The sequence below is a fragment of the Rhopilema esculentum genome, chromosome 20, assembly GCF_057945365.1.
Source record: "Rhopilema esculentum isolate cy_ngs chromosome 20, ASM5794536v1, whole genome shotgun sequence".
Taxonomy (NCBI): Eukaryota; Metazoa; Cnidaria; class Scyphozoa; order Rhizostomeae; family Rhizostomatidae; genus Rhopilema; species Rhopilema esculentum.
This window is the reverse complement of record NC_142834.1, coordinates 8926527-9503242: the sequence shown is the minus strand read 5'-3', so window position 1 is coordinate 9503242 and position 576716 is coordinate 8926527. Positions and strand designations below refer to the sequence as shown.

The window sequence follows — 576716 nt, the reverse complement described above, 5'->3', positions numbered from 1 at the left end:
AAATTTGAGAAAATTTTTTTTTTGCTCCAAACAACCTAAAACGCCTTACGATACGTTCCCAAGACCGTTCATGGAGTCTCCGATAAATTTCAGGCCGGTATCTGCGAAAAAAGAATTTAGCCATTTTTCAAATAATCTGTGACCCCGGATATGCAAAAAAATTCAAAAAAGTGTCAAATTTGAGAAAATTTTTTTTTTGCTCCAAACAACCTAAAACGCCTTTCGATACGTTCCCAAGACCGTTCATGGAGTCTCCGATAAATTTCAGGCCGGTATCTCTCAAAAAAGAAGTAAGTCATTTTGCAAAAAATCTATGATCCCGGATATGCAAAAAAATCCAAAAAAGTGTCAAATTTGAGAAAAAAATTTTTTGGCTCGAAACAATCTAAAATGCCTCAAGATATGTTCCCAAGACCGTTTGTGGAGTCCCCGATAAATTTCAGTCTGGTATCTCTCAAAAAAGAAGTTAGTCATTTTTTCAAAAAATCTGTGACCCTGGATATGCAAAAAAATCCAAAAAAGTGTCAAATTTGAGAAAAAAATTTTTTGGCTCGAAACAACCTAAAATGCCTTAAGATACGATCCCAAGACCGTTTGAGGAGACTCCGATAAATTTCAGGCCGATATCTGTCAAAAAAGAAGTTAGTCATTTTTCAAAAAATCTGTGACCCCGGATATGCAAAAAATTGCAAAAAAGTTTCAAATTTGAGAAAAAATATTTTTTGGCTCGAATTAATCTAAAATGCCTCAAGATACGTTCCCAAGACCGTTTATGGAGTCTCCGATAAATTTCAGGCCGGTATCTGCGAAAAAAGAATTTAGCCATTTTTCAAATAATCTGTGACCCCGGATATGCAAAAAAATCCAAAAAAGTGTCAAATTTGAGAAAATTTTTTTTTTGCTCCAAACAACCTAAAACGCCTTACGATACGTTCCCAAGACCGTTCATGGAGTCTCCGATAAATTTCAGGCCGGTATCTCTCAAAAAAGAAGTTAGTCATTTTTTCAAAAAATCTCTGACCCCGGATATGCAAAAAAATCCAAAAAAGTGTCAAATTTGAGAAAAATTTTTTTTGGCTCGAAACAACCTAAAATGCCTTAAGATACGATCCCAAGACCGTTTGTGGAGACTCTGATAAATTTCAGGCCGATATCTGTCAAAAAAGAAGTTAGTCATTTTTCAAAAAATCTATGATCCCGGGTATGCAAAAAAATCCAAAAAAGTGTCAAATTTGAGAAAAATTTTTTTTGGCTCGAAACAACCTAAAATGCCTCAAGATACGTTCCCAAGACCGTTTGTCAAGTCTCCGATAAATTTCAGGCCCGGATCTCTCAAAAAAGAAGTTAGTCATTTTTCAAAAAAGCTATGATCCCGGATATGCAAAAAAATCCAAAAAAGTGTCAAATTTGAGAAAAAATTTTTTTGGCTCGAAACAATCTAAAATGCCTCAAGATACGTTCCCAAGACCGTTTCTGGAGTCTCCGATAAATTTCAGGCCGGTATCTCTCAAAAAAGAAGTTAGTCATTTTTTCAAAAAATCTGTGACCCCGGATATGCAAAAAAATCCAAAAAAGTGTCAAATTTGAGAAAAAAAATTTTTGGCTCGAAACAACCTAAAATGCCTTAAGATACGATCCCAAGACCGTTTGTGGAGACTCCGATAAATTTCAGGCCGATATCTGTCAAAAAAGAAGTTAGTCATTTTTAAAAAAATCTATGATCCCGGGTATGCAAAAAAATCCAAAAAAGTGTCAAATTTGAGTAAAACTTTTTTTGTTTGAAACAGCTAAAATTGCAATAAAATACCTTTCTTTGATCATTTGAAGACGTCTCATTGACCTTCCAAGTGATATCTGAAAGGAGAGAGTCGTGTCAAGAATTAAATTTTATCACTCTAAACCTAGAAAAAATTGAAAAAATTCTCAAGTTTCAGAAAACATTATTTTTTCCTGGAAACCATCTAAAATGCCTTCAGATACGTTCCCAAGACCGTTTGTGAAGTCTCCGATAAATTTCAGGCCGGTATCTCTCAAAAAAGAAGTTAGTCATTTTTTCAAAAAATCTGTGACCCCGGATATGCAAAAAAATCCAAAAAAGTGTCAAATTTGAGAAAAATTTTTTTTGGCTCGAAACAACCTAAAATGCCTTAAGATACGATCCCAAGACCGTTTGTGGAGTCTCCGATGAATTTCAGGCCGGTATCTGTCAAAAAAGAAGTTAGTCATTTTTAAAAAATCTATGATCCCGGATATGCAAAAAAATCCAAAAAAGTGTCAAATTTGAGAAAAAATTTTTTTGGCTCGAAACAATCTAAAATGCCGCAAGATACGTTCCCAAGACGGTTTGTGGAGTCTCCGATAAATTTCAGGCCGGTATCTCTCAAAAAAGAAGTTAGTCATTTTTTCAAAAATCTGTGACCCCGGATATGCAAAAAAATCCAAAAAAGTGTCAAATTTGAGAAAAAAATTTTTTGGCTCGAAACAACCCTAAATGCCTTGAGATACGATCCCAAGACCGTTTGTGGAGACTCCGATAAATTTCAGGCCGATATCTGTCAAAAAAGAAGTTAGTCATTTTTCAAAAATTCTATGATCCCGGGTATGCAAAAAAATCCAAAAGTGTCAAATTTGAGTAAAACTTTTTTTGGCTCGAAACAACCTAAAATGCCTCAAGATACGTTCTCAAGACCGTTTATGGAGTCTCTGATAAATTTCAGGCCGGTATCTCTCAAAAAAGAAGTTAGTCATTTTTCAAAAAATCTGTGACCCCGGACATGCAAAAAAATCTAAAAAAGTGTCAAATTTGAGAAAAACATTTTTCTGGCTCGAAACAACCTAAAATGCCTCAAGATACGTTCCCAAGACCGTTTGTGGAGACTCCGATAAATTTCAGGCCGGTATCTCTCAAAAAAGAAGTTAATCATTTTTTCAAAAAATCTGTGACCCCGGCCGGATATGCAAGAAAATCCAAAAAATTGTCAAATTTGAGAAAATTTTTTTTTGGCTCGAAACAACCTAAAATGCCTCATGATACGTTCCCAAGACCGTTTGTGGAGTCTCCGATAAATTTCAGGCCCGGATCTCTCAAAAAAGAAGTTAGTCATTTTTTCAAAAAATCTGTGACCCCGGATATGCAAAAAAATCCAAAAAAGTGTCAAATTTGAGAAAAAATTTTTTTGGCTCGAAACAACCTAAAATGCCTTAAGATACGATCCCAAGACCGTTTGTGGAGTCTCCGATAAGTTTCAGGCCCGGATCTCCCAAAAAAGAAGTTAGTCATTTTTCAAAAAATCTGTGACCCCGGATATGCAAGAAAATCCAAAAAATTGTCAAATTTGAGAAAAATTTTTTTTGGCTCGAAACAACCTAAAATGCCTCATGATACGTTCCCAAGACCGTTTGTGGAGTCTCCGATAAATTTCAGGCCCGGATCTCTCAAAAAAGAAGTTAGTCATTTTTTCAAAAAATCTGTGACCCCGGATATGCAAAAAAATCCAAAAAAGTGTCAAATTTGAGAAAAAATTTTTTTGGCTCGAAACAACCTAAAATGCCTTAAGATACGATCCCAAGACCGTTTGTGGAGTCTCCGATAAATTTCAGGCCGGTATCTCTGAAAAAAGAAGTTAGTCATTTTTCAAAAAATCTGTGACCCCGGATATGCAAGAAAATCCAAAAAATTGTCAAATTTGAGAAAATTTTTTTTTGGCTCGAAACAACCTAAAATGCCTCATGATACGTTCCCAAGACCGTTTGTGGAGTCTCCGATAAATTTCAGGCCCGGATCTCTCAAAAAAGAAGTTAGTCATTTTTTCAAAAAATCTATGATCCCGGATATGCAAAAAAATCCAAAAAAGTGTCAAATTTGAGAAAAAATTTTTTTGGCTCGAAACAACCTAAAATGCCTCATGATACGTTCCCAAGACCGTTTGTGGAGTCTCCGATAAATTTTAGGCCCGGATCTCTCAAAAAAGAAGTTAGTCATTTTTTCAAAAAATCTGTGACCCCGGATATGCAAAAAAATCCAAAAAAGTGTCAAATTTGAGAAAAAATTTTTTTGGCTCGAAACAACCTAAAATGCCTTAAGATACGATCCCAAGACCGTTTGTGGAGTCTCCGATAAGTTTCAGGCCCGGATCTCCCAAAAAAGAAGTTAGTCATTTTTCAAAAAATCTGTGACCCCGGATATGCAAGAAAATCCAAAAAATTGTCAAATTTGAGAAAAATTTTTTTTGGCTCGAAACAACCTAAAATGCCTCATGATACGTTCCCAAGACCGTTTGTGGAGTCTCCGATAAATTTTAGGCCCGGATCTCTCAAAAAAGAAGTTAGTCATTTTTTCAAAAAATCTGTGACCCCGGATATGCAAAAAAATCCAAAAAAGTGTCAAATTTGAGAAAAAATTTTTTTGGCTCGAAACAACCTAAAATGCCTTAAGATACGATCCCAAGACCGTTTGCGGAGACTCCGATAAATTTCAGGCCGATATCTGTCAAAAAAGAAGTTAGCCTTTTTGTCAAAAAATCTATGATCCCGGGTATGCAAAAAAATCCAAAAAAGTGTAAAATTTGAGAAAATTTTTTTTAGGCTCGAAACAACCTAAAATGCCTTAAGATACGTTCCCAAGACCGTTTGTGAAGTCTCTGATAAATTTCAGGCCCGGATCTCTCAAAAAAGAAGTTAGTCATTTTTCAAAAAATCTATGATCCCGGATATGCAAAAAAAATCCAAAAAAGTGTAAAATTTGAGAAAAATTTTTTTTGGCTCGAAACAATCTAAAATGCCTCAAGATACGTTCCCAAGACCGTTTGTGGAGTCTCCGATAAATTTCAGGCCGGTATCTCTCAAAAAAGAAGTTAGTCATTTTTTCAAAAAATCTATGATCCCGGATATGCAAAAAAATCCAAAAAAGTGTCAAATTTGAGAAAAATTTTTTTTGGCTTGAAACAACCTAAAATGCCTCAAGATACGTTCCCAAGACCGTTTGTGGAGTCTCCGATAAATTTCAGGCCCGGATCTCTCAAAAAAGAAGTTAGTCATTTTTTCAAAAAATCTGTGACCCCGGATATGCAAAAAAATCCAAAAAAGTGTCAAATTTGAGAAAAAATTTTTTTGGCTCGAAACAACCTAAAATGCCTTAAGATACGATCCCAAGACCGTTTGTGGAGTCTCCGATAAATTTCAGGCCGGTATCTCTGAAAAAAGAAGTTAGTCATTTTTCAAAAAATCTGTGACCCCGGATATGCAAGAAAATCTAAAAAATTGTCAAATTTGAGAAAATTTTTTTTTGGCTCGAAACAACCTAAAATGCCTCATGATACGTTCCCAAGACCGTTTGTGGAGTCTCCGATAAATTTCAGGCCCGGATCTCTCAAAAAAGAAGTTAGTCATTTTTTCAAAAAATCTGTGACCCCGGATATGCAAAAAATCCAAAAAAGTGTCAAATTTGAGAAAAATTTTTTTTGGCTTGAAACAACCTAAAATGCCTCAAGATACGTTCCCAAGACCGTTTATGGAATCTCCGATAAATTTCAGGCCGGTATCTCTCAAAAAAGAAGTTAGTCATTTTTTCAAAAAATCTATGATCCCGGATATGCAAAAAAATCCAAAAAAGTGTCAAATTTGAGAAAAATTTTTTTTGGCTTGAAACAACCTAAAATGCCTCAAGATACGTTCCCAAGACCGTTTGTGGAGTCTCCGATAAATTTCAGGCCCGGATCTCTCAAAAAAGAAGTTAGTCATTTTTTCAAAAAATCTGTGACCCCGGATATGCAAGAAAATCCAAAAAATTGTCAAATTTGAGAAAAATTTTTTTTGGCTCGAAACAACCTAAAATGCCTCATGATACGTTCCCAAGACCGTTTGTGGAGTCTCCGATAAATTTTAGGCCCGGATCTCTCAAAAAAGAAGTTAGTCATTTTTTCAAAAAATCTGTGACCCCGGATATGCAAAAAAATCCAAAAAAGTGTCAAATTTGAGAAAAAATTTTTTTGGCTCGAAACAACCTAAAATGCCTTAAGATACGATCCCAAGACCGTTTGCGGAGACTCCGATAAATTTCAGGCCGATATCTGTCAAAAAAGAAGTTAGCCTTTTTGTCAAAAAATCTATGATCCCGGGTATGCAAAAAAATCCAAAAAAGTGTCAAATTTGAGAAAAATTTTTTTTGGCTCGAAACAATCTAAAATGCCTCAAGATACGTTCCCAAGACCGTTTGTGGAGTCTCCGATAAATTTCAGGCCGGTATCTCTCAAAAAAGAAGTTAGTCATTTTTTCAAAAAATCTATGATCCCGGATATGCAAAAAAATCCAAAAAAGTGTCAAATTTGAGAAAAATTTTTTTTGGCTTGAAACAACCTAAAATGCCTCAAGATACGTTCCCAAGACCGTTTGTGGAGTCTCCGATAAATTTCAGGCCCGGATCTCTCAAAAAAGAAGTTAGTCATTTTTTCAAAAAATCTGTGACCCCGGATATGCAAAAAAATCCAAAAAAGTGTCAAATTTGAGAAAAAATTTTTTTGGCTCGAAACAACCTAAAATGCCTTAAGATACGATCCCAAGACCGTTTGTGGAGTCTCCGATAAATTTCAGGCCGGTATCTCTGAAAAAAGAAGTTAGTCATTTTTCAAAAAATCTGTGACCCCGGATATGCAAGAAAATCCAAAAAATTGTCAAATTTGAGAAAATTTTTTTTTGGCTCGAAACAACCTAAAATGCCTCATGATACGTTCCCAAGACCGTTTGTGGAGTCTCCGATAAATTTCAGGCCCGGATCTCTCAAAAAAGAAGTTAGTCATTTTTTCAAAAAATCTATGATCCCGGATATGCAAAAAAATCCAAAAAAGTGTCAAATTTGAGAAAAAATTTTTTTGGCTCGAAACAACCTAAAATGCCTCATGATACGTTCCCAAGACCGTTTGTGGAGTCTCCGATAAATTTTAGGCCCGGATCTCTCAAAAAAGAAGTTAGTCATTTTTTCAAAAAATCTGTGACCCCGGATATGCAAAAAAATCCAAAAAAGTGTCAAATTTGAGAAAAAATTTTTTTGGCTCGAAACAACCTAAAATGCCTTAAGATACGATCCCAAGACCGTTTGTGGAGTCTCCGATAAGTTTCAGGCCCGGATCTCCCAAAAAAGAAGTTAGTCATTTTTCAAAAAATCTGTGACCCCGGATATGCAAGAAAATCCAAAAAATTGTCAAATTTGAGAAAAATTTTTTTTGGCTCGAAACAACCTAAAATGCCTCATGATACGTTCCCAAGACCGTTTGTGGAGTCTCCGATAAATTTTAGGCCCGGATCTCTCAAAAAAGAAGTTAGTCATTTTTTCAAAAAATCTGTGACCCCGGATATGCAAAAAAATCCAAAAAAGTGTCAAATTTGAGAAAAAATTTTTTTGGCTCGAAACAACCTAAAATGCCTTAAGATACGATCCCAAGACCGTTTGCGGAGACTCCGATAAATTTCAGGCCGATATCTGTCAAAAAAGAAGTTAGCCTTTTTGTCAAAAAATCTATGATCCCGGGTATGCAAAAAAATCCAAAAAAGTGTCAAATTTGAGAAAATTTTTTTTAGGCTCGAAACAACCTAAAATGCCTTAAGATACGTTCCCAAGACCGTTTGTGAAGTCTCTGATAAATTTCAGGCCCGGATCTCTCAAAAAAGAAGTTAGTCATTTTTCAAAAAATCTATGATCCCGGATATGCAAAAAAAATCCAAAAAAGTGTAAAATTTGAGAAAAATTTTTTTTGGCTCGAAACAATCTAAAATGCCTCAAGATACGTTCCCAAGACCGTTTGTGGAGTCTCCGATAAATTTCAGGCCGGTATCTCTCAAAAAAGAAGTTAGTCATTTTTTCAAAAAATCTATGATCCCGGATATGCAAAAAAATCCAAAAAAGTGTCAAATTTGAGAAAAATTTTTTTTGGCTTGAAACAACCTAAAATGCCTCAAGATACGTTCCCAAGACCGTTTGTGGAGTCTCCGATAAATTTCAGGCCCGGATCTCTCAAAAAAGAAGTTAGTCATTTTTTCAAAAAATCTGTGACCCCGGATATGCAAAAAAATCCAAAAAAGTGTCAAATTTGAGAAAAAATTTTTTTGGCTCGAAACAACCTAAAATGCCTTAAGATACGATCCCAAGACCGTTTGTGGAGTCTCCGATAAATTTCAGGCCGGTATCTCTGAAAAAAGAAGTTAGTCATTTTTCAAAAAATCTGTGACCCCGGATATGCAAGAAAATCTAAAAAATTGTCAAATTTGAGAAAATTTTTTTTTGGCTCGAAACAACCTAAAATGCCTCATGATACGTTCCCAAGACCGTTTGTGGAGTCTCCGATAAATTTCAGGCCCGGATCTCTCAAAAAAGAAGTTAGTCATTTTTTCAAAAAATCTGTGACCCCGGATATGCAAAAAATCCAAAAAAGTGTCAAATTTGAGAAAAATTTTTTTTGGCTTGAAACAACCTAAAATGCCTCAAGATACGTTCCCAAGACCGTTTATGGAATCTCCGATAAATTTCAGGCCGGTATCTCTCAAAAAAGAAGTTAGTCATTTTTTCAAAAAATCTATGATCCCGGATATGCAAAAAAATCCAAAAAAGTGTCAAATTTGAGAAAAATTTTTTTTGGCTTGAAACAACCTAAAATGCCTCAAGATACGTTCCCAAGACCGTTTGTGGAGTCTCCGATAAATTTCAGGCCCGGATCTCTCAAAAAAGAAGTTAGTCATTTTTTCAAAAAATCTGTGACCCCGGATATGCAAAAAAATCCAAAAAAGTGTCAAATTTGAGAAAAAATTTTTTTGGCTCGAAACAACCTAAAATGCCTTAAGATACGATCCCAAGACCGTTTGTGGAGTCTCCGATAAATTTCAGGCCGGTATCTCTGAAAAAAGAAGTTAGTCATTTTTCAAAAAATCTGTGACCCCGGATATGCAAGAAAATCCAAAAAATTGTCAAATTTGAGAAAATTTTTTTTTGGCTCGAAACAACCTAAAATGCCTCATGATACGTTCCCAAGACCGTTTATGGAATCTCCGATAAATTTCAGGCCGGTATCTCTCAAAAAAGAAGTTAGTCATTTTTTCAAAAAATCTATGATCCCGGATATGCAAAAAAATCCAAAAAAGTGTCAAATTTGAGAAAAATTTTTTTTGGATTGAAACAACCTAAAATGCCTCAAGATACGTTCCCAAGACCGTTTGTGGAGTCTCCGATAAATTTCAGGCCCGGATCTCTCAAAAAAGAAGTTAGTCATTTTTTCAAAAAATCTGTGACCCCGGATATGCAAAAAAATCCAAAAAAGTGTCAAATTTGAGAAAAAATTTTTTGGCTCGAAACAACCTAAAATGCCTTAAGATACGATCCCAAGACCGTTTGAGGAGACTCCGATAAATTTCAGGCCGATATCTGTCAAAAAAGAAGTTAGTCATTTTTCAAAAAATCTGTGACCCCGGATATGCAAAAAAATGCAAAAAAGTTTCAAATGTGAGAAAAAATATTTTTTGGCTCGAATTAATCTAAAATGCCTCAAGATACGTTCCCAAGACCGTTTATGGAGTCTCCGATAAATTTCAGGCCGGTATCTGCGAAAAAAGAATTTAGCCATTTTGCAAATAATCTGTGACCCCGGATATGCAAAAAAATCCAAAAAAGTGTCAAATTTGAGAAAATTTTTTTTTTGCTCCAAACAACCTAAAACGCCTTACGATACGTTCCCAAGACCGTTCATGGAGTCTCCGATAAATTTCAGGCCGGTATCTCTCAAAAAAGAAGTTAGTCATTTTTTCAAAAAATCTGTGACCCCGGATATGCAAAAAAATCCAAAAAAGTGTCAAATTTGAGAAAAAATTTTTTTGGCTCGAAACAACCTAAAATGCCTTAAGATACGATCCCAAGACCGTTTGTGGAGACTCTGATAAATTTCAGGCCGATATCTGTCAAAAAAGAAGTTAGTCATTTTTCAAAAAATCTATGATCCCGGGTATGCAAAAAAATCCAAAAAAGTGTCAAATTTGAGAAAAAATTTTTTTGGCTCGAAACAACCTAAAATGCCTCAAGATACGTTCCCAAGACCGTTTGTGGAGTCTCCGATAAATTTCAGGCCGGTATCTCTCAAAAAAGAAGTTAGTCATTTTTTCAAAAAATCTATGATCCCGGATATGCAAAAAAATCCAAAAAAGTGTCAAATTTGAGAAAAATTTTTTTTGGCTTGAAACAACCTAAAATGCCTCAAGATACGTTCCCAAGACCGTTTGTGGAGTCTCCGATAAATTTCAGGCCCGGATCTCTCAAAAAAGAAGTTAGTCATTTTTTCAAAAAATCTGTGACCCCGGATATGCAAAAAAATCCAAAAAAGTGTCAAATTTGAGAAAAAATTTTTTTGGCTCGAAACAACCTAAAATGCCTTAAGATACGATCCCAAGACCGTTTGTGGAGTCTCCGATAAATTTCAGGCCGGTATCTCTGAAAAAAGAAGTTAGTCATTTTTCAAAAAATCTGTGACCCCGGATATGCAAGAAAATCTAAAAAATTGTCAAATTTGAGAAAATTTTTTTTTGGCTCGAAACAACCTAAAATGCCTCATGATACGTTCCCAAGACCGTTTGTGGAGTCTCCGATAAATTTCAGGCCCGGATCTCTCAAAAAAGAAGTTAGTCATTTTTTCAAAAAATCTGTGACCCCGGATATGCAAAAAATCCAAAAAAGTGTCAAATTTGAGAAAAATTTTTTTTGGCTTGAAACAACCTAAAATGCCTCAAGATACGTTCCCAAGACCGTTTATGGAATCTCCGATAAATTTCAGGCCGGTATCTCTCAAAAAAGAAGTTAGTCATTTTTTCAAAAAATCTATGATCCCGGATATGCAAAAAAATCCAAAAAAGTGTCAAATTTGAGAAAAATTTTTTTTGGCTTGAAACAACCTAAAATGCCTCAAGATACGTTCCCAAGACCGTTTGTGGAGTCTCCGATAAATTTCAGGCCCGGATCTCTCAAAAAAGAAGTTAGTCATTTTTTCAAAAAATCTGTGACCCCGGATATGCAAAAAAATCCAAAAAAGTGTCAAATTTGAGAAAAAATTTTTTTGGCTCGAAACAACCTAAAATGCCTTAAGATACGATCCCAAGACCGTTTGTGGAGTCTCCGATAAATTTCAGGCCGGTATCTCTGAAAAAAGAAGTTAGTCATTTTTCAAAAAATCTGTGACCCCGGATATGCAAGAAAATCCAAAAAATTGTCAAATTTGAGAAAATTTTTTTTTGGCTCGAAACAACCTAAAATGCCTCATGATACGTTCCCAAGACCGTTTATGGAATCTCCGATAAATTTCAGGCCGGTATCTCTCAAAAAAGAAGTTAGTCATTTTTTCAAAAAATCTATGATCCCGGATATGCAAAAAAATCCAAAAAAGTGTCAAATTTGAGAAAAATTTTTTTTGGCTTGAAACAACCTAAAATGCCTCAAGATACGTTCCCAAGACCGTTTGTGGAGTCTCCGATAAATTTCAGGCCCGGATCTCTCAAAAAAGAAGTTAGTCATTTTTTCAAAAAATCTGTGACCCCGGATATGCAAAAAAATCCAAAAAAGTGTCAAATTTGAGAAAAAATTTTTTGGCTCGAAACAACCTAAAATGCCTTAAGATACGATCCCAAGACCGTTTGAGGAGACTCCGATAAATTTCAGGCCGATATCTGTCAAAAAAGAAGTTAGTCATTTTTCAAAAAATCTGTGACCCCGGATATGCAAAAAAATGCAAAAAAGTTTCAAATGTGAGAAAAAATATTTTTTGGCTCGAATTAATCTAAAATGCCTCAAGATACGTTCCCAAGACCGTTTATGGAGTCTCCGATAAATTTCAGGCCGGTATCTGCGAAAAAAGAATTTAGCCATTTTGCAAATAATCTGTGACCCCGGATATGCAAAAAAATCCAAAAAAGTGTCAAATTTGAGAAAATTTTTTTTTTGCTCCAAACAACCTAAAACGCCTTACGATACGTTCCCAAGACCGTTCATGGAGTCTCCGATAAATTTCAGGCCGGTATCTCTCAAAAAAGAAGTTAGTCATTTTTTCAAAAAATCTGTGACCCCGGATATGCAAAAAAATCCAAAAAAGTGTCAAATTTGAGAAAAATTTTTTTTGGCTCGAAACAACCTAAAATGCCTTAAGATACGATCCCAAGACCGTTTGTGGAGACTCTGATAAATTTCAGGCCGATATCTGTCAAAAAAGAAGTTAGTCATTTTTCAAAAAATCTATGATCCCGGGTATGCAAAAAAATCCAAAAAAGTGTCAAATTTGAGAAAAAATTTTTTTGGCTCGAAACAACCTAAAATGCCTCAAGATACGTTCCCAAGACCGTTTGTGGAGTCTCCGATAAATTTCAGGCCGGTATCTCTCAAAAAAGAAGTTAGTCATTTTTTCAAAAAATCTATGATCCCGGATATGCAAAAAAATCAAAAAAAGTGTCAAATTTGAGAAAAATTTTTTTTGGCTCGAAACAACCTAAAATGCCTCAAGATACGTTCCCAAGACCGTTTGTGGAGTCTCCGATAAATTTCAGGCCCGGATCTCTCAAAAAAGAAGTTAGTCATTTTTTCAAAAAATCTGTGACCCCGGATATGCAAAAAAATCCAAAAAAGTGTCAAATTTGAGAAAAATTTTTTTAGGCTCGAAACAACCTAAAATGCCTTAAAATACGATCCCAAGACCGTTTGAGGAGACTCCGATAAATTTCAGGCCGATATCTGTCAAAAAAGAAGTTAGTCATTTTTCAAAAAATCTATGATCCCGGGTATGCAAAAAAATCCAAAAAAGTGTCAAATTTGAGAAAAAATTTTTTTGGCTCGAAACAACCTAAAATGCCTTAAGATACGTTCCCAAGACCGTTTGTGAAGTCTCCGATAAATTTCAGGCCGGTATCTCTCAAAAAAGAAGTTAGTCATTTTTTCAAAAAATCTGTGACCCCGGATATGCAAAAAAATCCAAAAAAGTGTCAAATTTGAGAAAAAAATTTTTTGGCTCGAAACAACCTAAAATGCCTTAAAATACGATCCCAAGACCGTTTGTGGAGTCCCCGATGAATTTCAGGCCGGTATCTGTCAAAAAAGAAGTTAGTCATTTTTAAAAAAATCTATGATCCCGGATATGCAAAAAAATCCAAAATAGTGTCAAATTTGAGAAGAAATTTTTTTGGCTCGAAACAATCTAAAATGCCTCAAGATACGTTCCCAAGACGGTTTGTGGAGTCTCCGATAAATTTCAGGCCGGTATCTCTCAAAAAAGAAGTTAGTCATTTTTTCAAAAAATCTGTGACCCCGGATATGCAAAAAAATCCAAAAAAGTGTCAAATTTGAGAAAAAATTTTTTAGGCTCGAAACAACCTAAAATGCCTTAAAATACGATCCCAAGACCGTTTGAGGAGACTCCGATAAATTTCAGGCCGATATCTGTCAAAAAAGAAGTTAGTCATTTTTCAAAAAATCTATGATCCCGGGTATGCAAAAAAATCCAAAAAAGTGTCAAATTTGAGAAAAAAATTTTTTGGCTCGAAACAACCTAAAATGCCTCAAGATACGTTCCCAAGACCGTTTATGGAGTCTCCGATAAATTTCAGGCCGGTATCTCTCAAAAAAGAAGTTAGTCATTTTTCAAAAAATCTATGATCCCGGATATGCAAAAAAATCCAAAATAGTGTCAAATTTCAGAAAAAAATTTTTTGGCTCGAAACAATCTAAAATGCCTCAAGATACGTTCCCAAGACCGTTTGTGGAGTCTCCGATAAATTTCAGTCTGGTATCTCTCAAAAAAGAAGTTAGTCATTTTTTCAAAAAATCTGTGACCCTGGATATGCAAAAAAATCCAAAAAAGTGTCAAATTTGAGAAAAATTTTTTTAGGCTCGAAACAACCTAAAATGCCTTAAAATACGATCCCAAGACCGTTTGAGGAGACTCCGATAAATTTCAGGCCGATATCTGTCAAAAAAGAAGTTAGTCATTTTTCAAAAAATCTATGATCCCGGGTATGCAAAAAAATCCAAAAAAGTGTCAAATTTGAGAAAAATTTTTTTTGGCTCAAAACAACCTAAAATGCCCCAAGATACGTTCCCAAGACCGTTTATGGAGTCTCCGATAAATTTCAGGCCGGTATCTCTCAAAAAAGTAGTTAGTCATTTTTCAAAAAATCTATGATCCCGGATATGCAAAAAAATCCAAAATAGTGTCAAATTTGAGAAAAATTTTTTTTGGCTCGAAACAATCTAAAATGCCTCAAGATACGTTCCCAAGACCGTTTGTGGAGTCTCCGATAAATTTCAGTCTGGTATCTCTCAAAAAAGAAGTTAGTCATTTTTTCAAAAAATCTGTGACCCCGGATATGCAAAAAAATCCAAAAAAGTGTCGAATTTGAGAAAAAATTTTTTTGGCTCGAAACAACCTAAAATGCCTTAAGATACGATCCCAAGACCGTTTGCGGAGACTCCGATAAATTTCAGGCCGATATCTGTCAAAAAAGAAGTTAGTCATTTTTCAAAAAATCTATGATCCCGGGTATGCAAAAAAATCCAAAAAAGTGTCAAATTTGAGAAAAAATTTTTTTGGCTCGAAACAACCTAAAATGCCTTAAGATACGTTCCCAAGACCGTTTGCGAAGTCTCCGATAAATTTCAGGCCCGGATCTCTCAAAAAAGAAGTTAGTCATTTTTCAAAAAATCTATGATCCCGGATATGCAAAAAAAATCCAAAAAAGTGTCAAATTTGAGAAAAATTTTTTTTGGCTCGAAACAACCTAAAATGCCTTAAAATACGATCCCAAGACCGTTTGTGGAGTCTCCGATGAATTTCAGGCCGGTATCTGTCAAAAAAGAAGTTAGTCATTTTTAAAAAAATCTATGATCCCGGATATGCAAAAAAATCCAAAAAAGTGTCAAATTTGAGAAAAATTTTTTTTGGCTCGAAACAATCTAAAATGCCTCAAGATACGTTCCCAAGACGGTTTGTGGAGTCTCCGATAAATTTCAGGCCGGTATCTCTCAAAAAAGAAGTTAGTCATTTTTCAAAAAATCTATGATCCCGGATATGCAAAAAAATCCAAAATAGTGTCAAATTTGAGAAAATATTTTTTTGGCTCGAAACAATCTAAAATGCCTCAAGATACGTTCCCAAGACCGTTTATGGAGTCTCCGATAAATTTCAGGCCCGGATCTCTCAAAAAAGAAGTTAGTCATTTTTCAAAAAATCTATGTTCCTGGATATGCAAAAAAAATCCAAAAAAGTGTCAAATTTGAGAAAAATTTTTTTTGGCTCGAAACAACCTAAAATGCCTTAAAATACGATCCCAAGACCGTTTGTGGAGTCTCCGATAAATTTCAGTCTGGTATCTCTCAAAAAAGAAGTTAGTCATTTTTTCAAAAAATCTGTGACCCCGGATATGCAAAAAAATCCAAAAAAGTGTCGAATTTGAGAAAAAATTTTTTTGGCTCGAAACAACCTAAAATGCCTTAAGATACGATCCCAAGACCGTTTGCGGAGACTCCGATAAATTTCAGGCCGATATCTGTCAAAAAAGAAGTTAGTCATTTTTCAAAAAATCTATGATCCCGGATATGCAAAAAAAATCCAAAAATGTGTCAAATTTGAGAAAAATTTTTTTTGGCTCGAAACAACCTAAAATGCCTTAAAATACGATCCCAAGACCGTTTGTGGAGTCTCCGATGAATTTCAGGCCGGTATCTGTCAAAAAAGAAGTTAGTCATTTTTAAAAAAATCTATGATCCCGGATATGCAAAAAAATCCAAAAAAGTGTCAAATTTGAGAAAAATTTTTTTTGGCTCGAAACAATCTAAAATGCCTCAAGATACGTTCCCAAGACGGTTTGTGGAGTCTCCGATAAATTTCAGGCTGGTATCTCTCAAAAAAGAAGTTAGTCATTTTTCAAAAAATCTATGATCCCGGATATGCAAAAAAATCCAAAATAGTGTCAAATTTGAGAAAATATTTTTTTGGCTCGAAACAATCTAAAATGCCTCAAGATACGTTCCCAAGACCGTTTATGGAGTCTCCGATAAATTTCAGGCCCGGATCTCTCAAAAAAGAAGTTAGTCATTTTTCAAAAAATCTATGTTCCTGGATATGCAAAAAAAATCCAAAAAAGTGTCAAATTTGAGAAAAATTTTTTTTGGCTCGAAACAACCTAAAATGCCTTAAAATACGATCCCAAGACCGTTTGTGGAGTCTCCGATGAATTTCAGGCCGGTATCTGTCAAAAAAGAAGTTAGTCATTTTTAAAAAAATCTATGATCCCGGATATGCAAAAAAATCCAAAAAAGTGTCAAATTTGAGAAAAAATTTTTTTGGCTCGAAACAATCTAAAATGCCTCAAGATACGTTCCCAAGACGGTTTGTGGAGTCTCCGATAAATTTCAGGCCGGTATCTCTCAAAAAAGAAGTTAGTCATTTTTTCAAAAAATCTGTGACCCCGGATATGCAAAAAAATCCAAAAAAGTGTCAAATTTGAGAAAATTTTTTTTTGGCCCGAAACAACCTAAAATGCCTTAAGATACGATCACAAGACCGTTTGTGGAGACTCCGATAAATTTCAGGCCGATATCTGTCAAAAAAGAAGTTAGTCATTTTTCAAAAAATCTATGATCCCGGGTATGCAAAAAAATCCAAAAGTGTCAAATTTGAGTAAAACTTTTTTTGGCTCGAAACAACCTAAAATGCCTCAAGATACGTTCTCAAGACCGTTTGTGGAGTCTCCGATAAATTTCAGGCCGGTATCTCTCAAAAAAGAAGTTGATCATTTTTTCAAAAAATCTGTGACCCCGGATATGGAAAAAAATCCAAAAAAGTGTCAAATTTGAGAAAAAATTTTTTTGGCTCGAAACAATCTAAAATGCCTCAAGATACGTTCCCAAGACGGTTTGTGGAGTCTCCGATAAATTTCATGCCCGGATCTTCCAAAAAAGAAGTTAGTCATTTTTTCAAAAAATCTGTGACCCCGGATATGCAAAAAAATCCAAAAAAGTGTCAAATTTGAGAAAAATTTTTTTTGGCTCGAAACAACCTAAAATGCCTTAAGATACGATCACAAGACCGTTTGTGGAGACTCCGATAAATTTCAGGCCGATATCTGTCAAAAAAGAAGTTAGTCATTTTTCAAAAAATCTATGATCCCGGGTATGCAAAAAAATCCAAAAGTGTCAAATTTGAGTAAAACTTTTTTTGGCTCGAAACAACCTAAAATGCCTCAAGATACGTTCTCAAGACCGTTTGTGGAGTCTCCGATAAATTTCAGGCCGGTATCTCTCAAAAAAGAAGTTAATCATTTTTTCAAAAAATCTGTGACCCCGGATATGGAAAAAAATCCAAAAAAGTGTCAAATTTGAGAAAAATTTTTTTTGGCTCGAAACAATCTAAAATGCCTTAAGATACCATCCCAAGACCGTTTGTGGAGTCTCCGATAAGTTTCATGCCCGGATCTTCCAAAAAAGAAGTTAGTCATTTTTTCAAAAAATCTGTGACCCCGGATATGCAAAAAAATCCAAAAAAGTGTTAAATTTGAGAAAAAATTTTCTGGCTCGAAACAATCTAAAATGCCTCAAGATACGTTCCCAAGACCGTTTGTGGAGTCTCCGATAAATTTCAGGCCGGTATCTCTCAAAAAAGAAGTTAGTCATTTTTCAAAAAATCTGTGACCCCCGGACATGCAAAAAAATCTAAAAAAGTGTCAAATTTGAGAAAAACATTTTTCTGGCTCGAAACAACCTTAAATGCCTCAAGATACGTTCCCAAGACCGTTTGTGGAGTCTCCGATAAATTTCAGGCCGGTATCTCTCAAAAAAGAAGTTAGTCATTTTTTCAAAAAATCTGTGACCCCGGATATGCAAAAAAATCCAAAAAAGTGTCAAATTTGAGAAAAAATTTTTTTGGCTCGAAACAACCTAAAATGCCTTAAGATACGATCCCAAGACCGTTTGTGGAGTCTCCGATGAATTTCAGGCCGGTATCTGTCAAAAAAGAAGTTAGTTATTTTTAAAAAAATCTATGATCCCGGATATGCAAAAAAATCCAAAAAAGTGTCAAATTTGAGAAAAAAATTTTTTGGCTCGAAACAATCTAAAATGCCTCAAGATACGTTCCCAAGACGGTTTGTGGAGTCTCCGATAAATTTCAGGCCGGTATCTCTCAAAAAAGAAGTTAGTCATTTTTTCAAAAAATCTGTGACCCCGGATATGCAAAAAAATCCAAAAAAGTGTCAAATTTGAGAAAAAATTTTTTTGGCTCGAAACAACCTAAAATGCCTTAAGATACGATCACAAGACCGTTTGTGGAGACTCCGATAAATTTCAGGCCGATATCTGTCAAAAAAGAAGTTAGTAATTTTTCAAAAAATCTATGATCCCGGGTATGCAAAAAAATCCAAAAGTGTCAAATTTGAGTAAAACTTTTTTTGGCTCGAAACAACCTAAAATGCCTCAAGATACGTTCCCAAGACCGTTCATGGAGTCTCCGATAAATTTCAGGCCGGTATCTCTCAAAAAAGGAGTTAGTCATTTTTTCAAAAAATCTGTGACCCCGGATATGCAAAAAAATCCAAAAAAGTGTCAAATTTGAGAAAAATTTTTTTTGGCTCGAAACAACCTAAAATGCCTTAAGATACGATCCCAAGACCGTTTGTGGAGACTCTGATAAATTTCAGGCCGATATCTGTCAAAAAAGAAGTTAGTCATTTTTCAAAAAATCTATGATCCCGGGTATGCAAAAAAATCCAAAAAAGTGTCAAATTTGAGAAAAAATTTTTTTGGCTCGAAACAACCTAAAATGCCTCAAGATACGTTCCCAAGACCGTTTATGGAGTCTCCGATAAATTTCAGGCCGGTATCTCTCAAAAAAGAAGTTAGTCATTTTTCAAAAAATCTATGATCCCGGATATGCAAAAAAATCCAAAAAAGTGTCAAATTTGAGAAAAAAATTTTTTGGCTCGAAACAATCTAAAATGCCTCAAGATATGTTCCCAAGACCGTTTGTGGAGTCCCCGATAAATTTCAGTCTGGTATCTCTCAAAAAAGAAGTTAGTCATTTTTCAAAAAATCTATGATCCCGGATATGCAAAAAAATCCAAAATAGTGTCAAATTTGAGAAAATATTTTTTTGGCTCGAAACAATCTAAAATGCCTCAAGATACGTTCCCAAGACCGTTTATGGAGTCTCCGATAAATTTCAGGCCCGGATCTCTCAAAAAAGAAGTTAGTCATTTTTCAAAAAATCTATGTTCCTGGATATGCAAAAAAAATCCAAAAAAGTGTCAAATTTGAGAAAAATTTTTTTTGGCTCGAAACAACCTAAAATGCCTTAAAATACGATCCCAAGACCGTTTGTGGAGTCTCCGATGAATTTCAGGCCGGTATCTGTCAAAAAAGAAGTTAGTCATTTTTAAAAAAATCTATGATCCCGGATATGCAAAAAAATCCAAAAAAGTGTCAAATTTGAGAAAAAATTTTTTTGGCTCGAAACAATCTAAAATGCCTCAAGATACGTTCCCAAGACGGTTTGTGGAGTCTCCGATAAATTTCAGGCCGGTATCTCTCAAAAAAGAAGTTAGTCATTTTTTCAAAAAATCTGTGACCCCGGATATGCAAAAAAATCCAAAAAAGTGTCAAATTTGAGAAAATTTTTTTTTGGCCCGAAACAACCTAAAATGCCTTAAGATACGATCACAAGACCGTTTGTGGAGACTCCGATAAATTTCAGGCCGATATCTGTCAAAAAAGAAGTTAGTCATTTTTCAAAAAATCTATGATCCCGGGTATGCAAAAAAATCCAAAAGTGTCAAATTTGAGTAAAACTTTTTTTGGCTCGAAACAACCTAAAATGCCTCAAGATACGTTCTCAAGACCGTTTGTGGAGTCTCCGATAAATTTCAGGCCGGTATCTCTCAAAAAAGAAGTTGATCATTTTTTCAAAAAATCTGTGACCCCGGATATGGAAAAAAATCCAAAAAAGTGTCAAATTTGAGAAAAAATTTTTTTGGCTCGAAACAATCTAAAATGCCTCAAGATACGTTCCCAAGACGGTTTGTGGAGTCTCCGATAAATTTCATGCCCGGATCTTCCAAAAAAGAAGTTAGTCATTTTTTCAAAAAATCTGTGACCCCGGATATGCAAAAAAATCCAAAAAAGTGTCAAATTTGAGAAAAATTTTTTTTGGCTCGAAACAACCTAAAATGCCTTAAGATACGATCACAAGACCGTTTGTGGAGACTCCGATAAATTTCAGGCCGATATCTGTCAAAAAAGAAGTTAGTCATTTTTCAAAAAATCTATGATCCCGGGTATGCAAAAAAATCCAAAAGTGTCAAATTTGAGTAAAACTTTTTTTGGCTCGAAACAACCTAAAATGCCTCAAGATACGTTCTCAAGACCGTTTGTGGAGTCTCCGATAAATTTCAGGCCGGTATCTCTCAAAAAAGAAGTTAATCATTTTTTCAAAAAATCTGTGACCCCGGATATGGAAAAAAATCCAAAAAAGTGTCAAATTTGAGAAAAATTTTTTTTGGCTCGAAACAATCTAAAATGCCTTAAGATACCATCCCAAGACCGTTTGTGGAGTCTCCGATAAGTTTCATGCCCGGATCTTCCAAAAAAGAAGTTAGTCATTTTTTCAAAAAATCTGTGACCCCGGATATGCAAAAAAATCCAAAAAAGTGTTAAATTTGAGAAAAATTTTTCTGGCTCGAAACAATCTAAAATGCCTCAAGATACGTTCCCAAGACCGTTTGTGGAGTCTCCGATAAATTTCAGGCCGGTATCTCTCAAAAAAGAAGTTAGTCATTTTTCAAAAAATCTGTGACCCCCGGACATGCAAAAAAATCTAAAAAAGTGTCAAATTTGAGAAAAACATTTTTCTGGCTCGAAACAACCTTAAATGCCTCAAGATACGTTCCCAAGACCGTTTGTGGAGTCTCCGATAAATTTCAGGCCGGTATCTCTCAAAAAAGAAGTTAGTCATTTTTTCAAAAAATCTGTGACCCCGGATATGCAAAAAAATCCAAAAAAGTGTCAAATTTGAGAAAAAATTTTTTTGGCTCGAAACAACCTAAAATGCCTTAAGATACGATCCCAAGACCGTTTGTGGAGTCTCCGATGAATTTCAGGCCGGTATCTGTCAAAAAAGAAGTTAGTTATTTTTAAAAAAATCTATGATCCCGGATATGCAAAAAAATCCAAAAAAGTGTCAAATTTGAGAAAAAAATTTTTTGGCTCGAAACAATCTAAAATGCCTCAAGATACGTTCCCAAGACGGTTTGTGGAGTCTCCGATAAATTTCAGGCCGGTATCTCTCAAAAAAGAAGTTAGTCATTTTTTCAAAAAATCTGTGACCCCGGATATGCAAAAAAATCCAAAAAAGTGTCAAATTTGAGAAAAAATTTTTTTGGCTCGAAACAACCTAAAATGCCTTAAGATACGATCACAAGACCGTTTGTGGAGACTCCGATAAATTTCAGGCCGATATCTGTCAAAAAAGAAGTTAGTAATTTTTCAAAAAATCTATGATCCCGGGTATGCAAAAAAATCCAAAAGTGTCAAATTTGAGTAAAACTTTTTTTGGCTCGAAACAACCTAAAATGCCTCAAGATACGTTCCCAAGACCGTTCATGGAGTCTCCGATAAATTTCAGGCCGGTATCTCTCAAAAAAGGAGTTAGTCATTTTTTCAAAAAATCTGTGACCCCGGATATGCAAAAAAATCCAAAAAAGTGTCAAATTTGAGAAAAATTTTTTTGGCTCGAAACAACCTAAAATGCCTTAAGATACGATCCCAAGACCGTTTGTGGAGACTCTGATAAATTTCAGGCCGATATCTGTCAGAAAAGAAGTTAGTCATTTTTCAAAAAATCTATGATCCCGGGTATGCAAAAAAATCCAAAAAAGTGTCAAATTTGAGAAAAAATTTTTTTGGCTCGAAACAACCTAAAATGCCTCAAGATACGTTCCCAAGACCGTTTATGGAGTCTCCGATAAATTTCAGGCCGGTATCTCTCAAAAAAGAAGTTAGTCATTTTTCAAAAAATCTATGATCCCGGATATGCAAAAAAATCCAAAAAAGTGTCAAATTTGAGAAAAAAATTTTTTGGCTCGAAACAATCTAAAATGCCTCAAGATATGTTCCCAAGACCGTTTGTGGAGTCCCCGATAAATTTCAGTCTGGTATCTCTCAATAAAGAAGTTAGTCATTTTTTCAAAAAATCTGTGATCCCGGGTATGCAAAAAAATCCAAAAAAGTGTCAAATTTGAGAAAAAATTTTTTTGGCTCGAAACAACCTAAAATGCCTCAAGATACGTTCCCAAGACCGTTTATGGAGTCTCCGATAAATTTCAGGCCGGTATCTGCGAAAAAAGAATTTAGCCATTTTTCAAATAATCTGTGACCCCGGATATGCAAAAAAATCCAAAAAAGTGTCAAATTTGAGAAAATTTTTTTTTTGCTCCAAACAACCTAAAACGCCTTACGATACGTTCCCAAGACCGTTCATGGAGTCTCCGATAAATTTCAGGCCGGTATCTCTCAAAAAAGAAGTTAGTCATTTTTTCAAAAAATCTGTGACCCCGGATATGCAAAAAAATCCAAAAAAGTGTCAAATTTGAGAAAAAATTTTTTTGGCTCGAAACAACCTAAAATGCCTTAAGATACGATCCCAAGACCGTTTGTGGAGACTCTGATAAATTTCAGGCCGATATCTGTCAAAAAAGAAGTTAGTCATTTTTCAAAAAATCTATGATCCCGGGTATGCAAAAAAATCCAAAAAAGTGTCAAATTTGAGAAAAAATTTTTTTGGCTCGAAACAACCTAAAATGCCTCAAGATACGTTCCCAAGACCGTTTATGGAGTCTCCGATAAATTTCAGGCCGGTATCTCTCAAAAAAGAAGTTAGTCATTTTTCAAAAAATCTATGATCCCGGATATGCAAAAAAATCCAAAAAAGTGTCAAATTTGAGAAAAAAATTTTTTGGCTCGAAAGAATCTAAAATGCCTCAAGATACGTTCCCAAGACCGTTTGTGGAGTCCCCGATAAATTTCAGTCTGGTATCTCTCAAAAAAGAAGTTAGTCATTTTTTCAAAAAATCTGTGACCCTGGATATGCAAAAAAATCCAAAAAAGTGTCAAATTTGAGAAAAAAATTTTTTTGGCTCGAAACAACCTAAAATGCCTTAAGATACGATCCCAAGACGGTTTGAGGAGACTCCGATAAATTTCAGGCCGATATCTGTCAAAAAAGAAGTTAGTCATTTTTCAAAAAATCTATGATCCCGGGTATGCAAAAAAATCCAAAAAAGTGTCAAATTTGAGAAAAATTTTTTTTGGCTCGAAACAACCTAAAATGCCTCAAGATACGTTCCCAAGACCGTTTGTCAAGTCTCCGATAAATTTCAGGCCCGGATCTCTCAAAAAAGAAGTTAGTCATTTTTCAAAAAAGCTATGATCCCGGATATGCAAAAAAATCCAAAAAAGTGTCAAATTTGAGAAAAATTTTTTTTGGCTCGAAACAATCTAAAATGCCTCAAGATACGTTCCCAAGACCGTTTGTGGAGTCTCCGATAAATTTCAGGCCGGTATCTCTCAAAAAAGAAGTTAGTCATTTTTCAAAAAATCTGTGACCCCCGGACATGCAAAAAAATCTAAAAAAGTGTCAAATTTGAGAAAAACATTTTTCTGGCTCGAAACAACCTTAAATGCCTCAAGATACGTTCCCAAGACCGTTTGTGGAGTCTCCGATAAATTTCAGGCCGGTATCTCTCAAAAAAGAAGTTAATCATTTTTTCAAAAAATCTGTGACCCCGGATATGCAAAAAAATGCAAAAAAGTTTCAAATTTGAGAAAAAATATTTTTTGGCTCGAATTAATCTAAAATGCCTCAAGATACGTTCCCAAGACCGTTTATGGAGTCTCCGATAAATTTCAGGCCGGTATCTGCGAAAAAAGAATTTAGCCATTTTTCAAATAATCTGTGACCCCGGATATGCAAAAAAATCCAAAAAAGTGTCAAATTTGAGAAAACTTTTTTTTTGCTCCAAACAACCTAAAACGCCTTACGATACGTTCCCAAGACCGTTCATGGAGTCTCCGATAAATTTCAGGCCGGTATCTGCGAAAAAAGAATTTAGCCATTTTTCAAATAATCTGTGACCCCGGATATGCAAAAAAATCCAAAAAAGTGTCAAATTTGAGAAAAATTTTTTTTTGCTCCAAACAACCTAAAACGCCTTACGATACGTTCCCAAGACCGTTCATGGAGTCTCCGATAAATTTCAGGCCGGTATCTCTCAAAAAAGAAGTTAGTCATTTTTTCAAAAAATCTGTGACCCCCGATATGCAAAAAAATCCAAAAAAGTGTCAAATTTGAGAAAAATTTTTTTTGGCTCGAAACAACCTAAAATGCCTTAAGATACGATCCCAAGACCGTTTGTGGAGACTCTGATAAATTTCAGGCCGATATCTTTCAAAAAAGAAGTTAGTCATTTTTCAAAAAATCTATGATCCCGGGTATGCAAAAAAATCCAAAAAAGTGTCAAATTTGAGAAAAAATTTTTTTGGCTCGAAACAACCTAAAATGCCTCAAGATACGTTCCCAAGACCGTTTATGGAGTCTCCGATAAATTTCAGGCCGGTATCTCTCAAAAAAGAAGTTAGTCATTTTTCAAAAAATCTATGATCCCGGATATGCAAAAAAATGCAAAAAAGTTTCAAATTTGAGAAAAAATATTTTTTGGCTCGAATTAATCTAAAATGCCTCAAGATACGTTCCCAAGACCGTTTATGGAGTCTCCGATAAATTTCAGGCCGGTATCTGCGAAAAAAGAATTTAGCCATTTTTCAAATAATCTGTGACCCCGGATATGCAAAAAAATCCAAAAAAGTGTCAAATTTGAGAAAATTTTTTTTTGCTCCAAACAACCTAAAACGCCTTACGATACGTTCCCAAGACCGTTCATGGAGTCTCCGATAAATTTCAGGCCGGTATCTGCGAAAAAAGAATTTAGCCATTTTTCAAATAATCTGTGACCCCGGATATGCAAAAAAATCCAAAAAAGTGTCAAATTTGAGAAAATTTTTTTTTTGCTCCAAACAACCTAAAACGCCTTACGATACGTTCCCAAGACCGTTCATGGAGTCTCCGATAAATTTCAGGCCGGTATCTCTCAAAAAAGAAGTTAGTCATTTTTTCAAAAAATCTGTGACCCCCGATATGCAAAAAAATCCAAAAAAGTGTCAAATTTGAGAAAAATTTTTTTTGGCTCGAAACAACCTAAAATGCCTTAAGATACGATCCCAAGACCGTTTGTGGAGACTCTGATAAATTTCAGGCCGATATCTGTCAAAAAAGAAGTTAGTCATTTTTCAAAAAATCTATGATCCCGGGTATGCAAAAAAATCCAAAAAAGTGTCAAATTTGAGAAAAAATTTTTTTGGCTCGAAACAACCTAAAATGCCTCAAGATACGTTCCCAAGACCGTTTATGGAGTCTCCGATAAATTTCAGGCCGGTATCTCTCAAAAAAGAAGTTAGTCATTTTTCAAAAAATCTATGATCCCGGATATGCAAAAAAATCCAAAAAAGTGTCAAATTTGAGAAAAAAATTTTTCGGCTCGAAACAATCTAAAATGCCTCAAGATACGTTCCCAAGACCGTTTGTGGAGTCCCCGATAAATTTCAGTCTGGTATCTCTCAAAAAAGAAGTTAGTCATTTTTTCAAAAAATCTGTGACCCTGGATATGCAAAAAAATCCAAAAAAGTGTCAAATTTGAGAAAAATTTTTTTTGGCTCGAAACAACCTAAAATGCCTTAAGATACGATCCCAAGACCGTTTGAGGAGACTCCGATAAATTTCAGGCCGATATCTGTCAAAAAAGAAGTTAGTCATTTTTCAAAAAATCTATGATCCCGGGTATGCAAAAAAATCCAAAAAAGTGTCAAATTTGAGAAAAATTTTTTTTGGCTCGAAACAACCTAAAATGCCTCAAGATACGTTCCCAAGACCGTTTGTCAAGTCTCCGATAAATTTCAGGCCCGGATCTCTCAAAAAAGAAGTTAGTCATTTTTCAAAAAAGCTATGATCCCGGATATGCAAAAAAATCCAAAAAAGTGTCAAATTTGAGAAAAAATTTTTTTGGCTCGAAACAATCTAAAATGCCTCAAGATACGTTCCCAAGACCGTTTCTGGAGTCTCCGATAAATTTCAGGCCGGTATCTCTCAAAAAAGAAGTTAGTCATTTTTTCAAAAAATCTGTGACCCCGGATATGCAAAAAAATCCAAAAAAGTGTCAAATTTGAGAAAAAAAATTTTTGGCTCGAAACAACCTAAAATGCCTTAAGATACGATCCCAAGACCGTTTGTGGAGACTCCGATAAATTTCAGGCCGATATCTGTCAAAAAAGAAGTTAGTCATTTTTAAAAAAATCTATGATCCCGGGTATGCAAAAAAATCCAAAAAAGTGTCAAATTTGAGTAAAACTTTTTTTGTTTGAAACAGCTAAAATTGCAATAAAATACCTTTCTTTGATCATTTGAAGACGTCTCATTGACCTTCCAAGTGATATCTGAAAGGAGAGAGTCGTGTCAAGAATTAAATTTTATCACTCTAAACCTAGAAAAAATTGAAAAAATTCTCAAGTTTCAGAAAACATTATTTTTTCCTGGAAACTATCTAAAATGCCTTCAGATACGTTCACAAGACCGTTTGTGAAGTCTCCGATAAATTTCAGGCCGGTATCTCTCAAAAAAGAAGTTAGTCATTTTTTCAAAAAATCTGTGACCCCGGATATGCAAAAAAATCCAAAAAAGTGTCAAATTTGAGAAAAAATTTTTTTGGCTCGAAACAACCTAAAATGCCTTAAGATACGATCCCAAGACCGTTTGTGGAGTCTCCGATGAATTTCAGGCCGGTATCTGTCAAAAAAGAAGTTAGTCATTTTTAAAAAATCTATGATCCCGGATATGCAAAAAAATCCAAAAAAGTGTCAAATTTGAGAAAAAATTTTTTTGGCTCGAAACAATCTAAAATGCCGCAAGATACGTTCCCAAGACGGTTTGTGGAGTCTCCGATAAATTTCAGGCCGGTATCTCTCAAAAAAGAAGTTAGTCATTTTTTCAAAAAATCTGTGACCCCGGATATGCAAAAAAATCCAAAAAAGTGTCAAATTTGAGAAAAAATTTTTTTGGCTCGAAACAACCTTAAATGCCTTGAGATACGATCCCAAGACCGTTTGTGGAGACTCCGATAAATTTCAGGCCGATATCTGTCAAAAAAGAAGTTAGTCATTTTTCAAAAATTCTATGATCCCGGGTATGCAAAAAAATCCAAAAGTGTCAAATTTGAGTAAAACTTTTTTTGGCTCGAAACAACCTAAAATGCCTCAAGATACGTTCTCAAGACCGTTTATGGAGTCTCTGATAAATTTCAGGCCGGTATCTCTCAAAAAAGAAGTTAGTCATTTTTCAAAAAATCTGTGACCCCGGACATGCAAAAAAATCTAAAAAAGTGTCAAATTTGAGAAAAACATTTTTCTGGCTCGAAACAACCTAAAATGCCTCAAGATACGTTCCCAAGACCGTTTGTGGAGACTCCGATAAATTTCAGGCCGGTATCTCTCAAAAAGAAGTTAATCATTTTTTCAAAAAATCTGTGACCCCGGCCGGATATGCAAGAAAATCCAAAAAATTGTCAAATTTGAGAAAATTTTTTTTTGGCTCGAAACAACCTAAAATGCCTCATGATACGTTCCCAAGACCGTTTGTGGAGTCTCCGATAAATTTCAGGCCCGGATCTCTCAAAAAAGAAGTTAGTCATTTTTTCAAAAAATCTGTGACCCCGGATATGCAAAAAAATCCAAAAAAGTGTCAAATTTGAGAAAAAAATTTTTTGGCTCGAAACAACCTAAAATGCCTTAAGATACGATCCCAAGACCGTTTGTGGAGTCTCCGATAAGTTTCAGGCCCGGATCTCCCAAAAAAGAAGTTATTCATTTTTCAAAAAATCTGTGACCCCGGATATGCAAGAAAATCCAAAAAATTGTCAAATTTGAGAAAAATTTTTTTTGGCTCGAAACAACCTAAAATGCCTCATGATACGTTCCCAAGACCGTTTGTGGAGTCTCCGATAAATTTTAGGCCCGGATCTCTCAAAAAAGAAGTTAGTCATTTTTTCAAAAAATCTGTGACCCCGGATATGCAAAAAAATCCAAAAAAGTGTCAAATTTGAGAAAAAATTTTTTTGGCTCGAAACAACCTAAAATGCCTTAAGATACGATCCCCAGACCGTTTGCGGAGACTCCGATAAATTTCAGGCCGATATCTGTCAAAAAAGAAGTTAGCCTTTTTGTCAAAAAATCTATGATCCCGGGTATGCAAAAAAATCCAAAAAAGTGTCAAATTTGAGAAAATTTTTTTTTGGCTCGAAACAACCTAAAATGCCTTAAGATACGTTCCCAAGACCGTTTGTGAAGTCTCTGATAAATTTCAGGCCCGGATCTCTCAAAAAAGAAGTTAGTCATTTTTCAAAAAATCTATGATCCCGGATATGCAAAAAAAATCCAAAAAAGTGTAAAATTTGAGAAAAATTTTTTTTGGCTCGAAACAATCTAAAATGCCTCAAGATACGTTCCCAAGACCGTTTGTGGAGTCTCCGATAAATTTCAGGCCGGTATCTCTCAAAAAAGAAGTTAGTCATTTTTTCAAAAAATCTATGATCCCGGATATGCAAAAAAATCCAAAAAAGTGTCAAATTTGAGAAAAAATTTTTTTGGCTTGAAACAACCTAAAATGCCTCAAGATACGTTCCCAAGACCGTTTGTGGAGTCTCCGATAAATTTCAGGCCCGGATCTCTCAAAAAAGAAGTTAGTCATTTTTTCAAAAAATCTGTGACCCCGGATATGCAAAAAAATCCAAAAAAGTGTCAAATTTGAGAAAAAATTTTTTTGGCTCGAAACAACCTAAAATGCCTTAAGATACGATCCCAAGACCGTTTGTGGAGTCTCCGATAAATTTCAGGCCGGTATCTCTGAAAAAAGAAGTTAGTCATTTTTCAAAAAATCTGTGACCCCGGATATGCAAGAAAATCCAAAAAATTGTCAAATTTGAGAAAATTTTTTTTTGGCTCGAAACAACCTAAAATGCCTCATGATACGTTCCCAAGACCGTTTGTGGAGTCTCCGATAAATTTCAGGCCCGGATCTCTCAAAAAAGAAGTTAGTCATTTTTTCAAAAAATCTGTGACCCCGGATATGCAAAAAAATCCAAAAAAGTGTCAAATTTGAGAAAAAATTTGTTTGGCTTGAAACAACCTAAAATGCCTCAAGATACGTTCCCAAGACCGTTTATGGAATCTCCGATAAATTTCAGGCCGGTATCTCTCAAAAAAGAAGTTAGTCATTTTTTCAAAAAATCTATGAACCCGGATATGCAAAAAAATCCAAAAAAGTGTCAAATTTGAGAAAAAAATTTTTTGGCTTGAAACAACCTAAAATGCCTCAAGATACGTTCCCAAGACCGTTTGTGGAGTCTCCGATAAATTTCAGGCCCGGATCTCTCAAAAAAGAAGTTAGTCATTTTTTCAAAAAATCTGTGACCCCGGATATGCAAAAAAATCCAAAAAAGTGTCAAATTTGAGAAAAAATTTTTTTGGCTCGAAACAACCTAAAATGCCTTAAGATACGATCCCAAGACCGTTTGTGGAGTCTCCGATAAATTTCAGGCCGGTATCTCTGAAAAAAGAAGTTAGTCATTTTTCAAAAAATCTGTGACCCCGGATATGCAAGAAAATCCAAAAAATTGTCAAATTTGAGAAAATTTTTTTTTGGCTCGAAACAACCTAAAATGCCTCATGATACGTTCCCAAGACCGTTTATGGAATCTCCGATAAATTTCAGGCCGGTATCTCTCAAAAAAGAAGTTAGTCATTTTTTCAAAAAATCTATGATCCCGGATATGCAAAAAAATCCAAAAAAGTGTCAAATTTGAGAAAAATTTTTTTTGGCTTGAAACAACCTAAAATGCCTCAAGATACGTTCCCAAGACCGTTTGTGGAGTCTCCGATAAATTTCAGCCCCGGATCTCTCAAAAAAGAAGTTAGTCATTTTTTCAAAAAATCTGTGACCCCGGATATGCAAAAAAATCCAAAAAAGTGTCAAATTTGAGAAAAAATTTTTTTGGCTCGAAACAACCTAAAATGCCTTAAGATACGATCCCAAGACCGTTTGTGGAGTCTCCGATAAGTTTCAGGCCCGGATCTCCCAAAAAAGAAGTTAGTCATTTTTCAAAAAATCTGTGACCCCGGATATGCAAGAAAATCCAAAAAATTGTCAAAGTTGAGAAAATTTTTTTTTGGCTCGAAACAACCTAAAATGCCTCATGATACGTTCCCAAGACCGTTTGTGGAGTCTCCGATAAATTTCAGGCCCGGATCTCTCAAAAAAGAAGTTAGTCATTTTTTCAAAAAATCTGTGACCCCGGATATGCAAAAAAATCCAAAAAAGTGTCAAATTTGAGAAAAAATTTTTTTGGCTCGAAACAACCTAAAATGCCTTAAGATACGATCCCAAGACCGTTTGCGGAGACTCCGATAAATTTCAGGCCGATATCTGTCAAAAAAGAAGTTAGTCATTTTTCAAAAAATCTATGATCCCGGGTATGCAAAAAAATCCAAAAAAGTGTCAAATTTGAGAAAAATTTTTTTTGGCTCGAAACAATCTAAAATGCCTTAAGATACGTTCCCAAGACCGTTTGTGAAGTCTCCGATAAATTTCAGGTCAATCTCTCAAAAAAGAAGTTAGTCATTTTTCAAAAAATCTATGATCCCGGATATGCAAAAAAAATCCAAAAAAGTGTCAAATTTGAGAAAAATTTTTTTGGGCTCGAAACAATCTAAAATGCCTCAAGATACGTTCCCAAGACCGTTTGTGGAGTCTCCGATAAATTTCAGGCCGGTATCTCTCAAAAAAGAAGTTAGTCATTTTTTCAAAAAATCTATGATCCCGGATATGCAAAAAAATCCAAAAAAGTGTCAAATTTGAGAAAAATTTTTTTTGGCTTGAAACAACCTAAAATGCCTCAAGATACGTTCCCAAGACCGTTTATGGAATCTCCGATAAATTTCAGGCCGGTATCTCTCAAAAAAGAAGTTAGTCATTTTTCAAAAAATCTATGATCCTGGATATGCAAAAAAATCCAAAATAGTGTCAAATTTGAGAAAAAAATTTTTTGGCTCGAAACAATCTAAAATGCCTCAAGATACGTTCCCAAGACTGTTTGTGGAGTCTCCGATAAATTTCAGTCTGGTATCTCTCAAAAAAGAAGTTAGTCATTTTTTCAAAAAATCTGTGACCCCGGATATGCAAAAAAATCCAAAAAAGTGTCGAATTTGAGAAAAAAAATTTTTGGCTCGAAACAACCTAAAATGCCTTAAGATACGATCCCAAGACTGTTTGCGGAGTCTCCGATAAATTTCAGGCCGGTATCTCTCAAAAAAGAAGTTAGTCATTTTTTAAAAAAATCTATGATCCCGGATATGCAAAAAAATCTAAAAAAGTGTCAAATTTGAGAAAAATTTCTTTTGGCTCGAAACAACCTAAAATGCCTCAAGATACGTTCCCAAGACCGTTTGTGGAGTCTCCGATAAATTTCAGGCCGGTATCTCTCAAAAAAGAAGTTAGTCATTTTTTCAAAAAATCTATGATCCCGGATATGCAAAAAAATCCAAAAAAGTGTCAAATTTGAGAAACATTTTTTTTGGCTCGAAACAACCTAAAATGCCTCAAGATACGTTCCCAAGACCGTTTATGGAGTCTCCGATAAATTTCAGGCCGGTATCTCTCAAAAAAGAAGTTAGTCATTTTTCAAAAAATCTATGATCCCGGATATGCAAAAAAATCCAACATAGTGTCAAATTTGAGAAAAAAAATTTTTGGCTCGAAACAATCTAAAATGCCTCAAGATACGTTGCCAAGACCGTTTGTGGAGTCTCCGATAAATTTCAGTTTGGTATCTCTCAAAAAAGAAGTTAGTCATTTTTTCAAAAAATCTGTGACCCCGGATATGCAAAAAAATCCAAAAAAGTGTCGAATTTGAGAAAAAAATTTTTTGGCTCGAAACAACCTAAAATGCCTTAAGATACGATCCCAAGACCGTTTGCGGAGTCTCCGATAAATTTCAGGCCGGTATCTGCGAAAAAAGAATTTAGCCATTTTTCAAATAATCTGTGACCCCGGATATGCAAAAAAATCCAAAAAAGTGTCAAATTTGAGAAAATTTTTTTTTTGCTCCAAACAACCTAAAATGCCTTACGATACGTTCCCAAGACCGTTCATGGAGTCTCCGATAAATTTCAGGCCGGTATCTCTCAAAAAAGAAGTTAGTCATTTTTCAAAAAATCTATGATCCCGGATATGCAAAAAAATCCAACATAGTGTCAAATTTGAGAAAAAAAATTTTTGGCTCGAAACAATCTAAAATGCCTCAAGATACGTTGCGAAGACCGTTTGTGGAGTCTCCGATAAATTTCAGTTTGGTATCTCTCAAAAAAGAAGTTAGTCATTTTTTCAAAAAATCTGTGACCCCGGATATGCAAAAAAATCCAAAAAAGTATCAAATTTGAGAAAAATTTTTTTTGGCTCGAAACAACCTAAAATGCCTTAAGATACGATCGCAAGACCGTTTGCGGAGACTCCGATAAATTTCAGGCCGATATCTGTCAAAAAAGAAGTTAGTCATTTTTCAAAAAATCTATGATCCCGGGTATGCAAAAAAATCCAAAAAAGTGTCAAATTTGAGAAAAATTTTTTTTGGCTCGAAACAATCTAAAATGCCTTAAGATACGTTCCCAAGACCGTTTGTGAAGTCTCCGATAAATTTCAGGCCCGGATCTCTCAAAAAAGAAGTTAGTCATTTTTCAAAAAATCTATGATCCCGGATATGCAAAAAAAATCAAAAAAAGTGTCAAATTTGAGAAAATTTTTTTTTGGCTCGAAACAACCTAAAATGCCTCAAGATACGTTCCCAAGACCGTTTATGGAGTCTCCGATAAATTTCAGGCCGGTATCTCTCAAAAAAGAAGTTAGTCATTTTTCAAAAAATCTATGATCCCGGATAGGCAAAAAAATCCAAAAAAGTGTCAAATTTGAGAAAAAAATTTTTTGGCTCGAAACAATCTAAAATGCCTCAAGATACGTTCCCAAGACCGTTTGTGGAGTCTCCGATAAATTTCAGTCTGGTATCTCTCAAAAAAGAAGTTAGTCATTTTTTCAAAAAATCTGTGACCCCGGATATTCAAAAAAATCCAAAAAAGTGTCAAATTTGAGAAAATTTTTTTTTGGCTCGAAACAACCTAAAATGCCTTAAGATACGATCCCAAGACCGTTTGAGGAGACTCCGATAAATTTCAGGCCGATATCTGTCAAAAAAGAAGTTAGTCATTTTTCAAAAAATCTATGATCCCGGGTATGCAAAAAAATCCAAAAAAGTGTGAAATTTGAGAAAAATTTTTTTTGGCTCGAAACAACCTAAAATGCCTCAAGATACGTTCCCAAGACCGTTTATGGAGTCTCCGATAAATTTCAGGCCGGTATCTCTCAAAAAAGAAGTTAGTCATTTTTCAAAAAATCTATGATCCCGGATATGCAAAAAAATCCAAAATAGTATCAAATTTGAGAAAAAAATTTTTTGGCTCGAAACAATCTAAAATGCCTCAAGATACGTTCCCAAGACCGTTTGTGGAGTCTCCGATAAATTTCAGTCTGGTATCTCTCAAAAAAGAAGTTAGTCATTTTTTCAAAATATCTGTGACCCCGGATATGCAAAAAAATCCAAAAAAGTGTCGAATTTGAGAAAAAAATTTTTTGGCTCGAAACAACCTAAAATGCCTTAAGATACGATCGCAAGACCGTTTGCGGAGACTCCGATAAATTTCAGGCCGATATCTGTCAAAAAAGAAGTTAGTCATTTTTCAAAAAATCTATGATCCCGGGTATGCAAAAAAATCCAAAAAAGTGTCAAATTTGAGAAAAATTTTTTTTGGCTCGAAACAATCTAAAATGCCTTAAGATACGTTCCCAAGACCGTTTGTGAAGTCTCCGATAAATTTCAGGCCCGGATCTCTCAAAAAAGAAGTTAGTCATTTTTCAAAAAATCTATGATCCCGGATATGCAAAAAAAATCAAAAAAAGTGTCAAATTTGAGAAAAAATTTTTTTGGCTCGAAACAATCTAAAATGCCTCAAGATACGTTCCCAAGACCGTTTGTGGAGTCTCCGATAAATTTCAGGCCGGTATCTCTCAAAAAAGAAGTTAGTCATTTTTCAAAAAATCTATGATCCCGGATATGCAAAAAAATCCAAAAAAGTGTCAAATTTGAGAAAAAAATTTTTTGGCTCGAAACAACCTAAAATGCCTTAAGATACGATCCCAAGACCGTTTGTGGAGACTCCGATAAATCTCAGGCCGATATCTGTCAAAAAAGAAGTTAGTCATTTTTCAAAAAATCTATGATCCCGGGTATGCAAAAAATTCCAAAAAAGTGTCAAATTTGAGAAAAATTTTTTTTGGCTCGAAAGTACCTAAAATGCCTCAAGATACGTTCCCAAGACCGTTTATGGAGTCTCCGATAAATTTCAGGCCGGTATCTCTCAAAAAAGAAGTTAGTCATTTTTCAAAAAATCTATGATCCCGGATATGCAAAAAAATCCAAAAAAGTGTCAAATTTGAGAAAAAATTTTTTTGGCTCGAAACAATCTAAAATGCCTCAAGATACGTTCCCAAGACCGTTTGTGGAGTCTCCGATAAATTTCAGTCTGGTATCTCTCAAAAAAGAAGTTAGTCATTTTTTCAAAAAATCTGTGACCCCGGATATGCAAAAAAATCCAAAAAAGTGTCGAATTTGAGAAAAAAATTTTTTGGCTCGAAACAACCTAAAATGCCTTAAGATACGATCCCAAGACCGTTTGCGGAGACTCCGATAAATTTCAGGCCGATATCTGTCAAAAAAGAAGTTAGTAATTTTTCAAAAAATCTATGATCCCGGGTATGGAAAAAAATCCAAAAAAGTGTCAAATTTGAGAATAAATTTTTTTGGCTCGAAACAACCTAAAATGCCTTAAGATACGTTCCCAAGACCGTTTGTCAAGTCTCCGATAAATTTCAGGCCCGGATCTCTCAAAAAAGAAGTTAGTCATTTTTCAAGAAATCTATGATCCCGGATATGCAAAAAAATCCAAAAAAGTGTCAAATTTGAGAAAATTTTTTTTTGGCTCGAAACAACCTAAAATGCCTCAAGATACGTTCCCAAGACCGTTTATGGAGTCTCCGATAAATTTCAGGCCGGTATCTCTCAAAAAAGAAGTTAGTCATTTTTCAAAAAATCTATGATCCCGGATAGGCAAAAAAATCCAAAAAAGTGTCAAATTTGAGAAAAATTTTTTTTGGCTCGAAACAATCTAAAATGCCTCAAGATACGTTCCCAAGACCGTTTGTGGAGTCTCCGATAAATTTCAGTCTGGTATCTCTCAAAAAAGAAGTTAGTCATTTTTTCAAAAAATCTGTCACCCCGGATATGCAAAAAAATCCAAAAAAGTGTCAAATTTGAGAAAAAATTTTTTTGGCTCGAAACAACCTAAAATGCCTTAAGATACGATCCCAAGACCGTTTGAGGAGACTCCGATAAATTTCAGGCCGATATCTGTCAAAAAAGAAGTTAGTCATTTTTCAAAAAATCTATGATCCCGGGTATGCAAAAAAATCCAAAAAAGTGTCAAATTTGAGAAAAATTTTTTTTGGCTCGAAACAACCTAAAATGCCTCAAGATACGTTCCCAAGACCGTTTATGGAGTCTCCGATAAATTTCAGGCCGGTATCTCTCAAAAAAGAAGTTAGTCATTTTTCAAAAAATCTATGATTCCGGATATGCAAAAAAATCCAAAATAGTGTCAAATTTGAGAAAAAATTTTTTTGGCTCGAAACAATCTAAAATGCCTCAAGATACGTTCCCAAGACCGTTTGTGGAGTCTCCGATAAATTTCAGTCTGGTATCTCTCAAAAAAGAAGTTAGTCATTTTTTCAAAATATCTGTGACCCCGGATATGCAAAAAAATCCAAAAAAGTGTCGAATTTGAGAAAAAAATTTTTTGGCTCGAAACAACCTAAAATGCCTTAAGATACGATCCCAAGACCGTTTGTGGAGACTCCGATAAATTTCAGGCCGATATCTGTCAAAAAAGAAGTTAGTCATTTTTCAAAAAATCTATGATCCCGGGTATGCAAAAAAATCCAAAAAAGTGTCAAATTTGAGAAAAAATTTTTTTGGCTCGAAACAATCTAAAATGCCTTAAGATACGTTCCCAAGACCGTTTGTGAAGTCTCCGATAAATTTCAGGCCCGGATCTCTCAAAAAAGAAGTTAGTCATTTTTCAAAAAATCTATGATCCCGGATATGCAAAAAAAATCCAAAAAAGTGTCAAATTTGAGAAAAAATTTGTTTGGCTCGAAACAATCTAAAATGCCTCAAGATACGTTCCCAAGACCGTTTGTGGAGTCTCCAATAAATTTCAGGCCGGTATCTCTCAAAAAAGAAGTTAGTCATTTTTCAAAAAATCTATGATCCCGGATATGCAAAAAAATCCAAAAAAGTGTCAAATTTGAGAAAAATTTTTTTTGGCTCGAAACAACCTAAAATGCCTTAAGATACGATCCCAAGACCGTTTGTGGAGACTCCGATAAATTTCAGGCCGATATCTGTCAAAAAAGAAGTTAGTCATTTTTCAAAAAATCTATGATCCCAGGTATGCAAAAAAATCCAAAAAAGTGTCAAATTTGAGAAAAATTTTTTTTGGCTCGAAAGTACCTAAAATGCCTCAAGATACGTTCCCAAGACCGTTTATGGAGTCTCCGATAAATTTCAGGCCGGTATCTCTCAAAAAAGAAGTTAGTCATTTTTCAAAAAATCTATGATCCCGGATATGCAAAAAAATCCAAAAAAGTGTCAAATTTGAGAAAAAAATTTTTTGGCTCGAAACAATCTAAAATGCCTCAAGATACGTTCCCAAGACCGTTTGTGGAGTCTCCGATAAATTTCAGTCTGGTATCTCTCAAAAAAGAAGTTAGTCATTTTTTCAAAAAATCTGTGACCCCGGATATGCAAAAAAATCCAAAAAAGTGTCGAATTTGAGAAAAATTTTTTTTGGCTCGAAACAATCTAAAATGCCTTAAGATACGTTCCCAAGACCGTTTGTGAAGTCTCCGATAAATTTCAGGCCCGGATCTCTCAAAAAAGAAGTTAGTCATTTTTCAAAAAATCTATGAGCCCGGATATGCAAAAAAATCCAAAAAAGTGTCAAATTTGAGAAAAAATTTTTTTGGCTCGAAACAATCTAAAATGCCTCAAGATACAATCCCAAGACCGTTTGTGGAGTCTCCGATAAATTTCAGGCCCGGATCTCTCAAAAAAGAAGTTAGTCATTTTTCAAAAAATCTATGATCCCGGATATGCAAAAAAATCCAAAAAAGTGTCAAATTTGAGAAAATTTTTTTTTGGCTCGAAACAACCTAAAATGCCTCAAGATACGTTCCCAAGACCGTTTATGGAGTCTCCGATAAATTTCAGGCCGGTATCTCTCAAAAAAGAAGTTAGTCATTTTTCAAAAAATCTATGATCCCGGATAGGCAAAAAAATCCAAAAAAGTGTCAAATTTGAGAAAAATTTTTTTTGGCTCGAAACAATCTAAAATGCCTCAAGATACGTTCCCAAGACCGTTTGTGGAGTCTCCGATAAATTTCAGTCTGGTATCTCTCAAAAAAGAAGTTAGTCATTTTTTCAAAAAATCTGTCACCCCGGATATGCAAAAAAATCCAAAAAAGTGTCAAATTTGAGAAAAAATTTTTTTGGCTCGAAACAACCTAAAATGCCTTAAGATACGATCCCAAGACCGTTTGAGGAGACTCCGATAAATTTCAGGCCGATATCTGTCAAAAAAGAAGTTAGTCATTTTTCAAAAAATCTATGATCCCGGGTATGCAAAAAAATCCAAAAAAGTGTCAAATTTGAGAAAAATTTTTTTTGGCTCGAAACAACCTAAAATGCCTCAAGATACGTTCCCAAGACCGTTTATGGAGTCTCCGATAAATTTCAGGCCGGTATCTCTCAAAAAAGAAGTTAGTCATTTTTCAAAAAATCTATGATTCCGGATATGCAAAAAAATCCAAAATAGTGTCAAATTTGAGAAAAAATTTTTTTGGCTCGAAACAATCTAAAATGCCTCAAGATACGTTCCCAAGACCGTTTGTGGAGTCTCCGATAAATTTCAGTCTGGTATCTCTCAAAAAAGAAGTTAGTCATTTTTTCAAAATATCTGTGACCCCGGATATGCAAAAAAATCCAAAAAAGTGTCGAATTTGAGAAAAAAATTTTTTGGCTCGAAACAACCTAAAATGCCTTAAGATACGATCCCAAGACCGTTTGTGGAGACTCCGATAAATTTCAGGCCGATATCTGTCAAAAAAGAAGTTAGTCATTTTTCAAAAAATCTATGATCCCGGGTATGCAAAAAAATCCAAAAAAGTGTCAAATTTGAGAAAAAATTTTTTTGGCTCGAAACAATCTAAAATGCCTTAAGATACGTTCCCAAGACCGTTTGTGAAGTCTCCGATAAATTTCAGGCCCGGATCTCTCAAAAAAGAAGTTAGTCATTTTTCAAAAAATCTATGATCCCGGATATGCAAAAAAAATCCAAAAAAGTGTCAAATTTGAGAAAAAATTTGTTTGGCTCGAAACAATCTAAAATGCCTCAAGATACGTTCCCAAGACCGTTTGTGGAGTCTCCAATAAATTTCAGGCCGGTATCTCTCAAAAAAGAAGTTAGTCATTTTTCAAAAAATCTATGATCCCGGATATGCAAAAAAATCCAAAAAAGTGTCAAATTTGAGAAAAATTTTTTTTGGCTCGAAACAACCTAAAATGCCTTAAGATACGATCCCAAGACCGTTTGTGGAGACTCCGATAAATTTCAGGCCGATATCTGTCAAAAAAGAAGTTAGTCATTTTTCAAAAAATCTATGATCCCAGGTATGCAAAAAAATCCAAAAAAGTGTCAAATTTGAGAAAAATTTTTTTTGGCTCGAAAGTACCTAAAATGCCTCAAGATACGTTCCCAAGACCGTTTATGGAGTCTCCGATAAATTTCAGGCCGGTATCTCTCAAAAAAGAAGTTAGTCATTTTTCAAAAAATCTATGATCCCGGATATGCAAAAAAATCCAAAAAAGTGTCAAATTTGAGAAAAAAATTTTTTGGCTCGAAACAATCTAAAATGCCTCAAGATACGTTCCCAAGACCGTTTGTGGAGTCTCCGATAAATTTCAGTCTGGTATCTCTCAAAAAAGAAGTTAGTCATTTTTTCAAAAAATCTGTGACCCCGGATATGCAAAAAAATCCAAAAAAGTGTCGAATTTGAGAAAAAAATTTTTTGGCTCGAAACAACCTAAAATGCCTTAAGATACGATCCCAAGACCGTTTGCGGAGACTCCGATAAATTTCAGGCCGATATCTGTCAAAAAAGAAGTTAGTCATTTTTCAAAAAATCTATGATCCCGGGTATGGAAAAAAATCCAAAAAAGTGTCAAATTTGAGAATAAATTTTTTTGGCTCGAAACAACCTAAAATGCCTTAAGATACGTTCCCAAGACCGTTTGTCAAGTCTCCGATAAATTTCAGGCCCGGATCTCTCAAAAAAGAAGTTAGTCATTTTTCAAGAAATCTATGATCCCGGATATGCAAAAAAATCCAAAAAAGTGTCAAATTTGAGAAAAAAATTTTTTGGCTCGAAACAATCTAAAATGCCTCAAGATACGTTCCCAAGACCGTTTGTGGAGTCTCCGATAAATTTCAGGCCGGTATCTCTCAAAAAAGAAGTTAGTCATTTTTTCAAAAAATCTGTGACCCCGGATATGCAAAAAAATCCAAAAAAGTGTCAAATTTGAGAAAAAATTTTTTTAGCTCGAAACAACCTAAAATGCCTTAAGATACGATCCCAAGACCGTTTGTGGAGACTCCGATAAATTTCAGGCCGATATCTGTCAAAAAAGAAGTTAGTCATTTTTAAAAAAATCTATGATCCCGGGTATGCAAAAAAATCCAAAAAAGTGTCAAATTTGAGTAAAACTTTTTTTGTTTGAAACAGCTAAAATTGCAATAAAATACCTTTCTTTGATCATTTGAAGACGTTTCATTGACCTTCCAAGTGATATCTGAAAGGAGAGAGTCGTGTCAAGAATTAAATTTTATCACTCTAAACCTAGAAAAAATTGAAAAAATTCTCAAGTTTCAGAAAACATTATTTTTTCCTGGAAACCATCTAAAATGCCTTCAGATACGTTCCCAAGACCGTTTGTGGAGTCTCCGATAAATTTCAGGCCGGTATCTCTCAAAAAAGAAGTTAGTCATTTTTTCAAAAAATCTGTGACCCCGGATATGCAAAAAAATCCAAAAAAGTGTCAAATTTGAGAAAAATTTTTTTTGGCTCGAAACAACCTAAAATGCCTTAAGATACGATCCCAAGACCGTTTGTGGAGTCTCCAATAAATTTCAGGCCGGTATCTCTCAAAAAAGAAGTTAGTCATTTTTCAAAAAATCTATGATCCCGGATATGCAAAAAAATCCAAAAAAGTGTCAAATTTGAGAAAAATTTTTTTTGGCTCGAAACAACCTAAAATGCCTTAAGATACGATCCCAAGACCGTTTGTGGAGACTCCGATAAATTTCAGGCCGATATCTGTCAAAAAAGAAGTTAGTCATTTTTCAAAAAATCTATGATCCCAGGTATGCAAAAAAATCCAAAAAAGTGTCAAATTTGAGAAAAATTTTTTTTGGCTCGAAAGTACCTAAAATGCCTCAAGATACGTTCCCAAGACCGTTTATGGAGTCTCCGATAAATTTCAGGCCGGTATCTCTCAAAAAAGAAGTTAGTCATTTTTCAAAAAATCTATGATCCCGGATATGCAAAAAAATCCAAAAAAGTGTCAAATTTGAGAAAAAAAATTTTTGGCTCGAAACAATCTAAAATGCCTCAAGATACGTTCCCAAGACCGTTTGTGGAGTCTCCGATAAATTTCAGTCTGGTATCTCTCAAAAAAGAAGTTAGTCATTTTTTCAAAAAATCTGTGACCCCGGATATGCAAAAAAATCCAAAAAAGTGTCGAATTTGAGAAAAAAATTTTTTGGCTCGAAACAACCTAAAATGCCTTAAGATACGATCCCAAGACCGTTTGCGGAGACTCCGATAAATTTCAGGCCGATATCTGTCAAAAAAGAAGTTAGTCATTTTTCAAAAAATCTATGATCCCGGGTATGGAAAAAAATCCAAAAAAGTGTCAAATTTGAGAATAAATTTTTTTGGCTCGAAACAACCTAAAATGCCTTAAGATACGTTCCCAAGACCGTTTGTCAAGTCTCCGATAAATTTCAGGCCCGGATCTCTCAAAAAAGAAGTTAGTCATTTTTCAAGAAATCTATGATCCCGGATATGCAAAAAAATCCAAAAAAGTGTCAAATTTGAGAAAAAATTTTTTTGGCTCGAAACAATCTAAAATGCCTCAAGATACGTTCCCAAGACCGTTTGTGGAGTCTCCAATAAATTTCAGGCCGGTATCTCTCAAAAAAGAAGTTAGTCATTTTTTCAAAAAATCTGTGACCCCGGATATGCAAAAAAATCCAAAAAAGTGTCAAATTTGAGAAAAATTTTTTTAGCTCGAAACAACCTAAAATGCCTTAAGATACGATCCCAAGACCGTTTGTGGAGACTCCGATAAATTTCAGGCCGATATCTGTCAAAAAAGAAGTTAGTCATTTTTAAAAAAATCTATGATCCCGGGTATGCAAAAAAATCCAAAAAAGTGTCAAATTTGAGTAAAACTTTTTTTGTTTGAAACAGCTAAAATTGCAATAAAATACCTTTCTTTGATCATTTGAAGACGTTTCATTGACCTTCCAAGTGATATCTGAAAGGAGAGAGTCGTGTCAAGAATTAAATTTTATCACTCTAAACCTAGAAAAAATTGAAAAAATTCTCAAGTTTCAGAAAACATTATTTTTTCCTGGAAACCATCTAAAATGCCTTCAGATACGTTCCCAAGACCGTTTGTGGAGTCTCCGATAAATTTCAGGCCGGTATCTCTCAAAAAAGAAGTTAGTCATTTTTTCAAAAAATCTGTGACCCCGGATATGCAAAAAAATCCAAAAAAGTGTCAAATTTGAGAAAAATTTTTTTTGGCTCGAAACAACCTAAAATGCCTTAAGATACGATCCCAAGACCGTTTGAGGAGTCTCCGATAAATTTCAGGCCCGGATCTCTCAAAAAAGAAGTAAGTCATTTTTCAAAAAAGCTATGATTCCGGAAATGCAAAAAAATCCAAAAAAGTGTCAAATTTGAGAAATTTTTTTTTTGGCTCGAAACAACCTAAAATGCTTCAAGATACGTTCCCAAGACCGTTTATGGAGTCTCCGATAAATTTCAGGCCGGTATCTCTCAAAAAAGAAGTTAGTCATTTTTCAAAAAATCTATGATCCCGGATATGCAAAAAAATCCAAAATAGTGTCAAATTTGAGAAAAAAATTTTTTGGCTCGAAACAATCTAAAATGCCTCAAGATACGTTCCCAAGACCGTTTGTGGAGTCTCCGATAAATTTCAGTCTGGTATCTCTCAAAAAAGAAGTTAGTCATTTTTTCAAAATATCTGTGACCCCGGATATGCAAAAAAATCCAAAAAAGTGTCAAATTTGAGAAAAAATTTTTTTGGCTCGAAACAACCTAAAATGCCTTAAGATACGATCCCAAGACCGTTTGCGGAGACTCCGATAAATTTCAGGCCGATATCTGTCAAAAAAGAAGTTAGTCATTTTTCAAAAAATCTATGATCCCGGGTATGCAAAAAAATCCAAAAAAGTGTCAAATTTGAGAAAAATTTTTTTTGGCTCGAAACAATCTAAAATGCCTTAAGATACGTTCCCAAGACCGTTTGTGAAGTCTCCGATAAATTTCAGGCCCGGATCTCTCAAAAAAGAAGTTAGTCATTTTTCAAAAAATCTATGATCCCGGGTATGCAAAAAAATCCAAAAAAGTGTCAAATTTGAGAAAAATTTTTTTTGGCTCGAAAGTACCTAAAATGCCTCAAGATACGTTCCCAAGACCGTTTATGGAGTCTCCGATAAATTTCAGGCCGGTATCTCTCAAAAAAGAAGTTAGTCATTTTTCAAAAAATCTATGATCCCGGATATGCAAAAAAATCCAAAAAAGTGTCAAATTTGAGAAAAAAATTTTTTGGCTCGAAACAATCTAAAATGCCTCAAGATACGTTCCCAAGACCGTTTGTGGAGTCTCCGATAAATTTCAGTCTGGTATCTCTCAAAAAAGAAGTTAGTCATTTTTTCAAAAAATCTGTGACCCCGGATATGCAAAAAAATCCAAAAAAGTGTCGAATTTGAGAAAAAAATTTTTTGGCTCGAAACAACTTAAAATGCCTTAAGATACGATCCCAAGACCGTTTGCGGAGACTCCGATAAATTTCAGGCCGATATCTGTCAAAAAAGAAGTTAGTCTTTTTTCAAAAAATCTATGATCCCGGGTATGGAAAAAAATCCAAAAAAGTGTCAAATTTGAGAATAAATTTTTTTGGCTCGAAACAACCTAAAATGCCTTAAGATACGTTCCCAAGACCGTTTGTCAAGTCTCCGATAAATTTCAGGCCCGGATCTCTCAAAAAAGAAGTTAGTCATTTTTCAAAAAATCTATGATCCCGGATATGCAAAAAAATCCAAAAAAGTGTCAAATTTGAGAAAAAAATTTTTTGGCTCGAAACAATCTAAAATGCCTCAAGATACGTTCCCAAGACCGTTTGTGGAGTCTCCGATAAATTTCAGGCCGGTATCTCTCAAAAAAGAAGTTAGTCATTTTTTCAAAAAATCTGTGACCCCGGATATGCAAAAAAATCCAAAAAAGTGTCAAATTTGAGAAAAAAATTTTTTAGCTCGAAACAACCTAAAATGCCTTAAGATACGATCCCAAGACCGTTTGTGGAGACTCCGATAAATTTCAGGCCGATATCTGTCAAAAAAGAGGTTAGTCATTTTTAAAAAAATCTATGATCCCGGGTATGCAAAAAAATCCAAAAAAGTGTCAAATTTGAGTAAAACTTTTTTTGTTTGAAACAGCTAAAATTGCAATAAAATACCTTTCTTTGATCATTTGAAGACGTTTCATTGACCTTCCAAGTGATATCTGAAAGGAGAGAGTCGTGTCAAGAATTAAATTTTATCACTCTAAACCTAGAAAAAATTGAAAAAATTCTCAAGTTTCAGAAAACATTATTTTTTCCTGGAAACCATCTAAAATGCCTTCAGATACGTTCCCAAGACCGTTTGTGGAGTCTCCGATAAATTTCAGGCCGGTATCTCTCAAAAAAGAAGTTAGTCATTTTTTCAAAAAATCTGTGACCCCGGATATGCAAAAAAATCCAAAAAAGTGTCAAATTTGAGAAAAAATTTGTTTGGCTCGAAACAACCTAAAATGCCTTAAGATACGATCCCAAGACCGTTTGTGGAGTCTCCGATGAATTTCAGGCCGGTATCTGTCAAAAAAGAAGTTAGTCATTTTTAAAAAAATCTATGATCCCGGATATGCAAAAAAATCCAAAAAAGTGTCAAATTTGAGAAAAAAATTTTTTGGCTCGAAACAACCTAAAATGCCTCAAGATACGTTCCCAAGACCGTTTATGGAGTCTCCGATAAATTTCAGGCCGGTATCTCTCAAATCAGAAGTTAGTCATTTTTCAAAAAATCTATGATCCCGAATAGGCAAAAAAATCCAAAAAAGTGTCAAATTTGAGAAAAATTTTTTTAGCTCGAAACAACCTAAAATGCCTTAAGATACGATCCCAAGACCGTTTGTGGAGACTCCGATAAATTTCAGGCCGATATCTGTCAAAAAAGAAGTTAGTCATTTTTAAAAAAATCTATGATCCCGGGTATGCAAAAAAATCCAAAAAAGTGTCAAATTTGAGTAAAACTTTTTTGGTTTGAAACAGCTAAAATTGCAATAAAATACCTTTCTTTGATCATTTGAAGACGTTTCATTGACCTTCCAAGTGATATCTGAAAGGAGAGAGTCGTGTCAAGAATTAAATTTTATCACTCTAAACCTAGAAAAAATTGAAAAAATTCTCAAGTTTCAGAAAACATTATTTTTTCCTGGAAACCATCTAAAATGCCTTCAGATACGTTCCCAAGACCGTTTGTGGAGTCTCCGATAAATTTCAGGCCGGTATCTCTCAAAAAAGAAGTTAGTCATTTTTTCAAAAAATCTGTGACCCCGGATATGCAAAAAAATCCAAAAAAGTGTCAAATTTGAGAAAAAATTTGTTTGGCTCGAAACAACCTAAAATGCCTTAAGATACGATCCCAAGACCGTTTGTGGAGTCTCCGATGAATTTCAGGCCGGTATCTGTCAAAAAAGAAGTTAGTCATTTTTAAAAAAATCTATGATCCCGGATATGCAAAAAAATCCAAAAAAGTGTCAAATTTGAGAAAAAATTTTTTTGGCTCGAAACAACCTAAAATGCCTCAAGATACGTTCCCAAGACCGTTTATGGAGTCTCCGATAAATTTCAGGCCGGTATCTCTCAAATCAGAAGTTAGTCATTTTTCAAAAAATCTATGATCCCGAATAGGCAAAAAAATCCAAAAAAGTGTCAAATTTGAGAAAAATTTTTTTAGCTCGAAACAACCTAAAATGCCTTAAGATACGATCCCAAGACCGTTTGTGGAGACTCCGATAAATTTCAGGCCGATATCTGTCAAAAAAGAAGTTAGTCATTTTTAAAAAAATCTATGATCCCGGGTATGCAAAAAAATCCAAAAAAGTGTCAAATTTGAGTAAAACTTTTTTTGTTTGAAACAGCTAAAATTGCAATAAAATACCTTTCTTTGATCATTTGAAGACGTTTCATTGACCTTCCAAGTGATATCTGAAAGGAGAGAGTCGTGTCAAGAATTAAATTTTATCACTCTAAACCTAGAAAAAATTGAAAAAATTCTCAAGTTTCAGAAAACATTATTTTTTCCTGGAAACCATCTAAAATGCCTTCAGATACGTTCCCAAGACCGTTTGTGGAGTCTCCGATAAATTTCAGGCCGGTATCTCTCAAAAAAGAAGTTTGTCATTTTTTCAAAAAATCTGTGACCCCGGATATGCAAAAAAATCCAAAAAAGTGTCAAATTTGAGAAAAAATTTGTTTGGCTCGAAACAACCTAAAATGCCTTAAGATACGATCCCAAGACCGTTTGTGGAGTCTCCGATGAATTTCAGGCCGGTATCTGTCAAAAAAGAAGTTAGTCATTTTTAAAAAAATCTATTATCCCGGATAGGCAAAAAAATCCAAAAAAGTGTCAAATTTGAGAAAAATTTTTTTTGGCTCGAAACAATCTAAAATGCCTCAAGATACGTTCCCAAGACCGTTTGTGGAGTCTCCGATAAATTTCAGTCTGGTATCTCTCAAAAAAGAAGTTAGTCATTTTTTCAAAAAATCTGTGACCCCGGATATGCAAAAAAATCCAAAAAAGTGTCAAATTTGAGAAAAATTTTTCTTGGCTCGAAACAACCTAAAATGCCTTAAGATACGATCCCAAGACCGTTTGAGGAGACTCCGATAAATTTCAGGCCGATATCTGTCAAAAAAGAAGTTAGTCATTTTTCAAAAAATCTATGATCCCGGGTATGCAAAAAAATCCAAAAAAGTGTCAAATTTGAGAAAATTTTTTTTTGGCTCGAAACAACCTAAAATGCCTCAAGATACGTTCCCAAGACCGTTTATGGAGTCTCCGATAAATTTCAGGCCGGTATCTCTCAAAAAAGAAGTTAGTCATTTTTCAAAAAATCTATGATCCCGGATATGCAAAAAAATCCAAAATAGTGTCAAATTTGAGAAAAATTTTTTTTGGCTCGAAACAATCTAAAATGCCTCAAGATACGTTCCCAAGACCGTTTGTGGAGTCTCCGATAAATTTCAGTCTGGTATCTCTCAAAAAAGAAGTTAGTCATTTTTTCAAAATATCTGTGACCCCGGATATGCAAAAAATCCAAAAAAGTGTCGAATTTGAGAAAAAATTTTTTTGGCTCGAAACAACCTAAAATGCCTTAAGATACAATCCCAAGACCGTTTGCGGAGACTCCGATAAATTTCAGGCCGATATCTGTCAAAAAAGAAGTTAGTCATTTTTCAAAAAATCTATGATCCCGGGTATGCAAAAAAATCCAAAAAAGTGTCAAATTTGAGAAAAATTTTTTTTGGCTCGAAACAATCTAAAATGCCTTAAGATACGTTCCCAAGACCGTTTGTGAAGTCTCCGATAAATTTCAGGCCCGGATCTCTCAAAAAAGAAGTTAGTCATTTTTCAAAAAATCTATGATCCCGGATATGCAAAAAAAATCCAAAAAAGTGTCAAATTTGAGAAACAATTTTTTTGGCTCGAAACAATCTAAAATGCCTTAAGATACGTTCCCAAGACCGTTTGTGAAGTCTCCGATAAATTTCAGGCCCGGATCTCTCAAAAAAGAAGTTAGTCATTTTTCAAAAAATCTATGATCCCGGATATGCAAAAAAAATCCAAAAAAGTGTCAAATTTGAGAAACAATTTTTTTGGCTCGAAACAATCTAAAATGCCTCAAGATACGTTCCCAAGACCGATTGTGGAGTCTCCGATAAATTTCAGGCCGGTATCTCTCAAAAAAGAAGTTAGTCATTTTTCAAAAAATCTATGATCCCGGATATGCAAAAAAATCCAAAAAAGTGTCAAATTTGAGAAAAAATTTTTTTAGCTCGAAACAACCTAAAATGCCTTAAGATACGATCCCAAGACCGTTTGTGGAGACTCCGATAAATTTCAGGCCGATATCTGTCAAAAAAGAAGTTAGTCATTTTTAAAAAAATCTATGATCCCGGGTATGCAAAAAAATCCAAAAAAGTGTCAAATTTGAGTAAAACTTTTTTTGTTTGAAACAGCTAAAATTGCAATAAAATACCTTTCTTTGATCATTTGAAGACGTTTCATTGACCTTCCAAGTGATATCTGAAAGGAGAGAGTCGTGTCAAGAATTAAATTTTATCACTCTAAACCTAGAAAAAATTGAAAAAATTCTCAAGTTTCAGAAAACATTATTTTTTCCTGGAAACCATCTAAAATGCCTTCAGATACGTTCCCAAGACCGTTTGTGGAGTCTCCGATAAATTTCAGGCCGGTATCTCTCAAAAAAGAAGTTAGTCATTTTTTCAAAAAATCTGTGACCCCGGATATGCAAAAAAATCCAAAAAAGTGTCAAATTTGAGAAAAAATTTGTTTGGCTCGAAACAACCTAAAATGCCTTAAGATACGATCCCAAGACCGTTTGTGGAGTCTCCGATGAATTTCAGGCCGGTATCTGTCAAAAAAGAAGTTAGTCATTTTTAAAAAAATCTATGATCCCGGATATGCAAAAAAATCCAAAAAAGTGTCAAATTTGAGAAAAAAATTTTTTGGCTCGAAACAATCTAAAATGCCTCAAGATACGTTCCCAAGACGGTTTGTGGAGTCTCCGATAAATTTCAGGCCGGTATCTCTCAAAAAAGAAGTTAGTCATTTTTTCAAAAAATCTGTGACCCCGGATATGCAAAAAAATCCAAAAAAGTGTCAAATTTGAGAAAAAATTTTTTTGGCTCGAAACAACCTAAAATGCCTTAAGATACGATCACAAGACCGTTTGTGGAGACTCCGATAAATTTCAGGCCGATATCTGTCAAAAAAGAAGTTAGTCATTTTTCAAAAAATCTATGATCCCGGGTATGCAAAAAAATCCAAAAGTGTCAAATTTGAGTAAAACTTTTTTTGGCTCGAAACAACCTAAAATGCCTCAAGATACGTTCTCAAGACCGTTTATGGAGTCTCTGTTAAATTTCAGGCCGGTATCTCTCAAAAAGAAGTTAGTCATTTTTCAAAAAATCTGTGACCCCGGACATGCAAAAAAATCTAAAAAAGTGTCAAATTTGAGAAAAACATTTTTCTGGCTCGAAACAACCTAAAATGCCTCAAGATACGTTCCCAAGACCATTTGTGGAGTCTCCGATAAATTTCTGGCCGGTATCTCTCAAAAAAGAAGTTAATCATTTTTTCAAAAAATCTGTGACCCCGGATATGCAAAAAAATCCAAAAAAGTGTCAAATTTGAGAAAAAAATTTTTTGGCTCGAAACAACCTAAAATGCCTTAAGATACGATCCCAAGACCGTTTGTGGAGTCTCCGATAAATTTCAGGCCGGTATTTCTGAAAGAAGAAGTTAGTCATTTTTCAAAAAATCTGTGACCCCCGGACATGCAAAAAAATCTAAAAAAGTGTCAAATTTGAGAAAAACATTTTTCTGGCTCGAAACAACCTTAAATGCCTCAAGATACGTTCCCAAGACCGTTTGTGGAGTCTCCGATAAATTTCAGTCTGGTATCTCTCAAAAAAGAAGTTAGTCATTTTTTCAAAAAATCTGTAACCCCGGATATGCAAAAAAATCCAAAAAAGTGTCGAATTTGAGAAAAAAATTTTTTGGCTCGAAACAACCTAAAATGCCTTAAGATACGATCCCAAGACCGTTTGCGGAGACTCCGATAAATTTCAGGCCGATATCTGTCAAAAAAGAAGTTAGTCATTTTTCAAAAAATCTATGATCCCGGGTATGGAAAAAAAATCCAAAAAGTGTCAAATTTGAGAAAATTTTTTTTTGGCTCGAAACAACCTAAAATGCCTTAAGATACGTTCCCAAGACCGTTTGTCAAGTCTCCAGTAAATTTCAGGCCCGGATCTCTCAAAAAAGAAGTTAGTCATTTTTCAAAAAATCTATGATCCCGGATATGCAAAAAAATCCAAAAAAGTGTCAAATTTGAGAAAAAAATTTTTTGGCTCGAAACAACCTAAAATGCCTTAAGATACGATCCCAAGACCGTTTGCGGAGACTCCGATAAATTTCAGGCCGATATCTGTCAAAAAAGAAGTTAGTCATTTTTCAAAAAATCTATGATCCCGGGTATGGAAAAAAAATCCAAAAAGTGTCAAATTTGAGAAAATTTTTTTTTGGCTCGAAACAACCTAAAATGCCTTAAGATACGTTCCCAAGACCGTTTGTCAAGTCTCCAGTAAATTTCAGGCCCGGATCTCTCAAAAAAGAAGTTAGTCATTTTTCAAAAAATCTATGATCCCGGATATGCAAAAAAATCCAAAAAAGTGTCAAATTTGAGAAAAAATTTTTTTGGCTCGAAACAATCTAAAATGCCTCAAGATACGTTCCCAAGACCGTTTGTGGAGTCTCCGATAAATTTCAGGCCGGTATCTCTCAAAAAAGAAGTTAGTCATTTTTTCAAAAAATCTGTGACCCCGGATATGCAAAAAAATCCAAAAAAGTGTCAAATTTGAGAAAAAATTTTTTTAGCTCGAAACAACCTAAAATGCCTTAAGATACGATCCCAAGACCGTTTGTGGAGACTCCGATAAGATTCAGGCCGATATCTGTCAAAAAAGAAGTTAGTCATTTTTAAAAAAATCTATGATCCCGGGTATGCAAAAAAATCCAAAAAAGGGTCAAATTTGAGTAAAACTTTTTTTGTTTGAAACAGCTAAAATTGCAATAAAATACCTTTCTTTGATCATTTGAAGACGTTTCATTGACCTTCCAAGTGATATCTGAAAGGAGAGAGTCGTGTCAAGAATTAAATTTTATCACTCTAAACCTAGAAAAAATTGAAAAAATTCTCAAGTTTCAGAAAACATTATTTTTTCCTGGAAACCATCTAAAATGCCTTCAGATACGTTCCCAAGACCGTTTGTGGAGTCTCCGATAAATTTCAGGCCGGTATCTCTCAAAAAAGAAGTTAGTCATTTTTTCAAAAAATCTGTGACCCCGGATTTGCAAGAAAATCCAAAAAATTGTCAAATTTGAGAAAATTTTTTTTTGGCTCGAAACAACCTAAAATGCCTCATGATACGTTCCCAAGACCGTTTGTGGAGTCTCCGATAAATTTCAGGCCCGGATCTCTCAAAAAAGAAGTTAGTCATTTTTTCAAAAAATCTGTAACCCCGGATATGCAAAAAAATCCAAAAAAGTGTCGAATTTGAGAAAAAAAATTTTTGGCTCGAAACAACCTAAAATGCCTTAAGATACGATCCCAAGACCGTTTGCGGAGACTCCGATAAATTTCAGGCCGATATCTGTCAAAAAAGAAGTTAGTCATTTTTCAAAAAATCTATGATCCCGGGTATGGAAAAAAAATCCAAAAAGTGTCAAATTTGAGAAAAATTTTTTTTGGCTCGAAACAACCTAAAATGCCTTAAGATACGTTCCCAAGACCGTTTGTCAAGTCTCCAGTAAATTTCAGGCCCGGATATCTCAAAAAAGAAGTTAGTCATTTTTCAAAAAATCTATGATCCCGGATATGCAAAAAAATCCAAAAAAGTGTCAAATTTGAGAAAAAATTTTTTTGGCTCGAAACAATCTAAAATGCCTCAAGATACGTTCCCAAGACCGTTTGTGGAGTCTCCGATAAATTTCAGGCCGGTATCTCTCAAAAAAGAAGTTAGTCATTTTTTCAAAAAATCTGTGACCCCGGATATGCAAAAAAATCCAAAAAAGTGTCAAATTTGAGAAAAAATTTTTTTAGCTCGAAACAACCTAAAATGCCTTAAGATACGATCCCAAGACCGTTTGTGGAGACTCCGATAAATTTCAGGCCGATATCTGTCAAAAAAGAAGTTAGTCATTTTTAAAAAAATCTATGATCCCGGGTATGCAAAAAAATCCAAAAAAGTGTCAAATTTGAGTAAAACTTTTTTTGTTTGAAACAGCTAAAATTGCAATAAAATACCTTTCTTTGATCATTTGAAGACGTTTCATTGACCTTCCAAGTGATATCTGAAAGGAGAGAGTCGTGTCAAGAATTAAATTTTATCACTCTAAACCTAGAAAAAATTGAAAAAATTCTCAAGTTTCAGAAAACATTATTTTTTCCTGGAAACCATCTAAAATGCCTTCAGATACGTTCCCAAGACCGTTTGTGGAGTCTCCGATAAATTTCAGGCCGGTATCTCTCAAAAAAGAAGTTAGTCATTTTTTCAAAAAATCTGTGACCCCGGATATGCAAAAAAATCCAAAAAAGTGTCAAATTTGAGAAAAAATTTGTTTGGCTCGAAACAATCTAAAATGCCTCAAGATACGTTTCCAAGACGGTTTGTGGAGTCTCCGATAAATTTCAGGCCGGTATCTCTCAAAAAAGAAGTTAGTCATTTTTTCAAAAAATCTGTGACCCCGGATATGCAAAAAAATCCAAAAAAGTGTCAAATTTGAGAAAAAATTTTTTTTGCTCGAAACAACCTAAAATGCCTTAAGATACGATCACAAGACCGTTTGTGGAGACTCCGATAAATTTCAGGCCGATATCTGTCAAAAAAGAAGTTAGTCATTTTTCAAAAAATCTATGATCCCGGGTATGCAAAAAAATCCAAAAGTGTCAAATTTGAGTAAAACTTTTTTTGGCTCGAAACAACCTAAAATGCCTCAAGATACGTTCTCAAGACCGTTTATGGAGTCTCTGATAAATTTCAGGCCGGCATCTCTCAAAAAGAAGTTAGTCATTTTTAAAAAAATCTGTGACCCCGGGCATGAAAAAAATCTAAAAAAGTGTCAAATTTGAGAAAAACATTTTTCTGGCTCGAAACAACCTAAAATGCCTCAAGATACGTTCCCAAGACCATTTGTGGAGTCTCCGATAAATTTCTGGCCGGTATCTCTCAAAAAAGAAGTTAATCATTTTTTCAAAAAATCTGTGACCCCGGATATGCAAAAAAATCCAAAAAAGTGTCAAATTTGAGAAAAAATTTTTTTGGCTCGAAACAACCTAAAATGCCTTAAGATACGATCCCAAGACCGTTTGTGGAGTCTCCGATAAGTTTCAGGCCCGGATCTCCCAAAAAAGAAGTTAGTCATTTTTTCAAAAAATCTGTGACCCCGGATTTGCAAGAAAATCCAAAAAATTGTCAAATTTGAGAAAATTTTTTTTTGGCTCGAAACAACCTAAAATGCCTCATGATACGTTCCCAAGACCGTTTGTGGAGTCTCCGATAAATTTCAGGCCCGGATCTCTCAAAAAAGAAGTTAGTCATTTTTTCAAAAAATCTGTGACCCCGGATATGTAAAAAAATCCAAAAAAGTGTCAAATTTGAGAAAAAAATTTTTGGCTCGAAACAATCTAAAATGCCTCAAGATACGTTCCCAAGACCGTTAGTGGAGTCTCCGATAAATTTCAGGCCGGTATCTCTGAAAAAAGAAGTTAGTCATTTTTCAAATAATCTGTGACCCCGGATATGCAAAAAAATCCAAAAAAGTGTCAAATTTGAGAAAAAAATTTTTTGGCTCGAAACAATCTAAAATGCCTCAAGATACGTTCCCAAGACCGTTTATGGAGTCTCCGATAAATTTCAGGCCGGTTTCTGCGAAAAAAGAATTTAGTCATTTTTCAAATAATCTGTGACCCCGGATATGCAAAAAAATCCAAAAAAGTGTCAAATTTGAGTAAAACTTTTTTTGTTTGAAACAGCTAAAATTACAATAAAATACCTTTCTTTGATCATTTGAAGACGTCTCATTGACCTTCCAAGTGATATCTGAAAGGAGAGAGTCGTGTCAAGAATTAAATTTTATCACTCTAAACCTAGAAAAAATTGAAAAAATTCTCAAGTTTCAGAAAACATTATTTTTTCCTGGAAACCATCTAAAATGCCTTCAGATACGTTCCCAAGACCGTTTGTGGAGTCTCCGATAAATTTCAGGCCAGTATCTCTCAAAAAAGAAGTTAGTCATTTTTCAAAAAATCTATGATCCCGGGTATGCAAAAAAATCCAAAAGTGTCAAATTTGAGTAAAACTTTTTTTGGCTCGAAACAACCTAAAATGCCTCAAGATACGTTCTCAAGACCGTTTATGGAGTCTCTGATAAATTTCAGGCCGGTATCTCTCAAAAAGAAGTTAGTCATTTTTCAAAAAATCTGTGACCCCGGACATGCAAAAAAATCTAAAAAAGTGTCAAATTTGAGAAAAACATTTTTCTGGCTCGAAACAACCTAAAATGCCTCAAGATACGTTCCCAAGACGGTTTGTGGAGTCTCCAATAAATTTCAGGCCCGGATCTCCCAAAAAAGAAGTTAGTCATTTTTTCAAAAAATCTGTGACCCCGGATTTGCAAGAAAATCCAAAAAATTGTCAAATTTGAGAAAATTTTTTTTTGGCTCGAAACAACCTAAAATGCCTCATGATACGTTCCCAAGACCGTTTGTGGAGTCTCCGATAAATTTCAGGCCCGGATCTCTCAAAAAAGAAGTTAGTCATTTTTTCAAAAAATCTGTGACCCCGGATATGTAAAAAAATCCAAAAAAGTGTCAAATTTGAGAAAAAAATTTTTGGCTCGAAACAATCTAAAATGCCTCAAGATACGTTCCCAAGACCGTTAGTGGAGTCTCCGATAAATTTCAGGCCGGTATCTCTGAAAAAAGAAGTTAGTCATTTTTCAAATAATCTGTGACCCCGGATATGCAAAAAAATCCAAAAAAGTGTCAAATTTGAGAAAAAAATTTTTTGGCTCGAAACAATCTAAAATGCCTCAAGATACGTTCCCAAGACCGTTTATGGAGTCTCCGATAAATTTCAGGCCGGTTTCTGCGAAAAAAGAATTTAGTCATTTTTCAAATAATCTGTGACCCCGGATATGCAAAAAAATCCAAAAAAGTGTCAAATTTGAGTAAAACTTTTTTTGTTTGAAACAGCTAAAATTACAATAAAATACCTTTCTTTGATCATTTGAAGACGTCTCATTGACCTTCCAAGTGATATCTGAAAGGAGAGAGTCGTGTCAAGAATTAAATTTTATCACTCTAAACCTAGAAAAAATTGAAAAAATTCTCAAGTTTCAGAAAACATTATTTTTTCCTGGAAACCATCTAAAATGCCTTCAGATACGTTCCCAAGACCGTTTGTGGAGTCTCCGATAAATTTCAGGCCAGTATCTCTCAAAAAAGAAGTTAGACATTTTTTCAAAAAATCTGTGACCCCGGATATGCAAAAAAATCCAAAAAAGTGTCAAATTTGAGAAAAAATTTTTTTGGCTCGAAACAATCTAAAATGCCTCAAGATACGTTCCCAAGACGGTTTGTGGAGTCTCCGATAAATTTCAGGCCAGTATCTCTCAAAAAAGAAGTTAGACATTTTTTCAAAAAATCTGTGACCCCGGATATGCAAAAAAATCCAAAAAAGTGTCAAATTTGAGAAAAAAATTTTTTGGCTCGAAACAACCTTAAATGCCTTAAGATACGATCCCAAGACCGTTTGCGGAGACTCCGATAAATTTCAGGCCGATATCTGTCAAAAAAGAAGTTAGTCATTTTTCAAAAAATCTATGATCCCGGGTATGCAAAAAAAGCCAAAAAAGTGTCAAATTTGAGAAAAATTTTTTTGGCTCGAAACAACCTAAAATGCCTTAAGATACGTTCCCAAGACCGTTTGTGAAGTCTCCGATAAATTTCAGGCCCGGATCTCTCAAAAAAGAAGATAGTCATTTTTCAAAAAATCTATGATCCCGGATATGCAAAAAAATCCAAAAAAGTGTCAAATTTGAGTAAAACTTTTTTTGTTTGAAACAGCTAAAATTGCAATAAAATACCTTTCTTTGATCATTTGAAGACGTTTCATTGACCTTCCAAGTGATATCTGAAAGGAGAGAGTCGTGTCAAGAATTAAATTTTATCACTCTAAACCTAGAAAAAATTGAAAAAATTCTCAAGTTTCAGAAAACATTATTTTTTCCTGGAAACCATCTAAAATGCCTTCAGATACGTTCCCAAGACCGTTAGTGGAGTCTCCGATAAATTTCAGGCCGGTATCTCTCAAAAAAGAAGTTAATCATTTTTTCAAAAAATCTGTGACCCCGGATATGCAAAAAAATCCAAAAAAGTTTCAAATTTGAGAAAAAATATTTTTTGGCTCGAAACAATCTAAAATGCCTCAAGATACGTTCCCAAGACCGTTTATGGAGTCTCCGATAAATTTCAGGCCGGTATCTGCGAAAAAAGAATTTAGTCATTTTTCAAATAATCTGTGACCCCGGATATGCAAAAAAATCCAAAAAAGTGTCAAATATGAGAAAATTATTTTTTTGCTCCAAACAACCTAAAATGCCTTACGATACGTTCCCAAGACCGTTCATGGAGTCTCCCATAAATTTCAGGCCGGTATCTCTCAAAAAAGAAATTAGTCATTTTTCAAAAAATCTATGATCCCGGATATGCAAAAAAATCCAAAAAAGTGTCAAATGTGAGAAAAATTTTTTTTGGCTCGAAACAATCTAAAATGCCTTAAGATACGATCCCAAGACCGTTTGTGGAGTCTCCGATAAATTTCAGGCCGGTATCTGTCAAAAAAGAAGTTAGTCATTTTTCAAAAGATCTATGATCCCGGATATGCAAAAAAATCCAAAAAAGTGTCAAATTTGAGAAAATTTTTTTTTGGCTAGAAACAACCTAAAATGCCTTAAGATACGTTCCCAAGACAATTTGTGAAGTCTCCGATAAATTTCAGGCCCGGATCTCTCAAAAAAGAAGTTAGTCATTTTTCAAAAAAGCTATGATCCTGGATATGCAAAAAAATCCAAAAAAGTGTCAAATTTGAGAAAAAAATTTTTTGGCTCGAAAGTACCTAAAATGCCTCAAGATACGTTCCCAAGACCGTTTATGGAGTCTCCGATAAATTTCAGGCCGATATCTGTCAAAAAAGAAGTTAGTCATTTTTCAAAAAATCTATGATCCCGGATATGCAAAAAAATCCAAAAAAGTGTCAAATTTGAGAAAAAATTTTTTGGCTCGAAACAATCTAAAATGCCTCAAGATACGTTCCCAAGACCGTTTGTGGAGTCTCCGATAAATTTCAGTCTGGTATCTCTCAAAAAAGAAGTTAGTCATTTTTTCAAAAAATCTGTGACCCTGGATATGCAAAAAAATCCAAAAAAGTGTCGAATTTGAGAAAAAAAATTTTTGGCTCGAAACAACCTAAAATGCCTTAAGATACGATACCAAGACCGTTTGCGGAGACTCCGATAAATTTCAGGCCGATATCTGTCAAAAAAGAAGTAAGTCATTTTTTCAAAAAATCTGTGACCCCGGATATGCAAAAAAATCCAAAAAAGTGTCGAATTTGAGAAAAAATTTTTGTGGCTCGAAACAACCTAAAATGCCTTAAGATACGATCCCAAGACCGTTTGCGGAGACTCCGATAAATTTCAGGCCGATATCTGTCAAAAAAGAAGTTAGTCATTTTTCAAAAAATCTATGATCCCGGGTATGCAAAAAAATCCAAAAAAGTGTCAAATTTGAGAAAAATTTTTTTTGGCTCGAAACAACCTAAAATGCCTTAAGATACGTTCCCAAGACCGTTTGTCAAGTCTCCGATAAATTTCAGGTCCGGATCTCTCAAAAAAGAAGTTAGTCATTTTTCAAAAAATCTATGATCCCGGATATGCAAAAAAATCCAAAAAAGTGTCAAATTTGAGAAAAAAATTTTTTTTGGCTCGAAACAATCTAAAATGCCTCAAGATACGTTCCCAAGACCGTTTGTGGAGTCTCCGATAAATTTCAGTCTGGTATCTCTCAAAAAAGAAGTTAGTCATTTTTTCAAAAAATCTGTGACCCTGGATATGCAAAAAAATCCAAAAAAGTGTCGAATTTGAGAAAAAAAATTTTTGGCTCGAAACAACCTAAAATGCCTTAAGATACGATCCCAAGACCGTTTGCGGAGACTCCGATAAATTTCAGGCCGATATCTGTCAAAAAAGAAGCAAGTCATTTTTTCAAAAAATCTGTGACCCCGGATATGCAAAAAAATCCAAAAAAGTGTCGAATTTGAGAAAAAATTTTTGTGGCTTGAAACAACCTAAAATGCCTTAAGATACGATCCCAAGACCGTTTGCGGAGACTCCGATAAATTTCAGGCCGATATCTGTCAAAAAAGAAGTTAGTCATTTTTAAAAAAATCTATGATCCCGGGTATGCAAAAAATCCAAAAAAGTGTCAAATTTGAGTAAAACTTTTTTTGTTTGAAACAGCTAAAATTGCAATAAAATACCTTTCTTTGATCATTTGAAGACGTTTCATTGACCTTCCAAGTGATATCTGAAAGGAGAGAGTCGTGTCAAGAATTAAATTTTATCACTCTAAACCTAGAAAAAATTGAAAAAATTCTCAAGTTTCAGAAAACATTATTTTTTCCTGGAAACCATCTAAAATGCCTTCAGATACGTTCCCAAGACCGTTTGTGGAGTCTCCGATAAATTTCAGGCCGGTATCTCTCAAAAAAGAAGTTAGTCATTTTTTCAAAAAATCTGTGACCCCGGATATGCAAAAAAATCCAAAAAAGTGTCAAATTTGAGAAAAAATTTGTTTGGCTCGAAACAACCTAAAATGCCTTAAGATACGATCCCAAGACCGTTTGTGGAGTCTCTGATGAATTTCAGGCCGGTATCTGTCAAAAAAGAAGTTAGTCATTTTTCAAAAAATCTATGATCCCGGGTATGCAAAAAAATCCAAAAGTGTCAAATTTGAGTAAAACTTTTTTTGGCTCGAAACAACCTAAAATGCCTCAAGATACGTTCCCAAGACGGTTTGTGGAGTCTCCGAGAAATTTCAGGCCGGTATCTCTCAAAAAAGAAGTTAGTCATTTTTTCAAAAAATCTGTGACCCCGGATATGCAAAAAAATCCAAAAAAGTGTCAAATTTGAGAAAAAATTTTTTTGGCTCGAAACAACCTAAAATGCCTTAAGATACGATCACAAGACCGTTTGTGGAGACTCCGAAATTTCAGGCCGATATCTCTGAAAAAAGAAGTTAGTCATTTTTCAAAAAATCTATGATCCCGGGTATGCAAAAAAATCCAAAAAAGTGTCAAATTTGAGAAAAATTTTTTTTGGCTCGAAACAACCTAAAATGCCTCAAGATACGTTCCCAAGACCGTTTATGGAGTCTCCGATAAATTTCAGGCCGGTATCTCTCAAAAAAGAAGTTAGTCATTTTTCAAAAAATCTATGATCCCGGGTATGCAAAAAAATCCAAAAAAGTGTCAAATTTGAGAAAAATTTTTTTTGGCTCGAAACAACCTAAAATGCCTTAAGATACGTTCCCAAGACCGTTTGTCAAGTCTCCGATAAATTTCAGGTCCGGATCTCTCAAAAAAGAAGTTAGTCATTTTTCAAAAAATCTATGATCCCGGATATGCAAAAAAATCCAAAAAAGTGTCAAATTTGAGAAAAAAAATTTTTGGCTCGAAACAATCTAAAATGCCTCAAGATACGTTCCCAAGACCGTTTGTGGAGTCTCCGATAAATTTCAGGCCGGTATCTCTCAAAAAAGAAGTTAGTCATTTTTTCAAAAAATCTGTGACCCCGGATATGCAAAAAAATCCAAAAAAGTGTCAAATTTGAGAAAAAAATTTTTTAGCTCGAAACAACCTAAAATGCCTTAAGATACGATCCCAAGACCGTTTGTGGAGACTCCGATAAATTTCAGGCCGATATCTGTCAAAAAAGAAGTTAGTCATTTTTAAAAAAATCTATGATCCCGGGTATGCAAAAAATCCAAAAAAGTGTCAAATTTGAGTAAAACTTTTTTTGTTTGAAACAGCTAAAATTGCAATAAAATACCTTTCTTTGATCATTTGAAGACGTTTCATTGACCTTCCAAGTGATATCTGAAAGGAGAGAGTCGTGTCAAGAATTAAATTTTATCACTCTAAACCTAGAAAAAATTGAAAAAATTCTCAAGTTTCAGAAAACATTATTTTTTCCTGGAAACCATCTAAAATGCCTTCAGATACGTTCCCAAGACCGTTTGTGGAGTCTCCGATAAATTTCAGGCCGGTATCTCTCAAAAAAGAAGTTAGTCATTTTTTCAAAAAATCTGTGACCCCGGATATGCAAAAAAATCCAAAAAAGTGTCAAATTTGAGAAAAAATTTGTTTGGCTCGAAACAACCTAAAATGCCTTAAGATACGATCCCAAGACCGTTTGTGGAGTCTCTGATGAATTTCAGGCCGGTATCTGTCAAAAAAGAAGTTAGTCATTTTTCAAAAAATCTATGACCACGGATATGCAAAAAAATCCAAAAAAGTGTCAAATTTGAGAAAAAATTTTTTTGGCTCGAAACAATCTAAAATGCCTCAAGATACGTTCCCAAGACGGTTTGTGGAGTCTCCGATAAATTTCAGGCCGGTATCTCTCAAAAAAGAAGTTAGTCATTTTTTCAAAAAATCTGTGACCCCGGATATGCAAAAAAATCCAAAAAAGTGTCAAATTTGAGAAAAAATTTTTTTGGCTCGAAACAACCTAAAATGCCTTAAGATACGATCACAAGACCGTTTGTGGAGACTCTGATAAATTTCAGGCCGATATCTCTGAAAAAAGAAGTTAGTCATTTTTCAAAAAATCTATGATCCCGGGTATGCAAAAAAATCCAAAAAAGTGTCAAATTTGAGAAAATTTTTTTTTGGCTCGAAACAACCTAAAATGCCTCAAGATACGTTCCCAAGACCGTTTATGGAGTCCCCGATAAATTTCAGGCCGGTATCTCTCAAAAAAGAAGTTAGTCATTTTTCAAAAAATCTATGATCCCGGATATGCAAAAAAATCCAAAATAGTGTCAAATCTGAGAAAAAATTTGTTTGGCTCGAAACAATCTAAAATGCCTCAAGATACGTTCCCAAGACCGTTTGTGGAGTCTCCGATAAATTTCAGTCTGGTATCTCTCAAAAAAGAAGTTAGTCATTTTTCAAAAAATCTGTGACCCCGGACATGCAAAAAAATCTAAAAAAGTGTCAAATTTGAGAAAAACATTTTTCTGGCTCGAAACAACCTAAAATGCCTCAAGATACGTTCCCAAGACGGTTTGTGGAGTCTCCGATAAATTTCAGGCCAGTATCTCTCAAAAAAGAAGTTAGTCATTTTTTCAAAAAATCTGTGACCCCGGATATGCAAAAAAATCCAAAAAAGTGTCAAATTTGAGAAAAAATTATTTTGGCTCGAAACAACCTAAAATGCCTTAAGATACGATCACAAGACCGTTTGTGGAGACTCCGATAAATTTCAGGCCGATATCTGTCAAAAAAGAAGTTAGTCATTTTTCAAAAAATCTATGATCCCGGGTATGCAAAAAAATCCAAAAGTGTCAAATTTGAGTAAAACTTTTTTTGGCTCGAAACAACCTAAAATGCCTCAAGATACGTTCTCAAGACCGTTTATGGAGTCTCTGATAAATTTCAGGCCGGTATCTCTCAAAAAGAAGTTAGTCATTTTTCAAAAAATCTGTGACCCCGGACATGCAAAAAAATCTAAAAAAGTGTCAAATTTGAGAAAAACATTTTTCTGGCTCGAAACAACCTAAAATGCCTCAAGATACGTTCCCAAGACGGTTTGTGGAGTCTCCAATAAATTTCAGGCCCGGATCTCCCAAAAAAGAAGTTAGTCATTTTTTCAAAAAATCTGTGACCCCGGATTTGCAAGAAAATCCAAAAAATTGTCAAATTTGAGAAAATTTTTTTTTGGCTCGAAACAACCTAAAATGCCTCATGATACGTTCCCAAGACCGTTTGTGGAGTCTCCGATAAATTTCAGGCCCGGATCTCTCAAAAAAGAAGTTAGTCATTTTTTCAAAAAATCTGTGACCCCGGATATGTAAAAAAATCCAAAAAAGTGTCAAATTTGAGAAAAAAATTTTTGGCTCGAAACAATCTAAAATGCCTCAAGATACGTTCCCAAGACCGTTAGTGGAGTCTCCGATAAATTTCAGGCCGGTATCTCTGAAAAAAGAAGTTAGTCATTTTTCAAATAATCTGTGACCCCGGATATGCAAAAAAATCCAAAAAAGTGTCAAATTTGAGAAAAAAATTTTTTGGCTCGAAACAATCTAAAATGCCTCAAGATACGTTCCCAAGACCGTTTATGGAGTCTCCGATAAATTTCAGGCCGGTTTCTGCGAAAAAAGAATTTAGTCATTTTTCAAATAATCTGTGACCCCGGATATGCAAAAAAATCCAAAAAAGTGTCAAATTTGAGTAAAACTTTTTTTGTTTGAAACAGCTAAAATTACAATAAAATACCTTTCTTTGATCATTTGAAGACGTCTCATTGACCTTCCAAGTGATATCTGAAAGGAGAGAGTCGTGTCAAGAATTAAATTTTATCACTCTAAACCTAGAAAAAATTGAAAAAATTCTCAAGTTTCAGAAAACATTATTTTTTCCTGGAAACCATCTAAAATGCCTTCAGATACGTTCCCAAGACCGTTTGTGGAGTCTCCGATAAATTTCAGGCCAGTATCTCTCAAAAAAGAAGTTAGACATTTTTTCAAAAAATCTGTGACCCCGGATATGCAAAAAAATCCAAAAAAGTGTCAAATTTGAGAAAAAATTTTTTTGGCTCGAAACAATCTAAAATGCCTCAAGATACGTTCCCAAGACGGTTTGTGGAGTCTCCGATAAATTTCAGGCCAGTATCTCTCAAAAAAGAAGTTAGACATTTTTTCAAAAAATCTGTGACCCCGGATATGCAAAAAAATCCAAAAAAGTGTCAAATTTGAGAAAAAAATTTTTTGGCTCGAAACAACCTTAAATGCCTTAAGATACGATCCCAAGACCGTTTGCGGAGACTCCGATAAATTTCAGGCCGATATCTGTCAAAAAAGAAGTTAGTCATTTTTCAAAAAATCTATGATCCCGGGTATGCAAAAAAAGCCAAAAAAGTGTCAAATTTGAGAAAAATTTTTTTGGCTCGAAACAACCTAAAATGCCTTAAGATACGTTCCCAAGACCGTTTGTGAAGTCTCCGATAAATTTCAGGCCCGGATCTCTCAAAAAAGAAGATAGTCATTTTTCAAAAAATCTATGATCCCGGATATGCAAAAAAATCCAAAAAAGTGTCAAATTTGAGTAAAACTTTTTTTGTTTGAAACAGCTAAAATTGCAATAAAATACCTTTCTTTGATCATTTGAAGACGTTTCATTGACCTTCCAAGTGATATCTGAAAGGAGAGAGTCGTGTCAAGAATTAAATTTTATCACTCTAAACCTAGAAAAAATTGAAAAAATTCTCAAGTTTCAGAAAACATTATTTTTTCCTGGAAACCATCTAAAATGCCTTCAGATACGTTCCCAAGACCGTTAGTGGAGTCTCCGATAAATTTCAGGCCGGTATCTCTCAAAAAAGAAGTTAATCATTTTTTCAAAAAATCTGTGACCCCGGATATGCAAAAAAATCCAAAAAAGTTTCAAATTTGAGAAAAAATATTTTTTGGCTCGAAACAATCTAAAATGCCTCAAGATACGTTCCCAAGACCGTTTATGGAGTCTCCGATAAATTTCAGGCCGGTATCTGCGAAAAAAGAATTTAGTCATTTTTCAAATAATCTGTGACCCCGGATATGCAAAAAAATCCAAAAAAGTGTCAAATATGAGAAAATTATTTTTTTGCTCCAAACAACCTAAAATGCCTTACGATACGTTCCCAAGACCGTTCATGGAGTCTCCCATAAATTTCAGGCCGGTATCTCTCAAAAAAGAAATTAGTCATTTTTCAAAAAATCTATGATCCCGGATATGCAAAAAAATCCAAAAAAGTGTCAAATGTGAGAAAAATTTTTTTTGGCTCGAAACAATCTAAAATGCCTTAAGATACGATCCCAAGACCGTTTGTGGAGTCTCCGATAAATTTCAGGCCGGTATCTGTCAAAAAAGAAGTTAGTCATTTTTCAAAAGATCTATGATCCCGGATATGCAAAAAAATCCAAAAAAGTGTCAAATTTGAGAAAATTTTTTTTTGGCTAGAAACAACCTAAAATGCCTTAAGATACGTTCCCAAGACAATTTGTGAAGTCTCCGATAAATTTCAGGCCCGGATCTCTCAAAAAAGAAGTTAGTCATTTTTCAAAAAAGCTATGATCCTGGATATGCAAAAAAATCCAAAAAAGTGTCAAATTTGAGAAAAAAATTTTTTGGCTCGAAAGTACCTAAAATGCCTCAAGATACGTTCCCAAGACCGTTTATGGAGTCTCCGATAAATTTCAGGCCGATATCTGTCAAAAAAGAAGTTAGTCATTTTTCAAAAAATCTATGATCCCGGATATGCAAAAAAATCCAAAAAAGTGTCAAATTTGAGAAAAAATTTTTTGGCTCGAAACAATCTAAAATGCCTCAAGATACGTTCCCAAGACCGTTTGTGGAGTCTCCGATAAATTTCAGTCTGGTATCTCTCAAAAAAGAAGTTAGTCATTTTTTCAAAAAATCTGTGACCCTGGATATGCAAAAAAATCCAAAAAAGTGTCGAATTTGAGAAAAAAAATTTTTGGCTCGAAACAACCTAAAATGCCTTAAGATACGATACCAAGACCGTTTGCGGAGACTCCGATAAATTTCAGGCCGATATCTGTCAAAAAAGAAGTAAGTCATTTTTTCAAAAAATCTGTGACCCCGGATATGCAAAAAAATCCAAAAAAGTGTCGAATTTGAGAAAAAATTTTTGTGGCTCGAAACAACCTAAAATGCCTTAAGATACGATCCCAAGACCGTTTGCGGAGACTCCGATAAATTTCAGGCCGATATCTGTCAAAAAAGAAGTTAGTCATTTTTCAAAAAATCTATGATCCCGGGTATGCAAAAAAATCCAAAAAAGTGTCAAATTTGAGAAAAATTTTTTTTGGCTCGAAACAACCTAAAATGCCTTAAGATACGTTCCCAAGACCGTTTGTCAAGTCTCCGATAAATTTCAGGTCCGGATCTCTCAAAAAAGAAGTTAGTCATTTTTCAAAAAATCTATGATCCCGGATATGCAAAAAAATCCAAAAAAGTGTCAAATTTGAGAAAAAAATTTTTTTTGGCTCGAAACAATCTAAAATGCCTCAAGATACGTTCCCAAGACCGTTTGTGGAGTCTCCGATAAATTTCAGTCTGGTATCTCTCAAAAAAGAAGTTAGTCATTTTTTCAAAAAATCTGTGACCCTGGATATGCAAAAAAATCCAAAAAAGTGTCGAATTTGAGAAAAAAAATTTTTGGCTCGAAACAACCTAAAATGCCTTAAGATACGATCCCAAGACCGTTTGCGGAGACTCCGATAAATTTCAGGCCGATATCTGTCAAAAAAGAAGCAAGTCATTTTTTCAAAAAATCTGTGACCCCGGATATGCAAAAAAATCCAAAAAAGTGTCGAATTTGAGAAAAAATTTTTGTGGCTTGAAACAACCTAAAATGCCTTAAGATACGATCCCAAGACCGTTTGCGGAGACTCCGATAAATTTCAGGCCGATATCTGTCAAAAAAGAAGTTAGTCATTTTTAAAAAAATCTATGATCCCGGGTATGCAAAAAATCCAAAAAAGTGTCAAATTTGAGTAAAACTTTTTTTGTTTGAAACAGCTAAAATTGCAATAAAATACCTTTCTTTGATCATTTGAAGACGTTTCATTGACCTTCCAAGTGATATCTGAAAGGAGAGAGTCGTGTCAAGAATTAAATTTTATCACTCTAAACCTAGAAAAAATTGAAAAAATTCTCAAGTTTCAGAAAACATTATTTTTTCCTGGAAACCATCTAAAATGCCTTCAGATACGTTCCCAAGACCGTTTGTGGAGTCTCCGATAAATTTCAGGCCGGTATCTCTCAAAAAAGAAGTTAGTCATTTTTTCAAAAAATCTGTGACCCCGGATATGCAAAAAAATCCAAAAAAGTGTCAAATTTGAGAAAAAATTTGTTTGGCTCGAAACAACCTAAAATGCCTTAAGATACGATCCCAAGACCGTTTGTGGAGTCTCTGATGAATTTCAGGCCGGTATCTGTCAAAAAAGAAGTTAGTCATTTTTCAAAAAATCTATGATCCCGGGTATGCAAAAAAATCCAAAAGTGTCAAATTTGAGTAAAACTTTTTTTGGCTCGAAACAACCTAAAATGCCTCAAGATACGTTCCCAAGACGGTTTGTGGAGTCTCCGAGAAATTTCAGGCCGGTATCTCTCAAAAAAGAAGTTAGTCATTTTTTCAAAAAATCTGTGACCCCGGATATGCAAAAAAATCCAAAAAAGTGTCAAATTTGAGAAAAAATTTTTTTGGCTCGAAACAACCTAAAATGCCTTAAGATACGATCACAAGACCGTTTGTGGAGACTCCGAAATTTCAGGCCGATATCTCTGAAAAAAGAAGTTAGTCATTTTTCAAAAAATCTATGATCCCGGGTATGCAAAAAAATCCAAAAAAGTGTCAAATTTGAGAAAAATTTTTTTTGGCTCGAAACAACCTAAAATGCCTCAAGATACGTTCCCAAGACCGTTTATGGAGTCTCCGATAAATTTCAGGCCGGTATCTCTCAAAAAAGAAGTTAGTCATTTTTCAAAAAATCTATGATCCCGGGTATGCAAAAAAATCCAAAAAAGTGTCAAATTTGAGAAAAATTTTTTTTGGCTCGAAACAACCTAAAATGCCTTAAGATATGTTCCCAAGACCGTTTGTCAAGTCTCCGATAAATTTCAGGTCCGGATCTCTCAAAAAAGAAGTTAGTCATTTTTCAAAAAATCTATGATCCCGGATATGCAAAAAAATCCAAAAAAGTGTCAAATTTGAGAAAAAAAATTTTTGGCTCGAAACAATCTAAAATGCCTCAAGATACGTTCCCAAGACCGTTTGTGGAGTCTCCGATAAATTTCAGGCCGGTATCTCTCAAAAAAGAAGTTAGTCATTTTTTCAAAAAATCTGTGACCCCGGATATGCAAAAAAATCCAAAAAAGTGTCAAATTTGAGAAAAAAATTTTTTAGCTCGAAACAACCTAAAATGCCTTAAGATACGATCCCAAGACCGTTTGTGGAGACTCCGATAAATTTCAGGCCGATATCTGTCAAAAAAGAAGTTAGTCATTTTTAAAAAAATCTATGATCCCGGGTATGCAAAAAATCCAAAAAAGTGTCAAATTTGAGTAAAACTTTTTTTGTTTGAAACAGCTAAAATTGCAATAAAATACCTTTCTTTGATCATTTGAAGACGTTTCATTGACCTTCCAAGTGATATCTGAAAGGAGAGAGTCGTGTCAAGAATTAAATTTTATCACTCTAAACCTAGAAAAAATTGAAAAAATTCTCAAGTTTCAGAAAACATTATTTTTTCCTGGAAACCATCTAAAATGCCTTCAGATACGTTCCCAAGACCGTTTGTGGAGTCTCCGATAAATTTCAGGCCGGTATCTCTCAAAAAAGAAGTTAGTCATTTTTTCAAAAAATCTGTGACCCCGGATATGCAAAAAAATCCAAAAAAGTGTCAAATTTGAGAAAAAATTTGTTTGGCTCGAAACAACCTAAAATGCCTTAAGATACGATCCCAAGACCGTTTGTGGAGTCTCTGATGAATTTCAGGCCGGTATCTGTCAAAAAAGAAGTTAGTCATTTTTCAAAAAATCTATGACCACGGATATGCAAAAAAATCCAAAAAAGTGTCAAATTTGAGAAAAAATTTTTTTGGCTCGAAACAATCTAAAATGCCTCAAGATACGTTCCCAAGACGGTTTGTGGAGTCTCCGATAAATTTCAGGCCGGTATCTCTCAAAAAAGAAGTTAGTCATTTTTTCAAAAAATCTGTGACCCCGGATATGCAAAAAAATCCAAAAAAGTGTCAAATTTGAGAAAAAATTTTTTTGGCTCGAAACAACCTAAAATGCCTTAAGATACGATCACAAGACCGTTTGTGGAGACTCTGATAAATTTCAGGCCGATATCTCTGAAAAAAGAAGTTAGTCATTTTTCAAAAAATCTATGATCCCGGGTATGCAAAAAAATCCAAAAAAGTGTCAAATTTGAGAAAATTTTTTTTTGGCTCGAAACAACCTAAAATGCCTCAAGATACGTTCCCAAGACCGTTTATGGAGTCCCCGATAAATTTCAGGCCGGTATCTCTCAAAAAAGAAGTTAGTCATTTTTCAAAAAATCTATGATCCCGGATATGCAAAAAAATCCAAAATAGTGTCAAATCTGAGAAAAAATTTGTTTGGCTCGAAACAATCTAAAATGCCTCAAGATACGTTCCCAAGACCGTTTGTGGAGTCTCCGATAAATTTCAGTCTGGTATCTCTCAAAAAAGAAGTTAGTCATTTTTCAAAAAATCTGTGACCCCGGACATGCAAAAAAATCTAAAAAAGTGTCAAATTTGAGAAAAACATTTTTCTGGCTCGAAACAACCTAAAATGCCTCAAGATACGTTCCCAAGACGGTTTGTGGAGTCTCCGATAAATTTCAGGCCAGTATCTCTCAAAAAAGAAGTTAGTCATTTTTTCAAAAAATCTGTGACCCCGGATATGCAAAAAAATCCAAAAAAGTGTCAAATTTGAGAAAAAATTATTTTGGCTCGAAACAACCTAAAATGCCTTAAGATACGATCACAAGACCGTTTGTGGAGACTCCGATAAATTTCAGGCCGATATCTGTCAAAAAAGAAGTTAGTCATTTTTCAAAAAATCTATGATCCCGGGTATGCAAAAAAATCCAAAAGTGTCAAATTTGAGTAAAACTTTTTTTGGCTCGAAACAACCTAAAATGCCTCAAGATACGTTCTCAAGACCGTTTATGGAGTCTCTGATAAATTTCAGGCCGGTATCTCTCAAAAAGAAGTTAGTCATTTTTCAAAAAATCTGTGACCCCGGACATGCAAAAAAATCTAAAAAAGTGTCAAATTTGAGAAAAACATTTTTCTGGCTCGAAACAACCTAAAATGCCTCAAGATACGTTCCCAAGACGGTTTGTGGAGTCTCCAATAAATTTCAGGCCGTTATCTCTCAAAAAAGAAGTTAGTCATTTTTTCAAAAAATCTGTGACCCCGGATATGCAAAAAAATCCAAAAAAGTGTCAAATTTGAGAAAAAATTTTTTTGGCTCGAAACAACCTAAAATGCCTTAAGATACGATCACAAGACCGTTTGTGGAGACTCCGATAAATTTCAGGCCGATATCTGTCAAAAAAGAAGTTAGTCATTTTTCAAAAAATCTATGATCCCGGGTATGCAAAAGAATCCAAAAGTGTCAAATTTGAGTAAAACTTTTTTTGGCTCGAAACAACCTAAAATGCCTCAAGATACGTTCTCAAGACCGTTTATGGAGTCTCTGATAAATTTCAGGCCGGTATCTCTCAAAAAGAAGTTAGTCATTTTTCAAAAAATCTGTGACCCCGGACATGCAAAAAAATCTAAAAAAGTGTCAAATTTGAGAAAAACATTTTTCTGGCTCGAAACAACCTAAAATGCCTCAAGATACGTTCCCAAGACCATTTGTGGAGTCTCTGATAAATTTCTGGCCGGTATCTCTCAAAAAAGAAGTTAATCATTTTTTCAAAAAATCTGTGACCCCGGATATGCAAAAAAATCCAAAAAAGTGTCAAATTTGAGTAAAACTTTTTTTGTTTGAAACAGCTAAAATTGCAACAAAATACCTTTCTTTGATCATTTGAAGACGTTTCATTGACCTTCCAAGTGATATCTGAAAGGAGAGAGTCGTGTCAAGAATTAAATTTTATCACTCTAAACCTAGAAAAAATTGAAAAAATTCTCAAGTTTCAGAAAACATTATTTTTTCCTGGAAACCATCTAAAATGCCTTCAGATACGTTCCCAAGACCGTTTGTGGAGTCTCCGATAAATTTCAGGCCGGTATCTCTCAAAAAAGAAGTTAGTCATTTTTTCAAAAAATCTGTGACCCCGGATATGCAAAAAAATCCAAAAAAGTGTCAAATTTGAGAAAAAATTTTTTTGGCTCGAAACAACCTAAAATGCCTTAAGATACGATCACAAGACCGTTTGTGGAGACTCCGATAAATTTCAGGCCGATATCTGTCAAAAAAGAAGTTAGTCATTTTTCAAAAAATCTATGATCCCGGGTATGCAAAAGAATCCAAAAGTGTCAAATTTGAGTAAAACTTTTTTTGGCTCGAAACAACCTAAAATGCCTCAAGATACGTTCTCAAGACCGTTAATGGAGTCTCTGATAAATTTCAGGCCGGTATCTCTCAAAAAGAAGTTAGTCATTTTTCAAAAAATCTATGATCCCGGATATGCAAAAAAATCCAAAATAGTGTCAAATTTGAGAAAAAAATTTTTTGGCTCGAAACAATCTAAAATGCCTCAAGATACGTTCCCAAGACCGTTTGTGGAGTCTCCGATAAATTTCAGTCTGGTATCTCGAAAAAAAGAAGTTAGTCATTTTTTCAAAAAATCTGTGACCCCGGATATGCAAAAGAATCCAAAAAAGTGTCGAATTTGAGAAAAAATTTTTTTGGCTCGAAACAACCTAAAATGCCTTAAGATACGATCCGAAGACCGTTTGCGGAGTCTCCGATAAATTTCAGGCCGGTATCTTGCAAAAAAGAAGTTAGTCATTTTTCAAAAAATCTATGATCCCGGATATGCAAAAAAATCCAAAAAAGTGTCCAATTTGAGAAAAATTTTTTTGGCTCGAAACAATCTAAAATGCCTCAAGATACGTTCCCAAGACCGTTTGTGGAGTCTCCGATAAATTTCAGGCCCGGATCTCTCAAAAAAGAAGTAAGTCATTTTTCAAAAAAGCTATGATTCCGGAAATGCAAAAAAATCCAAAAAAGTGTCAAATTTGAGAAATTTTTTTTTTGGCTCGAAACAACCTAAAATGCTTCAAGATACGTTCCCAAGACCGTTTATGGAGTCTCCGATAAATTTCAGGCCGGTATCTCTCAAAAAAGAAGTTAGTCATTTTTCAAAAAATCTATGATCCCGGATATGCAAAAAAATCCAAAAAAGTGTCAAATTTGAGAAAAAAATTTGCTGGCTCGAAACAACCTAAAATGCCTCAAGATACGTTCCCAAGACCGTTTGTGGAGTCTCCAGTAAATTTCAGGCCGGTATCTCTCAAAAAAGAAGTTAGTCATTTTTTCAAAAAATCTATGATCCCGGATATGCAAAAAAATCAAAAAAAGTGTCAAATTTGAGAAAATTTTTTTTTGGCTCGAAACAACCTAAAATGCCTCAAGATACGTTCCCAAGACCGTTTATGGATTCTCCGATAAATTTCAGGCCGGTATCTTGCAAAAAAGAAGTTAGTCATTTTTCAAAAAATCTATGATCCCGGATATGCAAAAAAATCCAAAAAAGTGTCAAATTTGAGAAAAAATTTTTTGGCTCGAAACAACCTAAAATGCCTCAAGATACGTTCCCAAGACCGTTTGTGGAGTCTCCGATAAATTTCAGGCCGGTATCTGTCAAAAAAGAAGTTAGTCATTTTTCAAAAAATCTATGATCCCGGATATGCAAAAAAATCCAAAAAAGTGTCAAATTTGAGAAAAAAATTTGTTGGCTCGAAACAACCTAAAATGCCTCAAGATACGTTCCCAAGACCGTTTGTGGAGTCTCCGATAAATTTCAGGCCGGTATCTGTCAAAAAAGAAGTTAGTCATTTTTCAAAAAATCTATGATCCCGGATATGCAAAAAAATCCAAAAAAGTGTCAAATTTGAGAAAAAATTTTTTTGGCTCGAAACAACATAAAATGCCTCAAGATACGTTCCCAAGACCGTTTATGGATTCTCCGATAAATTTCAGGCCGGTATCTTGCAAAAAAGAAGTTAGTCATTTTTCAAAAAATCTATGATCCCGGATATGCAAAAAAATCCAAAAAAGTGTCAAATTTGAGAAAAATTTTTTTGGCTCGAAACAATCTAAAATGCCTCAAGATACGTTCCCAAGACCGTTTGTGGAGTCTCCGATAAATTTCAGGCCCGGATCTCTCAAAAAAGAAGTAAGTCATTTTTCAAAAAAGCTATGATTCCGGAAATGCAAAAAAATCCAAAAAAGTGTCAAATTTGAGAAATTTTTTTTTTGGCTCGAAACAACCTAAAATGCTTCAAGATACGTTCCCAAGACCGTTTATGGAGTCTCCGATAAATTTCAGGCCGGTATCTCTCAAAAAAGAAGTTAGTCATTTTTCAAAAAATCTATGATCCCGGATATGCAAAAAAATCCAAAAAAGTGTCAAATTTGAGAAAAAAATTTGCTGGCTCGAAACAACCTAAAATGCCTCAAGATACGTTCCCAAGACCGTTTGTGGAGTCTCCGGTAAATTTCAGGCCGGTATCTCTCAAAAAAGAAGTTAGTCATTTTTTCAAAAAATCTATGATCCCGGATATGCAAAAAAATCAAAAAAAGTGTCAAATTTGAGAAAATTTTTTTTTGGCTCGAAACAACCTAAAATGCCTCAAGATACGTTCCCAAGACCGTTTATGGATTCTCCGATAAATTTCAGGCCGGTATCTTGCAAAAAAGAAGTTAGTCATTTTTCAAAAAATCTATGATCCCGGATATGCAAAAAAATCCAAAAAAGTGTCAAATTTGAGAAAAAATTTTTTGGCTCGAAACAACCTAAAATGCCTCAAGATACGTTCCCAAGACCGTTTGTGGAGTCTCCGATAAATTTCAGGCCGGTATCTGTCAAAAAAGAAGTTAGTCATTTTTCAAAAAATCTATGATCCCGGATATGCAAAAAAATCCAAAAAAGTGTCAAATTTGAGAAAAAAATTTGTTGGCTCGAAACAACCTAAAATGCCTCAAGATACGTTCCCAAGACCGTTTGTGGAGTCTCCGATAAATTTCAGGCCGGTATCTGTCAAAAAAGAAGTTAGTCATTTTTCAAAAAATCTATGATCCCGGATATGCAAAAAAATCCAAAAAAGTGTCAAATTTGAGAAAAAATTTTTTTGGCTCGAAACAACCTAAAATGCCTCAAGATACGTTCCCAAGACCGTTTATGGATTCTCCGATAAATTTCAGGCCGGTATCTTGCAAAAAAGAAGTTAGTCATTTTTCAAAAAATCTATGATCCCGGATATGCAAAAAAATCCAAAAAAGTGTCAAATTTGAGAAAAATTTTTTTGGCTCGAAACAATCTAAAATGCCTCAAGATACGTTCCCAAGACCGTTTGTGGAGTCTCCGATAAATTTCAGGCCGGTATCTGTCAAAAAAGAAGTTAGTCATTTTTCAAAAAATCTATGATCCCGGATATGCAAAAAAATCCAAAAAAGTGTCAAATTTGAGAAACATTTTTTTTGGCTCGAAACAACCTAAAATGCCTCAAGATACGTTCCCAAGACCGTTTATGGATTCTCCGATAAATTTCAGGCCCGGATCTCTCAAAAAAGAAGTTAGTCATTTTTCAAAAAATCTATGAGCCCGGATATGCAAAAAAATCCAAAAAAGTGTCAAATTTGAGAAAAAATTTTTTTGGCTCGAAACAATCTAAAATGCCTCAAGATACGTTCCCAAGACCGTTTGTGGAGTCTCCGATAAATTTCAGGCCCGGATCTCTCAAAAAAGAAGTTAGTCATTTTTCAAAAAATCTATGATCCCGGAAATGCAAAAAAATCCAAAAAAGTGTCAAATTTGAGAAAAATTTTTTTGGCTCGAAACAATCTAAAATGCCTCAAGATACGTTCCCAAGACCGTTTGTGGAGTCTCCGATAAATTTCAGGCCGGTATCTGTCAAAAAAGAAGTTAGTCATTTTTCAAAAAATCTATGATCCCGGATATGCAAAAAAATCCAAAAAAGTGTCAAATTTGAGAAAAATTTTTTTTGGCTCGAAACAACCTAAAATGCCTCAAGATACGTTCCCAAGACCGTTTATGGATTCTCCGATAAATTTCAGGCCCGGATCTCTCAAAAAAGAAGTTAGTCATTTTTCAAAAAATCTATGAGCCCGGATATGCAAAAAAATCCAAAAAAGTGTCAAATTTGAGAAAAAATTTTTTTGGCTCGAAACAATCTAAAATGCCTCAAGATACGTTCCCAAGACCGTTTGTGGAGTCTCCGATAAATTTCAGGCCCGGATCTCTCAAAAAAGAAGTTAGTCATTTTTCAAAAAAGCTATGATCCCGGAAATGCAAAAAAATCCAAAAAAGTGTCAAATTTGAGAAAATTTTTTTTTGGCTCGAAACAACCTAAAATGCTTCAAGATACGTTCCCAAGACCGTTTATGGAGTCTCCGATAAATTTCAGGCCAGTATCTCTCAAAAAAGAAGTTAGTCATTTTTCAAAAAATCTATGATCCCGGATATGCAAAAAAATCCAAAAAAGTGTCAAATTTGAGAAAAAATTTTTTTGGCTCGAAACAACCTAAAATGCCTCAAGATACGTTCCCAAGACCGTTTATGGATTCTCCGATAAATTTCAGGCCGGTATCTTGCAAAAAAGAAGTTAGTCATTTTTCAAAAAATCTATGATCCCGGATATGCAAAAAAATCCAAAAAAGTGTCAAATTTGAGAAAATTTTTTTTGGCTCGAAACAATCTAAAATGCCTCAAGATACGTTCCCAAGACCGTTTGTGGAGTCTCCGATAAATTTCAGGCCCGGATCTCTCAAAAAAGAAATTAGTCATTTTTCAAAAAAGCTATGATCCCGGAAATGCAAAAAAATCCAAAAAAGTGTCAAATTTGAGAAATTTTTTTTTTGGCTCGAAACAATCTAAAATGCCTCAAGATACGTTCCCAAGACCGTTTGTGAAGTCGTCGATAAATTTCAGGCCGGTATCTCTCAAAAAAGAAGTTAGTCATTTTTCAAAAAATCTATGATCCCGGATATGCAAAAAAATCCAAAAAAGTGTCAAATTTGAGAAAAAAATTTTTTGGCTCGAAACAACCTAAAATGCCTCAAGATACGTTCCCAAGACCGTTTATGGATTCTCCGATAAATTTCAGGCCGGTATCTTGCAAAAAAGAAGTTAGTCATTTTTCAAAAAATCTATGATCCCGGATATGCAAAAAAATCCAAAAAAGTGTCAAATTTGAGAAAATTTTTTTTGGCTCGAAACAATCTAAAATGCCTCAAGATACGTTCCCAAGACCGTTTGTGGAGTCTCCGATAAATTTCAGGCCCGGATCTCTCAAAAAAGAAGTTAGTCATTTTTCAAAAAAGCTATGATCCCGGAAATGCAAAAAAATCCAAAAAAGTGTCAAATTTGAGAAATTTTTTTTTGGCTCGAAACAATCTAAAATGCCTCAAGATACGTTCCCAAGACCGTTTGTGAAGTCGTCGATAAATTTCAGGCCGGTATCTCTCAAAAAAGAAGTTAGTCATTTTTCAAAAAATCTATGATCCCGGATATGCAAAAAAATCCAAAAAAGTGTCAAATTTGAGAAAAAATTTTTTTGGCTCGAAACAACCTAAAATGCCTCAAGATACGTTCCCAAGACCGTTTATGGATTGTCCGATAAATTTCAGGCCCGTATCTCGCAAAAAAGAAGTTAGTCATTTTTCAAAAAATCTATTATCCCGGATATGCAAAAAAATCCAAAAAAAGTCAAATTTGAGAAAAATTTTTTTGGCTCGAAACAATCTAAAATGCCTCAAGATACGTTCCCAAGACCGTTTGTGGAGTCTCCGATAAATTTCAGGCCCGGATCTCTCAAAAAAGAAGTTAGTCATTTTTCAAAAAAGCTATGATCCCGGAAATGCAAAAAAATCCAAAAAAGTGTCAAATTTGAGAAAATTTTTTTTTGGCTCAAAACAACCTAAAATGCTTCAAGATACGTTCCCAAGACCGTTTATGGAGTCTCCGATAAATTTCAGGCCGGTATCTCTCAAAAAAGAAGTTAGTCATTTTTTAAAAAATCTATCATCCCGGATATGCAAAAAAATCCAAAAAAAGTGTCAAATTTGAGAAAAAATTTTTTTTTGGCTCGAAACAACCTAAAATGCTTCAAGATACGTTCCCAAGACCGTTTATGGAGTCTCCGATAAATTTCAGGCCAGTATCTCTCAAAAAAGAAGTTAGTCATTTTTCAAAAAATCTATGATCCCGGATATGCAAAAAAATCCAAAAAAGTGTCAAATTTGAGAAAAAATTTTTTTGGCTCGAAACAACCTAAAATGCCTCAAGATACGTTCCCAAGACCGTTTATGGATTCTCCGATAAATTTCAGGCCGGTATCTTGCAAAAAAGAAGTTAGTCATTTTTCAAAAAATCTATGATCCCGGATATGCAAAAAAATCCAAAAAAGTGTCAAATTTGAGAAAATTTTTTTTGGCTCGAAACAATCTAAAATGCCTCAAGATACGTTCCCAAGACCGTTTGTGGAGTCTCCGATAAATTTCAGGCCCGGATCTCTCAAAAAAGAAGTTAGTCATTTTTCAAAAAAGCTATGATCCCGGAAATGCAAAAAAATCCAAAAAAGTGTCAAATTTGAGAAATTTTTTTTTTGGCTCGAAACAATCTAAAATGCCTCAAGATACGTTCCCAAGACCGTTTGTGAAGTCGTCGATAAATTTCAGGCCGGTATCTCTCAAAAAAGAAGTTAGTCATTTTTCAAAAAATCTATGATCCCGGATATGCAAAAAAATCCAAAAAAGTGTCAAATTTGAGAAAAAAATTTTTTGGCTCGAAACAACCTAAAATGCCTCAAGATACGTTCCCAAGACCGTTTATGGATTGTCCGATAAATTTCAGGCCGGTATCTCGCAAAAAAGAAGTTAGTCATTTTTCAAAAAATCTATTATCCCGGATATGCAAAAAAATCCAAAAAAAGTCAAATTTGAGAAAAATTTTTTTGGCTCGAAACAATCTAAAATGCCTCAAGATACGTTCCCAAGACCGTTTGTGGAGTCTCCGATAAATTTCAGGCCCGGATCTCTCAAAAAAGAAGTTAGTCATTTTTCAAAAAAGCTATGATCCCGGAAATGCAAAAAAATCCAAAAAAGTGTCAAATTTGAGAAAAAATTTTTTTGGCTCGAAACAATCTAAAATGCCTCAAGATACGTTCCCAAGACCGTTTGTGGAGTCTCCGATAAATTTCAGGCCCGGATCTCTCAAAAAAGAAGTTAGTCATTTTTCAAAAAAGCTATGATCCCGGAAATGCAAAAAAATCCAAAAAAGTGTCAAATTTGAGAAAATTTTTTTTTGGCTCGAAACAACCTAAAATGCTTCAAGATACGTTCCCAAGACCGTTTATGGAGTCTCCGATAAATTTCAGGCCAGTATCTCTCAAAAAAGAAGTTAGTCATTTTTCAAAAAATCCAAGATCCCGGATATGCAAAAAAATCCAAAAAAGTGTCAAATTTGAGAAAAAATTTTTTTGGCTCGAAACAACCTAAAATGCCTCAAGATACGTTCCCAAGACCGTTTATGGATTCTCCGATAAATTTCAGCCCCGTATCTGTCAAAAAAGAAGTTAGTCATTTTTTCAAAAAATGTGTGACCCCGGATATGCAAAAAAATCCAAAAAAGTGTCAATTTTGAGAAGAATTTTTTTTGGCTCGAAACAACCTAAAATGCCTTAAGATACGATCCCAAGACCGTTTGTGAAGTCGTCGATAAATTTCAGGCCGGTATCTCTCAAAAAAGAAGTTAGTCATTTTTTCAAAAAATCTGTGACCCCGGATATGCAAAAAAATCCAAAAAAGTGTCAAATTTGAGAAAAAAAATTTTTGGCTCGAAAGAACCTAAAATGCCTTAAAATACGATCCCAAGACCATTTGTGGAGTCTCCGATAAATTTCAGGCCTGGATCTCTCAAAAAAAAAGTTAGTCATTTTTTCAAAAAATCTATGATCCCGGATATGCAAAAAAATCCAAAAAAGTGTCAAATTTGAGAAAAAATTTTTTTGGCTCGAAACAACCTAAAATGCCTCAAGTTACGTTCCCAAGACCGTTGATAGAGTCTCCGATAAATTTCAGGCCCGTATCTGTCAAAAAAGAATTGAGTCATTTTTCAAAAAATCTATGATCCCGGATATGCAAAAAAATCCAAAAAAGTGTCAAATTTGAGAAGAATTTTGTTTGGCTCGAAGCAATCTAAAATGCCTTGAGATACGTTCCCAAGACCGTTTATGGAGACTCCGATAAATTTCAGGCCCGGATCTCTCAAAAAAGAAGTTAGTCATTTTTTCAAAAAATCTGTGACCCCGGATATGCAAAAAAATCCAAAAAAGTGTCAAATTTGAGAAAAAAATTTTTTGGCTCGAAACAACCTAAAAAGCCTCAAGATACGTTCCCAAGACCGTTTATGGAGTCTCCGATAAATTTCAGCCCCGTATCTGTCAAAAAAGAATTGAGTCATTTTTCAAAAAATCTATGATCCCGGATATGCAAAAAAATCCAAAAAAGTGTCAAATTTGAGAAGAATTTTTTTTGGCTCGAAACAATCTAAAATGCCTTGAGATACGTTCCCAAGACCGTTTATGGAGTCTCCGATAAATTTCAGGCCCGGATCTCTCAAAAAAGAAGTTAGTCATTTTCCAAAAAAGCGATGATCCCGGATATGCAAAAAAATCCAAAAAAGTGTCAAATTTGAGAAAAAAATTTTTTGGCTCGAAACAACCTAAAATGCCTCAAGTTACGTTCCCAAGACCGTTGATAGAGTCTCCGATAAATTTCAGGCCCGTATCTGTCAAAAAAGAATTGAGTCATTTTTCAAAAAATCTATGATCCCGGATATGCAAAAAAATCCAAAAAAGTGTCAAATTTGAGAAGAATTTTGTTTGGCTCGAAGCAATCTAAAATGCCTTGAGATACGTTCCCAAGACCGTTTATGGAGACTCCGATAAATTTCAGGCCCGGATCTCTCAAAAAAGAAGTTAGTCATTTTTTCAAAAAATCTGTGACCCCGGATATGCAAAAAAATCCAAAAAAGTGTCAAATTTGAGAAAAAAATTTTTTGGCTCGAAACAACCTAAAAAGCCTCAAGATACGTTCCCAAGACCGTTTATGGAGTCTCCGATAAATTTCAGCCCCGTATCTGTCAAAAAAGAATTGAGTCATTTTTCAAAAAATCTATGATCCCGGATATGCAAAAAAATCCAAAAAAGTGTCAAATTTGAGAAGAATTTTTTTTGGCTCGAAACAATCTAAAATGCCTTGAGATACGTTCCCAAGACCGTTTATGGAGTCTCCGATAAATTTCAGGCCCGGATCTCTCAAAAAAGAAGTTAGTCATTTTCCAAAAAAGCGATGATCCCGGATATGCAAAAAAATCCAAAAAAGTGTAAAATTGGAGAAAAATTTTTTTTGGCTCGAAACAACCTAAAATGCCTTAAGATACGATCCCAAGACCGTTTGTGGAGTCTCCGATAAATTTCAGGCCGGTATCTCTCAAAAAAGAAGTTAGTCATTTTTTCAAAAAATCTGTGACCCCGGATATGCAAAAAAATCAAAAAAAGTGTCCAATTTGAGAAAAATTTTTTTGGCTCGAAACAACCTAAAAAGCCTCAAGATACGTTCCCAAGACCGTTTATGGAGTCTCCGATAAATTTCAGCCCCGTATCTGTCAAAAAAGAATTGAGTCATTTTTCAAAAAATCTATGATCCCGGATATGCAAAAAAATCCAAAAAAGTGTCAAATTTGAGAAGAATTTTTTTTGGCTCGAAACAATCTAAAATGCCTTGAGATACGTTCCCAAGACCGTTTATGGAGTCTCCGATAAATTTCAGGCCCGGATCTCTCAAAAAAGAAGTTAGTCATTTTTTCAAAAAATCTGTGACCCCGGATATGCAAAAAAATCCAAAAAAGTGTCAATTTTGAGAAGAATTTTGTTTGGCTCGAAGCAATCTAAAATGCCTTGAGATACGTTCCCAAGACCGTTTATGGAGACTCCGATAAATTTCAGGCCCGGATCTCTCAAAAAAGAAGTTAGTCATTTTTTCAAAAAATCTGTGACCCCGGATATGCAAAAAAATCCAAAAAAGTGTCAAATTTGAGAAAAAAATTTTTTGGCTCGAAACAACCTAAAAAGCCTCAAGATACGTTCCCAAGACCGTTTATGGAGTCTCCGATAAATTTCAGCCCCGTATCTGTCAAAAAAGAATTGAGTCATTTTTCAAAAAATCTATGATCCCGGATATGCAAAAAAATCCAAAAAAGTGTCAAATTTGAGAAGAATTTTTTTTGGCTCGAAACAATCTAAAATGCCTTGAGATACGTTCCCAAGACCGTTTATGGAGTCTCCGATAAATTTCAGGCCCGGATCTCTCAAAAAAGAAGTTAGTCATTTTCCAAAAAAGCGATGATCCCGGATATGCAAAAAAATCCAAAAAAGTGTCAAATTTGAGAAAAAAATTTTTTGGCTCGAAACAACCTAAAATGCCTCAAGTTACGTTCCCAAGACCGTTGATAGAGTCTCCGATAAATTTCAGGCCCGTATCTGTCAAAAAAGAATTGAGTCATTTTTCAAAAAATCTATGATCCCGGATATGCAAAAAAATCCAAAAAAGTGTCAAATTTGAGAAGAATTTTGTTTGGCTCGAAGCAATCTAAAATGCCTTGAGATACGTTCCCAAGACCGTTTATGGAGACTCCGATAAATTTCAGGCCCGGATCTCTCAAAAAAGAAGTTAGTCATTTTTTCAAAAAATCTGTGACCCCGGATATGCAAAAAAATCCAAAAAAGTGTCAAATTTGAGAAAAAAATTTTTTGGCTCGAAACAACCTAAAAAGCCTCAAGATACGTTCCCAAGACCGTTTATGGAGTCTCCGATAAATTTCAGCCCCGTATCTGTCAAAAAAGAATTGAGTCATTTTTCAAAAAATCTATGATCCCGGATATGCAAAAAAATCCAAAAAAGTGTCAAATTTGAGAAGAATTTTTTTTGGCTCGAAACAATCTAAAATGCCTTGAGATACGTTCCCAAGACCGTTTATGGAGTCTCCGATAAATTTCAGGCCCGGATCTCTCAAAAAAGAAGTTAGTCATTTTCCAAAAAAGCGATGATCCCGGATATGCAAAAAAATCCAAAAAAGTGTAAAATTGGAGAAAAATTTTTTTTGGCTCGAAACAACCTAAAATGCCTTAAGATACGATCCCAAGACCGTTTGTGGAGTCTCCGATAAATTTCAGGCCGGTATCTCTCAAAAAAGAAGTTAGTCATTTTTTCAAAAAATCTGTGACCCCGGATATGCAAAAAAATCAAAAAAAGTGTCCAATTTGAGAAAAATTTTTTTGGCTCGAAACAACCTAAAAAGCCTCAAGATACGTTCCCAAGACCGTTTATGGAGTCTCCGATAAATTTCAGCCCCGTATCTGTCAAAAAAGAATTGAGTCATTTTTCAAAAAATCTATGATCCCGGATATGCAAAAAAATCCAAAAAAGTGTCAAATTTGAGAAGAATTTTTTTTGGCTCGAAACAATCTAAAATGCCTTGAGATACGTTCCCAAGACCGTTTATGGAGTCTCCGATAAATTTCAGGCCCGGATCTCTCAAAAAAGAAGTTAGTCATTTTTTCAAAAAATCTGTGACCCCGGATATGCAAAAAAATCCAAAAAAGTGTCAATTTTGAGAAGAATTTTTTTTGGCTCGAAACAACCTAAAATGCCTTAAGATACGATCCCAAGACCGTTTGTGGAGTCTCCGATAAATATCAGGCCGGTATCTCTCAAAAAAGAAGTTAGTCATTTTTTCAAAAAATCTGTGACCCCGGATATGCAAAAAAATCCAAAAAAGTGTCAAATTTGAGAAAAAAAATTTTTGGCTCGAAAGAACCTAAAATGCCTTAAAATACGATCCCAAGACCATTTGTGGAGTCTCCGATAAATTTCAGGCCTGGATCTCTCAAAAAAAAAGTTAGTCATTTTTTCAAAAAATCTATGATCCCGGATATGCAAAAAAATCCAAAAAAGTGTCAAATTTGAGAAAAAATTTTTTTGGCTCGAAACAATCTAAAATGCCTTGAGATACGTTCCCAAGACCGTTTATGGAGTCTCCGATAAATTTCAGGCCCGGATCTCTCAAAAAAGAAGTTAGTCATTTTTTCAAAAAATCTGTGACCCCGGATATGCAAAAAAATCCAAAAAAGTGTCAATTTTGAGAAGAATTTTTTTTGGCTCGAAACAACCTAAAATGCCTTAAGATACGATCCCAAGACCGTTTGTGGAGTCTCCGATAAATATCAGGCCGGTATCTCTCAAAAAAGAAGTTGGTCATTTTTTCAAAAAATCTGTGACCCCGGATATGCAAAAAAATCCAAAAAAGTGTCAAATTTGAGAAAAAAATTTTTTGGCTCGAAAGAACCTAAAATGCCTTAAAATACGATCCCAAGACCATTTGTGGAGTCTCCGATAAATTTCAGGCCTGGATCTCTCAAAAAAAAAGTTAGTCATTTTTTCAAAAAATCTATGATCCCGGATATGCAAAAAAATCCAAAAAAGTGTCAAATTTGAGAAAAATTTTTTTTGGCTCGAAACAACCTAAAATGCCTCAAGTTACGTTCCCAAGACCGTTGATGGAGTCTCCGATAAATTTCAGGCCCGTATCTGTCAAAAAAGAATTGAGTCATTTTTCAAAAAATCTATGATCCCGGATATGCAAAAAAATCCAAAAAAGTGTCAAATTTGAGAAGAATTTTGTTTGGCTCGAAGCAATCTAAAATGCCTTGAGATACGTTCCCAAGACCGTTTATGGAGACTCCGATAAATTTCAGGCCCGGATCTCTCAAAAAAGAAGTTAGTCATTTTTTCAAAAAATCTGTGACCCCGGATATGCAAAAAAATCAAAAAAAGTGTCGAATTTGAGAAAAAATTTTTTTGGCTCGAAACAACCTAAAAAGCCTCAAGATACGTTCCCAAGACCGTTTATGGAGTCTCCGATAAATTTCAGCCCCGTATCTGTCAAAAAAGAATTGAGTCATTTTTCAAAAAATCTATGATCACGGATATGCAAAAAAATCCAAAAAAGTGTCAAATTTGAGAAGAATTTTTTTTGGCTCGAAACAATCTAAAATGCCTTGAGATACGTTCCCAAGACCGTTTATGGAGTCTCCGATAAATTTCAGGCCCGTATCTGTCAAAAAAGAATTGAGTCATTTTTCAAAAAATCTATGATCCCGGAGATGCAAAAAAATCCAAAAAAGTGTCAAATTTGAGAAGAATTTTTTTTGGCTCGAAACAACCTAAAATGCCTCTAGATACGATCCCAAGACCGTTTGTGGAGTCTCCGATAAATTTCAGGCCGGTATCTCTCAAAAAAGAAGTTAGTCATTTTTTCAAGAAATCTGTGACCCCGGATATGCAAAAAAATCCAAAAAAGTGTCAAATTTGAGAAAAATTTTTTTTGGCTCGAAACAACCTAAAGTGCCTTAAGATACGATCCCAAGACCGTTTGTGGAGTCTCCAATAAATTTCAGGCCCGGATCTCTCAAAAAAGAAGTTAGTCATTTTTTCAAAAAATCTGTGACCCCGGATATGCAAAAAAATCCAAAAAAGTGTCAATTTTGAGAAGAATTTTTTTTGGCTCGAAACAACCTAAAATGCCTTAAGATACGATCCCAAGACCGTTTGTGGAGTCTCCGATAAATATCAGGCCGGTATCTCTCAAAAAAGAAGTTAGTCATTTTTTAAAAAATCTGTGACCCCGGATATGCAAAAAAATCCAAAAAAGTGTCAAATTTGAGAAAAAAATTTTTTGGCTCCAAACAACCTAAAATGCCTTAAGATACGATCCCAAGACCATTTGTGGAGTCTCCGATAAATTTCAGGCCCGGATCTCTCAAAAAAGAAGTTAGTCATTTTCCAAAAAAGCGATGATCCCGGATATGCAAAAAAATCCAAAAAAGTGTAAAATTTGAGAAAAATTTTTTTTGGCTCGAAACAACCTAAAATGCCTTAAGATACGATCCCAAGACCGTTTGTGGAGTCTCCGATAAATTTCAGGCCGGTATCTCTCAAAAAAGAAGTTAGTCATTTTTTCAAAAAATCTGTGACCCCGGATATGCAAAAAAATCCAAAAAAGTGTCAAATTTGAGAAAAAAAATTTTTCGCTCGAAACAACCTAAAATGGCTTAAGATACGATCCCAAGACCGTTTGTGGAGTCTCCGATAAATTTCAGGCCCGGATCTCTCAAAAAAGAAGTTAGTCATTTTTTCAAAAAATCTGTGACCCCGGATATGCAAAAAAATAAAAAAAAGTGTCAAATTTGAGAAAAAAATGTTGGCTCGAAACAACCTAAAATGCCTCAAGATACGTTCCCAAGACCGTTTATGGAGTCTCCGATAAATTTCAGGCCCGTATCTGTCAAAAAAGAATTGAGTCATTTTTCAAAAAATCTATGATCCCGGAGATGCAAAAAAATCCAAAAAAGTGTCAAATTTGAGAAGAATTTTTTTTGGCTCGAAACAACCTAAAATGCCTCTAGATACGATCCCAAGACCGTTTGTGGAGTCTCCGATAAATTTCAGGCCGGTATCTCTCAAAAAAGAAGTTAGTCATTTTTTCAAGAAATCTGTGACCCGGGATATGCAAAAAAATCCAAAAAAGTGTCAAATTTGAGAAAAAATTTTTTTGGCTCGAAACAACCTAAAGTGCCTTAAGATACGATCCCAAGACCGTTTGTGGAGTCTCCAATAAATTTCAGGCCCGGATCTCTCAAAAAAGAAGTTAGTCATTTTTTCAAAAAATCTGTAACCCCGGATATGCAAAAAAATCCAAAAAAGTGTCAAATTTGAGAAAAAAATTTTTTGGCTCGAAACAACCTAAAAAGCCTCAAGATACGTTCCCAAGACCGTTTATGGAGTCTCCGATAAATTTCAGCCCCGTATCTGTCAAAAAAGAATTGAGTCATTTTTCAAAAAATCTATGATCCCGGATATGCAAAAAAATCCAAAAAAGTGTCAAATTTGAGAAGAATTTTTTTTGGCTCGAAACAATCTAAAATGCCTTGAGATACGTTCCCAAGACCATTTATGGAGTCTCCGATAAATTTCAGGCCCGGATCTCTCAAAAAAGAAGTTAGTCATTTTCCAAAAAAGCGATGATCCCGGTTATGCAAAAAAATCCAAAAAAGTGTAAAATTTGAGAAAAATTTTTTTTTGGCTCGAAACAACCGAAAATGCCTTAAGATACGATCCCAAGACCGTTTGTGGAGTCTCCGATAAATTTCAGGCCGGTATCTCTCAAAAAAGAAGTTAGTCATTTTTTCAAAAAATCTGTGACCCCGGATATGCAAAAAAATCAAAAAAAGTGTCAAATTTGAGAAAAAATTTTTTGGCTCGAAACAACCTAAAATGCCTCAAGATACGTTCCCAAGACCGTTTATGGAGTCTCCGATAAATTTCAGGCCCGTATCTGTCAAAAAAGAATTGAGTCATTTTTCAAAAAATCTATCATCCCGGATATGCAAAAAAATCCAAAAAAGTGTCAAATTTGAGAAGAATTTTTTTTGGCTCGAAACAACCTAAAATGCCTTAAGATACGATCCCAAGACCGTTTGTGGAGTCTCCGATAAATTTCAGGCCGGTATCTCTCAAAAAAGAAGTTAGTCATTTTTTCAAAAAATCTGTGACCCCGGATATGCAAAAAAATCAAAAAAAGTGTCCAATTTGAGAAAAAATTTTTTTGGCTCGAAACAACCTAAAAAGCCTCAAGATACGTTCCCAAGACCGTTTATGGAGTCTCCGATAAATTTCAGCCCCGTATCTGTCAAAAAAGAATTGAGTCATTTTTCAAAAAATCTATGATCCCGGATATGCAAAAAAATCCAAAAAAGTGTCAAATTTGAGAAGAATTTTTTTTGGCTCGAAACAATCTAAAATGCCTTGAGATACGTTCCCAAGACCGTTTATGGAGTCTCCGATAAATTTCAGGCCCGGATCTCTCAAAAAAGAAGTTAGTCATTTTCCAAAAAAGCGATGACCCCGGATATGCAAAAAAATCCAAAAAAGTGTCAAATTTGAGTAAAACTTTTTTTGCTTGAAACAGCTAAAATTGCAATAAAATACCTTTCTTTGATAATTTGAAGACGTTTCATTGACCTTCCAAGTGATATCTGAAAGGAGAGAGTCATGTCAAGAATTAAATTTTATCACTCTAAACCTAGAAAAAATTGAAAAAATTCTCAAGTTTCAGAAAACATTATTTTTTCCTGGAAACCATCTAAAATGCCTTGAGATACGTTCCCAAGACCGTTTATGGAGTCTCCGATAAATTTCAGGCCGGTATCTCTCAAAAAAGAAGTTAGTCATTTTTTAAAAAATCTGTGACCCCGGATATGCAAAAAAATCCAAAAAAGTGTCAAATTTGAGAAGAATTTTTTTTGGCTCGAAACAATCTAAAATGCCTTGAGATACGTTCCCAAGACTGTTTATGGATTCTCCGATAAATTTCAGGCCCGGATCTCTCAAAAAAGAAGTTAGTCATTTTCCAAAAAAGCGATGATCCCGGATATGCAAAAAAATCCAAAAAAGTGTAAAATTTGAGAAAAATTTTTTTTGGCTCGAAACAACCTAAAATGCCTTAAGATACGATCCCAAGACCGTTTGTGGAGTCTCCGATAAATTTCAGGCCGGTATCTCTCAAAAAAGAAGTTAGTCATTTTTTCAAAAAATCTGTGACCCCGGATATGCAAAAAAATCCAAAAAAGTGTCAAATTTGAGAAAAAATTTTTTTCGCTCGAAACAACCTAAAATGGCTTAAGATACGATCCCAAGACCGTTTGTGGAGTCTCCGATAAATTTCAGGCCCGGATCTCTCAAAAAAGAAGTTAGTCATTTTTTCAAAAAATCTGTGACCCCGGATATGCAAAAAAATCAAAAAAAGTGTCAAATTTGAGAAAAAAATGTTGGCTCGAAACAACCTAAAATGCCTCAAGATACGTTCCCAAGACCGTTTATGGAGTCTCCGATAAATTTCAGGCCCGTATCTGTCAAAAAAGAATTGAGTCATTTTTCAAAAAATCTATGATCCCGGAGATGCAAAAAAATCCAAAAAAGTGTCAAATTTGAGAAGAATTTTTTTTGGCTCGAAACAACCTAAAATGCCTCTAGATACGATCCCAAGACCGTTTGTGGAGTCTCCGATAAATTTCAGGCCGGTATCTCTCAAAAAAGAAGTTAGTCATTTTTTCAAGAAATCTGTGACCCCGGATATGCAAAAAAATCCAAAAAAGTGTCAAATTTGAGAAAAATTTTTTTTGGCTCGAAACAACCTAAAGTGCCTTAAGATACGATCCCAAGACCGTTTGTGGAGTCTCCAATAAATTTCAGGCCCGGATCTCTCAAAAAAGAAGTTAGTCATTTTTTCAAAAAATCTGTGACCCCGGATATGCAAAAAAATCCAAAAAAGTGTCAATTTTGAGAAGAATTTTTTTTGGCTCGAAACAACCTAAAATGCCTTAAGATACGATCCCAAGACCGTTTGTGGAGTCTCCGATAAATATCAGGCCGGTATCTCTCAAAAAAGAAGTTAGTCATTTTTTAAAAAATCTGTGACCCCGGATATGCAAAAAAATCCAAAAAAGTGTCAAATTTGAGAAAAAATTTTTTTGGCTCCAAACAACCTAAAATGCCTTAAGATACGATCACAAGACCGTTTGTGGAGACTCCGATAAATTTCAGGCCGATATCTGTCAAAAAAGAAGTTAGTCATTTTTCAAAAAATCTATGATCCCGAATATGCAAAAAATCCAAAAAAGTGTCAAATTTGAGAAGAATTTTTTTTGGCTCGAAACAACCTAAAATGCCTTAAGATACGATCCCAAGACCGTTTGTGGAGTCTCCGATAAGTTTCAGGCCCGGATCTCCCAAAAAAGAAGTTAGTCATTTTTTCAAAAAATCTGTGACCCCGGATATGCAAGAAAATCCAAAAAATTGTCAAATTTGAGAAAAAATTTTTTTGGCTCAAACAACCTAAAATGCCTCATGATACGTTCCCAAGACCGTTTGTGGAGTCTCCGATAAATTTCAGGCCCGGATCTCTCAAAAAAGAAGTTAGTCATTTTTTCAAAAAATCTGTGACCCCGGATATGCAAAAAAATCCAAAAAAGTGTCAAATTTGAGAAAAATTTTTTTTGGCTCGAAACAACCTAAAATGCCTTAAGATACGATCCCAAGACCGTTTGAGGAGACTCCGATAAATTTCAGGCCGATATCTGTCAAAAAAGAGGTTAGTCATTTTTCAAAAAATCTATGATCCCGGGTATGCAAAAAAATTCAAAAAAGTGTCAAATTTGAGAAAAAAATTTTTTGGCTCGAAACAATCTAAAATGCCTTAAGATACGATCCCAAGACCGTTTGAGGAGACTCCGATAAATTTCAGGCCGATATCTGTCAAAAAAGAAGTTAGTCATTTTTCAAAAAATCTATGATCCCGGGTATGCAAAAAAATCCAAAAAAGTGTCAAATTTGAGAAAAAAAATTTTTGGCTCGAAACAATCTAAAATGCCTCAAGATACGTTCCCAAGACCGTTTGTGGAGTCTCCGATAAATTTCAGTCTGGTATCTCTCAAAAAAGAAGTTAGTCATTTTTTGAAAAAATCTGTGACCCCGGATATGCAAAAAAATCCAAAAAAGTGTCGAATTTGAGAAAAACATTTTTCTGGCTCGAAACAACCTAAAATGCCTCAAGGTACGTTCCCAAGACCATTTGTGGAGTCTCCGATAAATTTCTGGCCGGTATCTCTCAAAAAAGAAGTTAATCATTTTTTCAAAAAATCTGTGACCCCGGATATGCAAAAAAATCCAAAAAAGTGTCAAATTTGAGAAAAACTTTTTTTGGCTCGAAACAACCTAAAATGCCTTAAGATACGATCCCAAGACCGTTTGTGGAGTCTCCGATAAGTTTCAGGCCCGGATCTCCCAAAAAAGAAGTTAGTCATTTTTTCAAAAAATCTGTGACCCCGGATATGCAAAAAAATCCAAAAAAGTTTCAAATTTGAGAAAAAATATTTTTTGGCTCGAAACAATCTAAAATGCCTCAAGATACGTTCCCAAGACCGTTTATGGAGTTTCCGATAAATTTCAGGCCGGTATCTGCGAAAAAAGAATTTAGTCATTTTTTCAAAAAATCTGTGACCCCGGATATGCAAAAAAATCAAAAAAAGTGTCAAATTTGAGAAAAAATTTTTTTGGCTCGAAACAACCTAAAAAGCCTCAAGATACGTTCCCAAGACCGTTTATGGAGTCTCTGATAAATTTCAGCCCCGTATCTGTCAAAAAAGAATTGAGTCATTTTTCAAAAAATCTATGATCCCGGATATGCAAAAAAATCCAAAAAAGTGTCAAATTTGAGAAGAATTTTTTTTGGCTCGAAACAATCTAAAATGCCTTGAGATACGTTCCCAAGACCGTTTATGGAGTCTCCGATAAATTTCAGGCCCGGATCTCTCAAAAAAGAAGTTAGTCATTTTCCAAAAAAGCGATGATCCCGGATATGCAAAAAAATCCAAAAAAGTGTAAAATTGGAGAAAAATTTTTTTGGCTCGAAACAACCTAAAAAGCCTCAAGATACGTTCCCAAGGATGTTTATGGAGTCTCCGATAAATTTCAGCCCCATATCTGTCAAAAAAGAATTGAGTCATTTTTCAAAAAATCTATGATCCCGGATATGCAAAAAAATCCAAAAAAGTGTCAAATTTGAGAAGAATTTTTTTTGGCTCGAAACAATCTAAAATGCCTTGAGATACGTTCCCAAGACCGTTTATGGAGTCTCCGATAAATTTCAGGCCCGGATCTCTCAAAAAAGAAGTTAGTCATTTTCCAAAAAAGCGATGATCCCGGATATGCAAAAAAATCCAAAAAAGTGTAAAATTGGAGAAAAATTTTTTTTGGCTCGAAACAACCTAAAATGCCTTAAGATACGATCCCAAGACCGTTTGTGGAGTCTCCGATAAATTTCAGGCCGGTATCTCTCAAAAAAGAAGTTAGTCATTTTTTCAAAAAATCTGTGACCCCGGATATGCAAAAAAATCAAAAAAAGTGTCCAATTTGAGAAAAAAATTTTTTGGCTCGAAACAACCTAAAAAGCCTCAAGATACGTTCCCAAGACCGTTTATGGAGTCTCCGATAAATTTCAGCCCCGTATCTGTCAAAAAAGAATTGAGTCATTTTTCAAAAAATCTATGATCCCGGATATGCAAAAAAATCCAAAAAAGTGTCAAAATTGAGAAGAATTTTTTTTGGCTCGAAACAATCTAAAATGCCTTGAGATACGTTCCCAAGACCGTTTATGGAGTCTCTGATAAATTTCAGGCCCGGATCTCTCAAAAAAGAAGTTAGTCATTTTCCAAAAAAGCGATGATCCCGGATATGCAAAAAAATCCAAAAAAGTGTAAAATTGGAGAAAATTTTTTTTTGGCTCGAAACAACCTAAAATGCCTTAAGATACGATCCCAAGACCGTTTGTGGAGTCTCCGATAAATTTCAGGCCGGTATCTCTCAAAAAAGAAGTTAGTCATTTTTTCAAAAAATCTGTGACCCCGGATATGCAAAAAAATCAAAAAAAGTGTCCAATTTGAGAAAAAAATTTTTTGGCTCGAAACAACCTAAAAAGCCTCAAGATACGTTCCCAAGACCGTTTATGGAGTCTCCGATAAATTTCAGCCCCGTATCTGTCAAAAAAGAATTGAGTCATTTTTCAAAAAATCTATGATCCCGGATATGCAAAAAAATCCAAAAAAGTGTCAAAATTGAGAAGAATTTTTTTTGGCTCGAAACAATCTAAAATGCCTCAAGATACGTTCCCAAGACCGTTTGTGGAGTCTCCGATAAGTTTCAGGCCCGGATCTCCCAAAAAAGAAGTTAGTCATTTTTTCAAAAAATCTCTGACCCCGGATATGCAAGAAAATCCAAAAAATTGTCAAATTTGAGAAAATTTTTTTTGGCTCTAAACAACCTAAAATGCCTCATGATACGTTCCCAAGACCGTTTGTGGAGTCTCCGATAAATTTCAGGCCCGGATCTCTCAAAAAAGAAGTTAGTCATTTTTTCAAAAAATCTGTGACCCCGGATATGTAAAAAAATCCAAAAAAGTGTCAAATTTGAGAAAAAAATTTTTTGGCTCGAAACAACCTAAAATGCCTTAAGATACGATCCCAAGACCGTTTGTGGAGTCTTCGATAAATTTCAGGCCGGTATCTCTCAAAAAAGAAGTTAGTCATTTTTCAAAAAATCTTTGACCCCCGGACATGCAAAAAAATCTAAAAAAGTGTCAAATTTGAGAAAAACATTTTTCTGGCTCGAAACAACCTTAAATGCCTCAAGATACGTTCCCAAGACCGTTTGTGGAGTCTCCGATAAATTTCAGGCCGGTATCTCTCAAAAAAGAAGTTAATCATTTTTTCAAAAAATCTGCGACCCAGGATATGCAAAAAAATCCAAAAAAGTGTCAAATTTGAGAAAAACTTTTTTTGGCTCGAAACAACCTAAAATGCCTTAAGATACGATCCCAAGACCGTTTGTGGAGTCTCCGATAAGTTTCAGGCCCGGATCTCCCAAAAAAAAGTTAGTCATTTTTTCAAAAAATCTGTGACCCCGGATATGCAAAAAAATCCAAAAAAGTTTCAAATTTGAGAAAAAATATTTTTTGGCTCGAAACAATCTAAAATGCCTCAAGATACGTTCCCAAGACCGTTTATGGAGTCTCCGATAAATTTCAGGCCGGTATCTGCGAAAAAAGAATTTAGTCATTTTTCAAATAATCTGTGACCCCGGATATGCAAAAAAATCAAAAAAGTGTCAAATATGAGAAAATTTTTTTTTTGCTCCAAACAACCTAAAATGCCTTACGATACGTTCCCAAGACCGTTCATGGAGTCTCCCATAAATTTCAGGCCGGTATCTCTCAAAAAAGAAGTTAGTCATTTTTCAAAAAATCTATGATCCCGGATATGCAAAAAAATCCAAAAAAGTGTCAAATTTGAGAAAAAAAATTTTTGGCTCGAAACAATCTAAAATGCCTCAAGATACGTTCCCAAGACCGTTTGTGGAGTCTCAGATAAATTTCAGGCCGGTATCTCTCAAAAAAGAAGTTAGTCATTTTTTCAAAAAATCTGTGACCCCGGATATGCAAAAAAATCCAAAATAGTGTCATATTTGAGAAAAAAATTTTTTGGCTTGAAACAACCTTAAATGCCTTAAGATACGATCCCAAGACCGTTTGTGGAGTCTTCGATAAATTTCAGGCCGGTATCTGTCAAAAAAGAAGTTAGTCATTTTTCAAAAAATCTATGATCCCGGATATGCAAAAAAATCAAAAAAAGTGTCAAATTTGAGAAAAAAATTTTTTGGCTCGAAACAACCTAAAATGCCTCAAGATACGTTCCCAAGACCGTTTATGGATTCTCCAATAAATTTCAGGTCGGTATCTTGCAAAAAAGAAGTTAGTCATTTTTCAAAAAATCTATGATCCCGGGTATGCAAAAAAATCCAAAAAAGTGTCAAATTTGAGAAAAAATTTTTTGGCTCGAAACAATCTAAAATGCCTCAAGATACGTTCCCAAGACTGTTTGTGGAGTCTCCGATAAATTTCAGGCCCGGATCTCTCAAAAAAGAAGTTAGTCATTTTTCAAAAAAGCTATGATCCCGGAAATGCAAAAAAATCCAAAAAAGTGTCAAATTTGAGAAAAAATTTTTTTGGCTCGAAACAACCTAAAATGCCTCAAGATACGTTCCCAAGACCGTTTATGGATTCTCCGATAAATTTCAGGCCGGTATCTCGCAAAAAAGAAGTTAGTCATTTTTCAAAAAATCTATGATCCCGGATATGCAAAAAAATCCAAAAAAGTGTCAAATTTGAGAAAAAAATTTTTTGGCTCGAAACAACCTAAAATGCCTCAAGATACGTTCCCAAGACCGTTTATGGATTCTCCGATAAATTTCAGGCCGGTATCTTGCAAAAAAGAAGTTAGTCATTTTTCAAAAAATCTATGATCCCGGATATGCAAAAAAATCCAAAAAAGTGTCAAATTTGAGAAAAATTTTTTTGGCTCGAAACAATCTAAAATGCCTCAAGATACGTTCCCAAGACCGTTTGTGGAGTCTCCGATAAATTTCAGGCCGGTATCTCTCAAAAAAGAAGTTAGTCATTTTTTCAAAAAATCTGTGACCCCGGATATGCAAAAAAATCCAAAAAAGTGTCAAATTTGAGAAAAAACTTTTTTGGCTCGAAACAACCTAAAATGCCTTAAAGGACAAGTGACACACTTTTCACCCTATCTTTTCTTTTCATTAACTTATAGATCATCTTTTAGAAGTAAGTTTTTCCTGGTTTAGAACAAAAAATTCTAATCAGGGGGCGCAGGGGACACTATTTTGCTTTTTATCACGTGACCCTATGACGTACATTGTGATAACTCGGAATTTTCCAGTAATTAATAGAAAGTTTACGAAACACGACGCAACAGGTCCAGATGAACTGAATTCGTTTAGAAGCGTGTTGTAAACGTTAATATTGCACTGTATACCAGTAGCAGCAATAACAAATTATCACAATCTACGTCATGGTGTCACGTGATTCATTTCCCGCCATAACTTGAAAAGGGTTTTTAAGTAGGAAAATGAAATCAGAAAGAAAAACTATTTCCACAACACTCTCATACAGCATTTTACTTTAAGTTAAAAGAAAAAAAAAATTTGGCGCCAAAAGCGTGTCACTTGTCCTTTAAGATACGATCCCAAGACCGCTTGTGGAGACTCCGATAAATTTCAGGCCGAAATCTGTCAAAAAAGAAGTTAGTCATTTTTCAAAAAATCTATGATCCCGGGTATGCAAAAAAATCCAAAAAAGTGTCAAATTTGAGAAAAAAAATTTTTGGCTCAAAACAACCTAAAATGCCTCAAGATACGTTCCCAAGACCGTTTATGGAGTCTCCGATAAATTTCAGGCCGGTATCTCTCAAAAAAGAAGTTAGCCTTTTTTTCAAAAAATCTGTGACCCCGGATATGCAAAAAAATCAAAAAAAGTGTCAAATTTGAGAAAAATTTTTTTTGGCTCGAAACAACCTAAAATGCCTCAAGATACGTTCCCAAGACCGTTTATGGAGTCTCCGATAAATTTCAGGCCGGTATCTCTGAAAAAAGAAGTTAGTCATTTTTCAAAAAATCTATGATCCCGGATATGCAAAAAAATCCAAAAAGTGTCAAATTTGAGAAAAATATTTTTTGGCTCGAAACAACCTAAAATGCCTCAAGATACGTTCCCAAGACCGTTTATGGAGACTCCGATAAATTTCAGGCCGGTATCTCTCAAAAAAGAAGTTAGTCATTTTTCAAAAAATCTATGATCCCGGATATGCAAAAAAATCCAAAAAAGTGTCAAATTTGAGAAAAAAATTTTTTGGCTCGAAACAACCTAAAATGCCTCAAGATACGTTCCCAAGACCGTTTGTGGAGTCTCCGATAAATTTCAGGCCCGGATCTCTCAAAAAAGAAGTTAGTCATTTTTTCAAAAAAGCTATGATCCCGAATATGATAAAAAATCCAAAAAATTGTCAAATTTGAGAAAAAATTTTCTTGGCTCGAAACAACCTAAAATGCCTCAAGATACGTTTCCGAAACCGTTTGTGGAGTCTCCGATAAATTTCAGGCCCGGATCTCTCAAAAAAAAAGTTAGTCATTTTTTCAAAAAATCTCTGACCCCGGATATGCAAAAAAATCCAAGTGTCAAATTTGAGAAAAAAAATTTTTGGCTCGAAACAACCTAAAATGCCTTAAGATACGATCCCAAGACCGTTTGTGGAGTCTCCGATAAATTTCAGGCCGGTATCTCTCAAAAAAGAAGTTAGTCATTTTTCAAAAAATCTATGATCCCGGATATGCAAAAACATCCAAAAAAGTGTCAAATTTGAGAAAAAAATTTTTTCGCTCGAAACAACCTAAAATGCCTTAAGATACGTTCCCAAGACCGTTTGTGAAGTCTCCGATAAATTTCAGGCCCGGATCTCTCAAAAAAGAAGTTAGTCATTTTTTCAAAAAGCTGTGACCCCGGATATGCAAAAAAATTCAAAAGAGTGTCAAATTTGGGAACAAAAATTTTTTGATTGAAACAGCTTAAATTGCAATAAAATACCTTTCTTTGATCATTTGAAGACGTTTCATTGACCTTCCAAGTGATATCTGAAAGGAGAGAGTCATGTCAAGAATTAAAATTTTATCACTCTAAACCTAGAAAAAATTGAAAAAATGTTCAAGTTTCAGATCAAAAAAGGGTAAAATTTGAGAAAATTTTTGTTTGCTCGAAACAACCTAAAATGCCTTAAGATACGTTCCCAAGACAGTTTGTGGAGTCTCCAATAAATTTCAGGCCCGTATCTCTCAAAAAAGAAGTTAGTCATTTTTCAAAAAATCTATGACCCCGGATATGCAAAAAAATTCAAAAAAGTGTCAAATTTGGGAACAAAGTTTTTTGGATTGAAAGAGCTTAAATCGCAATAAAATACCTTTCTTTGATCATTTGAAGACGTTTCATTGACCTTCCAAGTGATATCTGAAAGGAGAGAGTCATGTCAAGAATTAAAATTTTATCACTCTAAACGTAGAAAAAATTGAAAAAATTCTCAAGTTTCAGAAAACATTATTTTTTGCTGGAAACAACCTAAAATGCCTTAAGATACGTTCCCAAGACCGTTTGTGGAGTGTCCGATAAATTTCAGGCCTGTATCTCTCAAAAAAGAAGTTAGTCGAAAAGAAGAAGAAAAAAGCTTAAAAAATTATGAATTTGTTGAAAAAAAAATTTATTTGAAACAACCTAAAAAGACTTCATATACATTCCCAACACAACTTCAGGTAGTTTCAGAGAATTTTAGGCTCATATTTTGAAAATAAGAGACTTTGTCATTTTTGAAAAAAATTTTGACCCCAGACCTGCATAAAACTTGAAAAAATTTAAGTTTTTCATATTTAATGGAAAAATGTGCGCCTCGTCCATGTGTGCCTTGGCACCACAATAGATACCTGTCAAGTGCCTGCATGCAATCATGCTGAGAGGCTTTGAGAAGATTTGAGATATTTAAAACCTGGCGTAATTGGTAATGCATGTATAAGATACCATAAAGAACTATTAGATCAATTGGACATAAAGACCATGCTTAAGATTGAACAGCAATGGAATATTCTAATATGCTGACAATTTTACATCGATATGAGAGTTTTTATCATTTTTTTAGAATATAAAGTTATCTGAAAAAACCCAAGAATCCACCTTTATAACCCTGGTACCTTGTCAGTTTCTTTCATCAGATATTTGATATTTTTGGAAATCTGATAAAAATCTCAAGTCTATAATTTGGATTATGTTTATTTCCTGTGAAAAGATATTCTTGATACATATCTAGCAACATTTTGAAAAATTCAACGATATTCAAAGGCGGCCAGCATTTTTGGTGAAAGCAGGATGAGGAACCTAAGGATGAAAACTTTATTCTAGCCAGTTAATTCAGAGGGTAAATGATTTGGCTACAAATATTTAGATTGGTCTCCTTCTATACATTGGCCTAGGTAGCAGTATATAAAATGTTTTCTTCAGTGTGAATGGGAATTTTACTTAGGCACATGTCTCTCTGACAAATTCTGTGTTATTCTCTTTGGATTTTGTAAGAATTCAATAGAATAGACGATAAAGAAGTCAATAAATTATCAACAAACTACCAAAAGGAAAGGCGGCAGGACAGGATGGACTAATTGGTATTGGAAACAGAAAGCAAGTGTAAATAAATAATGATACTGTACTAATTGCAGAAAGTAGAGAAGATCTTCAAGAAATGATTAATGAACTCCATCAAAAATGTGTAGAATACAGCATGAGTCTAAATGCAAAGAAAACAAAATTAATGTTAATAGACAAGAAGGAACAAATTAAATGTGAAATCAAAGTAGAAAACAGAGGATTAGAACAATTAAAAGAATACAAATATCTAGGAAGTTGGATGGTTAATAATGGAAAAAATGAGCAAGAAGTCAGAAGAAGAAAAGGAAAAGCAAAACATAATTTTTGGAAATTTAAGGAATTTTTGAGAAGCAACCTCAACCCCAATTTGAAATTAAGGCTACTTAAAACCTACATCTTCTCAGTAGTAGGATATTGAAGCAAAACATGGACATACAGCAAAGTAATAAAAGAAAAACTTTGTGCCTTTGAAATGTGATGCTACAGGAGAATTCTGAAAATAACATGGGCTGAAAGAGTAACCAACAAAAAAGTGTTAGAAACAATGGGACATCAGAGAGTTTTAGTCAACAAAATGATAAAAGAAAAATGAAATTTGCTGGCCACATTAAGAGGGGATCATCCGGGTTCTTGGCAATGCTTGTTTTGGAAGGTATGATTGACGGAAAAAGAGACAGGGGAACATGGGGAGACAATGTCAAAGAATGGAGCGGGTGTGAGAGCATTGGGAGAGCTAAATGATATTCTGTGGACAGGGATAGTTGGAGGGTCATGCTAGATAGCCTTCTGATAGAAGACGGTACCTGATGATGACAACATGCCAGAAATCACTAATGTAAAATTCCTTGCCATTTTATGAAATGTCAGTTAAGAAATGCAGTTCAGCAATTGGTCAGCAATTGGTCAGCAATGGTCAGGCCAAATTATCATAAAACATTTTAAATTCAAAGAAACTTAATGTTTTATAGCCTAAAAACAAGAAAATGTGTCCACAAAAGAAAAATAGTGACATCAAATTATTAAATGTAAAAGTTATTTGCCATTTTATAAAATGTCAGTTGAGAAATAGACTATGTTTCAGCAATGGTTTGAGCCATGTTTATGTAAAACTCTTATCATTCAGAAGAAACGGAATAAAATCATAGTAAGGCATGGAAAATATAATCTTTCGATGTGAAGACAGACAGAAACCAAACACAAGACGCCCCTAATTGACTGACTTTTATCCCGAGACATTGACCATGGTCTTGACATGGTCAGATATGGTTACATTTAAAATGATAGCAAATACAGAAAGTTGTTCTTTTTTCCTTATATTTCTATTCAGGGTAACTTCTTACATAAGTCAGAATTAATATTTTCCAAGAACAAACAAATTAAGATCATTGCAGGCAAAATTTTCAAGCTAATTGCTCAAGATACAAGGGGCACACAACAACCACCCCTATGGCAGTGGCGTAGCTAGCGGTCATGCTTGTCATGCCGGGCATGACCATCTATTTTCAGAGTTAACATTTTTCAAAAAATTATATTTTCGTAAGAATAAAGTCCTATTCTCCTGATGAAATAGCTCAGGCCATTCGCCTTTGGAGCCCTATGGTTCCACCCAAGAATATGGAGCCCTCCGAAGGCGCTCTTCTATTGTCGGGCATGACTAAAACAGAGGGTTTCCAATTTAGTCATGCCCATAACTATGAGCATGACCAAACCCTGTGTTTTAGTCATGCCCATAACGCTGGTTCCCTCTGTTTGGTCATGCCTAACAATAGGAGTGACGCAGGAGAGAACAAAGGCTAGTCATGCCATTTCGAGAGGGCATGACCATCATTATAATCATCAGAACCGCCCTGTGTTATTTCGTGAACACGAATGCGAGGCATCGATGGCGGCGCTGCTATGCCTAGATCCACGAGCTGGGAGGTAATTCTCTGTAAGTAAAATGCAAGCAAAAGCTTATTGCCAAGCAGCCACGACTCATGTTAATCTCCAGAACATTTTATGGCAACGACAGGGTTTTTTCGCCTTAATGGTGTTGCACTATGTGGAGAAGTGACAGGCACGAAAGGCCATTTTTGGACATAAAATCAGCGAGCAGGATCATTTTATGCAACCAAACCAAACTCTCAGCCTTTTCAGTAATCAATTGTTACTAGTTGAACATTTGCAGAGAATCTTCTTGATTTAATGAATGCCAAATCTTGATGCTGTTCACTGGAGATGGATGGAGGAGATAGCAGTGTTATTCTCCAAACCAACAGATTTGAGAGCTTAAACTTTCCAGACATTTAGCAGCATATTCAGAAACTGTTAAGCCCTTTAAAAGCATTATTACCATATTATGATTAGGACAATAAGATTGTAGTTAATGGATAGGGAATGCCAGAACTTGCTTAAAGTTATTCTTCAATTTTTTGTTTATTATCACATGCAATAACACCGTTTTTACCCACAATTAAAGTCAAACTCAAAGCTCTACTGACTTCACTTTTAGTTGAAAGTACTTTTTACTACTTATAGCTGTTGAAATAAAATGACCAGAGACAAGTCAAGCATGTTACTGATCTTGTTAGTTAAACAGTTTTATTTCACTATTACAACTTTTGATGTATTTGAAAATTTACAAGATCAAATTATTCATTTACAACCCTTGTTTGCTAGATTTAGTAAGGACAACCCAATCATGTGGATATTTACCACAAGTATATGTGGAAACATCAATGTTTTTGTTAAGCTAAACTTATTTTGCAAGGTATTTTTCTATTAAGTCTAACTTTGCAGAAACATTTTGCAACTAGGCCTATCCATTATTTTAGCTTCCTATATTTCATATCAATATTTACATTGGATATTCATTTGCCAATTTGTTTTATTCATCTATCAATTCTATTGGGGTTGTTAGTTAATCGTGATGGCTTTAAAATACCTTCAACATATTGATAATTGATTGATTGACAACAGATTGACTATTTGTGGAAAAGATGACCAAAAAGCTCCCATTCAGTTTCATGTGATTTATTGTTTCATATAAAAATTTTAGCTTATCTCTAAAATTTACAAATGTATTTCAGCCTGCAAATTGAAAGAAATTAGGAGAACAAAACAATTTTTAATTTAAGCTAATTTTATCTACTATACTAAACTAATGTTTTTTAATGTCTTTTGTATAGTTCTTTTTGGAAATTGTCAGAACTCTGTCTGTATAAATTACCAACAAACCAAAACAGTGTCACAGCTATAAGATAAAGGTCATTTCATGGTGTAACAAGATGATTGCTATGAAATAAGAAAAGCTCATTCCAAAAGTTAATCACAATTTTTTTTATCAGTCACAAGCCTTAAAATTAAAATTTCCAAAAGGAATTCATCAATTAAAAAATTGAGCGTGGTAAAATTTGGCCACACCCATATTTTTTCAAATTTGAGGGAAGGGCATGACCACTGCTATTTGGCTAGCTACGCCACTGCCCTATGGTAGTGACTACCAGTTGGTAGTGACTACCAGTTTGCAGGTTGAGTTTGGGGTTCCCTTTTCATTATCAAAAACCAGCATTAAAAATACCATAATTTACACATATGCAAATTCGCCAATACTAATAAAGTGTCAAAAGAAGATGGCGACGTACCGTAGCAATATTGCTAAGATTTTCTTCATGATATATATAGTGTGTCGCAACCGCCATGTTTTGAATCCTTAGCAGAGCAGCATTCTTCGTACTTTGTAGCAGTTTGCTTTTAAGCTAATTGTGAATAGATGGGTCCAAGATTGGTTAATAAAAAACAAGGAAATGGAACTGCAGTATGGACTTTCGTCAATGGCCGCCTCGTGCAATGCAATATGGTGTTCATTCCCGCCGTGTGTTCGTTGCAATGATATCATTGGTTCGTTGGCTGAATGGTTGGAACCGAGGCTACAACTACGACCTGGTAAAGTTCCTACGACCAGAACGGCTGGTATAGAAAGAGGAAAAACTTCGAAGAACCAACATTTTAAAGGATATTCTAAGATATTCTTTAAACTATAAAAAGGTTAACCTTTGCGTAAAAAAAAGTTTCTACTTCTCTTACTCTCAGTGTTGACGCTCATAGTGCGGACGCAGACTTTATTGAAACAGATACAAATAATTGCGCTTTGAAAAATATCAGGCACCGTGTCGACGGGACCTTTTTGGTTCCTTATTCAAATGTTGAAAACTTAACATTTGAGCTGGTTTGATACATTTGGCTGCTATCTTGCCTAAAAAGGGAAATACACCAAAATAAAGAATTGAGAGCAAAGTCTACAACACAATTCTTCAATATCGACTGTGCCGTTGATTTTAAAAGTTCTCCCGCCAATAGATTTATGGGTAAGTTATTTTGTAAGATTTGAATTCGTTTATAGCTAAAGAAAAGGTTTAGCAAAATGAAAAGTAGATAGTTAATCTAGTCTCATTAGGTGCCCCTCCAAATTACCTAGTGACCACCACTGTTCGAAAGCACGTGGAGTTTTATCTGCTTAGACTGGTTTTAAAGACAGGGGCATGGTAAGTAGTGACTCTTAGGTAGAGGGCACAGCTAACAAACTTTCCGACAACGGGTTTTCAAAAAATAATGACGTCATCAAGCGCATGCCTATTCTTAAAATAGAAATATTCATAGAAAAAGTCAGGTTTCAATAAGTCCTCCATATTCCAACTTTTGATAATCATAATCAGCAGTAATCAGTATCTTTAATTAACAGTCAAACACGCAATAGGACTGATCTCACAGAAATCTAAAGAAATGAACTGCACAATTTTAGTGCATGAGAAGTCTTTAAGCAATTGTGTATCCGCAAACGTACCCATAACTAAAGGTGACAAGTAAGTGAAGCTCGACATCTATTTAACCTCTCATGGCCCATTGCTGATCCAAAACGGTTTTTTACATACTTGAGCATTAATACCAATAGGAAAGCTTGCAAGTATCTTGTGCAAATGTATAGATTCGGATAGGCAGACTCTAAAGTAAATTACTGCGAGTAAGTCTGTCTTCAGAAAACCTTTTTTCCTTGATCTTTTTTAGCTTTTCATTGAAAACGGAGAAATGTTTTTGAAAGCTTTGTCTATTGTGATTGACGGCAAAAACATAAACACCAGTCAGCATAAAGAGCTTTGGTGGTTTGTCAGGCCCGTAGCCAGGGGTGACATGGAGTGGCAATGCCACCCCTGGAGCAAGAGGATGCCAGCTGTTTGCCACCCCGATAATTATATCTCTAACAATATTTAATTTTATTTTCCGTTGTTTTCATTGGATTGTCGCAACAACTTAGTAAATCGAATACTGGCGGAAGAAAAGTTTGTTATTAGGGTTTCTTATCACCCATGTAGCACTTAAGATTGTCCTTTGCGCTGAAAACACCGGTTCGCTGTCAAAAACTTGGCGCTACTTGGGCGCTTCTCGGAATGTTCTCCGAAATGTCTGCATTGAACACGTTGCTCAGGGCATTTCCAAATCACAAAGAATTTGAATAAGAAATTTGAAGCAATATTGCAGTATGGACTAGCACTCGCACTGCTTTTATCAGGAGTTGTAGAAGTAAAAATGTTATGTTCTGTTATGTTAAAAGCACGTATTTCTTGAGTGAGCCTATAGAATATTGCAAAAGCAAGCGCTGAAAATTAACTCAAAATCAAGTCCATTGAGACAGTAACTTTGGTAAAGGATTGCTGCATTAGCTAGAAGAAGATGTAGACAATGGGATGTTAATTTTTGTAAATTGCCTGTTGGTGGACATTCTAAAGCCAATAAACATAGTCGCAAAGCAGCCGCAATATTCCAGTCAAAACCTTATAACAGCACTATCTATAGCTAAAGCAGTGCGAAAGGAGCTTAAGGGACGAAGAGGAAAATATGACTGAGGCTCAGTGCGTGAAAATGGTTGCTGATTTTCGAAAAAAATCAACACCACTGAAGTCAGCAACGTTGCTGACTGCATGATCCCTTAAAATATTTCGTAGAGGGTCTAGTCAATGCAGGGACGTAATGGGCCTCTAGGGGTTTTCAGCTCGCGTCCCCCCCCCCCCTCCCCCTCCCCCAAAATACAAGCATTAGTAAAACGATATAGACAAAACACAACATGCTTATCAAACGATTTAAATTCAACTAGACATCATTAGATATCATGACATCCAGAATACCAGCTTCACGGTAAAAACCATATAAATCAATTTTGCTGGGGGCCCTAAAGGTTGGGGCCCCTAAAATTTGGGCGTCCTTGGTTCTTGAACTAAAAGTAACTTTAGTCCGCTACGCCACTAAATATATATTTATAGCATATACAGCTATCTAAGGTAACTCTATGTGGGTCTTGGTAACATTTTTGCGTCAACGCCTTGACAAATTGACAAAATAAACAAGAAGACTTTGAGCAGTGCTTCTCTAAGAAAGGTGAAAAACTACTTTAATAAGTAAATCAAATTTATATGAGATCAACCTTTAAATATCCTAAAAATTTCCAGGTGCTGACTGTTCATTTTGCCACGGCTGGCTCATAATTTGAGCTTGTAATGATTCTTTTCAAAGGGGCAATAAACATTGTTATTAATACAATTCATAAAGTATTTATAGTGCATTTCAGTCTCGTACAATTGGCAAGTGTGTAACCTGGTATTTAGTTTGCTCTTCCAAGCACAGAAAATACAACTAATGCCCTTTATCTCGACTACCCACTTTTTCAATCATGTGATTGATATCCGGAATTTTCCATTTTGTATTGTTTTGGTATAAGGCCATTATCTATAATGACCACCCATTTGCTATCTCAAACCCATTCCTACTTCCTTCAAAAGAGAATTGTCTGCTATTTTGATAACAATAACCGTAAAATACCCTAATGTTATCCATTGCACATGAAATATGATGTAACTAACAGGGGCGGATCCAGAACAAATTTGAAGGAGGGGCAGTTGGGACTGGGGGCGCTAAAAAATTTGCAAAAATTGGTGACGAGAGCTCGCTGTAGAAACAATTTCAGATCCATTTTCGGAATAAACGACATAACTTTGAGGTAATCCTTGAAGCAAATTAACTCATTGGCCTCAGAAACTTTTTCACTTGATTCTCATTCTTCAGAAGGGGCGCATAATTTTCAAAGAAGGGGTTGATGCAGGTGTTATGCAGCTAGTTTTATGTTTTATTTAGTTCTGTGATGTTCAGTTGCCTGTTCTTTTGATGTTCTTGGTTGTTCCGTTGTTTGTCACCTTGTCATCAACATTCTGTGTTATTGCATCATCCCATCACTTTGTGGCTCTGAAAGGGGTCTGAGAGGGGCCGTAGGGCGTGACCTGGCCTTAAATAGGTATGGGCGCTTAGAAAACCAAATTCCACGTATGTAGTATAAGCGTTGATACGAGTTTTGCATAATTCCATCGTTCTTGTCATTATTTGCATAATTCTTGTCAAAACTTTAGTACATCGGGCACTCGTGATCTGCTCGAAATCTAAACTGCACGCTGAACTTCAAAAACTTAAAACGATCATTCTGGATAACGGCAAGTGGTGGAGCCATGGGGGAGGGATGGGGGGGAAATCACCCCCACCCCCCTCTTTTCAGAAAGTTGGTCCTTGAGATTCTTGCAAACCTGATGAGAAAATGTCGGGGGGTATGTACGTTATCTAGATCGTCACATTTAAATGACATTTCTTGGGAGGCAAGAGGTGTTTCCTCCGGAAGAAAATGTTTCAAACAAGAAAAAGGGCTTGTTCCAAAAGGGCGTGGTCCCTGACACACCTTTTGTCCCCCCTACTTATCCCAGGCTGGAGCCGCCACTGACAACCCCAGTAGTAGGCTGAAGACCCCAGTAGTAAATTTTCTTTAGGCACACGGCACTGATTACCCTGGGTACCAGACTCACTATATATGAAATAAAATAGAGAGACTCTTTATTATTTTATATAGTGAGTCTGGTACCCAGGGTAGGCACTGATTGGACTTCTATACCGGTCTTGTGCTTGCATTTTTCTGATCGGCCTATTTCGATCCACAACTGGGTATAATTTTCATCGTGTTCTTTCGGACCCTTATTCTGACGTTTTATGCTCTGAGGAGTGTCAGACGAAAAAGCTTTTAGCCAATATGTTGTAAAATGTTGGCTTTTTTGAAAAGCCATTTTCAAGTTCTGTACCGCCAAAAAATATTTCCATCAATTCGTCGGCGAAGGATCAATGCAAGGCTTAGCTTTTTAAACTGGAATCGATTTCAATGAATTCGACACTTCAAAAGATTCATTTGTTCCAGAGACGGCGCCTCCTATGTCACTAAGAATCAAGTTTGGTGACATAGGAGGGCCCACCGGTTGGCTCCGACGCTCAAGAAAGTTTAGAATGGCTAAAATTGCATCTCCCAGACTAAAATTTAACAAATTACTATACCGCTCAGAATAGACAATTCGACCAATCTCAGAAAAACATTATTAATTTTTAGAAAAAATTGGGGAGGGGAGGATACATGTGTGGGGGAATGAAAGAAAAAAAATGACCTTTGTTCAGAGTACACATCGATGCAAATAACAAGAAGCTGCTGTATTGATTGCCAGGGTGCATTCAATGTACTTAGGTCCGAAGATCTTCGAACACTCAGGTTTTTTGGCGTTCCGAGTGCAAACTAATAAAAACATTTTTGACATACGTAAAATCTTTGTTAGTTGGCGTGCTAAACATGAAGCCATTTACATAGTTAACATAAAAAAGAATAAACAAAGACTCGTATACCACAGTTTTCTCTGTTAATCAGTTTTCTTTGTCTGGCGTACAATATTTACCGTTTCACTAACTGCTCATATATTCGGCGTACCTAAACAAATGCGTACCTAAAATGATGATTAAATGAAATTTAATCAGAGTTAATTTCACGAAGGGCTTTTGAGCGTTAACTAAATCGCATGAGATTGTTGTTAATACTATTTCGTTATGTTTTCTTGTGCCACGCTTCCTCGTGGTTTTCTTGTATCTGCTCTACTAGTTTATGGGCAATGCGGGGAGTCTTTCGGCCTCCTGTGAATTTGATTGTATAACTAGGGTAAGATGTGTGTTTCGTGGCGTTTTCATTCCCTTGGTTAATCTAGGGGTATTTAAGGTTTTGGCATAGCGTGGGTCTCATCTTGCTTGGTGAAGCCACAATTCAACTAGGCTGTTTTATTGTATTTTCCAAGCCCTCTCTCCCTCGATTTCTTTCTTTATGTTTAATGCCTTTTCAGTATAACTTTGCGTGTTGAGTTTCTTTTATGGCATCGTTAAAACCTCTCATACCTTTAGGCATATTTTATGCTTCTTTGAGTTTTCTGATGCTATTAGGTAGGACTGGTGCATCAGCTATTAGTGGGGAAAAGAGGCTTTTCCTGTCCATTCCCTCCCAATTATCAATCATGTTTGGGGGTTATTGTGTAACTTCCTTAGTAACCCCTATATGGTAGGTTGAGCGATTGGCGCCGATGCACCAACGGCCCAACTCGCTCTCGATGATGTGGGAACGTAGCCTCATGACTGACCTTTCTGATGTCAATGGCAGTTTTTCTGAGGGAGCTTTATGCCCTTCATGTTGCATTGGTATTTCATTCCCGAGTAAGTAAATTAACAAAATTTTGTTTTGATGTAAGGTAAGGTTGGGTCCAGCCTCCCTTGATAGTTGATGTTGTGGGGAAAGAAATTTCGAGAATCAAGTTTGACTGTAGTCTTGATTCAAACGTATCATTATGGGTGTTGCCTTCATTTCTGAGATTCTTCAGGGGGTAGCAACGCAAATTTTCCTTAGGGACTACTCCCCCAGAACACCGACCTTCTCTCCCTTAACAGGGCTTTCACCTACAACCAGGCTTTGTCATTGGCTAAACAACGATTTCCGGTCTGTTTCATCAGCAAACATTGACACACCAAGGTGCCCTTTCTGCCAGTCCTGCCCCGCCACATCATGAAGCTTCCAGCGCCGCTGGTGATTGGGGTACAAAAGTATGGAAACGATATTCAATAATGACAGCTCACAGTGGCCAAAGGCCTAAGGCGGTAAATTCCCGTAACCAAATTACTAGGTCAAGGGGCCTTTATTGCTAGTGACTTTGGCAGGAAAATAATGCGTCATTTCAATGACTTTGGAATGAAAATGAATTTGAAGTAGCATTCTACTGTTTTGAGGACAAAAAATACGGGGAAACGTTGAGCCAATGTTCAGAAAAATTCAGAAAAAAATATCGAAGTATTAATAAACTATTAAGATAAAATGTCGCCAATTTGAAAGAAGGACAACATACTTCATTCATGCTTAAATCTGGATACGTTTACGTTTGCACTAACAATAAAATTATTTCTTGGAAGATTCCTCCTTTAGGTGAGATTTTAGCCTGCATATTATTGACAATGAAACGAAGCGAACGCCGTTTAAAGAGTTAAAGATTTTAAGTGATCAAAACAGTTTATTGTCTAAAAAACATAATCAGCTTGGATTTAAATAATTCTATTCACGATTTAAAAAAACACAATAAGATAAAACGTATAAAATTTTTTTTAATTGTTACCTGGGAAGATGATGAACATATTAAAGGTTCAAAAACCACAGTCTTTTTGGTCAAATGAAAAGCGACTCACCTGGTGTCAATATTGAAACTTTCAGGTCCTAGATTTTTGCTAGAGCAGTCTTCTAAGTAATAATTTTGTCGTCAGAGCAAGGCTCGAAGTTTCTTTATCTATGATTTTTACTTAAGCGTTACATCATTTTTCAAAAAAGCTTCATTTTTCATTGTCAATATTTACGAATGCTGCAGAAATTTTGTACAGGACAATTTTGAAGCAGTGCTTCAATGTTTTACTGAATTTCTTCCTTTAAACAGCAAACTAATTGTTCAATTTTGTTTGCAACTCAAACTCTGTAAGATGACGAAAGCACTTTATGATGATTAAATGAAATTTAATCAGAGTTAATTTCACGAGGGGCTTTTGCAATGGCTGTTATGATTTAAGGGATCCTGAGTTGATTATTGACTGTTATTCATATTTTTGGTCTCATGTGCCACGCTTTCTCGTGGTTCTCTTGCATTTGCGTTACTCGTTTATTGGAATTGTGAAATAGTCTTGGCCTCCATGGGTTTTGTTTAGTAATGCTAGGGCAACATTTATGGCTCGTGGCGGTTTTTTATTCTCTAGGTTATTCTTAGGGGTATTTTTATGGTTTTTTGGCATAGTGTTGGTTTCACTTTGCTTGGTGAAAGGCGACGAGTAGAGTGTGCTGTTTATTTTCCCGGTCCTCCCTCCCTCTTTTTCTTCTCTGGATGCATTCAATAAAATTTCTCGTACCTTTAGGCATTCCTTTATGCTGTTAGCATTTATTTGGATGCTATAAGGTAGGACTGGTGCATCGGCTGTTAGTGGGGAAAAGAGTCTTTTCTTGTCCATTCCCTCCCCTTTATCAATTAATTTTGGGGGTTCTTATGGAAAATTCCAAAGTAACCGCTACCTGTTTAAATCAGTGGTAGGTTTAGCGATTTGCGCCGATGCACCAACGGCCCAACTCGCTCTCGATGATGTGGGAACGTAGCCTCGTGACTGATTTTCTGATGTCTAGGGCATGATTTCTGAGGGAGCTTTTTGCCCTTCATTTTGTTGATATTTTATTCACGAGTTAGAAAATTAACGCGCCATTAACTACCTTTCCCAAGCCCCTTCATCTAGTAATTTTGTTTCGAAAATTTATCGCCTTAGGCCATTGTCCACTTTGGGCTGTTTTTTAACTACCTTTTCCATACTTTTGTACCCTAAGAGTATTATAGAATCTGGCATAGAAAAAGTATCTTCATTGCTAAATTCTTCTTTGTAAATCGGAAAAATTATGTAAATCAGTCAACAGTTTTCCAACTGTTTCCTAATTTGTCGATATATTGTGCATGACTGATTTGAAAGTTCCCATCTTCAGTAGAAAGTATCAGCAGTGGTTATGGGTGAGGCAGGCCTAACATTGACTAAAATCTATTGTTTAGTTAACTGAGTAGTCTCTCATAGGATTCTTGTGTGCTACAGAACTGAAATGTCATCGCACATTTGTAGATTATACTGTGACGAAAAAGCGGCAACATGTAGGTCTAAGGTGCCAGTTCTCCCCCCAGTGGTGAGGAGAGGGGGGTTCAGAAGGGTCAATGACCCGGGGGCCCTTGGCTTTAGGGGCCCATAAATAATAACTCAATTGAAAAATATTCTAACTAATTATCTAGCCTCTCCATTAACATAACCTGTATTCGAGACAATAATGACAAAAGTCTATGAAGTAAGGAGAAGCAATTTGAGTCTTTGACTGCCTGAGTGTTAAATATAATTTTGTTAAGAATTTCTCATCTTTGCTGGCTTGGGCTAAAGAAGTTCAAAAGCTTCTGAATGTTACCAGAAAAGGGTTGCAGGGCAACATACAGGGCAATATGTATGTCATACAGATTTACACTATGGCATTCGCATCTATTGCAACAGTGTGTCGGTTGTGGTCTAATTTAGTTAACGAATTGAACGTTTTCCATTTTCTAAACTTTAGAATTTCTAAGAAATTTTCATGTTCATGCATTATGGTGCTAAGATATCAGTCATGCTCAAAGTGCGAGATTGAATAAAGAAGCGCCGTTGGGAAGAAGCAAAATAAACAGTTGCCAAAATATCAAATGTACTTGTGATAAATTATATCTCTTCCATTAAATATCCCTAAATCTTGTACCTAACCCACTTGTTTGATATTTTCAGTTATTTGAACGTATCATCTTGTACCTGTAATGTTCTATTTCTTTCTAATTTACAGGAGGGGTGAGAAACATGGATTTTCCGACAAAAATCTAACACGCTTCTACATTTTTTCATAAAATTTAACATAGCATAACGACATTGGAACTAAAAATTTTTTGGATGTATTAAATATTCTTATGTTTGTTTAGCTTCAAATTTTTTCCATCAAAACATAGCAATTATATAAACATAGTTAACCGAGTTTGTATTTTGACAAGCTCTACAGGGGGGTTTTGCTTTCACAAGCAAAATAGCCACCCGAGCAGTTTTAAGCAACCATAATTTTTAAAGATTTCTCGAGAGCATTCCCCATACCTCCTAGAAGCGTCTGCTTAGGCATGCCTTACTATTTAACTTTTGCCCTGCTCCCCCCCCCCCAGTTTTGCTAAATTGTCGGTTAAAACACCCTTTTGTCGTTAAATTATGTCTTTTATTGGCAAATCTGGGCCGCCGGAGCCGGGGGGCCCAGGGGGCACAGGCCCCCCTGTTTGGAAAAAGTCTGAAAAGTGCCCTTTTTTGAAAAAAATATCGCGTGTACTATTTTCAAAGGGAGAACAGGGAGAAGAAAGGAGAAAGGAAAAAGGAGAACAGGGAGGTTACCATAAGTACAAATGGTTTATCAGATCCTATAGAAAAGGCTATAATGAAATATTCAAAACACCCTAGCATTAGGAAAATTCGCAGTTATGCTCGAATTAACGGCTACTTTAAATTCCAAGAGGTTACTTTGGAACAGATGCACTCTGAAATTGAGGGGCTTAATCCTAAAAAGGCAACAACCTTTGGAAATATACCCGAGAGAGTGCTGAAAAATAGCTCTGACATTTGTTCCGAATCGTTGCAGCTTATTTTCAATAACTGCATTCAAAATGGTGTCTTTCCGGACCTATTAAAACTAGCAGATGTCACTTCCCTCCACAAATCGGAGGAGAAAACCAATAAGAAAAATTACAGACCGGTTAGTGTATTACCAACTGTTTCAAAGGTTTTTGAGAGACTTATGGATAAACAGATTATTGATTATATGCAATCTTATTTATCGTCACTTTTATGTGGTTTTCGTAAAGGGTACAATGTGCAGCACGCATTTGTTCGAATGCTTGAAAAATGAAAAGCAAGCTTAGACAGGGGAGAAAATGTTGGCGCAATCCTTATGGATCTCTCGAAAGCCTTTGATTGTATTAAACATGACCCCCTTATAGCAAAACTAGATGCTTACGGATTCAGCCATGAAGCACTGTGTCTTGTTAACAGCTACTTGGAAAATAGGCATCAGAGAGTTAAGATTAATGGATCATTCAGTACCTACAAACAACTGTTCCTTGGTGTTCCGCAAGGATCAGTTCTTGGTCCCCTCTTCTTTAACATCTACATAAATGACTTACTTCTCTCCTTAATGGATACGGATATCTGCAATTCCGCGGATGATACAACTCTATATGCGTGCGATAAAAATCTCAATAATGTAATTGCAAGGCTAGAGAATAACTCAAGTATAACTATCCAATGGTTCGCTGATAGCTTTATGAAGTTGAATACAAACAAATGTCATTTACTTATTCTTGGCAAAAGTTCTAATCAACAGGTTAAAGTTAATGTAGGAGATTCTATCATAGAAAACTCGGAAGAGGAAAAGCTACTAGGTGTTGTGATAGACAAAAAACTCAGTTTTGAGACACATATCAGTAAGTTATGTAAGAAGGCTGGTAGCAAACTCACCGCCCCCGCTCGCATATCTGGATACATGGACGCTAATAAACTTAAAATCTTAATGAGAGCATTTGTAATTAGCCAATTCGAATATTGTCCACTAGTCTGGATGTTCCACAGTAGGCACTTGAATAGTAAGATTAATAGAATACACGAAAGAGCTCTGAGAATTGCATACAAAGACTATGATTCTAGCTTCAACACTCTGCTAGAAAATGATGGCTCGGTAAATATTCATGTAAAACACCTGCGAAATCTTATGATTGAAATGTTTAAAACAAAGGGAAATATCAACCCTCCTTTTATGAGGGAGATTTTCTGCGAGCGTCATGCTGTTTATAATTTGAGAAAAAATAATGAATTTATGGTACCAAGAGTAAGAACAACCATTTATGGAACCGAAACTATCAATTATAGAGGGCAGCGTCTTTGGCTCTCTTTACCTCAGCACATAAGGAATGCTCAATCTATTAATGAGTTTAAGAAAGAAATTAAAAGCTGGAATGGCACAGACTGTACATGCAAACTATGTAGGACGTTCGTGCCACAGCTTGGTTTTTTGTAATTCTATCTTTTAAATAGCTCAGGTTTTTATAGTTTTTTAATGGATCATTTTGTATTTTTAAAATTTTATGTATTTAATCTCGTATGTATTTAGTTGATGTAGTAGTTTTAACAGTTGGCTTGGATTAGCTCATTTCTTTGTAAATAGCTATGTAGCGCCAACTTTAAATAAATTGATTATTATTATTATTATTATTATTATCATAAAGCCAGATATCTTTCCTTTAGACGCCAAGTAAAAGAACTTAAATCAAGGGGTTGCTCCAGTGATTCTCAAATTCTAATAACATCTACTGCGAAGGAGACTGTCTCTTTGGCGAGAAAAATTTCCTCAGTGTGTCGCCAGTTGTTTCTCAGCCGGTTTGGCACCGTATTCTCTCCCTAATGAACGCCGGGGAAACTCATTTTATTCTTTGGCCTCAGAGAGGGGACGCTCATTAGAGACGGGTGCTCATTAGAGAGGGGCGCTCATTGAAGATAGATGGATATCCAGCAATAAAAACTGAGCTTTGAAATTCAAACGATTATTGTTTTTACAAAAATTGATATTGAATTTGCATCACACTTGTTAAAGCAAAAAAATTTTCAAGATGCCAATTTCTTCCGAGTCGGAACCCTCGTCGATTTGCATAAACACTGGCGTAGCATCTTGAATATCTGAATTTCCAATACCATCTCTAATGAGCGCTCATTGGAGATTTTATTCAAAAATGAGCGCCCTCTCTCTAATGAGCGCTCCCTTTTAAAGGCGCTGATTAGAGAGAATACGGAAGGTCGACCAGCGTACTACTATGCAGTGTATATGATCTCGGAGAATTCAATTGGCTTAAAGACTACAATTTAGCTGTTTATTTTTTATCTGGCTAAATTTTGGAAGAGGTGAAGACTGAAAACTCGCTTTGAAATATAAGAAGACTGAAAATTTACTTTCAAATAGATAGAGCCTAAAAGTTCGATAATTCCTTTCAATTTTGAACACTAGGTTTTTGGTTTAACTTGTAAGTTTTTGTTACTTGATTGCATTAATGTGAGATTATTTTTTTGGTATGTTGTAATTGATCAGAATATTTGTCGAATATAATGCACCGACCACAAGTACGGGAGAATGATGTGTGCCTGCCTCGATCTCCACTTACAATGAAAATAAAAAACAAATAGGGTAAATCGAATTTTAAAGAAAATATGAATCATACGTTGATGAAAGATTTAAACAAACGAAAAACTTCAACGTCCAGGAGGAATTATACAATTAGGAATGCCCAAGAGTGCATGAATCCTAAATGGAGCACATAGCCATTTACGCTGTGCAGTGGCGGCACCACGGGGAGGACTGGGGAGGACGCGTCCTCCCCATTCGTCGCCGAGACCGATTTTTTAATTATTCTAAATTCAAGGAGAAAATATGAGGGGGGGGGGGGTAAGGTCACACAATTTGTTAAGAACTTCCTTCAACATATGTCCTTAACACTCATGTATTGTTTGACCGTCCCCTTCCATGTTTTAATTAAGGGGAAAAAAGATGCCTCTGCAACATACTACAATCTAGCACTTGTTCTCGTTCGATCATAGTCAATATAATAATTGACCATCACACACATTCTTCTTACTATGATCTGACAGACAGATACATGTTGATTTTGGAAGAGAATGTAATTATGTGTTAGTTATGAGTTTACCGTAATTAGATGTCAGCCTTCGTGACTGTCGTTTTCATAGACCTGATGATGATATAGTTGGTGCCAAATTTTTATATCAATGAAATGTCTGCCCAAGGAACTTTCCTCGGAATGGGCAAATAGGCTGCTAGATAGATATGACTACTGACCAGAATCTTCAGTTGTGAGATGAGTAGCATGATGGCGGAAGGTAGAGATCCATCAAGAGAAATAATAAATGAGGCCAACAGAGCGCAAGTACTTGATTTGGGACAGGTGCAGCCCATTCTTAACTTTTAAACTTGCAAATCATCGCAAGATTCCATTGTAAAATATGCTTTTTTCAAACTAAGGAACTTTTTATGTTTTTAGAATTGAAGATTCGTATAAAATAGAATGATTTTTAGTTGTTTCCCCATGTATTAAATAATTCAGCTTCTGTCTCAGAGAGAGTAGGGGGCGTGGTCCAATTTTTTTTTCCCAGACCCCCAGATTCTTCAGGGGCGAAGCCCCTACCGGAAACCCTCCCCAATATTTTGCGGCTGGCGCCGCCATTGACGCTGCGTTATTTTTTTCTAAACTTCTGAATTACCATGAAAGCTGTCCTATTTTGGCAATAACCGATGTTACTAAAAAATATATGTTTATGCCCTTTTTGTTCCTTTTGGCCCCCCCTGCTCAAATCTGCGTCCGGCAGCCCTGTTTTGTGAGTATATCACAGCAACAATATCATTCAATATTGTGTCATCTTATCTGTTTCAAATGATTTTATGGTATATCGAGGAAAACTGTAGAAGCTCTTTCTGGAGCAAATGGTAGATTTAAGGGGGCAACTAGGGGCAGCTGCCCCTTCCTCGACGAGTTGCAGCAAATTTAGTGCCCCTTTTAGGAAAATTGTGCGCCCTATTTAAAGAATGAGAATCAGGTGAAAAAGTTTCTGAGACCGCTAGGTTAATTTGCTTCAAGTTATGTTGTTTATTTCGAAAATGGATCTGAAATTGTTGTATACAGCGTACTCTCGTCACTAATTTTTGAAAATTTTTCAGCGCCCCCACTACCAACTGCCCCTCCTTCAAGTTTGCTCTTGATCCGCCCCTACCTGGAGTGTCTCGATATAAATCTTTGTTCTTGCGATTATACTACAGTGGACTCCGCTTATAGTCACACCAAAGGTTGCTTGGAAGTTGTGACTGACTGAGTGTAAATGTTATAAAGGACACTAGATTTTTACACTCACTGGAGACGCTGTCGAGATGGGTCTTTAGAATACTTGAATTCGTTACTGTAAACCAAGGGGTTTCCATCAAACGGCCCGCGGGCCAGATGTGGCTCGCGAGGGCATATTCTGTGGCCCGTGCTTAGCAAATAAGTTTTTCTTGAGCTACATCTATCTATGGAGTGTCATCCCCGCTAAAGTTTTTTTGATCTATTATTAGGCATACTTTCTGATTACTAGGCACACTTTTTCATTTTTATAAGCAGACATTTCTATTACGAAGCTGAACAGAACAGGCAAGCTACAAGCTTAACATATAGAGAAACATTTAAAAGAAACACGACTTTCTTCGCGCGTCAACTACAAATTTTATGTGAGAATTAACTTCTGCAAACAAGAAATGTAACATTTCACACTGATAACTTTTTCATGTAATTTTTCTTGTAACTGTTATTATTAACCCATTTACTGTTCAATAAAGAATTTGTCGATGATTCAAGGGCTCCGACACAGGTTGGAAAGTAGGGGTGGGCAACGGAAAATGTAACACCCATAACAAAAGTTTTGGAAAAGCTCTCTTCGTCGGAGACCCTGTGATTTACACAATTATTAATTTGGCCGGCCTGTGCAGTAAGATTTTGCATATGGCCCACCCAAAACAACAAAACATAAGTCACAGAAGGGAATTATTCTTCATGTCCTGTGAACAGGGCGATTGGGGGCTGGCGAAACATTGCAGAAAGATTTCACTGAAACTAGACCATGAAACATGGGATGATGAAATGGGATGTTGGACAATCTATTCGAAAGAAAATGAATTCGATCATTTCACCACTTCTTGGAGTTAGATTCAAAAGAGTTTTCTGAATTACTAGCCTTTCGTCCTTCAGCGCACTGAGAAGTCTAAAAACGCACTACTTTTGAACAACGAAGGACAAACAGTGTAGCTGTAATTAGAGTTTACCAGGTACAAGAGCATGTTTCAAGAAACATTTTCAGCCCAACCCTACTATCCGAACTCGGCCGCTTAGTCACCGCCAGAATATCAATTGAAATTTTGAATCGCCCCATTGTCCCTCGAGCGCAGAAAATTTTGATTTTTTAACTGAAAAAATAAAATATTGGGTGTAAACAAGATTTTAGCGGTATAAACTGTTTCATTGAACCTTCTTGGGGGGCTTTGGGGTTTCAGGGGGTCATGGATTAGGCTCCGGGATTCACCGGGATTCGGGATCTTTCTGGCAAGCACGCAGGCTATCGGGTTTCGAATATTTGATTTTCTAAATTTTAACCTTGGATGTCGTTTTTTTTCAATTTTTGTCCCGATTTTCCGGTGTTTGTTCTCTCATATGCCCCCCCTCCCCCGTGTTATCGATATATTTCGAAGTTCTTCGTTTTGACGTTTGCTGGAATTGAGGCTGGGCAACATTTCCAAAACGAGACTTTTGGTACGGTCCTTGGTGTTGTGAGGATAAGCATGGTTGCTGTTTCCTGCGAATTCTGCAAAGTGATCAAAGTGACTGTATGCAACCTCATGAATGATTCTTATGTTTGAGACCACCTAACCAATTATCTCTCTTTAATATAGGCCATTTTTAGAAAAAGCAGAGATTTTAAGAATTTGAATGGACTCGAAAAAGAATGGAGGATGTAAAGATATTCGTAAGGTCCATATTGGTTTCAAAGCAGCATGGTGTGAAACAGTCATTGATTGAAAAGGACTATCACGATCTTGTTGGTGAGAAGCTGCCATGGAAGGAGTTGGGATTCAAAACTTTGTTCGACCTTTTAACTTCAATTCCTGATGTAGCAAAGCTTGAGTGGAGGGAAGACGATGGAGATAATCGTGTATTCGCTGTGTTGGATGGTGAAAGCTATGCATCACTTCATGCTAAGAGAATGTCTGTTAAAGGATATGGCAAAGGCTCTAGAGCCCTGAATCCAGATGAAATAAGAATGTGGAAAATTAAAAGAGGCCAGGAAAGAAGCTTTTCAGATTCAAGCGCTTCAAATAAATCAAATGTTAATAACAACGATGTCAAAAGAAAGTATCAGAATAACAATAAAAAGAAAAACAATATAAAACAGTCAAGCAATCAAACTATAAATGGTTGTCTTCAATCTTTCCAGACAACAATTAAGGCGAAGGAAGATCCAGCCTTGAGGCCAAAGGATGTCGACAACGCTAAGTATGGTGACCTTCAGCCTAACATGAAGGGTCTCTATACACTTTGTGTCAAGTTAAAGTATCAAACAGGATTCAACGAGTTGAGTTTGGTAAGATCTAATTGAAAACCATTCTGCAGTGTATAACAGCTGTCAAAATTATCTTGTGACTTCTCAATCATTTCAGTTGTTGTCTCAACATACCAACCCCTTTTCACCAAAACTATGATTTGCAAGCACGATTTTTCCAAAATACTACAATAATGATTCCTGTGAAATCATCAAATTATGGCCCACATTTGTTCCTTATCTAGTTGATATGTTTTTATGCTTTCTTCAAAAGAATCACATGTTTGTATGTACACAGTTGACATGACAATGTTGCAGTCTTGATTATCTACAACATAACTTAAATTGTGATGTTTTGAAATGTTAGACATTGTTAAGCAATAGTTGCGCAATGGGTCCCATTGGAAATTTGTGATTCTACCATGGTTAACCATGGTCATTTCACTGCTCAACAATGGCAGGCAATGATTAACAACCATAGTGAAACCATGATGTCACCATCGTCAGCCATGGTTGAGCAATGGTTTTTTTGCAGGGGTTGCATGGAAATCATCTTTCATATGTCAATTTACCAAAATTTTTGTAAGATGGAATGCGAGCCTGGTTGTCAACAATCATTTGTAATTAGATATTGATCATATTTGAGTCATTATTGCTCGGTTTGGGGGTGATTTCAATAAGCATAAATAATTATGAAGAGTGCATATTATGCTACAGCAGCCTCACTTATCCTGAGTCTAGACTGGCCAACGATTTCTAATCTTATTAAACAAGAAACAGGAACACTAGTGTATAAATGTTTGAATGACCTTGCACTCAAATACCTGTAAAATCTATTCACAGGTTGTACAGAAAATGACAGAGGTTATGTACTATGTTCTACTGATACTGGTCTAAAATTTGCCAATGTTTTAAACACATCAGTTTAAAAAGCAGTACTTGTACTGAAACTTTTGTGCATGTATAAATTTCATGCAATAAACTGAAAGTGTTTTTTCAGGCTGTTCTTGTCCATTCAAGTTTGTTGCAACCCATTTCTCTTTAGATCCTGCCGTTTAATATCTCAGTGTATCTGCAGCATGTTTACTTTCTGTTTATTTCAGGAGCATGTTAAGGTATTCCTGAGCACTCACTTTACAGAGCCAGATTGTTTTCCTGTTGAACTGAAAGCAATAAGGTAAGAAATTTCTAACAGAATCAGAATAATGTAGATAATGATTGGAGAACTAGTCACTTAAGGCAATTCAGGAATTTTATTTAAATATTTCTGAATAAGGGAAAAGTCAGGAAAATTGTTTGATGCCATCAGCTCGCTTTACTACACAACTTTCAATGCCAGTCTTTGCAGAGAGTGTAATTCCCTGTTGGTTACTGCTGGAATGATTCATATGATATAACAACACACAAATAAGTGAGTTTGCCATTTTACTTTCACTGACTGTTGAAGTTTGTTTTAGTTAACATGTTTGTCACATTGTTTAGTTGGTAGGAGAAACTTTTTTTAGTCAATAATGTTGGGGAAGGCAGGGGTGCCAACTGCAAAACCCTAACACGGGAAAAGTGGCAGGCATTGGTAAAATAGGTGTGTACAACCAATGTTGTTGATTTTAGTTTTGAATAAAGACAGGTTATAAAGCTTGCATGATCTGGGGAGGTATGATGAATTGTGACAGTGTTTATGTATAAGCAAAAAGACTTGGAAAGTCATTTTTTATATAGTACAGTCAGGGAAAAGTTATCCAATTTTATCAGGTATTCTGTAAAAACCTTTTTCATGGATGCCAGAGAGGGGTGAAAGTGTCCTACTCATAACAGCGCTCTTGACATTTTCAAGGAAATTTGTATAGCCATGTGTTATGCCTTTGTTACTGAACCTCCTGTTGTTTTGATGACAACTTCTAAAATCAAATAAACAAATTCCATTTTTATGAACTTCAGCATGCAGTGGTAGAAAATTACAGTTTTAAATAAGCTATGAATCAGTTTTAAGTGCCCTTGTCCTCAAGCCTAAATCTCTTGGTCCATTAGTAATTCTTTCATCCCTGTGTGTGCCTAGCCAAGCAGTATATTGTTGATTTTCCCAGTGTCACCAAAAGTGATCAAGGAAACCCTCTTCAACATCATGTCACGTATTTGTATAAATCACACCGATAATTCCTTGACTCAAATAGGCCATACTTTCTGTCACTGAAGATGTTCTACAAGTTTATGTAGTTACAAAATGAACAGATGAAAAAAATACTAATGTAACATCTGTGACAACAAGTGCAAAATTAAATTGTTTTTTTCAGACCAAACATGGCGTTTGTTAGATATAAAACAAAGCGTGAGGCCATTGCAATGATAGAAAAGAAGCATGACTTTGAATGTGGGGCAGTTTCTTTTGATGTGACAGCTGCAAAAGAAAAAGGAGGTCAAACAAATACTAATAATTTGTCCAAGAGTTCCCAGAAGGCATCAAAGAATTCTCAATCAGATCTAGAGAATGATTCCACTTCAAAAGCTCCAGGGCTGTTGCCACTACCTGTAATACCTAAAGAGATTCCTCTGGTTTCTTTTGTGAAGCCTGGTCTTTTGCCAACACCAGATATAGGACTTTCACTGTACAGCTGTGAATTGCAAAAGACAGAAAACCTGCAACCGGTATTACTGATACCTCAACAGGGCATTTCAGACCAAGAGAAGAAACTGCAAAAATCAAGTATAGATGTAAGTGATTTAAGTTAACTGGAAAATATTGGTTGTGCAGCTTCCTGCTACTTTGAGATGTATCCTTGTACTTTAAATGACTTCTGATATATTTATGTTCTATGTTCTTTATTTTTGAAGAACTCATGTATGAGCTTTATCAATTGATAATTTCTTTTCACCTTTTTTGTAAGTTATTGTCATGTAGATTTCCAGTCTATGGCATGTCTTTCTAATAACAATGGTTCAGAGTTTTTGGATACAATAATTGCTCGCAAAAATGTTTCAAAATGGCATGATGTGCAATTGATTGCTAGAGATTATAAAAAGAAAAGATTGATATGTGATTTAATAGGCTTAGTTCTATCTCATTCAGGCCCAGTCCCAAAATTGTAGACATGATTTTTTTACTGCATAACTGTTTGCATGCAAAAGGCTTAAGGGAAAATAAAATGTACAATTGAAAGACTTTGGCATTACTTGTATCCAATCATCAGGATAGTCACTTAACAGGCAAATTTGTTTTTAGCTTTATTGGAGCAAGAGCATTGTTTATTTAATTTTATTTTTTGAGTCAATATTTGATAAATTGCAGCTGAATATTTAAAATAGAAACCATTTCAAGAATGAAACAATTAGGAAATTTGCATTTTCAATTTTGCTACTTTCTTTATCAAAGGGGATGAATTTTGATATCAAGCCATGTCAAGGTGAAGGTTTCAACCTGGAGTTTTCAGTTTTTGCTTCCCTGTATTTCTCTTCGTGCACAAAAAAGCCAAAAGTTTCCAAAGATTTCAGTGATGATCTTCACTTTATTGTAACACATGCTGTTGATGCAGGCAGATTTTGGATCCATTTAATTGAGCAGGCAAGCCAATATCTTTTTATCTTTATAGTTTGTAACGATTGTTGTTTTATGATTCTCATTCAGTCTTAAATTTTACCTAGAAACCAGTGGTAGGCACTACAAGGAAGTAGTCTAGTTGGACTAAGCCTGCATAAATGATAAGAAGAAGATGAAAGGGTCTTTTGTTTGATAATTAAAGCTGTAACACAAAAAACGCATTTCCTGATCAAATGATATTTTGATTTTAGCAGGGTCAGTCTCAGTGACAGTGCAAAAGGGGTGTGAATAAGGCTTATCTGTGAAATCTAGGATTGGAAAGTTGTTCTTGTGCCTGTACCTGAAGGGGGCGTTCATGTCAGATATGGCTAATTTCGTACATAAAAGTGCCAGTGCAGTTTTTGTAGTTTATTTGATTAATTTTTAACTGAATATCGTAAAATTTTGTGTATAAATAATGTATTGAATTTGAAGATATGTAATAGCTTCTGCTTTACGATTTTAGGAGCAAGCCATTAATGATCTGATGAGTCAGCTACAGAATGAAATACATAAGTCTGAAAGAGCAGGGAAACCCATGATTTTTCCTCAGCAGCATCATGTAGGTGCAGCAAGATACACTTTTGATGATTTTTGGTATAGGTATGTATTTAGTAATCCGAGTTTATACAACATTTTTGATATTGTATAAATTTATTAGTTTTGTTATTAACGATGCCGATATGACAGGTGTTGTTTCCAGAGGTACTGAAACATCTGGCCATCCTCATTTACTGCATGATCAATTATTGAATTTAGGAAACCTTAGGGTGTCGATAATTTTCCAACCCACATATGACCAGTCTAGACATCAAACGTTTCCTCTTGAAAGCAGTTGCAAATCAGCCTGAAATTTTTTTTGTTGGAAGTTTGAGTTTTTTAAACAATATTATTTCAGATGCTGGGTTCTTGATTGCAACAAAGAACGAGATGAAATCCACGTGTTTTATTGTGATTATGGAAACGATGAAGTTGTGAATGGGAAACGTTTCCAGTATATAAACGAATCATTGTGGTCTTTGCAGCCTCAAGCTGTTCCTGTAAAACTGCCTGGTATGTGCAATGATCTTGATACCTTATTAGAACAAAAATGCCACGCTCTTCTTTAGTTTATGTCTCGAGCATTCCTTCAGTATATGCAAAATGCACTTCATCGGTTTCAATCCTTAATCGGTTTTCTCAAGGAAACATAAATGACAAAGGCTTCATGACAGACAAAGTTGTGTTGAATTTAAACTAAGCTAAATTTAAGCTTTGTTTATTTTTAACTGTTTGGCTATGATCGTGGTAGTATATCTGCTTAGAACTGCAATTCAACTAGATCAAAATCTCTTCTGTTAGCCATTAAGTCATATTACTATTCTTATACAAACACAGCGATAAATCTTTATGTCGAGTTTATACTGCTTATGAAGACGAATGTGTTTTCTCATAGCTTTGGAACCTACATCTGAATCAAACCTAACAGAAAAAGATCTTGGCCGTCAAAAGTTTGTAGAGATTTGTCACGGTAAACTGCTAGCTGCAAATGTAGTGAAGAATGCAAATTTTTCAGAGGTAGGTAGATGTAGCTTTTACACTAGCTAAATCTAGAGATTGCACTCAACTAGCCTGGTATTGAATAAATATAGCATATATTCCTTGTCTTGACACTTCAATAGTAATATCGGTTATGTTTAGTGTCAGTTTTTAGCGAGAAGAACTGGTTATCCAGTATGCAATTATTGCACCAAGACAAAATATGTTATTATGAAGCAAATTAAACAGCTGCGTGTCTATTTGCCATCGTAAAATTGACACTAAAAGCAACCTTTAGTTAACTGAATTTTCGACATGAAAACGTTGACAAGAAAAATTATTTTCGCTGAATTTTCTTCCATGTGATTTATTTAAAGTCTAATGTGAATCTCTTTCTTTTGCAGTCGCAAGTGATTGCCCTGTCGAATATTGTGGTTCCAGACCTCCCTGGTGTGTTTTTGGAGGATTTTCTTGTCAACACTGGACACTTAAAGCGAGTTACAGCAACGTCAACCCAGCGGACGTCTGTGGAGAACAGCGTTGAAAAGCAGACTGTTGATTATAGAACAATGATTGATGAAGAAGAGAAACCACGTCTTTCAGAAAATGTAGCTACTGAGAAGCCATCCTTGAAAACGATGAAGGAAGGTCATGAAAGGCCACCCTTCGTACCGAATAGGTCACCACTAAAGGATTTGCGAAGCATCAATACGCAGTCTGGGAAAATGCTTGATCAGAAAGCAGCATTATCATTCAAGAAAGGGAAAATTGCAGAACAACAAGAAATCTGGCCTACCCAGGAGGAGGAAGATTGGGATTCGCAATATTTTAACCAATCTAAAAATGGGCTTGAGTCTAGTTCGCTCAGAACAAATACTGTTCAGGTACATAATGATGAAAGAGGCAAGATTACTTGTCCGGTAGATAATGAAGTTTCAAAGCGAAATGGCGACGGAATAATCCATGAGACGCTCAACTTCAACGGGCAGAATACACAGTCGCATACAAGGTTGGCAAATGCTGCATCGTTGAATAATACCAAAAAGTATGGGAGTGTTGTTGATGGGTGCGCCACCGGAGCGGACACCAAAGGATATGATACAAATAAGGCTATGGTTCTGACGGAGACAGAGATAGAAAATCTCAAAAAATGTCCTAGCATCTACGTATTAAAGCCAGAGAACACTATCAAAGCTAAAATACTTGAGGTAAATTCCACGTGTAATCAAATAATGTTTGAATTGCAGAAATTTAAAGTCCCAAAATTAAAAGCAACATGGCCCGAAACAGGATTTGAAATTTAAGAATTATTAGCCAGACTCTAATTTCAATGACATCTTGATTTTTCACCTTTATGAGCTTTTTCAGCAAAAAAGAGAAATGTGACCATCTCGCAAAAGCTCGATGAACACTAATCAAGTTTGTATTATGCTAGTATTCTTCGTTTCCTTAAATACAGTCAGCGAATTTATCAAAATAATTTTTCGACGAATTTGATGAAAATATTAGCAATATGATTTAAGAATTATTCAAGGATCAAAATATAAAATTTCTAAAAAATATTGACGTTAGGCAAAAATTTAGATATTTTGGTTAAATATGTATGAATTAACCTTGCATTTTTCAGAACTTCATCATACTTGAAAATATAAATTCTTTTTTCCTCGTTTTAGGTAGAATCGCCAGCTTTGTTTTACATAGAAAAACCGGGCTCAGGAGAAATCATGATGAAATTGAAGACCCTTCTGTCATGCTTCGAACCTCAGGTGCGAACCATTGTCGAAGTCTTGTCGAGATTTCTTTCAACTGCGAAAGAATGTAATCTTTAAGAAAAGGTGATGCTCTTCGTTTCACACATGACTGGGACACCTGGGATAGCATAGATGTTCACATCACATCACGTCACTAAAGTTTCAGCTTTGAGCACTCATCTGTTCCAAATAATGTACGGAGCAATGTGTTTATGTATCGGTTCCTCGGTAAACCAGTCCATCAAAATTGCTTTGAATGACATCAACCTCGCTGCATTATTCTTGGAAACAGAAGATCTATCCCTCCCTGTGCTTTTGCGAATAGCTCTATTTTAGCCTGCATGATATTCTAAAGTTAACCTGTAAATATATTGATGAGCCGGTCCTACGTTTGATATATAAAATATTTGTTTATTCTTAGGAACGAGTAGAGCCATATAAAGGTAGAATACTCTGTTATAAAGATGGAACGAGTAAAACACGCGTCAATGTTCTTGATTTGGCTTGTAACTTTGCTTTCAGTAAGAAGGTAAGTTTTTAACTTGTTCGCTCATGTTTCTTCTTGTTTCTCCAATGCTGTATCACCTATGTTCTGCTTCTTAATGCTACACTTTCCCATTCTTTTTTCTGGTATCTCCAGATGGCCTCTCAAATCCTTTTGTATGGGTTGATTTTTTACTCAATGATCATTTCCTGTTTTTGGACCTTGACATTTTCTGTAGTTGGGTCACAAACCAGTATCAATGGTTGGAAGGAGTATACTCTTGACTTCCTACTCCTTGGTAACGTTTGGTGGGATTTTCTTGTATGGCTCTTCCAAGCTAATCGATGTCCTATTCTGGATTAGAGACGAATATATCTGAGTCATTTATCCTTGGATTTCAATGACAACCCTTCTTTCGAATAATCCCCGGTCCAAAATATTAAAAATTAAACGACCCCAAGGCGCAAACTCTAGGATCTACCGTATGTTTGCGCAATGGTTTCTCGTACTCGAACCATCACTATAAAACCGTACTTTTTTCAGATTCTGATTGACCGTAGTGTCTACTATTGAGCAAAACATTCGTTTTTAGTTTACGTAGACAAATAACCACAGTTGTGATATATTGGATGAAATTTGTTTTAGGTCTTAGTCATAGACATCGACAGTGGCGAGAAGATCTGGGCCAATGCAGATGATCTTTACCTGATGAGTCCTGAGCTGATGCAAGTTGAGCAGATAGCTGTCGACGTTGGAATGGCTGGTATCAAGACGAAAAATCAAATCACAAGCTTGACAAAGGATTTGGAAAAGTTAACAAACAAGGTAAAAGAATGATATGTTTGTTTTCAAAAGCGGATTCATAATCAGTAAATCAGGGAGTCTGAAGCAAGTTTGAAAGTAAGAAGGGTTAAGTTCAAATAAAAACTCAAAGAGGATGAAAACAAGTCGAGCACAACTAAGCTCAGTGCCACGAGATTTACCAACGTCGCGTTCAGAAAAATTTCTTTATTTAACGAGAACGTTAAATAAAATGCAATCTATATCAGCTTTTGTCAACGTATTTATTTAACGGTTCTCTGCCCTCTCTAGAAATTTGTGTTTAATTACTTGGTAGGAACTTGATGAAAATGTTCACATCGTTTTATAAGACACCGTTCTGAACTATTTTTTCTTATGTCTGTATAGGTTTTGATAATTCCCACATTGAAAGTTCATGTAAAAGACCCATTATCGCTTTAACGATGAAGTTAAAACTTAGATTGCTATTCCCTTGTATTTATAGTTTGATTTTTTCCCTTATCAAGGAACATTTCTTGTCATTCATCTTTTGAACATCTTCAACAAAAAATTTTCAAAAAATGCATACTGGATAACCAGTTCTTCTCGCTAATATGTGACACTAAACATAACCGATATTACAATTGAAGTGTCAAAACAAGGAATATATGCTATATTTATTCAATACCAGACTAGTTGAGTGCAATCTCTAGATTTAGCTAGTGTGAAAGCTACATCTACCTACCTCTAAAAAATTTGCATTTTCTGTTATTGAAATGTAGTGTACCATAATTAAAGTATGAAATGTAGCTTTTTACTGAAGAGGAATTTGATGCAATAATGAAACGTTCGCACCTATTTGCTGGTAGGCAAAACTTTGATTCTTGCATACTGATAATTTTTTTAAACCTAATTGTAGTTGAATCCTCAAAAGGGGGGGGGGTGGGATAAAGTGGTCCAACGAAGCGAAGTTGCAGTGGTAGATTGTGACTTGAATAAGGTAGGAAAATCCGCTTGGAATTGAAAGTCAGACTTTTCCGGGTTATCCTGGGAAGGACTTAACGAGATCTAACTGTGTTTTGTCCTGAAAGAATGAAAACACCATCACTAATTCTGATTGCTTTTAAATACGAAAGGGAACCGATGATAATGAGACGCTTTCAGTGGACGCTTTATGCATGCATTTTTGCTTTGCAGATTAGCTTCATTCATATCGTTGAGAGAGATGCATCCGGGAAATGTCTTCTAGAGGTTTACGGAGACGATAAAACAAAGAGCCTAAATTTGCAGGCCGTCCATAGTGGGAAGGCAATTGTTACTGCGAAGCCAGGAAAAAGGCGAACGGGTGAGCATTCTAAACTCCTCATATATCCGCCATCTTCTATGTCCACCATCAATTGTTTCTAGGACATTTCAATCTTTTTTCTACACAAGAATCTATAATAGATAGTAACTTAATCATAATAGGTGACAGTAAAGACTTAATTTTTTGATAACGTGGTTTCTTGTTGGAAAATCTAGAGAGAAAATCCCCGCACATGTTTTTGTTTTATGGATAGAGCCCCAGTATGCACCATTCTTTGCTAGGTTGCTAATTCACTCAGACTTTAGCTTGATATTAAACACTCTTCCTTGAATTTTTAACCTCGAATAACGACATCGCTTTTCGGATAGTTGTTATGTGATTCTCTTAATTAGAAAAAGAAACTCTTTTACCTTTTATTCCTTTTGTTATTTTTGGGCAAGAAGGGTCAGAAGAATTTTCGGATGTTTGACTTTTCAAAAAGGTTTCCCGATGATGGAATAAAGCTCTTCATTCTAAGAGCCAGAAAATTTTTTTGCCAAGGCTCTATGATGACAAGAGCCATAATGAACGATTTCTTTTTTCAATGTAGTTGTCATTTGCAATCTCTCGAAAGTTCATGCGATCCTCTCTATTTCTAACAGGGGATTACAAACCAAGTGGCAAATTCGCTGGAAAATATCCCTCTGTCTCTGACAGTGCTAGTGACAGTGGAAGCAGAAAAATGATGAATAAACCTCCTGTTATGAAAAATGAGTCCATTGCGCGCCCATTTTCTGATTCCTCTTCTCAAGATGGCAGCTCGAGATCGTCAAATCGTAGAATAAGTTGTAGCTCAGATTCGTCATATAATAGCGATATTTCCTCATCGGCATCCTTAGGGAACGGGGGGAGCATGTCAAACAATCGAAGCTCAAACAGCGATAACAATGATCGTTCAGACGACTCAAGTGTTTTCTGCGACGTTAAGGATACTGACTTGGTTTATAATCAAACAGATTACCATATCGTACCAGTAAGAAACCATACGGAAAAGGAGAAGCCCATTCGAAAATTTAGACCACATACGCCGCCCCTCTCGGCTTCCCAGCAGGATGAGAAATCGACTCTCGTTGTTGCTGCTAGACGCAAAGAACTGATTCACTCCATTAAATCGTTGACTGAAGGCTGCCTTGAGAGAGAATTCATCCGCTTCCGACCTGACGGCAGTTTAGACCGGGACCTTATTGAACGTGAAATGAAGCGATGGTATTCAGAAAAACATTGCTTAGAAAAGTATGCAAATACTCTTACCGAAACTTTATCAACTCCGCAAGACAAATCTGAAGTGTATATCAACAAAAACAGACGGTTGCGATTGCAGATATATTTACAGTAAGTCTTACAGTAAGCCTCGAACAATTAAGTGACCAGAGCTGAGCTTTCTTTTCAATGATGAAGAATTTTTTTAAAATTTAAAATGAGTATGTATCTCTCTCTCTTTTTTTACTCTCCCTACCCATCTGTCTTCCTATTTTCCTTTGCTTCAATTCTCTTCTGATCTGAAATTCTACAAGTTCATTTCTTTTAACAATAATTTCTTTATTCCTTTATTGTTTAGCTTTAAAATTTGTTGTTTATCATTTTACTCTTTTCTTGAAATGTACCATAATACGAAACAAAAACGAAAGAAAGCGTTGGAGTTTTCGCTAGAATTTCATGACATGGATACGGTTAATCACAAAATTAACTCTATCTTGATACATTAACTGTGATTTTATCCTTTATTACACTTCTTTGAATGTGGTCCCCCTCCCTTACGACATATGTGAGATGCTGATGTCATGTTGCACACCTTATACATTATTTGAATTTACACATTACCATATCATGCTTCCTCGAAATGACTCAATTCTTTCTTTACTTCAGGCTTATGTCAGCAAAGGAAGAAATAGTCAAAGTCACAAATGAAGTCGAAAAACTTGAAAAAGAGCGTTCACGTTATAGTAAGTAGGCCGCCTGGACAGTACATTGTAGCACAGTACATTGCAGCAATAACCAGATATCACAGGCTGATGAATTAATGTTCAAACATATATTAGTAGAGGTGGAACGTCAAGGCCATAGAACTAGCGAAAATGTTGCTTAAATCCGATCTCGCTGGCATCATTTTCTGAGCCATCATGTTTTGGCATGCCTTTAAAAACTGACAAATTTAGTTCCGATGCTTTTTTAATCGTGTATATGCTAATTGCTTTTACGGCTGCTATCGTGAGAATGTTAACTTGGTAAAACTTGAATTTGAGCTTTTGCTAGCTTTTTTAGGATTCTAAAAGTATTTCATTTGGGTTTTCCTCAAGACCGTTCGCCACCTGTGCCTTTATAAATGCATAAATGCATTGGTAATGATATTTTTAAATTTAATTCTACGTCTTCGTTGATTTCATATTATATTGTAAATTATGATAAAAGTTTAGAATTGCTTGTAGTTTCGAGTTTTGCTTTTAGGAATTGCATGTTCATAATTTTATATTGGTTTTCTTAGATGGTTCAAATTATACTTTGCCAATAACTATTCAAGAATGGTGCTTTTAGCAGCAAATCTATAAAATATTCAGTTGTGTTTTTAAGCGTAGCCGTTTACGTTTTACAATAAACTAAAATAGATTTTACAGTTGACTTTAGATAAGGCTCGTTGCATTTTCTTAGAAATTATGTCCCTTGGATTTTGCCCCCCCCCCTCCCCTAGCCTTTTCAGTAAACACGTTCAAATTGCAAGTTCAGAAGAACAGCTCACAGTCCCTAGTCGCTTGGATTTCTACGGTTAGCAAATAGGCACTATTGCACCCACAGATAATAGCCCGCGATTCCTGTTACTCTACCAATATACATTTGAAGGACCCTCCCTCCCCTCCCCCCCCCCCCAAGCTAGCAATATCAAACCTGTATGGTTGGTTTTCTCGTCAGTTGAAACGATAAAATATTTTGTTCGAATTTTGGCTTCTTTTGACACCTTTAAAACTACAGCGTTAAGATACTCATAAGCTAAATAAACGAGCTAGCAATGAGGTGCTGTTTTTATGAAACTGTTTGAATAAGCCTCTGTGAATATGAGCCTAAAGTGTGACGTAACATGATATGTTGCAGTGTCCAATACAGGCTTATTGTTAGAATCGAGAAATGCAGGAACAACGTAGCTTTATATTTATTGTTAACGACTTTAATGCAATTGCAGGTAGCATTTGGTTGTAGGGGCTTGCTAGAAAAGGATTTTGCAATGGGATACAGGACAGTCAAATATTTGTAAATGATGCAGTTCTTTTTTTCTATTACCAGTTTGATCATTCTCAAGACCCCAAATAGATAACGTGCTGGAAATTGCAAAGAGAAATTTAATGGTCTGCCTTACGTTATCCATGATTCAAATCGTTTTATTATATCTCTGGACGTAACAGGGATCTAACTAAAAGGAACGTTGTAAAATCTGGAAATTGGATACACTCATTTATTTACAAACTTTCATAAAAACTAAAACTAAATAGGCAACAAAGATCCGTCTGTGTTAAGCCTTGATCGACCCGGAGAAATGAGCTGGGAGTTGCAAGGCCTCCGACGAAGGGGGAGGGGGCGAAGGGGTCATGGCTCCCTCACTTTTTTGCAAAACAATAGAGCTTTTTTTAAAACCTTTTGTTTTGATTGCTATATTTTCTCCTGGCACCTCCACTCTCCAACCTGCGTCAGAGCCCATGAGTCGTTAACCGTCTTTTGCTAGAATTTCGTCTGGATGAAAGTGACGAATATTAAAGGTTCTTGAAACTGTCTTGCGAAAATTTTGATAAGTTCTTACAACTCATTGAATTTGATATTTAAGAAACAACACAAGGCTGCGAGAGGCAATACCAGGAAGGATGAAATTCTCAGCAGGCTCGTTAATTCTGTTTGTCTTGCATCTCTAGCGCAATACAGGGGCGATCTTGTGTCCTAATGACAGCTTTCCTCTCTCCACAAATTTAAAAACTCTTCGGTTTTTTCTATTCTTTGACTCTGCAGCCATTCATACGAATCTCAGAAAGCAGCGTGATCAAAAAAAGAACCTGGTTGGTGGAGTGAAGCCTTTGAAGTGCAGTGCATGTCATTAAAGACAATTGGTTTAGAAAAAAGTTGGACCAAAGTTGAACAGGTTCAATTTTTTAAAAGGAAGTTGCACTTTGTCGAAACAGCTATTAAGACATCCAATTTTGCGTTTACACTGCCTATTTTTCGACGATTCGTTTAAAGAAATTCAATAAATGCTTCAGACTTAGCAAAGCAGATGATTATAAAGGGGTCTGGGAAAGAGTTTTTGGCGGGATATTTTACATGTACGCGTGACAGCAAAAAACTTACGATAATAATTTTTATGCATGCATTCAAACTGTTCCAGAATATCTTTATTCTCTCAAAAAAGAGATTTACCAAGATATGGATTTCTCTGGTCCTCCAAAACCATCCAGGGCGGCGTTGCCTTCGTTAGTGAACCTTTCAGAGCGACTGGAAAGTGCAAACGTGGAAAGTTTGCCATCTTTGGCCGACGAAGTTGCACAAGGCCAAAAACACCAGCTTGCTGAGTTGCGAAGTCGGATGAACTATTTAGAGCAGATCAAGGTCACAATATCAAAATATTTTTTTTCTTAAAAGCCATATAAAGCATAGAACTAAGGGTAGGTTGTAGTCCCGATTTCTGTTGTCCTTCTGAGCACAGAACCTTTTTTAATGCACTAGGTTAGCTGGGAAGAGGCACGATGGCCCCTCCAGCCCCAGATACTTTTGATTGTATTTGACAATAGATACTGTTGTCTCTTTTTTATGGTAAGAAAGGCTTGGTCCACAAAAAAAGATGTTAAGTTCTGTATTAGCATGTTTAAAATTTATTAGACGTGAAGTTTGTCTCTAGTACCACTGAGCTGGTAACCAATTCATCAAACATTTCTTTTACATGAACTTTGATTTTGAATATGAAAGAATATTTTCGTTATTTCTAGGGAGAGTATATGAAAGGCAAGTATATTGTAAAACTTTTTTGACAAAAGGTAGAAATTACAGGATTTGTGAGAAAGTATCAATTTGACTCTAAATTTTGAAATTTGCCGTCCTTTCAAGTAAAGCAATTCTCATTTCCTCAGGTTACAAATTTTTTTTTTCAACTAGCTATTATAGATTGAAAAATTGTTTTTGGGTTTGAATGATCTCTTCTTCTATCGAACGTAGACTACCGTGTTACCTAAAGGTTGATTAATACTCTCAAAGAAGGCTTGACTCGAGAAGTTCTTGTGAAATATATCCTAGAAACATCCATGAGTTTGTTTTACGTTTGCTTCAATTGTCAAACTAAAAAGACAACATGTTATAAATGCTATTTAATGGTCTTATTAAAAGTAGCTGAATAGTAGCTCCGCTCTTTCTGCGCGAACAGTTATATGCCAATGGTGGTGCCATATCAAAGCGGCCTAAAAGGAACCAGTTCTGCTAACCCTCAAGATGTTTTGTTTACTTGCAGTAAAAAGAGCGATTGCGCATTTTCTTCTTGCCAATATTTCTACCATAAACGTTTAAAATGTCCAAATACATTTTTACCATAAACGCTTATAATTTGCAAGTATATTTTTTAGGTTGAAATGCCTTGATCACCTTTTTTTAATTTATTTGAGACAAATAAAATTTGTAGGTAAATTTGCTTCATTATTGATCCGTGCATGATGAATATTATTTGTTTGTTTTCTCTAGCACAATCTAGAATTTCACTTGTAAAAAATGATATAAGAAAAGTCGAGAGAAATATATTCTTAACAGAAGACGAGATTGATGATAAGAAAAAGACAGTTCATCAGTTGCAATGCGGTAAATTGTTACAAATCTTGAATTCATTATGTATACTTTCGCTAAACTGCAAAAAATTGCAGAAAATGAAGAGATAGTTTTCATTTAAGTAGATTATATACAGTTTCTACTTTTTTCTTCTACAAAAGTTCTTGTTTTGCAATGCTTGTGTTTTGCTTCATCCTTATAACGGGCAGTGGCGTAGCGTGACCTTTCTCGCTGGGGGTGTAAGAGATGTAAAACCTAATTTTACCGACGGAAATTCTTTTACTACATTTGGTATAAATTATTTTTGTTATAAATGTAATTCTGCCGACGATATCTCTGAAAGTTGTGGGGATATGACACCCCCACACCTCCTCCCTGATAACAGGTGACGTCTAATGAATACTGAGATATTCCCTGGGTTGCAAATTTCTGGACAAAAGATTTTATCATAAGCGTAAAGAATTTTATCTCTGCAAGGAGAACGAAATACTAATTTTCATTGTGCGACAATTTTTTAGCATTCCGTTAATTTTTTGTACGGTTGTTAATAAGTTTCTGGAGGAAAATAAAAGAGAAAAATTTATGAATTGGTAACTCTGTGAGATGCTTCTGTTATTGATGAGGAAATCGCTGGCATTCTTCATTTTATAAAGTTTTTTTAGCGGAGAAATCTGATGTGAAAAGAAAACTTCTAAATGCCATGCAAAGTTTTCAGCAAAGTATACAATGTCTACCATGCAAACGGAAAATCTTTTTCTTCAATACTAGACACAGCTTCTGCGACAAATTCGTAATGGGTAGGGTGCATTCATTACCAATCCCCTGCCTCCCTCTCCAACCCTTGTTTTGTATCTGCCACCCTAGTTTTGTGTCGTGTGATACTAATTGCAGAGGTATAAATTGACGGGGATGCAAAATTTCAACACTTTAAAGCTTGAATACAACTGATCTCTAATTCTACTTTTCGAAATCCTCTCGTATAAAACAAACTTCTATTTCTACTATGCTAATTTTGTAAGTGTGCACTTTAACCCTATTTCAGATATTAATTCGTACAACAATGCAACAGAAAGCCTGAAACTTCAACGCATTAGACTTGAAAGCAAATTGAAAACAGATAGAAGGTATTGTCATTAGCATTGGGGCCATTGGGCCTTGTTCAAATTTATTTTGCTTTGCGATGTTGCTGACATTCCGTTCTTTTCTCTGTTTCAATGTTTCCTTTATTTGCTTCCTCAAGAAATCCTTTTCCTGAACTATCTGTTATTATAGAAATGAAGCATCAAAAAGTCATGATTTTCAATGCAAAAACAATATGATCGTCTAGTCTGTCTCTCCAACCTTAATTCTATTACGCTAGACAAGAATGGCATAATCGAAAAGTTAAGATACACAATACAGATTTGAACCCTTTTCAGAAGATCATTGTTAGTTAATAACAGTGGAAAATTTCATATGGAGATATTTATTATAGAAATTCATAAGTTCATGCACAATCAGGTTATTTTAAATGACAACAATAGGATTTTTGCGCACATTACATTCATTTTACAAATGCTATTTCATTTAGAGTAGTGGCTATTAATTTATGTTTTCAGAGTGTTGCATTTGCTTATACCGTAGGGTGTACGAAAATTACCGTGCAAAAATGAAGAATTTTAAACACGGAGTTGATAGGTTCTATGAAGATAGTGAAATAGAGAATGCATTGAAAGAAGCTAAAAGTGGTCTAGAAACAACACTGTGCAAAAGTAGTGATTTTATTTTATATTTTTAAGCCTGATTATGAGTCTCTTTGTGCATATCTTTTCATCATCTGTTTCAGGTTTACGTTGGCAATACAAATATGTATATTTTTAAAATGCATGACTGTTGCTTTTCCCCACCTTTATGTGCCAAATTACATGACATTTTGAATTTTGATTATTTTTCATGGCAGTTCTTTTAAACAGGCTTCTTCTACATGCAAGGTTATTTAGAAAAAAATATTCTTATTTCTTATAAAAATATGAACTGTAATAGTTTTTGAAGCTCTACTTCTTCATGTAAGATAATTTATTCCCCTTTCTAGTTGAATCATTTGGTACAAAGGGGCATCGAGAGCGATTGACTAGTGGTCAGATCCACAAAGAACTGGACACGATTTTGAAATCGCTAACCCATCAAGAAGAAGGAATAAAAGCCGAGCTATCATCTCTTGATAAAATGGTAGCTAGCACTTGAAATAACTTTTTTCTGGTCCAATAAAATATTTTTCAATGTCTCGAGCTTCTCACCGACAAAGATTGTCTTTCTGTTTAAGATTCAAAGATTCATGCTATAAAGATTCAAAAGCTCATAGCAATGAAATTCTGTCCAAGCTCAAGTCAGGTCAGAATAACAATCATGTAGAAGAATAATAAATTTGTTGTTGACAGCCAAACAGAGATTTCAGATGGGGAGGACAAATAAGCCAGGGGATGCTCACTCTCATAAGAAAAGAAAGAAACTCTTTCTTTTCACTAAGATTGAGTTGTGCATATTTGCCTGATAGGCAGAGCTGTTAAAGTTGCTTATAGAAAAGAATATTGATCCTATATAACTTCAGCAAAACCACGATAGAAAAGCGAGCAAAAATCGTTTTAGAAATCTTTCTTGCATCACGATAACGCCTTTAAGCGAATAAGTAATGTCACATCAAGAGGTTACGATCCTCTTGCCATGTTTAGTCCGTGTTTAAAAGCAACTAAGATAGGGATGTCATCAGTAGCGTGGCTTTATATTTCAGACAAGGAGGGGCGGGGGGGGGGGGGGGTTGAAGGGCCATGAGTAGTAAAATTTACCAATGAATACGCAGAAGAATAAAAACTTGGGCGCTGTTTCGCCTAAAGATAGGCGATTTTACCGACCAACTGAGAATTTTGTGGACCAACTGAAGGTTTACCGACCACCCCCTAAAACCCCCGCTAGCTACACCTCTGGTAGTCATTAATCATGGTCACCCCGATGAATCTTTCAGAATTTTAGGATGATATACTAAGATAAAAAGAACTGTATCTGTATGTTACTGTTACTGAGATCTACAAAACGTAGCTCAATTATATACAGTTTGTTCGTTTGCTTCACACAAATAGCTGTTTCATTCCTGATGTTAGCTTTTTATTTTAATGGAAAACGAATTTCAATTTTCGTTAGCAAAGGATGTGTCACGAGTGTAAAATGGGTGTGAAATCAGAAAATTGTTCAAAGGATACGCTCAAGGATTTCTGTTTATTAAAGAAAAGTGATGATAGATATTCCTATATTACGAACTGCTTTTTAGTATGTTTTCTTTCAATGCATGATTGATACAATGATCCTATTTTATTCTCGATTTAGAACACAAATATTTATTCAAGAATGGCTCTTAAACAGGGAATTCTTGCTTTTATGAACATGGTTCATATTACTTCTGTGAATCAAGCATACTGCTAAGACATGATTTATCAGAAATATATTTGAAACACGAAAAACATTTTCTGAAGAATGGTTTGTCATAAGTTTGCTTACCTCCTAGGCCTTCTTTCTATACTTTTAAGCATTTATAGATTGATGCATAAATAAAATTTCAGTTATTTTACCTGCAGATTCTTGAAGAGAATGAAAAAAGAATAAAAGTCAAGCAAGGAACTGAAATGATGCAGGTTTGTCGATATTTACGTTGAAGCTAAAAAGCCTGTCAAAAGTCGCGGAACACCAACACACTTTTTGTCATTAATATTGGCTGTATCTCCTTTCCCTTTGAAACTAGGATGGCTGAGGTTTATTTCCAACATTGTTTGGGAGAAAGGGGGTAACAGTGCTATTCTAGGCGATCGAGGATTGATTGAAACTGCCTAAGTGTTAAAAGTATTTTTTGCATGCATTGTAGTCATCATGAAAAAGACATATACCAAAGATACTAATGGTGACTGAATTTGGCCAAGGCTAGAATCTGCTGAAAATTGTACCCACAGAAACAACATAATCTTGACATTTTGTTAAAACAAAATTCATTTACATTATTTCAGTAAAGGAAAAGTCTTCGACAACAAATTGACTTTTTTCTTTGTTACTTATGAGAACAATGCATCTTTGCACCGCAAAGTTTGCGGTTGATTGATTGAACAGTTTTCTTAATTCCCATAATTTAGTTTTCTAAAGCAAACCATAAATTTGAAGGGTTACATTATTCTATACAGCTTTGTAAATCTTTATCGTTTGATTCAAAAACGCCCATTTGATTCATAAATTCGAGAAGTACAGTATCTAATTTCGCAGACCAAAGGTTATGGATAACCAATACTTTGGCAATTCTAGGGCACTTATAAATGAATCTCAGGTAGGCATAGCAACAGTCTATCTCATTTGAATGTATAATGAATTTTGTAGCGTAAGTGTACTCACGCCCTTTCGATAACCTTTTCCGATTCCAATTGATGTTTTACAGAAAAAAAAATCTAGACTTGAAGTATTTGTATTTGTTGTTGTTACGTCCTATTTTCCGAACGTAGTTTTTATCTTGAGACAACTTAGAAGCTGTGCTTTATCGAGCAAGGCACTTCTTCTCTATGCGACCGCACACTTGGAATTAGAGAGAGAGAGAGAGAGAGAGAGAGAGAGAGAGAGAGAGAGAGCGAGAGAGAGAGAGAGAGAGAGAGAGAGAGAGAGCGAGAGAGAGAGAGCGAGAGAGAGAGAGAGAGAGAGCGAGAGAGAGAGAGCGAGAGAGAGAGAGCGAGAGAGAGAGAGAGAGAGAGCGAGAGAGAGAGAGCGAGAGAGAGAGAGAGAGAGAGAGAGAGAGAGAGAGAGAGAGACAGAGAGAGAGAGAGAGAGAGAGAGAGAGAGAGAGAGATCGTGACTTGGTTATTTCAGGGACTCCAACCACAGACCAATTGACTTATTGTTCAAGAATCTTACCAACGAACCACCCTTAAACACTAAATGTAAGTGACTGTAAATTTTATTCTTTATTTCTCTAATTTCTGAATGATTTATGACTTACTGTTTCGTAGTAAGGAGGCTCACTGCGACTTACCTTTCTTAAACTGGTAAAAAATGTGTTTCACTGTGGTTTCCAAGCAATAGATATGGACATCTCGCCCCTGAAGCCGAAGTTATTTGCGTACTTAAGGGTAAAATGTAATGAAGAATGAACGCCGACGTTCTTTTTCATACGGTCATTTGGTTGGTCAAATCGACTGTGTTGGCTAATATATATTTATACTTTTACTAACAGAAAAGAAATGCTGCTCAATTAACTCGCATAAAACGCCAACTGCAAGAAGGGAGCACAAGAACAAGAACGCTGGAAGAAGAAATTCTCAAAATAGAGAACAGAATCAACCATATGAAGTCCACCTTGATTGGTTGAGATCTAAAATGCACTTGATTGCTCCACCGAACGATAAAATTACGCATCCTGACAGACAGAAGTGCCATTTCTCCTTTTCATATGTATTTTCAGTCATGTTAGTGCATATAACATAACATATCTATTTTATCTATTTTTTTATCTATTTTTTATCTGTATTGGCGATGGATTCAGAATCTAGTCATATAAAAATATCCCTTGCTCCTATAAAAGCTGCCCAGTATCAAAACTGTAATCAGGTGTTTTCCTCTTTCTCATTTAAAGTATTTGACAGGCATTAATTTAATTTGCCAGTGATACCTAACAATGTTCTCAATACCTAGGGCAAAACCAGGTCTATTGTTTTTGGGTGATTCATTTTTAGTTTTTATCTTATAATCGATCAAAAAACAGTAGTTACGTGCTTACAACAAGAGGGGTGAGCTCAATTATCTATTTGATTGAAACATTTGCCGAATTTCACAAATATATGGTCTATGAATTATAAAACATCCTTTAAGTGTTCTATTTTACTGCTGACTGGGGCTGGTGTGAACTTTAAACCATTCTTTATTGCTGAGCAGGTACCTTGCATTTTTTCATAAATTCAGTTGTTAAATGTCACCTGTGTTTGATACGTTCGCAAGTAATGTAATTTCAAAGATAGTAAAGCTAAAATTCCATTCGTATGCGAAATTGAGTAAATTTTCCTGTTTTCGAAAACAAAACGAAAATGTTACGATGCAGAAAAATGCCGAAAGCGAGGCTACACCAGCTGTTCACTTGACCGTGAAATTCTCATAGTTTCCATACATTACAAAACAGAGGAGGATGTAATTAGTACATGAACTTGAAGTCAAGTAAACTGGAATTTTCAAGCTGATTTTCAGTATAAAAGAAGAAGTGCGCATAAAGTACATTTACAGCTATAATGCAAATAACTTGCAAGCTGTGAAATTCTTATCGCGTGCAAGGACATGTTTAAATTCATCGTCAAGGAACGGATTTTTTGTCCTCGTCACGATCAATTAGTTGATTAAAGCCGTTAAAGGCACTTGAGAAAAGTCATCATAGTTGGTATTCAAGAGCAAAGAATTTATTTTTAAAGGCGAAGAATCTATAAATATCTAGTTGATTTTGTCAGCACACAATGATTTTCACAGCAAGAGTTTCAATGCTAGTTTTGTTAATATTATGGACCTCGTCTGAATTTCTATCATTCGGGCTTGGAACGAATCTTCAACGGCACCGACAAGCCAGAATGAAAAGCAAAAGAAACAGGAGCAGTATACTTGATCTGAAAATGCCAGGGTCTCGTCCACGAAAGGTTTGTTGAGAATTTTATACGAACCAAACCCGTGTGATCAACCGTTCCAAGAAATACTTCCTGTTTACCTGCCAGCTTACCTTTCGTTATTCAGCCCATTCTCTTCTCGCTTATATCATTTGCATTAGTCTTAACAAATTGTTCGAAACCAACATCTATTATATCTGACGGTTTTGGACTTCATAGGCAGCTGGCCATCTTAATGGTGGTTTGGTGGGATTGCTATTAATTTTTCAGTCATCGCATTTAATTGTTTTCAGATAATTTTAATACAGATAAGGATATTTAAATTCCAATCTTATTGTGACATGTAATTTGATCATTTTAATCCTCATTTCAATATTTTAAGTTTCTGATGTTCGGAAATCTAAGAACAGCACTGTTTGTTTAGGCAAGCCTATTTAGTTGCACCAAAAAACTGGCTCAAATGAGGAAAATGGAAAATTGTTTTAAAATGTGTGCCACTAATCAAAATTTGATTGTGGTGTTTGAAGCAAGTTTTGATAGTAGAATATTGGATATATTTGACTTTTTTAATTTGAAATCATTCAAAACAAGTTTTATTAAAAAACCTATATATTTGAATATTCATGATGTTTCAAAATGTCAACTTTGTAGGCAGAAGAGTATCTATGTACATCGAGTCCAAGACTATCATCACAAACTTCCTACATCGGTATTATATTTTCATTTCTTAAAATTTTACAATAGACATATCTTGATTTCAGTGATGTCAATATTAATCAGTATTTTGTTTACTTGCTTAATAAATGATGTGTTTGCAAGTGCATATGAAATGTCTCTAAATTAAATGAAGATTATACCAAATGTCACATGTTTACCTGCTGTAGTGTAACTTACTCCATTTTTGTGTAGATATGATGTTTGGTTATTCATCTGCATTTATATTACAATACTGTCATTACTGTAAAAAAATGGACCCCAAGTCCTGAGGACTAAAAAGGAAAAACTTATTTTTGGGTTAAAATCTGTCAGCATCTATTTTGTTCTTTGTGTCTCCGTAGCCAGAGTCAATTTTTTGTAGGGAGCAAAATACTCTCTTCTGAAATTGTGTATAAGCATATCTGTTAGCCATGGGTGTTAGATAATTTTGTTACAAACAATGAATTTCCTACTTAGGTGACATGGTGATCTGCTCATTGACAAAATTGGGGGTAACTAGCATGTCTTCAGCCTACATTGCCACAACTTTGGCATGGTTCCCAGTCCTGGTAGTATTAGGTATTGGATCACATGCAAATGCCTCCACACACCCCTAAAACCTTCTAGACATGATTTTTTTCTCACATGCACACCACCAAGTTTTCTTTAACTATTCATAAGCGTTTATTTAAACCTAATGCTCTTACTTTTCAAGGCATGCAATAGCCAGCATGCCAGCAAATTTTAATATTACCAGGACAGGCTCTGAGTTTTACAAATAATACAGTATGTAATGGAAGATTTTTTGTTTTTAAGTTGAATATGAACCACATGCTGAGGCATCAACAGCACACCATATCCTTTTAATTGGATGCAAATACCTTGCATCTAGATCAAGAATTTGGTAAATTGAAAGCTTGTATTTCCTTCTCATTCATTTATTTTAGAATCATTGTCTCATCTATTAAAGCTGGAGTCTTTTGTTATGATCCAGCAATGTCATTGCATAATGAATAATTTAAGTTCATGTTCTATAAACATAAAATGGTTTTAATAACACATAAGAGCTTTTAATTGTATAAAAAACTCTTTGAAAATCTTTATCTATTTCAACTCAAATATGATATGTGGTGAGAATAGCGGATTAAAAAGATTTTTGGAAGCTTATTGGTTTGGTTCAACTGATTCATGGTTCTGAAAAATTTAGCTATAATGCTACTGAGTATTGTTGCAAAGAATTTCATTTGATGGAATTTCCAAAAAGTTTTGTATATGATTGGATTAACAAGTTCATATATCTCCTTAAAGTATTGTTAAACTAATGTTAAAGCTTACGAGATTATTGATTTTTATAACTAGGAAATGCGATGGAAATGTGTGTGATGGAGAGGAACACATCATATATGCCTGGGCAAAGAATGCAAAAGCAATAAAAATGCCAAAAGGTAAATATTGTTGTATTACCAATTAACTTAATTTTATAGAAATTTTGGGACATGCAGTAGTCTTTATTCAGTAGCCTCTGTTGTGAGCCAAATGTAACTTAGTGTATCCTTTTTAATTTGTATCCATTCACTGTTGAAGATGAAGTAAAGTTAAGCCAAGTTAAGACATTATGATGCTAAAAAGCCTTCAAAGGGTTACACTTCTTATATTTACTCAAGGAGTTCATTCAATTTTTGGTTATAAGTAGCAGTAATATTTAATTTTTCTCATAGTCTTGAAAGACAACCTAATAAAGATTTTTGAAGTTGCTGTTGCCTAAATTGAAGATACTTTATGGCCTTAATTAAAGCTTGTTATTTTCAACATGTGCTGTTTTCCAAATTTCAAACAATTTTTTATGAGTCTTAATAGGTGTTAATTTTGTACTTGATGCTGTTATCGGTCTACGTTGTTGAATATCAGAAAATATTATACAATGGCAAAACACTATTTTGATAACATTATTTTGCAGGTGTTGGTTTTGCTGTTGGCAGGAGCACTGGCATAAATTACATTGCCATGCAGGTTCATTATGCGCGGGCTTTAAAAGGTTTGCTAATAGTTTTGTCTTTTTCTGCTTACCCCCAGCTACATGAAAGTGAAAACAATTGTAGTACAACTGCAGCAGGTATAGTTTATCCTCTATTATTTGTCTGCCAACCTTCAAATGCCTGCAGTTTTCAAGTAGTTTGGTTTCATTAAACAATGTCCAGCTTAGAAAGGGGTATGATGAGTTACCTGTGTTTGGAAGATATTAAAAAAGCTTGCCTCCTGTTATTGTCAGGGATTGTCTTAAATTGTTTACAGGTGGCATGTCTAGCACACTGGCTAACCATATAACTTTTAGCAAATTCTGCAAATGGAATTCAGTTTACCAAGAACTTTATGTCAATTCCTTGGTACAGGAAATTTGTTGTACACTTCAAATAACATGCTAGGTCCATTTTTTATAATAATTGTCCTGGGCAGCTAAAACATTTGGTTTTATTTCTGTATGAGAGAAAATAGCTGTGTGTTCTATATATGATTAATGTTTAAGTGTTCACTTATTTGAATAGGAAGAAAAATGCTACAGAGTTAACAGGTTGTGTAGTATTATGCAAAAAGCCAATTTGGTGGTATACATACCACTTTAAGGAGCCTTGTGAGAAACCAGGCCCAAATGCATTTCGGAGCCATTCCTGAAGACTTTTTTGTTTACCAGCATGTGCAAAGTGTAAAAGAGCCCTTTTATTTTAGGAGCAGAAAGAGATTATTCTGGCATCAAAATTCATATGACTAATGAAAGGTATGGTATTTATATATACAGTAGGTCTAACCAGAGAAGAGGAAAAGTAAGATTTGAGGTGGTGTGACACCCTCATTCAAGGAATCTCCTATCAAGAGCCAATAACTGTGAATGTTACCTGCTATTATTAGCAACCTCTTTTTTCTTCTCTATTTTTATGTTGTCTTTGAATTTCTTCTTTTAAAAACATGGAATGCATTGTTTTCCAGTTTTGAAGGCTCTAAGGGGTGTCATTATATATTTCATCATTTCATATTTCATCATTTCAACTATTGTCTGCTTCAATGGAAAGAGGGGTTGACCCACTGTTTACCTGCAACTATATTCTTAACCAAGGAAAAAAGGAGGATATTGTGAATTTGAGCTGCTAAAAGGCCAAGAGTAAAAGATAATTGTATCCGTTTTAGAGTTTTGGGGGCTACTCCTTTTCAGCTCCCCTCCTTCAGCAGTCCCTTCTTCATTTAGAATTTTTGAGTCAATTGTCCTTCGTGTAACGTTTAATTGTGAGTTTCTTTCAATAGGGTGAAACATCGAGCTAAAATTTTCATGCTGGGAGCTGGAGAAGCTAAGATACCACCTCGGTCAATCGGTGATTCATATTACATTCATTATAACTTGTTATTACCCTGTTATGTGTAATTATTTCTAGGTTAACTTTTCATGGTTACATTAAGGTTTTATGATTGCCAATGAATTTAAAGAAAGGAGTTGGTCGTTAGTCCCTGATTTAAACCACAGAAATATCCGGCATCTGGTTGATTGTTCATAGTGAGACACACCCTAAATGATTTGAGATAATGGCCACTGACCATTCTTGGAAAGGTTTTTTTGCATACGCTGATAAATTTAATGCATATGTAACAATCAACAATAGACTTATGAATTAAAGCTACCAAAAACCTTCTTCGTTTGATTAATCGGGCTCCGATTTATTTGCCAATTGCAGTTAGAAAACGACCGTGCTGTAAGCCTACTTTGCAATGTAATTTGAATTTGGAAAGAAGTTCAAAATGCCTTTCATATTACTAATTTGCCGTGTTCACTTCCTGCATAGGGTTTCATGCAGACGTAGCTTGCAGATATGAGCGACCCTATGATCTGGTGCCGTTTGCATACAGGACACATGCTCATAGTACAGGTATGTGTATGTATATATCTAGATGATATGATATCTAGTGCAATGTAACCATTTTGAATACTACAATTCGCCAGATCTTAACCCTTTAAATTGCAACCATAAGAGTTTCGGTTTTAGAGAAAAACGTGTAAAAGAAAAAGAAAACATAAAAACATAACATGAACATAGGCACAGAGAATCTAAGTTTGATGGTAATTTTGAATCGGCAAGGATAAAAACAAACAAGCAAGCAGGAAAGACGGAAATTGGGATTCCTAAGACAAGCCATATTATTGGCATGAAAATAGAGAATCATAGAAATGTTATTAAGGAGTTTCTCGTTGATATGTTATCAAATTTAATATTTGATTGTTTCATGGATCTTGCGTACTCTGCAAGTCTTATTGATTATTGATTATGATACATTTTTGTCACGTTTGTTTTCCAGCCCGAGTCATTTCTGGCTACAGGGTGCGTAATGGCAAGTGGAAACTCATTGGAATTGGGAATCCCCAACTGCCCCAGGTGAATGTTCTAAATATTGTTCATTAATTGAGATTAGTAAAAACATGCAAACAGATGCCCCGACAGGATGACGGATGGCCCTGTTTAGCTTCTAAAATTCTTTCGCATTTAAAGTAATGCTACACTATGTGTTGGATTCAAACTTAGATGCTATGCTCGAAACGCTTGTACGTGTGTACTTTTGTAAATTGCCGATAAATTGTGAAATTGATAATCTTGTACGCTTGCTCACAAACATTTTAAACTACTGCTGTTAAAGGAATCCATGGGGCAGACTGAGCATAAAGTTGCCTATAGGTTGCAAACAGTCTTGCTAATTTGAGTTGTTACCCGCTTACTCATATTGACAGAATACAAGAATCTGTTTTGATATCAGGGTTGCAAATTTTACATTTAGACTTTATTTGCTATCACTGTCAGTGTTTAAAGGTCTGGTCAACTATTTTGATTCAGTATTTCTTTTTATATGAATCGCCTTTTACCTGTTTAGCCAAAGAATGATCTGTGAAGCTCAATTTAACGAGCAACGTTTGGTTAGTATATGAATGCGCACAGGTGGAGAAGTTGAGATCTGAATATGAAATAAACCACAAATAAATGAAGAAAGCCCATAACGCAGTTTTTGAAGTTCAAAATAAAAAACTATTTTGTGTAAGATAATCCCAATTGAACGTGAGGTCATTTATTTTGCCGCAAGTCTTCATAGAGAAGGGTATTAAAGCCAAAGGCATACGATTATGAAACAGCTGTATGCCCGTGTTAATGGTTATATTCATACCCACATGGGTGAGAGCCGTTTCTTTTCTATTTTACTCAGCATTTAACTCTCTTCTAGATCCATAATCTTTCAGTTGTGCAATAGGTTTTCCTAACTGATTTGAATGGTTTTTTGTTCTTAGAATCATTCATTTGCTCAGAAATAATTTGTGTAGAATATTTGTGTTATGATAAGCAGGAATCGTGCATAAGTTCCAGAAGGGAGGAAAACAATGTCGATAAAATGGATGAATTGGATAGCTTTGGGAGGCTGCGAACTCAAAGCACCTTCTCTCATAATGTGAAATCAACTGATTGTTCATGAAAGCAGAATCTTTTTCTGGTTTCTCTACCATCACCAAGAACTTCACAGTCAATTGAACTTTTTTCGACAGCAGGTGTTAGTGCCAAATCCTCGTCATTACAAGCTAGTTTCACGGGTAATACAAACAATTCTTCGAGGAAAAAATGGGCACTGTAAAAGCATCTCCTTTAGGAAGAAGTGCGATTTTCCGGAGGGGGAGGGGGGGGGGGGGTGGAGTTTAAATGTTTTACTTATTACAGCGTCTTCACTTGTTTCTTTCCTAAAAGTTCTTTCAATATCCAATGCTGCACTTTTTAACTGCTGTCGTATTTGATTTTATCCAGATATTTTACCCGATTCCTCCTGAGAAGAGAGCAATTATACATCGTGGTGATATTTTAGTAAGTATACCAACGACCATTGGCGGTTGGACTTAAATGTATATGTAACCCTTGGTTATTATAGGGTAATGTTTTACCCCATATTTAGGCTCGAAGACATATATAAATGCTAGTTCAACTTCAAGAACTTATGATGCACACTCCATGATTACAGGGTTAAACTGTCACACAATTATAGTTCCAAACAAACTTTTATAAAAGACGTGTAAAGGATTAATCTGTAATAAACGAAACAAAGCATTTTCCCACTCATTAGTGATTAATAACAAAGGATAAAAGACGTTATATTGTATCAACATGATTGTTTATAAAAGGGGTTGGCAACGGCGAATTCCATGTGCTACATATACGAGTCAATACGCTGTTAAAAGCTCCAACATTCTCTGCAATGCATTTTTCATATCATATTTAAGGCATATTTTGCCTGCATATTTTGCAAGACTTTGATGTAATGCATAAATCTTTATATCTAGATCTCATAACTATTGAGATTTGTGTTGTATCATGCCTGTGAGACTGAATATTCACGATCTATAGTAACTTAGATGCACGTTGGATCCAGCTTATCTTAATGGACTATCGAGCCTTCCGTTAAATTCAATTACAATGCACTTGCTCAAACTGGGTTGGATGACCTAGGATTTGTAGAACAGAGAACAGCCTCCCTGCCTTCAGTGATTATTTCTACTTAGCTGTGAAAGTGGAGAAATAAATTGAATAAAAAAATCTACCTCTGGCAAATCAAAGATTTAATTTTAACTAAAATAAGTTTTACTTGAATTTTGCTGACTGTTTTATGTAATTGCTTCATCTAACAGGCTGGGAGATGCACATATGATACACCCCACAGAAATCGATGGACACATATGGGGTGAGTGAAATGCTTTTTGTTTGAAAAAAGTTTGTCATTATGGGAATGGGATTGATATCTTGTTTCAATGCTCACAATATTTTATTTGTTTCCAATCTGATCATAGGCTTTTCTCTTTTTTCTGGGTATTTCCATATATAGTTTCCATAAAATTAAGAAACAACATATCCCCGATCAGAAATACTTTCTACAAATTTTCAGAAACTCCTTTTATACGTTCGTGACCCTTCTGATATTGAGTTTTATATAATATAGCTTATTGTCAGATAATTTCCTTTGAAAGAAGTAGTTTAGGATAAGGATGGTGACATCGATAAAAATGACAAAAGGTTTCAAGAAATGAACTCTATGCGTGATTTCAAAATTCAAATAATATTTTTAGCAGCATATAGTACTGGTGTCTTAGGATCAATTGCTTTGATTGATATGCTTGTTTTTGTATACGTTTTCACCGTTTTTTGCTTAGAGCAACATCAAAGGATGAAATGTGCAATTTTTACTTCATGTATTACAAGATCTTCAAGGGGAAAAAAGGTAGTGATCAAAGGGTCAGACAGTGGTATGCCTCTGATTGCGAAGACATTGAATCAGGCATATCAAAAAAAGAGTTGCAGTTTCCTGCAGACTCTGATAAGCTGCCTGCCAGCATGAAGTTGAATGGAACGATGCAACACCATCATAATCATCATTCAATGTCAGGTGATGACTTTGACGTTGATGACGATGCCGGCGACAGTGATGCTGACAAAGAAAATGATGGCAGTGTTGGCGGAGATGACGTCAACAATGACGATGGCGGCGATGGTGGCGATGATGCCGACTCTAGGTCAGCCAAGTCTCGTCAAATAGATAAAGAGGATGTGTTTGATGGATTTGATCCAGACGATCGAGAGTTGAATGAACGACTTGGCTTGGATGAAGTCCCCGAAGAGAATACAGATGAATCGGTGACAAGGGGTTCTGATACAGTTGCTAATGGAGAAGAAAACGAGAAGCGGAAGCATCACCAAAAATTATCAAATGATAAAGAATCCGAACGGAAAAAACCAGAGGCAAAATTAAGGCACGATTCTATGGAATCAGATCTCAACAATCTTGTTACACCAAAAGAGAAGACACGTGCTGATGTTGATTTAAGAGAACATACACCAAAAGCCAACGGTGATTGGCCCTATGAAAGAGAAGAGCTGAGGCATATTGGACAGGTCACAGCTTTAGGGCTGAGCAAGAAAGATTTGCTTATTTTTCATCGTGGCGACAGAGTATGGAGTGATGGGTATGTACAAACTTTTCGTTTAACATATGTTTAATGTTTATCTAATGCACCAAGATAGTTTCAGTGAATCGAGTTCATTTGAGCATATAACTTCATTAATGAACTGCCTTTTCGCAATATTATTGTGATGAATGCTAACGAAATACTATATTATCAACACTTTAAACCAGGATCTTTAAGTTTGTACGTGTTTTTTATGCTAGAAGTTGAAGAGAAAGACTGGGGAATATATCTCTTCGGTCTCCACAACTTATCAGTTTAATCCTTGTGGTTCTTTGTATCGCTTGTAAATGTTCTTATTTTTATATCTAAGTGTAAAACAGTGTCACATTTAAAGCAAATATTTTACCTGTTGCAATTTTTAGGACATTTGATGGTCACGACCGTCTTAATTCTGAATATCGAAAACAGAAGATTTCTTCACCTACTATCTACCACTTGGATCCAGAAACAGGTGCTGTCAAGAAAAAATGGGGGCAAAATTTGTAAGTACCACCTTCAGCGAGTCATTTGCAAGCATGCTAGCAGTGAAGAAACAATGTATTCCGGTCATGCAAACTGGAATTAGGGCGCTACCTGATTAAGCAGTATAGCTTGTCGAAAAAAAAGTCATTCAATTATTGAGACCCGCTTACATCCTATTCAGAATCTTGTTAATAATGTTGCATTAAATAAGCCTACCACGGTCTTTGTGAAACTGAAGTTTATCACTCATCTCTCTCTTTGAATTACGAAAGCATTAAGCGTCATATTTAAAAGTTTGCTAAGCCAACCTTTCTGCATCGTTACGTACCTATTTAGTCTTTGAAAGTATTCCATACTGACAGAAAGGGATCTGTCTTAATATCCAGTGGAACAGTGCTAGAGCAGCTGTGCAAATAATGCAATTGATGTTAAAAAAGTTTCCATAGCTCAATTGAAAGCAATGGAACTAAAATTTCCGCATTTCAGCTGGAAAACCTCAACGTATATCTTTTTTTCTATTGTAACATTTTTCTATCGACCTTTCTTTCAATATTTTTAACAGATACACTAAAAATCAGATTCGTTTACCAACACTTTTCATTTTTAAGCAGTGTTTTATTGATGTACGTGTTCTTCATAAGAGGACAATTGAAGGAAAATTAAAGATTCGATCTTAATAACATAGCTTGTTTTGAAAATACGTCTTGTATTACAGGCTTAGATTGATTTTGAACACTCTGAACTCTAGCTTGTATATCACTCTTTCAGTTCGAAAGACCTTTTTAATTAAGGCTGAATCTTGTTTTTTCTTCTGTTGTTACTCTTGAGGCAATGAATAAATAGCATTTGGCAGTCTTCAGCCAAGTTTTCCACCTGGTGCTCAACGATTCCTCTCCTTGTCTAGATTTTACCTTCCCCATGGACTCGTTGTTGATAAGCATGGAAATATATGGGTAACAGATGTTGGTTCACATCAGGTAAGGGATTGAAAGTATTTTGTATGTAGATCTTTTATGGTCGTATAAGATTATACTTGTATATTGGTTGACTGTATTCGGCAGATAAGCGTAAATCAGTCATAGCAATGCTTATTTTCATGGCGTTGGGATGTAGAAAGAATCTTCAATATTCGAAGCTTCAAGACGTTTGGTCTTTTGAAAAATATCTTTATATAAATATAATAATATATATGTTTAAAATTGAATGACTATCAATTTCTCAAGGTAACTTAAATTGTAGTCAACAATTTTAGTCTACTCAAAGTTTAGTCACTCCCAAATGCCCGTTTCGAGCCATTGAGAATTTCAACTTTCTCGACCATATTGTATGCAACGTGCCAGTATTTGCGCAACTGTGGTCTTAAAGAAAGAACCATGCAACTGCGCGGCTTTCATGCACAATTGTTGAAGTGAGGATAACAAGTGCAGTTTGAAGATCTAGCGGAAAACTGTCACTTTTTAGCTGATAAATTAACCTCAAGGTTTTTTAAATTTATTAAGAAATCGTAGCATATTCATTCCTCCACCCCAAATTTCTTTCTGAACTAAACATCGATGCATTTTCAGCCATAGTCGAACTGTTCGTTGGTAAAATTAAATTGTGCACAAATAATTCTTTGTTTGTAAACTTCTATTAAATGTGTGTCAATCTAGAATTTTGATAGATGCCGTGCAGTCCGTTGGCTACTTTTAGTGTCCTCAAAATGTTTTGTTCCACAATCATTGGCATATACTAAAGTCCTCCGCCACTTTCTGCTCCAAACTGTAAAAAATATCTTTTCTTCGTTTTCTATCTTAAGGTTCCCAAGAAATGAAAACTTATGTTAATCTAGAATGAGTTTCCCGGCCTTTTTTCTTAGCAGACTGAAATCTATGATGCTCTTAAGCAGGTCTCAATAAGATGCTTTTGGAAATGCAGGCTTTTTGCCGGTTTGAAATATGTTTTTAAAATCGATTAGAGATATCAAAGCCTTTAATGCATTGATTTCCTCATCCGTGATGTAACTAAAACCTTTACGTAGAGGGTGGTTCTAAGCAGAATGAATTTAAAGAATGTTAGGCGATGTTCCAGTTCAATCCCAACGCCAAAACATTTGCTATATATGCGTAAGTTTTATTTTTTTAATAATTCTTACATTGAGAAATTCTTCTAATATGTTGATTTAGTTGATATGTTGGTGTTTTTTATTCAGGTCCACAAATTCTCTCCCAATGACCTGTCGACACCAGCTCTGACTCTAGGTGTTGCTTTGAGACCTGGAAACGACAATAGGCATTTCTGCAAGCCAACTGATGTTGCTGTTGACTCCAATGGAAACTTTTTTGTCGCGGATGGGTAACTAGATTTATAGATTGTTTATTCAATTGAAATATCTTGTATGACTATTTTTTGTAGTAAAGTTAGTCGATAGAAAAGTTCTAATTTTCTGGATAGAAAAAAAGGGTGAAACCATACCTATTGCATACTTTTATCTTTGAACTACAGAGCTCTGCGAAGAACTAAACATTTCACTGAGCAACGCTCAACATGGCTGCTTAGTGAAAAGTTCAGTTCGTTTTGGTTGACGTTGTGCACACTAAAAGCGTTTAATTGCGTGAAATATTGTGTTCGTTTGACCGGGGCTGAAGTGTGGGAATTGGCCTAAAGCAACTTGGTCGTAATTCATCCAAAGCAACTACCCACAAGCATCATATTTCTTATCTCGGAACTTGACATTAGTATAAACCCTTGTGCGTACACCTGCAGACAATATTTGATTGCTTCCTGACAGCTTCTCAAAAACATCCTTACAAACTGCAAATTATTTATACCATTGTAGTTTTATTTCGTTGCTGCGTAAAATACAAATAATTTCAAATTAATGTTATTTGTGGATAATGTTTCGGAAGGAAATCAAAACTATCGCTTGTCTTTCTTTTGTAGGTACTGCAACGGTAGAATTATGAAATTTTCTCCAAAAGGGAACTTAATCAAGCAGTGGGGAAGGAAAAACAGAGGTGTGTTTTTGTTATTCGTCAAAAAATTATTGGAACCTTAAGTCCTAGAAAAAAATGCTCAGTTTCTAGGCAATTTTTAAATGGTATTCTTGAATATAAAATAAAGCAGACCAAAAGAAGACCGTTCTTCTCCTCAGGTCGCAATTCATACTATCTTTAGATAAAAACAATCTATGTTTTCACATTACAGTTTTATTTGAAATTTTTTCTTCAGAAAAAAAAGATTGAAGTGCTCATTTTCCATGTTTCTAAATTTCCTTTCCAGATTTGTGTAATTAAGCTATTGCTGAGTTGTCATGATTAGCATAAACTTTCTTTGGTAAGCACATTTAAGGTCAAGCAGTTGGAAGGCACAACAGTTGGAGCCTCTGTAGAATTCTTTGTTGCAGTAGATGTTTCTAAAGATGTTTATTGCATTGTAAAATTGTTTTTATACAAAAGGGTAGTTCTGCCTTATCATAGTTCATAATCCTTTAAATTTTGAAGGACGTGGCAGACCTGGTCCCGGTGAATTCGATGTTCCGCACAGCCTTGCACTTGATGACGAAAAGAGTCTACTTTATATAGCTGACAGAGAAAATGGAAGAATACAGTGTTATAATACAGATGGTATACTCCAAAAAATCATTCATGCTGAAGCTTTTGGAGGCAGGCTGTTTGCTATAAGTTTTACCCCTTTCAATGGTATGTTTGATTCAGTTTGGTCAAGGATCTTAATAGATCTATATCCAGTGTTTTCAGTTAAATTGAATTATGTTCACGCTGTCCAGTCTGTTCGTATACTGGTATATGAAATTGAAAATCAGCCATCGCCATCTCTCTATTAAGTTTTCGAAATGATACAGCAAAGAAAAGTACCCTATCTTTCGTGAACTATTTAGGGCTGTCAAAAATTTTTACGAATGTTTTCATTTATTTAAGGTGAATGAAATAGCTATCAAATAGAATGCAATACTGTAGGGGGAAATGGTGTCGACTCAAAAATGGAAAACATTGAAGTTGAAGTGCCTCAAGAATCGTGCTTTGGCCCAATTCTTTTTTCTTTTTTATATTAATGATCTTCCTAAAGCAGTGCATAATTTCACCACTTCAGTGAATGCTGATGATACGAGTCTGTGCTTTAAATCAAAGGATATATCTAGGTTGAATAAGGCTATAGACCAAGGACTTTCATGTCTTGATTCTTGGTTGAAAGGCACTAAGTTATCCTTAAATGTGACAAAAACCCAATCAATGCTGGTCTCTGTACCAAAACAAAGAATAAAATGCCTAAGAGGTCGAACCATAGCCTGCAAGTAAAAATTCGGAGACGGAGCTTGAGGGTGTAAACAAAACCAGATACCTAAGAGTTTGCACCAGATAGAGAACAACCTTAACTGGAAGGATCACGTTAGGGCCGTCTCTTCTAAAGTTTGTAGGGGAATTGGTCTCTTAAAACACGCAAAGGGCTCTTACCCCCCATCACCCTAGCCCCATTTCTGATACTGCTGCTCTATGTGGGCCTGTGCTTGTACAACCGAGATAAATCGTTTGCAAAAGCTACAAAACAGGGCTGCTAAGCTTGTTACAAACAGCAGTTTCGACACACCCAGCCAGCCACTTAAAAGAAAACTTGGGTGGAAGACTTTTCGAAACTGAATCCAAACAATGGTCTTTACAATTTCTTCACGAAAAGCTCACAATATGTTACATATATATTGCGAAAAACTTTAACTGACCTTAGGTTGCCGAAGAAAAGCACCACAACGGGTCAGACGTGTTTTTCTTTCAGAGATGCGCGAATGTGGAACAGCCTTTCAGCCGACTTTGAAAATCTTATTTGGGGAATTATACCTTATTGTTTGTGTTCTGTTTTGTAATATCAAGCTTATTATTCTACTTTATTTTGTTAGAAAATGGCGCAAACTGTTCTAGGACGTTTTGTTAGCTGAATGCAATTCACAGCTGATAGTTGCTTCGTGAAGTTTTTACATCAGTCGCTTTTGAATTTGTGGAAGTATCACAAGAGAGCTAAGAATGTTGCAGTCCTATATATAAATTCTCGATCTTCTTAAAATGATATCTCCAATATATGCGTTTTCTTCACAGGGGGACTACTCTATGCTGTAAGTGGACCATCTCTTCTTCCCAGCGGCCCCAGACCATCGGGTTTTACAATTGACCCAAAATCAGGAAAAGTTCTTGGCAAATGGAGTCCTTTTTCTAAGGTAACTTCTAGGTTGTATCGATACTTTTTATCGTCATGGTTACTTATTTGTTAAACGTGTTTCCAGTAGGTAGGTTTAGTATCATTGTGTAGGTATAAAATGTTTTTTTTGTGACATGATTTACTTTATGGTGCTTAAAACGCATTCTTTAAACCTCAGCTTTGTTTTAATTGCCGTTCAAAATTATTTCATTATTGTTCTTCCAGGGATTTGGCAGACCGCATGATGTACAAGTTACTAAAGACAACTCTGCTGTGTTTGTCTGTGAAATTGGCCCGAATCGAGTGTGGAAATTCAATTTGCCAGAAAAAGAAACACAAAAAATGATTAAAGGTGAGGGAGAAAATATGAAAGAAATGAATTTCTCTGCAATGCTAGATAAGAAAGACCCAGATACTTGCTTGTTGTTCTAAATACTCCTTCCGTTGGTGTGATTCCTGATGTAGAGAGACATAGTTGAATTCAACATGTTACTTGCTCTTTTAACTTCATTAATTTCATCGCTATGCTAAATTATTTTCATCTGACAAACGAGTGATTTTTCTTATTTTTGAAACTGCATGTAAGTGCTGGATTTTGCACTTCTAGATTCCGAAATGAGCAAGGAGGACCGTAGATCTGAGAAAGAGGATGTGCTACCTGCAGAACCAAAAACCACTTTCACTCAGAAAGGTGACGTCAAAGACAAACAGAAGAACATCTCTCTACCACCTTACAAAATAAGAAAGCCAGAAGATGAATCAAACCTTATACCAGCCATTGTGGTTGTTGTGGTCCTAGCCACACCTATAGCACTTATCTGCGCTGCTGCGACCATCCAGCACTTGAGATTTAAACATCAAAGAGAGAAGGCATTGCGAAGGAGGAACGAGGATGCGTTGTCTTCTAAGCCGAAACACGGTTGCTTTAGTTGTTGCCGAACAAAGAAGTATTATTATGACCATAAGCGAGGCTTTGATAAACTGATTGGAGAAGATGACAGTGACGAGAGTGAAGATGATTATTTTGTTAGAAAAGGTGCAATTTAAAGGGTTATTATATGTCCCAAATCGCTCCTATTCCTTTCCACCTTTCTACTCTAATACCTACTCCTATAATTTTTCAATATTCTTTATGATATACCCAAGTTGAATTTTAAAAACCAAATAGCAATTTGAAATTCATTCAAAAGCAAGGCAGAAACGTTATCTGTTGGTCATTTTATATGTTTATCTGTAACTGATAAGCCTTCCCAATACCTATCCAATGTTTCCCCGAGAATCATAAACTTAGAAAACCGAATCTTGCATGCTGTGCTAAAACTGATGTAAATCTCTCAATTCAGAAAGATGTGTCAGCAGCTCCAATCGGTAAAAACTGACGATTCGAGAAATAGAATCATTCAGGTTACAACAACTTCAATTTGGCCCCTTCTTTGTCTTTTTTCGTTCTTTCGGCAACTGAATAAATTAATCTTAATTTTGCATCTACGAGGAGAGATGTGTTTTGGTGCTTTTAAGAAACTATTCTTCGTTTCAAAACAAAATGCTGGAAAGTGATTTATTTAGAGGGAGAAAATAAAACTTCCTAGCTGGTCTTGAATTAAAATTATAGAACTGGGAATTTTTTACCTAAGGACGCCCTAAATTTAGAGAATTAAAAATAAGTGCATGGACAACTTTCTGCAAGAATTATGCTATTACACATGGCATACATCTTTGGTATCTCAGTTATTAAAGATAATCTTGGGCAACCGACACTGAGGTTGGGAATAAACACAGAGGGTTGAAATGAATGGGGAAGGGTTCATGACAAAGTCCAAAAGTTAATGAATAGGATAAACGTTTTGATAAGCGGGGATTTGAAAAGTTTCTATAGCGAAAGTGTCGTGGAAGATGATTACATCGACATTTTGAATTTCGAAATTTTAGTGAAATGGTTTTGTCAATGATAAAGGGGAGTTGGAATATGTTGCAGAAAGGGGTCCTTAAGAATCTCGAAAAATGAAGAGACCCCGTTCATTTCCCACCTCAGAGTAGTAAAAATCTTTTAACTGGTTTCCTTCAGGAATGTTGTCTCAATTGCAAATATTTATTGTTAATTATTGTAAAGTGCTTAGTTTTTCTACATAAATCAGTGTATTCTTGTTTTCTATTTTGATGAAATGCCAGTAGCTTAATCCTGATGTTACCATCATTCGTCGTTTTCTTATAGTCTTTTTTAAGAAGCCATCCAGTTGCCCCGCAGAGAAGTCGTTTGATCTTCAATGAATATGACGCCCTTCAAAATTGGGAGAATGGGGTGGAGGAAGATAAATTGATTGACAGTCACTTTAAGTTTTAATAACAAGCCAGTGGCGGCTCGTGCATTGGGGCTAGTGGGGCTGAGCCCCACCAAAGATTTCCAAAAACAAGTTTTAGATTTATAAACGTAAAGAAAATCAAGGTCCATTATTAATTTAGTACTGTTCACTAATTTCGTTGCTTCGAGTTTCACTGTTTGTCCTTTCTCTAGTTAACAAACTAGGTCCCACTGCCCGCGGTTTTTTTGAAAAGTAGACAAACACGCGTATCAGAAACTATCTCCCGAGTTTTAGGAGCTAGCCCTAAACTAGCAGAGAAGGCACCAATCAAATGCCTCTCGTAACTTGACTATTCAATCGATGACTGCCTTCTGATTGGCCAATTCTGCTTGAATCTGCATTCGTTTGGGGCTAGTTGAAACTAGCCCCAAGCAATTCAATTCAACGGTAGCTGAATTTTTGTTATTGTGATAGGCGATGTTGATCTGGAAGTGGAACGCAGCAGAGTGGCATGTATTCGATGACTTGCATTTTCAGCTTTAAAACTTTGAAATAAAGCATACGAGTTAGGTCTTCATCAGAATCATCAGAATTAATTTTGCCGTTCCTGAAATAAGTTTAAAGTGGGAAGGCTAGGCCGTAAGCCTTCTAATGGCATAAAGTATATTTCCAATGCAGGCCTTCAATTTGAACAATTTTAGCTTCAAGGCACATGAAAATCAATCAACTAACAATTTGAACTTTTTGCTTTTTAAAATTCTTTTAATTGCCATGATATGCAATGCAAAGGATATCGTCTACGGGTTGGCCATATTCAAGTTGTCTATGTTTTCATGGACATCACCCACAAACTCCCCTTTTTGTGAAGAGAGAAATGGTCCAGCGAACTTGAATAAACTAAGTTGAGCATACCAACATTTCACAAAGTTTTTTACTTAGCTTATTACAAATTATACATAATTAATAGTTCAACTTGTTTTTTTCAATCAAAACTTTCAAAATGATGACAGCCTTGTTGATCAGAAATAGTAAAGAATGGAAAGGCTATTTATCGTTCTTGGCGTTCCATGTCTATGGCTTTAGATTTCGAATATTACGTCATCAGCCCCACCAAAAATTTACCCCACGAGCCGCCATTTGCAAGACATATCTCTTGTAGCCAAAAGGAAGACAATAAAAGATGAAAGGCTAATTTTTGTGATTAAAATTTCTATTGTCGAATTCCCAGATCCCCCTTGAAACATTTTTGGCTTGCAAAACAAAATTATCAATGATGTTAGGAGGCATGTTTCATGTTACTTATGTCACTATGCTTATTCAATATTTACCAAATCCATCCAAATTGTTCTAGGGAAAGGGATGCAGATACATTTGGGAAAAGAAATAAAAAATACTGAAACAATACTGAAGCTTTTAGGTGCTCAAAGTGATTTTAATAAGAGACTGATGCTAGGAACAAAGATCATTTTCGAAAGGATGACGCAATTCAGCCGGTGACGACACAGAGTGGGCTCGGTACCAGATTCCTTGGGAGTCTGGAATCTAGCATGAGACAATGGAACTTCTAGGTTCTATTGTTCTTGCGAACGAGGCTCTCTATTCATCAAATTTCTGACGTACCACTGACCATGCCTTTTCGAACTTCACGACGCCAAAGAGGGTTGTGATCGGTAGGTGCTGCTTTCAAATTGTTCTTCTACTCGGAAAATATCCCCAGAAATCTGTTGAAAATGCTTAAAAGTATCTATATTTCTATTGTTTCCACAAGATTAATTTTTTGTTAGGATTGCTAATCTTCGTGTAGAAAGTACCCCACTGAAGTGCAGAATGGCTAACGATTTTTTGACGGCCATTTTGATTTGAACATTGTCGGCGGAGCGAAGTCTCGAGGATAGTTGACGAAAATTAGTTGTTTCGGTAATAAATCAGTCGTATGTTGTAAATCGTGTCAAGTAAACCCATTTCACTTTGATTGAATTCTTGCTTACATTTTGAAGTCGACGAACGGCACAAGCACCGCGTGCGATCAGTTAGGCCTTGGGGATTTGACATGCGTGGCTTATTTGCTCGTACAATATCTGAACTAGATCCTTGGTCTGTTGAGGTTTAAGTAATTAGTAATGCTTAATTCATCTTAAATTTTGAATTTGCCTTAGTCTGTCTAAATTTACATTACATGAAAGATAATTTCAAGATCCCGCTGTGGTTCTTGTGACGTGGCCACGTTTCTGTGCTGAAAGCTTGGAGGGATCTAGTTTAACTACTTCGATTTCGTCAAGTGACTATTTTCAAAAAAGTTTTTAGTAAAATTTTCATTTCCAAAATCCCTAAAATGATGTTAGACGTCTGATGCCTTGCAGAGATTGCGAGGCTTCGGCCGCATGGTGGCGCAGGGCACGAATACAGCACGTGGTTTTTTAGCAAGTAAGGGCGTTTTTGGTTGACAAGGTAACTGGTGCTGTCGATATTTCACACTTTTTGCCAGATGACAAGTAATTTTATAAAAATATTAAGAACCAATCGTTTGGAAAAAAATTAGGCTTGAAGTTCACGCTGAAACTGGCTAGTGGTGGCATATTTATAGTCGACTTTTGACATTGTTGTCAGGTTGTAACGGAAGTAACTTTTCATATCTTAGTGATGAAACTTCGTTGCGATAGGAAATTTATTGGCGTTCTACGATTCTTCGCTGTCCCTTTAAAATGAAATTTGTATCAAAATTGAGGTCGACCGATTATGGTTTTTTCGTCACGATTTTAATGTGCTTGACAAATTCAATAGTTCTGGGTAACTAAGATGTGCAATGGCTGTGTTAGAATTAATGCTAGAGTAAAGTGTAATTTAAAACGCCATTTGATTGCAATATGGGAAATTATATGTAATATAGGCAAAATTTGTCAAATCAATAGAAAAGAAAAACATATTGAAATAAAAATTTTACAGTTGGTTTTGGAGGATATGTGTATTGAATGTATTTATTTAGTATGCTATTGGGATAAGAACTCTTCACAAATTGTGTTTTCATATCAAAGGCTTTACAATTGCAGACATGGTTAAAGTTGTAATTTTGTGATTATAAGTTTCTTTGTATAATTTCTGTATAATTTGTGAAATTCTTATGAATTCTTCTGTTGATTTGATCTATTGAAGTATTGTAGTATTGAATTGGAACTAGCTATTACTTCAAGTGGGTATTTAAAAATGTTTTTGTGTGTACTGATTTATTTGTCACACATGCCACTGATAACCCATGAATCAGTGTCAACAAACACAGTTGTTCGATTAGTTTATAATGAAGATATTTAGCTTAATGAAAAAAATGTCTTCTCCATCACAATTTGCTTAGGCTATTTTCTCAAGAAATAAGTTCGAAAACCCCTTTTTACATTTTTTGCATTTGATCACCTAGATGTATTTTTTTATTATATATATATATATTGGATTGAAGTTTAAAATATCTCAGATGCTTCATCCTGAATATTTAATCGAGTATTTTCAGTCTGCCAAACGAATCCCCTTTCCATAAAGGTTCCCATTCTGAATCAACCAAAATTCAAACAAGCCTGAAAAGGGTGATTCCATCATCCAAAGTGTTTATTAATGACAATCCCGCAATAGCTTTCTTGCAAAATGACAACAGGTCTTAAAATTCTTTTTTAGAGTTTGGAAAATTTTGGGCCACAAGTCCATTGGTCTCAAAAAATATAGAGCCCAGAAAAAAATAGAAAATTAGGATTTCTACAGAAAGATGATAAAACTCTAGAATGAAAAGATCCTCTAAATCAAGAGAGTGTACAAGAAAAGAAAATTTTCAAATCAGTGAACATTGGTTAATCCACCTTGATATCAAACATGTAGAAATACTCTGAAGTGATGTGTGGTTTAAGCTATTAAACTTAACAAACTTATGAGGTCAAGTAGAATTTTCTGCAAAATTGGCACATGAATGTATTGAATCATTGGGAAAGGCAGTCTGAATTGAAAATTTTGGTTGCTATATAGACATAAGCATACTGTTTAGTAGCAGAGGCTAACTGAACAGTAATCCTTAAAATTATGAAAGGGAAGGATTCTTTTATAGGTTCAAATTGCTTAACTCAATCTATGGCAGATGCCTGCACTGCTAGTTTGTGACACAGAAAGTAATTGTTAATTTAGCTGCAATCCCAGCCAAGAAATGTTTCCCACCTGTTATATTTAGAGCATTTTGGCACAGGGAATCCAAATAACTTGTCTCTAAAGGTTTCAGGTTGCAATTTTTATTTTTCAAATTGGCAGTGTTTCATGCAAAACTCAATCTCATTATCCTGGAATTGGGAAATAAGGGTTAGTTACAGTGCATAAGAACCTTAAAAATATGTTAAAAGGAATTTTACTCATTGACTTAATAACCAAAAGTTTTTACTCTTTCATGATGTGACAATGTATTTGGAAAAGCAGAGATATTTTGTCAGATAACAGATAGTGACCCAAAGTAACAAATCTGTACCAGTGTTTCACTGGGTCTAATTTTGCACAATTCTCATCACTAACTGTTAGAGAAACTTTGTAAGATGCAAGGACAAGATAAAGTGGCTTAAAGAAGTGATTTGCCAAGTAATGTGCTTTATAAGGAGCGTTACCCCCAGTGAAAACTCTTACGTTCTTTTGATTATGTTCTGATGAATAGTTTGACTCTTATGTAGAGAAGAACCAATTTAAAAGTGTTCATTGCCTATTATTCATTTACCAAGTATGCATAACTCTTTCAGTCCTTCTCTTTCACCTGAAGTTTCTAGTTTCTGTTTCATTACTGCAGTTTTTAGTTAGAGCATGTTTTTGTCAAGCAAGGGTGTTTTAAAAGCTGCATCTTGTAGATACTTGAGTAATTTCATCCTTTAAAGTTTTAACATTTCATTGATTATTTACATAATTTTTTATTTTACAGTTGTATCATTTGTGTCATTGACCTAAACTTCCAAACTTCAAAATGCCAAAGGAAAAGATTCACATTAACATCGTTGTCATTGGTCATGTCGACTCTGGCAAGTCAACCACAACTGGTCACTTGATCTACAAGTGTGGTGGTATCGACAAAAGAACCATTGAGAAATTTGAGAAGGAAGCCCAAGAAATGGGAAAAGGTTCTTTTAAATATGCCTGGGTATTGGACAAGCTGAAGGCTGAGCGTGAGCGTGGTATCACAATTGACATTGCTTTGTGGAAATTTGAAACTGAAAAATTCTATGTCACTGTCATTGATGCCCCAGGACACAGAGATTTCATCAAAAACATGATCACTGGTACATCACAGGCTGACTGTGCCGTTCTCATTGTTGCCTCCGGTACTGGTGAATTCGAAGCTGGTATTTCAAAGAATGGTCAGACAAGAGAGCATGCATTGCTTGCTTTCACACTTGGGGTCAAGCAGATGATTGTATGTACAAACAAAATGGACAGCACAGAACCACCATTCAGTGAAGCTAGATACAATGAAATTGTCAAGGAGGTGTCTGGGTACTTAAAGAAGATCGGTTATGACCCCAAAGCTGTTGCATTTGTTCCAATTTCTGGTTTCAATGGTGACAACATGCTTGAAGAATCTGAAAATATGAAATGGTTCAAGGGCTGGAACATTGAAAAGAAAACTCAGGAGAAAACAACTGTGAAGTCTACTGGGAAAACCCTTTTTCAGGCTCTGGACAGCATCATCCCTCCAGAGCGTCCTTATAAGCTGCCACTGAGGCTGCCTCTTCAAGATGTCTACAAGATTGGTGGAATTGGCACGGTCCCAGTTGGTCGTATTGAAACCGGTATTCTGAAACCAGGTATGGTTGTTACATTTGCACCAGCCAACCTCACCACTGAAGTAAAGTCTGTAGAGATGCACCACGAGTCTCTGCCAGAAGCCTCTCCTGGTGACAATGTTGGATTCAATGTCAAGAATGTATCTGTGAAAGAAATCAAAAGAGGCATGGTTGCTGGTGACAGCAAAAATGATCCACCAAAGGAGGCCAAATCATTTGATGCTCAAGTTATCATTTTGAACCACCCTGGTGAGATCCATGCTGGTTACTCTCCAGTTCTCGACTGTCACACTGCACATATTGCATGTAAGTTTGCTGAGCTTAAGGAGAAGATTGACAGGAGATCAGGTAAGAAGCTCGAGGAAAACCCACAGAAGGTAAAGTCTGGAGATGCTGCAATGATTAAGCTTGTTCCAAGCAAACCTATGTGCGTGGAAACCTTCAGTGAATACCCACCATTGGGAAGGTTTGCAGTCCGTGATATGAAACAAACTGTAGCTGTAGGAGTCATTAAAGGTGTTGAAAAGGCAGAAGCAGGTAGTGGTAAAGTCACAAAAGCAGCCCAAAAAGCAACAAAGAAGAAGTAATTGAACATGAATATTGCGTTTAAAAACTGTAAGAGTTGACTCTAATTTTAGAAGGATATAAAAGTTAGTGTCAATGGAAAAAAATTTCGAGTAATAAAATCATGTGAAAATTATTTGTTGACTTGTCAGTCTTTTCAGAACTGGACCAGACTTCTCTGAAATAAAATTCACTGAAAAAAAATCATTTCTTTTGTAAGAAAAGATCACCAAAAATGTTTAAATTAACATAGGCTGATTATCATTTAAAGTAAAAATCTAAAGCCACTCCAAGTTTCTACTTTAAGGGAAAGTTTCCCCACGCAGTTAAAGTACTGTAAGTCCACGAGTGCTTAATTCGCAAAACATTTTTGTTTGGATGCTCCTCAGGGGGTTGCTTATCAGTGGCGAAGCTGGCCTTAAGGCAATGGTCATGCTTTGTATGGGACAGAAAGGGGATGGGGGTCTGGGGGCTACGCCCCCAGGAAAATTACACACAACCACACCCTATAGATGCTCGGAAAAGGGGGGTAACGCCCTTTTTAGTATATTGAATCAAATAGCTCTTGTTCAGATCGCAATCAATGATGTCAAGGACTTCAACATCTAAATGTTCTTTCCACCCCATTCTCCAATGTTGTGTTTTGGAAATATCTTTGGGACAATGTTTTTGAAAAATTGTGCATTTGAAAACCCCCAACAAACACTACTGATCATACTGGAAAAACATTGCAGATGAGAGAGTATTATATCTACAAATATTTTTCAAAATCTAAACTTTTGATAAATCAGCAAGGGGTTAAAAAATATCCACTCTCTTACTATTAATTATTGACACTTGATGATGTTTCTGAATTAAGATGAATTAGACAAGATAAGCCCTCAGTGATAGGTAGGCCCTCCCTTGTTTATGATACAGGGAATTGTGGGATGCTTGTTTCTTGGTTCAGAATTTTATACTTAGCTTCAATTTTATAAGCTTAATTTTTACATATCTAAAACAAATGTATCAAGGATAGTACTGTTTAGCATATACAAAAAGTTTTGACCCCTGTATTTAAGGTGTAACATGCCATAAACATCAACAAGTTAAGTCCAAGCTTTCCTATAACTTTGGTCTTCCATGTTTAAGAAACCCCATAGTTTTCCTGGCAACTGAAAGCCCTGGGGAAATCAAACTGCACTGAGAAGGTTGGCTGTGTGGAAGCTACATATATAGTGTGATTAAAAATCATTTCTAAATTCTATCCATCAGCAAATTATAGTCAAATATCCAATAACAGGCAAGTTCCAAAGTGCAATTTCATTATCAGCATCAAGTCATGGTGTAATATTGAATAACAGGCAAATTACAGGGTACAATACATTTGCATTGCATAGGGTACAATGCAAATTACATACATGTATTAACAAAAGTTATAGAGTAGTATTGAATAAACAAGCAAATTTAAGGGTACAATTTCATTTATCAACAAAAGTTATGTTGTAATATTGAATAAACAAGGAAATATAAGAGTACAATTTCATTTATCAAAAAAAGAGCTGGTGTAATATTGAATGCAGGCAAATTTCAGGGTACCATTTCATTTATCAGCAACAAGTTATGGTGTAATATTAAATAACAGGCAAATTGCAAGATGCAATTTGAATTTTATTTTATACACAACAAGTTATGTTGTAATATTGACTAAACAAGAAATTCTTAAGAGAACAATTCTTTCTATCAACAACAGGTCTTGGTGAAATATTGTATAAACAGGCAAGTTTTCAAAGTACAATTTCGTCCCTCTCAGCAACAAGTTATGGTATGATCAGCAACGTAATGGTAGGATTCTCCATCGATAAGGGTCGGTCTTTGGTTTTCAATCACAATTTTGGTTTACAATTACCTTGCTCAGCCACACGCAAGTGATCCCTGTAGCAGTTAATAAACAATATATCTCTCGGAAATAGCTTCGATTGAATTTCCCCACTCCCTTGCAGCAATGTTTCTCAGCTCACAAGTTGACCTTAGATACTTCATGTATGGGAGATTTAGGTCGGTCATGCTGAAAAAAATGAGCATGACTTGGGGTCCAAAACGGGCCAAGATAGCATGCGCAAGATAGAATTCAGCCAATCAAATCAGTGCTAGGTTTATGATTATAATGACGAGGTCATGCTATTCCAAATGAGCATGACTTACCGCAGGGATACCAACTGAAAAGTCATTGAAACTCAGCCGACTCACAGGAGCGGTTGGGCTCTCTGAGGAAAGAAACCCTATGGCAGGTCATGCTCTCCAGAATGAGCATGACTAACCACAAGGGACCAAGGTAGGGAAGGGCAGTGAAATAATAAGAATCAACTGGACGAATGGAGTTTTGAGGGTACTTTTTCAATAAAGAAAAGTTTTAATCATTATAATAAATGTCTTTAGCTCTGAAAATTTTTAGTCATGCTCAGCATGACCGCTAGCTTCGCCACTGTTGCTTATCCGAAAGTAGGCATTATTTAGCAGCAATCAAGAATGTTTCCAGGGAAATTTGGTTTCTGATAATTGTACAGCTATGTCCAAGATATACAGTTGCGAGATAATGCCAACAACTCTCGTCGAATAATCTATCGAAAAAGTCTATAAACGTTAGAATTTTGATTTGAAAATAGTAGAAACGGCATGAAGAATTGAGACATAAATTTGATCAGTGAGAAGAAAACAATATGAAGTTTTTGTTATCTTTTGATTGGTTCGCAACCTCTTTCTGGTATCACCATCTTTCTGGTAAATATGGTATCATCATATTTTCAAAAGTCAAAATTTCGTTGACCGCGCATTTTCAACCTTACCCGGATACGCGACTTCGATCATAGGTCCCTAAGGCTAAAAAAATCAGTGCCTTCAACTTTTGTGATCTAAACTTCAAAACTTTGAATATACAAGTTGCTATTCTAGGTTCCGTGTCTATATTTTGCAAATTGACTGATACGTGGCAAGTGAACAATAATGTAATTTGCTTCAGAATTACTTTTTGGCTTCGTTTGAATCAAACCCAAATTACATTAATTTGTCAGTAAAAGGGTCTGTTCAATGTGGCTATTTCTTTAGCCAATTTTGGATAGCTAGCGGCAATGCACTCTTGTAAATAGGGTAAGAGGTTTCCCCCAAAACACTAAGATTTCTTAGAATTTACCGATGAAACAATAGCTATCAGGTTTTAGAGATATCCATAGAGTGATTTTACCCTCTTCGGATGCCCTGTTCCACCTTAATTACTCATTACAACATTACTTTATACTTTAAATTAGACAAAATGTTTGCATAGCTTCAAGGCCTGCTCAAAGAATGCATGTATAAAAAGAAAGGCAGCAGGGAACCTTGCATTGTTACAACCGAAGGAAAAATTCTTTGAGCCATCTTGCTGAAGGCTATCTACTTATTTTTGTTCTACTCTCGATAAAATGTTTAAACTTAACCACATTTTGCAATCTTGGATGATTACGTCGAAATACGTCGTACGCTTCAGACACCTAGTTTGATGGGTGTGGTCTTGAAGATTTTCACAATGCAACGCCCAAAATTTTTGAATATGTCTAGTGATAGACTCGGACACGAACAGACCTTAAACCATACTAATATAATAAACAGTTATGAGTTTGAGATACATGTGCTCAGGGGCGGATACTTTGTCAAATGTTGGGGAGCAAACCTATTGTTTTAATAAAATGACGTCACATTTCCCATTGTTTTTAGAACAAAAGACCACTGTCTTCCAAGGTATTGGGAGGTGACCGCCTCTCCCCTCTACCCCCAGGTTTCCGTCACTGCATGTGTTGAGTATTCTGTTTTATAATGTTTGTCTATCTGATTCTTGAAACTGTTTATATTTGGTGCGTTTGCAATCTCATCAGGCATACTTTTCCAGTGCTTGTAAACTCTGTTACTGTTGAGTCTTTTTCTAAAAAAAGATTGAATCTTTGTTTTCATAACCTCAAACTGTGTCCCGTCGATATTTTCCTGAAATTCTTGGCAGGAGATTGTTGCATTCTGTATTGTGTGTATTTACATGTTTCCATAAGATCTCCACGTAGACGGCGGTATATTTGGCTAGGAAACTCTTCTATCTTTCTCCACATGAGATGTCTCTCAGTTCCAAAATGGCGCCCCTTATTGTGCTATCTTCAAATGTTCCTTCAAAGTTTCGGAAATATGCAGTAAAGTACAAGAGTTCGGAAGCACGCCGATCTATATCTGTTTATATGTGGCCGTACCGAAAGACCTTCAAATGAAGGGAGAGGGGGTAGTCAATCACTGACAGGACGTAAAAGAAATTTTCCAAAATGAGTATGTTATTTATTTGTGAAGCCTAACAGTGTTTTTAGTATCATTGTAGCATCTGTATCGTTACCCTGGGTACCAGACTCACTCTATATAAAATAAGAGTGAGTCTTGTATTCACGGGTACTGTAACCTCAAATTGCACAACAATGATAATCAGGGACGTCATTATTGACGGAGGTTAGCGGTAGAAAGAGAGGGTAAACCATGGCAAGCGGCCAAAAGTTGCAAAATAACGTTCTAGGGATGTTCGGAAAATGCATCAAAATGATCTCAACATCGCCCTAGACCCATGGAAGATCCTGCACAATACCCATTAGCTTTCTTCAAAATATGGCCCCAAGACCGTTTGAGGCAGGCTTTGTTTGTGATTACTACGAATTTGCCTAATTTAATAAATGGCCAGAAATTCTTTAGCTGCTGACACCATCCTCCGCAGTATAGCTGCTGACACCATCCTCCGCAGTATAGTGTGTCGATTAAAAAAATTAACATTATAATATCAAACCTTCAAACTCTTGATATCAGGGAAAAAGAACAGGGAGGAGGGTCTCAGGAGGGCTCAACCCCCTTCTACTTTTCGAAGGATGGCTGCACCCCTCCTCTTTTTTCTGGGAAATTCTCAAATATCGTGGCTATTTCCTGCCAGGATCAAATCTTTGATTGAACCAATATTACATTTGCATTCATGTGTGACCTCAATAACCTTCTCGATAAATACTGGCGACATTTTACTAATTTAAGTACTTTTTTCAAGATTTTGCTAATCAAGTGATAGGTAGACATTGGAAAATGATTTGACCCTAGAAAAAAATGGAAAGGTAAATAAGTTGATATCGAGGAGCCAAGCACACAAAGACAACCGAAACGTTCCTTTTTTATAGTGATAGCTCTATGACCCCCTTCTACATTTGTTGGCTCTACACTACTTCTTTAGATCTATATATCGAAACAAGCCCAAGATATAACTATACTGTCTGAGGCGGCACATAACTATACTGTCTGAGGCGGCACCCTGGTTGACGCCGAAGGAAAATAAAACTTTGGTATCTAGATGCTCCCAGTTTGCTGGAGAACGCACTTTTTGAAGCAATTTTTGATAACGCAAGCTTTCTCTTAAATTAATTTGTGTTGTTGCTAAATTTTTTAGCTTATGCAACATAATTTTTTTCAGATTGGGACATAATCTCTCAGCTTTTTCTTCCGAGCATCTCTCATTATTTCAGTGAATCAAAGCGCCTTGCAACCTCCCAATAATTTTATGAAATGGCACCTAATATGGACATTTACCGGCAAGCCCAACATTAGCGGAAGGTCCGTCAAAAACATCTACCTCGGTACGCCCCTCTGGTATCTACTTTGTGCAAAAATTATTAAGATTCAGCGTGTGATCTTGAGATGGTGTTTGATGATCGTTCTTAAGCGCATCAAAGAAGAAAGAAGAGGTGATATGTTCTGTAATGTAAATTGGCCTCGTTTGCTAGCTGTTTGGCTAAGGCGCCTTTGACGCCCCTATAAGGTGATAAGGTGACAGGGGAAATATGCCCCCTGAAATTGGATTAGCAATTTCTCCCCTGTCAGCACGTCACTGTATAGAACTGTTGCTCAAGTAACTTTTTGTTTATACGCATCTTCTACCTAGTCCATCAAATATATATCGATGCTCTTTGTTATTGTCAGAGCGACAAACGAATCAGTTTCTTCCTTTCGTTGCTCTTTGGATGCTTTATGTCATGTAAGGTTACATTTTGGTTTTTCATCATAGCTAATAATTTTATAGACTTTCAAAGTATCTATTGGTTTTCCGACAGATTTCTGTATTAAAAATAGCCCTAAGAAAAATCTAGCCCTAGTGTCACGTTCTCTCAGAAATTTTGTAATGTAGTTTTGTAGTGTTCTTTCAGAGATAAAAAGCCAGAAATCCTAAACATGACTTTGAATTCATTCATCCAAACGATCATTGCTAAAGGTAACAAGGTATCAGGGTTCTTGAAGTAAGAAGTTGAAATTAAGTAAGCAATGGCGCATATACATAATTTAAAGTAGACTGGGGATTATGGTAAGTGTCTTAAAAGAACATTGTGACTTTTACAAATTGGAGGCAGGGTTTTTTTGGCAAAACTTTCAGGGTTTGAATTCATGATATTTTAGGATCATGATACTTTAAAAAAACTGCAAAAGTAAAAAGGTAGAATTCAAGTTTAATGCCGAAAATATTGGAGTAGCAAACGAACTTAAGGATCTTGGTATAGTTTTCAAAAATAATGGGCGCTTTGTTAGGGCAATGAAACTTATAAAAACTCAAGCAAATAAGGCAATGCGGTATTTGACTTCAAGGGCGAGAGCCACTAACATGCCATTAGACCTACAACTAAAAATGTTCAATTCATTAGTATTACCGATCCTAACCTATGGAGCAGAGGTATGGGGATTTGAAAAGTTAGACTTAATTGATCAATTAGAGCTTCAGTTTTACAAATTAATGATGAACCTTAGGAAATCAACACAAAGTTATATGGTATACGGTGAACAAGGCCGTGTCCCTGTATCAATTAAAATAAAATCCAGAATGGATCATTTTCTGGCAAGTTGTTGAATGGTAAAAAAAGAAAATTTTTCCTATACTCTTTATCCTGTCTTAATACGAGATTGGGAAATAATACCTTTGATCAAATCAATCAAGAGTTTGTTTGATAGTACTGGCATGTCGATTGTATGGAACCATCATTTTGTAAATAATAGTAAGAAACTAACGGAAGTAGTTGAAACTAATTTAAAGGACCAATTCCTACAACAATGGAATAGTGAAATGCGTGAGTCAAAAAAGGGAAAGTTTATTCATTTATTGAGAGAATTTTGGAAAGGAAAAACATCTTGACCTCCTTTCTTCCTTCAATTTTATTACAATACCTAGTCTGGTTTAGAACAGCAAACCATAAATTGGCAGTAGAAACAGGCAGATGGGGCAAAATAAGTTATGATCAAAGAATATGTATGTTCCTTCAATTTCATTACAATACCTAGTCTGGTTTAGAAAAGCAAACCATAAATTGGCAGTAAAAACAGGCAGATGGGGCAAAATAAGTTATGATCAAAGAATATGTATGTTCCTTCAATTTCATTACAATACCTAGTCTGGTTTAGAACAGCAAACCATAAATTGGCAGTAAAAGCAGGCAGATGGGGCAAAATAAGTTATGATCAAAATATATGTATGTTCATCCAAAGAAATTGGAGATGAATTCCACACACTCTTGAAATGCCCTATTTTTTCGCATATAAAAAATGATTATATTCCTAGCTATTTTGTTGAATACCCATCTATACTAAAATATCAAATGTTGATGACAAAGACAGATAACAATAAAAGATTCTGGGCCAATATTGCAAAAGAAATTTTAGGTACCAAAAGCAAATGCAGGTCACCTCCTGTAAAGCAGACTAAGTTCTTTGTTTTAGTTGGTGCTTCTCTTCCCTTGTTTGTTTTGGCTAAATTTACATAGATTTAAATAGCTGTCGGTTAACCATGCTTGTACTGTTACTTGTTGTTGCTGTTAATTAATTCATTTTTCTTTTTTCAACGTTTGCGTAAAAAGCTCTAATTTGTCATTTAGATGTAAAGAGCTTTTTAAGTATTAAATTGTACTTTAGTTAATTTAATTGATGATGATGATGATGATGATGATGATGATGATGATGATGATGATGATGATGATGAATTGAAGTCGAAGTCGCTACATGTTATTTTTCATAATAGTCAGGGCTGTTAGTCCAAGATTGCATGAAACGTCGTCCACAAGGGTAATTTTGGGCGCTGGACAAAATAAGATACAGATTCCAGCTGAGAAATGCCCCCAAGTGCTATTTTTAGACTGTTGTACCAGGTCCCAGGCCCCTAAAGCGGTTCTTCTAATAATGTTGCTGCTAGTTGCGAAACCAGCATGAAGATTGGTAGAAATGGGCAGTTTGGTAAGCTCAAAAAGATAGGATGCAGACCCCAGCTAAAAAATGCCCCAAATTGCTATTTATAGACTGTCGTACTACGTCCCAGGGGCGTTTTTCTAATAATTTTGCTGCAATTTGTGTTGCCAACATGAAAGTCGGTAGAGATAGGCAAAGTGCAATGCTGAAGACCATGATATGCCAATTTCAAATGAAAATGCCCACAAAGTTATTTTACGACTTGGTATTCGATATCCGGCCCAGGTCTTTAGAGAAATATTAACTGTTCAAGCACGGAGGTTAAGAGGACGAGGGGCATTTCACAACCTGAAATAGCGTACGAGATTTTTGGGATCTCTAAAATCCCTAAAATCCGTACCTGGATTTTCGGATTTTCAATCACATTTGATAGGGATTTCTGGATTTCCTGGTGATTTCAAACATTTTTAAATACCATCAAAAATGTCTAAATCTATCGTAAATTAACCGGTAATCTTTTCCATTAGAAACGTCGAAACTGAAATGACTTGCAGTAAAACCCCGCAAACAGGAACCTACTTTTCTAAAGAACAGACTGACTAGGTTCTTATAAATGTGGTACTCATGATGTTTTCAGGGTGTGGCTCTTCTCGCAAGGACACTAACAATTCTGATGCACAAGATAAAAGTAACTAGATTTGAGAATGGCCTGACTGAATTTCAAATTGTAGAGGATATGGTATTTTGTTGGGGACAAACCAATTTCAATCACAATATGAAAAATGAAAATAAAATGACATGGCTCTGAATATCAATTAATCAAACCACAATGACGACTTGAAAAAACTATACTTTCAGACTTTGAGAATTTCTTGTTTTATTTAGTATGATGTACAATCTCATAAGAACATGGAAAGAAACAGTTTGTTTTTGGTTCTTATCTTTGAGTGTTATTTTCCACAAAATCAGTCCGTAAGTTCTCATTTTCCTATGTTCTTGTTTGCGGGGTTTCACTGTATTCCATAGTATCAGTACGACTACAACATTTTGAAAAGTTCTTAAGTGTGACGTCATAAAAATAAACTTCTATTTGAATTTTGACTGCACAACCTAAAAGACACCACGAAATACTTCAAAAAAACAAAATCGGTTACATATAAAGAAAAATGAGTATGGCAAATGAAAGATTTGAATTTTGCTAACGGATTACAATATCATGAACAGAAACAAAATGACAAAGGTCTCTGCAATTAATTGTGGACTAGCCTGATTCCGGAAAAAGTTTTTCAGACGAAAAACAATTTTTGCAATTTTCTACTTAACGTTGCCTCTGTAAAATTCAAGTCCCCCTTTCCCCCCAAATCAATATTGTTATTCTATCATTTTTGCTTCAAAATTAGCATTCAACATTGCATCGTGGCATGGGAAAGCTATTTTTCAAAGGAAAGAGAAAACATCAATTTTACTTGAAAAGTCTCAACTGTTTTTGCCCCGGATTGTAGCCTGTGCTCGTGGCCACTTCGCAACACATTTACTTAACTTTTGCATGTTTAGAGGTACTTCATGATGCTCTTGTATCCAAATTCAAAAAGTTATTAGAATAGACTTTCATGACGTCATCATTTTATAGCTTTATAAAAATGTAATTTAAAGCATGAAACTACGTCATGATAATAGAATCGATTGTATTCCATTGCATTGCATTGTATTGCATTGCATTGCATTGCATTGCATTGCATTGCATTGCATTGCATTGTATTGTATTGTATTGTGTTGTATTGTGTTGTATTGTGTTATATTGTGTTGTATTGTATTGTATTGTATTGTATTGTATTGTATTGTATTGTATTGTATTGTATTGTATTGTATTGTATTGTATTGTAAAGGGGAGACACCCTGTTCTTTTCAGTTGAACCTTTCCTGGTAAAGTGAATGAGAAATCTTTGCACATCGATAATGTAAATGGATTTTGGTATCAAATTCTTGAACAGAGTGCTTCCCGACAATCTTAGCAGTCTTGTTTTGCTCCTTGGATCTTATTACCTCACCTTAAGGAGCTGTTATTACTGATAACAGGGTCGGGCTGGAAGTACCCTTTCCCCCGTTCTTCATCCTTTGACTCTCTGAGGCTCTGGCACCCAGAGTAGGCTGGAAGCATCTAGGACGTTTGTGCAAGATATTTTTAGAACCTCGTCCATTTTCTTCACTAAATACTTCCTCGATACTAATACTACCCTAATAAATGTTTCAAACATTTTCGTTTGCTTCCTCAACATTAGCACCCTTTCTTTCAACTTCTTCGTCTCTGCTGTATTTATTGAGCATTGCTGAAGTTATGCACTATTCAGTTGATTGTTTAATACACCTTCTGAACTTCTACTACGAATTTGTAAAAAATCGTAGCTAATGGAACATTTGAAAGTTCTGAGTAGTTTCAGGATCACAAGAAGATTTGCAGGGATTTTCGGATTTTAAAGAATTTCCTGTGGATTTTCGGATTTTTTCCCGGATTTTCAGAGGAGGTGTAGGGGATTTTTTGAAGTGAAATGCCCCTCGTGGGAGGATATAAATATGCTGTCTCTATTGATTGACATCCGAGCATTGTCTTATACATTTGGAGAGCTCAGTATGGCGTGCCATCCTTTACTGATCGATTAATTTGAAAATTCACTGACAAGGCACCTCTAGATGGCCTACATTGTAAAATGTAAGCGAAGAGTTTTTGACACTTGTGCTTTTAAAATCCATCTTACAGAAACAGGGCCGTCGGAAGCGAAGGGACTAGGGTCTTGAGTCCCCCCAATAATCGAATGGTCAAACTGTACTGAATTTCCTTTCTAACAGTGTACTGAATAGGTCCAACACAATGGGCAGCCACCCGCCCCCAATATGAACTTCGTTCCGACGGCACTGAAAAATGGAGTATTCAGGGATACGGTTGTCTGGTGTAGTGTTGCAGTGGTCTTCATCTTCAGTGTCACAGCTAGGCCCATGTTGATAACGAAAATTGGAAAATTTCTGCTTTGCTGTTGTTTTTCGCAACATCTTGTGCAAGAGCCTCCCTTGTGTTTTTGATAGCACTGCACCACTGGTCACAGCTTTTGAGTGACTGGGAGAATGATTGCAAATTACAAAGCTTCTCGGCTTCTTAAATTCAGATCATGTTCAGATAGGGTTTGTTCGAAAAGTTGAACCTATCGTTTCTTAAAATTCGTGTATTGAAAACAAAAGATTGTTAAAATGAAGGGCTTATGCCAAAGGCGGAAATTACCATTTTCTGACGATCTACCTACAATAAATGACGCACAACTCAATTTATTAACAAAAAATTTCATACACATACAGTAAAATCTTTAAGCTTTCCTGGGTGCTGACTTTTTCAGAAATTGTTAAGGGAGGAGAGCTGTTGCTGAATACGCGTATATTCTGCTTGGGGCTTATAAGAGTGGAGGGATTAGAAATACGAAATACGGCTTAAACGGCTTAAAAGTTGTTAGAGAATTATTTGACAATTATTTGTCTCAATAGACACTATCTATAAATCCATTACGTAATTTTTAAAAGAGTGCCAAAGGTATAGTCTAGACTGCAGGGTTGTCCAACCTTATTTCAAGAAGGGCCACCTTCAGAATAACGCAGTAACTGGGGGGGGGGGGGCGCTTATATGTTTATCGCTGCATTGTCTGTTTGTCCTCGTTCCGTTTCATATCGTCCCATTCCAAGAAATGAGTGACTCAGGGGTTGCGCGCACGTGGAAACACGTTGAATCGTTCCGTTTAGTGATACGGAAAATGGAACAGTGTGCAATTGTTCCGTTCCCGTGTGAACAGGTGGAATGATCCGAAAAGCAGAAATATTACTAATCTGGCTAAACGCTTGTATTGTTCATATGGAAATAAATACTGATATGCGCACTGGTAAACTCTTGTAATTCTAGCACAAAAATTGTCTTTCTGCGTGAAGAGAAGAAACAATTGATACGTGATCGTTCCGTTCCTGTCTGAACGGTTCATTTCCCGTTTGTTGAAACATTTCGAACGCCATTGGAACATTACGCAACCATTCCCGTTCGAGCCAGGTCTTAATCTGTTTCTGCCATCAATTTTAACACTGTTTATTTATATTTGTATGTGCTCCCAAAAAGAAAAGTAAATCACGGCATGCTGACTTTTGTGGCACAACCCGCACTGAAAAAATCTGATTAATTCAATCTGAAATCTGAAAAAATTCACCTTAGAGATTGTTGACTAGAAACTTCTAATTTATGAACATGAAACTGGCCTTCCAGCTTATCATAAGATGAATTTTTAGCTATTATGCCTAGCAATGTCGTATTCTTTCCGCACTGCGATTTTTTCAAACAAAATCAAACACATAACAAAGTCATTTTGCTGAGCTACGGAAAAATCGGTTGTCCGCGATAATATGCAATTGCGTTTACCAAGTTCACTATCTCTCCCTCTTCCATTCATAGATCGTATTTCATAGTTTGGGCACAACAAAGAGGGTTTGGTTCCCTGCGTTGAACTGGAAGTCGCCAAGTGTACGTGTGCGCATAAGTAATATGAAATAACAATCTCGTAAACAACATGAATCAATTTCTCTTTTACAACCTGAAAAAAATACTGTGTAGTTCTTGATCAACTTCGACCCAAGCGCGGGCCACATTAGACAACATCACGGGCTACTATGTGGCCCGCGGGCCACGCGTTGGACAAGCCTCTAGAGATATGAGAAATACCTTTCCGTAGTCTTTGGGCTTTAGACTTGAGAGGAACAGAACAATAAGATATTTTTCCAAGTTTAGAATGAGTAATAAAACTGATCAGAAATTAAAATTTTCTCATAGCTCTTAGATACTCTTTCTGTATCTAACAAAACAAGATCTTGAGCAGTTCTGTTATCGTAGTTTGCGACGACGACCTCACGAGACAAGCTGTAGGCAATATCATCGACATTTCCCCCTGAATCTTAGATCGGCTTTGTTCGCTATTGTCATATGGTTTTGAATGGAGACAACGGGCATGTTTGGCATTCCTTGAAGCCATCAACTTGTAATTTCATGCTGCTCAAATTTCATTTTGATCGCCCCAGTGATTTCCTTGCTTCCTCTCCATTTAAAGCTCAAAACACGGACCCCAAAGTGCCAGAATCATTTATTCGTTTGTCGATACATATCGTGATAGTTTTGCCAATGAATGTTTGTTTAATGTTTCACAATGATTTGAGTACGAAAAACTTGGATGCTGAAAACTTGAATTGGAATTTGCAGATTATGTTCTACTTGTTGGAGCTGAAAGGGGCTGCAACCGCATTCTTTTAGACAAGTATAAGCATAATTTTGTTGAACTCAATTAATGATTTGCCGCTTTTCGTCAAATTTTAATTTACTTCAGTGTTTCTTTCAGCAATGGCGCTTAAAATCCTTTGTTTAATCGTATTACTGGTTTTTTCCACGAAGATATAACACTGCAGTAACTTTTTACAAATATAGCTAGTTTTTCCGGAGAAAAAATGCTGAACACTGTAAAAGAATATTCGACACCCCTCTAAACTCCAGGGCAAGCTCCAGCACCCATTGGTCTGAATTTTACCCTGGTATTCAGTTCTTCAAAACCTATTGTTGCATTGTTCTCCTTTGCTCTGTCAGCCGCGGTTATCATCTGCAGATATGGTTTTGGATATAATGAACGGAACCGTAAATGTCCACTTTCCTTGTTGATGACTATCTCGATCGAAGATGCAATCAACCAAGCCAATTTCTGTTGAAATAAAGCAGTATGATGTTCGCCCTGAGGTAACAGTGATTTTATTTTACTTTGTTGGTGATATTCGTTCCTATAGCATCGCTTTGTTAGTAATTATCGTGTTGAGCTAAAGACTGGCCAGCCCGTACTCCAATACAACTTGCCATGCTGCTAAACAGACAGTGACCCACGAACGTTTGTTTTTGCTTTTGGCAATATGTATACGATATCTGCATTATTTTTCATCTTGTTTGATTTCGTAAAGCCGCCTTGGGCTTATAAATCGATTATTTCAGATTTGCGTGTCATTTTAGTTTGAAGTCGTGTATATTGATTCATTTCATGATGGTTAGGTGTCACACTTTATGGCTGGTTCACCCACCGTTAGGAACGATAGTACACATTCCCCGCCAAAAAGATCTTGACAAGGCAATTGCCGAACTCTCCTTGTATACCCCTATTATTTGAATCAAAAAGAAATGTTTGTTACCAGATCAAAAGGAATTGTAAAGCTCAAGCTGAGATACAGAACCCGACCCGAAAGTACAAAATTAGGCACATCTTGGTGTTTATAATTTGACAATGATATATAATCGTAAACCACCGTCGCACAACGAAGTATTAATTTCCTTATACCTTGTTTAAGATATGATAAAGTTTTTAAAATAATATGCCAATTTGATTTTTGGATTTATAAAGATGGAAGTTTTAGGTAAAAAGGACTGTTTCATTTTGCTACAGGCAGTGCTAGGTTTTTTGTATTAGCCCAAACGACTCTTGTTCCGGGCAATTTTTGTCTGGAATTACGAAAGAAGCGTCTGTCGTCTGGCAAATAAACATCTAATGTTGATCGAACTTTGTGTTGTTTTCCTTATCACATGGCTTGTCTCGTACGCTCGGTTAAGTTAGCCTTGCGTAAAAATATTTATATGGCAACCCGTGTGTGCAATTTGCAAGTCCCTCTATTATGCAACCCTGAAGGCTTTTCCGTATTTTATCGAAATAATTGTTTATTATGAAATTATAAGTGAAATAATAGTTTTGTAGTAGGACCCTAGAAGAGAAGTCGATATTTCAACTACACGAGGGCATAGATAAGTTTCTCAGCAAGCAAGGAAAATCATATCAACTTTGGGCAAATAAAGATGTTCCTTTCATTTGGTAAATTTATTGAAACACATACATTTGCAAAATGTCGATGGAAGTAAATCATCCTTTTAAAGTGAGGCATTTGCGTGTTATTTTTGTTTTATTGTTTTTTCGCTTCAGTACACTAAGGTTGTGCCATTCTCGTAATGATTTATTTCTAAAACAAGCGTGGGCCCTCTTCTTCGGCAAATTTATAAACTTAATCGATAAAAAAGTTCTCAATCCTTTGTTTGCAAGGTTATGAATTGAAGCATTTACTTTTTGTATTTTTGAAGGAGAAATTAACCATTTTGGCTTTAAGAGATTGCTTTTTGACAACTTTTTCATTAGCATTCATTGACTTACAACCTAACAGCGCTATCTGGTTAGTTTACTTTTTTTAGAAAACATCGCTAGATCAGTTTATAATTAATGAAATGCTAATTAGGACAGAAATTCTTCTTTTTTATCACTTTAAATGCGTAAGTCTACTGGTCGCCTGCATTATCCATCTGACACAACCTTGAAGCATTTAGACCGAAACTGAGTGCACGGCAAAGATTTGTTTTGCTTGTTCTCGAGCTACTTTCGCAATGTTTTATTTCATGATTCATGACACATATCATGTCAGCCATATTTTTAACTATTTATCCAGCTTTATATATGTATATTATTTTGAATAAATTTTGTAGCTTACAAAAAGAACCACGATAACGATAAAGCAACCAACGTGGCGTCGTGTCCATACATCCTGCCTTGTCCCACCTTCTCCAGGGTTCATCTAAACAAGCTTTTTGAATGGTACTTACGGTTTGGTTATTGCCCGTGAATGCTTGAAATTAGCATAGCCCCTCGCTATGTTTTTTTAGAAATTTAAGTTTTTGCGCATTGGTATCTAAATTCTTCTTCAAACGATGGTTTGCAGACAATTAGAACTCGTGATAGAGCCGGTCACGTGTAGAATCAATGCACCTAAATACTTGAAACCTGATACCTAGGTGGGGTTTGGCAACAAATTGAGTGCCATCTTTCTTCGCTATTGGCTACTGGTGGGTTCAAACCCTGACCTGAGATTTTTTTTGTCATAAAGATATGACTTTTTCATGTCCTGAGACATATGGTTTTTTTGTATAACTGGAGTAGAGCTAGAATAAGAATTTAATATGCTGTAAGTGTTATGACGGTTTAATGTGTCAGTGTTAAAGATCTTGTTCACACGTTCCTGTCGGGATCCAAACATCACACAAACCGTATACCCACTAATGTAGGTTCTTATTCGCGACTGCATTACTATTTTTACCTTGTAAAATTTTTTTCTGTGCATTCAAATCCCTTATTTTAAAGTCGACGCTTCGCAGTACACCATGGACCGCGCCGCGAAGTATACACTCTTTTTTATAAGAACATTTCAATAAGAACACGAGCCTCAAAATTGGTCAACAGTTAAGAACAAATTAAGAACAAGCCTAGGCTGAAATGCAATTTTGAACAACTTTTTTCTCTTAAACGAAGATTTTTAGCCATTTATGGGTGCTTTTTCGATGAAAATTCAAACTCGTCGGCAAATAAAGGTTGTCTCACCCTTGTCTCTCACTCACTTTGTTGGCAAATGAGGCCTGAACATCCCCTAGAGCGAGAATCCAGCAATCACACTGCTTACACCCTATTAATTTAAAAACAAATTAAGAGCAATCCAGCCCCATATTTTCGAAAAAAAATTAAGAACAGTCAGCCTGAACATTAATTTACTGGTTCTTATAAGTGTATTTGGGGGGTGGGGGCTTGGCATTGTGTCAAGTACATCCTAAGAATTTAAATGGTGTTAAAGGCTTGATGGAAGCTGTCACATAATGGAAACTGTTGATTCATTTACTATTCTGCAAATTTGCTGTCTTGGCAAAAGTTTTGCCCTTTTTCAAGATTGGAGGTTTTCCTTATTTGCTCTAATTTTGTATTGCGCGAATTAAATTTCATTATTTTGATTTTCACCTATTAAAAATTGACCTTTCAAAGGACAAAGCAACAAATAAGAAATCTTAGAAGGAAAGTTTAGATTGTGAAAACGAAGTCATGGTTCATCGGTTCAGTCCAAGTGCTTCTGATAGTTGCTGACAAGCTTACGTGATTCCTGACGCCATTTTTCACTTTTCAGTTTCAAATTTGTGTTTTCTCTCACAACAATCCCCCACTCCCCCCCCCCCCAATACTCATATTTTCCAATATTTACATATTCTAAAGTTAGAACAAATAAAGTCTTCCCCCAAATTCTTATAAAACTGTATTGAAGGCAACTTGATGCCAGTTCCTTTCTAGTTAATAACATCTTTCCTCTTTTAAACCCGCCACTCTTCGTTGTCATGCGAGTGGGTCAGAACAATGGACAATAGAGATTAGGTGCGACCTAGCCCTGTTATTGCTCTATTGTCAGTAAAATCTCCTTGTTCACTGCCGTGGCAGTTATCAGTTATGTGAAATCCCAACACGGGGGAATGTCTATGGCGTAGTCAACGATACTATAGGTGGTTTTGTGGATTCGAAGAAAGCCAACAAACCTCTTTTATTCCCTCCGCCTTCAGTGTGGAGCGAGAGCGACACAAGATCCGCAGTGGCACTAATTTCACACCGTAATCCTTCAATAAGATCAAAATCCGTAACATTTAAAACAATTTGCCAAGAGTCCGTAAAATTGATAACACTCTCCCTTGGGGGGTACCTTAACATATTTGAAGGTTCGGGGACGTGCCATTATTTAGGGGTACCTTTTTCTGAAAAACGCGGAATTATCGGTATCAGTTTTCGAAATTTGTGCGGAACTATTGGTACCATTTGAAGAAAGATGCAGAATTATGGGTATAGTTCTCATCATGTTTGCGGAATTATGGGTCACAATTTTTCAGACATTTGCGGAATTACGGGTCCAAAATTTTAACCAAAATTGCACGTTCCCGTCCAAAATTAGGGATAGTTTACCCCCCGAGTACTCTCCCCAGCAAACGATCCCGTAGAAAAAAGTTAAATTTAGTCCTGGTCTTGGGCTGTTAATGATAGTTATTTTAGACTCTCCCTTTTCTAAAGAAATGAGAAGCAACAAGATGGATTCTCTTTTAAAACTTACTTTCTTTCATAAACTTCGTAGAGCTGTTTTTCTTAAAATATTTACAAATGGCTATAATTTATCTTTGAAATTTCCTTGAAATTCCAAGTTCCTTGACATTGTCACTAAACCTTTATTTAGATGCCTTTCAATTCCTTAAATATATTTTGAAACTCCACAGTATTTCACCACACTATTTTGGCCACAGTATTTTCGTCACAGTTTTTTCGCCACTGTATTTTTGTGACAGTATTTTACGTAAAAATAAGTACTTGGAGTTAGCTATTAAAAAAACTTTGATTGATTTGTGAGTATTTCATATAGGCAGCACAAACTGGTATATTTGAAAACAAATATTCAAGCTATCCCTTTATCACTCGAAATTTAATGCTACACGATAAACGAAAGTAGATTTAGTTTTTTTTTCACTATAATCTGAATTTTGGTCTATACTTTTTGTTACAAGAGAACTATTGGGCAGGCGAATTCTGGTCTTACATAGAGTTGGCGTGCCGAAGGTCTGTCGTGTTTGACTGTGGCAGAAAAGGTATTAACAGATCAAAACCTAGGAATAAATCCTAGGGAAGCCATGACACTTTTCACGGAGAGGACGACAATTATGATTTTGCGATTATTAGAAGAGATTTTCAGAGAACTCATCAAAAAAGAAATATGTTGAGAAGCAATAGCTGTTTTTTGAGAATTTAGCAGAATTAATTGTCGAAAGAGAATCAACGAAAATGAAGTCCAAAGATAATTTGTTTACGCCAGAGACTTTTAGAATACTAAACTTTTGCTCACAGGCAATGAGATATCCTGGTTATCACAGTCTCTAGACTGGAGGCTTGCATATTTGAGTTGATGGAAATAGACAGTAGAGGCCAGAAAGGGCAGATAGAGAAAAGAAACTGCACGGTCCTCGTCCTTTTTCTGCACGGTCCTCGTCCTTTTTCCGCACGGTCCTCGTCCTAACGATAAGAGTCTTCTAGAACTTACCAAGCAATAACGCTTGGTGTCCATTGAAATATGATCACTTGTCTCAGATGTCGAGTCCTAAATTACTTGATGTCTTTTCCCAAACCTTTTGTGCAGTATCTCCTTTCATTGTCATTTAAGACGTTCTTTCAAAGAACCGATCTGGATATCCTGTTTGTAGGTAGATGATCATAAGGTTTCAAACGAAAACTATTTTGAATATCATTCCATTATAATGATACTGTCCATTCGTCTGGGATCTTTTCCAAATGTCTTGGCAGAACACTAACGTGGGTTTTCAAAGGTAAATTCTGCCAAAGTACAGGACTCCCTACAAATCTTTTGTGCCTGCGAGCACAAACTGTTTTGCAAAAGGTGCCTGCAATATCTTTTTTAATATGTTATGCGTAGGATATAAGATATTAGAAGACATATTGTAAGGTTTGATGACGCAAAGACCAGTAAATTTTCAAAGAATTACTTTAACGGAAAATTTCTTTGGAATACAGGGCCTAAAATAAGAAATTTTTACAGATCCACATTTTTTCATAAAAATTGGGCGTGGTTCTTTGCTGCAATTGGCAAAATGGGCGTGGCAAATATAGAAACTGCCACTATAGTGCAAATAGAATGTTTTAATTGGCCAAATTTTGAATGAATGAAGCATAAGAAGCTAATTCTCTACAGTATATGGATTGGGTTAATAAGAAAATTAGCAACATATAGTGATGTCTTAGCTTGTGAGCAAAAAGTTATCGAAAGGAAACCCTTTGACATGGTTTGTTTGGATCTCTGTAAAAGTTATTATTTCTTTCCTTTCTTCTTCGAAAACCAACTTAAATCAGTCTTGCTTCCCAGACTCTAGTGGTTTTGGTTTTTTGGAGCCATATCTTTGTAGTTGTTCACGGAACTCGAAACTTGCGATATTCATATATTTCTTAAGTGTTTCTGGAGCTATACTGCTTGCTTTGCCAACCTGTTACTATCTTTTTGTAGATGGGAGTCAGCCTCTCTACATCGGGAGATTTAGGGTCTGCTGCGAGAATGCGTGCCATTGTCTCGCCTGGTAGAATTCCTCTGAAAACAAGTCTCAGATCTCTGTGATCTTTAGTCATTTATTTCTCGAATTTCAATACACGATTGAATAAATTTTGCTTATTTGTGTCCGGGGCAAAAGCTGAGTGATTCATTTTAATTGCATTTAGCCTATCAAATTCTTTGTCATCAAATCTTTTCTTCAAAAAATTCGATACTATGAACGAGAATCTCGTTACGGATGGCAAATAATCTCTTCTCTCACTTATGTACAAATTGTGCTTGTCTCTTTTTATTCTCTTTTCGTGTAGTTTGAAAACACAATCTTTCTCCCCATCTTGTTGGTAACGCAAACACCACCCACCAGCCTATAGGGGAATGGCTGGAGCTTGGGGGCTTGCCCTAGATTTTTACGGACACACCCTTTGAAACATCGGAAATCATTTGCTTCTTTCTGTCCTTATTCTTAAACATAACGATTCAGAGAAGATTTCAATTACTATGAAAATACAAAACCGAGTTAGATGGAATAAAAATTTTTCTTTGATCAAACAAGTTAAAGCACTATGAAAAAGACAAAAACGGGTTTCCAGTCAAGAAGAACTGCTTTTAATGGGTTCGTTAGTGTAAACTTTAAAAACATTTTCGAACCGATGATTGCAAAAAAGTTAGGGAGGACTATAGCCCCTATTAGTTCCCAATTAAATGTTCCTCCCAGATACCACCGAGAGGCTTATTATCGTTCAACTGCTTTAGCCTTCAGAGGAATCTTTCTAATGCTTCTCCAATTTAAAACACCTTAGTTGAATTGTTTTGCAACTTTTTCTGAAATCTATTTGAATCTACATAAACCCCAAAATACATAACGGGCAGGAAATCATAATCTCGGTCTCGGTCTTTAGGCTCAGTATTTTTTTTAAGTAAGTCGTAAAGGAAACTAACTTGAGATGATGTCTTAAAGTTGAAGATGTATACCGAGTCCATATTTCTTCAAAACAACACGACAATATCATAAAGCGCAATTGAGTTTTCTCCGCATGTACTGAAGCTTCGAGTTTTGAAGTTTCGAAATAAGCAAGGTCTCACATTGGCTGGGATTGGGCTTTCGCTTTGCATTGAAAAAGATGTTCCTAATTCTATCTTAGGCGTTTCGATTGGTATTTTATGCTGCACTTTTAAGAAAATGCACTATTTACATATCCACACTTTCTACAATTACAGTTCCACAATTTCAATTTCCAACTCCACTAAGTGAATCAAATCCACACTTATTTTAGGCGAATTATCTTTCATATACGCAATGAGATTTCTAATTTTTTCAGAATTTAGCATGGCCCGCTCCAGAACAGAGAGATTTGTACCGTAAAAATGCGATGGTCAGACAAAGCCTAATGACGTCACGACACCAACCGTACATGGTACCGAGGTCTCACTTCACTTCCAGAGATCTCGATCGCTGTCTCTACGGCAAACAGGACCTGCAGGTAGCTAGAATATAGACTTTTTATTTCTTAGAATTAGGCACATCTCAACAGTTCTCTTTAAATTTCCTGATGAAAGAATGGAACCGCTTGGGTAGGGGCGAGATGGGTGTATTACTGGGGACATATTAAATGCCAGCCAACATCAGCCACTGTCAGCCAACAGGGTATGATCTGTGATCTCCAGAAATGTGGTTTTTGCGTAAAATATTAGACACTTTGAAAAAGTAGGAAGGATACGAAGGCCTATTTTTATGTGCAATGAATGGCTAACATTAGAATATAAACGTATGAACGATAGTGTGATGTATATTAATAAGTCAACATCAGTTTATTAGATGATTGAATGTATAACATTTTAAGGCAGGTAGAAAAGATGAAATGGAATTACCAAGATCTACTTTCAGGTCTATTTGTTCTTCTTCATGAAGCCCTGAAAGTGTACTTAATTTTTTCACTCCCATTACAATCTTCTTTAATTACTATATAAATAATTGCTTTTGTATTGGCTACGGCGGAGAATGTTTTCAAAATTTTATGAAATGATATACGATGAGATTTTCCCTGCAAAGGGACATTATACCCGAGACATTGTTTCGTGTTTAAAAAGATTCCAGAGTATCAAGTGTTAGCGAATTTGACTCGAACTATGAAATATAAGAAAGAAATTCAGAACAGAGGAAATTTTGGGTCAGATAATATTACATCAAGCAAAAATTTAATATTCTACTTCATTGAAGCCCTGACTCAATCAGCGAATGACAAAAAGTGACCAAGAGTTTGCATAGAAAGACATAGAAATCTCAGTGGGATTAGGCACATCGATTTTTCTTGTGATACAATTTCACTATCACTTCAAGAGTTCAAATACAAGGTAACCCAACAAGGCTTTCAATAGATTTGAAGATCGGAAACCGAGAAGAGAGGATATAATAAAAAGTTTGCACAAGACTGGTATTTCATTTCAAGAGTTATCGCGTGTATTGTAACTTGGTCCGAGGTCTCGATTCTGAAGCGAGGCTCATTGTGCTTGTATATTGTACGGGGGTGGAAACATTTTTTGTCTTTTTAGGATCGTAAATAAGGCATTAAGACCCCGTTTACACGGGATCGATCCAGGCCGGGATCGATCCAGGCCGGGATCGATCCCAAACTGGTACGGATCGGCCTTTCGTTTACACGGGAACGCTCGGGATCGATCCGCTATCCGTGCTAATTTGGGTTCGCTTTGGAAAGCGTTTCAGTTTTGGATCGATCCAGTTTGGGATCGATCCCGTCTCGTGTAAACGCTCGAAAAGGTGGGAATCTTCCTACAAACTTGGCGCTATCAACGCTATCTTCTTTGTGTTGCTAATGACATAAGCAATACGCATGTGCGTTGTTCCTCCCTAAGGACCGATCTAGGATCGATTCCGTGTAAACACATAATGTTTTGGGATCGACCCCGTGTAAACGCTAGCGAAAATTACGGCAAACTGGATCGATCCTGTTTCTCTCGTGTAAACGGGGTTTAAAAATTTCTGCTCCACTGTTGTAGGGAAGATAACTATCTCTAGGAAATAGACGATTTTATGAGGATTCAAAATGGAAATACCTGTCTAACTACTTGATTTTATCACATTTTTTTCTAAAAAATACTTTTAAAAGATATAATGCTACTTTGTCTCTTAATTTGAAATATGTCACTTTTACTTGCAAAGAAACTGTTCTTTGATATAGAAGTATGCCCGTTAAGTTGCTGCCTCAAAGGCTCGGCCAAAAATTTGCCATGCATAGCCTCACTGGTCTGCCCTACTTTGCCAGAAGCAATTACCCAGCAAAATGATTTAATTGAGGAAAACACCAAATTCAATATTTTACAAATTTGGATTGAACTGTAGTGGATTCCTGAAAAGAACCATTCAATTAATGGATGGATAATAATATCTAGACTGAATTATCCACTTAAATGTCATTTCTAATACTATATTGTAGTTGTATTAGCTTAAACAGCTTTCAGTGTTTCGCCTTTTTATTTTGATGGCTCTTTTCTATCAAGGGTTTGGTATTGACTTATGAATTATCTTGGGATTTTTTAGGAGATGAAATATTTTCCAGGACCAATAGTCCAATGGTACGGGACCAATAGCCCAATGGTACGATACTTCTCCACCCCTATTTCTTGAGTCCATTACAATGTATATGCTTTTTTCGTTCTTTTGTAGGTTGTGCATATAGAAAGCAAAAACAGTGATGGTAATGCCGAGGACAAGTCAAAGCCAGCTAAATGTGAGTGAAATCATTGCCAACCATTTTGATTTTGCTTTATCATATTCAGTCATATGTTAATAAAACCATGCTTCAAAAGGACACCGGAGCTCAATTTGCCAACAATTCAGCACAACGTAAAATCATGCTCAGCCTCAGATGAAGACTTAGTAGAAAAGAGCAATGTGTTTTTGAAAACAGAACAGTTTTTATCAGCCAGCCAACGGTGCTACTAAAATGTCATTGAAAACAGCCTTTTAGTGGTTTTTGAAACAATTGAAGTGAGCACATGCAGAAGAATCAGTGTTGATATATAAGAACAATATTAAGAACACCATGGCTTATCTGAGTGTATTTTACTTTCTTTCGCATTTTCGTTCTCTTTTTACCGATCCATTGGTTTTATGAAAAGCCTCATATTTGTGGTAGATATTATACCACACTTATTTTCGAACAACGAAAGTAGTTTCATCTCATTGAAAGGAATCGTTTGACGAAGACGAGATTTTCGAAACTTTAGAAGCAAACAGAAACATAGCTATTCATAAGTAATCAAATAGGACAAGATATTTGAACACTGTTCTATTTCACTTATACAAAATAAAAAAGTTCTTCTACTGTTACCTTGAAACTCATTTTCATCGCGACTCTCATCCAAGAAGCTTTTACACTTGTTGAATTAATTGCTGCCTTATTTCTTCTTTACACCGTATCGCAACTACAGGAACTCGTGAATTGTTTCCAAGCCATTCTTTCTTAAACAACTACTTACTGGTTCTGAGAATCATATATTCGTTTACATTTTTAAAAAGTGTTTTTAATCGAAAAGAAATTTAAGGAATATTTTCCTTGCTGAAGTAAAAAATCATATAAATAGGTCTGATTGATTATAAATTGAAAAGAATTGTAAATCGCAATGCCATGCAAAGATCATGCATGATTCGTTGTACTTAGATAGGATACCCAGATTCAAATTTCTTGTTCTCCCTAAACAGACATACATGCTGCACCCCCGATCTGATACCATTTTCATCTGTTACTTTCTGTTCAACAAGGTGGAACTGTGTGTCTTACAATTCACAAACGATCTTTGAACGTTCTGATTTATTTCCTTTTTCGAAATATGATATGATCAGGCAGCTAAAACAACAAAAACTGATATGACGTGGAAAGATCCGAGAGATTTGTTTCGGGAAGCCCCCTTTTCTAGGTGCAGATCCATTGCTAATAAGCTCATATCCTAAGGCGCCACTCGTTTACCTGTAGAAACTGGTTGATAAATACAAAAGCCGTGATGTTGTGGTAAATAGAAATGGGAATTGGGTCTCATCGGAGCAACGTTTGGCACAGGAATTTCGATTTTTTGCATTACATTTTCCACTACCCTTTTATTGCTAAAGTTGCCTCGTGTTGCCACTAATTATTTATGTTGATTTTTGCTCTCTAGTTTAGCGCTTTTGTAAATTGCTCTCAGATAATTATTCCCAAATTTATCGTCATTTTAAACCTATTCTATGCTGGTTATAAAAATGCTAAATTATGACATTTATATGCAGCTTATGCACAATCCTTAGTTAAACGGGTATTTGGAATTAACAGGGGGTAGAAATTTCCTGGATGCAACTTTCTTCAATTAAGTTATCGCCCCGGGACGATTATCAGAGGTGTCAGAGTAACAGAAACCATTTCTAATCTACCTTTCTCACTCTTTGTCTACTGTGGTTTTTCACAAGGCCCTTCATTTTTTAAATAATATTTGGGCCGTTTTTGCCTTTTTTTTCCTTTCAGTTTCCTGAGATTCTCGTAAGTCTCCTTCTTAATAAAATAATCCATCTAACAAAAGGACTGTGGTTAAAGGAAACAAAAATGTGCACAGCACCTTGCTAATTTATTTCCTTATCACCTAGATTCTTTTTGTGCGAATGTCATAAAGGTGCTTATACAAGTTACCTTTTCTTTTCACTAAATGATTGGGAGACTTGCGTGAACTTCATAAATCGAGTAGTTTGTAGGAGGGCAATACTAAGAATTCACGTTAAAAAGGGTATCAATTCCGATCTGTACTCCTATAAGACAAAGGCTACAACCTTTATGCAAATCTTTATCCTAACCATCAAGTTATTTCCTTTGCCTGCAGAAATGACTGAGTTTTACCCAAAGGGTTACTAACGTAACTATCAGTCATTTAACCATATCTAGTTAATGCCCAGCAGCACATCGTGACCTTCGTTGGACTTTTGAACCTTTTTGTCATACACTTATCCGATAATCTCCTTTTCGTTTCTCAGGGTGTGATATGTGCCAGGAAATACGGTTTGGTGATTGTCCTGCTCACGGTCCACTTCACGTGGTTAGGCCATCGATAACTCTACCAGGAAGTCAAAAGTCATACGCGATTTCAACGTTTCCTGATGAAGTTGGTCTGTGTGTATCTAGTCTACCATTGGCTGGATTTGGAGTGTTTGCAAGGCACTTCATTCCACTTGGAACATGGATTGGGCCTTATGAAGGAAGAAAAGTTTCGGTCGAGGAAGGCCTTAGCAGACCGCAACAGCAAAACTTTATGTGGGAGGTAGGATTAATAGATGAATTTCTATCTTCTTGAACAATATTTAGGAATATTTTATGACGTTTTGTACTTCTGTTGTTGACCTTGTTACCTTTTCAATCCTGTTACCACTATTTCTTGGGTAATTTAAGCCCCCTCCTTTTTCCTTGGTTTTTATTTATACATAGCTTATGTCCTTTTTGTTTTGAAATGGTTATGTGATTGAAAAGGTTTGAATTTACATTTAGCATCTCAATTTTGACAATATATGATCAATTTAGAATAAAAAAGAAATATGTAATATATATGTATATAGTCACCTTTTAACGTTTCATGCCCTTAAAAATCATTGACAAATGAAAGCTTAAAGCATTCGATTTTTTAATTGTAGTTTCTTTGCTATCTTGAAATATTATTACATAGGAGGACCTTGACCTTGACCTTGACCTGGTAACCACGGAACTTTTTCGTATGGTCAGCCATTTGTAAGAATTTGCATGCCCATGATTTTGTTATGTCTGTAAGAATTTCTGTCAGATGATATTGAAGAAAAAAACCGCTGGATTCAATCTGAATGATTCTTCTACTTAGGTTAAATAATTTTCTTTCTTATCATCAAGAAGCTCTCTACATTTCATAATGTCCTAGTTTCAAAATCGATTTGCGGATTGTTTGTAGGAACTCCTGGCTGATTACGTTTGTTAACTTATAGATCTACGAAAACGGTCGTTTGTGCTCGTTTCTGGACGCAAGTGATGAGAATGTCTCCAGCTGGATGCGTTTTATACAATGTGCCAGACACAAAGGCGAGCAAAATTTATATGTTTTCCAGTACTACGGCAGCATATACTACCGTGCGTTCAAAGATATTCCAGTTGGGTCAGAGCTGATGGTTTGGTACGATGAAAAATATCCCCATTTTTTTGGGCTACCTTTGGAGATCCGAGACATGTCTAGCTGCTCTGTTGAAAGTAAGTGATGTCATTGTGTTGTGGTCGTTGTAGTTTCCGTTCACGTTTAAGGGAGTCTGGCATTAAAAAAAGGATATTTTTAAGAAAAAACGTCTTCATTCTTATTTATATGATCGAGAAGTAAACTAGTAGCATGTCCACATTCTCGATCAAGCATGCAAAGGCACATTTTTGATCTAGTCAGGTTTTACCTGTCGTTTAGCATCGTTTACTTTCAAAAGTATTTTCGAAGTGGTCTCTCTGGTTTCATTTAATAGAAAACGTCAATTAACAGTAGTGGTTTAGTGGTTTTGACAAATATATTATCAAACCAGTCCTTTTTAACCTTTAAAATATTCGTTTTGTACTATATCCATTTAAAAAAGCTTTCTCGTATTCTGGAGGATATGAGATGGAGGTGAAGATGATATTTTTCTGATAAGTAATAATTTTTTTTGTTCTTCAAATACAATTGAATGATGTCTGTTCTGTTCAAATTTTGAATATTGAGGTTTTATCCTGCGTATGATGGAGAGTAGTGTAATCGTTTTAGGTCTTTGAATCTCTTGTTTTGGTGACTTTGATACTTATTTCGTCTGGCTGACGCGTAATTATTGTCACTTGATGGTAATAACTGACTGGTTTTTGCTCAAGGCATTCAAGCACCAGTTGAAGTTGCAATAAAACTGGCAGAAGTAGACCCAGCCAAAGCTACAACCACCACTACCCCGGTTATCAGACAGCCCTCATCCGGACCACCAAAACCATACACTGAACAGTATAGGGGAATTCCGCAAGTATCTCCACAACCCCTGTCTATTCATAGTCAGGGCCAACCATCATCAACTAAGAGTGGCCCGCCTGTCCATCCTCCCTTACTCAGTCAAGCACCAGGTTTACATGTGTATGACTCACGACTGACCCCAGCTGCTGTGGCATCGACATACGTGGAAAATCGAATACCGCACCCGCACGAAAGCCGATACCAAGCCCAAATACCGATGACAATACCTCACGGATCTAGCGCATACATGCACCCTTCGAGTGCAACACAGACCGTACGACCTTCTGCCAGTTCAAGCCAAAGCCTTGTTTCTAAACCCAGTGTACTTCCGCCGACCTCCACTATATCACGAGATTTTCACGAAGATAAACCCCAACAAGCGGCCTGGGATGCTTGGAAATGCACAAGCTGTGGCAAAGTTTTTGTTGATAAACTACAATCTCAGGGTCACTCGTGTGGGCCTGAAGTTCAAAGACAATACAACTACGATAGGGCTCAACAACAAGGCGCTGATGTACACCCAGAAAACCCAGAGAGACCGTATAAATGCGGTGTTTGTTCAAAATCTTTTAGTTCATCTGTAAACCTAAGTAATCACATGAAAGTTCACGGTGGAGAGAAACTTTTTGAATGTCAGAACTGTGGTAAGACCTTTGTGCATGCTGCAATGCTAACTCGCCACAAGAAGACGCCCGGAGAATGTTCCAAATAGGTACAAGCAGTCTCACTGCAGTGTAAGATGATACAGTTCTCGAGGCTCATTTTCACTCTTGAGCTTGCTGAAACTTCGGAATTTCTTATAACGTTCTGCATGCCATGCAGTATGAAGAATATATGATGGTATCAGGTTTACAAGAGCGACAATATAAGTGTTCATGTCTCAACAAAGTGATTTTTACGTTCAAGGGGAGTGTAATTTTGATTCCATATCGTGCTTCGTTGTCTGTGATCGCTTTTGAATTATCGCTATTACATCACCAGGGCTGTATCGTCACCTGGATTTTCTAACACAGGCGTACCTTTGCCCTTAAAGTCACTCAAAACATAAACACGGATTCATATGGTTAGACAACTTCAAGAAGCTAGCTCTTTAAAAGAGTGCCTATTCGGTCGTCAGCAAAAACCAACGAAAACGAAGAACAGCATTCCAGGTACGTGACCAACAATGATACTATCTACTCACAAAGACTATTGTCTTTACGTCAATTTAGTTGAATTTATGTTGGCCAACCATTTTGGTAAACAACGACAAATGGCTATTGTATTCGTTAATAAAATAACAACATCTTACACAGTCATTTCATTGTGAGGTATTTCGGTAGAACTCAGGTACTTTTGCCCATTCAAATTTTTGGCTATCTTAGGACAAAAGCTTCGAGAAAAAGGGGAATCTTCAATTAGTCTGGATTTACCTGGATTACAAAGTAGCCCACCTTTTCTCAAAATTAATGTTCGTTTTTCAGTGACAATACCTGGGAATTTCATTATAGAAAATCGATATAGAATGGGAGTTGTCGTAGTGTGTTCGCATTTCATGGAAACTGTATGTTCGCTTGAAGAGACGTTCATTTTGGTAGATCTTACCATCTAGGTTCAGATATGCTTGCTCTAAGAATAGTAACAATCTCGTTTATTGATTGCCTTTGACAAAACATCGTTGCTGGATTAGTACCGAGGTGGCAAACTCATCTAATATCTCAGCATTTCATTAGTTTTACTGGGTTTGGCGTAATGCCAAAATATTTGAATGAAACCTCTGTTCTTTATATCGCCCCTAATAATTTCCAAAGACAAAATGGTACCGGTCTTCTGTAGAATGATATGTATGATCTCATTATCGAGTTTTTGTGAGGTTTGTGATGTGTTTAGCGTTGATATTCATTCTCGTGTTTTTATCTATAATTTCAGATTAATATTGACTAGTTTTTACTTTTGGAGTAAACGACGACCTTTGGGCTAGATTTCCCTTCGTTATGATTATTTTTCCTTGAAAATCTATAAGATTCATGTCATCTAGGATAATCAGCATAGTTACATCGCATGAGATGATGTTCAGATTTGCTTAGAGATTGTCATCATACCTCAATAATGTGACTGTGCTTGGAATATTAGGCCACTTGTTTCAGTCGAAGAAGTAGACTCATTTTTATCTGAATTATGACCTGCAATGTAATTTTTTCTCGGTATTTTTGTAACGTTGGTTTTTGTGATTCAAGATGTAGACTTTTTATAATGGTTAGAAATTTTTATCAGTAACTTGTGATTCCATTTTTATAAAGTTGTGTCGTCTTGAATTTTTCCTGAAGAAATTTACAAAGCAATGCTCTGAAATTTAGGAGCATTTTTATTTTGTATTTGTGTGACTTTTCAGTGCTGTCATTCCTCGACCATATTTTGGTGTATCCTTTCGTTACATTATTCTCTTACCTAGGGTCAGCTAAAGAAAATGTATTTTAGTTGTATTCCTGAAAGTTCCGTTAAATCTTAAATTTGATCGCAAATGAGCGATAAGTGTGGATTAACGTTAAAAACTTTTTTTTTAAAGTTAATATCTGTAAATTGTGATTCTACCACTCCATGTATTAGTAGTTTGTTATAAAGTTTTGTACAGTATTTTTATATTTCATATAGTTTTGTATACAATAGAACCTTGCCTTTGGAAATGCTGAAGAAACATGTCTACCTAAGTGGAACGTTTGTTGTTTTTCTTTCTTTCGTCTACAGAAAAAAATGTAATATTCCATCTACTTTATGGAACGTGATGGTGACCTTTTGTAATACTTCTCGATTGGCAGCATGCGTCATTCCCAGAAACTAGAATGATGCGTGTCAGCTGTTGTTATTCCAAAACCATCAAATTTTTGCCTTTCTTGCTAAGGATATTGGATTTGATGTACCATATCCGTACAATAGATAATGAAATTCTTACGATATTGAAAAGAACAACTTTGTCCAAATCTTTAAGACAAAGATTTGTCATCCAGCAGTGGGCACTTCCCTTTTTGAAAATGTTGGGAAAAACAAAGGCCGAGGAGGCACTGATCTGTCTATGTAATTTCGAAGTTGGCTTTAGAGCATGCTCCGCGCACCTATAAAATTATACGCTTAATTTGTTTAAAGTAAAAATGACGGCGAGCAAAAATGGTTCAACAGCCCTAGAGGTACAGTTGCTTGTAATGTTAAGAATTGTTTGGGGATATCCTGATATTAAGTAATTCACGTCTTTTCAATTTGAGGATTTTGATCAGATCACGTTCAACCGATAGCAGCCTTTGTTGCGCCACAAATTTCCTGTCCACCTGCGCTTAAATTTAGGCCTGGTCAGCACGTATCCGGATTTTTTTGATAACGCGAACTTCACTCTCTGTTTTCTAATCCGCCTTCTTGTGTATGGGTTAAATTGAACTTTTTGAAAGCGTTCACAACCATCACAACCCCGTGTTCACTCTTGGACCAATCAGTTTGATTGTTCAAAGTTCAAAGTGGCGAATGAAGCATTTTAAACCCCGTTTTTTTACTGCACGAAAACACTCCTTACAAACAGGTAAAGCCAATTTTACAAATAGAGCATACCCAAGACTAACTTTTAGTCACGTAAGAACTTTTTTAAAGCAGCCACTTTATAAGGAACCTGCATTTTAAAAGGTCAAAACATGTAGAAGACTTCTACTCAAAGACACCTGAAAAGATTTTCAATTTTGAATATTTTATCACTGCAAAAAGTTGAGAGTTAGGAAGCCGATTCCATTCATTTCCAGTGCCATTATACTTTTAGATAAATCAAACTTCTTTCATTCCCTTTCTGTGTTTTTTAACTTGTCTTTTGCCTTTGTATTACTTTGTATTACAAATTTGCAGTTAAAATTGATTAAGATTGAATAAGCACATGCGCATCACACCTACAATCGTAAGAGAAATTGCTCGCCCCACTGCAGATGTCAATCAAAATGGAGCGATACCAAAAAGTATTTAACATGTTGGATATTTTGTTTTTGAGCTTACCAACCCACACGGTGAAAATTGCCTTGGCAAATTAGCAGGGCGTCTACTTAGACTTACTCCATGAGCCTCTGTTTCGCTACTGCCTCACTTGACGGCGTCTACTTCTGTTGTAGCGTTTGTTGTAGCCACTGATAGATCAGTGGTTGTAGCGTCCGTCAAGTGAGGCAGTAGCGAAACAGAGGCTCATGGAGTAAGTCCAGCGTCTACTCAGTTGTTCTGTTTTAACATGTCCCGACCCTTTCGGCGTTTAAATGTGCGAGTTTAGAACGGGTTATGACTAGCTGCTTGAAAGACTGTCTTGCCAACTTACTAATCATACTCGGGCTACTATGACTAATGATTAGCGCTAATGCGAGTCGATGGGGGGGGGGGGGTGATGAGGGGCCGTGGTATATATGCGAGAAAATACAGTAATTGAAAAATTTTCTTAAATACCATAAACTGAAATATTTCTGGAAAAATTTCTATAGCAAGATATGCTTTATTAAAATAGGCAATAGCCTGATCCACGCCAGACCTTGATGGTGTTGGTTATGGGAAGGTAACTGATAAATAAGGGGAAAAGTTATTCAAAAAATTTCTAATTTTGTTTACGTAATATGTGCATTTTCCCTATGTTGTCTCTTTCCTCCTTTGAAATCTGCTCGACTTATGATAGAGGATAGCAATTTCTAAATGTCCTGTGGCAGGCTGTTTTATATCGCGATTCAATTAGGAGCTCAGAGACATCTTGCTTTTAATGTAGGAAACATTACAACCAGTAGTTTTAACTAAAAATTTTTCCACTAACTGAAGCAAAAATCTTGACTAGCAACTAACGTGGCCCTTTATCGTCTGACTAATGATTTGAGACAAATACAGTAAGCAATAGTAACTTTTGGTTTTGATTGACCAAAATGTTTCTTCAAGATTTCAACTGGTTCTTATACGCAGAAAAGCAGTTTGGAAAGAGGAGCAGAGCGCTAGGGAACTTGGCAGAACAATAGCGAAGTAAAAAAGCTCAAAGCCCCGTCTTTTACAATAACTCTTTTCAATCTTGTTGTGTTTTGAGTACATTGGTCTCTTTCTCGAAATTTCAAAGCTTAGGCAAAGCCTTCAATTTCTAGGCCAAATCTGAACTTGCTACAAGTCTCTCTCTATCCATTTAGTAATCTGAGAAATATAGAAAAGGAAAAAATGAAAAAATGGAAGGGAAGTAGAGAGACTCTCGTTCCCTCCGATTTTTTCTTTCTTTCGATTTCAGATTACTAAATGGATAGAGAGAGACTTGTAGCAAGTCCAGGCCAAATCTTGAAGTGGAAAATTTTCTTACATAGTATTTCTCTTGGCGTGGTGAGCGAATAGAAAATATGTGGAAATCTTTTATACAGAGGCGTCGGAAGCTTCATAATGCGGCGGGGGCAGGACTGGCAAAAAGGGCCTCTGGGGGTGTCAAAGTTTGCTGATGAAAAAGATCGGGAATAGTCGTTTGGTCAATGACAAAGCCTGATTGTAGGTGAAAGAGAAGGAGGGTCGATGTTCTGGGGGAGTAGCCCCTAGGGAAATTTTGCGTTGCTGCGCCCTAAAGACTCTCGGAAATGAAGGCTACAGCTATAAAAAATACATTTGAATCAAGACTACAGTCAAACTTCATTCTCGAAATTTCTTTCATCCCAACATCAACCATCAAGGGGGGGGGGGTGGCTGGACCTAATCCTACTTTACAATCAAAACAAAATTTTGTTCTGATGACCATCTACATGGCTTGACATAACTTTTGGATATAACTTCCCTGAACTTACTGTTTTTTCTTTCTTTATGTAAAGTTGGTACAATAAATATAAGCTATATTCAACCTAAATAAAGCCAGCTAATTTAAATTGCCAACGCTAAATATAATTCAAATCAAATATAACTGATATTGCATACGTATTTCTTGCAAGGATCACAAGTACTAGACGATGAAAACTCAGAGATTTTTACTTTAATTTTTGTAAAGTTGCTAGTTGTACTTATTTCGTTTGGAACTGAGTTCCTTATTTCGCTCAATCTATTTGACAAAGATCTTGAGAGCAGAAGGAATCATATAATTCTATTATTTGAAAATGGCTTTGAAAAAAGCAAACATTTTACAACATACTTAAAGCTTTTTCGTCTGACACTCCTCAGAGCATAAAACGTCAGAATAGGTTCCGAAAAACATGTTTGAAAAATATATACCCAGTTGTGGATCGAAATAGGCCAATCAGAAAAACGCAAGCACAAGACCGGTATAGTTGACCAATCAGTGCCGCGAGCCTAAAGAAAAATTACCAATGGAGTCCAAGAGAGAAAACGAACTCCTTTTGTCTACACAATGGCGGCTTTTTCGTTTTTATGTAGATTGACTCCAAAACTGCTAGATGGAAGGACGACCGGGCTCTGCCAATTATCCGAAACATGTCGTCATTATAGAGTTTTGCACAGTCTGGGTTGTCCAAAAGATGTTGACCAATGGCAGAATCACTTGTTTTAACAGTGTTTCTCGACCTACAAGATCGAGGAGGCTGTTCTCTTTGAGGGGCAGTTTTGTTTCGTATGTTGGAAGGAACATGCTGTTTTATCCTATCCCCCAATCTTTGGGTTGTGCGCCCTACGTAGCCAGAATCACACTGGCACGTAAATTCATAAATGACGGAACTTTCTTGGACAACGATCTTCTTGGACAACGGCTATCCTGAAGACGTCATTTTATCTTATACTAAGGAGAAGATCGCAAGTTTTTCGGCTGTTCCAAAGTTTGGTCCGCAAAAGTGCCCAGTTTATTTGAAACTACCATGGATTGGTAACACTTCCTTGCGATTCGAGAGTCAGATTAGGCAAGCCATAACCAATTGTTTCTTTGCTGTCAATCCTCGGATTGTTTACAGCACTAGGAGAGCCCTTCCATCCATTCAAAAGGATTGCGTCCCTACCAACCAAAAAAGTTCCGTCATTTATGAATTTACGTGCCAGTGTGATTCTGGCTACGTAGGGCGCACAACCCAAAGATTGGGGGATAGGATAAAACAGCATGTTCCTTCCAACATACGAAACAAAACTGCCCCTCAAAGAGAACAGCCTCCTCGATCTTGTAGGTCGAGAAACACTGTTAAAACAAGTGATTCTGCCATTGGTCAACATCTTTTGGACAACCCAGACTGTGCAAAACTCTATAATGACGACATGTTTCGGATAATTGGCAGAGCCCGGTCGTCCTTCCATCTAGCAGTTTTGGAGTCAATCTACATAAAAACGAAAAAGCCGCCATTGTGTAGACAAAAGGAGTTCGTTTTCTCTCTTGGACTCCATTGGTAATTTTTCTTTAGGCTCGCGGCACTGATTGGTCAACTATACCGGTCTTGTGCTTGCGTTTTTCTGATTGGCCTATTTCGATCCACAACTGGGTATATATTTTTCAAACATGTTTTTCGGAACCTATTCTGACGTTTTATGCTCTGAGGAGTGTCAGACGAAAAAGCTTTAAGTATGTTGTAAAATGTTTGCTTTTTTCAAAGCCATTTTCAAATTCTGTACCGCAAAAAAACTGTTCAAATTCTATTATTGTTAAAAAAACTGTTACATAAAGCCTGGCTACAATGGTATAGATATCAATGGCTTAGATATCAGTTGTGTATAGTGCCACCGAGAGGTTTCGGAGGCCTTGTATTGCGGCAGATTTTCAGTCGCCACCATCTTCAGCAATCCTTGTTGTGAGCTTGTTTATTGATGTTTTTAAAAGCAGATCGAAAAGAAATATTTTAGATCATCACCCCAAAAAGTCACCCCTTTGCTCATTTTGTATAGCACCTTAGCAATTCAAGGGAATTTTTTGGTTATGTATTCAGTTAGCAAGGAGAGCAACTCGGTGAGCTGCAAAGGGGCAGGTAAACTGAATTTTAAAAAAGGGGGCTACATGCCCACTGTGCCACCTGGTTCCTACGCCTTTGCTTGAAATTACGACATTATTGTTGCCTTGACTGATATATCGAGCATATGCGAGCCAACGTCGGCAGCAATCTGAAATTTGTTCAGCATGATCATGAATGTTAAAGAGAATTTATCAACAGAAATATTTTTGTTGGTCAAATTGCTTTGCAAATGATTTTCAGATATTTTCAAGCAAATCTCATCAAAATGGAAAATATCGCCTTTTGTCTTGCATGTGGGTATCAAGAGATGCTTGAAACCTAGATTTTATTAGCATTCGAAATGTTCATATGAATTAATGTTGCTCGGAAATCAATTTCTTGAAAGGGGCACTTTGCTGCCCCCGTGCTGCCTCCGTGCTGACCCGTGCTACCCCCGTGCTGCCCCCATTGCCTCATTGGCTCCGGCGCCCTTGCTATTATATCTAAAACAAGAAACAGCTATGTAGTTTTTTCGTTTATCATCAATTAGTAAATTGCAGAATACGCAGGTGCTTCTTCAAAGCCTTGTCACAGAAGGCCTTGTGAAATTTCAACCACATCCTCTGCAAGTCAAAGGCATTTCGGTTAATGAAATTTAACACAGTAGAGATGAAACAAAAGCATGATGTTATCTAAGTGAATGAAGCAAGTCTGGGTAAGCCAGTATTCTTAGGCAAACAAACATCACTGGTTTATTGAAATTTTATATTGAAATCGCAGAGCGCGGAATGTCTTGTTGGAAGCATGTTGGAAGCTTAGCCCTCCTTTATTAAATTCTCCTTTAGAACAGAGGATTTTTAAAGATAATAAGAAAATAATGTTAAGAATTGAGAGAAAAGAGTTTAAATGTGACTTTAAAAGCTTTTACGAAGAAATCGTTCATTACTTTACTTTAAGAAATGAATTTGAGAAGGAAAACTGATGATTTTGATGATTTTATAAAGTATTCATGAATCATGTTTGTATTTGACTTTATGGGTACATGAATTTTAAGTCTTCCAGCTAATTAATAACAACAGCAAAAGAGTGACTCGCCTAAAGCAAGCCCGTTCAAGAATAATTGTCCAAGATTTCAGAAAGGTATTTTCAAGTGACTTTCGGCACGTTTATGACTTAATTTTGCCCATCAAAATTAGACTAGAAACAAACACGGAAACACTGATCCTGCGCTACATTTCATCCGGTCCAAGACATTAGGTTTCCATGGTCCGTCTTTTGTACTTTGCAGCCAATAAATTTTTAAAACAAGAAAAAGAATTAGGCCATTAGATTTTGTAGTCGCCATGGATGTCGAAGAAAGGATAGATATCACGCTCTAGTGACAAGCATAACGACCATTATCATCACTTTAATGAGATGGAATCTTGTCACCCCATTATTTTCTGAGGAAGATTTGATGGCTGAAAAGGCAAGGTGTATAGCAGGCAGCGAACATGCCCTAGAAGGTGAGTACATTTATGCCTATTTTTATGTTTAAAAAGTCAGACATGTACCTGCGTTATCCTTCTGTGAAGACAAACACGGCGAAAAGTCATTTATTTTAATGACGTTTTGACATTTTTATGACGGAGATAGCTACGAATGATTAACAAAAATAAACCTATTATCACAGCCTTGTGGTCCATCCAACATATTCAATGAGTTTCATTGATTTTTTCGCGGTTTGAAATCTGTGTATAAATCCGTGATATTATGGGATGTTTATAGCTTTTATCGCAAATAATTTTGAAGTTCATGTCGGCTTGAGATTGGCAGTCGACATACACTATCAGTTAATAACTATTGTAGTAGCAAAAATTAGTAAGAAACGGTAGAAAAAGCAAGGCCGTCGCTGGGTATCGTGCCTCAGGTGGGGGGAGGGGGAGGGGAGCGATTCATGCCCAATTTGCCGACAGACAGTAGCGTAACCGGGGTGTTAAGATTTGGCGAGGGAAAATTTAGAGTCCACACCCATTTAAGCACAGCAAACGCTCTTTTTTAAAGATATAGCTGTCCGCCCTCACGAGAGATAAATGATAGCCATAAAATTATAAACACAAAAATGAGAAGATAAGCTTTGAACAAAAGAGCCGACATTAAAAAATAAAAAAATACAGAAAAAAAATTGAAAACTGTAGAAGAATATAGAAATGTCCTACGTATCCACCTGCCTAGTATTAAGACCCATTGGATATAAAGTATTTAAGCGATATTGCCAAAAACTTTCCCTCCTCCTATTATTACCTGTTAACCTACCTATGAACTTAACACTTATGTCATTTAGGAACCCCCGATGTCCTTCCTCAGAAGAATGTCTGAAAAATTCCATCTGGGGCACTGAAGACCCTAAATTAAACTTACGACTACATGCCTTGTAATTATTAAACCTAAGCCTTAAAGGCGTGCATGTGCTGCCTACATACTGGACACCACAGACATTGCACTTGATCAAGTTCACAACATTGGACCAGATCAAACCAAAGTAAGAAACCAATTTTTTGAGTAATCACAGTTAAATGAGAAATTTATCTTATATTTCTTAGCAGTAACCTTAGACTTAAAACTGTCACTGTTACTTAGACATTGCACACTTGACAAAGAGCTTTGCTACAACGATAACATCCCTTTGTATGTGTGCCCCCATGTCCTAGATTACTGAGCCTAATCCTGAAACAAATATCCTTAACATTCTTACATCTCCTAAATGCAGTTATAGGTGGCCCAGGAAACACCTTCCTATGCTCCTCCAAGTAGCTGAGCATAGATGGAAGTTTCACTGCTGCTTTCCCCAATCCATTGAGTGTGACATGGTATGTTAGTACAAATGGAACCCTTTCCCCCCTCCCCTTGTCTTTGGTTTTACTACCCACATTATCAAGCAGAGTTACCCTATCTAACTTACGTGCCTTATATACTATATGTTATATCTTTGTTTATATATTGTATACAATCATATGGCAAAGGTGACAGGAAGAAAATTCTTTCCTCAAGGGTGCTGCCCAATTGAATCTAGCCATTCTAGGCCAGAATCAAGCTCCAGTTTGCTCCTTTGAGCCAAGTAACTCAATATATAAATAGAGGCAATGCAGGAGATACCCTTAGATATACCCTAGTGAAAATACCCTTATATGGCAAAAGGATGCTAAACCCAAATATAAATGTATGCTGATAGGCTTAGAAGACCTGACTATGCATCATACCCTGACTCGCTCTGACTAATGCAGGTATGAGGAACTAAGGCCCTTTTGACTAAATATTAATCTTGAAATAGTGATTTACCCTCTTCTAACTTTGGATTAGCATTCCCCCAAACCTTTCCCTGTTTACTAACTGACCTTCATGTCATTATTAAGTAAAACTCTGTCAAGCATCTCATCCTTTTTGACAACCTTGACAATAACCCTTTTGGCTAGATTGTTTGGGAGTCTTTCTAAGCACATATGCAAGCAATCCCGGAACACCGGGGGCAAAGGTGGCATAGCACTTTTTACCACTGACCAGAGGCAAAAATTAATTTTTTAGCAAAGGGTCGAAGCAGAGAAAAGTTTTTTAAAATGTGGGAAGCTTACTGCCAAAATGAGCTTTAATGTTGTTTTAACCAATCTCGAGGGTTGATAACAAAAAATTTTCAGGGTGAGTATACCTCAACCCCTTGGTTCTCTGCTTGCTTTTCTACCTACTGTATAAAGTCTTGAGTTAAAAGTTGGCCCTTGTTTTCCATGGCATGCTACCAAAGTCCTTGATTCTATCTTTTGCTAGACCATAGTTTTTAATGTGACATAAACCTCTTGCTTTCTTTAAAGACACTTATCCACTTATTCAGGTGCTAGCTTTCTGAATTTTTCTGACCCCCATTCTACTTGTCAGGTATCATCAAAAACCAGATACTCCCCTTTCTCTGATATCTCAATCCAGGTTACCCCAACCAATGTTTTTCTTTGTGATTCAGTGTCAAAACAAGTGATATTAAGATGGACACTTACCATAATTGTCAGCCACTTCTTTTCTTACTCTCCTCTCAAAAGCATTGTCACTGTTGTACTCTTCATTTTGAAATATTATGTTAAATGCTTTACAGTAACAATTTATAGGAAGTAATTACTATGTTTTTTTATTTTTCTTTACAGTGCTATTTGCATGGGACACCTAAAAGTAAAACTTCACACCCCTCCTCTTAATATTATAAATTATTTTTGAATGAGACCTTTTTAGACAAAATAAGCCATCGAGCGTCTGAGCAGCCCCATGTTCTTATGAACCCCTATCTATTGAATGTGAATTGAAGGATAGTGGCTTATTTATCATGATGCAACTTCACCCCCTCCCCTTGTAAAATTTATGTTAAATAATGCAGATGCAAGTCAATTTTTTTCATACTGTTAGGCTTGTATAAATAACGCTCTTTGCTACATCAATGGTTGGTTTTGTAACATTGGCAGAATTTTAATGTTATGTGGAAATCCTCCTTATGCTGCGTAAGTCTCTCCTTGCCTTTAGACAAAGTCAAAAATCACACTTCGTAAGATAAAATGCAATAACTGCAACTCTCTGCTGTCCATTCTCTGCTTCAATGGTAGGGCCAATCACTTGACTGTGGAGGGGGGGGGGACGGGGAGGGGTGCTAATACGAGACTGTTCAATTGGTAATGAAGTATCTTTCGTCGCAGCACAATTAAATCCAATATCCATTCAGTGTCCTACACTGATCTTTATTAGAATCTTAAGAACGGTGCCTCCCAGACTCTCTAATTTCACCTTTTCAACGGGGGAAGGTTTAACCAAAATATCTAGCTACTTTAATCTGTACGAATATATAAAAGCTTTCCAGTCCCCTCTGCGGGTCCTCCTTTTATTCAAATATGGCCATAAGGGGCAAAGCTCTCTATATCCCAACATGTCTTTATGATTAAAACAGTAGGCATGTTTTAAACTTGATCTTTTCTTAGTTATCCGAAGATAGTTTATGTGCATTGTCAATCAAACTGTAGGTCTGCCAGTTAGTTGAGTTCCAATTGTGGTCAATGTTTTACCATTCATTTTGGAATTCTCATTTAATGTAGCTCTTACTTGGTTATGGTTATTCCTGTACATTTAATCTCGGGTAATCGCCTAGGGCATCTAAGGTTAGACAATACTTTATTTTAAATCTGCGATCTGTTTCAAATCCACATTTTACAAGGCAAAGAGGCGTGAGCTACGTTCCTTGATTATGATAAGAGCATTGAGGCTTGCTGAGTAGCAAAACAGTTCATGGTAAGTTCGTTGTTAATACGTATTACATTCAAACATTCAACGTATGTAAGAGGGCTGGTAACATCGTTTTCGGTGGTTTTATTACATAACTGAATCACGGTATTCTTTACCCATATAGTTAGTTTACTTCATAGGATTGTTGTATTCATTAAACATTTTAGGCCAGGCCTCCAAAATCCTATTTGATAATACTTTTTCACTAATGTTTTTTCACAGCCACTGTCACAATTTTTTCAACTGCAAAAGTTAAGATTAGAACGAGGTGTCTGATGTTCATGCGTTGAGCACTCATTCATCGTCAATTAAGTTTTTGAACTATTTGGGTCATTGCTAGTTTAAATATTACGGTAGCTAATGGTTTGGAGAAGCCATCATTCTGAGAAAGATGACACACTGGATGAATGAAACTTCATATTTAGCAAAAAAGCGACTCATTGTAGATTGTGAAAAGTCTACTTCTTTGAAAATTCGATTCACACATTTCATCGCTATTACATACTTAGACAGGCAGACTGTCGATAAACGCTGTGCACTATTTTCGACGCAAGCGTAAAAAATTCTAGACAAATTCTAAAATTTTTGCAACACTTCTACCGGCAATAAATTCGTTGTAGTGTTAAAGTCAATGCACAACATTTTCCGCAATAAACGGCTTCTCTTTCTGGTCATGAGCAGCATGCAGTGAAACTCCAGCGCCAACATGCCAATTGGCTATTTTTCCAAGTGAACAGATTGCTAAGAATTGTGAAATTTGAAAAAACTGAAGTCCCTCCACATCACCCTTTTTGCCTGTCTAAAATAAGCGAAACATGCGATGCTCCAGTGCAGCTTCAGTGCAGTTCGAGAGAAGCTTCTGAGAGAAGTGAGAATTTTCCGGACTGGAGCTTGCGGTCAGCCTTAGCCCAAGCATTCCCAAATATTTGATAATACAGAATATTTTTCTGCCTATAAGCTGCTTTTTTCGAATATTCTTTGCGTGATACATCATTTCAAACCCAATTATTTTCCTTTCTTTACTTTGTGACCGTTAAAAAGCGAAAAAGTTTCGTCAAAGTGGGGTCAAATATTTTAGTCATGATCCGTATTCCGTAATTCAAGTCAAAAGGCTTGCCAGTATAGTCAGATTTTACGGACCAGGGCATGCGGTAGACCTGAGCGCAAGGAACAACTTTCTGGAACCATTACACCACATGTAAGCAGTGGCGTCGCGTGACCATTCTCGCTGGGGGGGTGTAAGAGATGCAAAACCATATTTTACCGACAGAAATTCTTTTGTTACATTAATATTTTGTTAACAATTTAATTCTACCGACGAGTTCTCTGAAAGTTGGGGGTGTACACCCCCCACACCCCCCGCACGCCACGCTCCTGCATGTAAGCATCTTCAATTCTAACACAGCCACGTAGCTGCAGGGGGCACAGGGGGCTGTGCTCCCCCCAAGTGAAAATTTTGACAACAGCTTGCCCCCTCTGGCTACAGTTTTTCCAAATTATATTTTGAAAATTTGGCATATTTATAATTCCATGACCTTGATTTTGTCCAAATATATCTGTCTGTTATATATCTGTTTTCTTGTTTTGAAGCCTGCCCCCCTCAGGTATGGTTCTTGCTCGAGTTTGCCCCCCCCCCCTAGCCGAGACCTACAGCTACGTGGTTGTTCTAACAACTCTCACAGCTCATTATTGTCATCTTTGTTAACTATGAGAGTAGAAAATGAGCAGTAACTTTTGCTCCTGTTAGAAGAGCCTCTGCAGTGTATCAACAATTTCGCAGTGTGGAGAGCTCCTCTTTGCGGGAACCCCCAGTTGCATCATAGCATAAAAATTCTTACATTAGGTGGGCATTCGGTGATGCCTTTTCTTGAGGAATATAAATAAGAATAAGATCTTTTGCGAAACGATTTTAGCACTAGGAGTTACTCTGAAAATTTTTGCAAAACAATTGGGCTTTTTTCAAAAACTTTTCGAATGGGTGATAATTTTTCTCTTAGCCCCCCTTCATTTTCCAACCTGTGTCGAAGCCTGTGATACAAAAAATAGACACATTGATTGATTAGAATTACTCTAGTACAAATAATTTGTTACTTTCAAAATCAAAATTTATTATCACGATTATCATTAATTACCACTTGTATTTTTAAGAAGCTGAAATTACGACTACATTCCTTAAACATGGCCGTATATTTTATGTTACCGCATGCCTAAGTTCTGCGCTCACGCTACGTCACTGTGTAAAGTATAAGTATGGTGGGGACAACCCTATGTTTTTGTGAGTATTTTTAGGCTTATGAATATGCTTTGAGGAAATAAGACTGATGCGCTCAAAACCTATTGTGACTTTTAGCCAAATCCTTGTTGGCTGACTGCGCAAAAGATTTAATTCATTTCTAATTATTTGCTGCTCTTTATTCATTTTCCTCAACCTTTTTTCCTTGATAGTCTACATCTACTTTATCATATTGGCCTAAATGTCGCAGGCTATTTAAAATTTGAGATCAGACTGTCCTTTTGTCTGGCCTATACTCTTCTTGAGCTCCATGTTTGAGCTTTAAATGCACTACTATAAATCTGGCTTTATTCCCTATCTATTTTCTTTTTCTAATTCGTTCACATCGTGTGGTGATTTTTCCCCACGCCACCCAAAACTGATTATCTCTCTAGCTTGAAATATGACGTAGGAACCTTATAACATAGCGACGTTTGAATGTCGATTCGAAGGTGACCCTCTTTTGAAAAAGATTTGATCATTGTTTACTTGTAAATCGCATTGAATAGCAGGACATAAGGCCTTGTAATCGTCCATCACTGCAGATGCTTTCTTAAGACATATTAGCTCGTAACTTGAGTTGTCATTTTTAAGTTGATGTCAATGACTGTTTTGCGATTTGCAGTAGGATCAGTCTCGTGTCATTCATTGCAAATCCTTTCTTTGCATTCACAAACAATTAAGCAAGCCTCTTAACAGTAAGTTGAATAGAGGATCAGTAAGTATTTCATACGTTATACATATTCTATGCATTTGATCTTTTCGTTTTCTTTCTAAGTTATGTCTTAAACGAGTATGGTATTGTGTTTTTTAGGACGCCGTAGATGAATGTAACATGGAGTCTACTTTGCAGTCAAAATGTTTTATATGTAGTGGAAGTTTCGATGCAAAATTGCTTGCAGAGCACGAGCGCCAGTGCCTGAATCAGCTGCAAGAAGGCATTACCGATATAACAAAAGAAGTCGATAGTTTGTTGGATTTTGAAGTTGAATCCACAATTTCAGCAACATCATCAGGTAAATAGCGTTTGTATGACCCACCCCATTGCCTAAGCACTTTTCGATGATTTATGAATGCTACCATCTTCACTACCAAAAGCAAAGGTAACATCACAAATTGAAATCGTAACCGTAATACATCTCTCATGTAAACAATATTTTGGTGGAACAAAACTTAAAAATGGCTTTGAAAAAAGCAAACATTTAGTAAACTAAAGCTTTTCGTCTGACACTCTTCAGAGTTTAAAATGTCAGAACATAGATTGAAAACTCAATGCTAGGAAATATATATACCCAGTTGTGGATCAAAATAGGCCAATCAGAAACACGAGCACATAATTGTTGACGTTGCCCATTACAAATTGTTTCTTTGCAGTCAACCCACGTGTTGTTTATAGTACGAAAAAGGCCTATCTGTCCATTCAAAAGGACTGCGTTCCTGCCACACAAAAAAGTTCCGTTTTTTATGAATTTACGTGCCAGTGTGATTCTGGCTACGTAGGACACACTACCCAAAGATTGGAGGATAGAATAAAACAACATGTTCCTAGTATTACAGTTGCTTAGTATTAGAAACAAAACTCGTCCCCAAAGAGAACAGCCACCTCGGTCTTGCAAATCTAAAATTACAACTAAAACCTGCGATTCTGCTATCGGGCAGCATTTACTGGAAAACCCACATTGTGCAAAAAACTATAATGGCGACATGTTTCGGATTATTGGTAAAGCCCGATCGTCGTTCCACCTAGCAGTTTTGGAATCTATCTGTGTAGAAAAACCACGAAAAAACCGCTACTGTGTAGAAAAAAGTAATTCGTTTTAACCTTAGGACTCCATTGGTAACATTCTCAATAGGCAAGTTGCACTGATTGGTCAACCTCAACAGTCATGTGCTCGTGTTTCTGATTGGCCTATTTTGATCCACAACTGGGTATATATATTCCCTAATGTAGAGTTTTTAATCAATGTTCTGACGTTTTAAACTCTGAAGAGTGTCAGACGTAAAGCTTTAGTTTACTAAATGTATGCTTTTTTAAAAATCATCTCTCGTGTAGCACTTCCCCCGCCCCAATTCGTCTTGCAAACATATTGAATTATGCCATAATAAGTAATACGTCGTTTTGGTACCTGGCTATAATTTATGATGCTACGATCATCACTTGGTCTTCAATTGTAATGTGCTCAATTTGCTCAGAATGACAGCTTGAGTGTCAAGGAAATATGATATATTTTGTAATCACAGAATTACAAAAGAGTGTACCAGTCATTCATGGCAGTTAATTATAACTAAGTGCCAGTCAAATTTAACTGCAAAAAGTGTAAATATTCGTTTGTCGTTGTATTCAACTGAGATTGTTTTTAATTTTTTGTATTCTAAAGTTTCCTAATCAGGAGGCTTTTTATATCATTAAGTATATGGTACAAGAAACCAGGGCATAAAAGTTTATTTTTCTCCCTGCGACCGGGGGAAAATCATGCATAAATTTCCTGCAAGAATGGGAAGATAAAGGAAAAAGGGTAAGGTTCCAACAACCGTAATGATGTGTCACCAGTTTTTTATAGGTAAAAGGAGAAGCTACATTATAGAGGTTTAAGCAATTTTACTACCACTACAAAATCAATTTCTGTTTTGGTGACTGAAAATTATTCTTTATCCATTAACGTCTAAATTGAACTGGAGTAGGGGCTTAGCTATGATATTAATTTCCTAACTGGTGAGAATATTCTTAAGCCAGATAAAAGACTATATTTTCAAAAACATTCTCAAGGGTTCTCAGGTAGGAAAATCAATTTAACCTGTATAAGGGACCTACATGAGATATATTACTTTTGTCTTCATGTTTTTTCCTTTTGATGAACATGAAAAGAAACAGGTACTTCTTGCAAAAGGGTATTTTGTAAAATATTTCCTGCAGAACTTTATGCAGGAATAAATTTCCTACGACCACCTGGTCGCATGGTCGGGTGGGTTTTCATGCACTGCAAGAAACTAACCATTTACATTCATAGGGATTATATTTGCTTCCTAAAACTTTATCAACCTTTAATAGCCATGAAATTTGAAATACTAATCATGTATGTCGGATATTCATCATCAATCATCATCAACCCAGTTTTGATCCGGTTTTGTTCATTTTAAAGGGGGTGGCCATATTTACTTATGCCCTGAAGCAATTCTTTTCTCACCTTCACGTCATTTCTCTCACTCTTAAGCATCTTCATTCTGTAAATCATATTAGTTCATTTCTTCTTCCACTTGCTTCTTCAAAGTCTTCCTGGTTCTTCCTGTCTTTCTCAGGCCATCAACTTCAAAAGTTAGCGCCTTTCTTAGAACACCATCTTGTTGTCTCCTCAGGAGAAGTCCATACCATCGCACTCCATTTGCTTTCGCTACTTATCGACCTATTTTTTCAAGCCCAACATGTCCATCAGTTCGTCCGTATTTTTTTCTATCGTCCTCAGCATGTATCTTTCGGCCCTTCTCAAAATTGCCATCTCGTTTTCCTTTAAGCACCATGCTTCACTGCCATATAGAATTGCTCATCTTACATCGGTCTTATAGATCCTTCCTTTCATCTTCAGACAAAACCTTCTTCCAAGAACTAATTCACTGCACCCTCTGAATCTTTCCCAACTGCGTCTTGCTCTTACTGTCACTCCAACCTCACATCCTCCGCTAACATTCAACTTGTCACCCAGGTAACAAAAGCAAAAAATATTATAATAAATTACATAGTGTGTGCAGTTCTGTCTATAGAGCATGGAACCCTTTGTACCAAACCTTCAAGCAGTTATTTTTATTTATCTTTTAATCCATTAAATTTTCTTGTCTATTTTTGATTAAAATCAAATTTAAGAAAATTGTTTTATTTAAGAAAATTTAAAATGGCTTTGAACCAAACAAACACTGTAGACACGCTATAACACAATAATTCAGAAGATTGCTTTAATATAAAAATACAAAGATGAGCAAAGATGTACAAAAGTAAATTGTATGCAGAGAATTACATAAAGGAAGAGCTCCCTTAATAGGTAAATTGATCGAGGAGTGACTTCAACGTACCCTAAGATAATATCAAGTACATCTGAGGATCAATGGTCAGTTTTGTTTTCAATGGAATTTTTACAGAAATGGGTAATCAATTTGCACTAAAACATCGAATCGCGTTCAGACCATATCGAAGGGTGTTTTTTGAGACTACTGCAAATCATCTTGATACGCCTGTTAGGTGAAATACTGACGAACAGATGAACTAAATAAGAAAAAGTCATTATTGTCAGAGTCATAAACAAAAGATAAGTGTTAAAAATCTTCTGATTTAAAAAATTGATTTAAAAAGTCTCAAAAGTTGCGACTTATTGGCGATTTTTCAGTTATAAGTGACGCTCTAACATAATCAGTGAATTCTTCAAAAGGAGGCGGGACCATCATCTTCTCAGCTATTCGGTCAGAAGAATGATAAAATGGATGAAAGAAATTTAATTAATCTACACAGATTTGGGTTATTGTTGATGTTTTTTTAGTTATCTGTTATTTAGTTTTGTTCCATTCGCCATGCAGTATAAAGGCCGATTATCCTTCGATAATCGTGGTCTTGCCTTATCGACTAATCTTCGATGGGAAAATATTCTAAAATTGAATGATGTTTTGTTTTTGAGCATTGTTCTGTTTTGGAGAAAATTTCTATCAATCTATATATGTTGGTACCCTGTCTGTAACTGCATATAAAGTTAGAAGGTTGATCATAGCCGCTGCTCTGCCTTCAGTAACAAAACTCCCGTTCAGCATGACCTCAATAAATGGTTTGAACTTGTGTTAGTGCATATCTTTTTTTTATCGATGTTCTTATATCCTTCTGTTTTGTAGAGAACTGATTGCCTATCTTGATCGTTAATTCTTTTTCGTTTCAGGGTCCAATGACAATTCTCGTAAATCCGTTCGCTGCTACATTTGTGGAGAGGATTTTGCTCCGCACTTCATCAGTGTACATGAGAGGCACTGCAAGCGAAGGTGGGATACGGGTGTTACAAATGCGGACAGTATTAAGAAAGGCACCTCTCTTGGTAGTATATCTGCTGTACGTGAAACAGAAAAAGGGAAACAAAAAGAGGATGGAGTTGCAAGCAGTATGAGGAAAGCTCATTCTGTTGCTAACATTTCTTCGACAGGGCCAAAGCAAGCATGGAATGCACGAATTCGCGACAAAGATAGCAAAGAGAATTTGTCTAAGGAGACAAGTCAGAGACGCCCAACGAAGACAAAGCGGAAGGAAAGGCCTAGATCAGCTTACTTGGCTTTGTCTTCCTCGCAGAATTTAAATGGCAGTTTATTTTCGCCTAGAGAATTTAATGTTTATAATGACATTGATGATTCCGACAAAAACATTGCCCATATTTTGAGTGAAAAGGCCGTGTCGTTGCAGGACTTGTCATCTAATGTTGTTGAAAAAGAACAGCGAAAAACGGATGGAAACCCAAAGTTCATGGAATGCCAATATTGCTTCAAAATGTTTAGTATCCATTCCATACATATACATGAGAAGAAATGTCTTTCTCGACCGGGTACCACTACGCCTGATATGACTAGGCCCAAGAAGAATTCTCGACCAAATGGTAGATGTGTCTCTGTTAATGAACTTAGATCTGCTAAGCCTGAAGATAATTGGCGGACTGAAGATGTTCTTGATCACTCATTGGCTATATCGATGGACAACTTAGATGCCCATAAACCTGCACATAATTCAGACAATTCACGTTTTTTGTTCTGTAGCTATTGCAGCAAGCCTTTTGGAAGCAAGTCTCTACCCATACATCTACCCCAATGTCAAAGAAAATACGAATTAGAAAAGGCAAAAAAGCAGAAGCCACAAATGTCTAACAAAAAATCACCTAAAACAAATCATGCATCGAGCGTCAATGGCTACCCTGACAGACGCGCTGTTAGAACAACACCCGTTTCGAAAGGGACAAGATCAAATGAACACACACCTTCTTCTGCTGTTAGGTCATCTGCTAAATTTTTAGCAACACCACTGTCGAAATCGGCAACCTCATCTTCAGGCCCTGCCTCCTCTAGCAACTCGCTTGATTCTCAAGAGACACCGCGGTCTGCACGAACACCAAGGATTGGGTCTAAAACACCCCTGTCAGGATCTGCTTACGTCGCCTGTCGTTTTTGTCATAACTATTATGGAAGTGCATCTGTCAAGATTCATGAAGCGAAATGTGAGACGAAGATGACCAAGAGCAAAGAAGACAGGATACAGTCAAAGGCAGTTGGAAGACACCTCGGTAGACTGTTTGGAGTGCAGCGGTAAGAATTCATATTAATAATTATGTTCTCCGTCAAATTTTATGGAATGTTTTCATTTTAGATCAGTCAGAATTCTTAAGAATACGTGCTTCCCCATCCAATTTGATTTTTACATCACTGGTGTGATGACAAATGTTTTACCCACAAAATTCCAACCCTCCATCTTAGCACCCAGACGTCTGATACAAACTTTCTCGGCCTATATTTCACTGTTTCTGATAACTGAACTGCCAAAATCTCCTTAAAAAGGTTGTTTTAACAGGTCAGATGTGTTGTTCTCAATCCGTTGCCATACACATAACAGCGTTCTCCAATACATGCACTATGTTTACATACGTTTTATTTCTGCCTAGAATTGATATATATTATTTTTTTACCCTTTTTGAGAGTATCAAAATATCCAAATATCTTGTTGAAGGAAAAATCAGGCAATGACTTTAACTCTAAGGAAATTTAAACGAAGAAAAATGACACCAAAGATAAGGTGTACAAACGTTTTCTTATCAAATTAACGAGGTTCTATCGAGTAGATTTCAAAGTCTAGAAAATTAAGAGAGAGTTTTTCTAATTTTCTAACTCTCTTAAAAAAAGAACAAGAATATGCCAGGTTTTAATAGAATAATACTTTTAACAAAACAGTAGGTATGTAAATTCAGAGAAATTGGCAGTTGAAATACATTTTGTGTGTTTGAATAATTGGAAAAATTGCATGTTAGAAATTAATTCCTTGTAATGTAAGGCCCAATTGAATTTACCATCTATGAAATTAAGGTATCTGTAGTTTTCTTGCCCGTTATTTTCCTATAAAAAGGTTGGTGTGTCCCCTGTAATTTTAGGCTATCATTTAGATTAGCATTGACTTTTATTGACGAATCTTATTTGTCAGAAACTTGTGTTATTGTATTTAATCCATTAGAATCGACTTTTCGTGAATAGAAGTTTTGAAACTTTGAACAGACATTTTACGGTTTGAATTCGACTTGCGCAACAGATGTTTTCAAATGTTATAACACAAGTGAAGGAAGACAGGTCGGCAGGGATTTGTTGATTTACATTTTGCTATTTCCACAAATATTGTCCGTAAATGAGTCCTAAAAATCTAGCATGTCAGCTTAAAGTTCTTTGATTTTTTGTAAACAGATCAGCTAGAAAACATTCACCATTGAGAATATGACCATATGTCAGTGTAAATTAACTAGTGATTGTTGTCACTTTGTTTTAATTGCCTCAGTTAGTATCCGTCAATTTCTCTTATATGCGAATTAGATCTATTTCACTTGTGTTAGTAATGTTTAGAATGTTTGCCTTATTGATTATACATACGACTCTTAATGGTGTAAGTTACACGTAAAATGAATTAGTATAAAAGTCCGAATATTGCTTTAGAAAATTTATGTATGTATTATTGGCAATGTAATATTGCTCAGCCTCATTGTGTCAACACCCAAGAAATACTATTAGAGTTTCTTCAAATAATTTAAGAGGGCAAACAGTGAGTTCTACATACTACCTTATAAACGCCCATTTCCCTACATACATACCAACATACATGACGAAATTGAGCCTCAGCAACACCAACGTATTGAAACGCCTGGTTTAAATGATCTGAGCATGGAATAATAGATATTATCGATCAAATGCTTTGTTTAAAATTGAGTTTGTTTTGATACTCTAGAAATCAGAAGGGCTTAGCTTCCTCTGGCAAGAAGCCAGAACAAGTTGCAGTTGTATATCGATTTTAGTAAGGAAATATCACTAACCTTCAGCCGTGCCTGGTACCTTAGCCAATCCATATCTCTATATCGACTTGGGTAGGAAAAATATCTGCATTGATTTTCAGATATTCAATTCTGATATAATTAATAGTTCCAAGTTCATTGTGCATCGGATTTATGACTGGATATGGTTTTGCTAATAGTGGTGTACTTAGACAGTCCAAGAAAGACGAAGAGATTCAAAGCTTTTAAGTATTCTCTGAATTTCAAATCAGTTTTATTCATTTTCTAGAAAATGTTTTGCTTTTAATTATAATGTATCATTTTAGATAGGCAATTGTGAAATGAGTGGTAATTGTATTTTTCGTCTGTATTCAGTCTTTTTCAATAAGAAACAATTAAGAGACATTTTGAACTTCCTCCTTACCTCTTACTCCATCCAAATTTATCCTGTTTTTTGTTGTTGTTCGAAGTAAAAGGCTAACAAATTTGATCACTGCCAATGCTCTATCTACTATACATAAAAAGAAAACAAAGGAATTGAAATTACGCCTCAGTTTATCATTCTGAAGAATGTCTTAGGCTATTTCCTTTCGATAATTAGTATAATTTTTTACATTCTGATGTACTCGTTTTCCTTTCATCCACAATAGAAAACAATTATTAATAAACGATACGAAAGCTTCAATTTCTACTCTAAGAAATGTTTGATAATCTTTCGTTGCATTCGTTCAACATATAGCAGGTGGTTTCTCGTACCCTGTTCAATAATTTAGCTGCCTAAGCGAGACAATGTTGTTAGTACCAAGTTGTATGATAATGAATAAATTTGTTTTGTGAATTTGTAACTGCAATGTAACGTATACTCGATTCACCAAAAATTATCTTTTTGGCAATTATTTCTAGGTTAAAATTGTATTTCATTTTAATGCTTACTGTATTCCATTTATTATTTATTCTCAATTGTTCTGTTGGTTTGTATCTATAAAGTGAATGGTATTTATCGAATGAACTCGTTACGCAATAGACAGTGGTATTATTGAGTCTCTTTTTTTTCACCCTCAGAGCCTTGCAGTTGTTTTCGAAAGTCAAATGACATTTTATTGGTGACTCAAGTCCGTTTTCTGTTCCCTCAATCTTTATCTGTCTCTTCAAAAGAGTTGTCCAGTGATGACGTCACAAAAATATATTTTTAGAATTTTTGAAATTTTTTCCCATAACCTTAAAAAGCATTAGGAAATACCTCCTACGAATTGGCTGAGATATAACCAGATGAGCACAAGCATCGACCCCATCAAACCTCTGTAAATTGGTCTCACTTCACGACTTTATTAACTGAGCCAAAATAACAATTATCCGTTAGCAAACTTAAAATCTTCTATTGGCCATAGCTCACTGAATTTTTGACAAATTTAGCTATTTTGCATAAATTGGACTATTTTATGATAATCTTTCATGTTATGTGGTCAAAATTCGATAATTCTAAAAATAGTTTTTTGTGACGTCACACTTGAGCATCCTATATACAGAGCTAGTTCTCTGACTTATTTACTATTCGTCTGAAACATCTAGTTATTTCATCTACTAGTTAATAAACAAATAAACAGTGAATCCAAAAATTTTAATCTACAATCGATAACGTGATAGGACGGGGATTACATGATTTGTGGCAATAACTCTTCGCTTTTGTTATTAGTGGTCTAAAGGCTTATTCTTAAATAACGTTTCTTAGTTAATTACTGTTTTGAAGATGATAATTTTATGTTCCGGGGCCCCTAAATATATGGATGTTGAAAAGGAAAGACAATTTTTTCAACTCATTTGATGTGTTTTTGTCTGAAAAGTTAGAAGTTGGAAGAAACGCAGGCAGTTCTGTTCTGTTTTTTGCTCGAAATTTAGGCTGCGGAGCGGTGCTTCCCGAATGAAGTTAGTCTCAGGGGCGCCTGCACAAGATTAAAGAAGAAGGGCGGTGTTGGTGCTGAGGGCAAAGAGTATAATTTTGTCCACTACCATAATCGATTATTTGTTAGGGGTTTGGGGATGGGTGCAAAATATAATATTGGCATCGACCTGTTCCACCCATACAGCTGGGATATTTTCTATCAAAGACCCTAACCATAGTCATAGGTTGACAAAATTCTCCATGCAAGTAGGTATTAAATGGCCTCGTCATTATTAGAAAAGTTTGGTTTTGCAAAAATCATGGCAGTTGAAAATGTGCTGGCTGTAAGACTTTGATTTTCAGCTTAGTCTCTATGGTTGCAGAATCATTGAGAATGTAGAATGGAAAATAAAAATCACAATTATCCAATGTCAATCAAATAACTTTTTACTTTATTATATTTCAGCATTTTTTTTATTATATAATTCTATTATATTATTTCATTATATTTATATTAAGCATGAACTAAGCGTAGCATTCTTGTTCTGATGATGGGCGAAATAGCTAGAATCTAAAAAGTAACTGTTGCTTTTTTAAGTTTATTATCATTTTTTGGAAAAGAATTTTCCGTTATCAATGACCGACAGCAAAAAAAGATATTTTTATTTTTTGAGTTTCTTATGAAAATTAACTTAGTGAGAGTAGCTAAACTAGTCATGAATTATCTACAAGATTTTTTAATCTTTTGTTAGGAGTAAATATTTAAGGGCACTGCTTGCCCCCTCTGCCCCTCCTGGGTAGGCGCCCCTGGCTAGTCTGGACTTTAAGAAACATGAATTCATAAAAACAGCAACTGGAAATCATCATTGAATATTCTTCTTTTATTTTCTATTAATTCTGACAGATCACCATGAAAAAGTGGAACCGTAAAAACACTACACCAACTTAAAGATAAAAGTAAACCATTACCCGTATTAAAACAACTATAAAGAATATCACCATCTTGGTTTTAATCTTTAATAATTTATATTAAAATTTTAGCATAGATACTAGTAAATTTAAATGCAAAAGAACGAAGCTACTGCGAATCCTCTAATGAGCGCCCTGCCTGAGGCTTACTATATGTTCTTATTTTTTCAGGGGTAATCATTCGTGCGGGCTGTCTATCCGAGGGTTTTCTTGGTTGTAGACAAGAACAGTTTATTTTAGTCTGTGTTTTTCGTTACTGTAGTTATTGTTTATCTTTTTGATGCCAGTGTAAAACCCAAGATCTGCGAATGAAATATATGAACGAATTAAACGACTATTCTGCCGAAAAGTCTAGTTCCCCCTTGCAGGTCCCTTACATTCGTGTCCTGCGGTTTCCCGCGTGTCTGCGAAACTGCGTCGTTGTGTTAGTTTGAAATTTGTTGACAGAATTTCAGCAGCGTGTACATTGTGGTCCTGGAGATTTTGATGTTTACTCAAATTCAAGTCAAAAGTTTTTCGAATTTCGATAGTAAGGATACAGGAAAAGAAAAGACATGGTCTGCTTGCTGAAACGCTTCTATTTTTGAGCTTTTTACACGGTGAGCAGGTACGAAGGCTGCCTTTTTCGTTAAATTTTGTCCTATTATCAACGATAAACTTTTTCCTTCGAGTCAAGGTGATAGACAGTTGAAGAAACGATTAAATCATTATTATAGACTTGTGGTTATTTATGGGACATTAAATTATCAGGAAGTGTGGCCTACTTGATACCGTCACCGCAGGCTTTCAAGCTACTTCTTCGAAATACATAGGCCTAAACGTTAATTGAAAACAGTCTGTCTTTGATACTGGTTAGGGCCTCTTTATTTCTGTACTTACAAGCAAATACGGAAGGAAGGGAAGGCGTTAAAACCTTGGCTCTAAAGATTAGCATTAACAGTGGTGGTCTAGATGAAAGAAACAGAGAAAGAAGCCCATCGATCGTATAAAATAGGTAGGCAAAACAGGTAGAAAAACTTGCTATTTAGCTTCGAGCAAGCTACGATCCTTGCTCTAGGTACTGCTCGTTAAACTTACTTGCAAATCTTGAAGTGCTTTCTTTTAATCTGCAGATATTCAAGCGTCCTGAATATATAGTACTGTGAAGTGAATTTTCGAATCAGGGAACTGAAATTCTCAACAGTGCTTTGATACTCTCGCGATCTAAATTTTCGTCAAATCGAAGGATCATTAAATTTCATAGAGGCTAGAAGAAGTAAACATTTGTATTAAAACCTATGAAAGTTAGTCTAGTTGGGAACTCATGGTTACTTACGTTTGTTTTTGTATAGGTTAAGCACTTAAAATGTTTCATCATTTGTTTATGAGAAGAACTTTTTATTCAGTTAACATGTTTTATTGTTTTCTACGCGATGCAAACACGAGCGTTAAGCCTGGATCAGACTTTCCCGTCAAGCAACCTTGCCCGTGCTAAGATTTGTACTCAATTTGAGAGTTACTACTTCCCGTCCGCCGTCTGCAAGAGATACCTCTCACACTGTCTGGTCGGTCAGTTTGTTGGTTGTAAGAAACTCTCTAGATATCACAGATTATACTGTATTGACTGACTTCTTGGTGTCATAGAGTGGTGTCACTGAAGTAATTAGCAAATCTTATGCTAACTTCATCATTTTAATGAATGCCATTTGATTTGAAAGAACAGTGTCTTCACCGAAAAGAAGAATGCCAAGTTTAGGTGTAAAATTTTTTTTTGGGGGGGGGGGGGGGGGTTGACTTGAGCCCAGTTGAAAACGTTTTAAATGCAAAACAAATCTCAGGGGAACATCTAAATAGCAGTAGGTTTTTCCTTTTAAGAAAATGATATTTATTCTGATTGTTTAAAACTCCACACTCTTCCTAGTAATTTCAAAACAATGCGAAAAGAAGAAAAGAAAGGATCCCCATCTCTTCTTCGGCCCCCAGCCCCCCTACCAATGTCAGTTAAATTCCTACACTTCTCTTTAACAGTTCTATCATTCATATACAAATTTTTCTAGTTATAAACTGTCTGCCAAATGTGTCTTACCTAGCTGTTTATACTGAAGAATTTATGTTAGTGAGGCAAGGAATTTGTCTTGAAAATCTAAATGTCGGTGAAAGAACAATTGAAACCACAGGAGGATTTTTGTTATGAAAGAAAGTTTATTTATTAGACACTTATCTTGTATTTAATTGATATCAGTATACTTTGGCTTTGTGGTTGAATGTTTCGAAATTTTGCTTGAAATAGAAACATATTTGTATTGATTCCAATGCAGTCGATTTTATGTTAAAAAGTGGAGTATCTTTTCTCTGTCAGTGGAATTTATAGTAAGAGCAAATTTACCTTTGTTTTCTTTTACAACTGTCTTTGTTAAATCTGTGAAAGATATATTTTCCTTTTTGGTTTTTATTAATCTCAACAAAGGCCTTTCATTCAAGTTTTGAACTTCAGAAATAAAGGCTGTCTTTCATTTTCTAAATGACCCCTTGTAGTAAATTTGAAGCCCTGGGGCAGACTATTAAGATCAAAAAGGCCCTTTAAGCTAGGTTGGCTGTAAAAGGGGATCCAGGACAATATCTTTTGGCCACAAAATTTTAGCTGATAATGCTTCCCAAAAAGTTGTTGGTATGAAGTAAAATGATTAGGTATTGTGAAGACCAAAGTAGTACAAGCAACCAAAGTACAACCTAATATATATTTCCACAAACTATATTTCCACAAAAGTGGTGGGTAGTCAACTCAATACCTCACATTCGCACCACCTTGGACCAAAGGAGTCTGTTTCTGCATTTAGTATGTTCTTACCAGAGATTTGAGGAGAGATGTATCAAACTAAGTGCATGGGTCTTGAAAATTTATTGTGTCCATACTCTTGAAACTCTGTCTTCATTGTATTCTAAAGTTTATTATTCATTTTTTATGATGCATAGTTGAGATTAAAAAGCCTTCCTTTCTAATGAAAGAAAATTCTGATTACTGACTATTATTGAGTCATACAAAAAAGTACTAAATAAAATTGGCTCAGCCAAAGTTCCAAAATGACACTTGTTCTTTGTTCTATTTGATGCTTGATTAATGTAACTGCAGCTAAAACAGCGTGACCTGCCAAAGTTGTCAAGCTTTTTACATGTGATATTGTGTACACGGGTTGCCCCATTAGATTACAGCAACACGCAGACTAAGTCTATTGTGCAACAAGGTGCTCAGATACAAGATGTGGTCCCTTATTCATCCATTTAATTTCACTGACTCGGTTGTGCTTTTCATGCTATTCATTCATGAAGCGATATACTTCAAAGAGATTGCTAAACTACGGAACTGTTTGAATAAGTTCGAAAAGCGTTTTCAACCCCTGTTGGGGGGGGGGGGGGGGGTGATATGCTTACTCAACTTGCAAATAAGATATGGAAATACCAATTTTACAGTTTCTCAAAAATGTCCTATTGAAAGAAATGTCAGTTTTTCATAAATTGGATTTTAAAAGAACTATATATAGAATAAAAGGAAAAATAACTACTTTTCTAAGTAGTGGCGGTTTTAGAGACTGCGGGGTCCGGGACCCTTTTTGGCTACTATAAGCGCGGGGCCTGGGGCTATGCCCCCTTTAAAACCGCCACTGTCTCGAAGAACTGCTTCTCCAAAATAACAGTGTGATGTTACATAGTGTATCAATGATGATAATAGAGTTATCGGAGAATACGATGCTACCGAATGAATCATTAGAGTCTTTGCTGTATTCTCTTCCTTATCAAAAAAGTTGAAGAATGGCATAGCCTGTTAGTGGAATGTTCTGCTAAAGAGTAAACTGTTGTATTATGAAAGGAAAACCTGAAAATTGATTGGAAGGTAGTCCTTAATAATTCGTCATAATATTGATTTATATTCCCAAACAACATATTTTTCGATGGCGTTGTTTCTTCGTATCAAATTCGGCATTTTTAGGTAGATAAATCTAGTCTCTTGACATTGAAAGACTGCCGCATTCCTCGTGTAAAAACAGTTTTTTTGCGAGTATAATTGCATTTCCAGTTATTTTACGCATAGACATTTTTTCTTTTCGCTAGGACTGTACCTATAGAGAATATAAAGACTTTTGCAACAAGGTATGTAGTCTCTTTTCTAAGTTCTCTCGTTACAGATCTTTGTAGCATTGATCCATTCATCTATGAATAGATTAAGGTAGCCTTTTTAAACGTGGGGAGGAATGTTACGCGTCTTTAAAAAAGAGTGTATGTCACAACTTTTGCATGCCTATTCCATCTAAAAAGCTGGAGAGTTCCATTGAGCAAACTTTTTAGCTCGGGAGACAGCTGTACATTTTCACTTAGCATATCATATGCGTGAACCATTCCGTCGCCAGCTCACTGCAGACATTATTATTTTAAGCCACCGGGCCAGAGTGTATGTATAGTTTTACACCAAGACCCTAGCTAGCTCTCGATGTCCTTGTTTTTACTTAGTGATTCCAAGGAAGTGTTTTGGGCAGGCACCGCTGAGCGTTGAGAAAAGTGGGGGTCTAAAAAGTCGGAGGGGGGGGGCTTAAACCGAAAAAAGTGGCACGACTGGTGATTCATTGGTAAATCTTTTGTATTTTGGCAAAAATCTTCCCCGCAGTGCCTGATGGATGCTAGTCTTCAGTAGCTGAGATCCTTACTCTCATTTTAAATAGAAATATATCTTTATTTCTAAGTCACTTGATCTGCCCGAGCTTAAAATTTTTATGATAAGCTAAAATATTTGTCTTTTCAAAATTGTTTCATCTAAGTGCCCCATTTTTGGCTGCAATTTTAGCTCTTTATGTAAATAATTTTAAACAATTGAATAATTTTAAATGGAGTACCGAAAGTTCTAGTTCTGGATTATGAGTTCTACAGTTTTTGCTTCTCTTTCCGTTAATTTTGATTCCAAAAGACCGGAATCTAGTCGAACACATGGCCTAGAACAAGCTCCAACTTGTTTAATTCCTTCTTGCTTATTCAATGCATCATCTTTTCGAGAATAATACAATATTACACATGTATTGTCTAGGCCACGGCTTAACTTGCCCCGTTTCTACGGCCAAGTTTACCTAGCTTAAAAAATTTGCTCAGACTATGCAAACTTTTAGTTACCCTGCCATTCATTCTGTTTGCGTGATTTCACTAAGTTAAAGGTCATGTTGGCAGTTTTTATGCAATTGGGTTAAACTTGAAAATTCACCTGAATGTCAATGATAAGTTATTATTGGGGTATTGGATTAAAGGTTACAATGCTCAATAATTCGCTGATCCCAACAAATGCAATCGCCAGCCAAAAGACAGAAGTGGATTTTTAGTCGTGGTTCATCAAATAATTGTATTTTGTCTTCTTCTTATCGATGGTTTCTTTTAAAATGTTGAATTCAATCGAACTCTTCAGTGCAAATAAGACTTGAAACACAAACCGTGGTCAATAGGGTGGTCTGTGTTATTGTCATTGCTACAATGGGACAAACCAGAAAACCATCTCTTTCAACTGGCTTAACTAGTGTTATGTTTTGTTATTTAGATCCTTCTATCCAATTGCAAATGGTCGTAATCAAATGTTAAAGTATACAAGCCTGTCGGTGAGCTCTGTACTCTTGAGCTATCTAGAGTAAGACATCAAATTGGTCTGCCGCAAGTGCCCCGATTATCAGTAGACATAAACGGGTTTAGATAGAAGTGACCGTATAACATGGTTTGTTTCCATTATCAGTCCCCATTATCAGATTTCGATTCCTTTCAAGGTGTCTTCATTTTTTGGCAGGCCTCGTTCATCCAATGTGGCTGAGCGAGGCTGCCAGATCTTGCCTCAGAAAGATTGTGACACTACGTGAGCAGGAAATCTTCTTTTTAAAAAAACTGACTTGTGGACCAACAGCCTAGTGCTGATTAAAAATCAGTTAGTAAAATGAACTGCCCTTTTGATTTGCTCCATAATATGACCAATCAATGCTTTGAGTCAGGGTCCAAGCCGCCATTGCACAAGCAGGGGTTATTAGTCCTCCACTTTTTTCTAAAGATAAGATAAATTTGTTAAAAATATCTCCCACAGCAATGTTTCTGTCAACTATCTTAACTTTGGCTTTCTGTAAAACGGATCATTAGCAATTTCCGCCACTGCTTCGACAGTATTGTTCAAGCCTGCAAAATTTACTTTCATCTGTTCCCCAAGAGCTCTATTTTCATATGAAACAAACAAAGATAAATGATCTTAATGAACTTTTTTAAAATGAAGCAGACACAATATCTTGTTCAATAAAGGTCTAGTTGTATGTTGTAACTGGGTAACTTGGTTGTTACTGGATATCTCTATATCACATTTCTCCTGTGTCTTGTGTACTCGCCATGATAATTATGCAGCTTTTCATAGTTACTGAGATCTTCTCTGAATCACACTGTATAGAAAGAAGGACACAAAGAAGCATCGTTTGAAAAGGGTTTTTCCGGCATTCTAAATGGATGGGTATCCAAAAACTGCTCCGGGGCCAAGCTCATTCCACTCACTGTTCAGTCCTCTGATTTTCAGGTCGTTCTACTGTCTCTGGTCCAAGTACGAAAACGAACTCTTTCTATCTACGCATGTTTTCTGACCATGTTTGCCAACCGAGTCCCATTTTATGTTCTTAAAATTTCGAAATAAGTAATGACGGTTTTGCCATCTGATGCTTTCATTTTCCCTTTCTAGGCCGTTTATGCTTCGAAACGAAAGTCTTAAGCCTGGTTGAAACTTGAATCTTTCCAAACGACATTTCTTTGTTTTCTAACAACGTTTCGCCGAATCGGGATTGCTATTACAATTGTCGACCAATTTAGCCCATGAACCAGTGCATGCCAAAAATCATTCCTCGCCTTGTTTGGTTTATTTTAGTGTGGTTTCTTTGTGATCCAAGGATCAAGAACATTACTGAGTATTAAAATGTTTAAGCCTGTTGGTATCCCTTTTTCATTCAAAGTCTCCCTTGTGTTCTGCTCACTTTTGCCTCACTTTATTTTACGGCTGATTTATTTCCCTTTTGTAATATTTTGTTCCAGTCATTACTTTTAAGAAATTTTCGAACAAAACTGATTCTTTATTCTTAATAATGATCTATGGCACGCTAAAGGTGAAAATTAGGTGGTTATTTTTGGTTCTCTCGTATCTCATTTAATCGCCAACTTGGATTTGATTACTACTGACCTTTGATTAAAGATTCTTTTGTGGACATCTTGGTTCACCATCCGTATCATTTTCGCTTTCGCAAATAATAGACTGTTCCAAAGCCTCTCTTTGTCATAGCTTTCTCTTCTATTTCAGTGTGTATTTTGATGCTCCACTTGGAAAAGTGTACCTGTAAAGATCGTTGCCGATTGGGCTGTTGACTGTAAGTAAATATTAATGTATATTTATTCAAAGTTAACGAGATTAGACTTTTAAATGCTTCCTTGAGAGTTATTTTCTACCACAGACCTGATGCCCGCAATCTTGAACTTCCGATTGCATCGGGACGTTAACTTTTCAAATCTCCTATAAGATGAACATTAAATTTTACCTAAAAGCAGAGTTGCTCGAGATGGTAAGCAGTGCTTCTTTTGCTTGCAAGTTTAGCAAAATGTTGTTACTGACTTGATAGAAATTTGAATGAATATTCACCATGCTCGTTGGTTGTTAACAAAGCTGGGCACAACAAACAACACAACACTTAAAAAATCTTAACGGAACCAAGAAGTTTGCATCAAGTACCAAAATATTCGATAGGATTAACCTCTGTGAAACAAATTAATCCAACCGAATTTTTTCTAAACCGAATTTTTTTCTTACCTAACGCTAGAATAATCTTATTTTACACAGATGGACCTTCAAAATATTTTTCCATTGATACTGTTAGAGTATTTCTATACACCCAATACATATCAATTTTCAGTTTCTAGCCCTACATTCTCATCAACAAATAGTTTATTCAGCTCATCTTCACTTCCTCCTCTTTCGCCCTTTACTTCCAAGAAATTTGAGTTCTCTTTATGCTTAACTGATGTAATAGTGGCCTCGAAGTAGCAGTGCTGTAAACCTTAGTGTAGACTGTATAGAAAATAGTTGCCCAGTGCCTGTTTTGCTTTCTTATGCAGTGTTACCCGTAGGTAATTTCTTATGTCAGATAACATGAAAACAGTTCCGCTGGCTTTGTATGTGTTTCTATTGTTAACAAGGCATCATCAGTAGTGGTTGATATACGATTTTCATTGGCATCATCCTGCCTTTGTTTACTTTCTACTTCAGATTGCCGAGTTGTATTATGTAGGCCACTGTGGTTAGACTGCGTAGATATGTTATCGATCGCACTGTATGTTATGATCTTCTAAGACAGAACGCCTTTGTATTTCCTGTGTAGATAAGAAAAGTGGATGTCGAGACTCTATCGAGAATCCACGACCCTACATGTCAGTCGTGTCATTATGCATCTAATGACCTTGTTTCAAATTTAACTCACATCGTCTCAGTAGTTTCTGTGAATGCTATTCTAAGGTAGGCCTGCTAGCCCATGAAAAGTGGAGTGAAAGGTAGTAGTTTTCCAGCCATTTAGAAAGCTAAGGTCAAATCGTAGCCCCCCTTGAACATTTTGTTTGATTCCAAATAAAAGGCACAGGCACCATAGCATATGTGAGACATAGCTTTTAGCCCCTTCTTAAATCCTTAAATACCCTTTCTTTACCGTATTTAAGAAGCGAGTCTCAGGCTGGAGCGGCCATTCCTCATTCTGCGGCCATTTCTCATTCTTCCATTTGTCCATATCAAGCTCCTTTTCACAAATGATTATCCATCTACATATTCATAAACACCTGCGATACACATAATCCATTAACTTTGATGACCATGTTATGTGAACTGCCTTCAAAAAGCACTACAACATTTAGCCAGCTTTGTCCTGAAAACTCACAACTTAAAGCATTCTTTATATTGTTCACTTCACTTGCTGGTCTTGAAACACTCAAATAGCCTCATATTATTCACCCTTCCATGCATGACGTGGAATATTGCTGAACCGTAAAAACAGTTTAAATATTGCCCCAGAGATATAACATAACAGTTGCTATTCATATTGTTCCTTACTGTCTTAGCTACTGTCTTAGCGCTGTGACTCGAATAAAATTTGTGTCAAGTAAAGCATAGTCTTTATCATCTAGTTAGGGGTATAACTGACTGACAAAAGCGGTGGTATGAGAATTTATGACAGGAGTTTTCAAAGACAGGAGGAGCTGTTTTCTTCAACTCGCGATAATGTTTCGTTGCATTTAGTCAAGGCCTCCGTTTCCCCCAAATCCCCCTTCTTGTTACCGCCCTCCTGCTACTGGAGTAAGGTATCTACCTATTACAGTTTCCTATGGTTTGTCCGAGTTGAATCAAAGTAGGATATTTTGTATTTGTTGTGATGAGTTGCTTAGTTAAACAGTTCTTCAGCCACTGCACATATAACAGAACTAATTTTGCAACTAATAGTAACTGTGGACTACTTTCAAAACGTAGAAATCACAGTCGTTACTCAAATCGCCATTAATATCATTCCCTCTGCTTGATACTTGAATTATATTTGTATTGAAAAGAATGAGCTGGTCCAATATACTTTTAATAAAAAAATACGAGCACACTGAATGTTAAAGACTCATTTCTAACAAGGAGCCTTTGCGAGCGTGGCAAATTGTCCAGGCGACAATCCAAACAATGGCAGTAAACTTCTACAGATTAACCAAAATTGATTTCAGACTGTCTGAAAATGCATTATGGGATGCTTGCATAGCGCAATGGCTCATTGTTAGCAATGAGTCTTTAATCTTCTAGAAAACATGAAACATAAATGTTACTTGATCCGAAAGAGTTTGTTTGATAGTTGAATTGTTTTCTGAGTGCCCACCTAATCTGTAAATCTGTTTGGTGAAATAGAATATCTGAGATGACCAATTAGATGAAACGGATCAATCCACCAAACTGCCTTTTTATCGAGTTTCTTTTAACTTGTTACAGTTGACTTGCGTCTACTTGTCAAGGCCGGTGTCCACTTTATTCGCTCTGGTCGCGCGACTGAGCCAATGCACATTGGGGCATGCGCAAATTGAACTTCCTCATTCGCTGCGAATGCGCGACCGTTAGCTGAGTAGTTCAAATCAGTTGAACTACTGGGCGACTGGTCGCGTTCGCCGATTCGCTGACTTGTTGATTCGATCTCGCCAAGTCGCGCGACCAGAGCGAATCAAGTGGAAATCGGCCTTAAGAGTTGGTCATCTGGTAAACTCTAGAACATATAAACGTTATGAGAGATCGTTCAATTCCTAACTGAAATTGAAAGAATTCCAGCGGGATCAATGTTTATTTCGTCTAAATACGACGAGAAAATGTTGGGGGAGGGGTAATATTCTAGCAACATTCTTTTTGTGACGTAATCCTATGACTTTGAAACTGCCTTTACATATCCAGAAGTTAACCATGGGCGTTACCTTCAGGTAAAATTGGCGTTTCTTGTTCGTAAAAGGGCGTTTACTGGCGGTCAAAGGAATGTGACCTAAGGATTATTGTTTATTCTTTGCCTTTTTCCAGTCAGGTTGTTTATTGTTTGTTTCAAAGTGTTTTTATATGTTTCGTGACTTATCTTTAAAAGTGCACAGTTTTGAAAATTTTATGTGTTAAAAGTTGATTTGTTTTTTCTCTCAATGTAATAAGGTTGGCATTCTGTGTTCTTTACTAAATAGAATGAAAGGCTTCCATTGTCCAGTCTGCAAAATAGCACTTGTTTATAGCAACAGTTTTCTGTGCATTGCAATGTTTACGCATTGCAAATCATCCTACTTTGAAATAGTCACTATGGTTACACAAAAGTTTTGTTCTTATACTAAATTTACTTTTCAACTCTGGCTACTTTTAAACTTGGCATATTGTTTTTATTCTAAGGTTTTTGAATCTAGTCTTTTGTTCTTCTTTAACAAAATTACCACCAGCACTTGCTAGTTCAGCTAGCCAAATGGAATAATGCAATCTATCTTTTGAGTAGATTAGATAGAATCAAAAGACATTTTCTTCCTTATATTTCAGTATTTGTACAATTTTTGTAAATACTCTATGCAGGCATGTTGTAATTGATTCTTTTTTGGGGGTGTTTTAGGGTTCAAAAGAGTAAACTTTTGATGCTTCGTAACCAAGATGCGTTCGAAGGCTTAGGTTGCAAAAAATATCATCTGAAATCTTGAAGCCTTCCCCCTCTCTTTTGCACTAATGGCTGCTAGATGCGTGATAAATATCAAAACGAGAATCACCGCTAGGTCTCATTTCCTTCTTTAGCGAATCACATCTTAAGAGTAGCTTATACTGAGTTTCTTCTTGAAGGATAGCGGCCTTGTAAAGTCAGTTTCTTTTGTGAAATCTTGCTCAGTTTTAATCTTATAAACTCCAATCTGGAATTGATATTAGGCCTTCTGTTCTGGTAATAGACATTGATTGATGACACAAGTTCCGCTTTTCTTTAAGGCAAGTCTTTTCCTAGAAAATATCTTTTTTGTGCACCACCTTTAATCTTCGAATACAATATCATTGAATTAGTTGCCCCTACTTTCGCTTTCTTCTGCCTTCGCATATTATCGTCGGTCTAAAAAATTGGTACAATTCAACGAGAGATTGTAGATGTATCAGAGCCCACGCCACGGATTTCAAAGTGGAGGGGCCAGGTGCTTTTAATCGAACTTGAATTTAGTGCTTCAAAATAGGGCGTCTTTGTAAGCATTTTTGCTTACCAAAAAGTTGGGAGGCCATGGACCTCCAGGTGGCGTGGGCCCTGTGTATATCGTGTCCGGGAGCATGCACTTCTATCCAGTGTAGGACAAATTTCCAAATGCAGCCTCAATGTAAGCAGGATCTTCTTTAGTTTGTCGGCAAAGCCCCCTTTTGTACCATCTTTTTACCATGATTTATGTGTAATCAGTGGTTCACCATCAGGTCATTGCGCACCTTGTTGGAGCAAATCTATCATAAGCGTGATCAAGGAACTTCTGGTCTGACAATACTCTTGGTCAAGGCCTCCTTTAAATGCTGTTCTACTTTAATTCTCACGTGCTGTGTATGTTTTCAGGTGATAATGTGCCCTTTTTGTTAAAGGGGGAATCCATTAAGAACTTGGGGATAAGGAAGGATAAACTCATAAGTACACTGTCGTATCAGCAATTGCACTTATGCCCATCATATGGCTATATTGGCTGTGTTGCTACATGAAGAAGAGAGTAATGATGTTGTTCATTTCGCATACCGTAAATCTTCGAATAAGCCCCCACGCTCGAAAAAGCCCCCCTCGAATAAGCCCCCACCTAAAAAATAATTTTTGCAAATAAGCCCCCCCCCCCTAGGGAAGCATGATTGCAGAATATCTTATTTCAAGAAAGCTCCCATAGGATAATAGCTATTCAATATTACTTTCTTTGACTGGAGACCAAAAAGCAAAAAAAGCGACTTTTGTGATGATAAAAAATTATAATATTTGTTAGATCTTCACACAGCACTTTGTAACTCTTTTAATGATATCAGAAATCATTATTGACTGTTAAGCTTCATTTGTCAAAAAGCCTTTTTGTAATTTTTCAATTTATTTCATTGAGAAATTGTGTCGTTTTAAGTTGACCTTTGAGGAAAATACTAAACTTTGAAATAAGCTCCCCTCGAATAAGCCCCCCCCCCTCGAATAAGCCCCCCACCCCCTCGAATAAGCCCCTACCCAAAAATTCATTTTTGCAAATAATTTTTGCCCCCGGGGGCTTATTCGAGGATTTACGGTATTTAACAATGGCACATCCCTACTCAGTCTACTACTGGTTATTTTGGATTCCTATTCATATCCTTTAACATACAGCCAAACCTTCTTTTTGTAGCTAATGGTAGGCAATAGCAGGGATAACCAATATCAACATGCAAATTTTTTTGTCATTTGTTCTGATTTTCTGTTATATAAAGAGAAGTAGGGTACGTCTCGAACTCTTTAGTAGTGCCAGCTTTGAGACCGAAGTATAGTTGATTATTCTAGTACCCTGATCAAAGTGGCTCGAAGGTTATCTAAACAGTTGAGTTTCTGCTTTCTTACCCTGGGTCAGCTCCTCCCAATAATCTGTTGAAATTCAATTAAAAGCAACAAAATTTGTTATGAAAGATTGCGTCTTCCTGACTTTATAAAAAATTTTCAATAGAATGGTCTATGCTTTAAAAATTGTGTATGTCCGAGGAATGAAAAGAAGGTCAGCTCTCATATTTTGAAGGATGTGGTAGTTACGGCTTTTCAATTTCTATTTTAGTTTTACAAATGTATAGAATTCGATCATCAGACTGCTAAAATGCTGCAGGGTTAGTAATCTAACCTAAAGTACAAGCATTGAAGTACTCGATACTCTGTTCTGCTGTAGTCCTTTAACAAAAGGTTTTTTGGCAAAAGATGCCTTGGACTTTTGATTGAGTTGATTAGGGGGGGGGGGTGAAGGGGTGTGGTGGGGGGTTGATGTTCTTTGCAAAAGGTGCAAATCAAACTCTGGATGGTCTTGACAAAGAAGAGATTCAAGCATAACAAAGTCTTTGCGTAGTACCTGACAGTCATTAGACAATGATTGGATTGCCCCCATCCCCATCCGTGCAATTTGCAACAGGCTTTTCTTGTCCTACAGGTGTCTCTTGTTTCAACATACGCCAAGGTCTTGTTCTTGTTGCATGACCCTAAGGATTATGTTTTTAAAGTAAACAGAATTTATGAAAAAATCTCACCGAAGCCATAAGAAAATTAAAAATTAATGAAGTTATTGCTTAACGCGCCAGATTGTTTTTGTTATGATTAAGTAAAGAAATTCTTTGTTAGTTGACTAAAATACCTAGATGCTTTCATGCAGTTTAGCACACTGTTACTTTGCAGTTGGAACATAGTCAAGGTCAGCCATGTAACTCAATCTCGAGCAAGTTTCCATATTAGGAATGTTCCTTTGCTTTATCGTCCAGTTTTATTGCAATCTCCCTGACAAAGCATGGGTAATGTGAGGTGTAAATGAGGATTGGTAAGCTGCATAAATTGACTTTTTGGACCCAAAATTTTCTTAGTATTGCCTTTATTCGTTTGACGATATCCTTGCTTAGTGGCAGGTCTTCAATAAATCTCAATTACGTAGCTGTTCTCTTAAATATCACTTGAATATCACTGCTTCTGTTTCTTGATCACAGCTTTGTACAGCTGGTTTATCCTGCCTCTGTACATATTCAGTGCTACTAAGCACAAAGCGTTTGCCATCTTAGATATTGCTATCCTTGTTACAGTTTTATATTTGCCACCAGTATTACTCGTACTTGAATTGTATGTTGTACGAGTACCGTGGAACCTATCGGCACCGCGAATCACTCTAATGGTGAAGAGACTGAAAAGGCCGTGGTTTAAAATTTTTTTGAGCTACGCCCTTTAGAACGCCGGAAAACGCCCCTTTTAGAAAATACTTGCTTCTTTCCACTTATTATTTACAAGCAGCGAAGAAATAAGCAGACGCACAGTGCTAACAATGGCAGCATCGAAATCTCTATTGAAAAATAAGAAAGATGAACAAATATAACGGCCATGACAAAGATTAGAATAGTATATCCGTCAGTGTTTCCAGTTATTTTGTACAGGAGCAAGATCTGGAAAGAGAAGGAAAGAGAAATGTATAAGGCGCTGGAGAAGTTTGTTTTAGACAAATCATGGGTATCAAAAAGAAAAAGTAATGAAGTTTGATATAAAGTACCTGAAGACAACGCATCAGATGGAGTAACAGAGGCATTGGGCTAGAAAACCGAAGGCACAATACTGCAGATAGGGTAGGATTGGAGGGGTCTTTGAGGGTTAGAAACGACTCGGCGATACATGGCAGATGGTCCGTTCATAACGCTCTCAGTGCATTGTCAGGCAGTTTCCACATGAGTTACAGGCTCAGCTTTGCACAGCTCGTACCTCCTTCTATATATGTTAAGTGCAATGGAGCTAGAATCAAATGTTGGATTTCTGTTGTCAAATTCTGAATCAAATGTCAAATTTTGTTGGATTTCTCTATTATACCCCATTATATCTAGTATACAGTTGGTATAACAGATGGTAGGTTCAGAGTGATCTTGATTTTTTGTCACGTTACCATTGCAATTCAGAGATAGATTGAAATATTGTAACATAGTAATAGGATTGGTCAATTCGTTTTCTCGTTGAAGACCTCTTTGAAAAACGGTATTCTTGTCTGGACTGGTGAGGTCGTAATCCTCTTTATATTTTCCCCATCATAATAAACTGTGCACAAAACCAGTTTAAAGCCCCGACAACAAAGGGATATAGGTTAATATCATTATAGATCCAACTTGAAATTCTAATAAGAGTTTTATCGATTATGGTCGATGGCTCGTTTGACGGTGCACAGATAGTCGATGAGCCGTCACATGCATTACGCACTATGTGACTAAACTGAGATATCATGTGTTCGTTAGTCTTATGTCAGCTATAAGCTTGCCTGGTTTTGCTTTGCAATTTTTAAGCCGCTTATCTGTAGTCTTTGATCCATTGTGTATTTCAAGGACGTTGGTGTCCGTTCACTGATTTGTTAGCTTACAGATGCGTGTCTCAACGAACCCACCAGCCCCCCCCCCCCATCCCCCACCAGTGCACCAGATTACTATATCATTTATCATAATTTTTAGAACCTCATTTCTACAAACGTTTTCATGTACGAACCACCAGCTTTGGGTTCCTGGAGGCCGTAAAGCAGGGAGAAGGGAACTTGGGGGGGGGGGGATTTAGATATTACGAAGCAAACGACCAGTGAAGCCTCATTTTTTTCGCTTTTAGCGATTTCTGGGTACCTAGACCTTTAGCGAAAATTTAAACTCATATTTCTTTTTTTGCAATAAAAAGTGCCCTTAAATCTATAGGGAGTTACCCCTCTAATGCAGACAGACGAGGAGCAAAGTAAACCGCAAAGCACTGACCCAACGCAACTTGTGGATGACCTAGTAATGCGTCTAAAATCTGTTCAATTCTCCATCTCTAAAATCTTCGTATCAAGGCATGTAAAAATGCTTTGTTGAACATCAGTCCTTGCTCACATAAACATACCAGGAATGTACGTTGGGTTGTGATTTTCGATTGACGGTGTGAGCCGGACGCCCAGCTGCATCCCCTGGATCTATCGTTACCTGTGGCTTTCTTTTGTCTGTAAATTTATTAACTACCTGCTCTTGAGCTGCATGGGGTTCTATGTCTGCAGTAGTTTCTTCAAGGCTAATCCCAATTTCATGGACTGGCTGTGTGTTTAATCTGTGCTGATTGCTTTGCCTCGGAAGCTCCTTTACGTTAATGGTGAGTTTGGTTTTTCTTGTTTTCGCTTGAAGCCAACCCAACCTTCGACGATAGCTCTTCAAGCTCATTTGAGCGTGGCTACAGCTACCAATATGTTTCATTTCGACGTCGCTTCATTTTACTTTCATGTTTGTTAATGTATAAGCAATATAAATCCTTACTTCCACCACGTAACAGCTTAAATTGTCCTGAAAGCGAACATTGAAATTCAATATTTCAGCTGGTAAACGAATACGCCCTGTTTATTTTACTTGTTGTTTAAAACCTGTCCACTAAACCTAACGGTATTATTTGCACACCGGCACAAAGAGCGTAGGATTCCGAACACACTGTGAATGGGTTAAAATAATTTCCTTGTATACTGTGGCAGTCTAAACGGCCTTGAAGTAGTTGACAAAAGAAGACAGGAGATATTTTCATCAAGCTTTGAAAGCCTTTTACTCTAAAAACAAAGAAAACAAGGCGGGGCTTGGGCGTGGTATTTTAATGCTTATTTTTTAGCTGTATCTTAGGCCATCACTGCTTTCAAGGGAATTCAAGGTCGTTTTTATTTTTTATAGTTCGGATTGCTTGGCTTGATCGTGACCCTCCTTTGTAAAGTATTTACTTGGAAAGAAAAGGCATTAAAGGAATGGCTGGGCAAGGGCCTAGATAGGTTTCGAAACCTAGAAGGGTTTTGATTCCCGCCATTATTTCGAACATAGAGGTTTTCAAAATTACCTTTTGAATTTTGAGCTTATCTTTAAACCGTAAGCCCCCGTTGTCTCAGCCCCTGTTGCTGGGTAATTTTTTTGTAAAAGTTGAGCATATATTGAATGGATGATGAAGTTGCCAAGGATTTTCGTTAGTTTGTTCCGCTCCATTCTAGTTTCGTAATGGCGTAAATTTCAACTTTCAGTTAAAGTTTTTGGCCAAGGAATTTAGCTGCGAGGCAAATCTTTGTTAATATAAAGAGTAGGACACTGGAGAAAGTCGCTGGGGCTGCCGCGGCAATTGCCCCCTTCTTAGTATGTTAAAAGGGGGGCCCTGTTTTTTAAACTTGTCGAAGGATCTAATTTTTATTTAGGGGAGTAGCTGTTTAGGTTCTATATACTATTCGACCATGAATACTAGCAAAAAATTTTTAGTAGTTGTTCAAGTGCAATTTTCCTTGCTGACAAGGAACCAGACAAATAACAGAGCCAGGTAACTTTGGTTATAAAGCTAGATTTCTCTAGGAACAACCTTATTTGGTAATACATTGTGTGATTACATCAGACCGTTGTCAATGACGAAAGCGAGAGGAAACGTTTCTCAACCTGAGCAAGTCACTGCACGTGAGCCGATGTTCTAAGGGGGCGTAGCCCTTGCTCGGTCCCTGCTCGGTCCTTGCTATCTTCACATTTTTACCGGAATGAAAAACGTTTAAAATGTAAAACGATATACGAAATTTTCATGGAGTGATTTGATGCTCGTCTTGAAGAGCAGAATCTCTGTTGGCCCTTACAGCACGTAGAGATCCCAGTGTTTCAAATGTCTACAAATGTCTTAAAATGTCGATTGACTGTAGGCCGTCCAGCCCCGCTCAATGAGGAAACTATTCACCCGAGGCTGATGAATCACGTTGATTTGTTGCAGGACTTGTACTGCTATTGTTGATAGTGCCAATTGTTAACGGCTTAATTAAATATGCGTTTGGTGATCCGGTAGAGTGGCAGTGGAATTTGTTGAACCGGTGGAGAAAACTTGTTGGTCGAAGAGTTAAGACGTTTTGTATAAGCCAGTTCTATAAGGTAAGTCTATAAAGGAATAAATATATGCAGTATCTGGTATCGCCTAAAGAAAGTTAGGGTCCTGTTTGTATTAAAGAGGGAGGGGAGGCACCTGGAGCATTCCTTTCTTCGCAATTCGCTGTTAATATACGCGCCTAATTCAACGTACTCGGCAAGAATTTGGTCTTCAGAATTTTGTCTCTGTGCACCGTTAATATTTAGCCTTCAATATTTAGGACATCAATGTATTTTAATCATTTTTCGATGCACCCAGTAGATGCACTGTAATCCATCAACACAGTGGACGATTAACTGGGGTATTTTTTACTTATGCGATAATAAAAGAAGATTCTGTGATAAAACTTTTCATGGCTTTGTTTTAAAGGGAGAGGGGGGGGGGGTTGCAGAAAAATAATGAAAGGATATCCTCCTTCCAAAAGGAATTTTTCAGTCTCGCGATATGTGCAACGGATGTGTAAAATCAAGATGACAGGCGACGGCCTATTGGTATAAAACGGTGGGCTGCTTCCGCGTACATATTTGCTTTGATGGTTATTAGCATATGCCGCCACGCGATCACATCTCCTGGTTCTGGGTAGCAAACAACCTTTCGTAAATAATATAATAATGCCTCCTCCTAATGACTGATATTTTACTTCCTGTCATGTTGGTATCCAAAGACTAAAAACCCTTTTGCAGAATAGGTTACAATATTCTTCGCCTTGTTTAAAATTCTAACTTGTAAGTTTTGCTGCCATTGGTCATCTGGTCTTTATCTACCACAAGCAAAATCATATTGGGAAAGCTAATAATCCCTGCTTTATTCACAAACTTAACACATTGCAACCAGTTATGAGATAAGCCTTATTTCTTTTCACCCGATTGTGATGAATAGATTTGCACTAAAAAGACCTTATCCATGTTCTTGTTATGATTGGTTCATTGCTTAGGTTGTTGTGGTTGCCGATACTCTCTGTATAGTCTCGAGGTTAAACCTCAATTGTCCAAAAAATTGAAAAAATGTCCACGAAGATTATTTGTTGTAAAGTCCATACATTATTTAAATCATTTATTTGCACGAAATTTGTGAAGTCGTTTTCAGGTTCTTGACAAATTCAGTTATGTTCAAAAGAGTCTTTGCTGTGCGATAAGATATCTTCAATATCCATTGAATATAAGCTTCTTGGTTTTCAAATGTTAGTATTAAAAGTTATAGTAGATGTCCCCACCACCCACTTTATATCATTGGACCTTATATTTATTTGCCTTGTTTATTTATACTTAAGGATTTTCTCGACAAACATATCGTTGAAAACTTTCGGTGGACCATGGTAAAAAAACTGTGAGAACTTTAATGTGTTAATGCAAAGTGTTCTTCCCTCATACGGTGAACATTTTACGTTCATCGTACGGTCTGTCGATGAATTTCTTATTCACGTCGTGTTAAATAGTTAAATACATTCCCTATTAATCTCACAGAAAAAGGATTTTCTCAAATGAACATTATTTGCTCCGATGTTCACCCCCAATCCACATTAGAAAACGTCTCGATGTTTCTCATTGTGTCGATATACAGGCCATTGTGGGAATACAATAAAAACTAGCTATTTCAAAATGGATACTATTTTTAAAATATTCCAAAGTGGGTGCATTTGGTATCAAACGAGATTGCGGCTGCTCTTACCGTTTATATGTATTCATCACAAAGTGGGCAAGGGGCTGTAGGTGTTGTTCTTCCTTCCTTTCCTCCTACGTCTCTTATACTTTTAATAGATGCAGCTTTAAGCCGGAAACTTTGAAAGTACTCAGAAATTGCGATCGGTAGACCTTAATCTCCACCCAACGATGCATCTTTCTTGAGCACGGTTGAGGAATGTTTTGGTAATTTTTTTATCTGGGAGCTTTCCCAGGTGACCATACCCTTCAATTCTTGCGTGTGTCGTTGGTTTTGTTAGGATGTTGAAAGGCTTCGCCACTGGTCCAAAAAGGCTGGAAATGACCTTTTGCGCTGATATTGCTCGGATCCAAGAAGCTATAGGGCCGACTAAAAGTTTTGAGAAGCACATCTGCAGATAATGAGATGAAATTCACGGTAAACAGCTTTGTTTTATTTAGTTCTGGTCTATTTTTGTGAACCTTTTCTTGTGTTTGGTTCCAGTGTTTGTATTTTGCCAGGGCATCGTAGATGGAGACTCAAAAATTGCGAATTAAGTAAAAACAACATTTTTTTGCCTAAGCAATATGGCGCCGAATGGGCCTAAATGAGCTCGCCCTGAATCAATCGGTGACTCTACAATTTTTTATAGATTAGTGGGTGTGGCAAACAATTTTTGGAAATCGATTATCGTGAGCGTGCATTTTAGGGTAGGTCGTGATTGGTTGTCTTAATGTTTGCCATTTTTTTCGATACCCCACCAAGCCAGGCCCTTAAAAGAGAAGCAAGGTGAAATAGACTGAGTGTTATGAAATGAGAGGATAAGTTGACTGTCGACGGAAGGATTCTTAGATTTCTGTTTATTTTGTGTATAGACGTCATTATACTTCTGGAGGGAAGTGGTGTATCTCTTTATGAAATTAATGAAACATGCAGCAAACGAACGGAAATCGTTTATAAAAAGCCCGCCAGTGCTTGACGAACAAGGCGATGCCATTTGTTTTGCAGCCGAGGCAAGGACGTACAGGAAAGTTGCCCTATAAAAGCATGCAAGCAATCAAATCGAGGCAGCCTACGTCAGTTTTGCACGATCTTGTTCGGCTTTCTGATTTCGTAGATACGCTGTGAATTGATTGCCGACGCAGTGCCTGTATCTTCTTAGTGTAGATGCGATGCCAATCCTTGCAATAACATTAGTGTACGCTGCAGCTTATGGGTATGCTTATCAAATGCCGTATCTTAAGATTGCATTGTGGCTGTTTATAGTATTTTTCTTCTTAGCAGACTCATTCGCTTCTAAGGATAATATGCTATAACTCCTCGCGGTGCTGCAATAATTCTTGAGTACAGCTTCCTTATTAATATGAACTATGCGTGCCACCGTTTTCGTTGTATTATCGCAAACAATTGAATAAAGGATGTCTTACAAATGCCATTCATTATTCATATGGGCATCTATGTTAGTAAACTTAAGAGGAAAAAGGGCGCCGGCAGTCATTCAGGCAAGATACTCAAAACAGCAGGTCATGAAGGTTTAAATAACGAACCAAACTGGAAAGTATTAGTACGAGAGCAGGTGGAGCTGAACAAATTCCTTTGTCCATATCATTTATTCATAACGGTTTTCTAAAAAAATCTCGTCGTTGTTGCTAACTGGTGTTTAAAAAAGTTCAGCTCTGATTCAAAGTGGCAACTTAGATCTTGAGTAACTCCCATCCACTTAGATTCACATGTGCAATGTTGGTGAGTCACTACTAGTTTTGTACGTTTTTCATTTATGCTGCAAATGCATCTAGATTGTAAAGGTGTTGCCTCTATTTTTGTTGATTATTCGTTGTTGTTGTTGATTTGTTGATATGTGAGAATACTGTCCTTAGAATTCAAGAGGCGCGTCGCTGGTGAAAAGGATATATGTTATATATGGAAAAGAATTTTGATATTAGCAGATGATTTTGTTCCAACAAAGAATTCATCCACTGATGCATCAATTTTTGAGAAGTAACATTCTCAACGTGTAATTTATGAAGTTTAGTCAAACATCGTAGAGTCATTATGATAGTGGTAATACTGTGCCTAAATCAACTCGCACAATCCGCCAAGAAATTCTGATTTTCATTTTCAAATCTTTGTCAGTGATCCCCACATTCCCCTTTCCATTCTATCTTATCTTTTAATGCCAAACTAAATCCTAAAAAAGGATTATTTTATATAGATATCTCGTCTAGGTCACCGGAGTGTCTTTTCATTACAGTGACTCTCTAATTTTCTCTGATTTGAATCTTGATGGACTCTATCAACCTTGGTAAAATTATAAGTCTTTTTACAGCTGCCTGCAAACCTCATAGCAACAACCTTTTTAAAACTGCGGAATTTAAATCTGCCAGCTTGACTCTCGTTGTGCTTCTAAAGATATGCACTGATCAGTAAATAGGATTCCCCGATACGACGCGAAAGCATTAATATTCTTTTGCTTTTAATGAGGAAAGAATAATCCATTTATTACGCTCTTTTTCCTTGTGCATCAAATTATCTGCTTAAAAAACCAGTGTGGATTCACCTTGCACTTTCTTTCTTTATTTTTAATTTTCACGGTGCCAAGCACTGAAATATCCATGTTCAAGGTTTAGACTTCTGCTTTGAAAATGAGGCCACCGTGTACAATATCGATCATTGATTCCTTTCGCAATGGTGCTTTTGGGTTGTTTATCTGTAAAGTAGGACTGTTGAAAATACTGGATTAAACAGTACTCCTTCTTCTTTCTTAGAATTATTTCAGCATTCCTGCATGAAACGAATTTTTAGAAAGGCAAGTTATCTTGTTACGACGCAATGGTAAAATCAAAAATATCTTTTAAGCTGGTTTTTTGGTTAGAATGTTTTCTTGAGCTTCTTTTCGATAGGTTTTAACTTAAATGAGGCTGTAGTTTTATATGAACATAAAAAGCCTTGTCAAAGCCAATGCTTTCCATTTCAAGCTCGTTTAGGCCTTGCATGCTATTTCGAATTGGGCCTAGCAATCCTTTTTTTGCAAGCATTCAAAGCTCATGACCCAGTTTCATGTTTTTCTAATACAGATCAAGTTTGAAAGCGCTAAGATAAAATTTCCCCATTGGCTGTAAGCCCTTTCGTTTCATAATAAGTTAAGACTGGCTTATAGTACGATTTCCTTACAGTAATCCTGTCCGAAGCTTAAACCAGCTCAAGGACATTTTCTGTCGCTATGGATTTGTTAATGATCAAAGTGCTTTCCAATATTTGCAATGGCTCCTGTGCAATGTTTTATGTTTTGTGCAACGTATATTGGAGTGGCTAGCCTCACATAGTGCCGTTTATTTGCAAACAGTTGACATCTACTTCTTAATTTGTAGGGATTGCTATCGAAGCTGCATTTAACGCCAAGGAAAGCACTTGCAAATGGTATGTTTCTGTACTGATTTTGAATACGATTATTAGTACCAAGTTCTTTCTTGCTTTGGTCGGTTCTATCCTACCTTTTGTTAACGTATTAATTAACATAAAATGGAAAAGGAGTTGCTATTTATGTATTCACCGCACCTTTAGTATTTTGTTTCCCTCTTTCAAGCTACTGCAAACCATCATGATACTAATATTGTGATAATAATAATAATATATTTGTAATCCCATTCTTATGTAGTATGCGATGGTCGCTCGACTCAGTTCCTTCGTTTTGTGAGCTTATTATGTACACACATGTTTGCTGATCATATCGTAGAAATGGAGTAAACAAGTTATGATCTCTGCACAATTTTTTAGAACCGCCTATTTAGGCCACCTAAGTACAAAACATTACACTGGCGATGGAGATTGTCCTACTTTTAAACAAAGGATGTTTTTTATAACAACACCAAATGCGATCTCGTTCTGGTATCTCTCAATCACGGCTCTAGATGTTTCTTTGAAAGCATTTTTGATTGGATGGGTAGAAAATAGAGAATTCTGCGCATTTAAATTCTTCTGTTTGTCTTTGGATGGAAATCTCAGCTAATCCACTCTCAACTAACTCAGATCCTTTTTCATTTCTTTTCTCCTCCGTATTTTTCCTCCGCAAGACCGTTCTACTAAATCTCTTGCGAACTACTTCTTTTACACAACCTCCCCCCTGCTAGCTTGTCCTTTTTTCCTTTGTCATCTTGACTTTACCACCTATTTACCCGACCTGTGAAAAGCATTACTGTAAACCATATCTTCTGTAGGTAAATTGAATAAGACTGTGCAGCAAAATGGCGCTGATCTAGGGGTATCTTGGAAGGGGAGGGGGAAATGCTTTCTATCGGGATGTTATAGCAGGATCTTGAAAAAACTTTTAGTGTGTGTTACTTTTCAAATGTTTATTAGCAAGCGGAATCCGGATTCCAATTCTCTGTATAACACTTTTTGTCCGATAACCAAACATTGCTACACCTTGATCCAAATGCTGTTGAAATATGCCCCAGACGGGGGTTTTTTGGACTGGGGGACATCACCCTGCCTTTCATTAGTTGGTTGACAAAATACATGGATGGTAACATCGGCCGAAGTTAGGTAAAATACTGACGACTTTGTAAGATCTTCCATTTCCATCGGTATATTTTACTTCTCACGCGTACTGTTTGGTGTGTGAGTGGTCTCGTTCTCAAGTAGAGACTCGTGGAATAAATTATACAATATGGCAACACGAGACCAAGAAAGCAGAGTAAAATAGTGGAGAAAAGAACAATTAAATCTTTTTAATTATGCAGCAAGTGATCGATTTTAGGAAGAGGGGCTCCTTGTCTTGTTCCTACGGTATTAAGATCTTGTCTTTACCGCGTTGTAGTTTCATGACTGCTTTATTCTTTAAAGGTGGTTCAGATTTATGTGATTAGGGTTTTATATTATCCAGCTAGAACACTTGCGGTTACCCACACCTGCATGACAATCATTTGCATTTGGAAAATAGCAATTAAGGAAACTCTAAACGGAAAACTTCGTCGTACAAAAATGTTGAGGATTTTTTGTCATGTTTTCTAATTTGGTTTTGACAATAAAGTAAAGTTTGTCAAACTCTGAATTTAGAAAGAAACCCGAAAGTTAATATTTTAATATAAACTTATTGTGCTCCTTGTTTGTTTATTTACCCTTCAGTCTTTTGCACACAAATGTGAAATTCAACCAGAAAACATTGGTTTATTTATCGTTGTAATTGGTACATAGAAGTCGGAATGATCATAGGTTCGCTGCTGGAAATCCACACATTTTGTAAGAAATTTTAGCTGAAAATAAAGTTATTCGTATAAGCCTCAAAGTCGGAATTCAAGAAGAGGTTAACTTTCAATATCAATTCAAAAATGTATTTCAGTAAAACTGAATTAGGCAAACCAACAGTTACCTGGATCTTTTTCAAGGAAAGGTATCGTGTTTTAAGAGTTTTATTCTAGAAAAGGTTTATAATTTTTTCTGGCAGGCATATTACCGTAATTTCTCTCCAATGTAGACCCCCGGAGGCCAAATGAATGGCTCAGTACTGAATGTTTCTTGACTGATGGCCAAATTTGAGTATGGTCTAAATTCATGAGCAGTTTCTTAATTTTTTTCTTTGTGTTTCTTTGAAATAAAACTAAAAACAAGTTGGGTACTTATGTTATCTTAATCGTAATCTCAAGGTCCTCTGGTTTTATCTCCATCTTCGAGTTACTGTAAATGTTACAACCTGTTTTATTGTATCTGCTTAAAATTCAAGACAATTCTAGACCAGATCGCAGGTGTGCAATGGAATTGTCTTCTAGTTTCCACGCGTGCAATTGCTCTCCTTAAACTCTCAGGTGTGCAAGTCCCACACTGTCCAAGGTACCTGTGTCACATTCCTCATTTTGATATCCAATGAATACCAATAAATTTTCCTTTACAGAACTTCTTTGTGTAAAAGGTATCCGATCTCGAGCCTCCTATTATTCTTTTACGAAGCTTTTGTCATCATGATGTCGATGTTGTGAAAAGTTTTAAAAAAAATTTAATCGCAGACATATGAAGATTATCCCAAAGGTTTCAGATGTGCGAGTAAACTTAATGCTCTGCTGCCCGTCTTTTCTGTTTCTTGTGTAGATGAAAGGTCTTTTGCATTGTCTCAAAAAGCTGACAGAAATAATCAGACTGAAAATTCTATTGAATTGAAGAAAAGCCAGTCAATGGTCAGGAAATCACTTTGCTGCCAACCAAATTATTTCGATTTTTCTTGCGCCAAGATATATTGGCACTGCTGCGGAATTAGGCTCTCGTTTGTTGATAATGTTCTGAGGGCATTACTTTGAATTTTTTATTTTCATTTTTATCGCCTGAACACAGCAGCTCTAGAAATTAAGCTTTTCATTATAACAATGCGATTACTCTTCTGTACAAAGCGATTGTGTCTCTTTGTCCCTGAAACAATAATGCGCAAGCAACCGTGCTGCCCTTCCTCAAACCGCCGTCTCGTTTAATGGAGACATTCGTCAATGTTTGCGCGGGTTCTTGTTTACTATAATGCAATTAACTGTTGAATCTTGTTAGATTGACGCAGCGAGGTGCATTTCGCGTGCGTTTCTTATGGATTTAGTTGTGCAAAGTTGGACAGCTTAGCAGCCACTATCGCTACTACTTAGTGACTGGTCGAGGCGTTCATGAATGGCTCTACGTTTCTTGGATTTCTCCACACATAAGCCAAATACAGTCAATGTATTGTGTTTAACCGTAAGTTACTCATACATACTTCACTTCTATGTACCTAAATTTTTCTTTCTACCCCCCAACACGCGTAATATCGAGGGGCGTCGCCGCAATGTTTATATTGGCGTGTACGGGCGTATACCGAAGTTTTCAGTTGATGGGAGACCAATGAAATACTTGAAAGATGCTACATGTCGAATGCCTAAGAAACTAATCCTTCTACTGCGTTAATTTTCAGTTTTTACCGCAGTGGGAAACAAAATACACCATTTTGGGATACAGTTTGGAATAGCCAAGCCCTTCAATCAAAACCTTCACAGATATTTCTCGATATCGTAACAGAACCTTTCCATTTTAGCAATATCATTTTCATGAAATTTTTGCAAATATTATTATGTCTTTAGTAATAGGCAGTGTTTATTGCAAGCAACTGATATGCCCAATGTAAATATATTCTCCTTTACATATCACGAGTTTAATATTCTTTCTTTTCATCCCTCTTATATTTTGCCGAGAGCACTTTTATGTGAATGCTAAGGGAAACGACTCCAACTGTCATTTTGTCTTTAATCAAAACATCATATTCTAGTATCCAAAGTAGTTTTTGAAGCATCCTTGTTTTCACCTTCAAAGCACTGTTTCAAAGGCATACATCGAGGGGTCCACCTGGGGAGGAATTCCTGCGGGACTCGTTAGCATGAATCTGTTGATCAGAAGAGAACTTCCATTGAACTTTTCAACTTAGAACAATCAATTAACAAAAAAACATCTAGTCAGTAAAGAAATTTAGGTTCTGCACCCTAGAGAAAACATTATTCACTATTTCAAGGCAGTGTCAGCGTGCTTTCCCAATCATGTGACTAGTTAGTACTCTCTGGCATTTTCATATATTGACATCCAATGGTTAACTTCGCTCCATTCATTATTATGACCTTGCCCGTTTCATAAGAATGAAGAGTAACCACTGCTGTTTGCAGATTGTAAAAGGTAGTGAATTTCATTTGTAAATGGAAACCGTTTCTTGTGTGATGGTACTTGCATATCGCGTGATCTTTTAAGTTCTTGGAAAGCTTGCATACCCAACGTCGAATACTGGTGTTGCCTATGGTAATAGAATCAGCAGCTCCTTACTTTGAGTAGCCAGTTCAGATTAATTTCTACGGACTCCATGTCGCTTCTCATTCATGAATGCACCTATCTTTAGGAGTATTTAATTATGCCCGATTGAAAGTCATATCTTTCATAAATCCAATTATGCATAAACACATAACTTTAGTTTTGGATCCTGAACTGATTCATTTAATTTGTTATTTAGGATTTTGTTAGAAGAAATTTCCTCTTTTTAAGCGATTCATAAATAAGCAGGAAAGTATGGATTTCGAGATTTGTATGCAATGCTGAGCTTATTAAAGGCCAGTGTTTTGAGCATATTTGAGCAATCTGTTCCAGTCATACCCAATATTTCATTTATAATCACCGCCTTTCACTAGAAACCCCCAAATCAAAAATGTATGTTACCGTTCCCTATTTCTGAACGACTCTGTCGTTTTTTGTAGGGCAGACTGCTCCTTCATCACGAAATGAATGATTGACGAAGTCTTTTTTCTTTGGTTTCTATTCTTGAGTTGAATAGAAAATGCTTACATTCTGCAAACAAAAATGTAAGAAGGAAATCGGTCGCCCAGAACTGATCCCATTGAACGGTCAAAACTGCGTTCACTGTCGCGTTTGGAGCGAGGCTCTGTACACTTATAAGGGTTCTTAACAAAAGAAAACTACCATAACGTTTTTTCAAATGCGAAGGTTGGAAATCAGTTCATAATTTTTTATTTTTCACTTGCCTTGTAAATTCCCTTTCATTGAACTCGTATTTACATAACACGTGCAGAAATACACACAATTAATCAGTTATTTATTCTAATATTAATCGTTTCCATTGTTCGTTAGCCTATTGACCCTACTTAGGTCAATGTTGTGCGGAGGAGACTGATCCCCTGTTTACAAAATTGTGCAACGTAGGCCTATGCGTCACAAATCACTTTTTACTTAATTTTTTGTTCCCAGGTCAAGTTTGAACACAAATATTTTCATTGTAGTTGTGCAATATTCCTCTTCCAAGAACTAATGTTTCATTTGAAAAGCTATCTCAATTTTCTTATCCTTGCGGGACATTTCCATCCATGTGTAGGGGTGAGCGGCCGGACTGAGTACCATTTTTCATGAAAAAGTTTTGTTTTCCCGAAAACCCTGTCAATTCAGTTTCAGAAACCTTGAAAAGGATCGCAAGAAATATTTCTGACAGGGAATAATAGCGTTCCAGGTTTTTTAATATTCTGGCTGTACAACCCGATTGAAGCTCCCCGGCTTCCATGGGCTCAGGGGAGGCTTAGTATGAATCTTGTCCGAATATTAATGTTTAATTGTAATAGAACTACCCGAATGGATTCTTAAGTTCAATAAAGGTTGTCAGATAAGGAGAGATGCAGCCCTCTCGGCCCCTGACTCCTATGCCTACGCCGGCTTTCATCACTTGCAGTTTGTCGAGGCAGTTACTGTCCTTTTCATTGATGTTGGTTGTTTGCGTAATTCTGTCTTGTTTATAATGGGTGTTTATTCTCTAAGTGTGTTTTCGTAAATACGTATCAAATAAGTCCTTTTGAAAGTCAAATGATCGTTTTCTTCCATGTCAATACGTTTCGCTTGCGTTTGTTATCAGAGTTTGCTTCTGTTGCTCACGATTTATTTAAAGATTATCTCTGCCTCAATAATTCGCACGATTTCCGTAAATAACCACGCCACATAAACTCCTCGTTTCCTTCAAAGTATTCATTTTTTCCACTTTTGTTTCATTTTGTCATTTTTTATCTTTCATTTTTTTGATGGAGATTTTAACCATTGGCCACCTCTTCCGTAGGAACATAAATGTGCATACAAAGTAAATATTGTGAGAAAACCTCAATTTGTAGGCTTATGAATCCTTGCGATTTTGTTTCAATGCATTCGATCTTAATTGAAACAACACTGCAGGAACTACAGGAACAATATAAGATATTCTGGTTGGTTACCAATTCTCACCGGGAATTTGAAACCTTATGACGTCAGTATCTTTTGTGAATTATGACTAACCTCGAGTGCATGAGTGATCATTTATGTTGACCACAATCGTCAACGACCGTTTGTTTGTCTATTTGAATTAGTGACGTCATGCATCTTTGTGGGATGAGGATAGGGTGGAGGTGAATTAATAATAGAAAAATGTTTCATTCCTGCTGGTTGTTCCTGTTAAGACTCTTCTCTTTGATTATTCAAAATTTTAATCGAGAATGTTTTATCCGCAGTTAAAGACCTGAATATTTACGGAAAATTATAAACATGGGACGAAGCTGTCTATATATTATGCTGCTGATCATACTTTATATGAGCGAAAATAATGCTGAAATCGGCTCTGCTTTGCATTCGGTGCCATCAACAAGTGAGTGATGTTTATTGACCAACCAACCGGTTGGTTTATACCTTTTCTTTTCCATAACAATTTAGATTCCATTCGATTTATCGATTACTTGTTGTTAGAACTTACATTCCTTAAACATATTTTTCTCCTTGAATTTTGGATTAAGATTCTCCCATGACTTTTTCATAAGATTTTTCATTCATCCATCTGTGGGAAACCAAAGTATTTGTCATTTTGTTAAAGTCAAATTGTGTGTCAGCCAATTATCCGACAATTGTTATACAAGGCCGCTAGTAGAAATAAACCGAAATGCTTCAACGATCTATGAATACAGCCCCCATGTTGTAGTATTTTTTGTTAATGTTGTTTCTGCTGTTGCTGTTTTTGTTGTTGTTGTTACGTTCATCGAATCCATTAGTTTTTTAGCCATCAAGTAAAGGCGAACATTGTTTGCTACACTCCTATATTTTATGTAACCAACAGCGTTGGATGGGACATCGTATTGCTAGGTTTTTCAACTTGTTGGGTAACTGTCTCTAAACTCTCAGGCCTTAGACTGTACGGAAATGTGCCGCACACAAATCGCTAAACTCTAAGATTCGCCATCTTGTCTCGTGCTCTCGAAGATCTAACTAAAAAATAACTGAAACTCGGTCCCAGTTCTCTACTGTCCTAAAATGTCCACTACTAATCAACATAACGAATGATAATAATAAAGTACCGTACACAAACTCCCCTAAAATTTGAGTAAAGTAACATACTTGAGTCAAATTTTATCAAACCTTTACGGTACGCAGTTGTCCTCTTCAATCTTCTTCCAAACAAAGTCTCGTCTTCACTTCTGAATCCACCGCAGCTCTTCTCTTCTCTCTTGTTGTCACATTGGCCTTGGCATCGATTGCTCCGTTGATTGTTTCAACTGTTATCACATTGACTTTGTCATCAGTTGCTCCTTTGATTGTTTCCATTGTCTGTGACTCCTTCGCTTGACAACCAATCTCCAATGGGCAGATAGCTTGAACCGGTCGCTCTATGAGATGTCCTTTGTGTCTCAAAAGCACTCCCCTGACTACGTCGTCTCTTCCTTTCACAAGCTCTTCTACTCTCGCTTTCTTCCACTGCCCTTTATTTCTTTCATCACCAACAACTAGTACTACTTCTCCGATCCGTGGCAGACATGCACTCTTCTTTCTGTTAATACGATGCACTTCCATTAAACTGTTGATATACTCTTTGTTCCAACGTGACCACACGTGCTCTTTCGCATTCTTCAATCTCTTATACATCTTGGTCACTCTTTCTTCGTCTACCTCCACATCTTCAAATGTATGTGAATCCTTCCCCCACATGATTATGTTAGGTGTTAGCACTTGCTCCTCCCCACTTTCACTTTCTACATATGTCAATGGCCTGTTATTCAAATGCCTCTCTATGTCCATGATGACTGCTTCCAGTTGTTCAAATTGCAAATGCGTTTTTCCAAGGGTTTTGTACAATGTCTTCTTTAAATCCTTAATTAATCTTTCATACATCGCCCCCCACCAGGGACTTTTCGACAAGTTGAACCTCCAAGTGATGCCTAGAGTTGCCAAATGGTCTTGCAATTTTTCACTTTTTCGTATCAATTTTATCCACTCAGCTGTTGTCTTGAAAACACTTGCGTTGTCAGAGACTATGACCTCTGGTCTCATTTTCCTTGTAATGAACGCATTTAACTTCCTCTGAAATTCTTCAGCAGTTTGTGACCTTGTTACCTCTAAATGAACTGCTCTCATCACAGCACAAGTGAAAATAATCACGTAAACTTTGATCTCTTCTTTGCTTGTACTCCCCCTGCACTTGAGAGGCCCGGCAAAGTCAACACCTGTGTTCTGGAATGGCAGGCTCTGAACTGTACGAAACATTGGGAGCGCAGCTGTTGCTGGTGCTTCAAATGGTTTTGCAGAAAATACTTTGCACACATTGCAATTCCTGATTTCTCTCTTGACCAATGTTCTCATCTTTGGTATCCACCATGTCTCTCTCAGTGCTCCCATTGTATTTGCTACTCCCATATGCATAACTTTCCTGTGTGTATGTCGAATCAGTTTCTCAGTAAAGAGACTCTTCTCCAAATAGATTGGTTGATACCCTTGAATCCTTCCCTGGCATCGAAGCATACCTGTTTTCTCGTCTCTTATCAATTTCCATCCAGGTGTTTCTTTCATCTCTATAATGTATCTTTGTTCTCTTACTACCCAATGATCTCTTGCACTCATAATTTCCTCTGTGGTCAGAGGTCCTCTTGTTACCTTCTCCTTTCTCTTCTTGGCAAGACAATTTTTGATAAATCTCAAACACCATGATGTGGTTCTAAGTGTTCTCCAATAGCTTTGACGCTCTAAAAGCTTATCCCATTCATCACTCTCTGTCTCGTTTGTGAATAAGATTGCCTCTTTAATTGGTCTTTGTTCTTCCAAGTTTCTTGTTGAACTCTTCAGCACTGGTTGTTCTGGCCATTCTTCTTCATTTAGCAGCCAGTCTGGCCCTTCAAACCACTTCTTTTCTACCATTTTCTCTATGTTCGCACCCCGACTGCCTAGGTCTGCTAAATTTTCACTTGATGGGCAGTATTTCCACTCTATTCCAATTTCATTCCCTATCTCTGTAATCTTTCTCACCCTGTTCGCTACAAATGCTTTCCATTGTTTCCCTGGATTGTTTATCCAAAATAAGGCCACCATACTATCCATCCACACATTGATTGATGTTATTGGCCAATTCTTCAATGCTTTGCAAATGTTCTTGGCCATGTTTGCTGCCATTTGCCCCCCAACCAACTCAAGTCTGGCTATCGAAGTGTTTCTCTTTGAAATTCTTGACTTTGAAGTGAGTAAGCCCTTTACTTTGCTTGATCCTTGTTCCACTACTGCAATTGTCACAGCACAGCATGCCTTTTCACTTGCATCTGCAAATATGTGTAAATTCACTGCATCAACTGCTCTTATTTCTCTTACTAAAGTTCTTGGTATCTTTAATTCTCTCAGCTGTCTCATCCATCTCAAATAATCTTTCATAAGGGGTTCAGAAACTTCAGCATCCCCTCCCTTGTTCTCATCACAGGCCTCCCTGAAGATTCTCTTTCCTTCTACTAGGGTTGGTGAAATGATTCCCAAGGGGTCATAAATTCTGGCTAATTGACTCAATACAGTGTTCTTTGAGACCTTATCCTCTTCCCCTTTGTTTATGGGTACCATCAAAGTATCTTCTTCCTTGTTCCAAACATGCCCCAAAATCTTGCTTGGATTCTCCATATTTTCACTTTCTAGGCTTTCTATGTTGGATTCCCATTTATGAATTTGAAACTTTGCATCCTCTAGTATTTCAGATGCCTCTCCTTTAAATCTTTGAAGCTCTTCAATGCTCATTCCTGTACACATCAGATTGTCTACATATGTATTTTCTCTGAGCATTTCTAGGGTACTGGCTAGCTCTGTGTTAGTAAATTTCTCATAATGGTGCTGCAAGGTTCCCCCCAACATAAATGGGCTGGCTTCCCCCCCAAAAGGGACCCTTAGAAATCTTAGGTGTTCTTCCTTCCCACTCAGTGTGAATAAGAATCTGAATGCATCTCTATCCTCTGATTTAATTCCAATTTGTAAAAATGCCTTTTGTATGTCTCCTAGCAGCAGATATGGTGTCATTCTTGCTCTGACCATAATGTCCCAAATATTTGGCTGCAACGCAGGTCCCTTGTACATGCAATCATTGATGCTGTTTGTTGTTGGCGTTGGGCGTGCACTAGCATCAAATACCATTCTCACCTTTGTGGTAGCAGCGCTCTCTCTTACAACTGGTTTGTGAGGCATGTAAAATATTCTTGTTCCAGATGGTTCACTTGGAACTCTCTCCACAACTCCCTCTCTTAACTGATTCTCAACAATTTCTGTGTATTCTTTCTGCAGTTTTCCATCATGCCTCAGTTTGCGCTCAACATTTTTCAATCTCTTTCTGCTCTGCATCTCATTTGTTTCTGCCAAATTGCTTCCTGGTATCCATGGAACATTAACTTCATACCTTCCATCATTTTGTCTGGAAATGTTCTCTTTGAACTCTTTGTAAACATCTAATTGGTCATCTTCTCCCCTGTCTTCAACCCCAAGTATGTCAAGGCTGTATAATCTCTCATATTCATTTCCAAGCTCTCTGGTGAACATGCAATTTGTGCTAGAAAATTCTCCTCCATGAATAATCCAACCAAATGATGTGCCTTCTACAATTGGTTCATCATCATTCCCTTTGAAAACTGTCTCTGTTCTCAGTTTGCTGTATGTTTTGTCTCCAATAATCATGTGAATTTTATGTTCCCCTGATGCTGTTATGTAGAATTCTTTGTCTTTGGTGTGTCTAAACTGCTGTTTCAATTTCCTTAAATCTGGCCTTTTGGCTGTTGTGAAATCATGCATTTCTACCCCTGCAACCTCAATATGTTCTCTGGCTTTCTTGTCTAATGATTCTATGGTCATCTGAAAGATTGGCATGGCTTTTCTTGCTGTTCCATTGATAGTTGTTACATCTTTTGTTTCATATCTCTCAGGTTTTGATTTGAGCATCATTAACGCATCCTTAGAAATGAAATTCCTTCCTGAACCTGTGTCAAGGAATGCCCAAATAACTTTTCCATCAATTCTTACAGGCAAAATTGGTGGGAGTGTTTCCTCCACAGAAGGTGTGAATCCTGTTAAAATTGAACCTTTTTCACTTTCACCTTTCTGCTTTTCACATAGGCTGCTGTGGTGTTTAGCCTTACAAAAGTAGCACCCCCTACTTAGACACTTATCCCCCCTGTGTCCTTTTTTCCCACAGTTGAAGCATAGCTTATTTTCTCTGAAGAAGCTCCTCCTACTCTCTATAGTTTCCTGTGTTTTGCACTTATCACTCCAATGATCTTGATCACAATAAATACATTTTCTTGAGTGTTTCTCCTTTGTTTCACCTGTATACCAGTGTTTTTCTCTTTTTTCCACTGGCTTTCCTATTTCCTCTGTTTTGTTTCTTTTCAACCACTTCTGCAAATTATCAATAAGCTTTGACATCCCCCAGCTTTCCCAATCATCATCCAGCCTTACCAAATCAGACTTGACATTTGGCAGCTTGTTTAATGTTGTCATCACAAATCCTCTCAACATGTTTTCTTCATCAAGTGTCAGCAGGGCATCATAATTCTTTGTGAGCTTGTCATAAAATTCTTGAATTTTCTCATAATTTACTCCCTTTATGGTAGGTAGATTCACAATTTCATCAATGTGTGTGTTTATCACAGCATTCCTTTGCCCATATTCCTTTTTGAGCCTTTCCCAGGCAGTTTCAAGCCCAACTTTTCCTGGTTTCAGATTTGCAATTTTATCCCTTACTCTGGGATTCACCATCTCTAACAAATATCCAAATTTAACTTCATCACTAAACCCCTTACTTAAAACTTGACTTGTGAACATGTTTTCAAATCTTATCCAGTCAGCTATTGTGCCTTTAAATGGTGTGACTCTCAGCTCTGGCAGTTTTGAAAAGGTTGCCTTAGCCCCACATTCCATTTCTAGCTTTTTCTCTGCAAGTTTAATTTCAGCATGCATTCTTTCCTCCCATAAAGACTTCTCTTGTAAGTATCTCTCCCTTCTTATTTTCTCTTCATGGTCTGCTAATTGCTTTTGTCTTTCTAGCATTCTCTTATCTTCCCTTAGCTGCTCAATTTGCTTCCTTTCAAATTCCCTTCTCAGACCTTCCTCTCTTGTTTGAGTTTCTATTTGTGTTAAAGCTCTCAACATTTTCTCATTTTGCTCTAACATTCCTGTATATTTATCTTTCACATCCTTTTTCCACTGCCTAACTGACCTAGATGATTCCCCTTGTTCTAATTTCATCTCTTCAATTCTCCCTGTCAAATCAATTATCTTATTGTGGATTACCTTCACCCTATTTGTTGCTATCTCCATTTCTACTGTGTCTCCAATTTCTATGAGCTCATCTGTCTGCTCTGTATAATAATTCAACTTCGCTATTTCCTTCTCGATATCAATCTCTGGGCCTAAATTTTGCCCATCTCCTGTTGCTGTTTCTGTTGATGGATTTGCCATGATTCTCCCGGTATGTGTCCTGGCAGGGTCGCCACGTATGTACGGAAATGTGCCGCACACAAATCGCTAAACTCTAAGATTCGCCATCTTGTCTCGTGCTCTCGAAGATCTAACTAAAAAATAACTGAAACTCGGTCCCAGTTCTCTACTGTCCTAAAATGTCCACTACTAATCAACATAACGAATGATAATAATAAAGTACCGTACAAGACTTCAATCGGATCACCATAAACCTGAAATAGAATGTTATTATGTTAAGTGACCTAGAGAATTATAGATTTGTAGCTCTGTCCTTAGAACTGCATTCGAAATACTGCTTAACCTGGCATATGGTGATTAATTCGCTTAGGAAAAATGAATTTGGAGTGAACTTCTATTGGAAACATTTTAAAACCGATCTAAGTTGATCAAACTGGAAGCTTTCTTTTCATGTGTTTAGATGCTTTAGGTCGAATGTAAACTCATCTTGAAACTAGAATTGAGTGGGTGAATTTATCAAATTTTTGGCCTGTTTGGTATGTTGGGCTGCCGTTATTTTTCTTGGAATGGAGGATATTGGACCCTCTACAACGCAAAATGAAATTAGGAACAGTGCTGGAAACTTTTTTTCAAATTTTATTTAAGTGCCAAAATTCCCACTGATTGAATATGCGAGGTGCAAATCACTCCAAGAAAATCTCGTACACTTTTTGGGGAAATCTTATTGTTTTATCTGAAAATCCCTGGAAATCCTTTTGTTTTAGGGAAAATCTCGTACGCTATTTGCAAGAGTGAATTACCCCTCGTGAAAATGTATGGTAGCTTTTTACGAAGAAAAAGAAAGCTCACGAAGGCTACCTGCGATGGTCTTTTGTTTGTTTTTCCATAGTTTATCATTGCTCTCTTTGCCACGTAACATCCAGCATTGATGGGTAATCATAGATTTATTTCGTCCATACACTCATTTGCTTTTGGAGCATATGCGATCGGGTTTTTGCATTCTTGATTAAGCTTATCTATGGACTTAATTTTTGTGGAATTTTCTTTTGATGAGAACTTTTCCGTCGGCATGACTGGTTAATCAACAATCTCAATGATCATAGATATCAAAGGCCCACCAGGGTTATTGTATATTTAAAACATATCATATCAATAATTGATGTGATAATATTCGTTCAGAATAATTACCAATTTCTCTAATAAAATTTGCAGCATAAGTTTGATCTGAAAGATTCCATCAATTAGTTCTTAGGGCTTTGCTATCGATGATAAAAATATTCCTATTAAAACTTGAATTAAAATATACTGAAATTAGGTTGTCTGTTCCCACCATTTTCGGCGATTCTAGACGATAAGCTCAAAAACCGACAGTTTTGGGTTCGTAATTAATCCTCATTATATCCACGAGAGTTAGTCGATACGCTGGTTCATTCGAGTCATATATTGATGCATCGGCGTCTGCATATGGTCACCAATATTCACAATAATAAAAGTAGCAGATTATGAAATTTGAAATCTTCTTTGCGTCGAGTTTTGTGTTGCCCGTTCGTGTTTGTTTGTTTGCATTCCATCGAGCAGATCCTTCGTTTCAAGTCGATTTTTGTTATGATACTTGATTTTGTAATTTGTAAATACGATTTTCGTGAGGAAAAACACGTCTTCCCCAGTAATCATGTAGAACATCGCAAGAAAGAAGCGAGAAAGGTGTTGCAGAGACATTGAATATTGGAGAATTTTTCATAAAAAGTCGGATATGAATCGTGTCGGCGTCATGCTGATGTCGGAACCGTTGGTCAGAGCTGTTCCTATGCACAGATCATCATCATGTTTCGCTATCTCCAGCTAAACTAGATTGCGCACTAACACGAGATAGCATTTCCCATTGACTTTGATCTTTTGTTGCGTAGTTGAGCTCATCAATGTCCAGACATGACCATTCGTATATATTGTCGCACCAACGTTTTGATGGTCTTCCGCTGTCTCTCTTTTCCTCTATCATTCATTCTCTTTCCCACTATCATAGCACAGGTTGCAGCAAGTAAATCGCAGGTAGATATTCCAATGCGACGTATATATTTTAATGGATATTCCTACATACATAAACTGTAAGACCGACCGACATAACGAAACAACCAAAAACATGTTTCGACGATTTATGGAATTTTGCTTCCCTACCCTGTTCCACCTGTATAAAAGTGTAACCTTAATACCATCTTCTCCAGGTAGCAGCATTCGACGTTTTCCGGAACCTGGGTCTGAGTACGCCAAGTTTCTGACTGATTTCAAAAGTGTCGAATTGAACCCAAATAAAACAGATATTTTGGTTGCTGCCAAGTAAGTTTTTTTGCTAGACTAATTGAGAACTTTAATTTAAACTGCGTTAGACGTTTCTTCGCAGGAAAGTTATTCTTTTTCCTTTAGGTTAACCCCCATGCCTTTGTTAAAAGACACCGACTATATTTTATATGTAGCAAATGCATTTTTTTCTTCATCTGCTGCTTTTGAATTTCTTGCATGACGTCTTTTTTCGCTTAATGCGTCTTATTGTCTTCAAGGGAGTATCTCTTTCGTTTGGACATTGAGACTTTCAAGATTCAAAATACAAGTGTGAGTGAAAATGTGAGTTCCTTTGTTTTTTCATCTTGCCACTTTGTTTTGACCTAGCCACTTTGTAAGTGATAATATAGTGTTAGAGTTTTCAATGGGACTAGGTAAATGTGGCTTTTTATGGCTAGGTTGCTACTGTTTTCATCTTAAACTTGTTTTTGAAACATGTCTACTACTTGAGAACCAATTGTAAGTTTAAACGCTTCGCAATAATCTGAAGCCCCCAACAGGATCAACGATTTGTCCTGCTACTTTATTTCTTGGACGGCGAAATGTTTATGATTGTGAGTGAGTGAAAATGTAAAGAAGGCCTCTTGGCCAAAAGTCAATTGGCAAGACACTAAGAGCATAGGTGTGGCTCCAGCTATTTCCTAAACTGTTCACACAGACCCCTCTTAGTTTCAGCGTCAACACAAGAGTCACCACTGAGAGCATTTGATCAGCTGATTTTCAGCTCTTGATAAACGATCAAAACTTTATCCTATAGACCTTTGATTTACAAATCTCATCAATACTGTCATGATAAGCATAATTACGATGAATATTTATGTTTGTTTAATGTTAACTGTATGCATGCCTGTAAATATGACTGAGTTGGCTGCGTTGAGATAAAACTGATACGAGTGCACTGTGTATGTCAGATGACCTCTTCCTGTTCGATCCATTGTTTGCATCCTGATCTAGCGACTTAAAGGAGGATAAGATGACCTGCATAAACCAATTCAATTTGCAAACTGGCGAATCTCTCTGCATGAAGGAGCTCATGCTTTGAGACTCTGAACCTGATGCTGTTGCAGCAGCCAGTACCAAGCTTTTACGCGAAAGTGATTTCGTCATCATCTATCATTATCAATAGCCCTTGTGTACAATTAAACTTTATGTTACTTCGTCCATCATTGTTGAAGGATTGGTAGATGAAAAATTAACAAGCCAGATATCTCCCATTTACTTTCCAATTTTTATCGAAATTTCTAGCATCTACTTTGTTAACCATCTATTTTGCTTAATGTTATCTTAAATTGATAATCTATTCTCGTTTGGGTATCTTTGTTATAAGCAACTATCAGAAAGAGAAGGAGAACAAGGATATGTGCATTAGGTATCTCTTTCTGTTTTGCTGCTTGATAAGATTATTCACCTTTCTTTAGGTATTGCATATGCCGGTGGAAAAGAGGTCATATGACCGATGCATTGCAAATAGGATCGAGAAGGTATGCCAGACGATATGTCTGAAATTCCTACTGTTTTTAAAGTAGCACTTATGAATGGCCTAAGCAAATTCCAAGCTTTGATTGTGCATGTGTTAAATCGTTCCTGTAGACTGAATTGATCATGGAATGCTAAACATTATTCAGTTCCGAATGGCATTAAATCCTATACCCAAAATATTGATATTTAGAAGAAAGGGCATAAGAAAAATTTGGAGCATCTGTTGCTTTCCATTCATTATTCTGTGACAGAGATAATATATGCAACATTCTTTGCAAATAGAGGGAAGGTAAGATCATCACCAGGTCTTATGCTTTCAAGCTCCTTAAATTTAACTCATTGATTTCAATTTGTTATAAAGCGTTTCAATTGTTTACAAATCTAATTTCATTAGAGTGTTAATTTTCTTCTATTTCCCTGTTTTATCGTAGAATGATTGTCCCAACTACATGCTCTTTGCAATATATAATACCTCATCTGACATATTTGCATGTGGCACGTACTCGCTTCTTCGACGATGCTGGCTCGTTTCGGTATGTAAACCTGCCTTTTTCTGCCAACTTTTGTAATCACCAGAAAACATAATTTGAGAACACTATGGAAAAAGGCCTGCAAAGTGAACCATTTTTTTGTCGTTGTTGCCTGACTTTCCATGGAGCGCCTTTTTCATAACTGATAATTGTTTATTATATCGTCAAAATGCTGTTTTTGTTTTTGCAGTTCTGCTAGAGCTATATTTTTAAAACGATTTCGTCTCTATTTGTGCAAAAAGATGCTGAATGAGCAATCTTAAGAGGTTTTCTAATCCTTCTCTAACAGAGCAGGACATTCAAGGTGACAAAGCAAGTTAATGGAGAATTCGATGCAACCAATGAATTCACCCCTAATCTGCCCAGTGGAAGTATAATTGGTACTACAACAGGTATAGAAATCTAAACTTTTTACTAATATTATCAATGTTCCTATTTTAAAAGATCTGTATGACTAGCATTTGCACTCCTGAATTGTATTGCTGTAAGCCAAATTTGACTCAATCACCCACTAGTTCAGTTTCTTTGACTGCCTTATAAATTTGAAGTTGGCCTTTATCGAGGTTCATATTCATGATTACTTCATTTCCATCTGTTAAAATGACTGCCTTTTGATTTTTTTTTGAATTTGCTGTTTTCCTTTAGTCACTTATTTATTCGCTGGATGTTTGCCTCAATTATTTTCTTTGCGCTATTAATCTATTCACGTACTCTTGACCGTTGAACGAATCGCACACCGTGATATCGCCTTTTCCCCCTTTACTTCTATCACCCATGTCTATTATTGAACTGAAAGACTAGTCCTAATGCCAGGATTTAAGACGTTGTATTGCAACATAATCACCTCAGTTTCGCTTGATTTTGCCTTGGTAAATTGAAATCGGATTTAGATTATTAGCCTATTGTGTTTGCTCCCCTAAACTGACTTTCTTTTGCCTCAATACCGAAAATGTTTTGTCTTACTGTCGTTTAAACAAATTTCTTTGGTTGGTAAGTCGTTGTCTCTATCAACTCTAGCTGTGCGGTCTAACATAACCTGTTAATATATATTATATTTTCTAGCTCTTCTATTGCACCCCGGTTAAACATCACGCACTCTCTGGCCCTCGTTTGAATATCTTTTTAGCTCAAGCAGTTAAGTCTTAATAAAGACGTACTTAAAAAGTTTTAAATCGCCGGAAACCCCACAGTATTGGCCTACAAATTTGCCTTAGGTATTTAATTGTCGTACATGTTCTTTTTAGACAACGGTGGAATATTTGGTGCCATTGCCGTAAGGGAGAAGAAACGCAGTTCGCTTCGTGCAATTTTGAGCGATGATACCAGAATGAAGTCAGGGAAACCAACAATTCAATTCAATGGTAAGTCTGTGTTTCCCTCCCTGTTTGGCTAGGGCCTTTGGCCTGTGTTCTGACTTGATATTCGATAATGAATTTTTGGCTTTCTTTTGCAAAGAGGTTGCCAGAGAGCTTATTCTAGGCAGGTTGGGTTATAAAAAATGTGGCACAAGGTGTCACTTTTTTATGTTTAGCTCAGTTTGGCTTGAGCCTCTGGCGCAAGAAATGCTTTCAGGAAAAAACCTTTAGTGCAGAGATTATGGCAGATTAACCCTGGCTTTATGTCAAGACAGATCAGTTTTTGTTATTAAAATGTATCTTTTTAATAAATGGCAAAGATAATTTTGTTTTACCTTTCATCTCGATGTTCTCTTTATTTAGTTAATTTGAAAATGGCTTTGAAAAAAGCAAACATTTTACGACATACTAAAAGCTTTTTCGTCTGACACTCCTCAGAGCATAAAACGTCAGAATAAGGTTCTGAAAGAAATTTGATTAATTTGATTAGTTAATTTGCTAAACCTTTTCCTTCATTTAATTCCATAGATCCCCATTTCGTATATTCATACGCAGCTGATGATGGTTTTGTGTATTTTTTCTTCTCTGAAACTGCCGATGAAGTTTCAGATAGACAGGTAGGTGTCACATTTGTAACTTCAAATTTCACTTACTGGGGAAAATCTGCTCTCGGGAAAGGCTTTTGCTACATTCATTTCATGAATCTTTCACAAGTTGCTCAGGGCAATAATCAACTTGCCTATAAATCTCAAAAAACCCCTGTCAACGAAGAATACCGACAGCCCTATCAATGGGGCAGAATTTCCTCAGACACGTAATATTTTGACTTTTGCCAGCAACGTGTGACATCGGAAGAGCTGGTTTTGGGGGCGTTGTGCTAGCTGTTTTTCTAATTAAGAAATATCTTTCTTTTAGATGGTTTACTCAAGAGTTGGACGTGTTTGTTCGGTAAGCCTTGCTTTTTTGCGTAGTTGATATGCTTCTCGTTGGTTTTGTCTTGCATATACGGAGGCTGCAGACTAGCTCAATTTTCAGTAACCAATCCAGTCATAACGTTTCTTGCCAAACATGTAATTGTTATATTTTTGAATTTTCCATAATAGTTTTATTTTCTTCATAACTATATTCATTGTTTTATATTTATTTCAGTACGACAAAGGATCATTCTTAACTGACAACGCCTTTATTTCGTTTTCAAAAAGTCAGATAATTTGTTATGAGAAGGGCGCTGTACGCGATTATTACGATCACATCCGTAAGTGTATCCCCAACTAGTTCATTATATCTTTCTTTCACAGTCATTCTATGTTTTATATATTCATATCAGATAATCTGTTGGCTGTTCCGTGTCCCTGGACTTTTGTACATCCCTGGACTACCCCCATTTGTTTTTCCTGGTTGTATAAAATCATTTTAATTTCATTTGAAAAAGTCGAGCAATGATGAGGGAAAATAGCTCCAAGCGAATTCTGTTGTAATTAGAAGTACATTTTTGCCTATAAACGTCAGTCTATCAATACATGCGCTACTATGTAATAATTCTGTTTCATTGAGGTGAAAACGAGGACCATTTTCTTTAGGGGCTTAAGTTCTGTTCACCGTACCCTTTGTTGCAAATTAAGTGTTGTTGGTTTGGAGGGCGTACCGTAATATCATGATGTTTTGTTCTTAGAGAGTGCAACTGCAGTCACTGTTCATGACAAAGCTGGAAAAGCTGAAGTCTTCATTTACGCATCCTTCACAACAACTATGTAAGTTCCATCGTCCATATCTAACTCTTTTACGTTATCGATTGACATGCTAATTTCCATTTTTTAGCATATATATCTTTGCAAGTGTGACAAATTTAGCTTCTCTCCTCACTTTGCTTTTATGACAGTCTCCTCACATCTAATTTTCTGAATTCAATTTTTTTTATTTCAGGCGCGCTACTGGCAGCTCCGCCGTGTGCCGTTACAAATTCAAAGACATTCAGAATCTGTTCCAGACAAGTCAGTATTACGTGAAGAAAACGGATGGTGGAACTGTAAAGTATGAACCGCAAAACCATCCGGACTCAAAGTTTGATGTTAGCAGGATGAAGGTAATTTTAGTGGTAATATTATTTCTAGGGAAGCTGCTGGCCAGCTTCATCAGAGAGGGGATTACTTCGAGGTCACCTCATTGGTCAATTGTATCTAAAAATTACTGACATAATATTCAGGCTTTTCATTATGTGAAATTTCCCCGCATCTTATCTGCGGTAAAGCACGTGTCAGAAGCCTTGACTGTGGATAATCAATGTTTAAGCTTTTTATCAGCACTTTTGGAAATTAAGGATTCTTGGGTTCTACAGTGTAATATTCGATTTGAGTTTTTTGGTCATATCCAAAGCCGATGCTTGTGATAATGGCAACCCATTACTTAACATTGCGGTTTTAACAATTAAAAACTATTTTGATATAAATCTTGACCTGCAATATTAAACACTTCGCAATATCACAATGATTGTCTGCCAATCACTGGTTTCTTTTCTCGTTTTGATGATTTGATGTTTGCAGATGTTACAAATTTTGTGAACTCATTTCTTAAAAATCCATCATCTTTGGGAAGTAGAGATATTTAGTATTTCATATTGAAAGTTAATAATCATTGTTCATTGTAGTGCGATGAATCATTGAATACAGTGTCGATCACCTCCCCAAACTCAGTATGGATTACTTCGAATCCTCTGCTGTATAGTGATAATGAACCGTTTGACCGCAACACTGTCACAACATTCAGTGAAAGGTTAGTACTATCATTGTTTGCCTTCTCTTCTAGGTGCCCAGTGTAAACTAGTTTGCATTTCATGGTCCTCAGACTCTATCAAAAGAACTTCGCTACAAATGGATGGGATTTTTTGTGTGATTCTTGTTGTAAACTTAGAAGTAATGGCATTTGTATGATATCCTCAAGTAATCTGGGATGATGACCGTTATCAGTTGTCAGCTAACATCTGTTTTTAACCTGGCTTATTTTGCTATTGCATTGTGTGTAATTTTACAATGGGTTTCTTTTACACAAAATCAAAACATGCTTAATACTACAATGCTTTACGTAGAAAAGATTAGCTCGAATGACACTACAAGAAGCTCATCTATATTGTATTATACTTGCCACAGGGTTACGTCAATCACTGTTGAAGATGTTCATAGAGAAGAAAACAAAACTGATCCTGGGAAGCACATATTGTTTGCAGGCACAGGTATGCTAGCAATGATCGCAATTACCTATCATCAGCCAGACGGCATCACATTGGCTTTAGTTTTAGAAGTGTTTAGCATCTTAGAAAGGCAAATCTTACAGCTAGGGATAGTTGAAGGTTTTTCTGGAAGAAAAATAATTTTGATACATGAATTGTTTCGAAAATGCTCTTGTAGCTTTTGAGAATTTTACCTATGTCTAGATATGTGTTATCATGCTCCGAAATCATACTTCTTGTGTTAGGGATTTGCCTCTACGAGGAAACGAATAGGTAGTACTTCTTAAAGGCAATCGACAGATACTAAAGGGACTTAAGCCTTTATTAAAACAAGAATTGACCAATCAGTGAGTGTGTTTCCACTCAAATGCTCATTGATTGGCTAATATTGATGGACAGGTGACTTAAGCCACTTTTATATCTGTCGATTGCCTTAGAGGTGACTTGGCAAGGACATCGCTGCTTACTCGGTGCAGTCTTTTCTTTATAACTGTTAAGAATTCTTGATTTTATAACCATATTTCTCTTGCCTTTTATTATGATATGATTCAAGAAACATTTTTATTACAAATAAATGTCAATCTCTTGTAGATAGTGGGAAAATCTTCAAAGTTGTTATGAACATTACAAATGTCGGTAAACCAGTGGTTCTTGAGGAAATCCAAGCTGTTGATGTGAGTGCTTTTTCTTCAAAAGGTTATAAAAAATCCAGTTCATCGAATTTTAAAGTAAAAACCAGCGTCCGGAATTCTCTCGAGAGCAAGGAAACTTTGCTAAAGCTTGATTGTTAAAATTTTGCCTAAAAATCGAATGTTAATGAAGGGAAACATTATGCATTTGAATTATCATCCTTTCATGTATTTTTATATTTCAGCCTTTCTACATGAATCATATATCATATTGCACCCTTATATTTTTGCAGATGATATTTCACCTGTGGTAACATTCATCAGAATTAGGTTTTTTCTGTATTGTTTCTTAAGACATTACATCAGGAACATGGTGGTTTAACTGTAAACAAGTGGATGATCCCAATCTCTAACGTCCTTTTCAGCATGACTGCATATTCATTTTCTCTTTCCTCCTTACAATTCTGATTACCGGGCTAAAAATGACTGTGCAACATGTGCTGGTTAATTCTTTTAACGACAACAATAGAGCTGTAATCAGGGGGGGGGGGGTGGAGAAAACAACTCGGCAACCTGTTTCGTTGTGTAGGTGCTTCAGCTATATGACTTTGATCTTAATATGGTTATTAAAAACAGTTTTTCAATCATATTTTCTGATCCTGTGCATTTTCAATTTTTCTTTTAGGGAAGAGGAGCCATAACGTCCTTACATTTGACTGAGGTGATTAATTTTGTGCTTTGTCCCTTTTAAGTACCGTACTTTGATTTTGAATTTTAGACTTACACGAACAAGGTTGTGTTTTTCATTGTCCAGGTTTTGTATTTTTCATCAGACCAAAATTTGAAATGTATCTTCCTTTACCCACCCCCTTTTCACGAGCCAAATAAACTGTTGAATGTGAGCCGTGAGTTCTTTCAATGTTTTGTTGCTTTGCAGCTGTCCCAATTCCTCAAATTTATCCTTTCTATATAGAAATACGTCATCGCATCTGGAAAGGACATCAACTTGATCAGAGTCGATAAAGAGAGATGTGAATCGAAATACCTCATGTGCAGGTAAAGACAGTATTTTCTGTTTTTCTCTCTAAACATAGCAACTTTATTAAAACTACTTTTTGAAAATATTCATGCACTAGTGCAGGTTTAGTCTTTTTTAACCCCTCTAATTTTATAATTTTAAAATATTAAGTAATTTTAAAAAAAATTAAATCAGAAATCAGTTTCCTACAACGCCCTTTCACTTTTTGTCTCTTCAAAACACTCAATGTACTTTCTAATATGACTTCGTACGTCGTCATTTTTGCGTTTCTTCTGATTGACAGAATTGTAAATGTTACAATTTTCTTGCGACAGGGATTGTTTGAAAGCCAGGGACCCATTTTGTGCCTGGAGCATCAGCCAAAAGAAGTGCACGCGTACTGCCGACCTAGCACCTTCGTAAGTAGAACTATGACTGGCGTATCTGACTGGTTCTAATTCATCTAAGTTCGATTACCACATGCTCCAATGCATTGGGAAGCCCACTAGACAGCTGCCATAAAATCGATCTAGTTACCTTAGTTAGGCCTAATTTATGACAGGAATTCGTTGTTGGGTGTCGTATTCGTAGGCATAGACTGTTTTGATTGTAATCTAAGCTGTTATTTTTCAATTTTCTTCTTTCAGCGATCGAATACAGGACGTGGAGAGAGGCAGCGATAAGAAGTGTCCTCCAGGTTTGTTTATGTCTGTAATATGTGAATTGGATTCGAATAATCACATTTTAATCATATTTTTTTATCCTTCCTAACCTACTAACCTCAAGGAACAGAAAACGTTCGTCCAGTAGAATTATATGTACATCTAGCGTTGGTTTTAAGAGCTATTCTCGATTAAAGGGATTTCCCGTTGAAAGCCAAACGAACTTATAAATACCGCGGTTTGTTTAGATTTAAACTGCCCTGGTAAGAGCGAATTCCTTTCTGTAATCTTTAAATGATCAACCGTATAGAGCGCAGAATTTCCTTACTATTTTTTCGGTCGGCTTCGGTCCAGTTCGATCCTTAATTTTACACTAATAAGTTATGCCATTTTTCGCCATGATAACATCAGATATCAGCCATTTCAGTTTTGTCATGATCTCATTTCTGTTTTTTCTTATTCATTATCATAAAATCGATTCTATCGGCGTGCTCTGCTGAGAACCCGTATATGACTCATCTCATTTTTGTTGCCTAGTCGATGTGAATATATCATGCTCCCTTACCATTGTCGATAACATCCCTGGCGCTTGGACAGCTTTGCAATGCACTGGTCATGGTAAGATTGCTCCGAAAGTTCTAGCATGGAAGAAAGACCAGGCGCGCCTTCACGTAGACCAAAGCATTTATGAAATCAGGCAGATTAATACATCGTCTCAGCAGTTGATTATTAAGGGTTACACAGCGAAAGAGCTTGGTACATACGGCTGCGTTGTTGGGCTAGAGAAGAACAAATCAGAGTGTTCTATACCGATTAAAGGTTTGTTGATAAGCGTCTCCCACCATTTACGCCTTCCCAATTAGCATTCACGTCCCGTACATCATTCTTTGAATACTCACCTCAAGTGGCAACCTAACTATTTGGATTGAAAATGCTAATTTTGTACTGTGTGGTGGCAGTTTTTATCGTAAACGTAATGGTGGCAACGTCTTGTCTTGCACGTAGTGTCATTTTCATGGGCCATTAACGTGTGCATCTCCTGCCCTTTTTTCGCATTGCGTTCTTTTTCTTATGGAACAGCAGCTAAGACTGCTCAATGAAACATATGCTTTTTATATGCACCAATGTTGCAGCAAGTCCCGTTATAGATAATTCACGTAAGGAAATTGCTACTATTTAAGGATAATTACTAACAAATCTGCACATGTAGTCTGTAGTAATAGTTATGAAAGTCTTGGTAGTCTGTTGTTTTATTCAAACTTAACGTTCAAAGCGTAAGTTGGGATGTCATTGTACCAAATGTCTGTACCATATCAAGTTTGTATGTGATCACTGTACCCGTCATTCTGTCTGTGCCAGCTTCATCTGTCCACGCATCCACCCATCCGCCATCAACTACCACATCTTTTTTTAACCATATTATTTAAAATCTTTCCTGCATAATCTGAAGCTAAAGATGAAAAAAGCTGTCTCTTAATCTGTTTCAGTATAATAGCTAACTCAGCAACTAAAATTAACCGGTAAAATGAAAGAAAATTATGTTTCATTTACAGTTTAGATTTTTATAACCCAGCGTCGTCGGCTTAATAGCGGTTTTTAACCAACAATAGATAAATTTTTCACTTTGCGTTCGTCTTTGACTCTTGTCCGTGAGAGAAGTTTTTCAACTGACTCTACCGTAGACCTCTCTAATGACAGCACACGAATTGGAAAGTGCTTTTGGTTAAACACTATGGTTCTTGCAGGCAATACTTCATAAAACCACAAATACATTCTAAACGAAAATCGGCTCACAGTAGTATTTTTCAATCCTTGTTAACTCGTGTTTAATTATGTATTCGCAGTTGTACTTTACATTAACATCCATAATATTCATTTATAACTGCTACGGTTATCAATGTTATAAGAAATTGCACGATCAGCGTTGCGCACAAAAATCATTCAAAGCTCTCAAATTTTAATCTTCCGATCACTGAGATCAAATCAATGGTGGTGATGTTGTTGTTGTTCAAGTTGGGGAGAAATCAGACTTCATTAAATATTTGCACAGCTTTCTTTTCCCAGCCGCCATGTGGATTTCCATACAACCAACTTGCGATTGAGGTTCAAAGAAATCACGATTTTTCCCATCAACTCAGTTTGTGAATAGATACAAACAATTTTGTCTCAATTAATCAACGATTTCTGGAAATGCATTTTTCAAGCGTTTTGAGATACTTAAATACAAACCGTTAACCCTTAAGATAAAAGAATCAAACTGCTTGAGGTTTTTATCGATAGAACATATGTAGGGGCCAATAATAAATGTATAATTATAATACAATTAGTCTCAATGAATTACATTTTTATTAAGCTGCCAAAGATCACGTTTTAAAGATGGTTCGTTCCTTTTAAAGTTATTTCTTGTTGATATATCTTTATACAAGTATGGAGGGATAATGTTTATTCAATAAATGTTTTTATCTAATGTTTATAAATTGATAATATAGTTTAAAATGATAACCGTTATTAAATCAATGATGTCTCACCTTAACCCAATCATAAAATTTGCTTCATAATCACGTGTTCAGTAGCTTAAAAATTTTACAAATTGATGATAGCATTTGAAATTATTTATATATTAAGGAATATTTTAAATGCTGCAAATAAAATAGTTAACTTTAACTTAAAGTCTCTGAATAGGTTTATCTTAACAAAATGTATATAATTGTAATATTTACTTATAATATCTCTTAACGCTATTTGTTGTAAACACCCATTTCCATGCCATTCGTCCCCCCTCTGGTAATTCATCGCACACGATCATGCCTGTGTCCAAAATGATGGCCTTTGTTGTGCCAATTTTGCTACAGTTTGTACCTCATGAAGGGCTTTAAGTCAATTGAATCTTATGTTGCTGTATTGCTCCTTCACAGGGGAGAAAGCTGAGGCTAAGTGTGTATCAAACTCAACCAATTGTAGCTGTGCGGTAACAGGTTACCCTTTACCTTCGATGAGAAAACTCATCAATGGCAATCAAACGGTGAAGATAAGCCAGTATGGTCCAATTATAATTGACCCAGGAGTTACCCTTTTTGCATTCAATGCTTTTGGCGATGACGTTTTTACATGTCCAGTTGTTACGTTACCAACCATGATAACGACAACTACAACAACCTCACCATCTACTACAAAAACAAGCACAACAACAACAACAACAACATCGCCAACCACTCTTTCGACAACTAAGACAGCGACTTTTAGCAAGTCCACTCGTGCAAATACGTCATTGGCAGGTTAGCATTGCATTAACGAGCACAATGCAAAAAACTAACAAAGAAGAACAAGAATTTTTAATTTAGGATAATTTAGGAAGTCCCTCGCTCTTTGCAAAAATCAGTGTTTTCAACATGAGTTTTCATTGCCTCGAACACCCCAACACTCCTTAAAATTATTGACTTGATCTCAGTTAAAAAATGAGAGCTTACGTTCGTAATTTTTTTTCCATATATCCATTTAAATTATTGAAGCAAGAATTTCTTCATTTTTAAAAAAATGCAATTTTTTCCATGTTCTTGGTATTTGTCAAAGCTAAACTGGGCCACTGCACACTGTTTGATTATTTTCTGTCTTTTGGTGCGATTTTTTGTTGTATTTATATCATAATTATTTAATAAACCTGTTTATTTAGTTTTGTATTTATTCACTGTTTATTCTAAGTTATTGATATTGAGTTCGGAAATAGCTTTTTTATTTGGAATTAATGAACCTGAAGTCAGAGATAAATCCACTTTCAAACAACTTGCTCTTAACTGCATCCATCTTCATAATTTAAACATAACTGTTCTGCAAGAATTTTACAGTTTCATACAATGTTACAATGACTAACGATATTTCCTCATTTATTTTGTTTGTTGACCTTAGCAATTAACCTGCTGAATCTAATTTACAGAATTGAAAACTTTAATGTACTTGAATCCCAGCAATTATAATACTTCTTCTTCTGTATTTAAATCGTTGCTAAAACGCACCTATGTAAATTTGTATACTTTAATCTTTATGAAGTAATAATGAAGTATAATGATTTTTATAATACCGAAAATGCACTAGTAACTTGGGAAGAGCACATTAATATCAAAAGAAAATGTGGTAAACCTGTAAAATTTATGACCAGTTATTTTGATGTTTCATCCCACATGCCACTACCTCTCATTTTTGAATAATCAGCTTGATGTTATTCGAGGAGTGAAACTTTTTTTACACTGTTTTTCAAAGGGCAAAGGTCGAGGTAGTCCCCTGTGTTATAATCTGTGCTTTGTTGGTTTTTTGCATAGTGCTCTTTCCCCCAGTTCTTATGTGAATAGTAAAAACTATCCTGCATGTGAGTTTGTGAATTGTCGCCATGTTGTACTGATTATTTTTAAAAATCAAATAAGTGTTTCTATGTTTTCCTGTTTATTGCCTGTTCTTATGTTGATTTACATTAATTTTAGAAATCCAACTACAAATCTTTAAAATCAGTAAAAAATTATGGAGTCTTTCATAAGTTTTGGACTCGCTCATTTTGATAGTTTCACTGGCGGCACGCTTTGAGCTGCTTTCAGAATCTCGCCGGAGAAGCTGAATAAATTCTTTTTCTTAATTTTCATTCTCTAATGCTTATGTTGTAGAACTATGTTACAGGTGATTTTCTTGCTCTTATAGTTACCACGACGAAACCAACGACTTTGCCTACGACGATAAAAACAAATAAGACTCCAACGACAAGGCGGAAAACTGTGACTAAGGAGGAGCGGACAATGACAACAGCAAAGACGACAACCGGACGGCAGTCGTCAACGCAGGCGAAACCTGCAACTCCGGGTATTTGGTTTTTTGTTTTCGTTGTAAAAATAACGGTTCTTTAAAAGTTAACGCCGCATATTGAGGAAGCTGTTTTTCTTTTATAAAACCATTAAATGGAACTATGAAGTTTTTTAACTGAAGTTACGTTGTTACGTTAAATGGGTCAATAAGTTAAATTCACAGTTTTTCAAATAAAATCTGATTGAGCAATTTTAATTTTGCATTTGAATCTCGCCTTTGATATTGCTGTGATGCTGTTAGTGTGTTGAAAAAATACACTACTACGATTATTAGTTTTAAAAGCTGGTCATTTTGTGTAATTGAGAGTGTAAAAGTAGTTCGTCTTTTGAGATATTTATTTAAGAATTTCGCTTATAAACTTCCATGTAATGTAAATATTGTTAAAAGCAGTACCTCTAGAGTACATTAGCTCTTATGACTTACTTTATGTTTTCTTAATTCGGCACTTATAGCATTTAGAAAATTAATGTTGTGCTGTTTATCAATAAAATCGTTTTTGTAAGATCGATTTCAAAATATTTTATTTCTTCCCAACGCTAAGTTGTTCTTCATTTTTAAACAGTTATTTTGTTTACAGGTCGAAGAGGAGCTACCAGAGCAGACAACAGCAACAAATACCTCGCACCATTTTTGGTGTTTCTATGCCTATTCCTCATCTTATTGTTTGCAAATTTACTTTTTTTCTGTCGGCATATAACCAAACGGAGAGAACGTGATACAGATGAAGAAGATGAGTTTGATGGCAAAAAAGGTACATTAAATATAAGTATGGAAAATGACAGTAAAAAGCCACACAGTGCCTTTTATAAACCGAGCAGGTTAAAAAAGACAGACAGTACCAAACCGCTTATGAAAAAAGAACGCAGCAAGCCAAGTAACGGCTCTACACCAAATCATACAGACACTACAAAACTTGCCACAGAAATGGATGAAAGGGGATCCAGTGAAAGTGGTAGATACATTACTCACATCAAGACGTAATGACCGGCAAGTGACGTCATCTAAAGACGGGAATGAGCAGAAACGACCAGTCACATTCCCTGTGCCCAGGACATGTCATGCATTTCAGTTTGTGCATTGCATATCTTCTAATGCCTTGCACCTATGGCAGGCTGTAGACACCTGTTATCTGGCGCTTTTTTGACTGCAACGTGTGGCGAGTTGTGACTCCATCCACTGGTATGTTGTTCACTACAGCACCTGGCACATTGTTGACTGCAACAGCTGATATGTGGGTGACTGCAACTGCTGGTACATTATAAACTGCATCCTTTGCTACATCGTTTACTGCAGACATAGGGGTTGCTAATACTGGATTAATAAATCTCAACTGTCGCTTTATGACCTTGATACCCTCAATACTGGCACCTACCGATTGATAGTTGATGACCGCCATTTTGCAGATGTGCTGACTTTTGAGTGGAACACTGAATGCAAAGACGCTTTTGACTGTGTTTGCAGCCAACTTTAATCTTAACAGTGCTCTCCATAATTTGTTGAAATTATTCAAAAATACTTTTAACAATGTTGTAAAATATGTACCAAAGTAACGAAGCTTGGATGCTAGAAGCAAATATGCAAGGTTGTAAAGTTGAAGAAGCCTCCTTGCGAAACCCCAGTTAATATGAGTAGTCATTGATTCCCAGGACACAACTATTCTCTAAACTACATTTTCATTTACAATTTAGGGATTTAATTTGACAAAGATGTTTATACATATGCCAACTATTCAACTTTTACAGTAAACCTACACGCATAGTTTTAAAATGGTGGGATTTTTGTCATCAACTCTCCTTAAGGATACGCCAGATTCAGAACCCCCATTTGAATTTATAATGTCATGTTGCCAAACTGCATATCAACATGGGGGATAGTCGATTTAGATAAAACTGGGGTTTGCAAAGAGGCGTTGAAATTAATTGCTGGTTTCATACTGTGAAAGTTGACAATCGCCAGAATGATCGATCTTTATTTTATTGATGTTGTAAATATGTAAATAGAGGAATTTTCAGTACATTGCGTGCTGCTTGGACGATATTTTTTAATTTACGTTATTATTTGTCAGAGTTCGCCAATATGGGACTTGATGCTAATTTGAACTTCTTTTCATAGCTTGACACCACACAATTATTACCCGTTTTAGGAGCTCAGGTGTTGTGGAATGCTAACTCGAAGGTGCATTTTCCTTCGTTTCTGGAGAATAAACACCATGATGATAAAAAAGTATCTGAAACAATTCTACCATCTTGGTAATTTTGGATCTAGATGAAATGTTACCTAATATTCACTGGTGATTGTGATTTCGGAAGTACTTCCCACATGAAAGAATCAACATGAATTATGAGTCTAATGGACAACATATGCCCTAGCTGTGCGTTGTTTGATTCCGATCTACCCGTTTCCCAGTGCCCAAGTCCGGAATATTTAGAAGGGTGTACTGCAATGACTTTTTAATTGCCAGCTGCTAGAACGTTGTCAAGTAAGGCATTTACTAAGAAGCGGAGCCAGTAATGAGATCCACTCATTTTTGCAAAGCAGATGTGCACTTGCCCTTTGAATGTACCCCCGTATTTTCCACTGTTCAGTGACCCACCAGCTCTTTGAGAATGTACCCTTCACAATAAGATTATTATCGTTCCTTTTTCTGCATCTTGTAAACACATTGAAGTTGTATTTTGTTCAGTGTTTACTTCTCGATTCCTCGTCAGTAAAATCTGCCCTGTTTTGCTGTTTGTGATGATGAGTAAATTTTGGTCCCACTGTAATGCAACACGTTTGGAATACTAAAAGTTCTCGAGATGTATAAAGATTGTGTTCAGCCCGGCAGCAAATATCTGCAAGATTGGACCGATTAACTCAGTCTAAATCTCAGCGGACCTAAACATAGCTATAAATGTTTTATTCAGTTTTGAAGATTTAAGATCATGACTAAGTATGATATACCCATTCAGTAAATCTGGTCATTTTCTGTGTACTTGCCATGTTTCGGTCGTTTGAATCATATCAAAGTCCGCGTAGATCAAGGTATGGCCTAGACAGATGGCATTTACAAGGTATTGCCGAACTGTATCATTTTTTCGATACCCCCAATCTCATTCATCATTGGTTCTTCGAATGTCAACATTTAGCTAAAAAGTCTTCTCGAAAAGTGTTTGCATTGCTTTGGGCATTCCTATTTGATCTAATAGTGTTTTTATTTAAAGAGGTGGAAATAAATCAGAGAAATGAAAATCAATTGACTTCATCACTTTCGTGTTTGTATTTGAGTTTTCCCTGTGTATGTGTCTCTGTGTGTATGTACTACAAACTATTCTGAATATTCTTCTATCTTGTGAAAACTCAGGGAGAAACCTGCTCCTTAAGACTCTTGAAGACCCATGAACTTAAGACTTAAGCCTTCTTTGGGGTGAAATTATTCTAGTTTATTCGTGTTACCCGAACAGCTAACCAAACAATGCCCTTTTATGTCTATATATATTTCAGTCAAACTGACTTGGTTATTACAAGGTATACAAAATGATATCATTATCATTATTTATACTTGGATATGATAGCACTGCTCTTCACTCTTCGATCATCACCATACTGGCTCTGCCACTACAGAGTTTGCAGCATTCGAACCACTCTCCACACTACCACATTCCCTTTATAGCGGACTCACACCGTCACCTTTTCTTCATACTGGATTCACACTGCCACATTTCCTTTATAGCGGACTCGCACCATCACTCTTTTTTTTACCGAACTCACACCATCACTTTCTTTTTATACCGAACTTGTACCGCAACATTCTCTTCATGACGGACTCACTCCGTCACTTAATAAGGGACTCACAAAGAGATATGACACGGTTTTTCTCTCCGTCTACTTGATCAACCGCTCCCCATTTCTATGCACCTTCTACCCAACAATTAATCTCCTGTCTCAGTTCAGTTCAGTTCAGTTCAGTTTTTTTATATTTTAAAATTCCTCAACTTACAATAACTTATTACTCTACATTAAAATTAATCACATACAATTTTAATACATTACATAAAAATCCTTAATAACAATAAATAACGATTACTAAGATGTTGTTTGTAGGGGAATTGATTTAGGAGGAGCTCTCTCAGAAGATGAACTAATCAAGGAGAGAGCACCCCCTTTTCTAAGGTGGTTTTAAATGTAGTTAATCATTTACATGAGTGACAAGACAATGAATTTTGCTTCAGAATCAAATTTGATAGTTCTTATTGATCTTCAAGCCTCAAAATCTTCAAGTTTGAAAAGATAGGAGTGGAGGGAGCAGTGAAATGTTCAAAGGCAATGGCTTTTACCATTTTTTATTTGCAGCAGATAAATAGGTTTGATATAAACATGTGTAAAGCTCCAGGCTATTATAGCATACTGGAGAAAAGAAGAGAACAGTGAATTGTATAGACAGATCAGAACATCAAGTGGAAGAAACTATCTTACCTTGAAAAACATGCCACATGTTCTAGACAATTAGTTCAGATAAATTATATCTCCAACTAAGATTTTCATCTAAAAGAACACCAAGGAATTCTACATACCTAGATTGCTGGATCAGTTCATTTCCAATTTTTATATTTACTGTTTCTGATGATGAATATTGCGGGGACTTAAATATTATGAAATTAGTTTTATTAACGTTTAGTGGCAACTTGTTTACATCTAATCATTTTTTACCTTTTTTAACTAATTATTAACTACTCTTTGCAGCATATCCAGACTTTCAGCTTCAAAGTAGATGTTGGTATCATCCGCAAATAAATAGAAGGAGAGTAAAGAAGGAGTGTCCTTGCTGTCCTTCGTCTGAACGGACTAACATTAATAGAAATCGGATAATGGTCTGGTGAAAAGTCAATGCAAAAGAAGCAATCTCTCTTTTCATTCTCGTCTACATGTTGCTGCAGTTTTGATCCCAACAATTACCGTAAAAGCTCTATCAAGCCCCCTCTCATTAAAGCCCTCTCTCTACTAGCCCCTCCTTACCAATCAAAAATTTAAAATAAGCCCCCCTCTTAAGCCCCTGATGTCAAACAAAGAAAATATGAGCCTTGAGCGGGTCAAATATACTAGATTGCTTGCGGTATGTGGGGGATCAAGTGAATGATCCTGCGCTGTGATAACGTTTCGTCCCTCGAATAGAGGCGAAACTCCAGCAAGGTTCCTGGTTCTTGTTATATTAAATATATTTAAAGATAAAAAAATACAGCGATTGTTCCATTTTATTTACATGCGAAAAGAATCCTCGATGTTGTGAAATTTACATTGAACTAACATATTCCATGAGCGAATTTATTCTGAGCGTTAAGCGTTCATCGTCGAGTCGTGTCGACTTCTCTCTCCTTTTAAATTATTTTCTTCAATGCGATGAATTGGATGTAACCAATCACGTGACATAATTGATTTCCTTCACGGTGCAATATAATAATATAATAGCGATGAATGTAAGTAAATTGTACCAAGAAACATTTTTTTATTGAATTAATAAAAAGAATCTTCCATTCATTTAATAAATTTTTTCCTGGTACAATTTACTTACATTCATTGTTGTTAAATGCGGCCCTTGTAAAGAAGATGAGGAATGATAATTAAATGGTTTTAAGAAACTTTCGAAACTGCTAGCAGAGTTTTAAAGAATTTTCATAACAAAATAAAGAAGGGAGACATTTTTTAACATTTTGACATTAAATAATAAAGGAACTCTCCTCTCCTTTAAGCTTCCTCTAGGGCTGACAGAAAAAAAATAGCCTCCGGAGCTTAATAGAGTTTTTACGGTAAATATGTTACCCTCGTAGCAAGTCTCATTCAAGGTTTGCCTTAATGTAATTAGATTAAAGACATTGTAAACATTTTGGCAAAGATTGCATACCAGCCCAAAATTCAGAATCTACAGGTTTCTAGCCTGACAACTCTCTTCTTTCACTGCTTGGGCACTGCACTTGATTCAAAACTGAGGATTCCCGGTGATTGAATTGAAACTGCAGCTTCTTATCGAGAATTGCTTTCGGTGGTTATGTAAGATAAATAAACCCTATGGTTATACCAAAATTAAAGCTAAATGCTATCTATAGAACAACTCAGTCATTCAGGTATTGTTTTCATGACGAAGTCATTCATCGCGACATGTGGCTGAATTCGTCAGTCGGGTAAAAATGAAGAATTGTTAAATTGAATTCCTGTAAAATTTCGATGAGTAGTGGGTCACTGGAGGAGTATTGTTAATTGGTAAAACGAATGACTAAGAGGATTCATTTGATGTTTTGTTCGGTTGTAGAATCTTTTGAAATATATCAATTAAAAGTTACGAAGAAGAGTTAACGGATGGGTTGGTCCACCAAGATGATGTACTTGCAGCATTAACAAAGCGCGGGTGAGTAGTGAGTTCGTATGCAGTTTTCTATGTTTATAAGTGTAAAGTTTCTGTGCAGAACTTTTATTGCAAACAGAACTAACACTTCAGAAACCCTACTTTATCCAAGCCCTTGCCAAAGATGCAGTTAGAAACCTTTTTAGACTTTCTCTTCTTTTAGATTTAACTTTGCACATGTTTTAAAGACTAACTACTCACTGAAAATTGTAATAAATAGGCTTGAAAGTTCGATATCAGAGAGAAAGTTATATATCAGAGGGATTGAGAAAGAGGATTCTCCCGTAGTTGTGCTGAGGATTAGTGAGGCCCTTAGGGTATGTCCCCATAAACAAACAAATGCAAACATTTGTAGGTTTTACAAACGCATTTTTCAAAAGATTTTAGTTAAGCTGGTCCTCTTATGTCTAAGTAATTGGCCCATTTTCGAACCAAAATGGATCAGGTATTTAAAAGAATCAAAATAGTGAGTTGACAGTAGCACAAAATAACGTGTTCAACTCGCCTCGTCTTTTGTCTGCATTACCGACGTGATTGCTTTTGCAGGTAATGAACTTGTATCCTGGCAACAATTCAATGTTAGTTTTGGTAGAATTAAAGACGTTTGATAAAACTATTTCAAAAGAATGTTTATGTTAGGAGAGCCTTTGCTTAATGATGGCTGATTCTTGAGGAGGATTGAGTTCCATAGAAAGTAATAGTTTTTTATTTCATATCATATTATTTCATATCACAACACGCTTTGTTTGACTTGCGATAACTACAGGTGCTAGAGATACAAATACGATGAGATCCAGAAAGCTTTACTTGTGCTGTGTCATAAGCAAGAGGCAAGAAATCATCGCAGAAAATTTTAGCCCATATATGTCTGTATTTTGCATCTACAATGATTGAATTCCAACGGTTTTATTATGCTGATGTTTTAAAGACTACAAATAAAAAATCAATATTTGCCTAAAGAATATCTTGAGAGAGACGAGGCAGGTCTTGCTTTATTTTCTTCATAAACCTAATTATTTAGAATGAAATTAGAAAATTCTGTCTTTGTTTAAAGTTTTATCTGCGAATAGGCTTCGAGATGCGTTCACATCTGATTCAATGATGAGTGCAGGAAGACTTATTTTTCACAACTGTAGTGATTAGCTCTTGATTTGTAAATAATGAATGATTCATGCTTGATTTTCAAATTTCTTGTAGAGTACCAACACAGTGTACCTGAATGGATGTGATGTAAATACAAAGCGATATGATGGTCGTCGACTGCATTATTTTCGCCATCCTTCTGCATTTTGTACAAACAACTCCTTGCAACATCACACGGCAATGCATGATCCGGATAAATCTAGTCGAGGAAATGAACTTTCTGCAGGATTACAAGACGTGCGAAGACGTCCACAAAAAACACTGCATTTGTCAGCAGCCTATAGATATTCTATTTACGGAAACACCGCCGTACATTTTTACTGATCCGAAGACAGGAACAGTCACCGGGCTTATTCCAGGTATCTAATGTTTTGTCAACCAACAATACAAGCATTGAAATGTCATATATGGCGAAAATTAAGGATATTCGGAAATGGCTGTATCATGGAGGTTGTCAGTGACAAGCTTTTTTTCTAAAGAGACAAAGCAGGGATAGCACCAACAACTAGTGGATTCTTTGCTTTCAAGAGGATTCTTACCTTTTCCTTGACGCTTTTGTTGATATTTATTTCCTCTATTTCAAACATATGCATTCTAAGTAGTCTTTAAAACTCATCCTCTTCTCTGAATTTTAGGAATGCTCAAACAAGCATTGGATTCTTGCTGCTTCCATTCCAACTGTACAACCATAAATTATTTGAAACCGTATACGTCGTCATTGGAGGCATTAGAAGCCGCGAAAATGGTAACACTGCTGGCCCCGTTTGCCACTTACACCGGAGCTAAAACCTCCTTAACGAATACATTTGTAGAGTTTATAAAAAGCCGCGGTGTTTCTTACATCGGCAATGAAGATAGAAGCTATACGTCTTTCCAGAGGTTCTTTGCCTCTGTTGGATCCAATTGGCCGTTGTTTGGTCTTTCGTTGCTGCTTGCCCTAGATGCTGGCATTGTGATATGGTTGCTGGTGAGTTCTATTGCACAATTTATTGCATCCATTTCTGTATGCGACAATCAGGCAGCTATTTCCCTTTCAATCTAGAGGCAGCTACCTCTTTTGTAGTTGGTATAGAATTAGAAATTAATACATTACGATAATACATGGTGCATTACTGTCGCAAATTGTTATATATGCATTTCGATCTTAGCAATGGACAATTAATCGTATTAAAAAAGTGTTTTTGGTTAAGAATCATGACTGCTTAAAGCGCTATCAAAAAGCTGTTAGAGGTCGCTGAGCCCTCTCTAAAGAATTCCAAGAGCTCTTGGTCTCTTTAATCGATTATATAATCTAAAAAAAATTCATAATGATTATTTTATCTACCAGCCTTTATACACTGCCTTGTGAGAAATTCCTTGATAGTGCTCCATGCGAACTCTCGTTGATCTTGAGGACCTATTGTCTCTTTGTTTTGTATCTTAAAGTATCCAATTCGCTGGACGAATGAAAAAACTCAGGTTTTTCAGAGCATTTAATTTTCCTTGTTATATACACCAAGAAATAAGGCTCATTAGCAGCAACTGAGTAACTATCAATCTTAAATTGGTTTAACAGTAAGTTGTCATCTATTCGTTCTTATCCTTAAAATGTCAGTTAATGGTTAAAAATGTATGCTTCAAGTTGTGCGCGAAGACAGGAAGAGCCAAAGGCAATAAATCAGTTGATATTTTCAGGACTCTTCAAGAAATCAGCAAGATTTTCCTCGGAAGTTCAAAGATGGTATCATTGAAGGCATGTGGTGGGCTTTCGTAAGCATGACAACTGTCGGGTAACTAAGAAACTTGTTGAATATATGTTTTGTTTCTAGATTATAGCAAAGTTACAAGAAGGTATTGCTTTGTTTCTGCATTTTTAAACTCTCTCACAAGCTTGGTCTGATTACGCTGCGCTTATACTGCATTTAAAATCAAGTTATTTGCCTGCAGTTCTTTCTGCACACAAAGATTTGCATTTTCATTGAAATTTCAAGAGCTACTTTGTTTTTATCGCTTTACCTGCTTCGTCAAACATTGCTTCAATTTAATTCTCGACGCACAAAGCACTGTGAACAGTGTTTTAAAATGCATACTAGTAATGAAGTGAGGGAGGTTTCTTGGTCTCTCCTGATCAATAAAGATTTACTGTGTTTAACCATTTTCTAGCTTCAAATGAGCAGAAAACCAACACAAGAAGATGTCTTAAAATAAGGGGGATGGGGAGGAGGGGGAGAGAATTGCAGATAATGCCAAGATATATGCATATGTCCTACGTTCTCTCAATACATTGCACACGTTTAAACTCTACATAGATGCTCCCCCTCCCTTTCTGTGTCCTTTTCGTCATTTTCTTTATCAACTTTTTTTCCTATATCTAACAGATATGGCGATAAAACTCCAAAAAGCCTTGTTGCTCGTTTTTTTGGCATCGTGTGGATCACAGTTGGCATTTCTCTGTGTGGAGTATTTACTGCATCTTTGACAACAGGAATGACTCAGTCTTTTATTGACGAGGACTTGTACCTCTCAGACAAAAGGGTAATCAAGTAATAAAATGATATGACTTCAGATAACATTATTTATAGTTCCCTTAGCAAAAATCAGCAAGATTACATTGAAATGTCAACAGTTTTTGCTTGATTAAAGTCGTTAACAATCTTCTAAATAGTCTACCATGCTACTAGTTATTTCGGTGAATAATTATTTAGAAATTTGAAAGAGCCAATCAAGACTACGGCAAAATAAACACAATTATTTTTTATATGCAATTATGCCATATCATAAGTTAATTTAATGGCTGGCAAATACTTTTTACTTAAAAGGGCACTCCAATTTGCTAAAAAAAGCAACACATCAGTATTTCAGCGCTCCTTGTTTATGACTGGTGTTGTTTGTCAGTTAAAAATTCCTCATCTACGTGTGAATCTCTCAACAGGTAGGCGTTTTGAATAAGACAAATTATGAGATGAATATAGCAATGAGGGAAGGAGCCAAAGTAACAGGTAACTCATTAGAAGTATTCAGTGGTCTGGTTCTAGGTTGAAGCCAGGCTAGAATTGCTGTTAAGAGATATCTTCAAGCTTTTAAAGCTTTAAATACATAGGTAATGTTGTATATCACAGTATATGCAATGCCAGGGTTTGATAGAATTTTATTGCCACATTTCTGTGTCTTTTCAAACTGGTAACACAAAGTTAAACGTAATAATTTCTAGACTTAGAGGAAATTTGATCATAAGGCAAAAGTTGAAACTTTCATTTATTTTCTTTATGGTTTTGGGATATTTAGATAGTTGAAATAACATTGAAAAATTCAAGCAAGCTTCTACTTGTAGTTGCCTTGAAAACAAAGGTGAATTAATAGGTCCAATATATTAGGTTTGATATGGAATGCGTAAAAACTCAGTTAGCGTCTCTTCAAAGCTTTTTTGCAGTTGCCGACTCTTTATTTAACATTTGTGCCGCTACTAATTAGGAATGAATCAATTCATGCAGTGGTTTTTTTCGTTTAGGTTTTTCCTCCTATATTGAATTGAAGAATGCTCTGATAAATGGGCAAATTGATGGTAATTTTCTATATAGTTATTTATTTGCATATTCATTTTCTTCTTCCAATTCTACTATTAGTAGATGAATGCAAGCATTTCAAAGCAAATAAGTTCACATAAAATCATATATTCTTTTTAAAAGATATTCTTACTGCAATATATTGTAGTTTTATGAATTTGTTTGTTCTTTTTTAAACAATAAGCCAATATTCTAAATAAACCAAAGAAGGTTTTCTGGATCTCAGTCAAGGTTTTGAGTGTAGTTCCTGGAATTCAGGAGTGGTCCTTTGTTTTGCAAGACTGTCTAGACCGAAGAGTAGTTACTTTCTCTAAGCTCTCTTTTCTTTTTCCTGGTAATCCCGTATTTAAATAATGAGTCCTTTATTGTTTGCATAATGCAGCTCTTAACTAAATGTTGCAACGTAATTTCGCCAAACCCTAATTTACAACAAATGTTAAGCAAAAATTGTTATTGTTTCTGAATTGTGTAGAATGAACTGAGTCTCGTAGACGACAGACATATCTACTTTTACGTAGTAACCTATAAAAATGATACAAAGAGAAAAAGTCATATTATAATCAAAATTGTTTCTTAGGTATACTGATGGACTCACTTATACTAAAACACTATGCAGAAGATTTAGAGAATTCTATAACCAATTTCTATTCGAGATCAAATGTACTGGAGAATTCGCCCACAAGTTATGGCATATTATTTGCTTATGACCACGTCTCGAATCACACAAATGCTATGTGGGCCTCTTTCTTGAGTGGATTTTTCGATGAGAACAGGGACAACCTCGACCTGATGTTAAAGCTAGCTGAAGAACAGCTTCCAATGTCGGTACGTTTTCAGTACTTAGCCTAGTTTTTGCTCATCACCAGTTTCACATGCCTGACCAGCTTGAGGGGGGGGGGGGTACTCCCATTAAGGCCTGACAGGGGATCCAAGCGATTTAAGAGTCTTACCAAATGGCTACAAAATGGCCCAGTTTCGATTATAACGCAATCGCTTGGAGGTTTTCTAAGTAGTTGCTATCTCTTGGGTACTTTTAATTAACTGTTTAGTTTATGTCTTACAATCGACTTTTTCAGGTAGAAAGTCAAAATGAAACCTAAACCCTTCTGCCGTTATTGATTGGATCCAATATACGATTGTTGCTTGAATTCATTAATTCTTATTTCAGCTGCATACTGCACATGATCATATCAATTCCTCACCTAAATCCCTTTTCAACGACCCAGTAGTGTACACGAGGCTTTTTCAATATGTTGGACTTGCAACACTGGGTTTGTTGATTTTCGGATTTGCCTACGACAGATTATGGCTTGCAGCCAGGTTTTATAAAGCCTCAAGACAAGAGAAATGGATGAACAAGATAGGTTTGTAGCTGCTTATAAATTCTTTATGCTATGATAGGAATGGAGACTTCTGTTTTGGATAGTATTTTGCAAAAAGCAAAACATTTGAAGCTCGCTTTTCTATGTATTTTAACTTTGGTAACATGAAATGCAAGCAGCTGATTTACATATTCTACTATCAATCCTACTTTCCCTATAAATGGAGCAAAGTATTTGTGACACTTCCTAAAGTTTCGTCCTGTTTTTTGTGACTTTATCGATGCAAAAAATTTATATATTTAGAATGTTATCAATGAATCATAAGTTACAAAATCGTCCTGTGTAGGTTCCCTGTAATACCTTCCATTAAAGCCCGAGTTTTCCTAGTTTAACATTGTTGAGTTCACTGAAATAGATTATAATATGCGTAGTTGGCAGTGTAATAAATTCAGGCCTATCTTTGCTTCAAATTGTAGAAGAGGAGCCAAGGCAAAGTCCACGTCACCGCCAGAGTCAGGCCCAGATGCTTGACAATACAACGATATCACGACTGCAAAATAGATTCAAAGTCGTCATGAAAGAAATTGAAATAGAAGATGGCGAAAAGGATTACTCACAAATAACAGATAAAATCAACCAAATGGTCTTTGAGTCAGGCAACTTCTCAAACCCTCCGAAAAACGTTTTGATCGAGATGGAAGAAATAAAAGCGCCTGAAAACGACGCGTTCTCAATAGAAGAGAAGAAATGTGATTTAACAGTAGTGGAAAATTAACATAGTTGAAAGTAAAGCATACAGAGGAACTTTGACACAGAAGCTTTGCGATGTCACTGATCCAAATTGATGATCGAACAATGTATGCAAAACATAAATGCCGAAGAAAGACTTTTTTCTCATTCATTCGGTTTTCAAACAAAAAGCCTCCCTTTTATGATTTTTGTCACAATTGGATTTTTGATAACATTGTCACTGCAGTCAGAATGAATATCTGAAATGTGAGAATATTATTGTGAAAGAATTATGAAAGTATACCTGGATCGTCGATAAAAGTCTGATGTGATAAAAATCGACATTTAAATGAAAGATATACTGTTTGCTTCGAGGACTAACCATGTTTAAATGAAAGACTATCATGTACTTGACTGTGCCATGTTTCAAGACGACCTCGTCTCATACTTAGCTAAAAGATAAATATTGAAGTACCTGCATATCCAAAGTCACTTGTATAGTCTTAGAAATGCAACTCATGATGCTGTCAATCATGGTTCTCATATTGAGCTTTTGATAGTTGCAGTTCTCATTCATTTTTCGCAATGATCACGTGTATTTTGAGGGAATTATTCGTACTTTTTAATGCGTCATATTTAATGATGTCAAGTCGCGGATTTCTTAAAACTTTTTATTACAAAATACCTTGGCCTACCTGACTTCAACTCATCTTTTTCCACTGCAAACTATAGTAATGTTAAATGTTAAAAAGACATAATTTCTCAAATTCCTTTCCTTAACGTTGTCAAAAAACACCAAGTTTTAGAATACAGCCTAAATGGAGATTGCAATTTGGTTCTATATACGTGACGCTAGCTTGGAGTCACACGATATGACTTATATCTTAATAATTATGTTTCATTAATAAATCTATTGGCAAAATTTTATTATCATGCTGACAAAATTGCTTAATATTATTTCACTGTTACTAAGCACTTTCACTGTTACTGTTACTGTTGCTATTATTAAGCAAATTACTTTTTCGTAATTTCTATACATATGTTAAAGCTTACGTTTAAACTTGCGTTACTGTTTTGTTTATTACCGTTTGCTTACCAGAAGGACCGCGAGAAGAACTTTAAAGAAAACATCATAAAGTAAGTGTTATATTTACTGTAGGTTTAATGGTCAATATTGATTTCCACAAGCTAGCTCAGCACTGAAGTTTGTAGCCCTGTATTTAGCTACATTATTTGTTAATTTGTTTTAGATCAAATAAAGTTACAAAAAAGATCATTCAACTTGGTGGTTTCATTCTAGAGCCTGTTCTGTTTAATATGATGCAAATTATATAAAAATAACAGTCAACATGTTTCTTAGGCCAAAATTGCTTAGCTTTGTATACGACTGCATTAATAGGATCTCTTCTTCTTGCTTTCACTCCTTCTTTCAATTAGTGGAATCTTTGCATCATTATGGTACACTTCAAGTCACTAAAAATGATATTTTCCTGACACAAAAAATACCTTGCAATATGGCTTTCGGTCAGTACGCTGCTGTGCAATTTCTGGAATGACATTCCTTTGGATTTAAAAATGTCACTATCTCGTGTTGTGTTTCTTCGAAATCTCAAATCCTTTCTCTTTGATTTTAGTTACTAGAACTCACCGGAGATAAGTTTCTCAGTCATAATTTCAAGATAGAATTCTAATGCAAGTGAGACACCTTTAAATAGGGTGTATTCTCTCCTCGATTAGAATAACTACTGAGAAAGTTCCCTCCTTTGAGAAATTATCTTCATTTAATTTATCCATTCAATTGTGTTATTCAAATTTTCTGTAATGTTGCCTAATATTTTTGCAGTTTAATCGTTTGGGCGTATTTTGTAGTTATTCTACGATAATTGTATGTATAATGAATTTTAAAACATAAATGACCCGAGCTGAACTGAAACTGAGCTGAACTGAACTTAGCTATGTAAGAAATAGTGGCAATCAATCATAGACAGTGGAAGCATTTGTAGGAGAAGTCGTGTAGCTAGTAAAGGGGCATTTCTAAGCTACAAATAGATAACCAACCTCTGTTTTTGAAAAATTTCGGGTAAATGCTCCCTGTCTTCCCGGTTCCTACGTCTATTGCCGAAGAGGGCGGAAAAGTCTTGTTTTGAAAATTTCAACTTCATATATTGGGTTATTTTTGTATTTTTGTTCTTTTCTTAAATAACTTCACCAGGATATTGGGCTCTATAAGTATTTATGTGAATGATTAAGAACGGCTTGGATATAATCTACTCAAAACAAATACTCTCGACGTATAAAGTCAAATTAATTTTACTTACTCGGAAATGAAATTCAAATGCAATATAAAGGGCATAAGCTCCCTCAGAAAAACTGCCATATACATCAGAAGGTCAGCCATGAGGCTACGTTCCCACATCATCGAGAGCGAGTTGGGCCGTTAGTGCATCGTCGCAAATCGCTCAATCTACCATGAATCACTAAGAGGGGTTACTAAGGGAAGTTGCACAATAACACCGAACTATGACTGATAATTGGAAGGGAATGGACAGTAAAAGCCTCTTTTCCCCACTTATAGCCGATGCACCAGCCCTACCTAATAGCATAAAAAAACGCTAATAGTATTAAAGATGCCTAAAGGTATGAAGAAACTCAACACGCAAAGCTATATCGAAAAGGCATTTTGGATACAGAAACAAAATGAGGGAGGGAGGGGTTTTTGGGGGGTATTAAATATCGTGTTTCCGCAAGAAATTTTCCCTATTACCGCGATTACGCAAAACTATTTGGATATTATTGTAATACCGAGTTTTCAAAATGAAAATTACCGTATACATTGCAGTTAGAATTTTAATCAATCTCATTTTAGTTTCGAGTAATTTCTGGGAAAATCGTCAAGATTTAGGCATGTAGATATGCCCACCTATCAGCGGAAAGTTGCTTATCGAAATTCTTTAATTTTCCTAGGGGACGTAGCTGCTCGTAACGCTATTGATAAAACTATTTGGCATAATGATAGCAGTATGATAGAGCTGGACATACTTATCTAGGGGGCGCTAAAAATCGGTGTCTTGCAGCTAATTGTGAGCCACCACGCTACTGCTTTACACTCTACTAGTTTGCAAAGTAATAGCTAGTTTGGCCTCTATAACTAAAATCTGGCCCCCGGCTAGCCCCCCCAGATTTTAAAGACTAGATTCGCCAAATCATCAAAACTAAGCGGGCCAATTCAAAGGTATACAGTAGCATTGGGTGCTTATTCGAAGGGTTGGGGCTTATTGACAATTTGTAGCTCTAGAGAGGGGGCTTATTCAAAGGGGGCCTTTTTCCCAGAGGTGGCGCCAGAAATCTTCCGAAAGAGGGGTTTGAGCTTCCGACAAGGGAGCTAAAACGACTAAAATATGCAATTTTTGTACGTTACTTTGTCAAATTTGCTCCGACAACAACCAAAAATTTCCTCCGATAGGGGGGCTAGATGCTTCCAACGGAGGGGCTATAGCCCCCCCCTAGCGCTCCCCTGGCGCCACCACTGCTTTTTCCTCCAGGAGGAATTCAAAATATAATCAACAGCAACAACAAGGGCAGAGTTCATGCTCTCCCAAAATGGCGGCACAACAGACAAAGTGGTTTGTTGCCACTGCAAAGTAAGTGTTGGAAAAAAGGTTTATAAAACTTCTTTCTAAGCTTATGTATGCTAAAAAGCTATAGAAGTTATTATGTAATTGTAGAATATTGTGAATATAATTGTGAACGTGCAGAAGTGGTTATGCTCTATGAAGCAAAACAAGAGCTCTTGTTAAAGGAAATACCAAATGATTATCCGCTTGTTCCAGATTGGAATCTTTGAAATGAAAATTGCGCGTTTGTAAATAACACAGATAACATTTTTGTGCGGCTGAGACTAATTGCCATAAAGACACAGTATGTAACTTTTGGGTATACATTTAAAGGAAAAACATTAGTAACATCATTAGTGGTGATAAAAACAATATAGCAAAGATAAACATTTTTCATAATTCTTAAAAATAAGAACAAAGGGGACCCAACCAGATTAGAATTGTTTCCGTAAACAAAAATCTGCTCAAACTTTGGAAACTTTGTGCATGGTAATAAATTAGATCATCCTGTTCCATGTGTATTTTACTCCCAGAAATTATAATAATATCCTTCACATGTTTGCTGTTATTCAGCACCTGTGTGTGCAAAAACCAGCCTCGTGTGTACATAAGCAAAAAGTAATGAGGATTTATATGATCTGCAACTCTGAGGGTCTTCAAATTCAAATTTCATTAGAAGCATCAATTATTAAGTACATACAAGATAAGTTCTACATTTAAAGAAGAACCCTGTGCAGCTGGATGAATCATTTCAATAGAAATTGCATGGCTGCAATGGCAGCTGACATTTGATGTGCACAAGGCACAAATTCCAATCTGGGTCTTGTTTCGGAAAAAAGAGCTTGTTCCACCAAAAATCAGGATGCGAAAAGGGAAGTAAATTGTCTTGGATATACTGATAAAGCCCTCAATTATCTTCCCTTTTGGTAATCAGTTTCTTGGTGGAACAAACAATGTGGCCCAGAAAAGACTACCGCTGACAAGAGCAAGAGCATTCATATCATTACTTTGCCTTTGAAAAAGACAAAATAAAACAATATGGCTCTTTTGATCTGACTAAGGAAAAGTGTAGAAACCATACTAAAATGTAAAAGGCACATCTCATTTAACACCTAAAAGCCTGATTCTGTCCAAACAGAGCTTTTTCCACAGAGAACCAGATTATAAAAGTGTGGGGAAATTTGGTGGAGGAAAAGCGAAGTTAACTGAATGAAATATGAATGGCCTAAACTTTAAATTTTTAGGATGTGATTTTATTTTTAGAAAATTTTCATATACTGTCGAGTAACATATACTGTAGTGTCAGACCACATAAAGAGCTGTCTTGGATTTATTCAATAATTTTTGATAATCCTTAATTCAATATGCTTGCTGATGGCTTCATCTGTTTGATGGCTTGGATTTTCATTTCATTTGTTTTCTGATTCATAAATTAGACTCATAAATTTTGCTGATTTTTGTTGGCCTTCAGTTGCTTTTTTGAAACCATATTAGATCTATTCCGCCCCTGGGCATCTATTAAATTTGTTGGTTTAAAAGAGGGTAACTATTGGATAAGGGGTTTATTAGAGAGAGGCTTTTATTAAAAAAATTATTGGCAGATTAAATAATTTTTTTCAACTCAATTCATGCCAAATCTAAAATTTACAAAATCTTACCAATTGTTAAAAAAACCTACACCTGAATCAATTTTGCTTCATGGATTCCTCCATGTTGGAATCTGCTATTTTAAATGATTACCATCAACTTGTTATCATCTCAAAATTTGACAGTTCTAAGGCTTACTTTCCTCTTTGAAACATCAAAATCCTTAGTTGACAATAGCACCATGCAACATAAAAATGGTTTTATGATGAATTCTTTTACCTCACTTATAAAAACAACATAAAACACAAATTTTCTCTTTTTTGCAATGTTTTTATGCTAGGCCTGGGCATTATTGGAGAGGAGTGTTTAATAGAGAGAGTGCATTTAATAGATCAAATACTGTATGCATGTATTCTAATAATCTGTGTATTCTTTATGAGAAAGGTATGGATGGTTGCATATATATTTTGTAGAATTTTGTCAGCTTTTTCATTTTCCCCTAATAGTCTCAAAAGAGCAATCCAACTGGTAAATGACCTAGATATTTCAAGATTTGGAAAGCTGCTACAAAGAATTCTACAAAAGATTCATCTAAGGGTATGAGGATTTTATTATTTCAGAACTGCTTGTCATTTTTATCTGACATCTCTGAATTTGATCAATTTATTTAAAGACAATGACATTTTAATTTTAAAATGACTGACTTATTGAAGTAATTTGTAATTTGAAATGTAGCCAAATGAATGCTTAGCCATATTTGATTTACAATGGTTAGGATGAAAGATCATTTACAGATGAAGAAGAGGAGAAGTTACAGGCAGCTTTCCAATTAAGCCCAGACGAGATTGGGGCAGTTTTAGACACGCTATCTTTTATTTTGGAGCAAGCTGCATACCACAGTGCCAAACCTGCAATCCTTCAGCAACAGCTAGAATCAATTGAACTGAATGCTGAAAAGGTAACAGACAGTAACTCCTGTTTTACAATTTCTTGATTGCAATGTGGCATACAATATCATTATGATGTAAGCCTTGAATGTCATACATTATCTGTGTGTAGTACAATACTAACAATTTTTCAATTTTTATTTTTCCTCATTTGTTTACTGAAGTGGGACTGTTTAGAAATGTATATTTACTAAAGTTGCCTTTTATCTTAGGTGAATGCCTTTGTTGACTTGTGGACTGAGAATGGTGCATCTGTGATAACAAAGCTAAGGAAAAGGAGCCTGGCACCCAAACAGGTAGGTATTCTCATTGCCGCTTTAGTTGATCAAATGTAATATGCTAGAATCATCAGAATAGAGGCCATTTGTCCCTGTCCCAATAATTGTCAAACATGTAAAAATGCTCCTTTCATTAATAATACATAACAGTTCAATGTTAAATATGTCAAGTTGTTTTTAGTATTGAAAGTCCTTTTGGAAAACAGGTAAATTTTTCCTTTTACTAAAGCAATAAGTTATCCTTACTTTGCTGATAGCAATTGTGATATTTTCCATCAAGGAGCAAATATGACTCAAGTTTTGATTACTAGAGTCTTTGAATTGTTTCTTTGCTACCAAAGTGCAAAGAATTACTTTTTAGAAGGAAAAGCATCCCACAATACTGCATGGTAATAAAACTCATGATAGCATTAAACGGAAAATCTTACCATCAATACAGATTTTTAGCAGTCTGTTTAAGGGTGATCAGTGTTATTTCTTCTCAATATCATGTCATTTTTGTGGTCGGTTTCTTATAAGAAAATCATGTAAGTTGAAGTTGGATTTTGCTTGTTTCTAATTGACCTTTTTTGCGTGGCCCCTTCATTTTTCAAAACCTACCAACGGTCTTGCATGTACCCCTGTTTTTCTATTTAACAAGTTCGTATTGAATACAATGGTTGATAAACCCTCTGGATTTTATAGATATATTTGAATGATTTTTAGCTTGATACTATCAACTGGAGACTGAACCTACAGCTTGCACAAAAGACCAGAACAAAGATGAAACTTGCAAATGCTTTCGTTGAGCTTGGGTTAAAGTCGTCTTCTTCTGAGGTATGCTAGAAAAATGTTTTTGTCACAGATTGGTGGGTAAAAGGTTTATTTATGATTTTTTGTGTAATTTTTCAAGAATCCGAAAACACATTCATGGCATAGGCATGTAATAACCAAAACACATCTTGTCCTAAGTCCATGTAGTATGTTGAATCTCTAAAACGTTCGGTGGTTTGAGTAGATGCATAAGCTTGGGTCGGAAGTCTGTGAACTTTCATTTCATGCCTTCGTGAAATATCAGTATAACGGGTATGTTTTTTTCTGCCAGGACGAAAAAATTCGACTTGAATTCACGCATGGCGAACTATTTGAATTCTTCCAAAAGGTAATATTTAATTCATCTTGAATGTAAAAGCTTTGCTCCATTTTGTTGTAATTTCATAATTAAGCCCAATGCCTTGTCCTTGTTAATAATGTTTATATTTGTTGTTTTGCATTTGTCGTTCGTAGTTGGTTTATTTATCTAGATTACATTATAATAGTTGCAATGCAACATTTTCACGCTTCTCTGTGACGATTTTATGATAAATGCAAGCTTACACTTCCATTAAAAGTAATTGGAGGAGTTCAGTGTCTGTTTTTGAACCATTTTCGGTCAAACTCAGTTGCAGCTTTCAGTTTTAAGAAATAGAACTCCAAAGGAGCTCATTTTTATCGCAAATATTCTGTTATTGAAAGCTTTCTGGATGTAAAGATTGGGTAAACAAATAATGTTCTGACTAGCACCTTTTTAATTTAACAAAGGTAAACAAAAAGATCATATAATGGATTCTTATTTTCAATCGTTTGCTTCTTATTAGAGTCGATCTTTAAAATGATTTTGTAGATATTTTGACATTGCTTGAACCTTTTTAAGGCATGTTTATCTTTTCTTCAAAGAATGCTACCTTTCCAATTTCCTCTACAAGGCATGTTTAGGGTTGGAATGTAAACCGTTGTATTGATAGTTTGTTAATAGGTGCTTTGTCTTTGTTTTTTCAATGCAGCTTGTGTGTAGCTTTAAGATATATTTTCATGATGGCTTTGAAAAAGGCAAACATTTAGTAAACTAAACTTTTTCGTCTGAAACTCTTCAGAGTTTAAAACGTCAGAACATAGACCGAAAACTCTACGCTAGGAAAAATATATACCCAGTGTAGAGTTTTGGGTCCTATGTTCTTACGTTTTAAACTCTGAAGAGTGTCAGACGAAAAGCTTTAGTTTACTAAATGTTTGCCTTTTTCAAAGCCATCTTCAAGTTTTGTACCACCAAAAGATTGTTTATATGTTTTTATGTTTCTTCTTAATTTTTCGGGACATATTGTTGCAGCTAGAGACAATCCAAAGCCAACTGGATACATTGACAAGCTAATGAGGAATGACTTTGCTGTTGTACTTTTGGTTTGCGAATCGGTTATTGATTTTTCCCCAGGCACGGTGGACTGGTCACACAAACTCATGAAAAACTCTCCTGCTATTTAAAAGGATGAGCAGCAATTAGAATTTTTTAGTAATCTCAGTAGTTCGTAGTTTTTCGGACGGATATTGCGTCGTTTTAAATGATTGTATCTAGGTAACTTAAGTTATGTTGAAATTTCGATATAAAATTGTGAAACGTTTCTATCATGATGTTTTCTTGTGAAAATAACAACATCAAACTGATAAAGATGTATTTGATTCAGCCAGCAGATTTGTGATAGAAAGAATAATCGGAGCAATGGAATTATTGTCCTTAACGAGCTCTTAATCTCAGAAAATGAATTGTGATTAGAAGCATACTTGTGCAGCTTTCGATTTGGCTTGGATTTCGTTAGGTTCAATTGTTGATCATTCAGTAATCATAATTTGTATATATAAATAATTTAAGAAGAGAAACTGGTGATAGTGAGAATCCTGTAATTTTTATTTGATTTTCGTATGCCCTTGTTTAACATAGTCACTCGGCTTATTATAATTTTAGATCAATTAAGGAAATAATTATTTTATTCTTTGCTTTTTTGCATTCCTTTACGTTCCTCTCTTACTTATTTCTACTGTCTAGAACACAATTAGAAAACTATTCACTCTTTTGTTGGTAATGAACTCCTTATTGGATTTGATGATTTAAAAAATTTCAACCAACTTTCAGTTATCTTGAGTCACTCCGTGTCCCAGTTTTGTTAATGGAACTCGATTAATGAACCATGATTTATGTTGTTTAAGTTTAATCTTTTATAAACTTTAAGTAGTACGATATCAGAAACTTTTGATAATTCAAGCTGATGTCCTAAGAATTTCTCAAATCACTAATGGTATTGATTTGATAATTTTATAATTATCACCCATTTTACTCGTTTATTTAAGCAAAAGTGGGTTTCATTGTTCACGACATGGCCTCCGACGCAGGTTGGAAAGTGGGGGGGGGGGGCAAAGGAGATTTTAACAATCATAAAAAAATAATTTATTGACAAATAATTGACAAGCTCTATTGTTTTCCAAAAAAATGAGGGCCCCCACGTTCCCCCTTCATCGGAGGCACGAGGCCTCAATTTTAATTCATTGCTTAGTTATTCCCCTTTCACCAGCAGAAATTAAATGGCCGACGATGACTCAGTAATAAATGATTTTAATGTTAAAGCGCCAAAGTATACAAAGTATGAAGAGGAAATTAAAAGTAAATGGGAAAAGTATTTGAAAGCCCAGAAAAATGTGGAAATATGAAACTTTTCCTTAAGCTTATTGAAACTATAATTGTCGTGCAAATGAAATGTTTTATTTTGAATTTAAATTACAATTTTTTCACTTGACCAAGCTGAGGCCTTCTATTCCCTCCAATTCCCTGTTTTTAGGCAGCTTGTTCCAATTTTAACATAGAACTAAATAGGAAGCAACCAAGGACCGCGGAGCATATTACAGATTTAGGGGATTAAAACTTTTTTTCGGAGGGGGGCTAAACATGCTAAAAACCAACAGCAGGGCGGTTTTTCGGTTTTTGTATTGTTTTAAGTACATTTTGGAAGTCATTGGCCAAGCCCCCGTAGCAACACCTTATCTAAATTTCTTTCCACAATATTGCAGTTTTCTAGCAACTTAACTGTTGATCATACGATTTCTCGTTTTCTGACCATATTAATTGTGTTCCTAAATCTCTCCAAAGCGGACACGTTTTTATGATGTAATTTCTAACCTCGAAATAGCTGACATCAGATGACAAAGACCACACTTATTGTCATTGCCTTGAAGTAAGTATTATTGCTTCGGAGGCCCTATCGATTTCTCAGAAGTGTCAGATCCTACAAAAACGCTGTAAATAAGCTCACCGTTTTACCGCTATTCATGTTTGAAAACTGTTACTAGTAAATTTAGCATGATATTTATCAAGAAGGGTCAAGTTTTTCACCATTGTAGACCCAGTTTCTGTATATTTATTTCAAGTTTCAAAGCTTTGTCTTCCACATGACAAAACAGCTCCAGGCTCATGACACATAAATGATTTGCTAAGAAAGTTTCAAATCGAAGCTACCAGAAACCTTTACGAGCTCACGGGGAAGATGGCGGATTCTACAAGCAAAAGCGACGATGAAAGTGTCGCCAGTATACAGGTCAACGTAAAAACCCCAACAGGGAAAGAGACGATTGATGTTGCAGAAAACGCTACGATCAAAGAGGTGAGCTACAAATTGTACAATTTATTTGACTAAAAGGGTTTATTTGCCATTCGATCCGTTTAAAAAACTTGTTCGAGTTTGGGCCTAGCCTTTTAGGCCTGACGATAAGAACAATTGGAAAACTTGCAATTGCAACTTGCAAAAGAGATGCATATTGTCATAAAACATATTCACGGATTCCATCGAGCCAGACTGCATTCTCTGTTTTTTGTACGGAGAACATAGATTCTGGTAGGTATACATTTTACGCAGATGTGGTTAATGATGCTGCTATTTGACATTTTACTGCAGATGACAATGAAATTTTTGAAACTACTATTAGGTTAGAATCATGAATTAATAATAAAGGTAACATAATGTGAATAAGAATAAGTACTAAAATACTCAGATAATTTTAAAACCACCTTAGATTGCGCAGATAATATATTTCCCGTGCATGACAAAGAGTGCTGTCTGGCCATCTGGCATTGTCAATTTTTATCTTCATTCTTAGCAAAAATGTATCATAAAACTGGCATCATCAAGCTGTTAGTATCTGCCAAAAATTTCAATTTTTTAGCACCGTCAGGCCACACTGTTACACAGTTTTCAACATTTAACTTTTCCTGTACATTTTAATGAAGTTTTCCGCTGGAAAAATTTCACTGCATTGGCAAATTTAGGTCAGATCTTTCATCTTAATATTCAAAAAATAATGTTTCAGGACCAAACATTCCAATTGACATGCTAGTTTTCACATTTCAGTAAGACTAATTTTAACCTGAGGATTTCTAAACTGAGGTCAATTTTTGACAATGACATTGGGGTCCACAATTTGGGATCCACGACTTGGTAATGTTATGTCTACAAAGACACTGACAATGATGATAATGAATTGATTGAACAGAAATGAGCTTTGCAAAGTCAGAAATGAGCTTTGCAAAGACGACTAGCCTGTAACACATTATGTAGCTTAGAGCTTGGACCATAAGCTCAGCATTATGCCTTCAGCTTGTTTGGGATACATTTTCTTGTTCAGAACTTGTAATCCTGTATTTTATGTGCAATGCAAATGGGTCAAGTAGTGGTTTTCACCTACTGTTAGAATCTTCAATAACAACATTCTACACTCTACAATATATATTTCATGATTTATGGACCACAAGTCTTGGCTGTGTGCTAGGTATGTTTGGTCCTAGCACCTTTTTTGCCATATTTATGCACTTTGAGGTTCATGGTAAGATTGAAAATTGACATTGTATCTCATAGATTTTATAGTTTCAAATGATCTTTCATGTTCTTGCAAAGTCCTTTGGCATACCAAACAGGTACCTCAGATATAATTGTGTATTCCATTAAGTAAGGAGATAGCTGTTTTGGTTACTATAAGACTTGATCTTCTAAAAGAGAAAAAAGAAAACACATTTCAACAAATTATCAGAGAAGAAAGAAGAAAAAAGGGACAAGTTAGCTTTTGTCAAAAGCTTGAAACCTTTACATTTATGAAGAAGTACCATGGTTTATTCTAATGTGATCAGTATTGTCCTATAACTCATGTTTATGAATAATTTAAGTTCAAAACCATCTTTGAAAACAATCTTTCCTTGAATAGTTAATTTATAGAGAGAGCTTATTCCCTAGTAAGCAACAAATAAGTTTTTGGAACTGCAAAATATGAAGATTGCGCTATATAACAGATACATGGTGTGGTTAAGGTTATGGTAAATGTTTTTGACAATATGTTTGTTTTTCTCTCCCTAAGAGCCAAACTATCAACAGAATAAAATTAAACTAAACATCATTCAATGCGCAAGAATATGTTGATTCCAACCATATCAAACATTGCTTACTAGACATCTGTCCTGGGCGTGTGAAAATTTTTGAGCCATTCGATTGGTTCCTTGGGTACAAAATAGCTTTTTTGTACCTGTATGTAGAGGAATTGTGAGTCCGGAGAAAATAAGATTTCACTGATTGCACTTGAGAAATGTACACTCGTAAACCACAGTGTAACCTTGGTCAGGTCATTTGAAGCTTAAAGATCAATGAGCCTGTTTGAAAAAACACTGGCATACATACATGAGATACATGGGAGTACCATACGGTCGTAACTAAATGAAACATGCTAGGATAATTGGCTTAACAGGTCAAGAGCTTTCAACTAAGAACTTTGAAAAAGAAGCTATTGAGACCTCTGTTTTCTGCTAGTTTAAAAAAACGATATCATTGTGTACCTTGAAAGTTTTGCTACTTGAATGTGAAGAAATTAAAATATGGATGTTTTCATCCAGAAAAAGTTTTCCATAACCTCAACACATCATTTTGACTTGGATAAGCTTGTAAAGCAGTAAAAATGACAGTTTTCATATGGGCTATTTAGCTCAATCAGCTGGTCTCATAGTTGTTTAGCCCATTGTTTCCCTAGAGAGCCCTGCTTCTATTATTTGAAACTCCTTTCCCATTTTTACCTCTATCTTTGTGACAAAGATCATTCTACACCAGATTGCTTAGCAAGAATAATTTTTGTGCCTTATGTCTTATCATAAGCAACGTTTTGTGAAATTTGTCTTTCTAGTTCCGTGAGCTGGTTGCAGAAAAATTTAATGCAGAGGTGGGGCAAGTGTGCCTCATTTTTGCAGGCAAGATTCTGAAAGATCCTGACAACCTCAAATCAATAAGTAAGGGAAAATAATGCTAATTAGATTATAAAGCCTTGTTTATAGGTAACTTTGAATTAAGTTTGAAAAGTGAATAAGGAAAAAGTTATTGCAAAAGAAGTAGCAGTTTTATGCTTAATGATTTTTGATTTTAAATTGTGTTGATTTTTTGTCAAGATGTTATTTCTGCATGATATAAGTCCTTGTCAATCTCTAATGTTTGCCATACTATTTTGCCTTATTTGCACATGCAAATTAAAATGTGTGTTCTAGTTTTGACCAGGTTGCCCTGTAGAAGCCTTTAGGTTTTTAGTGAAATGTGTATGGTTTATTTCCTTCTAGATATTAAAGATGGTGTTACTGTTCACCTTGTTGTCAAATCCAAGAGCAAGGTCTGTATTAACTAAGAAACCTTTTCAACTTTGATGATAAAACATAATTTCACAAATCAAAATTTTCTACCATTATATTAATTTGTACTTATCGTTGCAAAGAAGCTTCAAGGTTGCCTTGTACTATGAAATAATTTATTATATATATATAAAGTGTTTATAATGTAATATGAACTGATGTGCTTAAAATTCTATCTAATAAACTTTCTCGGTTTAACTACAGGCACAAGAACCCACAAGTCAGGGTACCACCACACCTAATAGCCAGGTACATTTTCTATCTTGCCTTGCTGAAACAAGTTGTACAAATTTTTGTAAACATTTCACACTCCAAAACCTAAAGCATGTCATCTGTCTGTATGCTAAACATAAACTTTATTAAAGCACTTGTTGATTTTAATTCTATCAAACTTGTTTTGCTTGCTTTTTCTGATGTTCCAGTTGATATTTGCTGGAGTATGTTGAAGTGTATGTTTGAAATGAAAAGCATAGAACCAATAAGGTGATAGCTTTTCACTCTTTTTTTGGTTGAGTGAATTTTTTCAGTGTTATTTTTAGCAACATTTTTTATATACATTCTATTGGACTAGAAATACCCCATCCCTTGCTTTTAACATTTTTGTCAATAAAATATGTGTTTGGTAAATTGATTTTACATATTCTAAAGAAAGAAATATCATCTTAAAACCCTAGACCTCAACAACAGCATCTGAAAGACAAACTGGTACCTCTACACTGCCTGGCTTAGGAGGCTTGGGTGGTTTAGGGGGATTGGGTATTGATTTTGGTAAGTAACACCTAATAAAAAGTTCAGTAAGGAATGGTCATAAAAACATAGATAGTTATGTTATTAATTTTTTTCAATTTAAGCGTAGATGTATGAGCAGTGTTGTATGAAAAAAAGTTTTTCGTGTTTTGTTGCTCTTATTTCTGCCAATAATGTTTCATACAAGTAAACCAATTTTGAATGCAAGTTAACGTGAATGAGTATGAATATATTTGTATCGCTTTTTTATCACCGTAAGTTCAATGGGGATTTCCTATCAGAGTGTTTTTGCTTATAATTTTTGGTATCATTGCCAGGAAATCCAGTTCAAAATCAAATGGCTGAACAGATGGCACAACAAATGGCTCAGAATCCCGATCTTCTTAGACAGACGATGGAAAATCCATATGTACGGGTACGTATGTCGAAAATCGTACAGGACTTACTTTATTTACTGGAGGAATCCTATGCATCAGTATCTTATACATCATACACCGTTTTTATGCATTAATTTTCTATGAGCTATGGCAGTCAAACCTTTGTCTTAACGTACCTAGTAAGAGCTCTTATTATTCTTGTCTTAAACAAATCGTCAGACAGCATGGACTGTAAGGTTATATTGTGGATATGGCAACTTTTTAAAGTACGGTGTCCTAGCCCTTTAAGTGAGTCTCAACGTCTAGATTAATCCAAATTCAAATATTATTGAAGCAAATGTTGCAGGTCTTTGCAAATAAAAGGAAATAATTTTTCAACTATGCAAGCTCGAGATCGATATTTTTTGTATATATTGAACTGTTCTTGTTTTTTACAGTTCATCTATTTTCTATCTCTCTTGACGACTCTTTAGCTATTCTTAGGATTTTCTCTTTAATAAAATAATAAAAAACCGTATCTGGCGATGTTTCTGACTTCTATTTTCGATTGTCTAATGTAGAGATACCATTAGTCCTCTTGAGCTGTCCTCTTCAGCTGTCCTCTTGATGACCATTAGTCCTCTTCAGCTGTCCTCTCGATGACCATTAGTCCTCTTGAGCTGTCCTCTTCAGCTGTCCTCTTGATGAACAGTGATTAATTTGTTTGAATTCAGAATTTGATGTCAAACCCAGAGCTAATGCGGCAACTTATGACGAGTAATCCACAGCTCAGGCAGATGATGGAGGTGATTGATTTTTTGTTACTTTTCATCCCTGATAACCCTTTTATTCTGAACCTTGATAGACATACAACCACAATGGATTTCAATACTCTACGCTCCTTCTTTTAAGCTCTTCTTTAAATTGAAAAAGGTTAGAAACTGTATCTAGTCGTTTTCTTGCCAATACGTGGTTTTGTTGTTGTTATGATTTTGCATTATATTTACTGACTGTTCAATATTATAGGCAATATTTGCAATACTTTGCTCATTGTTTGTCGATTGGATCTTTTATGCAATAAAATGCCCTGTCGGGTTGGGGAAGAAATTATTTTCTCTTATTTTCATGTCAATCATTGCTTTACAGAGAAATCCAGAAATTTCGCACTTATTAAACAATCCGGAATTGCTCAGACAGGTAACTTCTTAAATATTGTAAGCCTTTGAATTTTCTACTTGAGCTGCCTAATAATATTGCTTTTTTATCGATACAATTCGCTTTTTCTGTTGCTGTTGAGCTCTAATCTGTGTGTAATACTGTGTGAGCAGCTTTATATCTCTAAGAGAAAATACATAAATCCCCTAAAATCATGATGTATATTATCTTTTGTTTTTGGCATATAATTTTGTTTTCTGTTAATCGATGGTTAACCCATGGCTTCTTCTTTGGTTTTGATTCTCTTCCTTTTAATCAAGGCACTTTTTGAAATGATTACATACGCTATATTTTTTAGTATATAAATTACAGATGTATCATAGATTTCAACTTTCTGTAATCCTTTTGGTTTTTTGTTGTTAAAGACATTCGAAATGGCAAGCAATCCATCAATGATGCAAGAAATGATGCGAAATCAAGATAGAGCTCTCAGTAACCTCGAGGTGAATTTCTCAACTCTGATTTATAGTTAAAATGCAAAACTTTATTATCCATGGTGACAAACCTCTCAGGCTGTTTCGCGTTAGCATTATCAGGTGGAGAGTTTCCTACTATATTTGTATTAGGTACTGGCTATAAAGCCGCAGAATCTTCTTACAATTTAACTAATTTAAGCACTGATTTATTCAAAGAGGGCAAATCTAGGTAGCAATCCATCCATTCTTTCATTCGCTCGTTCATTAATTCATTTATTCATTCATTCATTCACTCTTTCATTCATTCTTTCATTCGCTCGTTCATTCATTCATTCATTTATTCACTCATTTATTCATTTGTTCACTTTTCACTCGTTTATTTTGTCATTTATTTATTTGTTCAATGTTGTTGGTATACCACATTTGTACAAACGGATGTGATGATACAGTTATATACAAAACCCCAAAGTATAGACTTATCTAGCTTTGGCTAAAATTCCTTCTTTCTGTAACAATCGAATTTAAGTGTATCAGATACTTGTCACATATCTTTAACCTCAAGTCTATTTAATTAAACAATGTGTTGTTTTCTTTTTCTCCAGAGTATTCCTGGTGGATTTAATGCCCTGCGAAGATTGTACACTGATATCCAGGAGCCAATGTTGAATGCTGCACAGGAGCAGGTAAGAACTTTGTTCCTTGGTCGTTTCCTCTATCCAATTTCCAGATTTTTGTTTCAACCAATGTCATTTTTAAATGATGCTTTTATAGCAAACACGTTGTCTGGAATACGTTTTGGAAATGCAATGGTATATTTTGTTGTATATAGCGTACATTTGGCTTATCTAACTATTAACTTCGATTTTTTATAATATGGTAATTTATTTATAATTTGGGCTAAATGCACTCGTAGATGCAACAGATGTCGAATCCTTTCGCTGCACTTGCAAGGGGTAATCAAGCAGGTAAATGTTCTAACAATACTGTTTTTAAAACCTTTAACTTTAACAGTTCTTGAATCAGCTTCTTTAGATTTTTGCTCTAGTTCCTTGAACTGTTTTGTTTAGTACATGATTAAATTTCTATTAATCCCTTAAAATGCTGTAAATTAAGCCTTTTCTTTCAGCTTGTGACCCTATTTTATAGTTGTGGAGGCAGCAAATTGATCGATTTTCAATAGACATTGAAAGACTAGTTTTTTAATTTGTAGCAAAGTTGTCTTAAAAAGCCTGGGAGTCTTCACCGATATATTTGAGGTATCTTCTATCTCGACACATTAGTAAATTCATAACTATCTAAATGTATATTATATCTAAATGTATATTATAAGCAAATCGTATTTGCTAAAGCTGACCACACTTTGAAATTCGTTTGGTGTTCACATTTCTTCAAATTATTTTCCAGAAACAGCCTCGACGGAAGAAAACCCCCAGCGAGGTTCAGAGAACACTTCCCCTTTACCAAACCCCTGGGGCTCAACACCAGCAGGGAGAGCAACCACAACAGCAACCTCGTCGTCTACTTCAAGTAGCACAACATCGTCGACTGCTGGTGTGACGAGCAACCCATTAAGGTAAACTGAATTTTTGCTGTCTCGATAAATACCCTATCTACTATTTTATACTCATAAAGGTTTCTAATCTTTGTTTTTGGCTTCTCGTGCAGCATAGATTCTTAGATTCTGTAATTATCTTCTTTGAAGAAATTTAAACAAATATTTAGGGCCTTATTTTCTATAAAGGTATTAGTTAGTTGTTGACTAAACCTTTGGAATTGCAAACTTCGAAAAATGAGTATAATGGTCGAATAATCATTAAAGGTAAGATGAAATTATCTAGGTGTAGATCGAAGATCGAAAGTAACGTGACAGGGGGGATGACGCGTTTGATTGGTTCCTAGTTTTGAACAATCGGTGGCTTTTTACATAATGACACAATGAAGAAATAAACTGCAATCCACCGACCTGAAAAGGAGAAGAAACTAGAAATAAATGACGTATCTAAAGGAATATTTGACCTGGCATTCAAAGCCCTCGCAAAGCCACTTATGTGCTAGCCAAGTTTCATAACTTTTCTCTACTTAAGACATGGTTCCCTGTTTTGTTAATATTTTGTTCTTTTAACAGTGGCCTTGCGGGAGCAAATCAAGCAGGCATGTTCCAGACCCCTGGAGTCCAAAACCTACTGTCGCAAGTCTCCTCGAACCCACAACTCTTTGAAAACATGATGCAGTCTCCATATATGCAGGAGATGATGAATCAAATGATAAGAAGTCCCGAACTCATGAACAATGTAAGCTTTGCAGCCAGCTAGTAACTTTTTCTATCTTGAGCATTATCGGTAAAGATCTTCACAACTTCAACTTCATTTCTTGTGCGCTCTCCTCTAAGAAAATCATTGCTTTACTGAAACGGCAACTGTTTGTCATGGACTTGATTTGATGAAGTTGGATAAAGATTTGACATGATTTTTCTGACCCGCTGCTGGAAAAGAATTTTCCTGCACGCTCATTGTTCTGTTTGGTTGTTGTTTGAAATTCAGAAAGAGCTACGGTTGGAAATTGGTCCCATGTTTATTATATTTAATACTCTGTGAATCGAAACACATGGCAAAGTATTAAGTTAGAAATCATCCCTTCGAGTTAAATGTTGTATAACCTTTTGCACCCTGAAGTAATCTAGTAGATATTTTGGGCCCTAGGACTGTATGTTAGTAAGAATGCCTCAATAATTAAACTTTCCTAGTGTGTCCTTTGTGATTATATTTGTTCTTTTATCTCCTTCGTAGATCCTTCGAAGCCATCCCATGTTTGCAGGCAACCCTCAGTTGGCCGAGCAAGTAAGCATTATCAGCTTAACATAAACATCTCAAGGCATATTTCAATCGTAACTTTATCTTTTCAGCATTTTTTGCTTACCTCAATTAAAGCACAATTTAGTTCCATGTTAAAATTGACATTTTTAAGTAAATAAGTTTTTAAGTGATTTAGAATTTTATCACTTTAATTTTTGAACCTTTTCTTTAGATCAGTGCTCAGATGCCTAATTTTATGCAGCAGGTGAGACTTTTTGCTCTTATAGGTCTTTCTTCAATTAAGTCTTCTTTTTCGCAAGGCTTATTCGGTTTTTTACGATCGGCCAATAGTCTGTTTGGACGTTGCTTAACTTGATTCGTATCAAAAGTAGGCCTTTTTTATTCTACCGAGTTTTTTGCAAACAAGATCCCAGTAACGTTTAGTGCAGACGTTTTACAAAAAGAGACAGAAAATGAAAATAAAATAAGCTTTTGTAAAATTTTGAAACTTTTATGGAAAGAAAAGTTGAGGATGGAATCTTTTTTGTTTATGTGGCAGAATTTTTCTGACCTTTCGAAAAAGTTAGTTGCCCCTTTGCTATGAAGCCCTAGCTACCAGTATATTGATTGTTAGTTTCTTAATTCGTATCCAGTTGGCGCTTAAGTGCTTTAACTTACTGTGTCAATTTTTTCAGATGCAGAATCCTGCTGTACAGCAAGCGATGACCAACCCCCGGGTGATGCAAGCAATGTCGCAGATTCAAAGTGGCATACAACAGTTGCAACAGGACGCACCTGAAATGCTTCCACTTCTGGGCATGACCCCATCACCGGCTTGGAATTCCATGACAGGGTCATCGACTGGAACGAGTAGCTCGTCTTCTTCTGCAGCAGCTACGACATCGCCGTCAAGTGCCAACACAACCACACCATCTCAATCATCATCAACAACTGGCCAAACTGCTGGGAATCCCTCCTCGGGGAATCCTCTGTTCAGTCAAATGCTTCAGTCAATGTTGCAGCAACAAATGGGACAGACTCGTTCCCAGCCTCCGGAGGAGAGGTTCAGGGCTCAACTAGAGCAATTGGCTGCTATGGGATTTGTAGATCGAGCTGCAAATTTACAAGGTTTGTTGATGGTTTTTGTCTCATTGCAAACCATTGTCTTCTAAATAGTATGGAAAAGCGGAATCATTTAATACTACAGTATGTTTTGTCCCACACTCCTTAGACTCAGAGTATAAAACGTTAAGATAATGTTATATTGATATTTACAAAGCATAGTTTAGTTCTATTTTATATTGACTTGCTATAATTTTTCATGATGTATCATTTTTAAGTTTGTATTAATTAGATTAGTTGTTCAATGTTATGAGACAAAAAGAGCCTTAAACTTGTTGTAGAAATATCTTACACATTGTGGTAGAAAGAAAATAATAGACATTGATCCTACAAAATGTCCTAGCCTTGGATACTTTCATAAATTTTTCTGTGACACATAAATTTTTGGCGTTGCTGTTTATTTTACTGTCGTTTATTTTGCATTTTCAGCTTTAGCTGCAACTGGCGGAGATGTGAATGCGGCAATAGAGCGACTGCTTCAGTAATCAAACGAACGCCCGAAAGAACAAACAAAGCAAAGGCAATTAGAAAATAGAATTTGTATTCAAATAAATTGATGTATAAAAATTTAAGTCGATGTCTAGCTAAAAATCTGTTAAATGTTCTACGATTCTTGAATCAGAATATTATTTATTGCCTTTCTCACAGAAAAATCTACACATTCGGACTGTCAATACCAAAGTTTCTTCAGTGGAATCTCAAACAGTAATAAAACTGTATCTTCAAGTAAATGCCGATACTGTAAATCACACATTCATATGTTTGCTTGGTGCTGCCGTATAATTGTATTCTCTTTCATAATAAAAGTGTAATGTTTTCTTCACCTCATTAAGACAGATTTGGTTTTTAGGATAATTTGTAACTACTTTTATTTGATCATACTGTTGAAATAAAAGCTTTTCAAAATAATTCGGGAAGCTTGACTGCGTAAATGTAAATCGACATTTTTAGACAATGTTGTGCTAACAGAAGAGCATCTTAAGCAGTACTGTTACTGTTTTGCCACTGTTGCCCATAGACGTAACTGCTTCAACAAATTATATTTTTGCATGTAACTGACGATTCAAGAAAGGTGATTTATTAGTTGAATCGTTGCATCGTTAGAATTCAGACATATAGTTTTCTCTAAAATTTCAACTATTCAAAAACATATCGCTTCGGTGTTTTCATACAAATTTGAATTTTTATGCCATTTGTTGTCATCTTTTGTTTTGCATCATCCCAAAAATCCTATTAGAATGCACACATTAAATATCTCCAATTGACAAATAGAGAAGTATTTTTGTTTCAATACCTTCAAGAAGATATTATCCGTCATTTTTGTATATTTTAATGTTTCAGTTGTGCCTTTGATATTAATATGAGGGTTCATTATGAATAATCTCTCGCACTCATTTACAATTTAATTACCCTGTAGATCGTAAGTTTGTCTTGCCTTAACTCTGCATTTTTTCCAAGACAAAGTTCGCAAAAAGCGTGCCTGGTATGATCGCAAGATAATCGTTTCTTTGTCACTTGTTCTCTTTTCCAGTGAGGCATGAATCCACGTATGTTATACTTGGGCGTTTTGATAGACTTTTTAAATTTATTCACATAACAGTTAAATTGTGATGCAATCTATAAACCTGTATTAAATCCAATATATAAATCGTAAAATTACCATATAAAAAGGCAATTCGGGCAAGGGTAGGAGAGGGGGGGGGGCGATGGGATCTTTAGGGATCGTTCAGGCTGTTCTATGTAAAAAAGAAGATCTCAGCATTTTCTCATGGCTGGAAAAGGTCTATTATAAGCCAAAAATGCTTAGGTCCCTTAGGCTTGTAAAGAAGTGACAATGTGAAATCCTGTTTAAAAGCTAGGGAAGCCTGCTGTGTCCAAGGATTTCTAGTTCTCAAAATGGTAAATTCGCTTCTTGGGCAGAAATCCTTTTCGCTGATATTGCAAAGCATGCCACACGGTAGTACGGACGAAAAGTGCTTGAAGCATGTTTCAATTTTTCCTGGTCACTCGTTTATTTTGACGAGTTTCCTTTGATAGCGAAATTGACTTTGATAACAGCCTTTAACAGATTCTTTAGATTCCTTAGAACATACTACAAAAAAGCTCTTTTGCTTTTGGTCACGATCCGCGAGTAGACCCGCAACTGCCTCGCGAACGCATGACTCAATATTTCAAATTGGTTGCCATGGTTAATTGACTAGAAATTCGGGGGTTATAAACAACAGATAAGATTCTATTGTTGTATGAAAATTAACCAGCGATTCGGCCTAGAAAAACGTTTAAACTTAGATTAAGATAATTCTTAGGTCCAAAAAACTTTGTGAGTTTATTAGTTACCCTACAGAAGAACTTACCAATAATAATTACCTACTACAACAATAGTCGATCTCCCCCGTACTACCGAATACAGTCTTAGCGTGGGTAATTCAAATATTTACTTGTTTCCCTATGCTCAACTGACGCACCTGTACAATGGCGGCAAGTAAATTCTGCAACTGACCTGCAGAAACTTGAAACCAGCATAATAACTATGACTTCCAAGGGTAAGTTGTCCTTCATTTAAATGGAGGCTTAGTTTGTGATTTTGTTACTACCATTTTGTTTCTATCTTTAAGTTAAATCAGGAAGTGTATCTAGCTAGCAAGTAAAGTTAGGCCAATGTTTGTTTCATATCTATTCCGGCTACTACACTACAGGACCTGCTTTGTTGCTTAAGAATTGCAACAACACACCAGTGACTTTTGTTGCAAATGAAGCTGTTCTGTATTATAGCGATGTGATCCATATTCGCAAGTGGAGCTAAATTGTGCTTTAATTGAAAGATCAGCTAGCAATAAACAAGTCAGCTGTTTTCTGCTGAATGAAAATACGCCACTGTTTCTCCTGTTCAGTTTCCTTGCGTTCGCTTCAGTTCCACTTATATTCACATTCAAAATTCTCAAATGCAATTTGCGCAGTATGTACACGAGAAAAGAATGAAATATTAACATACATGTTAGAGAATTGCATTGGGGCTTCCTGCCAGGGCTCATTCCATTTAAGCCTACCGGAGGTACACCAAGGATAAATCTGATATTGGGAACATTGCCTGCCCTTGAATAAAAAAAATGCTTTAAAATTAATTAGATTGTGCCAGGCGATTATATGGCATGAGCATTGCAAAACAGGAAATTGCTGAAAATTTAGGCAACATATATGCAAGTTGAGGCTGAGCAATATCCTTGGATTATGTTCATTGCCCTGGCCTGAGCAAAAGACTCTACCATGCCCTACCTGATGGTGATTTAGGCTATAAATGATCTTCAAATACCTTGCTGTTTTAGAAATGCTGGAATGTATAGCAGCTAATGGAAATGGTGCGATCAATAAAATGGAGACCTTATGATTTTTATGAAGACCTGATGTCATCTTTGTATTAGAATGTGTGTATCACTGCTTGAAAAAGCGTATGAGGTTTTTCGTAAAACCAAAAAGGTTTTATGAAATTTTAGAAGAAGTTTCTTGAAAACAAAATAATTTAACAAAAAGGATACAAAACAAGTTTTTTAGGCTGTGTTGCCATTACCCTGTTTCCGTATGAGAACAGATTTGAGTCAATCTGTTTTCAAATTTGAGTTTCATTAATACACTCAAAAATGGTGTCATTTGATACCAAACCCAAGTAATTAAAAAACGCTGTTCAAAGTGGAGTCATCCGAAAATGGAATCATTTGAATACGCATCGTTTTTTTGGAAACAGCGAAGACAGAGGCATTCAAAAACAGAATCATTCAATCTCAGTTTCAAAATGAGCTCAGGCTAAGGATATGATAACGGACAAATATCGAGTAATGGAAACACCCACGTTATCGTTTTGACCAAAACAGAGGGGCCTGGGCCAAGGGAAATGAAGTAAAGAGTTAAAATGCCTCTAGGAATGCCATCAATATAACCCTCACAAAAGAAATTAAAAGAAACAAAAGAGAAAAAGAATAGTAATTCAAAACATGGAACTGCACGTGCAATAGAAAGCACGCCTTGGGAGTTCTAGGCATGTGTGAAGGCATGTGCGCACGATCACACACCTAATATTACCAGGACTGCTAAAGTGTGCCAAGCGTGCAAGCTATTAGTTGAATCAGTTGTTGATTGAAGGCTTCCAAGTAGAAAAATTCAGGACAAAAGTACAAGAGATGGAAATTGTGATTGCTGTTAATGGTCTAAATATTAGAAAAAATTGAAAGTATCCTCAGTTATGTTATAAAACAATATCAAGCAATAAAACAGACTACAATTTTGTTCATTGCTCAAATAAGATTAAGGACACAATTGCTGCAAATTTTCCCTTTTTGTTGTAAGCTAAAGTTTGTTTAAACTCCATCATGCTTTTTTTGTTGATAAAACCATCATCATTTAAAAGTAATTTTCTGTGAAAGTAGTTCTTTGAAAATTTACTGGTCTTTGCGTAATCAAACCTTACTTTATGTCTCTTATTTCAAACAATTTCATTTCCTACACAATGCATATGAAAAAAGTCTTGCAGGCATCTTTTGCAAAATAGTTTGTGCTGGTAGGCACAAAAATTTTTTAAGGGAGGTCTGATGATAAGAATAATAATTTCATTTGAATCTTGAATTTCTAGTAGGACTTCTATAGACTTCTATTGGATTTTTTTCATAATTGCAGACTGTGCTCAAACAGTGCCACTGACTTTGGCTGTCTTGGTTCTAATATGGACATCTTGTGCACATGCTGATGGTGTTATCAGCTTTGTAACACAACATGTTGCAATTCAGGAAAGGCAATATGAAGAAGCTGTATTTTATCTTGAAAGAAACTCTGGGAGTTCAAGTAGAGTTTTCTTTTTTTGTCAGGTAAGTGCAGCTTAACTATGATTAAGAATTAATGTTTTTAAAATAAGGCAAAGAAAACGTTGGCTTAGAAAAGGCACAAAAAGTTTTTAGGAATATATTCTGTCAGTATTTTTTCCAAATCAAGCTATACACCACACATCATGGTTTTTTATTTTGTCAATTTTTAAGCAAGATATTGACTCTAAATATAATTTTACTTGTGAATTGAAAGTTTTAACTCTTCTGTCACAGGTTTTAAATAGCACAGGAGCCACAGACCTTGTCAGTGCAAGTGCACCTGGACAGTTTGGTGCTGGGCTAACATCAAGTTCTTGTACATTCACTGTCAAAGAAGATAATATACCAGAACCGAACATTACTTACAGTGTAGGGATAACAATCCAAGATGGTGCTGCTACCATCGGAACACCAAACATAGCAAGACTAACTGTGCTTGCAAATGATGATCCATTTGGTGTTATAGGATTTGAAAATGTAAGTTAAAAACAAAATGCCTTTTCTTATGTCTGCTGATGCTTGAACTTTCCTTGAACATTGAGTAACTTTGTTTTATATATGTTATAAAGCAATTATAAAAAAGTATTCATTAAAATTCTCATTCATTCCACTTTTGTTTGTTTCAGCTTCTTTCTTATTTATTTCTTGAATATCAGGGAATTTTTTCTTAGTCACCTAGGATCTCAGGCTTACATGCTAAGAACATAATTATTAGTAAAACAAAAAGTATGTATATTGTTTAGTAAAATATATAACAACTAGTTTTTTACTGATTGATATTACCTAAACTTGAAAAGTATATGTTTCACTTATATTCATATTTATATATTATATTATTATTATATTTGTACAATCAACTGACAACTTAATATAGATGTCCTGTTAGAGTTTATCAATTGTTACCTTAATAACTGTATCATAATTATTCAATAAAATGAGAGTTTAGGTTGCCTTTTCTTTGATGATTAATTGAGTATTTAATGTTGTTTGTTAATTTCAGTATAATCAACAAATTAGGGCACTGGAACCCTTAGAAGGTCAGCAATCTGTTGCTTCATTTAATGTTTTGAGGAGACAAGGGACTATTGGAACAAGTGTAATATTCTGGCAAGTGAGTATGCAAAAGATCTTTTGAGTGTTCATGGATTGAGTTAGGCAGGCAGAATGTACAAGAATGCCGGCAAAGTGACAAATCAACTAATTTGTGTTAAAAGTATACTTCCAGGCCAATGTTTTGATATGCATATTTAGCACAAGATCTTTGAACCTTACAAGAGTTAACAGAATTTTAAGAATGAATTACATGCATTGACAGAGTTTCATATGGGTCAGGATTGGCAATATGAATTTTACCAATTATCATTTTGTAGGGGAATACCTCAATTCCATTTTTTGGTGGTCAGGATGATGTTGGAATTTATGAAAGTTGCTAAATTTTGGAAGGCAGGCAAAAACAGAGTCAAGTTCTGAACAGTTGCAGTCAGTTGCAGTCTAATTTTTTTTTTCATTTTCTAGGTTAGTAGTGGCCTGCTTGCAAGTGTTCCAGATCTGTCTCCAAATTCAGGTTTTCTCACCTTTGCTAATGGGGAAAGCACTAAGAAGTTAAATATTTCAATACAGCCTGATCAGGTATGATTTTTCCAGAAGTACTAATTGGAGCCCATATTACCCATCATTTTTGGATTTCTTCTGTATCCTCCCCTATAATTTGCTCTCAGAGTGTGTTATTTGACTCATTAGCAATAATTGGATAAAGCTGGTATGCTCTATGCACGAAGTGTTTTCTTTTGAATTTTTGTGTGTACCAAAGGCTCTTGTACCAAATCCTTGAAGTCTAATGCTCTGTTCCAAAGATTTTCCTCACGTAGGTCTTGTGATTCACGCTTGAGGTGTCAGATTTAGGTAGCTCTCTATTTCACAATTCATTCCAGAACTAAGATATTTTTGAATTGTTATTTTCAAGTGGTATCCTGTACTATAAAAACAATTATGTCGTTAAAAAAATGTAGATTGTTTTTAAAAAAGGGATTGTTTCTCAATCATTATATTTCAATCGGTGCCATTTTTTTCATCATTGCACTTATGACAAAATTTCATTTTTCCAGATACCAGAAAACGATGAGCAGTACATAATCGATCTGATAAACGCAACAGGAGGGGCTATGATCAACTCTACATCCAGCAGAGCTTTTGTTCTCATTCCTAGAAATGACCCGCCAATTAGATTTCTGCAGGCGATGCAGTCAGTTTCTGAGTCACAGACATTGATAGTAACAGTACTGCGTGGACAAGGGGAGCCTGGCACTTCTGGTACTATTGGCGACATTTCTATTTCATCCAACGTCACCTATTCCACTATTGATGGCTCTGCAAAGTCAGGATTGGATTATCAAGAAACGACAGGGATCCTTAGCTTCGCATCTGGGGACACTTCAAAATCTTTTTCAATCAATATACTGAAAGATCCTCACCCTGAAATCGCAGAGAACTTTACAGTCACTCTGTCCAACCCTTCGTCTGGAAGTGTACTATCTCCACCCAACACTTTGACTGTTGTTATAAGAAAGAACGATGATCCTCATGGAGTGATTTCGTTCCAAACCCCAAATGCAGTTCTCATACTGGACGAAGTTTCCACAAGTTCTGGAGCTATTTATGTCAACAGATCCCGTGGCACATTTGGGACTGTAACAATCGAATGGCGCATTGCTTCCAGTGGTAGATCGAATTTTGTCACGCCAAGTCTAGTTCTAAATGCAACTCGCGGAGTTTTGACATTCAAACCAGGAGAAACTACCAGGGCTATCCCACTGTCTGCTAGGCAAAATTCCATCCCCCAAGAAGCGATGGAGTTTTATGTTGTATTAGGGAATGCAACGGGTGGTGCGAGACTCGACCCAACCGCGCCACAAACGCGAGTAATTGTTAGGGACAGCAACAGTGCCTATGGTGTTGTGTTCCTCGGAAATGCTGCTGAATATAGAATAGAACTGGTGAGTCATATAACGGCCTTCTAATTCAACATAGACAATATAACTTTCTTCATTCATAATAGCAATTAGGATGTCAAGAAATGTAGGAATATTTTATGCACATAAAACTTTTCCGCTGTCCCTGCTATTCAATAATTTTTCCTATTTTCCTGTGTAAAAGGCTGCGTGAAAAACACCTCTGATTTTCAGCTCTTATCATTTATAATTTAGCCCAATACCGTAAATATTTGATTATTTAGTTGGCTTAGAGCCATAACTTCCTTTCTGTATCCCCCACAAGAGAGCAAAATCACATTTTGTGTTCCATGGGATTCCTCCCCTGACATTGGTTAAGCACAATATTCCTATTTTTTGGATATTGCCATATTCTCGTAGTCCACGAAGAAAACAATGGTCATTGCTTCTTTAAAAGGAATCGGATGCTCCATGCTTAGTTTCCCTGGATAAATTTTCTTGCAAATTTGACCCCGATTAATACCTTAAGCCTGGTTTTTTTCTTTCAGTCCAGCTCACCTCGCAGAATCTTGCTGCCAGTAAAGCGAAACGGAGGAGCACTTGGTGCAGTTACAGTGAATGTTACGGCAGCATATCTGTTACCAGGCTCAAGCGCACCTTCGTCTGATGTCCAGTTGAATTATCCAAGTTACGTCACACTAAGCACGGGAAGCTATAACACTACAGTCGACATTCAGATATCAGAGAACTCTTTTTTGAGAAAAGACGCAGTTTTCATGGTTACCTTGACATCAGTTCAGCTTCAAAGTAAGTGAAACTAAATTCTGACTTTTAAAGAAACGAAAGTAAAAAAATTTTTCCTCTGCCCAATATTTGATATATCCTTTTACTAGAGCAGACATTAGGGTTGCCACCAAGTCCATAGGGGAGTATCTGGAAAATAAACAAATTGAGTTGCTTTAATTAGAAAGGAGAACTGACTTTAAAGATTCACAAAGTTTTATATGTACATCTTGAAAGTTTATCTTTTTAATTATTGTACTACGTACTTTCTCCAGCAATGAGTTTTTAGGGTTTCGGACACTGAGAAGATAATAAGCGATTAGTGTCCTTGCTCCTTCGGTTAGTGTACTGTATTCAAGACAGCCGGTAAAGCTTCTCCCTATGTTCAGCGTCAGTTCAGTTAGAGAAGGGTTTCAGGATTGATGTCTTAGCCCTGCACCGTGCGTCTTAGCAGTCCAGTTACTTAAGCCATGCTTTGTGTGTATAGTGACATATAAAGATAGACTTTCAAGTACAGATAACATATCAATAAAATAAGCTGCCAATACTTTTTTCTGTGTATAGCTGCCAATACATTATTAAGAGGCAGTCAATGAAAAGTTTTTTGGGAATGTAGCTATTCTGAATATGAAGCGATTCTGAATATAAAACAAGTTCTTTTCTGCCATAGAGCAAACGATTATCAGCTCAAAGACTCCGGTAATTGGCAGCCCTCATACAGCCTTTGTAAACATAACATCTGAGCTTGCAAATGGAGAAATCGCATTTTTCAATAATCCAGTCAGCATAAAAGTGAATGAGCCTCAGCGTGGTCAGGTATTCAATCTGTCTTTGTTGCTTATGCGCGATGGCGTTTCCGGGCCTGCCACTGTAACCTGGAGAATAATTCCAACGACAAGTTCATTTGTGGTTGCTGATGCATCGCCTTGGTCCGGTGTCGTCTATTTCAGTACAGGTACTTCATTTTATTTTCTAATCTTTGCGTAGAAAACCCTTCAAGGTGAATTCAAGGCACCCCTTATCTGAACTATTTTTTAACATTGTGGAAAAATATTGCGAAGTAAGTTGTTTATAAAAAATGTTATTGAAAAGTCTAAAATGCAAGCGCCGAATGCATTCTGAGGAGAAACAAGTAAACAACGATTAGTCAATAACTCCATTAAATAAGAAAACTTAAAGGTTAAAGTGTATGAGGTTATGTAGCTTGCACTTCTAAGAAAGTCTTTTTTACTAGACAAGCTTTTGTCGCAAGTAGGGTGAAAATTATGATTTGTTTTGTTGTATTCATCACTATCAAGCACCTGAACATGAACTTTAGAACGCAAAGAAGCTTTGCTTATCGAGCAGTTTCCTGGTCCTTACTGTCGATCTGGCCATACCTCGTGATTCAAATGCTTCAAATAACAGATATCTTGCGAGCAATTACTGTAAAATCCTTAGAGACTTAACTTACTTTTCATAGGCGCTGATAGAGCAAACCTCACAATAACTATTCTTCCTGATGATATTCCTGAGGTCGATGAAGTTTTCACTGTTGAGCTTACAAACGTAACAGAAAGAAACGAACGACTCAGAGTTGGTGGGGTAGGTTTCATTCTTTCAAGGCAGAAATTGCTCCTCTACATAAAACTATTCGTAAATGTATAAGGACTTCTGGAGTGTGAAACGTTATGTTTTGACGTTTTAAGCTCTGGAGAGTATCAGTTGAAGAGCTTTTGTATGTTTTATTGTGTGTTAACAGCATAATTTCTTGCGAACGACAAACGTATCTTGAAATCATTGATAACTGTACATTATTTAGTGAGGAAAATCAACCAACAGAAGTTGCTCTTTATCGAAATTTAGATTTGAATATAGTCTCTAAACCAAAGTTTCAAAAAAATGATTTATTGAATTGGGTGACTATTCAATAACATACTTCTTGTGAAATTTATCTATGTCCTTTCCGAACAAGTACTTTCGTCTCTATGAGATCCTCACATGAAGATAGCCACATTGCTTCACTAAGCCTTTCACATGTAGTGTTTCTTCTTCAGAATCGTGCTACCGTCACAATAAATCAAAATGACAGCCCTGGTGGAACCTTTGAGTTTAATCATACAGGTCGCATCATATTGCAGGTAAAATGCGTTATTTATTAATCCTCGAAATTTATACAAAAAGTACAAAAATGCCAGGTTCTAACGTCTTCTTCAAATGCCCAGCTATTGTTTCTTATCAGTCTTGATCAAGTTTGCATTCTCAAGATGGAGGCCACGTCAGGTTTCGATTCTGATCAAGTGAATCATTTGCATTAAAAATAAAACCTTTCTTTCACATTCCGTGCATTGTTCGTTTTCAAGAACCAAATTAGACTACCCGTTATGATGTTTTGGCCAATCAAAAAGCTTCATAAATCTCTTTTTGACAATCATCTGCAGGCCCGTTGGAACCGGGGGGGGCTGGGGGGGCTCCAGCCCCCCAATAATTGTCAGACTGTAGTATATTTCCTTTATAATAGTGTACCAAACGAGAAGGAATACAATGGGCAGCCCCCTCCCCCCAATATGAATTTCGTTCCGACGGCACTGATCTGTCAATGATTTTGTAACTCTACATTTGCAGGAAAATGACGCCAGAACAGTTGATGTTATTCGCCTTGGGGGTGCGTTAACAACTCAGCGAGTGCAAGTGACAATTGTCAATGGTTAGTTTGCGAAGCAGTGTTTTATCATGTCTGTGCCTAAATGCTTATCTCCAGCGATTCAAGTATCATTGAAACGAGTACAACCAAATGTTACTTTACTTCGTAGAAGGGAGAGTTTTTGGGAGCAAATTGGGTTCTGAGTCAAATTGGCTTTACTTCTGATTTTGTCAGCTACTAGCTAGATGTCAGTCGACATGTAATGAAAGATCTTAATTAAATTCCTATTCTTTGTTTCTTTGTTCGCTTTAACTAGTGTTTCCTTCCCATTAAAGTCAGCTTAATCTTAAAATTTTTCAACATAGGACGGAATGACTTTGTTACCGACGAGAGTATTTTGAAATTTGATCCTAACCAAAGAAGCAAGACGTTCTTCATATTCACAAGAGATGACAATATTCCTGAGGTATGTTTTTCAGTTATTTCCATTATGTGAACGATGCTTTTTTAAGTTTGCCAATATACTTTGCTTTCAAATCTCTCCGCTACAAGATCACAAATTCAAATTGTCAACAGTGAAATTCACTTCTAATGGTTTTGGTATCTCAACAGGAAAATGAAAATTTCACAATGATTTTAACGGCAATCGGTGATTCTACCTTGGGAACTCGTACAAGACTAGAAATCATTATACTGCAGAATGATGACGCAAATGGTGTATTTTCATTCACAAATGTTACTTCAAATCTGTTCAAATACGCAGGTTCGTTTTCACATTGCACTATGACTACCCACTGAACTTTTTCTACTTTAAAAAGTATGAGCAAGCAACAACTATATTAATATCAGTTTGCCACTTGCTACATGTTTTTAATCAAATGCATATCTGAATATCTCCTGAAAAAAGGAGCTAGGTGAATATTTTTTGGGATATCATATCAACAACTGTACCTTATGTACTTTCTATTAGTTCAGTCAATGGTGCTTGAACATCCTTGTTAGTTGTTAGTTGTTCCTATACATTACAACTTTCTATGGAGCATCTCATATTTGCCTTAAAAATGGTATAGATCCTCTGTAGTAGGTAAATCAGTAGAAAATCGTTTTCATTCTTTATTGGTTGTAACATATGCTCGCTGACATTTTAGATGAGATAAAAGGCTCTCCACATACCGTATCGTTCGATATCACAAGGAGCAGAGGGACATTCTCTACTGTTCGCGTATACTGGAATGTAACGTCGCTATCAGGCTCCCACGCCGCGTCCGACCTACAGCAGTTGAATGGGGTAGTCGAATTTGCTCAAGGAGAGGCTAGCCGCCTATTGAATATCAGAATCAAACCTGATCTGGTATGACTTTTTGAAAGCTATCTGTTTTTCTCTTATAACGATATCTAATTTTGCCCTTTCTTATCTTTAACTTACTATTCAGCTATGTCTTAAAAACCTAGCCTCTATTTCAAATGAAATCCTTAACATTAAAAAAGGAACAAAAGAAAGTAATCGTGGGATTTAAAAGGTAGTTTTGTGACGGATTTTTTCTACAATAATCGTACGTAAGATAACAGTAGGTTTCCAACTCAATTTTGAGTGTAATATTTTTAGAGAAAGTTTTTTTCATTCTCAAATATCCCGTGAACTGCCAAAAGCTCTTTCCTATTTACTTCCTAAATTCAAAAGTGTTATTATAGAGTAAGCTGCATGTTAATCAGTGCACCAAGTACCACATCAAATGTTTGCAAAAGAGTTTCACGTTTAGAATCTTGTGTATCGTTTCGCCTATATGCTTATTTATTGTTTTGATAGTGATCTATTGCCTTTAAAACCCCTGCAAGTGAATATGACGGCATTTCCGTTGACTTTTTAGATTCCTGAAGGCGAAGAAAGATTTCAGATTCATTTAGTGAACATCACTGGCGGTGGTAGGTTGGCGGAACCCCTGAATGCGACATTGATTATCAATCCTAATGATGCTCCTGTCTACTTCCTTCAACCAACACACGTGACCGTGAACGAAGGTCAGGCTGCGAATCTCACCATCATGTTAAGTAGAGTCTTGACGCAAACTATAACAGTTTATGTCTCAACTATTGACGCAACAGCCTTAGCATCAACAGGAGACTACGTAGCAGCCCTCAACTTACCTGTAACTTTCTCACCCGGTGAGCAGAGGAAGAATGTAAGCATCCAAACCATTGATGACAACACCCCTGAAATTGCTGCGGTTTTTGGCGTTCGTCTGAATGGATCTACTGGAGACACGGTGTTGATACCACCCACTGAAGCAACAGTGACTATAGCAGCTAATGATGATCCGTATGGAATATTTGACTTCTCACAAGCATCTTTGAATAGAATTGCATCTGAAGGGGATACCATCCGTTTTGAGTATGTATATTTAACTTATTTATGGTTACATGCTTAGTTGCCATTCCATTTGGTGCTGCGTAATATCTGATTGCTAAGGTAGATTTTTCAATATATTTTTCAGGGAGAAGTATGATTACCCTCTTTTTGTGTATATCATAATAGAAGCTCTCTTGTCTTCAAAGCATATGGAAGTCTATATTAGTTTTAAGAAATCTTATTCTTATAATGTGGCTTTTTAAGCTGTTAATCTCCCCTTATTTTGGTGTGGCTAATAAAATTAAAATACATCACACTGTATCACCAGACAGCTGCTTTTCTTTAGCTGTACATCTTCCTGTAATGATCGAATATCTTCCGAGTTTTTTACTAGTGATAATTCGTCAATCATCAACTTAACAGATAAAATTAAATAGATTTCTATTATGTAATAAATATCATAACCCTTTTGCAGGATCTTACGGTCAAGGGGGAGTTTTGGCAATGTATCAGTTGGATGGGAAATCCTGTATAGCAACAGAAGGGCAGTAGCAGACAATAGTGAGTTCGTCAAGGCAACAGGAAATGTCAATTTTAGCGAGGGGCTTCGAAGTGCTTTCTTGTCGGTTGTTGTCAGGAGTGATGGTGTCCCTGAGCTGAATGAAACGTTTTATATACGTCTTACTAATGTCACAGGTAACGAAAGAAAATGTTTTTTTATCCTGAAGATTTTAAATGCGATGATTGTTAACATGACAAATGATTCTTGAATCCTATTTTAGAGTTTGTTTTTAACATTCAGTTAATGCTGTAAAATGTTATCCATTTTGCGCTTTAAATTACGGGTACCATAAGGTTTATGTTTTTTAGATTTCAAAAGTGAAACAAATTTATGATTAATTCAGTTTTGCTATTTTTCAGAGCAAATCTGGCAACTTACGCTTCAACTCAAATCTGTTACATAAAGCTGTTTTATTGTTGGCTCACAGGGAACAATTTATGAAAATTTTAATGAGACCCAAGCTATAACAGGCATTTCCAAACTGCTTAATAATCATGACCTAAAATTATCCTTCTTAATTATATAAAAAAGCGTAATTTTGTCCTTCTATACGTCAAAATATTGTCTTTAAACTTCTATCCTAGCAAAAAGGTAGTTTTGATACAACAAAATAACTATCCGTCATTTTAATCACAAGAGATTAGATAGATACATCGATAAAACTGTGTAGTGTTTTTATTGAAATTTATGTTGCTTTTGCTGTCCATCTAAGTGTTGTTAAATTGAATTTTAGGAAACTTTTCACAAGGAGGCTATCTAGGCAATCATACCGAGGCTACAATAACTGTGCTGCCTAATGATGATCCATATGGTGTGATTGGATTTGCCTCTTCTTCCATGCAAGTGAGCGTTGCAGAGGATTACCTTCCAGGATTAGTAAATGCAACACACGTGAATCTCACTGTTCAAAGGGAAAAGGGAACTGTAGGAACGATTAAGGTGCGATTTCACTATCTAAAACAACTCTCGTTCTTGTTCCATACTTAACTCAAATTATGCATAATCTGAAAGATGTTTTCTCGTATGTTTGTTTCCGTTTATTCTCTACCTTTGTCAATAATTTTATGGTCCACGATATCAAGAAGGTTTTCGTTGCTTTTCAGGTTGTATGGCAATTGTTTGAAGCTTCAAACGTCCCAAGTCAGATGTGGGACTTCATTTTTTATGGCCAAAGGGGCAACGCTGTGACTGAAAGTGTCGGGCGGATATACAGTGGAACGCCTGCTTTGAAGTTCAACACTAGCAATGGTATTGGTTTATTCATTATATAACAACCATGTCTGTTTTGGTATCAGATGGCAGACGTTAGCCTTTCATTATTGAAGTATCTCTTGAGTAATGACTTGTGTCAGGTCTTCGTTGAAGATATCTAGCCATTAGCGCAGTAAGTCGGGGGTAACGGAGGTTGATGGCCTCCAACAATGGTCAGAAAGTGAGTGTCTGAGAAAGGCTAAAATCAGCAACAAGTTTATGTAAAACCACAGGCATAACTAATTCCAAAAAGTTTTAAAAAGGGATCAAATGCCAGCATTATGAAGAGTGTGGTCATAAAAATCTTCTAAAGATAGTCTCCTAGCCTTCACCTGCTAGGCTCCCTCCACTCGTGTTTAACCTTCCCCTATCCCACACTCTGCCCTTCCCCTAACTTCCCCTTCCCCTATACGCTACTGTATTCAACCTCTTGCAACGAGGCAGTCCATAAAACAATTTTTTGTTTATGCTGTGTTTCTATATGTCCTTACTTTGAAGTACTCTTCGATTCCTATTATATCATTTCAGCTTCATATGTTTATGTTGCCTCACAAAACCAACCAACTCCAGTACAAATCCAAAGTGGTTTTAGCATCAGCATGTGGGTTAAAGCAACTCTGCAAGGTGTTCTCATATCTAAACGAGGTTCTATTACCAATGATGTCATCTTTAAGGTTTCAGTCAGGCTCGATGGTGCCAGGTCACAAATTGTGTTGCAAGCAAAAACTGCCCTATACAACGTAAGTTCTGAATTTGAGTTTGCAATATACTTGAATCTACTGCTTTTGGTATGACCCTTTTTGTATTCCCTTATGCATTCAGCGGAATACAATACTTTTTGAATTTTGCAGCCAACTTTAATTTAGCTTTAAAATCTTATTTAAACGCAAAATTAATCGCTGTAACTGGGAGCTGATTTTTGCTGTAAAAATAGTCTTTATGAATAACTCTAATTGTTTTGGTATTTTCGAGCCGACTATTTGAAAAATTGATATTTCCGAGCCGACTATGGTGATGCAGGTTCATTGCATAGAACTTCGAACATCGAACATCGAACGCGTTTTCAGATTTTCACTCTTCAGTTGGCGTGTCTTCGCTATCGGTTCATAGGATACTTTCTCTCTTAAATTCGTCAGTTACATACATGTTTCTTTCCTTTTTGTCGCCGGTCCAAAGTATTGTCCATTTTCTGTCTACAGGTGTCAACACCAGTAAAACTCTTAGACGGGGCATGGCACTCTTTGATACTCACCATCAGCACAAGCACACTTCTTGTCTACGTCGATGGAACTCAAGTTGATGGGCCGAAGTATGCTTTTTTCTCAAATTACACTGTGAATTATGCCCTTTTTCTAATATTGAGCTATTTTGATATTTGTTACAGAACAGAAGCTCGGTTTTCCGTGGCGTTTCATTAAAAAACATTTTTCAAATCCATATAAATGTATATACATTTTAATAATTGTTGGGTGACTGGCCCAAGTTGAAAACCAGTAACGTTAGGCTACTAGAGCCAAAACTTTTTTGGAGGCAACTTTCTTGAAGACTTTGATAAAAAGCAACAGAATATCATGGCTATAATAATTTTAGACGGGACACTTCGAAAAAATATTTCAGTTTTCAAGTTGCTGTAGCTGTCTGTAGTGATCCGACAAAAACCTTTAGTTAGTTTGATTTTTCGTTATTTTTAGGACCTTAACAAGTGCGATAGATACTGCATCTGGTCTCATACATCTTGGCTGCAATCTGCCATCCTCAGAGCATTTCACTGGTGAACTTCAGGACGTTAGGATGTACTCAAGTGTTTTGATCCCTGCGTACGTATCCCTCTTTCACCAGTTAGTTCCCGTAGTTCGATCAAAATAAAGAAAACAGCAACTGTGTATCTTTGGAAACTTGATGTGGTTTCTGAAGCTGGAACAGCAGTTGAAGAATGGGAATATAAGAAATATCGGTTTTTTATACTTGAGATAGTGTTTGAATAGAATACAGGAAATTTCCGTCTGAAGAGATAAAAAAGCAATAATATGTAGAGTATTAGCATTACAAAGTTTAAAGATGTTTAAGATGACTTTTTAGGGTGATAGAGCGAGATAAATAGCGCCTTTTATTCTTTTTCAGTTTCGTGGCTGAAATCTCATCAAGTCGCAAGGTTATCTCACCGATAAGTGGCTATTTGGATTATGGTCCAGGAGTTTCAATCCAACATATCTTTCTCAGCACAATCGATAACTCAATCCCGGAACCAGAAACTTCATACTCTGTCAAAATAATCGGCATTACTGGAGATGGAAGATTGGGGTCATCCTCAAGCTCTAGAGTAACCAGTAAGTTTGTTCAGTGGCGCTTGGAAATATTTCCTTCATAAGCAAACTGAATCATTTTTGTGCAACATAACAAAAAAACTTCTCGATGACTTTGATTTTATGTTACTTGTGTTAATGCAATTTGCTTGTTCAATGTGACCGAATATTTTAGCAATCTCATCTAAAACTTAATAGCAAGCAGTACTGCTACAGGGACTTATAACGCCTTTTGTCGATTAAGTTAATCATTTGTAAGTTAAAATGAAGCTCATTTGCATATTCGTGAAAACTTTCATTCTTTGAGCAATAATGTCCTAACCTGGTTTTTTGCTTGTTCACTGCATGTTCAAATTAACACTATTTCATTTTTATAGAAATTTTCAAATGTCAAATGTTTCACTTGATAATTTTTTCGTCAGATGAGATAATTATGCAACAGCTTTATTGCCTTACTGTCTTTTTAGTTTTGAAGAGTGACAACGCCAATGGTGTATTCGGGTTTCTGTCTTCGAGCTGTCAATCAAGAAGTTCTGAAAACAAAACGAACATTTCTTTCACCGTCACTAGAACTGTAGGATCGTTTGGTAATGTGCGATTAAACTGGGAGATACGTCACTCAGATGGCGGAAAGCTCCTTGCAACAGACGATTTTCATGCTGCAACTGGCAGTATCACATTTTCTCAAGGGGAAACTTCTAAGGTATTTGTTGTTATATATGAACAGATAAAATACTTTAACCCAACAGCACCCTGTGCAGGATTCAACGTAGTTCATGCCAGAAATTTAAAGGATTGAGTATCAGATGTATTATAGCTTACAATTGCAGACGTTGTAGAAATCTTTTCAGTGGAACATTGTCACACAAGATTTAAGAAAAGAAATTAAGAATTACTTTATTCCTTTTTAATGGATCAAAGCAATTTGTTATTAATTGCTTTTCTGATTAATTGCAGCTGATTGTTGTCAGACCCGTGGATGACAGCGTACCGGAGGTGAACGAGTCTTTTGACCTCAACCTCGTTTCTGCGGTTTCAACCGATGGCACAGTGTCGTCAACGCCCACCAGCGGGGCCAGCATTAAGAGTGATGCAAGCAAGTGCAATGTGACCATACTTGCTAATGACAACCCTAATGGCGTGTTTCAAATCATGACCAGTCGGCCCAACGAAACAGGTTTCATTTCGCCACTTTCTGTGCCACAGAGTATTTATGTCCCAGAAGAGATTGGTAGGGTCAACCTGTATGTTGTCAGGGCACAGGGTGTTCAAGGTAGCTATTGTATCATATCAATTATTCTTCCAAATTTGTCGTGGATTCAACCAGTTGCTGCTCGGCTACAGCACTCATATTAGTGTCATTTGAAAAGCTCAAGCATAGCAATTTGTTTTATTTAGATACATAATTCCAGCAGTGAACTGCGCTTTCTTTTTTATGTTTGTGGTAGTGTAAGCTGCTCGCATTTTGTTGAATGAGCCATCAACAAAGTAGCATCAAATTCAAATCCTGATGTACATTTTACAGCGATGTCTATGTGAACAAAGAACGTATATCAAACTTTTGACGCCATTTAGGAAAGCCATAATTTTATTATAGAATAAATCCCAAAGTATGCTTGCTCTAACTGCAACGAAGCTAAATGATTTTTAATATGTTCACAACACATGCTTTTTTGCTAATAGTTGTTATTTTGTAATTCAATTTTTTTACAGGAAGGGTCGGTTGTGAGTGGAAGACGAACCAAATTTCCGCTCGTGGAAATGTTGATTTTAGAGATGGAGTAGGCAGCATAGTATTGCAGCCAGGGGAGAACATGACAATCATATCAATTGAGATCATTGACAACAAAACCCCAGAACTTGAAAAAATGTTCAATGTACAACTGTATAACCCAACAGGAAAAGGTATCTCAATTTGTGTTTATTCATGTTCGCATTTTAATTAAAGCCTTAATCCAATAACATTTTATTTTCAAACTTAATCAAATCAAACTTAGCTTTTAAACGTACTTTATCTATATGAAAACCCAACCAAAAATAGTTTTGACGCTTGAAAGGTGGGAAAGAGTGTAACTCTAAGCTTAGAGGTTCTATCTTATGTTTATTATCAATGTGTTTTTGTATTTAGGCATTTTTCGGAATCTGATTCCCAATTTTTCAGAACACCCAAACAGAGCTGCTTCTGTATTTAATATTTATATATCAAATAGAGTTAGTTGTCCAACTTAGGTTGTACTCACATTTCTCCAAGTTGTTCCTTGTCACCTTGTAAGCATTTTTGAATCAACATTTTTCGAAATATAATTTTGCCTCATTTTGTTTCAGCCATACTTGGTGCAGCCGCATATGTAAACATCACTATTATGCCCAGCGATAATGCCTATGGTATATTCAGTTTTGCCAGCGAATCATTAGGGATTCATGTCTCAGAATCACCTGGTGCCATGGCAATGCTTACAATTGCTAGGCAGGCAGGCCAGCTTGGGTTTGTCAATGTCACATGGAGGCTTGTCAATGGCAGCTCCGACTTTGGTCTCCAGTCTGGATCAGTATCATTTGTTAATGGTCAATCTGTTGGACAATTTATGATTCCGGTTCTTGATGATGGTGTAAGTTGTTTTTTGTCAGTATCAGTTTTGTCATAGAAGTAATGATATTAAACACACGGAAACCTGTTTTAGATACTTGCTATCAATTTAGCATTAACTAGTAAAATAAGTCTCTCTCTTTCGAATCGAAATTATATTCATAGATATATTCATGTATCTTGGATTTTCACTCCGTACTCAATGGTAGCCGACAGTGCTTTGAAGTATGTCGTTGTGTGATTTTTTAAGCAATTATTTGGGGATGATTTAGCAATTAAATTTTTTAGGGCGTAGAAATCTTTCTGGTTCTTTAATTTTTTACAATTTTTTTATACTTTAAAGCTGTTTTTTATAATATCTAACGATGCTATTCAAAGGAGAGTATTTGCTTCAGGTAGTGCGAAAAAAACAGCGCAAAAATTAGATGTAGATTTGAGATATTCTTCAATAAATGAGATTTTATAATATTACATGAAAATCACACTCCAATTAACAGATTGCAGAATTAACAGAAAGATTCACAGTACAGCTCACCTCAGTTACCAAGGGGAATCTAGCATCACAAAATACAACAGCCACGATCACTATTTCTCCGAATGACGACCCATTTGGCGTCTTCCAAATCTCCTCAACGCCCGTTCGAGTACCAGAACAAAACGGTACTGTTAGCCTAGTAATTTCAAGAGGAGGTGGAGCTCTCGGGGTTGTTAGAGTGTCCTACCAAACGTATATCCCAGCTGCGTCATTACCTGGAGTGACGTATGCTACCCCCAATGTCGACTTCATTCCTGTTGCAAGCTATGTGGATTTTGGAAGGAACCAGAGGTCAGCGTTGATAAACGTGACAATAAAAGCAGATTCCAGCCCTGAATCGGATGAATACATCATGCTGAATCTCACAAGTGTGACCTTAGTCACTGGGGCAGAAGTCGTTGGTAAGATTTAACTGATCTATTATGCCGTTTCTCTGTTCAAAAGATCCCATCTTCTCTTCTATCTCTTCTAATTTGTCTTCAAACAATCCTAGCACGCCATCTGCAATTTGCTCGCTACTTTTTTACGTTAGATATTTCATGTTTGATTTAAACTTATCTTTTTTAAGCAAATTCTCCAAGACTTGGAGCAAGTACAACTGGTACCATAATAATCAGCGAAAATGACGACGCAAATGGGATCTTGCAGCTTTCTGCCGCCGCTGTTACGTTAAGAGAAAGCTTTAGTGGATACTTCTTGAACGTTACTCGAAGCGCAGGAACGTTTGGCCAAGTAGGTCTCCAGCTTCAGTTTGATTAAACCAATCTTCATTTGTCTATTATTTTTCTGTACCTTTGTCTAGAGCTTGATGAAAGTGTATGACATTGCGCATTTTCTCTCTTTTCCTTAAAATTCAGTGTTTATTTCTATTCAATGGCTCTGCAACCATGGGCGGAGCAGATGCTAAACGTTTAAGGAGCTTTGTATAAATCTTGCTCTAAATTTATTTCTTCATTCAGATAGACCTTCCCGAATGGAGCCTGAAATGCGATAGGTTTTACCTGATTGGAAGGGTTGCAGCCCTCTAAGCCCCTATGTTTTTTATGCCCATATTTGCAACTGAACGTAGATGTGCTTCAAGTCTCGTGCAGTCCATAGTTTTTGCATTACCGCGGTATATTCGCCCCTTTTAATTTCATATTCATCACTTATTACAGGTATCAGTGCGATTTACTGTATCAAGCAGCAGTGCAGTTCTTGGATCCGACTACCAGATTTCATCCTACGTTGTCACGTTGAGAGACAGAGAAAGCACTGCTGTATTACCCATGCTCATTTTGAATGACGACATCCCAGAATTCAACGAGTCATTTGTCGTTAGGCTTGAAGAAAGCAGCCTAACTGGAGGAGCAAAGCTAGGCAATCCAAAACAATGTGACGTCACCATTCTTGAGAACGATTATCCTTATGGACGTATCGGTATGCACGATATTCTCCTTGCCTGATTCGCATTTGTAGTTTATGATAAGAAAAGTGAATTTTAAAGAATAAAGTATCAAGTCATATTTTGTTGTATTATCAATAGCGTTATGTAGTTTAATTTGTTTACATAAGCAAAACAACTCACGGTAATATTTGCTCAATGTTTTTGGCTCAATTTCTAAATTTGGGCATTTTATGCTCGTAAAGCTTTATTCAGAATCTTTAACTGAACGCCAAAATTGTTAACTGATTCAATTCTTAAATGCCTAAATCGCTGATTAAGTCTATCTTTCACCAGGATTTGCCAGTGGATCATTGAATGTCACTATCTCTGAGCCAAGCTCGGGGCTGGCTACGGTGAGACTCACGGTTCAACGGTTTGGGGGCACATCTGGGACCGCGCAGGTCGTGTGGAATGCAACGCTTGGTGGCTTGTTGGCGTCTAGTGATGTCACTCCAGCAACCGGAACAGTAAGCTTTCTCAGTGGAGAGAATAATAAAGAAATACAGCTATCCGTTCAAGCTGATAACATCCCAGAAGATAACGAGGTATAATTAAGCTTTTTTGTTGTTTAGAAAGCCTGATTGTTTCTTGTTAGGGCCCACAGATAGATACTTCTGATCTGTGTATTTTTAAAGGCTCTTTTCCTAGTTTTGTAAGTAATCTAACTAAGTAAGACGTAAAGCTGCACAGAGATCCGTGAGTGAAACTAGCTCCATTTGCGATTGTTCTGCCTCATTTGCGATTGTTCTGCCTCATTTGTGGCACAAATACGGCCAGAGTATATATACAACCTCGTTTCCAGATCATCATTTTAACTAGGGCCCTTTGCGCAAATAATTATTAGTGTTTTTTGCTGCAATGTTTCTTGAAGTTAGTTTTTGCAGATGCTTTTCATATTGGTGTGAATTGTATAACCTCACTTGGAGGGCAAATTATGATGGAGTACCGTATTACGATATAAGAACGCATAGAAGTCTCTGTGGAAGCTAGAATTGTTATTATAAATTTCTAATGTGCCAGGGAATCAATAAAATTTCCTATCAATATTTTTCAAAGAATTTTAGCTTTTGTGCGTACCATTTTGAACATGGATTTATTTTGAAACGTTGTCTTTTAGGCGATTCAAGTGACTTTGATTTCAGTTACAAACGGAAATGCAGCGATAGACGATTCTCTGCGAACAGCTGTTGTTAATATTCCTGCTAACGACGATCCATATGGTATTGTGCAGTTCAACCAGTCATCAATGGTCGTAACTGAAATGGAAACTGACTATTTCGTCAATATATCAGTGGTTAGACATCGAGGACTTTTTGGTACCATTCGTTTGTACTACAGGTTTGTTGACTTTCTATTTGTCGTCAAGTATGACGTTAGCATACCGCCATTAGCTTGCCTTCTTTTTGAAAGCATATCATTCTGATACCTTCGTTTTGAATATCAGAGTTTGAGTGAAGAAAGCAAGACATGTTATAGTTTTTTAGGTGTTCCTGGATTAGTTTCGGTTTAAGCCATTAGTACGATTGGAACCCTATGGAACGATCATATGCATCTGTAAATCCCAGACTTTTTCTGTAAGTCAGGGCTTTACAGATGCATATGATTTTCTTAGTCTTTGATAGTAATTAGTAACAGTAAACTTAATCAAGAACCTCAATATTTGGCAACCTGCAGCAGATTGTCTTTCCCTGATAGTGCAACTTGCGTTTAAGAGCCTATTTTAGAGACCAGCTAGCCTCACCAATAGTAATAACATCAAAATAAACCTTTGATACATGATTCTAACGTATAAATTTTTTACCCTACATTTACCCTGTGTATTTTAAACGCAAAGAGCAGCCTGACTGACTGACTTATCGTAGTTTAATTAAGTTGATTCTATAAAAGTGTATATTGTAGCTTTGTCGCCGTCGTCTGATTTTCTCGTTGAATGAATAGCTAGTCAGTTACAGTTTAGTTTATTCAGTAGATCTTTACAGAGGATGTAGTTGGTGAATTCCGGTCAGCTCGTATTTTAGATTATCTAATCGCTTCGTTCGAGTCGCAGTGGATTTAATGCCAGTTATGGTTCGCTTGTTGTGGCTGTTGGTAAGTTATCGAATGTATTTGTTGGATCACCTGTCTCGAATCATTCTCCTTTATCTATAAGCAGTCTTAGAACTTCAAGATGCAGATTTAGTAAGTCATTAGTTCAAGACAAACTCTTATTCAATAATGTTGTTTATCTGTTTGATGCTTCTTACAAAATATTTTAGTAAAGATACTGTGTCTAATATTTTCTTAATTTCGTAATTGGCATTATTTTTTGTGAATAGTTAAGGGAAATAGTTTAAGTAATTAGAATGTTTTAGTCTTGCTTTTATTCTGTGTCAACTACATCCACGATATAGACTAGTACTGGACGTCTAAGATTTTATAGCAAATTTTGATCCTGCGTGATTTAAAACTATATTCCCGACTTTACTTCTCTTTTTCTTAATAGAACCGACACAGCTACATCAGCGCTCAACCAAGCAATAAGTGGTGGCGATTTTGAAACAGTTGTAGGCCAGTCAATTACCATGCCACCCAATATTGCCTCAGGGCATGTACAAGTGAAAATACTGAAAGACAATGTTGCTGAAGTCGATGAGCAATTCCTTGTTGAAATATACAGGGCAGAGGTGGTAGGACTGCCGTCTGGCTCAAGCCCTAATGTTCGTATTGGTGCTCCAAGCGTCATCAACGTTACGATTGCTGCGAACGATCAACCTTATGGCCTTTTTGGTATTTATTTTAAAGACACTGGTACTATTGGTACAACCTATTATCTGATTGAACCAGAAACTGGCCAGAGCAGCGTAACATTCGAAATTAGAAGAAGTCAGGGTGGGTTTTTTTGTATTTATCAAACCTACTTGCATTAAATTTTGGTCCTAACCTCTTTATCTAAATTGTTTACCTTATTGCAAAAAATTTCAATAAAATTAAATCGAAAGCTAGATAAAGAAGAAAATATTCGCCAATACACTATCCGTACCTAGAGGAATTGACTATCAGAAGATCATTCTGAACCTAGTACATGAAAATATAGCATGACTTGTTACTACCACGATATTACCAATAAGGTTCCCAGAGCAAAAGGAGATTGTCCAGAGGTAGGATAACCAACTTTTTAGACACTTTAGTTAGGGCTCAGACAATTGTTCGTTCCAGCTGGCTCCAAGCTTATAATCTTTGTACCGTAATAAAGGCTCCGCCTAATCGGTAGATTTTTTAGACTTTCGGTTATTGATAAAAAAGGCCGAAAGCCTCATCAACTTCTAGTTTCAAATAAATCTTTATTTGTCTCAGGTCTTCTTGGCACAGTTGCAGTGTCATGGCGTAGTGCTAGTGGCTCTTCTGTCAATATGTCAACTGATGTTGCTGGCGCATCAGGTGGTCGGTTCACGTTTTTCCCTGGCGAATCAAGCAAAGAAATCACAATAGCCGTGAACAGCGACAATATCCCAGAATCAGATGAAAGTCTGATTGTTGAGTTGTACAGCGCTGAAGGTATTGCTGCTATGATTTGCAAAACCAATCTTGGAATTTAACTTAATGAAGTCGAATTTGAAGAAAAAGGGGCAGCATTTAAACTAAGGCTACTTGAAAGCCACTTAATACTAAATTTGGAATAAATTATTTGGTATTTCTCAAGCATGACTTATTTAATGAAGATCAATAAGAATGCAGGTGAAATAAGATTCGTTTGGTAAAAAGATTCGAAAAAGCAATTAAAACCTATAAGCTTATCTTTTCCCTTCTAATTCTTATTCTTTATAATTTGTCTTATTTGTCTTTATACATATTTATAAAACTTTATAAAACAAGTATTCTTCTACCACTAGATCTTCAGAAATTCAGTTTATGATTTTGTTTTGAAATTATCTAGAAATCTTTTATTCTTCTTGAAAGTGAATTTGAAATGGAGGTTTTCATGTTACCTTTATAAAGGTGGTGCAGTTATCAATTCATCGAGGCAACGAGCTACGCTTATCATCATGGCAAACGATGGGGTTGGTGGCAGGATTGGCTTTAGCCAGGGTTCGAGATCAAAAACTGTAAACGAAGGACAAACAGTCTCCCTTACTGTTTATAGAACAGCTCCAGCAGCTGGTAACGTCACTCTTAATTGGACTATTGCAGGAATTAATGCCTCAAAAGATTTCAGGGAGTCAAATGGAAAGATTTTCCTCAAAGAGGTATAAATGTTTTGCCGGAGTCAATTGGGAGGTTTACTAATCTCAATCTTTTTGCGACGAATAAAACTTTCAGTTAATAATTCCCTAGTTGAAATTTTTTGTCACAAGAACTTATCATGTAAAGTACGAATGCTTGTTATGAACAGTCAGCCTGTGAAACCACTTTGGTATCCGGCTTCTAAAATTAAGTATAAAGAAGACTTAAATTCTTTGAATCATGGCTGAAAATGGAAAGCAGTATTTGTTTTCGTTGGTAATATTTTGTGCCTCAACACTTGTCTACCACTAGAACTTAGTTGGTAAATCTGATTGGTCGAAATGAGCCAAAATGAATACGAAGTTAGCTTTGCGTGTGTTTCCGTTTTCTGTGGCGTGGACTGCTTTTCCAAAGCGTTAGTTCTGCTTGTCTGTTTTTAATAAAATTTACCTTAAAATATTTAATTCGTTAATTTCTGGTCACTGACTTATAAAGAAGAAGTATCATGATCGATAAAAGTTTTGTGTATTGACTTTAGGGACTCACAAGTACCACTCTCATGATCACAACCGTGAACGACTCAACTCCTGAAAACCACGAAACGTTCACAGTCCAGTTAGCAGATCCTATAACATCGGGTATATCACATACTGGTGCAGCGGTTCTTGTTCCTGGTGACTCTACAGCTATCATAGTAATTGGCGCCAGTGATGAACCTCATGGTGTAGTGGAATTCGCTACTCGTGCCCAGCCGATAAGAGTGACTGAGGACATTGGCACTGTCGAGCTACGGGTTGTCCGTATTATGGGAAATATAGGTTAGATATTACATATCAACATAACAAAGATTTTCTTTTGATTCTTTTTTAAATTCACAACAGGTTTTAATTAGGTGTTATATATTCATATCAAAATAGAAGACTTAGATCTAGATTTAGGTGCTAGGTGCCTACCCTTGCCTTACCAATGCAGCTTAAACTAGCATCACTGTCTCCCCCTAGGTGATATTGCAGTGCATTACCTGCTACGTGGGGCACAGATCAGCCAAACAATCACTGCTGGTACCTACGGCCAAGACTTTAATAGCACTGCCACCAACCTGCTGATTATACCTGATGGAAGAGACTCAGCAACTATACGTGTGAATATAATCAATGACGATATTGCAGAACAAGATGAAGCATTTTATGTTAACATCACTGATGTGAAATTGGTAGGCGGGAAAAATGTTACTACTCCTCCGAAAATCGGGAGTTTGAATTATATGCAGATTCAAATCGAAGCTAATGATGGCACTCAAGGCGAACTTGCATTTGCTTCCCAGTTTGAAAGGTATGTCTTTAAATGAGGTCTTAAGCATGCTAGCCAACTAGATTGCAACAACAGCACGCCGAATGAGTTCTACTCGAGTGTTATGCCATTTTATGCCCGTGCTCAGTTGCCACAGTTTGTAATGTTTATATATTAAACTCTAAATGGCGTCTGATTTGCGACTTACTTTCTTCGTTCTCTCTTCCTACATGCGAAATTTTTTTACTCAAATTGCTTTCATTTATTAGTATATTGTTAGTCTATATGTATATTAGTATGTTTCTTTCTGGGCCTCTTTTCTAATTTATATTTATCTCCTTTTTGTTATCGCATTGTGAGAAATTTTACTGTGTTTATTTAGATGTGATGCCTGTACGAATTTTTGCCTCTATCTTTAAATCTATTCAGCTGCTTCTAAAAACTCTTTTGGCAATTTCTCAAAGTTTCCTATCCCATCCCTTTCCTACCCTGCCTACCATCGAGCCAAATTGCAGTAGGACTCCCACCAAATTGCAGTATGTTTGTCATTTTCAGAATCAATGTACCAGAAGATATTGGCAGCTTCAATATCACAGTGATACGTCACAAAGGGAACTTTGGCAACGTCTACGCATTCTATTATTTGAATCGGCTGACAGCATCTGCCAATGATTTCGATATTCCAGGTGGAGTAATGGCTGGAGGGCCCGCCAGAATCGCCTTTGCGAACGGCGAAAGAGTGCGCAACATCACTGTTTACATAACTAATGACAACATAACTGAAACGGACGAGCAATTTGAGCTTGGACTTACTATACAGAATGCTGTGAATAACGGAGGGGTGAAGATCGGGCGTCCTGATAAGGCTAGGGTCACTATAATTGCCAATGACGATGCAAACGGCGTGTTGCGTTTTGCCGAGAGATCGATCATCCAGAATGTAACTGAACCAGCAGGCACGCCTTCTACAGGCAACACAGCAACATTCTACATCGAAAGAAATATCGGATACTTTGGCACTGTTACTTTGCAATGGCGCGTTCTTGGAGTAAACAGTTCAGCTGACGTCACACCTATTAATGGGCTGATTACATTTGAACCCAATGTTAGAGAAAATAATTTTCAAGTTAGTGCTGTTGCTGACAACATACCTGAGCTGAAGAAGACTTACACCATCCAAATATCTATCGTTTCAGGTATATTTTTCTGCTTTGCCACAGAAGCATTCAAACTAATATTTTATTTGACTCTTAAAATGCTCGTTGTTGTATCACAGTCAAAATTCCTTTATTATGTGTATGTCTTTATGAGTTAATAAAGTATCGATTTTCGATCGGAATTTCGCATGAGATGTTATATATCGTTTACAATCTGAACAAGGATATTTTTTGAAGTTCAGTTTCGTTCTATCAAGGGTGAAAGCTCTTTGAATCATATTTTTATTTTCTTCGATGACTTTATGTTTGTTACCTTAAAGGTGGTGCTAGGGTGACATCCCCATCTATGGCCACTTTGAACATTGCTGCAAACGATGATCCAAATGGAGTGCTAAGCGTTAGGGCATTACCCTCCCTCGCCAGTAGCATTAACATCGAAGAGAAAACAAAGTTTATTAACACTGTTGTAAGGAGACAGGGGGGCAGCCTTGGTAAAGTAACTGTGCAGTATCTGACGAGACAGGGAACAGCCCTTTCGACGATGGGGACAAATATTTCTTTTGGCTACGATCAAGTATTGAGCACAAGATCAGCAGAAAGCTTTCATTCTTTCTCTGCTTACGGTGTACAGTATTTGCTGTTGGCCAGCAGTCACAGAAAGCAAGCTGTTGGATCCGAAGTGAAGAGCAACGTTGCAACTGAGCCTTTTGACTCGACACTTTTCAGATGGCAAGGCAGCTTCTTCCCATTACTTGTGAGTAGTCAATTGATTAGCTGTAAGATAGAGTTATTCTTTATTGTTCAATTATCATCATTACTACAAGTTATATACTTTAGAACATGTAATTTCTTTACACAGTGAATTTGAAATGATACAGTAAATCACACACCTTTTTAAATCGTTTATTCTTTCTTGTTACATGATTCAATTTGGTTTTGTCTTGGAGATGCAAAGTTTTTTGATCATTTTTTGCAAAGCTAGTTTTTTCAATGTTTAAGTTGGAGAATCAAGAGTCTCCCTCCAGGGATCCTTTTGCGCACAGTCCTCACTTAGATTTATTCGTTTCAAATTAAATTCCAGGCCGTTTAAAAACAAGCCATTACAAATTGTTTCTTTGTAGTCAACCCACGTGTTGTTTATAGTACGAAAAAGGCCCTTCCGTCCATTCAAAAGGACTGCGTTCCTGCCACACAAAAAAGTCCCGTTGTATATGAATTTACGTGCCAGCGTGATTCTGGCTACGTAGGACGCACCACCCAAAGATTGGAGGATAGAATAAAACAACATGTTCCGCCTAGCATTAGAAGCAAAACTCGTCCCCAAAGAGAACAGCCATCTCGGTCTTGCAGATCTAAAAGTACAACTAAAACCTACGATTCTGGTATCGGGCAGCATTTACTGTAAAACCCAGATTGTGCAAAAAACTATAATGGCGACATGTTTCGGATTATTGGTAAAGCCCGATCGTCGTTCCACCTAGCAGTTTTGGAATCTTTCTACATAAGCACGAAAAACCGCTACTGTGTAGACAAAAGGAGTTCGTTTTCACCTTAGGACTCCATTGGTAACATTTTCAATAGGCAAGCGGCACTGATTGGTCAACCTCAAAAGTCATGTGTTCATGTTTCTGATTGGCCTATTTCGATCTACAACTGGGTATATATATTTCCTAGCTTAGAGTTTTCGGTCTATGTTCTGACGTTTTAAACTCTGAAGAGTGTCAGACGAAAAGCTTTAGTTTACTAAATGCTTTTTTAAAAGCCATTTTCGAATTTAATTCTTAGTTACCTACTTGCACCTTTTCTAAACGGATGTTTAATTGTCTTTTGTCTTTCAGAGCATCGATACAGATGGCGCAACAAAGTGGGCCACGTTTGAGGAAAGAAACGTTTCATATCTTGTTGCCATTAATCATGGAACAAACGGACGATTTGAAGTTATGTCACAAGTCATGAGAATGCATCGAAATCTTACGATCGATTTTGTTCAGAACATTGCAACCAAGGGAGCGTCTGATGTTGCCTTCTTCCGGTCGGGAGGATCATTGTACATGGTTATCGCCAACATGAAAGATAATTTAGGAAACACTGTCCAACAGTTGCAGGTATTCTGCCTCCCATTTGACCTGTGACCTATGAGCCTGTGACCTCCTTTAAAATACATTGGTTAATAATTGTGCATTTGTCCATATGCATACCATTATGATTTTTATGCAATATAATCGATTTTGTTAAGCCCCCCCCCAAAAAAAAGCCAAAAAGCTTTTTTAAAACAAATTACCTAAAAGAGCCTTTCTAGGCATGAAATTCTTGGCCTTAGACCTGTGGTATTGTTAGAGTCAGTGCCTAAAAGCCAATGCTTACATGCTTAATTTCAAGTGTAGATTTATTTCGGTTCCTTTTCTATGAGTTCTAAAAACGGAAAACCTAACGCATTTGTCTTGCACCTGAGTATAAATGAAGAACCTTCATTGCCCATGATATGTTAAAGAATGTTTGCTTTGTACTCGAATAATGACCGACAAGCAACAAAAATGTTTGGAAGATGCGAACTCCTTTGAATACAACACTGAAAGTCGAGATACAAACTGTCTGCGTAAGAGAAACTTTTTCCATGCAATTTTGCTGTCTGGTTAAAATTATTACACTTATGAGCAGATAAAGTCAGCTAACGGCAATGTAAATTCTTTCCAATTTAATAGGATTTATTTGAACTTCTCTTTATCAGAGTAAGCTACCAAAGCAATTTCATTCTCGTTGAAATATAGCGAATGCATTTGTCTTTAAGCTGCTTCGATGGCAAGAGTCGCGATTTGTTTTGGAAAGTGCCAGTGTTGAAACGAAAGGAGCTTCAGCCTTGGCTGTTTGTACCGTGAACGGCCTAACCCACCTGGCTGTTGCTAACAGCTATGACTCATCCATGGCAACATACACCACAGCCTCTCACGTGTATTCTTGGTCTGATACCAATAGGAGGTTCTCATTGGTCCAATCTATTCAGACACATGGAGCAACAGATGTTGAATGCACCAAAATAGGGAACGACCATTATTTGTTTTTCACCAACTCAAAAGCGAGCTCAAGACTGTACCGCTACAAGACAACCAGTCCTTCTGGTTTTATTGAAAGACAAGAAATTAACCTGCAAGGTGCAAGATCTGGGAAATTTTTCAAATGGAGTTATACAGGCAAGCAATGATTCATTATGTTTTCTTTGATGCTCTTCATATGAAGAGGTATTTTTAATCCTGTAGCTTGTAATTTATAAATTTTGCTATTGACATTTTCCAATTAATTTAGTGCCTTTCCAAATTTCGTCAATGTATTCCCCTTTTATTTTAGAATACCTTGTCATCGCTGGAAACACTTCGGTTTTGTATCAGTGGAATAATAGCACTAAAGGTTTCCAGAATGTTACGGTAAATAATTTATCAAAAGTGAATTTATGCACATTATTTAGTGTATTTGTTATGAGTCTAAGCCTCTGCGATGCCAGTGCATATTGGACTCAGGGCACCAATTGGATGCTAGTGGCAACCCATTATATTGAATTATCGTATAAATATATTAAGAAGCTTGATTAGTAGAAAATATTCCAATGAATCTCCACTCTTGAAGGTCATCGACTGAATTACCACGTGCAATCATTGTTAGGCGTTCTGTTACCTTCTTTCGTGCAACCTCCATCTTGAGCTCGATTTTCATATTCCCTTATAATATCTAGATTGCATTTTGATTACAAGACAAGTATTTTTTTGTGAACTTGTCTGTTAATTTTGAGTGTGTAACGTCGTAGACATGAGAGGTCTCTTTTTGTCGTGGAAGGTAGTTTGTCTCAACACATCAAAACTGTTGAAGATCTGTTTGCAAATCAGTCCTCCTTCATGAAGTACTTTCATTGAAATCTACTTGGAACATCAAATTTTTGTTGGCAACGTAGTTTCAGAATGGTTGCTTTGCTATCAGAATCGATATTTCCCTTTGTTAATAGAGATGAACCAGAAAAACTGGTCTATCATGTACTCGTCAAAAGGCTGAGTGATACAGCCAATGGGAATGGGCAGGTAGATCTCTCAATGCCATACATAAATTTCCGATGGATTCTGTTGCTCTTCAATGCATATCTTTCTTAAATACAGAACATACCTGTCCAGAATACGATGAACATACAGCCATTCACTGCCACTGATGCTGTCACTGGTGAGCTGCAGTATCTTGCTGTCACTGAAGGAGTTTCATCCAGCAGTTACCTTATGAGGCTGGCAATGCTGTCCGAAACAGCTGATTTTGTTCCAAGGTTTGTAATTCAAAACTGCTCAATATCACATTTCACGTAATTACTTTATCTTGGTTGAATACAGAAAACTAGTTCAGAGCTGACATTTTAGATGCTTGCCCTTTATTTTTTTTTTTCATATTGTTGCTTGGCGTGCTAGAAAATACTGAAAACAATTGTGCTTTTAATCTGGGTTTTCAACATCTTTAGTAGTCTTGAGTTTCGCCTAGATAATTTGATGATTAGAGAAGCTATTCTCTCAGTTTTGCTCGCTTTCAGAATCCATCAAAAGAGCCCAGTTTTCATTTTTGCACTTTGGAAATTGAATAGTTCGAATACTTTGCTTGCGACCTTTATTTCAACCAAAAAGGTATGAATTTTTTTTAACAATGTCCTTTTTCCAGGCGTGGGCAGCTCACATTTTATGAAGGCCAGACATCTTTGAATTTAGGGTTGACTGTGCTATTAGACAGTCGCCCTGAAATGGACGAAAGCTTTTCGTTGGACCTTGAAATGCCGCAAGGAGGTGCTAGCCTGGCAACAAGCCCAAACCTAGCAGTAACGATATTATCAAACGACAATGCCTATGGGCGAATGGCATTTTCTGACAGTTCTCTTCGTGTAAATATCACCGAGCAATCCTGGGATTCTGTGTTGCAGCTGAACGTTTTGAGAGAATACGGGAGCTTTGGACAAGTCTCTTTATACTGGAACATAACGAGCATGGATAGAAGCACCGTCGTTGACCTACATCCAACATCCGGGCAGGTTAACTTGAATCAAGGCATTTCTTCGGCAAATATCTTGATCTATGTACGTGCTGATGGTATCCCAGAGCTGAACGAAAAATTCAGAGTCAGGTTCGGTACCTTTTGTAATAGGGCGTTCATAACCTTGTCTTATTGACAGCTATTTATGTCAAAAAATATTGCTTATAAGTGCAAGATATTTCAGAGAAGAGAGATATCAGAGATAAAGATCTGTCTGATCTTCTTTTGAATAAAATTATGTTTGCAGTTATTCCTCGTCTATCGGCTGCAATGTTCTGCATTAAAATGTACCTCTTCGAGGTTGGGAAGAACTTGACTTTTGGCCTTCATACTGTGCAACGGTAGAGTGGAGCATGTATCGTTTTTACTTATTAATACACAAAAATGAAAGCTGTCTACAATTCTGTTTTTCTAACGAATCTTCACAGATTGAAACATCCATACATTTTGTACATAGTCGTTACGGGTGGCTCTATCATTTAAGCTATGTAATTTTTTGATTTTCTAAAGCCATGCATACTGTGTCATTATAATGGGATTTTCCTCTGCATCCATTCATATGATTTTCTTCCTTACCAGTTTAACAAGTGTGTCCATAGCTGGCAGTGCAGCTTCAAACAGAGGCCCAACAATAAACCACCTCAAAAGCTCCTCCATTGTTACCATCTTGGCTAACAACGATCCTTACGGCGTAGTTAGTTGGAAGAATCGTTTCGAAATCACGACAAAAGAGAAGGAAGTCAATTCAAGTGCAGTTCTCATCCTTAGCAGAGCTTTTGGAGCTCTAGGGGATATAAGGGTCGCATATGAAACTCAGCAGGCTGTCAACGTTTCAAGGAATGAAAGAAAGGCAACACCTGGTGTTGATTATTTCACCCAAAAATCCACTGTTTTGATAAGACAAGGAGTAAAAGAGGCTATTGTTTACATCAAAGTGAGACATGTAAGTAATGCTGGATATTTTGGTTTAAATGGCATTTTTGGCATGTATAGCAGAATAGATGCTCTACAAAGATATAATTGCTTGAGTTTACTTAATACAAACAAGTGTCCATCTCTTATCATTCGTAAAATCCCAAGCTACTCAGAGCCCTTAAAACTTTTAACAGTTGGAATTTATTTTTCCTTGTAAAGTGCGCTGTTTAATCAATAAACTGATCAATGTATCCAATGCCTTTTGATTCTCCACAATTTTATAATAATGTTTTAATGATTAATTGATAAAGATCGATGATTCGTTGGGTGATTAAGTGATTTTCATTGGTAACTTACTAAACAAATTATTCGCTTTAACTTATTAATTTATCAATTGATTAACTGACTAACCTTTTTTTAATGATTAAATTCTTAAATTATTTATTATTAATTGTTCCGCAGAAAGAGAAGATGTCAGAGATTCTTGTTCAATCTAACCCTGTAAGCTTACTGACTAACTTAAAGATATAGAATATTACTTTAAAATATTACTTTTTTCAATTCATTAACAACTCTTATATTCTGTAAACTCTGTTGTTGAACTTTAAAGTGTAAAAAATTCCTTATATTCAAGAAGAGCTGCAGGCCAATAGTCCTTAAAAAACTAACCTTTGTTTAGATTATTAATGTTAAAGTGTACAATGTTACATTAAACGATACTATCGTAATACTAATATACAATATATCATAATACGATTTGCATTTTATTAATGTAATTTTAAATATTAACTCTCAGCTGATAAGAAGAGTATATAGCTAAATTTATCTAAATACATCTAAACAGTAGCATCGAGAGTATAATTTTGACTCCTGCATCCTTTTTGCAATACTTAAAGGAGTTCACTGTGCAATACTGGGCCCTCAAACTATACGAGCGGTGGATTATTGATCGAGAACAAAGAACCAATTAGAAAAAAGAACGGTTACCTTTTGGCGGTTATACGCCGTTTATATTCTGAGGATATTTTTTACGCTTCTCTGAAATATTTTCAAGTGCTGTAGTTCAGATGGCAATTCAGATAATATGTTGGCTTTTCAAGCAGATTATTTCAGTTGATTTTTCGAAATATCTTTAAGGTTTTTCAGACATAATGATAAATTTGCGTTTTTTTAAGAAACATTAAGCCCTGCATTGACCTTCCATTGTTGATATTTAGGACAACGACACCAGCGTCAATGAGATCTTTAATGTCAACATCACAGATGTCTATCTTGTTTCTGGTACTCCTGTTCCAAATTCTCCTCGAATTGACCAAAATAAACGCGTAACTGAGGTTGTCATTACAGAAGCCATTCTCAATCGAGGCTCCGTTGAGTTTGAAAGCCCACTTATTCGCCGAGTGGCAGAAAACTCTGGAGTTATTTCTCTCAACCTTGTAAGAAGCAACGGAACACAAGGATCTGTTGGAGTCCATTTTGTTGTCAACCTGAGAAATGCCAGTTACAATGACTTTGCTCCAAAGAGTGGTCTTGTTACATTCTCTCATAATACAACTCGTGCGGTGTTAACCATAACCATTGTCAATGATAACCTTCCGGAGCTGGACGAGTCTTTTGACGTCACTTTGATCAAGCCTGCTGGTGGAGTTAAAATTGGACAAAAAAGTACAGTGGAAGTCACCATAACTCAGAATGATTTCCCTTACGGTCTTTTAAGGTTTGTTATTTCGTAGGTTTTCTATAAGGCTGATTTTTAAGTAAATATGAAGATCAGTGTTCTCTCAAAGCTTTTGAGCACCGCATACGGCCGATGTTTAAATTTTGCAAGGCAAATGCTGACATTTTTCCAGTTATGTCTCTATACATTCTGTGACAATATGCTTTATAATTCATTCATTGAAAAAAACGTGAAAATCAATTCTTTGTGGAACGCATCCTAGAGATTCCCTAACATGTCATAGATGCTTCATAAATCAGTTTTTGTTGATTATTCTCTATAATTATTCTGTTGCCAGTGTCGTAGATGATACTTTTTTATCTGCAGCTTCAACAGTGGCTCACGTGTTGTAACAGGCGTCAATGAGGGTCAGATAGTACGGCTGACAGTCGACAGGACCCAAGGTCTTTATCGCACTGTAACTGTTGACTGGAGCTGTGGCAGCGCTGCCCAGAGTGACCTTACCCCCTGGCAGGGAACCCTGACATTTGCTGAGGTATATATTGGTGTATTCATAATAAGAAGGGATCTTGTGTACCATCTCTTTCTTTTTTAATGTGTTCTGCATTTGCTGCAATAATATTGCAATTTCACACTTTCCTAGATCAGAAATTACATTCCTAGGGCTGGGCTTATGTTTTCATTTTTATAATGATACTAGATCATTCGATGGAATGTGTAAAAAGAAAATCTGTGATAACAAGGACTCGTTAACAAAACGCGGGTCTAGACATATGATTTTCAAGGCCAAGCAAGCATCAAACCATTCAACTTTTACTGCACAGATTTAGCAAATCTTATCGTTATGCGTTGGTAGCAAAAAGCAGCGTTAACACCTATTTTTCATATATCTAGCATATTCTAAAACTATCGTTGCTATTGTTTATCCATATGCTTGTATAATTGTCTTGTTAACTTGAAGTAAAGAAAATCATAATAACAGCTTTTTTGGTGGATCGCCTTTCTAGAATGTGACTGTGGCAACAATCACAATCCAGACTTTGAATGACACCATCCCAGAGCTTACAGAACAGTTCACCTGCAGCTTGAGCAACCCACAAAACGGTGCTGCCATTTCTGAGCACAACAATGCGACAATCTCTATCGTGCCAAGTGATAAACCTTATGGTATTATCTCCATTGCTGCAGCATCAAGGAGTCTTGTTGTTGCTGAACCAATGACTGGCTACAATGGCGTGTTTTCCATAAGGTAATTACGTACATCGTCTTACCGATATCTTTTGTTTTATTGTGTGGTATTTCACTCATGCCGGCTTTATCAGTAAAAAGCAACAATTTCATAAAGGCTTTCCAAATTCAATCGTGATTTGCAGAGCAAGAATTAATTCACTTTAGAGGTAAACAAGTAGTTCAATGATTTCAACAAGACTAGTCAAGTCCCTAATGCAATATATGGACTTATCTTCCTCCAAGGTCTTGCGCGAATTTCTTTCACGTCACACTTATCATGTACATAATCAGTTGCTTTTTTCTATCTTGAGAAACGAATTTTCTTCGAAAACGTGCTTGAACTAACATCAGTTATGCCCAACTAACTTAAACTTCATATAGCTTTTTCTGTATATGTTAATGGCGATAGAGTTGTCTTTGTCTCCATCCCCCGTTGATATTTCACTGTGGTCTCGTTATATGATTCGTATGAAGTGTCTCAAGTAGTTTGTTACTGCAAAGGTTTTATTTAATAGGAATGAATCGAGAAGAATTTTAATTATAACTATATATGTGCAAGTGGGTTATATGTGCAAGTTGTATAATATTTGAACCTCGTATGTCTCCATCCCCAACAGCATTTTACGAAGTATTGGATTTGATGGCCAGGTTTCAGCTCAGTGGAGACTAGGCGCTGTAGCTGGGGCAGACGATACAAACTCTACATTTAATGTAACCAGTGGCGTCGTTGTCTTTCCATCTGGTGTGTCAACTCAAAGAGTTTACCTTCGCGTAAGTATTAAAAGAGAGAATTTACCTTACAGATCTAATTTGTTTTGAAGTGTAAACTTGTTTGAACGAAGTTGTAGATCTAATATATTTGGATATATTTCTATTAGAAGATAACGCGGAAAAGAGAACCTTACCATATTTGAGTACATTTAAAACAAGGAACCGACCAAACGCCACATTCTTCCTCTCACGTTACTTTTGAGCCGCATCTAGATTTATTTATCTATTTGCCTTTAGCTATTTTTTGACTCTAAACCCTGCTTTTCTGTGCTATCTTCAAATTTTGCCTTGCTAAAGTCTTATTTGGATTCTTCTTTTAATTAGCTACTATGTCTACCAGATGCATAAAACAGTAAACATGAAAAAGAATTTAACTTAATGAAGATCTATAGAGTAATTTAAAATCTTTCTTCTGATTACACCTGCTTTGCTTTTAATAAAAAATTTTCCTTTAATCACCGCAACAGAATTTACTCAACTCTTAAAAGACAATTTTCTGTTGCTGAAATCCTGTTAAAAGTTTCTGATGCTTTCTTCTCAATTTAAAAATCCCATCAAAGTTAAACAAACTGAAAGCTTCAAAAAATATGCGAAAAGATCTTTTACTGCGCCTACTTGCATTTCTTCGTATTCATTTTCTGCTATTTAACATACAAGCCCCGTGTCATTGCAAATAACCTTGTTTTATTCCAGGTTCTTGATGATTCTACTCCGGAAGAGTCTAAGAAATACTTTCTTTATGTGGAGCGTACTAGTGGAGGGGCTGAGCTGGACATTCCAGCGAACACAAGAGCAAACATTACAGTTGCTTCCAGTGACTACCCCTATGGCACAGTTCAGTTCTCGCTTCCGGTCAGGTTTAACGTTTCTGAATCCGCTGGCCGTGTCAATGTGACGGTGACTAGAACTGGTGGCCAAATAGGCGAACTTCACGTCTCATATACCTCCACAGGCTCGACAGCAACCCCTGGTGTTGACTTCAGTCCTTCGCAAGGAGGTTTGCTTAAGTTTCATAGATACCTGCGTCAATTTTTTAATTTCTAAGCAATAGATTTTGTCTTATATAAACTACAGTACCACAAAAGATAAGTTTTGTTTTCAAAATATGTTTGTCGTTAGATTATTTGCCCTAAATTTACTATCATCTGTTTTGGAGAAAATAACTCAGTGATTCAAAAGCTTCTTCGATTCTTTTATGATGAGAACTTTTGATCATTAGTGTGTGGCAAATTTGCCTTTCTCCACAAGCAGATGTCTTTTGTCAACAAAGCATCACTTAGGCTGAATGGGGGCCCCCTGCTGACTTACACATAAAGTTATACCTGGATCTGATAAAATTGCCATCATTCTTTTTCAAAATTATCTTCTTTCAGTCATAACATTCAGGCCTGGTGAAGGAGTAAAGACAATTCAACTCAACGTTATTGATGATTCGATACCAGAGCTTAGCGAAACGATCGCGCTCAACATATCTTCTGTTCGGGTGGTCACGTCAAAGGTGCTCAACTTCCAAATGGTTGATGGGATACAAGTAGACACACCGCCAGCTATTGGAGCGAATTCACAGATTGAGATAACAATTGATGCAAATGACCAACCATATGGAGAAATTCGGTTTTTGGAAAGGCAAAGATTGGTGCATGAATCAGATGGACGGGTACTCATCCCCGTTAATAGGACAGGTGGGCTTTTATATTTTATTCGCAGATTCGAATGTACTTGGGTTCTTTTACCGCCTTGATTGTCACACCAATCTACAAGTTTTAGCCTCAGTAACTTATCTAAACAGGTTCATAAGAGGAGTTTTTATCAGTCTATCACTTGCAGTGAGTCAATTTTAATTTTATTAATTATATATGTGATTATTTTTAATGTTTAAAGTTTATGCAATGATTGATTGACTGGAATTTTACTTTTAAACTGCGTCTTTTTGATTTGTAGTTTTTAACCTTCTTAATGCATGGACCGTTTTTACCCTATGTATTAAGCATTTTACCATACTGAGAACATATAAAGTCTGTTCTGCAATGATTTATCCTATCAAATACATGCTTGTGTATTTATTACTGATTACAAATATGAATCAAATCTGAAATTTTTTTAGGTGGCGCTTTTGGCAATAGCACTGTCTATTACACATACGCAACAGGAAGTGCTAATAACCCGGCCGATTTTGTAGTTTCTGGATCCTCGTTGACGTTCGCTCCTGGTGTGAAACAACAGTTCATCCCAGTTCAAATTGTCGATGACACGATCTCAGAGTTTCAAGAGACCTTTCAACTTCGTCTCACCAGCATCGATGGTCCAGCAAACCTTGGCTCTATCACCACTTTGAACATTACAATCGAGACAAGTGACAACCCCTATGGATTATTTGGAGTTTTCAATACAAGTCTTTCGATTACAGTTCCGAATCCTAATACAACAATAATGCTTTCTTTTCCATTAAGTCGAAAAGATGGAGCACTTGGAAGAAGTGAGGTAATTATGCATCTATTCCTTTCTTTGATTAGTTTCTTTGTAAGTTTTGCTTTTTCCTGTTTTGAGACAAACATGATTTGCTGCTGTAATCTAGAAGCTTTGAGACAGGATTTGCTGCAGTAATCTAGAGGGACAGTTGATATCGGGACAACCAACTTTCAATCTCTTTGCTTTCGCAAAAATCTTCATCTGATTATCAAATTAACTCCAATAAGTAGCCTGTATTTATCTGCATCTTGCTTGCAACCTAGGCATCAGATCGGGCAGAACTCATCGTCCTCAATGTTAAAAATCCTTATTACAAATCTTGATGTTGTTGACCAATTCACAGTATTGACAAATTTGTTTATGTTTGAATTTAAAGGTGAGTTGGAGAGTGGTAAGAAACACAGCAAGCGCCGATGCAGTAACCCAAGATATCACGCCAGAAAGTGGAACAACGTTATTTGAACCAAATCAGCGAGGTCCCAAGATGATCAATGTCACTATATTAACCGCAGGAGGTCAGTCTTGGAATTGATTTTATTTGTCTTGCCTTTTCAAGTGTATCTTCGTTGAATTTTCTAAAAATACAAAATTAACCTGTAAGTGTAACCCATGTTGAGATGTTATGATGTCCACAGCTTATGGTTTTTGTGAAAGTTTTTGACAATGGAAAGTTTTCTTGTTGGTTTTACCATTGAGATCATTTTGATTTTCAGGCCTTGAGGAGCCAGAGGAAGATTTCACTCTTCAGGTTTACGGTGCAACGGGTGGCGCTGCTTTGGATCATGCTTTCACCAATGTCTCAATAAAAATTCTCAAGAAGGGACATCCAAATGGCTTATTTAGATTTACTGGTATAGTTTTGCCAAGCGCAACAGTGAATGAACCAGAGACAGGGTCAATTGCAGTCACTGTACCAGTTCAGCGTGTTTTTGGCACCACAGGATCCGTTAATGTGAGAAATTTATTGCCAACTTCTCTGTGATATCTATATAATGTTAAAGCTGCATATATTTTCGTATTACATCGTTTCTTCGGGGTGAAATAAGACGTTTTTTGGAATATTCTATAACTTTTGAATCGTTGTGAAACGCCAATAATATTTTGATTGCTAAATATTCTCACTGAATTATGAGACGTGATTCCTCTGCTCTGAGAAACCACCCCCATTGATCATTTATGGCAATGTTTTTGCAGCTCTGTGGTACTTCAGGGGATAATATGTTATATATAATGTTTATGAAATAGCAGCAATTGATCTTCCCTTCAGCATGCCATTTTCCCTGCTTTTTCAGGTCCTGTGGTCTGTTGCATCCTCCAGTGGCTCTACCAGTCTGGACCTTGGCTCAATGAGTACATCACTGAATTTTTCCAATGGTCAGAAAACAGGAAACATAACCTTGGCGGTACTTTCGGACAATATACCTGAGCTGGATGAGGTTTTTGAAATAACCCTTGTTTCCGCCAGCAATGGTGCTGATATAGACAATGCAAGAAAAAGCATCAATTTCACAATTAGGTAAGCTTAGTCCGGCTTGGTACTAATAAACATCTACAATTATGTATTTGATACCTCACTGCAAGTAAAGCTCAATTTTTGTTAACGTCTACTTGTTGGTCCAATGGTCTGTCTGCTGATTAGGTTCTTCCCATTGAAAAAATGAGCATAGAATATTTTTCAGTATAGCCAATATGGGAAATCTTCTAAGTTGTTTTTTATCATGCGCGTTGAAAAAGAAATAACTAATTCAATTTTTTTTAAGCTGGAGTGTTAGTATCCTATTGTATATGTGCTGTTTTTTGCAGGGCCAACGACTACCCTCACGGATTATTCAGCATTGATCAGACAGGCAGTCGATTTGAATTCACTTCATCCACCCTGGATAGGAGGCTTCATTTCTCTATAGTTCGTGCACGTGGAACTATTGGCGTGGTTCGTGTGAATATTGGAATTCAATATTCTGAAGGTGGTGCGTCCGATTCTCATTCGGTTACATTTGCTTCCGGACAAAACAAGGTTTGTTTTCATTAGTTTGGTTTGTTAATAGATTAAAGAATATACTGTGTTTTTCATTAATTAATCGTTAAAAGCACCCTCTACAGTAAGTTTTTTGGAACTGAAATGCTAACTTTGAGATGCAGTTAGAACAATCCCGTATAACACACCAATGCGTCCATTGCCAGTAAGAGTTTTAGTTGCTTAGGCCAAGGAACAAAACTTGGATTTTATTCCTTCGTTATCCCTTGTATGTTACGTTGTATGTTACATTCTGTATAAACGCCTTGAATTCTTCGCAGGTTTCAACGGTCTTCAGCATCTTGAAAGAACGATTTTTAGCATTTGGAGCCAATTTTTCAGTTAAACTGCAAAGCGTCGCAATTGTCGGTCCAGGTATGTGTCAATATAAAGTCACATTAGTACTAATTCATATTTTAGGCTGTGTGTACTTATTTTCGATATATCAAACTAGGGTAGAACCGCTGGCTGGTTTTCTTGTTTGTCTCAATGCTTTTTATCAATAGATGAGAAAATCAGTGACATCATATTTAGATCCCCTTGGTATCTTCAAACTAAATGCTGAATCAGATATTCCGATTAGAAGCTTACGTAGATTTTCAAGAATGCACTCTCAGTTTGTCAGATACCTCTAAAACAGGCATGTCAAACATACGGCCCGTGGGCTGGACCCGGCCCGTCAGATGATTTAATCCGGCCCGGCATAGTTTCTGAGTATGTCAAAAAAGAAGTAAGTCTCTAGCTCATTTCTATTAAAATTTGTGATTTTTTAAATGAATACAAACCAAATGCACCCTCCAGCATGGCATATGCGGCACTGACATGAGTTGGTCACAGGATATAAACATTCGCCACGTGATATGCCCAAGTGAAAACTCCCACCTAAATTTGTTAAGACCCCTTTTACACGAGAGTGGATCCGATCGGGATCGGATCCAAAAGAGTACGGATAGGCCTTGCGTTTACACGGGAACTGGTGGATCCGTATACTTTTGGATCCGCTATCCGAATACTTTTGGGATCGCTTTCAGCGGTGATTCCGTATGGATCCGATCTGGACCGGATCCCGTGTAAACGGATGGATCTAGTCCAGATCGGATCCGTCTACGTTATTTGTCGAAAATGAGACAAAATATTTTTCAATTCAAAGTAGTTTGAATTTGTAATCCGTGGCGTATTTGTAGTCGAATACTAATTTTAAAAGTAGCGCAGTTTCTTCTTCAGTCCACGAAAACTGACCCTTTTTAGCGTTACCTCCTTCCATGTTCAGGTTGAACTGTGTTTTGATCACGCACGAAGTTCTGAAAACGTCATATACGCGCCAATTTTCGAAAAGCGCATGCGCGTAACCAGTTCAGTTCATCTGGATCCGTTCCCGTGTAAACGCAAATGATTCTAGATCGGTTCCCGTGCAAACGCATTGCCATTTCAGGGATCGGATTCAAAAGTATCCGGATACTTGTGGATCCGATCTGGCTCGGTGTAAACGGGGTCTTAGTGCGGTGAATTGGTTTAGGTGTAAAACTGCATCCATTTACCTGTTGAAATAAACCAGTTGTTAACACATTCACCGCAAAACATGAAAATCATTTTCCCATCGTTTGTGAATAAACGTGTTGCTCTTAGAAAGGATCCCTTGTCATCCTTGATTATAATTCAGGCTTCAGCCCCCCTCCCCCGCTTTTTCAGACATCAAACATTTTTTATCGCTCTTTCCATTATTTTTTCAAAACAGAATAAGAAATAAAAGGGAACAAAGTGTTTATATACTGTTTGATTTTATTTGATCTATTTACTAACTTATTGAGGTATATTTTTATCATTTGTCTTTTATTTGCATCAATTCAGTAGATAACTTTTGTCGCAATGTCATTTTTTATGTGTAATCATGGTCTACTGAAAATACTCGAGAAAAAGGAGATGCACATGTGTGTTCAGGAAGTAAAATTATCTCAATCAATTCAACATCATTGAGATGTGCAATCGGAACCAATGGTCACCAATTTCTTCCTTTCCCCCAACGTCTATCACCAGAGTTGTACTCGGTTTTAGCATGACTCATCTCCTCCCAAATCTTTTTTAAATATCAATAATCAATGAGAATCATGGAACTGTCTATTATGAACGGTATGGTATTTATTTCGTTGAATTTTAGTCCTGTAGATGCATCTTTAGCCACTCTAGAAGGCTCGATTTCAAAAATTTATCATGGTGGGTCTTCCTATGTCACTAAACTTATTCTTAGCCCCCCCCCTCCCAGGTTCGATTTCGCGGCGCTGATTCTGATAATATGTAGAGTAGGCTATAAATGTAGGCTGAATGATAAAGCATAGTACTGAAAAACAAAGGTAAATATTTGGAGTTGACATTATTTTGCTGATCCGGCCCACCTGAGAACAAAAAATCTGGATCCGACCCCAGAACCAAACTGAGTTTGACATGCCTGTTCTAAGAGTTTTGTATTTGTCAGCTGGATTTGTTCTGGTCAATAAGAAGATGTTTACTTTCCTTCGTAGGCTCGACCATGGGCCCAGGAGTAAACTCGACCTCCCCTTCACTGGTGATCATAATCCCCGAAGAGGCTGCAAATTCAGTAATTGACTTTGATTCAGATACCAGATATCCCACTGCTTCTACAAGTAAGTATGACGTTTGCCTAAAATTTTTTGCGGTACATGAATTATCTAACATGGACAATCAATTGGAAAGTCATTTCATTGGATTTTACATTTCAAATGATACTCAACACAAAAGGTACCATATAAGTCTTAGAATTGTACCATTGAATGATGGACCCAGTCAAATGATACTTTGTAACAGAAAATTGAATGTCGCCCGGAACTAGCCTGCGTGCAGACTCGGAAATTTAAAAGAGGAGAGAAAGTAGAGTCTGCGCAACAGAGCCGCTTTTCTTGTTCGCTGACATCAACACTTTATTCTAAGCACTAGAACAACAACTCCATTAGCGTGCAATGTTTTTCTGTACTTTGAGAGGTTGAAAAGAACAAACAAATCTATTCCATTATTCTGATACCATTCATTTATACTTCTGCTCGAAGGCGCCACTTTGGAAACTGAAATAAAACAATTGAAATCCCCCCAGCCGGTTCCTTGATATTGAGGAAATTCCCCCAACCGGTTCCTTGATATTGAGCTTAATATTGATATTGATGCTCGACTTCGCAGACTCTACTTTTTCTCCTATTTTCAATTTTGTCAACAGAGTCTGCACGCAGGCTACCCGAAACTGGCTTAGTTACTTTCTCTAGTTAATTTTTCAAGACTTTGATGTACCAACTCCCTTTAACAGGCTTTCAGGTTCAAAATGTAAGAATTTCTCGACGTGGTTTACTTGGCACAAACACAGTGCAATGGCGATCAGGGTATCCGGGTAGCAGTCTGACGATTGGAACCATCAGTCCATCACAAGGCACAGTTACCTTTGCACAAGGAGAGCGAACAAAGTCCCTTTCTTTCCAGGTGAGAGATTTGATAGTAGATATAAGGTTGCTGCAGTGGACAAATCTTAATTTTACTTTTGGCAGTGACGTTCGCTATGACCGTCGTGCGAGCCATCCGGGTAGCGTCCAGTATCTTTTTTTAATGATCCGGTGTTTCAGTCAGTCAGGAGAAGTTAGTTGGGTATTATATTACTGGATGTAATCAGGAAGCTAAAAGCCCAAGATAGCCATGTAAAGTTACTCCCATCTAAACATGTCTTGAGGGGGATTGAGGCACTTGTTGGCTTTTGTGTCCCTTTGTTCTATGGGCTGAGAAAAAACAGCTGTTTTTAAATGGGGTTTTTAAAAACAATATTCAAAGGTTGGTTTTGCTTTTTGGAAATAGCCATTTTGATTTGCTTCTCGGTAAAACCTGGTCTTGTCGATATGTGATTAATTTTGATTGGATATGTCCTTCCAGGTCCAGGTTCCTTCAGTCATTGCAAATCGAATGGTTTACGCAGTTTATTTGAGCTCGGTATCGCCAGCGCCAGGGCAGCCAGCTTGGCCAAAGATTGGATCCGCGACAACTGCTGTTGTAGACCCACATGGAGTGGTTGAGATTTCACCAAGTAGTTTGAATGTCACTGTCATGGAAGGGAGCAGGGTGAGAGCCTTATACTCCCATTATGTACCTTGTTTTCGCTGCTTAATTGAAATACAATGCTGTGAAGTGTTTCTTGAAATGTTTAACGGATAATATTGCATATGGCTTCTCTTGAAACAGATCAGCTATCTCATTATGACTTGATGCATTTTCATATCCTTTCAGTAACTGTTAAAAAATAATCATATTTTCCAAAATTTGTACGGCCTAGATTTGATTTCTTGTTATTGGTTGTTATCCTTTACATGCAAGATACCTACAATAATCCCTAGAGCAATTCCTATTCTCTTTAAACATTGAAATTTTGAATTTTTTTCTCAGGCCGCAATTGTCGTTCGAAGGCTTCTGAGCACTATCGGCACCATTGAAGTCAGTTATAAAACCCAAAGATACATTGGCTCGAATTCAGCCACAGAAGGAGTTGACTTTACCGCTGTTACTTCTACTTTTAATATGATTGAGGGCCAAACAACAGAGACAATTAATATTGACACAATTGATGACAGTGGAAACGTAGCTGAACGAGATGAGTTCTTCTTTGTTGCGCTGACCTCGGTTCGGTCCATAACAACGAGGCTGTCTGGTTAGTATTTACTAATTTAGTATGATAACAACATGCGTAGCAACAACTACCTAGCTTGAAATGGTAGGACTAACAACAGAAAGTCTTTTTATATTTGTTTATGTTTTGCATCCAAAGAGAGTTCTTGCATGTCATATGAATGTTTTAGCAAATCCTTATTTATCTATCATTTCATGAAGGTTACGCTGAATAGATTATACTCGTCCCTTACAGCCTCTTCTCCAAGGCTTTCTTCCTCAAGTGACCGTGCTACAGTTCGAATTAGAGACAACGACAATCCCTTCGGTGTCATCAGCTTCAAGACGCAAACTGTACAGACATCAGAGTCTGCAGGTCGAGCATTGCTAACAGTTCAACGTACCGGGGGTGTCTTCAGCAGAGTGACCGTGTTGGCAAGGTCAATAGGTGGTGGTGAGTCGTGGCAAGATTCGGTGATAAGCAGTCTCCCGGCTTCCTCTCCTGTTAGGGCGGCTTTGAACGCACGAACTCGGCCTGCTTCTGCCGTTTCACCAAATCAGGACTATCAGCCTCTTAACACTGAAATTGTTTTTGAGGTAAATATATCTTTCGCATAAAATGAAAGTTTCCATAAGATTGTGACTTCTTTCATTCATTTTGGAAAACAGCATTTGTAAACCGTCAAATGATACGAACTTTTACCTTCGTCGTTCATCATTTTTTCATAAATCATGATCTTCATGTCACTCGACGGTGTTCGTTATCAATTTTTCACATAAACTACTGTTTTTTAAGCTACTCTTTTGTTCCATGCCCTTCTCTATCTTCACTAACAAATTCTGCTACTTCCTCAGGAGCTGAACTCAATTCCATCCGGTGGGCAGATCAAAACAGTGAACATCAGCATAATGCCAGATGCACTGGCAGAACCTGCGGAGCAAATCTTAGTTTTACTTACAAACCCCACTGGAGGCGCGACTCTGCCATCTTCATCTGCTTCTCTTAAGGTATGCTGTTGCAAATCTCTTACTGTTAGAATGCATGCTGTACAACAAAAGCAAGCACCATGAAACTCAAGATAGACCCTTTTTATCGAAGAGTTTTGTAGCCCGGACATAGCAAACATGTTTTACATAGATGTTTTATATTTCGAGCGATTTATAGAATCTTAACCTGATATTAACTGTTATTGACTCCTTGAAATAAGATTAAATCTTATCTCATGCCATTGGGATATTTTATCCTGTTATTTTCTTGCTTAAAAGGACTTCTCTGTTATCACCATCAACGAAAATGGATTGTGGAATGGTAAAATCGGGTTCTCTGTCAATGTGGCAGAAATAAACGAAGATCAAAGTGCACAAGGTTAGTTGCAATGATATCATCTGCGTTCAGAAGTATTTCAGTCACAACTTTCCGTTTTGTCTTTGATTTCCGCCATGGAGACCTAAAGGCTACATCGTTTTCATAAACGCTACCTTCCTTTACAATCGTAATTGAAAAAAAAATTTGACATTTAATTTTGGAGAAGGACAAAGTTACTCTACTTTATCTTGTTCGACAATATTGGCGCAAAGTTTATGCATTTGAACCTTCTCAATGGTTAGCAGTAACAATTTTTGCCTCGTTGCAGCTCTGACCATCCTTTTTTATATTTAGAAATTTCCTACACTTAAAATAACATAAATGTTCTTGGAGATTGAAAGGCCATGTGGGAAATACCTGTCGTGCATTCGTCTTTTTAATTTATTGATTTAAATTAAGTAAACCATGTCAATTTTCTGCACTTTATGTTGCCATTTCGTTGAATTAAGCTCGTGTTGATGCCATTGCCTATTGTATTTTAGTTTTCCTTCCATTGAGAAGAACTGGCAGTGCCATTGAGAGAATCGAGGTACCTGCAATTTCTTTTCCGTTTTAAAATCTCTTTTTCGATAGCCTCATTACTTGTCAGTTTAGTACTTTTACAAATGTCATTGTCTGCAGTAAGCATAGGTTTGATGTATCGGTTCCCTTTCCTAGGTAAAATGGCAAGTTTGGTCTACGGTTGCAAACATTGCGCAGCAGTTCGTATCATCTTCTGGTTCTGCATTCTTTGAAGCTAACAATTTGACTTCGTTGATAACGATCCAGCTGAAAAAGGACCAGGTGAGTTCAGGGTCATAATCATAGTCAACTCATTCTAGTTTTTGACAATTTTTATTCTTTAATGTGACTGACTTAAATGATAAGTGTTCATGTTTGACATTTGTCTTGTTATCTGAATCAAACCTTTTAAAACAGGTAAGAGTAACCTGTTTTGCTTGGGGGCTAGATGTACGATATTTCGTACTCTGCTTGGTGGTTTGTACTTGGAGGGGGAGGAAGGGGGGCTCTAGGCAAAATGAAGCAAACGAACATTTCTATCTATTTATTCAGAACTGCCCTCCTCAGATTCGCCAGGCAATCTTCTTGGATGTGGTGGTTCCTCCCGGTTTCTCGATTTGACTTTGCTTTAAGTGAAACATCAAGAGAACTTTCATTTCCACCATACTGCATGTAATATATGGATGAAAGCAATCACCATGGGAAAAAAAATTTGATTGGAAGCGCCATACACTGTTAAATACTATTTCTAAACAACAAAACCTGGCAGAAATTATTTAATAAAATTCACGGTTACTTGGCTTTCATATTTTCCGTCTTGATAGCAAGCTTGCAAAATACGGCCTTTAAGCTACAAGAAAAAACAGTGTCTTTATTTGCTAAGTTGTTCGTTGATAAACTTCAGCTTGGAGAAAACATGCTTGATACTAACTACTCTGATTACATTTTCAGTTGCATTTTCCTTTTTAAGTTACTCCTAATTAGATTTTCTCTGCGAGTGTAAGTTGTCGCAAGGCCACACAATTAAGGGATAAAATGCGGTCTAAATGATAATTATATCTCTTCCTTTATTTTAGACGCCTGAATTCGCATCCTGGTTCACTGTGAATCTAACAACAACCGCACCCGGTGCTATAATAGCCGTTGCTGAGCCAGGGCTGTTCTCTGCTTGCAACGTCACTATGCTTGAGAGTGACTACCCGGCTGGCAGAATCGGCTTCAATGACAGATACCGGTATTCACGCATTATTTTTATAATCATATTACTGATAGTTCGTGTATATGTGTATTAGTTCTATGTGCAGTTTCATCAAATTCCACACGATTTGCACGATTTTTAATAATTCCTTAGCTGTTTTGTGTCCGTACAATATTTACAGTCTTTTTTCTTTTTTACTTATCAAAACGCAAAGTATTTTATCCATGTCCTATGTGAGACGAGCCTGTATCATTTTCACATACCGTACAGTGATACTTAATGCATGTTTCTTGCTGTTTAGATTCCCAGTTGTTACATTGAACGATGTCAGCAAAGACATTCGAATCCGTCGTTACGGTGGCACATTGAAAGATGTCACGGTAAAGTACCAGACTGTTTCTCTCGTGAGCCCGATTTACGACGGTGACATCGTGTACACACCAGCAAGGGAAAATCAAGATTATCAGTCTGCGGCTGGCCAAGTGTCATTCCCCAAAGGAAGTGTAAGTCTATGCCAAAAACTGGAAAAATAGTTCTACGCTTGAATTTGCCTCATTTATTCAACCCTTGGCTGGAATCACGTTTCCTTGCAGCTTATCCAGCCCCTATCCGATATCGTATCTCATATATAGCTTTTTGTAGTTATTTCCATTAGGATTTACATGTTATGCAACTATGCATGCTATTTTCGTATTTTTATAACTTTTAACGTTAATTGGACAACTTGAATAGGAGAACTCATGCCCTTACTCACTGCCTTCTCCTAATAGCTACATGAACAGTAGATGCAACCCTAACTCTTTGGGATGGATGCTTCTTGTAGTTGGATAGTTTATTGCTGTTCAAATGCTGAGTTAATAATTTGTCAAAAACGTCTATAACTTTACCAAGCCAAAAAAGTGCATTCCTTATTTTGTTCTCTTAACTATTCGTGTCTCAGACCTGTTTTGTCAACCTGGTGCCTTAGGTCTGGGCCATATGTGTGACAGTTCGTCTGATGTCTAGTTTTTCACAGCTACGTATGCTTGCTAAAGTGCATTCTCTATCTTCCCATCAATAACACAACTAATTGCTTAAATACATCTCCTCACGTGTTGCTGCCTGTATTCTTTGCATCATCCTTTCATTATGCATCTTTTTATGTAGACTGAAGCAATTATCAATATTAGACTAACACCAAGTACAGCATCAGCTGGTTCATACCCAAAAGTTTTCAACATCACATTACTAAGCCCAACTGGTGGAGCAATGTGAGTATAACGACCAAACCTTTGTATTCTTCTTTGCTTTTTCTTTATAAACATTGTCTGTATTTAATAATTGTATCGTCTCTAAATCCCATTAAATCTTTTTGCAGATTATATAACATGTACGCTACCGACCAAGTTATAATTTCCAAAGATTCAGCTGCAGCGACTTTCCTTCGACTTCGAGCGAGCGCATGGAGAATTCCCCTGACTGACAGAGAAATTGAGAAGTATGTCTTATGTTCCTTTTAATAAGAATAAGAACCTTTCCTGAATAAAAGCTATTTGGTATTTCTAATTTCTAATGAATGTCTATTGTAAGTAAGTGCACCACTAAAAGCCAATATGCACGCTCAAGTGCAAATTGAAAATTATTAGACAAAGAAAGAAAAATATTATCTATAGTTAATTTGAAAGTTTTTTACATTATATTTCTATTTTACGTATATTTGAAACCGATGCTTGCTCAATCGAATTAGTAATTTATTTTTAAAGACTGTTAACCGGTTTTATTTCTAATGTATTTTTTCTTATTCTCTTCTCTAATTTCTTCCATGGTTAATCTTCTTTTTTCAAGTATTCAACATAGGTGTATTTCTAGGCAAAGTGTAATAACGCTACAGTTTTTGTTATATCTATTTTGTGCTAATATTTTCACGAATTCATCGACAGCATATTTACTGAGATGTTGCAACTGGTCAAGGTCCCTCCTCTTAGCGCCAGCAACCAAGAGCTACTGATAAAGACAATCCGCTCCATCATTTCTTATAAGACAAGCTTGCCTGCTGGACAGAGAGCGTAAGTTACCAAAAGCTATAATATTATATCTTATCAATATTAAAACTATACGCTGGACAGAGATCGTAAGTTATCAAAAGCTATAATATTATATCTTATCAATATTAAAACTATACGCTGGACAGAGATCGTAAGTTACCAAAAGTTATAATATTATATCTTATCAATATTAAAGCTATACGCTGGACAGAGATCGTAAGTTACCAAAAGCTATAATATCATAGCACTGGTTATGTGTATGGTGTATCATGATGGTTCGGCGTCAGAATCCTTTGATCTACTTTTGAATGGTGTTAAAGTCAGGTACATTTGTGTCTGAATTAGGATGCTTTCACAGAATTAAAAGTAGATATATTTTTAACTGAATGGCGAGGCTTATCAAACCATGGCCTTTTTTCTAAGTTTTTTCGAATTGGATGGAAAAGTGAGAGATAACGCAGCAAAGTAAGTTTGTACGCATCTGGAACTGCTTTAACAGCTTATATTGCGGCTTGAATACTTAGTATGACTTGTTGTTAGCATACCTGTTAACGAAGAATAGTATTCGTCAATGGACTATTATGAAAAATTCCATTTTTCTACAGGTTAACGAACAACTCGAAATCTCTTCTGTTGGATGTATATGATTCATTGTTGTCACCATCTCGCACAGATACAAGGTATTACTTTAAAAATTACAAGCGTTCTCAAAATTTTTCCACATTTTTTATCCAGGACTATATTTGCTACTCCTCACATGTTTGCTGCTTCGCAGAGTGGCGAATAGTAATCATTCTACAATATTTGCCAAATTACCTGGAACACCCAGCAATTTGTATTGTCCTTTATACTTTTCAAATTTTCTCGAATAATACTGTTTTCAACCTCTCCTCCCGGAACAATTTTGATTTTAGGCCGTTATCTTAAAATTCACACGAAGAATCAACAGTATAACCCTGACGATTTTAAACCTCGAGACTGTACTTTTGGCCATTGTGTTAAGCTTTCAAAACCTTCCTGAAATACAGTGAAAGCAAGACATGTACTTAATTGTACTTTAAGTTTTTTGTTTTTGCTAAAATCTATCCTGTTCTTTGGATTGATGACTACCACTTTAACTGTACCCTGTTTGTATGTTGCATTGGCCTAACCTAACTTGTTAGCTTTTCATCTGTGCTCTTTCTGTCAAGATCCTTTCAGAAACATACCTATCCTCTTAAATTTGTAGCTCCACTTTTGTAATAAAAAGGAAAAGTATTTTCAGTCTAAACAAATACAATTACAACCTTTTGATATTGCAATTTTTCTTTATAACAGCGGAAAGTCTTCATGGGCAACACTACTGGACGATCTTGCTTACAACTTCCTGGAAGATATGAGCTGCCCATACACGTACGGTCTATTTTTCTTCTGCTAGATTTATTGGGGACATAGGCCAGGGCCTACAAAATAGTAGATTGATATGTTTATTAAATTTTTCCAAAAAGACTTTTAGTTTTGGACAATGCACAGGCTAGATGCTCTTTCTTCCTGATATAATTTATTAGAGATAAAGAGATGATCTGGTCATTAATTTTTTGCTTACGAGGGTCCTTTTCTTTAAACACAAAATAAGTCTCTTTTTTCTTCCGGTTGGTTATCATTCTAATTCAATTTCCTTTTATAGGTTTTCTAGCAGTAAATCGAATTTCGCCTTGACCTCGCGACGTGATCATGGCAGCAACCTCAATGGTGTTAGTTTCGCGTCAGGGTAAGCAAAGACATTCTCAGCTCACTTAAATATCCATTTATTTATTCGTCTTTGTTGGTGATATGCAGGCTGTATTTCCCAGAAACTCTACTTTTCCTAGAAACTATTGCCCTGGCAGTTGAAAAGCAAGCTTGAATTTATTTCTAGTGCAGGGACTATTTATGAACTATAGGTTAACAAACTAGTATATGAATAACTACTACCTCTTATTCGTGAGTTTCTGATGTCGATCTAAACAAGAAAAATATATGATTATTCGAAATTATCTTCGTTTTTGAAGATTGATTGTGAACGAAAATTAGATAACTTCATGAACCAACCTTTCATCAATTGATGTTGTTGTTAGCAGGAAGATGAGATCTTTGCTAACCTCTTTGTTAACCTCATTGCAATTCTTCCTTGCTAGGAGAAATGCTGACTTCTTCCGTTACCCTGTCAACATGTTCAGTTCCACTGGATCAGCCCCTTGCACGGATATCCATTTCATTGACTATGGAAATCAGAAGTTCTTTTCTTCTGGCAAATCAGTATTAAATAATAAGGTACACTTTTGAGTCTTGTGAAACGAATGTTGTTTACCCCCATTGATCTTCCATCAAAATCCGAAATGATAGATGTAATATCTGGGAGGTTTTCTTTAGATAATTCACGATTTTTTTTCAGCTAATACACTATTATTTAGAAATGTCGGTGTGATAATAGTTATTGATAATTTTTTTTGTTATTGATGAAACTGCTCTTATTAAAATTACATTTTGCATCGAATTTTTCGATAAAGCTTTGTTGAATTAGTAGAATCTTCTTTCTATGTTTTACGCATTCCATATTTTTTAATTTCTAAATAAATAACCAAAAGTTAACGTCATTGATGAAAAATTGAGCTTCCATGTTTTCCATATCTTTTCATCTGTGTTTATGATCTTCTCTTTTCCGTAAGGTTATGTCTTCGAAGATCAAGACTGGTCTGTCCTCTGGTATGAAAGTAGTCTTCCGGATTCATACATCAAACTCAAGGGTAACGCAGACGGGAGCAAGGTAGCAAACTTTGTTTGTGTTTTTAACTTTCATTCACAACCCAAAGTATGTTAGTGATGATGACTGCTCCGTTTGTCCTAAGTTTAAAGACAATTATTTATTATTTTTCTGGTCTTTTGTATTTATTTGATACTTTTTTGATGTTGGATGTTGAAATGTTTACTCAAAGTTTGTAACAACCTTCAATCCATACGATTCATATTATGAACAAATCTAAAGTATTCACGATTTTAAAACTAGACTTTCTCCTCCTCAGCTGTGTCATTTGGCAGCACCCATCAGCTGGTTCTAAAGGAGACTGGAACTCAAGGAACTGCAATATAAGGGTATGGCTTTTTGAGTATTAGAAGAATAAAAGGCAGTTTCTTCAAATTTTTCGTTCAAATTTAATGATAGTTTAGCGTTTCTAGAAGTCATTTATAGGTTCTTGTTGTTTCACTTGGACAAATATTTTTTATTGTATCTTGAAAGGTGTTCTCGATTTAATGACGATCAGTATCTGTTTTTCATAGGGTCAGTCAAAGTCGTACGTCGAATGCGAGTGTCGCCACCTGTCTGAATATGCAGTGCTCGCCTTGAGTGACAACAGAACAGGATATGAAATATACTTCTACGTGTCCTGTTATTTCACTATCGTAAGTCTGCTAGTCTATGTTTAAGTTAATGAAACTTTTTTACACAGAAAGATTCTCAGAAAACTGATCGAATATTTCTTGGCGATTTTTCTTCTATTTTGGAGATAGTCTTCAATGAACATGACTGCAATTCAATGAATTTTTTCATGAACAGCAGATGAAATGTAAACCAACTCTTTCTGTATCATGTTAACTCTTTATACTAACTATTTCTATAGTCTGGTTACTATTACTTCTAAGTTCCTTTGCAATGTTTTCTTTCAGGGTGCCTGCCTTCTGGCGTTATTAGCCCATCATGTGTGTTCGTATGAAACCACCTTCACATCGAATCTTCTTATGCATTTCATTTTCGCTGTCATGATGACCAACGTAAGTTGAATTCAGCTACTTCAACAATACTGCATCAGAAACTGGCAGCTTGTTAACAGTTTTCTATTCTTTTGGTATCACTTCGTGAAGTTTTAGTTTGCGACACTCTATGCATCATTATAGTAAATCTGATTAAGACCAAGCAGCTGTGGTCTTTTTGAAGTTTATTTCCGAAAAATATCACAGGAGTCAGATATTATGTTTTGTGATTCAGTAATCAGTTTACAATACGAATCACATCTACAAAATTAACGATTTTGGTGTTGCGTCATTAAGGAAAATTCATTTGTGGTATTGCTACCAGAATTTATGATAACAAAATTTCTATTACTGTCCAATTTCATTACCAAATCTTTCGTAAAGCTGAAATCTTGACAATGAAAATCAGTCCTAGCACATGTCATATTGCTCAAGCATGTTTGTTTGGTGCTTACGGCATGTATCTTTCGGTTTTCAGATACTTTACGTAGTTGCTGCTCACATCAGTCCGACACTGGTTGACAAGACAACTGATTGTGGTGCCCTGGCCCTGGCAATTCATTACTTTTTCCTCGCGCAATTCACATGGATGTTTGCACAGGTTAGTGGTTTTTGTATTATCATGAAAAATACTATTGAAATAGCAAATGATAACACATTTTTAGCTGTTACATTAATCAGAATACCAACATATGATAAGGTTACTAAAAACAATTATTCTACAAGAGAAGTGATTTCACAACTATCTTTCAAGACTATTTTAGTCTGATACGTGGCTATGTTGCCTCAAGAATTCGCCAATTTTTTGTTAAACGAGCTCTGTTTCAGTGGCTACCTTTTTCTCATTATCTTTAGAAACCTGGCTGACTTGTTTCTCTGATTTTAGTTATTTTTATTCTTAAATAGTCTGAGCTAGTTTTCCAGTCGTTAATACTTGAACAATTATGATTGTCAGTTTTTACTTTTTGTATAATCTGAGATAAACGTACTGCCTTACTGTATAGGCAACAGTTTATTTAAGATTTCTTTTTTAGTCATTTTTTATAAAACAGTGCTTTCCTTGTTGTTTCAAATTTTTTTATTAAGATAATATTTGCTTGACAAGGATTGACAAAATTGTTAAAAAATGGGCGAATAAAGATTGTTTTTTGTGCTTTTTGACAAAATATTATTTTCTAATTTCTAAATATTAATTAAGAGCGGATATTTTTTAACCAAAGCACCGTATCTCTCAAATATTTTATAACATTATTTGTTATCATTTGGGTTAATCTTACTTTTCTTATTTATTTAGGGATGTAATTTGTGGCGAATTTTGATCATGAATGACGAATACACAGATCGAAAGTTCCTCCATTTCTTCGTCATGGCATGGGGTATGTGACAGACTGCTTTTTGATCATTAAATTCAGCTTGTACTCAATATACTGGACCTACTTATTTATTTGCGAATATCATTAGCATAATAGTGGTTGATGTTGAATTATGACGTCATTTCAGGTCTGCCTGTCCTTGTCATCGTTGGCTACATCTTAGTGACGTATACAGCTTATCGATGGCCCTTCTCGAAGATGTATGGCGATGTCAATGGTAACGGGGATATGTAAGTCTGCTTTTGTAACTTTTGATTTAGGTGCCTTTTGATTTAAAATGGTTCTCCTTGGATGTAAAGTGATTGTTCAAAGATTCAAGCTTAAGTCTATGCTCACAAAGTTTATGCTCACAAAGAAGCATATGTATTCTCGTTTTGCAGTTACCCCAATCAGGGAACCGCACCGGCAGATGTACAATGTTGCAAAGCGTGCTCTCGCCTTAGTATTATTTCAAAACAATGGTTGGGAATTGTTATAAGTTGATGCAAAAATGAGGGATTTTGGCAATTTCTTCTTTGCTCCAAGGTTTTGGTTTTAAAGGGAGCTGTAGGGCAAAAATAACTATCATTCCATTTTACCGGAGCTCCATTGTTATCATTAAATGTTTCTGTTAATTTTAAAGTCATTAATTCCTTTCGATGAATAAAGGGGGAAGAAACTAGGCCAAGAGTTGAATACTGTAAAAACATTTATGAGTTATCACCATTTGGATGTTCTTTGATGTAAATGTAATAATGTAATATGATGTAAATCCGTTTTGCAGCCCATGGAAGTAAAGCTTTTTCCATTTCTAAGCTAAAATTGACAAATAATTTACAGAAAAACATCAACAATAATGAAAAAAATGTTTTATTTGAACCATATCGAATCTGTTTTAGGTGCTTCATGAGCAATGGCTTCGCTGCCCTAGGATCAGTTATAATTCCAGTGATTCTCTTTGTTCTTGGTGTTGCTGTTGTCTTTGTCCAATCATACCAAGTCAAGCCACAGTGGCAATGCTATGATGACGTGTACAGGGGACGTTACAATGCGAAAGGTAAAATCAGATATACACATCGATTTATTTGTGTTTCTAGATAGGTGGAATGCGTTTTTCATTTTGATTTATCTTTGTTTATATGGATCGTTACATTTACGTCTTTGCACAATTTTTAATAAGTCGAGGTTTGGAAGACGTCACAAAAACTTTTATTAAAACCAAATCTTTGCATACCTTTCCTGATCCTTTTTGTTCCCCCATTCGTATTTTTGTTCTTTTTGATGCCCTAGTCTCCCTTAATGCCATTGTCTGATCGTTTTTCAGCAACTTTCCAAGCCATCGGCCAAAGAGCTGTAGAGAATGCTGTTTAAGCCTGTCGTCGATTTTTTATAATCTTTGTAACACCTTGAAATGTATTGATTCTATAATTACTCATTTACAATGAGTTAAATATCTTTATTTTTGGCAACAATAGAGTTGCCAGTTAAAGATTATTATACTTTTAAATGACATCTCGCAATATTTTTTATCAGAATTGCGTCATTACATTGCCATGTTCGCCCTTGTCACCTTGAAGTGGCTATTTGCTGGCCTGCATTTGTCTTACGGATATCTCTGGATGATCATCATTTTCACAGTGCTTAATTTCATTCTGGTATGCTCGCAGATTTTTTTTTATAGTACCATAATGATTATTGATTCTGAGCAACGTGCTAGTACTTTATGTTGTTATATTATCTCAACAACATTTTCAAACGTTTCCTGATTTATAGCAAAATAATTTATTAATTTTTGTTGAAAATACATCAACAGTTGCATTGTTACACGTGCGTTTTGCGTTCCTCATTGTATCTCAAAGATCCCAGGTTTATCTTTTCTTTGTTCGATGGCCATTTCAATCGTACTAAATATCGTTTGTAAAAATCGTATTAATGTTTTGCTGTTAATAATTTCATTCAGTGGTGATTTTGGCTAAGAATTGACGGTCAGCTGTACAAGGAAAATTGCCTTTTTCGTTAAAATCATTTCGGTGACTGTTTCATCGTTTTCGTCATTAGGGCTTGTATATATTGGTTATATATGCAATACTTCGCAACGACATGCGGTATTTGTTTCATGGTGAATATGCAGTCAGAAAAATGTCGTCAGGCCTTATACCAGAGCATGAACTCATCTATGCACCTAATTCGCTGAATCACAGCGGGAGAAAGCTGATTGATACTCGTTCGGATCGCTCAAATAACCTCGTAAGTAGTTTTCTTTTCGGAGTAAACCTTTTTCCAAAATGTTTTTCGTCTGAAGTTTTGACTTAATGTTGAATGATTTTCCAAAGATAAATCTATTAGACCTGTCCCTTTTCAATAAGTAGAACTTTTATATAACTTTTAATGCAGTATTTATTTATGGTCAATGAATATGTTACATTTGCAGTGCTGTCTGCTCCTTTAGCTTACCTACACACACACTTGTAGTGTTATTTTCTGTAGTAATGGAATTGACTTTAGATATAACAAGCTGTCTCATCAATAAAATCAGATCTATAGAGGTTTGTCCAGTTTAATGTGTATTGTTTATATGCGATGGTGATGCTGTAATCATCTAGTAACAACTGGTTTGTGCTTGCTGTTTCAGAGCGAATGGGAAGATGTGGAACTGCCTGCAACGTTGAATCCTATGGATTTTCCAGACAAAGCTGCGATCTTAGACTCACCAGATCTGGGGGCCTCTCGTGGGCATGTGAATGAATCCTATGACATTGACTCGGACGAGTTTGATGATTTGATCTTTGCTTTGAAGACTGGTGGGCCATTGACACAGAATTTAGCCGATGAGCAAGAGTTAGAGGAGAAGATAGTTACGCCTAGACCGACGTCTGCTGATCAGCCTCAAGTTAGACGGATTAAGATAGCAGATACTCATCTTTAATAAAAGAAGGAGTTTTTAACGAGATGTATAGTATTCAGCTTTGTAAAGAAACCGTGGTTAGCTTCATACTTCGAATGGAAGATGTATTACATATTATCAACTTGTACAAGTTGAAATACTTGAAGATGAATGTACTTTGAAAGGTTGTGGTCACCAGGGTCGTGAAAGTTCACAGAAATCAACAAAAGCTGTTTATGAAGGCAGCTTGTGTTTACTTGGTCGTTTGCATCTGATAAAAGCTGTAAAGCACCAAATTCTGATTCATGATGCTGATTGATGATTCTGATTCATGATGCTGATTGATGATTCTGATTCATGATGCTGATTGATGATTCTGATTGATGATTGACGATTAGAGACGATAGAAACATTGTTTTGTAAGTATGTAATTTAGTAGCTAAAGTTTTGCTATGTAAAATAATAAAAATAGTTTTTAGCGGGGTTTTTCTTAAATGTTTCAAATGTTAGCATTGCTTTTATTCGCAAGATTGGCAAATTCTTAAGGGGTATATTTCAGCCAAGACGAACAGTGTGTTGATATCCTCGTGAAGCCTTAGATAATTGTATAGTTTTACATGCAAAGGGTGTTGTATACTTAATGAAAACAATAGCATAGGATAATCATGATGAAAATACTCTCGCCCTTTTGTCATCATTTTGCACAAATTAGAACTTCCTTCTTGCAGCATCAAAAGACATCCTTAATAAACTGGTACTCTATATCATTTATTTCCTTGGGTGTTCGCTATTCACCCACGGGTATTTGTTGTTAAATATTTGGTCGTTTCACTTTTACATTTTATATTCAGACAGTTGTAACTATTTTTCATTTGTATTTATTAATATTACTCTATTGTCAATTTTTTTGCAAAGCACTTATCATTCTATTAAGCATTAAATTTCACTGAAGGTTGTAATTTCTCTTATTAGAGGTTTCGTGAAAACGGTAATATGTATTAATTCAAATGTTGTATTGTATTGATTTTGAAGAAGTTTAAATTGATTTTCGAATCGAATATATTATTACAAAAATTAATTAGTCTTATCTGTCAAGTATATCTTAAACATTTTTCTAGTCGAGTATTGGTTTGATCTTTGTGATATACTATCTATAGCCTTTCTGCCTTTATACTATCAATACATGTTAAATGATAGGCAAGTAGAAAACATCGATAGCAAATTATTGATTGAATCGGAAGTTGACAGCTATAAGCTCTTTGCTTGTCAGCCAAAACTTGTGTTAAGAGAACTCGAAAGATTTTAAAAACATGGACGATGAGATGGCTTCTTGTTTTAGCCCTCATTTCAGTTTTTGAGAAATTGTTCTACAGATGAAGTAATAACAAAAAATGAATATGTCCATCCTTGAGGTTTCCCAGGGACTCCGTGTTTGCTGCATGGTGGCAGTGACTGAAATTTAGATCTCTGTGTCGGAAAAAGTTCGTTCATCATTTTTTACACCGTCACAGTTCTTTATTTGAAACCACTAAATCAAGCTAATTTTACATCTATTGGAACAGACAAATAAACCAAGGCAAGTCCCATTGTTGTTATTGTTCATCTTTTGATTGAAAGTTGGTAAAAGATTGTATCTTGAAAAGCTAATTAATTAGGCTAACTATTTTTGCAAACACATAAATTTACTATTAGGAAAATACAATTAGAAAAACAGTTTACAATAAAAAACTAAAATGTCTCACATAATCTTTATTTGGATAAGATATCTAACACACCTTGTAGTTGCAAGTTTGGCATTCTATATAGATCTCAGTAAGTCTTGTGTATCTGAAGGGAGTCTGAATTTTTTTATTTTGGGAATAGTGTCTTCAATACTTTTCCCCATAAATCTGATCGTATCGATTAAAGGCAACTTGTATCACAGTTGGTACTTGCAGTTTATCGGAGCCGCTTAGATTGTAAGCTTTTTTCCTTCAAGATTTGCTTCATAAAGCTTGATTTGGTTTTGTTTCGTAGATTTCTAATTTGAGCAGCTGTATGTTTTTTATTGTTTGAATTTAAATCGTGAAACATCCAAGTTTTTAATCAGGCATCCAGCTTAGTTTTCTTTTATCCCTAACAATTATTGTTCTCTCATAAGCCTCCCTTTTAATTGGGCTCATCTAGTGTTTGCCTTCTTCTTCCGTATTCCTTTGCATAACTCTATTTTCATTAAACTAGGATCGGAGAAAAGTAAGTTATTGTTAGTTCTTTCTCTTATAATTATAACGGGCGCGTTGTTCTTCTTTCCGTTAATCCTTAGTTCTTGCGTGTCTTCTTCAATTTCTGTGTTAATGAGTGCATAAGCCACGATGGCACATTAATCATTTTCCTTTCCTTTTGTGAATTTCATTTGGGGCTTTTATTTTTCTTCCTTTCCTGTCAGTGATAATTACCTTTCTGACCTCCTCGATATTCTTCCTTGATAGAATTACCTATTATGCAACTGAAATCGCCAACTGTCACTAATTTTATTTGTTCAGTCTTGCTTCGCTGGTGTTTCTTATTATTACCCGGCCTATGTCTTTGTGTATTTTTTAGACTTTTTGTAATCGCCATTTGCATACCATATTTTTCTTTGTTATCTACAGTTTCATCAACTAAACACTTTTCAATACTTTTTGTATGAATGGAGAGATGGAAGGTGATCAGATGAATCCACTATTGGACTCCTTGAACAGGAATTGTCCAAATTGTCTAATTTCCATACTGCTGATAGTCATAAATAAGTATGATTAATTATTTTAGGTAAAGGGTAAGGGTTAGGTTTAGGGTTAGGTTTAGGGTTAGGTTTAGGGTAAGGGTTAGGTTTAGGGTAAACTAATTACGCCATCAGGTCGAGCAGTATGGAAACTAGACAGCTCCCCTTGAACACCCTTCCACGCGCCTCGCTGATAGATGTTGGCCTCGCTTTCGTGACCTTGTTGTGTCGTAAAAAAAATGGCTGCCGAAAATGGCAGCGATATGAACACAGAGCAAATTCTTTATGATTTGTTAGTGCAAGCAGAATGGCAGCTTAACGACGAACCTCTGGTACGATATTTTTTATCTTTAATTCTGGTTCACTGTATCTAAGCCTGATTTTCGTATACTTGTCATAATACTTACTACTTAGGTTTGTAAGTTTCATTTTGATTTAACAACCATCCTAAATACAATAACGAACCATCAAACACAATGCAACAATTAATTTTAAATACACAGAAATCAACAATCTACATGCAAAATGTAATGAAAATAAAGGAACAAACAAGACAACATTACCGTTTCTATTAAGAGAAAGGTTAGACCTAGGGAATTTCATGGATAAATAAAAAGATTTCAACAGAAGGTGTATGAGATTTCCATTTTCCATAGGGTGATTTGCCCCTCGATTCATACACCGAATTCAACAAAATATGACTCCTACAATTTCAATTAAAGAATAATAGAAATTATACATTCGTCTAACTACTTGGGGTGAAATTGAACTGACAGCCTGAATCTGTTGACTAACATTTATAGATAAACATACACTCCCCTCCCAAAAGTATTCAAATGGAAGCCGATGTTGCTTCAGTACAGGTTCAAGTTAATAAAAACAAAATAAAAAGTTAATTAGTGATATTTATAAAATGACAATAGGAATCACTTCAAAATTTCAGCCACTCATGAAACAAAGTAAAGGTTAAAAATTTTTTTGAGTTTGAGACCAAAATTCATTTTATTTGTGAAATAACTTAAATATTTGATGGGGCATCAACGAGACCAATTGATATTATGAAGACAGTGAGGAATTCATTTATACAAATTTTCATTGAAATGGCGAAGAATTTTTGCCCAAATGTCAAAGATTTTATCAATTCACTGTTGCTTAGTCTTCTGAGGATCTAGATTTGTTGAATTTTTCATACCAAACCAAAGAAGCGATAGTATTTTCAATCAAATTTAGCCTAGACTTTGAGAAGGCTCCTGGAAGAGTTTAGGTTCTGTTTTAAACTGAAAAAACCACTTGGATCTTATAAGTATGACATGGAGAATCATCTTTTTGAAAAATAAAAAGGCTGATTTTATCAATAAACCTTTTCTGGCACTTTCGGGAAAGTTTTAACTTTGTGGCATGTTTGGTGTCGGAAGATGGCAACACAGAGAAAAGACGTCTTGTCTATTTGCCGCTGATCAGGTGCGAGGATGGCTCAGTTGTTAGGGGCGCTTACTGCAGACCCAAGGGTTCGTGGTTCAAGTCCCTGGCAAGACCAAACTTTTACCCAGCACTCTGTAATTCCAGGCGTAGGAATCCCGAGGTGGGGTCACATCGAGAGGAAGAACCAGGTCACTGCTCTATAAGTATAAGCTTCTCAGTGTCCAAAAAACTACCTTCCGATGCTAGGTAGAAACAAATACAAATTTCTTAGAGGATGGCAGCATGATTTATGGCGTTGACAGAACACCCCCTGAAGAACAAAATGGCGACGCCATTAGTCCTAATGCAACCCAAGACCATTTCTGAAATTCCTCCCTTTCCCTACATTTGGTTTTTTAAAGGACTAGTTATTTCCTTCTTTTGGTTGTTTTCCGGACTCAGTAGACTCCAGAATCTTTTTTCTACTCCAGAACTAAATCTACACTAGTTCAAGATGGCATTATTGCCCCAGTTGGTTACAGGTCATTCCTTCATGACTTTTAATCTGTTTTGTCAGTTAGTGTGCTTATTTGCTGAAAAAGTGGGCTTTCTTCTTAGGACACAAATTGTTATTCTGTAATTTGATAGAGTATGCCTAACTTTTGACCTGCCTTTTCTCAATTTTTTTTGCCAGTATTTTTAATACGGTTTTTAATACAACTTGCAAATACAATGAGCAGTATACTTTGATTATATTTGTTATATTTTGCAATTTCATTATATGAATGACCTACCTGGCATAAAACTTATGAACATTTGCTTCCCTTCATCCATATTTTTTCTGCTTTTGAGAAAAATTCTCCCAATGAATTTCCTCAGAACCAACTTTCAATATGTTTCTTTGTCTTTTTCATTTATTTGCTGACGCTATTGATTTATTTATTGAAAAATTTTGGAAGGGGAGTGTATCTTGACGAGATAAGGATTAACCATGTGAAGGAAATAAGGACTAAATAGAATATTGTATTGGATTGTATTATATTGTATTGTATTGTATCGCATTGTATTGTATTGTATTGTATTGTATTGTATTGTTTTGTACTATATGGTACTGTATTGTATTTGATATGTTAGTTGTTACAATAGTGGCTCACAGACATCAGATTGTTTGACTTTTTGCAAAAACTAATTTGAAAATGGCTTTGAAAAAAGCAAACATTTGAGTAAACTAAAGCTTTTCAGACAAAAAGTTTTAGTTTACTCAAATGTTTGCTTTTTTCAAAGCCATTTTAAAGTTTTGTACCATCAAAAGATTGTTTGAAAAATTAATTTGGAAAAATCTATGATTGTCTAATTTTAGTGTGATTGTTATTTCCAATGAGTTCATTCTTTGCTCCCCAATTGAAGCTTTTCCCTAGAAAAAAATATTTCTATTTATTACTTCATTTAATTTTGGTATATAGATTGTTCTTTTTATTTTTTTATGTATCTTATTCTCATGTAAATTAGAAGTTAACAAAATTTGTAATTTGTGATGTGGATTTTTAGACAGCAGAACGGGAGTTTTGGAAAGAGAAAGGACCCTTTCATTGGAAAATATGGAAACTTAGCCAGAGTGAGTTGCATTCAATTACAAAATTTATTATAAGTAAAGTTTGATGTTAAAACTTTCTGTTTAGCACCAAATCTTGTCACAACTTTAGGCTTACTCAGGGGGTAAAAACAATTCTTGGAATTTTCTTTTTTTGGCTATCTCAAATTTATGCCATGTTAAATTATCATTGTACCACCTGTCTTTTTTTCATTTTGGCAAGAAATTTCTCAATTAATCACCAGATTTATAGTAATGTTCTCTCAGGAAGCCAATTTCTAAATTCAGTAAGTTCATATTATTGGTAACACAGTATCTATAAAGTTTAATGTTTGTTTCCTCATGCAAGAAATAAATTTTCTGTATTTTGTTTATTATTTTATCACTTTTTTGATTAACTTGTGCAAGTCTTGGTAAGAATCAGACATTTTATTGGTATTCCATTTCTTAGTTTCCTTTAGGTATATCTTCCAAACAGTGAGAGATTCTATCAGGTACAGATATTCTTTATACCTTTTGTACAATGTGCTTACAGTCATTCTGCTTAAAGTCATGCTGGTTACAGTCGCATATTGTTGTATCCCAAATATTCTAAGCTGTCCTATTTGACTCTGTTTATAGGACAGAGTCAAATACTCTTCATATATTGTCACAACTTTTCAAGCGACAATTTCTGTGGCCATAAGTCGAATCTACTGTTTATTTATTTGTGCTTGAAAATTGTGGCAGGTTCAGTAGCTGAATTTATGTATTCCTAAACTGTAAGTGGCAAAATCTTTTGAAAAGTGGAAGGCCATTTTCAAACAGTAGTAAAATATCTTGTTTTGTTAAGTGCATACTTGCTATAGAAAGACATTTGTGTTTAGCGGTGCATGTTAACAACAGTCTCTTTTTCAGGCTAAAGGCTAGCTTTGGTTGTCCACCAGCTAGTTTTGTTAGTATCTTGTCTGGTCAGCTTCCGTGGTCCTTGTCACTGTCCAGGTGATTGTTCTTTACCTTTAAGAATTTGCCTTTTAGAAATGATGCTTGATAAATTCATGTTATGTTATGTTTACTGGTGTCATGTGAAAGGAGAGAATTACACTGAAACGAAAAATATTTTATCTTACTACCAGATATGATATCAAATAAAACGTTAAGTGCATAAAATTTTATGTAGTAGCTAATTCTTGATGATATTTAAACCTAGAAACTTGATAGAGTACCCTTTGATAACGAAAGAGAATAAACTGTGGTCTTATACATTTTAACTAGGAATGGGAAGCTGTTGGCAGTCCTCAAAGAAAATGGTATTGAAATCAGGTTTGTTTCTCTATCACTTCACCTTCTACATTTTCTTTATATTTCTCTTAATCTTTATTTGCTTCTACTTAATTATCACCATTATCTTGCCCATCATTTTCCCCCACATGTTCTTCCCACTCTGGTTCTTTTTGTTTTCCCTTCTTCTTCTTATTTATTCCTCCTCCCCTCTTCATATGTTCTTCCTTTATGCTCTCTCTTCTCCCTCTTCTCCTTTATGCTTATCCCCCGTTTCTCCCTCTTCTCCCTCTTGTCCCTCTTGTCTTCCTCTTATCTCTCTCAATTTTTTCCCTCCTCTCCCTCTTCTCCATTTCTTTCTCTTCTACCTCTTTCCCTCTTGTCTCCTTTTTCTCTCACTTTCCCTCTTGTCTCTCTCAATTTTCTCCCCCTTCTCCCTCTTCTCCCTTTTCTCCCTCTTCTCCCTTTTCTCCCTCTTCTCCCTCTTCTCCCCCTTCTCCCTCTTCTCATTTTTCTTCCTCTTCTTCCTCTTCTTCCTCTTCTTCCTCTTCTTCCTCTTCTTTCTCTTCTCCCTCTTGTCTCCCTCTTATCTCTCTCAATTTTCTCTCTCTTCTTCCTCTTCTCCCTCTTCTCCCTTTTCTCCCTCTTCTCCCTCTTCTCCCCCTTCTCCCTCTTCTCATTTTTCTTCCTCTTCTTCCTCTTCTTCCTCTTCTTCCTCTTCTTCCTCTTCTTCCTCTTCTTCCTCTTCTTCCTCTTCTTTCTCTTCTCCCTTTTGTCTACCTCTTATCTCTCTCAATTTTCTCTCTCTTCTTCCTCTTCTCCCTCTTCTCCCTCTTCTCCCTCTTCTCCCTCTTGTCTCCCTCGTGTCTCCCTCGTGTCTCCCTCTTCTCCCTCTTCTCCCTCTTCTCCCTCTTCTCCTCCCTCTTCTCCCTCTTTCCCTCTTGTCTCCCTCTCTCTTCTCCCTCTTATTCGTCTTCTCCCTCTTTTCCTTCTTGTCTCCCACTTTAACCTCTTCTCCCTCTTCTTCCTCTTTTTATTTTTTCTCCCTTCTTTTCTTTTCTTCCTTTTCTTTTGCTTCTTCTTCCTCCTTTATTTTTACTTTTACTTTATTTTACCTTTATTATGACAAAACTGCTAAATTTCTAGCTTTTAATACCTGCTTGAATACTTTGTTTCTAGCTTTCTTACATCTTGTAAAATTTGTTGCAGGTCCTGGAAAGACTCTTTTACCTCTGCGATCGCAAAGGCTGAAGGTATTTTGCACCATTTTAGTACAAGATGAAAGCACTGCAACTTGTTTCAATTTGCCAGAATGTGTATTTGTTTAGTAGATTTTTAACGCTATTTTTTGCATTTTTATGATAATGGTATTTGTGTATTTCGCCTATGCGTTTGCAGTATCCTAAAGCCTATCGCTGAATATCTTTTCATGTTTGCTAGTTGGTTCTGACCCCTTTCCCCAATGGAGGAAACTTGCTTGGAACAAAAGCAGCTCGCTTCTTGCTGTTGCATCAAGGCAAGTTAAGTAAATTCAATATTATCGTATTGTTTTACTCATATGAAGTGAATAATACATATTTGTTAAGCTGCCTCTTTGAAGACTAGTTGCCAGTTAGCTTTGAGTTCATAATGTATAACAATCATTTGAGTATGCTGTGAATGATGGTTTGATGGAGAATAATGATTATTTTATTTAATATTAAAGCAAGTGCTAAACTACGAATTTTGTTGGTCTACCAACTACCTCAAAATGTTGTTTATGTTATCTTTCTCCAGCTTTGGCGAAATATCAGTTTTTGATCCAAGCTGTAGTCTGTTGTACAAATTAAAGCAGGTAGGTACCTTAAATTTTCTTTAATTTTCCTTGTGAATATTTTCCAATCACTGTAGCGCAGTTTATCGATTTTTATTTTGATAATGCAATTTCATTTATTTGTGCTGATCTTTTTTTAATTTTGCACTTCTGATTTTTCTCAAATTGCAATTAACCGATTTATTTTTCATTTAAGCACGGTGCTGCAATGAATCTGCCTACTGGCTTCAGCAATTGCATCTGTGCTTTGTTATTTCTTGATGCACCGAAGTCAAGCGAATGGTATGATATTCAACATGTTGCTGAAGATGAATGCATTATTATTCCTATTTTGATAGTATTCATATTTTCCTCTTCATACTTAAGCTGCTCTACTTACTCCTTTTTTTCTTCTGCATACATACTAGTATGAGAAAAGTTAGCTGCTTGACTTTTGCTTTGTTGATGAAATGCCAGTCCACCAATTGCCAAACGAACAGTCAAAACTCAGCATTGCTTTTATAAAGACAGGTAGCTTGCCTTGCCCTGTTGAAATCTTATGCTACGAATCAAACAAATCACACAATTCACTCACCCAGATTTTTTATATTTTGATTGAATTGTCTTTAGGGAAAGTGTTTTGATATCTATCACCTACCAAGGAACTTTGCAACGTTATTTGCTCAGGTATTTTATTCAGAAATTAATTATCTCAATTTATTTGGTTGTTTCTTTTTAAATTTCGCAACACTTTCTACAAAATTTGTAAAGACAAGACAGCTCTGTACATTAATATCAGTTTTTATCAGGAACTCGCAGTCAATTCAGCTTGTGAGCTCACAACACGAAGCCTGGCGCTTCTATGATAAAAATCATGAGATGAATTACTTACTGTATTGAGCATTAATAGTCCTTGGAACTTCAAATACAGGAGAACAGAACTACATGAACAGAAGTATTTGGTTCATCTTCCTTCTGGAAATAACAGCATTTTCATGAATTCATGCTAGAAATTGTGGTAGATAATTTCTATTCGGAAACAAAAGTACTTGATAATTACTTATTAGGTTAAATTACAAAAACCTAAAAAGGGGAAAAAGTTGCTCATCATTCTAGACTATAAATCTCTAAAATTTTGCGTGTTTTGCTGCTTGATGTATTTAATAAAATAATTCATAATGTATTTTCAATATCTTCAAATAATGTTCTTTGATAACAAGATTTTCAATCATACCTGCAGCATTTTATTTATACTTTCAGTTTACAACTGATAACGATTTTTTCCCCATTTCTTTAATAAAAATGGACCATTGCTTATAATCAAATTCTTTTATCAAGCAATACGACGTACAAGGAAGAACACAACTTCTCCTTCTCAAGATTCCACCCATCCGGTGTTGCTACTGCAATTTATTCTTCGAAGCACAATGTTTTTGTCGTAGCTGGCTTTGATGGGGATGAGCCAACGGCGGACCAAAACGGTAATCGACGAAATTGTTTTTTTGAAATTTTGTTTTACGCTGCTTGAAGAGAAAGCTATCTGAAACCTTTTAAGTTTGAAAATGCTAATTCTAATTGTTGGCCAATCTTTGAAGTTATTTGAAATCTTATATTTGCAAATCTAAGGTGGTTGTACTCTAATTTTTCGATAAACAAAGCTAACGGTTGTAGGTGGTTGCTTGGAATTATATGCTCAAGTTGCCTATTTTTGATATGTCATTGGCTGAAAAGTCTCTGTTAAAATGTAGTTCAGTACGGCCTGTTTTTTGCTCTTAAGTTTTCTTAAATCTCTCTAAGTGTGCCATTTTATTTAGTTAAATTCAGAATATGATTTTTTGGCATTAGAATCATTTTATCTTTGTTGACTTTTTAAAAATCGGAATATAATTTCTGCAGACTTTACCGGGACTCAGGCTGGTATTACCTTATGGAGAGAGCTGTCCGATTTTCCTTATTACAAAATGATTGACAGTGATGACACACACTCAAAAAAGGTAAGTTTGGTGTCAGTAAACATTTCAATAAGCTTTGTTTTCACATTGGTAAAGCTTAAAAAGGTCTTTTTGTTTATGCTTGTGTATTGAAGGCAACTTAAGCTAGTGATGTATAAGATATCGTGTTTTCATGCTAGTGTTTTTTATTGCGATTATAAGAGCACAGAGCAAAAACATTAATTACAATGGATTATGGCAATCATTAAACAGGCTTCTGAAACACTTTCTCAACCGCAGTTTTGCTAGTCCTTTTGCCAGTTACGTAAGACTGACTGTAATGCCATTACCAATCTCCATTACAAAGAACCTTAATTATTATCGGTCTTGCCTTTAGTTGCAATACATTTTACTCTTCTATCCAGTAGTCGATTTTTTCTAGCCTTGCAAAAATCTTTACTACAATAACAATTCATTTGCTGACATTTTTTTAATGTGAAAAAATTAGCCTAATTTGCCGTTGTCTTCCATTACAATTTTCATCTCTTGCGATATGCCTTCTAAATAGTATATTTTTCTTCAGGCTTTGCATCAAAACAAACTGACGAGCCTTGTCAAAATTCCCTTGCAGCAGAAAAAGACCATCAGCGTATGTTTTTTAGAAAAATTGTTGCTGTGTCTTTGCTTGCTAATGATATTCTTAAAACGTTTTTGGTAAAGAACTAAAAATGACGTATGGGAATCTGTTAAGTTCAAGTTGAAATACATTTGACCTTGGTTTATTTAATACTGTAGTTAATTTCGTTGTTTTTGAATCTAACATTTAAACTTTGAATGTTCCATCGCTTTTTTTGAATTGTCTGTTTTTTAACCACACCGCTGCCCTTGTATTTTAGTTTATGCTCATTTTTTGTTTCAATGAGTTGATGAATCAATTGTCTTTGAGCTATGTAACGTTTCAACGTCGTTATGACAGACAGACTCTTTCTTGCTTGTAATGTAAAATCCAATCTTTCATTATTTTGTTTCCACACAGTATGGAATCTACAAGTGCTGTTTATCGCCAAACGAGGAAAGTTTAGTGTCTTTGCACCAAGATGGAAGGATTGCAGTTTGGAGAATGCCTTCATTAAGACTTGAGAAAACATGGAGTTTGTCTGAGCAAGTGAGTAGGTTTATTGTATAAAAAGAGAGTAGGGAGACAGCTTACGTATTTTCTAATAAATTTGATGTCAACTGACCTTATTTACACTTTGTAAATCAATTGACGCATTTTTATGCGAATACTATATATGAACTGATATTTGTTTATATGTTTATTTCATTATAGCTATATTTTTCGGGCCATGCTCAAAACTCTTCTTGATTCTTTGAAAATTAAAGTAATACTAATGTAGTGGATTGACCTGGTGGTTTTAGAGGGGGTTCAGGGGGGCCACGCGCTTATGGAAAATTTCGCTAAAAATTCGCAAAATTTCAACCCGACAAAGGACAGGCAATTACCACCCACTCTATATAATTTCTCTTCAAGAAAAGCGATGGAAGATATTTTCATTGTCATCGCGGTCTTTCAGGACGAGAGCCGCATCCCCTATTAAAGCGGTGGCCTAAATTCACCCCCCTGCGCTTTCTTGTTGCTTTTTTGTGCTACAGCCTCTTCACTGACGCTTGATGCCTCTTCTTGCGTACATAATTCTTTATCTTTCGTCGTTTTGTCCATAATAATAGTGGACAAAACGAGCGAAACCAACCCGAGGAGTCAACAACGATGTGATGTCTGAATTTTGGCAATTGTTATGAAAGAGTTTTTATCCAACTGCGCTTGCGTAGAGCCAACAATGTTGGCTGAGGTGGCCAAACGATCCAATATTTTACCCAACATTTCAAGACAATAGTATTGTTGGATGTCGGCAGCCAACATTTTTGACTGCAGTCAAATTTCATCCAACATTGTAATTTTTGATGTTGGATGAGCCAACATGATGGTAGACTCCAGAAAAGTTGTCAACCTTCCTCCGGCCAGGAAAGCCATACTACCAAATTTTCCTCATGTTGAATGTGTGGTAAAAGTAGGCATTAAGTAAAAATTGAATTTGACATTTTATTCATCAACAGTATTCAGCTTATGTTACGATTACTGAGTCGCTTATTATGTTACCTAGGAGATTAATCTTTTGTTGACATCAGTACTATATCATAATCATTGTTTTGCACCAATTTTAGCTTATAACGTAATGGTTTTTGTATTTTTCTCATGACATAGCTTAATTCGCATTTAGTATAAATAAGACCGATTTTGAAGCATTTAAATCAGATCGGGACCCGGGCGTGAGGCTCTTATACGTACAGAATAATCATCATAACCGAAATTTGTGAGTTTTTTCTTTAGTGTCACGGGAGTTTTGATTCAGGTAATAGGGTATTAGATACGACCTTACGGAATTCCCCACAAATAGATTAAAAATGGTCATGGACAGGCGATACTCAACCAGTCTACATCCCCTCTCCTTGCAACTCTGTTTTTCCATAACATTAAAAAAATTATATTTTATATTTTACGACTGGTGTAAAGCTACTTGCTTATATCAATTGACAACACAAGTCTATCATAATGTAAATATATAAATTATAAAAAGTCATAAATTATAAAAAGTAAAGGCCTAAATTTTAGTGCAAAGCAGTTCTATAAAGACATCCATATTAAAACATCAGGAGGTTTATAAATATTACTTGATTTCTTTTAACTTTTGTTTAACTTTTTTTGAAGCCAAATGGTTATAAGACGTTTTCAACTTCCTCAAATTTCAACATTTTTGGTCACCTTCCTCAATTTATTTTTGTTTCTATGAACTTCCTCCGACCAGTGGCTGTAGGGCCGTGAATTGATTTTATCAAAGGCACTGGAGTCGAAGCTTTGAAAAGTAAAGAGCAGGTCTACGATGTTATTTATAGCAACTATGTACTGCATTGGATGTCTGATGAGGAATTTGAAGAGACAGTGAGGTTAAGCTTTGTTGCAATGAAGAAAGGGGGTTTTGCAGCCCATTCCATTATTGAGAAGCACCCTGAAAATGTGGTTAAGTTGGTTGCAAATTTAAATCCCAATGGCTTGAAGTGGCTCAATGAAATTCAAAGGCCAATCAGCCTTGAAAGGCTTATTGATGTAGCAGCAAAAGTGGGCTTCAGGGTTGTAGACTCAGGTCGGGTACCAACAGTAACAAAATATGATGATTTTGAGGAGTATCTGCGTTTACTGGATGCAACGCTGTACGGTAAATTTGGTATTGAAGAAGGGTACATGGAGAACAGTCACAACATTGAGTTGCCAAAGGATGAAGATGGCAAGATAATTCATGCTATGCCTCAGGCGTATGTTGTTTTAGAAAAATTATGAAAAGTGAACAAACTGCTTTAATGAGAAAAAACAAGATTTGACATTTTGTTTACTTTTTTCGTCCGCCTACCTTCATAAAATTAGCCTTCATAATTGAAAGCTAAAAACTTTGTCTCTGTAGCTACAAAAAATCAATTGATGAGTCGAGGAAATGCATTTGTTGCTATATAAATATACATATATATATATATATATATAAATATACATATATATATATATAAAAAATTAGAATTTTTCCCCATTTTTTATAGATAGGTATACGTCCTTAACGTCTCGATTTATATACTACCGGAGGCGGCCCCCTTGGTTGCCGTAAGGGGTCAGAAAGTTCTCCAATATGAGTTATTCCAATTCGCTAGTGAATTGAAGCAATTTTATCTATGTGTGGTCCCTTCTGCTTACAAGTGTAGAATCATGAAACAGTGTAGAATCTCAGCCTTAGTACTGTCTTGGGGAGTAACTGCTCCTTGGCCCAGACCGCTATGCACGACCATGTCCACAACATTAGTATTTACGATGTATTGGTTATTAGAATTTGTTAATGGTATCCAGTTCCGTAGTTGACAACGGAGATGTAGTTTTCTTTTCTCTAGAATCTTTCTCTGAACATTCCTTAGCCAAAATTATTACATCAACCCCTATTATCATGAATTAATTGGGACTGATCATTCCATGAATCTTTCTGAAAACTGTACGTAGATTTTTGTTTATCATACCTTTCCTGCTTTGTAGAGACAATTTTCTTGGTAACAACATCTCACGCGTAATATAAAGAAACCCCACGAAACCATATAATTCTTCCGAAAATTTCCTGGGGCCCCTTTGTGTCGGGGAAGTGCGGCCCTGATTACAGCAATTATAATTCGTTTGTTTCCATTTTCCTTCAAATATTACTACGAGAGGCTGTAGCTGTATCGATCGAAAATGCTTATTTTTATCTCATAAAAGCAGACCGATTACTAATGTTCCAGCTGTCAGATTGAACTCTCGTAATCATAACAAAGCAAAATGGTCTCTTCACATTTCGAGATGTACGATGCAAAGCTTCCCAAAACTTTTTGCATCTTAAAGAGAAGATGGTAAACATGTTGGAGAGAAGAAAAAGAACTGACATATTCTATAGCATTTTTATATACTTGATTTGGGAGCTTCGACCTTTTTGAATTCCGTTTCAAAAATTTAAATTTGTGTTTTAGAAATCATATAGTACCTAAATCAAACATCATATATCATACCTCAATCAAAAATCATAAATCAAATATCATAAATCAAACATCATATATCATACCTCAATCAAAAATCATAAATCAAATATCATAAATCAAATATCATAAATCAAATATCATAAATCAAATATCATAAATCAAATATCATAAATCAAATTAGAAATCATATAATACTTATTTATGATACTTTGGAACGACCGATTCCAAATTAAAAAAGATTTATTAAAGAGCATCGCGACTTGTATGCAAATATAATGAACATGAGTTTGATAAGAAGTTTAAATAACTCCCTGATCACTCATAACGCAATTTCTCAAGATAGTTTATTTTCATAACAAAGAACAATCCAATTTTTATGAAAGAAATTTTTGCAGAAAAAATTGCTATAACAATTTGCGCAATCGAAATCCGTTGCCACTGCCGAAAGTAAGGACAACAATATATGGTACAGAAAATATTGATTGTAGACCTGCATTTTACAGTTTTCATTCCCAAGCTTGTTTATAAACAGTAACACGGTACAACAATTTAAAATAAAGAAAAAAGCAGTGGAATGATGATTCATGCAACAAAATTTTTTTTTTAAAAGATTCGGGGTTTTTAGATTAATTGTTATTTTGCCTTTTATTTTTAATTTTTCATTGTAAATAATATTTTGTGTTTTAGTTAAGTTGGCCTTAATTAGCTTTTTTTCTTATATAAATATTGAAAATATTTCTATTTTCTCTATTATTTATAATTTTTTAGAAAGGGGTAATGTAAATCATAAGTCTTTTTCATAAATTGTATTTTAGCTAACTATCAAATTTTTTTTCAGCCATCATTTGATAACGAAAGCAGGCCCTATTTCTTCAACGAAAAGGCAAAGTTAGAGCAAGGTGACCAGTTTAGCTATTTTCAAATTAATTCTTAATTCAATTTACAACTTGCGTAGAGTCCCCGCTCTTTAATGTAGACATCTACGATATTGTCACATTTTTTTTATTTAATCTATAAAATATATATAGCAAATGAAACTTTCATTTCTACGTCACATGGTAATTTGAATTATTTTTGCTCGCAGATTCAAGTTTTCAGAAGCAGTTTGTTAGCATTAATTGGTGGTCCGACAAGGTGAGAATCCTGTTTACAGATTTATACACCAGACTTCTTTAAGATTGTAGCTTTCATATTAGGATATTTCTGTTCCAAAAAGTAAAACAACGGACGGGGAAAGTTTGCAAGCCGTGTCTACAGTTACCACACCTGCAAAAAGGGTTCTGAGAAATTTAATTTAATTATTCCAGATCAGCTTAACAACTTAATGATATACAACAGAAGAACAATAAACACTACAAGTATACCAGCTCGATATTCCTTTAGACGGAAGCCTCCCAACATCCTTTGGATAATGATTCCCAAAAGGTAGCATCTAAAATATTTTCTGGTTGTAAATTTCTGCATACCTTTAGTGTTGATCTGAAGTTTATAATCTGAGCAGTGTTTGGCGAAAAGTACTTAATGATAGTCATATTTTCTATTAAGTTAATTGATAGAAAAAAAGAATCTTCCTATCATAAACGTTTTATGTTATAATTTTGTTCGACTCAGAAATTCTGATAGTTGTTGTTGGAACTTTGTTGGAATCAAATAATAACATGTGATGCCGGTGATTCAAAACATTTTCTTGCATTACAGGCTGTTATTTGTGCTAGAGGAACTGGAGCGATATCAGTTTCATCAACTACTAAGTAAGTTTTAACTTCAATTAAAGTTTACAACTTCATTGCGCTTAACGGTTCTGCAATCCAAAGTGAAAGAGCCTTTTGTTGCGAAAATATTTACCTGCATAATTTTGAACGCAAAGAAGTAAATTAATTTATTGCCAATCGTAATAAAAGATACAAAAATCAAGGTCTTTAGGGCAAGTTTCTGCTAGGTTGTATAATTTGATCATAATAAGTATTGTAATGAGAATGAAATGGGAAAAGTAATTTACAGAGATTTGTTGGTCTGTTCTGCTTTGGCAAAATACGTAGCGAGGTTTTCGAATTTTGCAAGGGTGCCATTTTGATTGATCATTGAGTTACCAGTAGACATATTATCACAATGAACATAAAAATTTCGTCTCAAATGCAAACATTTACTACTTTGTAGAGAACATCTCTTTTGAACTGCAAAGCTTGGAATATGTTGGCCACAAAAGCAAACTTAGAGCGTTATTTGGGCGTCTGCCACCTTTTAATGTTTTGCTGTCAAAATGCTAGTTTTGTTCCTTATCAAGAACGATACATGAAATTAGAACAGTTTTCATTTTACACTGAAAATCCTTTTGCAGCCTAGAGAACCTTCTTGGACAATCAGAAGAAATGTTTGAACCATGGCCTCATACAACTGATGCCAGCGATGGCCAATTTCTTGTGTTGGAGGTAGCCTTTTATCTCAAGTTCATACAAATCATCTGCTTTTGCCAGTCTTTGATTTCTTGGCTGTTTCTTATTTTCAGTTGCCGGGTATTTTAAAATCCTGTAGATTCGCTTTCCTAATCCTTCAAAATATCACTGTGAGAGATGCTGTTGTGGTTTTTTGGTCATCATAAATTCTAATTTTTTTCTGGAGTGAATAGTTTTTAATCAATTTTGTAGTTCCCTAATATTGCATTTACCGTATTTCTTGAATCTAATGCAATGAGATAATTTCAAATCTTGTATCTTCTGTTCTGTGATTCAGTGTGAAAAGAAGCTCAGAATAAATGAGGGTGGAAACATTTTGAGGAAGAATGAAGCGGACGATGACAGCCATGACCAAGATGATGAAGAAGAGGAGACATTTATAAACAGGGCTTCAAAACTTTGCAAGCAGGTAAGCAACTTAAGACTTAGAGCAATAGTTGGGAGAATTGCATTCGCATTTTTGATGGTTTTGTGGCTTATAAATGGAAAGTGTGTTGATATCACGAAGAAAACTTCTCATTTATTAATACATAGTTTATAATTCATATCCAAAGTCTTTGTAAATTTTTAGCATCGTTTTAAAATAAAGTCTCGCAAAAAGACGTTTGGTCTTGCATGTTACCATCGCTTCAATCCTTCTCCATGTGTTCCTTTACTTCATGTCCGCATACAGCATTCAATAATTCTAGATCTTCACTGATTAATGTTTGTGGCGAACTCTTGTAGGGTCCATATGTAGCTTTGAGAAAATATATAGGTAGTTACTTTGTAGTATAATATGTACATCAAAAAATACATATATAAACATTGAATATGTTATTTTATGTATGAAAATTTGTGTATCATCATGACACATTTCATCGATTTCTTTTTTCTAACAGACTTTGTTTTTCTTGACTGAAATGGAAAACCTTAGACCGCCTTCCAAGAAGCTGCGGTAAATAATTTTATAATGTCTTTCCTACTGTTTATTTATAAATGGAATGCGAGAAAATCGAATATATGACATTGGTTGGAAAAGAATTATGTCTCAGCCGCCATCACTGTTTAGCCTCGGTAATTATGGTCGTCTTGTCGTCCGCAAACATTATGGCAGGTCTGTGAAGGAAGACGACGGTCAAAACAAACTGCGTTGATTGTAATTTTGATGATTTGTCATAAACTCTTTCTATGATATCCATGCCTCGCCATGATGTATCTTTCAGTTAATTTCTTATGTTGGGGGCCTTTTCTGCTTATCACCCCTTAAAAGAAACCCATGATGGAACCAATCTTTGTGAAGATATTTTCTATGGCTTAACAAAAACTCCGTTTGAAAATTCGCTTGTTCGGTATTCATAATTAATTCAATTTTGTAGTTGCTTTCTACTTCATCGTCACTGTCAATTCTTTAGGTTTCTACAAAGAATTTATCGCCTCATCGCTTTGCAATCAACTACTCCAGAAGAGCTTTATTCACGGAAGGTATGTAGAAAAGTTTTTGAAACCTCATAAGATCTGTTCTGGTGGTCTTAGTATCTATCAAATAAATATTATGGTCTGAACATCTTTTATAATTCATTAATTTCAGTCTTTGTTAAACTTTTTCAGTAATGGGTTATGACCAGTGGCGTAGCTTGATCTTCCTATCTAGGGGGTTGGATGATCAATAAAAAAGTTTATCGATGAAGACACAGGTTGAGAAAAAATTTCTGTGCTGAGAAAAGATTTTGTGGACCAACTGAAGATTTACCGACCAACTCATGACGATTTGGGGGAGATCACAACTCCTCAACCCCACACCCCAGCTAGCTACGCCCCTGGTTATAATTCTTCAATCCAGATTGGCTATCTCTAGTAAGCACTGTGATCGTTGAAGAAATGGTTTTTAATAGTTTAACTATGTAAATATAATTAATTTTTCCTAAAAATAAAAAGATTGTATTAGATTTCAGAAAGTGAATTTGTATCTCTAGATTATGAGTGAGGAATATGGGGAAGCGTTGGATTTGGCTAGAAGATTCAATTTGGATACTGATCTGGTTTATCAACGCCAGTGGACAAGTCAAGAGTTTATAACTGTCATCTCCATCAAGGATTATCTGGTACCACTTGGCTTTATTTTTGTAGTTTAAGAAATCCAGACTCTTAAGTATTTATAACAAATCATATAGTTCAAAGATTGATAGGTCTGTTTATTAGACTTTCATATCTTGCTACTTAGCTGGTAAAAGCATATTTTTTTGTTAGAGATTGCTATCACTGGCTACATTTTCACGTGTAAGATGCGTTCATCAGGCAATTGTTCACTGACATCAATCATTATAACAATTTTGCAGATGTCACATTAGATCAGCTTCTCGCCGTATTTTTGCTACCCTCCTTGACAAATAAACATTGATAATTTGGTTAAAAGACGTTATTTAAATGAAAGATATTTGTTTTAGTCTCATGAACATATTTTAATTTTCAGAGCAAAATAACAAATCGTTTCTGGGTTTTGAACGAATGCATGCAGCGAGTTCCTGAAGATATTGATGCCATGAAGCATCTTTTGAAGTATGGCTTACTGGGGACTGATAGGAGTGTTTTGGAGAGAATTCAATCGGATGAAAAACTGCCGTTTGTTCTGAGGAAGGAATCTACTGATGAAGAGGTTGATGAGGATGAAAGCAGCTCACTAAATGGAGATGAGAAGCGAGAGAAAACAAAATTGGATGCGATAGACGTGAAAAGGTTACTGATTATCGAAGTTGATTTTTGTTTTTAGTTTTTTGTCGATATTTCACTTAAAAGTAGATTGTATTGGTGAAATAATGCCACCTGTTCATAAGATATCTATTTACAATCATAACAAATGCGGGTGTATCTGAATCTTTTTATGCTATGTTTTTGAAGTAGAAGTTAAAAACCTTGATCCAAAAAATTACAATAGTGAGAATAGGCTTCAGAGAGACTGTATTAGATTTTGTTACCCAGAGTTTCTCGAACTTCGCGGTCATCTTTAGCTCATTCTACTCTGCCCTCTTGACACAAAGCACTGTTCTTACAAGAGGAGACAAAAAATTTGTTTATCAACACAAAGTTCTAAATCTAGTTGTTTTATAAAGTGTGAAGGTCTATTCTTTTTTTCTTGTTATAACTTTTTTAGTTCTGCCGTCTGCCGTCTGCCGTTTGCCGTCTGTATCAAATATTTTAAACCAAATCAATTTCTAAACATAAAGATTAGCGTATGCTTTGTTATCAGTTAGAATCGAAGCTCTAAAATCTAAGTTTACATGTTATATCTGATTCTGTGTCATTTTAAATTTTTTTCTTTATATCTTAGCTTAACTTCAACCCAGATCCAATTATGCAAATATAGATGGCAAATTCTGCAGTACCTTGATCGGCTTGAGACGTATGAGGTAGGAGAAACCTGTTTTGATCGCATTTTCAATTAGTTTTCTGCGTACTACAAATGTCATTAAAAAGATTCTGGAAGTGACTACTTGAAATAGAAATTTTCCTCTTTAAAATAATTGGTAGAGTTTGTTAAATTTTACCATGTTAAACATTGGCAATAAAGATAAGAAAATGCTTAGAAAATGTAGTGCTTAAATTTCCTAAGAGAATCTGCAATTCAATCTATTTTTGCTGAAGTCCAAAAACAGGTTTTTTAGTGAAAACGGAAATTTTGTATCAACTGTCTGCCATATCAATAAACGGCTGTTTTGATAGGAAATGAAACAGAGGGAAGCAATAATAGTATTTCGATGTCCAAACAAAGAGATAGAATTTCATATCACTCAGTTAAGAAGAAAAAGGTACTGACTCTGATGACAGAAGACGACTGCTGACGATATCTACCAGGTTACAGTTTTACAAGTGCTCATGTGATTGGTCTACGTTCGAAATGATTTGTACAGTTTGAGTCTACCCGGCCTTAAGGAAGAATTTTTCACATAGTGTTCTTCACGTAATGACCGCATTATTGTAGAAGAGTATGATATCACTTTTATCACCTGATATGTCTGTTCATGTCATTGCATACTAAAGTGTGGTTTTTGTAATCAGGTCATCCTTGGCGGGCCATTCAGAGCAGCTGAGCGGTACAAACCAGGATTCTTCTTGCGCTTTCGTTGCTGTAATATCGTAGACCAAGCCGTTGAATATGCACGAGACAGCTGCAGCGAGCCGTTAGAAGATCTTTTCACCTACCATGGAGACGAGCTTTTACCTCATTGGCTTGCCATTCTGTCAAATTTCCCAGAAACAACCCCTGTTTCTTCATATAAGCGGCTACTGCCTATTCTCATGTAAGAAGTTTTGATAATGCTTTTGTAAGATTCAATTCAAGCTTTAAGATTTTAATTTTTATTTTAATTGCACATTAGAATGCATATGTATGAATCAAATTAATATTTTTATATGAGACTAAAACGTTTCTTTCCCAAGTTTGCAATAATCGTCTGAAATTTTCATCATCTATTTAAGGATAAACAAGACGTTTTAGACAACGTATAGTAACAAAGCAGGAGAACTGCAAAATAGAGAATAGAAGAAGAAGAAAATGGGAAATTTTATCGTATTTTTGTGCCTAATTTCTTTTGAATGCGGATAGTTAAGATCGAGTTGATGTGATAAAAATTTTTATGTGTTCGCCTGTTTTTACGAGATGTTTTTTAATTCTTAGGAAGACGGATTTTGGTGAGCAAGTTTTGGAGGAATGGGCGCAAGTAAGGCATCGAGATCCAGACTGGGTTGAAGAAGAGACTTTGAAAGAACATGTGGTGATGAGTGCGGAGATAGACGATGATCCGGCCGAATTCATTTATCAAGAAATGCCAAATTTAGCTGAATTTAGGTTAGTTCACAAATTTCTGCTTACTTATTACAGCTTACAAGCTTTCGTTTCCTGAACTTTCTTCCACAAAAAAACTATACCTATTCATGCAGATTGTTTTTTACTTTGGTTGGTAAAGACTTTTTGCATAATTTGTATGCTTTTCCTCTCCCACATTCTTGACGCGCTCAAGAAAATTAGTTTTAGAGAGACATTCGTAAGTATCCACGGTAAAAGAATCAGTTTTAGAAGCAAATATTCAAGGATTTTGGTACGTGCTTTTTTGCAACCGTGCTTTCATAAAATAACTTATTGTCTTCAGATCGTGCACAGACCCAGGCTCATTAACCAAATGGTTCAAACTCAGGGCACATGAAATCGAGACAAGAACAAGTTTGGTAGGTATCAAAACAATTACCTCACTTCCCCTTATATATATATATGTATTTTCATCTATTCTATTGGAAAACCAGATCACGTTAGATGTATATTCATTATCTTCGTAAGAAATAAACTTTGGTTTGCTTAGTTTAATTAGACGTAACTAAACGATGATAGGTGTCTGTAGTAATTTGCGAAAATTATATTACTTTGAGTCTTGCCCTAATCCAAACCTTTCTACTCGAATGTATTTGTGGCTACAATCCGGTCATGTTTTTTCAGGTTGAGAATGCATTGTCTCTAATTGACCATGGCATAAAAAATGGCGTAGAGGTAATTTTTCACTTTTTTTATGTCTTTTAGGCCCTTTTGCTAGTATATTTTAAGACTTCATCTTATCTATTGACAGCTACAGTAAGAATGATACAATTTCATTTTCGGTGATACATGTTAGTTTTGCAGTTTTCTCTATGTTTATAAAATGATTAGAGACAGAGACTGTATGTTGATGTAATGCTTATATTCCTAAACCAATTTTTAATTTATGATAAAAGATCTTTCTTATTTGAAATATTTGAGCACAACACGAAATTCACGGGTTTAATTATAATTCAAGTTTTGTGTTTGCAGGATTTGGCTGATATTCGTGATGATTTGAAATGGCTGGGAATATTAGTTTACGAGGTGAGATTTTCGTTAAGCTCAATCGTTTGTGTTATAAGCGTACCAATTAATCAGAAACAATTTTTTGAGCTTTGTTAGTTTTAAAGTGACAGGGTTATAGGGAAAACCTATTGGCTTCCTCTTGAAAGTTTTAATGTGTAGTAAAACCACTGCTTTATTCAAAGTATTTACGTATGCATTGAGAATTGTCGTTGTTGAAATATCATGAACTCTGTTTCTTTTTCATTCTAGGTTGGGGCTGACCCTTCAATAACCCTTTCTGACTTCGAGAGTTTTTCGAATCTAGCTAAGCTGAGGCTTCTCATGTCAAAGGTAGGCTTTTTTGTTGTTTTTTATGGCAAGCGGTACTGATTGGGCAACCTCAACAGTCACGTGCTCGCATTTCTGATTGGCCCATTTCGATCCACAACGAGTTATATATATATATATATAATATATATCTCTTCGCGTTGGGTGTTTCGACCTATGTTCTGAAGTTTTATATTATTTCAGCTCGATATTGTTTCTCATTTCTTGCAATATCAGTAGTTAATCGATATCAGGCACTCAGAAGTCAACAGCAATAACTCATTGGATGTCATTTCCATAACATGCGTATCAGTTCCATTAAAGTTTTCCAAAATGTTGCGATTTGCCTCAATAAATTCATCAAATGGCGTTTCTAACACTTGCGTTATTTTCAACAGTCTACTGAGGACAGCTTTCTACATGATTTTGTGAAATGGGGAAAACGCTTTATTGAATTCGTTGGAAAGTCAAAGCCCGAGGAGAAATGGAAGTTACAGAAGAAATACCTTGTAGATGTTGCTAAGGTACGTTGTTTGATATTTTCTCGATCAAGTTGCAGCTTTTTTTCTAATTAGCATGCATAGTATTGTTAAAATGAAATGTATGGAGAGATAGGCAGCTGTGTTGTTGTTAGTTAACAACGATTGTTTAGCTTCCATCTATAATTTGATAAGACCGAATATTCTGCTCCTAAAAAAGTTCTTCGATGCAAGGCTTTCTCAAATGAGAAATGTGTATTGCTGAACTACATCTGTCTGCACAAAAGCCAATATTTCATGCAGTACCACCTGAAATTATATAACCATTGAAATCACTGAAGATTTTTTAATGTCTCTGAGCAGTAAATATTCAGGTAATCCTCATTAATTTTGCCTAATTCAAAAGAGATAAGTTTTTGATGGTGATTTTAAAGAAGTTTTAACGTACTTTTATCTTCACAACAGTCTGACTTAACCTACCCTTTGAAGATTATGGAAAAATCTATTCCTGAGGTAAGTTTCAATTTTATTGATGAATGTTTTATTAAGCCTTTGCTGTTTTGTTTTTGCCAATTTAAAAATTGTATGTTTAATCCTTTAAGCGAAGAATCATTTGGTCATGTTCATCATGAGAAAATCCTTATTTTGAGGATACTTTTTATCTCTTTCCTTTTTTGTCCAATAAAAGTCTTTCATTAGTCTTTTTGATGACTGTTTAATCGTCTTGTACCAAAAAGCTTTATCTCTTTAATGCTAGCTCTGTCATCATTACAGTAAGTCATGGGTACTTTGATGAATCCATGTTATTGTGTTTTGTTTGTTTTGTAAGACTGACGAGCCAATCATAGCAGACGTTGCCAACTTGATGAGACTGGCAATTGATTGTATATACATTTGTAAACGGTATGTATTTTATAAATTTTAGGTTTAGCTTCATATCAAACTTGAGATTTGCTTTCATGTCAAAACAGTAGTTTATATCTTTTGTAAATGGACAACCGCAGAAAATATTTATTCTTAATACTTATAATTCACACATGTTTCAAACATTGAACTAGCTTTTTTAATGCAAGAATCTTCCCTTCTTTCCTCTTCTCATAGTGATGATCAGTTGGACCTCGCCTTCAAAATTGTTGGGTGCTTGCCAACGAGAGAACAGGGGTAAGATCTTATTCATTTGTTGTCACATAACAAGACACTTATCACGGATGCTTATATCAACAGTCATCTCATACAAGGCCTTGCTAAATAGAGTTTAACGACCACGATATTGGATTTAAGGAGCTCGGTTATTTTCTATGTTCTTGGTTGAATTAAAGTTTTTTCTTTAATGAGCATCTTCTCAAGCTTGACGAGTTATCAGTCCATAAATGTTTTGTACCATTTCAGAAGCACTTTAACCAAGCACTTTAACCATTTCAGAATCACAGTACCCTTGATTAAATGGCTAAATGCTCTTAATGGTTATGTTTGATCATGCCAATTGTGCGGATTTTTTAATTTATTTTAACACCTTGCTTTCTTGCCACGCTGTTGATTGCTATTTTTCATTTACAGACACCTTTCAACTCAGATAGAAGACTTACACGATAAGGTTGATCGTTTAGAACAGCTACTTCGGTAAGTTGCTTTCGAACTATTTTAGAATACCATTAGATAAAGATGTTTGTCACCTTTTCACCAATATACTCTCTTGTCTTCACTCACATTGCTATATCAGAAGCTCAATTTTTATAGTATTTCCTTTCACAGCAGCTCATGATATACCCGGTAAAATTAAAGGTCATTTCTACATTAAGCATTTATTTTGTAAGCAACTTGATGAAGTCTTTACCTAATATTAAAGTACTGTTTGTAATTGGTTTTTCTTGTTTGTGAAACGTGTTTGTTTTGTTTGCAAAACGTAATAAACTTTCAAGAAATTCCGGTTAATTTCCAGTTGCTTTAACATTATCATTCAGTTTTCGGTATATTAGCATTTTGAAAATCAAGATTAAGTCTGGTTTACTTTCTTTGGTGTACAAAACAGGACGGTTCTAAGTTGCTACTCTGAGTTTCACGCTTAATTTGATCATCATACAACTGTCAGGTTTATGGAATAGAAGATCAAATTACTTTAAAGTTGTTTTATCATTTGCCACTTTGAGATCCAAACCCAAGCATTTGCTTTTATGTCGTTTATCAGAAACATATCACTCGCTGACTTGTTTTTGCGCTCGTACACTGAATTGACAAAGCGTGAAACTTATGTCCAAACTTAAGAGAATATTTAATTCATTTTAGAGTGTGGATATGAATAAGAATAATAAAATTGTCATAATTTTGCTAACTGCTCCTTTATGTGAATCACAGTTCTCACCCAGCTTCTTTTATTTCCCTAGGGGTGCCGAAATTTTAGAACTGTATTCTATACCGAGGCCAGTATCATTTCTCGTCGATACAAAGGTAAGTATCTTCAAGTCTTTTGTAATGCCACTAAGAAAGGACGATTTTCGAAATGATGTAGCAAGTATAAATGAGAATTTTTTTCGAAGATATATCTTTTCCTGTCAGCGGCATCGCCAGCTCGAAAAAACTGGGGTGGGCAAAAACAAATTTTCTCGGCCACGCCCTTCAGACTCTTAAAAAGTCCTTTTTTACCTATTTGAAATTTGAAACAAGCAACTTTTTCAAGTAGCATTCTTCGTAACGGTGGCTTTTTTGCAAGTGCGAAAATCGAAATACATCTGATCAGCCAAACCCCAAATGTTTTCAACGGATTTCGAGAAATTAGAAGGTCGACTTCGTGGAAAATGGGGTGGACGTGGAAATACAGGGTCTTGGGGTTGTTCGGAACTCAAAATTACCACGATGCAGGCTACAGCTAAAAATGATTTTCGGTCGACATGCCAAATTCACGAAAATGCTTGTTATGTTTAGAGCCTTATATATTTCTCAGCCTTGTAATGTGCTTTAAAAAATTTCATTCTTTTTGAGTACATCATAACAAATTGAATGTCATGCAAATACGATTATATGTATGCCTACAAAATTGTTCCATTATTGCACGCTCAAACTTTTTTCGTGCTATACAAAGCTTCATTAAACATAACATGGAATAAAGTTTTACCTTATTTCAAATGCAGGAGGACTATAAGACTGCAAAAGATATCATCATGACATTATGCCGAAACTCTGCTAAGAAGTATATTTTTTATTATTGATTTTTTACCTTTTAATAAGCATTTGCTGCATTTATTTCATTGACAATTACAATCATTACAGAATTCGATTACCAAGCTGCATATTTTATAGCACAGGCGCCGATATTTTGTTTCCAAAAGTACCCAAAAATTTGAAATGGAGATATTAATATGAAAATGAGCTGATTGTTGATAAGACGTTTTGATCTTAGCAAAAGTAAAATGTAAATGCATTTATAGAGAATGTCGACGAATGCGTACGGCACTCTTCAATGATGAGCTGTCTTTTAATTGAGGAAATATGATGTTTTTTTCTCTCTGAAAGAAAAAAAACTGTCATGGATAGCAAAGCCCATTTAAATATTCGCACGGGCTGACTCGAACCCTCAAGCCCGACGTAGTTCGCGTCTATATATTGCAGATTTTACTCATATTACCAACATTCATTTCAACATTTTTCCAGTTAATTCATAAATGTGGAACTGGTTTGTTGCTTTTTTTCATTTTTCTGCTTTTTTGCATCTTGTTTGTTAACATTAGTACCATGGAATTCTAAACCTGTTCTTCCACTTCATGGAATTCTAAACCTGTTTTTCTATTTTGAATCGAAACGCCCTTTATTTCTAGACAACCTGCGTTGAATCCAACGGAATGGAATCTATTTCTCAAGCATATTCAACAATTGTGTGAAGAGGTTTACACCTGCATCTCTATTGATGAGCTGTATCAAGTAAGTTGCACAGACCAACACGTTTTCCAGCCTCATAACATGTTTGTCGATTAGACCATCTATAAATACATATGTTTTTCCACACATGCAAACGTACAATAACTAAACCTACCCTTTAGGTGGGGGAATCTGACAGGGGAGGGGGCTTGGGGGAATATTGAAAACTATCTTATATGGTTTACCTTATATGGTAACGCTTTGCTTTGACATACGTTCAGTTGAAATTTAAGATAACTTCGAAGGTCACGTCGTTGATATTATTAAAATCAAGTTTGCAAAAGAAACTTGTTCGTTTTATCCGCAACCTCACAAAAGGATATACTCAATGTAGAATAGGTGGAATCCTGGAACCTTAGAAATAAAGTAAAACAATTTTGATACGATCTTTCTGTTCCATGTTTTCGCATTCGTTATTTTGCCCTCTGTTCTTTGCCTCTTATCTTTTGTTTCATAGAAAAATTGAAAACCCGTATTTTTTCATCAAGTCAGGTGGAATTGCCTCCAGTCTCTAGCTGGAATTGATTTTGATTTTGCTGGTGTTGATTTTCAAACTTCTACTCTCCTGAAGAGTCTTTAAGAGTGTCAGAGCTCGTCAGTATCTAGACGCTTATTTCCTTAGCTATATTCCATTTCGTAGTTCTTATAAACCTTTTTTATATTTCAACTATTCAAGAGTTTTCTTTGGAATTTTTAGATATTTGCTGGATTTTTGCTCAGCTCTGGAATCGAAGAGAACTTACATCTTTCCAAGGAGCTGTTAACCTGCAGACGGAAATCAAAGAAGGATCTTAAAATTCCTGAGTCAAAGGTGAGGAAGGCGATGCCAAGGTTGACGAATGCAACGCACTGTATCGCATACGATGACTCTGTCAACCTCGTGTTGGAAGCAGCAAAGGAGTATTTTAACGCTGGTGCACATTTCACCGATCCAGTGCTAGATCTTGCCAGGTACAATTATTGATGTCTTTGTGTAAGAATACACTTTGTATGCAAACAATCATCTGTTTGTTTAGCTGTTAGGAACATAATCTGTGAACAAAAATTCTTGTAGAGCGTTTTGCAGGTTATCTTTACCATAATGAGTTACAAAAGAATTGTAGATTTTGACAATAAGTTTTTTATTCTGCAGGTATTTTTATTGTTTTGATAAGAATTTCTAAGATCTAAGTGGACAAGAGAGTCTCCTTTTTGGTGCTTCGGTGCAAGAAAGGTTTTTGACCGATATGGTCACCGATTTCAATTGATAACCACATTTAATGCTACCCTGGAAACTAATTTGGAACAGGCTGCTGTGTTTTTCAGTAGTTCTGTTAGATGATTATGGTAGTTGCTTTAGATATATGTTATTTAGTTGATGTTCTTGTGGTAGTCATGATCCGTTGCCTCTTTTCAATGTTCCCGTACCTTCCTTGTGATTTTGTTAAGTTACCTTGCAAGTGGATTGCTAATTAGTTCTTGAAAAATATTAGAAAGTCTTTAAAACTTGGTGACAAAATTTCTGAATTTGAAAGTACCTCATATTGTAGCATGACCCATTGAAACTTCTTAATTTGCATATATTCAAATATCATTATATTAGTTTGCTTATTCAATTTTTATTCAGGAAATGCCTTGCTTTAATTGAAGACGACTCGCCAATTTTGCAGTACGAGCTTGATCTTCTTGGAGCATTGACAATCCTTAATGATTTTGATGTTAATATTTTGCCAGTGCAGGGTAAGTTTTATTTTTATTTTTTTATGTCTGTGGTGAAAATGCAATAACATGTCAGGATCTTGATATTTGTAATTGATATTTTTATTAATGTGTTAATTTTAGAAAGCTTATATTTTGTTAATGAACAGAGAATAGTTAAACTTGGCTCTGCCCGAAAATTACGAAATAGCAAAAAAGTTAACTTTTTTAGTTATTTAAAATTATTCTCGCAAATTTTCGAAACTTTTCGTGTCATAGTCTGACCATTGCATTATGTACAATGTTGATGTTCGTCAGGTTTTTCCTAACAGTTTCCTCGCCCTTTTTTGGATATTGGTAAAACAATTTCTCTAGATAGTTCTATTGCATATATCTGTAAAAGAAACTTTATTTAAAACAAAATGTAGATAAAGCCTTTAGTTCATCTCTTAATACCCTTTTATTTCATTTGACAGTTCGGCTTTATGAGAACAAACTGGACCTGATAAGCTTGGCAGTGAACTCTCTTGCAGCTGGGTACAAGAAAACTGCCAAGGTAGCTTAGTTGCTCAGTGTTACTCGTCTTCGAAGACGTGTAAACCGTTTTAGTTAGTAATGCAGAATAGATTTCAAAAGTGATAAAGTCACAAGAATCTAGTTTGTATCTTTGAATTTAGACTTCACAAGCTGAAAGAAATTAACGAAATAACGAAATAACGAAGTATGCAAAGTCAATTAAATTCCTTGCAGATTGGCTGAGCTATAATCTTATGAGAACAGGTTATTTCCTCGGCAAATAAATGTCGTTTGGTTTATAATTCTAATATCTATTTTGATAAATTTAATCTAGGCCAAAAAATAATAATCAACTTTCAAAACTCATCCTTTCATTTACTATGTCTTAGTCAACTTTAATGGTATATAATTTATTTTTTGTATTAAGCTGTATTCTTTCGTGTTCTTTCAGGTAACACGGTCACGACTAAAAACGTTTAAAAAAGATATTTTGGATGAGGTCATACTTTTATACTCTGTAACATGCTGAATAAGCAGCTCCAAATTTTTTATCAAGTTTACAAATCCTATGTTGATGGTCTAGATTTGCACACCATTGTTATTTGAGGGTAAAACTTCTGTTTATTAGTTTCTTTATGACGAATTTCTGTCGCTTGTATAGGTTTTTACCTGGAACATGGAATATAATTTTACTCAAACAAGGTTCATAAGCAGCCTTATGTGTCCTCAGGCTTTGACCAACCCACACACAACATAATCAATTTTTTCATGATATTTGGCATTGCTCAGTGGGAAGCTGTGTCGTAGTTTGACCTTCCAGATTTGGGGGGAGGGTCGATTTTTCCAACAAACCAAGGATTTTGTCGACCAACTTACCAGGGCTCAACATTACCGAAAAAATTTATTAAGGTGCCCATCTAACATAAGAATGAGCAAGTATGTCGGATGCTGCTTTGTCGAAAGGTTGATTCGTTTGCCAGGGCTTTAGTGACATTATCTTATGTCAATAATTTTATCTGTTTTTTTCGAGTCCCTACTCTTTATTTGTTAGGAAGACGTTAATGAGTGATGTTTCGTTGCAGGTTCACAAGCTTGCAAGATTGCTTCAGTTATCTGGATTGGATGAAAAGGAGCGCATGGGGAAAGTGACTAACTTACTTGCTGAAACTGCTCTTGAGAAGGAGGATTTTTCCTTCGCAAGGGATATGTGTCTCAGCTTGGTCGATTCCAATTATGCTCCAGGGTGGATGGTTTGTAGGTTTGTATAACATTTGTTTGTTTGTTTATAAAGATTACTTAATTGCTAGTAGGAGTTTTGTGACTGCAGAGTTGTATGTTTGTTCCTTTTTCTTGATACCAGAAAGTAAAGATTTATTTCTATTTTTTCATAAGCAGCTCAAGTATTCATTCATTGTTTTCTCGTTTTAATGGAATTGTAATTGTAAGTATTTGTTCCTTCTTGACAGGACGATGTGTGAAAATGAAAAATTCACAGATTTAGATGCAAAGTAAGTATTTTGTCTGTCCAGTTTTCAATATCCTACTTATAATTCATACAATGTGCTGGAAGGTATTGGACCAAAGAGGAATGGACTGTATACTCTGTACCTTAACTTACGTGGATCTTATGTCAAGTAATATGACGAGGACTTTCTTTCAGTTTGCTTGAGAAATATTCTTTTATGAATTGTTCTATGAAATATTCTGAGAAATATTCTTCTATGAAGTCTTTTTAGCTGGCAGATATATACTGCTTATAAATATCGATATAGTACAAAAGAACTGTCATTGACGTACTGAGTAACTGTTAAATCTAGCAATTTCACTAAATCATTTCCTATTTGTTTTTGTAGACAACAGCTAGTAGCGTTTGCACTTACATTTTGCAATCCCAGTGAAATGGAAAATCTACTCACAACGAGAAATCTAATCAAGACTCAGGTAACTTTGTTACTTTGTAACTTAATTTTTTTGAAGATTATTTTTAGGCTGTATTCATTCTAGTTGTTTATGAAATAATACTTAAATGTTAAAAAAGAATTGGGTTTGTTCTGGAGAGTGGTAGTTATTAGAGATAAATTTTTACATTCACGTTTTTTGAAATGGTTTCTTTTTAAAGCAAATAAATACGATGAGTTGATTTCAGTCTAAACATATGCTTACGTTTGTAAAATTAAATGATCCCACCCGCAAGCAAGATTTTTAAGTTTCTGTAGTAGTGAAGTTCCAATTTTTCTCTATTTTAGGTGATTTATTTGGAGCTTAGTAAGCAAGAGGAAGCAAGTGACCTTGATGAATCGGTTGATGGTGGCGATCAACCCTTGGACTCAGCTGATGGGGTGGGTAAAAGGATGTCAATATTTCTCAGGTTGTTGTGTCTTCAATTTATCTGCTAAATTTAAGTGCATCTTCTCTAAGCTGGGTTGAGATTCCACCACAAAGCAATGTTTTCGACTTGTTAAAAGTAACAAATCAATTCAGATTAAGTTATAATCCAACACATTTTCCAACATCCCAGCTCGTTTTCCTGTCATCAATGTGCTCCTTCTCTCTAGAAGTGTCCCATATACTCATTAGCCATAAGTGCAACATTTTGTGGTTTGATGAAGATGAAAGGTAGAATACATCCCCATCTGATCAGAACCTTTTCAATGACAGATACCCATTATTCTTTTTTACAAGTTTCGTCTGGATCTAATCAAGAAGTATTTTGACTTAGGTCAACTGTTGACTTAGTTGATTAAGAGACTCCTTGCCAATATTACTCACCTGTGATTATCACTTATCGAACAACTCTCAGATTTTCAATCCTGTACGTAATTTATGGCGAAGTTTGCCCTGTGTGTTTTGTGCTGTGTTTTTCTTTTAGCACAACTCCGTCTCTGTAATTTTTTGCATAATGTATAAACGAGTTTATGGCATTTGATACTATATCTTTATTGCAAACAGCAAGCACCATCTTCACTTCTTGGTCGAACTCAGAAGCAACTGACGACAAAAACAAAAGCGATCTTTTCTAACGTCAGCGATACAAAATGGTGGAGATCGCAAGTCAAATGGGTCAGTCATTCGCACGAATCTGAATCTACCAGACCTTCAGACAGTGGGAAACGGAAACAAAAGTATGGAATCGTCCATCATCCGTTTTATGCTTTTGAAGATGTGCTTAGGGAACCTGTTAAACGTAAGGTAGGTTATATGCTTTCAAATTAACACATTTGCATTCATAGATTGTAGAAAGCAAATGTAAGGTAACCGAGAGGAGGAAATGATCGTCTGAAGATAATCAATTCTGAAATTAATGGGTTAAGTCTAATCAACTCAAGTTTGAAGTCTGTTTTACGTAAGGTTTTTTTAACATAGCATTTACATATTAAGTAAATTAGAATATGACCATTTTGAGTTAACTCCTTTGAAAGACTTCAAAGAGCGCAAGATTCATTATTCAATGATTAAGTAAGATGTTTTTTATGCTTCTACCCTGTATTTTGTGAATTTATAAGTCTTCAATTTTTATAGGATTTTGATAACCTGTTGGACAACACTGGAAATAACAGTTTGCTGGAATTCAACCATTTGCTTTTAAGAAGTCAAAAGCTTTGCGAAGCAAGGGCAGAGGGAACAATTACTGAACCAAGCACCGAAGGTACTTATTTTCAGTGTACAAGAAAATGATAGCAGATCATTAACTTACATCATGATTGCAATTTTTTATCTTCTCATGCATACCTTTAATGTATTGTATCAGTGTCCATCTCCTATGATGTAATACTTACAAAAATTTCACTAGTTTCTCATATCAGGCCCTTCCTACCTTAATTGCTTTGTCTATCGAATGACGTAAGAACAGCTGTTTGCATTTGTTGCCAGTTTTTCTCCATTTCAATGTCGGAGATGTGAAATAGAATAAATCATTTTGGTTCCTTTTCAGTAATCCTGCAGTTAGCAGAGTCTGTTTTGCGTCATGAAACCATCATGTTTCTTGGTTACTGTTTATCTTTGGCAAACGTAAGAATTTCTAAACATGACATTTTTTTCCTAAAGAAAACCTTAGCTTAATTCCGATGAAAAAGATACATTGAATGATAAAACATATCTTTTAAAGGTAACTTTACACGAATATCATTTTCTAAGTTGTAAGTACAGTATCTTTTTCTGTTCTTAAATTTATACCTGTTGAATACTTTAACATACATCAGGATGTCATAAAGAAGCCGTGCAACTGGTAAATAATTATCATAGATGGACAGATACAATTTTAATAGCACGAAGTTGGTTCATAAGAAAGCAATTTAAGTCATCCTTCTTAAGCAGAATTTCATTCTTATATGTGAACATTTATCCAGTCATTTTTCTAATTTTTCTTGTAAAACCCCTTTTTAGTTTAGAACTTGTACTTATGATTTTGTTCATATGTTTTTGACTAGTGTTTCATTTTTTTATAATAGTAAAGCTCTATTCCTTTTCTCGCAGATATCAGATGCCGAAAATCTGTTCTCCAAATACCATGACCACCCGTTCGTACTTCAGCTTGCTGCCTATGTCATGTCCCTTGAGCTTGAAATTCAAAAGGGCCAAAATCCAAAGGATGGCATATCAGACTTGTATCAACAAGATGTGATGATAGCAATAAAACAGGCTCTTAAAGATACTGACGAGGAAGGTTCTCATGGATTTGATAAGAACTTGGCAGAGTCTTTAAAAAAACACATTCGACTCTTGTGTGATTTTATGCAAGCAAAGATGCTGGAGGAACTAGGAAAAGGTACCAAAGTCGATATTATATAAAGCGGTTTTAAGGGGCCCTTCAAAAGGTGAATTTTACCCTTGGCTGACAATGATCTCTGCAATCGCGACTAAAAGTTTTTTCGTTTTTAACCGTGTTGAAAATGATGTGAAACAACTGAGACCCAAAAGATCAGGCCACTATCAATCAGACTCAGCACGTTCATTGTTTCATTTAATCAACTATTAATAATCAATAAAAGAAACTACGCTTTTCATAATTTGATTTATTAAACATCTTTATCATAGGTGTTGACGTCAGTCGATTTATGCAAGATGATGAGTACAAACGAGAGACAATTCTGGGAATCGCAATGTAAGAAAGTAGTCCATATAGTTTTTTGTGCCTAATCATGCTCTCCGATTTTCGCTTGATTTTCCAAAAGAGCCGTATGTTTTCAAACACCAAGGACCCTGCAATGAATATTATTTTAGACAAACATTCATAACATCTTATCATTTCATCATTTAAAAGCTTTCTTTGAAACAAATTTTTTCTTTTCGTTTTGATAGTAATTTTGTAAAATTAATCTTTTTATTGCCACAAGTAGAAATTTTCTTGACCAAATGCCTACCTGAAATCTCAAAATAGGGTAATGAATTTGTTTGCACAAAATCTAGACTTTCAGGAGGAAACGAGCTAAAGAATTCAATTATACGATTATCCCCTCTCCTACTTGAACGAATACTACCTAAATACGTGTATAGATTATTTAATGACATTTATGGATTTGATAACAAAGAATGAACAGTGTAAACAATGCATTTAAAGCTATTTAATAGCATGTTGTAATGTATTTGCATTTTGTTTATTTTCACGCTTCGTTATCAAAGTATGTTATCGACCTTTTGTTTCGAAGTTGCCTTTGTTCCAACCCTGAACCCACTGATACTTAAATACTTAAAAGATGTGAGTTTTCATGAGCCTGGTGCTAACGTATACTCTTTTTTGCATTTGTTAGGAACCTTGAGGAAGACTTACTATCAACTGCATTGTCATTGGCGGAAAAGTACGATTTGCAACAATGGGAAGTTATTTGTGCACATGTAGAATTCCTTTTAACTGACAGTGGGTAAGTACAACATCTCCCCTTCACAAATTAGGCTCCCTTCTTATGCAGTCTGCATTCCGCAGTCACATGTAGTCTGCACATATGCACAAGTAGTCCGCATAACTTTTTCAAATTTGTTGACCATACATTTGCAATGCATTCATGAGAAATGGCTTTTGTGTAATTTACTTTAATATGATTACAATTCAATTTAGAATATCTATCCGCTTTTTCTTGCAGCTTGAAAGTGAAAGAAATCCAAGAGCGTTTCAAGAATCTAGATGCTGTCCATGTTTTGAGGGAAAATGGTGCAGAGTTCCTGCAGAGAATGAAACTTTACGTCTACCCATACGTCAGTGGAAAGGACCATGCACTCCTGCTTCTTTTGCTCAGTCTCATTCAGCAATGTTGCGGCGATCAAGCAACTATAGAGGTAGTTCAATGTTTCTTTTCAGTTACCTATTCCATTTATGCTTGTTACTGTAGATTACAAACTGTTCTATTGAAGCTATTTTAACATAGCCGAGCACAGGCTATTGCAACAAAGCACTTGTGACGAGGCTGATTGTAGAAGGTTCAGGAATATCTACAACATTTTTCTTAATTTGTTGATAATAGTGTCTTATAAACACAGAATTAGTTTTGGTCGCTTTAAGAGAAATATACTATGCTCTCAAGTTGGATTTTGAATGGACATTGTCAGTCACTTTTTTTTCGTATTTAGACATGACTTTCATTGTTAGACAGTCATTTCTTTTTCATTGGAACCTTTTCACTTTATTTTGTTTTGCGTTGGTGGAATCAATTTCTTCTCTATTCTTGTTTTTGTGTCGTTAATTCATATCCTTATAAATAGTATTTTTGCCAATACAAGGTGATTTATTTCCTATCCTAGGTAACTTTGTCATCTATATTTCAGGAATCTTTTGATATAAACAGAAGTCTTATATAAATCAAAATTATAATTCTACATAGCCTATTATTATTTTCCTAATATTAATGTTTTATAATAATAACATATAATATTAATGTGCATCTTCATGGTAGAGTGAGAATGTTTTTTTCTGTCTTAGGGTCCATTAGATGTTGCAACCCACATTCGCTCGTTGAAGAAAATCAAAGCAGCAGCTTCAGGTTGTGCCAATATAGGTTTCTTTTTTTCGGATATTGATCGAAAATAAGCTGGAAATCTATATTGGTCGCTGATTGGTAGAAACAAGATAACCAATCAAACTCGTCTTTCTTCCTTTGCACTCTGAAGAGTATAAACATCAAGACATGTGTCGGGCGAAAAGTGCTTTATGCTATGTTTCCACTATTCGTGCATATTACATTATCTTGATATTGCCTCTGTTAATTAAAAATGTTATTTGTAGGATTGGATTATAAAGAATTGTTTCATGGAGCTAATCCTCTTGATGCAGTAAAAAAGGTTTTAGTCGAAGCAAATGTCCACGTTTTATCCAAGCTAGTACCAAAAATCAACAGTGGGCTTGGAGGCCAGATTTCGTCGGGGGAAATATTCGCTGCATATACCACTAAAATATTCTGGGGAGACGAGCAGAAGAAGGAAGAATCGAAGGTAAATAAAAGTCATCTTTGGCAAAACCCTGTGTTGTTAATCTCAATGTTAAATCTCTCATTTGAGCGAAACCATTTTTCTTTTATACTCAGCTACATTTAGTATAGTACCAAGGACATGACAAAATTTGATACCTCTGAAGAAAGTTGTTTACAAATTGTCTTAAGTCACTTTTAATTAGTTGAACAACATGCAATTATATTCAGGGCTGCCGAGATGTCTCGGAGGTCCTGGTGCAAAACTGAAGGACAAGGCGCCCTTTTTGGGATACCCCCTCTAAATTAGCTTAAATTCCTTAATTTGACAAAATTATTTTACTATTTTTAGGCATAATTTTGTTACTTTTAATTAATTTCATTTTAAAACGAATTAATTACTTTATGAGTCCACCTAGACTTCGAGGCCCTTAGGCAGTTTACCCCCATTGCCCCCCCCTCTCGGTGGCCCTGATTATAATTCCTGACAACTTAGTCGTAATTTTTATCAAGCTCTGATGTGGTAAATAGACTACGAACATATTACCACCACCCAGTAAGTGTCTTGAATTTCATTTTTATTCTAATAACGTACGGTACGATATCACTAAATATTGGTATATTATAATATGTATTTCTCATTTGTATTGCCCTGTTTTAGGTCCAGTGGCTGCATCGATTCGAGGCATGCCAAAAATACTTCGTCAAACTCTCTGCAAATGACATACTCATTTTTGCGGATGATATAACTTTCAGTGACCGTGCTAGAAATGAAGTTAACCATGAGACCCGATTAAATATGATAAAAAGATTGTTAAAATATGTAAGACAGCAAAAAGCTCAAGAAGAAAAACAGAACTGTGATAGGTTTGTGCAGATTCATTGTGTAACGGCTAAATGTTCATTGAAACGTCTTTTAATCTTGCCTTTTCAGCTTGATTTTTATGCTGTTATGTGTGTTTGCCATATTTCAGTAACATTTTAATCTTCATGGGTTTAATCTTCGAGAGTTTCAATATCTCGATTGTTTTATTTAAGAATTTTATTTTCTCTGCATTTTTCGTTGCAATTTGCTCTTGTTTTTACAGTGAGTCGATGACTTATGCTCAAGCCGAAAGTTGCTTAGAAAAATCTCTTAACCACATTCAAAGTTTGGAAGCTGCTTGGTTCTCCGAATGGCTGCAGTCGGATGATGTAAGATCACCCTTACATTATAGTTGTGTACAAAGCATCGTTTGACTTTTTAAACGTCTATTTAAAAGCAAGATTTGATCTATCGATTTCTGCCAGACCATTGAGTTTAATTCATGCAAGTTTTCAACTGCTGTTGAGGACAGTTTTTTACTACTTTGATCTCAATGACCGGAATACGACATAAAAGATCTTGCACTTTGTTGACGATGCCAGGAATATTTCGAAAAATACTACCATGAAGGAATCGTAGCGTAACATTGCCCTTTTACACTCTGCCAATACGGCATCGAGCCTTTTATGACAGACCGGTACATATAAATTTTCTAAAATGGTTTTTGATGAGTTTATCAATGCTACTTCCATAAATAATGCATTTTAGGTTAATCTGAGAAAAAACTATCCCATTTTTGTACACCAGCTATACTATCCTATTTTTACATGATTAACGAATCTGTTGTAGGAAAAGAAACGCGAGTACGCACATAGATTTGACTCATCGCGTTCTGACTTGTGTAAAGTAAGTGAACTAGCCAGAGATCTATTTCTTGACACGAGAACGCCAGAGGAGGTTCTTGAGATTTTCAAAACTGCTGACGTCAAAGGGAAGCATGCGCACTACGTAGCCGACGCTTTCAAGGATGCTTTGACAAGTGTTATTGAAAGCTTGAAGGTTTCACAGTAAGTCAGTTTGTTTTATATTGGTGGTTTTTCTCATTTCAGATTATTCTTGAAGGAAGTTTGTCTAAAGGATTGATACTAAATTGGTGTTTGGTAGTGCAAAAGCGGGACTCCTTATGATAAATTATCTGTTTTGGGACCTTGCAATAATTTGATCGGCAAATTAGTTATTTAAGATATGTATGTGCAGATTATTGCCATGAATGCCAAAAGTATTTATATCTTTAACTCAGAAATAAAATAATCTTTTATATTATTGAATTGTATTTTCTTGCAAAATCGTTAAAATATTTAATATCAAAATTTGCTTCTAAACTATTGATGAAACTATTTGTTTGTAAAATGTGCTTGCTCTTGTGATTTTTTTAAGTGGAAAGTTTTTTTTCAGTGATTCAGCTTCAATGGATAATCTGGCTGATATGATAGATGTTGTTAATGAACATTTACGGCATGATGGGACTTTACTTTCTGAGCAAGACGTCCTGCAGGTTGTTAGGCCACTTTGTGAAGACATCGAGGTTGACAGAGCTGTGAAGTTGGAAATTTTACAGCTTTTAGAGAAGTCGTTTGAGCTGAGTGGGGACGATTTAGTCCTTCTTATTTACTACAAAACTGATGCAATAGTTTCATCAAACTGGGATAGAAAGGTTTTTGCTATATTTTTATATCTCAAATGTTATCTACCATCATTCAAGATTGTTTATTTTTTTGTATTTTCTAGAAAGGACTCCGATTCTTGCATGTTAAATATTTATTTTACCCGTTTCTTCCGCCTGTTTTCTTGGGCTGGTTTTTTCGAATTCAATAGAATTAATATATCATTCAATAGTCCGTATTCAGAAACTTCAAGTAACCGGGCATTTATTTCTCGTTTTAATCTTTGCTCACCCAGATCTGGTGATAAAGGTTCGATGTCATGCTGTTCTGTACTGAAGGCTCTAAGCATATTCTACATTATGACAGCATGTAAGAAAGTGTCTGAGGATTCTCATACATAGGCTCATAAAAACAGTTTTACAAGCACCCCCTGTAGAGGTCTGTTTCAGTAGTATCTGTTTATGGAAGGGTGGGGCATCAGCGGAACTGAAGTCAAGTTTTCCAGCTAGTGCAATCAATATTATAGCATTCCCAAGCAACATATGTCACTTTGTGGACCAGCTGATGCATTTAAAGTTCTTAAAGCTTTACATTTTTTTGTATTTTTAGGTATCAGTGCTGGATATAGAAAGTGATGAAAACAGATACTACCTGTTTTTGGATTTAGTGAAGCAGAGTGAAACTGCTAAGCATTTTGGTGATATTGGACAACTGCTGTTGGTTTGGCCAGTTTTAGCTGCGACTGAGTTAAAGTAAGTCAATTAAGAACGAAAATATAGGCACGAGGATACCCAAAGAGGGCTATTTTTGTTTTAGTAGGGGTACTCATATTATATTTAGTTTGTACTTGCTAATTCTTTTGGTTGTTTGAAATACTAATTTTTTTCTTGAGGATAAGAAACTGATAAAATTTCGGGTTGTAAAGGAATCATGAAATTCACTTTGAAATGGTTCAAAATGTTGATGTGAAATTCAAATGTTTCATGCAAATAACCTTAGGGTTTCCACTTCCTTCAATCTTCCTAAAATCATTAGTTGCTTGGTAGAATCGTCATAAAGAGGTTTATTTCTTTTTAGCAAAAATAATGCTGATGATCACCCTTGGGTGATATTGCTAAGAAAACTGATAGAGTGCAAGGATACTCGGAAATTTCTTGAACTGGTGAAGCAATCATCAGAGAAGATTACCTTTGGATTTGAGGTAAATAAATTTTATGGTAAAATCTGTAAATATAATCTTGATAAAATAATAAGGTTACAACGGAATCTCAAAAATATCCCTTATAGACTATAATTTCCAGTGCCAATGTCAACAACTATTTTTTTTATTATCTTCAGTGTTACAGTAGTTTACAAGATGCATTGCTGGCCTATGGATTTAGACTTGAAGCTTTGAAAATGGCTTTGATTGTTAACAACAATGAGTGCATCGAGAAAGCATTTCACATGTTTGCTGAAGCTGCAGTAAGTTTCTTCATATTCGTATCATATTTCTCCCAATTTTACATGATTAAAGTATATTATATGCAGCCTCGTAACAGTCTTGTAACTTGCATTTTTTAATTCACTATAGACTTTTATTGTTTGACTAGATCTTGGTTTACTCCTTGTATTTCTTCAGACTTTGGAAAATATGTAATCGCTGCCGTCTTAAACACCCCCCCCCCCCAACCAAGTCATTTTTAAAGAACTCAATAATTACGCAGGTGATTTTTCTTTAGAATACTGATGTCCTACCAATTTTTTATAGGCTGGCGAATTCGTCGTGGACAATGAATTATTTGGGCTAGTTAGACAAAGTAAGTCAATAAAGAAAGTTGCGAAGACTGCACTTTTCCCGTCATTTGTAGATTACATTTTAAGACAACCAAATAACGAAATTATGTTCAATGATATTTTAAATCAGTTAAAGACTGCGGGGCTTATTGCTGAAGCAGGGACACTAATTTCAAGGCAAACAGGTCTGCATTCAGCTTTGTCAAATATCAATGTCGCAATTAGTTCTTTTAGAAGTTGGTTCCAGAGGTAATATGCATCCTAGATAATTGTAATGAAATAGATTTAGCTCTTGAAAGGTTTATAGAATTTATTTAGTATACTAAAAAGAAGTACCTGATACGAAGCTAGTTTTTCTTGGTTATTTGTCTGCCTGCTAGATCTGTTCTGTTTCGTTTTTTTTGTAATGTAGTTCTTAGAGCTTCCTTTTTGCAAAACAATGTTATTTGTTAAATTTTTCGTTAGAAACTCCATCTTCGGTAGCAGTAGTCATTGTCGTTTCATGTACATCTTGGCCATACTCTGAGATAGTCCTTACAAACAGATGCTCTCCTAAAAATATTGCCCTCTTGATTTGTGGAGCGTACAATGTAGAAATAATGATTTTATTTGTAGAAATAATGATTTTATTTTGATTGAGTGATTTTTTAAATGCTAAAAAGCCCTAACTTATGACTTAAGCTTATTCAGAAGCAAACTTGATTGATAGCAAGAATTATGCAGCATGGACTCAGACACTAGTTGGAAAGTGTGGATGGGGAGAGGGCAGGCGAAAATTTATCAATCAATCTTGTTGTTGTACAAAATTTAAAATGGCTTTGAAAAAAGCAAAAATTTGAGTACACTAAAGTTTTTCGTCTGGCACTCTTCAGAGTATAAAACGTCAGAACATAGATCAAAAACTCTACGCCAGGAAATATACATATATACCCAGTTGTGGATCGAAATAGGACAATCAAAAATGCAAGCATGTGACTTTTGAGGATGCCCATTCAGTGCCGCTTGCCTATGGAAATTTCATAGCGAAAGATTTTGAAAAAGCTCAATTGTTTTGCAAAAATGTGGGCGGGGCATGTGGATAAAGATTTAAGTTTTATCAAAGACCGTTTTCATTAGGAAAATTAGAAAGTACGATTGTTCGTCACAAGGGTCAATGAGCTAGAATTTTTAAAGTGCTCGCTACCTACGTTTGTACTCAATTAAGAGAATAAATCATTTTAGGCATTTTGAAAATGTTTCCAACTTTTTCTTTTGAAAGATATTCCTCACTATTTCCAAGTGTGCATCATATGGGTTGGATTGCGAAATTGGATATTCAAAAAATTCATTTGGCTTTAAAGTAAAGGGAAAAGGATGCAAAGCATAAAAATGATTTTTGCTTTTTAAGATAACAAACATAGGTTAAAATGAACTCTCGAAAGTTGAACTAAAAAAAACAAAGCATTTAAAATCTTTAGAAACTAGAGGGTGTTGACCTGAGGAATTTGATAATTGCTAATGTGGAATAATTGTTCACCCGTTTTCGGGACCCTACAAGCACCGAGGAGCGTTGATAAAGTTGGGGGTCTAAAAAGTGCGGGGTTTAAAACCGAATAAAAGGGGCTTTGCTGGTGGTTCATTTCTTAATATTCTGTACTTTCTGCAAAAAGTGGGGACTACAGCCTCCCCCCCTGCTCCGCGGTTCTTGCCTTATTTGGGAATTTCACCCCTTCCATGCTAATTTTTAATATCCCCTTGCTTAACAGAAACCTAGAATGTCCTTGTATTGACGAACGTATTAGAAATATTTACTTGTGCCAATTTGATTTTTTAATTTGCAAAAAGTCAGATACATAAGAAAATTTATATTTTGCCATCATCCATAACCTGGGTTTCCACTTGGTATAAATTTAGCCTCCTTAGGGATCTCGGTTAGAATCATTTTTTGAATAGACTTTGAGTTAATTGTGAATTGCCACAGGACTGTCATGAAATTTAATGCCCTCTGTGGTATCGTTAACGAACTGTAGTTTCGTAGTTATGTATCTTAAATTTTAGTTGGTATAAAAAATTGATCATTCGAAGTTTTATCAGATTGAGGAAGCAATGGAAGACTTCTTTTACAACCTTGATGAGAAACGCCCAAATGGGACACATTCTTTGGCTACGTCTACCTCCTTACGAAACGATGGCACAGCAAAAACAAAGATTGCAAAATTGGATATTCAAAGAATTCCACAGGGTTTAGCAAATCTTATGGTCTAGCTTGAAACAAATGATGAAAGAAACTGCTCTATCATGATTTATCAGTGTTGTGCCAAGGAATCCCTTAGGAGTCCATCTATTGTTTTTATATCTGCACTGACAAGAATAAAGAATCACTTTATCAGGCTTTACACAGGGCTTGGGCAACTATAAGAGAAACGTAGGTCCAGGGAATATAATCATGCAACGTCTTTAGAAAATTCCCATTGTGGAATTTTTGTACACCCGTTCTTTGGACCCCACAAACAAAGCCTGAAAACTCACGAAATCTTAAACTTCCACATCACCTAATTTTACAGTTCATCTGAAAATCACATTTAGAACATTGGCTAATCTACGCGAAATCTTCAGCAAACACCTCTAGTAAATTACCTTTAGTAAGGCTTCTGTCTTTGAAAATGCGATGCAGCTCTTGGGCATTGAGCAGCTGTGAAGGAGATCATCATTGGCGGGAAATTTGAATGAATTTTGGCGGAATGGCTGGTGGATGCACAGGAGACCTTTGTTTCAGAAATGGGCGGGAATCTAGTCCAAATTTGCATATGCTTATAAATACCTGGTTTCTTTGCTATTCAATTAGTTGGCACAAAAGATTCGAAGATGAGGTGCTGGTGCAAAACTCTCATGTCTTCATCTTGGCCTAGAACGGCATGTAAACCTAGGTACGACCTTTTTGTCAAGTACAAGATTTAAGAGTATGTCTACTAATGTCAATTGATAATGCCATTCGCACTTATTAGGTTGTTATGTTAATCGAAATGAAGCAGGCGAAACTAATTAAATACAAACCTGTGATTCTGCATCCTTAACGTTGCTTTATGCTTTCGATTTTTAAAACTGATTTATCCTATCGGATTCTTCGTTCCTTTTCCTCGTCCGTTTACTTTGTTATTCAAGTATACACCGAAAGCGAATGTACAGAAGTGTTTGCATTGATAAAAATGCTTTTTGTTTCATTTTAAGGATAATGGAGTGAACACAGAAAAGCGACAAGTTAAAAGTGATTCGTTGACCCGACGTCAATCATAGCTCTTGGCTGGGAACAGGTATGAATATTTTGTTCGTTTCTTTTTTAAAAGAGGATAAATGTTAACTGAACTATTTTGAACTGTTCTTAGAGAGAAGTAATGTCGTTTTGCTATGTTTCAAATTTCTTTCATAAACCTTCCAGACGGAGGCCAAACCACAAGAAGCTGTTTGTGTTAATAGACAGCCTGACATCAAATTTACTTTCATTTTTCAATTTAACCTTTTTTGTGTTCAAGCTCATCAATACTTTTTTGAACATTAAAATATGGTTTTTGTCTGTCCTTTACACAAAAATAAGGCCAGATAACATTCTTTATATAGGCTCAATAAATTTGAGCACTTTGCTTTAGTTAGTTACGTTAAATGAATACAAATTGAACTGTACTGATATCATAAAGAGCTAAGAAATGGCATGTTTATTTTATGTGAGGAAACTGAATTGTGAATTACAAATTGTGAAGATAAAATCACTTGTATTGTCCTTGTCTTGAATATATGTTAATCAAGCTGAAATTGTTTAATAGATTTATAAGCTACCAGAAAGGGCTTGTGCAGCTTAATAACATATCAGGTCAATTGTTGTTTGATGATTTTTAGTTTTCTATTTAGATAAGTCTTTAGATGAATTTCTGTCTCCAGTTTATCAAAGACATGTTTTTTAATGAATGCTTAAGCTCAAAGCCAAAAAGCAAGTTTTTTTTCAAAAATACTCTGTTGGCATACTGGATAAAACATTTCATTTCAAACATTCACTGTCATTTTGCTTCAACATTTCATTCAAGCTATGCATGGAATTTTGTATTTATATTTTGTAAGCTCTATTATATTTATAGAGTTGAAAATGGCACAACAAAATTTTCATTAATTTAATTTTGTAATTGAACATGAGATTCACTTTACTTAATTTACCCCAAAAGCTCTTTCAACTCTCAATCCAATTCTTCTAGTTTTGTTTCCATTTTTCCAAATTCCTGTCTCCTCAAAACTTGATTATTTCTTTTTAAAATTTTCCCAGGTGCCTCTTAGGTGTCAGTTAAAGGTGAAAGAAAAGCTAATTGGTATGTTTTATTTCATAATTTTTAGAATTTTAAGTTAGACATCCATTTTAAAGATTCCTTTTTTAATGTAATTTATGTTTTAGTGAGATCTATTCTCAATACTTCATGATAATACTTCATTTTATACTTTTTTTATACTTGATTTCTGTCAATTAAAATAAAATGTTCCAAGAAAACTCTATTTGCCCTTTCATTTGTTGTCATTTGTTGTTAAAGACTTGGAGAGAATGCCAATCAAAGCTCATAATTTAAGTTTCTCTCAAGCAAACCCTTTCAGACAAGCAGGAAAACAAAACAGAGCAAATGTTTAAGATTTTTAAGCAAGCTGAGATAATCACATTTATGTATAGATTTTAAGAGACTAATTTATAATATATTTAAAGCTCTAAATAAATCTGAAATGAATCTCTTATATCTTTGTTTGATATCTTTGCTGTTTTGGCCAATATTTAAATAATTTTAATTTCATTTTAATTTTAAGGCCCTCAATGTTACAATTGGCAACAAATCTGCAAGGTTTGTAAACTCTGTTCTTTTGTCTAGCATTTTTAACTAATTTTTCTATATTTATGTTGTTGTTGAGACAATCATTCTCCAAGTTCAAAACTCCACTGAGCCAGGATTATATTTTTTAAAACCTTATATTACTATTGCATATGGGTATTTATTTCCAACATTCCATTCCACCTTTTTTTTTGGTGATGCATATAATGAGAAATTAGCATTTTTTGTATCAGGATTCTGAAAAATTTTTGTGCTTGGAAATAACTTTTTAGTTTATTTTTTTTCAAGTTCAACATGTCAAGTGTGGCGAATTCTTGTGAGCTAGAGATCAGCAAGGTTTGTATCAACCCCTTTGTATGTCTAATATTTGATGAAATATCTCACTGAGTTTTAATTTCAAATACTCTTTTCTATGTGTCTACCATATATAATATAAAAAATTATCTATTCTTGAGACAATCTTTCTTCAAGCCAGAAACACTGCTATGCTGGAATTTTATGTTTATTTTGAAAGATCTTTAATTGAATTAGAGCAAGGATATGTTTATTTTTGATGCTGCACTCAAATTTTTTTATCCTGGTGATGAAAATAATGAGAAATGCACATTTTTTGTACCAGTTTTCTGCAGATTTTTGAGTCTCAAAATAACTTTCTTTCATTTTTTGTTTGTTTCAAGATCATTATCTCAAGTTTTATGAAGTCTCATGAGCAAGATGTTACTAAGGTTTGTAAATATTCCTTGTTATATTTACTGAGTACATTTGATCCAAACTTTCACTGAATTTTCTTCCATGAACCTGTTTTTGAGACAATTATTTTTTCAAGTTGTCAAACTTCATTTTGATAAAAATAATGTTCCTTGTTAAAGGTCTTCAATTAACATTAAATAAGGATATATTTTTAGTTGTATGTCTGATGCATCTTTAAAATGGGAGCTTTGTTTTTTATAAAAAATTTGAGTGCTTTTTGTATATCAGAAAGATATTGTAGCATACCATTAGGGAGATTTTCTCTCTTAGGGAGAAAGAATTTCTCCATGTTTGAAAGCTTTACAGTTTGGCAAATTTACTAATATCCTATATTTTTTGAATTTGAGGTCTAGAATTTAAGATGTCTTGGAATTTAATGAACAAGGTGCCATCAAGGTTTGTAGACACTTGCCATGTCTTATATGTGAACCTAGATTTAACTTTTTAAGATATTGCTCCTCGTCTTAACAAGACAAGAGTTTGGGAATATAGTGCAAATTCTCATCTTGAGACTTAATGGGCAGATTTAAGAAATGTAATAAACTCAATTTGCAGTGTAAGTCTGGCAACTTCAAGATAATGTTCTTTTTTGTTTAATTACTTGAAGATTATTTTTACTTTAATTATATTTCCATAGACATCTGTATTACATTAAAATGTCTTTATGAAGACAAGCTAAAATGACTATTGGTCTTTTCTGGTCTTTATCCAGATTTAAATCTTTGTCTTTTTGGTTTTTATTTATAACTCTACATTTTTATGACAGGGTAAACTGCTTGATGTCATTAAACAATATACTGTTTGTGAAATACACCTGCAAGAAGAGCAAAGGTAGAAATGTTTATTTTATATTTTTGAATATGTAAAATATACATCCTTTCATCAAAAAATGAAACTTTGCCAATTTATCGGCAAAATGTTTCAGCCACACAATGAAACGTTTTATAACTGATTAATGTTAGAAATGACAATCATTTTAAAAGGAAAAAAAGTTGCCTGCATGTAAAAATCCTTTGCTACTAGGTACTTTCACTCCAGGAATTTTAATGATATATTTTCTTACATTGTGTAACTTTTATTTTTATCTCTTCGTTATACTATTGTGACCTATATATTTTTTTTACAAGAGCCAGTTTAATATTCCTCTTGTTGCACTAAGAAATAATGAATTTAAGTTTTAATGTTCCAATTCCTTAAAGAAAGACTTGCCTGAAGTGATATTCAGTTAATGCATTGAAAACAATTTCTAAAATTTTTCTGCCATTATAATTATAACATTTAAATTGTTTCTCATTTGTTCGTAACCACTGCCCTAATTTTCCCAATTTTCATGATACTCCAATGTTTTTTCTGATGTTTTTCTTTATGTTACATCTGGCCTTTCCTTTTCGTTGATGAATGTTTACTTTATTTACAGAATAACATGCTGCTTGTCTAGAAACAATCAACTGTTGTTTGTGAAAGTCACCAGCAAAACATACAAAGGTACAGATATTTATTTTATCTTTTTAGATAATCGCTTTTCTCCAAAAGTATTTGAACAGAAGCCAATGTTGTGTCAGTACAGGGTCAAGTAATTAATGCAAAAGAAAAAGTGATAAATTATTTTTAAAGAATGAAAATAGGAAACAGGTCAGAATTTCAGCCAGTCATAAAACAGAGCATGATTTCCTGAATTTTTAAATTCAAGTCCCTCCATCATTTCATTATAACTCAACTGTCAATGTTCCGTGATTCAAGAGACAACAAAGAGACAACAAGGAATTGAACAGTACAAATATTCGATAGAAATTAATTGTAGCTGCAATTTCGGAATATGGTTTAAATTTTTCAAGAAAACCAAAGAAGCCATAGGATTTTCAATTACTTTCAAATCTTTGAGAAGGTCCTAGAAGAGTTATGATCCTATTTGCAGCAAAAAGATCACTTAGAACTATTATAGTCATATGACATGGAGCATTATCTTGTCGAAAAATTAAGGCTGATTAATTTGTCTTTTAAATCTGGCACTATTTAAAATATTTTTCAAGGGTGGTAATTTAATATACAACATTGAAAGAATGCTAAAGAAGAACAAGATAATGACGTCATTAGGCCTAATACTACCCCCTGACTATTGAAACCCTTTTTGAAAAATATTTTCAAATTAAACCCTTTATTGGTAAATGGGCAGAAGAATTGTGCAGATCACTTGCTTTGCAAATTATAAAAATGAATGACCTATCTAGTTCAAAAACTTTGTGGCGATTTGCACTGCTTCGTCCATGTTTTAACCATTGCAATTTTTTCCACTTTTGAAAAAGATTTCCCCAGTAAGTTTCCATAGAACATAATTTCAAATGTGTTTGTTTGTTTTGTTAAATAACTGAGGCTTTCGTTTCATTCAATATAATAACAATTTTTTTATCTGATAAAAATTTAATAAAAATTTTTCACTTTCTTGACGCAAATGAATATTAGGCGAACAATTTTGCTAGACCATTCGAATACTTTTTTGAGGGAAGTGTATATTCTATATCATACTTTAGATACAAATGCGATGTGATATGTTGAGATTTAATTACTGGATACCACAAAATTTAATTAAACGAAAGACCATTATAATTATAACATTTAAATTGTTTCTCATTTGTTCGTAACCATTGCCCTAATTTTCCCAATTTTCATGATACTCCAATGTTATTTCTGATGTTTTTCTTTATGTTACATCTGGCCTTTCCTTTTCGTTGATGAATGTTTACTTTATTTACAGAATAACATGCTGCTTGTCTAGAAACAATCAACTGTTGTTTGTGAAAGTCACCAGCAAAACATACAAAGGTACAGATATTCATTTTATCTTTTTAGATAACCGCTTTTCTCCAAAAAGTATTCGAACAGAAGCCAATGTTGTGTCAGTACTGGGTCAAGTAATTGATGCAAAAGAAAAAGTGATAAATTATATTTAAAGAATGAAAATAGGAAACAGGTCAGAATTTCAGCCAGTCATAAAACAGAGCATGATTTCCTGAATTTTTAAATTCAAGTCCCTCCATCATTTCATTATAACTCAACTGTCAATGTTCCGTGATTCAAGAGACAACAAAGAGGCAACAAGGAATTGAACAGTACAAATATTCGATAGAAATTAATTGTAGCTGCAATTTCGGAATATGGTTTAAATTTTTCAAGAAAACCAAAGAAGCCATAGGATTTTCAATTACTTTCAAATCTTTGAGAAGGTCCTAGAAGAGTTATGGTCCTATTTGCAGCAAAAATATCACTTAGAACTATTATAGTCATATGACATGGAGCATTATCTTGTCGAAAAATTAAGGCTGATTAATTTGTCTTTTAAATCTGGCACTATTTAAAATATTTTTTTAAAGGGTGGTAATTTAATATACGACATTGAAAGAATGCTAAAGAAGAACAAGATAATGACGTCATTAGGCCTAATACTACCCCCTGACTATTGAAACCCTTTTTGAAAAATATTTTCAAATTTAACCCTTTATTGGTAAATGGGCAGTAGAATTGTGCAGATCACTTGCTTTGCAAATTATAAAAATGAATGACCTATCTAGTTCAAAAACTTTGTGGCGATTTGCACTGCTTCGTCCATGTTTTAACCATTACAAAAAGAATTTTTTACCATTGCAATTTTTTCCATTTTTGAAAAAGATTTCCCCAGTAAGTTTCCATAGAACATAATTTAAAATGTGTTTGTTTGTTTTGTTAAATAGCTGATGTTTTCGTTTCATTCAATATAATAACAATTTTTTTATCTGATAAAAATTCAATAACAATTTTTCACTTTCTTGACGCAAATGAATATTAGGCGAATAATTTTGCTAGACCATTCGAATACTTTTTTGAGGGAAGTGTATATTCTATATCATACTTTAGATACAAATGCGATGTGATATGTTGAGATTTAATTACTGGATACCACAAAATGGAATTAAACGAAAGACCATTATAATTATAACATTTAAATTGTTTCTCATTTGTTCGTAACCATTGCCCTAATTTTCTCAATTTTCATGATACTCCAATGTTATTTCTGATGTTTTTCTTTATGTTACATCTGGCCTTTCCTTTTCGTTGATGAATGTTTACTTTATTTACAGAATAATATGCTGCTTGTCTAGAAACAATCAACTGTTGTTTGTGAAAGTCACCAGCAAAACATACAAAGGTACAGATATTCATTTTATCTTTATAGATAACCGCTTTTCTCCAAAAGTATTTGAACAGAAGCCAATGTTGTGTCAGTACAGGGTCAAGTAATTAATGCAAAAGAAAAAGTGATAAATTATTTTTAAAGAATGAAAATAGGAAACAGGTCAGAATTTCAGCCAGTCATAAAACAGAGCATGATTTCCTGAATTTTTAAATTCAAGTCCCTCCATCATTTCATTATAACTCAACTGTCAATGTTCCGTGATTCAAGAGACAACAAAGAGGCAACAAGGAATTGAACAGTACAAATATTCGATAGAAATTAATTGTAGCTGCAATTTCGGAATATGGTTTAAATTTTTCAAGAAAACCAAAGAAGCCATAGGATTTTCAATTACTTTCAAATCTTTGAGAAGGTCCTAGAAGAGTTATGGTCCTATTTGCAGCAAAAATATCACTTAGAACTATTATAGTCATATGACATGGAGCATTATCTTGTCGAAAAATTAAGGCTGATTAATTTGTCTTTTAAATCTGGCACTATTTAAAATATTTTTTTAAAGGGTGGTAATTTAATATACGACATTGAAAGAATGCTAAAGAAGAACAAGATAATGACGTCATTAGGCCTAATACTACCCCCTGACTATTGAAACCCTTTTTGAAAAATATTTTCAAATTTAACCCTTTATTGGTAAATGGGCAGTAGAATTGTGCAGATCACTTGCTTTGCAAATTATAAAAATGAATGACCTATCTAGTTCAAAAACTTTGTGGCGATTTGCACTGCTTCGTCCATGTTTTAACCATTACAAAAAGAATTTTTTACCATTGCAATTTTTTCCATTTTTGAAAAAGATTTCCCCAGTAAGTTTCCATAGAACATAATTTAAAATGTGTTTGTTTGTTTTGTTAAATAGCTGATGTTTTCGTTTCATTCAATATAATAACAATTTTTTTATCTGATAAAAATTCAATAACAATTTCTCACTTTCTTGACGCAAATGAATATTAGGCGAATAATTTTGCTAGACCATTCGAATACTTTTTTGAGGGAAGTGTATATTCTATATCATACTTTAGATACAAATGCGATGTGATATGTTGAGATTTAATTACTGGATACCACAAAATGGAATTAAACGAAAGACCATTATAATTATAACATTTAAATTGTTTCTCATTTGTTCGTAACCATTGCCCTAATTTTCTCAATTTTCATGATACTCCAATGTTATTTCTGATGTTTTTCTTTATGTTACATCTGGCCTTTCCTTTTCGTTGATGAATGTTTACTTTATTTACAGAATAATATGCTGCTTGTCTAGAAACAATCAACTGTTGTTTGTGAAAGTCACCAGCAAAACATACAAAGGTACAGATATTTATTTTATCTTTTTAGATAACCGCTTTTCTCCAAAAGTATTTGAACAGAAGCCAATGTTGTGTCAGTACAGGGTCAAGTAATTAATGCAAAAGAAAAAGTGATAAATTATTTTTAAAGAATGAAAATAGGAAACAGGTCAGAATTTCAGCCAGTCATAAAACAGAGCATGATTTCCTGAATTTTTAAATTCAAGTCCCTCCATCATTTCATTATAACTCAACTGTCAATGTTCCGTGATTCAAGAGACAACAAAGAGGCAACAAGGAATTGAACAGTACAAATATTCGATAGAAATTAATTGTAGCTGCAATTTCGGAGTATGGTTTAAATTTTTCAAGAAAACCAAAGAAGCCATAGGATTTTCAATTACTTTCAAATCTTTGAGAAGGTCCTAGAAGAGTTATGGTCCTATTTGCAGCAAAAAGATCACTTAGAACTATTATAGTCATATGACATGGAGCATTATCTTATCGAAAAATTAAGGCTGATTAATTTGTCTTTTAAATCTGGCACTATTTAAAATATTTTTCAAGGGTGGTAATTTAATATACAACATTGAAAGAATGCTAAAGAAGAACAAGATAATGACGTCATTAGGCCTAATACTACCCCCGGACTATTGAAACCCTTTTGAAAAATATTTTCAAATTTAACTCTTTATTGGTAAATGGACAGTAGAATTGTGCAGATCACTTGCTTTGCAAATTATAAAAATGAATGAAAGGAAACAGTCTGAAATTTTATGAAATGAAATCTCATTGGATAAGACCTGTTAAGAAAATTGCCTTTTTCTTCTTTTATCAAATTATTTTATGAAAAAGCTCCTTTTTTGCAAACTTTTCTTACGAGGTTCAGATATATCGCTTAACTTTTGCCAATATAACGAATCAGAAGACAAGCCTCTAGGTGACCATTCATTGTGTTGCGTACGTAAAACAGGAAAAATTTCAAAGTCCGTGGAACTTTACAATTTCCAAGTGTAAAATATAGAATATAGTATAAACATTCAAGTGTAGAATATAGTTGCAACGTTTCTAAATTCCACCGTTTTGTCTATCTTAACACAAAAAGTTAAATTGTAGATTCACAATTATTGTTTTATTTAATGTACGAACTTTTGTTCCTTTGAAAACTAATTTCTTTAATTTCAATCCAGTCTTACATTCCTCTTCTCGATGGCTGATTTTCTGTGTTATAATTTAGATGTTGGCGAAAAGAAGAGCAAATGCGAGGAAGAAGCAACCCAGTCAATCAAACGAAGATGATGCCAAATGTTTTCTGCATAATTTCACTTAAGACTTAACAGCCAAAAGGCTGTAGTCATTTAGAAACTAGGTTAGAAAATTATTTGATTGTTGAATTTAAAGTCTTTTTTCTGTATTTGTCTCTTTTACTTGGGCTGATCTTCGTGAGCGGTATTTCGAAATAGGTTTTAAATGCAGTTCAAGATTCTAAATAAAAAGTAATATATATCTAAATAAAATATAAAAGTTAAATAGATTGATAATGATCACTTGCGCTCGCTACTATACACGTGCTGTCCGCTGCATATAGGCATTTTTATGAAATGCCTTTCAAAATTTGAAATGCTGCATTTATGCGTACCAAAGTCTCATCCACATCACTTTCCACTTTCAGAAATTCATCATCATGAACCGTGGTCCACATGTAGAAAAGCAAAAGAATCGTTTACCCGACGGAAACCTTTCAAATCGCTAGCCAGTTTCAAAAACATGCCCAGAAAAGGCTTTAAGGTGCGTAAGTATGCCTTTTTTTTCTTCCTTTCTAAATTGGATTTCCTGCTTTTTTTCAGAGGGGGGCAGGTAAGTATGCGTCGCAGCGCCATTTCGGGAAACCCCACTAACCTGAACTGGTTGGTTCGGGTTAGTAGGAAACTGTTTTCCCGGCTTGGGTCACACGGCGTGATTCAACCGGAGTAAAACAGTTTCCTCTTCAATCGTGTGCAACTACAACAGTCGGCCGCAAGTGCGAGCCTAGCCTCCCAGCTCCCCGGTCCTGGCCCCACCCCATCCCCCGGTCCGCAGGGGGGATGGGGCGGGGCCAGGGCCGGGGAGCTCGGAGGCGAGACGGCAGCTGTGGCTGTGAGTGGCGGCCCACGTGCGACGGGGGGAGGGTGGGGCCAAATTTTGCGCAGCGGCTGCTAGCCCAAAAGGTCAGCGGTCGCTGCGCAGCCACGCTTTTTTCTTTCTTTTCATTTTTTGCTTGTTGTTTGTTGTTTCTTTCTTTTAGTATTTTTCAGATTGTGATGATGATTGACATGGTGACAATGATGACAACAAGATTGACATGGAACTGAGGGGGTCCTTTTATTTTTTTAGATTTGAAAGAAAGAGCAGAAATTTGAAGAAGCAGAAAGACACTTTGGTTCAGCTGCCGTTTTGCAAAGAAAAAGGAGCAGCAAAAGCGAAACACCACTACATCAAGACCACTAAGCGATTTTCCAGACCACTGCCGTTTTGCAAAGAAAAAGGAGCAGCAAAAGCGAAACACCACTACATCAAGACCACTAAGCGATTTTCCAGACCACTACATCCAGACCAGCCAGACCACTTCATCCAGAGCAGGAACAAGAACCACGAACAGCATTTCAGGCATATGTGATTTGCGTAAAGTTGGATATCTCATATAATATCTCACTAAGATAGGGACACGTCATAATAATACTTAGATTATATCAGGTTCTTCTAAAGAGTTGTTCACTGAGCCCAATTATATATTTTATTGCTGTTGTCAATAAATTGTTTTGACTCAACACGCAAAGTACATTGTTTTTTTGTGTCTCCCTCTCGTACTAACAGACTAACACGTGACTTAGACAACACAATACTTAGACAGACCAACATGAGTTAGTTAGGCTAACATGAGACTTACCCCACACAAGACTAACACAACACGTGACTTAGACAACACAATACTTAGACAGAACAAGACTTAGGCAACAGCAGACTAATAGGAGACTTTGGCAATACAAGACTAACAAGAGACTTTGTTACAAGAGACAAGAGACGACACAATACATAGACAGACCAAGACTTAGGCCACACGAGACAACACAAGACTTAGACAGACCAAGGCAACAGCCACACAAGACTAACAAGAGACTTAGACAACACAATACTTAGACAGACCAAGACTTAGGCCACACGAGACTAACACCTGACTTAGACAACACAAGACTTAGACAGACCAAGACTTAGACAGACCAAGACTTAGGCAAACGCAGACTAACACGAGACTTGAACAACACAAGGCTAACACGAGACTTAGACAGACCAAGACTTAGGCAATACAAGACTGAGTCTAAAACAACATCAAAAGCAAAAAAACATCAAAACAAAAAACAACATTTTAGTTTAAAATAACAAACAACAACACGACAAATCCCCTTTTTGATAGCAACAAATCTCCCTTTAAAGAAAAGAAGAACATTCCTAGAAAACGTAAAATTTTGAGTTTCTTTCTCAATTAAACTCAATATAAAAAAAGGAAGAGGACTATCGTCCCATGGGAGGAGGGCTATCGTCCCATGGATAATAAAAGAATCCTCCAAAGATAAAATATCCTCCTAGAATAAAAAAAATCCTCCTAGAATAAAAAAAAATCCTCCTAGAATAAAAAAAATCCTCCTAGAATAAAAAAAAATCCTCCTAGAATAAAAAAAAATCCTCCTAGAATAAAAAAAAATCCTCCTAGAATAAAAAAAAATCCTCCTAGAATAAAAAAAATCCTCCTAGAATAAAAAAAATCCTCCTAGAATAAAAAAAAATCCTCCTAGAATAAAAAAAATCCTCCTAGAATAAAAAAAAATCCTCCTAGAATAAAAAAAATCCTCCTAGAATAAAAAAAAATCCTCCTAGAATAAAAAAAATCCTCCTAGAATAAAAAAAAATCCTCCTAGAATAAAGAAAAATCCTCCTAGAATAAAAAAAAATCCTCCTAGAATAAAAAAAATCCTCCTAGAATAAAAAAAATCCTCCTAGAATAAAAAAAATCCTCCTAGAATAAAAAAAAATCCTCCTAGAATAAAAAAAAATCCTCCTAGAATAAAAAAAATCCTCCTAGAATAAAAAAAAATCCTCCTAGAATAAAAAAAATCCTCCTAAAATAAAATTTTTTTTCATAAAATAAAAAATTCAAGGGAGGAGGAGGAGAATATTCCCATAGGAGGAGTATCGTCCCATGGGAGGAGGAGTATCGTCCCATGGGAGGAGGAGTATCGTCCCATGGGAGGAGGAGTATCGTCCCATGGGAGGAGGAGTATCGTCCCATGGGAGGATGAGTATCGTCCCATGGGAGGAGGAGTATCGTCCCAAGGGAGGAGGAGTATCGTCCCATGGGAGGAGGAGTATCGTCCCAAGGGAGGAGGAGTATCGTCCCATGGGAGGAGGAGTATCGTCCCATGGGAGGAGGAGTATCGTCCCATGGGAGGAGGAGTATCGTCCCATGGGAGGAGGAGTATCGTCCCAAGGGAGGAGGAGTATCGTCCCATGGGAGGAGGAGTATCGTCCCATGGGAGGAGGAGTATCGTCCCAAGGGAGGAGGAGTATCGTCCCATGGGAGGAGGAGGAGTATCGTCCCATGGGAGGAGGAGTATCGTCCCAAGGGAGGGGGACTAGCGTCTCATGGGAGGAGGAGAATCGTCCCATGGGAGGAGGACCAGCATCTCATTGGAAGAGGACCAGCGTCTCATGGGGGGAGGATTATTGTTAGAGTATTGCTATGTTAGAGGAGTATTATGTAATGGGTATTATTTTTAGAGTATTGCTATGTTAGAGGAGTATTATGTAATGGGTATTATTGTTAGAGTATTGCTATGTTAGAGGAGTATTATGTAATGGGTATTATTGTTAGAGTATTGCTATGTTAGAGGAGTATTATGTAATGGGTATTATTGTTAGAGTATTGCTATGTTAGAGGAGTATTATGTAATGGGTATTATTGTTAGAGTATTGCTATGTTAGAGGAGTATTATGTAATGGGTATTATTGTTAGAGTATTGCTATGTTAGAGGAGTATTATGTAATGGGTATTATTGTTAGAGTATTGCTATGTTAGAGGAGTATTATGTAATGGGTATTATTGTTAGAGTATTGCTATGTTAGAGGAGTATTATGTAATGGGTATTATTGTTAGAGTATTGCTATGTTAGAGGAGTATTATGTAATGGGTATTATTGTTAGAGTATTGCTATGTTATAGGAGTATTATGTAATGGGTATTATTTTTAGAGTATTGCTATGTTAGAGGAGTATTATGTAATGGGTATTATTGTTAGAGTATTGCTATGTTAGAGGAGTATTATGTAATGGGTATTATTGTTAGAGTATTGCTATGTTAGAGGAGTATTATGTAATGGGTATTATTGTTAGAGTATTGCTATGTTAGAGGAGTATTATGTAATGGGTATTATTTTTAGAGTATTGCTATGTTAGAGAAGTATTATGTAATGGGTATTATTTTTAGAGTATTGCTATGTTAGAGGAGTATTATGTAATGGGTATTATTGTTAGAGTATTGCTATGTTAGAGGAGTATTATGTAATGGGTATTATTGTTAGAGTATTGCTATGTTAGAGGAGTATTATGTAATGGGTAGTATTGTTAGAGTGTCATGCTGTGTATTGTTGTTATTGGAATGTTGTGTTTTTGTTTAAGTATACGAGAGAGAGACGCAAAAAATAAGACTCAGAAAAACAAGGCCTACAAGATAAACATGGCCTACAAGATAAACATGGCCTACAAGATAAACAGCGATTTCCAAAAAGCCTACAAGCCTATAAGTTCTAACAGTTACTCTCCTGAAGAAGTCTTGGGAGACATGTGATTTAAGAAACAAGTTTTACGTAATGACAAATATCAAAATAATTTACTCTACAAGAATCGCTGCAAAGTCTCTAGAAGAAAATTGGAAAAAGTTCTAAAGTTCTAATGTGTCGTTGTCTCATGTGCTCGAAATGCTGCTCTATCGTTTTTCCCAGATAAACATGTGGTTTTCTAGCAAAAAAACTGGCCATTAGAAAAAGGCCAAACATTAAAACAAACTACACTACAAGAATTGTTTGTGCTTGAAATGCTGCAATAATTATCCAGAAGAACCAGAAACATGTACTAAAAATACATATAGTAATTTACACTAAAGGAAATGTCCCGCTTTTATCTGTTCTGGGGCACCTGGACAAATGCCTTTTCTTGTTCTTTTTTGCAACTAGTTTCCAAAGCACGACAACTTTCTAGCACGACAACTTTCTCGTCTTTTGCTGGTAGCTGGATCTCAATTTGACGTCTTTTGCTGCTTCTTGTTCTTTGCAAAACTGCAGAGTGGACCAAAACGTCTTTCTGCTTCTTCAAAGACTTCAGAGACCTAAAAAAATAAGAGGACCTCCTCAGTTCCCTGTCAATCTTGTTGTTTCATCAGAGCCTACAAAAACAAAAAGAAAGAAAGATTAAACAAGCAACGAATGAAAAAGAAGAAACCCCTACCCCCGCCCCCGCCCCGCCCCCACCCCCCTGCCCCCACCCTACCCCCGTCGCACGTGTGCGACCGCTCACGGCCGCGGCCACAGCCGCCGGCCGGCCGACCCAGCTCCCCGGCCCTGGCCCCACCCCATCCCCCCTGCGGACCGGGGGATGGGGGGGGCCAGGACCGGGGAGCTGGGTGGCTAGGCTAGCAATTGCAGCCGAGGCTGTAAGCAATTGCACATGATTGAAGAGGAAACTGTTTTACGCCGGTTAGGCCGGGAAAACAGTTTCCTACTAACCTGAACTGAGTCGAGACTCAGTTCAAGTTAGTGGGGCATCCCGCGCCGCCGCATACTTACCTGCCCCCCTCTGAAAAAAAGCAGGAAATCCAATTTAGAAAGGAAGAAAAAAAGGCATACTTACGCACCTTAAAGCCTTTTCTGGGCATGTTTTTGAAACTGGCTAGCAATTTGGAAGGTTTCCGTCGGGTTAACGATTCTTTTGCTTTTCTACATGTGGACCACGGTTCATGATGATGAATTTCTGAAAGTGGAAAGTGATGTGGGTGAGACTTTGGCACGCATAAATGCAGCATTTCAAATTTTGAAGCGGACAACACACGCAAAGTGATCATTATCAATCTATTTATTCTTTATATTATGTTTATATATACATTACTTTTTATTTAGAATTTTGAACTGCATTTAAAACCTTTCCGCTCACGAATATCAGCCCAAGTCAAAGAGACAAATAAAGAAATAACGAGAGACATACCAACAGAAAAAAGTTTATATTCAACAATCAAATAATTTTCTAACCTAGTTTCTAAATGACTTTAGCCTTTTGGCTGTTAAGTCTTAATGAAATTATGCAGAAAACATTTGGCATCATCTTCGTTTGATTGATTGGGTTGCTTCTTCCTCGCATTTGCTCTCTTTTCGCCAACATCTAAATTAAAAAGAAAACAGAAGTTCAGCATTCGAAAATAGCAGAGTAACATTGCCACTAACCAAGAATGATAAAAAATTAACAGCTATTTCTCAAGGTTAACAAATTTCGCATGTGCTGAACTCAATAAAAACAATAAATGTGATTCTGAAATGTGATGAAATGGTCCATAAAAATAGGGAAATTTTAGGAATTTAGATAAGATTTGACGTAGAATCGTTGTTGACTCTTTAGCGCAATTTTTTCCAAAGTTCATCTGCAATTAAACGATTATAAAAACAGAAGATTTTGCAGTTGCCAACCGTAATATTTTAAAAAATTGGAATAGAGAGTAAAGTCTTGCAATCTGATCTTAAGAAACGTTTTAATACTTAAATTTTGGAAAGGTTGGAAAAGGATAAACGACTTCACTCTTTGCCTACTTCTCACTTCCTAAACGACGTGGTATGAAAAAACATTTTTGCGTAATAGTTTTTCTTTTAAAACTTTAAACGCTTATATAAATCTCAGTCAAATTGTGCTCAGAGTGTCGAAATATACATTAACTAAATGAGAGCTAAAACTAATTCATCAGATATTCATAACTTGTTAAAGTTTGAGTGCCCTAAAAGCCTGAATTCAATAAAAAGTGAACTCAAATTAAATTTTTGATAAAAATCTATAATGAAAAAGACTTAGAAAAAAAGGACTGCCAAAGATTTCTTTATGATGCCAAAGATTTCTTCGTGAATCCATTTCTAGAACCCACTTCAAATGCCACAAAAATTATGCAATCTTTGGAATTATTACTCTTTATTAGTAAGAAAATGGGTAGACCATTCTGATTCGCTGATGAAAAATGAACCTTTTTAAAAAATTAGAAAAGTTTGCGAAAAAACTTATTCATATTATAACTTGATGAGCAAAGAAAAAAATTTACTTAACACTGAATAAAAATTTGTCAATAACAATTAAAGCCAATCGGATTCCATTGCACAAAGTTTATAGCTGTGATCAATTCAAACTGACGATTTTGTGTTTACATTCAGTGTATGCAATTAATCCAAAGTTGGCATTTATATTTAGAACATGATAAAAGAAAATACACTTTTCTCCAAAAACAATTCGAACGGTCGATTGTTATTGGCCTAAAATTCATTTTTGCCAAGAAAGTGAAAAATCGTTATTAAATTTTTGCGGGAAGATAAAACGAAAGCGTCATCTATTTAACAAAATAATCAAAGAAGCATATTCAAAACTCTGTTTTATGAGAAATCGTATTCAAAAGTAGAAAAATTTTGTTTTATTCTTAAAAGTTGAATAGAAGATAATTGAGAACTGACCCGTCGAGAAAACATTTCTTGTGGCTAAGTTAGCAAAATATTTCTCACCAAAAAGCGAAGCTAGAGAAAAGCAATCAAGGAATGCCCTATAACTTATCAGTTAGTGTAGATCTCGTTTGAAAAAGTTTTTTCGACCAATCTAATGTCAATGGAAGAATTTCAGTAAGGTTCTAGGATAGCATTAGGCCAAATGAAGTCGTTATATTGTTCTTTGGATGTTTTTCTCAAAGACCTGATTGTGATTGAAAATACTATTGATTTTTTGGCTTTCTATGGAAAATGAATCGAATCCGTTTCCTCGAAAACGCAGCGACAGTTAATTTAAAAAAACATTTGATATCTGGAAAGGTGTTCCTAGCAATTTCATTGAAAAATTGTATTGTTCAATTCCTTGCTGACTCTGTGCTGTTAATTCGTTTTGCGAATACAATAAAATGATGAATGGACTTTAATTTTGAACATATTGCGCACATGATGACCTGTTCAATGATTGGCTGAAATTCTGACTTGATTTCTATTGTCATTCTTTAAATATTATTCAATTACTTTTCTTTCGTTATATTTACTTGACCCTGTACTGACACAACATTGGCTTCTGTTCGAATACCTTTGGGAGAAAAATGTACATCTAAAAAGATAATATATCTATATATATCTGTACCTTTGCAAGTTTAGCTGGTGACTTTCACAAACAGCAGCTTATTGTTTCTGGACAGCCAGAATTTGCCCTGCAAATAAAGTGAATATCCATCAACAAAAAAGTAGAGGCATAATGAAACATAAACAATAAAATCAAAGAAACATGAAGAAATACAAAAGTTAGGGCAGTATATAGGGATAAATATAAACAATCAGCAGTAAATTGAGAGGCCATCAATCAGCTATTTAAGCTCATTTGAAGATCATCTTCTGGTGCATTAGTCAACTATATACAAATCTTAAGACTCAGAAAAATAAAACTTAAATTAATATCTTATTCAGTGTAATGAAATTGTATTAAGCTGACGATTACAAACAAAATAATAAAGGTCACAGTATTGTATTAACATAAGAATAGATATTAATAGAGATTAAAAAAAGTAATAGAATAAAAAAGTGTATGTCCCTAAAAATCCACAAGTCTTAGTACCCAATATAAAAAGTATCTTTAACGGTTACATAAATCTCAGTCAAATTGTGCTCAGAGTGTCGAAACATACATTGAAAAACCAAAAACCTGAGTTCAATAAAAAGTCAACTCAAATGAATTTATTTGATAAAAATCTAGAATGAAAAAGTCTTCGAAAAGAAAGACGGTTTTTTATGATACCAAGGATCCAAAAACTTCGTGAATCCATTTTTAGAACCCACTTCAAATGCCACAAAAATTGTGCAATTTTTGGAATTATAATTCTTTATTAGTAAAAAAATGAGTAGACCATTCTGATTCGTTTTTGGTGAAAAATGAACCTTTTTAAAAACTCAGAAAAGTTTGCGAAAAAAACTTATTCATATTATAACTTGACGAGCAAAAGAAAAAACAATTTCTTAACACTGAATAAAAATTTGTCAATAACAATCAAAGCCAATCAGATTCCATTGCGTAAAGTTTATAGCTGTGATCAATTCAAACTGACGATTTTATGTTTACATTCAGTGTATGTAATTAATCCAAAGTTGAATTTTTTTATCATTTATCACCTGCGTAATTTTTTTCATGTCCATTTTTGAAATTTCACTAACCTCTTATTGACATTTTGTAGATTAGAAATAATGTTATAAATGATAATGCTATCAAAATGAATATTTAGTTTTGTGATACCCAGTTATCAGGTCTCGACATATCACATGGCATTTATATTTCGAACATGATAGAAGAATATACACTCTCCTCCAAAAATAATTCGAACGGTCGAGCAAAATTATTGGCCAAAGTTCATTTGCGCAAAGAAAGTAAAAAATCATTATTGAATTTTGGCGGGAAGATTAAACGAAAGCGTCATCTATTTAACAAAATAATCAAAGAAGCATATTCAAAACTCTGTTTTATGAGAAATCGTATTCAAAAGTAGAAAATTTTGTTTTATTCTTAAAAGTTGAATAGAAAATATTTGAGAACTGACCCGTCCAGAAAACATTTCTTGTGGCTAGATTAGCAAAATATTTCTCACCAAAAAGCGAAGCTAGAGAAAAGCAATCAAGGAATGCCCTATAACTTATCAGTTAGTGTAGATCTCGTTTGAAAAAGTTTTTTCGACCAATCTAATGTTAATAGAAGAATTTCAGTAAGGTTCTAGGATAGCATTAGGCCTAGTGAAGTCGTTATATTGTTCTTTGGAAATTTTTCTCAATGAAATGATGTACCCAATAGAAAAAGTATGTTAATATGCAGACAACACATATATATATATGATAAAAAATATAAATGAATATTTCTACCTTTGAATGTTTTCGAGGTGACTTTTCCAACCAGCAGATTTTTGTTTCCAGACGACCAGCAGTTTACCCTGTGAAAAAAGTGAACATCCATCAACAGAAAGAAAGGCAAAATAAAACAAACAAACAATAAATGGAAGCAACATGAATTATTAGGATAATTAAGGCAGTAAATGGGGAAAAAACAACCCAGGGAAAATTTGTAGGTTGTCATTTAAATATTTAAGCACATTTGCATAGAGACATTTTGTTACATAGATGATGATCAGAATACATTTAAGAAATTATTCTCCAATGCATCATTAATCAATAATCATTTCACAAAAAATCTTTCAGAACAGTGAAACTTTAAATAATAATCTTATTTAATGTAACAACTAGTTCCTTATCAACAAAATAATATTGGTCACAATAATCCATCATATAAAACCATATATTGATCCATATAAGACTGATCCATATTGTTTCCAACATCAATCAGTTCCATAATATTTCACAGTGTGCCTGAGAACTTTTGACAATAAATTGGCAATGTTTCATTTTTTGAGTAGATTATAATAATTTGATTTTGGTTAGCAAATATAGTTAATAAATATTTAATGTAATAAATATATATTTCTGTATTCAAAAATATAAAGAAAACATTTTTACCTTTGCATGTCTTGCAGGTGAACTTCACAGACAGTAGATAATTGCTCATGGACATCCAGCTCTTGTCAACAAAATGAAGAGCTATTAAAAAACAAAAAGGACACAAAAATAAATCTAGATAAAAACAAGAAAAGACAAGACATTTTAGCGTAATAAAAATAGCTAAGTATCTGGAAGGTGCCAGACTTCACTGAAATTGAGCTCATCAAGTTTCTTGAATCTGTCCATTAAGTTTGAGTAAATATAATGGTAACAACTTGCTCTCAATAACTATTTGTAGATCAAACATTACAATTTTGAAAATCATTTGTCAAATGTCAAGATGAGAATTGGCACTATATTACAAAAATATTGTCTTGATAAGACATCTGAAGTAAGTAAAATTCTAAATAATTTTTACAAACCTTAATGGCACCTTATTCATTCAATTCCAAGACATCTTAAATGCTAGCCCTCAAATTCAAAAAAAGATAAGATGTTAGTATATTTGCCAAACTGTAAGGCTATCAAACATGGAGAAATTTAGAACTGAGGGGGCGGCCTTAAAAGGAAACAGACAACAGCATATTTCCTTGATGACTCTGTGTTGCTTATTTGTATCGTTGAACATTGACAGTTGAGTTATAATGAAATCATGGACAGACTTGAATTTAAAAATTCAGCAAATTATGCTCTGTTTTATGACTGGCTGAAATTCTGACCTGTTTCCTATTTTCATTCTTTAAATATAATTTATCACTTTTTCTTTTGCTTTAATTACTTGACCCAGTACTGACACAACATGGCTTCTGTTCAAATACTTTTTGGAGAAAAGCGATTATCTAAAAATATAAAATAAATATATGTACCTTTGTATGTTTTGCTGGTGACTTTCACAAACAACAATTGATTTTTCAAGACAAGCAGCATGTTATTCTGTAAATAAAGTAAACATTCATCAACAAAAATGAAAGGCCAGATGTAACATGAAGAATAACATCAGAAATAACATTGGAGTATCATGAAAATTGGGAAAATTAGGGCAGTGGTTACAAACAAATGAGAAACAATTTAAATGTTATAATTTATAATGGCAGAGAATTTTTAGAAATTGTCTTCAATGCATTAACTGAATATCACTTCAGGCAAGTCTTTCTTTAAGGAATTGGAAAATTAAAACTTAAATTCATTATTATTTAGTGCAACAAGAGGAATATTAAACTGGCTCTTGTAAAAAAATATATAGGTCACAATAGTATAACGAAGAGATAAAAATAAAAGTTTCACAATGTAAGAAAATATATCATTAAAATTCCTGGAGTGAAAGTACCTAGTAGCAAAGGTTTTTTACATGCAGGCAATTTTTTCCTTTTTTAAACGTAATGTAATGTTTCTAACTGTTCGGCTGAAACATTTTGGAGATAAATTGGCAAAGTTTCATTTTTTGATGAGAAGATGTATATTTTACATATTCAAAAATATAAAATGAACATTTCTACCTTTGCCCTTCTTGCGGGTGTATTTCACAAACAGTAGATTGTTTAATGACATCAAGCAGTTTACCCTGTCATAAAAATGTAGAGTTATTAATAAAAACCAAAAAGACAAAGATTTAAATCTGGATAAAGACAAGAAAAGACCAAATAATAATTTAAGCTTGTCTTCATAAAGACATTTTAAAGTAATACAGATGACTATGGAAATATAATTAAAGTAAAAATAATCTTCAAGTAATTTAACAAAAAAGAACATCATCTTGATATTGTCAGACTTACACTGTAAATTGAGTTTATTACATTTCTTGAATCTGCCCATTTAGTCACAAGATTAGAATTTACACTATATTCCGTAACTCTTGTCTTGTTAAGACGAGGGACAATATCTTAAAAAGTTAAATCTAGGTTCACATATAAGACATAGCAAGTGTCTACAAACCTTGATGGCACCGTGTTCATTGAATTCCAAGACATCTTAAATTCTAGTCCTCAAATTCAAAAAAATATAAGATATTAGTAAATTTGCCAAACTGTAAAGCTTTCAAACATGGAGAAATTCTTTCTCCCTAAGAGAGAAAATCTCCCTAATGGTATGCTACAATATCTTTCTGATATACAAAAGGCACTCAAATCTTTTATAAAAAACAAAGCTCCCATTTTAAAGATGCATCAGACATACAACTGAAAATATATCCTTATTTAATGTTAATTGAAGACCTTTAACAAGGAACATTAATTTTATCAAAATGAAGTTTGACAACTTGAAAAAATAATTGTCTCAAAAACAGGTTCATGGAAGAAAATTCAGTGAAAGTTTGGATCAAATGTACTCAGTAAATATAACAAGGAATATTTACAAACCTTAGTAACATCTTGCTCATGAGACTTCATAAAACTTGAGATAATGATCTTGAAACAAAAAAGAAATGAAAGAAAGTTATTTTGAGACTCAAAAATCTGCAGAAAACTGGTACCAAAAATGTGCATTTCTCATTATTTTCATCACCAGGATAAAAAATTGGAGTGCTGCATCAAAATAAACATATCCTTGCTCTAATTCAATTAAAGATCTTCCAAAATAAACATAAAATTCCAACATAGCAGTGTTTCTGGCTTGAAGAAAGATTGTCTCAAGAATGGATAATTTTTTATATTATATATGGTAGACACATAGATAAGAGTGTTTGAAATTAAAACTCAGTGAGATATTTCATCAAATATTAGACATACAAAGGGGTTGATACAAACCTTGCTCATCTCTAGCTCACAAGAATTTGCCACACTTGACATGTTGAACTTGAAAAATAATAAATGAGAAAGTTATTTCAAAATTTTTTTTCAGAATCCTGATATAAAAAATGTTAATCTCTCATTATATGCATCACCAAAATAAAAAAGATGAAATGGAATGTTGGAAATAAATACCCATATGCAATAGTAATATAATGTTTTAAAAAATATAATCCTGGCTCAGTGGAGTTTTGAACTTGGAGAATGATTGTCTCAACAACAACATAAATATAGAAAAATTAGTTAAAAATGCTAGACAGAAGAACAGAGTTTACAAACCTTGCAGATTTGTTGCCAATTGTAACATTGAGGGCCTTAAAATTAAAATTAAATTAAAATTATTTAAATATTGGCCAAAACAGCAAAGATATCAAACAAAGAAATAAGAGATTCATTTCAGTTTTATTTAGAGCTTTAAATATATTATAAATTAGTCTCTTAAAATCTATACATAAATGTGATTATCTCAGCTTGCTTAAAAATCTTAAACATTTGCTCTGTTTTGTTTTCCTGCTTGTCTGAAAGGGTTTGCTTGAGAGAAACTTAAATTATGAGCTTTGATTGGCATTCTCTCCAAGTCTTGAACAACAAATGACAACAAATGAAAGGGCAAATAGAGTTTTCTTGGAACATTTTATTTTAATTGACAGAAATCAAGTATAAAAAAAGTATAAAATGAAGTATTATCATGAAGTATTGAGAATAGATCTCACTAAAACATAAATTACATTAAAAAAAGGAATCTTTAAAATGGATGTCTAACTTAAAATTCTAAAAATTATGAAATAAAACATACCAATTAGCTTTTCTTTCACCTTTAACTGACACCTAAGAGTCACCTGGGAAAATTTTAAAAAGAAATAATCAAGTTTTGAGGAGACAGGAATTTGGAAAATGGAAACAAAACTAGAAGAATTGGATTGAGAGTTGAAAGAGCTTTTGGGGTAAATAAAGTAAAGTGAATCTCATGTTGAATTACAAAATTACAATAATGAAAATTTTGTTGTGCCATTTTCAACTTTATAAATATAATAGAGCTTACAAAATATAAATACAAAATTCCATGCATAGCTTGAATGAAATGTTGAAGCAAAATGACAGTGAATGTTTGAAATGAAATGTTTTATCCAGTATGCCAATAGAGTATTTTGAAAAAAAGAACTTGCTTTTTGGCTATGAGCTTAAGCATTCATTAAAAAACATGTCTTTGATAAACTGGAGACAGAAATTCATCTAAAGACTTATCTGAATACAAAACTAAAAATTACCAAACAACAATTGACCTGATATGTTATTAAGCTGCACAAGCCCTTTCTGGTAGCTTATAAATCTATTAAACAATTTCAGCTTGATTAACATATATTCAAGACAAGGACAATACAAGTGATTTTATCTTCACAATTTGTAATTCACAATTCAGTTTCCTCATATAAAATAAACATGCCATTTCTTAGCTCTTTATGATATCAGTACAGTTCAATTTGTATTCATTTAACGTAACTAATTAATGCAAAGTGCTCAAATTTATTGAGCCTATATAAAGAATGTTATCTGGCCTTATTTTTGTGTAAAGGACAGACAAAAACCATATTTTAATGTTCAAAAAAGTATTGATGAGCTTTGAACACAAAAAAGGTCAAATTGAAAAATGAAAGTAAATTTGATGTCAGGCTGTCTATTAACACAAACAGCTTCTTGTGGTTTGGCCTCCGTCTGGAAGGTTTATGAAAGAAATTTGAAACACAGCAAAACGACATTACTTCTCTCTAAGAACAGTTAAAAATAGTTCAGTTAACATTTATTCTCTTTTAAAAAAGAAACGAACAAAATATTCATACCTGTTCCCCGCCAAGAGCTATGATTGACGTCGGGTCAACGAATCACTTTTAACTTGTCGCTTTTCTGTGTTCTCTCCATTATCCTTAAAATGAGACAAAAAGCATTTTTATCAATGCAAACACTTCTGTACATTCGCTTTCGGTGTATACTTGAATAACAAAGTAAACGGACGAGGAAAAGGAACGAAGAATCCGATAGGATAAATCAGTTTTAAAAATCGAAAGCATAAAGCAACGTTAAGGATGCAGAATCACAGGTTTCTATTTAATTAGTTTCGCCTTCTTCATTTCGATTAACATAACAACCTAATAACTGCGAATGGCATTATCAATTGACATTTGTAGACATACTCTTAAATCTTGTACTTGACAAAAAGGTCGTACCTAGGTTTACATGCCGTTCTAGGCCAAGATGAAGACATGAGAATTTTGCACCAGCACCTCATCTTCGATCTTTTGTGCCAACTAATTGAATAGCAAAGAAACCAGGTATTTATAATCATATGCAAATTTTGACTAGATTCCCGCCAAATTCTGAAACAAAAGTCTCCTGTGCATCCACCAGCCATTCCGCCAAAATTCATTCAAATTTCCCGCCAATGACGATCTCCTTCACACCACAGGGAATTTCAATAGGCGAAGGACGGGGGTGTGCCATTTTGTAATATGAAAACATACCTTAAAATTCATAAATTTTTTAAAATCCTACCCACAAATTTCGATACAATATGAAATATACACCTTTAAATTTAATTCAAATTTGCAAAAATGCAACAACTCAATCAAGTGAATAAAACCCCCTTTATTTTAAAAATGATATCCCAAAATTTAAGAATATGCTAAAAATAAATCCCAAAATTTATGACCAGTGCATTTAATGCGACCTTCAGTTTTTCTGTATATTTAGGTGGCGCGGAGTCTTAATATTTCTCGATTCTTCAGGATTTGTTTGTAGGATCTTGTGAAAGATTGTACAATAATTCAACATATATTTCTAATGGCCTAAGGACGTTGTATGATGATATTTTGCTTGTTTAAACCCCCTAATCTTTAATAGTTGTCAACGCCCTGTTTTATCAGTGTTTTGAAAAGAAATCAATTGGGAGTCCATCTTTTTGTTTTTATATCTGTACTGAAAAGAAGTAAGAATCACTTCACGTTTTGCATCCTTTGATCCAACCTTCGCCTAACAATCGAGGTACACCTCGTGGGACTTCTTTGAATGTCCAATTTCGCAATCTATATTTTTCACCGCTGGACCCTCTTTGGTGTTTTGGTTACTGCTTGTGTTGTGAGATCTTCACATTTTACAAAATCCGTGCACAAAAATATTGTTGGTTTCTAGTCTCTCTTTTTTGAAAAACAAGATGCAACTCGACACAGATTGGAATCTGAAAGAAATAAAGGATCGAGGTTAATCCCTTAAAATTTTGGCTCTTTTTTATAACAGCTATCACGAAAATAAATTGATAATTGTTCATACAATGATAGCACCAAAAGGTTGAGAAAACTGGTACCAACAATGATGTTCCTACATTTAAAGTCAAATTATTCCACACTTTTCGCATTAAACGCAAGAAAATTACTGAAATAAAAAACAGCTTCTCTTTGAATCATATCAAATGTATGCCATCGACAAAGAAGCTGGCGAGTTTTGCCAAAGCAACATCACCTGCCAAAGCAACAAAACAACAAAACAACAATAAAAGATACAATTTTTCATAATTTTATGAAAGGAAATAAAACTGAAACAGACAATATTTTCTTGAAATTCATATAATATCATATCAAGATAATAATTTATTGAAAAAGTTTTTCAGGTTGCTTTTAAAAAATCTTATGATAAACCATTGCCAAATGTGTCGAAAACATTCGATTCTTGCAAGCAGGAAGTTCCAAAATTTTCATTTTAAATATTTACTAGTCTATATGAAGTAAATGAGCGTTCTATATCTCACGTAATTCACCATTTTACTAATTGAATGCAAGAAAGAATTCGATAAATTTTGATACGTGAAAAAGTTTAAGAAAGTCTTAAAGAAATTAACGATATAGACACTTTTAATTGTTTTTGGTCGTTGGCTCACCCTCTTACTGTTCATTTTAATGTTTATTAAATTTTATAAAATTGCTTTAATCATTCTTGCAGATTTGGCTGCATTTGTATTCTCGTTAGATTGCAGAGACCATATACATCTGGCATCGCTATTGTTGATTGAAATACAATAAACAAGTCTTAGCAAAACAAATATTTTTATGGCAAGGAATAATTTTTGCTAACAAAGATGTTCAAAATTGGACTGTCCAAAAGTAAACTTCCAAAATTTTACTCTTAAATATTTCAATTATCTTTGTTTTAGATTATTTGACTAAGATCAGCTTTTCCATCTTCTGGAGGTGGAGAAAAAACTTGCATAGGGAAAAAAAAGCACATCAAGATTTAAAATGTAAAATCAGCCTTGCTGATTTCGAGATTGTTGAGCTGTTCAGTTGAAATGTAAGCCAAAGATTGCAGATAATTGTGATATGCAAGTAAGAAGATGATCGATCAAAAGCTTTGCAGCAAAAAGCTTCTGGAATAATTGCCAAATCGTCAAATATACAAAGACTTTTTGCTACTGTTAATTCTCCTTAAACAGTAAGTCTATAGTCTTGGAAAAATGGTCAAGTTAAGAAGTGGATTTTTTGCTCAAAAATTGACTCAAAACGATCAAAATTGAGTAGAAATCAATGTAGATATGCAGTGGAAGCTGTTTTATGAAAAAATTGAGACTTCTTATCAGTGTTAATTTTCCATAAAAAGTAAATCTCTAGAATTTTTAAAATGGTCACATATTGAAAGGAAAAAAAAATTCAAACGGCGCTGATTATTACAAATTTAACGTAAAAAGATATTCAATCTTTCTTGTCAATAGCATGGAAGAAATGTGTATATGCAATAAACTAAACAATGAATTCAGGTACTACCTCCATAAGGCCCAAATTCCCCTTTGGCCCTGTTTAGCCTCTCTCATTGACTAGAAGTAAGATCAAAGATATGTAAAAACCAAGGATAATCCAATTATGGCATTAAAAAAACGAAACATTTTACAACATACTAAAAGGCTTTCACCTGAGATTCTCCAGACTATAAAACTTCAGGGTCTGAAAGAACAAGATGGAAAATAGGAAAGTTCTTTTGAACCCTTATTCTGACGGATCCTTGTTTTCATTTTGGCTTTAGGACCATTATTCTGACATTTTATACTCTGAAGAGTGTCAGAAGAAAAAGCTTTTAGTATCTTGTAGTATTTTTGCTTTTTCGAAAGCCATTTCAACTTTTGTACCTCCAAAAAATTGTTCATATATTGATCTCAATACTTCAACATAGGAAATTTTGCTTTGGCATCCCAAAAACCTTTTTGCTTCAAAACTGCAATATGATTTTTGGATGGCCGTTCCTTATTAAAGATTCTCTATAAAAAGGATTGTAATGATGTCATTAATCCAATTTTAAGGTTTTTCTATTTAAAGTCCAAGCATTTAAACATCATCTGCGGTGATTCTGTTGATAATCGGCAGAAATATTGTCATCAGGAAATTGCACAATGTTTACTGTAGTCTTGCCTGGTCCAATAAACTTAATATGGGAAGTTTTTTATAATATCATATGTTATTTACTACCATCCGGCAAAATTATGGAAGTTGAGTATTAATTTCACTTTATAAATTTCAATTGAAAAATGAGAATCAATTAAGTATTCTGCTGCTCATATTGGAAACATGGAGGAGAACATCGCGAAAAGTGATGCACAGAGACCTTGGTAGAAATGGGAACAGACGTCTTACTTTGTTTGATATGATTAGAAATATGCTCACAAATCTTACTCTTGTTTCTGTTGCAATAATGTCTTTTAAACGAAAATGTTATCAGAGTAATAAAGGCAAGAACAGGATAATTCCAATGTTGCCTGTATCCTCATTACCTATTTAAACTGAATCAACTTGGTCGTGAATTTAGATTTCTGTTGCACTACATATTATTATTTTTATATACAAATTTTTGGCCTTGCTCTGACCCACTTCAATGTTTCAGGGTAGCTTTTTCTAGACAACGTAGGATAATATGTTGAGCTTGGATCAAGTCATATTGATTTGATTGCAAAAGAGCCAACGCTCATGTTGTCATGTGCTCAAGTGAGTTTTTTCAGATCATATCGATAATACTTTAAAATTTTTAATTCCAAATCCTTTTGATGTTATAATGCAGAGCATGAGTTTTGAAATAACGCGTTTTAGATTAGTCTACTTCTATTCCAAATTCTTGACATCTGGTAAGAGTTAGCAACTGTTCACACTATCCAAAGGTCCATACATTGGATTGAATAATTATTGCCAATAATAAAATGAGTCAAATTGTATCTCATTTCACTTTCAACCTTGAATTCCGAACTTTAAATGGTCAATCAATGTTTCTAGCTTTTAGAAAGTCGTTGACTTCAAGTAGCATAATTGCCTTGTATTTCTTGTTGAGTCTAAAGTAATGGAAAAGTAGTCAACTTGAAATATTGAGTTTAGCAATCTAACTACTGTCTTTAAAATAATGTCTAATGTATAAAATCATGAAATTTTGATGTCAAAGTCGTATTATCAAAAAGAGACAACAGTTTTGATATTTTCATTTTGCTGGAAAAAAGGGAATCAGAGTTGTATCATACATAAAAAGGAATGAACATGTACAGAACATTCAACGATAGTATTTGCCAGCTGTAGATTGCTAATAGCTAGCTTTAGATGAACTAACTTCAATCAAATTTCTAAAAGCTAGTGACCAAAGGTAATTTGCTTTCTTGTTTCGCTTAGCCCAAAGATTATACGAAGTTTCAACTGTTGCATTTCATATATTTATAACGAGAATCATCTATAACCATTTATACTTGTTTTTCAATCGCCTTGGTTGATAAGGTGCTTTTATGAACATTTTGCAAAAATATGAATGTGAACATCATGACTGCTACATAACTTGAAATACGGTTGTCACTGTCAATGAACGTAAAATCATACTACAGCAAGTCCAGTATTTTGCTAAAATTATTTGTACATGGAACAAGAAATATGTATTGTCAAAATGTCTTTTTTGAAATGTTTATTAGTCCTTGACTAAAAGGAGTAAATTTTTAATTAGTCAAATGTGGTAGATTTGCATTTTATCGCATTGAAGCCTGATCAGAGCTGGCCGCAATTCTTATCTGTGAAACAGCTAGAGAGAATCAGCTGCGTGCTCATGTGCTCATCCTCTTTAAAAATCGTCTCGAGATGACTTTGTTTGAAAATGACATTAAGAAACTGCCATAACCAATGGATGTGAGCAGTGGCGGACTGGCAATCATTTGACCCACCGGGAAAAGCAGCCAAAAGGGCGCCAATAGGTTCTAAAGTCACCTAACTTTGGGGTTGTAAAACGGGCTCAGAAAAACTTTGCTTTGGCTGAGAATCAGTTTGTTGCAAACATTGTCATAGGAAACGAAACGGGGAAGAATTTTTTGAAATCACCCTATTTAGAATGTCGGAACATGCCCCATGTTGGAAATCAAACTTCTTTATTCATAATTAGCATTGGCATGATGAAGATTCTCAGTCGAATTGACTGTATTTGAAACGTCTACACGGCTGACAAAATTTGTAGGTACCAATTGATGTATCACCCTCAATTTTAGGTATCAAATGAGGATTTTTCAGCTAGCGAGACACTTCCAAGATCTTCCAAGATTTTACAAAGAAAGCAACTTCTCTTGCCTAGGAGACGAGATTATTCTCGATTAAACTCAATCTCGAAATCTTTAGAAATTTGACGAAATATATTCTCATAAATTTTCGAAAGTTTTGCAGCATATCTTTGAAAAAAAGTAAAGGGGGAGCCTTAGCACCTGCCAGCCTAATGACTGTGTTTCTCCTGCCTCTACGCTAGAGTTAAAAATTATTTACAAAAGATATAATGCCAGTACATCAGCGTGTGGAATTATGATCAGGTAGACTTGTCCGAAAGATATCTGATAACATTTCTTGGACAAATGAATTCTAAGAGACCCTGCTGCCGTTCGTTTTGCGAAAAATGATGACTTTACAGATTGAAGGCTCTTTCTGTATGAGAAACTGTGCAAAGACATGGTAAAAAGGGTAAAAAATTTCTCAAGAAAAGCACAGTCTCTATTCCGGAAGAAAAATTTGAAGGAAGATTGGAATACTTTAATAGATAGCTGTAAATTTGAAACCACTTCTTTTTCAAAACAGACGGTTTAACTTTCCATTAAGTTTTACAAAAGGTTCGTACATGATGGCATCAATTCTCAACAAATTTCGTATAACGTTTTTTAAAAAGTGGTCAAGATTTTTGGCTCCAATAAGTCATAATTCTTTTTGGGTACAAAATTTCTGGTTGTAACGTACAAAAAGCATGATGCCTATGAGTTTTTAGTTGAATTGCAAAATAAAATAGCTTGCCACCAACAGGACGTTTAGAAAGTATAAAGTTAATCATATAGTTAATCTAGAATGGTTAATCATAAGTCATGGGCTTCACAAAATAATTAGTCACCTCAACAGAAATAAAATTACTTCAAGTATTGCGCACTTACTTGAAAAATTAAAAACTAATGAGGGTTGGAAGTGAGAGTAGGCCTTTTGGCTGCTACCACAGCTACTGCTGTCAGTAAAACAAAATATGGACAATTTTTTGGCGCTACTAAATTTGAAAATGGCTTTGAAAAAAGCAAACATTTTTAACATACTAAAAGCCTTTTCGCCTGAACCTCTTCAGAGTATAAAACGTCAGAATAAGGATCAGAAAGAACAAGATGGAAAATAAATGCCAATTTCTCGATTGAATTTTCCATCTTGTTCTTTTGGACCCTTATTCTGACGTTATATGCTCTCAGAAGTTTCATATGAAAAAAATTTGAGCATGTTAAAAAGTTTTGCTTTTTTCAAAGTTTTCAAAATTTTCAAAACAAAATATGTTCTTTTCAAGGTTTTCAAGAAATCTTGCAGAGTTTGCTGATCAAAATTTCGTCTTCAATGAATTTTACAAAAACAAAGATCTGGAAACTTAACAATTAAACTTAACAATTAAACTTAACAATTAATCTTAATATTGCTAAACTTAAAGGTGAAGCTAAGCCTTTTATGGAAACATACTTTAGACAGGAGGTCAATTGATGATTGTAATCAATTTTAGTTTTGTTCGAAGATTAGTTGCCTTTTGAAAGTTTTCAAGTTTTTGTATAATTTTCTGTATAATTATAATGTCTCGTTTTGGATGCGTAAAAATGGCACTCTCGAGACATGAAAGATGCACATTTCTGCTTAGGAAATAATTTCCAATCAATGCAACATCTTGCTGTCATTCACATCGATGTGCTATCGGAAATGAATGTTCACCCTTTCTTTATTTCCCCAACATATGTCACCAGAATTTTAGCATTACACCTCCCAAACTTCTTCCAATAAACAATAATCAGTGTTTTTATGACAACTGTCAACCCCCCCCCCCCACATACCCTTATTTGCATCCCTGGCCAAGATAGGCACAAAGTAATCAGGACAGAACAAGCAGCCTATTGTCATAAAGCAAATATTATACAAAGGAAGGGATTCTTACCAACCTTGCTTGCGGAATTTCACCACACTTGACATGTTGACCTTGAAAGTAAAAGAAACACTAAAAATTTTTTCCAAACTCAAATATCTGCACACAGACAATGGCAAAATTTCATTTCTCATCACATACATTCACCAGGCATAAAAAGATGAAATCCAGCATAAAAAATAAGGATATCCTTATCAAATGTTAATTTAAGATCTTCAGAAATCAACAATATTTATAAAAATGGTATTCATAATCATTTCACGTGAAAGAGGTATGTGTTACAAATGACTAAGCAATTTAATAGCCTATCTAGTTCTATTGGGTAGCCTTAAGCTAAAAGTGAGTGCTTGAGGTTAAAACACAGCAAAATTTTGTTGCAAAATCTAGAGACAGGAAGGGATTTCTACAAACCTTATTAACTTCTTGCTCTCAGGAATTCATCACACATGTTGCACTTGAAGCTAAAAGCAAACAAGAAAATTCTTTAGACACTTGCTGAAATACCTGCTGATATCAACAATAATACTTGCTACAACAATTTAAAACTTCTCATAACATGTATGATAAATGCTTGTTTGTTTAGGCTATAATACCCATCAATTTTCAATAAACTCCATTTTGTTGGGCAGAAGCTATCACTAGAGCTGCCATTCACTTGGCAAGATAGAAAGTCACTTATGCTCAATACAGTTATGACAAAGCATTGGCTGCATTATTTGCCTGTTTGTCCAAAACGGGGTTTGCCTGAAAATGGTGAACTTATGATTGACATTCTCTTTCCATTTTCAACAGAAGATGCCTGTGCAAATACAAGGAGAGTGCACAGACCAATCTGCAAATATATCAAAGGATTTTCCTTTTTTGTTGCCTGAAACCTGTGTTGTGTCCGCCATTTTTGGGTTGTTGTTGTTGGAAGAGGAGGAGGAAGGCAGAAGGAGGGACTGCAGAGACTGACTGAGACTGTTTGCTTTGCAACTGTTATAATGTGATACTTGTTGTGTTATTTACATATATACATCAACAGCAAAAGGATGATGTCTGGTTTTCTTGTCTCGGAGACTTTATAATGGCGACGAGGATAAAGCTGAGGTAAAAAAAAAACTAGGCCAATTCAGGAATCAGCGTAAAAGGTAGAAAAACTAGGCCGATTCAAAATGGCGGCGAGTTATGGATTGCATGCAATAACCAAGTTTGACCCGGAAGATCACCAAGGGAATGTTTATGAAGCATTTTGTGACTTTATTGATTCTTTTCATTATGAATATGATGCAATAGCCAAAGAGCCACCGAAGGAAGGTAGTAACACAGAGAAAGCAGCATGGGTAGAGCAAGATAAACGGAAAATTTTTTTAGGAAGGTTTGCCTCAAGAAACCTTCAAAGGGATTTTGAGGAAGTTGTTCCTGAAAAGGATAGGGGTAAAATCACTTTTATGGAGATGACAGCAGCACTAAAGGGAAGATATGATATCAGTAGGAACAAAACACTTGCCAATTTTGAGTTTCACAAGTTGTTTCAGAAGGAAAGTGAAAGTTTTGATTCTTTTACAGTAAGAGTAAAGCACGAAGCCAAAACATGTGAATTTTCTTGCACCAGTGAAACTTGTACAGTCAAGAATATCCTCACCAGAGACCAAATCATCATTGGAACATCGAATAATGAAATTCGCAAAAATGCCCTAAAGAACCAGTGGGACCTTGATAATCTGATTAAAGGTGGGAGACAACTGGAGGCAGCAGCAAGAGGGGCACAGAGAATCCATGAAAATAGTGAAGCACCTGTCTCCAGAATAAAGAGACCAGGAAAATACTCCAGAAAAGGGTCAAAATCAAAATATGAAGGAAAATTGCGAGAGAAATATTCCAACTGCCCAAATTGTTCATCGAGAGTATGTAAAGGAGGAAAGCAGTGCCCAGCAGCAAATCGTGAGTGCTTTGACTGTGGTAAAACAGGACATTTTAAAGGCTCGGCAATATGTAAAAAGAAGAGAGAGAAGATTAAACCTCGCACTCGGCGGGTAGAGAGCAGTAGCAGTAAGGATGAAAGCTCTGATACTGAAACATGCACATCTGAAAGTGACTCAAGTTCTAGCCAGAATATTAACCGTGTACGGTTCATGAAGAATGTTACAAAAATACGACGCATGCGTATTCGCCAGCAGATGCGCAAAACATCAGAAAAATCACGCTATCAAGTTGAGGTGATAATTAAAGAGCGAAGAGTAAGTGCATTTGCTGACACAGGGGCGGATATTTGCGTAATGTCTAGGAAACAAGCTCAAGCTTTGGCTTTGCCCCTTGGAAAAACGAAGATGAAAATACGCCCATATGGATCAAAATCAGTAAAATGTTGTGGTTACTATATAGGCACAATCATGCATGGAGAATCAGTTGCCAATGCATGCATATACGTGGTCAAACAGGATCTTGAAACTTTGCTCAGTGGAAGAGTTTCAGAAGAGCTAGGAATCATAACATTTAACCCAACTCCAGATAACCAACAGCCAAGTATTCGGCGCAACACAGAAATCAGAGATGACGTTAAAGCAAGCATTATTTCGCAATATCCAGAGGTATTTACAGGTATTGGTACATTAAAAGACCATTTTGTGAAGTTTCACATAAATGAAAATATTCCCCCAGTAGCTGCACCGGCCAGACCTGTTCCATTTCATTTACGGAAGAGATTTGAGAAAGAGATACAGACCATGGAAGAGAACAATATAATAGAAGAACATATAGGACCAGCACCATGGATTTCAAATGTAGTGCTCGCCCCAAAAGATGATGGTAGTATTCGGGTCACTGTTGACATGCGTCAAGCAAACCGGGCAATTGAATCAACAAACATTCCAATTCCCAGAGTAGAGGACATTAAAACACAACTTGCAAGGTGTCAACATTTTTCTAAACTTGATTTTAAGTCTGCATTCCATCAACTGGAGCTTGATGAAGAGTCTAAGAAGATCACAGTGTTTCATGCAGGTGACCGACTGATGCGGTATCGAAAACTTACTATGGGCACGAAACCAGCCTCTGGCGAGTTGACAAAGGCGCTTCTTCCGCTATTTCAGCCCATTCAAGAAGCACATGTTATCCATGATGACCTCATCATAGCAGCCAAAACAAAGAAACAACATGATCATGCATTAAATCGCGTCCTTCAAGTAATTGCAAAATCAGGAATGACTTTGAATCCTGATAAATGCATGTTTGATAAGGAGGAAATTCCATTCTGGGGACTACGTGTCTGCAAAGATGGTATTAAACCGGACCCAGAAAAGGTCAAGGCATTGCAACATGCCTCACGCCCACGTTCAAAGGATGAACTACAATCTTTCCTCTGTATGATCCAGTCAAATAAAGACTTCATACCAGACTTAGCAAGCAAAACAATGAACCTTCGGATGCGAACAAAGAAACACAGTCGCTTCACTTGGGATAAGGAGTGCCAAAGAGAATTTGACAGGTTGAAAGTTGCATTCAGAGAAGACACTCTTCTCCGCCATTTCAATCCTGAAGAGGATACATTTATTTTTGTGGATGCGCATCTTTCAGGACTATCTGCAATTCTGATGCAAGGAGAGACAAGTGATAGTGCAAAGCCAGTAGCATTTGCCAGCCGTGCCACAACCCCAGTAGAGCAGAGATACCCACAGCTAGACTTAGAAGCACTAGCCATTGACTTTGGATTGCGTCGGTTTCGCTACTTTATTGCAGGAGGTCCTGAGATCAAAGTCGTTACAGATCATAAGCCCCTGGTAAGCATTTTTTCTAATGCTAGAAAAGGGTCGGTCAGAACAGACCGGATAAAGCTGCGTCATCAAGACATGAAATATAGAGTAATCTGGAAGGAAGGGAAAGTTAACCCAGCTGATTACCTTTCCCGACATGCAACACCATTTAGTAGCATCAGCAGAGATCAACAAAAAGAAACCAGTGAACTAGAAAAAACGGTCTGGCTTCTTCAATATGCTCCATACACCGAGTCCATTTCTATGAGTCGAATCATCGATGAGACAGATAAAGACAAAACACTTCATGAGTTGAAGAAATACATTAGAAAGGGATATGTACCAAAGACAAAGGGTAATCTCGCTCCATTCAAAAAGATCTTTGCGGAACTTACCATCTCAGATGAGGAACTGATAATGAAAGGAGAACGCATTATTCTTCCTGAGAGTTTGTGGGACATTGCCCTTGTAAAAGCCCACCAGGGAGGTCACCCTGGAATGAACAGCCTTAAACGCCGCCTACGCAGTCATTTCTGGTTCCCAAAAATGAACCAAAAAGTGGAAGAGAAAGTGGCATCCTGTAAAGAGTGTCAACTATTTACAAACAAGACAATGCACGAACCCATTCAATCTCACAGAACGCCGGAACATGCATGGCAAGATGTAAGCATTGATCTGTTTGGTCCTATGCCCGACAGTAAGCATGTGTTGGTAGTTCTGGATAAAATGAGTCGATTTCCTGCAGCAAAGCTTGTCCCAAACACCGCAGCTAAGCCTGTCATTACAGCATTGGATGACATTTATACAGATTTCGGTTATCCTGAAATGCATCGCACAGACAATGGACCACCATTTGATTCAAAAGCATTTGCTGAATTTTCCCAAGGCAGCGGTATTGATCATGTTAAAACCTTCCCGTATCACCCACAAGCAAACCCTGCAGAAACATTTATGCGTCCTCTCGGAAAAGCGTTAAAGGCGGCCCATTTCAATAAAAAGGATAAACATACAGCTATTAAGGAAGTCCTAGCAACATATCGGGCGACGCCTCATCCTGCAACGGGAGTACCACCGGGAGATCTCTTGCTTCGTAGTGGGTATCGAAAAGATTTTCCGCGACGGCAACTGACTGAGCAACAGATACGCGAGGCTCAGATGCAAGACAGAGCACAACGTATGTCTCGAGAGGACCAAATGAACAGGTCGACCCATAGAAAGAAGTCCATCTACACTCCAGGGGATCTTGTGTACATACGGAACATGCAGCGGTGCAAGTTTGATCCCATCTTTGGGCCAGAGCTGTATAAAGTCCTGTGCACAGAAGGTAGCGGCCTGTTACTAGAAAGTTTGGCTGATAATAAAAGTTTCAGAAGGCACTGTGATGACGTAAAGCCTGCAGTTAGCCAAGGAAAAATCGAGGACCATACTATTTGGATAGAGAACCAAGCCCATCAAACAGAAAACGCGAACAACCAAGATCCGGTTCCAGACATGACAGAAGAGCCAGTAATTGCCCCAGCTGGCGTTACTGCGCAACATCCAAATGAGGACAGGGCTACAAGACCTCGGAGGGAAACTCCGTAGTTGTCAGCTGAACGAGCGAGCCCTATATTCTTGCTAAAGGCTCCCACGTTACTCGGCTCGATAGCCGCACCAAAACTTGGTACGAACAAAATAAAACGAAACTTAAACAGCTAAACTTATATTTTGTATGAGTTTTAAAGGTATAATCGGTCATACAAGAGGCAAAATTTATGCAAAAGTGTACAGAGGTCCGCGCTACTCTGAGAATTCTCTATGTCTGACCCGGGGGTGAAGGCCCCGCGCGTGTCTCCCACAACCGAGGTGTAGTTCTTGGGGAAGATAATTTTTGAACAAGCAAATAACGCAATGTGACATGTGGACTTGATTTTCAGAATGCTGCATATAATCAAAAGGTTGATTTGCAACCTTGAGAACATAGCGAAACCCTCTTTCTTCTAACTTCTAGTTCATAAAAATCCCCAGTCAATGCTCGTCATATAAACAAGGCAAGCAACATTAAACACCAGGAACCCCACAAAACAATAAAACAAATAAAGTTTAAACGCAAGTGCACCGATTTCAATTGGCCGGCGAAACAGTTTCAGTCAAGATTTTTTCAAAACTGTATCTTAGAAACAATTTGACCCCCGTAGTTGTCAGCTGAACGAGCGAGCCCTATATTCTTGCTAAAGGCTCCCACGTTACTCGGCTCGATAGCCGCACCAAAACTTGGTACGAACAAAATAAAACGAAACTTAAACAGCTAAACTTATATTTTGTATGAGTTTTAAAGGTATAATCGGTCATACAAGAGGCAAAATTTATGCAAAAGTGTACAGAGGTCCGCGCTACTCTGAGAATTCTCTATGTCTGACCCGGGGGTGAAGGCCCCGCGCGTGTCTCCCACAACCGAGGTGTAGTTCTTGGGGAAGATAATTTTTGAACAAGCAAATAACGCAATGTGACATGTGGACTTGATTTTCAGAATGCTGCATATAATCAAAAGGTTGATTTGCAACCTTGAGAACATAGCGAAACCCTCTTTCTTCTAACTTCTAGTTCATAAAAATCCCCAGTCAATGCTCGTCATATAAACAAGGCAAGCAACATTAAACACCAGGAACCCCACAAAACAATAAAACAAATAAAGTTTAAACGCAAGTGCACCGATTTCAATTGGCCGGCGAAACAGTTTCAGTCAAAATTTTTTCAAAACTGTATCCTAGAAACAATTTGACCCCCGTAGTTGTCAGCTGAACGAGCGAGCCCTATATTCTTGCTAAAGGCTCCCACGTTACTCGGCTCGATAGTCGCACCAAAACTTGGTACGAACAAAATAAAACGAAACTTAAACAGCTAAACTTATATTTTGTATGAGTTTTAAAGGTATAATCGGTCATACAAGAGGCAAAATTTATGCAAAAGTGTACAGAGGTCCGCGCTACTCTGAGAATCCTCTATGTCTGACCCGGGGGTGAAGGCCCCGCGCGTGTCTCCCACAACCGAGGTGTAGTTCTTGGGGAAGATAATTTTTGAACAAGCAAATAACGCAATGTGACATGTGGACTTGATTTTCAGAATGCTGCATATAATCAAAAGGTTGATTTGCAACCTTGAGAACATAGCGAAACCCTCTTTCTTCTAACTTCTAGTTCATAAAAATCCCCAGTCAATGCTCGTCATATAAACAAGGCAAGCAACATTAAACACCAGGAACCCCACAAAACAATAAAACAAATAAAATTTAAACGCAAGTGCACCGATTTCAATTGGCCGGCGAAACAGTTTCAGTCAAAATTTTTTCAAAACTGTATCCTAGAAACAATTTGACCCCCGTAGTTGTCAGCTGAACGAGCGAGCCCTATATTCTTGCTAAAGGCTCCCACGTTACTCGGCTCGATAGTCGCACCAAAACTTGGTACGAACAAAATAAAACGAAACTTAAACAGCTAAACTTATATTTTGTATGAGTTTTAAAGGTATAATCGGTCATACAAGAGGCAAAATTTATGCAAAAGTGTACAGAGGTCCGCGCTACTCTGAGAATCCTCTATGTCTGACCCGGGGGTGAAGGCCCCGCGCGTGTCTCCCACAACCGAGGTGTAGTTCTTGGGGAAGATAATTTTTGAACAAGCAAATAACGCAATGTGACATGTGGACTTGATTTTCAGAATGCTGCATATAATCAAAAGGTTGATTTGCAACCTTGAGAACATAGCGAAACCCTCTTTCTTCTAACTTCTAGTTCATAAAAATCCCCAGTCAATGCTCGTCATATAAACAAGGCAAGCAACATTAAACACCAGGAACCCCACAAAACAATAAAACAAATAAAATTTAAACGCAAGTGCACTGATTTCAATTGGCCGGCGAAACAGTTTGAGTCAAAATTTTTTCAAAACTGTATCCTAGAAACAATTTGACCCCCGTAGTTGTCAGCTGAACGAGCGAGCCCTATATTCTTGCTAAAGGCTCCCACGTTACTCGGCTCGATAGCCGCACCAAAACTTGGTACGAACAAAATAAAACGAAACTTAAACAGCTAAACTTATATTTTGTATGAGTTTTAAAGGTATAATCTTTTAAAGGTGAGCTACGCGAATGTCTTTCATGCATGGCCGCTTGCTGAAAGTGTATGGCTGAATGTCTACTGGCCGAGAAGCCGCTGTGACTTGAAATAACTTTCATCTATCATCGCGACGATAACGAACCGAAACGGCTTTGGCGGCACTTAAGAACATAATCTTGATTGACAATCCCTATACTGGGGCTGGACCGTATACTGGGGCGCCTTATACTGGGGGAAACGTTACCAATATGGTTGCTAAAAGCCAGTAATAAGCATATGCAAACTTGAACTAAGTTCCCGCCAAAATCAGTAAAAAATTATCCTGCGCAGCAACTACTCCCACGTACCGTAAGTGCACTCTTGCACTCCTGGCTAATAGCTTGTGCACTCCCGAGATTTCGTCCAAAACTGCCATAAAATGCAGACTGAGTTCGAACTTTATTCAACGCTTCCTGATTAAGAATAACGAAAAGAAAATTAGCACAGCCTTAAAAAATTTGTACTCAAAAAATTTGCAGCAAAACTGGTTGCCAGGCCTTGTGTAAATACCAACTGCTTTATGTGCATTTTATGTTTGAAGTTCATGAAAAGAAAACTGAAAACTTCAGAACCGTGAATTGAACTGAAATTTGATATCAACTAGATTTTCTTTCAATGAGAAATTTGAACAACTGCAGCATTTCCTACTTAAAGCGATTTCAAACAGTTTAAAAACATATATTAAAGAAAAAACAAGCAGAAAATTCATACCTGTTGTTGCCTTTCCACGGTTATACTTGACAGCAAATAAGAAGAATTTCCTTTAATTTCTATCAGTTATTGACTTTCTGTGTTCATTCCATTGTCCTTAAAATGAGGAAAAGGGAATTATATTTCATATTGTATGAGTGTTTGAAAAGAGACAAACTAATTATTACTTGTGAACTGTTCTTATTCAGTAAGTGTGTTGTTGTGTCAAAAATTGACACTTCTGTGAATGATCGCTTTTGGCGCCCTTAAATAAAAATGAACAAGGACGAAAAAAAGAAGCGAATAATCCAGGACGATAAATGAGTGTTAGGAATCGAAGACAAAGTTTAAAATGATGGTTAAGTATAAGACTATTGTACATATAATTAAATCTAAATCAACTAAAACTAAACACATTTGAGTGCCTGAAGAATGCTCTTACCTAAATTAACATTCGGATATTGGCCAAGATGAAGACATGAGTGTCTTGATCGACTGCTCACGTTCAATTCTTTTGTCAACAAATTGAATGGCTTAAAAGCCAGATATTTATAAGCATATGCAAATTTGAACTAAGTTTCCTGCTTTTAAAAAATTATAGCACACCTCATTGAGATTTCGTTGAATATCAAAATTTTACCATCCATATTATTCAATTATGGGCCCCCTTTGGTGCTTTTATTACTGCTTCTGTTGCTAAGGATCTTTCAAATTGATGAAATCTTATCGTTAGACTTTGCATTTGTAAGAAAATGATCGAAGTTCGCAAACCCTTTGAAACCTCGTGGAACAATAACAATTTCATCTGACATCTACGTTGATAACAGTTGCTACGATATTGAATCGATAAATCACCTTACAACGATGTTATCAATACGTTGAAAAAAATTAAACCAACAATAACATTGATACAATTTGTAGAGTCAGTTCATTCCATTCCATTATAATTAAAAGCTAGAAAATCACTGTATTTAAAATGCCTTCGCTGCGAATCAAATCCAAATGGATGCTATCGACAAGAAATGGATATGTTTAACAACAAACACAACTTGTAAAAAAGCACATTTAGACTCATAAAAGTTTTCCAAAAGTTATCAATTTTCAAAACATTATGCAAGAGATTGATAATGCAATTAGAATCAAGATAATCCTTTATTGCATTAAGTACTTTAGGTTGACGTTGAAGTTCAAAATGATAAAAAATGTCAAAGGTGTCGACGACTTTCATACTTTCCTGCACGGAGTTTTAACGTTAACATTTTAAAAATTTTCATTGTGAATAATAATCATGTATAAAAAGCTAATGGGAGGTCGCATGTCTTCTGTAATATATCATTATCATGATTGGATATAAGTAGAATTTTGAGAAACTTTGAAAAGGGAAAATGTTTTGCAAAATCTTACGAAAATTGCACGGTGTAAAAGAGCCTTAGCAGAGCAAAAACAATTTCTAATGAAACAATTGCTCATAAGTAAAAATGTGAAATTTTTTCACTTGATTGATTTTTTTTCCTTGCGGTTGATTAACCTGACGGAGACCAGCTTTTTCTAGGGGCGGAGAGAAGCACGTACATTTAAATCATGTAGCTAATTAAATCTAAAATATCGAATCAATTTCTCAGACACCTTCATTTCATTTGGTGATTTTGATCCTGCTGGACTGTTGAGACAGAAGATTTAAGCAAAAGATTGTAGATATTTTGACGTGTTTATACGGAGGTGATAGATCCAGTACTTTGCAGCAACAAGCTTTTCAAAAGACTTGGTAAACTACGGGAAAGAAAACTAAGCAGATATAAATTAATCTTTCCCCCAATAAAACATCTAATTTCAGGTAAAAAGATAATATTTCATTGTAAATTGTAAGTCTATACACTCGTTTAAAAGCAGTCGATCTTGGTGTATAAGGGGTTTCATTTAGATATTAAGACGCTTAGAGATCGAAGAAACTAAAGCTTTCACAACAGTGAGTTGTCAATCAAGATAATATCTGCTTAAAGGCTTTTTCCCTTTGCAAACACTGCTCCTCGCACTGCTCCGTACAATTTAACAGTCATGGAACTTTTTTATCAAGAGAGACGTTTTTCCATGTTGAAAATTGGCATCACTAAGAGTTAGCTATAGCTTTTTCTATAACATCTAATAAAAATTTTACAAGTACTTACACACAATACTTTATATACAGGAAATTGTCTACCCCGGGGCCATTAAACATAAAAAAAAGAAAAAGGTTTCGTGAAACTTACATATACATCTAACTACATACATGTGTGCTAAAACAGTATACTACTTATGTTGGTGGCATGTGGGACGATCTTAAGCCAGTCGACCAGTTTCGCGGATAAACTGCAGCTATAGCTCCCTGTACTGTAGCGAGATAATTAAAAATCATTGACTAAAGTAGCAAATTAGCAACTGGAGATTCTTGAAAAATGGCTGCTGAACATTATAACTGCAAACAACATTGTAACAACGAGGATTCGGAGCAGCATTCCGTATTTTGCAAATTGTTTGTGATAAAACTACTAGATGACCCACATACGTAGCACGCCGCCCCTTGATGCAGAAAGTCCCTTGCTAGACGAGACGCCGCAAAATATCCAGGGGTGTTTTTTATGTATCGATAATCCCTCTGCTGTGCGCAGAAGCGTTTGTGGTTTTCGTAGAGTTGCTCAACTTCAGGGGCACATGGACCATTCATTCTGCTGTTGGAGAGCTTTTCCTTTTTTCGCCATTTAGCACGCCGATTCTGAAACCAAACCTGAAGAGAGATAACGTTAGTAAAAATATGGAAGGGTATAGAGGATCCTAAATAGACTACCAACAACTCCAAAATACAAAGATCCACACGAAAAATATGAAACAACCGAAAATTTGAGGCAAACAGAGGTTGCGAAGCTGAAATGGAAAGATTTAATATTTGTATTTTCAGAACTTATTTAAGTCAGCTACTGTCTTTTTGCAACAGCAAAATAACAAAGTTTTTTATACTAATGAAAGCTACTCAGAAACACAAGTGAGATGTAGAGCTTGTTGCTCCCGCAGTTCTCACTATCCTCATACAAAAATGATGAAATGCAAAAAAGATAAATCGGGTGCGGAACTTGTGCTTGAAATAACAACTACAGAAAAAAAGCTCAGAAAATTATTGTGCATAATTTTGACAGTGCCGTCGGAACAAAATTCATATTTGTGGGGGGGGGGGGGGGGCAGCTGCAAATTGCTTTGCTTCCCACTCTTGCACTGCTATAAAGAAAATATAGTACAACTTGACAATTATTGGGGGCTCCAGCCCCCCCTCTTCCAACGGCCCTACATGAAAATGAAAAATAAAATTGACAATTTCTAAGCTTGTATTTGCATTTCTCACACACTATCGTCTGTTATATTCGGTGATTATAAAAATGGCGTTTATTGAAGAGATACGTACATCATGCATGACGTTGATTTGTTATTTTTTTGCGTTATATTTTAAAGTTACACATTGGAAGAAGTTTGTTAAATGATTTTGTTATAAAAGCTTTAATTAGAACTTTAATGCTCTTTGATTTAAAAAATGATGTGCCAAAAGCATTATACGAAATCATGTAATTATCTAAAGCATTAATTAGTTCATGACATTGCACAATGTGTAGCTTGGATTGAAATATGATAGACTACAGTCCAAGGTGTAATAAAATAGTATTCAAAAGCATAACAAATAGTTTTATGAATTTTAGTACACAATATGGATAATTACTAAATCTTTAAATCATTGCAAATTGCATAATTATATACTTTACAATAGTATATTACGCAAAATTCTAAGTGTATATGTTTCAGTGTAGTACTTAATGAACAAATCATGGAACTGCGATAAGTATTGAAGATAGTGAATAATTGTCATATTCTCAACACCCATCTGCTGTGGTTTCATTTCATTATATTCATCATTTTGTGCTGAATGCTGATGGGAGGTACAATGTTATCCTTAAGCAACGAGATAAATGCATAACATGGTTTTGATGCATGACAACCCATATAAACCTCGCATTTTATCTTAGAACAACTAGCAACTAATCCTCTGCAGGGGATATCGTTGGTTACAGAGCTTACAAAAGGGGGCGGACATTGCAAGCTGGAACAATGACCACCTATTAAGCTACAGCATTTTGCAACCACCATTCTGAACACCGAAGATCAAGAAGATAAATAAAAGCTGACAAGGTAACAGGAAAACAGCATTAGAAATTGTATGGCTACCGTATTTTATAGCTCTCTGGTGAGATAATGGGATCAAATTGTCATACAGGATTGGAAAATATACCAACGATCTAACCACTACAAATATGCAGTTAGGACAGCCCATATGCTCTAGTAGCTAATGTTTGATGTCTCTCCCCAAAGGCAAAGTGTTTGGCAAAATAGCTTTTCACAGTAAATTCTATATCAATTGAACACCCTAGATTTTAAACAAGAAATATTGGTCGAAATTGGAAAATAAATTTTAGCATTTTTACACGTATGTGTAATTCTTCATTCCGTGGAAAAGCTTTCATTCCAAATAAGAATCTATCAGGATACTTTTGAAGTTGAAATGAAGAAATCGATGAGAATTTTGAAGAATTTTTAAGGCCTAGTATCAAGGGATTTATGTCAATCAGCCAATCATAAAAATTGGAAATGAAATTTCAGACTTATAGCTACAATATTTCAAAAGTCATTTGTTTTTTTTTAATATTTTGTTTCGCGTACTGAAGAAGTTTCCTATGAAGACGTAAAAGGGGATGAGCCTCTCTTTGACATCACCACTTGCAGCATGAAAAAGCGTCTTTCGAGCAAATCTAACACGATCGAGACCAGCCAGACTTCTTATGATTCTTTGTTTGAAACTTGTATTCAATGTATGTGGCCTCTAATAACATTGCTGTAATAATATCGTAATATATTATGAGTGGTGCTCTTTGGATGTCACTTTGTCTGGGTCAAAGACAAGTAAAAATAATTGATACAGTGATATCATCTATTAAATTTAGACCGTTTTCTTGAGACACCAGACAAAGCCCTGTATCAAGAAGATCTTATGATTCATACGAAGATAAGCGCCCTTCACCGCCTCGTTGGTGATCCCATAAATTAAAATTTGTCTGCATTCCGCCTATCAACTAAGGGCAACTTGGGCTGTAGGGAGCAGAAACCCAAAGTTAAAGGGAATTGCCATGAACGGCTTGAAATATTGCTCAGCTGAATCATTCAATCTATCAAACCATATAACACAAGCAGTCAAAATAGAGAGAAACTTATCGAAGGGAAAAAATACTGCGCCTGCCACGTTTTACGAAAACGCAAAAATAAAGCAGGGGAAAGATTTTGAAGATGATTCTAAAGTCGACTTTCCAAAATATTCAACAGCTGTCTTATGCCTATATGCATCATAATTGCCTTATCGTATAACGCTTTTGTTATTTTGTTTATTCGAGCACTCATTAATATTTGTGAATATGGTCTCAAAAACACAACATTGATATACAATGCTCAAAGGATAGAAAACGAGATAAGCCATTATTCTATGCCTCAAAATCCTGCTACAAAAATGACGATAAACAATATCCTTAAAATTCTATTTCAACATAAATTAGCTTAATTTAACATATCAGTCTGGCATTACGACTTGTTCCTGTTTTAAGTTTATAGCTCTAAGCTGACTTGTGTTGTTCCTGGCTTACTTTCATTGATGCAATTTACATAAAATAATACTCATTTCATACAACGTTGTCTTTGGAAATAGTCCTTTTTCCATAATCCTAAAATCCTGCAAGATCAGAAACACTGGGCCTTGAGGAGAGGAGCCAGTAACTAGCCTTCCTCACATCTTATGTTGACTAAACAGGCAAGAACAAAATAAAACCCTTCGATTTGCTTCTTTATATATATAAATTTCAAATTTACCTGCACCCTAGCTTCACTCAATTCAAGCTTGTTAGCTAGATCTTCCCGCATAAAGACATCGGGGTATTGGCACATCTCAAATGCCCTTTCAAGTTGGTGCAGCTGGTACGTGGTGAATGTGGTTCTACTTCTTCTTAGTCTATTCGTCTTTCCCTCTTCTATATCTTCCTGCAATTTTGTTCCTTTGATGCACTTTGATTTGTTGTAATCTGAAAATGTGCATGTCAGTAAAGTGTGTATGGTATGTTTCGAAGCATCGAAATAAGAATAACACTGTTCATCAAAAGTCTCTCTGTACCTGGTTTGGCAGAGGCAGCTGAACAGTATCAGACATGGTCGTTGTCAAATCTTCACGGGGAGTGCTGCATTTTGATGAATACTTTTTAACAAAACAGTTTTCATTTCTAAAGTTCCAACAGTTCAAAGTTGGAAACGCAAAGTGCTTTAGAAGGAAGGCGAAGAGATGTTATTCTGCGATGTAAAGTACTGATTGAAGCTTTCTGCAGATTGGATAGGGGTTAAACCTTAGCAGCAAAGTGTCTTTGGTATAATGTGCGCATAGCGTGTCTAGTGCATTAATTATTATCCAAAAAAGAATCAACTGTCCAGATGATACTAGGTTTCATCAGACAGGTTGAGTACTTGCAGTCATTCTAATTATGAAATGTGAAATATTTTGCAGACAGTGTTTGGCACAATGTTGTAGAAAAACAAGAAATTTGTGGTCGAGTAAATACTTGACATCATCAAGACATAATCTACTTATCAGCGTGGTTGCTTGGTGTAAATTTTATTTGGTTTTCCTCTAGAATCGTTTCAGTATCAAGTTTCACTAAAAATTAATACGCTAGTACTTTTATACTGGAAAATAACCAACAGCTGATTGGCTTGCATAAGGATGGGAAGTATTGACTCGAAGGCAAAGCTGTCAAGCAAATCTATACATAGCTTTTGAAGACATCCATGCAACCAAAGTCAAAGTATTTCACTACAGAGGTAATAATTATAACTCAGTTTTTTGTTTGATTATACATATAAGATCTCTTTGAAAGAAAGATTAACTACTAACGAAGTCTAATGACTGACTGAAACAATTATCTTCATTTTTTGTCAATGACTATTCTGACATACCTAGAACAGCTACGTTTGATTTGCTTAATCCAGGTTTCAAAATACTAGCAATAGAATGCTTCAGCGTGACTGCAGATTCCAGAGCGTCATTCTGGCACATCGAACCTTGAGACTTCGATTCAAGACCTTCCATGGCCAGTAACATTATTTTCAGTTGTCATCCAAGATATGGTCTACCACGATGGTGATTGGTTTTAAGTTAGCGGAGGTCTGGCTCCACGCACACTGTTTTAAACAAACGGCTCCTAGTGGAAAGTCCTAATTAAATATCACTTTAAACTAATAACGCTACAATAACGAAAGCGTTCACGCGAATAAATCAATATTTAGACATAGCTTTATACGATTAATCAAAATTGAAATAAATTAGACGATCTACGATACATTATTCCAGAAATAATTGAAGTGAAACTGACGCAAAGTTAAATGCTTATACATCTGTGCGAAAACAAAGTTTCCGAATAAAGAATCACTGTTCCAAATTTGGATCTAAATTGGTCGCAGAGATTTCCTCAAAGTGTTGGCGTAATCTGATGAAATTCCAATCATAAAAGGTGGAGTCAGTGATAGTTATCACAAAAAGTGGCTGAGCAAAATGAATAAGATGGATAAAACACTCAAATCACACAATGGTAAAGTAATAAAATTACTAAATCTAATTCAGAGTTATCTTAAGACACTTTTAGATACTCTGTCTTTGTGCTCTAAGTCAGAAAATATCCGTTTATACCATTAGAGCAGAGGCTGATAATCGAATCGCCGTTGTACGATAGAATAGATAGTAGGTGATAGATTGATTCGATTTGCATCATAATAACTACAATCTAATCATTCTATATTCAATTTGCATCTCCGATTCAATTTGAGTTTGAGACAAACTAAATGTAATATCGATCTTCGTGAGTTAGCCTGGCGTCACTTCCTATTGTCAAATAACCGACATAATTCGGTTTAAGTAACCAGTTTTTCGCTGATTGTAAGCAAAGGGAAACAAGACCATCCAAAACGATTATAGGATGTCCGATAATGCATCTAGAATAAAAAGGACATTTTTTGGCAGCTTAAGTTAATTTGCGAATTTTGATGTATATACATATGTTAAGTTTAAAGGAAAGCTTGCAGAATCAATTTAGAATCCGAAAGGAACTCATCTGCTGACAGAGAATCAGATTCAAGTTACATTGTAGCCATTTGATCTGGGCTTTTTTGGTATTCACTAACACTTGGAGAGTTGGCTGCTGATTCGATTGCCTGTTGATTGGTACCCAAAGAAAGTTCTTAAGTGACTTTGCACCTAGATTCTTTCTTCTGTATGGGTCATACAAAGCTAGTATTTATTTTACTATTACAATACAATTCAAAATTTACTTGAAAATGGTTTTTTAATTAATTAGGATAGGTAAAGTATTTCTCTCATTTTATTGTTGTAAAATATTACTCATACTCTTACCTGAGCTTACCAATTTCCGATTGCTAAAAAATTACATTTCATCACAAGGAAAACTTCATTATCAATTTGCCATTGGCTTCGTTTGAATAGACGAACAATTAGTTACAAGCTTATCAAGGTAAGAATCACTTTGCATTCTAAAAACGTTGGTATAAAGTTGAGGCGACAAAAAAATAGGAATCGTGAGAAAACCTGTTGACTATTGTCCATTAACAATTTGCAACAAGTTTCTGTGCCACATTATCTGCGTTCTGCAATTCCTCACTCTCATATTCTTCCAAAAATCGTTGCATCGACTTTTCTATTTCCGTAAATGGCGGTCTTTGGTTGGCGAAAGGAGACCAACACCTTCTCATGATGTCACATCTATGAATGTCAATTGTAGGTAAATTCAAATATATACATGTATTGTGCAACTATAATGCAAAGAAGATGAAGTTGACAACAAACTACTTAAAGGGAATTCAAAATGTTTAAAGCACACAGAGATTAGATAAGATAAGAAAAAAGTGAGGTAGCATGATATTTTACGATTAAAATTATAAAAACCTAAGACCCTGTTCATACTGTACTAGCAGTCCAGTTGCAAGGAGACGCTGTTGACAGGGGCCTTGCGACCGGGGGGTGTCACACCCCCAATAGTATCTCAATAGGAAATTTCAGGAAAAAATCTGCTCGGAGGAAGAAACGCTTTAGGTATTCCAGAGACCTTCATGTCAAAATAGCAATAAAAGATCAAGCAAAGGTAGTTGCTTCGTTGGTTAAATATGATATTCCTTGATATGAATGAAGGTAAACAAACTAATGATTTGAATATTTGAAGATTGCTTGTTGGCAATAAATCTAAAAATCCAGGCCCTCGTTAGGTAAAATTAGAAGTAACAGACAACCTGGTATTTTTCAAGACCACGGCGAAATTGTTGTTTTTATCTGCTGTAAAATGTTTTTGCAAAAAAAAAAATTTTTTAATAGGATTAGGAGGATTGCTTTAGTGAAGTTTGCTTAAAAGAGTGCATTTTCCAGGGAACTAGAAGCATCAAAATTCGAAAATTTCCTCCTCCTTCGGCGGCAACAATGGTGCCGTCCCAGGTAGTAACTATATCCTTTGCCCGACCCAATAAAGAGATTTGACAAGACTATTAAGAAAGCCCGTTATTATCAAACAGAGTTAGATTGACAAAATGTATTGCAGAGGTTTGTGACAGCAGCTAAAAAACTTCAGGCAATAATTTTTTAATCAGGTGAATTTGTAGTCCACGCCACCCCCCCTACGAGGCTTGCCTCGTGACGGCCCTGGCTGTTGAATACGGATTGAAATGACTGAGTTTCACACACAAGGAACTGTTAAGACTGCTCTATGTGTGTTATTATATTTAGTTGCTATGTACCCTGAGAACCACAACAGTTCACCCATTTTAGAAATCTTAAATTTGGATCATATAACCTGAAGGACATAATGAAATACCATTCAATGTGCAAAATCAGTTAAATGCGTCACGAATCGGATGAAATATCACCCAATAAGCACAGGCTCATTCCCCATTCAACCTCTGAAACTTGGTTTCTGTTCAAAACTTTATGAACAAAAGTCTGTGGTCAAAGTGAAAAATTCTTATAATAAATCTCGATGACGTCATAATTAAGAACTCATGCTTCAAAAGAAACTCACACTCCGTTTGGACATGCCTTAGGCATATTCAGTCTTTTTCCAGATTTCAAAAAATCCCTCAAATCAAACACATTTGCATTACGGTCTGAAAGAATCTCGTTGTATGGATCAGCCCCTGTAAAATAAAGGGTCAAAATTCCAAAAGCAAAATTTTCCTGCTAATGAGAATGTTTTCCTATAAATATTAAGAAAGAAAATATATCATTTTAAATTCTCACTATAAATTTCACTTTAGATGATATTTCCTCTATATTGTGTAAAAATATATGCAAAATTTCCCCCTATATAATGCAAAAATAAAAACCTGTGTAAAAAAACAAAAAGGGCTGTTTCATACAAATAACCCCAACAGATCAAAACTTTCAGCTTCTATACTCCGTTCACTTTCTGTTTGTAGCAGCTGCCAACACACTTGATTGTGCATTCAATTGTTTGACCTAAACCATTTTACGCAAGGTTTTTTCAATCTTCCATTTCCTTACAAAAAGATAGTCAAACTTAACAAGTCGATACGACCCTCTCAGCTCAAGCACCATGGAGGCAAAATACACCATTTTTAACTTTGCAGATTTCTTTGGGAAATAGTTGAAAAGAAATCCTAGAGTTAACTATTGGCTTTGTAAATTTTCCTTGAGAACCCTTATATTTAAGAAGCTTTAACGTGCCTCCTGCAGGTATCTTGTCTTCTTAAAAAGCAGCCTAATTAGGCACAAGTACCACTCAGCAAAATGATCCATAGCAAATATAAAAGTAGAAGATCTGCGTCCTGACTTCATGCTTCATTTTTAGATGCATACATCATCTCCCATTTTAGAAATGGTGGGTCAGTTTTCAGGTTTGTTTTTCTCTTATAAATTTATTTGAAGTAAAATGAAAGTCACTTCTTGGTATTAAAAAAGTAAATACTGACTCCACAGGATAGCCAGTCCATCTGTTTGATCAAATGTGAAATTATCTGCAGACTTATGACATGAAGTTTATATAATCGAAATTCTAATACTAACCAAATGAAAAGATTTCCCAAAGAATTATGCCGTATGACCATCTATAGAAAAGAGGAAATTAATGAGCAAAATTCTATATAAAAATAATTATGCGTGACAAGATGGTTATGGGCTATAGAGTTCTAAAGTGTGACGTCATCAAAAACCTATTTTTAGAATTTTTGAATTTTAACCACATAGCGTAAAAGATCAGACTTTCAAATAAGCAAAATTGGCCAAATATGTCTAAAATAAGTTGAGATATGGCTAATGAAAGATTTGAAGTTTGCTAACGAATCACTGTTATTTTGGCTCTGTTCATAAAGTTATGAACAGAAACCAAAATACAGAGGTTTGATGGGGGGGGGGGGGGGGGGGGGTGGTGGGGGAGAACCAATAAACATGTGGCCATATCTCTGCCAATTCATAACACACTTGCCTGATTTTGCACATTTAGAGGTATTTTATGATGCTCTTTCAGGTTATGGGATCAAAATTAAAAAATTCTAAAAATAGATTTTCCTGATATCATCATTTTAGAACTCTATTGATTAGAACATAATCTACATCTATGGAATTGCACTGTGACAAAAACAGTCTTAATTCAAAGTTATGAAAGGCTGTAGGAAGCACGTCTACAGAAAGGAAAACATTCGTCACATGTCGACATTGCTTAGATTTTGTATGAAATTTTTAAGATGTTCAGCTTTAAATATCCACACATGGTTGTCTTTACCATGAAAACTTTTACTTCATACCCATACATAAAGTCACACAGATTAGCATCAAATTTGCTCACATGTCACTTTCCATGGTATAACGTTCACCTTCTAGAGTTTCAAGTGCTACCCACTTAACTGGCATGTATCCCTGAAAAAATGGAGCAAGGAATGCATTATAAAGTAGTATCTATGTAAAGTGAGTCCTTATACAACGAGCTGGTATAAAAATGGAAAATGCTCCATCTAAATCATTGAAAATATGTTACCACCATGAGTGGAAGTTTGGAACAGCATTTGAAAAGAGATTCAAAAATTGTTGCGACTTGTTTAAAAATCACAAGAATAAAGTCAAGGGAGGTCACAAAATATCTTTGGAATTGGCTAAAATGCTAGTTGCAGTAGGCATTGACTGTGTACCCGGCACGCAGCTATGTAGAAGTTGTTATGACAAGGCTATTACTTATGCTGAAACTGACCAAGAAGAGGGACAATCAACGTCTAGCAAACAAATAAAGGACAATACATATCAAGTGGAGATGGATGACATACAAGACCAACAAAGAGAAATAATGAATGAAAGTCTCCAAGCTTTAGGTGAATCACCATTGAAAACCCATGCTTTGCCACCTCATCAAAGGGTATCTTATGCAAAGAGAAAGGTTGAATGTGCCATTGGATCTCTTAAGCAATCTTTTGCAACAGCAGTAGGTATTGATGAATATGACCTGATGGAAAAAGATTCTCACGAAGTGCTTAAAGAGGAGACCTTGCAAAAAGCAGAAGATTTGGACAAACTCATGGAAGCAGTTAAGGTTAAGTTAGCTTCGTTATCTTCTTATCGAGAGAAAATCCAGCTGCTAACTCTTACACCTGAATCTTGGACGCTTAGATATTCTGCCAGTTTCTTTGGAGTTTCAGAATATGTCATAAAAAGAGCCAGGGAAGCTAGAGCAAAGGGAGGTATTTTAACCTTGCCTGCTAAAAAGAAGGGTAATGAGTTGTCGGAAGGTACAATTGGGCTAATCAAGTCATTTTATGAAGATGACGAATATTCTCGACTGATGCCTGGACAAAAAGACTGTGTCAGTATTGCAAGAAACAAACATCAACAGAAGCGTCTTTTATTAACAAATTTGAGCTTTCTTCACTCACAGTTCAAAAAAAGGTACCCACAAATTAAGATAGGGTTTTCAAAATTTTGCACATTACGGCCTAAATGGTGTGTCTTTGCAAGCTCAAGTGGTTCTCATTCAGTCTGTGTTTGTGTTATACACCAAAATGTTGTTCTCATGGTTGATGCAATGAACATTGATAGAACATATAAAGCTTTAATGGCAATGATTGTGTGCGATCTTGAAAATAAAACATGTATGCTTCATAGATGTAACAATTGCCCTGGAAGAGAAGAGCTACGATCATTTTTGATATCAAATTTGGATGAGGAGGAAGTATCTTTTCAGCAATGGCAGAGCACAGACAGTTCACAGATGGTTACAGTCTCCATGATTTTGGATGAGTTTATTCGGCTTATGATTGAGTCAATTGACAGTTTGACTGCACACTCTTATATTGCAAGATGTCAGGGCAGATACTTGAAGGAAAGGAAACAAGATATTGATGATGAAACAGCACTTGTTTTGGGAGATTTTGCTGAGAATTACACTTTTTCAATACAAGATGAGATCCAGTCATATCATTGGCACAAACAATATTGCACCCTTCATCCTGTCGTTCTTTATTATAAGGAGAAAGGACAACTGGTTGAAAAATCCTTTTGTTTTTTGTCCGATGATCTCAATCATGATACCTGTTTTGTGTACAAGGTCCAAACAGACTTGGTTAATGCTGTAAAAAATGAGCTACCACAATTGAAAAAGTTTGAATACTTCTCAGATGGTTGTGCAGGCCAGTACAAAAATTTTAAAAATTTGTCTAACCTTACATTCCATGAAGCAGATTTTGGAATCAAAGCAAAATGGACCTTTTTTGCCACAAGTCATGGGAAGTCTGCATGTGATGGCATTGGAGGAACCGTGAAAAGACTAACAAAAAGGGCAAGTTTACAAAGACCTTATGGCAATTTCATTTTAACTGTGGAGGCAATGCTAGACTTTTGTAAAGAGAACATCCCAAATATAAATTTTATTCATATAGGGAAAACAGACATGGTAGATGTGCGAAAAAAACTAGAAGCTCGTTTTCAAATTGGGAAAACAATCCCAGGAACCAGAAGCTTCCACCACTTTGAGCCATTTGGACCCTACACAGTTTGCTACAAACGAACTTCAGACAGCAAAGATTTTGCAGGCACCTTTGATATATCTGGTGGTGGAAACCAACTGATTTTGTTGAAGGATTTACAAGCAAATGAGTACATTGCCTGTCATTATGAAAAACAATGGTGGATAGGAATTATTGAAGAAGTTAGCAGTGAGGAACAAGATGTTCTTGTAAATTTTTTACACCCACCTGGTCCAGCTAGAAATTTTTTGTGGCCCAAGCGACCTAATACCTGCTGGATCCCAGTGACAGATGTAATAACCAAGCTGCAAATTCCATCTACAGCAACTGGACGCACTTACCAAATAACTAATGATGAATTTTCAGAAATAACTGAAGCTTTCTCAAAAATTTATTTCTAGTTAGTCTGAGGATAATACTGTGAGTAATATTGAACTTTTATAATTTTTATTTTTAGCTGATTGTTTAATGCTAATGTATGGTAAGTAGGAGTGTTGACAAATGAAGTGCAAAATTTTGTTGCACAAAAACGAAAAGAGCAAATTTTCGGATAAAAAAATCATATTTTTGGAGCTTCAATATCTCCTGTGTTTCAAATATGCAATTGAACTGTGTGATATTTTTGGAAAGCACTACACAAATACTTTTAACATTTGAAACTTAAAATTATATATTTGTTGACAGACTAGTGGAATTTGAGCCCCGGAAATGGGTTGTGCAGATTTGCGATATTTTACAATTGGTGAAAAATTGGAATTTTCTCAATGTTCTGATGATTTATGATCATTTAAATGCAATTTTCAGATTCAGCATGGTTAAAAGGTCTCTAGTGCCAACTAAGGGTCTCCTATCAACTATATTTTAAATTTTATGGTAATTTTAATTTGTTGTATGTAGCTTGAAAAATTTTTTGGGCGTGCCACGCCCTAATTTAGGGCAATTTTCAAATGGTGATATCGCCGGAACCAGTCAAGATATTGACTTCAAATTTTGAACAAACTCATTTCTCCAGAATGTTAGTGCATGGTAGGAAAATCAGTAAAATTTGAGATCAAGGGTTACAAAACTGCCAGTTTGTATTAAATTTCCTATGGAATCACCCTACAGATAAAACCATCAAACAGAGGCGAAGCCAAAAATTTTTTTGGAGGTGTAAAGAAATGATTTTTGCCGACAAAAGTGCGTGTCTCACTCATTAAGGGTGTGGTTCAAAAGATAAATAATTTTACATACTCTTTTTTCTACGTTTCTATTTCAAAGTTCATAGTTTAGTGTCATACTTTGAATGAAAGTTCAACTTCTACAGAATATCAATACGTTACAATTGTTGCAAAAATATAACAGGGTGAGAAAAAAATTCTTTTTTTCCCGGCAAAAATCCTTGATATGCCCCGGACAAAGTGTTGCGGGGGTACCGCGCCCCTAAACGGATTTTGTTTTAATTTTTAAGATTCTTACGGGTATCTTTTACAAAAAATCATTACTTTAAAAAGAGAAAACAAACATGGTTCATCCTTAACTCTGAATACAAATGTTTCATACCCTAAATGCTACTGTAAAAATTGAAAATTCACCTTGCTGGTTTTATATTCGCCAGTTTCTTCGACGCATCGTGCTAAGCCAAAGTCAGCAATCTTTGCAGAATCGTCATCAGCTATCAATACATTTCTTGTTGCCAAATCACGGTGAATGATCTAAATGCAAAAACAAATGTAAAAATGAATACACTTGACTTTAACTTCAGTGCAAGAAAATCCGCCACTTAAACGCTAATCAGAAACACTGAACCTCTTTTCTTTCCTTAAATAAAATTTGTAAAATCATCAAAAATCCGTCAGAAAATTGTTCCTATATAAAGTACAACATATAAATCAATTAGATTTTATCAAAGATAACAAAGGCGTCGAATCTCTTCAACAAACGTAGCTAAAATGTATGCTTAGGATTTATAGAATCTAGAAATTAGCAATTTATTCGAGTACGTAACAATGTATGTCATCAATTACTTGCTTGCCAGCCAGATATTCCATGCCAAGAGAAATGTCGTAAGCAGCTTTTAATAAAAACTTGATGCCAAGAGCATCGCCTTCCTGCTGCAGCATAGTTAGCAATGAGCCCCTTGCCAAATATTCCATTACAATATAAACTAGAAAAAAACGTATGAAGCATTTTGATTGAATGTGATATTAGGTTTCTGTCGGTATGAAAGAATTTTCATATCAATTACAAGAAGATAACAAAAAATGACTGGAAACCATTCATTTGGCGTCAATAAATTTGATTAAAAATCATGGAATCATATATTATCAAGTCTCTGTTTCTCATAGTCTGGAAAATTTTTCTGATGCAGCTTACATCAGAAATAAAAGGTGAAACTAGCTGATTTCTGGATGTGAGCAAAACAGAGTCGTACTTCGACAACAAGGGGAATTGAGAAATTTGGAGGAGAATTGAGAAATTGGGAGGAAAATTGAAAAATCGGGAGGAACAATGAGAAATTGGGTGGGGAATTTAAAAATCGGGAGGAGAATTTAGAAATTGGGAGGGGAATTGAAAAATTGGGAGGGAAATCGAGACATTGGGAGGGGAATTGAGATGAGAGAAACTCTTCTCCTCCCAATGTTTCAGGCTCTGGTAGCCAGGATATACAGAGAGAACGGGTGCAGAGGGTGTGTCATTAGGCATAAATGAAATATAGAGTAAAAATTTATATATGGTTCGTTGATCAGATTAAGTGTTACTATTGACTGGCAAGCTAATTGTACGAAAAATTTCATTGTTTTGGACCTTACATTTATGGTCTGTTATGTGAAAACCAACCATTTTTACAATGTTTGGATGTTCTAGCATAGAAAGTGTTTGTATCTCTTTCTGGAAATCACTTCTGTGTCTGGGGTTATAGAAATCTGAAAGAGAAAAATTTGCACTCAAAAATAATGCTAAGCTTCTTTTTGTCGAATTAATAAAACAAAGCAACATGTCGAATTAATTTAGTAAAAGATCCCTTAATGGATAGAACGACCAGAAACGTTCATTTTTCTAGAGTAAGGACACAGAGGTCAAGTAATGAACTCTTGCTAACACGATTCCTTTAAAAAACAAATAAAGTCAATATGCATTTGCACATTGTTGGAAAGCCAAATATAAATCTCAGTTGCTTGTATATAGTTGTATGGGTTTTGAGAAAAACTTCTTCTTTAATTGCCTGATTTCCAGTATGCATGCTCCTATGAATCCACGCCAATAAAAGGAGCAGAGGATTGTTCCACTGGCATGCCATATCACTAGTTCTAAATGACAGTTGCAAAGTTAACACTTGTTGAGAACAACGGACAATACCATTAAGAATTTTGACCGCAACGTATCCAGCTAATTCATCTTCATCTTTGCAAGTCATATGACCTAAGATGACCGAGCCAAATTTTCCAGCACCAAGGATAGTTGGAGGGTTAGGTATTCGAACAGACAAGTCTTCTTTAATGCACACAACTGTAAAACGAAAATGAAAAACTTTAATGCCCCAAAATATCTAGTTATAAGAAATTAGGTATTCTTGTTAAATTTGTTCCAGCAGGTTTTTGAAACTAGTGGGCGTGAAACAAAGCTGACAGCAGCATGGGTCATATCTATTAAGGAAACATAATCAATTACGCCAAAGTCATATCAATAAAATAACAATCTATAGCAATATAACACATCAATAATAATAAATATACAATAGTTGCTTGAATGGCCATGTTTTGACCTTTGACATTTTCACAATTTTAATTCCATATCAGTTAAACATTATAAGCTTTTTTTCAGTTGGGAATGTAAGGGAAAGGCCTAGAAACTTATAGCAGGCCCTAACAAGGGAAAGGAGGGAGGGTTTGGAGGCGAGGGAAAAAGTCAAGCTTGTTCATTTAAATACGATAGTGAAAATGATAATTTCATTTGAAAAACCTAATCTTTTGAACCTAAGATTCCAGAGCCTTGTAGTATTCTTATGGCTACAATCTTCAAGACAGAAACAATGAAAATATCTTCTGTCAAATATCTTTGGTGAACCGATGGAAAAAAACTAAGAGAGGCAGTGAACCAACAAGAGGCAGTGAAATATCAACCTTCTTCTTTGTTTTCTTCGTATGTTTCATATGCAGCAACAGTTGTCACTAGAAATAAGAATCTATAAATCATACGACTGATATCTATGCAAAAGATTGAAAAGAGCTTATTTTGAACTATTTTTGGGTACATGCAATGGCGTAACGGAGGTATCTAGGGCCCTAAGAAGAAAACTCAGTCCAGGGCACTTTTTAAGGACTGCAAGAAGATCTCATCCAAGAGTGCAGAGCAAGCCAAATACGAAAGCAGGTAGTAAACGTAATAATTTTTCTCTTTAGCTAGGGGGAGCCAAGAAAGTCGCTTCAGTTAAAGAACTTATAAACTTACGAGGTGAACTTGAGCAAAGTCTTTAAAATATGGATCTAAATAATTTAGAGACCCTTTTTATCGAGTGCCCTTAGTTATCGAACTAAGGTGTCCTAGATAGCATTATGCCACTGGCTATCTGCTTAAAAAATGCATTAAAAAAGATTCTGTTAAGTTAGCACAGCAATTAAAGGAATTTGTGATACAATTTCTGGTTGATTTTATTCAACAATAAGCGTTGCATAAAATAAAAACTCTTCAGGCTAAATGCTTAAGCCCACTTTCAACTATTTCCACTTTCGGGAAGTTGTATCAAGGCCAAGAAAACAGGATGCTTTTTTGATTACGGAAGACAGAGAAATACTTGAAGAGAACCAACACATCCTTTTTGCTTATTGGATCCAGGTAGCGATTGTGTTGAAATATGTGAAAAAACAGATAGAAATAAAACTATGCAAAAATGAGGTAGTGGAAAATTAGCATTACCGTCTGTCTCCGGGGGTCCAACAGGGTCGAGATCTTGTTCCAAAGGGGTAAGAACAGCCTGCACAGTGAAAAAGAGCAAAGTAAACATGCAGATCAGAAACATCAATAAATTTTGAGTCAAACTTAGATATATTCCTTTCCTATGCTTTCAAAAGCCTGTCTTTAGGTGAGGAGTGAAAAAACTCGCTATTATGTTGAAAAGGCGGAAGATGAAGGGGAATGAAGGGAAGAAAAATTAGAAGTGAAGTAAAGAATAAAAGAGAGAAGGGTACAAAAAATACTATCAGACAAAACAGAAAAAGAAAATTTCGAACAGGAAAAGGAGCGATTAAAGAGGCAAAGTGTGAAAGAAGTAAATGTAAGGAAAAGAGTACGATAAAAGAAAACTAGAGAGGAAAAGGAAAGTTAATAGTGGAAAAAATCAATGGAAAGGAGGAAGAGAACGTACAGGCAAGAAAGATGCAGGAAAAAATTGACACAAAAGAATATAAGAGTAGGACTTGGCTGGGTAGAAGAAATCATTGTAAAAATTTCCCATATGCACTTGAACAATTATAGGTATTTGCGAACCCTAAATTTTCAAAACAAAAATTAAAAAAGGGGCTTGACAAAAATGATAATATAATATTTTAAGCTAGGAAATATATACCAAACAGTGGATTGTGAACGAAGATAGTGCCAAGAGCAATAATCGAGACATGTTCGAGCACAGTCGTTGTTCCGTCTAGGAGTTTTAGAATCTATCTGTTTAAAAATAAAAAACCGCTTTTGTGTTTTAAAAAACCGTTTCTATTTAAAAATAAAAAATCGCTTTTGTGTAGACAAAAAGAGTTCATTTCCACCTTTGGAGACAATTGATAATATTTTCATTAGGCAAGCAGCACTGATCAGGTGACCTTTAAAGTCATGAGCTAGCAACTCTGATTGGCCTATTTTTCGCAGTTTAGGCTAAATAGGTTCCTAATTAAGTTCTTGACCTCTACAGAGTATATATTTTTGTTGATTGTCACAAAATCTGGTCTGTTCTTCATTCTGAATATTTATTTGTGTACCCATGTTGCCAAAAGCCCACCAACAATAATATAAAAATAATATATAATATGAAATAATATATATAATATGTAATATATAATAATATTTAATATACAGTACTGTTTATGAAACAGTAGCAATAATTTTTTCATACTAACAGTTCAAATCTAACATAAATTGCATTGTGTATTTGCAGTTTTATTTAAAAATTCAATTTTCTGTCACCTTCATTGTTTTTGGTAATTGAGTATATAAATTAAATGGTTAAACCCCACATATAAGAGCCCGTTGGAAATTGTTTGGCTAAACAGGTTCTTTAAAATTGGAGCATTAAAAAGCAAATTTCTGCCGGAAGGTTCTTAAATCCCTAGGTTCCTATACAAGGCTGTCGCTCAGCTGTAACATAATTTGAAAGAAAAGACGTTCTAAATTCTAGCAACTTTAATTTTAGCTGTAGGTAGCCACAGAAGTTCTAAAATAATTCTCCTTCTGCACAGCCAAAACAGAGTTGATTACTACTATCCAGCCACACTTACTTGAGAAGGGGGGCCGCCATTGCGTCGTCTACTGCACAAAAACAATGCCAATGAAATACAAAAAACCAAGGCAATCGCAGCCACGGTTATCGCTATTATGTCTGTATACGATCCAAAGTCTGTGGCAAATAAGATATGTGAATATGTAAGTATATATACTATGAAAAGCTCTATGTAACAAAACAATGTGTAATAAAAATATAATCATGAAAATTCACCTGCAATTAACTGTTTTGACTACTTAAAAGGTTGCTAGATATATTTAGATTCTGATTTAGAACAGCATTACGAAAATAACAGTTTCAGTTTCAAAGTTTGATTGCTTGCATCTCCACAATTACTTCAAAAAATCTCTTATGTCTAGTGAATGAAAGTTAAAGTTTGAACATTGTTTATTTTTGCAAACAAATAACATAAGATTGATAAATTATTTGGTGCATGATTATTTTGATAAATTATTTGGTGCATGAACATTGTTTATTTTTGCAAACAAATAACATAAGATTGATAAATTATTTGGTGCATGATTATTACTGTTCAGTTTTTAATGATCGACACAAAAGAAATTACGGTAAAAACCCGCATGTAAGAACCTAATTTTTTCAAAGTTTGGCAAAACTTTTCAAAGTTTCAAAGTTCTTAATTTCTACGTAGTTCGATCCACGACTGGGTATACATTTTTCATCGTGTTCTTTCGGACCCTATTCTGACGTTTTATACTCTGAGGAGTGTCAGACGAAAAAGCTTTTGGCCAATATGTTGTAAAATGTTTGCTTTTTTCAAAGCCATTTTCAAGTTCTGTACCGCCAATAAATGAATTAAATGTTTAAACCCCACATATAAGAACCTGTTGAAAATTGTTTGGCTCTTAAAGCAAATTTCTGCCAGAAGGTTCTCAGATCGCTAGGTTTTAACATGCAGGTGTGTACTGTGTCACGATTTTCCAGCTGAAATGCTTTTTCATTACAGGTACAATCCCGGACAAAATTGTTGAGACAAAATGCAATTTTTACATTTTTCTTCTTCAAAGGTTGCCCCTGTAAATTTTAATTTCCTCTTTCCTCTCAAATCAATATTTGATTCATAGTTCTATCATTTCTCCTTCAAAAGTATGCATTCAACATTGTATTGGGGGAGGAGGAGAGTTACTTTTCACAGGAAAGAGAAAGTATAAACTTTCTTTGAAAAGTCTAAACTATTTTTGGCCGGAATTGAGGTAAGTCTAATTGTACCGCTCGCATTATTTTTTGCTGCCGTTAAATATTTGCGGCTCTGGTACCCAGGGTAGTCTAATTGCAAAATTTCAGCCTCAATGTTCTTGATCCACAAGATTCGTATTACGCAAGTGCTTACTGTATTCTGAATTTTAAGAGACTTTTATCCATGAATACACTTTTCAAACTCTAGGCTATTTAGTTCAAATAAAGCCAACTTGAAAAGTAAACAAACTGAAGTAAAAAAAAAGGCTTAGAACGCATTCTTACTAACCAATTTGTTTAGGCTTACCTGCTGTTTTCATCCCCTGTTCTGTCCTACTGGTTGGAGTACTTTCTGTTATTGAGATAAAGCGGTATTCGAAAGCTTTAAAAGTTTTACTAGGCTTTAATAGATCTGCTAAGGGGCACTAAATGAGAAATTAGGCATGACAGCAGCTAAACTGTACAACAATTGTCGGTGAATATAATTGGTTTGTTTTCATACTTGCTTATATTTTCAATACTTGAAATTGTAAAAAATTTAAAGTACAATGTGAACAAGCAAACTATTTTGACTGCCCGATGTAAGTAAGAAAGGGATCGAGGCAAAGTCTTTTCGTTCTTGTTGACTAAAACTTTGTTCCTTGTGCACTTTAACGAAGGATTAAAGAATTGGGTTCGTTTGAGAAATAACGAATGACTATTGAATCCGTTTGAGAATATCAACATAACCATTTGCCAGCAAGGGCCGCGGAGCAAGTTACAGTTGAGGGGCTAAAACGTTTTGAGGGGGGCTAAACATGCTAAAATCAAGAGCAGGGCGATTTTTTGTATGGTTTTACGTACATTTGGGAAATTATTGTATGGGGGGGGGGGGGGGGCTATAGCAATTAGTGCCAATTAATGGCTGGAACTCATGTAGCCTCTTACTATGTGCACGGTACTGTAAGTCTTACCTAACAAAACCATAACGACACTTTCTTTGGTGCAACTATCAGTTAATTTGTGTCCATAGCAATGAGCTTCCAGCCGGGATTCGTTACCAAACTCCTCAGTTTCAAATGCCAATGTCAGATTAAAAGGTTGTCGATTATACCAATTATAATGAGTAATTGTTCTCAATTTTGCAGTACTGTTATACTTTGATATCCACAGCTCTGCTTTCGTGACTGGCCCTCCTGCAAACCCCAGCTTGACCAAGCATGAAAGTGTAACGTTTTTTGTTTGGCCTTTCACTATTTCTTTGGGGTTTACAAAAATTCTGAGAACCGGTGAATCTAAAGAAAATAATCAGCATTAGAATGTTTTTCGAAATTTTCAGAATTAAAAAAGGTTTATTTTGTTCAATCCTTTGAGCAAATAAAAACAGTAGATCATACAAAAAGAGAATGCAAAACCAAAAAAATTAAAGAAACATAATTTCATTGCAGCCATAGATCAGGTTGCATTTTTCTTGGAGTATATTTAATAAGTTATCTAAACACTTCTGAATACAAAGCTCAGTTATTAAAAAATGCAGAAACGAGTCTGTCTCACATTCCTTGCATAAATATTATAGTTACTGTAAGATTTTACTTACCTGTTTCACGAGGGCAATTCAACGTATGCATTGGTGAAATAAAAATGACGAAATTGACGAAGAAAAGTATGCTTCGCAATTGCATGCTTCTCATCGTAGCAACCTGAAAAATTCAAAATTCGATTACATTTCGTGAGACACCTGCTTTTAAAGCTTTTTAAAACATCTTTCTCTGGTCTATATACAAACTGTATCGTTAGACGAGGCTCAAAGGTTCACGGACTAGCTTCCTCCTAACAAGCCAAACATAGGCAATGAATGCATTTACATGATGTGGTAAAAATTCTGAGGCTGTACACTCTTTTTTATAAGAACCAGTAAATTTAAGTCTAGGCTGACCGTTCCTTATTCTTTCGAAAATCTGAGGCTAGATTGTTCTTAATTTGCTTTTTTTTGTTCCAGGGAGGTGTTCAGGCTTTATTTGCCAACAAAGTGACTGAGACAACTTTCATATCCTTTTAAGTTTGAAAATTTACCGAAAAAACACCCACACGTAGCAGAAAATGACATTTTACGGCTGCTCAGCCTCAGATTGTTTTTAACTTTTGACCAATTTTTAGACTCAGGCTCTTATACAATATTTTCTAATAAAAAAGAGCGTAGCTGCAGGGTTTACCCTTTAATTGTTTTTATGTTTAAGAAACCTCGCTTAGAATCAGATGCAAGCGTAAACATTAACATAAAAAGCGTAAACGCTTTAGGGTAAAAAGTACCACAGAGTGGTTTGTAAAGAGTTAAGTTCTAGAGGACTGTATATATTCAACATAAAGTTAAATAATCTAAAATAAATAGTTTAATAGTTTGACGAACGAGAGGAAAATAGAAAGAAATCACCTGGTTGTCTTTAGAAATACCATAACATCATCAAAGAATCGTACAGCAAAGAATGATTGGAATAAGAGTTATTCTTCGTAAGAATGTCAGTAACACGACGTTTCACAAGAGTTTTTTTAATATGAATGTTCTCAAGAGTTTCAAGATACGAATGTTCGCTAGCGTTTTTGATAATAAGTTCCGATATGCCACGCCCACACCTATCAACGTAGTAGCCTCGCTTTCATGGTTCGCTCACATTATGTTTTAGAATAAGCCATAAAATCAAAGAAAATAAAACTGTGACTGAACGAACGATCAGTATAGCAACTTAGAGAAGATTTTTATAAGTCCCACCCAGATTAACCAGCCCCCGGAGGGGCTAATTCGAAGTTTTAAGGCACAGCCTTTTATCCACGACAGTCCAACCCCACTCCCCACCCCCTCCATCTACATTCATTTTTTTTATAAGAAACAAAGGTCGATATTGAGTACTCCAGTTTCTTAATGTTCTGGAAATTTCAATACTCATTGTTTCTTAAGAGCATTTTTTAATTATGATTTTATGAATGATGTTATGAAATGTTTGTGACTTTTTTATTACGTCAAGAGTTTCGCTTCCTTTCCGATGCTGTATTTAGTTGTGGGAAGTATATTTTTATCCCTTGTGTCTTAAGTTCTAGGCCAACAGGGCAATCTTGTTCTTGAATTCTACAAAATTTCGTTTTTCTCAGCTTTATCACGATTTAATAGTTTCTTAATTTTTTTGCTTCGAGTACTGGAGTTTCTGAATTTTTTCTGAGTGTCCAGTACTCGTTTCTTATAGCCAGTTTCTTATAAAAAAATGAGTGTACTCCCCTCCCCTCCAAACCATTCTGCGTACGCGCCTTGCAGTTGAACCTTGATCTGTTTTGCTTTGAAATTTATTGTTAGTTACGATGTTTTCGCAAATGCACTAGAAATCGTTTAAACCATAAGATTTTTCACCAATTCATGGAAGTTGAGACAGTTAACCTTTGATTGTAAACAAACCTAAAAATGTCACTTCCTCGCAATGACATCAATAACAGAAAATGGGCCTGGCCCAAAATAATTTGATTTCAAATTCATGTAATTTAGTAAAAACTATTTCGGTTCACAATTTCTTATAATGATTAATTGCCAGGCAACAACAAATTTAAAATGATTAAAATGTTTCTATTGGTATATAGTTGCCTGGGACGGCCTAGGGCGCTGAGAGAACCGAAGCGGTTTTCAAGCTCAGAAAATAAACCGGAAGGCAATCGTTTCTCATTTGGTATTTTGAAACATATTTGTCAGAAACTCTAATAATTAACGATGAAAAATAACGAAATAACAGCTTATTGTTATTACAAAATTTGTAGCTTCATACGACGAACTTTGCTTTTTTCACCAGCTTCTAAAGGGAGACTGCAAATCCTTGAAATATTTTGTTATTTTTTGATCGAAGAAATACAAGAGAATTCCTCGACAGGAATAAATAACATCGCTGAAGTTATCAGAAAAGTGTACCTTTTCCATTACAGTGTTGTCTGGCCTGTTTCACAGAATTCAGCTTTGCGGCCTCTCATTCTTCTGTACAAATGTGCCAAAGTTTCAATCTGATGCCTGTTATTGTTTTGTCAAACAACAGAGCCCAGTTTCGTGAGGAACAATACATCGCGGAAATGTCCTTCAAAGGATAGAAAGAGGAAGTTGACAGGATTCTAGGAACCTAGTAAAGATTTTAATCTAGTTTGCAATTGCACTAGAAAAATTACGTTTGAATCAGTTCATTTCTTAAACGATCAACCTGCAAAGTAGCTGCTACTCTATAAAAAGCAATTTTGGGCGAATTCAATAGTAAAGGTGAGTAATTCCACAATATATTGCTACAATATAAATAACCATGCGACAGAAGTTATTGTTGCACGGTTCGCAGGCCTGAAAATTGTCCATCATTAATTAAATTATACTAGATAATAAACTGCCTGGTTGGTTTTACAGAGATGGGTATGTGAGCAAAGTCTAACATGCTTGTTTGAAATCTATCATGAATTTTCTGTTGGGACTTCCCATGGCCTTTTCAAGTGAGGAAAACTCTGTGTGTGCTCAGACAAGAAAGAAGTAGATCCCCTCCCTATTTTCTTTTATCTGCTGTTTCTGTTCTGTTGGTAGGATGTTTGATATCCAACCAAGCCCCGGAGGACATCAGTTCTATCAAGCCCCGGAGGCCTGCTAATTTTTTGAGTCCTAAAGGGGGACTTGAAAGAATGGGGGGCTTATTAGAGAAGGGGGCTTATAATAACTGAAAGTTAAACAAGTTATAAAATGCCTTTATGCATTTTTTTATAAAAATATCATGCAAATGATCCTTAAAAACGTTGCTAGCAGCTTTGAAAGATTTTCAATCTAATCAATATCCTCATCATCATCAGAGTCACCAGGATCAGTTGATAACCCGTCGTCAAAAGACCCACTCAATGCGCATGTTTTCTTTGCTTGACATCAGGGGCTAAAAAAGGGGGAGCTTAATAGAGAGGGGGGCTTATTAGAAAGGGGCTTAATAGACTTTTTACGTTAGCTCCCAAACAGTGGGGGGGCCATAAAAGGTCACGAATGTCATCTAAGATGGCAGAGCTGATTGATCAGATCACACAGACTTTCTGAAACTTCTTATCATTGTTTCACTTCCTTTAAAACTAAACTTACACTTATATTTACAAAATTATATAAAAATAAATAACAAAATGAAATAACAAAAATAATACTATTTTGACAGTGGCAAAATGGGTACTTTTCTATCAAAACGTGTGACTTTCTTTTTCTTACAAAAAGTGGCACCTATTACTACATTTTTTAAATTTCTTAGTCGGGGGGGGGGGGGGGGGGGTGGGGGTGGGGGTAATTCCGTCTTTCCAGTTTGTCAAACCAATCACACACTATTAATCTAAACCGAGACCAGTACAGGACCAGACGATTTGCCTTTGAAAAGAATTGTATTGGGCACATAGGTGGTTAAAGTGAGTGTGGCGGTTGGGGGATGTGGGGCTGGTGCATCCTCGTCACCTGAGCCATCCGTATTCTTTGTCGTGGTACGCCTATTTTTCGAAGAATTATTGCAACTGATCTCCGGTGAACTCTTTGGAACAACAAGCTCCTGTTTCTCACACATCTCCATCAATATTTTGGAATGGGTATTATTTCAGGATATCTTCGCCTAGATCACTCGTTTAACAACCTATATGAGAGGGAGGCCCAGGATCTTATGGAAAGTTAACTATTGACCTTGTACTGTCGAGTTCCTGTTTGTCTTGAAAATATTCATGCATTTGTTGCAGTCTTTCATTCTGGAAATCTTGATTTTGATAATTGAATTCATCTATAAATTTCTTATCTTAAAGTTTATTGTATTATATGATTATATGAGGACTAGATAGCTTCTAATAGTTTTTTCTATATGTCCCACAGTCAGGGCCGTTTCCAGGTTCTACCTGCCGACAAAGTGAGTGAACCATCGTTTATTTGCCGACAGGTTTGAAAAATTGTCGACAAAGCACTCCCAAATGATAAAAAACTCTCCATTATGGAAACCAATTTTTTCAAAGGGGTATTACGCCATTTACACCCTCCAATAGCGACGGCCCTGCCACAGCCTTTAAAACAGTAAAATACTATATTTTTATCTCTAATATCGTTATTTCATATCTCATTCTAAACAATTGTTTTGCGATAAAGATGTCGATGACGATAAAGATACGGCACTGATAACGATTATGATTATAATGATAGCAATTAATATAAATAGAAAAGCAAAGAAGGAAGGAAGGACGGAAGAAAGGAAGAAAGGAAGGACGGAAAGAAGGAAGGAAGGAAGGACGGAAAGAAGGAAGGAAGGAAGGAAGAAAGAAAGGAAGAAAGGAAGAAAGGAAGGAAGAAATGAAGAAAGGAAGGAAGGAAGGAAGAAAGGAAGGAAGTAAAGGAAGGAAGGAAGGAAGGAAGGAGGGAAGGAAGGAAGGAAGGAAGGAAGGAAGGAAGGAAGGAAGGAAGGAAGGAAGGAAGGAAGGAAGGAGGGAAGAATTCAAGAAATTCACATTGAGTAGAATTCAAGAAAAGTAGACAACTACCTTGCACCATCCCAAGCAGCCTACCGACAATTAGGACCAACAGGGGATATTGTTTGGCGCATAAATTTATTGTGGCGAAAAAGAAGTTTACATAACAGGAAATCGACATGTCTTCTGCTTTTGATGCGATAAAGAGGCATGACTTAATCGATGTATTACAAACGTTTTTGAATGAAGGCGAATGTAGAATGACAAGGCTACTCCTCAGCAATACAACAATCAATATTCAGTTGGGCAACAACAAGAATAATGATATTGGTACAAATGTAGGATCTACACAAGGCGATGCAATCAGTGGTACGTTCTTTAACATCGCGTTTGAAAAAAGTTTAAAATCATTACAAGCAAAATTATACCAACAAAATCCATATTTAGAACATTCATATGCATTCACATCTCATCTACCAAAAGAATTAGTTTATGCTGATGATAGTGACTTCCCCACTGAAGGTAAGGAAGAACAAGAACATCTCAAAAGATACGCAATAATACTCTAGCTGAGTTCGACCTAAAAGTAAATGAAGAGAAAACTGAAGAGACAACAATAACGAGAAGAAGGGATAAGAAAGAAGAAGAATGGAGAAGAACTAAAAAGTTAGGAAGTCTGCTAGGATGTCAAAAAGATATGAAACGCAGAATACAGTAATCGTTTGCAGGTTTCAGCTCTATCAGCAAAGTATGGAAGCACCAAAAGATACATGTGAAAAAGAAACTGAAACTATATAAATCAATTGTTAAACCATTATTGCTTTAAAATTCAGGGACATGGGGTTTGACGAAGAAAGAACTACACGAAATTTATGTCACCCATCGAAGACAACTCAGATTTGTTGTCAACTTAAGGAAAATATGTAACGAAAAATAACTCATCAGTATAACGATAAAGAAAAACAAATGGAAACTTTTTGGACATATACTACGCCTATCAGAAAATACACCAGCAAACGATGCAGTAAAATACTACGTCGAAAAGCCGAAAAATGCAAAGAATTACTCTGAATATCCGAGAAGAACCTTGCCAATCTCCATCAATCAAGATAACGAGAATGCACTAAAACAAGACCTCAAAATAAACAATTTACTTCAATAAACGACTACGAAAATTTGCCCAAGATAGACAGCAATGGAAACTTTTCATAGATGTCATTTGTTCTGCCCCAGGTTAATGAAATCTCATTTTTACAAATCGACAAGGCAAGGAAGAAAAAGAGGAAGGAAGGATGACATATGGGGGACAAAGAAAAAAAAATAGATAATAATCGATTCTTTATAGTATGTAATTTTAACTATTGCCCATTAATATGTGTATGTTATGCAGCAAAAGAAAGTCAGGATAAGCTAGAGAAAATGAATGAGAGAGCGTTACGACTAGCGTATTCTCACAATTCATCCTCCTGTAAGGATCCTATTGCCAACTCGAAGGAAACTTTTATCCATTTTCAATCAATAAGAATCCTAGCATTTGAAATATAAAAAACTCCCAAAAATCTAAACCCTATTTTATGAATGACTATATTTTACCAAAACTGACGAGTCATACCCAACATTTCGTGTACAAAATCTCTTTGTGATACCAAAGGTTTGAAATACTATGCTATCAGTTTCCAAGGGTTGAAAATCTGCAACACTTCCAGATGAAATCAAAACAGCCCAAAATTCTGAAGAATTTAAAAATCTGATTAAGACCTGGTTCCATGGAAATATGTTCACAAGTTCTTCTTGCAGTAAATAAACTGCCTTATGCGATCCGTGAAATTGTTTGATGTTCGTCTGAATTTGTGTTTTACCACTTTTGCAACAAGTAACATTAAATGAATCGTACAATGAAATACAAAAAGGAAGGAAGTTTAAACTGAAGGAACTTTGACATTTATATGTTGGTTCAGTAATTAGAACTTTCATAATGATCTGAACTGTTATCTTTCCTTCAAGTGGTTGAATTGCCTTTGCAATGGATTTCTTGGACATAATCGGGCATCACCATCGCCGCCAGAAAAGAGTTGTAGCTGAGCATCTCCACAACGAATCCGTATACAGGCGTATAGTCACATGCTTTGAAGACTGGAATTGTCTGAGGGAAGCTATAATCGGAAATTTCGGTGACATCCTCGTAAACAAAATTGCCAACGCTACTGGTTTAAGCAAGTATGATGTGAAGCATTATCGACATCCAAAGATAATTGCAGAAGTAATGTCCTTAAGCTTTCAGTCTGAAAATGGACAGGTTGTCGAAATAATAGATGTTGAAGACCTGAAGAACAATATGGCAGTCTTTGTTGAAATCACAACAAAGGTGAGTTACTATCTCTGAAACTGACTTCGAATGTGTTTAAGGTTATTGACGATTGATGATAACTAAAATTAGCATATACAGTTCAACCAGTCTCGTTCCCTCCCCACTAATTCACAGTACGGGCCTGCAAAAACCTCCGAATAAATCTAGACTTACTTTCTCTAGTAAAAGTAAGCAAAACTTGTTTCTCTTGAGTATTTTTCAACGAAGTCTTTATTGAATCTACATTACATATCCTTTACCTGAACAGTATCCTGATGATCTCATTAAGCCCCCTGTTTACACGGCTTCGGATCTATAGGATCCAACCGGATCCGTACCCAAAGTGGTACGGATAGGCTTTGCGTTTACATGGGACCTGGCGGATCCGATCCTATTTGGATCTGCTATCCGTACCAGTTTGGGATCTCTTTTGAAGATGGTCCCATTTGGATCCGACCCCGAAAAGGACTAGTGTAAACGGTTGGAAACGGATCTAAACAGGTACGGATACAAAAAAGGCGGAAGATGTCCATTTCGAGATACTTCGTAAGAAATTAATTGTTTCGAATCTTTCGACTTGATTTGTCCTCAGCAATCAAATCTATTTATCAAAATGTCTGCTTTTCCAAATGAACAAAAAGGTTGATGAAGGACCAAAGAGCTAAGTTTTTGGTTGGACTTATGAGGAGACGGCTCTACTGCTGAAAGTTGTGCTGGAAAATAAAGTAAACAAAATCTGAGGAGCAACTTATTGAGAAACAATAAAACAAAAATATGAAGCAGATAGAATAGCCTTCAATCGCTATAAAGGAACAATTATTTTCTCCCTTCTGAGGTTGAATAATTGCCGCCAAAATTTCGTTATTGGAGTGAGCACACAAATCTGCGCATCTTGGATCCATACAGATCCGATCCCGTGTAAACACCTCCTCAAAAATGAGTTTGGATCCAAATGGATCCGGTACTAATTGGATCCGATCCTGTTTTTACACCAAAAGCTTGTGAAGCTCTGCCTTAGAACCGTCCTGTTCATCAAGCACTTTATGACAGACCGGAAAACAGACCATACCACAAAATAAAGAGGAATCTTTTTGTAAAACGTTTAGCTCTTCAAACATCAACGGTACTACTAGCATTTTTGGAAACTGTAGAAAGGCCGGGGAGCCATTGGAAAAGATTGTAGAAGTGCAACGCTTTTATAAACTTTGCTTCTAGTTTAGCTAAGATTTTATCACAACCCGGTTTTTTTGTAACTTGTAGAGATTCCCCATAAAAAAGCTTCCTTGAAACCTTCAATTCAAGCAGAATATCCTAAGTAAAATGCATTAAATAGCATTTTCAGTGACTTCCTAGAAAAATATACATTTCCGAAAAGGGGAAGAGTTAACTTGTCTAGACAGAAGGATTTTGTCTCCAAACCTTTAATTGTAAAAATGCGCTCTTTGCGATCCCTTCTCCCCATTGTTTCTTTATATGAAAATAGTTGCTGGTGATATTGACTACAAAAGCTAATAAAAGCAAAACCTTTACACAGAATGGATCAGAAATACCTCCTGGACCTTACCGCATCTGGTGCCCAGTTCACTCGGAAGGACAAGGCTATTTAGCACTTGGTGAATCTGCAATCGGTGTTGCAAACTATCCTTTGACAAGTCGAGGGACAACTGCAAATATTACAAGTAAGAACAACCTCACACTATAGTTATGTCTCTAAATAAAAACGTCGAGAAATATTTCTGGAAGGATGTAATGTCATAAGACTATTTCAGAAATGAGTCCTTTCTAGAACTTCAGAGGATGTTGTCCCCAAACATTTTCCTCTGGGCTCGTTTATGTGAGCTGGAAACGATAAATAAATGATGTTTGAAATGAAATCTTATCGAAACCAGATAATAAGGTTTTTCCTTTTCCTTTTGTGGCAAGTTAATTTCATAGTAAGCCAGTACTCCCAAAAATGCTCTCAGTTCACAGGAAGAGGAAGTCAAATAGGCGAGACGAAACTATGCTAACGAATAAGATATCTAAGCTAAGCTTCATAAGCTTCTTTGTTTCGAGAGATATCTTTATTTGAAAGGCAGTACAGCGCATTTAACTGCGTGGCCCTGAAACTGCAATGCCTGCCAAAAGTATTTTGAACACCCAGCAAATTGTGTTGCATTTTATCACTTTTCCAAAAAAAAATTATTACTTCCCTCCCCCCTTCCCTCTAGAACAATGTTGATATTTTAGTGAAAAATCATACAAAAACGCAAAGAAAGTGCTTCCTAAAATCCTAACCCGTTTCATAGTAAACCAACATTGTTCCTTTGGGGGGAAGGGGGGGGGGGGATTGATTTTAACTTTGCAAACTGACGTCAGTGTTCGTCAGGGGGGATTGCAAGACTTTTGGCAGGCATTGTGCGTTGCCTACAATCAATCGTCGCACCTCCAATATTGGGGCCCTTACTGCATAACTGGTTTTAAGGCTGTAGTGGATACCTTCACTGCACTTCATAACCTTTCAAAATAAAAAACTGCATAACACCATTCTTCATGAGCATTAAATCAATTTTCAGGGATGTTTTTAGAGCCGGTTCCTGGTCTCGACCTGTACAATTTGCGAATCCAGCATCAAGAGCAAGTGTATTACGTACAATGCATCGAAAACGCAGTCTTTGCCCAACTGGTAAGATGCTAGAAAATGATAAATTATTTGATTATTATTCAGAGACAATCGATTGGCTTTTTCAATTATTGAAATCGAAATTTTGCCTCGTGGACATATTTTTCATCGTCGTGGGTTTGTGATCCATGCAACAATTTTCAGGAATGCGATGTTTTTAATCTAATCGTCACTACATAAGCCAAGTCTAAAACGCCTCCTCAGAAAGACTTTTCACAAAATACTTTGCCACAACCCTGCTTTTCTATTATTTTATTATTTATTTTTATCATTCTATAATATTAATCCTGAAAATTTTTAGAACCAAACTGCTTTAGAAATATACAGATTTTGCTTTGATTGTATGGAGAAAAGGCACATCGGGGAAAGATGAAATTATCACTCTTCGAAAGATGTTTTTTATATTTAGAGCGGTTTCAAAGACTGCTTAATAAACATGTCAATGTTTCAAAGTATTAGTTACATATTACTAATTCATTTGTTGTTGTTTGTCTTTACTCTCAGCACGCTTTAGTATTTGTGGCCTTCTTCAATTATCCGTCGAGCAGCTTTGTAATTGCGGCCTTCATATATCTAATGTTTAAAATACTATTTCCTCAGGTGGTACTTGGATCGCCGTTTCCAGAAAAGGCTGCTTTCCATGTTATCAAGCAAACTGAATGCGACTACTTCTATTTCATATTAGAGAATGAAAGTAGCGGCAACAACCACAAAAGTATGTTGAAGATTGGAGATAAAGATCTCATGGTCGTGGAAACACTAGATCACGATCCAAGGGACCTGGGAAGTTATCTGGATCAAGCATTTTTGTTTGCACTATGCTTGGATGTTAAAGCGAGACGTACAGTCTCAAAGTAGCTGATGAAACTTAAAAATTAGACATTTTCAGTAAACTTTTAGAAGGAAAAAAGGTTTAGAACTAAATGTTAATTATCGAAATACCTGATGAAACATAAAAAACTAGACATTTTCAGTAAGCTTTTTAAAAATAAATGTTAATTATCGAATAGTTTTTAGAAATCGTTCCTTTTGAGCAGTTTTTATTTTATATCATTTTATGAATAAGTAATTTGTATTCTCCTTTTTTTTAAATGAAACATTAAATGTGTTCCTGAAATTGAAGCATCAATCTACAATGCTTTCTTACACAAATTATTCTTGTTGTTCTTATGAAAACAGTGGCAAATGAACTACCAGCTATCATAATTAACAGGAGCTCCAAACGCTGTTCGTAACATTTTCGCAATAAAAAATTGTAATAATTGCACACTTGCTTTATCCGTTTCCCTTCGATTACAGAGCACGATTCAAATTACTTTTACAATTGTTCAAATCAGACATTACTGCTCGGGTATTTAGAGCCACACATGAATTTTTTTCTATCAAAAGATGGTGAATATAAACGCAGTTTGTCTGACAGACTGACAAATCAAGAGCTGAAAATGAAGTCTCTGATGGTCATGATTATGATTATGATGAGAATTAGAACAACGATGTTATCGCATTGTCTAGTTTGGATTCTCAAAAATCTCAGCCCAATAGCTTTCGTCGAGACAATGACTCTTCTTTATTGAAATTCAGTCGATAAAAATTCGTAAAAATATTTCTTCCAAATTTTATAAAGACGAATCTTTTTGTGGTTAATGCATTCACTTTTAATGATATTTTTTGTGAAAACTATTTCTGAAACGATATAGGAGAGACAGAAACTGGGAAAATCGTTATCATGTTTACAATGCGGTGCTGCCGAGCACCATTCGAAGTTTCTATTTTCTTATATCATCTCGTTGTTCTCTTTGTACGTAGGACGCACAACCCAAAGATTGGGGGATAGGATGAAACAGCATGTTCCTTCCAACATAAGAAACAAAACTGCCCGTCAAAGAGAATAGCCTCCTCGATTTTGTAGGTCTAGCAGCACTGTTAAAACAAGTGATTCTGCCATCTTTTAGACAACCTAGATTGTGCAAAACTCTAAAATGACGACATGTTTTGGATAATTGACAGAGCCCGGTCGTCCTTCCATCTAGCAGTTTTGGAATCGATCTACATACAAACGAAAAAGCCACTATTGTGTAGACAGAAGGAGTTCGTTTTTTCTCTTGGACTCCAGTGGTAATTTTTCTTTAGGCACGCGGCACTGATTGGTCAACTATACCGGTCTTGTGCTTGGGTTTTTCTGATTGGCCTATTTCGATCCACAACTGGGTATATATTTTTCATCGTGTTTTTTCGGACACTTATTCTGACGTTTTATGATCTGAGGAGTGTCAGACGAAAAAGCTTTTAGTTAATATGTTGTAAAATGTTTGCTTTTTCAAGGCAATTTTCTAGTTCTGTACTGCCAAAAAACTATATCATCTCCTTATTTCCTTGACATTTTTATTGAACACTTAATTACTTGTCCTAATATCTTAAATGCAAGTCCAAAAACTTAAATGTAAGACTTAAACAAGGAAACTTAAAGAGTCTTTGATAACGTTTAAAATATACAGCGGAGATGCTGCTTATAAAGCATTCAAAATAAAGGTGATCTTACAGTCAAAGTTAAAAAGGGTTGATCCATTGTTCATCAATCTTTTTATAAACTAGCAGTAAAATTAAAACAAATCATACAAAGTGAATAATTAAATATTATTTACCTAGGATATATATATCAAAATTTGAAATGCTATGTTTGTAAGATCAACACACGTCGTTAAAAGGTAGTCACGGGCCATAGCTCAGATGGAAGGGCGGACTTGAAACGGGCAGCGAAAGGATACGGGAGATTTTGAAAAAAACGCGATCCTGTCAGTCTTTCAATGTCGTTGATTGAGGCTGTGTAGAAAAGCATCTGTTTCTTCCAGTCCCTTAGCTGCAAGAGGGAAAAGAGCAAATATGATCAAAATGAGGAGAGAGAAAATGAGACTGATTTCATCATTTCAATTACAAAAATTTGTGTCGGATGATTATTTGTGAAGATTGTTTTGCATCAGGCTGAATGATATTTCAGAAAAACTGCCGACGGTTTTGAGCTACTTCAAATTTTACTTGGAACACCAGGCAGTTTCAATCTAATTTATATACTACTTCTTCAAAAAAGATTGATAGATTGTGAAAAAATTATCCCGGCGCCATGCAAATCGACTTTTTAACCTTGCATGTCACTTTTTAACCTCCCATGTCATTTTTTAAACTTGCATGTCACTTTTTAAACTTGCATGTCACTTTTTAAACTTGCATGTCCCTTTTTAAACTTACATGTCTCTTTTGAAACTTGCATGTCTCTTTTTCAACTTGCATGTCCCTTTTTAACCTTGCATGTCATTTTTTAAACTTGCATGTCATTTTTTAAACTTGCATGTCACTTTTTAAACTTCCATGTCATTTTTTAAACTTGCACGTCACTTTTTAAACTTCCATGTCACTTTTTAAACTTGCATGTCTCTTTTTAAACTTGCATGTCATTTTTTAAACTTGCATGTCACTTTTTAAACTTGCATGTCATTTTTTAAACTTGCAAGTCATTTTTTAAACTTGCATGTCATTTTTTAAACTTGCATGTCACTTTTTAAACTTCCATGTCATTTTTTAAACTTGCACGTCACTTTTTAAACTTCCATGTCACTTTTTAAACTTGCATGTCACTTTTTAAACTTGCATGTCATTTTTTAAACTTGCATGTCACTTTTTAAACTTGCATGTCATTTTTTAAACTTGCAAGTCATTTTTTAAACTTGCATGTCATTTTTTAAACTTGCATGTCACTTTTTAAACTTCCATATCACTTTTTAAACTTGCATGTCTCTTTTTAAACTTGCATGTCATTTTTTAAACTTGCATTTCACTTTTTAAACTTGCATGTCACTTTTTAAACTTGCATGTCTCTTTTTAAACTTGCATGTCATTTTTTAAACTTGCAAGTCATTTTTTAAACTTGCATGTCTCTTTCTAAACTTGCATGTCACTTTCTAAACTTGCATGTCACTTTTTAAACTTGCATGTCTCTTTTTAAACTTGCATGTCATTTTTTAAACTTGCATGTCACTTTTTAAACTTGCATGTCACTTTTTAAACTTGCATGTCTCTTTTTAAACTTGCATGTCATTTTTTAAACTTGCATGTCTCTTTTTAAACTTGCATGTCTCTTTTTAAACTTGCATGTCTCTTTTTAAACTTGCATGTCACTTTTTAAACTTGCATGTCATTTTTTAAACTTGCATGTCATTTTTTAAACTTGCATGTCTCTTTTGAAACTTGCATGTCACTTTTTAAACTTGCATGTCATTTTTTAAACTTGCATGTCTCTTTTTAAACTTGCATGTCATTTTTTAAACTTGCATGTCAATTTTTAAACTTGCATGTCATTTTTTAAACTTGCATGTCACTTTTTAAACTTGCATGTCACTTTTTAAACATGCATGTCGCTTTTTAAACTTGCATGTCATTTTTTAAACTTGCATGTCACTTTTTAAACTTGCATGTCTCTTTTTAAACTTGCATGTCTCTTTTTAAACTTGCATGTCATTTTTTAAACTTGCAAGTCATTTTTTAAACTTGCATGTCATTTTTTAAACTTGCATGTCTCTTTTGAAACTTGCATGTCACTTTTTAAACTTGCATGTCTCTTTTTAAACTTGCATGTCTCTTTTTTAACTTGCATGTCATTTTTTAAACTTGCATGTCTCTTTTTAAACTTGCATGTCATTTTTTAAACTTGCAAGTCATTTTTTAAACTTGCATGTCTCTTTCTAAACTTGCATGTCACTTTCTAAACTTGCATGTCACTTTTTAAACTTGCATGTCTCTTTTTAAACTTGCATGTCATTTTTTAAACTTGCATGTCACTTTTTAAACTTGCATGTCACTTTTTAAACTTGCATGTCTCTTTTTAAACTTGCATGTCATTTTTTAAACTTGCATGTCACTTTTTAAACTTGCATGTCTCTTTTTAAACTTGCATGTCTCTTTTTAAACTTGCATGTCACTTTTTAAACTTGCATGTCATTTTTTAAACTTGCATGTCATTTTTTAAACTTGCATGTCTCTTTCGAAACTTGAATGTCACTTTTTAAACTTGCATGTCATTTTTTAAACTTGCATGTCTCTTTTTAAACTTGCATGTCATTTTTTAAACTTGCATGTCAATTTTTAAACTTGCATGTCTCTTTTTAAACTTGCATGTCTCTTTTTAAACTTGCATGTCATTTTTTAAACTTGCAAGTCATTTTTTAAACTTGCATGTCATTTTTTAAACTTGCATGTCACTTTTTAAACTTGCATGTCTCTTTTTAAACTTGCATGTCTCTTTTTAAACTTGCATGTCATTTTTTTAACTTGCATGTCATTTTTTAAACTTGCATGTCTCTTTTTAAACTTGCATGTCATTTTTTAAACTTGCATGTCAATTTTTAAACTTGCATGTCTCTTTTTAAACTTGCATGTCTCTTTTTTAACTTGCATGTCATTTTTTAAACTTGCATGTCTCTTTTTAAACTTGCATGTCATTTTTTAAACTTGCATGTCACTTTTTAAACTTGCATGTCTCTTTTTAAACTTGCATGTCTCTTTTTAAACTTGCATGTCACTTTTTAAACTTGCATGTCATTTTTTAAACTTGCATGTCATTTTTTAAACTTGCATGTCACTTTTTAAACTTGCATGTCTCTTTTTAAACTTGCATGTCTCTTTTTAAACTTGCATGTCACTTTTTAAACTTGCATGTCACTTTTTAAACTTGCATGTCTCTTTTGAAACTTGCATGTCACTTTTTAAACTTGCATGTCTCTTTTTAAACTTGCATGTCTCTTTTTAAACTTGCATGTCACTTTTTAAACTTGCATGTCACTTTTTAAACTTGCATGTCTCTTTTTAAACTTGCATGTCTCTTTTTAAACTTGCATGTCACTTTTTAAACTTGCATGTCTCTTTTTAAACTTGCATGTCATTTTTCAAACTTGCATGCCACCTTTTAAACTTACATGTCTCCTTTTAAACTTGCATGTCATTTTTTAAACTTGCATGTCACTTTTTAAACTTGCATGTCTCTTTTTAAGAAGCAGCAAAGTCAGTAATAATAAGCGTTGCAAAACATCCACTAGTGATCGTAGCCTTTAAAACCCTCAAATGATTAGACTTGGTTTGATAACAATGCTAGCATATGACGAAACGAGGCTAGCATCACTTTGTGATTACATGCTAGCATTTGACTTACCTGGCATCCTTTTTCTTCGTTGTGTGGAAATACGAACGACATAGCCTTCAAAGTCCCACCGCAGCCTGGAGTGGCCGATTCTGTCGTATTGCTTACGTCACACCTTACAATAATCTTGTAGAAATGCGTTGGTATAGCCACTCAATTTTTCTTGTCATGTGTCCACCTTCACAATATAGACAGTTATTTTTAAAAACAACACTACGATGCAACTGCTATTACAGCCTGGAATAGGTTCATCTGTCCTTCGGCCAATGGCAAAAAACCTCGAAAACTCTTCTACACACAGGTAAGGATTAGTAGCACGGGTATAGCAGTTGAATTTACACGAAACAATTCAATACTGTAAGAAATGAATCAGGTTTGCACAATCAATAAACAATTATTATTGCGTATCTTGGGTAAATGTTTGTGCTGATCATTTTTCATAAAACGCTATCGGCATCATCACAGTACTTTTTGATCAGCAGACAGTTGTTCCTTTAGCATTTTAAGCGTGGTTTTGATAGCACTGTATACAAAAACTTTGCGTAAAAAGACTTACAGCAAATATACCAAATCCTTACAGTTATGGCTATACACTAAATATTAAAAAGTCAAAAAGTCATTAGGATGGGTACACGTGTATCGAATTTGACGGAAGCAGCCACATAAACAGAACCACTCAGCTCAAAAAATTGCACAATATGAGAGCCAAAGTTTTCTTTCAGAAATACGGTAGCAATAAATACGAAACATTGGATAGGAAGCAATCTGAATCAAGTCTAATATGTCATTACAAAATCAGCACCTAGTCTCGGCATTTATCCATATATGTAAAATTACCTTTTAGTCTGCTCATCTTTGTCTCGAAATCCATCATTGTCAGCGTCAAAAATTGACCCAGAAATGACGTACACAGAACCATATTTCATCGCCCAGTCGCGGAAAACAGACTCTGCTTGATACCAAAGACCTGTAAAAGTTCTTATTATGAAACATCTGTGAAACATTCCAGCAAATACTTTAGCATAAATAGCAATCGAGAAAGGATTAGCTCTACAGGAAAATAATTGAATTTACTCGTTCGGAGTATATCAGATGAATCATCTTATGGAGAATATATGTTTATCATATGGATTGGTAATATTCACAAAATTCTAGGAACCTATCTTTGCTTCAAATTCATTTTATTGGCTATCAAGGAGACCGATTGATCTATACATGAAATTGCAGAATAAACATGCCATGACGTGTTGAAAACTTATATTTCCATCATGCCTATTTCAAATTTTTTGCTCTTTTTCTTTTAAAGTGTAACGAAAAAGTTTTCTTGAAATGTGTATTCTTTTGTATCTGTTCTCCTCACATTAATTTCTGAAAGGTTTTATATATCGATTGATGGTCCTGTGAGTAAACTATACAATTGACATAGCCACAAAACTTAAGTATGACCAAAATTAACATGGCTCACCAGGTCTCCGGTTGAAGTATCTGCTTTGAGGTACAATGTTACTGAGTACATAGGTATCTTGTGCTGCGAAACGGTCAAAATTGAAATCACCTGTGAACAAGAATTGTATTAATCAGGGGGTGTGAACGAGCTGAGCCTGTAAAAGTAGACCACAGCAATGTTCTTTTAGCATTTTGAAACATTTCTGAATTATGTTACAAAGAGAAAACAACTAACTATTAGACAATTATATCTCAGTAGTAGGTACACAAAAATGAGGCAATGAGTAAATTTCAAAATACATGAATTCAATGTATTACCACTTGGAGCCATGTGTCCTCGATCGTATCCAGAACGAGAATAGTCGGAGCACATCGCAGACTGCTGACGAGTAAGACGAAGATCTCTTCGGAAACAGTCCATTCTTTTAATATTGATGGACAATTGCTGGAGGAAGACATGTCAATCATTAAGTTTCTACTTTGCAGTACACCTTATCAGTAGCATGAAAATGTGGTAGCAAAAAGAAACTTGCTACTAGAAGCTTTCGTCAAGGTTATTTACAAAATAACAAGTTACAAAATTGCACAGAAAAGTAGAACTTCAAAGATTAAAAGATTAATTTTCTAAAAAATATTGAGACTTAAAAATGGTGAAAAATAAGAACCAATCAAGAATAATGGTCTAGTTTCCTACAATTTTTATAGGAGGGAGAAAGTTAAAAACAAAGAGGAATGTTAGGCCTTGAATCACAAACCTTTTATAGACTATCGAGGCTCAGCAAAAATTAGGTTTTTCTTATAAAAATTAGGTTTTTATATACTATCTATTTCATTTTAATATCTATAAAACATTTTGTTCGAAAGTCATTGACAGGTTTAGATTTCAAGTAGAGAATTCCTTTATATTAAGGCCTACTTCAAATATTCTTAAACATTAACATTAATTACAAGAAGCATATACTCTAGTTAAATGTGATACCCTCGACAACATGATACGTTATTCAAATAATTTAGAAAAGTACACTGTAATATTGTTGACATTTTGTAATATGTACCTTTGCGGTCATTTTGTAAGCAACCCAAAGTGGTACATGCAAATAGCCGCTATAACCAATGACATAATGTCTCTGGGTCAAAACGCAGCCTTGCTTCCCAGCACCACCTTGAGGAATTCCCAGGGGCAAATGCGTCTCCAGTGCTTTTTGAACTACAAGAAACAGATTAAGACAATAACGCAATAATGAACAATTCCAAATAAGATGTTTAAAATATTCCGTAAGTGGCCTTCTAATAACCAAGACAAGATTCCCGGGTTTATATATGTCAATACATTCAACCTTTTCTGAACATCCTAATTTATTTTTACGTAAGCGTAGTAACGGGGGGGGGGGGGGCATTGGGCAAAGTACCTCCCCTACTTTTCAGAAACAGAGATAAAGTTTCATTTGCAGCTCACGATTCGACCCTTTTTTGCCAACATGTACCTCTTTCACTTTTGAAATGCTTCATACCTCTATGTGTTCATCGGTCGGGGGGAAGGGGTAACTAAGCCTAATTTTGGACGGGGACGCGCCATTTTAGTTAAAAATTTGACCTATAATTCCGCACATGTCTGAAAAAATGTGACGAATAATTTTGCGAACATGATGAAAACTATACCTATAGTTCCGCAATGCAAATAGCATTTTGAAAGCACAACAAAATCGTCCAAAAAAATTTGTATGTCCTTTGCCCCGAAATCTCAACATTACACAAATTTCGTACTTTCATTTCTAACTGGACATTCATTTTGTTAATGCTAAACCTCCCTCCTAATAGCTTTGCAATATTTTGCAAAAATGGTACCCATAATTCTGCGTGTTTCTTCAAATGGTACTCGTATTTCCGCACATCTTCCAAAAGAAGATACCGATAATTACGCACTTTTTAGGAAAAAGGTACCCCTAAGTAATGGCATGTCCCCACAACTTCAAATATGTTGATGTACCTCCGAGATGCACTCCTAGCATTACTTTTAAATTCTTGCATCTAAAATATTGCAGCTAAACTGCTAAACCATTAAAACTTTGGCTTTACGTCACCTAAATCTCTGGCAAATAATCATAATTGGTAGAAACCAATGGGTTATTTGATTTAAAAGTTCTTTGATTTAAAATCACCCGAAACGTGAGCAACGTATTGCAAGGACTCGGAGTAGCACAAAAAACTGAAAATTAGCTTAATGACTTGAGCCATCGAGAGCCATCCAAAGAGAGATGAAATATAGTTACTTTCGGTATTCGATAGGTCCAGGTTTTTCCGATAGACTGTTTGATTCCAATATATTGTATTCTAGGAAACAAGAAACAAAATGGGAAAAATTTAAAATATATTTCTAGATTTAGAATATTTATAATTCAGGGGGAAAGATTGTGTTGTTAAGGGCGCAACTAAGACTCACAAAGTGGGAATATGAAAGGCCCAAATAACATGTCATTTTGATCACAAGGTAATATGTGAACTCGAGCCTAAGCTTTGATTTTGGTGAAATATTCCTTACTCGGGGAAACTATACAACAGAACAGTAGATCGAAGTTAAACTTTTCCAGACCAAAAAGACTCTCCAAGGTTATATCGGCTCGGCCAATATGATTCCCAGACCAAGTGACTCTGATTGGATCAGTATAATCCCAAAGTGACCAACCTCATTTGCAATCTCTTTCAAACAATGGCAAGCGAAAAAGCTTGCCTGTCTCTCCGGGCGATATACAAAACTTGAAGCTCTGATTTCCCAAAGGCAAGAAAACTTTTGATTGATGATCAGGAAGCAAAACTTTTAAATTCATAAAATAACTTACATTACATTTTATTATTTTACTTACATGACAGTAGTAGCAAGCGCATTTGCTGCAACCCAGTCTGGCTTCGGTGTAATTTTTTGGAAATTTGCAGTCCATTGTAAAATTGTTACCATCACCGGCAGTGGCTTGCTTCACAGCTTTCAAGGGATTTTTGAGGAAATATGATAAGCTGCCTGATGTGCCGTTGTTTGCTGCGGGCTTCAACCGAAGAATTTCTGTTTCAAATAATGAAAGGGAATGCCAATGAATACAGAGACATGATGGATTTTGATAAAGACAGGATCAGTAGCATTGGCAAGATCTTAATTGCAAGGTACTGTCACCGGTGAAAAAGGTATCAAAATTATCACACTCTTATATTAGCTTCTAGGGTATTCCAGACAAGTAATAGCCAATAGCTGACCCATCTTGATTGTTCTTACTGCAAAGTTTGGGGTTTAAAAAGACCCCTTTTTGTTGCTGTTATTGTGAAAGTTTTCAGGTCCGAAATAGACAAGATATATTAAATTAAAAAGATCTCAAACGTGCGATGCAGCAAGCGTTTTAAAGAAGCTTTTGAGAAGGGTATGATAATGATTTTTGACCCATTAATTACGCTATCAATCAAGACCCATTTTTATGCCCCCTACCCTTTGAGATCATCCCAGGTGGGTTGGTTGGTGTATAGATATTGTGCAAAAGGAATCCTCGATTCTAATCTTCAATATATGAGTATGATACGCTCACTTCGACCATAAATAATTCAAAGTGCAAGTAATATTTTATTATGAAAAGAAGGCTTCAGTGATAGGTTTCTAAGATAGCGAAAAACAAAACCAGTATAAGGCAACATTTAGTATATTTTTAGATGAAGTAACCACAAAATACTTCTTCAACAAACGCCAGTTCGTATCTCAACCCAACATTGTTAGTGACAGCCAATAAGTTGTGTCTGAAATGAACCTTAAATTCATTCCAATAAAAAGAAAACATAGCCTCACCTGCCATGAGGTTATATATTTCTATATTCGAAAACTCGTCAGCCAAAATTCCCTGCTTGAAAGACGGTCCATTTGCGACAAAAATGGCCTGAAATACCATAAACACATTACAGGAAACGTTTGAATTGTTTTATGCACATAGACAAAATCTAAATGGCAGAGCATTGGCGTAATATTCAGAATAAAATAATGGAAAAATTTGAAACAATTTCTAAGGGAGTGTTTTGAAAGGGGTTTGGGTCTCTGCATCCAACGCTCTGTTTGGCTAAAGTCAGGCCAGGCTCCACCTGCTACTGATGCCATGTAAACCTGTTACTACCTGTATAATAGTCGTGTAGCTCAGCACTGGCTCTCTCTTAGCATCTCTGATGAGGAATGTTGCTAGCAATCTAGCAGGATTAGGTACAAGACCGTCAAAGTGCGGAGGAGCTCCTCTGTGAGCCAACAGCCAGCTAGCTAGAGACAGTGTCTCAATAAAACACCTCGAAAGAAGGTCAGAAGGAAACCACATTCACCTTACTTTTCCCGGAAAATTCATGAAACACATTCGGATAAACAACTCATAATAATGGCTTGGTGGCAAAACCAACCTTTCAAAACGAGGGAAACTCGTTATGATAATATGATCAACCCTGGCACGCTGACCCTGGGTGGCGAGAGTTATCCCCGTGAGATCCTTTTATTGAAAAAAATGAAATATCACGGGCAGCATGCTGAAAAAGCACCAGGTGAATTGTGTCAAAGGCTTTTGCAATCAAGCGAAAAATACAACGTGGAAGCTACACATATTGCACGAAAAAGCCTTTGAAGATTAATTCTGTTTTAGGAAAACGTAAATAAAAACTTACGGACATCAAGGGATCAATGTTGTCATAACCGTGTTGGCCGACTGACTCATTAGTACAGGAACCAGTTCTGCAAGATAAATTGTTACCAAGATGAAAACAGAAGATTCTCAACAGTTATCGTCAACCCTATAAGGCGGTCGCGAGATCACTTTGAAAAATTTGTTTAAGAAGTTGGACTCTACGATGATACAAAGACATCGCAGATCACAGATGAATAGAGGTGGTTACAATCTAGGCTTACGCTTTCAAGAGAGTCATATTGTCATCAACTTAAAGCTAGAGTTCGTATCAGATGGTATCTCGTCACGCTGGATAATACTACTAGCAATCATCCGTCCACCTCCAAAACTAGTCTACAACTGCCATCTGCCAATCAAATAGTTTTGTCAACATCATAATGTCAATTAAAGAAAGCAATTTTATATGAGATACTTTTATAATAGGGGGTGGTCTCTCCTCGATTAGTCTAACTACTGAGAGAGCTCCTCCTGTAAGTAATTCCCTCCATACAATCTATCTTGTGTCTATGTTTAGTATTGGTATATTGTATTAATTTCTTGTATTTTAGATGTATGCTTGTCTTGTTATTGATAAATTTTATGTAGTGGAATTTAAAAATGAAAACTGAACTGAACTGAACAATATTCACGATCCAAAAGGATTATCAATTTCAACACAGCTTCGTGTTGGACTCAGCAAACTGAATTTTCATATATTGAAACATAACTCCAGTGACACTTTAAATCCTTTGTGCCCGATAAATGATGGTATTGAGGATACGGAACATTTTTTGTTGCTCTGCCATGCTTATGGCATGGATAGACGTGATCTTTTCAGCAGTGTGGATGCGCTATTGCGACCCCATGGATTGGTAAACCTTTCTAATAAAGATTTACTCGAAATCGTTCTGTATGGTAACGGAAAATCGTCTTTTGAATCCAATACGAAAATTTTCGACGCAACCTTGAGATTTAGATAAGGTGTTGTTGAAAACCTCCTGACTTGTGTTTTATGTGTGTTTTGCTACTTTATGTAATTGTTATTTGTATTATGTAATATTTAATATTTAGATGTATAAATTAGTGTTGAGTTGTTCTATTAAATGTTATGGTCGCAGGGTTGCTATGTATTAACATGCTCCCTGCGGCATCGTCCTGTAACTTTTGTTCGGATGAAAAAAATGAAAATATGGTATTGTTGCTGCAATCTAATTCGTTAGGGTTTCGTTTTTAGTTTGCTCGTGAAATAATCAGACATTAAGGATTGAAGAATTGCTTCCGCCTTTAATATCTTGATAAGCATTATCATAGACAGTGGCGTCGCTTGACCTTCCAGACTAGAAGGTGTAATGTCATCAGTAATAAAATTTAACGAGGAATACATGGATGAAGAAAATGTAGATGAAATTTCACCTGCCGATCGACGATTTCCCGACAAGCATTTTGTAGACCAACTGAAGAATTACCGACCAACTGATTTTTGTTGTGTGTATTTGGGGTGTCACACCCCCTACATCCCCGCTAGCTACGCTCCTGATAATAAACAGCCAATGAAAAAGGGTTCCTACTACAGTATGATAACTAGAAAAAGGAATGAATTACCTTGGGTATACTGTCCAGCCAACATCTGGAACAACAATAATATCCCCAATGCGCCTAGAAAATGTCACGTTATCTGAATATTTAAGTGTCCCATGCAAGGAATATAAACAATGGTCAAGCCAAAATAAGCAGCTGAGAAACTGTTGCTACAAAGCAAAATATTGCTGATCTTGCTTTACATATTAAAATAAAAAGCAGTATACTTTTTCTTTTTTGTATACTTGAATTAATTTTTGTTTTACTTTCTGTCGTTGGTAAGCAAAGAAGCAAACCTTTTTAGTGATTTACATGGCAAAAACTCACTGACTTCGTGTGTTTTGTCACATTGGATGGTACAGGTAAATTAACAGTGAATTTGAGTTTTGCTTTTCATTGAATAAAACGAGTTATATACACAATTACTACTAGAAAAGAGAATTGATAATAAACACTTACTTGTTGTTTGAGTAATGCCAACGTTTGGGCATGAATTTATCATATTTGGAAAAGGCTTGAAAATTACTTTTGCACTGAAAAAAAAGTTTTTTTACAAACACACGTCCAGCTTCAAAGAAGGCTTTCTGAAAATTCATCTACAATAACTGTCGTACAGTTATAGCCAACAAAAATTTAAACGAAAGAAAATGAATTCAAGTCTAAATTGTGTGTGTTGCTTACTCTTGAAATAAATAATCATTAGTACTCCTTTGCAAAAATGCAGAGAAGTTTCGGAACGATCGTAAGTGTCTATTAGGCTGCGAAATATCATGAGTACAAGCAAAAAAAGAGATTCACGTACCTTCATCCGCTTTACAAATGCATTTGCATCGTCTGTTAAAGGGAAATGTTCGAGAAAGTTTATAAGGAGACTTCTTTAAACAAAAACAAGAGTAATTTGTTATGAAATAAACGGTATAGATATTATTTATAATTGTGATGATAATAATGATGATGTTATATGATTAGTGACAATTGATAATGATTATGATTGGAGATTGGAGATCATTTACGATCTTATGATCGCGATCATAATTGAAGATGTTATATGATTGGTGACAATTGATAATGATTATGATTGGAGATTGGAGATAATTTACGATCTTATGATCGCGATCATAATCTATAATAATTATTTGATTATTTGATGATTATTTCTGATCATTTATGATGACTATGATCACAATCATGATTGGTGATGATTATGAAGATGATGTCGATCAAACGATTCATCACAATGAATGCGAACAATAACAACCTTTCTTTTTGGTATAGATAGCCATGAAAGGTCCTGTGCCATTCACTGAGATATTATGTACAGGAATCATCTACAAAGAAACACAAGATTCTTAAGTCGAAGATTCAAATTACATGAAGTAGTAAGAGAGCTTAAACAAGTTAATCACGGGTCTGTAATCGACGGAAAGCACGATAGCAAGGGTAATCAGATGTCACATGAACAAAACAAAGACTTAGCGACAACAAAATGTTGCTGAAACTTTCTAAATGACAAACTATACAAGACAAATACCAATACAACAGAAATAAAAAGGAACAACAAAAACAACAGAGTTACCGTATCCAAATAAACAGATTTTGAACAAGATATGTTTGACATGCCTGAAATTTAACGCGTAAAATTAAAAAGCAATGCAACAAAGATTTGCGTAAAAAGTTCTCGAGCATTAAGGACTAAACGGAAACACAGCGTGAACTGAACACTTATACGAGTTATTTCATAAGCGATTACATGCACTGAAACACATCATTGAATGCAAGGCTTTTATTTAGGCCCTGAAGGCAAGAAATAATTTGTAAATTTTAAGTTCGTAAGATAACTGTTACTGTTCATATCAATGTCTGCTTTGAATTGTGTAGTTGATCAAAACAACAAATACAGCTGCAGAAATAAAATAGTTATGCTTTTTTGGAATGAAAACTAACATCTTTGGCGCAAATTACTTGTTAGAAAGAATAAACTGATTGTCAGTGATCAAAAGCGATGTTGTATCTGGAGAGGCAACTGTAACAAGCAGCCGCATTTTACGTGCCTATTATTGTGAAAATGTCATCCCATAAAAAGTTCTAAGTAACATACAGTAAATGGATAAAAATAAGGCACACCGAAACGAACCGAGTAGAGACAACAACCAACACAACACAATTAAAATGAGAAAAAAAACTGAGAGTTCTCCCCTGTATGCAGGGCTTCCTCAGAGCTAGAGAAGCACCTGCTGTAATTTCAAATAAGTGATCGTCCAACTTCCAAAGGCTCTGGTTTACAGAGGCTTAAACAAACCATGCAATATAAAATCACAAATAATCTTAAACGACTCCTTTATAGAATTTTACTTTTATTAGAAGTTTACACAGTTATTTTCCGAGATCAACAGGCAATATGTTGTAAAAGTAAACTCGCTTAGCTCAAAGATAGATATCTTCTATTACTAATAGCAGTATTGATAAAAGTACAAACCGTGATCTGATACAATGATGATATTTGTGCACTCTACTAAGCCACGTTTCTCTATGCCATTGACAAGTTCTCCAACCATATCATCCACTCTTTTGATACCAGCGTTGTTCTGAGGGATCAGTAATAGAATAATGGGTTCTACGTTTTCTATGTAATATCTATGTTCAAAGAGGTAAAGGCAAGTCCCATATATGATCTATAGAAAGGTACCCCATGGCTGGAATCGAGCATTGGTTCCAACCTGCGACCTTCAAGACTTCGGTCAAGTGCTCTAGCCACTTCACCTCACCCATGACAAAAAGTTATGATTGCGAAGGAGAGAATTTAGTCACGTGACTCAGTACAATCAATCTTGTAGTTGCTATTTTGTTTAATACGAATATACCCAAGGAGAAAATAGCTCTTCGTTATGGCCAGATTTGTAATAATCTACATAAGACACTTGTGGTGGGCTAACGTTACCTGCGAGCTGTCAGGGCCAAATTTATGTCCAGGTGTATCAGGATAGGCTGCGTACAGTGAAATAAAATACGGTCTGGAAGAAGGTAAGAAAAAGTTCTTTTCAGTTTTCAAGCAACAAGCGATCGAATTTAAATGGTAGTTCTTGCCATGTAGGCTATTGGCATAAGAAGCATACAACTATCACAAAAGTTTTCAATCAATTTGAAGGCGTTTCAATGGTTACAAGCGCAGTGGAATGCCGAGATGAAGTGTTACTCACTTGTCAGTGTTGCAAACGCACCAAATGAAAGAGAGGGCAAGGTAAAAACAGACAATTTCTAATATTACACCGGTGCTGGTGAGAAATCATTTCAACAGTTACTGCAAAGGTTTTGTATTGTATGAAAATCGTTTGGTTGTTCTTTCTTTTGTCCAAAAAAACAGAAAACTGGTATAAAACATGCCTCGTTGAAGGATCCATGTCCAACCATCTCAAAGCTTGGTCGACTCTGCTTGAAAAGTTTGCCTTTCTGAAAAAAACATATACAAAATTTTAGACCTTGAGAGAGCAAGAGAAATGTGTTTCTTTATGTTTAGCTGCTTTGCCTCTTTTTTGCCATTAAATGAAAAAAAAACAAGCATTGAAAAGTCTAAACAGCCCGGAACTAGAAGTACTTGGTTCTTCCTGAAACTTCCCAAGTCAAGGCTTAGTTAAAAATGATATTTTCGGTAAGATGAACTAATTCTAAAATGATAAGCAAAGAATTCAAAGTCAAAGAGCGAGTCTCGAAGCGAACCTCTGCAGAAAGGTAAAAAGTCAATGAAAGGTAAACAAAATAATTCATTCAAAATACTTCTTGCATACCCGCCATCATATGGCACCCAGTAGTCAGGCTGTTTATCTGCAAAGAAAACCCATAGAAAACGTTAAAACAAAACTATTATACGAAGCAACTATCTAACATAAATCCATTTCAACTTATAAGCTAGACACAGAGATACTACATCTAGTGCCTACAGGAAGATTGGGCAATCACAAAATATTTTTCACCGTTAATTTTTTAACTTAATGTTTTGTCAATTTTACACGCAGCACGACCACTCTCAGTATGCTTAAAACCCTACGTAATCAGACCATTGCACCAGGAAAACCACGATGATGCTTGATAGAAGAGTAAAAAATCCAAAAATGGCCAAAGTCTGGCATGACCAAACTTTCAACCAGAGTGTGGAGACTCGCCAGCTCTCTGTACTTCCAGGCGTAGGAATCACGAGGTGTTGTCACGTCGAGAAGAAGGACCAGCGAATGTGACGAATGAGTATAAGCTTCTCAGTGTCCTTAAAAAACTACCTTCGGATGCTAGGTAGAAACAAATACAAACAACATCGCACTATGATGAAATTACAGGATTTGAAACACATTGCGTTTCACAATGTTACACTTTTGCATAGGGTACCAAAACGCATATTACACCGGCATGAGTTCATTTCGGGTCTCATGTAAAGGGCCCCTAATACTGAATCGTCACACTTTGGTTGCGTCCTCCATTTCCCTACATGCTGTTTTCATAAGAACACGTGTCTCCAGTTTGATCCTGGCGTTTCTTATTTTTTCGCATTAATTAAGCCCAACGTGTTTCTTAAAATTTCCTTTCTTACTTTTTAATGGAATTTCCTGTGCATAGCAACGTCTGGACATAACAAGTGCTTGATCAAGTAATTAATGATATTTTGCTTATCGTTTTTCTGTTGCTATTCTTTTTTTCAAATTTTGCTGGTAATTTTATCTCTTGAGTATTGTTGAATTTCAGCAGGCTGATTATTTTTAGACTAAGTCCGACGTTTCTTATAAGAGTTGTTCTTAAAATAAAAGCGTGTATTATACTGCGTTTGTATGTAAGATACCTTTCTCGATATTTTCCGACCAGAAATAGTAAACTGCACTTTTCACTCCTTGCTTCTTGGCAGTCGTCCAGATCTAAGTGAGTAATTGAATTATTGGAAGTTTTAGTGAATCCATAAAAATCGATAAATCCTGTGTCTTTTGAAAGCAATATTTCATGTTCGTCGAATTTTTTTCTTCAAGAAGGAGGAGGAAGTGGTAGAGCTTTATGCAATTAATAAAATAACTATTTTCTCAAAAAAACTTATCCCTATTTGTCGTACAAAGTAAAAAACCCAAAAAATGGATGATTGCACAAAAAGCCCAGGTCATGCAGGGGTATCTCTCTAGCAATTTTAGGAAACAGTGAGATTTCAATGCAAGGTCTTATACGAAAAGAGATTCAATTCAAAAAAGCCCTGAAATGAGCATGGTTTGTGCTTTAAAAACCTTGTTAGACTTTATATTCACTCACGTTAGCAAATGAATTATATTTCATGTTCTGAAAAACTGGGACAAACAGCCATGTTTAATTCGTTGTTAACAGTGAGTGTCTATCCTGTCTGCAAAATTTCCTTCTAGTTGGTGAAATTATAAATTGAAATTATTTCTGATCCCATAATTGTAATCGACTTTGGAACTTTAAATAATTTGTAAATTATCAGTGTAACAAAAATCACCGGTTCTCCAAGCCACCATTTCCCCTCCTTCGACGTTGATGTCCAGTATGCAAATGATTCGTTCTTATCTCCGCTCAAAAATGAATTGCCAACGATGCCATGCGATTCTGGGTACAGCCCCTAGGTAAACAGCAGAAAATCACTTCCTAGCCTAATGGTATGCAACAGGCCAGGGGTGTAATAGAGGTCTCAGGGGGGGTGGGCCTTTTTTGTTCATGCTGAAAAGTACCTTTGCTATTGTTTTTGCAACTTTTTTCGCTACTGCTCCATTTGTTATTTTGATAACCCTACGTTTATTTAACAAGCATCAAAAGTGTCTTTTATTTTGATGATCATAAGAATCATTAACCGAAGTCTGGAAATGTGCCTAACCATCCTCTGGACAGTTTCCTAAAACTTAATAATCTTTCTCAGAAAACAGAGAAAACAATACTGGGTTACTTTAATTTCATGTTTCCTTTGACCTTTCTCGCAGTCTTTAGCCATATAATGGCCGAGGGGCAAATCACTCCGTGGAGTTCTCGTACAACTTTGCTCGAAATCCGAATTTTTATCAGTAAATCTCCAGAGATAATTTGTTTTGTGGAAATTTCGTACGCTTCTTACAAAAGTGAATTACTCCTCAGTCAGTATATTTCATCATGTGTACCGGGGTCTCGTTACAAACCCCAATTTTCTGATAGCGAAATCGAAATCCCTTCTTTCCCCTAATAGCCAATTTTTTTGCTTGTAAACAATGTCTTGCATAGCTAATGAATACAACCTATGTCAAATTCATGATTATCGTGATAATGATTGTCAAATTCACTGAATTATCGTGAACTTTGTACAGAAAGTCACCAAAAAACTCAATCACGTTGAAAAACTTAAAATTGATCATCATGATCAATTTTCATTTTTTACAAAAATAAACAAATTTAAATATGTACATTTTTTTAGAAATCGTTTTATTCGTCTAATTTCATTTAAAGCAAACTAATAATACAGGACTACCAAAGAAAAAACTATAGCAGAGAATCATAAATATTGTAGGTGATTTGTCAAGCTTTCAGCGATAACGTATAACTTGAATGCAATTTTGGCTAACAGGCAATCTATTCAAATTTAAACATATAGCTCTTAGGTGAAGTATTATGCCTAATCTGGATGTCTTAATAGTTCCAAGTCCATCATCGCCGTTACATTACATCTGATACCCTCCTTCTTTTTCTGTTTAATTCTTGGACAACAATCAGAGCAATACGCGCTATGAGAAGCAGAGCCGAGACGATAAGAAGTGCCAGATCGAAGGCTTGGTTTCCCTGCCCGCCGGACCAGTGGGCCTTCAAGACGCCACTTAGTGCAATAATAAGGACGATGTACTCTGCAAGGACGTATCTTGTGTATTCCTGATACACAAAGTTCTCCAGAATAAACCACAGGATTGCGACAGAAAGAATAATAGCAAGGGATGCTGTGGCGGCCTTGCTGCCGTCCATACCAATGTTATATTCAAGGTATATCGTAAGGTTGATGCAAGTGGCAATTGATACCCACGTTGCGTAGAAGAGAATGCCATTTTGAATTAGAATGCGAGTGCACCACACATCAACAAGGTTCGGCTTTCCCCCTTTGCTTTCCATCTTCTTAAGATACTGATAGAGGCCATCAGCTGCATTGATCAAACTCAGAACTAAAGTCAAAGCAATGCCAAAAATGAGAGCCAGTGACAATCCAAACTGTTCTCTCGCCCAAGCAAACAACCAGAGGGCGTTACAGGCACTTGATAGGATGAAGTAGCTGAAGAACTTGGCTGGCAATATGTCCCCAAAACTTTTTCGAACATTAAGGGTGAGCGAGTAGAGAGTCCAGGCAACTTGCAATGCGTAGATGACTCCCCAAATGGCGAATGTAGCATCACTAGGTGTTATTTCAGTCGGATATTGCCTTGAAACGTTAACCTGCGTCCGTGGAAAGAGCTGTGATGGCTTCGTTGAGAAGAAGCTGATAACAAGGAGGCCAATCAAAATAAGAAAATTCACACCAATGAGAACCCTCTTGGCCAACATGGCTGCCAAATTCTGTGACAGAGTGAGATATTGTTACACTGGCACTTCTAGACTGTGACTGCTCTCTTGAACTAATGAAGTCAATCTTATACGTTTTGAAAGTTGTATAAATATTTCTTCAGGCACATGATCAAGGGTAATCCCCATTTTCACTCATGTATTACAGATTACGTCCAGACACGATTCTCATGCTCGTAACGTGCGAAAGGAATCATTTTTCATTTCTATTTTTATTGTCATTCAGTTATTGAAAGCATAAAAAAGGAAATGAATAGAGGTTCACTCTGACGCCAAGATAAAGGCTAAGATAAAAAGCGTCTTTGCCGCGAGCAGGATGAAGGGGGGCTTTTTGAGTTGTTAACAAAAACATTGTCTTGAACCCTTTTAGAGAGTCCTTCACATTTTCAAATTCAGTTCGGTTAAACGCTGTGAATTTCTGCAAAAAAAACTTTTACACGAAGCCCATGGGGCTGTATCAAGAATAAAAAGTTGCTAAACTGTAACGCAAATCAGCAAGAATTAAAACAGGAAGATTTCTGAAAAAAGAAAATAAAAATGAAACGCAAAATGTGTAATCTAAAAACCTAGTTCCAAATTCCAGTTTCGAAACTTTAAAAGCAAGGGGTTATTGCTGTGTATGGAGTGTTGAAAATTGATGTCAATTCTTACAGGGGTAGAAAAGGTGACAGAATTCTTTGGGACCGGGAGGGAATATAATAAAGCTAATAGGTAAAATAAGCTAATAGGCTTTAGAAAAGTGAAAAATTCTATTTTGCGTGGTTTATCTCTAAAATATGGCGACGAAAACTGATATCAGTAAAGGAGGGCTACAATTTACCAAATGTTGACAAGGGCAACTGTTGCAAGAGCAAAAAATTGCTTTGCATAGTAGAGAAATGACAAATGAAATGACTTGTAATCGGCCAGCAACTATTGCCGGTTTCTTATGGACGGTTTTTTGAAAAATGTGTGTAAATCTCTAGATCTTTGCACTTTGAGTTTGGTTGGAAAACGGCCATAGAATCCAAAGAAAAGTAACATTACAACACGATAAGATGGTTCAAAGTCCTAATTGCAAAAGGATATCTTCTGAAGCCAAAGTTCATACGAAGATTCCCCCAAAATTCTGCACGTGTTTATACGAAATGCAACAAAATTGTTGTGTAATGATGAGGACAAACAAGCTTATATAACTGCTTGTTTCTACTGACGCTGAGCACTATGAACATGTGACACTTTCTGGGCAGTATCAGTGATGGAATCAGTACAATATCAAACTGGACAGTATCAGTGAGGTAGGGAGAAACTTCAAAGGGGACCTGACATTGATGAAAAGGGGCATATATCACGGTCATGGCCTCCAACGAAGGGGGCTGGGGCTGCCATGGCCCCTCCAGTTTTTTGCAAAACAATAGAGCTTTTTAAAAAATCTTTTGTTATGATTGTTGAAATCTCCCTTGGTCACCCCCACTTTCCAACCTGCGTCGGAGCCCATAACGGCGAAGCCGTAACGTGACGCCGCTACTTTCCTCATTCCCAGTGGCGTAACTGACGAAGTTTGGGGTTAGAGCATCTCCCAAGGGCCCAAAGTCCTTTGGGGTCCCTAAGGGGACCCTAAAGGTTGTCACGATCAAGGTTTGTTTGCATTAGTTGGTGTAAAAAGTGATTTGAAAAACAAGTATTCTCAAGATAGCATGTTACCTAAAGACACCAAGTTGCAAAACCAGTAGGTTCTTCTAAATGAGACAATTATTTATCCAAGTTTACTGTGTGAAGTCTAGAGCGACTGTTTCGAACTTCACAACCTCAGGGCAGGGAAACCGAGGGGGCGGGGGGCATAGCCCCCCACTTTTCTGCAGAGCTGAAGAAAGATTTTAGGCAAAAGTGTAAATAAATGTAGTATATGATTCTTTAAGTAACTTTGCCTAGTATTCTCTTAAATGTGTCCTTAGCTTTACCTTGGTTGCTATGTCTTTACCTTAGAAGACATACATAAAATTGATATGGGAATTAGATCGAAGAAATCGGTTATTGTCTAAGTTTTATAACGAGTAACAGCTTGGCTTAGCAAATAGATCGAGAAACCTAGTCCAGAATAACTTGATGCCAGCACAAATTGACGGAGTATCTTTTTTCCATTGCCTAAACTTGGCACCCAATGTCTATTTCTTAACGAAAACTTTCTCAGAAACATTACAAAAAGAGAGAAATCAGCTGTTGAAGAAAAAGAAACAGCTGGAAAGAACTTTTTTGAGGATATGAGAAATAAAGTATGGGCAGATTTGTTCTTAAAAAGTATTATCAAGAAAACTTCAGAGTTTGATCGTTTGGATAATCCATTCCTAGGTGTCATCCATAAAGTACGTACGCACTCAGGGGGAGGGGGGAGTCGACCAAAAATCGTACGCTTGCGTACCAGGGGGGAGGGGGTGTAATTGGTATTTAGTACGTACGCTTAAGAAATTCCTAAACGGGAAATTTGAGCCTTGCAAGCTTGCTCATTAATTGTTCATATGGCAGATATTTTAATGGGAAGTTTGTTGCATATTTTCATCCTTCCTAAAATCTGCTCTGTTTCATGAACTTCCGATAAAAACTTTGTAAAAGGCTTTGCCATGAAAAGGGGGGGAGGGGTGGAAGGTAAGAAAGATATAGGCATACGCAGTGTGCCCAAAAAGGAGGGGTATATGAAAAGCGTACATGTGCGTACAAGGGGGGAGGGGGGTTCAAAAAGTTGCTCTCAAACTGCGTACGTACTTTATGGATGACCCCCTACTAAGAAAGAGAAAATATCGACGCAATTATAAACTCTATTTAAACTCAATTTGACAAGCCCAGTTTGAAGGTTTTTCAAATTTTTGTTAAAGCACTTTATTTCCGAAAAAGTTAAGATCAGATGTCACAAAGTTATTTCTTAACTTTACAAAATTGCTTAACTTATTATTTTTAGTTGCTAGTTCTTCTGTTGATATTTCAACGTTAATGTTTTTTATTAATCAGTGTTTCATTTATTTTTCCCCCATCTTATTTCGGGTACTTTTAATATCTAAAAAAAGGCGACACCTTTAGTCAAAATTCATTTTAGATACAATTTCTGGCCATCCCTAAGACACCATAATTCAAAAAATTTCCTTGCCCTTCCTGAGCCCTTTCAAGACTTTGATATTTTGGCGCCTCCACTTTCAAATACGTTTCGCCGGCCCTGAACCTTTAATATGTAATTAAGATTAAATGTCTTCAAAAAGAAATTTATTGATAGAGCAGAAATTAAACATCAAGCAGCTCATTCCAATATAAGGTAAATAGATTTTTTCATTCAACAAATAAAATCACTGAAGGTATCTCAAATCAAGCTGCAGGAAATTCAATTTCTGAAAAGATTTTGATCTCTGATTTGGATTGAAAATAGAATTGTATCTGTCTGGATAAGAAGGATATGAGAACTGTGTAAATACAGGAAGGAGGGTCGAACTTGGTATAGAAAGATTTCTGCATGCCCACGCCCTATCAGGATTCATACAGTTTATGCTTGTTTGTCAGTCTATCCAGTGAATTTGAATTTTTCTTGGTAACTACAAAAAGGGGCCAAAATGTCATTAATGTTCACCTCGGTTACAAACCAAAACGCTCATCGAGGTCTTTAGTTTGTTAAAAAGATCGCATTGAGCAAAATAAAGAGAGCAACCCCAACAAAGTAAAAAAAAGGATTGAGCAGCTTTCGAAAAAAAAATTGAATTTTCAATAAAAACTTTTGAAAAAACTGAGGGGCAAACAAGGGGCAACGAAAATTTCTGGGGGGGGCGTGCCCCTCCCCTGGAACTGGGTCTATCATTTAATACATTTCATTGCATTTTTTTTGTTGACGATTTTTCATAACCTGAATTATTTTTCTGCTGGAACTGACCACTATTAGCCTCACTGAGCACATAACTCCATTAATCAGTTACCGGTGGTAACAACATTGAAGGTCCAGATATTGTAATGTTGTTACCGGCTGTAAAAACATTGAAGGTCCAGATATTTACCATTATCGCATAAAGCAACTTATTCCTTTCCCTTTTTCTTTCTCACTTCGAATATTGGGCCTTGACTAGACATTCCACCTGAATAGTATTTGTAAAATAAGAGGGTTCAAAGCAGAGAAAGGTGCTATGAAATGTTAAGTTATGTAAATATGATTTGATTTTTCTTGAGCCAATCGGGGGGATGTGGTGGCATAAAAATTCCCGAGGGGGATACCCCGGACCCTCTTTCCTTTTCCATCCGCAAAAGTCACCCTTTTCGCCCTCACATACCTCCGGCATCTCTTCTTTTTATTTGGCTCCCATTCATCAAAGATTTTAAGGCACTATATTACAGTTCTGTTAATTAAATACTTTTGACCCCTCCATTTTGAATCTTGTGGCGTCGTCCACGTTATGAAGGCCGGTAGTCAGTAGATAATCATGTCCATTGATTTCGAGCAGTTACCAGATTGTCAACATCTATCGTATCATTTTACTATCTGAAATTGTTTTTTCCTCGTCGATCCTTCAATCTTTTCATCGCATCGTGTATTTTACTTGCTGTTTCTATTTTTGCCCGGATTTTGGAAAAATATGATTGTGCAAGGGCCCCGAACTACTCCGTTACGCCACTGCTCTGCTCGGGCCTGGGAGTCTGGGGGAGTAAAGACTCTACAATGTGGTTTATTGGCAAAAAAAGGACGCTTTCGCGATTAGGAGCTTTTTCATAGGTAATCTACCAGATATACCAGGGCAGGCGGAACGTACTTAAAAGAGGAGGGGCCAAAATATCAAAGCTTTGAAAGTTGGAGCCAAGAAAATTTTTAGAAATATGGAATCTTTGGGGCCCTCAGGGATAGCCAGCAGAAACTGTACCTAAAATCAACTTTGACTGTACGACAGAGTGGCTCACAAAGAGCTAAGTTCTAGAGGACTGTATACATTCGATATAAATGTGATATAAATAGATGAATACTTTGACGCGCGAGAGAAAAAAGGAAAGGAATCACCTGGTTGTTTTTAGAAATTATCTTAACATCATATAACATCATACAGCAGGAAAGCAGTTGAAAGAGAATCAGGAGCGGATCCAGAGCAAATTTGAAGGAGGGGCAGTTGGTAGTGGGGGCGCTGAAAAATTTTCAAAAATTGGTTACGAGAGTACGCTGTATACAACAATTTCAGATACCTTTTCAGAATAAACAACATAACTTTGAGGTAATCCTTGAAGCAAATTAACCTATCGGTCCAAGAACCTTTTTCATCTGATTCTCACTCTTCAAAGGGGGCGCACAATTTCCAAAAAGGGGCGCCAGACTTGCTTCAACTCGTTGAGGGAGGGGCAACTAGTTACCCCCCCCCCCCCCCCCCTCAAATCCACCACTGAAGAGAATCACAAGTCTACTCTGCTTGACATCGATCGATATATTTCACATTATAGTTTTATCAAATTATAGAGTTAAGCCTCTTTCGTAAGAGTGTCAATATGCGACGTTCCGCAAGAGTTTTAAGAGACGACCGTTCCGCAAGAGTTTCCAGATAAGAATGTTCTCTAAAGTTTAGATGAAAAGTTCCGTTTTTGCCACACCTACTAACAATGTAGCCTCGCTTTCAGTGTTTCCTCACTAACATCAAAATATCAATCGAAGAACTATCAACTAAAAATAAACGACTAAGCAATTGTGAAAAATAAACGATCTTCAATTTTTCGGGAATAAAGTGCTTTTAGCAAAGAAGACTCTGGATCTGAAAAACTTTCAGACTGTGCTGGTCAAAACGAGCTTTAATAAAATTTATAATAACGTCTAGATTTCTCATTTTCAGTAGGAATGGATAATCGATACAATCAAACTTTGAAGCATTCTTGATAACACTGTAAAAGAACAAACTGCCGTTTCTTAATTTCTCATATCCTCAAAACTTTCCTTTCCAGCAATTTATTTTTCTTCAACAGTAAACTTCTCTCTTTTTGTAACGAGAAATTTTCCGTTACAAATATCCAAAACTATTTAGCTGTTACTCGTTGTTCAACATGGACACTGACTGAATTTTTTTCGATCAAAATCCCAATATTTTCAATGTCTTACAGAATGGTTGGCACAGTTACTAACAGAATGGTAGAATTAATTTCTTTCCATTTTGAAAAGAAAATTGTTCAGCTCTGCAGAAAAGTGGGGGGCCATGGCCATTCCCCCCCCCCCCCCAGTTTCGCCGGCCGTGCATATCCAAGTAAAAGGGTCAGTTTGGGAAGTCATTCGCACATTTTTCATAACAATGGAGTAGAGAACGCGATAGGTTAACGGTTCTGAAACCTGAATGAAATTTGATGTTGCCTTAAGAATGTTAGTAACTGAATAAAAAGGTAACTGTTCGTGATCTTATGGGAAGAATTGCGGTTGTTCTCCATTTGATCTCTATAAAATTGCTGGTTCACTTAGATATTAAGAAGGCTTACTGGCTTACTATACAAAATTCCCCCTCATTTAAAATACATGTTTCTGTCTTTGATTTCTAAAATGCTTTAACGCGGTCTGAAGCACATTTTGCTGTATATGTGTGACCATGTGAAAGAACTTCCCATTGATCCGCGTGTTCACGTTTGCTCGCGTTTGATTTCCTTACTCGTAAGAATCAAATTCTGTTTCATATATTTCAAATTCTAAGGAGATCACAGTCAAAGGTCCTTCAAGCCGTAAAATACTAGGCACACTTGATCCAGGGCATTCTTCGTCCATCATAGGATCATAAGCAACATGGCTGTTTTAACCTGATCAAAATCATTAATATAGATTCTCTTAGCTATTATATAAGACAGCCAGTTACTATACCTATGCTCAACAAAACTTGAACATTTCAGTTCAAAATTTACAGCCTGTTGCAGTTTGAGACTTAAGGGAATGTTTTTGTGAAATTGAATGTTTTTAAAAGGGCCTTGCACTGCCATCTTGTATAAATGGCGTCTCTGCAAGTAATCTGGGTACGACTAGAACATTCTCAGCCAACCGACACAGGCATAGGAGACACTGGGGCTGAGGGATGCAGCCCCCTTTTTCAGGCAATATTCATCTCATGTCAGGCCCAGCTCGGGCAGTTAATGAAGCCATAATATTCGGGCAAGATCCATACTAAGCCCCTCAAAACATTTTTCATCCGTTATAAGCGCCCCCCCCCCCTAGACGCCTTCAATCCGCTACGTCCATGGCCAGAGATTATTTTCTTAGAAAGTAGTGAGAAACCCAAAAGTTGACAAATGAGTTTCAATCGAAACATATCAGTGAGTAAAAGTAAGTCTTTAATTGCTTATGCTTTGTTTCTTTTGGATGAAAGCACCTTTGAGCATTTTCACTTGACAACACTTACACCAACAAATATATTTTCTGTAATGGTCAAACCTTTTATCAAACTTATCTTTAGGAAACTTTGCTTCAGATTTATTTGATCTGAAAGCGAGCGGAGCAAGGGGTTCAGCATAGTGGGGAGGGGAGGTGTGTGTACAATGAAAAACAAACACTGCTCGGTAAAATTTATAAGGGTGTACGCCCCGAAGCCTCCTGAATCCGGCTCTTGTCTATTGCGTAGTTTGCAAAACATGGCAAGGCGAAAAAGGGAAAATGTCACTCCTTTTTTTGACAAATCAAACGAAGTTGAATGTTTTGACTTTTTTGAAATCGAGTGCAACAAATTTACCATGACACTTTTTAAATTCGTTGAAAATAAGTAAAATACATGAATGTTAAATTCGTTAAAATAAATGAATGAATGAATGAATGAATGTGAATAAATCATAATTGAATTCCGGTAAACCGGGTAAACCAGATCTAAGATTATATTTCTAGATTATAGAAGATTATAGAAAGAGAATCCACTTACAGTAACTATGCTGCGAAGATTTGGATACGACTTGGTAGGGAACTGGCTTCTCATTCTCTTTGCACGAATGCCACTTTTCGCTTTGTAGAAAAAAGGTATCTTCTAAGAAGATAGTCTCAAGTCTTAGACTTGCCAGACTTCGTACGGAGGTAATTTAATTGAAAGAAATAAAGAAACTGATGCGTAGAGTCCAGAAAAGTTTCATCCATCCTCTATCTTACGAATCAAACAACTTGGAAACAATTCTCTAAAGTCTAAATAATAATAAAAAGAAGATGCGTAGGCACGGCGATTTGGTTTATTTCCAATGTCCTTTCTATGCATAGCAAACGCACCATCTTCTAAGAATATGGACTACATAAGGATTCACTTGCCTTATCTTAAATCCTCAGTTGAATAGCAAAAGCACCAATAAAAAAGTTACAATATTTATACACTTGCGAATAGCTTTTATACCTCCGTTTCCCTAGACCCATACCTCTAGAGGACCCCTACCCTTGCAAATTAAAATAGTGGAAATGTTTTACAAATCTTTGTGACAAGAACTCAAATTTGTGTGGCATCAGGGTTGGATGCTAAGTCGAAGGCCTTTGCGTACTTATGAAGCCATAGTACAGTACGCTCTCATGACAAAACCAGGATCATTAAGTTCTTGAATAGAATTTCACGTTTAGAAATGAAAAATAGCATTTTACGTTTAGAAATGAAGATGTATAACATTAATAATGTAGATCATTCAAAACATACCTAAACTGTTTATCGTCGGTGAATAGCCTCCATCTAGATAATCAGCACGAAAACCATCCAAGTAGATAAGGATAAGTGCAGGCCGACTAAAACTAGGATGATACATACTGGGATAAAAATGGGATACATTCAAATCAAGTCAACACATACGCTTTTATTAAATTCATTTTCTTACATCTTATACATTCATTCATTTTCATTTTCTTTCTTACAATTACATTCATAAACAGCTAAGCTACGATATGAATAAATTTACAGTTGTCTTTTCAAGAAACAGTGGCCTAAAGAATTCAAAAGGCCCTGCCAATAATAATGTTGATGTTTATACAGACTAATGGGGTAGTGTGTTCAATTGATTTGCTGTTGTCATCATCAAAGCCACTGCCAGTATAAGTTAGAATATAAAGAAAAAATTTAATTACTTAACATAAATTTGAAAAAATAACGTGCACAGTTAAGCACAATGTTGATGGTCTTTCAAAAGCTTGAGAATCAAACTGGCTAGACCTGGAGTGTATGGTCATTGGCATAGTCCCTGTGTCTCCTAAATCGATGTTCATTTTGAAATATTAGATGTTATCTTAAACTATGTTATCAGCGCTCAGGGCCGTCGAGAGGCAGCTCATGCCCGGGATTTACAAACCGGACCCCGTTACGAAAATGTCCTGTGGCCATGTCCTTCAGTGTCGCGGAGAAAAAGGGAAACGCCCTTTTTGGGTACAATTGTTGAAAAAGTTTTTTAAGGATTTTTACAAGAATGTGCAAAAACATTATGCATGAATCAAGGACATGTGGACATTTCTCTGCGATAAACGTACAGGCGTTGATTCCGTATTAGTAGCTAAAATAATAGCTTCTTTTGCATTGTAAATAGATCTTGTTACTTTATTACGGGGCCCCATCGGAGCACGGTCTCGCTTGCAGTTGGCTGACGAAAAGGACATAATCAAGCATAAAGGACAGTGACAAGAGAAAATTGTTTCTGATGTTTATTGTTTCTAAAGTTTGCCTGATACTTAAAAACATTCTCAACGTGGAAAAGTCAGAATTCATAATCAACTCACCTACTGCATCCACTTTTGGCGCCAAGTTTAGCAGCTCCTACAAAATAATGAGCTAGTCACATCTGCTACCATTCTTAAAAATTGAATTATTTCTGAAAAATGAAATCGGAAACATACTTGCCCTTGCCTAAACAAAAAAATTGCTCATAATGCAACCATACCTGCTTCTTTGACTGCGACCGTGACTCCAATAATTATGCTTACCAAGGCTACCAGGCAGATTAAAAAAATCTAAAAAAGATGAGCAGCCAATTAGACAGGAATAAATCACTTCTTTTTAGAAACAGGCACTGCTTGGGAAATTAAGGCAATGCTGACTTCATTACAATGGAATTTTGGTAGAACTTTTGGATGCTAAAAAATTCATTCAACCTAACAAAATACCTTTTAAGAGTCTCACTGGTTAGAAGAATTTTACTAGGAGCACAAAAAGTAATAATCTCCATTTTGATTCGAGGGAACATTGCCTTTTTATAGCCACATGTATCTAATAAAACAATAACATTTTATTTGAAAAATCGCTTTTAAAAAAGAAAACATTTCACGAGATAATACTTAAAGGCCGATTTCCATTTGACATTTTTTATGCGCGCGGGCGTAGCGCCCAAATCTGAGCATGCGTAGCTAAGTGCTGCTGTCAAGTGGCCGAGCGCACAAGAAGTTCAGACCTTATCAACTTTCTGGCGCTCACAGCGCACGCAAAATCGATACCACTTGGGCGCTACGCCCGCGCGCACAAAAAATATCAAATGTAAATCGGCCTTGAAGCTTTTTCTTCTGACACTACTCAGAGTATAAAACTTGTATCCACATCTGTGTATATATTTTCCATCGTGTTCTTTCGGACCCTTATTTTGACATTTTATTCTCAGAGGTGCGTGAGACGAAAAAATTTAAAGCATGTTTTGAACGTTTGCTTTTTAAAGATTTCCAATTTAGAAATGAGATATACCTACAATTATAAGAGTTTTCCGGTTAAAAATTGTCCTTCTTGTACCCTAAAAGAACAAAGAAAATCATTTTGACAGGTCTTGACCAGGGAGGGCGATTCAGCACAATTGTATTGATAAAAGGAGTATGGAAGTTGATTTGAATAATCTCTGAGCTACTCTAAAGATTTATATTCATTTTTCCTGAAAAATAGAGAGGCCATTCAACTTCTAGCATGTTTTTTATTGCAGTTAATCCATACAATCACTTTCTCACCGGAATACTTAAATATTTTTCTCCCTAGTGTTTAGGCCCACATTTCTAGCGCACTGTTCGGCGTGCCTATCAGAAGCTGTTCAAAATTATATCTATTTTTTCTAACACCGGTTTACTTGTTTTTCTTATTGCATGGAGTCAATTTAAAAAAACAACCCGAATTCTCCTTCAAAGTAGAAGTTTTAGTTTGTCGTTCAAGTTACGGTAAACGTTTTTTGCATGTGAAAATTCATTTTTCGATTTCTTCTTATTCTAGTAGTTGAAGTTTCAAAGCACACAATGATATCATGTTTGCAACTAACAGATGTTTGAAAATGGAAACAATTCCATGTAAACGAAGGATTCCATATAAAAGTTTTTGGTAGAGATCTGAAAATCGCTTGACGTTGCTTTGCGGTTGTGGACGCATGTCTCATTTACAGTAACCAGTTACAATCGCATGTCACGTTCATATATCCCAAGTAGGGCTGTGTTTATTTAACCAGGCTTCTTGATCTTCAATTGACTTGACCCAGATTACATTGTGGTTTATGAGTGTAAAATCCTGTGTTCTCAAGAGTGGTTGATCTACATACAGATTCGAAAAACACTAATCTGAACCCAAAGACATTGGGCAAGCAAAGGGTATCTCAAAATTTTCTATTTGCTCTGGTCTGTCAAACACAACTGTGAACGCGTGAAAAAACTGTGTGTCGACTTTTGGTCGGGTAAAGTTTCAAGAGGAATTTGAAAAACCCAAGACACAGTTTGGTAGATTAGGATATAAGTCAGATTCATATCTTTGGGATGCCACAAGATATTAAGTTGGATTTTTTGGGATGTTCCTACTTATGCCTATGAATATTTTCAAAAATTTTCATGAAAATCTGAGATGATGCTGCATGTGGGCCCTTTCAAAATTTGATCTATTTAGCATGGATGGACCCAACTGTAAAAGGCTGTATCTTGATATAGAATGTGCCAGACAGGTCCTAGCAAAGTAATGATTCCTGGCACACATTTGACAACATTTGCAAAGTTGACCTTCTACATTGGATAATTATAAGCACAGGTCTATCACCCTGTCAAAAAGGAAGAGATACTATTGTAACAAATAATGGTTTGAAAGATGCAATCAGTCTTTGACCCCACAAAAAATTAGCAGATATCATCAGATGAGGGGTGATGGTTCTAGATGTTTAAATGGAATAGTTCTTAGCACTTTATCCAGGGTAAGGCCTTGATCATTGATTTTTTCCTACTGTGTCATAGAAATGGAAATCCCACTTTAAATTGTGCTGATATGATAAACATGCTGTGTGTTCCTGGTATATCATTGTTGCATTTCTGTTTTTCTAATAAATTGTTACAGCTTTGGTCCCCTGAACCCCTCATATGGAAGATAGGCCCCTAAATGCTAACACTTAAAAGGATTGACTACCATAGGCCAGGTTGGATAACATATGATTTTTACAGACATATTGTTCCAACCAACGGTACATTATCAGCTGAAATCTGAGAGCAGAAGCATTTATGTTGCACACAATGATGCCCATTTATACGTTTCTATAGAGTAATATTATATTACTTGATTGAAATTTTTGGTCAAGTGAAAGACATGAGGTCCAGGGGAACTGCAAGCATGGTCCTCTTCTTTCAAAATATCTCTATGCAATATAGCTTGTGAAAATTACTTGACTCAGTTAGTAAGATTTAGTAATTAATTAAAGACTTCATACATTACCTTATTCAAGACCTCCAGCTCAAACTTGTCATTTGGTCTGGCTGAATTTTCACCATCCTTTGTTGCAAGAATGAAAAATGTATTTCATGTTATTCTAATGATTAGCATGAGTATCATAGTGTAATGAGGTCAGGGCTAACACTAGCTACTGTGCTCTAGGTGGATGACAGCCATCCTTTCATTGCCCTAGAGCACTTCTAATGGCAAGAATCTTCTTGTTTCTTAAACAAAATTATATTATCGAAAGGAGGCGACAAACCCCCAAAGCCGGGGACGTCGGAAGCATTTCAAAGTTGTAAGAGCACAGGAAAGTGTGCACTTTTTCAATTTTACTCAAATGTGCTTCCTAGATAAGTAGCATTTTTTAAAATTCAAGGCCTCGTGTGTCCCTATTGTCCCCCGCTGTTTCGACAGTGTCATGAGATTTAAAATAGACCGATTCGGTGGAACGTAGCAACGACGCCTAGCAACAAGCACTTGATGAAAACAAACCCGTCGCTGCGGCCAACCTACCGAAGTTTTATGTGATATCGTCAAGTTGACTGCTTTGATTTTCATTTATAATGCCGAGAAGTTGTGTTGCAGTGGGTTGTACGAATCACCAGCTCATGGGAAAGAAAGGTTTAACTTTTCACATATTCCCCGATCGCGAAAAGAAGTCGGAAAAATTTAAAAAATGGGTTCAGGCCATGAAACGTGTAAACGCAGATGGGAGTGCTTGGGCACCTGGTGGAAAATATGTTTATATTTGTTCAGAACATTTCATTGAAGGTAAGAGGTTTAATTTATATATCTAAAGTTTGCAGCTTAAAATAGGATAAGCTTTTGTTGGACTTTTTCAACTACATCGCTTTTGTAGGCTTGCTTAGGCCCTAGATCGTAGCTTGTTCTTAATGTTGAATCCTATGATTTTTTGATAGGTAAGCCATCTTCCGATCCAGCTCATCCAGATTTTGTCCCAAGCATCTTTAAGCATAAGCCACTTGACCCTTCCAAAGCACAAAGAAAGCTATCGAGGTTTGAGAGTGCGAAGACACGGAGTGCTGTGAAAGAAATTGTAAGGGCACCAAAGCGGCCAAAAGTATCTGAAGAATTGGACAATATAAATGAAACATCTGTTGGGTCTGTCCCACTCTTCGAAACAGTTGAGAATTCTTGCGATGAAACAGTTGATTTAGAAAAATCAGTCCCTGAAGAACTTTCCCTGGAAGTTAAAATGTTACTGAGGGAAAAAATGCGCTGATTACAAAGATTAGTTGTCTTGAGGGGCAGGTGAGATAGTAAATGTAACCTCTAAATATCCAGTTTATTATTTATTTGTGAGTCAGATTTTTCCGCCTGTGCTTTACCTTGAAAAACACTTTATAACAACTTTAAGCTCGGAACCCCCCAGAATTAGTAACTTTAAGAAGCAGCAACTCTGTTTCATTCAATATGTATATCAAACTAGGCTAAATGATATTCCATAGTAAAAATTCAACAGATCCAAATAAGGTATCTAGTATATATTTTCATAAGTTAGAAAAACTAAACCCAATGTTTGTAATTTCAGCTACTCCTGACAAACTATGACCCAGTGGTCATGAAAGACAATGATGATGCAGCCAAGTATCTCACTGGTCTTTCTTACCAAGTTTTTAATGCTGTCAGCAATCTACTTTTGCCACACATGGTGCAACCAAGAAAAAACTTGCCGATGAAAAATCAGATCTTGATGGTTGTTGTAAGGCTGAGGTTGAATATGCCTTTTGAATATCTGTCATTACAGACCAACCTGTCACAAAGCACACTAAACACAACATTTTGGAGGATAATTTCTTTGATGTACTGGAAAATGAAATTTTTAGTTTGTTGGCCAGATCGTGATTTTATAAGACAGACCCTTCCGCCTATATTCAGACAGTACTTTCCAAGGCTGACCAGCATAATTGACTGCTTCGAAATATTTATTGAAAGACCAGGAAACTTAAAAGCAAGAGCGCAAGTGTACTCTAACTATAAGAAGCACAGCACAATTAAATTCTTAATTAGCTGTAGTCCTCTTGGAGCAGTTATATAGGTACGCTGATTGATGAAGTTCCTATATTTAATTTTGGTTTTGTTGTTGCGAATGCTGTCGTTTTTATGTCTGATTTAACGTGCAGAAAACACGGAGCCAGGAAGAGACGATATTGCGTGACCGTTGCGTCTTGATGAATTTACTGACTGACTAATTACAATTTAGGGCGTATACACATATAACAAGGGGACGCTACAAATGTGTTGTTTATTACGTTACGTGGATACGAAGACAATGGAAAGTGTTAATGACAGAGACACAATGGAGGACATGATAACGTTTAGACAATGGTCACTACAGAGCTCCCCCCCTAGAGAGCGAGTGGGTTGAAGCGAACGATGAAATGTTATCTAAAATGTTTGAAAAAAAAAAATGTTAGTAAAATGTCCGAAAGAATAGTTGCGTTAAATGTTCAAATGATTGTAGATGTTCGTGAAGCTTCGTGTGTCTTTGTGTTGTAGAATCGTGCCTTTGTGTCTGCGAGGTTTTCGAAGGATGACCAGGAACCATGATGTTTGCGATGCGGTGCTTGCGATGCGATGCGAGGTTTTGTGAGTAGGGTGACCAGGAACCTTTGGATGCTTGCAAGGCGGGTGATGGCACTGTGTGTGATGAGTACTGCGGTGCTGCCTTGTGTGTGCTGCAACATTTTCTGGGCGCGGAATGTTGTCGACCTAGCGTGATAAACACCAGCTTTTCGTAGGGTGTGCTGCCGAACCTGTTTGATGTTGTGTTTAACGAAGGCATTTTCGTGATTCTGTGTGTACTTCAGCGAAGCGATGGACGGTGTAGTGCTGTTGAACAGTTTTCTGTGCTGTAGGATGGTGTCGGTCGAGTGTGCTGGCGGAGCGGGGTTAGTTGATGAGGTGAATTAAAACATTGTACGCAAAACGGGTTGAAACAAGTAGACAGACATCACAAATCCAGGGTGCATCGGAACAGCCAACAGGACGTTGTTTGTGAGCCAGCGTAGGCCTTGAACGTGTGCGTGATGGCAGTTGTAACGTGATGAATCCAGGAATTTGCGAGTGGTTGACGTTGAGACGGCTGACATAAAACGAATAAAAACGACAGTGCAGAACCTACCAGTCGGTCACGTCGTGGTCACCATTTATAGGTACGCTGATTGATGAAGTTCCTATATTTAATTTTGGTTTTGTTGTTGCGAATGCTGTCGTTTTTATGTCTGATTTAACGTGCAGAAAACACGGAGCCAGGAAGAGACGATATTGCGTGACCGTTGCGTCTTGATGAATTTACTGACTGACTAATTACAATTTAGGGCGTATACACATATAACAAGGGGACGCTACAAATGTGTTGTTTATTACGTTACGTGGATACGAAGACAATGGAAAGTGTTAATGACAGAGACACAATGGAGGACATGATAACGTTTAGACAATGGTCACTACAGTTACCTTCCTATCAAAAGCTTGGGGTGGGAGAGCAACAGATGTGCAAATTGTCAGGGAATCAGGATTTATAAACCCCAACTTGCATGAACCTGGTGACCAAATTCTTGCAGACAGAGGCTTTACTCTTCAAGACGACTTTGCAACAGTATGCCGTGCAGAACTTATAATTCCTGCATTTACAAAAGGCAAAAAACAACTTTCTGCTAATGAAGTTGAAACAACAAGAAAGGTTGCAAATGTAAGGATTCATGTAGAAAGGGTGATTGGTCTTATAAAGAAAAGATTTGCCATTCTACAAGGAACTCTGCCAATAACATTTATTAAATCTTTAAATAATGAAGTTTCTGAAGAAATACCTAATATTGATAAACTTGTAGTGGTTTGTGCTGCCCTAGTAAATCTAACAACAGGAATTGTTTATAGCGAACATTAACAAAGTAAACAGCGAATTGCTTTATTGTTCAGTAAAATGCATTTAAAATATTGTCACTAATATTTATGGAATCAGATGAACATAACATTCATTTGTTCTTATTTTTTTTGCAATCTTTGCAGAACCAGTTCTGTTTGCTTCTTGGCTGACTTTTTATTTTGGCACATTGGAAATGAATCCACTGATACTTACAGTTTGGGTTGTCACAACCAACCATTTTATCCCCTTCTTTGTATGGCTTTTGGCAATAGCAAAAGAGTTGAGAACCATCTTTTGGCTCTGAAATTGGGACTTCACTCTCCATTCTTCTCGTAATTAGCTCTGGTCCAATGAACTTCTTATGAAACCAAATTAATGTGTCAATACTGGCAGAAAAATCCTCATCATACTCAGCAATAAACCCCTTACAAAAATTGGGTGTGTATATTACTAGGTGGTTCACTTTCATCTTGTAGATGAACATTTGCATCTGAATTTGGGTGTAATATGCATGTGCTTTTTTAATTTTCATTGAACTGTCAATGCAAAAATCTTTGTCTATGAAACATTCTTCAATGCATTGCTTATCCCTGTGTTTGAAGGGACACTTTATTTCAATGAGGAATTTGCCATGGCAGTCGCAAGAAGCTATTGCATCAGCAGATGCACCAAGGAAATGATGTTGATCATCCAGCATCAGACCAGATTTCTCCAACTTCAGGTTAAAATGGCTGCTTTGAAGATGTCCCTCATAGTATGTAATTGCCTCTGCCTCATGCTCTCTTCCCCAGGAAACAGCTGGGACATTGAGAGGGGGAGATAACCTGCATATTTTCAAAATCAATGATTTTGGCGGGCTCTTCCTCTTGCAGTGTAAAACTTCATGGGCAACAGAAGCTGTAATTCTTCCAAGTCGCATTTCTTTCCAGGAAATTGAGTCACTCTGCAACTTTGTTGAGAGCTCAACAAATTTCCTGTCATCAGAGGAAATTTTCAAAGAATAAATTTCTTCCGTCTTTTTAATCATTTCTTCTGATGAAATTGCTTGAGGGCAGAAATAATCCCGCAGTGATCTTGGCAGTGTTGGCCTACTTGGAACTGGAGCTTTATGAATGAATCCAGAACAGAAATTTTTAAAAAGACTGAGGCCTACTGGCTGTTCCTTAGCAGGTAATTTAACTAGGCTACTTAAAAAATCATCCCTTTCAGCATCAGAGGTGTTAGCAAAACATCTCTTTTGAGGTCTCTTCACTTCTGTTCTCTTATGAAGTTTTATTTTTGAAAGTTCAGTTCCTTCTATTTTTTTTACAAAGTCATCATTCCACTTGCAGGAAACATCTGTGCATGCTAATGTGGTGTAGCCGAGTCTCACTGCTGCTTCTATTTTGAAAAGCATTGCTCCAATGTGAGAACAAGATTCTCCCAACCTAGAACAGATATTTTAACAAAAATTAAGATCATTCAATAAAAACCAAGTTTTTATCTACATAATAATGACAGAGCAAAAATATTGTTGTGATTTTTTAAGTAAAATTATAATGAGGAATCTTATATCTTGTTAAAGTTTTCTTAGATGCACAGTTATACATCAGAAAAAGTGAAAAGAAAAGGACACCAGCCCCATGGGATTTTCAATTAAAAATTTACTAATTTGGTTATTCATTTTAAAACAAACTATAACGTTTTAAGAACAGCCTATTCAAGCAATAAATAACACATATGGTTTGAAAGTGAGCTTTTCCCAATGAGTTTCAAAATTTAATTCAAATATGTTTTCACAAAAATACCTAAAAATAAGCAATTATTTACCCTGCCATGCAGTTGCAATGTGCGCATATAATTGATCCGTCTTTCTTTGCTCCAATCCATGGCTGTAATGGATCTTCATTGAGACGCTGGGAGTGCATTACAGAAGCTCGCAGAATTGAAATGTTGGTACCGCTTCTTTGGTAAAGCAATACTGTGCCGACCCATCCGGATATAAATTGGTTATATGCCTCCAAACCTTTACGAGATTTCATCGATTCTCTTGAATAAACACCTACACAAAAGAACAGGCAACTCAAGACTAGGGATAGGATCTTTAACCCATACAAAGTTTAAGAAGACGGTTGAATTCGAATTAAAGCCTCGATGTTAAATTTTATTAACAATATCTAATTCTAGATTACAAACATTTGTACTTACCGGGTGTATTGATCAAATATTCGTAAATATCTGGGTATTCGATATTAGGCCAGTCGGTAGGATCGTTTTTCCAAACTTCGGCAGGTTGGCGATATGGGCACTCTTTCAACTGTACAGTTTCCAATTTCTTTAAATAACGGGCCTTTGATTCATTATCTAGCATATCAAAGTATTCGTACGACATTCTTTATCGAAAAGATAGAGTAAATCACTATAAACATGAACCGATTAGCGAGCTCCGTACTGCGGTAATGGCGTTCGAAGGTTTGTTTTCATCAAGCGGGTTTCGTAGTCATGGAGACTGAGCGCTGTGACGTAACACCGAATCGGTCTATTGCAAAGCAATGATTCTCGTCGTCGTATTGCTTTGTTCCTGAATATCTTGAATACCCAGAGTATTATGTTTATTCAATACATGTTGACAGGGAACTTTTCATGCTCGAGAGAAATTTTAATGCTTCTTCAATTTCTTAACAGCAACTGGCATTTTAGAAATGTTCAATAAGTGGGTGCTTTAAAACTGCAGAAAATTAGGCTTACCATGATGCAAAACAATTCTTCAAGCCACACGCCAGCAGAAATTTAAAAGCAGCGAAAATTGCCTATCCACACCTCCTCTTTTCGAACCACGTTCCGCATTTCCTCTATTCTTCCGCTGTGTCCTGTTGTTGTGTCATATTGATTTTTCGCGCGACCTTCTCGCGGAAAAGAGGCAGATTCAGATCGAAAGGGCTCATTGATTTAAACATCAGTGATTAAACAGACGTCTTATCGTCATCTGACAAAAAACTGCAACTGTCTAAGGTAAAGTAATTAAAAAATGCTGGATACGTATATGGACTTGATTTTTATTGTAAGAAAATTGAAATTTTTCAACTACAATTTTCTTTTTACTTACCACACGCTAAGAAGTTTCTTAGCACATACGGGCTTTTTCGATTTTAATAAAGGACAAAGACGATTCAGGAGCAGTTTTGGATCTGTCATAGAGGGTCTCTCTGGGGTTTTCAGGAACAAAGGAAGATGACAAAAAATGGTACAGGAGCACGGGAACAACTTAAATTTTCCTCTAAGAACATGGGAACGTTATTACTAGTTTAAGGAATGAAGGGAATATTTGTTTTTTATTTTTCAAAGGGGACACGGGAACATTGGTTGTTTTTCTCAAAGGAAACACGGGAACAAGTACCCCCCCTTACCCCCTACCTCCCTGAGAGACCCTCATCAAAGTCCCATGCATCTACAATTTTGCAGTCATTTAAAGTCTCGAGTAAAATATAAGCTTCTACGTGCGGGGATGCATGGATGGGTCTAGTGCTAGGGGGACTGCAAAATCAGGGAGACTGAGCCCCTTGTTAATGCCGAGAATTGGTAAATTTCTACCTTTGCTGTTGTTTCTCGCGACATTTTGTGCAAGAGCCCCCCTTGTTATTTGATAGCACTGCATCACTGGATCCAAGTACAATGTGACGATGTAATGATCGTCTTTATGGATCAAATTTTGCAAATGAGAGGACATCAGGAGCTTTAAAGAGGACTATTTTCATGAAAAACAGTGGAGGACTTTAAGTAGGTTATATTTTACTTATTTAAAAAAACTATTATGTGGATGGCAAAAAATGGAACAAAACTTAAGCTTTTTATACATTTATTGTTTTTTTGTAGGAATTCAACTAAAAATTTACACTTTACTAACGAACAAACGATGCTAAAAGAGCAGGGCCGTAAATCCCGGGGGGGGGGGCGGGGGGGACTGGACCCCCCCCAAAAATCTGGAGCAAAACTGTTTTTTTGGAGAAATTGCCATCAATTTTCTTGGAAGAAAGAAATCCCTGGTAGCCGGGTTAGAACCAAACTACGTTTTCAGTGTTATTGCAACAAACCTCAGCCACTAAGGTTATTTTTGTAAGCAGAGTGGTTTTTATAATTTTGTTACGGTACGAAGATCGAACTTCTATCACGTGCTGGTCCACGTGCGTATCAGCGTGAACATCCTTTTATTAACTTTTATGTTTTTTAACTATTGTTCTGTTCTAGTATCTAATTGGCTGTTATCATGTTCTGTTTTGTTATTGGCTAGCTGTATTTTAGAAAGGGTATAAAGGAGCTTGCCTGTTTTAGAGTAGTAGGCTTTTTACTGTGGGCGTTCCCGCCTTGCCAAAAGAATCGTGGCCGCCGTTTCCCGATGAAAGTCGAAGCGTGTGTCGCTTGAAAGACGTCGCTGTTGCCATTCGAAGTATTTAATTCAGAGACGCCACAAGTCGCCAATACTAAAGCAAGCAAGCTAAAGGTCGTGAGTGCTTTGTTTTCATTGTTATTATTAGCTTTTCTACATTCTTTATATTAAACATTTGAGACTGATTGCCTATGAAGTTATTCGTTGACTCACAAACTGTTAGACTTAGAGGCGTAGTCTAATAATTTTTAAAATATAAAAACTTACCGTTTTCTACCGTTTTTTACCGTTTTCTACTATTTTCTACCGTTTTATTTTTTAAAACAGAGTATGAAATAAAAAGAGAGCAATCTGTCATTTTATTTGACCTATTTACTAACTTCTTTACGTACATTTCTATTATTTGTCTATTATTTACTTTTATTTAGTAAATCACTTTTTGTATCATTAAAATGTATTCATTTTTGATGTGTAAACATGGCCTACTGAAATCAGTCAAAATAAGGAAGACGCACATTTCTGTTCAGAAAGTAAATTTCTACCAATCAATACAACAGTGTCCCATGTTTCCCCAAAGTCTGTCTCTAAGGTTTAAGCATGACTCTTCCCCTCCAAAATTTCACCCAATAAACAATAATCTGTGTTCTTCTGAGAAACGCCAAACTTTCTATACTGAGCGATTCTAGTATTTTATTAAATTTAGTCTGGGGGATGCTTTTTTAGCCTTTCTAGAAGGTAAAATTTCAAAAATTTTCTTCCGCGTCGGACCCAACCATGGTGGGTCCTCCTACGAGAGTAAACTTGATTCTTAGCTCCCAAGGTTCAATTTCTTGGGGCCGTCTCTGAAAAATGTTATCCATCCAATCATACACACAAGTCAATGTACTAAGGAATATCTGTAAATACCTTCTAAAGAGCAGAAATTCTTGAGAAGTCCAAAAATATTGACTTTTGTTTTTAAAGTAATTTGTCCCTCAACTGTTTCCATAACACATACCATAAATCCCTTGTGGTGCCATGACCCACTGCATACTTTATATTCATTTGCTCTGCTGACCCCCCCAATTCACATGACAGATTTACGGCCCTGTAAAAGAGGATAGTGCAAAGAGCATGATAATGCATTGCAATGGGAGAGATTGAAGAGCACAAAAGAATGTTTAAGATCTGCTATATTTCTACTGTTGACAGTGACCGTTTCTACTTTCAATCGATTTTCAAAAGAAAAGCAATACCTCTCTAAAGTTCTTTCATTTCATATCTTTTAGGACAAATATATGCAAGGGAATGTTTTTAACAAGAAAAGAGCATTCAGGTAAAAATGAGAATTGAATTTTCGATGCTGGTGACATTTTTGGAAGGAAAAAACAAGGTTTTTCATGCACTCATCACTCATCACTTTTCTTACTTATGTGTATCATTCTATAATATTCTTAATTAATGGAAAATTTCTTAATTGATTATAACTAACATTCAACTTTACTTATTGCATATTCTGTTGATCGCTCATTCTTGAGATATTTTATCCCTCTCACTTCTTATGGAAAATACAAGGTTAAAAATATATACCGATGAAATTGCCATAAAGTTTCGCTTACGGAAGAGTAAATTATCAGCATCATAGAGCAATGATCATTCGCTCTAAATACACTCCCAATTTCGGGACAAAAAAATTACAATTATGGTAAAGGATGCCAAATTACAGCGGTGCAAAGTACGATTAAGAGGATAAATTTGGACTCAAAGATTTTCAAAGCTCAATTTATGTACAGAAAAAATTTGACCATTGATCAAGCCAAAGAGGTCCTCGAGACATTGCGCTATATGAAAGTTTTATTATCATTTGACGAATATCGATGGAGTTAAACACTGAAATATACCAGCAATGACGTCATCGTGAAAATTAATGATTTTCTAAAATCTAAATTTCAGGTTAAGTGCGTAGTCAAAAGGATATGTTAAAAACTTCTATATACAGTACTTAATTTTACTCATTTGAAAAATCACATAGTGAATTATATTTAGGCTATTGCAAGTTCCTCCAAAATTTTTGGATTGTTACCAAATGTTCCTTTGTCAACCTTTTTTCTGTGGAACCCTCTAAAATAGCGAATGTAGTTTCACTACCTTTAACGCAAATAAGCAAAACCATTTTTGTAAAAATATCCCCTTGGTGCTCAGCAGAATAATGGTGTAGTCTTTTGGTTGTGTAGTTCCAAAATTATCTTGTGTGTATGATATATCTGTAACTCTAAGTGAACATTAAGTCCAATTTGGAGCAGTGCAAGCCTCTCCATAACAATGGCACTTGATCCTACCAGCTTGAGTTTTACAAATTTTCTAATTCGTACCTTGTTTCCGCTGACGTAGCATCTGTTTCAAAGAGAAATTTTACATATTTCTACATGCATTTATAAAAAACAGTAGTTTGACTTCATCGCATGGCCCTATTGTACCCTTCAAAATGCATATAAAAACTGCCATCCCTACCTCGCATATCCTTCAAATAACACCTGAAAGTTGTTGCATAGGACAAAATGTGTGGTCACAAACCCCTATTTTTGCCATACCAAGGCATATTTATCTTAGAGAAAGTTTAATTCGATCTTTGCTCTGAGACTTACATGCTACTGAAACACGTCTCAATGTCACGCCCCTACTGTACCTTCCCCATCACATCCAACTCGAATGTTGTCCAAGTCCTGTATACGCGAATGCTATCTGTCTCTACGGTGATGTTATATCTATAAAAACATATACATATGCATATGCTCAATACCTTGATAAAACTTTCCTGGCACTATCCCTAGATGGAGAGATCGACGAGGCATCTAGGATTTCATAGGCACTGAAATGCTCTACCTGGTGGATTGGCTAATAAGCTAGCAACGATCCAAAATTAAAAAATACAACATACATAAAAATATATAAACATGTTTGTAAATGTTTACAAATAAAACAACAAAGTGTTTCTAGAAGTGGCGATTTTAGCCTTAAAAATCTGGGGGGGAGGGGGCTGGCCGTGGCCGAAACTTCCAGTTATAGGGGCCAACGCTAGCCATAACTTTGCGAACTAGTAGAATGTAGAGCAATGGCGCGGTGGCTCATAATTAGCTACAAGGCATCGATTTTTAGCGCCCTCTAGAGAATTATGTCCTTTGTACAGCTCTATCAAGGCTGTTATCATTATGCCAAATAGTTTTATTAGTGGGGTAACGAGCATCTGCGTCCTCTAGGGAAAATAACAAAGAAAATTTGTGGCTGGGGCCCCTAAAGGATCGGGGCCTTTTGTTATTTAACTAAAAATAAATTTGGTCTGTTACTCCACTGAGTTTTATGCATAAAGAACATTAGAATCTCAAAAAAAGAACTATATAAGAGAATCCAAAAATCAATGGCTAATAGCTTTGTTGACAATGTCAACAATATTGATCCATCATGCAGTGAAGACATGGACGACGTTGGTAAAACGAGGAACTAGCGGAACGTGCGCGGAACTAGCGGAACGACTAAAGAATGACCGCGGAACGACCACGAAATGAGGAGAGAACTAACGGAACGAGCAGGGAATGACCGCGGAACAATCCAGTATTCAACTCAAATCAAATCTGATAATAAGACATTTCTTTCATTACGCCTCTTGTATCTCTGACCGTGTTGAAGCTACCATATTGGTATCATTCAACACAATGTCTAAAATTTCATCAAAAATCAAAGTTCTACTCAAATCATATGTGATATGTAGACTTTTCTTCGATTACGCGTCTTGTATCTCTCACCGTGTTGAAGCTACCATATTGGTATCATTCAACACGGTGACTAAACTTTCATCAAAAATCAAAGTTCTACTCAAATCATATGTGATATGTAGACTTTTCTTCGATTACGCCTCTTGTATCTCTCACCGTGTTGAAGCTACCATATTGGTATCATTCAACACAATGTCTAAAATTTCATCAAAAATCAAAGTTCTACTCAAATCATATGTGATATGTAGACTTTTCTTCGATTACGCCTCTTGTAACTCTGACCGTGTTGAAGCTACCATATTGGTATCATTCAACACAATGTCTAAAATTTCATCAAAAATCAAAGTTATACTCAAATCATATGTGATATGTAGACTTTTCTTCTATTACGCCTCTTGTATCTCTGACCGTGTTGAAGCTACCATATTGGTATCATTCAACACAATGGCTAAAATTTCACCAAAAGCAAAGTTCTACTCAAATCATATGTGATATGTAGACTTTTCTTCGATTACGCCTCTTGTATCTCTCACCGTGTTGAAGCTACCAAATTGGTATCATTCAACACGGTGACTAAACTTTCATCAAAAATCAAAGTTCTACTCAAATCATATGTGATATGTAGACTTTTCTTCGATTACGACTCTTGTATCTCTGACCGTGTTGAAGCTACCAAATTGGTATCATTCAACACAATGTCTAAAATTTCATCAAAAATCAAAGTTCTACTCAAATCATATGTGATATGTAGACTTTTCTTCGATTACGCGTCTTGTATCTCTCACCGTGTTGAAGCTACCATATTGGTATCATTCAACACGGTGACTAAACTTTCATCAAAAATCAAAGTTCTACTCAAATCATATGTGATATGTAGACTTTTCTTCGATTACGCCTCTTGTATCTCTCACCGTGTTGAAGCTACCATATTGGTATCATTCAACACAATGTCTAAAATTTCATCAAAAATCAAAGTTCTACTCAAATCATATGTGATATGTAGACTTTTCTTCGATTACGCCTCTTGTAACTCTGACCGTGTTGAAGCTACCATATTGGTATCATTCAACACAATGTCTAAAATTTCATCAAAAATCAAAGTTATACTCAAATCATATGTGATATGTAGACTTTTCTTCTATTACGCCTCTTGTATCTCTGACCGTGTTGAAGCTACCATATTGGTATCATTCAACACAATGGCTAAAATTTCACCAAAAGCAAAGTTCTACTCAAATCATATGTGATATGTAGACTTTTCTTCGATTACGCCTCTTGTATCTCTCACCGTGTTGAAGCTACCAAATTGGTATCATTCAACACGGTGACTAAACTTTCATCAAAAATCAAAGTTCTACTCAAATCATATGTGATATGTAGACTTTTCTTCGATTACGACTCTTGTATCTCTGACCGTGTTGAAGCTACCAAATTGGTATCATTCAACACAATGGCTAAAATTTCATCAAAAATCAAAGTTCTACTCAAATCATATGTGATATGTAGACTTTTCTTCGATTACGACTCTTGTATCTCTGACCGTGTTGAAGCTACCAAATTGGTATCATTCAACACAATGGCTAAAAATTTATCAAAAATCGAAGTTCTACTCAAATCATATGTGATATGTAGACTTTTCTTCGATTACGCCTCTTGTATCTCTGTCCGTGTTGAGGGTACCAAATTGGTATCATTCAACACGGTGACTAAACTTTCATCAAAAATCAATGTTCTACTCAAATCATATCTGATATGTAGACTTTTCTTCTATTACGCCTCTTGTATCTCTGACCGTGTTGAAGCTACCATATTGGTATCATTCAACACAATGGCTAAAATTTCAGCAAAAATAAAGGTTATACTCAAATCATATGTGATATGTAGACTTTTCTTCTATTACGCCTCTTGTATCTCTGACCGTGTTGAAGCTACCATATTGGTATCATTCAACACAATGGCTAAAATTTCATGAAAAATCAATGTTCTACTCAAATCATATCTGATATGTAGACTTTTCTTCGATTACGCGTCTTGCATCTCTGACCGTGCTGAAGCTACCATATTGCTATCATTCAACACGGCGACTGAACTTTCATCAAAAATCAATGTTCTACTCAATTCATATCTGATATGTAGACTTTTCTTCGATTACGCGTCTTGCATCTCTGACCGTGCTGAAGCTACCATATTGGTATCATTCAACACGGTGACTGAACTTTCATCAAAAATCAATGTTCTACTCAAATCATATCTGATATGTAGACTTTTCTTCGATTACGCGTCTTGCATCTCTGACCGTGCTGAAGCTACCATATTGGTATCATTCAACACGGTGACTGAACTTTCATCAAAAATCAATGTTCTACTCAATTCATATCTGATATGAAGACTTTTCTTCGATTACGCGTCTTGCATCTCTGACCGTGTTGAAGCTACCATATTGGTATCATACAACACGATGACTAAACTTTCATCGAAAATCAAAGTTATACTCAAATCATATCTGATATGTAGACTTTTCTTCGATTACGCGTCTTGCATCTCTGACCGTGTTGAAGCTACCATATTGGTATCATACAACACGATGACTAAACTTTCATCAAAAATCAAAGTTATACTCAAATCATATCTGATATGTAGACTTTTCTTCGATTACGCGTCTTGCATCTCTGACCGTGTTGAAGCTATCATATTGGTATCATACAACACGATGACTAAACTTTCATCAAAAATCAAAGTTATACTCAAATCATATCTAAGACTTAAGGTTAAGGTTAGGGTTAGGGTTAGAGTAAGGTATAGGGTTTGGGTTTCGGTTAGAGCTAGGGTTGGGGTTGGGGTTAGGGTTAGGGTTAGTGTAAGGGCTAGGGTTAGGGTTAGTGTTAGGGTTATACTCAATCCATATCTGATATGTAGACTTTTCTTCGATTACGCGTCTTGCATCTCTGACCGTGTTGAAGCTATCATATTGGTATCATTCAACACGATGACTAAACTTTCATCAAAAATCAAAGTTATACTCAAATCATATCTTATATGTAGACTTTTCTTCGATTACGCCTGCTGTATCTCTGACCGTTTTGAAGCTACCAAATTGGTGTCATTCAACACGGTGAGTAAACTTTCATCAAAAATCAATGTTCTACTCAAATCATATTTGATATGTAGACTTTTCTTCGATTACGCGTCTTGCATCTCTGACCGTGTTGCAGCTACCACATTGGTATCATTCAACACGATGACTAAACTTTCATCAAAAATCAATGTTCTACTCAAATCATATCTGAGACTTAAGGTTAGGGTTAGGGTTAGGGTTAGAGTAAGGTAAAGGGTTTCGGTTAGAGTTAGGGTTGGGGTTTGGGTTAGGGTTAGGATAAGGGCTAGTGTTAGGGTTAGTGTTAGGGTTATAATCAAATCATATCTGATATGTAGACTTTTCTTCGATTACGCCTCCTGTATCTCTGACCGTGTTGAAGCTACCAAATTGGCATCATTCAACACGATGACTAAACTTTCATCAAAAATCAATGTTCTACTCAATTCATATCTGAGACTTACGATTAGGGTTAGGGTTAGGGTTAGAGGTAGGGTTTGGTTTGGGGTTAGGATTAGGATAAGGGCTAAGGTTAGGGTTAGGGTTAGGGTTCTACTCAAATCATATCTGATATTTAGAGTTTTCTTCGATTACGCCTCTTGTATCTCTGACCGTGTTGAAGCTACCACATTGGTATCATTCAACACGGTAACTAAACTTTCATCAAAAATCAAAGTTTTACTCAATTCATATCTAAGACTTAACGTTAGGGTTAGGGTTAGGGTTAGGGTTAGTGTTAGGGTTATACTCAAATCATATGTGATATGTAGACTTTTCGTCGATTACGCCTCTTGTATCTTTGACCGTGTTGAGGGTACCAAATTGGTATCATTCAACAGGGTGTCTAAACTTTCATCAAAAATCAATATTCTACTCAAATCATATCTGATATGTAGACTTTTCGTCGATAACGTGTCTTGCATCTCTGAACGTGTCGAAGCTACCATATTGGTATCATTCAACACGGTGACAGAACTTTTATCAAAAATCAAAGTTATACTCAAATCATATCTGAGACTTAAGGTTAGGGTTAGGGTTAGAGTTAAGGTTAGGGTTAGAGTTAGGGTTAGGATAAGGGCTGGGGTTAGGGTTAGGGTTAGTGTTAGTGTTAGGGTTATACTCAAATCATATCTGATATGTAGACTTTTCTTCGATTACGCGTCTTGCATCTCTGACCGTGTTGAAGCTACCATATTGGTATCATTCAACACGGTGACAGAACTTTCATCAAAAATCAAAGTTATACTCAAATCATATCTGAGACTTAAGGTAAGGGTTAGGGTTAGGGCTTGAGTAAGATATAGGGTTTGGGTTTCGGTTAGAGTTAGGGTTGGGGTTAGGGTTAAGGTTAGGATAAGGGCTAGGGTTACGGTTAGTGTTAGGGATAAACTCAAATCATATCTGATATGTAGACTTTTCTTCGATTACGCGTCTTGTATCTCTGACCGTGTTGAAGCTACCAAATTGGTATCATTCAACACGGTGACTAAACTTTCATCAAAAATCAAAGTTCTACTCAAATCATATCTGATATGTAGACTTTTCTTCGATTACGCGTCTTGCATCTCTGACCGTGTTGAAGCTATCATATTGGTATCATTCAACACGGTGACTAAACTTTCATCAAAAATCAATGTTCTACTCAAATCATATCTGATATGTAGACTTTTCTTCGATTACGCGTCTTGCATCTCTGACCGTGTTGAAGCTACCATATTGGTACCATTCAACACGGTGACTAAATTTTCATCAAAAATCAAAGTTCTATTCAATTCATATCTGATATGTAGACTTTTTTCGATTACGCGTCTTGCATCTCTGACCGTGTTGAAGCTACCATATTGGTATCATTCAACACGGTGACTAAACTTTCATCAAAAATCAATGTTCTACTCAAATCATATCTGATATTTAGACTTTTCTTCGATTACGCGACTTGCATCTCTGACCGTGTTGAAGCTACCATATTGGTATCATTCAACACGGTGACTAAACTTTCATGAAAAATCAATGTTCTACTCAAATCATATCTGATATGTAGACTTTTTTCGATTACGCGTCTTGCATCTCTGACCGTGTTGAAGCTACCATATTGGTATCATTCAACACGGTGACTAAACTTTCATCAAAAATCAATGTTCTACTCAAATCATATCTGATATGTAGACTTTTCGTCGATTACTTGTCTTGTATCTCTGACCGTGTTGAAGCTACCATATTGGTATCATTCAACACGGTGACTAAACTTTCATCAAAAATCAATGTTCTACTCAAATCATATCTGATATTTAGACTTTTCTTCGATTACGCCTCTTGTATCTCTGACCGTGTTGAAGCTACCATATTGGTATCATTCAACACGTTGACTAAACTTTAATGAAAAATCAATGTTCTACTCAAATCATATCTGATATGTAGACTTTTCTTCGATTACGCGACTTGCATCTCTGACCGTGTTGAAGCTACCATATTGGTATCATTCAACACGGTGACTAAACTTTCAGCAAAAATCAATGTTCTACTCAAATCATATCTGATATGTAGATTTTTCTTCGATTACGCCTCCTGTATCTCTGACCATGTTGAAGCTACCAAATTGGTATCATTCAACACGGTGACTAAACTTTCATCAAAAATCAAAGTTCTATTCAATTCATATCTGATATGTAGACTTTTTTCGATTACTTGTCTTGCATCTCTGACCGTGTTGAAGCTACCATATTGGTATCATTCAACACGGTGACTAAACTTTCATCAAAAATCAATGTTCTACTCAAATCATATCTGATATGTAGACTTTTCTTCGATTACGCCTCTTGTATCTCTGACGGAGTTGAAGCTACCACATTGGTACCATTCAACACGGTGACTAAACTTTAATGAAAAATCAATGTTCTACTCAAATCATATCTGATATGTAGACTTTTCTTCGATTACGCGACTTGCATCTCTGACCGTGTTGAAGCTACCATATTGGTATCATTCAACACGGTGACTAAACTTTCATCAAAAATCAATGTTCTACTCAAATCATATCTGATATGTAAACTTTTCTTCGATTACGCCTCCTGTATCTCTGACCATGTTGAAGCTACCAAATTGGTATCATTCAACACGGTGACTAAACTTTCATCAAAAATCAATGTTCTACTCAAATCATAGCTAATATGTAGACTTTTTTCGATTACGCGTCTTGCATCTCTTAACGTGTTGAAGCTACCATATTGGTATCATTCAACACGGTGACTAAACTTTCATCAAAAATCAATGTTCTACTCAAATCATATCTGATATTTAGACTTTTCTTCGATTACGCGACTTGCATCTCTGACCGTGTTGAAGCTACCATATTGGTATCATTCAACACGGTGACTAAACTTTCATGAAAAATCAATGTTCTACTCAAATCATATCTGATATGTAGACTTTTTTCGATTACGCGTCTTGCATCTCTGACCGTGTTGAAGCTACCATATTGGTATCATTCAACACGGTGACTAAACTTTCATCAAAAATCAATGTTCTACTCAAATCATATCTGATATGTAGACTTTTCGTCGATTACTTGTCTTGCATCTCTGACCGTGTTGAAGCTACCATATTGGTATCATTCAGCACGGTGACTAAACTTTCATCAAAAATCAATGCTCTACTCAAATCATATCTGATATTTAGACTTTTCTTCGATTACGCCTCTTGTATCTCTGACCGTGTTGAAGCTACCACATTGGTACCATTCAACACGGTGACTAAACTTTCATCAAAGATCAATGTTCTACTCAAATCATATCTGATATTTAGACTTTTCTTCGATTACGCGTCTTACATCTCTGACCGTGTTGAAGCTACCATATTGGTATCATTCAACACGGTGACTAAACTTTCATCAAAAATCAAAGTTTTACTCAAATCATATCTGATATGTAGACTTTTCTTCGATTATGCCTCTTGTATCTCTGACCGTGTTGAAGCTACCAAATTGGTATCATTCAATACGGTGACTAAACTTTCATCAAAAATCAATGTTCTACTCAAATCATATCTGATATTTAGACTTTTCTTCGATTACGCCTCTTGTATCTCTGACCGTGTTGAAGCTACCACATTGGTACCATTCAACACGGTGACTAAACTTTCATCAAAAATCAATGTTCTACTCAAATCATATCTGATATTTAGACTTTTCTTCGATTAGGCGTCTTGCATCTCTTAACGTGTTGAAGCTACCATATTGGTATCATTCAACACGGTGACTAAACTTTCATCAAAAATCAATGTTCTACTCAAATCATATCTGATATTTAGACTTTTCTTCGATTACGCGACTTGCATCTCTGACCGTCTTGAAGCTACCATATTGGTATCATTCAACACGGTGACTAAACCACCCGATTCTGATAGGGTGGTACACTAAGTAGCGTAAAACTCTGTATTAGAGTGGTACGCTCACTATCGCGGTGTGTTAGCAACACCTAACATGTGTTGGCGAGTGTCACGGTAAATATGGGTTCACCCATTTCACACAAGGCAGAAGTCTTCAGTGACTATAGAAAGGCCATGAAACATGAAACTGGCCTATTTGCAGCATCATGCCCTTTCCACGGAAGAAAATAAAAATTGTTGATGAAGACGAATCCGGCAAAAGTAGAGCCAAATGGGTACGTCCAAAAGAAGCAGATCCTCAATGCTATCATGAGTCAAGCTCGCAAAGAGAACTCGCGGAAGGTCAGCATCAAGCTGAGGAAAGGGTGAGTATTGACCCAGAAACGCTACATGAAAGCGATGGCCTCGGCAACTTTTTGGATAAAGCAAGTGAAAGTAAGCCCTCCAGCAACAAATATAGGGACATGAAAGGCAAGGATATTGCAAACTGGAAGCTCATTCGTGACTCTATTCAAAGAGTTGCAGTAGAAAATGAAGCGCCTCCGCCTAATTTGGAAAACTGTCTTCGTTGCAGCTTGAATTTTCAACTAAGTAGGCGAGAAGATAGCCATGAATCTTCCTATTTGTTTCGCTGCAAGGATTGTGGGCCTCATTATTTTGTTTGCAGACAGTGTCTGATAGATGATCATTTTCTTCGACCAGCTCATTGGCCCCAAAGATGGGATGTATGTACACATTTTTACCTACCTTATTTTTGTTTAAAAAACTTTTTTGTGAAAATGATCTTAATGAATTGTTAGGATTGGAGGCACCGGGTGCTTAATCCAATTTTTTCAATAGACCTTCAAAATGTGGATGCAGATGGTCTATTTTCAATTCTTTAAGCTGCTTTTGGCAAAGTATGAGGGTGGCTCCAGCCCCCACCCCCCTTTCCTCGGTGCTTGTGTGAGAGCACCTCCCTTTGCACTTTTCATATCTATACATTCTTTGTTATTTCTTGTTTAAATGTAAATTGATGATCACAAAAATTCAAATTTGATATAGTTCATACAAGCCAACCCTCGGGTGGAGTGGGCAACCCTCGAACTAGAATTTTATTAGCAAACAACTGTTATTAAATTCTAAAAATGAAAATTGAAGTTGTGGTAAGGAAAATGTAATAAGATTGTCCTGGTAGTTGATTCTTTGCGATTTTATCAATAAGTAAAGAGTAAATAGAAATGAATTCTCCAAATCTGGGTTTTCGTACAAAATATTAAAATTATCATTATTAAAGTTTACGCATTAGTACCTTTCTTCCTGTCAATGATACATTTTGCCTCAAAGTTTTCTTTTTGTGAAATGTTTTTTTTGCCTTCGAATCGTGTGTTCTCTACTGCTAAATATATTTGGGAGGGGGTGGGTCGTAAATTCATCTGAAGAGACTATACACATGAAGTTCAGGCCTTTGTTATTGAGGTGGATTGATTTTGTGCTCCTGTCACATGAAGAATACCAGGGAAGCTTATCGAAACTTAGGCCGGAAAAATTTGAAAAAAACTACCCCATTTTGAATGTTGAAAAAGGTGAAATAATTGAAAACTTTTTGAAACACTTGGAAACTAAACTTGATGTAGCTGCATCATCAGTTATTCAATGAAATCAAGGTGGTGAGGGTATTGGCCATATTATGAAAGAAATGGGGATAAGAGAATATTTTGGTGTTTACACAGCAAGAGGTTATCATGCTAAAATGAAGCAAAACTGAGAAGTGCAACAAACCATGGTGCATATGAAATCTGTCAAAGCAATCTTAACAAAATTAAGATCTGGAGTTCAGCCAGAAAATAACTTGTCAGGTGGCATAGAAAATATGCCTGATATGTTACAAAAAAGGCATTACAACATCAAAAGAACTAGAATGCATAAAATGGTTGTAGCATGAAACTGATGTCTGACCAGAAACTCTTTTGTTGCAACCTCAAAATTATCATGTACATGTTAACTAAACAGTTTAAACTGCCTCAATATTAAGTTGGGGAACTTGATGCCTGTTTTTGAAACAGATCTGACTGTTATAGTCCAGGTTTGAAAACATGCAAGATTTTGCTGCATATCACTGCCATCAAGCAACAATGCCCATTATATGCAACTCTGGTATAATATACATGACATTATTAATATTTGGGTCAGAAGAGGTCAGAGGGATGAGCTCAAGAAGTATAGCTTAGTTGCCAGCATAGGCAGATTTTTCAACCTAGGGTACAATTGACCTGTTAAATAATATTAAAATAGACCCTGTTCTCTAGAACAAAAAACATTTCAATTGTCATTTTTCAAAACCTAAATATAAAAGGCTTATTCCCTTATCAAATTAGGTAGAATAATGAAATTTTCTAATTTGCAGATTTAGATTTAAATGTTAGTCTAAATCAGGGAGTGTTTGGCAGAGGGTGAATATTGGTTGCTTATATCACATACCTATTGGCAATAATGCCTTTACGTCAATAGGGCCTTAGTTCCTCATAGCTCCATTAGTCAGAGTGAGTCAGGTATGATGCATAGTCTTCTAAGCCAATCAGCATATATGTGTATTTGGGTTTAGCATCCTTTTGCCATATAAGGGTATTTTCACTAAAAGAGTATATCTAATGGTATCGTCTAATACACTCACTTGCAACCTACATGAGGCTTGAGAGTTTGTAATTTCCCCCCTCCACTCCACTACCACATGTGACTAAGCTATCCCTTCCTGCCCATTATTACAATATTGTACTAGTTATTAAGTAATTTTTTAATGCTGATTATTGTAGCTTATTGTTGTTTGTAGCTTACAGTATTGTAATTGTTTTGTATGGAACAAGAATTCACTGTATTCCCAACCCTGTCTTGTTTCTAGCACATATATAATTTAGACAAAAAATTTTGAAAAAAATATTCTGGATAAGCAGAGATAACCTCTTTTCCTTTTTATCTGTATTGCTAGTATGTTCCAGTATGGTAGTTGCAATTGTTGTCAGATTTTCATCATCAACACAAATCTATTCTTTCTTGTTATATACATTCTACTGTCATGAATTATAGGGCGTATTCTCCAAGGCTATTTCTGACTTATACTTCAGAAAATTTTAGAGATTGTAGAAGCATAGTTAAAGGCATTGAGTCATGATAAATAGACTGGTTATACCCTAAGTGCCAAAATCCGCTGAGTCATGATTTCCATGACTGCAATGCTATTGGTTGACCTTGAACTGGTCACATGAACTCACCTCGTACTGATTAACATAACAGTTTCCATCAATAGCAAGTTGTCAACAACGGATGCCAATATCACATGAAACAGCAGCGATCACGCCAAACCCAATGACCCCCTATAGAGAAGGCCTATTTACCATGACTCGATGCCTTTAAGCTTTTGAGTAAATGTAATGTTTTTAAGTATATTTCCATTTGAAAGATTTTTATTGTCCTTAATCAGTTGGGAAATTTGAAGATGGTTAATCAGCTTTACTTGGCATTCACATACAATTTTTTTATCTTTATTTATGTAAGCTGCATTGTTCAATTCAGTATGGTTTAAGATTTCTTATTGCTTATTTTGTGACACATTATTTAACCAAGTTTATATTTCCTTCATTTAATTTTCTGTTTTAAAGATATTCAGTTATGGCTCTTAGTTAAGCATGCTTCACATAGTCCATTGGAACATTTTAATTATCAAGTTTTAACCCTTCACAGAATCAGATATTTTATTCAAAAATATGATCTGTAAGAATTTAACTTAAAATGGCCTGAGTTTTTGGTTTGAGTAGCCTTTTTCCTCTCCAAGTTCCTTTATCAAATATCCAATTTTTGTGAATAATTTTGAGCCTTGTCACATTGTGGAGAGGCTTTGGGGAAGTCACATTGAAACTGGTTATCTATATTCTGAATGTTTACTTTTACCAAAGTTTTTACCAACATCTTTTCTTCAATATAATAAACAAAGAGCTGTCTACTTTATTGATTTAGGGAGAAAGATATGTGAATATTCAGCTCCACAACTATGAAAACCCTTTAAAAATACCAGCAGCTGTGCATTCATGCCAGACCCAATACAAACGATGTATCAAAATTGTTGACATTCAAGGTTAGATTTTAAAATGGTTGTCTTCATTGAAGTCTTTAACTGCCAGAATTTGCATTGAAATATGCCAAAAAATGATTTTATGGCTGAATAACCTTCTCTGCCATACATTTATATTTGGCAAGAATTTAAATCAACAAAAGAAAACTTTATATTATGTCTACTAAATATATATTTTAATAAAGAAATCTTCTTAACAACTATCCACTGAATGCTTATATCCTAGATTTTCCTAAAGTACAAAAAATTTCATAATCAACTTATTCTACTTTGTCTGCTTATGTAACATGTCGCTGTCACCAAAATACTGTTTAGTTTCAAATATACCTATTACCACCTGTTGTAAAATTACAGCACTTAACTTCTTAAAAGAATTAGCCTTCAACTATTGCATTCTATTGTGAAAAACTGGGGGAAAATTGAAAACTTTAAAATCCTCATCTACTACTTGAAAATGCACGAAGTCAGGTTTCAGTAGATTTGTCTACAATATTTATGGCATGTGGTATTCTACTGCCTGCCTAATGTTTACATGGTCTGATCCATCTTTTATCTAGAAAAAACAACTTTTTATCATCATCCTTTGCTTTTAGGGAGAGTTCAAGATGCCTTCGTGACATTCTGTAGCTGTGAAAAAGAGGCATTGACTCTTTTTAGGCTTGGTTTCTGGGCCTCGTCTAGCATAAAGCCATCAACAGCATACAGTACTGAGCTGTTGAAAACAACGAAAGCATTGATGCTGGAATGTCACGTTTCCCTTTTTGGAATGGCAAACTCAATGAGATGGAGGAATGGCTTATCAAAGACGCAGGTTGATTCATCTCATTCTAGGAATCTACTTTTCAGCTTTAAACCATTCTTTTTTTCTATGTATTTTGACTACGTCTTTATTGAAAATAGAACTATTACATATCTTTCTGGTTCTGGTGGATGCCTTGACGCACTGAGGGCGGATATTACTTGCGCATCAAGGGAGAGTTTGTTTGGAAATAGCATTAAATTGGAAAAACATTGGTTTGAAAGAGCTGCATTAATTAATCAAGTCTTTTATTACTAAAAATCTATACATTCTCTGTCGTAAATGCTTTTAAAAAAATATTTTTCTTGTAATGCAATTCAATAAATTTTTTCAGGCTACCTCGATATACCGCCTCTTGGTTAATGAGAGCTTTGAAGAATACAGACATTTTCATTATAGATATGAAACATTTAGATTTATTTGCCCTGAGGTAGATGATGGTGCCACATGCATGGTTTGTCCAAAGGTAGTGATTTCATTCTTCTAAATTTTATTTCTTGCGTAAACTATCAGCAGCTTTTTTAAAAGAACTAGATCAATAAATTACGTGTCGATTTTGTTTATAAAATTAAATATGGTAATTACAAAATTGCGGCCTCTCAGCTTTACTTTGGACTAGTTTACAGGTGATAACTTTTACCAATGGCATGCTAGAAAGTTCATTTAAAATTTGTCTTTTTGCATATAGATCTAGCAGTTTGTTATGACCCAAAGGATGAAATGCTATTCGGACATCTTTCCAGCGTTTTAACAAAAGCTGTAATTGTTAAATGAATCTAAAGTTATAATCTGTTCGATTTTCTCTTGCCAAAGGACAGCCCGAAACCATTTTAGCAATATTTTTTATAATTCTTTTATAAGCTTTTAGCAACAAAAATTTAATCTTGAGACTTTTTCAGAGATAAAAATTTTTTGATCGTCTTTGTTAACATCATTTTCCATCTTTTTTATTATTTTTGGAAACATGAAATAAAAGGGAACAAGCCGTTTCTACACTGCTTGATTTTATTGGATTCTATTTACTAACTTATTTAGGTATATTTTTATTATTTGTCTATTTTTTGCATCCATTCAGCCCTATATTTGCTCCAAACATCTTTAGGGGGTAAATTTCGCATTCAGAAATAATTTTAGAATATTTTGTACCATAAATCTGGAAAATTCGGGAATACGACCTCCCAGCCTTTGGAGTGGGTGGCTAGTTGCTTCTTTTACTCCATCCACGTTGAATTTCTTTCGGAATTCCGCAAATATTCTCTTTCACTCTATTGAACCTCCAATAGAAAAAAAGTGAAAAGGACATCGAGTATTTTCAGACCCTGTGCAAATTCTGTGAATCTAGGGAGGTTGAGCTGTGTGCAATCTAGCCTGCACACAGACATTTAGTAAGCTTCTTTTAAAACCAGACAGTTAGTAAATGAGATAAATTCTTTTATGAATAAATATTTTGTCGCTTGAAGAAAACAGGGCCCTATTTTCAAAATAACACCCAGTACTTTATGACTACACAAGTTAGCTTAACCATCACCCTAAGTTATTTGTTAATTTTAGCAATTATTGTTTACAGGAAAATGGAAAAATTGTTTTGATGCTTGATGGAACATTTGGATGTGTCAGAAAGCAAAGTTCGGGTTTCAGTATGGAACCTCCGAAACACGGGGAACGATTTTTTGTAGATGACAGTAGTGTAGACCAGTTTGTAGATCAGCACTGCCAAAACACCAAAGATATTCGAATGGTAATCTCATGTGCATTAATTTTGTAGCCATCTGATGTCCTTAAGTGTAAAGCATTTGATTCTATTATTTTGATAGTTAGTATAATAACAAACAAATCATTTAGAAAGTGGGCTAGTTTTTAGTGGATTTTGTGATACTAGTGTTTAAATACATAATCTTTAATTTGTTTCATTATTATTTATTTTTATCATGCTTGTTAATCTAGGGAGCCTTGTTGCTGATATGGACCTTTAGAACAAAAGATAAGACGAAGATAAACATAAAAATATGTTTATCATGTTCTTCTCTGCTGACTTTTTCCTTTAGTTGCTTGTAAGTAGCATTAGGTGCTCTGTTTTTGAAGAAGACAGTGTAAAGCTTTTTGCAATTGTTTGCAGGATTGCAGTAACTTCAGGGCTGGAGCTGACAGTTTAAGATCTAAGCTGCAGTACAAAAAGCTTGATATCACTGGCGTGTTTGGTTGCTCGTGTAAACATGACATACCTGGTTGTTTTCTTAATATGAAGCACGGTGAAAGGTGTGCGGCGAATGTAAAAATTCATCTATCATTCATTCTAAAATAATTAGTGATAAATTAGATATCCAAGGTTAATTGTTGGAACAAGTTTCTTATTTGCGTTTGGGGAAATGTTCCTAAAGATTCTAAGAGGCTTATATTGAATTTCTGTATTAGCATCACACTTATTAGCATCGAAGGTGAAATCATAGGTTATTTTGATTTGTCAATTTATTGTAAGTTATTATAACAGTAGTCTCTTTATACTAACACTGAAATATTTTTTTCAAAAGGTTGGGATATCCTGTGTACATTTTGCAAGCCTTTCTAGAGAAGTTCGAAAATTCAAATGTCAGTTTTGGTATCCTATATGATATTTCATGTCTCTTAGCCAAACATTTAAAGGTTTGTTTCTATTATGAAATATACATATATCCCTGGAATTTTTCGCTACAATTTATTTATTTCAGTATCAAAATATGGTCAAATAGGACTATGAAAAATTTCTAACATTGAACTAACCTTTGAAAAATGCATTTAAAACAAATAGAATAAAATCCTCATTTAAATACATAGCAAGATTTTGAAAATGCAAACATGTCTTACTTTAATAAAACAATAATAGTATAACAATGGAGCTGATTGACAAGCAAGATGTTTTTCCAGTTAAGGTAGATTTAAACTTTGTTCAGATAAATTGCAATCTAGAAATCAGCGATTATTTATAGTAAGTTTTCTGTGTAGAAAAACAAGTTGGATGTCAAATTTCAAAGCTGCACGTTCGCAACACCTGACTGGCATGCATATGGACATGTGGCATCATGTCAAGTAAGTTTTATGTGGTTGATGCTAAGTATCCACTAAAAAATGAAAACTATTTTCATGCGTTACCTCTTCCTCAACTAATTTGTAATAAGACGTTTATGGCTTTCTTTGTAACCAGATTAATGTAACATTACATCATTCTTACCTTTGATTATCCGGTAAAGAAAGTTACGTTTCCTTGAAGATTCAGTTTGCTGTCCGGTTTCTTTCGGATTTTGGAATCACCGATGGCGAAGGGGTTGAACGCCTGTGGTCTTACTTGCGTCAGTTCACTGCAATAACAAAGGAGATGACACCATCTCATAGAATAGATTTATTGACTGATGGTTTGATTCATTTTGCTCAACGCAAAAATGCAAGCTTGGGTAAGAATATCTTTACCTTACATAAATATATATATATATATATATATATATATATATATATATATATATATATATATATATATATATATATATATATATATATATATATATAGATGATCAGTAAAAAAACAACTTGATTAACGTTTCGCAATATGCTTCTTCAGAATAACCTTCACTTACATTTGGAGCGTAAAACTATATATATATATATATATTTATATGCAAAACTATTTATATATATATATATGAATAATCTTTATCGTAAGCAGAAGTCAGGGAATTATCTACATTATTTGCACATTATTTGTTATTGCGTTAAACTTTACTGTCAGTCATAGATAGAATTGTTTGTGGCTAATTATTTCCTGTCAAATACGTTTTCAATTTTTTCCTGTTATCTGGTGTGAAATAGAACTTGTGTCAAATCCAATCAATAATTGTTATTAAAGAAGCATATTATGACATATAGCATGATTTCATTGTATTTCTTTTAGAGTATTCATTGGTAGAAAGATATCAGAAAGCAGACAAAATCTTGCTATCTAGCACCGAAGAACTGAATCGTTTGATGAAAGAGGCCAAAGGTAATGTTATGCAAAAGCAGATACAGGACAAGGCATTCAACATGTCAAGCATGCTATTTTGATTGACGACTGTTGCTAATAAAACTAATTAGGTATTTTCATTTTAGGAAGAAAAATTGAATTTAAAGGGCATTTGTCGCATTAACAATTGGCCAATTAAACAAAAGCGTTTGGAATGGATTTCAATTGTTTCGTGACTTTTCATTTTTTCTTCTTGAATTTTTACTGCTGTAAAAATTCGCCCTCGATTCCATGCTTTCTACCAAACAATGAATATAATTGTATTGCATTAGCCAATCATGTTGAAGATACATGCATTTAAATATCTGAAAGTCACATCCAGCTCGGCATGGGATATCTTAATATATGTTATCTACAGAGAAGAGAACAATAAAGTCTAGGGTAGAAAGAGCTTCATTTTTCAATGTATTATGTCCTTAAAACCGTTAGCTACATGGCTTGCACATGGGACATGTTCTTTTAACATTGCAAGGTTGGCGTAAATATTCAATGCAACAAACGACTTCGCTTTGTTTTAAAGCATTATCGTTATTTTTTTCTCTCCTCTTAACGACTGTGTCACTTCCGTTTTAAGGTAGTTTCAGTGAAGAGGATATATTATGTTGGCATGAAACCGAAAAGATGACATTAGCAATGAGAAATTCAAACAGAAGTAAGAAATGTCTTTGCTTTATCTCTATTTGCGGTTTTTTTGTCAATTTTGATAAATTTAAATGTTTTGTTTGCCAATATGTTTTGAAATATTTGCAAATTGTTGTAGTAATGTACAAAAGTAGAAAACCAAATCTATTCATATATCGCAGGGAGATATCTTGTTTGATTTGTTAATGAAACAAAAGAGTTTGCTAACCACTTCTGATCTTTAAAGGGCACGGTCAAGAGTGGAGAGAGCTGTATATTGCAAAACTCATAGCACTGAGCACAGCTAAGTATGTTTTCCATTTCTAGACACAAGGAACCAACGTGGCTATGCATTTTTGAATATTATGGAAACTATTATTTGGTAGAAAAGCGTATCTCAGACATCGATTTTGTTTTGAGTATTTAAGAAGAATTTATATTGTTAGCTATGTTATCTTCAATATTTTCATGTAATTTAAACTGCTCTTTTGTTTTTTTCAGAGATGAACTACCGTTATGTACAACAATTGATCAAATCAAGCAAGTTCGGCAACATATGAAAGAGTATGAGTATTGTGAATGGCTGTATCACTTCCATGGGATGAATTCCTTGCCATGAAATCTTTAATTGTCGATAAAGTTGAAATTATATTGTTGTCTTGATGCGACGTGATATGATTGACGAGAATTAATTGATTTGATGTTAAACCTAAAGAAAATATATGATTCCAACTTTTAACCATTAGCAAAAGACCGTTTTCAGACATAAATTTTCCCAGAATATTGGTGACTTTTGGCAAGTTGTTCGAATTTGGAGCGTATTTTTCAGAATTACCTATTATGATAGTTATGAAATTTCAGAAATCTCAATTCTTTTATGATTGTTGTAAAACATACGGGTGTCCAGTAATACTGTAACAAGACATGAATGTGAGCACTTTTCGAATAAGACAGTTTCGATGTGCCTGGCTAGAAAACATGGGCTCTCTAGTTTGTACGATCGATATTTTATTTTTGAATTTCTATGCTTTATCGTGTTTTCATATTCCCCTCAAGAACTGATCAAGAATTGAAAAAGATTGAAACCAAGAATGGTTTATCCAATAGATGGACAACAAAGTCAGTGGACTTCCAACATACGTTGAAAATAATTGAGGACCAAAAAAAATCAAGCCTTTTGATAAGCGCTCGCAGTCAAGCAGCAGAACGAATTTTCCATCTTGATCTTAAAAAGAAATACTCTTGTAAGTGATGCGAGTGTTTCAGTTTAGGGTAAATTTGGTATTGTCGTAGCACATTCATTCGATAGTGAACGAAGTGTGACTAGTCAATCAACTTTTTTACAATCTGCTTACTTTGTTCCAAAACTTGTATCCACGAAAATAAGACATTGCTGTTATAAGATAGTGATTGTAATTAGAAAATGCTTCTGTATGCTTCGATCCAGTGTTAACACTGTAGATTCATGATAATTGTGAACGTAAAAGCTTCAATGCTATTTTGAAAATGAATTTAAAGTGTGGAAAATGAATAAAAAAGTTAAAGGGATTTTATGTTAAAAAATATATAGCATAAATTCGTTTAAAAGCATATAGCTGCTGGAGATAAGCCACCGCTCTTTTAATTACACCTATTTTCATTTTTTAGGTGGACAGGATATTCCGAAACGGATCGAAGCGATGATTAAGAAAGCCTCGAAAAAGCTCACTGAAACAGTAGAAAAATATAACTCGAGCGTGTTTTCTTCAATCAGCAGCATGCCTAACACTGTCACGTTTCAGGATCTCAAGGACCCCGAAGGACTTATATACGAGGCTGTAAATGTTGACCTGCAAGTATGTTTTTAATTTTATTAAATGAATTCTTCCTCACTTTCACTTTTCTCGATCGGTTTAATGCAGTTGATGCAGAATTTTTAGACCAATTTTTATCCTTATAGCAAAAGATTTCTGACCAATTTTTGGACTTCTTACCAGGATGTTGTTCAGAGTTTTATTTTATTTTTCTCTTTGATATTAGTATCAAGTTTTTTACAAAGATCTTCTTTTGCTTTATTTCTAGCTACCTTGTTCTTTGTCGCCTAGCATTAGAAGAAAGGCAACATCATTGTATTTCTTAAAACAGCGAGCTTGCAAAGAGAAACAAATAGTGCCAGTTGAAGCTAAGCGGTTGTTGCAAGTAGTTGAAGATAGAATCAGAAAGGTAGACCAGCGAATAAATGATCTATCAGTGAGAGAGGACATGCGCCCGTTGCATCTTGGGTCAATATGCATTCTATTGAATCATGTTTGCAGTCTCAAAGCAAGAGTGAATCAAGCCAAACAAATTTTTTCGAAGATTATCGAAGAAAAACACCCGCCTTTCGAAGATGTAAACGCAAAGCCTTGCACCCCTGTTCAACCGACTAGGGACTCTACTGAAGCCTCATATGATGATGAACTATTAGATATATTCTTAGAAGGTGTTGATGACGACCTTTCTGACATTGAATAAATCTAAATTTTGTTTTATGGAATGAAAGATAAAAGAATGACGGTAGTCATTAATTTTGCAATTATATAAATACATAGAGATTTAGTCAACTTCTAAGAACTCTTTGAAATAAAATCTTAAATGTCTTTTTAGACCGAAATAGAGCCCTGCCATCAGCGTTCATGCCAAATATAACTTCCGTCTTATTCCAAATGAAAACATTCATTTTTCAACGTAGTTATTTCATATATAATGTTGCCATACTATCGATATATTCTTCCTAGCACCTGGGATATGTTTACCCCGATACGTTTTCAAATGAAAATGCAATCACATTTTTACGGTTTTGCTTCTTATCAACACAACGAAGATAATTGTGTCGCAAAAACCGCAAGCATTTGAAACACCTCCCAGATTGTTCTATTTTTGGGAATTGCAATTATTCAAAAACACAACGTTGTCGTGGAAATACAAAACTTTTGTTTTCTTTAAGATGTGAATGCATTTTTTCAAAACATATCGGTATAATCTTGTGCTTAGATGTCTCTCTTCTCTCCTGCAAACTTGATTTTAAATTACGTCTTCCTAATCAGTTTTCCCTATGTACCAGAGAGCTAAATGAATTTAATTTCATGATAATTTAAAGGTATCGTTTAAATATTCAAGATATTAATATGCAAGGTTTACCGACTAACTTGTGAATTATTGAGGATGCTTACCTCACGATATTTTATGACTTCGCGTATAAATGTTTATCCATTAGCAACCTTGCCAGCATCCTCTATCTCAACCTGCAAAACCAAGGAAAATATGTACGCATGAATCTTAGACACTCGACAGTCACTTAGCAATATTTTTTCAAGGGCAATTAATCTACCTCAAATCTGAAATGAGTCTAAATACCTATTAATTAGGGCTATCATTCTATGCATTTGTCTGAACCAATTATATACTACTTTAAAAAGACATGCGATAAAGACGAAAGATCATCATTTTATGCGGATCTTGTCATTCGCGAAATAACCCAGGGGTATATTCAACATTGTTCACTTCATGAAATGACTAAAATGGACAAATCCTCATGAAAAATAAAAATTTTCAAAAAAGCATCATTTTATGCGGATTTTGTCGTTTCCGAAATAACCCAGAGGTATATTCAACATTGTCCACTTCATGAAATGACCAAAATGGACAAATCCTCAAAAAAATAAAAAATTTCAAAAAATCATCATTTTATGCGGATTTTGTCGTTTCCGAAATAACCCAGGGGTATATTCAACATTGTCCACTTCATGAAATGACCAAAATGGACAAATCCTCATAAAAAATAAAAAATTTCAAAAAATCATCATTTTATGCGGATTTTGTCGTTTCCGAAATAACCCAGGGGTATATTCAACATTGTTCACTTCATGAAATGACCAAAATGGACAAATCCTCATAAAAAATAAAAAATTTCAAAAAAAACATCATTTTATGCGGATTTTGTCGTTTCCGAAATAACCCAGGGGTATATTCAACATTGTCCACTTCTTGAAATGACCAAAATGGACAAATCCTCATAAAAAATAAAAATTTCAAAAAATCATCATTTTATGCGGATTTTGTCGTTTCCGAAATAACCCAGGGGTATATTCAACATTGTCCACCTCATTGATACCCGTGGATTGCAGTATTTGTTACGACAATTTCTGAAAATTTTTTAATTGCCACCCTCTGATTATTGCAAATACAATAGAGGAAGTTGCGCAATAATGACAGTCTTCCGCGTTCTCTTTCTTTCTCTCTCGGAGCCTAAGATGGAGGATCCTTGCGAAAACAACACCGTTGGAAGGCAAGTTTTTTATATGAACGTTTAAATTTTAACGATTTTAAGTTATTGTGAACTATTTGAAAGAATGTTGTCTGGTTTTGCTCTTTTGCTATTTTAATTTTAACATAACACATACATAATCATTTATTTTTGAGTAAGTTTAGGTACGTTTCTTTTCGAATATTCTTGTCTGCAATCCGTTTTATTTCGTACCTGGCTTTTTTTTGCCTTACCAATTAGGTGACTGGAAAATGATGAAAACCCTCATTTTTTTTCATGAAAAATTAAATAAAAGATAACTTTTAAAATGTTTGCCGAAGGGCACAACAGTATTTGGGGGTATCGCATCCCTTTGTGAGCCTTATAGTACTCATCGAGCAAATATCTGTCTGATGTTTAAAATTTAACCCATTAATTCCATCCAGCACAACCAGAAGGACGAGCCAGAGTGCAAATAGAAGCGGGAAGAGGATTGGATTGTAGTTGAATCGTTGAACCCTGTTTAATATACTTGAAGTTAAGGGCAGGAACAATTGTGAGATTGTTGAGAGGGGATCAATTTGGGGGATCAATTTTCGTTGTTTCAAGGCTGCAGAAAACAATTAGCTTTATTAGCTATTTTAGAACTTTGAATAACATTTTAGAACTTTAAAAATTTTTGCAGAAATCAAATTGAGAATCTCCTTCTTCCGTATTGGGAACGCGGAATGACTGACACAAGCAGTGAAGTTGGCAAAAAGCTTGTCTCGGAAGCCCTTCAAAATAATCCATCGTTAACACGAAGGCAAGTGAAGGTAAAGAAGCAGCTCTTCTAATATTTTTTAAGATAGGCACGTTGACACTACTTTTAGGAATGAGTTTCAAAGGATTATTTAGCCTGTTGTATTTCCAGAATTTTTTAATTTTACTAATGAACTGTTCTTTGTCCGTGATAATTCTTTTCCATGCCATCAACCCTTTGCAGCTTTTTTTGCTGAATGCTTCCTTTTCGTTTTATTTTCACGGTCTTTGATGACTGTTTGGAACCAGGAATGCTGAAAAAAGTTCTGTAGTTTCCATTTTTGTTAAAAACTAAAAAGATTAATATTACAATAATATGCAAAATTACACCATAGCATCAATTGGAGCAGGGGTGAGACTGTTAATGTACTTTAAATGATTCCCTACCCTGGGTGCCAGAGTGACAGGGCCACAGAATTTAGAACGTGTATTCAGAATGACAAACGAAGGAGCTTCTTTATGGCTCAATACATTGCTCAATACATCAAAATTATGCAATTTCTTTCACATGATGATGAATACTAGCTCTTGGCAAACAAAAGATTAACTTTCAACTTTGATAAATTGGACTGTCGAAAGACAATTTTGATTGAAGATTTATCTTATCTCAAAACAAAACAAAAAAATCACTCCTGTACTTTATTTTTACTCAAGTGAAGTGACAAAGCAACAAAAAAATACAACGCATTCTTTTAAATTTTTGAGCCAGCTTTACAACTATTACATTTGTTGCAAATTACCTTATTTGTACATTTATTTAAACTTAATGTATGATTGTAGAAGTCCCTTAATTACACGAGTAACCAAAGCCTAGAATGGCGGGTTGAAATATTAATTGATGATTACATTTGAACATTTTCTCTTTGTGAGTCATTTTCTATTTATATTGCGTTGTTCTTCGTCGTTTTGCGTTGTTACTGCTTGATTTTTTTGGTCTAATTGTTTTCTTTAACATATTAGGATTGGATAAATAACTATAAAAAGAAGCTATCAGGTAAGAAAAGGAAGAGAAGCAAACAGAGCAATTCGAGCATAAGAAAAAGAAAGAGAACAGCTCGTGATATATTTCAAGAAGAATTTTTAAAACGTAAGTTACATAGTTACATTGCATATGCTAGCCTTTTCAGACCAAGAAAAATGGCAGCCTTGCTCTCATGTGTTTTTCTTTCAGACGCAAACTGACTTTTTTCAAAGCCATTTTTGTGTCCTGTACCGCCAAAAAGTTTTTAAAATTTACTTTTCGTAGAGCTTTGAGAAATTAAAGAAGTTAAGATGTGTAGGGCCTTTTGGCAACATACTAACTGGATAGGGGAGGGGGCAAATTTACTTCCAGCTCCAGTGACTTTCAATTGCTTTCTATTGCCCTACTCTTTATATAAGCAACGGCTTGCCCTAGCTGGGAAATTCCCTTCAAAAAGGCTATGAAGATGAGGGCTTTTCATATCAACCCAAGGAAGTAATGACTTTGCATCTTTGTAACAGAAAACCACGGTAGTATGAGAGGACTGGAGGAGGAATGGAGCAGGGTAAAACGAGATAAGACAGCCTTATGTGCTCTGGAGACAGAAGCAGAAGAAAGAAATGCAGGGACGGTGTTGCTGACCAACTCGGAGAAGGAGCAAAAAGCCATGAAAATCAGGAAAGAGATGCAGAACCTTGTAATCTTGCTTATTTGTCTATTGTTATGATTTAATCCAGGCAGCTACAATTTGCATTACTAATTGAAAGGGATGGAACATGTAATTGAAAATATAGATGAATCTGCAAACTATTTACAATAATCTTTCTAATGCTAAAGCAAGAGAGGTGATAAGTGACAGACGCAACAGCAAAGCGCAAGATTGAGTTGTATCTTACCTGGAGAGTTATTTTTGGGCATGAAGCTTAATTTTTTTGGAAAAACTTCCCTAGCCAAAAATGTTTCGTTTATAATCTTTATGTATACCACGAAGAAAATTTTAAGTAAAAATAAAGAGGTCTCTTCATCGTGGCCATCTAGCGCATTCTTTTTAATAGAAAACCTGTGAAAATACAATGACGCAGTACTGATGAGATTAGGCTCCTGCTGAAAGAATCCGCTCTATGGGATTCATTTATCATGTAAGCGTTTTCTGGGCACTTTTCCATTTCACAATGTTAAAACATGGTGTTCATTGAAATATTGTCTGTTTGGATCGCTATTAATTTTCCTGATTTTGTACTAGGCCATAAATGAGGAATAACACTTTTTCAGGCAACTGAACTCTCAAACATTGGATTCGAATGCTTTGGAATGATTGCCAAGCCAAACAGCAATTTATGTGGTCAGTTTGGAACGCAAAGGGGCAAAGAATTTTTAAATGGAAGTAACTTGTATTGGGAGTTCTTGAGTCAAATCAACGGTAAGACAATTACAAAAATTGTTGGTTTAATGGGCGAACTAATAGCTTATTTGAAAGTAATGCATTTTTCAACAGCAAAAGGGCAAAATTTTATTAAAGTGTTGCCCTTATCTTGTAGTTAGATGTGTAGTTAGAAAATACATAATAACCACAGGATTATGGTAATTAGGTCTTGAATAAATTATTCATAGTAGGCCATAGTTCTATTTTCTATATTGTTTATATGAAAGATTATAAGAAATGGTTAGGTATCATAATTGTATTAAAGAAATATTTTTGGAGATATAGACTGAAAATATAAAATGTAAAATTGAAAAAGTGTCAACCATATTATTTTCTACTTCAAAGTGAACAAGAATGACAAATCCACGATAGAATGGGAAAATTTGCGTTCTGCTGTTCAGGAAAAAATGAATCAAGCATACAGGGGTAAGAAACGACTTTAATGAACAACAATAGTCACCATGCAAATGTGATAAAAAAAGAAGCTTTGATAGAAGAGGGTGGATTAGGATGCATTGGTAACTCAGTTTGTCCTCTTGATATTACAATTTGAAATGTTTCATCACCTTTAAAGTTAGTCATGAAAGAATACTCAATTTTGGACTAAAATCTTGCTAATGGGGAATTTGAAATATCAAACACCGAATAATGAGAATGTAAGATCTCGTGGTTTTAGGTTTTAGCAAACAATATGACATATGGCCAAACCGTCAGAGTTGATAGTTTTCAATTTTTCTGAATCTTTGGGCTTTTAGATTCTGGAATGAAGTCAAAAAGGGTTGAATGGAGGAAGATAAAAGAAGGAGATGTTTTAGCCTATGGCTTCCCGGAAAATCTTAATCCAGCGCCAGCGTCCTCATATGGAAAAGAATCTTTGCGAAGACTCCTCGATGAAAATGTAGTTTTTTCATTTCAAAGGGCTGCAGGTGGGAGTTTGATGTTTTTCAAATATTATAAATACAGAAATAAAGAAAATCTGCCTTATTTGCTAGATTATGGCAAAGTTACTTAAGCTTATTTGTTGATTTTCAAAAATTTAAGAAAAAATTGATAGACTTTTTTTCAATAAAACCAAACTGTGCCATTTTACTTCGTTGCATTTCTATACCATTTTGCGTTTATTCAATACACGCTAATCATTGCTTAGCACATTTTCTCTTATTCTCTTTTAGTTGATATACCCGAAGGAATGGAGCCTCCGTTTAAAATACTAGAGTCTTCTAGTAACCAAAATGCCGACTTTTTTGATACGGACACAAATATGGCAATTCAAAACGAAGACGAAGTTGAGCAAATGGCAGCCTCAGTCGATCTGAGTGATCCAGCTCACCTGAAAAATTTAGTAACTTCCCTTCAGGAGGCTACCCCTGTCCTAGAAAACTCCGAGGTTTATCCAGTAGAGTGTCTCCTTGGAAAAAAAGTGAGAAAGAAAGTTACCCATTATTTAGTAAAGTGGAAAGGATTCGAGAATCCAACTTGGGAGCCTCACCATAACATCCCGAAAGAAATAAAGCTGGCCTACAAGAATTCAAAAAAATGAGACACTTCATCAATTATATGTTTACGCTTATTTTTATCAATTATGTCCTATTTTAGCTACTTTAGCCATTAAAACTGAAACAGCCATCCATTCATTCTTTTATTTGTTTGCCTCTCTAAGGGCCTTGAGCTTGGAAATAACCCCACAATGAAGGCTCAAAAACAAATCATTTTTGAATTTCTTGATTTTGATTCTAAAGAAATTAAAATAATTCTTTAACTTTATCATATAGCGAAGGTGGAGTACTGATCCGTTTCCACGGAGTGAAATCATTTCGCTCTGGAAGTCACTCTGCTCCACATTCCATCTCGTGCAACTCAGGAATCTGGACTGCTCTTGCTCCACAACTTTCACTTGTGGGATATGTTTTTTTATTTTGTCATCAGATGCCATACACTGATTTGATGCATTTCCATTCACGGAACTGCAAAAAGGTCTGAAATATCATTTCTGTAAAATTATTTCCTTGGCTTCAATTTTCTTTAAAACTCAACCTTCTTCCGTATTTCATGCATAAAAAACAAAGATCTATTAAAAACAAAATTCCTTGCTCTCAGCTAAAGAAAAGAAAGAAAGCAACTAAAAAGACATGAAGATGTGAAGAATGGGTATAAAATCGTAATGGGCACAGAAAAACAACTCAGAGATAAGAACGAGAGTTTTCGGATGTCTAAGACAGCTCTTTACAAAGAGACAATAAAAAAAATCCCTGTTATCACAAATATCTTGTAAATCGATTGAGTACTTGTGTTTAGTTTCCAAACTATTGCAAAATTGCCAAACAGAGGCAGCATAGGCAGCAACACAAAGAAAGCAAGCACAAGCTAGTTCATAATAAGCCACGCAGGGGCTAGAACCTTGGGAAAAGAATCACAGCCAATAAAAAAGACATTGTTTGAAACAGTCGACAAATCAGGTATTTTGATCAGGTATCCTTAGGCCTAACAAAAAGGTCAAAGTACGACACACCAGACTTGACAATTAAGATATGAGTAAGACTAGATGGAACCAGTACTCCGGGCAAAAGATCTGCAAGACGAGCAACCAACACCGCCTCCCCATAAACCCATCACCCTTCCCGTCCCTTTGACCACGGGGAACTTGTTATATCCTATTTTGAACCATTAATGCTCACATTTCTGGCCTTGATAAGACCAAAATTGATGTTTCCCGAAAATGGATGGCTAAGGAGAGTGTGTGCAGCTACTATTAACCAAAGAAGGACAAATCCACAAACTATTCGTTTCGATACAGTTTTGATGGAAGGCATTTTCCCAGTGCTTCCTCAGCGTGTTTACCTGGTTCTAATGACCCTGGGTTGATAAAAATTACTAAAAAATAAAGCATATTTTTCCTTCGAACAGTGTATTGGATCTGTTTTGTGAATTTCTCCACATGTCATTACTTTCCATCGTTGAAACTTCATAGCTGCAATGAAACACAAACAGAAAATTACAGGTTTAGAGAAACATCGGTGCGAGAACTATAGAAATTACTAATGGTAATTTCTAAAAAAGAGACTTGTTTGTTATTCTTTAACTTTCATCCTCAAATAATACCTGGTATATTAACAAAACAGTGTGAAATTTCTTGCAAAAAGTACATTCAAATTCGAAAACTCCCTCTTTAAACCTACAAAAATAAATTTCACAACAGAAAAGAGATTTCCTAAAATAGAATTCCTCTTCTCTAGAGGCAAACGTTTTTGCCAACAACAGCCTTTTCGATATTTTAAAGCTAGCCTGTGTATTATCAAAGATAGGGGTAAGCCGCCGTGCCTCAAACAAGTATGAGGCAGAAGATTCGACATGGAGCATGCATGTTTTTGGATATTCCGATACATCGGTCTGCCCGAAACAGTCACTAAAACTTTCTTTTCCACCCAACCAATGCAACAAGAACACTTTTTTATGATCTTTTTCTTCTTGGACTTCTGCTGTCGAGAACCTTGCTCCAAGTAACCATCTCTTAATAAACCAATCTAAAAATCACAAAAACGTCACATTTCTTTGATTTCATTCAATAGGAAAAATCTAGAAAAGTAAATAAGATAGGGATCGGTACCCTGAGTGCCAGAGCCAGACAATTTCGAGCGCAGAGATAGAAAATAGGAGAGGAGGCTCCTCCGCTTTTCCGTTTGGCGCGCTCAAAGTGTTGTGAATCTGGTAAGGGATCGGTTAATAAGCTAGCCTACGCGAATGCCTATCAAATTTGTGTGGCATTTGGAATGTTCTTTGGTATAAATTTAGGTAGAAATCATATGTTAAAACAGGAAAATTTAGCAACAGCTTTTGAAAATTTCAATTGCGTGAAAATATTGACATACCTTTTGATTCATCTCTGATAGGTGTGCTACCTCTTTTTTCGTCCCTTATTGGGCACTCTGCTGGGATATCTATAATATAAATTTATAGAGGATCAAAATTGTTTCCTACATATCTATTCATATAGATTAACTTGTTAACATATCTATCCATTCAATCATATCGCTCCAAGATATGGCCCAAATGTACGCACTTCTTATGTCAATCAAGTGATTTGCTATCAAATATGGGAATAATAAAAAACAAAGATTAAGCAAGGCATAATTTTTGAGATCAAAAAGGTAAAATAGATCTGCTTATAAAAAGAACACGAATTTCTCCTTATAAAAGAATATCCAAATTTTTCTAAACATAAAAAATTCAGGTGACCGTATATTTCTTAGACTCTTAATGTAAGCAAAAATTATTATTAAGAAAAACTGACTGTACGTTTTAGAGCTAGCCATAGACTTTGAAACGAATCTCATTTGCAATGCTAACACAAAGTCCAAAAATTATGCCACTACCATATCTGACTTACAATTTCAGTTTAAGTCAGTCTCGTTTGTCAATCTTGTCAACAGTTCACTTGGTTTTTTGGCAACTCCTGCAGCTCATTTATCGACATGTGTGACTCTTTGTCCATTGATCATCAACAGAAACGCTATCTCATCTCCAAACTTACAGGCATCTCCATTCGCAACACATACTATATATTCTGCTGTAGAAACAAAACTTGGACTAACCCAGAGCTACTCCCCTTTTAACATTGTTTTTTTTTTCTCATTACTACGATTGTAATAGTTTTTATTTTGTAAAAACAGGCTAGCCAGTTACAAATTACCTTGTAATAGTGAGATAAATTACTTTGTAATTGTATATTGAACTGGAATTCAAAATGAAAGTTTTCATTATTATCATTATTATTGTTATCATTATTTTATAATTCTATGTCTTCCATGTACTGTTCTTGCAACTATGTCAATATCAACCCATGGCCTCAAGATAATAGAAATGATCATTTGATGGAAAACGTCTTTCTCAGTACGAGGGCGACTCCCAGCAGATCAATCATCTGTAGCTCACCTATGTAGCAGTTTTTATGTCACTAGAAATTTGACGAGTGTACTTCTCGAGGCCTTTCTTCACGAGTCCAAGTGCACCTATAAATCTGGTCTATTAGCTTTATCTCTTTTTCAGTGTTCACTGGCATGTCCCATAATATTGTGGCATTTTCATTTTCAATTACTTTCTTAGGTGTATGCTCATACAAATTCTTTGCAGCTGGGAGGTGATAATGTTTGCATATTTTCCAGTGCATATGCATATTTTCCTGCTGCCTTGTTATGGCGCTGAATGTATTCAGTTTTAGCGAGTATTGGGAGCCGGCTAGAAAGTGGTAAATACTTTCATGTGCAGCGATAATTTCATTGCGGTATAGTTTTGTTGCTAAGCTCTGGTTTTGTGCAGCGATGATGAGTTCTTCAGTTTCTCCCTTCAGGCCTGGGCTCTTAAACCACAAGTGGGTTTTTTTTGTCAAGGTCTAGTTTTTTCAGTCTGATTGGTTAATGAACATGCATTGCTTTTATTATTAGTAGATTTCATTATCAAAATTTTTACGAACAAATGGTAATTCTGAAAATATCAGTCTACACCAAACTTCACCAAATATCTGTTTGCGATTTAGAACTTTTACGGGGACACTCTCAGATCTAGCCCTGGGTCAATCTGCCACTGTCCCCCTCTTGAATGGGCTTTCTGTCGGGGCGTCGTGGGTTTTGACTCTCATGGTAAGGGGCACAGCTTACGAATTTTCCTATATGATTACATAAAGATAATGACGTCATGAAGCGCAGGCGCAGTTATTATAAACATGTAAAGCCTAGCCATATTCATCTTCTGCGTTAGTTTTACTTAACAGCAAACGCCCAATAAAATCGTAAAAATACAAAGAAATCAACTGGATAATTTTAAGTGCATGAGAAGTCTCACTAGCAACGGTGTGCCGACTTCATCATTGTCAGTTGAGTTAAGTACAAGCTTGAAATTCATTTTCATTAGAGTTAAATTTCTCTTTTGGCTCATTGTTAATCGCAGACTGTTTAACTTATTTTGAAAATGTGACCTTTGGAAAGCTTTTGAAACTGACAGACTGAAAATTGAATGCCCGCAAGTTTGGCTTTCGTTAGAAAACCTTAAAGCCTTCTCCTGTTTACATCTTTCTTGGCAATCACCATCTCGTGTTGATTAGTTTCTCTAAATTTTCATAGTTTTCTTTGAACGCCCAATAGTATTTATCCAAATGGACACGAAATTTTCCGAAAAATTTCTAATGGTCCTTGCTTGGAAAGAGGGGAGGGACGACGTGCCTAAATCTCATCAACCACATGAGGGTCAGGGTAGGCTTTTTCCCCAGCAAATTCCTGTCATATGGTCTCAGTTGACAGCGTTATGAACAAAAGGAAAAAAAAACAGTGATCAGTTTGCGAATTGTGAACCTCTTAGTTGCAATATATCACCTAACTTTTAAATTTTTAACTGATTTTGCAATTTAGTGGCTCAGTTTGTCAAAGGTTAACAATTATTTAAAAAAAAAAAATTTTGACATCACACACACAAACTCAATTTCAAAAGTTGTTTTATGATATTGTTCCAGCATCATTAGAGTCTGTTCATTGTATGTTCAATGGTTGTGATATTGCTGGTATAGTTTTTGTTTGCTACATCATTTGATATATGATATAGTTTAAATTAGAAATTCTTACCAGGGAAGTCAGTGAAATCATCAGAATCTATTTTTTTAAAGAAATCAAGCTCTTCTGGAAGGATAATTGATGTTCCATCCTCATACAGTGATGTGACTTTGAGCTCCAGTTCAATTTTTGGATACAAACTGTTAAAAGGAAAATGTATACTTGATATCAGCAATCAGCAGCTATTGTTAGATATATTTGCATTCAATTCTATTAATTGCCCAATGGAGAGTTTGTCACAAAACCTTCTAGCAGGGGGCATAAAAAACTTTGTTTGTCTGATGGAGAAGGTTGAGTTTCAAAGTGAACAAAAGAAGGGATTTAAAAGTACACCTATTTTGCATAAATTTGGGAAGTTGTCAAGAAAGCAAACAAAGTAGCTAGAACAAAAAATACTAATGAATACTGACTTCACGTATAAGTTAATTCATCACAATGAATCAATGCATGATGCTAAAGATTGAATCATACAGCAAGAAATTTAACTTAGAATGAGATTTGGAATAAAATTATGGAGTCACCCCCTGCCCTAAAAAGTTTAGCAATTTATAATCATATTAATTGCAACCACAGTCTTGGGGATACATTAAAAATGTAACTTAATCTATGTAAATATATGTTTTCCATGTAATATTTGATGTATACACACTTATGATATTCTTCCCTGCTGATCTTGTGTTTCTTTCTAAGATGTCTTGTAAGATCATTGAAAGCTTCCCACTGTTTGGGACAACCAGTGACCTTACAGAACTCTCTTTTACGATATTTCATGTAAGGTCTATGGTTTGCTGATAAAAGGTCATTATCAGATGGAACTGGCAGCTTCCGGTGATCAACAACAGTCAGTAGTGGATGATACAGTTTTAAGTGCCGATACAGGTCTAGAAATATTTTGCCATAAGATCTGCAATTCTTAACTCTGCATGGCCCTTCCAGTTGATCAGTTTTCTAGAAATATATGGTTTAAATGTAGTCCCTGGCAGGTGCAATGAATTCAAACATGACCATACTCTGCCTAATTTAATAATAAACAGTTTTATTTCTAAAAACTAAATAAATTTGGACCCTCAATTTTTGAAAACCCCCATTGAAAAGGAAAAAAACACAAAACAAGTCTATTTTGTTCTTTAGGAATAAATGTATTAAATTACAGATTATAATTTGTATTATTTGACTACTTGAAAACAAATTTTTTTGAAAAAAGGTTTGCAAAATATCCTCTTTGTCAAATAAATGGTGGGTGCACATGAGAAAACTATATCTAACTATTTGCACCAGTTAAACAGTCAGTGATCATTAATTTGGTATTGGTTAACAGCTTATTATTCATTTACAGCTATTTGAGCAACCCCTGCTACAGCCCATCTCCTCAGGGTGCAACCCCTGTCCAAGAACCGTGCTGCTATTATATAGTGAGGGGCTTCAACGTTGTTGGGGGCTAAACATGTTGAAAACCAACAGCAAGGCAATTTCAGTATGATTTTAAGTACATTTTGGCAATTATTTGATGGGGGGCTAAAACACCCTAGGCTCCCTATCCCTGTCAGCTGTAGAAAATTTAAAAACAAAAAGACATTTTCAAAAATTTCAAACACAGGAAAAATATTTCCCAGTGGCAGACACGCCGCTGCCATTCGAATTCTAGACCAGCCACGTAGCTGCAGGGGGCAGGGGGTGCCCCCCTCCCAAATGAAAATTTTGACAACAACTTGCCCCCTCTGGCTACTGTTTTTCCAAATGATATTTTAAAAAGTTGGCATAATTATAATTCCGTAAGCTTGATTTAGTCCAAATATATCTGTTTGTTATATATCTGCTCTCTTGTTTTAAAGACCGCCCCCCCCCTTCAGGTATGGTTCTTGCCCGAGTTTGCCCACCCAATCTTGCCGACATCTACAGCTTCGTGGTTGTTCTAGACATGCTTTGAAAATATATTTTAACATTAGCAGTTAGTTTTGTTGCTAGCCAATCGCTACACTTTCCAACAACTCTTTTACAAGCTATAAATACATTTAAAATATTTACAAATAACACGTCTATGCTGTTATCCACTTGGCGGTAAGTACCCCTTTACTACATCCCAACCAAAAATTGACAACCAACTATCCAACAACATCTAATAACGTGAAAAAAGAATGAGATTTGTAAAATGTAGAAGAAAATTTGAGACACGAAAGAAATTTACTCACTTTCTTTTGCGATTTAGCTGCACTGAACATCTCGGTAACACGCTTCCAACAGGCCACACTACATCTGAGATTTGGCGCGAAATACCACTATTAAGTTGATATGGCAATTATTACTTGTACAGTACTTACCGTGACACTCGCCAACACATGTTAGGTGTTGCTAACACACCGCGATAGTGAGCGTACCACTCTAATACAGAGTTTTACGCTACTTAGTGTACCACCCTATCAGAATCGGGTGGACTAAACTTTCATGAAAAATCAATGTTCTACTCAAATCATATCTGATATGTAGACTTTTTTCGATTACGCGTCTTGCATCTCTGACCGTGTTGAAGCTACCATATTGGTATCATTCAACACGGTGACTAAACTTTCATCAAAAATCAATGTTCTACTCAAATCATATCTGATATGTAGACTTTTTTCGATTACGCGTCTTGCATCTCTGACCGTGTTGAAGCTACCATATTGGTATCATTCAACACGGTGACTAAACTTTCATCAAAAATCAATGTTCTACTCAAATCATATCTGATATGTAGACTTTTCGTCGATTACTTGTCTTGCATCTCTGACCGTGTTGAAGCTACCATATTGGTATCATTCAACACGGTGACTAAACTTTCATCAAAAATCAATGTTCTACTCAAATCATATCTGATATTTAGACTTTTCTTCGATTACGCGACTTGCATCTCTGACCGTGTTGAAGCTACCATATTGGTATCATTCAACACGGTGACTAAACTTTCATGAAAAATCAATGTTCTACTCAAATCATATCTGATATGTAGACTTTTTTCGATTACGCGTCTCGCATCTCTGACCGTGTTGAAGCTACCATATTGGTATCATTCAACACGGTGACTAAACTTTCATCAAAAATCAATGTTCTACTCAAATCATATCTGATATTTAGACTTTTCTTCGATTACGCCTCTTGTATCTCTGACCGTGTTGAAGCTACCACATTGGTACCATTCAACACGGTGACTAAACTTTCATCAAAGATCAATGTTCTACTCAAATCATATCTGATATGTAGACTTTTCTTCGATTACGCGACTTGCATCTCTGACCGTGTTGAAGCTACCATATTGGTATCATTCAACACGGTGACTAAACTTTCATCAAAAATCAATGTTCTACTGAAATCATATCTGATATGTAGACTTTTCTTCGATTACGCCTCCTGTATCTCTGACCATGTTGAAGCTACCAAATTGGTATTATTCAACACGGTGACTAAACTTTCATGAAAAATCAATGTTCTACTCAAATCATATCTGATATGTAGAGTTTTCGTCGATTACTTGTCTTGCATCTCTGACCGTGTTGAGGGTACCAAATTGGTATCATTCAACACGGTGACTAAACTTTCATCAAAAATCAATGTTCTACTCAAATCATATCTGATATTTAGACTTTTCTTTGATTACGCCTCTTGTATCTCTGACCGTGTTGAAGCTACCACATTGGTACCATTCAACACGGTGACTAAACTTTCATCAAAAATCAATGTTCTACTCAAATCATATCTGATATTTAGACTTTTCTTCGATTACGCGACTTGCATCTTTGACCGTGTTGAAGCTACCATATTGGTATCATTCAACACGGTGACTAAACTTTCATGAAAAATCAATGTTCTACTCAAATCATATCTGATATGTAGACTTTTTTCGATTACGTGTCTTGCATCTCTGACCGTGTTGAAGCTACCATATTGGTATCATTCAACACGGTGACTAAACTTTCATGAAAAATCAATGTTCTACTCAAATCATATCTGATATGTAGACTTTTCTTCGATTACGCCTCTTGGATCTCTGACCGTGTTGAAGCTACCACATTGGTACCAATCAACACGGTGACTAAACTTTCATGAAAAATCAATGTTCTACTCAAATCATATCTGATATGTAGACTTTTCTTCGATTACGCGACTTGCATCTCTGACCGTGTTGAAGCTACCATATTGGTATCATTCAACACGGTGATTAAACTTTCATCAAAAATCAATGTTCTTCTCAAATCATATCTGATATGTAGACTTTTCTTCGATTACGCCTCCTGTATCTCTGACCGTTTTGAAGCTACCATATTGGTATCATACAACACGATGACCAAACTTTCATCAAAAATCAATGTTCTACTCAAATCATATCTGATATTTAGACTTTTCTTCGATTACGCGACTTGCATCTTTGACCGTGTTGAAGCTACCATATTGGTATCATTCAACACGGTGACTAAACTTTCATGAAAAATCAATGTTCTACTCAAATCATATCTGATATGTAGACTTTTTTCGATTACGTGTCTTGCATCTCTGACCGTGTTGAAGCTACCATATTGGTATCATTCAACACGGTGACTAAACTTTCATGAAAAATCAATGTTCTACTCAAATCATATCTGATATGTAGACTTTTCTTCGATTACGCCTCTTGGATCTCTGACCGTGTTGAAGCTACCACATTGGTACCAATCAACACGGTGACTAAACTTTCATGAAAAATCAATGTTCTACTCAAATCATATCTGATATGTAGACTTTTCTTCGATTACGCGACTTGCATCTCTGACCGTGTTGAAGCTACCATATTGGTATCATTCAACACGGTGATTAAACTTTCATCAAAAATCAATGTTCTTCTCAAATCATATCTGATATGTAGACTTTTCGTCTATTACGCCTCTTGTATCTCTGACCGTGTTGAAGCTACCAAATTGGTGTCATTCAACACGGTGACTAAACTTTCATGAAAAATCAATGTTCTACTCAAATCATATCTGATATGTAGACTTTTCTTCGATTACGCCTCCTTTATCTCTGACCGTGTTGAAGCTACCATATTGGTATCATACAACACGATGACTAAACTTTCATCAAAAATCAAAGTTATACTCAAATCATATCTGAGACTTAAGGTAAGGGTTAGGGTTAGGGTTAGAGTAAATAAAAGGGTTTTGGTTTCGGTTAGAGTTAAGGTTGGGGTTGGGTTAGGGTTATACTCAAATCATATCTTATATGTAGACTTTTCTTCGATTACGCCTCCTGTATCTCTGACCGTTTTGAAGCTACGAAATTGGTATCATTCAACACGGTGACTAAACTTTCATCAAAAATCAAAGTTCTATTCAATTCATATCTGATATGTAGACTTTTCTTCGATTACGCCTCTAGTATCTCTGACCATGTTGAAGCTACCATATTGGTATCATACAACACGATGACTAAACTTTCATCAAAAATCAAAGTTATACTCAAATCATATCTGAGACTTAAGGTTAAGGTTAGGGTTAGGGCTAGAGTAAGGCATAGGGTTTGGGTTTCGGTTAGAGTTAGGGTTGGGGTTAGGGTTAAGGTTAGGATAAGGGCTAGGGTTACGGTTAGTGTTAGGGATATACTCAAATCATATCTGATATGTAGACTTTTCTTCGATTACGAGACTTGCATCTCTGTCCGTGTTGAAGCTACCATATTGGTATCATTCAACACGGTGATTAAACTTTCATCAAAAATCAATGTTCTTCTCAAATCATATCTGATATGTAGACTTTTCTTCGATTACGCCTTCTGTATCTCTGACCGTGTTGAAGCTACCATATTGGTATCATTCAACACGGTGACTAAACTTTCATGAAAAATCAAAGTTCTTCTCAAATCATATCTCATATGTAGACGTTTCTTCGATTACGCCTCCTGTATCTCTGACCGTGTTGAAGCTACCATATTGGTATCATACAACACGATGACTAAACTTTCATCAAAAATCAAAGTTATACTCAAATCATATCTGAGACTTAAGGATAGGGTTAGGGTTAGGGTTAGAGTAAGGTATAGGGTTTGGGTTTCGGTTAGAGTTAGGGTCGGGGTTGGGGTTAGGGTTAGGGTTAAGATAAGGGCTGAGGATAGGGTTAGGGTTAGGGTTAGTGTTAGGGTTATACTCAAATCATATCTGATTTGTAGACTTTTCTTCGATTACGCGTCTTGCATCTCTGACCGTGTTGAAGCTACCAAATTGGTATCATTTAACACGGTGACTAAACTTTCATCAAAAATCAAAGTTCTTCTCAAATCATATCTGATATGTAGACTTTTCTTCGATTACGCGACTTGCATCTCTGACCGTGTTGAAGCTACCATATTGGTATCATTCAACACGGTGACTAAACTTTCATGAAAAATCAATGTTCTACTCAAATCATATCTGATATGTAGACTTTTCTTCGATTACGAGACTTGCATCTCTGTCCGTGTTGAAGCTACCATATTGGTATCATTCAACACGGTGACTAAACTTTCATCAAAAATCAATGTTCTACTCAAATCATATCTGATATGTAGACTTTTCTTCGATTACGCGTCTTGCATCTCTGACCGTGTTGAAGCTACCATATTGGTATCATTCAACACGGTGACTAAACTTTCATCAAAAATCAATGTTCTACTCAAATCATATCTGATATGTAGACGTTTCTTCGATTACGCCTCCTGTATCTCTGACCGTGTTGAAGCTACCATATTGGTATCATACAACACGATGACTAAACTTTCATCAAAAATCAAAGTTATACTCAAATCATATCTGAGACTTAAGGATAGGGTTAGGGTTAGGGTTAGAGTAAGGTATAGGGTTTGGGTTTCGGTTAGAGTTAGGGTCGGGGTTGGGGTTAGGGTTAGGGTTAAGATAAGGGCTGAGGATAGGGTTAGGGTTAGGGTTAGTGTTAGGGTTATACTCAAATCATATCTGATTTGTAGACTTTTCTTCGATTACGCGTCTTGCATCTCTGACCGTGTTGAAGCTACCAAATTGGTATCATTCAACACGGTGACTAAACTTTCATCAAAAATCAAAGTTCTACTCAAATCATATCTGATATGTAGACTTTTCTTCGATTACGCGACTTGCATCTCTGACCGTGTTGAAGCTACCATATTGGCATCATTCAACACGGTGACTAAACTTTCATCAAAAATCAATGTTCTACTCAAATCATATCTGATATTTAGACTTTTCTTCGATTACGCGACTTGCATCTTTGACCGTGTTGAAGCTACCATATTGGTATCATTCAACACGGTGACTAAACTTTCATGAAAAATCAATGTTCTACTCAAATCATATCTGATATGTAGACTTTTTTCGATTACGTGTCTTGCATCTCTGACCGTGTTGAAGCTACCATATTGGTATCATTCAACACGGTGACTAAACTTTCATGAAAAATCAATGTTCTACTCAAATCATATCTGATATGTAGACTTTTCTTCGATTACGCCTCTTGCATCTCTAAACCGTGTTGAAGCTACCATATTGGTATCATTCAACACGGTGACTAAACTTTCATTAAAAATCAATGTTCTACTCAAATCATATCTGATATGTAGACTTTTCGTCGATTACTTGTCTTGCATTTCTGACCGTGTTGAGGGTACCAAATTGGTATCATTCAACACGGTGACTAAACTTTCATCAAAAATCAAAGTTCTACTCAAATCATATCTGACATGTAGACTTTTCTTCGATTACGCATCTTGCATCTCTGACCGTGTTGAAGCTACCATATTGGTATCATACAACACGAGGACTAAACTTTCATCAAAAATCAAAGTTATACTCAAATCATATCTGAGACTTAAGGTTAGGGTTAGGGTTAGGGTTAGGGTTAGGGTTAGAGTAAGGTACAGGGTTTGGGTTTCGGGTAGAGTTAGGGTTGGGGTTGGTGTTAGGGTTAGGGTTAGGGTTAGTGTTAGGGCTATACTCAAATCATATCTGATTTGTAGACTTTTCTTCGATTACGCGTCTTGCATCTCTGACCGTGTTGAAGCTACCAAATTGGTATCATTCAACACGGTGACTAAACTTTCATCAAAAATCAAAGTTATACTCAAATCATATCTGAGACTTAACGTTAGGGTTAGGGTTAGGGTTCTATTCAAATCATATCTGATATTTAGACTTTTCTTCAATTACGCCTCTTGTATCTCTGACCGTGTTGAAGCTGCCACATTGGTACCATTCAACACGGTGACTAAACTTTCATGAAAAATCAATGTTCTACTCAAATCATATCTGATATGTAGACTTTTCTTCGATTACGCGACTTGCATCTCTGACCGTGTTGAAGCTACCATATTGGCATCATTCAACACGGTGACTAAACTTTCATCAAAAATCAATGTTCTACTCAAATCATATCTGATATTTAGACTTTTCTTCGATTACGCGACTTGCATCTTTGACCGTGTTGAAGCTACCATATTGGTATCATTCAACACGGTGACTAAACTTTCATGAAAAATCAATGTTCTACTCAAATCATATCTGATATGTAGACTTTTCTTCGATTACGCCTCTTGTATCTCTGACCGTGTTGAAGCTACCACATTGGTACCAATCAACACAGTGACTAAACTTTCATGAAAAATCAATGTTCTACTCAAATCATATCTGATATGTAGACTTTTCTTCGATTACGCAACTTGCATCTCTGACCGTGTTGAAGCTACCATATTGGTATCATTCAACACGGTGATTAAACTTTCATCAAAAATCAATGTTCTTCTCAAATCATATCTGATATGTAGACTTTTCTTCGATTACCCCTTCTGTATCTCTGACCGTGTTGAAGCTACCAAATTGGTATCATTCAACACGGTGACTAAACTTTCATCAAAAATCAAAGTTCTATTCAATTCATATCTGATATGTAGACTTTTCTTCGATTACGCCTCTAGTATCTCTGACCATGTTGAAGCTACCATATTGGTATCATACAACACGATGACTAAACTTTCATCAAAAATCAAAGTTAAACTCAAATCATATCTGAGACTTAAGGTTAGGGTTAGGGTTAGGGCTAGAGTAAGGTATAGGGTTTGGGTTTCGGTTAGAGTTAGGGTTGGGGTTAGGGTTAAGGTTAGGATAAGGGCTAGGGTTACCGCTAGTGTTAGGGATATACTCAAATCATATCTGATATGTAGACGTTTCTTCGATTACGCCTCCTGTATCTCTGACCATGTTGAAGCTACCAAATTGGTATCATACAACACGATGACTAAACTTTCATCAAAAATCAAAGTTATACTCAAATCATATCTGAGACTTAAGGTTAGGGTTAGGGTTAGGGCTAGAGTAAGGTATAGGGTTTGGGTTTCGGTTAAAGTTAGGGTTGGGGTTAGGGTTAAGGTTAGGATAAGGGCTAGGGTTACGGTTAGTGTTAGGGATATACTCAAATCATATCTGATATGTAGACTTTTCTTCGATTACGAGACTTGCATCTCTGTCCGTGTTGAAGCTACCATATTGGTATCTTTCAACACGGTGACTAAACTTTCATGAAAAATCAATGTTCTACTCAAATCATATCTGATATCTAGACTTTTCTTCGATTACGCGACTTGCATCTCTGACCGTGTTGAAGCTACCATATTGGTATCATTCAACACGGTGACTAAACTTTCATCAAAAATCAATGTTCTACTCAAATCATATCTGAGACTTAAGGTTAGGGTTAAGGTTAGGGTTTGGGTTAGAGTTAGGGTTAGGGTTAGGGTTAGGGTTAGAGTAAGGTAAAGGGTTTTGGTTTCGGTTAGAGTTAGGGTTGGGGTTGGGGTTAGGGTTAAGATAAGGGCTAGGGTTAGGGTTAGTGTTAGGGTTATACTCAAATCATATCTGATATGTAGACTTTTCTTCGATTACGCTTGCTGTATCTCTGACCGTGTTGAAGCTACCAAATTGGCATCATTCAACACGGTGACTAAACTTTCATCAAAAATCAAAGTTCTTTTCAATTCATATCTGATATGTAGACTTTTTTCGATTATGCGTCTTGCATCTCTGACCCTGTTGAAACTACCAGATTGGTATCATTCAACACAGTGACTAAACTTTCATCAAAAATCAATGTTCTACTCAAATCATATCTGAGACTTAAGGTTAGGGTTAGGGTTAGGGTTAGAGTAAGGTATTAGGTTTGGGTTTCGGTTAGAGTTAGGCTTGGGGTTGGGGTTAGGGTTAGGATAAGGGCTAGGGTTAGGGTTAGTGTTAGGGTTATACTCAAATAATATCTGATACTTAGACTTTTCTTCGATTACGCCTCTTGTATCTCTGTCCGTGTTGAGGGTGAGGGTTAAGGTTAGGGTTAGGGTTTGGGTTGGGGTTAGGATCAGGGTTGGGGCTAGAGCTAGGGTTATGGATATAATCAATTCATATATGATATGTAGACTTTTCTTCGATTACGCCTCTAGTATCTCTGACCATGTTGAAGCTATCATATTGGTATCATTCAACACGGTGACTAAACTTTCATCAAAAATCAATGTTCTACTCAAATCATATCTGATATGTAGACTTTTCTTCGATTATGCGTCTTGCATCTCTGACCGTGTTGAAGCTACCATATTGGTATCATTCAACACGGTGACTAAACGTTCATCAAAAATCAATGTTCTACTCAAATCATATCTGATATGTAGACTTTTCTTCGATTACCCCTTCTGTATCTCTGACCGTGTTGAAGCTACCATATTGGTATCATACAACACGATGACTAAACTTTCATCAAAAATCAAAGTTATACTCAAATCATATCTGAGACTTAAGGTTAGGGTTAGGGTTAGGGTTAGAGTAAGGTAAAGGGTTTTGGTTTCGGTTAGAGTTACGGTTGGGGTTGGGGATAGGGTTAAGATAAGGGCTAGGGTTAGGGTTAGTGTTAGGGTTATACTCAAATCATATCTGATATGTAGACTTTTCTTCGATTACGCTTGCTGTATCTCTGACCGTGTTGAAGCTACCAAATTGGCATCATTCAACACGGTGACTAAACTTTCATCAAAAATCAAAGTTCTTTTCAATTCATATCTGATATGTAGACTTTTTTCGATTACGCGTCTTGCATCTCTGACCCTGTTGAAACTACCAGATTGGTATCATTCAACACAGTGACTAAACTTTCATCAAAAATCAATGTTCTACTCAAATCATATCTGAGACTTAAGGTTAGGGTTAGGGTTAGGGTTAGAGTAAGGTATTAGGTTTGGGTTTCGGTTAGAGTTAGGCTTGGGGTTGGGGTTAGGGTTAGGATAAGGGCTAGGGTTAGGGTTAGTGTTAGGGTTATACTCAAATAATATCTGATACTTAGACTTTTCTTCGATTACGCCTCTTGTATCTCTGTCCGTGTTGAGGGTGAGGGTTAAGGTTAGGGTTAGGGTTTGGGTTGGGGTTAGGATCAGGGTTGGGGCTAGAGCTAGGGTTATGGATATAATCAATTCATATATGATATGTAGACTTTTCTTCGATTACGCCTCTAGTATCTCTGACCATGTTGAAGCTATCATATTGGTATCATTCAACACGGTGACTAAACTTTCATCAAAAATCAATGTTCTACTCAAATCATATCTGATATGTAGACTTTTCTTCGATTATGCGTCTTGCATCTCTGACCGTGTTGAAGCTACCATATTGGTATCATTCAACACGGTGACTAAACGTTCATCAAAAATCAATGTTCTACTCAAATCATATCTGATATGTAGACTTTTCTTCGATTACCCCTTCTGTATCTCTGACCGTGTTGAAGATACCATATTGGTATCATACAACACGATGACTAAACTTTCATCAAAAATCAAAGTTATACTCAAATCATATCTGAGACTTAAGGTTAGGGTTAGGGTTAGGGTTAGAGTAAGGTAAAGGGTTTTGGTTTCGGTTAGAGTTACGGTTGGGGTTGGGGTTAGGGTTAAGATAAGGGCTAGGGTTAGGGTTAGTGTTAGGGTTATACTCAAATCATATCTGATATGTAGACTTTTCTTCGATTACGCTTGCTGTATCTCTGACCGTGTTGAAGCTACCAAATTGGCATCATTCAACACGGTGACTAAACTTTCATCAAAAATCAAAGTTCTTTTCAATTCATATCTGATATGTAGACTTTTTTCGATTACGCGTCTTGCATCTCTCACCCTGTTGAAACTACCAGATTGGTATCATTCAACACAGTGACTAAACTTTCATCAAAAATCAATGTTCTACTCAAATCATATCTGAGACTTAAGGTTAGGGTTAGGGTTAGGGTTAGAGTAAGGTATAGGGTTTGGGTTTCGGTTAGAGTTAGGCTTGGGGTTGGGGTTAGGGTTAGGATAAGGGCTAGGGTTAGGGTTAGTGTTAGGGTTATACTCAAATAATATCTGATACTTAGACTTTTCTTCGATTACGCCTCTTGTATCTCTGTCCGTGTTGAGGGTGAGGGTTAAGGTTAGGGTTAGGGTTTGGGTTGGGGTTAGGATCAGGGTTGGGGCTAGAGCTAGGGTTAGGGATATAATCAATTCATATCTGATATGTAGACTTTTCTTCGATTATGCCTCTAGTATCTCTGACCATGTTGAAGCTACCATATTGGTATCATACAACACGATGACTAAACTTTCATCAAAAATCAAAGTTATACTCAAATCATATCTTATATGTAGACTTTTCTTCGATTACCCCTCCTGTATCTCTGACCGTGTCGAAGCTACAAAATTGGTATCATTCAACACGGTGACTAAACTTTCATCAAAAATCAAAGTTATACTCAGATCATATCTGAAATGTAGACTTTTCTTCGATTACGCGTCTTGCATCTCTGACCGTGTTGAAGCTACGATATTGGTATCGTTCAACACGGTGACTAAACTTTCATCAAAAATCAATGTTCTACTCAAATCATTCTGATATGTAGACTTTTCTTCGATTACGCCTCCTGTATCTCTGACCGTGTTGAAGCTACCATATTGGTATCATACAACACGATGACTAAACTTTCATCAAAAATCAAAGTTATACTCAAATCATATCTGAGACTTAAGGATAGGGTTATGGTTAGGGTTAGAGTAAGGTATAGGGTTTGGGTTTCGGTTAGAGTTAGGGTCGGGGTTGGGGTTAGGGTTAGGGTTAAGATAAGGGCTGAGGATAGGGTTAGGGTTAGGGTTAGTGTTAGGGTTATACTCAAATCATATCTGATATGTAGACTTTTCTTCGAATACGCTTCCTGTATCTCTGACCGTGTTGAAGCTACCAAATTGGCATCATTCAACACGGTGACTAAACTTTCATCAAAAATCAAAGTTCTTTTCAATTCATTTCTGATATGTAGACTTTTTTCGATTACGCGTCTTGCATCTCTGACCCTGTTGAAACTACCAGATTGGTATCATTCAACACAGTGACTAAACTTTCATCAAAAATCAATGTTCTACTCAAATCATATCTGAGACTTAAGGTTAGGGTTAGGGTTAGGGTTAGAGTAAGGTATAGGGTTTGGGTTTCGGTTAGAGTTAGGCTTGGGGTTGGGGTTAGGGTTAGGATAAGGGCTAGGGTTAGGGTTAGTGTTAGGGTTATACTCAAATAATATCTGATACTTAGACTTTTCTTCGATTACGCCTTTTGTATCTCTGTCCGTGTTGAGGGTGAGGGTTAAGGTTAGGGTTAGGGTTTGGGTTGGGGTTAGGATCAGGGTTGGGGCTAGAGCTAGGGTTAGGGATATAATCAATTCATATCTGATATGTAGACTTTTCTTCGATTACGCCTCCTGTATCTCTGACCGTGTCGAGGCTACAAAATTGGTATCATTCAACACGGTGACTAAGCTTTCATCAAAAATCAAAGTTATACTCAGATCATATCTGAAATGTAGACTTTTCTTCGATTACGCGTCTTGCATCTCTGACCGTGTTGAAGCTACCATATTGGTATCGTTCAACACGGTGACTAAACTTTCATCAAAAATCAATGTTCTACTCAAATCATTCTGATATGTAGACTTTTTTTCGATTACGCCTCCTGTATCTCTGACCGTGTTGAAGCTACCAAATTGGTATCATTCAACACGATGACTAAACATTCATGAAAAATCAATGTTCTACTCAAATCATATCTGATATGTAGACTTTTCTTCGATTACGCCTCCTGTATCTCTGACCGTGTTGAAGCTACCAAATTGGTATCATTCAACACGGCGACTAAACTTTCATGAAAAATCAATGTTCTACTCAAATCATATCTGATATGTAGACTTTTCTTCGATTACGCCTCCTGTATCTCTGACCGTGTTGAAGCTACCAAATTGGTATCATACAACACGGTGACTAAACTTTCATCAAAAATCAAAGTTCTATTCAATTCATATCTGATAAGTAGACTTTTTTCGATTACGCGTCTTGCATCTCTGACCGTGTTGAAGCTACCATATTGGTATCGTTCAACACGGTGACTAACCTTTCATCAAAAATCAAAGTTCTACTCAATTCATATCTGATATGTAGACTTTTCTTCGATTATGCCTCTTGTATCTCTGACCGTGTTGAAGCTACCATATTGGTATCGTTCAACACGGTGACTAAACTTTCATCAAAAATCAATGTTCTACTCAATTCATATCTGAGACTTACGGATAGGGTTAGGGTTAGGGTTAGAGGTAGGGTTTGGGTATGGGTTAGGGTTAGGATAAGGGCTAAGGTTAGGGTTAGGGTTCTACTCTAATCATATCTGATATTTAGACTTTTCTTCGATTACGCCTCTTGTATCTCTGACCGTGTTGAGGGTACCAATTTGGTACCATTCAACAGGGTGACTAAACTTTCATCAAAAATCAAAGTTATACTCAAATCATATCTGACACTTAAGGTTAGGGTTAGGGTTAGGGTTAGAGTAAGGTATAGGGTTTGGGTTTCGGTTAGAGTTAGGGTTGGGGTTGGGGTTGGGGTTAGGGTTAGGATAAGGGCTAGGGTTAGGGTTAGTGTTAGTGTTATACTCAAATCATATCTGATATGTAGACTTTTCTTCGATTACGCGTATTGCATCTCTGACCGTGTTGAAGCTACCATATTGGTATCATACAACACGATGACTAAACTTTCATCAAAAATCAAAGTTATACTCAAATCATATCTGATATGTAGACTTTTTTCGATTACGCGTCTTGCATCTCTGACCGTGTTGAAGCTACCATATTGGTATCGTTCAACACGGTGACTAAACTTTCATCAAAAATCAAAGTTCTACTCAATTCATATCTGATATGTAGACTTTTCTTCGATTATGCCTCTTGTATCTCTCACCGTGTTTAGGGTACCAAATTGGTATCATTCAACACGGTGACTAAACTTTCATCAAAAATCAAAGTTCTACTCAATTCATATCTGATATGTAGACTTTTCTTCGATTATGCCTCTTGTATCTCTGACCGTGTTGAAGCTACCAAATTGGTATCATTCAACACGGTGACTAAACTTTCATCAAAAATCAAAGTTCTATTCAAATCATATGTGATATGTAGACTTTTCTTCGATTACGCCTCTTGTATCTCTCACCGTGTTGAAGCTACCATATTGGTATCATTCAACACAATGTCTAAAATTTCATCAAAAATCAAAGTTCTACTCAAATCATATGTGATATGTAGACTTTTCTTCGATTACGCCTCTTGTAACTCTGACCGTGTTGAAGCTACCATATTGGTATCATACAACACGATGACTAAACTTTCATCAAAAATCAAAGTTATACTCAAATCATATCTTATATGTAGACTTTTCTTCGATTACGACTCCTGTATCTCTGACCGTGTCGAAGCTACAAAATTGGTATCATTCAACACGGTGACTAAGCTTTCATCAAAAATCAAAGTTATACTCAGATCATATCTGAAATGTAGACTTTTCTTCGATTACGCGTCTTGCATCTCTGACCGTGTTGAAGCTACCATATTGGTATCGCTCAACACGGTGACTAAACTTTCATCAAAAATCAAAGTTATACTCAAATCATATCTGAGACTTAAGGTTAGGGTTAGGGTTAGAGTAAGGTAAAGGGTTTCGGTTTCGGTTAGAGTTAGGGTTGGGGTTGGGGTTGGGGTTAAGATAAGGGCTAGGGTTAGGGTTAGTGTTAGGGTTATACGCAAATCATATCTGATATGTAGACTTTTTTTCGATTACGCCTCCTGTATCTCTGACCGTGTTGAAGCTACCAAATTGGCATCATTCAACACGGTGACTAAACTTTCATCAAAAATCAAAGTTCTTTTCAATTCATATCTGATATGTACACTTTTTTCGATTACGCGTCTTGCATCTCTGACCCTGTTGAAACTACCAGATTGGTATCATTCAACACAGTGACTAAACTTTCATCAAAAATCAATGTTCTACTCAAATCATATCTGAGACTTAAGGTTAGGGTTAGGGTTAGGGTTAGAGTGAGGTATAGGGTTTGGGTTTCGGTTAGAGTTAGGCTTGGGGTTGGGGTTAGGGTTAGGATAAGGCCTAGGGTTAGGGTTAGTGTTAGGGTTATACTCAAATAATATCTGATACTTAGACTTTTCTTCGATTACGCCTCTTGTATCTCTGTCCGTGTTGAGGGTGAGGGTTAAGGTTAGGGTTAGGGTTTGGGTTGGGGTTAGGATCAGGGTTGGGGCTAGAGCTAGGGTAAGGGATATAATCAATTCATATCTGATATGTAGACTTTTCTTCGATTACGCCTCTAGTATTTCTGACCATGTTGAAGCTACCATATTGGTATCACACAACACGATGACTAAACTTTCATCAAAAATTAAAGTTATACTCAAATCATATCTGATATGTAGACTTTTCTTCGATTACGCCTCCTGTATCTCTGACCGTGTTGAAGCTACCAAATTGGTATCATTCAACACGGCGACTAAACTTTCATGAAAAATCAATGTTCTACTCAAATCATATCTGATATGTAGACTTTTCTTCGATTACGCCTCCTGTATCTCTGACCGTGTTGAAGCTACCAAATTGGTATCATACAACACGGTGACTAAACTTTCATCAAAAATCAAAGTTCTATTCAATTCATATCTGATAAGTAGACTTTTTTCGATTACGCGTCTTGCATCTCTGACCGTGTTGAAGCTACCATATTGGTATCGTTCAACACGGTGACTAACCTTTCATCAAAAATCAAAGTTCTACTCAATTCATATCTGATATGTAGACTTTTCTTCGATTATGCCTCTTGTATCTCTGACCGTGTTGAAGCTACCATATTGGTATCGTTCAACACGGTGACTAAACTTTCATCAAAAATCAATGTTCTACTCAATTCATATCTGAGACTTACGGATAGGGTTAGGGTTAGGGTTAGAGGTAGGGTTTGGGTATGGGTTAGGGTTAGGATAAGGGCTAAGGTTAGGGTTAGGGTTCTACTCTAATCATATCTGATATTTAGACTTTTCTTCGATTACGCCTCTTGTATCTCTGACCGTGTTGAGGGTACCAATTTGGTACCATTCAACAGGGTGACTAAACTTTCATCAAAAATCAAAGTTATACTCAAATCATATCTGACACTTAAGGTTAGGGTTAGGGTTAGGGTTAGAGTAAGGTATAGGGTTTGGGTTTCGGTTAGAGTTAGGGTTGGGGTTGGGGTTGGGGTTAGGGTTAGGATAAGGGCTAGGGTTAGGGTTAGTGTTAGTGTTATACTCAAATCATATCTGATATGTAGACTTTTCTTCGATTACGCGTATTGCATCTCTGACCGTGTTGAAGCTACCATATTGGTATCATACAACACGATGACTAAACTTTCATCAAAAATCAAAGTTATACTCAAATCATATCTGATATGTAGACTTTTTTCGATTACGCGTCTTGCATCTCTGACCGTGTTGAAGCTACCATATTGGTATCGTTCAACACGGTGACTAAACTTTCATCAAAAATCAA

The 576716-nt window shown here is 35.8% G+C and overlaps 26 protein-coding genes across 49 annotated transcripts; 18 read left to right on the top strand and 8 right to left on the bottom strand.

Moving 5' to 3' along the window:
- The first annotated feature begins 115898 nt into the window (after positions 1–115898).
- LOC135687384 (uncharacterized) lies at positions 115899–129392 on the top strand. The gene is made up of 14 exons (XM_065203929.2): positions 115899–116737; positions 117799–117872; positions 118987–119404; positions 120063–120251; positions 120733–120869; positions 121165–121319; positions 121702–121823; positions 122189–122992; positions 123458–123550; positions 123957–124064; positions 124665–124844; positions 125997–126144; positions 126747–127476; positions 128011–129392. The coding sequence occupies exons 1-14, from the start codon at positions 116102–116104 to the stop codon at positions 128093–128095; spliced, it is 3879 nt and encodes a 1292-aa protein (XP_065060001.2). The 5' UTR covers positions 115899–116101; the 3' UTR covers positions 128096–129392.
- A 2325-nt stretch (positions 129393–131717) lies between these two features.
- Positions 131718–137678, top strand: LOC135687064 (uncharacterized). The gene is made up of 6 exons (XM_089114693.1): positions 131718–131958; positions 132968–133049; positions 133549–133676; positions 133997–134133; positions 135531–135587; positions 137159–137678. The coding sequence occupies exons 1-6, from the start codon at positions 131814–131816 to the stop codon at positions 137291–137293; spliced, it is 684 nt and encodes a 227-aa protein (XP_088970819.1). The 5' UTR covers positions 131718–131813; the 3' UTR covers positions 137294–137678.
- A 391-nt stretch (positions 137679–138069) lies between these two features.
- Positions 138070–155111, top strand: LOC135687062 (peptidyl-glycine alpha-amidating monooxygenase). Its single transcript, XM_065203508.2, has 20 exons — positions 138070–138599; positions 139218–139275; positions 140079–140166; positions 140622–140707; positions 141220–141297; positions 141987–142035; positions 142557–142624; positions 143090–143173; positions 143601–143677; positions 145082–145138; positions 145957–146009; positions 146476–147285; positions 147651–147770; positions 148655–148727; positions 149942–150084; positions 150673–150746; positions 151233–151430; positions 152835–152953; positions 153160–153286; positions 153542–155111. The coding sequence occupies exons 1-20, from the start codon at positions 138423–138425 to the stop codon at positions 153979–153981; spliced, it is 2979 nt and encodes a 992-aa protein (XP_065059580.2). The 5' UTR covers positions 138070–138422; the 3' UTR covers positions 153982–155111.
- A 1692-nt stretch (positions 155112–156803) lies between these two features.
- On the top strand, positions 156804–161720 carry LOC135687063 (elongation factor 1-alpha). Its single transcript, XM_065203509.2, has 2 exons — positions 156804–156904; positions 160162–161720. The coding sequence occupies exon 2, from the start codon at positions 160204–160206 to the stop codon at positions 161605–161607; it is 1404 nt and encodes a 467-aa protein (XP_065059581.1). The 5' UTR covers positions 156804–156904; positions 160162–160203; the 3' UTR covers positions 161608–161720.
- A 13736-nt stretch (positions 161721–175456) lies between these two features.
- LOC135687296 (uncharacterized) lies at positions 175457–192501 on the top strand. Its single transcript, XM_065203824.2, has 6 exons — positions 175457–175616; positions 183121–183282; positions 185484–185547; positions 187815–188098; positions 188787–189045; positions 189679–192501. The coding sequence occupies exons 1-6, from the start codon at positions 175560–175562 to the stop codon at positions 190518–190520; spliced, it is 1668 nt and encodes a 555-aa protein (XP_065059896.2). The 5' UTR covers positions 175457–175559; the 3' UTR covers positions 190521–192501.
- Positions 192502–198512: 6011 nt separating this feature from the next.
- LOC135687792 (uncharacterized) lies at positions 198513–214279 on the top strand. Its single transcript, XM_065204455.2, has 3 exons — positions 198513–199163; positions 206031–206232; positions 210127–214279. Exons 2-3 carry the CDS (start codon positions 206052–206054, stop codon positions 211530–211532), a joined length of 1587 nt encoding a protein of 528 aa, XP_065060527.2. The 5' UTR covers positions 198513–199163; positions 206031–206051; the 3' UTR covers positions 211533–214279.
- Positions 214280–216515: 2236 nt separating this feature from the next.
- Positions 216516–270200, top strand: LOC135687790 (semaphorin-1A). 11 transcript variants are annotated; one of them, XM_065204444.2, is made up of 27 exons: positions 216516–216693; positions 220181–220219; positions 223413–223479; positions 239238–239286; positions 245889–246022; positions 254313–254424; positions 254646–254709; positions 255846–255908; positions 256338–256439; positions 256726–256828; positions 257681–257797; positions 258320–258408; positions 258707–258739; positions 258941–259046; positions 259464–259542; positions 259715–259874; positions 260436–260560; positions 260935–261017; positions 261606–261688; positions 262329–262364; positions 262617–262699; positions 262997–263080; positions 263309–263358; positions 263861–264142; positions 266239–266598; positions 268007–268165; positions 268746–270200. In XM_065204444.2, the coding sequence occupies exons 5-27, from the start codon at positions 245923–245925 to the stop codon at positions 269147–269149; spliced, it is 2877 nt and encodes a 958-aa protein (XP_065060516.2). In that variant the 5' UTR covers positions 216516–216693; positions 220181–220219; positions 223413–223479; positions 239238–239286; positions 245889–245922; the 3' UTR covers positions 269150–270200. The 11 variants fall into 11 exon arrangements, with proteins under 11 accessions (XP_065060516.2, XP_065060515.2, XP_065060522.2 ...); XM_065204443.2 differs by having other exon boundaries at positions 216516–216701; XM_065204450.2 differs by lacking the exon at positions 239238–239286.
- On the bottom strand, positions 246619–252223 carry LOC148957857 (uncharacterized). The gene has a single exon (XM_089114343.1). It carries the CDS (start codon positions 252109–252111, stop codon positions 246808–246810), a length of 5304 nt encoding a protein of 1767 aa, XP_088970469.1. The 5' UTR covers positions 252112–252223; the 3' UTR covers positions 246619–246807.
- A 140-nt stretch (positions 270201–270340) lies between the features above and the next one.
- LOC135687428 (uncharacterized) lies at positions 270341–284536 on the top strand. Of its 3 annotated transcripts, none has more exons than XM_065203981.2 (10): positions 270341–274547; positions 275742–276046; positions 276323–276654; positions 277362–277456; positions 278045–278201; positions 278599–278665; positions 279175–279228; positions 279807–280054; positions 280398–280593; positions 281028–284535. In XM_065203981.2, the coding sequence occupies exons 2-10, from the start codon at positions 275791–275793 to the stop codon at positions 281324–281326; spliced, it is 1704 nt and encodes a 567-aa protein (XP_065060053.2). In that variant the 5' UTR covers positions 270341–274547; positions 275742–275790; the 3' UTR covers positions 281327–284535. The 3 variants fall into 3 exon arrangements, with proteins under 3 accessions (XP_065060053.2, XP_065060056.2, XP_065060054.2); XM_065203984.2 differs by lacking the exon at positions 270341–274547 and adding an exon at positions 274554–275238 and having other exon boundaries at positions 281028–284536; XM_065203982.2 differs by lacking the exon at positions 270341–274547 and adding an exon at positions 275245–275524 and having other exon boundaries at positions 281028–284536.
- Positions 284537–284842: 306 nt separating this feature from the next.
- LOC135687574 (COMM domain-containing protein 10) lies at positions 284843–290752 on the top strand. Its single transcript, XM_065204168.2, has 7 exons — positions 284843–284921; positions 286988–287078; positions 287257–287439; positions 287641–287724; positions 288412–288522; positions 288791–288847; positions 289832–290752. The coding sequence occupies exons 1-7, from the start codon at positions 284881–284883 to the stop codon at positions 289871–289873; spliced, it is 609 nt and encodes a 202-aa protein (XP_065060240.1). The 5' UTR covers positions 284843–284880; the 3' UTR covers positions 289874–290752.
- A 1235-nt stretch (positions 290753–291987) lies between these two features.
- LOC135687572 (ubiquilin-1) lies at positions 291988–303340 on the top strand. Its single transcript, XM_065204165.2, has 17 exons — positions 291988–292148; positions 294703–294805; positions 295127–295176; positions 295400–295444; positions 295870–295963; positions 296260–296357; positions 297033–297104; positions 297445–297495; positions 297879–297956; positions 298532–298612; positions 298843–298894; positions 299334–299502; positions 300055–300220; positions 300716–300766; positions 300954–300986; positions 301417–301849; positions 302273–303340. Exons 1-17 carry the CDS (start codon positions 292032–292034, stop codon positions 302326–302328), a joined length of 1749 nt encoding a protein of 582 aa, XP_065060237.1. The 5' UTR covers positions 291988–292031; the 3' UTR covers positions 302329–303340.
- A 682-nt stretch (positions 303341–304022) lies between these two features.
- On the top strand, positions 304023–363693 carry LOC135687570 (adhesion G protein-coupled receptor V1-like). Its single transcript, XM_065204163.2, has 85 exons — positions 304023–304386; positions 306509–306696; positions 306928–307170; positions 307694–307804; positions 308209–308322; positions 308799–309686; positions 310190–310448; positions 311095–311379; positions 311887–312008; positions 312461–312544; positions 313029–313110; positions 313413–313513; positions 313660–313810; positions 314196–314398; positions 314916–315436; positions 315870–316090; positions 316690–316895; positions 317060–317204; positions 317736–317947; positions 318407–318516; positions 318899–319024; positions 319329–319534; positions 319978–320213; positions 320468–320783; positions 321224–321415; positions 321836–322119; positions 322595–323033; positions 323201–323364; positions 323790–324051; positions 324353–324603; positions 325176–325396; positions 326541–326926; positions 327392–327592; positions 328034–328281; positions 328797–329076; positions 329260–329590; positions 330104–330744; positions 331026–331459; positions 332544–332810; positions 333494–333893; positions 334048–334124; positions 334845–335002; positions 335386–335841; positions 336331–336694; positions 337884–338383; positions 338711–338879; positions 339352–339593; positions 340192–340345; positions 341039–341342; positions 341719–342027; positions 342450–342826; positions 343191–343329; positions 343528–343766; positions 344107–344330; positions 344618–344828; positions 345110–345203; positions 347345–347467; positions 348139–348308; positions 348750–348935; positions 349257–349518; positions 349732–350072; positions 350331–350483; positions 350742–350841; positions 351324–351370; positions 351499–351624; positions 352419–352576; positions 352842–353043; positions 353687–353790; positions 353898–354017; positions 354460–354585; positions 355170–355244; positions 355882–355956; positions 356231–356314; positions 356721–356856; positions 357252–357349; positions 357606–357675; positions 357862–357984; positions 358249–358353; positions 358811–358933; positions 359627–359708; positions 359833–359935; positions 360584–360741; positions 361218–361339; positions 361743–361931; positions 362317–363693. Exons 1-85 carry the CDS (start codon positions 304374–304376, stop codon positions 362608–362610), a joined length of 18216 nt encoding a protein of 6071 aa, XP_065060235.2. The 5' UTR covers positions 304023–304373; the 3' UTR covers positions 362611–363693.
- A 1802-nt stretch (positions 363694–365495) lies between these two features.
- On the top strand, positions 365496–418629 carry LOC135687571 (NBAS subunit of NRZ tethering complex-like). Of its 5 annotated transcripts, XM_089114340.1 has the most exons (76): positions 365496–365640; positions 368258–368324; positions 368752–368794; positions 369198–369281; positions 369555–369602; positions 370770–370813; positions 371001–371076; positions 371337–371394; positions 371570–371655; positions 371983–372039; positions 372691–372833; positions 373249–373346; positions 373867–373932; positions 374320–374448; positions 378721–378781; positions 378967–379016; positions 379581–379633; positions 380221–380311; positions 380613–380744; positions 381217–381272; positions 381730–381799; positions 382291–382419; positions 382788–383050; positions 383643–383721; positions 384371–384612; positions 384990–385160; positions 385462–385537; positions 385803–385853; positions 386151–386204; positions 386436–386516; positions 386891–387016; positions 387437–387484; positions 387801–387874; positions 388073–388132; positions 388529–388591; positions 389353–389416; positions 390097–390155; positions 390781–390883; positions 391578–391831; positions 392487–392599; positions 393034–393113; positions 394156–394331; positions 394540–394581; positions 394927–395014; positions 395320–395412; positions 396023–396262; positions 396593–396719; positions 397005–397081; positions 397547–397838; positions 398108–398174; positions 398821–398931; positions 399151–399343; positions 399984–400044; positions 400287–400492; positions 401129–401334; positions 401556–401661; positions 402122–402339; positions 402728–402986; positions 403546–403688; positions 404014–404137; positions 404275–404400; positions 404687–407618; positions 407920–408002; positions 409001–409043; positions 409525–409559; positions 409836–409883; positions 410225–410272; positions 410645–410693; positions 411064–411128; positions 411715–411782; positions 413050–413117; positions 414410–414477; positions 415769–415836; positions 417052–417183; positions 417487–417602; positions 418188–418629. In XM_089114340.1, exons 1-62 carry the CDS (start codon positions 365548–365550, stop codon positions 404963–404965), a joined length of 7029 nt encoding a protein of 2342 aa, XP_088970466.1. In that variant the 5' UTR covers positions 365496–365547; the 3' UTR covers positions 404966–407618; positions 407920–408002; positions 409001–409043; positions 409525–409559; positions 409836–409883; positions 410225–410272; positions 410645–410693; positions 411064–411128; positions 411715–411782; positions 413050–413117; positions 414410–414477; positions 415769–415836; positions 417052–417183; positions 417487–417602; positions 418188–418629. The 5 variants fall into 5 exon arrangements, with proteins under 5 accessions (XP_088970466.1, XP_088970467.1, XP_088970465.1 ...); XM_089114341.1 differs by lacking the exon at positions 413050–413117; XM_089114339.1 differs by lacking the exon at positions 414410–414477.
- Positions 369270–370525, bottom strand: LOC148957856 (uncharacterized; the record flags this gene model as incomplete). The annotated part of the gene is made up of 2 exons (XM_089114676.1): positions 369270–370147; positions 370341–370525. Coding segments are annotated over 2 exons (408 nt in total), but the record flags the coding sequence as incomplete, so codon positions are not given.
- Positions 418630–421560: 2931 nt separating the features above from the next.
- Positions 421561–455928, bottom strand: LOC135687039 (uncharacterized). 6 transcript variants are annotated; one of them, XM_089114668.1, is made up of 23 exons: positions 455502–455928; positions 454371–454579; positions 448464–451203; positions 440301–448165; positions 439906–439942; positions 435233–435282; positions 433419–433656; positions 432650–432943; positions 432266–432348; positions 431224–431266; positions 430707–430741; positions 430386–430433; positions 429999–430046; positions 429577–429625; positions 429141–429205; positions 428511–428577; positions 428067–428115; positions 427663–427743; positions 427015–427082; positions 425258–425324; positions 423145–423274; positions 422754–422869; positions 421561–422228 (listed from the first exon to the last, which is right to left on the bottom strand). In XM_089114668.1, the coding sequence occupies exons 1-3, from the start codon at positions 455644–455646 to the stop codon at positions 450889–450891; spliced, it is 669 nt and encodes a 222-aa protein (XP_088970794.1). In that variant the 5' UTR covers positions 455647–455928; the 3' UTR covers positions 421561–422228; positions 422754–422869; positions 423145–423274; positions 425258–425324; positions 427015–427082; positions 427663–427743; positions 428067–428115; positions 428511–428577; positions 429141–429205; positions 429577–429625; positions 429999–430046; positions 430386–430433; positions 430707–430741; positions 431224–431266; positions 432266–432348; positions 432650–432943; positions 433419–433656; positions 435233–435282; positions 439906–439942; positions 440301–448165; positions 448464–450888. The 6 variants fall into 6 exon arrangements, with proteins under 6 accessions (XP_088970794.1, XP_088970793.1, XP_088970791.1 ...); XM_089114667.1 differs by having other exon boundaries at positions 432650–433656; positions 439902–439942; XM_089114665.1 differs by having other exon boundaries at positions 432650–433656.
- LOC135696376 (retrovirus-related Pol polyprotein from transposon gypsy) lies at positions 441044–445204 on the top strand. The gene has a single exon (XM_065215748.2). It carries the CDS (start codon positions 441044–441046, stop codon positions 445202–445204), a length of 4161 nt encoding a protein of 1386 aa, XP_065071820.2.
- A 156-nt stretch (positions 455929–456084) lies between the features above and the next one.
- LOC135687034 (fibroblast growth factor receptor 2) lies at positions 456085–474295 on the bottom strand. The gene is made up of 15 exons (XM_065203468.2): positions 474152–474295; positions 471806–471908; positions 471183–471503; positions 470537–470581; positions 469031–469149; positions 467463–467520; positions 466670–466717; positions 465906–466055; positions 465359–465472; positions 464573–464712; positions 464141–464260; positions 460403–460473; positions 459625–459665; positions 458621–458735; positions 456085–457317 (listed from the first exon to the last, which is right to left on the bottom strand). The coding sequence occupies exons 1-15, from the start codon at positions 474158–474160 to the stop codon at positions 457161–457163; spliced, it is 1611 nt and encodes a 536-aa protein (XP_065059540.2). The 5' UTR covers positions 474161–474295; the 3' UTR covers positions 456085–457160.
- LOC148957855 (uncharacterized) lies at positions 460527–463036 on the top strand. The gene has a single exon (XM_089114662.1). The coding sequence runs from the start codon at positions 460553–460555 to the stop codon at positions 462965–462967; it is 2415 nt and encodes an 804-aa protein (XP_088970788.1). The 5' UTR covers positions 460527–460552; the 3' UTR covers positions 462968–463036.
- A 41-nt stretch (positions 474296–474336) lies between the features above and the next one.
- Positions 474337–482799, top strand: LOC135687036 (uncharacterized). 2 transcript variants are annotated; one of them, XM_065203470.2, is made up of 6 exons: positions 474353–474487; positions 475541–475713; positions 478678–479038; positions 480555–480699; positions 481576–481685; positions 482283–482799. In XM_065203470.2, exons 3-6 carry the CDS (start codon positions 478697–478699, stop codon positions 482538–482540), a joined length of 855 nt encoding a protein of 284 aa, XP_065059542.2. In that variant the 5' UTR covers positions 474353–474487; positions 475541–475713; positions 478678–478696; the 3' UTR covers positions 482541–482799. The 2 variants fall into 2 exon arrangements, with proteins under 2 accessions (XP_065059541.2, XP_065059542.2); XM_065203469.2 differs by lacking the exon at positions 475541–475713 and having other exon boundaries at positions 474337–474487.
- Positions 482800–487884: 5085 nt separating this feature from the next.
- LOC135687033 (uncharacterized) lies at positions 487885–522466 on the bottom strand. The gene is made up of 27 exons (XM_089114663.1): positions 522315–522466; positions 515699–515755; positions 513726–513767; positions 512931–513000; positions 512770–512806; positions 511706–511812; positions 510959–511038; positions 501037–501156; positions 500380–500452; positions 499340–499376; positions 498939–499004; positions 498496–498568; positions 498034–498142; positions 497134–497177; positions 496816–496885; positions 496360–496391; positions 496017–496090; positions 495582–495635; positions 493981–494047; positions 493133–493220; positions 492174–492367; positions 491583–491643; positions 490368–490519; positions 489631–489757; positions 489332–489421; positions 488704–488833; positions 487885–488044 (listed from the first exon to the last, which is right to left on the bottom strand). The coding sequence occupies exons 1-27, from the start codon at positions 522315–522317 to the stop codon at positions 488020–488022; spliced, it is 2082 nt and encodes a 693-aa protein (XP_088970789.1). The 5' UTR covers positions 522318–522466; the 3' UTR covers positions 487885–488019.
- On the bottom strand, positions 501894–503171 carry LOC135687038 (uncharacterized). Its single transcript, XM_065203472.2, has one exon. It carries the CDS (start codon positions 503082–503084, stop codon positions 502215–502217), a length of 870 nt encoding a protein of 289 aa, XP_065059544.2. The 5' UTR covers positions 503085–503171; the 3' UTR covers positions 501894–502214.
- LOC148957854 (uncharacterized) lies at positions 515084–517388 on the top strand. Its single transcript, XM_089114671.1, has 3 exons — positions 515084–516469; positions 516619–516970; positions 517251–517388. The coding sequence occupies exons 1-2, from the start codon at positions 516262–516264 to the stop codon at positions 516939–516941; spliced, it is 531 nt and encodes a 176-aa protein (XP_088970797.1). The 5' UTR covers positions 515084–516261; the 3' UTR covers positions 516942–516970; positions 517251–517388.
- LOC148957853 (uncharacterized) lies at positions 519415–521958 on the bottom strand. The gene is made up of 3 exons (XM_089114664.1): positions 521775–521958; positions 521397–521628; positions 519415–521014 (listed from the first exon to the last, which is right to left on the bottom strand). Exons 1-3 carry the CDS (start codon positions 521956–521958, stop codon positions 519697–519699), a joined length of 1734 nt encoding a protein of 577 aa, XP_088970790.1. The 3' UTR covers positions 519415–519696.
- A 12717-nt stretch (positions 522467–535183) lies between the features above and the next one.
- Positions 535184–547562, top strand: LOC135689263 (uncharacterized). Of its 2 annotated transcripts, none has more exons than XM_089114386.1 (16): positions 535184–535901; positions 539167–539284; positions 539875–540092; positions 540415–540546; positions 541648–541818; positions 542197–542336; positions 542609–542666; positions 543060–543143; positions 543325–543505; positions 544000–544089; positions 544685–544762; positions 544979–545039; positions 545233–545295; positions 545788–545975; positions 546379–546566; positions 546793–547562. In XM_089114386.1, the coding sequence occupies exons 1-16, from the start codon at positions 535383–535385 to the stop codon at positions 547222–547224; spliced, it is 2721 nt and encodes a 906-aa protein (XP_088970512.1). In that variant the 5' UTR covers positions 535184–535382; the 3' UTR covers positions 547225–547562. The 2 variants fall into 2 exon arrangements, with proteins under 2 accessions (XP_088970512.1, XP_065062505.2); XM_065206433.2 differs by having other exon boundaries at positions 542609–542720.
- A 37-nt stretch (positions 547563–547599) lies between these two features.
- LOC135689272 (uncharacterized) lies at positions 547600–553720 on the top strand. Its single transcript, XM_065206446.2, has 7 exons — positions 547600–549810; positions 550757–550883; positions 551279–551454; positions 552030–552177; positions 552526–552606; positions 552936–553106; positions 553353–553720. The coding sequence occupies exons 1-7, from the start codon at positions 549724–549726 to the stop codon at positions 553718–553720; spliced, it is 1158 nt and encodes a 385-aa protein (XP_065062518.1). The 5' UTR covers positions 547600–549723.
- Positions 553721–553798: 78 nt separating this feature from the next.
- Positions 553799–561265, bottom strand: LOC148957852 (uncharacterized). Its single transcript, XM_089114387.1, has 5 exons — positions 560966–561265; positions 559426–559724; positions 558789–558916; positions 556047–556115; positions 553799–555701 (listed from the first exon to the last, which is right to left on the bottom strand). The coding sequence occupies exons 1-5, from the start codon at positions 560993–560995 to the stop codon at positions 555256–555258; spliced, it is 972 nt and encodes a 323-aa protein (XP_088970513.1). The 5' UTR covers positions 560996–561265; the 3' UTR covers positions 553799–555255.
- Between the last annotated feature and the right edge of the window lie 15451 nt (positions 561266–576716).

Bases quoted from the DNA above. Each gene is read 5' to 3' on its own strand.
- LOC135687064 (XM_089114693.1), top strand. From the start codon at position 131,814: ATGATGAATATTATTTGTTTGTTTTCTCTAGCACAATCTAGAATTTCA. The intron at 133,677-133,996 runs GTAGTGATTTTA...TCCCCTTTCTAG, and splicing joins AGAAACAACACTGTGCAAAA to TTGAATCATTTGGTACAAAG. The intron at 134,134-135,530 runs GTAGCTAGCACT...TTTTACCTGCAG, and splicing joins TATCATCTCTTGATAAAATG to ATTCTTGAAGAGAATGAAAA.
- LOC135687384 (XM_065203929.2), top strand. From the start codon at position 116,102: ATGGAGGATGTAAAGATATTCGTAAGGTCCATATTGGTTTCAAAGCAG. The intron at 117,873-118,986 runs GTAAGAAATTTC...TGTTTTTTTCAG, and splicing joins GTTGAACTGAAAGCAATAAG to ACCAAACATGGCGTTTGTTA. The intron at 122,993-123,457 runs GTAAATTCCACG...TCCTCGTTTTAG, and splicing joins TCAAAGCTAAAATACTTGAG to GTAGAATCGCCAGCTTTGTT.
- LOC135687428 (XM_065203984.2), top strand. From the start codon at position 275,791: ATGATGGTCGTCGACTGCATTATTTTCGCCATCCTTCTGCATTTTGTA. The intron at 276,047-276,322 runs GTATCTAATGTT...TCTGAATTTTAG, and splicing joins AGTCACCGGGCTTATTCCAG to GAATGCTCAAACAAGCATTG. The intron at 277,457-278,044 runs GTAACTAAGAAA...TATATCTAACAG, and splicing joins GTAAGCATGACAACTGTCGG to ATATGGCGATAAAACTCCAA.
- LOC135687039 (XM_089114667.1), bottom strand. From the start codon at position 455,646: ATGTTACTGGCCATGGAAGGTCTTGAATCGAAGTCTCAAGGTTCGATG. The intron at 454,580-455,501 runs GTATGTCAGAAT...GCACATTTTCAG, and splicing joins ATCAAACGTAGCTGTTCTAG to ATTACAACAAATCAAAGTGC. The intron at 451,204-454,370 runs GTAAATTTGAAA...ATCTCTCTTCAG, and splicing joins TGAGTGAAGCTAGGGTGCAG to GTTTGGTTTCAGAATCGGCG.
- LOC135696376 (XM_065215748.2), top strand. From the start codon at position 441,044: ATGGCGGCGAGTTATGGATTGCATGCAATAACCAAGTTTGACCCGGAA.
- LOC135687036 (XM_065203469.2), top strand. From the start codon at position 478,697: ATGGATTTCTTGGACATAATCGGGCATCACCATCGCCGCCAGAAAAGA. The intron at 479,039-480,554 runs GTGAGTTACTAT...ACCTTTACACAG, and splicing joins TTGTTGAAATCACAACAAAG to AATGGATCAGAAATACCTCC. The intron at 481,686-482,282 runs GTAAGATGCTAG...CTATTTCCTCAG, and splicing joins ACGCAGTCTTTGCCCAACTG to GTGGTACTTGGATCGCCGTT.
- LOC148957853 (XM_089114664.1), bottom strand. From the start codon at position 521,958: ATGTCGTACGAATACTTTGATATGCTAGATAATGAATCAAAGGCCCGT. The intron at 521,629-521,774 runs GTAAGTACAAAT...TCTTTTGTGTAG, and splicing joins ATATTTGATCAATACACCCG to GTGTTTATTCAAGAGAATCG. The intron at 521,015-521,396 runs GTAAATAATTGC...TATCTGTTCTAG, and splicing joins CATTGCAACTGCATGGCAGG to GTTGGGAGAATCTTGTTCTC.
- LOC135687296 (XM_065203824.2), top strand. From the start codon at position 175,560: ATGCAATCAACCAAGCCAATTTCTGTTGAAATAAAGCAGTATGATGTT. The intron at 183,283-185,483 runs GTAGCTAGAATA...GTTCTTTTGTAG, and splicing joins ACGGCAAACAGGACCTGCAG to GTTGTGCATATAGAAAGCAA. The intron at 189,046-189,678 runs GTAAGTGATGTC...TTTTTGCTCAAG, and splicing joins GTCTAGCTGCTCTGTTGAAA to GCATTCAAGCACCAGTTGAA.
- LOC148957854 (XM_089114671.1), top strand. From the start codon at position 516,262: ATGCCGAGAAGTTGTGTTGCAGTGGGTTGTACGAATCACCAGCTCATG. The intron at 516,470-516,618 runs GTAAGAGGTTTA...ATTTTTTGATAG, and splicing joins TTCAGAACATTTCATTGAAG to GTAAGCCATCTTCCGATCCA.
- LOC135689263 (XM_065206433.2), top strand. From the start codon at position 535,383: ATGCCCTTTCCACGGAAGAAAATAAAAATTGTTGATGAAGACGAATCC. The intron at 541,819-542,196 runs GTAATCTCATGT...AATTGTTTGCAG, and splicing joins ACACCAAAGATATTCGAATG to GATTGCAGTAACTTCAGGGC. The intron at 542,721-543,059 runs GTTTGTTTCTAT...TTTTCTGTGTAG, and splicing joins TCTTAGCCAAACATTTAAAG to AAAAACAAGTTGGATGTCAA.
- LOC135687062 (XM_065203508.2), top strand. From the start codon at position 138,423: ATGATTTTCACAGCAAGAGTTTCAATGCTAGTTTTGTTAATATTATGG. The intron at 142,625-143,089 runs GTGATTCATATT...CTTCCTGCATAG, and splicing joins GATACCACCTCGGTCAATCG to GGTTTCATGCAGACGTAGCT. The intron at 148,728-149,941 runs GTAAGGGATTGA...TTTTTTATTCAG, and splicing joins CAGATGTTGGTTCACATCAG to GTCCACAAATTCTCTCCCAA.
- LOC135687570 (XM_065204163.2), top strand. The intron at 320,214-320,467 runs GTATTTGTTGTT...GATTAATTGCAG, and splicing joins CTCAAGGGGAAACTTCTAAG to CTGATTGTTGTCAGACCCGT. The intron at 343,330-343,527 runs GTCAGTCTTGGA...TTTGATTTTCAG, and splicing joins CACTATATTAACCGCAGGAG to GCCTTGAGGAGCCAGAGGAA.
- LOC135687034 (XM_065203468.2), bottom strand. The intron at 467,521-469,030 runs GTAAGTGTGGCT...TTCACTGTGCAG, and splicing joins ATGGCGGCCCCCCTTCTCAA to GCTGTTCTTACCCCTTTGGA. The intron at 464,261-464,572 runs GTAATTGATGAC...TTTTGCATTTAG, and splicing joins AATATCTGGCTGGCAAGCAA to ATCATTCACCGTGATTTGGC.
- LOC148957855 (XM_089114662.1), top strand. From the start codon at position 460,553: ATGGAAAATGCTCCATCTAAATCATTGAAAATATGTTACCACCATGAG.
- LOC135687063 (XM_065203509.2), top strand. From the start codon at position 160,204: ATGCCAAAGGAAAAGATTCACATTAACATCGTTGTCATTGGTCATGTC.
- LOC135689272 (XM_065206446.2), top strand. From the start codon at position 549,724: ATGACTGACACAAGCAGTGAAGTTGGCAAAAAGCTTGTCTCGGAAGCC. The intron at 551,455-552,029 runs GTAATCTTGCTT...ACACTTTTTCAG, and splicing joins GGAAAGAGATGCAGAACCTT to GCAACTGAACTCTCAAACAT. The intron at 552,178-552,525 runs GTAAGACAATTA...TCTACTTCAAAG, and splicing joins GTTCTTGAGTCAAATCAACG to TGAACAAGAATGACAAATCC.
- LOC135687574 (XM_065204168.2), top strand. From the start codon at position 284,881: ATGGCGGCACAACAGACAAAGTGGTTTGTTGCCACTGCAAA. The intron at 284,922-286,987 runs GTAAGTGTTGGA...TTCCCCTAATAG, and splicing joins TGGTTTGTTGCCACTGCAAA to TCTCAAAAGAGCAATCCAAC. The intron at 287,079-287,256 runs GTATGAGGATTT...TACAATGGTTAG, and splicing joins TACAAAAGATTCATCTAAGG to GATGAAAGATCATTTACAGA.
- LOC135687572 (XM_065204165.2), top strand. From the start codon at position 292,032: ATGGCGGATTCTACAAGCAAAAGCGACGATGAAAGTGTCGCCAGTATA. The intron at 297,105-297,444 runs GTGATTGATTTT...ATTGCTTTACAG, and splicing joins AGCTCAGGCAGATGATGGAG to AGAAATCCAGAAATTTCGCA. The intron at 300,987-301,416 runs GTGAGACTTTTT...CAATTTTTTCAG, and splicing joins TGCCTAATTTTATGCAGCAG to ATGCAGAATCCTGCTGTACA.
- LOC148957852 (XM_089114387.1), bottom strand. From the start codon at position 560,995: ATGTTCAGTGCAGCTAAATCGCAAAAGAAA. The intron at 559,725-560,965 runs GTGAGTAAATTT...ATATATTTCTAG, and splicing joins CAGCTAAATCGCAAAAGAAA to AAAACTGATCAACTGGAAGG. The intron at 558,917-559,425 runs GTGTGTATACAT...TCCTTTTAACAG, and splicing joins AGCAGGGAAGAATATCATAA to TTTGTATCCAAAAATTGAAC.
- LOC135687571 (XM_089114342.1), top strand. From the start codon at position 365,548: ATGGCTGCCGAAAATGGCAGCGATATGAACACAGAGCAAATTCTTTAT. The intron at 390,884-391,577 runs GTAAGTTGCACA...TGGAATTTTTAG, and splicing joins CTATTGATGAGCTGTATCAA to ATATTTGCTGGATTTTTGCT. The intron at 402,987-403,545 runs GTTTTTGCTATA...TTGTATTTTTAG, and splicing joins CATCAAACTGGGATAGAAAG to GTATCAGTGCTGGATATAGA.
- LOC135687792 (XM_065204455.2), top strand. From the start codon at position 206,052: ATGGAGTCTACTTTGCAGTCAAAATGTTTTATATGTAGTGGAAGTTTC. The intron at 206,233-210,126 runs GTAAATAGCGTT...TTTTCGTTTCAG, and splicing joins AATTTCAGCAACATCATCAG to GGTCCAATGACAATTCTCGT.
- LOC135687038 (XM_065203472.2), bottom strand. From the start codon at position 503,084: ATGTTGGCCAAGAGGGTTCTCATTGGTGTGAATTTTCTTATTTTGATT.
- LOC135687033 (XM_089114663.1), bottom strand. The intron at 501,157-510,958 runs GTAAGTGGATTC...CTGTTTACCTAG, and splicing joins ATCTTCGCAGCATAGTTACT to GGGCTGTACCCAGAATCGCA. The intron at 497,178-498,033 runs GTTTGTACTTTT...GTTAAATTTCAG, and splicing joins CATCATTGTATCAGATCACG to GCATGTCAAACATATCTTGT.
- LOC135687790 (XM_065204450.2), top strand. From the start codon at position 245,923: ATGGGACGAAGCTGTCTATATATTATGCTGCTGATCATACTTTATATG. The intron at 246,023-254,312 runs GTGAGTGATGTT...CATCTTCTCCAG, and splicing joins GCATTCGGTGCCATCAACAA to GTAGCAGCATTCGACGTTTT. The intron at 259,047-259,463 runs GTAAGTGTATCC...TTTTGTTCTTAG, and splicing joins CGATTATTACGATCACATCC to AGAGTGCAACTGCAGTCACT.
- LOC148957857 (XM_089114343.1), bottom strand. From the start codon at position 252,111: ATGGCAAATCCATCAACAGAAACAGCAACAGGAGATGGGCAAAATTTA.